This window comes from Hemiscyllium ocellatum, chromosome 42 (genome assembly GCF_020745735.1).
Source record: "Hemiscyllium ocellatum isolate sHemOce1 chromosome 42, sHemOce1.pat.X.cur, whole genome shotgun sequence".
NCBI classification, from domain to species: domain Eukaryota; kingdom Metazoa; phylum Chordata; class Chondrichthyes; order Orectolobiformes; family Hemiscylliidae; genus Hemiscyllium; species Hemiscyllium ocellatum.
Window position 1 is genome coordinate 30,850,509 of NC_083442.1, and position 576,716 is coordinate 31,427,224.

General features: G+C 41.8%; 6 protein-coding genes across 14 annotated transcripts in view; 3 read left to right on the plus strand and 3 right to left on the minus strand.

The window, feature by feature from the left end:
* Positions 1-84,709: 84,709 nt before the first annotated feature.
* hmg20a (high mobility group 20A) lies at positions 84,710-137,238 on the minus strand. 6 transcript variants are annotated; one of them, XM_060853876.1, is made up of 10 exons: positions 137,034-137,238; positions 109,790-109,885; positions 106,793-106,940; positions 104,020-104,235; positions 98,152-98,284; positions 97,701-97,738; positions 93,166-93,238; positions 92,119-92,334; positions 90,031-90,146; positions 84,710-87,381 (listed from the first exon to the last, which is right to left on the minus strand). In XM_060853876.1, exons 2-10 carry the CDS (start codon positions 109,882-109,884, stop codon positions 87,370-87,372), a joined length of 1,047 nt encoding a protein of 348 aa, XP_060709859.1. In that variant the 5' UTR covers position 109,885; positions 137,034-137,238; the 3' UTR covers positions 84,710-87,369. The 6 variants fall into 6 exon arrangements, with proteins under 6 accessions (XP_060709859.1, XP_060709858.1, XP_060709855.1 ...); XM_060853875.1 differs by having other exon boundaries at positions 90,014-90,146; positions 93,166-93,235; positions 137,034-137,228; XM_060853872.1 differs by having other exon boundaries at positions 90,014-90,146; positions 137,034-137,225.
* Positions 137,239-143,605: 6,367 nt separating this feature from the next.
* peak1 (pseudopodium-enriched atypical kinase 1) lies at positions 143,606-338,987 on the plus strand. 3 transcript variants are annotated; one of them, XM_060853890.1, is made up of 7 exons: positions 143,606-143,782; positions 210,084-210,136; positions 254,590-254,713; positions 298,781-302,099; positions 312,215-312,405; positions 321,116-321,897; positions 331,191-338,987. In XM_060853890.1, the coding sequence occupies exons 4-7, from the start codon at positions 298,897-298,899 to the stop codon at positions 332,310-332,312; spliced, it is 5,298 nt and encodes a 1,765-aa protein (XP_060709873.1). In that variant the 5' UTR covers positions 143,606-143,782; positions 210,084-210,136; positions 254,590-254,713; positions 298,781-298,896; the 3' UTR covers positions 332,313-338,987. The 3 variants fall into 3 exon arrangements, with proteins under 3 accessions (XP_060709873.1, XP_060709875.1, XP_060709874.1); XM_060853892.1 differs by having other exon boundaries at positions 312,218-312,405; XM_060853891.1 differs by lacking the exon at positions 254,590-254,713.
* Positions 338,988-348,216: 9,229 nt separating this feature from the next.
* On the plus strand, positions 348,217-360,327 carry ubl7a (ubiquitin-like 7a (bone marrow stromal cell-derived)). The gene is made up of 10 exons (XM_060853893.1): positions 348,217-348,427; positions 349,147-349,266; positions 350,180-350,262; positions 352,016-352,100; positions 354,722-354,779; positions 355,490-355,623; positions 356,732-356,781; positions 357,990-358,157; positions 358,245-358,367; positions 358,977-360,327. The coding sequence occupies exons 1-10, from the start codon at positions 348,253-348,255 to the stop codon at positions 359,112-359,114; spliced, it is 1,134 nt and encodes a 377-aa protein (XP_060709876.1). The 5' UTR covers positions 348,217-348,252; the 3' UTR covers positions 359,115-360,327.
* A 4,115-nt stretch (positions 360,328-364,442) lies between these two features.
* On the minus strand, positions 364,443-393,182 carry LOC132834811 (neuronal acetylcholine receptor subunit alpha-3-like). The gene is made up of 6 exons (XM_060853859.1): positions 393,096-393,182; positions 392,488-392,627; positions 392,344-392,388; positions 377,779-377,888; positions 368,458-369,466; positions 364,443-364,833 (listed from the first exon to the last, which is right to left on the minus strand). Exons 1-6 carry the CDS (start codon positions 393,154-393,156, stop codon positions 364,705-364,707), a joined length of 1,494 nt encoding a protein of 497 aa, XP_060709842.1. The 5' UTR covers positions 393,157-393,182; the 3' UTR covers positions 364,443-364,704.
* A 13,262-nt stretch (positions 393,183-406,444) lies between these two features.
* On the minus strand, positions 406,445-418,505 carry LOC132834718 (neuronal acetylcholine receptor subunit beta-4-like). The gene is made up of 5 exons (XM_060853679.1): positions 418,353-418,505; positions 416,735-416,779; positions 416,533-416,642; positions 414,333-415,299; positions 406,445-406,573 (listed from the first exon to the last, which is right to left on the minus strand). Exons 1-5 carry the CDS (start codon positions 418,464-418,466, stop codon positions 406,445-406,447), a joined length of 1,365 nt encoding a protein of 454 aa, XP_060709662.1. The 5' UTR covers positions 418,467-418,505.
* Positions 418,506-557,020: 138,515 nt separating this feature from the next.
* LOC132834753 (SH2 domain-containing adapter protein F-like) overlaps positions 557,021-576,716 on the plus strand; it is a 196,721-nt gene continuing 177,025 nt past the window's right edge. The window contains exons 1-2 of one of the 2 annotated variants that reach the window (XM_060853733.1): positions 557,021-557,502; positions 576,220-576,349. In XM_060853733.1, coding sequence (XP_060709716.1) covers positions 557,110-557,502; positions 576,220-576,349 — 523 coding nt within the window. In that variant the 5' untranslated portion in view covers positions 557,021-557,109. Of the gene's footprint in view, positions 557,503-561,128; positions 561,195-576,219; positions 576,350-576,716 lie in introns of those variants that run through there. The other variant, XM_060853734.1, reaches the window with a different exon arrangement.

Sequence of the window (576,716 nt, forward strand, 5' to 3'; positions counted from 1 at the left end):
GAAAAGCAAAGTAGGCAAGATGTTCAATGCACATCTGAACATACGCACATTGAAAAATTGAAAAACCTCCTCTTGGGACATTGAAAGAGACTCCCATTAGCTTGCTTTAAAAATAAAAAAACTTTAATTTATTTTAGCATTTTTCCCAATCTAATGAAGTTCCTAAGCATGTTACGCCAATTAAGTGTGTCAATATTGTGATGTAGGAAATACAGCAATCAACTTCTGCCCAGCAAGATCCCAACAATAGTGAAGCGATTATCTTTTTAGTGATGGAAATTGAGAATAAATGTTGCCAAGATAACAGAGGTAACTCTCCTGCTCTTCTTCGAAAGCAGTGCAGTGGGATTCTCTACATCCCCAAGAGCAGCCAGGGCCTCAGTTTCACCTCTCATCCAAAAAGCAACACCTCTGACAGTGGAGTGTTAGATTAGATGTTTTGTCCTGGAGTAGGATTGAACCTAGAAGCTTCTTTCTTGGAGGCAAGAGCCTGAACCACAACTGAAATATTAAAGAAACCCCAGCAGTCATGGATGTGTGTCAATTGGGAAGAATCTCAGGTGAAATTATGAAATTATACAGGACCTGATTTCTCTTGTTCCCTCCACCACAAACACATCTTGGCTGTTGTTGTATATTATCCAACGAGCCAGTTTTCCTTCATCAGTACCTCCCACCACCTAGAATGTCTGTTGCATGAGAATGTTGTATGTGATTGTTAGGATCTAAAAGGACTGATGGACATCTTAAGTAAGCTCAGGATATAAAGGACAGTTCCTTGGAGAGGGTAACCAATGTTCTTCAGAGTGGTGTGCAAGTAGGAACAGCAGTGCTCTCCATTGCAGGTAAAAATCTGGCCATCAGGTGTGAGGTACTCTTGTTATATGGCACAGAGCTGGCCCATTTCTCTGATCCTGTGCCTTAGCAGTCTTGGTCATGCAAAGGATGTGCCTGGCCTCATATTATATTTTTGAAAAAAAAACCAACTTGCTGTACTCTGAGGTTGGGCCTGATTATCTTACACGACATGGTCATATATGTTGTATATAATATAACTAGGTACTAACTCTGTCCTCGCCACAACTTACTTTCCTAACTTTTGTTTTGTGTCATCAGCAAATTTCATCATTTTGACCAAATTTCTCACCATCCTGACTTGGAAATGTATTGCTGTTCCTTCAGTGTTGTTGGGTCAAACTCCTTGAAGTTCCTCCCAACAGCATTGTGAGACTACCTCCAGCACATGGGCCACAGTGGTTCAAGAAGGCAGCTCACCACCATCCTCTCAAGAGCACCTAAAGACAGGCAAATCAATGCTGGCCAAACAGCGATGCCCACATCCTATGAGTGAAAGAAAAAATACCAGGTCCAGATTATGCGGCTTTCTGGTCAGCTACAGATTATGCTATTACAAGAAACTATCCCAAAAGACTCTATGAACTCCCTTGCCCTCATCTGACTTTTCGAGTCTATACATAGACTCGTGATAATTGACATGTCTTTCTGAGGAACTCCCACTGTTCCTTTCTTTGTGTTCTACTCTGTCATGTGGTTACTGTTTGGAGGTATGTGTGATTTCTTGTCTTTATCATTTCTCATCTCTACCCAACCACTTCCTCATCCAGATTTTCTGAATTTAGGTCATCCATCTCTATGTGCTCATAAAATCATTAACTAACAGATCCACCCCCCACCTTTTCCTAGCTTCCTGTCCTTCTTAACTAACCTGAGCCCTTTAATTTTCAGGTCCTAATCCATGTCATCCTGCAGCTCAACTAATACCAGCAAGAAATTGGAGGAGCAAATCTATCCATAATATGGAGGGAGTACTTGCACACACCGTTGTAAGACGGTGGTCAACAAGTGGACCTGCTGTCACTTATTAGAGAGGCTATCACCTTGTTCAAGTCACAGCCCAGCTGATTTGGATAAATACTAGTATTACCTCATCGTCAATGGTGTTTCATCACTAAGGAACTCCCTCCCAAGTGCACACGTACAGCAACCATTCAATGTAACAGCTCTCAACCCCTTCCACAGGACAATGAGGAATGGACCATAAATGCTGGCTGATCAAGCCACAGCCATATCCAGAGACTGAATGTTACTAAAATAATACAAAAATGTCTATGGGAATGAGGTTCATGAATCTTGCACCTACCACCCAAAAACAGCAGTCTGTTGTCAAATGCCACACATAGCAGTTTGAGCATGTAGGTTCCCAACCCAATGACTTTCACCAGTGAGGCCCTAGTTGGCTGCTTAAAAAATGTTAAGAGTTCACAATATTTTTAAACACTAAAGGGAATTTATATTCCAAAGTCTTACGTTTTAAGCAGCTGTGCATTTTCTAATATGGTTATAAGTGGATGTTCTGAAGTGTATTGCCCAGGATCAAGGTACAAATAGTCAACACAAGTATACAGTAAATGACAGTGAAGTACTTCAGACAGTTGAAAGAATCCTGATATAGTGTAGGATATGTATTCATCAGCATAAGAAAGGAGCACTTCCCAATGTTTGACACCAAGTGTGAATATCTAATATACAAAGCCCATAGACTGAATAGCTAGATGCAGAGTTAAGACTCTTCTATCCTAGCTCAAAAAAAGTGCCACTCAGCACCAAATTCAAAACAATACTTACATTGCATTTTTAAATCGAATCCTGGGGCCTCTTTGAGTGACAGGAATGACCTAGAGTAAAGTTTGCATCTTACATACACACGTGGAAAGATCCTCTAGACCTGCCCAGAGCATTTAGAAAGGTGAGTGGAGGGGTTTCTTAAATGGGTGAGAAGGCAAAGATTCAGCTCCCTGCTGGTGGGTTAATGATGTGGAGATGCTGAATTGGGGTGGAGAAAGTTTAAAATCACACATCACCAGGTTATAGTCCAACAGGTTTATTTCAGAACGCTGCTCCTTCATCAGGTAGCTGTGGAACAGGATCATAAGCCATAGAATTTGTAAGCAAAAGATTATCATGTCATGTAAGTGAAATAATATATTGAACAAACCTAGATTGCTGTTAAGTCTTCAATCTTTTAGAATGGGTTGTAGGTTTTGGTTCATTAATATTTAAATCCCAGAACTTCTTTTAAGTCACATTCTCGAGCTAACTTAAGATTTTATACTGAAAAAAAGGGACATCTCAGCTCAGACAATGCATTAAAGGTGTGAAGGTAGAGTATGTCTGTATTCCAATCTTGAGTCAGACTGGTTCTATTTCTAAAGTAGGGATTTATAAAATATTACGTGGATAGACTGCCTGCAGATTGTATGCTTTTTGAGCAAAACACAATGTATATGCAAATACAAATTCACCCATAGACTTATATGTGTGTGTGCGTGCATGGGAGAGAGCATTGCTATTAAGTTCTCAGAACAGACAGATCAGCTCTCCCATGGTCAGGAATCTCTTTTGTATTAATTATCATGCTATGAATATACATTAACACTCCAGACTGCTGGAAGTATGTTCACTGGCATAATTTTGCTCACCAAAAATTTATAACACTTGGGTTTATAATCCTAACCAGATCTACAAGGCATGTAATTGTCCAGGTAAACTTCTCCCTCCAAACCCCAGTGATTCCAAACATCTTCCATTTCTTGATCCTTTATAACCAAGCCATTTTTTTGTGTGTGTGTAAATGCTTATACCCCTGCTATAGGAAAGAAAAAAAATTGTTGTTAAACTTGAAAATGTTCGGAAAAGATTTACAAGGATGTTGCCAGGGTTGGAGGGTTTGAGCTATAGGGAGAGGCTGATTGGCTGGTCTATTTTCCCTGGAGCATCAGTGACTGAGGGGTGACTTATAGAGATTTTTAAAAGCATGAGGGGCATAGATAGGGTGAATAGACAAGGTCTTTTTCCCAGGATGGGAGAGTCCAAAACTAGAGAGCATAGGTTTAAGGTGAAAGAGGAAAGATTTAAAAAGGATCTGAGTGGCAACTTTTTCATGCAGACAGTGGTGCATGTATGGGTTGAGCTGCCAGAGGAAGTGGTGGAGGCTGGTAAAAGGCATCTGGATGTGTATATGAATAGGAAGGATTTAGAGGGATATGAGCCAAATTCTGGCAAATGGGACTAGATTGATTTGGGATATCTGGTTGGCAAGGACAAGTTGGACTGAAGGGTCTGTTTCTATGCTGTATAACTCTATGCTCAGTAAAGGGGTGACGTTTGACCAGGTCAGTCTTTGAGAAGTCTCAATCATAGGCAGTCTTGCTTGTATAAAATTTCTTAATGCAAGTTCTTAAATATAACGCAAGAGGTGAAGCCTCACCAGGTCAACCAGCCTGCCCAAATGAGGCACCCACACTGTCTGATATCAGTAAAAGTGACTGGGATAAACTTCTGAAATGAGGTTTAACTCAAAGCTGAACTCAAAAGGTTCAGATTAGGGTGGGTAAGGTAGAAAGGATTGATAGGGAATGGAATTTATAGGGTCTGGTTGTTGGTAGCACAGGTGAAGGGCCGTGGAGAATAGAAGGAGGAATCTGGGGATGCAGAAGGGAGAATGAGTGATGTGGGCCATTCAGGGACAAGGCATGTTGGGAGCTGCATAGTCCGAGTGGGTAGTTAAGTTCACTGGGAGGAAGAAAGAGCAGTTGAATCGAGTGAGAAGTGAATGAAAGGCCAATGCTCAGCACTGGGCTCTGGATGGGGGTGGGATCAGAGGGAAGAGCAAAATCATCAAAGGAGATAGTGAAGGGGCTGATAGTAACAGGGGGAGTTTGAATGAGAACAGAGGAGATACCAGAGGAAAGAATAAGGGGTGGGGGGAAGAGTACTGGAAAGCAGAGGGTAAATTGTGAATGAACCAAATGAAAAGTTTATAACCACAACCGATCTCCTGCAGTTATCTTTCAAAAGAAGATTGCACAGTCCAAATAGGAGGGAGTCTAAGATCTGTTTGCATTTGTTCTGGCATAGCATAAGCACAACCAACTGGGGGGTGGAAACTGAAACATACTATTGTGTAAGCACTAAGTTAAGGCTTTAACACTGAAGAGAAGCAGTTGCTGCAGAATAAAGAACAAGCTCCAACAACACCTAACACCAACATTCCAACCACGTCTTCTTATTCATCTATCAACTCTGAGAAGTAAAGCACCTAAGATCCACCAACAGTGCTGCTGCTGGTGGCAGAGGGTGGTATTCTACACACAAAGTAAAGTCACCATAGTGAGGACACAGGAATTTGTAACAAATTAGTAAGAAAGTAGTCCTCCCAGAGGACTATTGGTGAACTTTGATGGTGACGTCAGCCAGTACAAGAACTGAACCCACACCATTCGCCAAGCAGCCATCCAGCCAACTGAGCTAAACAACCCTGTAATCGTTCACACTAACATATACCTGGAAGTTAAGGACTTAGTGTCACAAAGTCATACAGCTCGGAAACAGAGCTGACTTGGGGTGAAACTACTTGCAGGTTGTAGATTCCAAGGTTTTAGGGATGTATCAAAATCCACCAAGAGCCAAATTGAGCTACCTGTCACGTGGAAAGCGGTGGAAAGGATCAGCAAAGGTCTCAAACATGGCAGAAAATGTGTTGCTGGTTAAAGCACAGCAGGTCAGGCAGCATCCAAGGAACAGGAAATTCGACATTTCGGGCCAGAGCCCTTCATCAGGAATGAGGGCTCTTCCTGATGAAGGGCTCTGGCCCGAAATGTCGAATTTCCTGTTCCTTGGATGCTGCCTGACCTGCTGTGCCTTAACCAGCAACACATTTTCAGCTCTGATCTCCAGCATCTGCAGACCTCACTTTTTACTCTCAAACATGGCAGAATGAGGAAGGGAAAAAAAACAGTTACGGACCATGGAGGATACATCTCACCTTGCAGAAGTGATGATAGGGCAGGTGCTCACAAACACACAAGTAATCTGATAAGAGTCAAAGGGATTCTTACTGATAGTTCTTCACTGATCAGTAATTCTATGGTAGGTGTTTGACCAACTTAACCCAGTAACTGTACAGGTATTGCTGAGGCTAAGAAGGAGGAGGAGGAGAAGGAATGGCCAGCACCAATAGAACCAGAGACATGAGACTCAAGAGGGGGTATCTATGAAGATGCTGTCAAGCAGTTATGAGGATCTACTGAAGGCATTGCAATTGTCTGCAGCTGAGGGAAAGGCAGATCCACCAATGATTTCCCAAAACCCGAGGAAGGAGTTACTTACATCTGCCACTCCTGCAGGCAATGATGCAGTTGGGAGCTTGGGAGTCAGCACTGTATCTGTGGCACCAAAGATCACAGCAACATTAAATATCCTCACCACTGGCTCTATTCAGATTTCAAATGGGGATATGTCTGGCATCTCCCAGTGGACAGCCCACAGCTTCATTTGTGAGCTAATTAATGCCCTTTACAAGAAGTTTGTCCAATTCATTAGGGACCTGGAGAATCAAGAAACACAAGCCACTGGATTAACTTCCATTGTTGGATTCCCTTAGGTCCAATGGGGCATCAACTGCATACATATGGTACTCACAGATCCCCAGCATCATCCAGCAAGATTCCTAAATAGGAAGGGATTTCACTGCCTCTATGTCCAGTTGGTTTGTGACCATGGGCAGAAATTCCTGCAGGTGTGTGCCCACTACCAACAGCCTGTCAGAATGTAGAGTTAGAAATCATACAACACTAGGTTACAGTCCAACAGGTTTATTTGGCAGCACTAGCTTTTGGAACACTGCTCCTTCATCAGGTAGTTGTGACCACCTGAAGGAGCAGCACTCCGAAAGCTAGTGCTTCCAAATAAATCTCTTGGACTATGCCCTGGTGTTGTGTGATTTTTAACTTTGTCTACTCGAGTCCAACACCAGTTCCTCCATATCATGTTGGAATGCATACATTCTGCACAACTGTCAGGTTCTTCAAATGTCTGCAACATTTCCAGCCTTGTAGGTGAACATAGGTAACCACCATCACCACCCCCATGATGACATGGCTAATGACCACCTCAGGCAGCCTTCAGACTGATAACATACAGTGCTGCAAATGTACACACCAAAGTCATCACTGAACAGACAACTGGTCTTCTGAAGATGTGGTTCCAATGCCTGGACCATTCAGAGGAGCACTGCTTTACTCAGTGGATAGTTTGCTGTGCCCTGAGTCGGCATTGTTGGTTTTTTTGAAGGTTGGGCAAGTGAGCAAAAAAGTTGGCAGTGGATTTTAATGTCAGAAGGTGTGAGGTCCTGCACTTTTTAATAGGAAAAATCAAAAGGCTGACCAATACTCAAATAGAGGAGAATCCAAACAAAGTGTAACACAGAGGGATCTTGATATTCTTGTGCATGAAGCACAAAGAGTTAGCACGGAGGTTCAACAAGTAATCAAGAAGGCAAACTGAATGTTGGGCTTTATTGTGAGTGTATAAATATAGATAAATCTTGTTACAACACCAAAGGGTTTTGGTGAGGCTGAGGCCACACCTGGAGTTGTGTATATAGTTTTGCCCCATCGCGCCGCGTGCCCCCCAACTGCATTTAAGATAGGATATATTGGTACTGGAGACTGTTCAACAGAGATTCATTAAGCTGTTCCTGGGATGATGGGGTTGGCTGATCAAGAATGGCTGAATGGAATAAGCCTTTTATTCGTCAGAGTTTAGAAGAGGAATGATTCTGATTGAAGCATACAATATTCTGTCAGGGTAGATGCTGAGAGGATGTTTCCAGTAGAAGGGGAATCTTCAAGTCAAAAATGGCTCACTAATGTCCTTTACCTGGTCTGGACTACATGTGATTCCAGACCCACAGCAATGTGGTTAACTCTTAACTGCGCTCTGGGCAATTAGGGCTGGGCAATAAATACTGGCCTAGCCAGCGACACCCTGGCAGCACAGTGGCTCGGTGGTTAGCACTGCTGCCTCACAGCACCAGGGACAGCCTCAGGCAGTTTGCACATTCCCCCCATGTCTGCATGGGTATCCTCTGGGTGCTCCAGTTTCCTCCCACAATCCAAAGGTGTGCAGATGAGGTGAATTGGCCATACTAAATTGCCCATAGTGTTTAGGGATATGTTGGTTAGGTGTATTAGTAAATATAGGGTAGAGGAATGGGTCTGGATAGATTACTCTTCAGATGGTCGGTGTGGACTTGTTGGGCCGAAAGGCCTGTATCCACACTATAGGGATTCTATGATTCCACCCTTATCCCATGAATGAATAAAAAGTAAAATTAAGGACATGGTAACAGAATAATGGGAAACGCATTCAAAAATGAGATGCAAAGGAATTTCTTCTCCTGGAAGTTAGTGAATGTCTGGATTCTCTGATTCAGTATGTGGATGTACCTACTAGAGAAGGTGCAAAACATGACCTATTCTTGGGAAATAAGGTAGGGCAGGGGATTGAAGTGTCAGTGGGGGAGAACTTTGGGGCCAGCGATCATAATTCTATTAGATTTAAAAAAGTGATAGAAAAGGATAGACCAGATCTAAAAGTTGAATTTCTAAATTGGAGAAAGGCCAATTTTGACGGTATTAGGCAAGAACTTTCGAAAGCTGATTGGGGGCAGATGTTCACAGGTAAAGGGACGGCTGGAAAATGACAAGCCTTCAGAAATGAGATAATGAGAGTCCAGAGAAAGTATATTCCTGTCAGAGTGAAAGGAAAGGCTGGTAGGTATAGGGAATGCTGGATGACTAAAAAAATTGAGGGTTTGGTTAAGAAAAGGAAGGAAGCATATGTAAGGTATTGACAAGATAGATCGAGTGAATCCTTAGAAGAGTATAAAGTATACTTAAGAGGGAAATCAGGAGGGCAAAACGGGGACATGAGATAGCTTTGGCAAATAGAATTAAGGAGAATCCAAAGGGTTTTTACAAATATATTAAGGACAAAAGAGTAACTAGGGAAAGAATAGGGCCCCTCAAAGTTCAGCAAGATGGCCTTTGTGTGGAGACACAGAAAATGGGGGATATAGTAAATTTTGCATCAGTATTTACTGTGGAAAAGGATATGGAAGATATAGACTGTAGGGAAATAGATGGTGAAATGTTGACAGAGGAGGAAGTGCTTGAAACGGGTAAAGATGGATAAATCCCCAGGAACCAATCAGGTGTACCCGAGAACTCTGTGGAAAGCTAGAGAAGTGATTGCTGGGCCTCTTCCTGAGATATTTGTATCATCGATAATCACAGGTGAGGTGCCGGAAGACTGGAGGTTGGCAAACGTGGTGCCACTGTTTAAGAAGGGTGGTAAGGACAAGCCAGGGAACGATAGACCAGTGAGCCTGACCTTGGTGGTGGGCACGTTGTTGGAGAGAATCTTGAGGGACAGGATGTACATGTATTTGGAAAGGTAAGGATTGATTGGGAATATTCAACTTGGCTTTGTGCATGGGAAATCATGTCTCATAAACATGATTGAGTTTTTGAACAAGTAACAAAGAGGATTGATGAGGGCAGAGTGGTAAATGTGATCTATATGGACTTCAGAAAAGCATTCAACAAGGTTCCCCGTGGGAGACTGATTAGCAAGGTTAGATCTCATGGAATACAGGGAGAGCTAGCCATTTGGATACAGAACTGGCTCAAAGGTAGAAGACAGAGGGTAGTGGTGGAGGTTTGTTTTTCAGACTGGAGGCCTGTGACCAGTGGAGTGACACAAGGATCGGTGCTGGGTCCTCTACTTTTTGTCATTTACGTAAATGATTTGTAGCATAAGAGGTACAGTTAGTAAGTTTGCAGATAACACCAAAATTGGAGGTGTAGTAGACAGTGAAGAGGGTTACCTCAGATTACAACAGGATCTTGACCAGATGGGCCAATGGGCTGAGAATTGGCAGATGGAGTTTAATTCAAATAAATGAGAGGTGCTGCATTTTGGGAAAGCAAATCTTAGCAGGACTTATACACTTAATGGTAAGGTCCTAGGGAATGTTGCTGAACAAAGAGACATTGGAGTATAAGTTTATAGCTCCTTGAAAGTGGAGTCACAGGTAGAAAGGATAGTGAAGAAGGCGTTTGGTATGCTTTCTTTTATTGGTCAGAGTACTGATTACAGAAGTTGACAGGTCATGTTGCGGCTGTACAGGACATTGGTTAGGCCACTGTTGGAATATTGTGTGCAACTCTGGTCTCCTTCCTATCGGAAAGATGTTATGAAACTTGAAAGGATTCGGAAAAGATTTACAAGGATGTTACCAGTGTTGGCAGATTTGAGCTATAAGGAGAGGCTGAACAGGCTGGGGCTGTTTTCCCTGGAGCGTTGGAGGCTGAGGGGTGACCTTATAGAGGTTTACAAAATTATGAGGGGCATGGATAGGGTAAATAGGCAAAGTCTTTTCCCTGGGGTCAGGGAGTCCAGAACTAGAGGGCATAGGTTTAGGGTGAGAGGGGAAAGATATTAAAGAGACCTATGGGGCAACTCTTTCACACACCGGATGGTACGGGTATGGAATGAGCTGCCAGAGGAAGTGTGGCAGCTAATACAATTGCAACATTTAAGAGGCATTTGGATGGTTATATTAACAGGAAGGGTTTGGAGGGATATGGGCTGGGTGCTGGCAGGTGGGACTAGATTGGGTTGGGATATCTGGTTGGCATGGATGGGTTGGACCAAAAAGTCTGTTTCCATGCTGTACATCTCTATGACTCTAAATGGAGGTAGATAAATTTTTGAAATATCGAGGCATTGAAGTTTGTGAAGTGCTGGCACAAAACAGTAGCTGATGCCTGGGGCAGATTGACCATGTTCTTGTTGAAAGGAGGGGCAGGCCTGAATAGCCAAATGGCCTATTCCTGCTCCTATCTCTAATTTTCTTACGCCATTATGTTCATTACAATGCCTCGCCTGGTTGAGTAGCCCAATTATAGAACAATGTGCCAGCAAGGGTCCAGACCTCAAGAAGGAGAGATGGAAAAAGCTGGCAGAGGTGGCTGAGAGAGAGTAAGGGAAGATTCAGTAAAAGATATTAGTTTTTGAAATGACTAACAGGAGCGATTAGGTATTAGACTAGATTAGATTCCCTACAGTGCGGAAACAGGCCCTTCGGCCCAACCAGTCCACACCGGCCCTCCAAACAGTAACCCACCCGGACCCATTTCCCTCTGACTAATGCACCTAGCATTATGGGCAATTTAGCATGGCCAATTCACCTAACCTGCACGTCTTTGGACTGTGGAAGGAAACCGGAGCACTCGGAGGAAACCCACGCAGACACGGGGAGAAAGTGCAAACTCCACATAGACAGGTGTCCAAGGCTGGTAAAGAAATTAATTTCCACATTAATGGACGTTGACAGAAAATTAAATAGAATTGAAGAATAGATCAATAGTAAGGCAATTTTATACTTGTGTATATACTCTGTACTTGTATTTGGTGAAATATTTACTACAGCTTCTTATCAGACTTTGGTCCTACAAGACTTGAGTGGACATCAGAGCTTGTGTTTGTAACTGCAAGTCTGACAACTGGTTCTGGCTGATGTGTGTATTAGAGAGCTACTGTCAGCTCATTCATTTTATTTCAATCGGAATTGTACTGCCCTGTGAAATTTCATCCATTCAGGCTTTTTCACTGTCTGCATCTGATCTCATGCATTTCCTGAGCCAGTTTCAAAATGCACTATCTCGTGATAATCATCATCTACGTGCTCACCATGTCAGAATGCAGAACTTACAAAGAGAGAAAAATCACTAAACAGACCATGGAGTTGTTTGTGGGATTGAAGGCAAAGCAGAGAGTTAATTGCGCTGTTTTGATCTCTGATGCTGAAAGAATGCAATGCCGTGATCTGGACCAATGCCTCACATCTGCCCTCTCAGGTCAATGTTGAAGATCCCACAGCCCCTATTTTAAAAATGTTCTCTCTGCTGTCCTAGCCAACATTTATCCTTTGTTTATCATAAAAAAAACGAATAATCTGGCCATTTATCTCATTCCTTTTTGAGAGAACTTGCTGTTCATAATCTTGCTGCAGTTGCTGTTTTGTAAGTGTTTACAAAAAGTATTTCATCATCCTTGTATCTCTTTCGACAGTTTCTGCTTGCCTTCACCCTACCACATGTTTTAGCCGTCCATAAGACCCTGATTATCCCAACCTCTTCCCCCAACCTTAACACCAACCCCCCACCACCACCACCACCATTCTCAGTTTTCTAGGGGAGATGTTATTTATTAGGTTTTCAGTTGTCACTCTGCCTTAGCCCCCTTCAGGCCTCCACTATCATCCTCAGCCAGACTGTTCCTGGTTTAGGGTGCAGAGACTTGCCAAGAAGGCAATGTTTTCTTAATTTTCCTCTAAAAGTAACAGGACAGACAGATCTGTATCAAACCCAGACTTAAACAAAGCCAGACATTGCAGAAATGCACAGCGTGTCACTCAGCATCTGATTACACATCATGAGGCCAGATGCCACCCACATTAACATACCTTTCTCTCTCACATGCTGTGCATTTTCTGGGTTTACTCAACTTTACAGACATGTTTGCAGTTTTCTCTCCATTATAGAGTCATATTTGCCTTTTGCAGCTGAGACTGATTACCTCTCTATCCATTTGCTCATTGACTCACCAAACTTGACAGTACACTCTGCCTCAGTGGGTCAGGCCGCCTGTTTTAAATATAAGTAAAAGTGGAGAATCCCAACTGCAGCTCAGATGACTATTTGATTGTGAGATGCATCACAGCAACAGCCAGTCCTGTTCTCAGCCAATGTTCACATGTCGTTTTAGAGAATAGCTTGCCAAGTGTTAATTGGGGTAACACCACCCATAATGTCTCTCTCTCTCTCTCTCACACACACACACACACACACACACACACACACACACACTTTGTCAATTCATATTCACACATACACACAGACTCATACTCAGACAGACATACTAACACACACATACACTCATACACACTCACAAATACACATACACTCATACTCATACTCATCCATTCTCACACACTCAGACATATACTCTCACTCACACATGCACACTCTCACTCTTACACACATATACACAAACACTCTCACACTCTTGCTCACATACAGCCTCTCACATTCATTCACATATACACATTTCAACACACACGTACACCCTCTCACATTCACATACACATATACACACAGACTCATACTCACACAGACACGCTCACTAACACACACGCATACTCATACACACTCACACTCACAAGTACACACATTCACACTCATCCATTCTCAGACACTCAGACATATACTCTCTCACTCACACGTACACACTCACACACTTACACACAAATACACATATACACATACTCTCACACTCTTGCTCACATACACAGTCTCTCACATTAATAAACACATACACATTCCAATACACACACACACACACACACACACACACACACACACAAAGACACATTTACACACCTTGCTTCCCTAGTGTGTTGACTGAGTAAAAAAGCGTGGATCCAAACTGGGATTGGAATGAGCTAAGCATTACTCCTGAATCAAAACTGGGATGTCTCTGACCAGTACAACTCGGTTTGCTCACTGTCCCGAATAGCCAAGTCGTTCACCATAGCATTACTGAGTCTCTCACAAATAGTCAATCATTCCCTCCAAATTCCAGAAAGCAAACACAAAGAAGGAAAGGCCATGATAACTAAAACAAAATCCCAATCATTCTATCATTGGTGTGATGTTGATCAACGAAGCACTAAATTTAACGGTCAAGAATTAACTGAGGCAGCTCCCCTCAAGTAGTGAAAATAGGATTTTAAGTTTCTGCGAAATACGCCCAAAAAATAATGCAGGAATCCAATAATTCTTAAGGGGAGGCGATGGCCAAATTGTATTATCACAAGAATATTAATCCAGAAACCCAGGTAATGTTTTGGGTGATCATTCCTGATGAAGGGCTTTTGCCAGAAATGTCGATTCTCCTGCTCCATCTCCTGCCTGATCTGCTGTGCTTTTCCAGCACCACACTTTCAACAATGTTCTGGGAACCCATATTCCAATCCTGTAATGGCAGATAGTGGAATTTGAATTCAATAAAAAATCTGGGATTGAGATAAAACTGCTGCTTGGGGGGAAACCTATCTTGTTCACCAATACCCTTTAGAGAAGGAAATCTGCCATCTTTACCTGTTCAGTCTGTGTGTGACTCCAGTTCTAATGTTATTGACTCTGAACTGCCCTCTGGGCAATTACAGATGGGGAATAAACATTGTCTTAGTCAGTAATGCCCACATCCAGAGACTGAATTAAGGAAAGGACAATAGTGTTTTCAGAATGTTAAAACAATCATTTATCCATCAACACATAACTTCACTCAGTAAGATTAATACTTGTTAGTTTTTGATGCTCTTGGTTGAGAGGGGAATGTTGACCAGATCATTGGGAGTAACCCCATTGTTGTACTTTGAATTGTACTGCCTGGGGATCCACTAGCATTCAGGCTGAGGCTCTGCAAACTCAACCTTGATGGACGAGACAAAGTGTGGATAGCCCAAAGAATCCACGCTGCCAGTTCCCATTTTGTCAGCTCTCAAGTGGCCAACCATCCAGGGAAGGACAAAGGAAATTCTTCAAAGACACCCTGAAACCTGCCTTGACTTGCAGCAGCGTCAATTTGAATGTCTGAGAGGAACTTACTATCAATCATTCAGAATGGCACCAACCTCTCCATCACATTTTGAGTCGCACTGTCCTAATGATGAGGCAACATGGTGGCAGCGACAGAAAGAAAAACAATTAGATCCTTCACTCTATATACCACTACCTCATGGGATATCCTGTCCTATGTGTTGAAGGATCTGTGGGTGGGGAATGAGCCTGATCTATCGCATAAAGGCCCTGAGTAAACAGTATTCTTGAAAAAAAAAGATGATGATGACCACGATGGTACCTTTTAATATCAACATTCTGAAAACTATCATACCTCCACAGGAACTTCATTCAATCTTTCAACATCACAATGTCAGACTTCAGGATAGATATCGATTGAATTTATTAAACAGAAACAAGGATTTGATGTGATACAATATAATACAAGCACATTGTAGATGCTGTACAACCTACTTCAATGAAAAATAATAAGATCAGAGTTAAGGATAAGATATAGAGTAAGCTATCCAGCCTGTGAACGCTGCATCGCTGTTCAGTAGGATCATGGCTGATTTGATGTAGCCTCAACTCCACTTTCTGACCCAACCCCATGCATTTGACTCCCTCATCAATCAAAAATCTATTTAACTTAGCACTGATTATATTCAATGACATTGGTCCATGGTTATCATGAATTTATTTATTCATAAGATGTGGGCGTTGCTGACTAAGCCAGCATTTGTTGCCCATCTCTAATTACCCAGAGGCCAATTACCAATGACTGCTGGTTGATGAGCAGTTGTTTCCATTTTAAACAATTGGTAGTAATCTCCTGTGGCTGACTCATGTCAATACTGCCGCACATCTGGGTCTGGAGTCACATGTAGGCCAAATCAGATAAATACCACAGATTTAATTCCCTGAAGGTCATTAGTAGATTAGATTAGATTCCCTACAGTGTGGAAACAGGTCCTTCAGCCCAACAGCCCCACACCGACCCTCCGAAGAGTAACCCACCCAGACCCTCCGAAGAGTAACCCACCCAGACCCATTTCCCTCTGACTAATGCACCTAACACTATGGGCAATTTAGCATTGCCAATTCACCTGACCTGCACATCTTCGGACTGTGGGAGGAAACCAGAGCACCCGGAGAAAACTCACGCAGACACGAGGAGAATGTGCAAACTCCACGCAGATAGTTACCCAAGGCAGGAATCGAACCTGGGACCCTGGTGCTATGAGGCAGCATTGCTAACCACTGAGCTACCGTGCTGCCCCAAGTGTGTTTTTATAACAATGGTCCCATTGACACCCTTAGACTGTCTTTGCATTCCAGATTTTTATTGAATGTAAATGTCACCTTCTACTAACATAGGATTTGAACCTGTGTCCCCAAAAATGATAGCCTGGGGTTCCAGGTTCCTAGTGCAATGATGACACTGCTACCCCATAACCTCTTCTACATATGTAAGTGAGTGCTCCAAGGATTATTGACGTTGAGAGAGGAAGTTCCTCTAGTGTCTTGAATGAAAGACACTTTATCTTTAAATTGTATCCCTTCATTCTAGATTCCCCCATGTCAGGAAACATCCTTTCAGCATCTGCAAACCCCCCTCAGATTCTTATGTTTTTAAATAAAGTCATCATTTAACCAGTAGTAACTGTAGATTTGGACTTTCTTGAGCAATGTTTCCTTAAGAGTTTTAAGCACTCCTCTAGACGCATTTTAACTCAACTTGCTCCAACTACAGCTCATTTAATTACTCCTTAAATGGACATAGGCCAAAGGCAGGTATATGGACTTAGGGCACAGATCAGCCATGATCTCTATGGGAGGGGGCTTGATGGGCTGAATGGCCTCCTCCTGTTCCGATGTTCTTACATGAAAAGTTGCCAGATTGTCCCAGCCAGATTCAAAACTGACTCATGAACAGACATGTAACTGAGAGAATCATATGGCGGATGTGCCAACTAAAATGCGTTGGTGTAAATCCCGGTCTGGCACAAAGGCACAAGTGGGAAATCCTGACGAGCAAGCATTTGTTCAGGGAGAGCGGGTCAGCTGAAAATTTCTGAAGTGTGATTGGTGGATGGATTTGTGGGCTGAGGAATGGCAGATGGAGTTTAATTTAGATAAATGTGAGGTGCCACATTTTGGAAAGCCAAATCAGGGCAGGACTTATACGCTTAATGGTAAGATCCTGAGAAGTGTTGCTGAACAAAGAAACCTTGGAGTGCGGGTTCATAGAATCCCTACAGTGTGGAAACAGGCCCTCCAGCTCAACAAGTCCACACCGACCCTCCAGGAAATAACCACTGAGACCCATGCCCCTGCATTATGTACCTAACCTGCACATCACTGATTCAATTTTAGCATGGCCCATTCAGCTAACCCGCACACCTTTGGATTGTGGGAGGAAACCAGAGCATCCAGCAGAAACCACACAGACACAGACACAGACACAGAATGTGCAAACTCCACAGAGACAGTCACCTGAGGCTGGAATTGAACCCAGGTCCATGGTGCTGTAAGGCAGAAGTACTAACCACTGAACCACCATGCTGCCCTTCCAAGCTCCTTGGAAGTGGAGTGGCAGGTAGATAGGTGTTTGGTATGATTGCCTTTATTGGTTAGTACATTTAGTATAGGAATAGGAAGGTCATGTTGCACTTGTACAGGACATTAGATAGGCCACTTTTGGAATACTGCATTCAATTCTGGTCTCCCTGCTATAGGAAGGATGTTGTGAAACCTGAAAAGGTTCAGAAAAGATTTAAAAGGACATTGTCAGCGTTGGAGGGTTTGAGCTATAGGGAGAGGCTGAATATGCTGGGGCTGTTTCCCTGGAGCGTCAGAAGCTGAGGGGTAACCTTACATTAAATGATCTGTCAGAGGAAGTGGTGGAGGCTGGTACAATAACAACATTTAAAAGGTATCTGGACAGGTACATGAATAGGAATGATTTAGAGAAATATGGGCCAAGTGCTGGCAAATGGGACTAGATTTATTTAGAATATCTGGTTGACAAGTTGGACCGCAGGGTCTGTTTCCATGTTGTACGGCTCTATGACTATGACTTTTGTTAAGAATGGGTTTCAGGATTCATGTGGGTAAATGGAGCTGAGTTATAGACTACCCTTGATCTAACTGGATGGGGGAATCATTTCAAGGGGCTGAATGACCTGCAGCTTTTTCTCTGTTATTGTAACATGGACCATCTAGACATGATGCTGAACCATTCCCAATATTCCTGCATTCAGGAAACAGAAGGATCAAAGGTCATGAAGCGAAAAGCAGGAACAGGCTACTGAATAGGATGATGAGCCATGATCACGTTGAATGATAGAGCAGCCTTGAAGGGCTGAATGGCCTAAACCTGTTCCTGTTTTTGAGGTAACATGGGCTGGACTGCTTGGGCTAGATTGGACTTTATTCTGCACTGTATTTCTTTTGCAATCCAACATAAAAAGACACGAATGGAACCAGATCATCTTTGCTCTCATTTCCAATAAACCATGCATTTTCATTAGATTCCCTACACTATAGAAACAGGCTATCTGGCCCAACAAGTCCACAGTGATCCTCTGAAGAGTAACCCATTCTCCTTCATTTACCCCTGACTAATGCACCTTACACTAAGGGCAATTTAGCATGACCAATTCACCTGGCCAGCACATCTTTGGATTGTGGGAGAGAACCAGAGCAAACCCTATGCAGACACAGGAGAATGTACAAACTCCACACAGACCGTCACCTAGGCTTGTTGGGCCGAAGGGCCTGTTTCCACACAGTAAGTAATCTAATCTAATCTAATCTAGGCAGGAATCAAACCTGGGTTGCTGGTGCTATGAGGCACTAGTGCTAACCACTGAGCCACCAAACCACCCCTATCTTTTGGTTGCAATATCTAAGATCCCTGTCAGGGAGTTGTAGAGTTGCAATGAACTCAGAAAACTGCGGAATTTCTGCCTGAACTCCCCACACCCCACCACCCATCAAGAAACAATTGAGCAATGACTTCCAGAACACCAGTTGACATTACAGTTTACACTGTTCAACCAACATTAAACACATTCCACAGATTATGAATGCATTCCATGCATTCCAGCATTCTACAAACTCAGTGTCACTTCCTGGAATCAACTCCTCTGATTAGTATTACACTGTTATGGAGTTTGAACCCAAAAGGGCTGAAGCCTTGGGTGTGGTAATGCAACGGAGATGCTGCTACTTTCAAAAACCATAGATTATGAGTTAAAATCCACTTTTTGGCAAATTATGTGCATGAATTCAGTACATTTGATCATCTTGTGGGCTGACATCAGGAAAAGATGTGGACATGAATGCTGCTGAATTGTTGCAAAGCTCAAATGTTTCAATTTTATCCTCCAGAATAGGGTCCCTGCTCCTTCTACCATATTTGGCATACACCGGATTCCATCCCTCACCACGTAATTGAAGATTAGCTGACTCATTTGGCATCACCCTTATTTCTGTACCAGAGGCCCCAATCCCTGATCTGTACACAGAATCTGAGCCATGGACCTTTTGTAAAAAGCATGAGAGCACATACAGTTTCCCAGTGCATTGGCCAACGATTGGCCCTCAATCTTCACCACCAAAGGCAGAACAGTATTAATTACTTCCAACAGAGTTTAAACCAACATGATTTACAATGTGACTTAAAACTATCTTGGCAGAAAACAATAAATCAGAATATTAAAAGCCGGCTCTGGCAGAGGAACAGATGTCACATTCCTCAAAGAAAGCGAAGCTTTGTGTTAAGTAGATTCTCTGTTTGGCTGTTTGCTTAAAAAGTGATGAGAAAGCTGAAAAGGAGGGGATAGGAGGCTGAGAAAGTCTAACAAAGAAAGAGAAACAGTGATAAAATCACAGTACCTCACAATAGGGAGGTAATGGCTTAGTGGTATTATCAGTAGACTGCTAATCCAGAGACCCAGATAATGTTCTGGGGATTTGGGTTCAAGTTCTGCCATGGTAGATGCTATTGAATTCAATAAATGTCTGGAATTAACAGTCTAATGCTGACCATGAATCCATTGTCAGGAGATAGACCCATCTGTTTCATTAATGCCCTTTAGGGAAGGATATTGCCATCCTTACCTGGTCTGGCTTAAGTGTGACTCCAGATCCACGGTGAAGTGATTGACTCTGAACTGCCCTCTGGGCACTTAGGCATAGGTAATAAATGCTGTTCTGTGAATGAATTAAAAAAAAATTCCTCCCATCAAATCTGTGCTGGCTCTCTCAAAGAGAATCCCAGTTTACCATTCTTTCCTCCATCCTCAATTTTTTTCTCCATCAATTATTTGCCCAATTTCTTTCTGAAAGGCTGATTGAATCTGCATTCACCACCATATCAATGAAGTATTCCACATTTTCACCACTTTTTACATACAAAGGTCTTCACTTGTGTCATCTCTGGTTCTTTTGCCAATCACTTTGAACCTGTGACACATTAACAGTTATCTTTAAATGTTACCCCACTGAATCCCACCTATGTTTTAAACACCATCAAATTTCCTCTTTGCCTTAGGAGAACAACCTCAGGTTATCAGTGAGTAGATGCAGAGACAGACAGAGAAAGGCACAAAGAGAAAAAGCAAGAGAATAGACAGAGTGACAAAAAGGAAACAGTCAAAATGAGAATCAGAGTCAGACAGTGGCACAGAGTCAGAAAGAAAGAGACTGAAGGAAGAACATCATTGGATGTGCCTGGGTTGGTAGGACAGTGATTGGAATGGGAGTCATTATAGTCCATGGCATGTCAATGTTAAATTTTGAATTGTACTTCTATATAGTTTTTGTGCTAATTTTTACTATTTTGTTCCAAATTCTTGTGTCCCCATTTACAATTGAAACTGACTACATAAATTTGACATCAAGCAATTACATCCATTTTTCAGTGATTGACTCCAAATACAGCATCCAGATCCCATTATAAATCGGCCATCGGAAAGGATAATGGTAGAACCTGGCAAGACATGTGAACAAATCTAAGGAGCTTAATATATTAGTAGATGCTGGGACAGACTAAATGGTAGCTGGTTTCAGAATTACAAGTATACTTTAGTACTATATGGAGAATGGGTAGAGGGGAGGAGACAGACTGAGAAAGAGAGTATTAGCATCTTGTCATGGCCACTCATGTCACCACCCATGTCTGCACTTGTGTGAAGTGTCGTGGCTATTTTAAGAGGCATATTTCTGTTCAGGCCAATCATTTCCTTTAGTATATTACCCAGCAGCTGTTATTGAGATATTTAGTGTTGAATTGAATTGAATGTATTGTCACATTTACGGAGGCACAATGAAAAACTTTGTTGGCATCAACTGGCTCACAGTAGCATTACAGCAAATTCTGACCTCATTTGACATCCAACATCAGTGTGAACCCCTGGACAGTACCCTGACCAATTTTCTATTAACTTACTCTGAGGTACTGAGGTCAGACATGAATCCCCTACTGATTCCTGATGAAGGGCTTATGCCCGAAACGTCGAATTTCCTGTTCCTTGGATGCTGCCTGACCTGCTGCGCTTTAACCAGCAACACATTTTCAGCATGAATCCCCTATTGTCTAGATTAGAGTGGTGCTGGAAAAGCACAGCAGGTCAGGCAGCATCCGAGGAGCAGGAAAATCAACGTTTTGGGCAAAAACCCTTCATCAGGAATATGAATCCCCTACTACCCGCCAGTAACTGAGATCAGCTAATGGCAACAAATGGATAGATTTGCTGAATATTTGCAGGAGCCCTTTTATTTATGAGTTGGTGTTCAGATACAGGACAGATAAACCTTTACCCTGCAGGTCTTATGAATTAAAAATAATATTGTAGAGGAATTCTCAATGTGCTGTGAACTGAACAATCTATTGTCTGAGAAATTACTTTCCTAATTTGTCTTCACAGGGGAAAATGTGCCTGATGCTTATGTTGAAATAAGAGAATGCTGATGTTCTGAGCTGTGAAATAAGGCCTGTGGTATTGAAAGGATTAAAGTGAAAAGCTGGTTATCTAAGCCAGTTCTCAATTGGGTCACCATGATTTTTTGACACCAGCATCTCTCATCCCTATACAGAAGTTACAAGGCGGATCGACACTCAACAGCATGCAAGCCGCCCACATAAGCTGCTGGTGCCTGTTAATCACAGAGTAATTACTGGTTACATAAGCCACAGTTTGGAGCTGAGCCTATAGATTTTATTCGCACCCAATGCAGCATTTTAAGGTCACCTGTAGTGCCATTGCACTTCAGAAAATTCAACTTGCAGTTAATAGTTTTATTGAGAAAATGAAGCCAATTAGTGGAACTTTGGAGTCTGATTGTAAATTCTGGGACCAACAACAGTTCAATCAAACAGCTTGTCTGCGAACATCTTCAATTTTCTTGTGACTGCCGTACAAATAAATGGTTCAAGCAAGGGGCTTTTATCTTTCGATGAGGAACAAACATAATGGGAAACTATGGCCAAAAGCAAAATTACATTCCTATTCTTAAGTGAGGCAGAAATAGATGAGCAACTGAAATGCCTTTTTGAAAAACAATGCTTCAAGTCCCTTTGTATAAAGGAGTGTTACACAAAAAAAAAGAAAAATGGGAAGAAATTAAGTTCAAGAAATAAAGATTGGGTAATGTACAACATGAATTTTAAAAGCCTCTACATTTTAGAAGAAATGGAGGACTAGAGAGAGTTTTGAGGTTCTAAGTAACAATGGGTGTGATAGTTCTGGATGGGGCTTGATGTTAACAGTGACCTTTGATCTGTGTTGGGAAATGGCTGTAACTGGCATGTCTTCTATGTGGGAATTCCTCAATGCTGTGATTTAATGCTGGCAACTTAATAAACAGCCTCATGTGGTTCTCAGTTTGGACCTCCTATCATACAGATGTCTCCCTTTAAATTCCAACCTATACTGGTAAGCGGTTGGGTGTTGGTTGGAGAGAACCTGTATGCCTTTGCAGAAACTGCAACCCAGTCCCACAACAGGGGATGACTGCATAACCTACTGCACAACTTACTGCCTTAATTGGACACCATGCACAACTGGGGTTCACCTCCAGGTAAATCCTGCCTCCTGCAGATGGCAGGAAACATGTCGTGGAGCACAACTGGAGTCAATCACTTCTGGGCTCGAAAACAATCTGCATGGAACTAGGATCAGTTGTTCTGGAAGTCCAGAAGGATGAGTTTGTTTTAAACCATACATAGCTGAGGGATTGGTGGACTAGAAAGCAAAATAATTGAATTGCCTCAGAAAACCACAAAGGCAGGCATCAGTTTAAAGAGGAAGAGAGCTGTGGAAGGATGAATGAAGAAGTGTTCCACATATCATATGATGAAGATAATTTTTCTTTATACACTCCAACATTACAATAGTACAGATTTTAAAATGCTTCCTGTTTAACAGCATTATAGGTACACCTACAGCAAAGGGACTGCAGTGGTTCAAGGCAGCTCACCACCACCTTCTCAAGGGGAATAAACAATGGGCAATGAGTGCTGGTCCAGTAAATGAATCCAACACCCAAGGATGAATTTAAAAAATACAAACCCACCTTGGACACCCAGGGACCTATTTTAGATACCAATGTAGACATATCTTGTTGTTTCCATTGCAGAATTACCCACTTTGCTTTAGGTGTGCAAAACCATATCCAAATTTAGCATCACTTTCTGAAATCTATCTTGTAACTCTCCACAAATAGTCACACACCCCAAGGTCTCATTCAGACCCGCTATTTATACATTGCTGAGATGATTTCAGAAACTCCTTCATCATCACACCTGGATCTCTCTCCTATGTTTGGTCATGTATACATTTCTATTTCTTCCCCAGTTCTGGCACCTTGCGTTCAGCACAACTTGTGAACCTATCAATTTTATTCAGAATTGTTGTCCACTTGTGGAGCACAATTTAACATCTGGAAGGTAAGGTCATCAACCTACAGCATAAATCTCAGGGGTGGGCACAAATGTGCTTGACCAGCTCACCTTGCAGCCATTCAACAACCATTGTGACAACCAGGGAACTATAGACCAGTGAGCCTGACATCGGTGGTGGCCAAGTTGGTGGGGGGAATCCTGAGGGACAGGATGTACATGTATTTGGAAAGGCAAGGACTGATTAGGGATAGTCAGCATGGCTTTGTGCGTGGGAAATCATATCTCATAAACTTGATTGAGTTTTTGAACAAGCAACAAAGAGAATTGATGAGGGTAGAGTGGTAGATGTGATCTATATGGACTTCAGTAAGGCATTTGACAAGGTTCCCCATGGGAGACTGGTTAGCAAGGTTAGATCTCATGGAATACAAAGAGAACTAGCCATTTGGATACAGAACTGGTTCAAAGGTAGAAGACAGAGGGTGGTGGTGGAGGGTTGTTTTTCAGACTGGAGGCCTGTGACCAGTGGAGTGCCACAAGGATTGGTGCTAGGTCCACTAGTCTTCGTCATTTATATAAATGATTTGGATGTGAGGTATTGTTGGTAAGTTTGCAGATGACACCAAAATTGGAGGTGTAGTGGACAGTAAAGAGGGTTACCTCAGATTACAATGGGATCTTGATCAGATGGGCCAATGGGCTGAGAAGTGGCAGATGGAGTTTAATTCAGATAAATGTGAGGTGCTGCATTTTGGGAAAGCAAATTTTAGCAGGACTTATACACTCAATGGTAAGGTCCTTGGGAGTGTTGCTGAACAAAGAGACCTTGGAGTGCACGTTCATAGCTCCTTGAAAGTGGAGTCACAGGTAGATAGGATAGTGAAGAAGGCATTTGGTATGCTTTCCTTTATTGGTCAGAATACTGAGTGCAGGAGTTGAGAGGTCATGTTGCAGCTGTACAGGACATTGGTTAGCCATTGTTGGAATATTGTGTGCAATTCTATCTCCTTCCTATCGGAAAGATGTTGTGAAACTTGTAAATCTTTTCTGAACCCTTTCGAGGATGTTGCCAGGATTGGAGGATTTGAGCAATGGGGAGAGGCTGAACAGGCTGGGGCTGTTTTCCCTGGAGCGTCGGAGGCTGAGGGGTGAACTTATAGAAGTTTATAAAATCATGAGGGGCATGGATAGGATAAATAGCCAAAGTTTTTTCCCTGGGGTTGGGGAGTCTAGAACTAGAGGGCATAGGTTTAGGGTGAGAGGGGAATGATATAAAAGAGAACTAAGGGGCAACTTTTTCATACAGAAGGTAATACATGTATGGAATGAGTTGCCAGAGGAAGTGGTGGAGGCTGGTACAATTGCAACATTTAAAAGGCATTTGGATGGGTATATGAGTAGGAAAGGTTTGGAGGGATATGGGCCGGATGCTGGCATGTGGGACTAGGTTGGGTTGGGATATCTGGTCGGCATGGACGGGTTGGACCGAATGGTCTGTTTCCGTGCTCTATGACGCTATAATTGGCTTCAGACTCCAAATCCAGCTCCCCTGTCTCAGCAGCATCACAAGGGGCCGCAGCTGGGACTGCAGCAAGTCCCCTGAAAATGAGGAGCCAGAGATTTAGAACAACTTGAATCCAGTGTCATGCTGGGATCTCTAGGCTGTCAGGCCCGAACAGGCAGCGAGAGATGGAGTGGACAGTACAGGAGAGGCCAAACACAGCTTTTGGAGGGGGGACCTTTGATGGGGGGGACACCCTCCAATGGCTGCCCAAACAAGGGACACCTGCAAGCCCGGTCGCCAGACTAGCAGCTTGTATTGGGCATCTTGTACAGTTGGCACGGGCCTTCCGCCCACCATAGAAGAAATTGCTGCAGTAGCAGAAGAGACCTATAATGGCCTCCATATACATGTAATTAAGCAGGTGAGTGGGGTAAATTGATTCATTAATCCACCAAGTGGGGTGAACAGGTAGGATTGCAATGGAATTAGCTATGAGACTGAGTAGTTAATAAACTCTTATCCACAAAGAAAGGCATTTTGGTCTTTCTCTCACCAACTTGCTTTGGTTTGAATTGACCTCCTGAATTTGCAATCGCTTATAAATACTTTATGTGCATCCTAAGTAGCAACAGCCCTCACTGTGCCTTCTGAGAAATTCTACTTGTTCTTCCATCTACCCTATCACAATCCAATTTCCAGCCTGAAAGTGTGCCTAAAATTTAGTCACCACCTCTTAAACAAAATGAAAATAGCTGCAGAGCCAGGAAGAGAGGAAATAAGTCATCAATCTCAATGACAAAGAGTGAGCTTTCCAAATTCCAATTATGTTCCATCAGTTTTTTTAAAAAAATCATTTTAATCCGTCTTCACAGTCAACTGGTTCAAATATCTTCATTATATCTTTGTGGTGGGAAGTCAGGACAAGAAAGTTTAGGTTGGATTTTTATCAAGGAAGAAGCTTGACATGCAAATAATTACTTCTTCCCTGCTGTTATTAGTTTGCTGAATAGATCTCTCTCATTTCAAATCAAATGTTGACCTTGCCTTTGTGTGCCTTCCATGCAGTTATAACCCTGTACGCCTCGCTCTGTTTAAACACCCTATGATCAGTATGTCCTCGTTTGTTACAATCTGCCTGTATTGTTCACAAAATAAAACTTGTCACTGTACTTAAATAGATGTGACAACAATAAATCAAATTTATCAAAAATGGTGCACTCTGTATATTTGATAAATTGTTAAACTTAGGAACATAGAACAGGAGGAGATAACTTACCTCTTCGAATCTGTTCTATCATTCGATGAGCTCAGGGCTAACTCTAGATACTTGTACTTGACTTACAAATCAGAAAAAATAATTTCATCAAAAGTTGAGTATGCAGTTGATCTGGATGACACTGAGAGTAAAAACATCTTTGAGCATGATTACGGTGAACATTTATTCACTAAGCAAAGATCAAGCTTAATTTTGTAATTCATTTCAAATAGCTAATACTCTGACTGTGAGCAATATGTGCAGATGAGGAAGGGTGGATGTGTGATATTTAGTCATTCTTGATTTAGCTGATGACCTGGGCAGGACAGGAAGGGTTGTTAATGGTGTCTATCATATGCATTACAATTCATCAATGTGTCCGTATCTAAGAACAACAATTTATATTTTTATAGCATTTTTTCATGGAATGAAAGATCCCGAAGTGTTTCTCAGGAGCATAATAGAACAAGATATGATGCTAAACTACACAGAAAGCCTTTCGGTCAGATATCCAGAGTTTTGGGCATGTCTGAAAGAAAAAGCGTTAGAGAGGCAGAAGTGCGGGAAAGGTATCCGAGAGCTCAGACTCCAGGCAGCTGAAAATGGAACCACCAATGGTAGAGCAAATAAAATCAGAGAGTTAACAGAGTGCAGTTATCTCAGAAGGCTGTGAGCTGGGGGAGGCTACTGAAAAGGCAGGGAGAATTGAGGCCAAGGGATTAGAAAAGATGGATGACAAGTTTAAAATGAAGTCTTTGTTTGACTAGGAGTATAGTTTAGTGAATATAGGAGAACAGGACTTGCTGCAAGTTAAAAGATGGGCGGTACAGTTTTGAATTACCTAACGTTTTTAGAGGGAAGATCTTGGGAGGCCAGCTCAGAGTTGGACAATAAGTATCAGATACTTTGTGAAATAACTGCACAGAGGCTGCTGGCCCATCACCAAGTCATCCTTTATTTACTCGCCCACACCTCCCCCCCTCACTTCCCTCCAAGGCCCCAAGGGATCCTTCCATATCCATCAGAAATTCACCTGCACCTCCACACACATCGTTTACTGCATCCGCTGCACCTGATGTGGCCTCCTATACATTGGGGAAACAGGCCGCCTACTTGCGGAACGTGTCAGAGAACACCTCTGGGAGACCCACACCAACCAACCCAACCGCCCCGTGGCTGAACACTTTAACTCCCCCTCCCACTCCGCCAAGGACATGCAAGTCCTTGGCCACCTCCATCACCAGACCATGGCAACACAACGCCTGGAGGAAGAGCGCCTCATCTTCTGCCCAGGAACCCTCCAACCACAAGGGATGAATGCAGATTTCTCCAGCTTTCGCATTTCCCCTCCCCCCATCTTTTCTCAGTCCCAACCCTCAGACTCAGCACCGCCTTCTTCACCTGCAATCTTCTTCCTGACCTCTCCGCCCCCACCCCCTCTCCGGCCTATCACCCTCACCTTAACCTCCTTCCACCTATCGTATTCCCAACGCCCCTCCCCCAAGTCCCTCCTCCCTACCTTTTATATTAGCCTGCTTGGCACACCCTCCTCATTCCTGAAGAAGGGCTTATGCCCGAAATGTCAATTCTCCTGCTCCTTTGATGTGGCCTGACCTGCTGCGCTTTTCCAGCAACACATTTTTAAGCTACTAACCTGACCCCTACTAAAACAAGCACATGCAATGAATAAGATAAAGATAGGACTGACTTAGGTGTGATAGCCTGCAATTGATAACCACCAATACTCGAAGATAAATAATCATCACTTGGCTAATGAGAAGGCTGGCTCAGTCAGTAGGGTATGAGACACATACTGCCAAGGCTGTGGGTTCAAGCCCCATTCTGGGTACTATCACTTTGAAGTTTAGCTTCCTGGTGAGTGAATGCCTTCAAACCAATTCTTTTGCATGCTGTTTTTAATGGGGTGGCATGGTGCCTCAGTAGTTAACATTGCTGCCTCACAGCACCATTATCAATTCCAGCCTTGGACGACTGCCTGTGTGGAGTTTGCACGTTCTGCCCATGTCTGCATTAGACTCATCCCACAGTTCAAAGATGTGCAGGCAGGTTGATTAGACATGGGAAATGTAGGGTTACAGGAATAGGGTGGGGGGACTGAGTCTGGGTGGGATTCCCTATGGAGGGCCATGCAGCCTCAATGGGCTAAATGGCTTCTTTCTACACTATAGGGAGTCTAGGAGGTGATCTCAGTTCTGGACACTCACAGGAGAATAGGGGAAGTGAGAAAACTGTTAAGGAAAAGAATGGACACTCAATGACACTACTACTGCCTTGATGTGCCTGGTCAGAAGAAATAATTGCTCTGAACTAGATCTCCCCGGCTGCCTTAAATCATGATTAAGGGCGGCACGGTGGCACAGTGGTTAGCTCTGCTGCCTCACAGCGCCAGGGACCTGGGTTCAATTCCCGCCTCAGGCGACTGACTGTGTGGAGTTTGCACGTTCTCCCCGTGTCTGCGTGGGTTTCCTCCGGGTGCTCTGGTTTCCTCTCACAGTCCAAAGATGTGCGGGCCAGGTGAATTGGCCATGCTAAATTGCCCATAGTGTTAGGTAAGGGGTATATGTAGGGGTATGGGTGGGTTGCGCTTCGGCGGGTCGGTGTGGACTTGTTGGGCCAAAGGGCCTGTTTCCACACTGTAAGTAATCTAATCTAATCATGATGACATCTGCATGCACCCTTGCCACAAATAACCTGAAGAAACTATAGCATAACAATTAAAAGCTTATTAAGACTATGGTAATTAATCCATCTGCTTTGAAAGGATATATTTTGTATCAAATATAAGAATAGCTGCTTCCTCTTAAAGTTAAAAAGTACTGATATAAATTCAGTCCAGGTCCCAAGTTACTGGAAGTAGATAGCAGCTGTGTTAATGAGAGACCTGCAGCTGATGACAGCACGGGTGTTGGTGTGGGCTTGGTGGAATGAATCACTGGTCATATGCTCTTTGCTGAAATGGAAAATGATTTCAGACAAGCAGCACTTTAAGTAAAATGTCTGAGCACTATCTGGAACATATAATTCAGGCCAAACAGTAGAAGAAACAGCTGCCGAGGAGTGAAGCCAAGACTCCTACCTCTGTTTTATACTTCCTCCTTCTTTTCTCTTGAGGGCAGAGGGTCAGGAGATCTCTAACAAGGCTATTGGAGCATTGGTATGCCATTCAGCCCATCACCTCTGTTCAGTTAGAACGTGGCTGATCACAATCCTCAATACCAGTTTCTCATACCTTGTAGATATCTCATGATATCATTCATCTCTAGAATCTATTGATCTCTGTTTTGAACCTGCTCAGTGACTCAGCTTCTCCAGGTCTCTGGAATAGAAAATTCTAAAGATTCACCTCCTTATGTACTTAGAATATTCTCGCCATCTCTGTCTTAAATGGCCAATCGCTTATTCTGAGGATTCATTCATTTTGGTTCTTGACTCACCCTGGGGAAATGTCCTAACTCCATTAACCGGTCACATCCAGAAGAATATTGTAAATCTATATTACTCTCAACACTCTCAAAACAGACTCAATTACCTCCATCTCTTCACATAAGACAATCCTACTATCCCTAGGAATAGTTTGGCAAACCTCCATTCTCTCTATAGAAATGCTTTGCAAACTTTTTCCTGTAAAAAATGAGGTCTGCAGATGCTGGAGATCACAGCTGAAAATGTGTTGCTGGTTAAAGCACAGCAGGTTAGGCAGCATCTCAGGAATAGGGAATTCGACGTTTCGAGCATAAGCTTCCTGATTGAGATTTCAAAATTTTTTAGATTAGATTACTTACAGTGTGGAAACAGGCCCTTCGGCCCAACAAGTCCACACTGACCCGCCGAAGCGCAACCCACCCATACCCCTACATTTACCCCTTACCTACCACTATGGGCAATTTAGCATGGCCAATTCACCTGACCTGTACATCTTTGGACTGTGGGAGGAAACCGGAGCACCCGGAGGAAACCCACGCAGACACGGGGAGAATGTGCAAACTCCACACAGTCAGTCGCCTGAGTCAGGAACTGAACCCGGGTCTCAGGCGCTGTGAGGCAGCAGTGCTAACCACTGTGCCACCGTGCCGCCCACCATGTTGCAACCTCTCAGTGAGAGTAGGGAAGACAGACAGCAGGGCCCTGTTAGAGTTCAGCAGAGCTTTTATAATTTGGTCAGAACTCCAAGGTGGCCATTTTTATGTCTGGATTGTGCCTCAATGTTTTAGCTGGCAACACCACTTGTGGTCCTGACCCCACTTTGGGAAGCCCTTCTCTATGGCAAGTGTACCCTTACTTAGATAAAGAGATCAAAACTGTATACGATACTCCAGGTGCAGTCTCATCAAGGTTCTTTACAATTGCAGAAAGTAGCATTACTCCTATACTCAAATCCTGTTCCAATGACAGGACAGGTAACAGTTGATGAAGGGCTTATGCCCAAAACATCGACTCTCCTGCTCCTCAAAAACTGCCTAACCTGCTATGCTTTTCCAGCACCACACTTTTCAACAGCTGCCTTCTCAATTGCTTGTGTATGTTCCTGAACAGCCAGATCCCATGGGATTTCAACACATTCCTCACCCCCCCTCCCGGTGTTTAAGAAATGCTGTCATTCTGTTTTTTCCCCAACCACACTAAGTGCACATCTATTTGCATTATATTTCATGAGCCATGATCTTGTCCATTTACTTAGCTCATCCAAATTCCCTTAGAACCTCTTTGCATTCTCTTCAAAACTTATATTTCCACATAAATTTGTGTCATCTGCAAATTTGGAAATATCACATCTAGGCCCCATATCCACATCATTGCTATAGATTGTGAACTACTGTAGCTTCATCACTGCTAATAACAGCTTGGTAGCCCGAGAATGACTCACTTATACTTCCTCTCTGTTAATCAATTCTCAATCCATGCCAATTTATTATCCCCAATCCCATTTGCTCTAATTTTGTTTCTTGATCTCCTATGTATCTTCTGAAAAACAAAACAAAAATATATCTACTGGCTCCCCTTTTTCTATGCTACAAGTAAGATCTAATAAAATAAACTCCAACAGGTTTGTCAAATATCGCTTTCCTTTCATAAGTCCATGTTGACTCTGATCATCGTTGTTTAGATATCACATTCTTTCCAAGGTTTTTCCCAACTACCAGTATCAAACCAACAGGTTTGTTTTCGCTCTCCTCCATTCTTAATGAGGTGCATAACATCATTGTGGCCTCGTTATCCCATATTATCCAATTGTGACTATCTGTCCCTCTGCCATGGCTACGTTCCTATCCTTGCATCTTAGAGAAGGAATGGTGTCCCTGCTACACTTGAAGCCTTCAGTGACCGGTGGACACCACAGAGCTGGAGTGCATTATCTTCTCCAAAATGTTATTTTAATTTAATATGTCAATTTCCTTTAAAGTTTTGTTCTTTGTTACAGTGCCCACTTTAGGGATGTTTTCAATCACTTAATTTGTTTGTCAAACATTTGAATAGCATAAAAGTGAGAGAAGTGGACACTGTGTAAAATACTGCACTTGCTTTCCCCTCCAACTGCTCTTGCTCTCCCTACTCACCAACCCCCACCCCAATTTCATTTTTGATGATGCACATTGCCCATAATTGGGCTTTACTGGTAAATTTCTAATTGACCAGACGGTGAATACTGGTGATAGTTAATAGCTATATAAAAACAAAAAAAAACATCATGGTGATTCGATGATGGGAAAGTTGTTTTCTTGTGTCTGATAACACTTCCAGATGGAAAATATCAAAATGAACAACTTAAGTTTACATTTTGGAGTCCTTGGAGGGGAAGCATGCAGTGTCCACCAATATCCTTAACATCTTTAGACATTTTAATTTAGACAACTCCCGCTCCCCATACCTCTCCCTCACATTTTTGATGGTCTATATTGTCCTTAATGGGATTTGTTCATAAATTATTCAATTGAAAACATGGGTAATTTACTGGCGGTGATTAATAATTGAAAGAATATCATGAGTGATTTGATGATAGGAAAAAAAAACATTCAGTTGTATGTAAGAGCACTTAATATTTTAAATTAAAATAACATTTTGGGGAAGATAATGCATTCCTGCCCTTGTGGTGTCCACCAATCATAGAAGCCTTCAAGTGTAATGTGTACACTGCATATTCCTTCTCCAGTAATGTCCAGATAGGAATGTAGCTGTGGAAGAGGGATATTAAAAAAAAGAAGAGAGAAAAGAAAAACTAAATGAATAGGGAATACTTATGTTTGTGCTCAGATGTCCTGGGAGAGGGAGCACATGATGTCTACTGATACCCTGAATGCCTTCAGAAAGAGGTGAACAATGCATTATCTCCTCTTCCAACTGGGGCAATTCCTATTTCCTCATTTTTTTGGAACATGGTGGACTTTCACAACTGTAGGGAATCAGAATAGATTAGTGGAGGTGCATTGGGGTCAACTCTGAGGTCTGTTGCTCTCGATGTGGTTTCCTTTACGCTGGGGAGACAGGACGCCACCTTGTGGAATGCACCAAACAAGCCCACTGCCCAATGGCCAACCAAGTCCTGGGCCTCCTCCACTGCCAAATGCTAGCCACCTGAAGGAAGAACGCCTCATCTTCTGCCTTGAAACCCTCCAACCACCACGTCAATTACACTAATTTCCTCATCTCCTCCCCTCTCACCTCATCCCAGATCCAACCCTCCAGCTCGACACTGCCCTTTTGAACTGTCCCACCTATCTGCTCCACTCTCTGCTCTGACCTATTGTCATCACCCCTCACCTGCATCTACCTATCACCTTCCCAGCTATCTTTCCCCCAGCCCGATCCCTAGCTCCCCCTATTTATCTCTCAGCCCCCTTCCCCACCTCCACATTCATGATGAAGGGCTTATGACAGAAGCGTCAATTCCCTTGCTCCTCGGATGCTGCTTTTCCAGCGCCACACTTTTCGACTCTGATCTCCAGCATCTGCAGTCCTCACTTTCTCCTTATATGAGACTCCCCTACCCTGGCATGACTATTCACCTTATCCATGCCCTTCATGATTTTACAAGCCCTTTTAAGGTCGCTCCTCAGCCTCCGATGCTCCAGGGATATTGGCCCCAACCTATTCAGCATTGCTCTATAGCTCAAACCCTCCAACCGCGGTGACATCCGTGTAAATCTTTTCTGAATCTTTCAGGTTTAACAACATTTTTCCCATAGCAGAGAGACCAGAATTGAATGCAGAATTCCATCCAATGGGTCCAATGGTCTATTTCTGCTCTATGTCTCATGGCCTAAGGGAAAACCAGTAAAATTGATTAATGGTACATACTGGTCTGGCTTGCTCATGTCAAAATAGACCCCAGGTATGACCAGTACATCCATTTCCAAACAATACTTATTTTTAAGCCATGATGTGAGGGTACCAGTGGGGTGGACAAATTTAAAAATCACACAACATCAGGTTATAGTCCAACAGGTTTATTTGCATGTTTAAAGACTTTTTAAAAACGTATTTCCTTTCTCTTGAGCTGTTGCAGTCCATGTGATATCACAGGATTCTTATCAAATAAAATTTTACACTGCACCACATACACTGAAGTTGAAATAGAGGGTGGGTTTTAAGGACCTTCTTTAAAAGTTTGTTTGAAAGCACAAGCTTTCACAGCGCTGCTCCTTTGTCAAGTAGCTAGTGGGGCAGGATTATAGGACACAGAATTTATAGCAAAAGATCAAAGTGTCATACAACCGATGTATTGAATAAACCTAGATTGCCGTTTGTGTGATTGTTAACTTTGTCCACCCCAGTCCAACACCGGCACCTCCACATCCTGGCTTCTTTAAGGGAGCACAGAGAGAGGTAGTGAGACAGAAACTGAGGCAGTTTAGGGAACATATTCGGAGCTTAAGGCCTCAGAAGGCTGATGGGGAGGGCTTAAAAGAAAGGGCAAATCCCAGAAAAGGTTTTCTGTTTTCTTGACTACCTGAACACAATGCTCGGTCAGTTGTTTAATAATGGTGCAACATCACTTCCATTCAAATTTTCAAAGCAATTTAATTCAAATGGAGTATCAATTCTGCCTACAGCAGAGAAGATAAAAGTGTGTGGTCCTGTAATTATAATTTCCTGACGCTTTCAAGAGTTTGGACTGTGGACACGCAATTGGATTGAAGCCAGTGGGAGGTCAAAATCTTATTAAAGTTGAAAGACATTTAATTCCCTTCCAGTGTAATTCTTTTCAAACCCACTGGTATCAGCCTTTTTCAAGAAAGATAGTCTGGCTTTTATGTTGCATTATTAGGTCATGAGGGCAGGAACATTAGATGTTGGCTTTCAGTCTGACAGTGCTGAGTTCATGTCCAAGACCTGACAGATACCCAGACTTGTTTGGTGTCAGATGACCTTTGTCAGATCTTGAAAAGTATGATTGCCACAATGTCACAAAGCATTCTGTTTCGCAGATTGCAAATCTCAACATGTGCCTTTTTGAGCTGTGCTAGCCGCAGAAGTATACTGCTGTTCCTTCTCAAAACAGCATCCTTCTAAACTGCCAATTATCCTGGAACAGGGAAGGTTTTGTCTGCTGGGTTCTGAGCTAAAGCAGTGGTCTTGGACAGTTGTCTTTGATGCATAACTTTAAACATTCACTCCCTCCGGCACTGATCTGTTGTAAGCCTTCTTTGACAGCACTTTCCAAACTTGTGACCTTGAAAAGGGCACACTGAAGATCACCCCCTTTATGTTCCCCTTCAAGTCATACAGCAGCCTGCCTTGGACACTGACACTGAGTCAACATCCTAAAACATCCTCCTGGAGAACACAGCTGCTTGGCTCTCTCTCTCTTATTCCTGATGAAGGGCTTATGCTCGAAACGTCGAATTCTCTATTCCTGAGATGCTGCCTGGCCTGCTGTGCTTTGACCAGCAACACATTTGCAGCTGTGATCTCCAGCATCTGCAGACCTCATTTTTTACTCGAAGATTTTAACCTACTGCGAATCCTCTTACAAGGATGCCTTCCTTGAAGAAGCTCTCTTCCTCCCTCTACAAGGATTTCAGTGAGTCCCTCTCTCACTGCACCCCCCAGGTCATCTCCTCTGACCTCTCCGCCCCCACCCCACTCCGGCCTATCACCCTCACCTTGACCTCCTTCCACCTATCCCACCTCCATCGCCCCTCCCCCTAGTCCATCCTCCCTACCTTTTATCTTAGCCTGCTTGGCTCTCTCTCTCTTATTCCTGATGAAGGGCTTATGCTCGAAACGTCGAATTCTCTATTCCTGAGATGCTGCCTGGCCTGCTGTGCTTTGACCAGCAACACATTTGCAGCTGTGATCTCCAGCATCTGCAGACCTCATTTTTTACTCCTGGAGAACACTATCAGTCTACCTTCACTAGATGGGCTACAGTGGAAATTGATTCTTAAAAAATTTCTTCATTCAGAGAATGAAGTGTCACCGGCCAGGCCAACATTTATTGCCCATCCCGAATTGTCCAGAGGCCAGTTAAGAGTCAACCACATTACTCTGGGCCTGAAGTCACATGTAGGCCAGACCAGGTAAGAATGGCAGGTTCCTTCCCTCAGCGACATTAGTGAATCAGATGGGCTTTTTCCAACAATCAACAACTGATTCATGATCATCATTAGACTCTGAAGTCCAGATTTTTGCTGAATTCAAATTTCACCATTTGCCCTGACAGGATCCAAACCAAAGTCCCCAGAACATTAGGCAGGTTTCTGGACTGAGGAGGAGCTCTGAGGAAAGGTCACTGGACTCAAGGCCATAACTCTGATTTTTCCTCACAGATGCTGCCAGACCTGCTGAGTTCTTCCAGCAACTTCTTTTTTTGTGTCTCTGGATTTACAGTCCAGTGATACTATGACTAGGCTGTCACCATCCCTGAGCTCACTACCACTCTTTCAGGGCAGTTATGGATAGGCATTGCAGTCAGTTCTTCTATAACGCGATGGTTGCGCTCTTGTGCAACCCCATGTAATAGAAAAATTGCACTTTAGAAACAGCGCTTAGAAGTGTTGGCGCTGAAATCATGTTACAGCCAACACACGTTTAAAAAGTTCGCGCTTTAGAAACAGCATCCCCAATTCGTCAATCATGTTACAGCGAATTTGCATTGAAGAAATGCACGTTGTAACAGAACAGAACAGAACAACCTGTAAATGCAATCCTTACTGGTCACACCCACATAAAATTACTTGAATTTTTAAGATTCCTTTTCTTTCTGACAATCTGCAGAGGTGTATCCTTGATCTCAATGAACATCATTAACGCGCCTGTGATAGTCAATAAAATAGCTCTCCTGGTAGCCAAGGAGACTGTGATGTCTTGCTGTATTGTTCTTTTTTATTGAATGTGCATGCTTTCTGTTGTCGAAGGCTACCGTCAGTGGATGACATATCTCAAGGCTGTGAGAGTGTAATTCTGCAGCACATATTCCATCGAAGGCCACGAAACCACCAATTTCCTATATACTACATATTCTTTACAATGTCACTATTCTTATAGAGTGAACAAAATAAAGCAATGGAAAAGAAAGGATTTGCAATCACAATCTTGCACAGACACATGATATCCTCAGGTGCCTTACAGGCATTTGAATTTAGAAATGAACAGAATAGCCTTTATTGTCATGTGCATTCGAATGAGTGCAGTGAAAAGTTTGTGATGTCACCTCTCAGCAACCTAGAACATAGAACAGTACAGCACAGAATAGGCCCTTTGGCCCACAATGTTGTGCTGAGGTTTAATCCTAATGTAAAATATAGTAACTTAACCTACACACCTCTCAACTCACTGCTATCCATGTGTACGTCCAGCAGTCGCTTAAATGTCCCGAATGACTCTGCCTCCACCAACACCACTGGCAACGTATTCCATGCATTCACAACTCTCTGCATAAAGAACCTATCTCTGACATCTCCTTTATACCTTCCTCCTAATATCTTCAAACTATGACTTCTCATACCAGTCAATCCTGCCCTGGGGCAAAGTCTCTGGCTATTGACTCTATCTATTCCACTCATTATCTTGTACACCTCGATCAGGTCTCCTCTCTTCCTCCTTCTCTCCAGAGAGAAAAGTCCGAGCTTATTCAACCTTCCTTCATAAGGCAAGCCCTCCAGTCCAGGCAGCATCCTAGTAAACCTTCTTTGCATCCTCTCCAAAGCCTCTGTATCTTTCCTGTAATAGGGCGACCAGAATTGGACACAGTAGGTGCAGGGTGCTGAGGTATAGATATTTTAAGTGTTGTCACAGAATTGAAATTATAAAAGAAAGATTAGCATGGGAATAGAGTTTAAGAGTTAAGAATGAGCATAAAAGGTTTCTACAAAGTACTGAAGTTATAGTCCTTATAGTCCTTTTCCAACATGAGTCTGTGCCTACAGGTTTCAGACCATAAGGCCATGCTGCCTTCAGCCACTGGCCTCTGTCCAGGACTCACTCTGCAGTCACTGGTTTAATTCGGAATAGTCACAACCATTTTTTTTGCCCAGCAAGCTTCCACAAACAGAAAATCAACAATGACATTGCAGCAAAGCAGCTGTGGTGTTAATTGAAGGGAAACGTTGCCAACGGTATCAGGAAGAATCTCTTTGAAGTCACAGCCATGGGATCTTTTCAGTAATCTGACAGGGCAGATCACTTCACTGGCTCATCTGAAGGTTATGATGTGGAGGTGCTGGTGTTGGACTGGGGTGGACATGACAGCAAGTCATAGTCCAACAGGTTTATTTGAAATTACAAGCTTTTGGAGCCAAAAGAGCAGTGCTCTGAAAGCTTGTGATTTTAACTAAACCTGTTGGACTATAACCTGGTGTCATGTGACTTCTGATTTCATCTGAAGGTTAGCACCTTTGATAATGTAGCATTCACTCAGTTAAAAGTAAAACATTGCAGATAACATTCCCTCTACGCAGCGTGACTGCACAGTTCCACACACACCAATCAGTGTGTCAACATAAATTGACTTTTATTTTCTGTTCCACACACAGGATCATAGAGGTCGGCACATTGAAAAGAGAAATATTAGAGGGCATATTGTCAATGCACGCTAGAAATCTGAAATAGAAACAGAAACTGCTGGAGAAACTCAGCAACATCCACGGCAAGAGAAACAGAGTTAACGTTTCAAATCCAGTATGACTCTTCTTCAGAATAATTCAATGTCTTTCATTCTCAGAGCTGCTGAGTTTCTCCAGTCCTTTCTGTTTTTGGTTAGTACTGACCCAATGCTGTACTGGTGTGTGAACTTGGGTTTTATTCCTTGGAGTGGCACTTAAACCCACAGTGTTTTGACTCACTCAAAGGCCAGAGTGAGGATCAACCAACTACTACCGTGTGGAAAAAGGCCCTTCAGCCCAACCAGTCCACACCGACCCTCCAAAGAGTAACCCACCCAGACCCATTTTCCTCTGACTAATTGACCTAACACTATGGGGCAATTTAGCATCACCAATTCACCTGGCCTGTACGTCTTTGGACTGTGGGAGGAAACCGGAGCATCTGGAGGAAACCCACGCAGACACAGGGAGAATGTGCAAACTCCACACAGACAGTCACCAGAGGCTGGAATTGAACCTGGGACTCTGGTGCTGTGAGGCAGCAGTGGTAACCACTGAGCCACTGTTCCGCCCATGAAGGCATGGATATGTTCAGAAGCTCATCTCAGGTCAAATACGGCACCAAAGTTGTGAGCAGTCTTGTTCAACGTCAGTTGTCACAGGTGGAAGTTGGTAAATAGAGTCTATCCAATATTCAGTTGGTGGAAATTTCAACTCCTTTAATAATGTAGGACGACAAACAGTCTGACAATTTCAAGATGGCAGAGGGAACACAAGACAGAGGGGAGGTAGAACTGCATCGCATTATCTGCAGCATCAATTTCTGCCTGGACACTGAAAGGCATCATAGAGGTGATAAGTAAGACACAGTCAACAATACATCCTTAGGGATGGGAAAGGTAATGGTGTGAGAACATGATTAGGGGTTTAGATAGGGTTGACCATGAGAACCTTTTTCCACGTATGGAGTCAGATATTACAAGGGGGCATAGCTTTAAATTAAGGGGTGGTAGGTATAGGACAGATGTTAGGGGTAGATTCTTTACTCAGTGAGTCGTGAGTTCATGGAATGCCCTGCCAGTAACAGTGGTGGACTCTCCCTCTTTATGGGCATGGAAACAGGCATTGGATAGGCATATGGAGGAAAGTGGGCTAGTGTAGGTTAGGTGGGCTTGAATCGGCGCAACATCAAGGGCCGAAGGGCCTGTACTGCGCTGTATTTTTCTATGTTCTATGTTCATTGTAAGTGATTCTCTGGCGATGGTTGGATATACATCCAGGGGTGAATGCAGTTTCATTTAGTTGGATGGAGGAGAGGCACTGCAAGAGGAGGATATGGCCAAACATGGCAAAGGCGTCAAAGACAGTTCATGAAGGATGAAGACATTCAGCTTTGGTGCATTGAAACAAGATTTCGTTGGGATATTAGTAAGAATCTTTCTGGTACAGAGAGGAGACACAATGTGAGTTTCAGATATACGGTTCTGGAAAAGGGAAACAGATTTGGGAGGTGATGGCATGTTAAAGGACTATGGAAGGGAAAGAGAGGTTAGAAAGAAGGCTGTAATTTTGCAAAACAGGGATCATAAGCATGGTTTTTAAAGGAGAAAAAAAGATAATGACAGCAAAGGAAAATAGTACCCGAGGAGACAGAACAATTAAAATTCACTAGAATTGAACCTAGGGAAGAAAGTGTTCAATGAGAATAGATTCAGGAAGGAGGTGGGTCTTGAGGACATTACGAGCTGGAAGAGGTTGAGAAGAGAGAAACTAGAGAAATACAGTTGTTTAGGCTGGGGTTGGAAGGAGACCTGAAGTTGAGTCTAATGGGTAAGTAGGAAGAGAGGGAAGCAGCAGAGGCAGCAAATTGAATGGTCTCAATTTAAATAACAATCTAGTGATATCACCACACAGAGTAAGGGTGGAGAATATGGGAAGATGTAAGGAAATGGTTTCCAAAGGAGAAATCCATTCCACTCCACAACAATCTGGTAATGAATAGCTAAATCAGTTGGCCATCTTTTCCAAACAAAAGGGTCATTTGACCTGAAATGTTAACACTGATTTCTCTCCACAGATGCTGCCAAACCTGCTGAGTTTTTCCCAGCAATTTTTAGTTTTTTGTTGCTTATTTACAGCATCCGCAGTTCTTTCGGTTTTTGTCTACCATATTCATTAAGGTCTATGTCCCTTCGATATAATGTATTGTAAATGAAGGATCCACCAGAACGAGGGGCAATTAGTTTTCATGGGGACCAGGACAACAAAAGCATTAACAGATTGGTAGCTGCGTCTGGTGGACAGAAGGCCAGGCAGTTAGGATTTTGAAAGTGCAATTGTAAGTGAATTGGGAGACAGTGTTTCTTTCCCCAAACAGAGACAACAAAAAAGGAAGGAGACGTTAGGGAAGAAAGTGATCCAATCTGTGAACAAAACCATGAGAGCAGAAAGACAATGCAAGATGTCACAGTTTTGTGCGTGTCTTTGGTGTGAGGGGGAAGTTGCAGCTGTGAATACAAATTGGAATGCTTTTATGAGAGATCAAGAGAAGGGTAGGATGGCCTGAATCTTATAGCGAGAGAGAGAGAGAGAGAGAGAAAGCACATGAAGAATTAAGATGGAGGTTCAAATCACCGAGGAGAAGTATTAGGTTTTATATATTCCAGCCAATTAGTAAAATATCAGTAAACCTCCCAGCATTTTCACTGCCCTGACTAGCCACAGGAATTCAATATAAACAAATGAGTCTGACAAATATCCCCATTCTTTCAAGTGGTTAAAATGATGGCAATTGTCAAGTGGTGATGGTCATTATTTCACACTGCAAATGGGGAGAAAGCACAACCTACAATTCTATATAACTTAGGTCTGGGAAAGAACTTACAGAGGTTATTGAAATTCAAGGCAGATATATTTTGCAGATTTCAGTGAGAAATTATGACAGTTGGCCTAAGGGGCAACACTTACATTAGGGGTGGCTGCAAAACGCAATTTGGTCTCTGGTACATGCAATTTCATTAACGTTCACCATTTGAAGGTGAAATATATAAAGCCAAAATTTCATTCAGTAACAGAAAGCCACAAATCTTTGCAGCATGAATTGGCTTCATTCACAACTTAAGTGTGATCTTGATAGTGAGACAGGAACCTTAAGTTGACATATAAGCATGCCAACAATTGTATGAAGTTATTTTATTGATCATTTTAATGAAGACTTTGGCACATTTGATTGTGTAATTACTTTCTTTTAAAAGGAGGAATCTAAAAAGAATGTCATGTAATATCAGTGAAATATTCATACAATAACATTTGAGGAGTTATTCTGAAGCACAAGAGGCTGGAGACACAAGAATATGACTGCTCCGTTTGCTGGCAGACAGTTGAAACAAAAGCATTGCATCCCAGCTCCCATTTATTCCACATAACTGGGTAAACTGCAGTTTTAGCTGAGGTTTTATTTGGTTTCATTAAATGAGGGAAACAGAAATCTTACCTACTCTGGGCTGGTTAGAGTTACGGTACTCAAGCCTGAGATCACATAAAGCCATAGACAACTAGTTATAGCATATGATAGCATGGCAGAAAAAAATTAATCAAAGTCTTTTGCTTCTATTGACAAATATTCTGATCAGTTAAATTACTGTAAAGCAATACGGATATATTGATGTAACTGTTCCCCTTTAATGTGTATTAAGAAAAATATATACTTGATTAGGAAAAACTTTCCACATATACACACAGTCACTTCAGAACACAGGGTGGATTAGAAATACGGTCAACAAATGTGTCACACAGGCTGTTCCATGAAAGGAAACTTGGCAGCACAATTCCTGATGAAGGGCTTATGCTCGAAACGTCGAATTCTCTATTCCTGAGATGCTGCCTGGCCTGCTGTGCTTTGACCAGCAACACATTTGCAGCACAATTCAGGACAGTATACCACTTGAACCGAAGATGCAGCCTACTCCTTGTACTCTTCACAGGGCACTGGTAATGCTGCAAACAGGTCTCAGTAAAGGTTCAGGGAGTTAGAAAAGTCATTCATCAATGACCTCCATATGTTGACTTAGAAGTGTATATTGAATGGGAGCAAAAATGGTGAGAAAATGTCAAATTTCTAAAAGAGTATTCAGGGAAGAGTAGTTCAGGATTAGCAGTGAGAAAGGTTTCTTGAAAGGCTGAGCAAGGAAATGCTCTAGTAGGTGAGACTGAACTGTACAGTCCCGAAGACACCAGTTTGATGATTGATGTGTGATAATTTGAACCAGTGTAACAGTTGGGAGTTACTATAATTGGTTCTGGTGAGTTTGGCAGGGTAAATACTGACCATCCTTAATCACTGTTTGATAATCCCTCCTGAAAGATACCAATGTATGTACATTGATGGGTCAGGATAGAGATGCGCATCACAGCAGAATAGCCTGCTGACATTCAAAACTAAGGAAAGAATCCTTACATGCCTGACTACGAACTTTTCATTGCAGTGAAAAAAGAAAGAATGGAAAAATACTTGATTTTCCAGACCTTTCTGAGGAGCTCAGTCCAATTGCTGACACTTTTAATTTAAACAGAATAAATTCTGATTCATAACTCAAGTCACTATGCAAATATTTTGGTGATTTGATCCCAAATCTATTGCCAGAAAATCTGTTGCTAATTGGTGTTCAGCAAGTGAGATACCCTACAGAAACACATCATCTGTATAAAAAAAGTCAATGAATTCTGCATAATTAAAACATTATAAAAAATGAGCAGATATAATGATGTATTAAAGAGTGAAACCAGCTCAACACTATTTGGATACAAGTTATGGTCTTAAACCTGTTTAATGTCTTTCACTTTCATTCATCAGCTATTTCTGATAGTTCATTTGGCAATTGGCACATTCAGTAAGTTTTTCGTCTCAGTATGCTGCACTCTTTTCTGAGGCTAGTCTACAGTGAATTCAAATTCTGCTCAGGGACTTAAGTGAATATCCAGTCTGACAGTCCAATACAACTCCAAATGACTGATGCAAATAACTCTCCTCTGGATGAACTCTTTAATCGAGCACCCGTCTATCTCTCCAAGTGACCTGTAGCATTATATGAAAATATGGAGGAATCATTTTAACATTCTTGTTCAAATTCCTCCTGCAATCAAGAGCATCAAAAGAGATGGACTGGTTTGTTTAATCATCGTCTATGGGTTTATGCTGTGCCAAAATAGCTGCATTAAAATAAGCCATTCTTTCAGCGTACACTGAATCTTCAGAGCTCTGACATTATGGCTGAAGAGAGAGACATGTTGCTGAAGTTCTTGTCATGCATTCTTGCCAAACATTCAGCTTGCTTTATTCAGTTTGGAATTTGTCCTGATGAGTGCAGGATGGAAACCTTTGGCAGTATGTGTCTACTATCCAGCAACATTCATGTTCTGTACAGTCATGCTTCTGAATCGAGAGATTGCCCCTTCAAACTCGTCTGCAAACTCAGACAATGCTTCTATTCAGAATCATAGAATAGAATCCCAACATTATGGAAGTAGGCCATTCTGCCCATCGAGTCCACACCAACTCTCTGAGGATCGCACCTTGATCCATTCCTCTACCCTATCCCTGTAATCCTGCATTTTCCATGGCTATCCCATCCAGCCTGCACATCCCTGGACACGATGGGCAATTTAGCATGGCCAATCCAGCTAACCTGCACATCTTTGGACTGTGGGAGGAAACCAGAGCAAACATGTGGAGAACGTGCAAACTCCACACAGACAGTCACCTGAGTGTAGAACTGAACCTGGGCTACTGGCACTGTCAGTGCTAACCACTGAGCCACTGTGCCGCCCCAGCTTTAAGGCTGTAACTTGTATCCAAATGGTGCTGAGCTGGTTTCACACTTTAAGACATCATTATATCTGCTCAGTATTTATACTGTTTTAATTGTGCAGAATTCAGTACTTAGGACTTGCTGCATTGTTGAACAGCCTGCTTTCTCTTCAATGGTTTGCTCTGAGGGGTACTATCCCACACAAGGTGACCATTCTTGAGATGTGAATGTAGATGGTGAAATGATCAGAGTCAATTGCATGACCAACTTGGAGCTGGAAAAGCAATAGTTGTGTTAATAGCCTATTCCAGCTTAAAACAAATCTTGAAATGAACCAGGCATCAAATGTGAGCTAAGTGCAAATGATCCATACTGAGTAATCCATCTCTACCCTCGAGTCATGATAGCGACTGCCATTGAAATCCTTTTAATAAAAATCAATCCATATGGTGTTGACAGATCACAGAAACAAGTTGCTAAACCTAGTGGTAGGTTTTATTTCAATAGACCTTAGTCATTGAGTGCACGTTGAACCTAGAGCTAGTCATTTCTAGAAAGAAACCTTCCAAATCAACCATCAGTGATGTTCATATAGTATGAAAACAATCGTTTGACTAATTTTACTTTATTAAACACAATGACTAATTGAGTAGTACTTATGAGTTCAGGTAATCAAATCCGGTTGATAACCCCCCCTTGCTTGTTTGATTGGCACCATGTCCATGAACATTCACTTCCTCAATCACTGATGCTCAGTAGCAGCACTGTGTAAAAACAATGACTGCAGTTGCTGGAAACCAGTTTCTGGATTAGTGGTGCTGGAAAAGCACAGCAGTTCAGGCAGCATCCGAGGAGCAGTAAAATCGACGTTTTGGGCAAAAAGCCCTTCATCAGGAATACAGGCAGAGGGCCTGAAGGGTGGAGAGTAGCAGCACTGTGTCAACTATCTACGAGATGTATTTCTGAAATCCACCATCTTCCAAACCCAAGACCACTTGCATCTCAAAGGACAAGGGCAGCAGGTACACGGGACACCAACACCTGCAAGCTCCCCTCCAAGCCCCTCACCATCCTGACTTGGAAATATATTGCTGCTCTTTCACTGCCACTGGATCAAAATCCTGGAATTCCCTCCTTGAGGGCATTGTGGGTGGCTGCACTGAGACCAAATGCACTGCATTGGTTCAAGAAGGCAGTTCACCACCATCTTCTTATGGACAACTAGACAGGAGCAGTAAATGCTGGGCCCAGCCATGACACTCACATCCCGTGAATGAAGAAAACCATTTTGAAGGTACTAAGTAGCAGATCACTGACTGGACACATTTCCTTGCGGTTTTATCACATGACCATCTGTCTCCAATCATAGAAACCTTTCTTAAGCCTCCAATATTTTTTCAGAAATAATAAATAAATCAGTTCAAAGAAAATTAAATACCCCATGCCTTTTCTCCATAATTGCCCACTGCTGTGTCAAAATGATTTTTTTTTTAGATTCAGAGACTGAAGAACTATTGTGCAGGCTTGCCAATCTTACGTGTAAATTGCCTTCAGGTATTTCTCTGCATTGTAAGGGTTAAATTATATTTCCAACACTTCATCTTTTTGCAGGGTTTCAGATGATTAAACTAAATTGCTTGACTATTTCTATATTGCATATGAAAGACAGTGGGTGTAAGTCTTCAAAAATCCCAAGACTTAAATATCTCCACAGAAGCCAGAATCCCATCACCAAGTCACCCTTTATTTATGCGTACATATTGAAACTGATCCAGTTCCCTCAGAGCCAGCTCTCAGAGTGAGCAGAACCTCTGAGACTCCTGTTTTTATCCGCCAGCCAGGGCTCCCTGATTGGACTAGATAAACAGCCCCAGTCAGGGAACTCATATTCTCTAAGGTCCACCTGACTGCCATTGTTACAGTGGCTCCAGACATACTTGAAAACATTATTAGTATTCATGATTCTATCACCCTGCATATTCAAATATCTAATGGTTTACAGATCTAAAACATAATTTCTTTGTGAGTTTTGTTTATTTCTCTGGTTAAAGATTGAAGTGTTTTGCTGCTTATTACTTCCAGTTAGGTCACAACACACTGTCTCTCTTCTAAAAATGAAAGCCCTGCGAATGCTGGAAATCTGAAATAAAAACACAAAAGGCTACAGACTCTAAACAGGTCAGACAGTATCTGTGGAGAGAGAAATAGAGTCAAGGGCAGAATCTTATTTAGGCGTGAACTATGGCAAGGATGACTCTGGGAGAATGGCATGAGAATTGCCCATTCAGTCATTGGCTACTCCTAGTGCAGAAGCTGCTGCTTTCACACCTTGGCCCATGGAACATCATCTGACGGTAAGGTCCAGTGGCTTCATTCCATTTCGGTTTGAATTTTCATCTCACATGCAGACTCACACAGATGACGGTGAGACATGAATGTTTATTTACAAATGAGAGAACATATTTACAATCAAGATTTATACTCAGTGCAGTCCTGGGGTCTAGAGCTGGGTGGAGGAAGCCTGCTGTACACTGGAGCTCATTGGTCTTAGAATTCTAGTTGGGTGAAGTCTCTAATCATCAATACCATGGGGTCCTATCTTAATGAAAGCTGAGCAGATGCCTGGCCTCCTACCATCCTCTGAGTGTCAGTGACTGGAGTCACATTTCTTCCTAGATCATAGAAGTGCTAACCAACAGATACTATTTCTGTATTGCACACGAGAGACAGTGGGTGTAAGTCTTCAAAAAGGCCAAGACTTAAATATCTCCACAGAGGCCAGAATCCTCACTGTGGTCAAGGTAAAATACCCAGCAAGGGGTCCATTTCCCCACTGTGGAAGGTGGCAGTCTTGCCTGTGCTTCCTCTGGGACACAGATACTGTCTTTCTCAGAGATGTCGGTGGAGGGACATGACGTTTGGGACTACCCTTTAACCAATGCTGGCATTTCACTGGTTTCTGCAAGACACTAAGAAAGTAAGTGTTTTGACCAAGGCTTTTAAGTTGTAGCAGGTGGGAAACACATTGACAGTGGGATTAATGTAAGAATGGTACAACAATGAACACTAGCACTATAGCAGGCAGTCACTGATGTCCTGTGGGCTGAGGTGATTGACCTCAACAACAACAAATATCTTCCTTTGGGTCAGGTATCATGCCAGCCAGTGGAGACTATTTTCCTGTTGCCCAACAACTCCAGCTTTTTGATGCCATATTCTGTCAAATGCAGCCTCGATATCAAGAATAAGCACTCTTACATCAGTCTTGGAGTTCAGCTGTTTTCCGTGTTTGAATTAAGACTTTAATGGGGCCATGATCCACATGGCACTGGTAGAACCCAAATTGAATGTTAGTTTATCGCAAAGCAAACGCTGCTTGAAAGCACTATTTCAGATCCTTCCATCACTTTTACTGATGATGTCTGTTAGGTGGTTTATTGTAGGACATAACTGAGTGATTTTCAACACTGTGCTAATGTTGTAGCTATATTGGGACCGGGCTGCAATGCATTTTGGAGCACAGAACTTCAATAATAGTGCCAGACCATGGTTCGAGCCCATCGCCTTTGAATTGTTGAAGACTGGCACCTGTGATGCTGGGGACCTCAGGAGGAAGCAGAAATTATTTATCCACTGATCACTTTTGCTGACGATGGATGTACATCTTTCAGCTCTGGCTTTGTACTCATGTGCTGGGTTCCACCATCACTGAGATGAGGATATTTGTGGAACATCCACCTCCAGTGAGTTGTTTAATTGCCCACCACTACTCATGATGAGATGCAGTAGGACTGCAGATCTTAGGTGTGACCTTTCAGTTGTGGGATCTCTAGGCCCTGTCTTTTTGCATTCTGGATTAGTGGTGCTGGAAGAGCACAGCAGTTCAGGCAGCATTTCCTGTCTTTTTGCATTTTGCCTCTGCTGTTTGACATGTAAATAATCCTGTGTTGTAGCTTCACCATGTTGATTGTAGTTGAATACAACTCTGTTACACAGAGCTTCATGGATTTCCATTTTTAAATTGGTAGATTTGTGGAAAGCCTATCCCACTTAACAAGGTATTCATGCCACACAATACAATGGAGGGAATTTGCAACATGAAGATGGAATTTTGTCATCACAACGACTGTGTGGGTGGATCCTGTCCATCCATGGCACGATTGGGACAACAATTGGTGAGGATGAGATCAGATGAGTAGATTTTCTCTCATGTTGGTTCCCTGCTGCAAATGATGTCCTTTCTCATGGCCAGCTCAGGCAGTGTTGGTTCTGCTGATTCACTCTTGATGATGGACATTGAAGTCTCCCACTCAGAGCACATTCTGGTGCCTTTGCCTCCCACAGTGCTTCCTCCAAGTGGTGTTCCTTATGGGGGGCATACTGATTTGTCAGCTGAGGGAAGCAATAAGTTGTAACACAGGATGTTTCCTTGTCTGTATTTGATCTAATCCCATGAGACCTCATGGGTCTGGAGTCAATGTTGGGGACTCCCATAGGAATTCTTTCCCACTTGCATTCCAACCCTTGATGCCACCACTTCGAGTGGGTCTGTTCTGTTGGTGGGACAGGATAAATCCAGGGATGCTGATAGTGATGTACAATTCTGTGAGTGTGACAATGTCTGAATATTGCTTGATTGGTCTGTGGAACGACTCTCCAAATTTTAGCACAAACTCCCAGGTGCTGGGAAGGAGGCCTTTGCAGGGTTGACATGGCTGTGTTAGCCATTGTACTTTCCAGTGCCTTGCTCAATGCTGCGTGTTCCATCTTTGGCTTGCTGGGTCATTGTAGAGGGCAGTCAACTCTATTGCAATGGAGCTGGAGTCACTTGTAGACCAGACCAGGTAAGGACATTAGGTTTCCTTCCTTAAACAGCATCATTGAACCAAATGTATTTTTTGTTTAATGACAATTGAAAATGGTTACATAACGTTTAATTCCAGATTGTATTGGATTCAATTTTCACTGCTATAGGGGATTTGGACCCATGTCCCCAGAATATTAGCTTGGGGCTCTGGGTAGTACCTCTGTGGCATAAGACCATAGATATAGGAGCAGAATTAGGCCATTCAGCCCATTGAGTCTGCTTGGCCATTCAAGCAGGGCTGAACCCCCATTCTGCTACCTTCTCCCCATATGCTTGATCCCTTTACTAATCAAGAACCAATCACTATCTTAAGTACACTCAATAACTTGGCCTGCACACCTCTCTGCAACAACGAGCTCCACAGATTCACTAACTTTTAGCTGAAGACATTCTGTCACATTCAGTTCTAAAGGCTTGTCCCTTCACTCTGAGGCTGTGCCCTTAGATCTAGTTTCTCCTACTAGTGGAAACATCTTCTTCACGTCCACTCCAGCTGGGCCTCTCAGTATTCTGTAAGTTTCAATCAGATTCGCACCCCCCCCCCCCCCCGCCATCGTTCTAAACTCCATCGAGTACAGACCCACAGTCCCCAGTTGTACCTCTTATAACAAGCCCTTTATCCCCAGGATCATTCTTGTCAACCTTTTCTGAACCCCCTGCCTCCCCTTTACTGAGACTAAAAGGGACACCTCAATGTTTGGTCATTCTTCTGTAAGATACAACTGCTTCCAGGGTCCATGTGACAACATTACATCGACAGTGCAAATGCACTCCGTCAGCATTAAACATTTGCAGGCTCTGACATACTGTACTCACTGAGCAAAGTGACAGCAAAGAGAGTGGTTTTAATCTTAGATTGAATGTCCTAGCCAAGATGTGGCATGGTTACAATGGGCCAAAGGCCTTTGGCTGCTTTCTAAATGTCAATGGCTTTTTTGGTCTCCCCTTCAATTAGCTCTTTTAAACACCCTCCCATTTCCTGTCTAACATCCACTGCTTCAATTGGAAAGCCCCTTGAGATGCTCCACTGTGAAAACCACACTATATTTAAATGTGTCCCCCCATTGGTTGCTGATAATGAGTTTCCCAGCTATTTGTAGTGAAGGCCTGCTTCACAAAAGGAGAAATCCTGCTTTGTTGTTTTAATTGAGTAAAGCCTGAGCTGCTGCCCAAGGGAACTGATTGTAATTTTTCTCTGCCCTGACTTGTAGCTCAGAACCATAAAAACCTGATACCAAGCATGCTGAGGTTTATCTACAGAGCGATGCAATTGGGAATTAGATTGCAATGATTGTTTATTTTGCAGTGGAATGTTACTTTCCCATTTCCTGATCGGTTAATCTCTCTTCTGGGTCTAATTGAATACGCATAGTTTTCTGTGTGTTTTCACAGGACTCAGGAAATTGTTCTCAAAGGGAACATTCTTAGGGAAATGTGGCCATCAGCTTTCTGCAGTCATTAAACACAGAGAACAAGCAGATGCTACACATTTGATAGAACACCTAATGATGGATCCTACTTAAATGATCATGATTTGATGGGCTGCACAATCATAAATCGATTGATGGCCTCTCACTCCAAATCTTCCTAAACATTTATATCTGCATCTTTACCCGCATGAGGCTGGACCTACATCCACCGAAGTTGACAGAATATCGAAACGTAACAAGATCCAGGGCGGGCCTAACAGAGAGGATGCTATTTCTCGTCTTTGGGAGAAGACTAGAACTAGACAATTTAAAAATAATGGACTGTCCATTTAAGACAGAGAGGAGGAGAACTTTTTTTCTTTCTGAGTCATAGAGTCATAAGATGAACAGCAGGGAAACAGGCCCTTCGGTCCAACTTGTTCATGCCGACCAGATATCCTAAATTAATCTAGTCGAATTTGTCAGCACTTGGATCACATTCCTCTCAACCATTTCTATTCATGTACTCATCCAGATGCCTTTTAAATGTTGTAAATGTATCAGCCTCCACCACTTCCTCTGGTAGCTCATTCCATACACACACCACTCTCTGTGTGAAAATGTTGCCCCTTAGGTTCCTTTTATATTTTTCCCCTCTCACCCTAAACCTATGCCCTCTAGTTCTGGACTCCCCCACCCCAGGGAAAATACCTTGTCTATTTACCCCATCCATGCTCCTCATGATTATTTGAGCCTCAGGTCACCCCTCAGCCTCCGACGCTCCAGGGAAAACAGCCCCAGCCTATTCAGCCTCTCCCATTGCTCAAACCCTCCAATCCCGGCAACTTACAAGTTTCACAACATCCTTCCAATTGGAAGGAGAGCAGAATTGCACCCAATATTCCAAAAGTGGCCTTACCAATGTCCTGTACAACCGCAACATGACCTACCAATTCCTGTACTGGATGGATCATGAGTCTTTGAAACTCTTGACCCCAGGGAGTGGTGTTAATTTGATTTTGATTTTGTTGTCATGTGTACTCAAGTGCAAAGTGTATAATGCCGCCATACAAGCACCATCTAGGTACTAGTATCAAGGTACAGAATCATTTTTAAGGCAGAATTATTGACTATATCAAGGAAGTTATTGGGAGTCAATGGGAATGTGGAGTTGACGTCATAATCAGATCACTCATGATCTTGTTGAATGGTGGAGTAGGCCCAAGGGGCTGAATGGCCTACTCCTGCTCCTGATTTGTAGATCATAGTGTCATCCAGGTCAACACCCACCAGAGCTGAATAAGTGTGTATTGTTCAATCTCACTCTTCAGGGGAGACATTTAATCATAGTCCCATTTAATGTATTCAGGTTGATGCTAACAATCCTACCATCACCTGAGGATCAATGAACACACTTTCTAAAGTTACACAGTCCTGGGTTCAAATTCCAATCTAGGATTTAAGTGCAAAATTGAGGCAGGCATTCTGAGTCATACTGAGGGAATGCTGTCTGGCATCTTTTGGATTGGTCATGTGAATTGGCTGCTGTACATAACCTCATACTTCTGAACTCCATCTAGTATAGACCCAGAGTCCTCAACTGTTCCTCCTATGACAAGCTCTTCATCTGCGGGATCATTCTTGTAAACCTCTTCTGGACTTCAAATAATGTTCTCTCCCAGTGCTACAGTGCAGGATGAGAAGGAAAAAGTAACAAATGTGAAAGAACTCACATGGAATCAAATGATCAAATAACTTAAAAGAAATCCTTCTGATGCTTAAATGTCTTCTGTTTTCACAACTAGCTGTTCGATATTCTAAACATAGCCTTTAGATGTTGTTGCTTTTAAAGTTAAGTTTGATAATGCATTTTGTGGAATTTATCCCAACGTTAGTGTTTTGTACTCCAGACTGCTGATCTTTGTTTGGATCACTTTCATATGGATTGCTCATCGCTTGAAAGCCAGATTCTATCTTCTGCAAAAAGAGATTCTTTGGGGACATTTTATATTGTTTGTCTATTAAGCAAACATTTTCAACTAATACAGACCCTTGGCCAAAGCCCAGGAATGTTAAAATTACATAAACAACCCAACTGTAATTTTTACCTCATGCATTGCCTAGACTTATTATGATAAACTATTTATAATGGAGTCCCAGAAAACATATAAGGGAACGTGAACTAAACCAAAAGGCATTAAATAGAGTACGATGAAGACAGGAATAGGCTGGAGGATTGAGGTTCAATAGGAAGAGGAAACAGAGGAATTTGGGGGAGGGGATTATGAAGGTGGCTGGGCAGTGTGCTGAGTGATTTAAGGCAGCGAAAGGGAGGTAAGGTTGAAGAAAGGATTAGTTAGGATTGGAGGAGGTAACCTACGGTCTATAAATCAGGTGAGGACAAGTTCTGATTTAGCTGGTTCTAGGATCATGAATGAACACTCAGCTTCCACAGGAAAATGTAGACACTTAAAATTCAGACACTATGCTGTATCCTCAACTCTCTTTCCTGCCAGATGTTTGTCTTATTCTTTAAGTCAAAAATCACATGACACCAAGTTACAGTCCAACAGATTTATTGGAAATCATAATTCTCTCTTAAACTTGCTTTCAAAGTAACTTTTAACTATGGTCATGGAAAAGGTGCATAAAAAGGAGGGTAACTGGTTAGCAGCTCTTTCTACTATGCTGCTCCCTCCCCCCTCCAAATCACCAAAGCTCCTTTCCTTCGGAAGGTTGTCTACTTCCCAATCTGAATATTCCATGTGTTTGTCAGCTGCAGGTCTGTTCCTTTCCATTACAGAGAAATAGCAATGTTACGAGAAAGGAAAGCCAAAAAGGAACTGATCAAAAAGAGGCCAAAACACCAAAGGAATCACCTACATTTTCTCCTGTTTTTCAACATTACTACTTAAATTTCTTATTCTCTAATCCCTCAGCAATCTCCTCTCACTGTATCTCTCTACAATTTCCATCAGCCGTGAATCGTTCAGCACACCTTTCAGCCCTTTTGATTCTGGCCTTTTGGGGTCATCCCTCCTTTCCACCTGAGAGAAAGAATCCCAACATCTCTGGACCCACCCCTCCCCCACCCATAGAACATGCTTCTATCCCACTCCTACCCAATGAACCAAGCACTCCCCAGAACGGTTTCTCCATTTTTCTTCACGTTTACAAACATCAACATTATTTTTTTCAATTCAGCTCTTGCACCTCATTCTGCCTATTGTGTTGTATCTCTTGGTATGTCATTATGCCATTAAGAGACATGGTATGTTGGCACACCTTAAAGAGACATGTTCCTGATGTCATCACTGTGAACAGACGCCATCTTATCCCAGGATCACTTCAGGCATGGCGTGCTATTGAAAGCATGCTGGTCTGTTCTGATATAACAGGAGAAAGTGAGGACTGCATATGCTGGAGATCAGAGTTGAAAAGTGTGGCACATTCTTGATGAAGAGCTTATGCCCGAAACATTGATTCTCCTGCTCTTTGGATGCTGCCTGACCTGCTGTGCTTTTCCAGCGCCACCCTTTTTGACTGTTGTAACATAACAGCCTAATGTGAGCACACTCAGATATGACTTGTAAGTTTGCTTGTTGAGCTGGTAGGTTTGTTCTCAGACGTTTCGTCACCATGCGAGGTGACATCATCAGTAAGCCTCCGTTGAAACCAAAGTATCTTTGAATATAATGTTGATATATAATAACCATCTATATTAAATGATGGATTCTTCAATATCATGTTATCTGCACTCAGTTTCTTTAGTTATGAAGGATTACACAAGCATTGTTGCTTCTTGTAAAATACCCTGTTGGAGATGAAAACTTCATCCCCCACCCCATCTAATTTTTCCTTTATTGCATGCTGTCAAATTCTTTATGCCTTATTTTTGCATAGTGGCTTTTCTGAAGTTTTGGGGGAAGCAATGACATAGTGTTAATGTCATTGGACAAGTAATCCAGATGCATTAACAAGTCTGGAATATGAAGATAGTCTTAAGAATGGTCCCATGAAACAATGATGATTCTTGTAACCTCCCATTTGGTTCACTGATGTCTTTCAGGGAAGGAAATCAGCCATCCTGACCCAATTTGACCTACATGTGACTCCAGACCCACAGCAATGGACTCTTAGCAGCTCTCTGAAATGGCTTAATCAACCACTTGATTCAAGGGCAATTGGGGATATGCAAAAAAAACCTGGCCTAGCCAGTAGTGTCCATATCCCATTCAGGAATATTGTTTATTGACAAACATCAAATTGGCTAGTCACCCACTGCACCCTCAGCTTATTTCCTAATCTTTTCAGATGTAAAGTGGAATTTCACAAGTTGTGTTTGGAGGGTGCTGGGTCCAGGGCTGGTGCTGGTGCTGGTGAGGGGTGGGTTGGGTGGTGGTGGGTGGGGTGGGAGATTTAGGAATGGAGTTATAATCAGCTGATTGGTTACGCTTTCCATTTCCACCAAAGGTGCACGTTCAGCCTTCTCTTCCCCATACATGGAGCATTAGTGATAGTGGTTTTGAACATTGTAATTGTATAATTATTTCCATGTTTCTGCTAGATCTGAATGTAAAGCAAAAACACAGATAAAAATGTGTCAGAAAAACACAAAGCAACTGGCTGTCTTTAAGAATAAAGTCTAATCATGATGATTTGGAACATGGTGTCATGTAGCTTAGCAACCCACAAGGACTATCAGTATCTTAGCAACTTGCAGGGACTAATAGCAATTTTAAATACCACCTTTATTTGCATTTCCAATTTTCCTCTTTTCATGAAGGTAACACTCTTTACTGTGACAATGAGTAATGACAATGAAATAGATTACATTGAAATAAAGTGGGGAAACAGATAAAAAGAGCTGCATGGAACTGTTCCCTCTTCATTTACCTCTTGTAAATTCTCCACAAAGTGTTGATGCCAAGTGGACATGGTAAGGTCTAGGTTTGTAATCTGGAGAAACAGAGACTAATCCCACCACATCAGTGTGGGAATTTTAAACTCGTTAATGAATTAAATCTGGTGACCATGACATGACCAGATTACATGAACACCCATTCAGTTTATTAATTTGGCTTTGAGGGGAACAAATCTGCTCGCCTGACCTGCTCATGTGGAACTCCAGACCTTCAGCAATGAAATGAGGCTTATCTTTGACTGCCCTCTGAAATAGTCACTAAAACCAAATAGAAACTGTTACAATCTTCACCACACACACTACAGTGGTTTGGGAAAGTTGCTTGCTTGCCAAATGTTGGCCTTGCAAGTAATCCTATTTCCTGCAAATGGATTTAAGAACGTTATTCTTCTGTGAGACAGTTTAGAATTTTTATTCTACAATGAAGCAAGATTAAGCATTTCCGAGGGGAGAAGCATTTTGTTGTGCATTTTAATACCTGGCTTGCAAAAGTCCCTTGTTAATGAATTTATACAACTGAAGGATTACTATCTAAGGTAGTCATGATTTGGAGGTGCCAGTATTGGTCTAGGGTGGACAAAGTTAAAAATCAGTTAGGAGAAAGTGAGAACTGCAGATGCTGGAGATCTCAGAGTTGAAGGAGTGGTGCTGGAAAAGCACAGCAGGTCGGGCAGCATCCGAGGAGCAGGAGAATTGACATTTCGGGCAAAAGCCAATCATCAGGAATCCAACAGGTGCTTCAGAAGTATGGAGTTTTTAAAAAAGGTGCTAGGATTTTAGTTTTTCTGTTGACTAAGCCATTATAGGATTTATCCTGCATGACTGATTTCCCAAAATAATATTTTCACAATGGGGTGTCTTTCGAATTAGCATTTTAATGGACAGTTCCAATTGCTTATAGAGTGAAACATTTATTGATATAAGTGATTAAGCACTTAAGTGAAAGCTTGCTTCATAAAGGATTTCAATATATTGAATGCTTTTCTATCAGTTTTTTAAAAAATTGTGTCAGCATAGAGTCATACAGCACATAAACAGACCTTTCCGTGATAGAGGTTCATAAAGTCATGAGGAGCATAGATAAGGTGAAGAGTCAAGTCCTCTCCCAAGGTCAATAGACAGGTTACTTTATTTTTGGACATCATACCTCCTGATGTACATCCATGTGGATAATAGGTGAGTTGGCATGGAGAAAACAAAGAGTGGTGTGTAGCACCTATGAGTTGGCATAAGGATTATAAAACAAACCATGAGGATGATTGGGGGATTAGAGTTTATGTGCAGCTATCAGAGATCAATAGATAGGCATAGGCACACGGGGTATGAAAGACTTTGTGTAATGCACATCGAGGAATAAGGTATCAGACATGTGATGGGCCATCAGGGTGTAAAGAATTATAGTTTGGCATGAAGGGTGTGGGCACTATAGGGTTGATACAGGGGATTAGGTGGCATGGATGGGGCATGAAGAGTGAGGGCATGAGGGCAGGTAGGATGTTTTATCCTTTGGTCTTTATTATTGAACAGGAACACAGTGTGGGAGTTCCCCATCAGGCTTCCCAACTGACTCCTGAAAATCATCAGCTTCCTCTGCTTTTACTGTATCACCTTATCTGACCCATAATGGAAGTTGGAGGCTGCCAATTTTAGAGGTTGGCTTCGTGGAGCCAGGATTTCTTACGCCTCTGTGCACCTGATCCCAGAATGAAAATTAGGGCCAAGGTCAAAATTTAAATGCTCAAAAATAAGCTGTGAATTAAATCCCACAGGACAACTTGTACTTATAAAGCACCTTTAACATAATAGAACATTACAAAGGGCTTCACAGCAGCATTATCAAACAGAATTTAAAACTGAATCACATCAGGAAATATTCAGAAAGGTGGTCAAAACCTTGGTCAAAGAGGTAGGTTTTGAGGAGCAACTTAAAAGAGAGTGAGGCAACAGGCAGAGGGAGATCAGAGTTACAGACCAAAGTAGCTGAAGGCAGAGCAACCAATGGTGTCACAATTAAAATCAGGGATGCTCAAAAGGTCAGTTTTGGGAGGGGGTAGATATCCCAGAGGGCTGTAGGACATTAAAGAGACAGGGACGAGACTGAAACATTTTGGAAACAGGAATGAGAATTTTAAAATGGAGGCATTGCTTAATCAGGAGATGACTTGAGATGATGGGTGAACAGAATTTGAAGCAAAGTTAGGTTGCAGACAGAAGAATTTGGATGCTCTCAAGTTTCTAACGGTTACAATATAGGAGGCTGACCAGGAGTATTAGTTTTGTTAATATATACCACCTTAATTATGAAGTAGGGGCAAGTTACTGCTAGATGCTGGAATCTGTACTAAACACAAAAAATGCTGGAAATCACAGTAGGTCAGGCAGCGTCTGTGGAGACAGCAAACTAACGTTTCGAGTCTGAATGACCCTTCATCAGAGCTTTAATTACACTAGTTAAGTGGAAGATGTTTTTTCCTGTTCATAAATATACAAGTGGGTGAGTGCACTTGCTTACTCTAGTACCTAGCTTTTCAGTCTATCGGAGGTGCAATGTTTGATTCTGTCAATCTGCTAATTTACCCCAAACAATGGAGGCATTGGCGGGGATGCTGGAACTGGCCTCATGTGTCCATAGGTAAGAGGACTAGAGAAAAGCCCAGAGAGGATTTCAGCTCCTGACAGTTTTTCAGTTGCTGGTTGAGGACATGGTCAGGCTTGATTGCTATTCTACCACAATAAATTAAATAGATTGCGGCCCAATATGTCGATTTTCCTGCTCCTCGGATGCTGCCTGACCTGCTGTGCTTTTCCAGCAACACACTCTCGACTCTGATCTCTAGCATCTGCAAACCTCACTGTCTCCTCTCAATACTCTGGGCTTGCACAAAGAATGTGGTCAAACGGTGAGCTGCTCAAGTACAGCTGTGTCCCTGAAACTGTACCCCAACACTCGAGGAGAAGTGAATGGGAGGGAACTAGTGATGTTTGTTAATTTTTCCCATAAGAATATTAAATAGAACATTGTGCATTGTGTGTTTTGGCAAGATGCCTGTCCCACTATAGACAACAGAGCCAGACGTACTCACACTGCTGCCATTTCCTGTGACACACAATGGTGTCAAACCAGTTCTATGGGTGGAGGGAGAAGAGAAATTCTCTAACCTGGCTAGTTTCAGCCAGGAAAAGCAAAGATTTAACTATTTACATGCAGTCACATCCCTAGTATTTATTTTGCACATTGCTCGAAATTTCCCAAAATTCTTTATTCGTTGTCTCACATCTATATGCTTTCAAATTGCCAACAGACTTTTTTTTTCCTGAGGCTTGATTATATTTTGAGGGCTTGTTTCTGCATTGTCTTTAATCTGTGTTTACATTCATTTGATTATACACATACAAATAAATTTCTATATGGCTTTTCAGACCCCAAAGAAATGCTAAAGTGCTTTCCAGCCAATTTTAAGTACTTTTTCAGTGTAGCAATTGTTGAGATGTAAGAAATACAGCAGCTAATTTACACACAGCAAGCTTCCACAGAAAGCAATGACCTGATAATGACCAGATTTAAAAAGAAGGATGCTGGTTGAAGGATAGTTATTGACTACGACACACAGGCCAACTCCCATGTTCCACTTCTTTACCCAAGAATGGTGGTGATGAGGAATTTGCTATTGCATGAATGACTGAATAAAAAGGTAAAGTTATCATTGTCCTACCAGACCATGGGGCTGCTCTCTCGTAGAGGAGAGTTAAAAATCACACAACATGAGGTTATAGTCCAACAGAGTTGATGTTGTTTGATTTTTAACTTTGTCTATCCCAGTCCAAAATCGGCACCACCACATTGTTAGAGAGAGTGAGAGATGTTGGGTGGTCGTTTAACCTGAGGGTCACCAGGTCTCAAGCGAGGGGAGATATTGAGAAGGAGAGTCTTTCACGGGTATCCTCAGCTGGTGTGAGAATTAAACTCACACTGTTGGCATTACTCTGCACCACTAACCAGCTAGAAAGTGAGGACTGCAGATGCCGGAGATCAAAGTAGAGAGTGATTTCTGATGAATTTCTCGGGCTCCTGCCCAAAATGTCGATTCTCCTACTCCTCGGATGCTGCCTGACCTGCTGTGCTTTTCCAATACTCCACTCTCGACCACTAACCAGCTGTCTAGCCAACTGAACTAACTGACCCCAATGCTGAATAGTAGAGATGTTTGCAAAGGAATGTTACACAAGCACTCAAGGAAGAAAGAAATAGACGGTTATGATGGTAGATTTACATGAGCAAAGATGGAAGGAGACAATGGCATGGACTGGTTGGGTTGAATGGTCTGATATTGTGCCATATTGTGTATCCAATGAAATATTGGCATCTGAGAGGGAAGACATGGCCACAGGTTAACGTCATTAGGCAGGGAGCCTCTGTACAATGGACTGTACTATGGATCAGTCAATTACTCTGTGTTTTCCCCCACTTTTGGCAGAGCTGAACTTCACACAGCCAGATACCTTTGTTTTATTACTCACTGACAGAATGTTTTGCTGGCTGGACCAGTGTTTACTATTCATTCCTAGTTACCCTTGTAAAGATAATGGGAAGGTGATGCCTTCTCAACTGCTGCAGTCAATTTACAGCTTTCTGATGAAGGTGATCAAGCTGAAGTATTAACACTATGCCTCTCTTTCCACTGACACCTCTGGATGGACTGAGTAATTCCAGCATTCTCTGTTTTTATTTCAGATGCCTGGTTGTGTATTTGGAATGAAATATTAAACTTTTTCTCCCTTCACCTGTGTTGGGTCATTGCTCAGGAAGCACAATGAGTGGTGATCCTTAAGATCTTAAATCCAGCCAATAAGCATCAGTGGGCTATTTGACTGTGATGGGTATTACATTCAAAGCCCAATGCTGAACTCATACCCACATTTAAAGACATTACTTTACCAGTCAGGAAGCAGAATGGCATCTGGGTTTCTCCCCATCACCCTCACCAAAACCAAACGGCTTATAGATTAACTGCTATTCCGTCTCATAACAAATCAGCACTGCCCACAAATTGAACCTGGGAACATCCTTATGTGCATCAAAAAGGTGCACAACTTGCATCTATCACAATTTTATCATTCCAAGGCTTCATAAAGGAGAGTTATCAAATACACTTTGACACTGAGCCACATAAAGAGGTATTAGTGCAAATGAAAGTGATAACTTTTGAGGACTATTTTGAAGGAAGACAGAGAAGTAGAGAGAAGGTGGTGTGGAAAGGCAAAAGGGCTGAGACTGCAGAAAGCATTGCTGTCAATGGTAGCATGAATAAATTCAAGTTTCATAACAGACCGGAATTAGAGATAATATTAGCTGCTTGTCCCAGAGACAAGAAGCCTGTGGTGCTCTATCTCACCAAATACATTGAAGATGTGGGGGCATTTCTATTTGCATTTTTAGTCAATCTCTGCTTTAATGCAGGCATTTGGTCCAAAAGGAATGAATTGAAATTGCTTTATCATAGGAGTAATGTGTAGGTGGAGTGAGATGATCTGACCTAGAGATCTCACTATCTTCCTGATAGATTCTCCCAGTATATTGAAAAGGAAACCATTAAAGTGGGTGTGTGCATTTGTGTAAAGTAACATTTACTCAAGTTTTTCTGTTGGTGTAGCAGTGGATAGTACCTACCGTAGCTCGGAGCCATTGCAGGCTAATGTCTGAACCAGCTTCCAGCCTGCACTAAAACGTACGAATCCAGAGACATAGCCTGGCCTGGTTTCAGAGTACAAAATGCTTCACTCTAGCTGCAGTGCAAACCCAGTGGATACTGAAGCTGGCTTGGTTGGAGAGTCTATTGCAGCTCCAAGATGTGTTATATCAGGCTGCCTCCTTTATGTTTCAAAAGAATGAATATCTCCAAACTCCACCTTTAAAATTTATTAGTTATTGGTAAACTGAGTTCTTTATATGGATGCACAAGAGCTCTTTGAACAGGTAAAGTCTGACTCACAGCCAGGCAATACAACAGAGGTCTTACTGGTCGCACTGTGATGCTGGGGGAGGGGGACTTCAACTGTAGCACAGACTCTACAAGTTCACAAGATGCCTTGTTTTTAAAACTGGCCACCAGTTTACCTCAACCTAGAACTCAGAGAGTGCAACACTCTTAGTACTGCACTGGGTTTGTAAACCTAGATTTTATACACACTTGAATCTATAGCTTCCTGACAAAGAGTGCCAGTGATATCAACTGAGCGATGGACAAAACTGAACATCTAAACTGAAATGAATGGTAGTAAGAGGACAGACTATTGCCATTGATCCAAATCTGAATCCCAGATATTTACCCTATTTAACAACAACTTCAATTTTTCTCACTCATCTTCCAAACCTCCTTCAACCCAAGAACCCTGAGCTCAGCACAGAGAATCGGCATGGTGGCACAGTGGTTAGCACTGCTGCCTTGCAGTGCCAGAGACCCGGGTTCAATTCCCACCTCAGGCGACTGTGTGGAGTTTGCACATTCTCTCTGTGTCTGTGTGGGTTTCCTCCCACAGTGCAGGTTAGGTGAATTGGCCATGCTAAATTGCCCGTAGTGTTAGGTGAAGGGGTAAATGTAGGAGAATGGGTCTGGGTGGGTTGCGCTTCGGCAGGTCAGTGTGGACTTGTAGGTAATCCCTTTTTCTTTTTACAACACTAGCTGTCCATTTTCTAGTAAGTTAGTTTATTTCTCTCAGAACTTGATATGATCATATGAGGGTCAGTGAATGTGCATGTTTGTACATGAGTAAGGTGCTAGGGTGGGCAAGGAAAGTAAAAGTGGTTATGGTGGCAGCTAGGTAAGGCAGTAGGGATGGTAGAGTGAAGTCAAGGATACCCAAAAGGGCAGAAGTGGCAGAGGGCTCAGAGGTTTGAGATGGGGGATGTTGGAGAGTCAGTTTTCGTTTGGGGGTGTGGTGTGGGTGTGAAGGCTGTAATTTACATAAAACCATGTCTAACTCCTGGATAACTAATCTTTCCTGGGTAACTATCCAAGTAAGGCCGTCAAATCTCTACTAAATCTTCAACACTAACTCAGAATCTGAGATGTGTAAGATACTGGGGAGCCCATTAGAGTTTAAACACCTCAGGCAATTTCTGTGGAGCTAATACTTTGGAACTTCCAAGAGATCCTGATGTTTATTTTTGGGAATATGTCTGGTGTCTGACTGTCTGGATCTGGGCCATTATGGGATTTGAAAATGAATTAGGGCTCCGTGTTACTCCAATCTCCTTAGCACTACCATCTATGTTTCAGGAATCTTCTATCACACAACAGTTTAATCCTTGGCGCTTCTTCTCTAACATAAACGCATGTTACATATGTCCTAAGTTGACTCAAGTACATTTAATTATCCAATAAAACAGAAGTTTAATTAAAGCTTTAATAAAGATGTTATTGAGAACTGTGTAGTGACCATGTATTCATTTCACTGAGGCTAAAACGTTAAAATGTCACAGAGCTGTAATTAGATCACAACATAAATATCTGCAAGACTTCATAACTGGATTTGAAACTCTCTGTATTCTTGTCGCTTTCAAGCCAAAGGTATTTTGCAATTAAACCTGGAGAGACGTGTTTGTTTGTTGTTAGTTTAAAATAGACATACTATTTCTGGAAAAATGCTTTGAAGTGGAAAGCAACAATTTCCCCCCAATTCAGGTGACACCTGTCCAGATTTCAACTCTTGGGCAGTGCTAAGTCCCAGGATACCTGATGGGAGTTAATGCCCCTATCTCTGGGTAAGGATGTTGGGGGTTGAAAAGAATGAATGAATAGTCAGGGTTCCTGCTCCTTTACAAGCCATTCGTAAGGATCAGCAGGCAATGTTGTTCCCTGTCTCTAAGCCAGGAACTCTATGTTTGAGTCTTACACCAGGAGTTGATGGCTAGGGAAAGTGTGTTCATTAAACAGGTGGATTATCCATCGAGTGAACCTCCTCTGAACTGCCTGCAGTAGTTACAGTTCTTTTAATCAACCTGTTTGGACAATTTCTGACATATCTCTGGGGGCAGGTGTGACTTGAATCCAAGTCTCCTGGACCAGAGACATTATCACTGTGCCACATGACCCTTGACTTGAAAATCCACCCAATATGCCAATGGCTGGTGCTAAGAGTGGGAGAGTCTCCTGGTCAGCCATATTTGAGGTCAGCCCCTCAAGCCAGAGCCTCTGCCGGCCTGGCCTAGGAAGAACAAACTATGGAAATGGACAAGATGTGGTTGTGAAAGTTGCTGCAAAAAAAATGCACGGCTTTACCTTTGTATTCATACTACAATATAGCAAGACATGAACTCCTCATGCAGTTTTTTTTCTGTGTTTGTGGATGTTCTGCTTTATTAACTAAGGATTGCAACAGAACCTCATGGAATTTTCATTCTTAGAGACAGTTATCATCCAATATTTACATAATTCTCACAGAAATTGCTGAATTTATTGTGCTCAGTGATGGCTTTTCAAGTACTCCCTATACAAGGATTAGATTCAGTGCAAGTTTATCTCTAGGCTGTTCTATTAGAAACACAAGGCATAAAACAGGAGTAGGTCCTATGGCCACTTGAGTCCGTTCCACCATTCAATAAGAGGTCGGTCACTCTGATAGGGGAATGATCAAGAACAAGATGGCTTAGATTTGAAGTAATTAGCATAGGGAACAAAAATGATAAGAAAAATTATTCATATAATGGAGGTTAAGGACTAGAATGCCTGAGTATGTGATTGGTGGTAGGTTCAATCGAAGCATCAAAAAGGAGCTAAAGGAAGATTGTTCAGCATTATGGAGTGAAAACAGGAGAATGGCATGAAGTGAAATGTTTGTATAGAGAGCTGGTGCAGACAAGGACTTCCTTCTATAATAATTGAGGGACTGTGGCTTCAACTCCATTTTTCTGCCTGTCCCCAAAACCATTCACTCTGTTGTTGCTCGATGATGTGTCATAGTTTCCAAGTTCCGAAGATTCCCCTTCACTATCACAGCAGTAGCACTCCTATTTCCACACCTATTTTATGACCTGAGAGATGAGTCAACCTGGGTCACAATGTGTCATTTTGTGCTGTGATTCCCACCTCAGTGGGAACAGGTTTGAAACTATTCAAGTGTAATGCACATAAAAGTCTTGATGATTATCAAAGAAAGGATATTTTCAACTTATTGCACTGGGATGGTTTCCAACTCTAACCCCAGGATTGAAAGATCCACATCCTGATGTGCTACAGAATCTATTCCTTTAACAGTTAAGTTTACTTCAATGAGCAGAACCCAGGACCTCTCTGTCCATTCGTTGCTAACGATAGGTCTTGGACTAAGGTGAGGTGAGAACAGGGTTGCCAATGCTCCAGGAATTGAACATCACTGCTCTGTGCAACCCTGGACATTCAAAACATCTGACCATTTCGCCATTCTCTGCAAACATATCCCTTTACCAGATATAAAATATTGAAAATGGTCAAAAAGCTATTTGCTGACAATCAAGCATCACCCACCAGGTAAAGAGTCTTTTTGGTTAACAATGGTGCAGTGCCAAGATCATAGCTTTGGATCACTTATGGAAAAAAACTAAACTCTTAATTATAAAAAGTGTTCTAGATGTACAGCCAAAATAATGACTGAACATGTAGATTATGCACAGTGTAATGTCTGGAACGCCTGTGTGGATTATGCTCAGCCTTGAGGGAGACCCTGGAATGTCATATTTGATGTGTGTCAAGGAAGCTTCAAAGAGGATAACTTTACAGGGAGAAAACTGCAAACTGAAATGTTATCTCCTGTAAGCTAGCTCAGACCAGGAACATGATGGGAGTAAAATGAGCAGTCTGGCTGAGAGACAAGTTTGTGTTATCCTCTTTCAGGAATACACAAGACTAGAAGCTAAAAGCCAATTTCAATTCTGATCTCTGATAGTGGATAAAGGTCTGTGCAGCAAGGGTCATACTTCAGGTCATCCCTGTGCTAGGGAAGAAGAAAATAAGTCTTTCACTTTTTGCTGGAAGCCAGAAACCAAGTGAAACCACAAACAGAACAAAATAATTTCAGTCGATCCTCAAAGCTAAGCATCTCAAAATTTGCTGCTTAACTACCAAAGTCCGTGCTACCCGTATCACCCGGCAAAATGGCTGCAACATCTTTTCTTCATTAAACTCTGAGCCTGATCAATACATCTTTTTTTTTTAACTTTTATCTTCCTTTGGACTCACCTCTTCTTTTTCATGCCACAGAAAGGTCTGTATTCACCAGAAAGGGCAGACAGAGGCTTGGCTTAACATCTCATCAAAAGCTAACATGTCCAACAGCATAGCATCTCCCTTAGCACAGTGCTGGAGTACTCAAATTTCTGCAGTTGAGCTCAAAACCACTCAGAATTGAGCGTGCTAGCCACTGAGGTAAGGATAAGAAGGTGGAAATTACTGAGCTCCTCAATTTACATAAGCTGCTGTTTGAAACATTGTATTAAATAAAGGATACCTATATAGTTCTTCTCATGAGAAAGTTCTGAAGTGATCCAGGTGGATAAGGTAGTCAGGAAGGCACACACCATGCTTGCCTTCATTGGCTGGTGCATTCAATATAAAAGTTGGCAAGTTATGTTACAGCTATACAAAATTTCAGTTAGGCCACATTTGAAATATTGAGTGGAGTTCTGGTTGCCACACCAAGACACGGATGCTTTGGAGAGGGTGCACACATGGTTTACCAGGATGTTGCTTGGTCTGGAGGGTTTTAGTTACAAGGAGAGGTTAGATAAACCTGGATTGATTTTATTGGAAAGATGGAGGCTTTCTGATAGAGGTTGATCTGATAGAGGTCTACAAAATTATTACAAGCATAGATAGGGTGGATAGTCAGAGATATTTTCCCAGGGTGGAAAGGTCAACTACAAGAAGGCACAGGTTCAAGGTGAGGGCAGGAAGTTTCGGGAAGACGTTGAGGGAAACTTTCCACACAGAACGTGGTGGGTGCCTGGAATGCACTGCCAATGGAGGTAGTGGATGCAAGCTCATTAGCAATGCTTAATGTGTAACTTGATAGCTATATAAAGGGGAGGTGAAGCAAGACAAAAACCATGTAAGGGCAATAAATAGCGAGTCTAAATAAGGATTTGAATCTGTGCAGACTTGGTGGGCCGAAGGGCCTGTTCCTATACTGTATTGAATTGTATTGTATAATTGTAGTGCATTGTATTATATTGATTTGTAGTTATTGAAGAAAACATTTGAAATATAATCACTATTACAATCGAGGGAACACTGTATCTCACACCGTTCCCTTTAATTTTCTTATCAGAAGATGGTGTGTGGAATCCCAGGTGACACCAGATTCCAGTTCCTCATCCAAGTGGCCTTTCTACATGTGCGAACTTGGACAATGAGGGTCAGCAGGATATCCAGGAGAGAAATCCAAGCAAACTTGAAATTATCCTAAAATCTAACAACACTCAAGAAGCTTGATACTATCCAGGACTAACCTGCCTACTTGACTGGTGCCGCATTCACCACCTTCAACGATTACGCTTGCCACCACTGATGCACAGTGGCATTAATGTATGCTATCTAAAAAATACAATGCAGCAAGTCACCAAGGGGCTTTCAACAGCATCTTCCAAATCTGTGACCTCTAGCACCTAGAAGGACAACGGTAGCAGAAGCACAGGGATAGCAACACCTACGCATTGCTTTTCAAGCCACAGACCATCCTGAGTTGGAACTACATCACCTTTAACAGTTGCCGGGTCAAAGTCCTGGAACTTCCTTCCTGACAGTAATGGGTGTATCTATACCACATGGGCTGTAGCGGTTCAAGAAGGCACCACCACCTTTTCAAGGGAAGTTAAGGAAGCACAATAAATCCTGGCTTCGCCAGCAACACCCACATCCTGTGAAAGAATTTTTTTTTAAGAATTACATCTGTCCACAGATGCACACTCCCAAATGGATGATCAGTGTCTTGGATCACCCATAGAGAGAATGACCCTTTGGGATAAGCTACTTCAGCCAGCTGAAAAAACCCACAAAAGTCTGTTTATCTTTTCAGCCCACCTCACAAAGTTGTTGTATGGATTCTACTTGATCTCAGGGTAAGTAATTCAATGAGATATGAATCACACACACACACAATATTAAAAATAAACTTTTGCTGAACATGCAGTTATTTCTGTCTACGGATACAGATCCTGGCAAAGCTATGGAGCTTGTCCTAATGAAATGACTTAAACATCCTCAAACACAGTAAGGAAATTTGTCAGACCTGTGACACATGCGTCCTGAGAGGTTTCCTGCAGTTTAGCTTTCTTCTATCCCCTTCCTCCCCCCATTCCATCAGTGAAACATTCTCCAGGTTTCCTGGCAACGGAAAAACGTGACTCAAAAGATTTCAATTGCAGTTTGACCACAGGAAACAACTGCAGCTGAGCAGGAACTAGGCACAGTCAATTACTTACACTTGTTCCAAGATGTTCCTAGTCCAAAGCTCATCTGAAAACCATCCCATTTTATATTCCCAACACCCACTCCTCTGCCTTGGAACCAGTTTCATTCAATAACTTTTGTGCTACTGAAATGTCTTTCCAGGATTTGCAATTAATTTTCCTGCACAAAACAGGGAGCAATCCTTACAAAAAAAGTTGCACATTATAAAATAAATGATTTTGACAGTTTATTCTCTTAGTTTCTAAATAAAATATTGGTGTGATGGAAAGGACTTTTGATTGGCTAAGGAGGCTAGAAGTGATATGGTCTAACCTCCAAGAATATGTACAGAGTTGGCAACTTACTGTCACATAAAATTGACACTAAAGAGGAAAGTTTTGCAGGACTACAGGCTAAAAGCTAGGGAGTGGCAGTAGCTAAGTTGTTCTTGCAGAGAGCTGAAACAAACATGATGGGCCAAATGGCCTCCTTCTGTAATGTAACAATTCTGTGGGATAACTAATAAATTATTCAAAATTATTTAAATCATGTGCTTGATTTCTATAAATAAAGTCTTCCTGTCATGTTAGAGGGCATAGATTTACGGTGAGGGGGAAAGATATAAAATAATATTGGGTGCAATTCTGGTCTCCTTCCTATCGGAAAAATGTTGTGAAACTTGAAAGGGTTCAGAAAAGATTTACAAGGATGTTGCCAGGGTTGGAGGATCTGAGCTACAGGGAGAAGCTGAACAGGCTGGGGCTGTTTTCCCTGGAGCATCGGAGGCTGAGGGGTGACCTTATAGAGGTTTACAAAATTATGAGGGGCATGGATAGGATAAATAGACAAAGTCCTTTCCCTGGGGTCGGGGAGTCCAGAACTAGACGGCAAAGGTTTAGGGTGAGAGGGGAAAGGTATAAAAGAGACATAAAGGGCAACTTTTTCACGCAGTGGGTGATACGTGTATGGAATGAGCTGCCAGAGGATGTGGTGGAGGCTGGTACAATTGCAACATTTAAGGGGCATTTGGATGGGTATATGAATAGGAAGAGTTTGGAGGGATATGGGCTGGGTGCTGTCAGTGGGACTAGATTGGGTTGGGATGTCTGGTCGGCATGGACGGGTTGGACCGAAGGGTCTGTTTCCATGCTGTACATCTCTATGACTCTATATTCTGAACCATTATTTCCCTTTCATGATTTATGATGGAAAACTGTGCAGCCAACCTGGGAACCATTTAATTCCACACACCAAGCTGTCAGAGCTGATATAATATAAGGATAAGCATTTGTTTGAAAAACAGCATACAACATTTTCGCATTTCTACATTTTATTGTGCAAATGAGAGGCAGTTATAAACGATCTAACTAAAATTTAAATTTAAATTCAGAAGCTTTCAAAAAGCTACAGGCCAAAAAACATTAATCCAGGGCTTTGGGAAATTGTATAAATCTTTCCTTTTGTCATTGGGAAATCTAGGTGAAGCCTTGAGTGCAATAGTTCAAGATAACACTCAACATTTAATAAGGTAGAAGTTACATTAAGTACTAATAGCTAAATGTTAACAATCTTGCATTTTAAAGGTCTTTGGAACATAAAGAGATCAAAGAAGAGCCAGGAGAAAGAATGAGTTAGAACAGGAGATGATGGTGTTTTTACAATTGTAAAGAAAGGTTAGCAAATCCGAGGCTCTGGAGCAACAACAGCATCGGAAATTTATACTCCATCTTTAATGTAAGGAAACATCCCAAGGCATTATAAAAGTACTACACCATGCCAAGTTGAGAGATAGTAGGTCAGCTGACTAAACTCTTAGTCAAACAGGTAGGTTTTCAAGGACAGATTTAAGGGGGAAAATGAAATGGATAAATAGCTGCAGGAAGAAAATCCCTAAGATTAGGATCCAGACAACCGAGGGCATAGCTATCAATGGCAGAGTAGTTAGCTTTGGAATGCACAAGAAGCCAGAATTTGAGGCACACATATAAAAGGGTTGGGATGAGAAGTTGAGAAATAATAATAATATCAATTACAATAGAGAAAGGAGGATCAGGAGAGATGGAGAAGGATTTAGGAGTGAGCTATTCTTGCTGAAGTCCTATATTCCTCTTAAAAACAAAGTTTTCGTGTTATCTTCCCAGAACATATTTCAAGAAAGAAAATCAGAGGCTGGTTAAATCTCTCCCTTGTAAAAGCATTAATAATTTAAATTTTATTTGGAAATATTTACTTCTCATTAGAAGATTCTAGCTTCTTTATTGTATACAGATCACATCAGACAATTGGAATGTCATTACTACTGTTTACAGAGAAATTGACAACAGATTCCTCCCGCAAAAGTATATTCCTGGAATATGTTAATAATGAATTCCTGACTGTTCTTCTCATTGTGCATGTGAACATATTATGGAAAATTACTAAAATCTGTTCCTGCAAAAAAACACATCACTGATTTACAGGGGGCAAATTAACAGTTTAGAAAAGAAAACAGTTTGATTGGTAAGAAAATGATATTGTGGATATGCAGACGAGTTACTGAAAGCTTACTGGATAACCAGAAAGTTCAGGGTGCTAGGAGCTGACCTCAGCTATGGTATTAGACCCTAAAAAATTCACCAAAAGGCAGTATGGTTCATAAAATATATGCAGGAATGAAGTTAAAAAACAAAAAGCAATCCACTTTTGGCAGTTTGGTTGGCACTCGGTCAATGGTTGGCATTGGGTTGGATGTGTTTTCATTTTGGTTTAAAATAGTGAACTTCAAGAATTCTGGATCTAAGTCAATGACAGAAATAATCTGGAGCATTCAGATTTGAACTTTCTTGGAGAACATGTAGCATGAACATCCAAATATCAATGTAACCTAGGAATTCTGGCAAGGTAGCCATTTTCCCTGACAGTACTTATTATCCTCTGCTCGGGGGATACTAATAGAATTCTTGCCTATTACCTTAACCAGTGAAACCATGGCTACTGCCTATTGATATTTAGAACTGACAACAATTGCAAACAGCAGTGAGTCCTGGAGGCTGACTGTTTGGAAGGTCAATTTAGAGACAAAAAGAAATGAAAAGCTCAGCTGGCCAAGGAGAGGATCCAGAGAAAATAGTGGCCAAGCATAAGCCTTCTCAGCAAACTCTCTTTGCAGTAATCGTAACAGAGATTGGTACGCTAGAGTGGAGCAGGCAAAGCACCCCCACTTAACAGTGTTAATCACCAAGGTAGAAACAAGCATCTCATGAGCCGGAAGGCTGCTAAGACTTCCCGCAAATGGCAAGTCAGTTTGTAAGTCCAGCAAGTCAGGGCCACTCATGAGCAGTCTTCTCTCATGTGGTTTGTTAATTAATAAGTTTCACAGTCTCAACTCATGGAGCAATCACTTGAAATATAATTAGTAAGGGGATTCAGCTCTATTCTTATTCTTTCTCCTACTGTCCAGCATTATTTATGACAAGGGGATGGTTTCCAAGTCTCTGCCGTTTGAGCTTAGGATCCTCCCCATTGTTCAATGATACTACTGAAGGGAACTTTAATTGTGGGCAGCATGGTGGCTCAGTTGTTACCACTGTTGCTTCACAGCGCTAGGGGTCCAGGTTCGATTCTGGCCTTGGGCGACTATCTGTGTGGAATTTGCATGTTTCCCCCCGAGTCTGGATGGGTTTGCTCCAGTTTCCTCTCGTTATCCAAAGATGTGCAGATTAGGTGAGATGGCTATGCTGAATTGGCCTCAAGTGTTCAGGGTTGTGCAGACTAGGTGGACTAACTATGGTAAATGTGGGGTTACAGGGATAATGTAGAGGTCTGGTTGAGATACTCTTTGGAGGGTTGGCATGGACTTAATGGATGAATGGCCTCTTTCAGCATTATAGGGTTTCTACGAAGATCAGGTCTCTAAACAAGTTACTACTGGGACTGTAGCATGAAGTGAATCTGCGCAGTGGCAATTTTCCTGAAAATAGAATGGTGGAGAAAGCTAACAATGTTTCAAAAACAATTTTCTAGCACCACAGTCTCTACTAAATGCTCTGCTTAAAGACCTGAAAAAAGAACTTTCCAATTCAGTGGTAGCTTGCCTGCTGAAGCACAGTACTATCAGCTGGGGATGAATATAACTTAATGCATTGTGGGAAACTGGTCCCTTCATTGCTTTCCCTCAAAGAAGCTGATTTTTGTACAATAACGAGTTATACTCATAAAGCTCCTTAAACATAAGGAACTGTGTCAAGGCACTTAGGAGCCTAAGAAAACAAAATATATCACTGAGTCAAATATCAAAATATTGGTCAGATCACTAAGTGTTTGGTCAAAGAGATAGGTTTAAGGGGTGAACTAAAAGAAAAAAGCAAGATGTAAGGAGGGGGTTTTCAGAGCCTAGAGCCTCAGCAGCGAAAGACATGGCCATCAATAGTGAAATGATTAAAATCAAAGTTGCACAAGAGGCAAGAGTTAGAGGAGTGGTGATATCTTCAACAGCTGAGAAGATGGAGGTAATTACAGAAAGCAGGAATAAGCATGGAGGGATTTGAAATCAAGGATAAGAATGTTAAAAACAAGATGTTATTCAAATATAAGCCAGGGTAGGTCAGCATTAGGGTCTTGTGGTGAATGACTTTCCTTGACTATGGTCATTGAAGCAAGGAATAAGATGTGGTTATGACTACACTGTAACTTCAGAATAATTAGCAAGTAGTCTCCAACTCTCCATCCTATTATTTTCTGTTGGCAGTGATAAAGGTCATATTTAAATATTTTTCAGTCTTCCCACCCAGTGTATTTAGCCATATCTATGCTTGCCTGAAATATGCAACCTTGCTGGCTAGCAAGAGTGTTCAGGCTCAACCTAAATTGCTGGAGTCCATTTAGCAATGGCACTCCACTCTGATGGCCTAATGCCAAAGGATTATATAATAAAAGGCAAAGTTGTTGAGTCGACCAGTGGTGGCTTAACCTGAGGGTCATAGTGCCTCAAGAGAGGGGAAAAGTCATAAGAAAGAGACCGTCATGGCAACCTCAGTCTGTGTGGGAATTGAATCCAATGCTGTTTGTGCAACTTTGCATTTCAAACCAGATATCCAGTCAACTGAGCTCATTGACCTCCACTTCTACGTAGAACAGCAATTACAGGACCATTTATAATAGTATTTAGGCTGCACCAGATTATATGATTTTATTCAAAGAAACAATAGGGGTGTCATAATTAGTCTAATTATTTTAAAATGTAAGGGAAGAAATGAGTGGCCTGGGAAGATTAGCCTGAACTCCCACTCATTATCCAGTTTCTTCTACTGATAATTATGGGTAGAATTTGATGCTGGGAGCCCCAGTGGCAGGCTAAAAACCTGGGGTCAATTTCTTCGCATAAGTGAGAACCCCTATATAACTCTATGCCAATCAGGAAATTAAAAGCCTGCCATCAGGGGATATACCCCTTTAAGGTGACGATGCCCCTCCAAGAGCTGATGGAGAATTGAAATGCCAATTGTTCTTCAGTCTCAGAAATATCGCTGGGTGTGCTGGGACTACAACCCGACAATGCTAGTGTGCAGAAAGCTTGAAAATAGAACAGGATGGTCAGACAGACCCTGACTAGGTGGTGTGTGTTCCCCAAAGGCTGTAGGGATGAGGTGTTTCAGGGACAATGGCCTTCTATAGTGTCCAACTGGAAGGATCGCACATCCTGACCTCTAACATATTCAAAAAAAGGTACATAGTTTTTACTGAGCTATAGATGGCCCACTCTCCCATGTTGGAATGCCAACATGCAGGACTAACAGACCTCCAAGTGATCCTTATTCAACCACTTCAGGGCCTCAACTGGCTTCTGAACCATGGCCGTCCTCAAAATTCCCCAACTTTGACTGAATTGTTGGGAGTTGAGAAGGTGATAGGCACTGCCCCTCCTAATTCTATGCCCATCCCACCTCTCAGCTCACTCCTGTGGGCCATATGAAATTGTACCTTATGTGTACATAGACAGTATTAAACTTGTGGCAATGTTCCCAATGATCATGATGTAAAACAAGTCTAGGGTTCAGCTGTGATACTGTCCAATGATGGACCGACTTGACAGCTGGTGTTTCTCCAATTCACATGAGGAATACCAGTTTGGATAAATTACCAGAGGACAGCAGGTGCCTGCAGAAATATACCCCAGCAACAGCCAGTGACTTTAGGAGAGATAGAGAGTGACCTGAAAACATCAAACATGGTAATAACACTGTACTCATCTCTGCTACTCCTTAGAATTACGATGCATAAATTGGATTTGAGAGGGTCCCATTCTATTTTTGGGACTGCAGGGTGGCTCAGTGGTTAGCACTGCTCTCTCACAGCTCCAGGGACCCAGGTTCGATTTCATTCTCGGGCGACTGTCTGTGTGGAGTTTGTCCATTCTCCCCGTGTCTGCATAGGTTTCCTCTGGGTCCTGTGGTTTCCTTCTACAGTCCTAAAATGTGCAGGTTAGGTGGACTGACCATGGGAAATTGCCTACATTGTCCAGGGATGTCCAGGCTAGATGGATTAGTCATGGGAAATGCAGGATTACAAGGATAGGGTGGGGGTTGTGCCTGGGTGGGCTGTTTTTCTGAGGGTTGGTGTGGACCTGATGGGCCGAACAGCCTGCTCCCACATTGTAGGAATTCTATGATTCTATTCATCCATGATTACTGGCTACCAATCCTACATCTGATGGGGCCTGGCAAGGCTCAAGGAGATGCAGGGAGAAATATAAGCGAATAAGCCCTTCACTGGAGGACTTGGAATTAATTAACTTTGAAACACCAATCACATAGCAATAACATTGTACTGCCAATGTGCATTTATGCTCTCCTTCCATTCATTCATCTGATAAATTGTCTTCTGAAGCAACTTACCAGATGATGAAGCACCTTTAATTACATTGTAAAGCAGTAGCAACTAAGCTGCTACATGCAATTTTTAACATTTTATACTGTAGATTTTCTGTGAGCCAAAAATGAAGAAATTGAGCTGTTGATCAAATTTTTAAAATAACAGAACAAACATGGGCAGAGAGTGAAAGGGGACATAGAAGAGGTCAAATGTACAAATGAAAGGAGTCACACAATGTAGATGGCTAAACCTTGCTTTTCCTGAATGTGTATGTCAGATGTGGAGGTTCCAATTACTCAAACCATCAACATTATGTCCCTCAGGTGAGGGCTTACAAAGCAAGTGATTCAACATTGATTGCTCCCCACCTCAAGCCTTCACTCCACAGTCACACGGAGTGCCTGAAATACACAAGCCACATCGATGTAATCAGAAATGGGAACTCTGCCAAATTCTCTGATTAAGCTTGTCGTACATTCTGATTACTTACAATACAACAGGGTAACTGGTGCTACCATGACCCATGTTTTCAGGGGAGGAGGGGAGAGATTGGAATACAAAGTGGTTTTAATAAAAACTGCAATGACTGGAATTAGCAGGTTGACCACCTGAAAGGGAAAAAGCAGGCTAATGTTTTAATCAAAACTGACCTTTAGTGCTGGTAAAGGAAGTCACAAAATTCCTTCATTATGACTGGTCAACACTACCATATTTAAGATTAATCAGTAACCCAATTTTGATTCATTTGTGCATTTCATTAAATACCAAATCAGAAAGACTGTTAAAAACTAAGGCATTAGTAAACATACACATTTTTAAAAAAATCCCTTTGTTCTGTCAAAATGTTCTGTTTTCAGCACAGTCTGTAACTGCATCAAATGTAGGACAGCTGATCCTCCGTTCTGTGGGTAGGAGCCACCTCCACATTATCCACACATATTCACTCAAAACCTGCTGGCAATCCATCAATGTAATGTTTTGAATATATTAATTGCAGACTTTTTTTTGAAGAAATCTTGAGTTTTTTTCCCTTCGTGTCCTGAAATCTCTAAGTAACGTTTCTATGTGTACAATTCACTCCCAGCTAATCAAAAAGGCTGCTCTTCATTTGCAAAATCTGGATGGAGTGTCAATAAGCTATTTGCCTTTGGAAAGCTTCACAGCAGAACCTGTTCCAATTTTCATCTTATCCAAAGACAAATGCCACCAAAGCCATTACACAACAGTTAGAAACTGTAAAGAGGAACAAATTATGGAATCTGTACTCAAAACACTGAAGATGTCAACTAGACAGGGGATGAAACGTCTGCAACTCATCAATCCATTTAGAAAATAGTCCATGCCTCTTCTTCCTACCAAAGTGCATGACCTCACACTTTCCTACATTGTACTCCATCTGCCACTTCTTTGACCACTCTCCTAACCTGTTCAAATCCTTCTGTAGCCTCCCCACCTCCTCAATGCTAACTGTCCCTCTATCTATCTTTGTTGTTTGCAAACTTAGCCAAAATGCCCTCAGTTCCTTCATCTAGATCGTTAATGTATAAAGTAAAATTTTGTGGTCCCAACGCTGAGCCTTGCGAAACACCACTTGTCCCCAGCTGCTATCCTGAGAAAGACCCTTTTATCCCAACTCTCTGCTTTCTGCCAGACAGCCAAGCTTCTATCCATGCTAACACCTTGCCTCTGACACCACGGGCCTCAGAGCCTCCTGTGTAGTACCTTGTCAAAGGCTTTCTTGAAGTCCAGGTAGATAACATCCGTTGGGACTCCTTGGCCTAACCTGCTCGTTATTTCCTTAAAGAATTCTAGCAGATTTGTCAGGCATGACCTCCCCATGATGAAGCCATGCTGACTCTGCCCTATTTTCCCATACACTTCCAAGTATTCAGAAATCTCATCGTTCACAATAGATTCCAGGATCTTACCCAGTGAGATTAGGCTAATTGGTCTGTAATTTTCCATCTTTTCCCTTAATCCTTTTTTAAACAGGGGTATTATGTTAGTGATTTTCCAGTCCTTTGGTTACCCTCCCTGATTCTAGAGATTGCTGAAAGATCGCCACTAGTGCCTCCAGTATCTCTTCAGCTATCTCCCTTAGAACTCTGCAGTATAGCCCATCTGGTCCAGGTGATCTATCCATCTTTAGGCCATTCAGATTTTCTAGCACCTTCTCCTTGATGATGGCCACCATACTCAGCTCTGCCTTCTCACTCTCTTGAAGTTTTGGGATAATTCTTGTGTCTTCCACTGTGAAGACTGACGCAAAGTATTATTCAGTTCCTCAGTCATTTCCTTGTTCCTTACTACTATTTCTAGAGTTGTCATTTTCCAGCAGCTCAATGTCCACTTTTGCCTTTTATTTGCCGTTCATATATCTAAAGAAACTCTTGCAGTTTTCCTATAATACAGGCTAGCTTACTCTCATGTTTAATCTGCTCCCTCCTTTTTTTTTGTTGCCCTGTTGGTCTTTGTAAGCTTCCCAATCCTCTGGTTTTCCACTGTCCTTTGCCACATTATACGCTTTCTCTTTTGCTTTTATGCTATCCCTAACTTTCCTAGTCAGCCATGGTTGTCTCATCGTCCATGTACCACACTTATTTTTCCTCAGGATGAATCTCTGGTGTATCTCCTGATTACTCCCAGAAACTCCTGCAATTATTACTCCACTACAATTCTATCCAGCTCCTCCTTCATGCCTCCGTAGTTGCCTTTATTCAGCTGTAATATGGTTACCTCTGATTCTATTTTCTCCCTCTCAAATTGCAGAATAAATTCAATCATATTATGATCACTGCCTCCTAAGGGTTCCTTCACCTTACGCTTCCTTATCAAGTCTGCCTCATTGCACAACACTAAATGCAGTATTGCCTATTCCTGAGTGGGCTCCACCACAAGCAGCTACAAAAAGCCATGTCATAGATATTCCTCCTTTTCTTGCAATCCATCACCAACCTGATTTTCCCAGTCCACCATGCATATTGAAATCACCCATGATCACCATAACTTTGCCTTTCCTACATCCTGGTGTATTTGGAGCCTCAGCTCCTGACTGCTATTTGGAGGCCAGTATATAGCCCCAACCATGTTTTCTTTTACCTTTGCAGTTCCTCAATCCTACTCACAAAGATTTTACACCATCTGACCCTACTTCGTTTCTTACTCTTGATTTAATTTAATTTCTTACTAATAAGACAACCTCACCCCTTCTGCCCACCTGTCTATCTTTTCAAGATGTATATCCTTGAATATTCAGCTCCCAATCCTGATCCCCTTGCAGCCACATCTCTGTGATGCCCACCACATCATACCTGCCAATTTTGACCTGTGCCACAAGCTCATTTACCTTATTTCTTATACTGCCTGCATCCAGATAGAACACCTTCAGACCTGTATTAGCTGTCCCTCTTCTCATTGCCATTTGTTTATCCAGTGAGCTTGAAGTTTGATTGCTAATCCTTTCCATACTCTCTATCCTATTTGTGTCTGTGCTTGTAATTTTAATAACCTCTCTTGAGTTCTGCAGTCTTACCTCTTCCTTTAATTCGGGTTTTCTAATTTCTCCTATAACTGAGTCCTCCCCTACCCCTCCCCCATTTTAGTTTAAAAACCTCGCTACTGCCATTATGTATGGGCAGTTTCTGATTCAGTGATATGATTGGTGCCATGACTTAAACACATGAATGTCATGTTTCACATTGTATATTCAGTGGATGGGTCATAGAATAAAAGATAAAGTAGGTGTAAGCCATTCTTCTGTTGACTTCACTCCTTCATTTATCATGATCATGGCTGATCATCTACCTGAACTTCACTTCCGATCATCCATATCCCTCTATTCCATTACTGTTTAAAGAAATGATTTATCTCAGCCTTGCACATACTCACAATTCAGTTGAGCATCCACAAACCTCAATGGTGGAAAATTCTAGTGCATCACATCCCTCTGAATGAAGTAACTTCACTTTATACAATTCATCGAATTTTAGAGATGCACAGCATGGAAACACCCTTTGGTACAACTTGTCCATGCCAACCAGATATCCTACATGAATCCAGTCCCATTTGCCAGCATTTGGCCCTTAGCCCTCTAAACCCTTCCTATTCATATCCCATCCAGATGCCTTTTAAATATTGTAATTATCCCAGCCTCCACGACTTCCCCTGGCATCTCATTCCTTAAATGCACTACCCTCTGTGTGAAAATGTTAAATCCTTGATGATCAGCTCCTTATGCTGAAAGTGTGATACCTAGCTCTCGATGCTTCAGCTAGGAGAGATATTAAGACACTCACTCCGCCAAGCTTTCCCTTTGTGTGCATCTGGAATTTGAAAAAGTACAGGATCAAGCGGGGCTCTAAATTTAGTCAATCAGCTCACCATTACCTACAAAAGATTCGAGAGAGCAGTTATTCAGGACACCTATCTAAAGGTTGTCTAAATTATGAGGCAATCCTTCAAGATCAAAACAAAATCTGATTGAGAAAAAAGGGACAGAACAATTGGTTGGAAAGCAAATGATATACAAACAGAGAGCAAGACCGCTAAACAAAGCTGCACGCTGCCAACAGACAAAAGTATATGGTAAACCAAAAAATAATCAAAGCATACTTCCCACAACGTGTGGTTTCATACAAGCTTTTTCGGTTCAGATGTATTTAGGTCATCATAAAGGCAATTTCTGTATTCCAGCATCCTTTACTTTGTGGAATATAGAAGAGGAACAGATTTGTTTTGCTTTGTTTTAAATACAGAAGACAGCCATAGCACAGCAGTCCCCAGGGATACAAATAATCACATCTCCTGTTCAGTGGCTGAATATAAAGCTAGAGATTAATACAAATTTAGATCACGAATTCAAAGAGAAACAGATGGGCAAAGTGCAGTGACAGTCACTGTACTGCTGAGCTAACTAATGAACAATTTTCTAATTCTCTTCAGTCCTGGCACTAGGTTGCTTTACTGAAGGTTATGAAACTAAATATTGTCCTAGGCTAATTGATGCACAGTGGGGGGAGGGGGGGAACCCTATGATCACTCCTGCATCTCACTGTCCTGGTTGTTCTACATACAAGAAATTTTTAACTTATGCTCTTAGTACCTTAAGACATAGCTGCAAAGTTAAGGACTAGTTATGCCAATGAATTAGCACCTGTCATTGATACGCAAAGATGTAGGAATTCCACTCCCTCAAATCTTCAGCATCCTAAACTTGATTGAATGCATATACAAATTATATTGGGAGTTTAGATTCTTGGTCAACACATAATAGGACACAAAAAAAATCGAGTAAACATCAAAATTAGGTGTAAATACAACATTTTGTGTTTGACTGGCTTTTTCCCTGTCAACTTCTGGCACCTATCCAAATCTACAAATCACCCTAATGCGCCTTTCAACCAACAGGAATCATCTAACTGGAGTTGAGAATGATCAGATCAGCTTTGATCTTATTGAATGGTAGAGCGGGTGTGATGGATCAAATGGCTTACTTCTGCTCCTACACCATATGGTTATACACACAGACCAGGCAGGAGACACAAGTCAGCTCTAGGACAGCACTCTTGCCTCTACATCAGAAAGTTAAGGGTTCAAGTCACAGCAGAGGCTTATAAACAAAGTCCAGACTGACAATGCTGTGCAACTTGGAGCAAGTCTATTATAGAAAAGGCATCATTTTGCACCTTTTTGTGTGAATATCAGAAATTCCATGACACTATAATGTAGAAGGATACTTGTGTCCTGACTGATATTTAATGCTCAACAATATATTATGTGGCCATTACCTATTGGACCTTGCTGTCCATAAACTGGCTGCCACATTTTATGCATTACAGCAGTGATTACATTTCAAAAGTGCTTCATTGGCTGTAAAATACTTTGGAACATGAAAATTAAGTTGTTTCTTTCTTAGTCTATTTGGTCAAGTAAAATTCCTAAGGTATTGACTTTACTTACTCAGCAAGCAGGAGAATTCTAGGAAGGTGAGAATAGAATAGACTCTTTTAAAACAAAAGTAGTCATATGAGCATACTTGGAAGCTGAAAGAACTGCAGATGCTGGAAATCTGAAACAAAAACAGCAACTGTTGGAAAAACTCAGCCAGTGTGGCCGCATCTATGGACAGAAATCAGAGTTAATCTTTTTAGGTCCAGCGAGTTCTAAAGAAGGGTTCTTCCAAGTTCTGAAGATTTCTCCCCACATATGCTGCCAGACCTGCTGAATTTTTAAAGCTATTTCTGTTTTTCTTTGGAAGAATTGTGAGTTGGGTTCAGGTTCAGAAGGCCCATTAGCTCATTTGATCTCATCCTTCCACAATACCAACCCCACCGTCTTCACACTAAACAGCTGCTTTTAAAGGAGTCCAGCTGTGAGTAAAGAAATACTTCCTGCCATCTGGTCTAAATTGTCTTTCACAACCTAAACCTGTTTCTTTTCTGTTCCAGCTCCCTGGTATATTTCAAAATATTTTTCCAAGTTTAATTACTCTATCCATTAAAGGAAGGATATTAGTACCATGGAAGGATATAACTAAGACCAAGTAGAATGCTACCACATCAGAAAGATTAATGTTTGGAAGAAACATTTAAAAAAGGCTTTAACCTCTTCTTCTCCCTCCAATCCACTATAATAGGGATTAAAAAGGTTTGACTAGAGATTTGCAGAACTATGAACAATACAAAGTTGTTTCGATTAATTGTTCAAAATTTGTGCCTTGACAGAATTACCCGGGAACTTGGGCAGCCTCCAGATCCCTGTTACCTTTTCCATTGCAATGCTTCAACCAATCAGAGCTGAGTTGCTAACTAATCAGTATCCTTTTCTCCTGTAGCATGAATTGTTGTGACAGTTTGAAATTTGGCATTCTTGTGTTTGTGCAGATGAATGCAAGATGAAAAGTCTCTCTATTCATCAATACTTAACTTGTATAATCGTTAACAAGACAGCATAATTCAGGATTGCCAGCAGACAGACATACAGCACAGTAGGAAAGCTTTCTTGAAGTTAGAATTTTGAATGCTTTCATCACAAGTGGATTTTCAAGCAGAAATTATAATAGCATTTGAATGTAACACAGATACGTATTTGAAAAAGAAAATTCTAAACAGGTAAAACAAGAAGATGAAGTTAGGAAACATGAACTTCATTTAATGACCAAACATGAATATGATAGCCACATTCTGTGCTGTAATTTCTATCCTATTAAAGTTCCTGTAGGAAAATGTTTTCAATTGCAGTATCTGTTACAAACCATTTTCTTTAAGAAAATTAACTTGAATACAATGGATAGAAGATTATAAAATAAAAACCAAAAGAACCAAAAGGGTTACACAGTGGCTCAGTGGTTCACATGTCTCACAGCACCAGGGACTCAGGTGCGATTCCACTCTCGGGTGACTGTGTAGAGTTTGCACATTCTCCCCGTGTTTGCACGTATTTCTTCCAGGTCCTCCAGTTTCCTCCCACAGTCCAGAGATGTGCAGGTTATGTGGACTGGCCATGAGAAATGCAGGGTTACAGAGATAGGATAGGGGATGGGTCTAGGTGGGAGTTCTTTCAGAGAGTTGGTATGGAATCGATGGGCTGAATAGCCTGCTTTCACCACTGTTGGGATTCTATAATTCTATGAACAGCAGATGCTATAAAACAGAAATTGCTGGAAAAGCTCAGCAGATTTGGCACCATCTGTGGAGAGAAAGCAGAGTTAACATTTCAGATCGAGTGACCTTTCTGAGCTTTTCCAGCAATTTATGTAGAGAGAAGATTATCGTGTGCTGAGTTTACAAGAGAATCATCCTCCTCATAGAGTCATAGATGTACAGAACAGAAACAGACCCTTCGGACCAACTCTTCCATGCTGATATCCCATTCAGATATCCCAACCTAATCCAGTTCCACCTGCCAGCACGCGACCCATATCCCTCCGAACATTTCATATTCATATTCCCATGCAGATGCCTTTTAAATGTTTCAATTGTACTAGCCTTCACCACTTCCTCTGGCAGCTTATTCCATACATGTACCACCCTCTGCATGAAAATGTTGCCCTTTAGGTCTCTTTAATATCTTTCCCCTCTCACCCTAAACCTATGCCCTCTAGTTCTGGACTCCCCCACCCCAGGGAAAAGACTTTGTTTATTTATCCTATCCATGCCCCTCTTGATTTTATAAACCTCTATATGGTTGCCCCTCAGCCTTTGACGCTCCAGGGAATAACAGCCCCAGCCTATTCAATCAAGATAGCAAAGCAACAGGATTCGTAAGGCCCAGACTGACACTAAAAGGTTTTGGCCAGGGTTATAAAGCAGCAGCTGAATAAAGACTATATTAAGAAAGACAGACTTGCCAACCAAAAACTGCAGACCACCGACTAAAAAGCAAATTCTCAGCTGGAGGAGTTTTAACTCAACTACATAAGAATTCACAGCATTGCTTTCGGCATTTATGAAGAATAAATGAAACAGAATAAATCAAAGCAATGGAAAGAAGAAACTAGTATAATTGTTAATTTTAAAACTTTGAAAATTAAATAAGTGGTTTAGAGCAAATGTTAGGAACTGCAAAACCAGAATGATTAAATGAAGTGGCAAGGAGTGGCTTCAATGTAATGGAATCAGATCATCATTCTGACTCCAGATTACAGCAGAATAGCAGTAATAATTATTTTATGCCACAGCAGCTGCACATTGTAATTCCAAGGCAACAGACTAGAGAAAATAGATGCAGAACAAACTCAAGATAAAGAAAACTGGCTAAAGAAAGAAATAATAGTTTCAGTCCAGTGATAAAAATAGCCACTTATACTGAGACCCCATTTATAATGAAAAAGGGAGATTTGTGAACCAGACTGGAGCTGCTTTCACATGGTAGTCACAGGACACTGTTGATTTAGACTGAGTGACTAACACTGCAGAAATGCCTGGGTCCTGTTGTGAATGTTGTTCTTGTGTAAACTAATTGTTGTGCCTTTTTGGACACTGGGTGCTCTAGTTGCCTGGGAGAAGACACCGAAGGTAAAAAATGCACTTCAAATACATCAGTAAGGCTCTGTACAAAACAATGTGGCAGTGGTGCAAGCAGAGTCTTGTGATAGTTTCCACATGAATATTTCCAGTTTCCGCATCATTAGAATTGCATCCAGAGGGTTGAGAGAGGCTCTAAGTAGGATAGCATCATCAAGAACTGAGTGACAACAAAAATGCCAGTTTAACTATCTATGTTCCTCCTATGACAATAAATCCTGTTAGTGAATAAAAAAAATTGTTATTCACTCAATTCTACTCATTTAGCCAAATTGTCTGGATAGATAGTTTTTTTGCGACTGGCAAGGGAATCAAGAATTAAGAGACATACGCAACAAGTGTTAATGCACAGACACAATCTTATTAAATGATGGAGCTGAGTCAATGGGCTAAATGGTGTAATCCTGCTCCTATTTTGTGACATTCCTGCTATAGATGAAATGGTATACATGATTTGTAGTCTTCCTGAATTTAGTTTTCCTTCGACTTTCCTTTATTATTCAAGAGATGGAATTTTCTCTGTAATGTATGTTTCGTGGGTTTGTCTGATACTGAGCACAGGTTGCCATTCTTCCTGTGTTAGATTAGAGTGCTGCTGGAAAGGCACAGCAGGTCAGGCAGCATCCGAGGAGCAGGAAAATCGATGCTTCGGGCAAAAGCCCTTCAACAGGAATTCTTCCCGAGTTAGCTGAGTCAACAAATGCTGACAGATTATTGAACTGTTAACTATTGGTCACAACTGAGGCTGTTTCTATTTGCATAAACCTGCTTTCCAGTCAGCATCATTGCATAGTGATCAACAAAGGAACTCTGGTTTTCTGTTAGCCTACGTAACAGAGGTAAAAGACCACAATCGAAACCTGGTGTTTTCGTGGTCTTCAAAAATGTCAGCTAGCTTATCAACAGCTTGGCCTGAAACTCCTTGTAAAAATCCTTGAAAATGGTTCTCAAATTACTATTTAGCATAAAGACAAATATGTCTATCATCAACTCTCTGTAGTGGGAGGATTTTAACAAAATATCCAGATTCCTAAAGGCAAAATCAAAAAGGATTTATTGTGAGTTTATCTTGTCCTTGTAGTGACATGGACATTTTTAAAAACACATACATAAGAGTGCTCAGCTTTCATAAATATTTAATAGTTTCATTTTTAACTGCAGTTACACTGTAACTCCTTCAAAATGCAATCTGTGTGCATAAATTGTTCAATCAGTTAACAGCTTGAAAGAGCAACTGCATTATTGCAGAACATTCCGGACTATTCTCTTTATCATTATCATGTCTACTGGCAGTGGTTTAGATCATAGTTTCCTAACAGCCTTCAAGAGGCAGTTTATCAAAACAGTACGAGATCACTGTTTCTGCAAATGGAAATTTTGTGGTTTGACCATTAAACGGTTTGTATTTTTTTTAAGGTTACGATTCAATCTATATTCAAACAAAATATAAACTGCAGAACTTGGAAGATTAAACAGTCTCTAAACAAGAAAAGAAAGATCAATTTGCAGGGAGAGATCAGAAATTGTTGAGGAAATTCTGAGTGGACAAATTTATTCATTTCATTTGGTGTACTTCAGTGCATTCTCAAACATGTATGCAATGGAGGACAGAATTTCAGAACAGGAGAATTATGTTTTGGCACATGTTTAGGCTTAAGAAGGGGTGAAATATTAGATGGAGAACACTTCAGAATTTTAGGCACCAGTAAAGCTGATAGAAAATCTTACACTAGGAGTTTTTGTCCGCATTTACTGAAGCAATGACTCATGCTAGGAATATAATTCAATAGGGAGTGGTGACCATCAAAAATATGTGCTTCGTATGAAAGTGTACATAATGAGTATCAGAGGACAATTATTCTGGCGGACAAAGTTCAACCATACCTTCATTTAGCAGAAATTCTTCTTGTACATGTTGCTGGATAGTGCTGAGGAAATGAGAATCCAAGCTAATTTCCCAAATGACCATTTGAAGTATCTTAAAATCAGCCATGTGTGTCATTTTTTGGAGGCCACCTGGACAGCAATGCAAGTGCACTGAGCTTGTTTCAATATTTCATTCCTTTATGTAATAATGAGGGGGTCATATAACAGACATGCAATTGTACTTGACCTGATATCCACACGCATTTTCCAATGGAGGAGATCAATGGATAACACACAGGAATACGAAATGACCTGCCCAGTTCATGGATGAGGATGGCCTCTATTCTTTGAGGTTAAAAGTTTGATCTGAGGTGCATTTTCTTAAATATTCAGAGAGATTCTAGTACGCAATCGGTTAATCAGTCACATACACTGGTTAGAATCTGCAGATTCTGAAAATAGACACAAGCTGAGAAATTCACCTGACCCACTAGCGCTATGTAAACTGGATCCATCCAAGGAAATAGGATCCTCTATTGGCTTTGATTCAAACTCTCGAGCGCAACCCAAGAAGCCTCAGTAATTATTTCAACCTTTCCCTTCAACAAACCTAGAGCAGACCATTCGTCTCAATTTCATAGATGCAATAGACTTCATTGCCTAAGTGACACCACCCCCAGTCCCCCTGCAAAAAACCCCAAGATCATTAAAAATAAACCAGCCTCACATGAAACAAAAGACAAGTCTTGGAATATATTCTCTGGGGTTATGTTCCAGTCTCAACAATGATGTATTAAAAGCACCACAACATGAAGATGTTCTCCAGGTCATTTAACTGGAATTCATGATTTAGATACCAATACAAAATAATTTCCACAAGTCCAATCTCATTTTGAGTTTAATACATGGCAAGTAATGCAAGATGTTGCTAGTTTTCTCTCCTCATTTGAAGATATTGCTGAAATACTGTTCCACTGATACTCTATTATCAAGCTGTTGGTTCAACTTTTCATATTTCAGCTTATACAGCATGTTTTAACTAACTGCGCTATGTTGCATTCTGATTAGTTAGATTCAGTCTTCACCAACCATGTACTTTCACGTACCACATACACTCCCCATGTCATTGAGGGGCATTTAAAGCTGATTCTTTCCCTTGCCAAATATACACATTCAAGCAGGAATGACTAGACAGCAAAGCAAGATGGGAACTCTGGGCAATCTTTCCCAATTCCACTTCATTTAGAGCAGTTATGGCCAATCGCATCACCATTAACTGGTTGAGACCAAGGAAGCCAGCACAGGCCAGTGATTGGATCTGGGAATTCCCTGACTTGCCAAATTTACCTTTACATTGGCCTATTCAACCACAGGGACTCTTGCTTTTTTTAAAAAAAGTTCTGGTTTGGTAAACTCATTCAGGATTTCAGAAAGCCATCAACTAAAATAATTAAAATCAGCTTCATCTAGGAGCTTGCTTCTATGTGCAGGACATGTTGCCATTTTCAAGGTAGAAAAGGAAAACGAACAATCTGTTTTGTTTTTTAAAAAGCTATTGAATAGATAAATTTGATGATTAAGCACCCAAAGCCTTCAATGCCACAAGAGAAGGTTTCACACAAGTAATACAGAAACATTTGGCTTTAGTCATCCATTTAGTCACCCAGTGATGGAATGAGCAGAGATCAAACTTCCAGATAATAAGGAGCAACACAACAGTCCCCTGTAGGTCGGCAGACTTTCAGTGCATTAGAAATGAAAGAAGACCTGTGGCTGGGAACAGTTCTTCCCCAGAGCAAGCTGAACTCCAAGGCCTCAGACAGTAGCTGCCATTTCATTCTCTTTGCAAGTCTAAGTGGCATCTTCCATTTCAGACTGCTCGAGCTGTGTAAACAGATGATGATGCCCTCAGAATCAATCACGATTTCAACTGGATATGGCAGGAAAGGGGAGAAAACAAAAGTTGAATTTAAAAATCCCATTCCATTAAAGCATTATGCCCTGACAAATCTTTCATAATCTCTTCAGAATTGGAACACTGATGTTAAAGCCTTTCTGGTTAATCATCCAACATTTTCCCCTTTGCATCTGGTTTCAACCCAGATGTTGCAATATTTTTGAAAGCTAACAGATGTCAAATATTAAAACATTTCTTTATGATTTCAGTTCATTAAGAGCGAATTCCCCCTAACCACCACGCATCTCTCCTTTTCCACCACCACTCCTCCAATGTCATGATAGAATCAACTTCTTGTAGGGGTCAAAGCCCATGGATGTGAATCATTTGTAACTCATCCAGATTCTTTGCACATTTTTGAAGTTCTCACAGAACACAGAACAGTGCATGATAGGAACAGGCCTTTTCGCCCACCATGTCTGTGCTGACCATTATGCTATTCTAAACTAACTTATGCCTGCACATAGCCCGCATCTGTCTATTTTCTGTCTGAATGCTGCTTAGACATTGCTATTCTATCTGCTTCTACCACCAATCCTTAAAGCACGTTCCAGGTACCACCACCCTCTGTCTAAAACATCTTCCTTGTGCATCACCTTTAAACATTCCCCACCTAACCTTAAACCGATGTCCCCTAGTATTTGACATTTCCACCCTGTCCATGTCTCTCATTATTTTATATACTTCTATCAGGTTACCCCTCAGCCTCTGATGCTCTAAAACAATCCATGTTTGATCAACCTCCCCTTATAGCTAATACACTCCAATCTCAGTGAACCTCTTCTGCACCATTCCCAAAGCCTCCACATCCTTCAGTGACTAGAAATGCGCAGAGAACTCCAAATGTAGCCTGACCAATGTCTTAAACAGTTGCAACATGATTTGAAAACCTTTGCATTCAATGCCCTGACCAATGAAGGCAAGCATGCTGTATGCCTACTTTACCATCTTATCCATTTGTGTTGCCAATGTAATGATTGCTACAAGGTCAGCCAGCTGGACCTCATACAGTATGAGTTCCCTGATTGGGGCTGTTAATCCTATTCAATCGGGAAGCTTTGGGTGACATATAAAGAAAGATGAGTGGCAGAAATATTGACACTCTGACGCCTGACACTGTATGAGGCAGCTCTAAAGTGAAGGACGGTTCAAATGTAAATAAAGAGTGATTCCAGCCTCTGTGAAGTTATTCCACCACTCTCAGCAGCTATGGACTTGGATTTCAAGATCTCTCTTTATATTAATGCTCCTAAGGGCCCAGTATTCTTTTCTATTGCATTTCACCTCTCAAAATGCATCACTTCACACATATCCGTTTTAAACTCCATCCTCCATTTCACCGCCCAACTTTTCAGCTGATTTATATCCTTTGATATTAGATTAGGTTACTGACAGTGTGGAAACAGGTCCTTCGGCCCAACAAGTCCACACCAACCCGTCCAAGCACAACCCACCCAGACCCATTCCCTTACATTTTCCCCTTCACTTAACACAATGGGCAATTTAGCATGGCCAATACACCTAACCTGCACATATCCTTCCTTACTATCTACAGCTCTATCAATTTTCATGTCAACTGCAAACTTACTAATCAAATCAGCGAAATTTTCATCCAAATCATTTATATATACTTTCATGGAGTGCATTTAAAAATGAAAGATAGGCAGACATCAGCCGTGCCAGGTTTGTGCTTCAAAAGGAACTGCAAAATTCTATTTTAAAGCTCATTTCCTGTTCTTAATTCTACAAAACTTATTGTCTTCTTATTCATTCATGGGATGTGAGTGTTTCTGGCTAGGCCAGCATTTAATTGCTTAGCCTTAATTGCCATCCACACTGTGGTGGTGACCCATTTTCTTGATCCATTGCAGTCAATATGATGTAGGTACAACTACAGTGCTGTTCGAGAGGCAGTTTCTTGATTTTGATTTTTTGTGACATCGCACAAGCCAGAGACTGTTAAATTGTTTTACATTTGGTTTCCTTAGCTATTAATCTATCTCGCATGTTGATAACATTTTTGCGGCATCCACAGAATCCCTATAGTGTAGATAGAGGCCATTTGGCCCATCGAGTCTGCACCGACCTTCAGAACAGCATCCCACCAAGACCCATGCCCTCACCCTAGCCCTGTAATGCTAGGTGGATCATCCATTTGTCATGCGTATCCTCGATACTATGGGGCAATTTAGCATGCCAATCCATCTAACTTCCATCTCTCTGGACTGTAGGAGGCAACTGGAACACTCAGTAGAAGTCTATGTAAATATGGGGAGAACATGCAAACTCACACAGTCACACAATGCTGGAATCAAATCTGGTTCCTTGGTGCTGTGAGGAAGTAGTGCTAACCACTGAGCCATCGTGTTGCTCCCAATCCATGTTGTATCTGTAACATTACTCTCACCAATGTTGCACAACACTGTCCCCAACCAATAATCACTGGAAAAACAGTAAATGCAAACATGGATAGTTTTGACTGTCTAAATAAGCCTCAAATTAATCATCAAATATAGAGATTCCCCACTGGCTGCTGATAATGTCAGACAATATGCTGAAGGGTCAGCACAGAGTACTCTTTGATACCCGGATACTGTCTCCTCACCTGTCAAGTTGACTTACTAAGTCACGCACTGTGGCAATGAGATTTTCATTATTTTGAGGGTTGGATAGAATAATACTGTGTAGTTTCCTCATGTAGGAATCAATGGTTTCCAGGGTGGGCGTCTCACCAGAGCCTGCAAAAAAATAAGAAAACTTCCAGTTAAAGAATAACAACAGTATCAGAAACAGACTAGTGTCATTATTTTGACAATTATCACTGCAGTCGTTCTCCTGAAAGTATCACACCCCTCTGGAATAGCCTATAGTACCTTCCCAGATGGTTGTTCTTTTCAGGTGAGCTTTAATGTAGAATATTTAACTATGATGATCAAGTCAAACAAACCGCATCCTGTTCGCTGCTGGTTAATATTAATATAACAAGTAATTAAGATCAGAGAGGAAAAAGGTGATGGCTTTGATGGATTCATTGATAACTAAGGGGAAACAAAAGGAATTTTGTGGCATAGTCGTAATGTTTCTGTCTATGGACCAGAACATCTTGGGTTGAAGACGTGTCATAATATATCTGAATGGTTTGATTAAAAATAAGTATAATAGAGGAATAACTAGGGCTATAGGAGAGAAAGGTCACATTTTAACTTGAGGTACCAACAATATTCGTGGCTTCAGGAGAGGACAGAATTGGAAAATTAAAACATCCCTGTTAAGATACTATAAGATATAAGTTTAGGATGAGGATAGTACACAGAATTAAAGAGATTTGTAATTACATTCATCAATAATAAATTTGAAACAAGGATATAAAATCTTTAAGTTCAATAATTTTTACAAAAACAGCTCCTAATTTGGCACTGAGAGGTACAGGGAAATAGCATAAAGTATGTCACAATTGCCTTCCTTGAACTACCCTATCTTGGTCTTGCCAAAATTGAGTATTTGCTGTTAAGAAATAATGGAGAAGAGTCCAGTGCATCACTTTGTACTCTGCAGCAAAATGTATACACTGCTTCTTCAATATTTGTTAAAACATTGTCCTCAGCAGCAATATTCTTTATGAGACACCTGTTGCCCCTTGTTAATGCCAACATCTCAAAATTTAGTCTGATGTGGCAGCAATCCACCGTCAGTAGTTATACTCAATGTTCATTTTTATCTTTTAATACACAACTCCCGTAAGATCAGGTTATCACCTTGTGGAATTTTGGCACAATAAATGACACTCGATATAGAACATCCCATTCCCAGAGCATCCCCGAGGTCCGATTACTCAAGTGACTTTCAAAGTGTAAAGAATCCTTGAACTAAAACCAGATCTTGGTTTCAGTGTAATTCTAGCCAAGCTGCCTTGGAAGCTTATATTGTTTCAATGGACATTTCTAATTTACAAAAACAAGATTGCTGGATGACAATAAACAGCATCCTAGTGTGAGTCTTGTTAACAAGTAGCAAATGTCATGTTTCCCATTTTCTTTTTCTTACTCTTAAGATGTTTATTCCAAATTGAATTGCTTCCATGGTCAGTGGCAATTTTCTGCTATTATGCCAGGGTGACTATTCTAAATGCAAAAATCCAGACAAACATATCTGTACTTGCCTTTATTCGAGGCATATATCCACAACAAGGAATACACGCTTATTAATCTGGAACAACCACCTGCCTGATTTTCTTTGTCCCTCACTTCTACAGGATCAAAAAAAACCAACAACAGAAACACAGTATGTGTCTTGGCTTTAGAGAGACACCTTGGAGACTTGCTGATCTTTATGATTCAGTACTGTACCACAAGTAAACCATGAGATTAGATTTTGCACTTTGCCAAAACTTTAATTGTCTTCAATGAGTCACAGGACTGGAGCATTATCTTAGATCTTCAAAAGAGGACATTTCAGTTACTACTGGAGTTGAACTACAAATGGATAAATATGGAGAGAATCCACATAAATGAACTGTGCTCATTCCACAGAATTTATAAACTGCGTTTTGCTCCAGCTTGCTTACTTCTCCTCTGTCATCATGAAATTTCTCGATACCAATCAGAGGTAATGAGCTTGCCTGTTACATTTATTTCCCACTTTTTCACTTGGAAATGTTTCCACTTTTCAACTTTAAAAGTGTAATGTTCTAAATTTACAAGATTGAAGCACCTGGCAATGGTACAGTAGCAAAACTTGATGTCAGTGCATGCCGCAGACTATCCAAGTGCTGCTGAAGGACAACGTTCCTATTTCTTTCTTGCATCACATCAATCTCCAGCTTCTCAACCGCTGTTTTCATGCTTTCTACATGCTTCTGTAAGGCTGCATTTCTTTCTTCATACTCTATATTGGACTTTCGCAGCTGTCGGAGCTCCCTTTCTCGAGCTGCCAAAATCCAAAATAATTACATTTTACATTTGGGGTTCAAATTAGAACATATAACAAAGAAACTAAGGAAAACCTGTCAACCTCCCATGCTTTAAAGTAAATAACAGCAATTATATTATGAATTTAAATAGGCTTAGTGATGTGGAAGAATCGAGGGATTTAGAGATACAGGTGCACAGAACAAAAAGGCTAATTTAGTTCGATGATTTCATTCAAGAAGCATAAAACATAACAGCCAAAATATAACAATAAGCTACATAAAATCTTAAGACCTCAGTTAGAATACTACGTGCAGCATTGAGAAGACATTGAAAATTTCAAGAGGGTGTCATTCAGATGATCTCAGATGTGGTCTAGAAAGAGAGAATATACAAATAAGAAGAAACTTGAAAAATATGATCTTTTCTCATTAGAAATGTTTAAAATTATGAAAGATGGGACAAGGTAGATCGATGAAAATTGCAGCCGAGGAATCAGGAAAGAGAGAGTACTTGTAAGGTTAAACACAAGTTATTTTGAACTGAGAGCAGGAAGAACATTTGCACAGAAAGCGTTGCGAGGCTGTGGAATTCACTTTTCATATTAATGGTTGAAGCAAACACTATCAACCATAAGGTTCGACTGGATAAGTTGATACATGGGAAGGAACTGAAAGAACGCTGTAACAAGGTGGGTAAGTGTGATTACAACTACACGCTGACATAGGTAAGTAGTGCTAAATGAGTAGATTCAATATTTTACTTTGATTTATTTCAATGAAAAGCTTCAATGTTATCTTCCCCATAATTAATTGCTTTGCACTATAATATTTACGTCGGCACTTCCTACCTTTGCTGTGGTCTAAAAATTCCTCAGAGAAAATTGGAATATCCAATACAGATCGATCCTTCAGTTCACCCTGCTTTTGTAAAAACAAAGATCATCAAACAAAAGCAGGATTATTATCCATTTTCTCTATATCCAGAAAAATCTAGTCCCTTGCTTCCTTTTGTACTTTTGCACATTATCAACAGTTCAATAGCATCAGGACAGAATCCACGTTAAACAGCTTCCCACAAAATATAAAGAGAACAAATCCCAGAGTACTCTTGTGAAGATATTTGCCAGTTTTTTGATATAAATTATTTTTTCTTCCCCTCACCTCTCCTCCAGGTATAGGAGGCCTGAGTAGAGGTCTACTTTCACACTCTGTTCATGTTGTTCGATAACAGGCTTCCAGGAAGTATGCAAGAGTGCACTGCATACTACTCAGGAAATCCTTGACATCTCATTTGCCACCCTCCCACAAGTCAGCAACACTGTGGCACTAATTATATTAGATCTTCAATGAGAAGTATATTCACTCTCGCTGTCCTTTGGCAGTTGCTTTTCTTTCACTGCATCTTACAAACAAGGTACATTTTACTTTGTTTTACCAGGCTGTTTATAAAACCTAACGACCATAAACATACTGTTTTACATTGAAGATAAATCAAAAATGTATGTATAGACAAAGTTGAGATCATACGGACTCGTCTGAAGGAAGGAACATTGGTGGGTTTTAAAGCATTTTCTTCCACTCTCAAACTAATTTTTTTATAGTACTCTAATGCAATTAGAAAACACAAATGATAGTTGACAGAACACCCAGACACCAAGTTCCATAAACAAACTTTTATATTTAAATATCGATCAGGATGAAACACTGCATTTAAATATCAGGAGAAAGTGAGGACTGCTGATGCTGGAGGTCAGAGCTGAAAAATGTGTTGCTGGAAAAGCGCAGCAGGTCAGGCAGCATCCAAGGAACAGGAGAATCGACATTTCAGGCATAAGCCTGAAGAAGGGCGTATGCCCGAAACGTCGATTCTGGATGCTGCCTGACCTGCTGCGCTTTTCCAGCAACACATTTTTCAGCTCTGCATTTAAATATCAATCAAGATAAAAGACTGCATAGTTAATCTGTTCCCAAACTTTGGTGCCACAATTAAGTCACATTGCTTTGATAGGTATAATTTTCAAACAGAGGATGGTGTATATATGGAATGAGTTTCCAGAGGATGTGGTAGAGGTGGGTACAATTACAACACTTAAAAGACATTTGGACAGGTACATAGACAGGAAAGGTTTAGAGGGATATGGGCTAAACACAGACAAATGGGACTAGTTCAGTTTAGGAAACCGAGTTGGCATGGATGAGTTGGGCCAAAGGGTTTGCCTCCATGCTGTGTATGATTTCATAACTAATGTTCATTTTCCCAAACACTGTCTCAACTAAGGATAACATATTCTGATGACTTACATGGACAGTCTTTGATCTATGCAAATGGCCAGGGAGAGAAGTCACAAAGAGGAGGCAAAGAAACAATCAGCACAGACTATTCCTGGGTGTAGTTCAATAGAAGATTACAGAATGGACTGACAATTGGAAACAGGTTACTGAGTTGTAGGTGTCCTCCTTCTTCTGACAAAGTTATTAAGCAACAGTGAATTCTAAAGGTGGCAGTGAGAGTGGAAAGCTATGTTGCTGGAGATACCATACCTCAACTAAAATATGAACAATCCTTCCACCTGCAGCCCGTTAACTGTTTGTTAATTTTCTGTTTTCTTGCAAAAATTGTGCTAATTGTACTGTTTGACGAATTGGCTACTGAGTGGAAGCTGATTGATCTGAGTCAGAGCTTAGCCAACATTCACTCTCTAGCCTTTGCCATTCAAAAGTGATCATAAAAGTAATTTCAGTCTATTTTTAAAGAAATCTTTACTCCTGAAGTAGTTACCACTTAGCTGATCTCAGTTAGAGTAGCAGCAGCAGGTAACTAAGCGCAGATTAGGGTCGGAACCTAAAACTTTGCTTGACTATATGGCTTCAGTGCTCAGAGAATATCAAAAAAGCTCCCAGACACACAAGTCCTGAGTGAATTTCAACTAGTTTCAAAACTGGTTATTAGAAGCCTTGTAGGAGTGGTTACATTTTATGAGATAAAATACTAACTACTAAATCTGGTGTCAAATCTACATATATAGGACCACTGAAAAACACATTTGCACATGTAATATAGCAAAAGAAAAGTTCAGTGATCAGCTATTATACCACACAAACAATCAATCAGTGAATCTGTTTAGGTCTATGCATAATTGCATGGGATACAGTCAACCCATAGTCCTGTATAAATTACTGAAATCAGATGCAGTTACACATAGTATTTCAAAGAAGGAAAAACTATTCATTTGAAATGGCCCATATTGAATAGTTGAAAACACACCTTGCCTATCTTACTTATAGGGGATAAAAAAGACTTGCAGATCTAACTTCAAGAGAAATAAGTGGATCCATCTGTTATCTGGAAAACATCATACAGATTCCCTTTGCAGCATTAATTCTGGCAAATCGCAATATTCAATGAACTTCAACTGAGAACATCATTTCAAGATGTCACCATAATGAACAAAAAGTAGTTCCTATTGCTTAATTGATGGAAATAGCACAACCCCCTGCAGAAATAATGTCATTTCCAAATTTAAAGTTAACCTTCCAGTCCGTGGGGCCTTCTTTCACATTATTTTAGGAAATGCAGATCCTACTTATTAATCACTGCACAAACATTCCTTTTAAACTAAGGAAAATTCAATACAATCAATGTGTCAGCTATTTTTATTCTCTCAAGTCATTTGTACAAGTCACTACCTGTCAAACTTCCAAAGTCCATTTTTAATCCCTTTTATAATTTGGCTAGTTTCCTAATTTTTTTCAATGTGTTTTCTATCTCCAACATTCCCCCGTGGTTCTTCATCCACTGGCTGGGATCATGGCTGAGACAGCTGCAGCATCCTCCGCTGTATGGATGTGGAATGTAATATTTTACCAAAGCCTAACTGCTTTTGGAAGGATTATACATTGGTGCTTCCAATACTGTTTTGTGACTATTAGGGGGCTTGTCATGACCCATCAGTGAGGCCTGAGAGAAAGGAGGGGGAGGAGGGAACAGAATGAATCTTGGAGATGATGTGTGCGTGCGCATGCACGTGCATTACAGGATCATATCTCCTGTAACTCAGCTGGAGGTCCACTGTGATCACTGCTGCCTTGCAAACTCCCAACTTCAACTCACAACCCCACTGGGATTCCAATCCCCCCCTTTGTGAAACCATGCTCTAAAATCAGTCTGCCTGCTGTTACTAGGATGTTTTTATGAGTCTTCTGCTGGGAAGTTCCATTCCATATCTTCGAGATTTTGTAAACTACTTATAGCCTGAAGAGCACTCTTTAATAATTTAAAAAAAAATAAGAAGGCAACATGAAAACTGAAGCCACTTTAACACATTTTCCCTCCTCTTCCCCCGTTTACTTTTGGAAAAAGGTATGATTTCCACATGGGCCAATTAAAGTGAATACTTTTTTCTTCTTTGCATTATTTAAGTGTAACTGCATGTGATTTCAGAAACTAATATTTAGCTCATACCAGTAATTTCCAGGTGTGGAAAAGCTGAAATGAGCTGTGCTGTTAACATAGCATAACATCTTCACGACTCAGGGAATTACAAAGGTTTTTTTTTAATACTCACCAATACATGGAAATTTCTAGAATACAAGCTTATTTGAATGAAAACTATTAAAGAGACATGCAAGAAGAGGGAAATTGGAAGAACACAGAGTTCTTGGAGAGTTGTACGGTTGGAAGAGGTTAAAAACAATGAGAAGTTGATAACATAAGAATTTTTGATTGCTATGTGAGTGGGCCCTGAAACAACATCAGTCAGTAAGCAAAATTATGATGAGAGAGGTAGGACTTTGTACAAATTAGAATAGGAGCAGCAGTAATCTGGATGAGCTTAAGGCTATGGAGAGTGGAAGTGGGACTAGCCCAGGAAAGCACAGCAGTGTTGATCCTGGAGGTAACTAAAATATGGTTATGTGCTTCATCAGCAGAGGGGACTAACAGGAGGTTTGACAGAGGTGTTCAAAATCATTAGGGTCAGGGTAGGTAGGTAGAAACTATTCTCGTTGGCAGAGGGATTGAGAACAAGAAGATACCAATTTGAAGATGATTGACTAAAGATATAGTTGCAACTTTGGGATTAACGTTTTATGTAACAAACTGTTAGGATTTGGAAATGAGCGCCCAAGAGTATAGTAAGGCATTCAATTGATTTATTTGATGGAATTGGATAATTACTTGAAGAACGTGGGACTCAACAAACTATTCTTTCAGAGAGCTAGGTGAAGAGGAAAAAAAAACAAATGGCCTCTCCCTGTGTTGTTATTATGCTAGGATTCTAATTAGTCATTAAAGACATATCCTATCTCCCAGTTGTATTTTTATAAACATATTCACAATTTCTCCATCATTGCACATGTAAAAATAATTAATTATTAGTCTTACCTCAGTAACAGGAATGTTGTTGGCTCGAGATCCTTCATCTAAAAGATAGGGGAGATATGAAAAATAAATTCCATATATGTTAGCTCTCATTGGACTCAAGCCACTTTAATCTCAGTTTGATTTCTTATTTATGTCAGAGGACAACAAATACAACTTTTTTTTGGGCTAATTTTATTGTTCTCTCCTGAACACAGATGATGTTGGTTCTGCAAACCTTATCTTTATATTTGGGAATGCAGCCAACTGAAGAAGAGTTGTGGACAGTTGTTTTTACTTGTTTCATGTAAAAAAAAATGCCTTCAGGTTGCTATGCAGAGGGGTCTAGCATGAGCAAATTCAACAAAGAGAGGGGAAATAAAACTGAATTTGCACTTTACAGGGGCTAATTGCACCAGTGATTAAACTGCTGACAACATTCCAGTTGATCAACAAGCCTCCCTTTTTATTTTACCTTGGCTAAGTCCTTTCGTGTGTCGTTTGTCATCTGCTTTCTGGCTGAACCGTTTATAAGCCTCAGTCTGTTGGTACTGCTCCAGCTCCTTCATGTAACGCTCTTTGTCTCTCTCTGCCTCATCTAAATAATGCTGGATAGACAGAACAGACTGATTAGAAATACAAAAGGGTCACAGGGATGGGATGCACTCAGAATTTACAATATTGGTGCCATAAAGAGAACTCAAACCGACCAAATATTCACTCAGATAGTAACTACTAGCAGGGCAACTGCAATATTCACAGGCACATAGTGATGAAGAATGATAATGAACCAAATCAGTTCCCTAGTCACTTCATTAATATAAACATCTTTACTGTTAAATGTGTGTGGACAGGTCACCTTGAGGGGTACAATGTATCCTTGTATCAACATTTGACCTGTTACATATTGATAATTCCCAAAAGGTGGTTTGTATTTAATTCCAAGACTGCAAAGGCCAGCCTAACCAGTCTTTCTACTAACTCCACATAGCCCAGAAGCACTACAAAACCCAGAGTTTCGTCTCATTCAACTTGAGCTTATTAATTCATTTATGTAACCTGCTGGTATCCCCCAATGTGGGCCCCTGGCTCTTTGTTCATTGTCCTCACATTTTGTTCTGGATGGGGGAGGGGCACGTTAAAAGTAAGTTTTGAGAAAACATTAAACCAACTCAACTTCCTCAACTGCATAAATGTCAGGCTGGTTTACAATGACGATTTACCATATAGGAAAAATCAAATCTAGAGACATGTGAGTGTGTGTGTGGCATGTCAGACCCAAGGAGATAAATCATGGCATGGTTCTTCTGTTTCCCGGCCCCTCACCCTTAACCCTTCCCCTCCCGTCATTTATAATTGGATACAGGTTCAAAACATCTACTCCTCTGTCCAAGGGCTCTTCTTGAGATTCACTCATGATTTACTTGTTGATTTTTAGAGGGTTTTTTTTTCATTCTCAACTTATTTGTTAAGCAACTATTGCATAGTAACATCACCTTTCCATACTTGTGATGACATAGTGGGTATCTGGACTAACATAGACACCGAATTAGGTTACATCAAAATCTAAAAATACCTCAATATCCTCAAAATATACCAACTCTCCATTAAACTTAAAGTCACAACACACAATGAAAGCATTAACTTCTTAAATTGTATAAAATGTATATTGACACAAAACAACAGGCATAGGTTTCTTCTCCACCCCCGCCAAGAACAGTCACACAGGTTAACACACTAAAAACCAACAATCTAAACACACCTTCCACACAATCAAATCACAGATAATACACTTCTATTGCATATGCACAAAGCTAGAGAATTTTAACCCAGGTAGTTACTAACATTTTCACTCAATCTTAAACAGAAATTTAACAATTAACACACTGTTCGTGACAATAGCCTCCACCACATTTTCTTTCATCTCATTGCAGCCTGAAGTTTGGAGATTCCACATTCATTTGCAACAAGTTATTAGCTCAAGTAATCAGTGATTTTGAGCATTATGGACACCAATCTCCAGATTTGCAAAGCCTTTTCTCACTTAGAAAATTGTCTATGCCTCTATCCTTCCTACACATTATATTACATCTGTCAATTCTTTATCCACTGTCCCAACCAGTTCAAGTCCTTCTGCAACCTCCCTGCCTCAATACTGCCTGCCTTTCCACCTACCTTTGTATCACATGCAAACTTAGCAACAGGTCTTTAATAAATAATGTGAATTGTTGTGATCCCAATATTGACCCCTGTGGAATTCTACTAGTCAATGGCTGCTATTCTGAAAAAGATTGCTTCATTCCCACTCTCTGTCTTCTGCCAGTCAGCTAATCCTCTATCCAAGCTAGTACCTTGCCCTCATCTTGGACTGTAATCTTATTCGGCAGCCTACTCTGCTGCACCTTGTTAAAGGCCTTTTGGAGATCCAAAGAGATCACGTCCACTGGTTCTCCTTTCTCTAACCTGCTTGTTATCTCAAAAGAATTTTAACAGATTTGTCAGGCATGTCCTCCCCTTGATGAAGCCATGCTGATTTAGCCCTTTTTAACCTTGCATTTCCAAGTAATCTGCAATGTCATCCTTAATAATGAACTCTAAAATCTTACTAACGAATATGTCAGGTGAATTGGCCTAGAATATCCTGTCTTCTGCCTCTCTACCTTCTTCAACAGGGGTATTACATTAGCCATTTCCCAGTCTTCTGGGACCCTCTCTGACCTGAATGATTTCTGAAAGAATGCCATCAATGCCTCCACTATCACCTCAGCTTTCTCTTTCAGGACTCTGGTGTTGGTCCATCCAGTCCTGGTGATTTATCCACATTCAATCCTTTCAGCCTCAACAGCAGCTTCTAATTAGTTTGGCCACCACATTCACCTCTGTTCCTTGACTCTCTTTAAGTTCTGGTACGCTATTTGTGTCTTCCACTTTGAAGACTGATGAAAAGTACCTATACAGTTCCTCTGTCACTTCTTCACTCCCCATTACTACTTCTCCAGCCTCGTTTTCCAGCAGTCCAATGTCCACTCTTGCCTCTTTCTTACATTTTATACATCTAGAAAAAAACTCTTGCAATCTTCTTTTATATTACTTATCCTCATATTTCATCTTCTCCCCCCTTGTTGCTTTTCAGTTGTCCTCTACTGATTTTTAAAAGGCCTCCCACTGATCTTCACCACATTGTATGTTTTGTCTTTTGCTTTTATGCTGTCCCTGACTTCCCTTGCCAGCCATGGTTGCCTCATCCTCCCCAAAACAATGTTTCTTCTTCCTTGGGATGAATTTTTCCTGTGCTGCCTAAATTACCCTCAGAAACTCTTGCCATTGCTGTTCTACCACCTTCCCTGTTAGGCTCCCCCTTCCAAGCAACTCTGGCTGAACCAGAGGAGAGAACCATCCTGTGATTGGGGAAGCAGCTTTTCAAAGATTTTGTCCATTTAAGTTACTGCAATGTTTTACATAAATATTCCTGGACATCTGGGAGTCAAAAATGTCCTGTTCCCTTGCATTTTCAGTGCTGCTGCATAGTCAATGTGCTTGGGCCCCAAACACACACCATAGGCCCCAGTGAATATCAATATGTGCACCATCCCCCTTTCCCGGTCCTGGACACAGCACATGTTTCACAGCAGATGACACCTATCCCACACAATCATAGAGATATACAGCATGGAAACAGGCCCTTCAGTCCAGCTAGTCCATGCTGAACATGTTGCCAAACTAAACTAGTCCCACTGACTGCATTTGGCCCATATTCATCCAAACGTTCCCTTTTCATGTACTTATTCTAATACCTTTGAAACTTTGTAAGGTACCCACATCTACCACTTCCTCTGGTGTTCATTCCATACACTAACCATTCTCTGTATAAAAATGTTGCCCCTCATGTTGTTTTTAAATTTTTCTCCTCTCACCTTCTGGATGGGTATATAAATAGGAAGGGGTTAGAGGGATATGGGTCAAGTGCTAGCAATTGGGAATGGATTAGGTTAGCATATTTGGTTGGCATGGACAAGTTGGACCGATGGGTCTGTTTCCATGCTGTACATCTCTATGACTCTATGATCTTAAAAATATGCTCATAGTTTTGAACTCCCCCACCTTAGAGGGAAGACCTTTGCTGCTCACCTTATGTATGCTCCTCATGATTCAAAAAAAACTCTCATTTAAGATCACCCTTAACCTCCTACTCTCCAGTGGAAAAAGTCCCAGCGTATTTTTATAACACAAACCCTCTATTCTGGCAACATCCTGGTGAACCTTTTCTGAACCTTCTCCAATTTAATATCTTTCTTATAACAGGGTGACCAGAACTGGACACAGTACTTCGGAAGAGGCCTCACCAACATCCTGTGTGACGTTCCAATTCCTGTACTCAAACATCTGAGAAATGAAGGCGAGTGTGCTAAATGCCTTCTTAATCACCCTGTGATGCAAACTTTAAAGAAATAGATCTCTCTGTTCTACAACACTACCCAGGATACTACCATTAACCGTATAAGTCTTGCCCTTGTTTGTTTCACCAAAATTGCATTTATCAGAATTAAACACCATCTGCCATTCAGCCAATTGAACAAATTAATCAACATCTCTTTGTAATCTGAGATAACCTTCTTCACTGTCCACTATACCACCAATTTCGGTGTCATCCAAACTTATTAACTTTACTAATTAATCTACCATACAGACCCTTATCAAAAGCTTTACTCACGTCCAAGTAAACAACATCTAGCGCTCTGCCCTCATCAATCCTTTTGGTTATTTCCTCAAAATGCTCAATCAAGTTTGTGAGACATGATTCCCTTTGCATAAAACCATGCTGACTATCCCTGATCATTCCTTGCCTCTCCAAATGCATGCAAATGCTATCATTTCGAATCACCTCCAACAACTTACACACCATAAATGTCAGATTCACAGCTCTATAGTTCAGAGCCTTCTCCTTACAAGCCTTTCCTAAATAATGGCACAACGTTAGCTGACTCCCAGTCCTTGGCACCTCACCTGCAGTTATTGATAATCCAAATATTTTTGCTTGTGTCACCACAATTCCCTCCCTAACATCCCACAACATCCTGGGATACACTTGATTGGAGATTTAGCCACCTTTATGTTTTCTAAGACCTCCAGCACTTCCTCTTCTGTAATGTGAATTGTTTTCAAAACATCAATATTTATTTCCCTGAGTTCTCTAGCCTCCATTTTTTTTCCATTGTAAAAACAGATGTCAAATATTCATCTAATATCTCTTCCATCACCTGAGATTCAACACAAAGATGATCGCATTGATCTTTAAGAAGCCCTACTCTTTCTTTAGTTGTTTTTTTTGCTCTTAATGTACTTATAGAATCTCTTTGAATTATTCTTAACCTCATCTGCCAAGGCTATTGTACATCTCCTGTTTGTCTTCCTGAATTCTCTCTTTAAAATGCCTCTAAACTCTTTATATTTTTCAAGAGATTAATTTGATCCCAGTTATCTATATCTTTTTTTTTATTCTTGACTATAATCTCAATATCTTTATTCATCCATTGATCCCCACGCTTACAGCCTTACTCTAACAGTAAGTCTCTGAACCTTTGTTATCACACTTTTTAAAGCCTCCCACTTGTCAGTTGCCCCTTTACCTATAAACAGTCTACTCTCATCAACCTTTGAAAGTTCTTGTTTCATACCGTTAAAATTTGCTTTACTCCAGTTGAGAACTTTAACTTTAATGGAAGGCTTATCTTTTTCCATAACTATTTTTAAAACTAAGAGTTATGATCACTGGTTCCAAGTGCTCTGCTATTAACACTTAAGTGAATCATCCTGCCTTCTTTCCCAAGAGGTGGTTAAGATTGCTCCTTCTCTAGTAGACACACTTACATATTGATAAAGAAATTTTCTTGAACACATTTAACAAATTCACGCAAGATCTGTGGTTCGTGTCCCTTAAAGCTCTGTTACTACAAAGAAATGTTACAAAATTACATCCATATTAAAAGGAAGTCTACAATTCTGGGACTTTAGATGCATTCATTATGAATTACTAACTTAACAAATCTAACCTCTCAGCAACAAAGACAGAAATTGCTGGAAAAAGTCAGCAGGTCTGGCAGCATCTGTGGAGAGAAATCAGAGTTAGCGGCCAGAGCTTTGCTTCAGAATAGCAGGACCTAGGAATCATGTCCTCATCATTACTAGTTCTGAAGAAGCATCACTAGACCTGAAACGTTAACTCTGATTACTCTCCACAGATGCTGCCAGACCTGCTATGCTTTTTCATCAATTTCTGTTTTTCTTTCCGACTTCCAGCACCCACAATTCTCTTTTTATTGTTTAGTATCCATCCTCCCAGTACCTGTTTATCGTCCACAGGCAATTTGCTCCACTCATTTCCCAACATTCTGGTGATTTCGGAAAATGGAACATCCGGCCGTTGTGCTCGAAGCTGCTCCCGACGCTCATTAAGAAATCTCACATATCCAGTCAGTGGAGCTTTTGGTGCATTGCTGTCCTTGGTTGCTTTTTTCCTTTTTCTTCCTTTTGGCCAGCCCCCTTTCTTAGCAGTTTTCTGCTTAATAATACAAAAAAAGCTGTTTACCATGCCAAAGAGACTCACCCCATCAAAAATCAAATCAATCCATGTGTAGTTTGGTTGAGACACATTCTTCACCAGTTAGACCACCTCCTTTTTTTAAATTCAATTACTCAGTTTGCTAGTTCATTCAAACCAACAGTTTAACTTATTTCACATCAAAGCTACTGTGGCCACAGAAAGATTACGCAGGCTGTAAAGAACCAAACCTGGTATTCATGTTTTTCAATTATTTACAACAAGTTTTATTATGAATGAACATTTTCAATCTTTGCACTCCCAAAGCTTTACTGCTCATTTCACTTTATGAGCAAATTATAAAGATGAAATATTTCAACAGATACAGTCTCCTGCTAAAGATACTGCCTGGTCTAGTAACAAGTCATAGAATACAGAGAATGTTAAATTCAATTCCCAGTCTGTGCTCAGTTTACTGACCTCAGTCTAGTTTCTAAAGAAAACACCGCATTCTCAGAAGGAAGGCTGGCAAGAGAAGCAGAGTTCTCATTTCTCATTGTTATTGATCAACCATTCTGAATATTTTAGTGGAAAACAGTACTTAGCTTGGCTGTGGCATCACCACTGTTCAGTTGCATATCATGTACCCCCATCAGGAGAATAACAATTAGACAAAGCATTACAATGTAACTGCGGCATTGGAAATCTTTATCTTCAAAGACTGGAGTTTTTTGTCATATTTAATATCTTGCCAGATAGTGGGTACATTCCAAAAATATTTATAGGTTTGATATTTAAACCCCAACCTATGATTGGAATATAATTAAGTTCACAGACATTTACAGTAGACTCCCCACAGGGAGGAGGTTCATTTCCTACTGAAAGTCTAAATTGTGTTTGATTCATGTTTGCACCCGTCTCTGAAATGGTTTTTGAAACTTTCCCAAACTCACTCTGATCACAGATGTAACTATCACATTACACGTAATAACGTTGGTAGGCAGAAAATATATTACCTTGTCTCGAGACATAAAAGAAAGATAACCAGGATGAAAACCATGAGGTCACCAATGTGATTTCAATCACAAAGGCAGGTACTGTACTGAATAACAAAAGGCTTATTGTGTACAATACCTGTACATGAAATGTTTATCATTGTGTGTTCAATTCAGCAAGAAAGAGCAATTAATCAATGTGACTCTTGGTACAAATTTTGAGATTGTCAACATCAAGGACTGGGGAATATAACAAACACTCACAGTCACCGAAGGTATAGTTAATTGCAGATGTACCTCAGTGTGAATCTCATTGGATTAATGTGACATGTTTTTCTACCAAATCATCTTTGGCCTCTCTGACAAAAAAAAGTTAATTTTGTGCCACACTAGATAGACTTCTGTGCCATTAGAATTATTACAGCTCTCTAACCGTCACAGCTGGGAGTCGTAGGCTTTAATTCCACCAGACTGTGTTGGATTTTATCAGAGGTCCTCGCTCATTTTTTAATCCAGTTCCCAAATAACTCACTTGAGTAACAGACATATTAGTTCTACACGTTTGAGCCAGTAGCAATTCCAAGGAGAGAAACTAGTTCCTCATATTAAAGTAGTGAGCCACGTTTTTCAGAAGGCTGCTGAAATAAAAACAAAAATGTTGGGAATACTTAGCAAGTCAGGCAACATCTTTGGAGGAAAAAAAAGTTAATATTTCAGGCGCATGAAACTGTGGAGGTTTATTTCCGAGCTAGAGCTGAATTAGCTGAATACAGCTGGAATAATAATGCTCTCCACAAGCACAATCTACCCAGGTAACTAAAGGAAGACAGACAAATAGCATGGTTTTCTGTACGCAAAATCTACCAATCACTAATGTTCACATGCCAAATCATGATTGACAGATGGCAATTTGGGCTATATACAAAAGGATAGATAGTATCACTGCAGCCATAATGTGAACATGAGACAGAACTTACAATAAGTGGCACTTTTATTCTGTAATATGGAATGGTGGAGGAAAGCAAAAGAGATAGAGAGAGATCTGAGCCACAAGCTCTGGAATTTCATCCCCACACCTTTCTTCATCTCTACCTCACTTTGTTCCTTTGAGATACTGCTTAAAATCTCTCTTTTTGGCTAAGCCTTTGGTCAGCCAACCCAATATTGCCTTATGTGGCTTGATGTTACTTAATAATGCTTACATGAAGTTACTTGGGATTCTTGATTATATTAAAAGTGCAATAGAACTACAGTCATTATTGTTGAATAAAAACATAATCCAATTATATCCAACTGTTAATGTCTGGTTCTCCTGGAATACAGAGTTAATCTATTAGGACTCTTCCAATGCGTTATCCTGTCTCCTTCCTTAATCTTCCACAATAGTTTTATTTCCATTTCAAATTTTTCATTAAATTCTCTTAAGTGGAAAAAAAGACAGCTTGAATTTATCCAAATTAATTTCCAAAGAAATGTGAATTTTCTCCTCTGAGTAAAAAGAGTACTGCTTGTGGCTGAAGAACAATGCTTCTACTGTATTCTTTAGCAATCCAGGGATGAACACAGATGGCTTTGAAACTCACCTCCTCCTCACTTCTTTGCTCATTGCTATCTGCTGCCTGAGGGGACTCATTCTGCAGTAACTGCACCTGGGACAGATCTTCCACAAACTCTGGATTGTTCAGAGACTGCGAGACCCCAGAACTGTATGAGCTTTCTGGTCCTGAAAAGCTGCATAAAATGAAAAAAGGCTTTAAAGTTTGCTCTGCAAAGAAGTTCAGAGTATAGTGCACTGATGTTACAAGGCCCATTTAACATATTAACACAAATATGCTCTTGCATAAAAAAAACTGCACATCCGTTTATGTGCTTCTCATGCAATATTCCTGGTTTCCCACTTCAAAATGTTCCCACTGGCACTACCAGTTAGAGGACTGCAACCACAATAACTAGGATGATGTCATGGCATACCTCAAATGCTCTCTCCAAGTATAACTCTCAACTCCGGAAAGGCAACATCTGTAATTGCACTGCTGGAGTGCTTTTTACAATTCACAGTGACATAGTACAAACAATTCACACACCCACCTGCACTCTTTAGTGGAAAGAAAAACACTAAAAAAACTCACATGAAAACTTCAGAAATTCAGTTACCCTTCACTAGCATCCAATGACAACACTGTTGACTTTTATTGGGGCCAGTGCAGGTCAATGACCATAGTAGACTTCCTGCAGCAAATATCCAAGCTGTGTTACTATGCTGTGCTTTTTCAAAATTTGGTAAGTCAACTGCTTCTGCATAAAATAGAAACTAATAAATTTCTGGGATGCATTTCAGGCAGACAACTTCCCTGGTTGCACAGAGCATTTGTCAATCAACACATACTATTACCAGTTCTGTAGACCATCTTAACTATGAACAATCTTGATAGAAAATGTGTCTGCCAATGTCTACTTAACATATCATTTTGTTCCCCAGTAAGACCATTGTGACTTGAATTTGAATACCGTGCTTACTTAAACTGGCAATCCAACAATAGATTTTGCCCATTCAGGTTTATAGCACAAAAAAGTGAAGCATCATTGGTAGTTGTGATGATCAGAGCAATTTAAACTGCTTATGTCACACATTAGAGAATATATATTTAACTCGAAATCTTTCACAGCATATTCATATTGACACATGTGAATCCAGTGACTGTACTGATACCACACAAGTAACAATTTGTCTTGTTTGGTTGTGCTATGTTTAATTAGGAATTAGAGTCAAATAAGATGAAGAGTCCCCATCTATCCACCACTTGCAATAAGGCTGTTCACAATATGCCTTCAAATTCTGGTTTGTGCATGTAAACACTGCTGTTCTCAAGGGAGCCAATGGTCTTGGGGTATTACCACTGGACTGTTAATCCAGAGAATGTTTTGGGGACCTAACTCAAAATCCTGACACAGCAGCTGGTGGAATTTGAATTCAATAAATATCTGGAATTAAGAATCTAATGACCATGAATCCATTGTCGATTGTCAGGAAAAACCCATCTGGTTCACTAATGTACTTTAGGGAACGAAACTGCCATCCTTACCTGGTCTGGCTTACATGCGATTCCAGACACATAGCATTATGGTTGACTCTTAACTGCCCTCTGGGCAATAAATGCTGACTAGCCAGTGACGTCCTCATTCCATGAATGAATAAAGGTTTTTAAAAATCGCTTCAAGAAACAACAGCCTTTGATTTAGATTGAGTTAATCAGAAGCTAAGGCCTCTACAACATGCTTAGTGATCAAGAGGCATTGCTGAACAAAATTGTTACAATCACAAATATAAATTGAAAAGAGTATGGTATCAAGCTTCCAGCAGAAATATCAACATATGGAAAATGTCACTGAACAAGATCACTTCTGTAGAAGTGGATGAATGAGAAAAGTGAGAACATCTGGCAACCTTCCAAGACAGCAGCTTGCACAGCAATTACTGCTTAGTTACATAACAGTATCAACAATATGATGCACAATCCAGGGATATGGAAGTTTTGTTTACATCTCTTACTTCTGTTTTTTTTATGCTGCTCTGAATGCTAGCTGCTGTGTATATGCTGAACAGAGATACTATTGAATATTCCAGTAATAATGTCTGTCAAGACCATCTCAAAACAACTGATCATTTGAGCGAGCATGAGGCTGATCTGTGCCTGTACAATTATACATGGTAGAAGTCAGGGCTTTAAAAGGTGGGAGAGAGAATATGCAAAACACAGTGTGCGCATGACCTGGAACAGAAATAAGTTTTCTGTACAATCCTATATAGTCATACAATTCTTGCTCTGTCCTCAATTCTCTTCCTCACATTGTAAATGGCTGTCAATTTTCTTTCTTATCGTTCCAAAGAGCTTTCAACTCTTGACTAAGGTAGTTTAATTGACGAAACCACCTAATTAACTGTTATTGCTTGGTAAGCATGTTAGTGGCCTTCCAAAGATCGTGGGGTGCAATTTAACTGAACCGAATTTTAGTCTTTGTCAATACAATTTTGGTCATGGACGGATCCTTTGGTCTCCATATCTCAGGAATGCTGATCTGTTGCAGCCAATGACTAACTCAGACTTGGATTGGAATAGCTTAGATTAGACTTGGAGTTAAATTGTGAGGACTCCCACAGCTTGCTTGTCTCCCAATGCATATACTGTACATGTTCACAGAGAACATGGGCAGGTTACTGGGGCTTGCCAACATCAATTAAAGTTTAAAACACAAAGAACTGCAGATTCTAGAAATCTAGAACAAAAACAGAGTGCTAGACAAACACAGGAGCTCTAGCAACATCCGTAGAGAGAAGAGATTTAACCTTTTGAGACCAATGACCCTTGTTCTGATGAAGAGTCACCAGGCTCGGAACATTAACTCCTGTTTTGCTTTCCATTAAAGTATATTGGAGAAACAGTCAGCATGTACAGGGGAACAAATAAAAATAAACACTACTTACCCAGTTTGCTTCCAGCCTCTGGTATCTTCTCACAAACAAATTAATCAAATACAGTACAAAAGATCAGTGCCTTTGGTAAGACTACAGTTTAACATACCCTGCATCGACTGTCAGATCTGCACTCTCTTTTGACACATCATCATCAGCAAAAATGGGTGGCAATGCTGTATTGGACATGAGTTCATCCATCATTCTAAGAAGAAAATATTACATTTTAGCAAATTCCCATTCTCAACTGCACAGGTTCAATTTGATTTTTTGAGTATCATTTTGTTCATTCTTTCAACCTTATTTGCATTCAATAGAATATTGTTTCAAATGCCAAAACTTTGGTTGGAATTTGTGTCATTCATAGGGTAACTGCATCCAGCATCTGCAGTCCTCACTTTCTCCGAACTGTTTTAAGGATCAACGAAAGATTTTAATCTATGTTTCAGCATTTCTGTCATCACAACAGTGCTTGTTTGTCAGCAATATTCAATAAAAAAAATCAAAAGACAGATTCCTGTATGCATAAAATGCGCAACTGTGCCAATATCATCTGACCCCAAAACACCTGCAAAATATTAACCGGCCATCCTGGATCAAATGTTTTGACAGGTTGAGTATTTACAATATATATAGATATAGCAAGATAGCAGAAATTACTATTCAGTAGAATTACAAATGACAAATACAGTTTATAAATGGTGCACCTCAAAGTATCCTTCATCTGCTATATATTCATTCTTTATTTATTTTGGAACTCATTATAATATTCACATTTAGTTCTTAAATATAGTACTTCAATGAAAATCGCTTTATTTTGAATAGTCTTATGGATGACATAAAACACAGGACAATGATCAAGGGAGTCTCAGGTGCAAAACCTTTACAATAACATGGCACAGAATTTGGGTCAGTATGATATTCCACAACAAAGCCCATAATAGTCTGTACTCACTGCATGCAATCTATTTGTTGTTTTGGTTTTTTCAAAAAAGTGTTACAGGTGTTGTGGAAATACGTGGTTTGCTGCAGACTTTGGCATACAATTATGGCATTTGACACCCCAGTTACTCTGGCTCTTCCAAACTTACTTTAAGATCTCACTGTGAGGGCTAATTAACAGATTATATAATGGCGATGTCCTGAAGCTACAAGAGAGAAGGAAATAAAAGCTTGGCAATTGAATTGCCCACGACAACATTTACACCTCAATAAAGGGAACCATGACCAAAGAGACAAATCACGGTGACCCTTATTTCGCCCGTCCTTTTAACATTCAATGGCTTCTGTTGAATGCCTTCACAATATACTTGGGTCCTCTGGAATAGAATAGGGCAGCAGAAGTGCAGCTCATTGAGTCTATCCCAATGTTTCCAACAGAAATCCGGTCAACCCTACCACCTTCCCACATCACTTATTCATTTCATTTTTTTTCAACAATTATTGTTTAATTTCCTTGCTAACACTAATTTGAATCCATATCCACCAAAATATCAGGAAGGGGCACCTGCCAATTCCTAACCACTCGGTGTAAACATTTCCTCGCTTGTCGCCACTGGTTCTTTTGCCAGTTAACTTATGAAGTTTGGTTATGGGATTAATGATCCTCCAGCCACTGAAATCAGTTTCTATTTCTTCTAGTTACCCCTCAGTAAATTTATACATGTTCTTCAAATTCTTTCAGGCATCTTAGATCTAAGGAGAACAACCCCAGTTTCTCTGTAATCCCTCATCTCTTAAGTCTTAGTAAATTTGTTCTCAAGTCTCTACAAAGTCTTCACTTCCTTCTGGTGCCTAGAATTAGAAACCAACTCACAGTGGAGTCAAATTATTTTATATTGGTTCAGTTAAAAAAAACTTTGCTTTCATTCTCTTTCCCTCTATTTACAAAGCCTTTCAAAATGGCAGTTTTCAATACAATATATTGTACAACCATGGCTTTATCAGACAATTGTACACAACTTGGTTATCCACATTATGTAAATAGCTCCACTTACTTGAACCTGACATTGCATCAAAATAATTTTCCTTTGTGTGCTCTTTGTTTTCCTCAAAGGCTACATTTTAAGAGGCTACTATTTCAGACTCAAGAACACATGTATTGGATGATGTATAATCTATTAATGCCTTTTCAATTTGTTTTCACATTTATGGTACTTGGGACAGATACACAAGCAGAAATAGAAAAATTTAACATAGCATCAGACAGCGGGAAAACAGATCCTTTGGTCTAACCAGTCCATGCTGACCACAGTCCCAAACTAAACTAGCCCCATCTGAATGTGCTTGGCCATATCCCTCCAAACATTTCTTATTCATGTACTTATCCAAATGTCTTTTAAGTGTTGTAACTGTTGCATCCACCACACGCTAACCATTCTCTGTGTAAAAAAAGTTGCCCCTCATGTCTTTTTAAAGTCTTTCTCCTCTCACCTTGAAGGTATGGCCCCTAGCCCTGAAATTCCCCATCCAGGGGGAAAAGGGACCTGCCATTCACCTTAACTATACCCCTCATGATTTTATAAACCTCAATAAAGTCACCCTTCAACTTACCACCCCTCAGTGAAAAACATCTCAGATCATCTAGCCTCTCTTCATAATTTAAACCCTCCACTCCCAGAAATATCCTGGTTTCTGAATCCTCTTCAGCTTAATAATATCACTCCACAGACCAGTGAGGTCACAGCAAATGCATTGTCATTACACGTACACGAACCCAGGCCATTTTAACCAGACCTTTGAGTTATCATATCTCAGATCTCAAATCACAGACTAAAGGGGTTATGAATTTCACACTATTTATTTAAAAAGGATCTACTACATTTTCTCTATGGAGAAGCTGATGAACACATGCAGCCTAATGCTAGAGTACGCATTCATTTGCAAGGAATTAATTATTAGTGTTTTTAGGTTTTCCTAAAATCTTTCCTTGAAAACTGCTCTTTTCTGTTGCAGCCTTCTCTCCCACCTTGTAGGCCTCTTCTGCTTCCCTTCATCTTTTATCCTGTTTACCTCTTTCTTTCAGACTCTCTCCTTCTATCCCACTTGGAGCCATGTCCTTTCCAGTGCCTTCTGCCTGCAGCTTCTTCCTTTCTATACCCCATGCTTGCAGAGCCTCCTCTTTTTCACCTTTCTCCTGCGATATCCAAAACTCTTTCCAGTGTACTTCTCCCATCCAATTCCACTCCAAATTCTGGCATCAGGCCTCAATTCTCAGACACTGGAACATTAACAATTCCTGGACCTATCTCCCAGCAACCCCTAAAGCCTGATACCAGCAATCCTCCCTAATGCACAGCTCCCAGCAGCTTCAATCCCCATAAGACCCAGCAATTGCTGGATAATTCCATCAGACAATGTTTCCTTTGGATATCTCCACTGGATGGCAAATACCAGAGGTTAAATGTTGGCTAGACTGCATCCTAGCATGTAGTTTTCTATCAGTGTTTTGAATTACAATGTAGAAACAGGCCCTACAGCCCAACAAGTCCACATTGACCCTCCGAAGAGCAACCCGCCCAGACCCATCCCCCACCTTACATTTATGCAGACTAATGCACCCAACCTGCACATTCCTGAGCACTGTGGGCAATTTAGCAAGGCCAATTCACCTAACCTGTACATCTTTGGAATGTGGGAGGAAACCGGAGCACCCGGAGGAAACCCACGCAGACACGGGGAGAATGTGCAAACTCCACACAGACAGTCACCCAAGGCTGCAATTGAACCCAGGTCTCTGGCACTGTGAAGCAGCAGTGCTAACCACTGAGCTGTCCTCCAAATGTTTTATATGCACAAACATGACAGAGTTGATTACTTGTTCCCCTACAAGTACACCCAGTAAAGGGTGGCATGGTGGCTCTGTGGTTAGCACTGCAGCCTTGCAGCACCAGGGTCCCAGGTTCAATTCCAGCCGTGGGCAACTGTTTGTGTGGAGTTTGCACATTCTCCCTGTATTGTGTGGGTTTCCTCCCATAGTCACAAAGATGTGCAGGTCAGGTGAATCAGCCATGCTAAGTTCACAGCATTGCAATCCAATTTCCATAGTATTAGGAGAATTAGTCAGAGGGAAATGGGTCTGGGTGGGTTACTCTTCGGAGGGTCGGTGTAGACTGGTTGGCTGAAGGGCCTGTTTCCACACTGTAGGGAATCTAGGGAAGTGCTCACCCAATTATCCCTTAATTAACAGATAACCATCATTTGTAACTAGTTCTATTTGGCATGGTCTTGAGCATCCATGCCAGATCTGAGGGTACAATAATCCTGGATAGACAGGTTGCCACAGGACAGTAGCCCAGTGACTTGCTCACTGGTACTGTGCCAATCAGTCGCAAATGCAGAAGAGGAAAACCTGTGATTGCAAGAGCATGAGAATGATAGAATTTTGATTAAAACAATAGCTTCTCTCAGATTCTGCCTTTCTTGGGTATAGGGACCTAATTGTTCTGACTGATTATAGAGGGGCTGTGCTGCCTAGACCCTAGATTATCACTGTGTGCTCTCCTCTCCTGAGCCCTGATGCTGATGGTTTCACTTTTAAATCCCCAATGCAATATCAGTCCAGACTCTTAATTTAGAATCACAACAATGATTATTATGTAAGAATGTATCAGTTTGTTTCATACAGTGTAAAGAAAAATATTTCAAATGCAATTATGAGAAAAACATTGAAAACACATCTTAATGTCTTTAAGTTAGATGTTTGCAATTATCAAAGCACTAAAGCACTGATACTTCCCATAATATATCAGCAGAGTGCTATATGGTTCAATATGCCAATGGTTGGACCAAACTGAAAAGTTGGTCCTGTTGCTCAATACTAAATTTCCATGACTTTTCAAATAATCAATGCCCTGTTAAAGTAATTTGAAGCTAATGGGCACTGTGCTGCCTGACAGTGTGACCAGATTGGAGGAATCAGTTCACAATGTACAACACATCACGAAATTAGAAGAAAATCCACATCGGAACATAGTTTAAATTAACACTCATCGCATTGCACAAAACATACTAAAAAGAACTAAAGAAGAGTGTGAAGAATTAAGCCATGGACTGGAAATGCTTTTTGAAATGGACTGCTGTTCATGATAAGAAAGGGTTTAGCATAAGAATGTCAGCATGGATGGTAGCCATACTGCATCTGCCAACATCACAAACGATGTGTTCAGCTAGTCTTTGTCAACAAAGAAGTTTTTATCATTCAGTGAATGGTCCAACTACAATAGCTGCTCGATATTGTCAGTGAAAGGACTGAGCTATTTTACTGCTATGGCCTGGAATTAATGAATTGCGGATACTGAGTGAGTGCTTACAAGCAGCAAGATGGGCAATGGATACTCTGGCTGTCCAGTTGTAGCACTAGCTTGAAGTGATGTCAGCAGCATCAGCAGGAATAGGCTATAAGTTTTCTGAGAGCTCCTACCCAATTTCTGCCCAGTGCAGGCTGTGGAAATCAGTTTGATTTCAGACCTTGTGCAGGCCAGGGATACCTTGCCGTAAATCCAAACATCATGCCAACTTTGGCTGTGGTGCCAGTTGGTGGGTTATTGCTATTCTCAAGCTGCTGTGTTAGAAATAACAAAACAAGCCAAGGAGGAAATCTCACTTCTGAGCACCGTCCACTGACTAATGTGAGAAGTCCACAAAAACAGACCTCAATAATTGACAGGCTCAGGTAGGTGTTTTTAAAAATTCATTTATGGGACGTAGGCAACACTGGCTTGGCAAGCATTTATTATCCATCTCTAGTTCCTCTTGACAAGATGGTGGGTGAGTTGCTGTAACATTAAAAGATTAAATTGGAATATCTCTCTGGACATTAATGTAATATTAAAGAGTTGAACTGCACTGACTGATCATTCTGGACGTGGATGGGGACAACATTCATGCAGGAATGCAGATGGCTCCCACTTCATTTACAGTGTCTTTTGCTACTACTATTCCCTTTACTCTTATCAAATTAAACTATCATTCAATCTCTTCCATTTAGAAATGCTTTCCAGCCAACCTCTGTAGCTAGGTATATTACACCTATATTGTCTTGGGAGAATCAGGATTCTGATTCCTGATGAAGGACTTATCCCCAAAACGTTGATTCTCCTGCTCCTTGGATGCTGCCTGCCCTGCTGTGCTTTTCCAGCACTACACTCTCAACACAAATTACTGAGTCAGGAAATTGTCTGCATAACGATTCCCCAGGATTAGGGCATTTGCAATTGCATTATCTCCAAGGATGATCTCATCCTGGGGTAACATGTGACTGCGAGGGAATGGCTGGTGGGGGGGAATTGTCTTGAATGTCATGTGACTATGGTAAATTGGCCAGAGTATTTGTGAGCATGACCATCTGACTCGTTTAAGGGAATGGTTTCCTTTGTTCAGGGCCTCGTTGACCTGACTTCGCATGCTTTTGAAGAGGGTCAAAGGGGTCTATCTAGCTGGTACAGGCTTTAATAAACTTTAAACGTTTGTAGAAGTTGGTGTCTGCGAATTGCATCTCGTGTGTGAAACCTTGGGAAAGGACCTAAAACTACTGCAGTCCATGTGCTACATAGACAGGCCTACAATGCCTTTGGGAGAGAATTCCAGGATTTTGATCCAACAATGCTGAGAATGGTGATTTATTTTGAAGTCTGACTGGTAAGTGGCCTAGATGGGAACTTGCAGATGGTAGTTGTTCTCTGCTGCCTTTGTTATTCTCTGCTGCCTTTGTTATTCTGATAAAAGTAGTTGCAGGTTTGGAAGGTTAAGATTAGGGTTAGGGTCATATTTTCTGTGGGGCTTAATTCCTTGCTAACATTCATCATCAGAAGGAAAAAAAATAGAATGAAGAAATTTCGATTACTCATATTCCTTCACTGGTAAATGCATTATGTGAGCACTACAGATTAGTAGTATTCAATCTTGTGGCAGTTAATTGATCTTTATTAGTACTGCAGGAAAAAGGGGTGTAACAACAAACTGTCTCACTGTCTTGGAATTTGAAGGGTGAGTAAAATAGAAAAGCAACCAAAAGATTTTAGCTAGGTTTCTACTTCAGATCACCAGCCTGTGAACCTTGTTTGATCATGCACATCTCTGGATGTCTGCTGAAAGCAGTATTGCGATCAACTCTGATTTCCATCAATGCTTAATAGCCTGCCAATATTCACTGTCTCGGCTAATGAAAGACAAATGGCCATTTGAGGAAAATAGCAGATTTATTGGAACCTATGGAATTCACCTGTGTATGAGTCATGGCCATCAGGAGATTTCAGGGCAGAAACAACGACTGCTGCATTCGCTACAGGTCATAGTGTCCTTATGAAGCACTCATACTTCATTCTTCCTTAGTTTGTCATCAGAAACTTCAACTTGGAGCCTACACACTTCATTCTCTTGTAATTATTGTTTTTCTTTATTTTAGCCATCAACTAACAAAAGACCACAACTTTTGTCACCAAATTCAACTTCTCAGTGCCTTCAGCAAAATGAGAAGTGCAAATGCAAATTGAGTGCTATCAGACTCACTCTGGCATTTTCACGTGCCAGTCCATACACTGGTATAAGAGCAAGACAGTTTGGGGTCTGTTGGATGTGGAAGAAATTACTGAAAGCAATTGATACCAGATAGATAATTGGACAGGATTACTATCATGTGTAATGTTCCAGAAACATACTGGAAAAGAACACTGTTGAACCACATTACAGTACAGATAATTTGAGATTTACCTTTATCAACTGTCTTTATTAATAAACCAAGGCCAGTATAAAAGTCAAGAGATAGTCAGTAAAATTAAAGCATAAAGGATGGGATGTAATATAATTGAATAATGATTGGCTTGCAGGTAGGAAACAGACAGCAGGAATAAATGATCATTCTCAGGTTGGCAGGCTGTGACTACTGGGGTACCACAAGGGCCAATACTTAAACCCCAGCTGTTCACGATACATATCAATGACTTGGGATTTGGGGTCCAAATGTAATATTTCCAAGTTTGTGGATGGCACAAGGTTGGATGGGAATGTGTGCTGTGAAAGAGTGTTTGGATTGACTTAGTGATTGTCCGTGAACATGGCAGATGGAAGATAATGTGGAAAAATGTGAGATTATCCACTTTGGTAGGAAGAACAGATGTGCAGATTATTTCTTAAATGGTAAGAGATTAGAAAGTGCAGACACACAAAAGGACCTGGATGTTCTCATCGATAAGTGAAACTTGAAAGGGTTCAGAAAAGATTTACAAGGATGTTGCCAGGGTTGGAGAATCTGAGCTATAGGGAGAGGCTGAACAGGCTGAGGCTGTCTTCCCTGGAGCATTGGAGGCTAAGGGGTGACCTTATAGAGGTTTACAAAATTATGAGGGACATGGATAGGATAAATAGACAAAGTCTTTTCCCTGGGGTTGGGGAGTCTGGAATTAGAGGGCATAGGTTTAGGGTGAGAGGGGAAAGATATAAAAGAGACCTAAGGGGCAACTTTTCACGCAGAGGGTGGTACGTGTATGGAATGAGCTGCCAGAGGATGTGGTGGAAGCTGGTACAATTGCAACATTTAAGAGGCATTTGGATGGGTATATGAATAGGAAGGGTTTGGAGGGATATGGGCCGAGTGCTGGCAAGTGGGACTAGATTGGGTTGGGATATCTGGTTGGCATGGACAGGTTGGACAGAAGGGTCTGTTTCCATGCTGTACATCTCTATGACTTTAAGTCTAACATGCAAGTGCAGCAAGAAATTAGAAAAGCTACTGGTATTTTAGTCTTTGTCATGAGGTTAGGCCTGGAACCTTAGTTCAATTATTTCGCACCTTGATTAGAACGCACCTGGAGTCATGTGTGCAGATTTGGTCCTTTAATGTCAGGCAGAATATTGCTGCATTGAGTGAGCCTTGTGGGAAAGTGAAGGACCAGTGGGTTTTTCTTAGAGAAAGAGGTTACCATTTAAGATAGATAAGGAGGAAATTCTTCTCTGATGGTAATGAATCCGTGGAATTGTTTATTGCAGGGGGATGTAGAGATTGGGACATATTCAAGGCTGAGATAGACAGATGTTTAGTCAGTAAGGCATTCAAAGGTTATGATGCTAAGGCAGGGAAGTGGGTTATCAGATCAACTATGATCTCACTGAATGGCAGAGTGGGCCAAATAGTCTATTTCTGCTCCTACATCTTGTGGTTCTATGGAGTGCAACAGAGGACCGCCAGACATGTTCTGGGTGTGGTAAAAACTGGGCCTGTATTCTCTAAAGCTTTGCAAAGTGAGAGGTGATTTGATGGAAACTTACAAAATACAGAAAAGGGGTAGACAATTAGGATGTTTCTGCTGCTTAGGGAGTCTAGAACCAGGGTACATCATTCCAAAATAACAGGGAAATCATTAGGACTAAGATGAGGGTAAATTATTTTATTCAGAGGACAATAAAGCTGTAGAATTCTGAACCAGAGAAGGCTGTGGGATCTCAATCACTGAGTATGTTTAAAATAGAAATTGACAGTTGCCAAGGTTGGAAAGTTTGAGCTGTAGGGAGAGGCTAAATAGGCTGGGGCTGTTTTCCCTGGAGCATTGGAGGCTGAGGAGTGACCTTCTAGAGGTTTATAAAATCATGAGGGGCATGGATAGAGTAAATAGACAAGGTGTTATCCCTGGGTTGGGGGACGGGGGTCCAGAACTAGGGGGCATAGGTTTAGGGTGAGGGGGAAAGATTTAAAAAGGTCCTAAGGGCCAACTTTTTCACGCAGAGGATGGTGGGTATATGGAATAAGTTGCCAGAGGAAGTGGTGGAGGCTGGTACAATTACAACATTTAAAAGGCATCTAGATGGGTATATGATCAGGAAGTGTTAAGGGGGATATGGGCCAAGAGTTGGCAAATAGGACTAGATTATTTTAGGTTATCTGGCTGGCATGGACAGGTTGGATTGAAGGGTATGTTTCTGTGCTGTACGTCTCTATGACAGATCCATAAAAAAACACTGAAATTAAGGGATATGGAGATAATGTAAGGGAAAAAAACATAAAATAGATAATCATCTAAGATGGTATTAAATGGCTGAGCAGGCTTGACAGTCTGAATGGTCTATTCTTGCTCTTATGCTTCTAAATGGATGATATGATTTAAATTAGAATACAAGAAACATATAATGATCTGCATTTCACTGATTATTAGGAATTTGAGACAGCATCAGGCAAAACATATTGGAACTTGTAATCCATTTATTCGATTGCATTGGCAGATGGCATGTAACCATGGTAACACATTGAAGAAGCAATCTAACAATTTTGTTGGATCAGCATGGGTGTGGGACGAAATTATTGTACTGTCGTGATTTCATTCAATGCATTTGTTATTTTCTGTTGGCTAAATGCATTGATAAGGTTGGAACACTGCATTTTTATTTCTTTGGCCTGGATTGAAATCTATCCCAGACTGAAGATTTCCTAACAAACCCTTAAAAAAAAAGTCCTCTTGTGCAGGTTCCCACATTGTATTTTAACCTATAACCACTAATTTCCCATCAGAGGTGGTATAGGTATTTCTAATCAACTTGTTTAGAGTTGTTTTTATATCCAACTGTAGTAGGAGGGTCTTGAATTCAGTCCTCCTAGCTCAGAGGTAGAAATACTACTAATGTATCACAACAGCCCGTTTGAAAAGTCACATACTCACATTAGAGACAGTTCAGAGAAGGCTTAATTGGTTTACACCAGGTAAGGTTGAGAATGGTGATTTTGTTGAAACATATTTTGACAGAGATTGACAGAATTATCCCCTTTGTAAGAATGATGAACTGGGGGAATAGTTTCAGATGGAGATGAGGAGGAATTTCTTTTCTCACGGACTGTGATTTTTCAAATTCTGTATCCCAGGCAGCAATAGAGGCTGAGTCATTGAATATATTTAAGGCTGAGACAAACAGATTCTTTAACTACAGGGAATGCTAGGATTACAGTGAAGAGACATGAAAATAAGAGATTGAAGCAGGATCAGACTTTTTGAATGACAACAGTAGGCTTGAGGGGTCTCTTATGCACTGTTCCATGACTTAGTACAAATGGGGTCACTGTCATTAAGAACAATCTTGTAAGTTACATGCATTGTTGTATTTGGGTATAAGCTACATAACAGAATCAACGCAAAGAAATTTTCATTGCATTCAATGTTCAGTGCATGACTGGATTATATTTATCAGAAGGATTAGAGAAGAGAAAAGAAAGAATGCCTCTTTCCCAGGATTGATATTTGTAGAAAAGTTGTCCTCTTCTGGGCCTCCAGAAAAAATAAACTGGGATCCAAATGCAAAACCCTGGGGAACGATGCACTGCTGAGGTTTGGAACAGTAAGAAGGTCAAAGTATTTAAACTCTGTAAACAAATGATTTGATTTCAGTGTCTGGGAAACAGTACATTAAACTATGCATTAAATGAGATATCTTTGTTATGGTTAATCACTGAATCCATTTACACTTGGATGGGGCAGGTGAGAGGTTATTATCTGTGATGCTATTCCTTCTATGAAATAAATAGTTTGAACAGCAGGGAGAATATTTTCCAAATTCCCATGCTAATTCCAAATTCAGTTCCCATATAGAATCAACATCTGGCTGACCAACTCCACCAAAGCAAACAGTCAACCCAAGACTAATGAGGAAATGCTTGATCAGGTTGACAAACAGAATGAAGCTAAATTATAAGTTGACCAAACTGCATTCTGTGCAGGAAAGTAATGTGTAAGATAGTTTCTATATTTAAATTCTTCCCGTGCTGAAGCAAGGAGAAGTTAACATTCTTGCTAGGTTCTTTACAAAACAAGTTGTTCTCCTGCATTCATGAAAAAACCCACAAACATTTGGTTCATGGTTGTGCCTGGTGACAGCATAATTCTAGAGGCCTATTTGGTTATTCACCTTTGTGATATCATTAAGGTAGGAGAGTATGGCTTTAAACACATTGCTCCTCAGTTTTTGAAATGTTATTTCATTTTTGAAAAATCAACTTCAGCAATGTTCTCAGAATGGCTGGCAAATATCTAGTTTTCCCTTGGTCTTCCTGACTAAAAGGACTGAGTAAGATGACATTTAATAACAAACCATGTTGATCTCAACCAGAAAGGGACAGCAGAAGAAGCATCACAGCCACAGAGGGGAAGAGTTGCTGCGCCTGATTGCAGCTTCTCCTGTCTTCCACTTTGTATCAGGCCCCACTGAAACACACTATCTTAACTCTCAGCCTGTACCCTCATGGTGCACACAAGGACACCATCACATACGAAAGCAGATCTAAACACAAGTTATTGTTCTCAGGTGGGAGGTTAAAATACTGCAGAGGTAAGTTACGATATCACGTATTATTTGGGATTTATCCACACTTATAGACCTCACCATGTGCTGGCAGAGCAGAAACTATCGCAGAAACTGGAACCGGAGTGATCAAAATGCTGGACTCATAAAACTTACATTGTAAAGTGCCAGCTCAATTAAATGGGGTTAAAAGGCAAATCTCTCCAAAGGACCAGTAAATACTTCTCAGTGGTTCAAGCTGACTGCCAGCAAATCATAAGAGTACCTTGGCATGAGCTGGAACTAAATAGCCATATTTAGTAAAGGAGCCTAATACTGACTTTATCAGTTGGGTATGTCTGTCTTAAAATATTGTTTATTTGGCACTACACTTAATTCTTTCCATCCGTATTTTCTGTGGAATTTGTACTTTCAGAGCTGATTTATTAATAAATACTGAATGGCCTAGTTTCATCAGTAAGCCATTAAAACAAACCCAAAATTAGAGGCGGGTAATGTAAATGGTTACATCTTTTCCAATTTCAAAGCTATACATATGACTTATATAAGTTAAATGGTCATCAACAGAAAATTGACAGCTATTACTGTGAAATTTACTTGTAATCCCAATTTAACAGCAATATAAAAATATAGAAAATAGTAGGAATAGGCCATTCGGCCCTTTGAGCCTGCTCTGCCATTCAATATGATCATGGATGATCATCCAATTCAGTGCCCTGTTCCAGCTTTCTCCTCATAGTCTTTGATCCCTTGGCCTATGAATGATATCTAAAATCTTCTTGAAAACATTCAAAGTTTTGGTCTCAACAACTTTCTGTGCCATAAACTCACTAATCTCTGGGTGCAGAAATTTGTCACCTTGGACCCAAATGGCTTATTCTGGTATCATTAAACTGTGTTACAGTGATATTACAAAATACCTATTTGGTGGTTGCTTATTCCAGGATATGGAAAGCTAGTTCAACTTATTACAAATACGTAAATTGCAAAGCAAAGAATGTTAAATTCTCTGCATCTGCACAGCCTCAAGAAAAATAACCTTTGACAATCTCAAATGGCTGCCGCTGCCCACAACAGAAGACTTTCACATTTTCATAACAGATGTTTTGCCAGCTGAGGTCTCAAAAACTGTACCTTTGAAAACTTGCTAGAATAAAATCGTACAGAGTGCTTAAGGCAGCAGTCAACACTTGTTGGATCCAGAATTAACAGTGAATTCCAGTCCAAAAGGAACCTACAGCTTATTTATCATACCACAAGAAAACAGTGGTATTGTCCTAGTCTTTCTTGGACAGCAGTCTGTTGTAAACCAGAATTCAACATCAAGGAGGATACAGCGATACATTACAGAAACAGACAAGTTTGAGAACTCAACTTCTTCAGGACATCACAAAACCAAGTCTCTCTGATTTAGCAACGTAACTAATCTCTGAGGAAAGTATACATGAACAAATGAGGTGAAAGTAAACTCTGAATATGTTAAAGACATTTTCACTTTGAAATTTAATATTTAAGCTCATATGAAAAATGGCAACTGACTAACAATGCTGTTAGCCTGGCAAACGTAAGCCTATCTCCAAGGAAGAGGAAAGAAAATATAAGAAGGTCGGGTTACATCTTTGATGTTTACTCTGAATTAGAACAAAAATAAGGCCATTATTGATCTCACCATCTCTTAGAATATATAAAAAAAATGAGATTTCTGCTCCTGATCTGCATCAGGTGATTGTTAAAGCACACATGTGACAACTGGATGTGCAGTGATCCTCTCCGCAGTCAAGTAACTGCCCCACATTCATGATCATTCCCACAGACAATTATTGGATACCTAACCACTAGTAAACAGCACCTTTAGCAGAGGTGAAAAGAAGTTGCAAAATAAGAAATGAATTCAAGGCAGTAATTCCAAACATTAAACAGACTGTTGTAATGATATCTCACATTCCAAAGTAATATGAGTTTATATTGTTTTAAAATTTTCTCTGATGGATCAATTATTCTCCTTTTAGTTGAAAATCTAACAGGTTTATACTATAGACACATAGTTTTTGCAACCACAATATTCCGTGCTAGATAACCATGGCTAAAAGGTTGAATAACTATACCTGAAACTAGTTAAAAGTACAAGAGAATGGCCTCAAGGAGATTGAACAGGGCAAAAGATTTTGATACTGATGTAGATTCAATATAGCAGGAGTAACGAATGAGCTGGTTTTGCTGGCTCACCTCACTGGAATGCATGATAGTCCTAGTTACAGCTGTTAAGTACTTACCAAGAACTTGTAGCATCAGTGAACAGGTGCTCTGTGATGAGAGCTTATGTTGAGTAATTCACACTTATTAAGCTGAGAGGGAGCAGTGAGAAACAGAGGAGACAGAGAGCAAAATAAGGACGGATTTTAGGAACCTTGGCTTTTGAGCATCAGAGTGATTCAAAGGTGGTCAATTTATGCTCTCAGGAAATGGAAAGATGCCATATTGTTACAACACACCAGAGTACATCAAACCTAGGCCATCTGCTCAATGTCTGATATGATCATCAACACCCACAATAATTAGATGGTTGACAGATTAACAGAAGATTAGTTACCTTATACACAAGACTCATTAACAACATTATCATTGCAAATTGCAAACTGAAATTAGCAATATTGACTTTAATGACTAACAAGATATATGTGGTACTTCAATTTTTTGGGGGGATGGTGGAAATGTGGGCGGTAAGGCCTAAGATTACTAAAGGTGAGACATCAATCTGCACGCAGTGGCAACTAGTTTCCAAATCAAAAATCAGGACATTGACACCATTTAAGAGAATTTCATAGTCCTTAAACGATTAACACAGTCAGGATTTTACAGAAAATTCAGTGACAAACAGTTACGCAAAGGGGTCGGATGCAAAGAGAGCAAAGAATGAAGGACATCTCAATCTTCCACCCCATCATACCCCTGAAAGGTATGTCTGTGTGTCATTTATTTAAAAACACACAGGTGCTTTCAAGGACTGGTTTTATGCCATTTCAACTGCAAATATTTCTTTAGTTAGCTGGCAATGCACAGTGGGCTCCAGCATCCACAATCTGAACTGAAATGTTACTGAACCACACATTTTCAACAGCTGTGACACTGAAATTGATTCATATGAATGGGAGGGAAACACATAGAATTCACATGCAAGAAACAAGCCTTTCAGCCCAAATGGTCAACAATGATAATGCTGAGCAGGTTTGGCAACATCAATGGACAAAGAAGTGGTGTTAACATTCCAGGTCATGGTCATTCAACAAACTTAGGAAAAGTTAAATGCCCAAAATAAAAGCCAAAAGGTGCTGGAGAAACTCAGCACATCTGGCAGCAACTGTGAAGACAGAAACTGAGTTAACATACTGGGAACAGTTAGTAGAGTAAAAAGTGAGGTCTGCAGATGCTGGAGATCAGAGCTGAAAATGTGTTGCTGGTTAAAGCACAGCAGGTTAGGCAGCATCCAAGGAACAGGAAATTCGACATTTTGGGCCAGAGCCCTTCATCAGGAATTCCTGATGAAGGGCTCTGGCCCGAAACGTCGAATTTCCTGTTCCTTGGATGCTGCCTAACCTGCTGTGCTTCAACCAGCAATACATTTTCAGCTCATACTGGGAACAGTTGAAATGATAAGAGAAGAAGAGTCTTCAATGGAGGTGGCCAGAACAAAGAAGATTTAAGATAAGAAGAAAGAAATTAAGTGGGGCATGAATGGGCTGAAACAATGGGTCCACCAGGACAAATCTGTCTGTGGAACGAAGAATCTGGATGTTTCAGCATTCAGGGAGTATGGAGATGGGAAGCAAAGTTCCCTCCAAGCTATGTCGCCACACCGCTGCTCCAAAGGTCGATGCAATTATCTGATGCCTTTCATAGTACAAATGCTTTGGAGGTTTGTGCAGAAAATAAAAGAGGGGGAAAAGTACATGGGAAGCTGTAGAGAAGGTTTGTGGAGATGAGGTCAATGAGAATCCTGGAAATAATGGTCGGTTGTTGGGATCAGGATCCAAAGAGAGGAAAGAGGAAATGTCAGGGAGTTGGTGATTCTCTGCCACACAGAGTTTTGGTAAAGTTAGAAATGTAACAGTTTTTAAGTAAATAAAATGGGTGAAGTTGCACAAATAACAAAAGGAAGGTTTGTGAAAGGATGCAAGACAGCTGACATTATATGACAAAAGAACTGCTAGAGCAGAATCAAAGGGAGTGGGAATGGGACAAAAAAAGAAACATAAACAAAATGGATCCAGAGCTGTGAATGGGAGAATAGCAAACAGCTATTTTCTGAAAGCAAGACCATGGGGAAAATAAATTTAAGACCGACATACGTGAAGGAAAAGATACAAAATAGGGGAGCAGAGATTGCAGTCTGAAATTGTTGTTAGTTAATGTCGAGTCCAGAAGGCAGTAAAGTTTCTAACCTGAAAATGAGGTGTTGTTCAAGTTTACATTGAGCTTCAGTGGAACACTACAGCATGCTGAGGACTGAGATATCAGTGTGAAAGTAAAAGTCTCCAGCTTGAAACGTCAATTTTCCAGCTCCTCGGATGCTGCCTGACCCGCTGTCCTTTTCCAGCAACAGACTCTCAAACAAGAGAACTAAAAGTGGTAGGTCACTGGAAGCTCAGATCATGCCTGTGAATTGAATGGAGACATTCTGCAAAGCTGTCACCCAATCTATGTTTGACCTATCCAGACTACACTGTGAACAGCAAATACAGTTCAGCATACTGTTTCTTCTCAAAGTCATATCTCTTCCTTGGATTCTGCTCCAGTTATGCCAGCTATTCCAGCATCTCACCCAACTGTTCAATATTTCACACTGAATGTCAGCAAGCTAATCAACTGCAATGCTTCATCATAACCAATTTTTCATCTACATACATAAAAGGGGCTTCCTGGCAGTGGTCATATTGACCAGAAACACCCTCAGGCCTGATCCAGAAGCCAAGTACAGAAACCAATTAAATTCCATCTGCTCCCTTGGTAAGTTCATCAGCTCAGTGCAGTTCAGATACTGAACTTTGGGCCTTCGTAAAGTGGTCATTAAATAAATCACTTGGAGAAAGTATTAAATTTAAAATGGCCACATTTTAGAAGATCTGTTATTGGAAGTTGCAACAATTGCAGTGCACTGACAAGTTTATTTAATAATTATTTAGTATAGTGCTACTCTAAGTGATCAATTTGGCATTATTCATGGATGATGCAAGATAGTGAGTGGGAGTGGGTTATTTGACTGAAGCATATACCCAGTCAAGCCAAACCACGTCCTTAGGTCTTGCCCAAAATGCTGCACTTCAACTAGGCATTGGTGGGAAGTAATCAGGAACCTTAGGTTAGATGGGCTGGTACCTATGGAATCACAAAAACAAAAATTACTGGAAAAGCTCAGCAGGTCTGGCAACATCTGTGGACAGAAATCAGAGTTAATTTTTCAGGTTGAACGACTGTGTTTCTTAGAACCTATGGAGTCACACCTGACTATGGTTCAGCAGCTTCAAGAGAGAGAGGAGGAGGTATAAAAATGATTTTAAAAATGTTAACTGCAGCTTTTTGCTACTTTCTGGCAGACAAACCTAATTATACTTTCAACTCATATTGTACAGCACTCAAGAATAAGACTGCCCATCAATCACAAAGCAAATTAGCAAAGCAGAACAAGAACTATTTCTCCTTCAGGGATGCTGGGATTTTATGAAATATTAATAACTTACTGTACTCTTTATTAGTTTACAGAGTAATGGTATTTAGAAGAACATGCATGACATATTTTAAGCAAACTGTAGCTCAATGAACATACTATTAAGACGGGTTTAATACTAGAGTGATTTTTACCCAAACCACCCAATGGGAAACTAATTGAATTGAACTGGCTTTGATCAGAAACTACAATCAGTAGGTTTGGAAGATTAGGATAATTGCCTGAACTCTTGATTTGGAGGTGCTGGTGTTGGACTGGGGTGTACAAAGTTAAAACTCACACAACACCCGGTTATAGTCCAACAGTTTTATTTGAAAGCACTAGCTTTTAGAGCGCTGCTCCTTCATCAGGTGGTTGTGGAGTATAAGATAATAAGACACAGAATTTATAGCAAAAGTTTAGTGTGACACAACTGAAATTATATATTGAAAAAGACCTGAATTGTTTGTGAAGCCTTTCATTTTTTAGAATGACCACGTTGGTTTCAGTTCTTTCATATGTAAATCCCAGAACATTTTTTAAAATTACATTCTCAAGTGAACTTTAACAATAAATGTCATGTCGGCCAAGATAATGCATTGAAGGTATGAAGTGATCTATATGAGGCTGTCTGTGCCCCAAAGTTCAGACTGATTCTATTTCTAAAAAAAGAGTTTTACAGAATCTTAAATGGATTCATGCAGTTTGAGAGCAAAATGTAATGGGATGGCCTCAAACGGGACCTTGGGTTCCTGTCACACTACAGGTGACCCCACTGCACTACACACTCACGCAGACCCTCTCTCACACACAAGCTCTCCCTCATACGTTCACACATACACACCCACATTCACACCCTCTCACAGACTTTTATCCCTTTACACTCACACACATACTCTATCACAGAATCACTCATAATGCCCCCCCCACCACCCACAACACACACCCACATAAGTCTGTGGGATGAATTTGTATTTGCAGAATTATATTTTATTTTGCTCAAAGATTGCATGAATCCATATAAGATTCTGAAAAACCCTTTTTGAAATAGAATCAGTCTGAACATTGGGGCACAGATAGGCTCACACAGGACATTATCTGGGCTAAAGTAGCACTTATTGTTAAAGTTCATTTGAGAATGTAACTTTTTTCTCAAGTTCTGGGATTTACATATGAAAGAACTGAAACTAACATGGTCATTCTAAAAGATGAGAGACTTAATAAACAATCCAGGTCTTTGTCAATATTATAATTTCAGTTGCATCACACTGTAAACTTTTGCTATAAATTCTGTGTCTTACGATCTTATACTCCACAACCACCTGAAGGAGCAACGCTCCACAAACTAGTGCTTCAGAATAAACCTATCGGACTCTAACCTGGTGATTTTTAACTGTGGACCTGAATTCTGTTGACCAGAAATTATTTCTAAATTATGTTTGATACATTTTTCAAAAAGAAGAATCAGAAATAAACAGGCGCCAGGGTGACTCAGTGCCTCCTCCTTCCTTGTTGCCTTTCCCTCTGGACCAATGTCCTCGACCTCAAGCAGTAGAATGAGGAATACAATCATTGTAAATAGTGCAATTAGATAGGGAAGTGAAGAGGGAGGAAAAAGCAAATTTATGTCCATGCAAAGTCTATCATACCCCAAAACATTTGCTGTCAAGTAGTTACTTTTGAAGTGTAGTCACTTGTTTAGAAAATGCTATGTCCAAATGTACACAGCAAGGTGCTACAAAAACAATAAATTACCAATTGAGGGGTTTTTGATTGTATTCTCTTAGGGAGGAATCTTGGCACAGAAGTATTACAATTTATATTCTGGGTAAGTTCATATAGATAATATTGAAAGGAGAGCACCCACATCCTGTTTCCCATCCACCAAAACACCTACTGTCTCGAAATATTCAAATTGATTTGTCAGGCATGACCTGCTTTTCACAAGTTAATTTGAAACGATCAGGTCATACTAAGTACACATTCATTCTGTCCCCGGTTACAGATTCCAGGAATGTCTCAAACTTTTGTTAAACTGACAATGGGAGGTTTCAGACACACCCGCAAGATTAAAGGTGGTCTTGGTTTCATGTTTGATTCAAAAACATCACCTCACTAAAAGACACGATTCTACCACTATTGCAGTGAAATATCAGCCTCAATTATGCATTCAAGTGCTCACTTAGAGCTTGAGAGTAAAACTGCACACTGGACATTTGTTTGGATAAATAAAAGGAGAAAACATGATAGTTTTGGTTATGAAACCCCTGTGATCAAATCACTTGCTGATATTGGTCAATTATGCTCTCCCAAGAAAACACTGGATTACTGTTAGCACTTAGTGAGCCCAGTCAAGAGATAAACAAAGAAAATTGACAGACCTGAAGTCTGACGGTATGCTCCTTGCCAGTTTAATATCTTTGCACTTTTCCCCCAAAGCCTATTATCATAAAGTGATTGTCTATTATTGTGGACTAATTATAAAATGCCCAGAAAGCAATTGCAATGTAGGTGTTTTCAAATGCACCTTCACTCTTTATTCCAACCAGGCTATGCAGTCACAACTAACTGTCTATTATTCTGTAATTCACTTAAATTCTAGTTTTAGTATTCAAAGGGTTCTAAGTTCTTCTATTAAAAATCCAGTAGACTCCAAATGTACACAATCTACAGTCTGGTAAAACTTTATAATACATGGTGCACTATGTTGGCTGAACTACCCAATAATAATTACCAGCTGGTTGGAATAAAGAGTGAAGCAGCATTTGAAAACACCAACATTGCAATTGTTTTCTGGGCATTTTATAATTAGTCCATTATATCAGACAATCACTTCATGATAATAGGTTTTGGGTGAAAAGTGCAAAGATATTTTCAAATCTATGTCAGGAATGTCTCCGGTCACATGAAAGTTTTTTCTGAGTTCTTCTGAGTGACTATTTTGTTTCTTTCATCACAAGTCTCTTTTTCCTTCAGTTGTTTTTTCATTAAATCTAATCCTTCAAATTGTCCCCTTTGTCTCTGGACAACTCAGCTTTTAACTTAGTTCACAGAATACTTTGGCCTCCCCACCCCACACCTCAGATACTCTAAACGACCCAGCTTTTTGCTGTTCTTTAATTCAAATTTGATATGGAAGATGACTACTACATATACTTTTGTTTCTGTATGAAGAGAAACACTGATTTCAGAAAGAGGTACAGTTCATCAAGATTCTCACTTTAAACAGCCTGATGGTGTTGTGGCTATTATATTGTACAGTGGTCATACTAATTTGTACTAGTTTTGTAATTTTGTAAAAAACTTTAAATCTTTTTTTAATAAAAATATTTATTTAAAAAAACAGCCTTTTGGTAGAAATAGAATGAAGACAAAATATCTTTCACAAAAGTCAAATTAGAGGTTTAGTGCTATCGTGTCAAAAGAGCTGCAGAAATTCAGAACATATTTTAAAAGTTTTTGACAACCTTTTAAAGTCATCTCTCAGAGATCAGAGCCACTGCATCAATAAGGTGTGCTAAGGTAGTTGACTCAGATAGAGGAGGCTGGAAGAACACAGCAAGCCAGGCAGCATCAGAAAGTGGAGAAGTCAACATTTCAGGTGTAACCCTTTTTCAGGACTTCGCTGATATACAGTATATAAAGGCAATTTTGATATTGTGCCGTGCTTACTTTTCAATTTTAATTTGATTTATTATTGTCATGTGTATCAAGGGTACAGTGAAAAGTGTTGTTTTACAGGGGGTGGCATGGTGATTCAGGGGTTAGCACTGCTGCCTCACAGCACCAGGGTCCCAGATTTGCCTTGGGCGACTGCCTTTGTGGAATCTGCACATTCTCTCTGGGTCTGCATGGGTTTCCTCCAGGTGCTCCAGTTTCCTTCCACAGTTCAAAGAGGTGCAGATCAGGTGAATTGGCCATGCCAAATTGCCCATAGTGTTAGGTGCATTAGTCAGCGAGAAATGGGTCTGGGTGGGTTACTCTTCGGAGGGACGGTGTGGACTTTTTGGGCCGAAGGGCCTGTTTCCATACCGTAGGGAACCTAATCTAACCTATACAAGTGCGTCAGGGTAACAGAACAGAGCGCAAGATAGTGTTACAGCTGCTAAGAGACAAATTACCATTAACATTTAAAAAGTTCATTCAGAAGTCTGATAACAGCGGTAAAGAAGCTTTTCTTCAATCTGTTTGTACGTGTATACAAATCTTTATATATCTTCTGCCCGATGAAAGAGGGTGGAAGAGCGTATAAAGGGGTGAGACAGGACTTTGATTATTTCGGTTGTTTTCCAGAGGCAGCAGGAAGTATAGAAGTCAATGGATGAGAGGCTGGTTGTGTGATGAACTGGGCTGCATTCACAAGTCTCTGTAATGTCTTTCAGTCTCGGGAAGAGCACATTGTGATGCACTCAGATAGAATGCTTTCTAACGTTGCATCCATAAAAATTTGTAATTCTTTCTGGACACACTGGATTTCCTTTGCCTCCTAAAGAAGTAGAGGCATTGCATGTGCTTTCTTGTCCGTAGTGTCAACGTAGGTAGCCCAAGACAGACTGTTGGTGATTGTCACTCCCAGGAACTCGGTGCTTTCGACCCTCTCCACCTCAGCACCATTGATGCAGACAGGGGCGTGTCCTCCACGCCACTTCTTGAGTGAAAGACCAACTCCTTCATTTTGCTGATTCTTATCTTTACACCCTGCCATTAAGCACCCTATCTTCTTCTTCTTGTACTCCATCTTGCTGTTGTTTGAGATCTGACTTTCTACTGTGGTGTTGTTTCCAAACTTGTAAATGGAGATGGTGCCGAATTTGGCCAATTGAGTGTAAAAGGGGCATTGTAAGGGGCTGAGTACACAGCCTTACTGGGCACAGGTGTTGAGGATTATCATGGCTGTGTTGTCGTCACCTATCCATAGTGACGGCAATCTGTTGGTCAGGAATTTGAGAATCCAGTTACATATGGGAAAGCAGTGATCTAGTTCCTGGAGTTTGGAGATGAGTTTGTTTGGAATTATGGGGTTGAAGTTGGAGCTGTAGTCGATAAGTAGAAGCCTGTTGTAGGTATCATTCTTGTCCAGATGTTCCAGGGATGCGTGTAGGGCCGGGAACATGGTGTCTTCCCATAAGGGAAGATGACAAATGTTTGCGGGTTAGCTGACCAGAGAGCATCAGGATTTGATTTGGAGATGCCGGTGTTGGACTGGGGTGTACAAAGTTAAAAATCACACAACACCAGGTTATAGTCCAATAGGTTTATTTTGAAGCACTAACTTTCGAAGCGCTGCTCCTTCATCAGGTGGTTGTGGATAGAAGAATGTAAAACAGAAGTTATAACAAAAGATTACAGTGTGATGTAACTGAAGTTATATATTGAAAAAGACCTGGATTGTTTGTTAAGTCTCTCATCTTTTAGAATGACCATGTTGGTTTCAAGAAAGCTAATGGAATACTGGCTTTTATATATAGCAGATATAATTCTTAATCAAGATTCATGCATGCATTTTCTGCAAATTAGTGACCAAGGATGGATCCTGTTACATAAATAACCAACTATCGCACACCTATAGCTTTTGCAGCTGTGATCAAATGATTGAAATCCTTTCTGAGATGTGGTGCCCCCCAGATCTGCTCACAATACTCCAAGTGAAGTGTAATCAGTGTTTTTTATAACTATAAACATAATCTCTATATCACTATAGTCTATCTGCTAGATAGAAAAGCCAGCATTCCATTAGCTTTCTTGATTATTTTCCACATCTGTTCACGATATTTTAAAGATCTATGTACCTGAAATCCCAAGTCTATTTGGACATAGAGGTTAATCTGAGGATCTTCCACAGTTAACACTATTTATTGTGAAAGCTGGCTGAGCCACTTACACAGTTTTTGAAGCCCTTATTAAAAAAAAACATCTATATTTTTTGTTTATTTATGGCTAGTCAAGACACAGTGAAAAGGGTATAGGAAAGTTCAAAGGACCATAAATGATTTTTGAAAGAGGACTTTGTTTAGCACTACTCTTCAAAAAAATGAAATGTGGTATTGGTCTGTTAGTTGGGCAGCTCACACTCATTACTCAGAAATGCGATGTGACTGAGCTGCTGTTCATTCAGTTAGACAACATATTGGCACTCAGCCCAAACTCTAGACCTTTTTTAAATAGAAACTCAATGTGTAAATAAATCAATAGATTGTTGAATCTGTAAATTAATTGGGTTAAGTTGCATCTGTTTGGTTCATCCTTTCTTGTAAATCATAATTTTTCTTCTTGTGCTTTCATTTTTTTGAGTGCTCATGCTGAGAGTAGCAAGGGCTTGAAGGTCAGGCATGGCATGGGTTCCTGGGATTCTGTAGTAATGCATCCATAAAAAATGCCACACATCAGAACTATCCCCTGGAGAATTTCAATTTCAGACAAGATAAAACAGCAGAAAATGGTGGTTGTGGCAACTTCTATTATTGTCAGCATTTTACTTTGAGATGCAGGAAATTAAAACCACAGGCTAGGTGTTGATCCTGCCTTCTGGAATCACTAGAGTCTAATTTTATATTACAACACAGCCTGCAAAATCAGTACTGCAATTTCAATGGGGTACAAGGATTAACTTCTCAACAGTTGTAAAAAGTAAGAAAAATATGAAAACATCAATAAAATCTACTTACACAATGGAATCTGAGGGAAATCTGTGATATAGGGTGAAAGTGAACAAAGCAACATACTGTGAGCAGACAAATATAGCAGGCATATTAAGTGCTGTTAAGATCCAGAAGCTATTGCAGTCCTGATATGTCACTCTAGCTTTGATCTTTCCTCTTTTATTTTCAACAATGTAATCTGCAGTCTCAGGATTCTCAAAAATTATCTAAATAAGAACAAGAAACAAGAGGCTCTAGAAGGTGGCCAGAGTTTACCACATCAGCGTCACAAGTACAAGCTATTATTTGCAACAATGCACCCAACACAACAGCTCAACTGGTAGTGCTACAACCTTAATTTATTATGTTTGTGGGTTCAAGTCCAATTCTAGAGATTTTAGCACAAGTTTCAGCTGACAATGCAATAATTTAACCCCTGAAATCGAGGAATTATTCTTTTAAACCTATGATGTACTCCCTCCAAAGCCATTATATCCTTTCTAAGATGTGGTGCCCATATCTGCCCACAGTACTCCAAGTGAAGTGTAACCAGGTATTTTTTATTAACTGTAACATAATCTCTATATCATTATAATCTATCTGCGAGATATAACAGCCAACATTCCATTAGCTTTGCTGATTATTTTCTACACCTGTTCATGATATTTTAAAGATCTATGCACCTGAAATCCCAAGTCTCTTTGGACATCCATTATTATTTAACTTGGACTGAATCTGTATGATTCACAGAATGTACATGCAAAAAGAGTCTTCAATTAATCAAAGGAAAAACTCTTGATAGCAGCTTAAAATAAATAATTAATGTAAAAGCACATAGATAATTAAAAATAATGTTGGTTATAATTATAAGCCTTTGTTAAAATTTCCATTTCTGGGCAGTAGTGGCATGGGAGCTAATTTTACATCAGAGATTTCAGAAAGAACATCTTTGCTCTATTATGCATCTATCATTAAAACAATTTCAAATAAATCTCAATACCATTTTTTGACAAGAATCTGTCTTATTCCTCTTTGTCACTAATTGAGGTTTCTAACTTCTGAACACTAAGAAAATAAAGATAAAATCACCAAAGTTTTACCAGACCATAGCGCTGCTCATTCATTAGAGACGGACAACTGGTGGTCATTTACCCTGAGGTTCACCACACCTCAGGCAAAGACAGAGGTTGAGAAGGAGAATCCTTCATGGTAACCCCAGTCGGTGCAGGAATTGAAGCCACAGTGTTGGTGACACTGCATCACAAACCAGTCGTCCAGCCAGCTCAACTGAACTGACCCCATCATAGCATAGTATAATGCCCTTGGATCTGAAATCCAAATGGTTCAAATCCCATTTAAGTTTAATTAAAAATCTGGAACTGAAAACTAGTCTCAGTAATGATATCCACAAAACCATCATTAATTGTTCCAAAAACTCATTTGATTCACTAAATGCTTTTAAGGAAGGAAATCTGCCATCCTTTCTGGTACAGCCTACATGTGATGCCAGACCCACAGCAACATGGTTGCCTCTGAAATGGCATTAGCAAGCCAGTCACATCCAGGTTAACTAGTGATTGGCAACAAATGCTGCCTATGATAGTGACCCCTACATCCCACGAAAGAACAAAAAGATCAACCTGTCAGTTTAAAAACACTGCTACAGTTCCTTTCTTTTGTTTCCCCCAAATTTTGCTAATAATAACTAGCACTCAAACACTCTAAATGGCAGAAACCCTTTAATCAACTTGTTCAAACCTTCCATAACTTTTTTTCACTATTATATTAACTTTCAGTTTTCAAATAGTAACTTTAGCAGGTAATATATTGCACTCACTTGCCTATATATATTGCCTTTTGAGTTTAACATTTACCACCATTTTGTAACTAAGGAAGTAAAGCACAACAATCAAATATTTGCATGTTGCACTTCTGTCTTACTGTTTGCTAACAAACATATAAGAAAAAGTGTACATGCATGAATTTATAATCAGTTATATCTTTTATTTATTTAAAAAAATCAACTAGTCATATTTGGCTAACATACCAAACAATAATTTAATCAAAAATGCTGTCATTTTGACTCAGCCAGTAATAAAAACATTTGGTGCAGATGCAGGCACAATGCCAATCTACATTTAGCTACCTTCTATTTCAGTGCAGGAATCACACAATGGACAACAATTATAATTAATGGAAATTGCAATCCAAGAGCAGGTATCCAGGATGTCCAACTGCATGCAACAGGGCATCATTTCCAGACTGCCAGAACTGTAATTTTGGGGGTAGTGTGCAGTTGACAAGAATGGCAACCATCCAACTTTGCTGGGGTATAAAGTAACAAACTTGTGTGATAATATAACCAATGAGATAAACCTACATTTATGAAAATAGCACAAGCTTTTTGGAGGGGTGAGAAGGTTAAGTTTGACAATTGTTCACTTTCCAAGCTCAGGTTTATTACTTGATATTCCATGATTTACTTCTGCCTACCCCACACTGAGAAGAATTGCCAGGCGCACTGTACCTATTCGCAAATCTAATTACTTCTCACCTTAACAAGACTGGGGCTGGCTTAATGTGGTTTAGTATCTTTTTTCTTTAAAACCTGTCTTGCTAGCCTCTGAAGTGAAGGGAGCTCTTTTAAAAAAAAACAAAAAGGCTAAAAACATCAACTACAATTCAGCAAGCTGGACATTGCACAGTAGCCCATTCCCCCTTTGCTTCCTCACACTGACCTGGTACAGAACCGGGCTCCAACTATTGGCTGCACTCTGCTCCTTATAGGGGGGGTTCCACAAATGAACAAAATGGCGTCAATCCCTCCAGCACCGCATCACCAAGACCACGGCGGATCAACCGCCACGCGCCATGGCAACGCATGGAGGGGGAAGGATGGACGGGCGAACGGAACTACTTTCAACGTTTGAAAATCCACCATCACTTTTAAATAAGAAAAAACTTCGCCCACTTATATTCCAATTGATCGTTTTACATTCAGTCAGGAGAAGGAAAATTCAAAAGAAAAGAGGTTACGGTCCCAAAGTGCCGCCGGATTCTTTTGTGTAAGCGGGCGTGTTTTCCTCCCTCTCCCCAGACCGGCTCGGTCTCCGCTAAGACTTTCGGGAGTTGTAGTTTTCTCTAAATGCAGTGTCCAGGTTTAAAAGCTTTGGGAAAGCGTTTGGAAAACTACATGTCCAAGATACACGGCAGGGCCCGGGAGAGGAGAGTTTGGGGACAGCGCTTGAGTTTTTAATTGATTTACATGTAGCTATGTGTATGAACAATATATATGGAGAAAATGTAAAATCGTGTATTAGGAAAAAGCATTTTAACCGTTTCACATCTCATATATTCAATCAGAGTTTTCACAAATTAAGGGAAAATTATTAAAGAATTTCACTACAGTCGGGACATTTTTATTACTACTCTATAATAATACCTTTTATGATGTACTTAGCGGGACATAAACTAAAATCACATCAAGAAAACATGCCCAGTGGCTGTAGAGAAGTGTCAACATATTTTGACCTGAATGGTAATTTGAAATGGTGGCTTGGAGATTGTTATATAGCTTCAAATTTCCACTTATTATGTGTTTGAAGAAGCACAGTCGCTGAGCTCATGTGAAACACTAAACTTTATTATTCAACTGTTGCTCCCATAATGAGGTTTGGTAGGAAATTCCACAACATCAACCCAGGAATGTTGACATATGGCCAACTCAGGATGGTGTGTGTCTTGGAAGGTTGCTTGCAGACGATGGTTTTCCCACGACATTACTGCTTTTGTCTTTCCCTATGAAGTTGTTTAAGAAAAATGGAGCAGGAGAAACCCAAACAGCTTGAAGTGTTTGTTTAACCCAAACTGACTTCTTTGAAAGTTGGCCTGAATCCTAACTCCCTGCTGGTTTGCCTCCATGAATTCCCCACCCAGTTTGATTGTGTAAACTGTTCAAGCAGGGGTGACATGATAACTCAAAGTTAAAAACACACAACACCAGGTTATAGTCAAACGGGTTTATTTGGAAGCATGAGCTTTCGGAGCACTGTTCCTTCATCAGGTGTTTGTGGAGTATAAGTTTTATTTTTGAGACCATTGGTTCTACTTGTTTTATCTGCTGAAATCAGATAGCTCATGGGCTTCAAATCCAGGATTTTCTTGGTCTGTTGTGGACAGTAGGAACTTCTTTTTGCATTGTTGAAAATGCGTTGCTGGTTAAAGCACAGCAGGTCAGGCAGCATCCAAGGAATAGGAAATTCGACGTTTCGGACATAAGCCCTTCATCAGGAACTTTAATTTATAATTTCTAATATGGCAATATGAAAATGTTATCTGAAATGAATAGTCTTTCCTTCAAAAAATTATTTAAAATTAATGACTATCAGAAAACTCCTGTGCTCAATAGAACTCTTTTTAACTTTGATTTCCCTTTAATTACAGCATCTAAATCTGTCAAGTGAATCCTCTTTTATAGTAGGGCCAAAATATTTTGTCAGGGTCTAGCAATGTGCTTTCCCTTCCTGGCCGCAGAAATGTCCAACTGAACGTGCAGAAATTGCTCACTGTGATTCTCACCTTTTAACAGTGACCTCACTTCAAAAGTAATTGATTATCTGTACAATATTTTGGGACACCCTAACATTGTCAAAAATGATATATGAAGTATTTATTTCCTTTCTTAAAGAAAAATGTAAAATCAGAGGTTACAATAGACTGTTCAAATATATACCAAATGTATCCAAAGCATTAACAGTCATTTTTCTCATTTAGTTTTCAAAGTTGATAATTTTCTTTAATTAGTATCTTACATATTCTTAGGCCTGTTGCATAATCTGGTTATAGTGATTACCTTTGTACAGATGCATTGATGTTTCAGTGTTGCACAAATGTGGGTACCTCCACTATAGGCCTTTGTTTTAGAATTTGCTATTCTTCACATGTTATTACCCAGAAAATGCTTTTCTTTCATTCTTATGCTGAAAACATGTTGAGACGCCAGTACCAGACTTGTTTTTGGTCTTCATCCTAATCTGTGTTCAATGAATCTTAGCAAGAAATTTAATGTTTTATGCAAATCTATCCTGTAAATATTTTTATGAATCTCTCTAACTAGTTTCTGATGAACCAAATAAAGTCATTGATTTTCTCGTTACTGTGACGATTGTGTATTCTTCTTCAGCTTTGATATGGTTAACTGCATAAGTTTCTTTGACTCCTCCTTTGGATTTCTAGGGTCAACCAGTTTGGAGGAGAAACTCCCATATATTAATCAATGGTCACTTTTATGGGGTGTGAGAAAAGAAATTGAACATTCAAGAAAAAAAAATCTGTTATTTCCAATGGGGTTTCCATCTTTTTTGCTTCTAAAGTATGTCACCAATTCCAGTGGGAAAGGCTGAATACAATGAAAAACATAGCTATTTTTACAAACTTGGCATTTGGTATCAGGTATTAATCATGCTGGAATTATACTGAAAACTGGCCCTGTGACTAATTCTCAGAACTAGGGACTGTAATACATTCAGTAAATTCAACGATACTGTCACTTTTGCACTGATATGCCATATCAAGTTATTAAGATTATTAACAAAGTATTAAATAATTATTTATTTTTTTCTTCCTGAAGACTCGAAATTGAACAGAATCATTTCTACCATATGTAGATTCTCAATAAGTCAGGAGAAACATCTTGATCTAATTGTAGTAAGAATGTGAAACATGCTATCACAAGGGATAGTTGAGGTAAATATTATAGATTAATTTAAAGGGAAGCTAAACAGAAACATAAGTGAGAAAGAAATAATTTATGATAACAAGACCACATGAAGCAAGATTTGAGGTTCCTGTGGAGTGTGAATACCAGTATGGACAAGCTGAGCTGAATGGATAGGGACAATTTCTATACTGTGGACTCCATGCAATTTCTCATGGGTGAGATTCACTGCATTTAACACTTGGTTAGTCAGGGTATGGCATTCTTCCCTCCATTATTCCTCTACTCACATGCTATCCTCTAAATGCTTCATCACCATATTGCCCCACTGAAGGTCATTCCATCCCAGTTTTCAAACACATTCTTCCCTCCTAATGTTCTCTCACCCACATTCTATCCTTCAAATATTCCCAAATCCAGAATAACCTAAGATACTGAATAAGCAAAACATTTCAAACTGATGCCCTTCAATAGAATGGCATATTCTTTTTACCCCATCAATCCATTTGTTTGAAAACCGCTCATGGCTTGAAAGTTGATCATGTAGACATGCATTTTCTCAGAGCAAAACATGAAATTTTCCACCATCATCTTCTCCCCTCACATTCTTCTCATTCTTCATTCTTCTCTTGCATTTTCTCTCAAACCTTTCTTCTTTGATGCCACACTCAAATCAAATGTGGCATTGATGTCAAGTGCAGCAATTGTCACCTCACCTCTTGGACTAAGGCTGTAATGAGTTCAGGAGCTGATTGGCCCTGGCAGAAATCCAAACTGAGTGTCAGTGTGCAGGCTATTGCTAAGCAAATGCTGTGTGGTAATCAGCAGAGGGTTCCTTTGCCCATACTTGACTTGATGCCATGAGACATCATGAGTTCCACAGTCAATATGGAAAACTTCCAGGGCAGCTCTCAACAGTATACCACTGTGCTGCCAGTTCTGCTGAGTCTGTCCTGTTGGTGAGTTAGGATATGGCTAAGGGTGGTGATGGTGCAATTTGGGACATTGCATTTAAGTTATGATTCCATGAGTAGATTATGTCAGGCTGTATCTGTGAGACAGCTCTCCCAACTTTGACCCTAGACCCCATAGGTCAGGGCAACTTTGCAGGTCTAATAAATCTGTTTTTGTTGCTGTTGTTTTGGTGCCTTAGTGAATGCCAGATGGTCCTTCCGATTTCATTCCTTTTTACTTTGTAACAGCTGATACAACTTGGTGACTTGCTAAAACAAAAACAGAAATTGCTGGAAAAACTCAGCGGGTCTAGCATCATCTGTGCAGTGAAAATAGATTTAATGTTTTGAGTGTAGTGACCCTTCTTCACAGTGTCACCAGGCCATTTAAGAGGGAAGTTAAGAGTAAACCACATGGCTGTGTTAGTTTCATATGGTGGCCAGACCAGGCGAGGTTTCCTTCCCTAAACAGCATTAATGAACCACTGACAATGATTTTCATTAGACGTTTACTTGTAGCTTTTGATTTGATTCAAATTCCAAACATTTGCTTGGTGGAATTGGAAATCAGGTCTGAATTACTTATGTCTCTAAAACTACAACAGAAATTGCTGGAAAAGCTCAAAAATTATGGAGAGAATCAGAAATTAACCTTTCAGATCCAGTGTCCAGTTCTATGGAAGCGTCACTGGACCTCAAGCGTTAACTCTGATTTCTCTCCACAGATGGTGCCAGACCGGCTGAGTTTTATCCAGCAATTTAGTCATAACGTCAAAGACATGTACAGCATGGAAAGGGACCCTTCAGTCCACCTTGTCCATGCCAACCAGATCTCCCAACCTAATCTCGTCCCAACTGCCAGCACCCAGCCCATATCCCTCCAAACCCTTCTTACTTATATATCCATCCAGACGCCTTTTAAATGATGCAATTGTACTGGCCTCCACCACTTCTACTGGCAGCTCATTCCACACAAGTACCACCCTCCGCAAGAAAACATTGGCCTTTAGGTCTCTTTTATATCTTTCCCCTCTCACCCTAAACCTATACCCTCGAGTTGTGGACTCCCCCACCCCAGGGAAAAGACTTTGTCTATTTATCCTATCCATGTCCCTCATCATTTTATAAACCTCTATAAGGTCACCCGTCAGCCTCCGACGTTCCAGAGAAATCAGCCCCAGCCCAGTCAGCTTCTCCCTATAGCTCAAATCTTCCAATCCTGGCAACATCCTTGTAAATCTTTTCTGAACGTGTTCAAGTTTCACAACATCCTTCCGATAGGAAAGAGACCAGAATTGTACACAATATTCCATCAGTGGCCTAACCAATGTCCCGTACAGCTGCAACATGACCCCCTCAACTCCTGTACTCAATACTCTGACCAATAAAGGAAAGCATACCAAATGCCTTCTTCACTATTATATCTTATCTGCAACTCTACTTACAAGGAATTCAGAACCTGCACTCCAAGGTCTCTTTGTTCAGCCACACTCCCTAGGACCTTACCATTAAGTCCTGCTAAGATTTGCTTTCCCAAAATGCAGCACCTCAGACTTATCTGAATTAAACTCCGTCTGCCACTTCTCAGCCCATTGACCCATCTGGTCAAGATCCTGTTGTAATCTGAGGTAACCTTTTTCCTTGTCCACCACACCTCCAGTTTTGGTGTCATCTGCAAACTTATTAACTATACCTCTTATGCTCACATCCAAATCATTTATATAAATAATGGCAAGTAATGGACCCAGCATCGATCCTTGCCTGTTGTTGTTCCTGATTTCCAGCATCCGCAGTTCTTTTGGTTTTTCTCTGGAATACTAATCCAGTGACAATACCACCAGATTGTCACCTCCCCTCAAGAACTGACCATTATTCAACCCCAAATCCACCTACCCCATTGGATCCTCCCTCAAGAGGTTCAAGTAGGTTGAACTGTGTATTTGTGATTTAGTGAGACCCAATGGCGTGGGTTAAATTCTCTGTACCATTTAAGGTTACCAGTGAAGGGCTCTCTTTTGAGCCTTGTCCTAGCCTGAGGCATGGTGACCCTCAGGTTAAACCATCTCCAGCCATCTCTCACTAATGAGGGAGCAACCCCATGGTCTGGTCAGACTTGACCTTAACCTGTCCCTCAGCCCCACCCCCCGCCCAAGAATAACAGTTTAGAACGTCGGGCTCGAGACGCCTCATTTGAATTTTTGCCACATCGCGCGTGGCAGTTTTACGAGGAGGGGCGGAGCTGAGGGTCGGAGGGAAGAGAATGGCATTGAAGGGGCGGGGCTGACACCGAAGGGGAGGGGTAGTGGGTCAAATGGGGCGGGGCTGGTAATGAAAGGGCGGGACCGGGGTACGTCAGGAGCCAGCAACGGGAGGGCGGCGCGAAGGGGGCGGGACTGGCAGCGAGGAGGCGGGGTTTCGAGGAGGGGGTGGGGAATCGGCGATGTGTCGTAAGGGGCGGGACTGGCGAGGTTGGAGCGGGCTCTGCGGGGGAGAAGGAGAAGGAGAAGGAGAGGCGAGGCGCCGGGGGGGGAGAAAAATCCGACCCGCGCGCTTTATAGACTCGGTGACGTGCACGCTCCTGTGCGGCGCCGTGTCCGTGACAGCGTCCGCGCTTCTGAATGCACGCTGCGGGTAGCGCGAGCGCGCCAGTGTTTTCAGTCGGAGAGTGTTGAGCGGCTGGTGGGCAGCTCAAAAAACATAGAGGGGAAAAAAAAGCCAGAGAAGTGCCATGTAGAGATTAAAACAGATCAAAACCATATAAAAAAAAATCAACCTTGTCCCAGTCCCCTCCTTAATCAGCCGTCAACCCTGTGCTCAGGTAAGGCTGGAATCTGTTATCTCCTTAAACCCGCTGGTGATAGTGACAGTCTTTTATTTTTAAGGAAGAAATTACTTTGGAAGTTGTTCAGCCAAGCCTGTGTGAGAGGGGGAATCCTGTCGGCGGGAGAAGCTGCAATCAGGGAGTCGGCCCCCTCAGCCCTTAACCCAGCGGCCGGCAATGTGGCACACTCCCATACTGGCACCCTTGAATATGTGTGTGTGTATCATTGGAAATTGATATTTTCTTTCCCAGACGTTTTAAGGGAAGTCTGTTGGCGCCTTTGATTTCGGATTGCAAAGTTAAAGACCATTTCTGGAACTCTGGCAAACTTTTTTTTTAAAACTCTGAAAAGGCAATCTGTTGTTTGTACTGTCAAACAACACCCCCTCCTTGATATAACCAGAGGATATTCTTGGACTTACTGTTCTTTTTCATGAGTATGATCAGTTAAGAAGCGGTCATCTTTTCTTTCAGGTACCGATTAGGGGCTCGTATCCAACTAAGTGATAGCCCTTTGAAGTTTTTTTAAAAAAGTGTTTAAAAATATAGATTTATTTTGTCTTGAGACTTTAAAATATGAATTGATTGTTTTATTTTCTCGAATATCGTCGGGACAGAGTTCAGTTCCTTGACTATGTTGTTGCTCTCAGGCTGCTACAGCTTCAAATAGTTTTGGGAATAAGATTGTATCCAGCAAATGTCTTATTTTCTCGTGGAGGCACGACATTACAAGTTCTATTTTCGTCCATAACGTTATATTCTAATATTTTGAAATCTGCAAGTAACATTTGGATTTCGTTAGAGCTTAGATGCCCGTTTTTGGGCAAAAATCGGATATTTTATACTTCTCTATTGTCAAGTTTAATATTATTTGCATTCTTTGTTTTTGTGTTACGTGGTTTGAGCTCGAAGTAGCACATTGACTGGAATATGGGAAGTGCGGCATTAAATCATTCACTTCGCAACAAAAGGGTGTTTAAAACGTGATAATTTAGAATTTGCAGTGGTTGCTGTTTGCAATCGAATCTGAGACAAAATTATGCTTAAATCGAATTAACATCTGAAAAATAGATCTGGACTGTGTCGGAATAACTGAAAACAGGAATTATATCACAGGTTTCTACACCAATAATAATTTAAACCAAATCAGTTTTTAAAGGCATACCAGATTTGTCAGTTACATCGGTGGTAATTAGTTACCATAGACCCGTTATGTGCAGGCATGTACCACATAGATGATGAGATGTGGAATTAAATATATATTGAGTGGTTGGATGGAGTAATTAAGGTTAGTTCCACAAGTGGGATATGAAATCAATCTATTGCTATGTATTATGTATTTTAAAATCAACAAGAAAAATGACTTTTTAAAAAAATACGTGGACTGCATTTTGATCCCCATTGCGTGTTGCCCCACCTTGGCAATGCTGCTTCAAATGCAATGTGAAGTTTGTGGAAATGAACACTGGACTTGGCTTCAATGTATTAAATTCAAATTAATTTATATTTAGAGTCAAAATAGAGCCATAGTCATAGAGATGCACAGCATGGAAACAGACCCTTTGGTCCAACTCGTCTATGCCGACCAGATATCCCAACCCAATCTAGTCCCGCCTGCCAGCACCCGGCCCATATCCCTCCAAACCCTTCCTATTCATATACCCATCCAAATGCCTCTTAAATGTTGCAATTGTACCAGACTCCACCACATCGTCTGGCAGCTCATTCCACACGCGTACCACCCTCTGCGTGAAAAAATTGCCCCTTAGGTCTCTTTTATATCTTTCCCATCTCACCCTAAACCTATGCCCTCTAGTTCTGGACTCCCCGGCCCCAGGGAAAAGACTCTGTCTATTTATCCTATCTATGCCCCTCATAATTTTGTAAACCTCTATAAGGTCACCTCTTCTAGTGTTTCTTGCATTCAGCCTAATAGTGATTGGTAGATATTAGGCAACGTGTGTTTTGCTCTGAGAAAATGTGTACCGATATGATTAACTTTCAAGCCACAAGCAGCTGTCAAGCAAATAATTGATGGGGTGAAAAGAAAATGTCCTTCCATCGACGAATGTTCATCTGAATTACTCTCCTTATTTCATATGTTTAAGTAATTGATGGTCTTATTTAATGTGAAATGAAAAGTTCATTCATTTCATTTTTTAAAAATATAAGTAAACGTTATTCAGATGGGAAGTTCTTTCCCTTTCACTGTGGTGCTCATGAGTGGCACAGTGGCTAGTGGTTAGCACTGCTGCAGCACAGCACCAGGGACCGAGGTTTGATTCTAGTCTTGGGCAATTGTCCGTGTGCAGTTTGCCCATTCTGTCCATGTATGCTTGGGTTTCTGTTGGGTGCTCTGGTTTCCTTCCACAGTTCAAAGGTGTGTAGGTTAAATGGATTTGGTCATGTTAAATTGTCCCGTAGTGTCCAGCAATGTGCAGGCTAGGTGGGTTAGCCATGGTAAAAGCGAAGATATAGGGATAGAGTTGGTGGGTGGGTCTGGATTGGATGCTTGTTGGAGGGCTAGTACAGAATGATGGGCTGAATGGCCTCTACTTGTACCGTAGGCATTCTGTGATTTATAGTTCATTACCCTGGGACTGAAGTTTACTGTTGTACTTTATTCTGTAGCCCCTTAGGTTTTGTCCCACAGTCCTAAGATGTGCAGGTTAGGTGAACTGGTCATGGTAAAATTGCCCATAGTGTTAGTTGCATTAGTAAGGGGTAAATATAGGGCAGGGGGATGGATCTTGGGTGGATTACTCTTCGGAGGGTTGGTGTGGACTTGTTGGGCTGAAGGGCCTGTTTCCACATTGTAGGGAATCTAATCTAATCTTAATTCAATGAGATCATGAATGATCTGAACTTAATTGCATATACTCATCTTTGTCTTGTGTCCTTGAGATTTTTTTGTTAAGCAAAGTTGTTATCAATGTCAGTTGTCAAAAAAAAAAGTTAAATGGGACTGGTGTGGCACAGTGATAGTGTCACGGACTAGTAATTAAAAACCCCAGAGTAAAGGTCTGGGGCCATGGGTTTGAATCCCATTGGTGCAAATGACAATTTGAGTTCGCGAAAAACAACCTAGTCTAATAATCTTTATAACCACTGACAATTGTTGCAAAAGCCCAGCTGGTTCACTAATATCCTTTTAGAATTAGAATTAGAATCCCTACAGTGTGGAAACAGGCCCTTCGGTCCAACAAGTCCACAATGACCCTCCAAAGAGTAACCCGCCCAACTGTTCTCACCTGGTCTGACCTGCATGTGGCCTCAGACCCACTGGGCAATTAGGAACGGATATTAAATGCTGGTCTGGCCAGTGATGACCACATCCCATTAATTTAAAAAGAAGTAGTTTGACATTTGTAAGAGAGTTCTAAACTTTGAATGCAGAAGTGTTCCCGAACTTCACTTCTGACAGTTCTGGTTTGTGTTTTAGACACTGTCTCTCCACCTCCCTTCTTGTCTCAATCAGCAGAAATAGTTTCTATCTAACTTATCTGCATTCTATAGTTGTAGGTATGTTTGCTGAGCTGGGAAGTTGATTTGCAGATGTTTCATCCCCTGTTTAGGTGACACCTTCAGTGTTTTGGAGCCTCCTGTGAAGCTCTGCTGTACTGTATCTTCTGGAATGTATTTGGTTCCATTCCTGCTGCTTTTGGTTGCCGATTCTGGTTATCCATTGTAGTGGCTGGAATATTGGGTTGAGGTCTGTAAGTTTGTTGATGCAGTCCATGGATGAATGCCATGCTTTTAGAAATTCTCTGGCTGTGCTCTAGTTTGTCCTATGAAGACTATTATCTGTTTTCCCTTAAATATCTTTTAAAATATGAAATTTGCCCATAAATTTTGAAATTCCAGAGAATACAACCATAGTTTGTCTAATGGCTCCTCAAATTTTAACCCTTGGAGTTCAGGTATTATTTTGATAAATCTGTGCTGTACTCCCACCAATACCAACCTGTTCTTCATGAGTGGTGTTACACAGAACTGTTCACCGGACTCCAGATTTTGTCTAATCAATGCTTGTGTTCTAGTCCTGTATGTACAAAGGTCAGCATTTCATTAGACATTTTGATTATTTCCTGTACTTGTTCATGATATTTTAATGATCTATGTACTGGGACCTCCACGACTCCAGATATTCAATGTTTCCAGCATTTCAGTCTTTAGAAAGTATCCTGTTCTATGTTTCTGGGTCCAAAATAGGTGATCTCACTTTCGTTACCTTGAAATCCATTTACCGCGGTTTCGCCAGTTCACTAAATCTATTAAAAATTTCCATCCATGCTTCCAGCTGCATTGTTTACTAAGTCACCTACTTTTGTGCAATTGGGAAACTTGGATATGTGGTATTTGCATACCTCTTTGTCCAAGTTGTTTGTTAAATATAGCAAATAGTTGAGGTTGCATCTCAGATCCTCGCAGGACACCACTAGTCACAATTTGCCAATAAGTGTCCGGGTCTCATCTGTCATTCTGCTGCCATTCAGCCAAGTTCCTAACCACTTCAATAATTTACTGTTGATTTTATGATCTTGGCTTTTAGCTAACAGTTTCTTACTAAATGCTTTAACAGTTGCCTTCTGGGTGTTTACATAGATAACATGCATATTCATTCCCCTGCACAATACTTTGTATTGCACCGCTTCCAAAAATTTCAATCAAGTTAATCAGGTACAACTTGTCCTTTACAAATCACTTAAGCTCAATTACAAATTTATTGTATTCCAACTCTGCATCTATGACTCTATTGGATTTATTGGGAGAGAGTGAGGACTGCAGATGCTGGAGGTCAGAGTCGAGAGTGTGGTGCTGGAAAAGCACAGCAGGTCAGGCAGCATCTGAAGAGCAGGAGAATCGACATTTCGGGCATATGCCCTGCATGAAAGGCTTATGCCCGAAACGACAATTCTCCTGCTCCACAGATGCTGCCTGACCTGCTGTGCTTCTCTGGCACCACACTGTTGACCCTATTGGATTTACTGCCCAAACTTCAGATCAGATGCTCTCGCAGCTTGCTTACAAACACTTTCAGTTAAATCTTGCTGTCACTGTTTGTGAAATCACATAAACTTAGGCTTGTTGCCCATTGTTATATATCACAATAGCTTGTCTGTGAAAGAACAAGTTAAAATGGGAGCAAGCCTTTGTTGTGTTATAAATTGTAATTCTGTGAAGTTAGTTTTGTAGCAATAGTACGCTTTAGGGTTCAGGCAACAATGATAAGAATACTTGTACACATTGTGTTTCGTTCCGCATACACTGTAGCCCAATGTAATTAATCAGCAGCAAAAGTACTAGCCACTGAGATTGATTTCATCCCTTCACTGGCTCAAAGATGTTGAGACAAGCTATGGTTTCCCCATGCCATGTGTTCCAATTACCCATTGAACTACTGCAGAACAATTCAGCAAACTTCAAAACTTATTGCATATTTTTAGATAGCTATTATCATATAATATCTGAATTAAACTAACACTTTTGCTAGATATTAAGAGAAGCAAAGTAGGTGGACTATGTCTAGTTATCAATTTAATATGCTTGACATGATTTTATGCTTGTAAATGTTATACCAATTGTTGATTTACATTACATAGTGTCTTGAGGGCTTTTGGCACCATCTGTACAGTAGTTTGCAATAAGAATACTTTGTAAATTTCAATTACGGATATAATTTTCAGTGTAGTCTGTCTTCTGAAAAGTACATTATTTGGCTGATTGTAAAATCAGATTGTCTTTGCACATGTTTTGTGTAGCGTTATTTGTTTCAAAATGAATACTTTTGCTTTGGGAATTTGCTATTTTATTATATTCTGTGTGTTGCTGCAAGACCAGCATTTGTTGCACATTGTTAATTGCTCTTGAGAATTGTAGAATCCCTACAGTGTGGAAGTGGGCCATTTGGCCCATCGAGTCCACACCAACTTTCCAAAGACCATCCCCTCCAGACCTATCCCCCTACCCTATCCCTATATTTCCTATGATTAATCCACCCAACGTGCACATCCCTGGGTACTAAGGCAATTTGGCATCGCCAATCCACCTAACCTGCACATCTTTGGACTGTGGGAGGAAACTGGAAGAACTGGAGACAGCCCATGTAGAAATGGGGAAAATGTGCAACCTCCACATAGATAGTCACCTGAGCTGGAATTGAACCTGGGTTCCTGGTGCAGTGAGGCAGAAGTGCTAACCACTGAGCCATCATGCCACCACCTTGAATTGCTGCAGTCAGTGTAATGTACTGTTTGAGAGTTCCAGGATTTTTTTCAATGCAATGGTAAATGAATGGCAACGCCATTCCAAGTCAAGATGGTGCTGTAACTAACTCAAATGGCATCAATATTACTGAATTAATTTGTTACAATGATTAGATTATATCATCGTGAATAACCTAAACCTAAAGGTGAAGGTAGCCCAAGTTCAAGATCTTTTGTACAGCTGTTGGGAAGTGGAATGAGTTGTTCCTTTCTGAAAGGAGGAGAAAATTTAACGTATGTTCCATAAGTGAATAGCATGGCTGAAGCTTTGGACTATCCTTCACAGATGTAGTTGACATCTCATTGTACCCGACTTACTCAAGTTCTCAAAATGATAGCAAATTTCAGCAATACATCTCCAAAACTTAACATGTTACTTGCTCATTTGTTATGTTAAGAATTGTAAAAAAAAATCACTTATTGACCAACAGCCAATACTCATTCTGAAGTATAAAATCACGAGGGGCAGGGATGAGGTGAATAGCCAAAGTGTTTTCCCTAGGGTGGGGGAGTCCAAAAGTGGAGAGCATAGGTTTAAGATGAGAAAGGATAGATTTAAAAGAGACCTGAGGGGCAACCTCCTTAGACTAGGGGTAGTGTGTGTATGGAATGAGCTGCTAGAGGAAGTGGTGGAGGCTGGTACAATTACAGCATTCGAAAGGCATCTGGATGAGTATATGAATAGGAGGGGTTTAGATGGTTATAGGCCAAATGTTGGCAAATAGAACTAGATTAATTTAGGATAGCGGGTTGACATGAATGAGTTGGACTGAAGGGTCTGTTTCCATGCTATGATTCTAAAGGAACGTGCCATTTAAAACCAAATCCAACCTGTTGGATAGCTTTTCTCTAGGCTCTGCATTTTCTCATAAAGGGATGTTCAAGACCTAACGATGCCCCTGCTAATACACAAATGTTTTTGCAGACCACTGTTGACATTAGTAAACAAATTGCATGTAGTAAACCCAAAAATACAATATTACTGTAGGTCTAATGATGAAGTAGAAATGCATATTTATTTCATTCATGTCTGCCATGATATTGGACTGCCACCCTAGCAACTTCCATGTTGATGGAACTTTAAATTAACAAATCTCCCAAGACTTTTCTCAGCATGAATAGATAGGTAAATGTTGACAATCAGCCAGACAAGCAATGTGACATGCCCAATCCTTGCCAAAAGGAGTAATTTTTATGTAACATCTTAAGAGAAGAGAGACATAGCAAAGCAAAAACATTTGAGGAGGAAATTCCAGAGCTTAAGGCCCATCTGCCAATGAAAGTGGGGATGCATAAGGAGCTGAAGTTGAGGAATGTAGGTGTAGGATGTTACAGTGCTGAAATTCATTCCACAAATCAAAAAATTATTTTTTTAAATAAGACTGTCTATAAGTTACTTTAATTCATTCAGCCTATTTAATATGTACAAACCGTTGCATACTGTTGCATGGGACTTGATGCATTTGCATTTCAGAACAGTGCAAGAGTGCTTTGTACTTATTAGACGTGCAGCCAGCTGATAATTCTATTTCTGCAATTTAGTAATTAATATTGAATCCTTATGCCTTGATTTACTTCCTTATACTGGATAGACTAAAAGTGCTTATTTTTGCGACAATGACCAACAGAAGTAGTTTTAAGAATGACAGAGTATATCTGTTTCAGATGTTGTTAACTGGTGAAGCAATTAATCTTCCTTTCAGATTAAGTCAATAGCATTTCCGATTAAATTAGTGCACATTTGAGGGTAGAGACATCATTGTAACTAATGTTAATTGTGCTTCGTTCACTTCAATACCTTCTGACTGTTGGGTTTGCTGGAATGTTGCCGCAGATAATTATACTGTACAGCTAACCACAAGCATATCCTAAAGGCAGACCCATACTTTCCATTCAGTGAAAGATTTTAACAGTACGTTAAAAGGTAGAGTTGCCTTGTGGAGTTATCAAATTATGCTTGCAGTCTGGATTTTTGTACTCAACATAAATGGGTCATCTTCCACGAACATGGTGGATTGTTGTGCTTTCAGGATGATGTAAGTGTGTGAAAAAAACAGTTTAGCATCAATTCAGAGGTATTTGTGTACATTGTAAAGTATCGTATAGGATTTAAGTGCTTCAATTAGGCTGACATTTCAGTGGAGTACTTGGGAGTTGGGAGGTGTTGGTGGAATTGCAAGTTGGTTAGGGGTGTTTTGGATATGATAACACAAAGAGTCTGCTTATTCAGGTGAATGTCAAGTGCTCTGTTATTTGAGGAAGGTTAGGGATGTCAACCTGTAACCAAAAGTTTAGGCGAGAGATTAATTGATTTGAGTTTTGTGGGATCTTGCTGTACATAAATGTCAGCTTTGTGTACTCTTGTAACAACAATAACTGCTGTTCAGAAGTAATTAAGGTTGTCAAGTGCTGCAGACATGAAAAACATTGCATAAATTGAAGTTCTTTATTACTGCCATTCAGTCTCCATTGTGTGAATATCACTAATCAGCCTGAAATGGGAAATTCGTGTTATAATTTAAACTGGATTTATTTCTGTTTCTACTTGCCTTCTATTGTGACTACCATGCACTGCAGCAGCAGCAAGCCACATTGGTCATGTTTTGACCTTTGTGCTTAATTTTTGGCAGTTAATTTTAAAGTGCCACCATGTCTGTGCTAAGAACTGAAAATTATCCATCCCCAACAAAATGGTTCACCATTAAGAAAGTTTGGGAATGTTATTCTGTCTGAGTGTACTAAAAATCCTCCACTACTAGTTTCCTATTTCTTTTCAGTTGACTGCAGCTTACAGACACTGAAAGAATGCAAAAAGAGATGGGTTTCCTGGTCCTGTGCTAAGTACTGAATTGCAATTCGGAACTGATATTTGAGAAGTCAGCAAAACTGCCTGCTGTACCTCACTAACAGAAATCCATAGTGGATTCAAAAATGGGGAATTTTCCATTGCTCACTGTTTATCCATTTGTTTATAATTTCATAGTACAGTTCATTTGCAACTTTGCTATTAATCGGAAAAAGTAGATATTCGAAGTTACATACCTTCTCTAACCCAAGTCCCATTTCTCCCCAATGCTGCTTCTGTTGTTTTGGTGATGCTGATAAGTGTGTGAAGTAACTTGAAGTATTTTGTAACGTTAAATCTGCTTTTTACATTTATAGATTGCCCCCCCCCAAACATGTCCAAGTTATTTTAATTGTAAGATGAATAGAACAAAAATGCATTTCCTCTGCGGGAGCCAAGACTAAGAATTCAAACGTGCAGCAGAAACAGGCCATTTGCACCTCCCCCTTTTGCCGTTGATGAGAATCATGGCTGACTCACTTGTACCCTCAAATTTACATTCCCACTTAGACCTGATAACCTTCCATCCCTTACTTACCAAGATTCTAAACATTTCTGCCTCAAAATATTTAAGGAATCAGTTTCCACTGCCTTTTTAGGAAGAGAGCTGCAAAGTATTATGAGCCTGTGTGACAGAAGCAAAATTGCCTCATCTTTGTGTTAAATGTGTGACTGATTTATTATGGAACAGCTACTTCCCATGCATTTGTATCCTTCCTTAAATAAAGTACCTTTGCCCACTCACTAAAACTATCTATATTCCTCTGCAAGGTTTCACAATCCTCTGCATACTTCACTCTACCACTCATCTTAGTCTCACCTGCAAACTTTGACACACTACACGTGATCCCCAACTCCAGGTCATCTATGTAAATTATGAATAATTCAGTCCCAACACTGATCCCTGAGGCACACTGCTAATCTCTGATTGTCAACCAGAAAAGCGCTCATTTATCTTCACTCTTTGCTTCCTGTTAGTTAACCAATCCTCTGTCCATGCTAATACATTGCCTGTAATGCTACAATTTTTATCTTATGCGGCAGCCTCTTGTGCAGCATCTTGTCAAATGCCTTTTGGAAATCTAGAAATTTGTCCTCTTTACAACTTACTTTCTTATTTATCTTTGTGACATCAGCAAATGTAGTGACCATACTTTAGGTGCCTTCATTGTAGTCATTTTATATAAATTGTAAAAAGTTGAGACCCCAGTCCCGATTCCTGCAGCAAACCATGCATGCCAACTGAGAAAGACACATTGAAGCCTTCTCTGTTTCCTGTTAACCACCCAATCTTCCGTTCATGTCAGTGGGCTCCCCCTTCACTGTGAGCTTTTAAATTCCTGCAATAATCTTTGATGTGACACCTTATCAAATGTCATATGGCAATCCAAATACAATACATCTTCTATTGTCCATAGAAGATTACTTCCTCAAAGCACTCTAATGGATTGGTTGAATATCTCTTTCACAGGATCGTATTCAGTCTGTCTGATTGCCTTGAACTTATTCAAGTTCCTGCTATGAGTTTAGTAATAGCTTCTATCTATTTTCCCTGTGATATGCTTTCCTACTTTCTGTCTTCCTTTTTAAATATGGGAGTTATATTTGTTATCTTCCAACTTAATGGGATCTTTCCTGAATCTGGGGACTTTAAGAAAAATGAAGCAAATGCATTAACTGTCTCACTAGCCACTTCTTTTAACATCCTAGGATGAAGTTCATCAGGGCCCCCAGGTACATGTCATCCCACAGTTCCAACAGTTAACTCAATACCACTTCTTTTGATTGTAATTTTCCTGAGTTTCTCTTCCTTCACTTTCTTATTTATTGACAAAGTGTGAAACTACATAGTTGACCCATTAAGCTCAGTTGCTGATAGACTTGCTGTATGGATCTAATTTTCATTCTTTTAACTGGTCAGTCATCTCTCACCTTTTTTAAAAATAACTTTGGTGCATTTGCAGCCATGTTGTATGCAGTTAACTAAAACAGTAATTGTACTTCGGAGTAATTTATTCCATGTGAAGCAATTTACAATAGTTCTGGATAATGTGCTAAGATAGCCTACGATTTCTGTTTTCATCTCTGTATGTTTTGCAACCATACAACTTGTATCTGTATAGCACCTTTAATAAAATATCTCTTAAGATGCTTCGCAGGAGAATTGTAGAACAAAATGACACTGAGTTATATAAAGGTGTACATGGTACACAACAAATGTTTGTTCAGAGGTAAATTTTAAAATGTATTGTGAAGAAGAAAGTAAGGTAGAGGAATGGTGAGATTTAGGGAATACACTGCAGAATCTAGAGCCCAGGCACATTAAGGCGTTGGCACTCTTAGTGGATAGTGAAATCTGGAGATGCTCAAGATGCCAGAATAGAAGTGCAAAGAGGTTATGGGACTGGGAAGAGGATGAGAATTCACATTTGATGCATTGGGAGCTAATGGAGATCAGTTAGCAAAGGGTGAAACAGACCTTTGGATGATGTCAAGAAAGAACATAGGAGTCAGCCACCAGTGTGTTACAATGGATGAAGCTTTCAGCAGCAGATGAAGTGAGGCAGATTTGGAGATGTTAAAGGTGAAAATAGGTGATCTAAGTGATGGTGTGGATATGTCGGGGTCAAATACATGAACGTTTCAAATGGTCTGGCTCAGCATCAGTTGAGAGAGAGGAGTGGAGTTGGTGACTGGAACTGAAGACAATAGTTTTAATCTTAATAATTAATTGGAGGAAATTTCTGCATATCCAGCACTGGATGCCTGGCAAAGAGTCAGATAAATGACAATTTAGGAAAGCTTGGTATTGTCAGTATGCATGTGAGAATTGATTCTTTTTTTGATGATGTTGGTGGACTGTTAATCCAGAGACTGGAGTAATGTTCGGAGAACATGGATTTGAAATGCACCATGGCAGATGGTGGAATGTGAATTCAATAAATATCTGTAATTGAGTCTACTGATGATCCTGAATCCATTTTAATGTCCTTTAGGGAAGGAAACTGATGTTTTCACTTGGACTGGCTGACATGTGACTCTAGATCCAAAAGAGTGTGGTTGACTCTTAACTGCCTTCTGGGCAAAAAAATGGTGGGCGAGCAAGTGACACCCTCATCCTGTGCATGAGTTTTTTTTTAAAAAAAGGGACAGTACTTAGATGTGGAGTCAAGGATGGGCCCTTCGGGCTTGGGGAGTGCTTAAGAGGTAAAGGTATGGGCACAACAAGAAAAGCGGTTGCAGATGATTCTGCATATGATTAGATAAGATTAGATGTGGGTGAGTACAATCCAACTTGGGTAGCGGGATGTTCAAGGACAATGGTGTGATCAATCAGGTGATTGAGAGAATTTTTACACCCAGTTAGGTTAATGAATGAGAACTCTGAAGCAACTTAAGTAGAAAATAATCCACAGGTAAAGGAATGTGAAACTGAAATTGACTCCTTAGCCATTTTGCTGAGGACTGCTTTGAGAGTGAAAATGTAATCAGGATGTGAGTGCTTTTAAACTTAGATGATTATTTTAAAGGTCAAGCTATTTTAGAAGCATGAAACATTTATGTGGTTAGTTATATAAATGTGCAGACCAGTACTGATATATTGATATGAGGTTAATGGTAGTGGCCGGGCTACATAAAGAAATTGACTTCAAATGATCTACATGAAATGTTCAGAGAACAAGATAGAGCAGGATAGTGATTGCACCATTGTACTCTAATGAGTTATGATTCTGCTCATTAGACACCTACAATTTGAAATGAACAGAAGAGCTGAAAATTAAACCCCTCAGGGTAATCTCAAGTAGTTAAAAATTTTATTCAAACTATCCAAAGTCCTTAATTTACCTGACTGGTGAACTCTGTTACTTAGCAAGAAAAACTATTTAATGCAAACAAGTTTTTGAGCAATGGTGGAAAAGAAACATGAATTGGTTTATATCTTTATTAAACTTAAATATACCCCTTTTTAAAAACTCTCCCTTATGCATTCATACAGATGCACAGACAAATGAGATATGATATCAAGGGTGGTAAAAAGGAAAAAAAGAAACACAGTAAGCTGGCATTGGATTGGAGTTGATTGCTTTGTTTCTTCAAATTATTTTCAGTTTTATGTGATAAGGTTGTTTACACACTGACTTTTATTCATTCATTGAGAGTATGTCCCTTTCCATGTTTCCAACGGTGATTTTCCCCTTTTTTACTCAAAAGAATTTGTAGTTTACAGGGAAATGAGAATAGCTACCAGAAAAATCTCCCGGTATCTGAGATTTTCTATTATGTATCCATTGATGAGTAAGAGTTTTGGGTGTTTTTTCTTTGCAGACTGGATCCTTTTTCTGCATTGCCCACACAGATATGCTGTAGTCCCCCACCCAGGAACCTATCAGAATGTTGTTGTCAGGCAATTGTTCCATTTTTCAGAAACCCAAACATTCCTTTTGCTCTTATCTTTCCCCTTGCTGCTCCAGGAAATAGTAACATTGTATATACAGCTCTCAATGTTTATTTAAAATTGCAAACATTTCTTTACACAGTCTCCTTGGTTTAAGGCAGCATCTTTTCCCAGTTATAGTCCACATTCCAAAAAAAAAGTTTTTTTTTAATATTGATGTGCAAAGCGAACAGAGCCCTGAGAGAACTGAGTTGACTGAAATAAAAGTTAAATATGGACGTTGACGTCCGATAAGCAGCTTGCTAATATTCCAGCTCTTAAATTATTTCAAGCAACACCAGTGGATGAATGCTGAACTGTTTTGTCCGTTGTGGGGGGGGGGGGGCGGGGGAAATATGCGTGGGGTAGAGATTGATTTCCTTGATCAAAATGGGTGAGCATTTCCACACTTTTTAAAAAAATTATGCAGCCTCTAATTAATATTTTTTGTAGTTCTTTAAGCAAAGGCATATTTCCTTTTGGGTTGGGTGGCTGGTTGTTGAGGCAGCTGACATGGTAAGTGTTTAGCTTGAAGTAAACCAGGACCGGTTGTCAGCCAACAGTTTTCCCTTCGGATTTATTAGTCTTCTATCATGGAAATGATCAGTGTTACCAACTGTCCTGCTGATTAACAAGGTTGTCGCTACCTTTCCTATGTTAAATTTAGGAGCAGGAACAGTGATATGAAATTTCTTTTAGTTTAATGGAAATATTTATCGAGTTTTGAGAAGCTCAGGTTGAGGTTCTGGAAGTAGTTTTGCTTGCTGAGCTGGAAGGTTTGGTTTCAGATATTTCATCACCATACCAGGTGACATAATCAGTGAGCCTCTGGATGAAGCACTGGTGATATGACCCACTTTTTATTTGTGTTTAGGTTTCCTTGGGTTGGTGATGCCATTTCCTGTTCTTTTTCTCAGGGTGTGGTAAATGGGATCTGAGTCAATGTGTTTGTTGATAGAGTTCAGGTTGGAATGCCATGCTTCTAGGAATTCTTGTGCGTGTCTCCGTTTTGGCTTGTTGTCAGATGGATGTGTTGTCCCAGTCGGAGTGGTGTCCTTCCTCCTCTATATGTAAAGATACTAGTGAGAGTGGGTCATGTCTTTTTGAGGCTACTTGATGTTCATGTATCCTGGTGGCTAGTTTTCTACCTGTTTGTCCAATGCAGTGTTTGTTACAATTCTTGCAAGGTATTTTGGAAATGACATTAGTTTTCCTTGTTGTCTGTATAGGGTCCTTCAAGTTCATTAGCTGCTACTTTAGTGTGTTGATGGGTTTGTGGCCTACCATGATGCCAAGAGATTTGAGTAGTCTGGCAGAATTTTCCGAAGTGTCTTTGATGTAGGGGAGAGTGGCTAGGGTTTCTGGACGTGTTTTGTCTGCTTGTTTGGGTTTGTTACTGAGAAATCGGCAGACTGTGTTCATTGAATACCCGCTCTTGCGTATACCTGTACAGTGTTTTCAACAAGAATGAGTACACACTGAACACAGTCTACTGATTTCTCAGCAACAAACCCAAACCAGCAGACAAAACCCGTCCAGAAACCCTAGCCTATTCTCCTGTACATCAAAGATATCTCAGAAATGACTGCCAGACTACTCAGATCTCTTGACATCATGGTAGGCCACAAACCGATCAACACACTAAACCAGCAGCTAATGAACTTGAAAGACCCTATACAGACAAGCAAAACTAATGTCATTTACAGAATACCTTGAAAGAACTGTGACAAACAGGCAGAAAACTAGCCACCACGATACATGAACATCAACTAGCCACAAAAAGACATGATCCACTCTTACTAATATCTTTACTTACAGATGAGGGAGGACACCACTTTGACTGGGACAACACATCCATTCTAGGACAAGCCAAACAGAGACAGGCATGAAAATTCCTAGAAGCATGGCATTCTATCAACAAACACATTGACTTGGATCCTGTTTAGCACCCCCTGAGAAAAAGAGCATGAAATGGCATCACCAACCCAAGGAAACCTAAACACACAAATGAAAAGCGGGCCATACCACCAATGTTTCATCTGGAGGCTCACTGATGATGCTACTTAGTTTGATGACAAAACATCCGAAACCGAACTTTCCAGCTCAGTGAGCAAACTTAGATCTAGGAAATATTTATTTCATATCTATTATGGAAATAGTTGGTCAAACTGAATGAGTCTTTTAAATCTGTACTTAATTAATATGAATTTAAATGTTAATGATATTTCCTCTTGGTATGACAAATCCATTTTGTACTTGTAAATTTTGTACCTAAAAATAGTCTCTGCGTTTGCTTGTTCACCAGTTTATAGTGATATTATTTCTTCCATTATCTAATCTCTTGAAAATTAATGCAAGATGGATGTTTTGAGAAATGTAATACTAACTGTGTGAAGTTTAAAATACATCTGGACAGATTTATGTTTCATTTGAATATTAAATTTTGTTTAGTTGAAACTATTTTTGTGTAGTGTTGCCATACCATTTTGTTGTAGACAATATTTTGTTTAAGTAATGAATATGACCTTTGCAAGTAATGAGAATCTCATTATAATCAGATCGGCAAAATTCTAAATGCAAAAGCACAAAATTACAAAATGTAAACATTTTCTAAGAAAAAAGCTTTTCTGGCACAGCTAGTTTTAAAAATGTAGTTGGTTAGCTTTGCTTAACGGAAGAAACCTTTAATATTCTAGCCATCTAAAAAGTTAGTGTAGTTTGAATTTTGTGTTCTATATGCCTGAAGGTCATAACATCAATTCTAATTCCCATGATGAACACCAAAAGTGGATTTCATTTCTGAAGCTATGAGCAAAAAAAGATGCAAGTCTGTTATGTCCTTAGACTTCTGCATTTTTAGCCCTCAAAAATCGCCGTTTGCATTTAGAGGAATTCTGTGCCACTTAAGTCCACATCTGGTTAAAACTTGAGAAATGCTAATAGTTCTGGATACTAGCTTATTTATTAGCATGAATTATATAGGAATGTTGGTTCATTATTTAAATGGCATCAAAAGATCAAAAAGTATTTTACTATGAAATGGTAATTATCTGTAGTCCACAAGGCACGTCTTTTTCCGTCAGCAACGAGTATAGACCATTAATGTTGGGATCTTATAAATTCAGCTAGCAAATTCCGTTTAACTTCGAATCATTATAAAATCCCTACTCTGTGGAAACAGGCCATTTGGCCCAACAATTCCACACTGACCCCCTGTTGCGTGTCTCACCAGACCCATTCCCCTACCTTATGACTCTACATTTACCCCTAATTAATGCACCTAACCTACACATCCCTGGACACTATGGGCAATTTAGCATGGCCAATTCACCTAACCTGCACATCTTTGAAATGTGGGAGGAAACCGGAGCATTTGGAGGAAACCCTTGCAGACATGGGGAGAATGTGCAAACTCCATACAGCCTGAGGCTGGAATCAAACCTTGTCTCTGGTCCTGTGAGACAGCAGTGCTAACCACTGAGCCACTGTGCTGCCCTTTACTTAGGACTGAGTGCATACATTTATTGGTGAAGAACGATGAAATTTTTATTTTAACAAACCTAATTGAGATTGTACTTAGCATACAACGGAAGCCTACACTTTAATTTCTATAATGTTAGCCTTAAGCAAGGGTTTTTCCAACAGTTATAGTGTTTGAGCAGCTTATTGAAGAATTAGCAGAATCTGATCCTTATTAAAGTGACTGAGACCAAATGGGAGTATGCAAGCAGCCAACTTAGTGCAGCTTGCAGAGAGTGCCAGAATTGAGCTACTCCGTCTTCTCACACACTTTTGGCAGTTATCCTTTGGCACTAATAGTTCCTATTGACCATCAGAACACTGTTGCCCATCATCAGACAAGCTGTCAATTGTGACAGTTTAATCCTTGTAGCTATCCAATATGTGGTTATGAGAAATATCTGGCTCCTCAACTATTTTCAATAACAAATTCTTCAGAATCTGCAAATTTGTAACCCATTATGCATTAAGGAAGAGTGTGCCAGAATAGGGTAATTCTAATGCTGTGTGACTATTATTTGTTTTCATCTTTACTTATAACCTTCCTTGGGACATTGTATTCTTTCAGCCTCTCTTTCCTATGATAAACCAGATTGAAACTGTTTCCAATGGTTTTATCTTAAAGCTTAGATTTGCTGAATCCTGAGATTTCAACTTTAATGGAAGTTCCGCCTGGACGTGATGCATTCAAATGCTCCAAAAAAAGCAGAACTAATTATTATCCCTTCCTGAAGTAGGGGCTGGTCGCTTATTACTGATATGGGTATGTCTTCCCATCTTCCTCAACAAATTCTTAGCATGTACAGCCCACACTAATGCAGACGATAACTTACAGTTTGGCTGATGTACCAAAATGTTATCAATAATTTCATCGACTATGGCCTGGTTGCTTTCACGTACCCTATTGCTGAAAAGGGCTTTCTGCCTCTGTATTTGTAACTGTTGTGTTTGTATTCTTACTAACAAACTCTCCTCAAATTATTAATGAAAAATTTGCCCATGATCCAAGTTCAAACCCTTTGCACTTCTATTATTGCCTTATCCCCAATTTTCTTGATTTGACAACCAGATTTTGTCAACCTGCAAAATTAGAATATTTAGATTATCCTATAACTCTAAATCCACTTTAAGGCCACTACCTCATTGAAATCTCTTGATAAGTGTAGATTTATTATCGACTGGTGGTGTCCTTCAGTATTTCTTGCAGATCTAACATTTGTTACTTCTGTGATTTATTGTACTCCACACCCCTTGTTTGTGCATTCTTTACTGAAATTTTAAATGTTTAGAAGATAGATGAGCAAATTGCCTTTGTAGTTTTTACACATTGGACGTTTTACCGAATAAGTTTCTACCACTGATGTCAATAGCTTTAATTGAGAGGTGGTTTTTCATTAAAGTAAAAGAATAGAATCCCAGTTTTCTAATTTTCTAATTTGCATATTCACTGATCTTTCAGCTACAATAGCATTGCCATTTTCCATAAAGAATTTGATTACTGCTTTCTACTTAATAACAGAGGTATTCATGAGACACCACATTCATACTAATAAAATGATTAAATCCAGTTAATTTACAATAATTCTTTTCAAATATTTTAGTATCTTATCAACTCTAAATCTGAAGCTGGTAGAATATCGATTTCCTAACTATATCTTAATCCTTTTTGCTTAGTCTCGGTAGCATTTTAATTGGCCTTTTCTATACATAATAGACATGTATCTAATGTATAATACTGCAGAACTGAAAGACTCTGCCCATCAATACTTTCATCACTTGGCTGAAATTTCTTGTGATCATTACAATGCACTCTCTTTAATCTAGGCGAAAGTGAGGACTGCAGATGCTGGAGATCAGAACTGAAAATGTGTTGCTGGAAAAGTGCAACATGTCAGGCAGCATCCAAGGAGCAGGAGAATCGACATTTCGGGCATGAGCCCTTCTTCAGGCTCATGCCCGAAACGTCGATTCTCCTCCTTGGATGCTGCCTGACCTGCTGCGCTTTTCCAGCAACACATTTTCAACTCTCTTTAATCTGTATTGCTATCTTCCTCTGAACCTTCTTTCATGTTTGATTTCAAATGCCTTATTATAGTGTTTGAGAGAATTCATGGTGTAGTGATATTTTGAATCACACCTGAAACATCAGTGATTACACCTGGAGCATTTCTGTGGTTTATTTGCTTATTCCAAATCTCAAATTTTCTTTGTTCACAATTTCCAACAGCATTTTGGCCCTTATTTCTATTTGTTACAGTTCTCTTTTAGTACCTGTTGTTCATGACCTGTATTTAAACAATCCCATCAATTTGTTAATATTAAGTTCTTCATTTTCTGGTATGCCAATTATCCTATATGCTATGAATACTGCTTGGAAGGAATTTTTTATCTTGGAACTTTTTTTTGGTGCTCCCAATATTTGTCTGCAAATTTAACTCCCATGAAACCTAGAAGGCTCAGTGGTTAGCACTGCTGCCTAACAGCACCAGAGACCTGGGTTCAATTCCAACCTCAGGCGACTGTGCAAACTCCACACAGATATTGTCCATGTGTCTGTGTGGGTTTCCTCTCTGGGTACTCTGGTTTCCTCCCACAGTCCAAAGTTGTGCAGGTTAATTGACTTGGTCATGCTAAATTGCCAATAGTGTTCAGGAATGTGTAGGTTAGATGCATTGGTCTGGGGTAAATGTAGGGGAGGGGAATGGGTCTGGGTGAGTTACTCTTGGGGTTGCACAGTGGCTCAGTGGTTAGTACTACTGCCTCACAGAACCAGTGTCCCAGGTTTGATTCCAGCCTTGGGTGACTGTCTGTGTGAAGTTTGCACATTCACCCGTGTCTGCGTGGGTTTTCTCTGGGTTTTTCTGATTTCTTTCCATGGTCCAAAGATGTGCAGGCCAGGTGAATTGGCCATGCTAAATTGTCCATAGTGGTAGGTGCAGTAGTCAGAGGGAAATGGGTCTGGGTGGATTACTCTTTGGAGGGTCGGTGTGGATTAGTTGGGATGAAGGGCTTGTTTCCACACGGTAGGGAATCTAATCTAAAAAAAAATGCGTCCATTCTGATACCTTCTTTCCTTCCTGGTGAAGAAGTAACCCAGGACAACGTTGTAGCTTCATTCTTGTGCTGGTCATAAGATTCATTTTTCACACATTAGGCTGTTCAATAAAATAAGAGTCCATGTTGTTGGAGATAGGATATTAGCATGGATAGAGGATTCCCTTACTAGAAGAGTTGGGATTAAGGGGGCATTTTCAAAACTGTAATTTGTAATTAGTGGAGTGTGACTTAGTCAACCCACATTATTTCACCTTACATTCTCACCTGAAAATTGCTGATGATTGGATTCGTTGGTAGTTAAATTTTCTTCATTCTTACATTTATAAGAGGAGGTTCAAATATTTTATAATGATCTTGACATCTTGCTTTTACAGTCTGCTGTTAGTGGAGGGATTAATTTTGATTTGAGTTTGAATTTTGAATCTTCAAAACACTGACAGGGTTCAGCTCATTGAGAAAGTAAAATGGGAAATAAAACCAGGAGGTTTATTTCCTTACCCTTTGCCCTCAAAAAGAGACAATTCCTCAAAATATCAATCTGCCTGCCATCTCTCTTTAGAGAAAGGATTTGCATTCATGAGGTTTTAATGACCTTGGGATCTCCCAAGGTGCGCACAACTTATTTTTGAAATGAAGAAAATGTCGCAGGCAATTTGTAAATGAGATTCTACAAACAACATATGTTGACCAGATATTCTGTTTTAGTCGTGTTGTTTGAGGATTTTCTTTGTACAGGAACTGGACTATCATGCTTTTTTTTCGAGCACAGCCATGGAATAATTTATGCCCATCCAGAGAGGATAAAGGCAGGCTTTGCTGATTCTTCTGAAAGTCAATTTATGTGTGATAATACCTCTGACAGTGCAGTGCTCACTTAATATTGCACTGAAGATTTGGCCTGGATTATCTGCTCAAGGCAAGTGAATTTTTCATGCTGATTTTCAGTTAAGTTATTACGATATGCAAGGGATTCTCTTTGGAAGTGTATTTAAGCATGGTTAAAAATACTTCCAAGTCTGAACAAATTAATTGAGTGCCATATTCACATTTCTGGCTTTCCTTTCCAGTCTGAAAATTGCTGATGATTGGATTCATTGGTTTTTAAATTTTCAACATTTTTGCATTGTAACAGGATGTTCAAATGCTTTGTTAATGACCTTGAACACTTCCTTTTACAGTATGCTGTTCTGATAAAAGAAGTTATTGCATGCTGTCTTGAACTGTTATGTAAGGAACACAATCTACTGTGTGTTAGAAATGATAGATAATGGAATGTAGTGAATGGTCGGAGGAAACTGGAATAATTTGCTTGAGCTAATTAACAACTCCAATTAAATATCATAAAAGCAACACTCTCTGAACTGACACACCTCCATCTCTGTCTTCTAACAGTGAAGACTTCCTTCTTTAAGAACAACTGCAATGTTTTTCAAGCTTTTACTTTCAGTCAGTACTTAGGATTCAAACTTTTGATAAAACTAATCTTTAGTAAAAGACGTATCTAAACTTGTTACAAAGTAATTTGACGTTCGTAAAGAATGGTGCCTGCCATTAGCTATTCATGTCCAAATCTATTCAGACTCCAAGCTATTTTGTCCTTCAGTTTTCTGGAACTGAGATGGAAAATGTGCAATACCTTTCCAGGATATCTGAGACCGAGATGGATGCCTTTGTGGGTAGTGGAAGTGGTAATGAACAATACCTTTAAAGGAAACTAAGGCACTCTAGAGAAACAAACTTGCAAAGGCATAGAGTGGGAAAATGGGACCGACTGGATTGCTCTCCAGAAAGCTGGCATGGACTTGACGTATTGTAATCGATCTTTGAATAAGGAATTTTAAAATTAAAATGGTGAATTTGGTGTCAGTTCAGATACAGAAGTAAATAAAAAGGATTAAAGTGTTAAGTAATGAAATAAAATCTCTAACAATTAAAACCTGAAGGAATGATACTTAGCTGTAGCAGCTAATTTAAATGCTGGAGAAACTGGCTTTAATCAACAAACAACCTTGTTGACAGGGTGCTTGTAACTTGGAACTGCAGGAACCTCGTGCTAAACACTATTTGAATGAGAGATTAAACAACAATATACGTTTTTTTCTTGTGAAACTGACAGTGGCACAGTAGGTCTGAAATTTTTTAAAAAATTTTTAATTGTTCATTTCTCTTCCCAGAAGTCACAGTGATTTTGTTATTTGCCATTATTTTGATTAATTTTATGATTTTATTTCCCACTGATTTAGTTTTCATTGATTGGTGCTTCGTTTGTGATTGTCATTACAGTCTTTTGCAGTGAGGGGAGTGGGAAAAAGGAATTATTCACTATCAAGTCTAATTCTGTCCCCAGTCAGTGTCCATGGCCAGGCAGTTTTCAACAATTATGAGTAAAAGCAGTGGTTGATTCTCTCCTCTCTGCTCTCCACCCCAAAGAAAATTATCCTGAGTTCCTTGTAACACTCGTCCTGTGTGGTTAGTGTAAGATCGCATCTTTGCATTTCCTTAACTTTTGGACTATTGACTTTTTAAAAGAAAAGGATGAAACTGCTTTAAACCTGAGAAACAGCAACCATCTCTTTGCACAGCTTTAAAAATTATATCTAATGGAATATGTTGAGAATTTGTTGCATTTTCCTGGGACAGCAGACAGAATGGGACTGATGGGTTTTGAACTTGGGGACAGTTGCTTGACAACAAGATTTTCATTGGTTCCTGATTAGGTGACCATGGGTTGTGTGGGGTCAGTGCAGGGGAAATGTTTAGCCTGCAAGAAAAGGTATAAAATCTCTGTCTCTTCCCCTCCCCCGCTATATGGAAATACATTGACGTTTTCAGTAACGGCCAGTTGGCTTTCACTCATCTTTCTCTTCAAATAGCCCATTGAAAGAGGAATAAAACTCCTTCAGACACATTGAACGGAAAGATTCTTACCAAATGAATAAAATATTGTTTTTGCATGCTGAAGTTCAATGTTGTGTCAACATCAAAGAATTGAAAAAGAACAAAATGAAACAACTTCTCAAATCCTGTGATCCAAATTTGTGGTGTTTCTCCATGATTTTTAAAATTGTTTTCCACCCTCAGTATCCATGCCTTGTTCGTCTGTTTGAATGGGGGATTTTAAAGCAGGAGAGTTTAAGTTATAGGGAATTATAAATTGGCAATTCCTATTTCTTTCCTGTCATTGGTTTAAAACCAAGCTGTTTGAAATGAGGATTTTTTAAATAAAAAATACTGAAACCTAGTGAGCACTTTCTTTTAATCTGAACTTGTCAGTTTGGTAAATTGAGCACATTGAAAGTTTGATTAATCATTTTCTCATTGGTGACTACCCCAGGAATAGTGGGGCTTGATATATAGTGCACTATCCTTAGTGAACTGTGACCTTAGTCTGGCACAAACCAAAAATTAAACCTGTGATCTTTTATTCACCATTATGCAATTATGCACAGTGTTTGCCAACAGACCAATTATTATAATTTTAAATCCACAATTTGAAATTCAGTATTTGTTTTCTGTACTGCATTTAAAATGCATTGGATACATTTTCTTATTACAGTGAATGTTTCATTAGTTACAACCCATGATGGGAACTTTTAAATACAGTTTGAGTTATTTTTTCCAAATGTTTATAAACTGAAACACTTTCTAGGACAATGGGGAAAGCAGGTTTTGGTTGATTTGTACACGTTTTACATTCTAAGGAAAATATTCAACTGTTTTGAATTGTTTTGTTTTTAAACATTGAACGTAACAACTGAATCACAGTTGTACTTATAAGATTAACTTATAAGATTAATGTTGGTACAATGAACTACAATTCCGAAACACCGTTGGACTGTTTTGTTTATTTATATGCCAATCCACCTTAAATGAATTTGGTCAGAAATCCTGAAAAACATGATTTTTCTCTGCAAAGAGAATGATTTTTTAAAAAAAAAAGTATAGAATGGAAGTGAAGGATTTTTTTAAAAACTAAACTATAGAAATGCTAAACAGCTGTCTGTTACAAGTTATGCTATCATCTTCAACAATAGAGAATCAAACCTTCTCCCCTTGACGTTCAGTAATGGTGCCATCACTGATTGACCAATCCCAGGATGTTGATGATGGAGGAATGATCAGAAATTGAACTGAACCAGTTATACAAATATTGTGGTTACAAAAGCAGGTCAAACATTAGGAATTTTGCCGTGGTAACTTGACTCCTGATTCCCTGAAGCCTGTGCACCAAAATCTATAAGGTACAAGTCTGGAGTGCAGCTCCAACAACATTCAAGATGCTTGATACCATCCAAGACAAAGCAATGAGCACAACTGGCATCACATCTGCCACGATAAACATTCACTGCTTCCACCAGCAATGCACAGTGGTAGCAGAATGTACCATTTACAAGATACATTGCAGCAGCTCACCAGTCTTTCAGCACTTTCCAAACCAAGGTCCATCAGGATCTAAAAGAAGGGGACACTGCAAACTGTTCAATGTGCATTGTTCTGTCTTGGAACTGTGCGCATAACTTTATAACTGGGTCATAGTCCTGGAACTCCCTCCTAACTTGACTTACACTGCATATACTGCAGCAGTTCAAGAAGGAATTTCACTGCCAGCTTTTCAAGGGCAATTAGGGATGGGCAATAAGCACTTGCCGAGTCAGTATGCCAACATACTGTGAACAAATTTCAATTGTTTTTCATTTCTAAAGATGTATCTAGCATTATCATTTTATCCCATGAGAACTGCAGCTACTAAACTTCTGAAGAATGTAAAACTTACGTTCGTGATTTCAAATTCTAGGCCCTAAAATCCAAAGACTTTGCCATACTATGGAGCCTTTAGCACTGACCATCTTCTGGCACTTTGAAGTAACTGCTCATTTATGAACAAGCTTGTTTTCCATGTTGAGCCGTGCGCTGGAGTTTGGTGTATGGTCATATGCAGTTTCTGGAAGATGTTATTGGATAAATGTCACTGCAGAAATTTTGATTTGAATTCTTGTAGACTGATTATTCCAATGATGTAAAGGATAATGTTGAGTTTGTGAAAAGTAGAATGTGTCAAAACAGCAGAAGATGTTAGAAAAGCTGCAGGTGTGTACGATTTTGACAATGATAAAGCATTCATGGGGTAAGACAGAAAAGCAATTATCTGCTGTTTTTTTTTCATTCATATACCTTTGTGTCATCATCTTGGAATTGCCTACTACTTTGTCTAGAGTCATGAAATTTTCAGTTTCCCAGTTTTTTTCCCCTCATTTGTGAAAATGTTGATTCTGGCAGGATTATGTAATCGTTGTTCTCTCCCCTCAACTTTAATTTGATTTTTCAACTTGTGTATCTCGTGTGCACAACTTTTCACATGGAGTTCAGAATTTTACGATTGCTCCATTTATACCAGTTGATTGGTGTATTTCTTAGGTGACTACTTGTCATGCTTCAACCTGGATGATTAATGTTGCAAACTGTTCATCCTTCAGTGATCACAATTATTCTTGATTGTACTCTCACTTGAAATCCAGACACATGTTGCTGGAGCAATACTGAAAAATACATCTTGTCAAAAGCCTCTGGAAAGTCAAATTGATCACGTCCACTGGCTTTCTTTTGTCTAACTTGCTTGTAACCACCTCAAAGAAATTCGAACAGATTTGACAGGCATCACATCCCCTTGACAAAGCTGAACTGAATGATGAATTGAATGGAGAGGTACTGCTTCATTGGGTTTTATTCTACATGAGCCAATGGAAACTTTAATCTTCAACTTTTGCTGATTTTTAAAAAAATGAAATGTGAAAGCATCAATGTATTGTATTGTGAATATTATTAAAATTTTAATTGCATTCAGTGTTTAAAGATGACAATGAAGGTGTATTCACAGGGCTTACTACTTGATCACACCCTTTCTAAATCTATTGCATTCAGTTATAAGACTCTCTACTTTGATGTTTTCTTTCTTTCCTGCCAGTGTCCATGCACTGGTAATATGACTCACTGTAGGTCTCCACACCTGCATTGCTCATGGAAGTAGTGTAGTGATGATGAATTAACATCCTTTTGGCCGTGACCTTTTTGGAATTGAGAGCAAATACTAATTGGCTATGTTTATTTTTGTCAGAATGTAAAATCACAATTTTCACTATGTAAAATTCAATTCTTAATTCTAAACATTTCATGAATATTCAGTACTTTCTTCATATTTTGGTAATTATCCACCTATGCACTAAAATAAGGGCCTGTAATCTTTCCTTTGTTTGCTTTGTGTTTTGCCTTTGTTTGTAAAATGGAGGATAACGTGGGCTGAATATCTAAAATCCAGCACCTTTCCCATATTTCTGACTTTTCCATATATTGGACAATTAAATCAAGTAGCTGATCCTAGCTTTTGCACCAGCCTCTATCTAATTTCTGTGGTAATTCCACTCTCTTGTCTACAAACAAGTAGGGGTGGCACAGTGGCTCAGAGGTTAGCACTGCTGCCTCACAGCGCCAGGGACCCGGGTGACTGTCTGTGTGGAGTTTGCATACTCTCCATGTGTCTGCATGGGTTTCCTCCGGGTACTCCGGTTTCCTCCCACAATTCAAAAATGTGCACATCAGGTGAATTGGCCATGCTAAATTGTCCATAGTGATAGGTGCATTAGTAGGGAGTAGTGGAATGGGTCTGGGTTGGTTACTCTTTGGAGGGTCTGTATGAATTTGTTGGGCTTGAAGGGCCTGTTTCCGCATTGTAGGGAATCTAATCTAATCTAAACAACATCATATGCACCCTTTTCACACTGTTGCCCATGAAGTTGACACTTGATATTCCTGACATGATTGTAATGACATAAGACATGGAAATAATACAGATGCACTAAAAGTACTAAGTTGCTTGACAGATTGGGTGAGCCATGCATCATTCAGATTGACTCTGAGGGCAGTAACTCAGCTCGACTAACTGAATTGTATTGGAATTTGGGCAAGTCTGAATTTTATTTAACTGGAGATAAATTTGAATTGTTGCACAAAATATCTGATTTTTTTTGGGAGTGAGTTCTGGGCTTCGAACATGTAAAATTTAAATCAGTAAATATTTGACTTTATTACTTCCCTTCTAGAATAAATGTTCTCTCCCTGTGACCTTTTTGTTTGTTGTGAATCTGGGTGCTGTCTTGTGCTTCAGCGAAATGAGTCAGTTATGACATGGAGATAGACAGCTGAACCAAATCAGCCTTTCAACCTCTGTATTCACAAAATGCTAAAACTAAACTTTCAAAGGTACTCAAAACTGACCCCAGTGGTTCCTAACAAGACTTTGCAATAGCCGAATCCAGACTCTTTGAATAATCAATACCGTACATTGGCTTGTACCTTAAACAAAGCACTTTGCAATTTATTAATGGTATAGTATCTTTAGCAGAGCAAACATGAAATAACAAAGTAACCTAATTGATCTATGCTATAAACCCAAAATCTTTCAGCTCTGGTCACTGAATGGACAGACAAGTAATCACAGTTAAGGGATAAATTAAAAAACACCAACAAAACTGGCCAGACTACTTAAGTAGTTGTCATGATGTGTGTTCCACAGACACAGATGGATTTTTTGGTTGATTTTCTGAAGATGTTGATCTGGCTCACCTTTTTAATTTATTCCGAGAAGCATAGTAATACTTAAAACTTGGAAGTTCAGAGAATAGAATACTAAGAATTGCTCAAGGAAGGTTAGGCAGAAGCTTTCAACAGCCAGATGTATTTTTTTCACAAAAAAAATTTTCAAAACCAGTTCCAACTCTGGCCCCATCTCTGACAGGCTAACTGTCTCTTCCATAAGCTCTTAGTTACTATTTAAAATCTGCTGTCTTCTTGAGAAAATGGTCTTTTTTAGACTTACTGGAACCAGTTCTGTTAATAGCCATCCGCTGTTCTCTGTTCAAGCATAATGCTGTTCCCTGGAGACGAAGCATCTACAGAGCATTTTGATTCACGAACCAACCTGCAATTAACTTCCAGACTTAATCTGTCAAATAAGCAAAACCTTGTTTGTTTTTTTTCCTCCTTTTAACACAAGCTATTAGCCACAGTTCAAAAGTCATATTTAGCTCACAGTTCCCAGTTCACTGCTCCAAACCAAAATTGATGAAATAAAAACTAGAAGTAGTGAAAAATCAGTGAAGGCTCTAGCTTTTTAAAAAATTATTTGATTGAGTATGAACAAATTAATTTAGCAATCTGACAATGTTTATATTCATGCAATTACAAAATTTTCAACCAAGGATCAGCATACTGCTGCTTCTGTTCCTTCTCTAATAAAAGGAAATTGATGTCAATTACAGCATTTCTTGATAATGCTTGCTTTAGGTAGAATATTGGGACTTCACTGGATAGAAATGGGTCAGCTGCTCATTAGATAAACTTGCCATGTCAATGATAAATACCAGTAATATTTCTAAACTTATCGCAGCTTACAACCTGAAGTCAAGTGTGTTAGCTGTGTTACCAAATGTGAAATATTGCGGTTGAATAAAATGCAATTACAACAATCAGTTTAACTTCAATGATGGAGAAGTATCTTTGTTTCGGGTATGAGCCCTTCATCAGGAATGTTTTGGAGGGGGGGGAAGTGAGCTGAGAGATAAATAGGAGGGTGGAGGTAGGGGATGAGGTAGCTGGAAACGTGATAGATGTAGGTTTGCTCGCTGAGCTGTAGGTTTGATATCCAGATGTTTCATTACCTGGCTAGGTAACATCATCAGTGGTGACCTCCAAGTGAAGCCGTAGGTGATAGGTAGATGCAGGTGGGGGCTGATGGTGATAGGTCAGACGGTAGGGTGGAGTGGATAGGTAGAAAGCAAGATGGACAGGTAGGACAGTTCAAGAGGGCCGTGCTGAATTAGAGGGTTGGATCTAGGATGAGGTTGGGGGTGGGGGTGGGGGTGGCGGGGGGGGCAGTTGAAGAGGTGATGGAATAAGGAAATTGGTGAAGTCAACATTTGGGATAGAATTAATAATCACATGAAAAAATGTGGGTCAGTTGGGATGAGCCAGCATAAACATTTTGAGGGAAAATTGTAACTAACTTGATGGGGGGGGGGGGGGGGGCTCTTGCTGAGATATTTGTATCATTGATAGTCACGGGTGCTGGAAAACTGGATGTTGACTAATGTGGTGCCACTATTTAAGAAAGGTGGTAAGGATAAGCCAGGGAACAATAGACCAGCGAGCCTGTTGTTGGTGGGCAAGTTGTTGGAGGGAATCTTGATGAACAGGTTGTGCATGTATTTGGAAAGGCAAGGACTGATTAGGGATAGTCAACATGGCTTTGTGCATGGGAAATCATGTCTCACAAACTTGATTGAGTTTTTTGAAGAAGTAACGAAGAAGGTTGATGAGGACAGAGCAGTAGATGTGAACTGTATGGACTTCAGTAACACATTTGACAAGGTTCCCCATGGGAGACTGGTTAGCAAGGTTAGATCACATGGAATACAGGGAGAATAGCCGTTTGGAAACAGAACTGACTGAAAGGTAGAAGACAGAGGGTGATGGGGGGTTTGTTTTTCAGAACTGGAGGCCTGTGACCAGTGGAGTGCCACAAGGATCGGTGCTGAGTCCGCTACTTTTCATCATTTGTGCTCACATCCAAATCATTTATATAAGAGGTATAGTTAGTAAGTTTGCAGATGACACCAAAATTGGAGGTGTAATGGACAGTGAAGAAGATTACCTCAGATTATAATGGGATCTTGATCAGAGGGGCCAATGGGCTGAGGAGTGACAGATGGAGCTTAATTTAGATCAGTACGAGGTACTGCATTTTGGGAAAGCATGTCTTAGCAGACTTGTACATTTAATGGTAAGATCCTAGGGAGTGTTGCTGAACAAAGAGACCTTGGAGTGCAGGTTCATATCTCCTTGAAACTAGATTTGCAGGAAGATAGGACAGTGAAGAAGGCGTTTGGTATGCTTTCCTTTATTGGTCAGAGTATTGAGTACAGGAGTTGGGAGGTCATGTTGTGGCTGTACAGGTCATTGGTTAGGCCACCGTTGGAATATTGCATGCAGTTGTGGTCTCCTTCCTATTGGAAGAATGCTATGAAACTTGAAAGGGTTAGAAAAAATTTACAAGAATGTTGCCAGGATTGGAAGATTTGACCTATAGGGAGAGGTAGAATAGGCTGGGGGTGTTTTCCCTGGAGCATTGGACCTCATAGAGGTTTCATAAAATCATGAAGGGCATGGATAGGGTAAATAATCAAAGTTTTTTCCCTAGAGTGGGGGAGTCCAGAACTAGAGGGCATAGGCTTCGGGTGAGAGGGAAAAGATGTAACAGAGACCTTAGGGCAACATTTTCACACAGAGTGTAGTGCGTGTGTGGAATGAGCTGCCAGAGGAAGTGGTAGAAGCTGGTACAATTGCAACATTTAAAAGGCATTTGGATGGGTATATGAATAGGAAGGGTTTGGAGGGATATGGACCGGATGCTAGCAAGTGGGACTAGATTGGTTTGGGATATCTGGTCGGCATGGATGGGTTGGACCGAAGGGTTTGTTTCTATGACTCCACGTAGAGAAAAAAACTTCACATGGCAAAACAAACACCTGTAGCTTCAATCTGTTAAGATGCCTCCCATACAAAATTATCATTTTGTATCTTGGTATTCAGAGATTCAACTGCAGTGGTATTTATCACTTGTTCAACTAGGCTGCTGATCCTTGCATCAGGCTATGCGCAATCTGGGGCATTCCTGTGTTGCAATTTATGATTATTCTTTCTGGGCTTTGCTAGCTGATCCCGCATTTATTGCCAGTTCTCACTTTCCGTATTAAAGGTGAGCTGCCTCTTGAATTGCTGCAGTCCATTTTGTGTAGTTATACTGACAATGCTGTTAGGGAGCAAGCTCCAGGACTTTTAACCTGTATGTTACCAATTCTCCTCCTTAGCAATCAGCATGGGCAATCTGTCTATTATGCCACACTTCTCTATCACAATAATTATAAGTATATTTTCTGAACAAATGTTTTACAGCTCTTACTGAAGATTTCCTCCAACAATAAGGAATAAAAAAAAAGACATTGGGAATATACAGAAGAAACTTCCCACAACAGATTCCACAAGATGCTAGCTATTCAGAGCTTGTGATCCTCATGTTTGTGGTTTTTTTGTATTTTGACTTACACAGATGTGGTAAGTGGTCACATCTGACAGTGTGTTATGTGTATTGAGTACAGGAGTTGGGAGGTCATGTTGTGGCTATACAGGACTTTGGTTCGGCCACTGTTGGAATATTGCATGCAATTCCAGTCTCCTTCCCATCAGAAAGATGTTATGAAACTTGAAAGATTTAAGAAAAGATTTACAAGGATATTGCCAGGGTTGAAGAATTTGAGCTACAGGGAGACGTTGAATAGGCTAGGGCTGTTTTCCCTGGAGCGTTGGAGGCTGAGGGGTGACTTTATAGAGGTTTTTTTAAATTGTAAGGGGCTTGGATAGGATAAATAGACAAAGTTTTTTTCCCTGGGGTGGGGGAGTCCAGAAATAGACAGCATAGGTTTAGGATGAGAGGGGAAAGATATAAAAGAGACCTAAGAGGCAACTCTTTCACTCAGAGGGTGGTATGTGTATGGAATGAGCTGTCAGAAGAAGTGGTGGAGGCTGGTACAATTGCAACATTTAAAAGGCATCTGAATTGGTATATGAATAGGAAGGGTTCGGAGGGATATGGGCCGGGTGCTGGCAGGTGGAAATAGATTGGGTTGGAATATCTGGTCGGCATGGATGAGCTGGTCCGAAGGGTCTGTTTCTGTGTTGTGCATCTCTATGACTAAGTGCTGGGTAAGTTTTATGTATCAGTCCCAAAGGGCCTGTGAACGTTGGTTGGATGGTGTTTGATGCCAGAAAATAAAATTAAGGACAATCTTAATTCCTAATCTAAACCATGTAATTGTTGGAAGCATTGGCAGAAGTCTGGGTCTAGGACACTACTAAAGGGATAAGGAAGCAAATTTCAGCTATAAATGTGGGATCTAATGCACATTTTTCTGCAATTGGCATTACAGAGGCTCTCCAGTTAAAAGTGGACTTGAAAAGTGTCATACACCAGGAGGTATGAAGAGTTAGCAGGAAGTGTATTGCTTCAGTTTTATGTATATGTCATTTTGTAAAATGTAAATTAGTTTGACAGCTTGCATGGTGTAATAGTTTTCTTATCTCCTGAGGCCTTCAAAAGTATGTTAGGTATTTATGACCTGGGGAGCAAAGTTGCAACCTGCATAAACCTGTAAAAGTAATGACTTCCACTTCAAAATAATGGCAGTCTTTTGGCTATTGAAACTTAATGCTGTGCAATCAGACGGTTTGTAAAATTGCTGTTCTAGTTTTGTTGCAAATGAAGGGACAGCCATGAGAGTAAAAGAACAACATTCTGACTGGAGAACAACAGCTTTCGTTCAAGGCTGTTACCAGTGAAAATGCATTTTGACCAAATAGTTTTCTAATCTTGAATGCACTAAAGACAGAGACTTGTGTGCACATCTTTTGTCAGATGTAAGCTGGGATTTTTAGTGCTGTGGAATTCCTCATTCCAGGTGGATTCCATAGTTCTGGTGGCAACAAAAATGTCAGTGTTGAGAAGTTTGATCTACTGTTCAGGAGGGATGAACTCTTATACGTCTCTTCCAGCACCCCCACCCGCCAAACGCACAATGTGCCTGTCTCTGTCTTTCCTGCTCGCTTGCTCACACACACTTGTGCTCACATACATATGTTTCTACACTGGGCTTGCTTTTTCTAAATGCTCTTCGAGGCAGTCAGTTATGTATGCCTGTAATGTTGTTTAATTCAGATCTGTTAACAATTGTGTGGAAAATTAAAGCATAACAGTAATTTTTAGTTATATTTTAAATTGATCAATTTTGACAGTTGAATTTTTCCATGTCGCTTTCTTTGAATTACATAGTACCTCGCATGGAAATAGGCCATTTGGTCGTACAGGTCTGTGACAGTGTTAATGCTCCATACAAGCCTCTGCCAGAATTTTGAAGTTATCATTGGATTTGTGACATTGCAGTCAGGTTGGTATAAACATTTGTGTTTTGTTGCAAGGGTAAAAAAAAATTGTAAGTTATTCTGCACACCACATTTTCTTCACTCTGCTCCCCCACCCCTCTCAAATCATTCTGAAACTATAAATCGGAAGAGTAAGTTTATTGCGTCACTAGGCCCCATTGTTTATAAGGGAACATAAAACATTCAGAATGACTGGCATGCTTACATAAATGGCTGTTCTGTCAAAAATTAAGATTTCTGAGAAGTCTTTGGGATGTTTAATCACATAATAAGTGCAAATCTCAAGTTTATTCAATAATAATTTGCTAAATGTACAGTAGCACCACAAAGCCAATATTTCTCCTCCCTCTACATTTCTGGTCAGTTGAATTAATGCTTTCTTTAATATTTGCTCCTAACTGTGGGAAATGAAAGGCCATTCTTCAACATTAACCCATCGCAAGGTAACCTAGATTAGGAATCTGACTTTACTGGATAACAAGAGATACTGCTGCTTGGCTTAATCTCTATCCATACTTGTAGATTGATCAGAAGAAGCTGGAAGAAAGTGAGGACTGCAGATGCTGGAGATCAGAGTCAAAAAGTGTGGTGCTGGAAAAGCACAGCAGGTCAGGCAGCATCTGAGGAGCAAATCTTAAGGTTAAGTTGTGTACTTCAAATATCTTGAGAGCCTTGGCATTTGCATATGACATTAAGGCTCGTACCTTCGAGTGGGGGGCATTCAGGTCGACTCTCCTGTTCCTCGGATGCTGCCTGACCTGCTGTGCTTCTCAAGCACCACTCTAATCTAGAATCTGGTTTCCAGCATCTGCAGTCATTGTTTTTACCTGCTGCGCTTCTCCAGCAGCACAATTTTGATCAGAAAAAGCCCTCCACTGGTTTAAGATCTACAGTTTTGTTATTTATTAGGTACCAAGCCTTTAGCCATAATAAATATGGAAAGGCAGTTTGTGTGTAACTACATTTGCTGGTTTTCGCAGTATTTTAGTTTGGGACCATTGTGATTTGAAGTGAGTTTGGATATTGTTGAACTTGGAAACTTAAATTTTTCACGTTGTTAAACCTGAATGCACCCACTTGGAGATACTTGCCTTAATGTTATATGCAAATCCCAAGGTTGTTAAAATATTTGGACTACACAACTTAACCGTTAAGGTTTGCTCATCAGTAACACACTTTCCATTTTTCTAAGATATTGTTCAGTGTGAGTAAAGATAGTCAGACAATATTTCCTATGGGAACAGAACATTTTGATGCAGCTGCACAGCAAGAGCGCCTCATCTTCCACCTAGGAACCCTCCAACCACAAGGGATGAACTCAGATTTCTCCAGTTTCCTCATTTCCCCTCCCCCGACTTTGTCTCAGTCAAATCCCTCGAACTCAGCACCGCCTTCCTAACCTGCAATCTTCTTCCTGACCTCTCTGCCCCCACCCCCAATCCGGCCTATCACCCTCACCTTTCACCTATCACATTTCCAATGCCCCTCCCCCAAGTGCCTCCTCCCTACCTTTTATCTTAGCCTGCTGGACACACTTTCCTCATTCCTGAAGAAGGGCTCATGCCCAAAACGTCAATTCTCCTGCCCCTTGGATGCTGCCTGACTTGCTGTGCTTTTCCAGCAACACATTTTCAGTTCTGATCTCCAGCATCTGTAGTCCTCACTTTCTCCTCGAAGATTTTAACCTACTGTGAATCCTCTTGCAAGGATGCCTTTCTTGAAGAAGCTCTCTTCCTCCCTCTACACTGATTTATAGTCACCCATACTGGCTTTCCAAATGGCTAGTTTATGAGGTAAACTTTAGATTCTGTATGTAGTCGAATCACTCCTTGCTTTTCAAAATTTTTAGCACCTTCAGCTGCAGTCATAACTGGAACCTAATAGAAAGTAATCTTTCAACTGGTTTATTGGGCTTTTGAACATAACTAGATCATGTATATTTAAACTAATTTACTGAGTCCTGGAGATAGATAATTAGACTAATCACATTTCCTATACGCCTGAATATACAGTTCAAAGTTCTCAATTATTGAGTTCCCTCTAGTGACTAGAAACTAGTAATGCAGAATTTTAATTTGATTCCCAGGGTTCGAGAGATATCTCACGAATCTTGATTGCAAAAAAAGTATCCTTGGTTTACATGTTACTATGACTAAATTATCAAATGATATAGGGTAATAATTTCATGATCTTTGAGCAATCAGAAAAATCTCATTTTTGTGTATGAAGCAAACCTTTAATTTGCTACTCAAAATCAAAATACCTAAAATATGTGCAAGTGTGTTTACATAGATCCATGAGCATTTCTGGTAACTGATTTCGCTATGTAGATATTTTCTCTGGTCTACACCATCAGGCCTACCTGTCCTCAGCTAAAATCACTCACTTCTGAGTACATTGTGAAGAATGAGGATGATCCTTTGCCTGCTCTTTCCTCTCCTTCTCCATAAATCTTTTCTACTGCCTTATCAGCTCAATTTTCTGATAAGTTTTTGGAGTTGAGCATTGATAAAACCAAACCCATTATCTTTGGAGCCTACCACAGAATCCATGCTTTTGTCACTGATTCCCTCCCTGTACCTGGCTATTCTCGTGTTAAACCAAACTTTAACTTGGGAGTCAGATATAAAGTTAAACATCTCACCCAAACATTCCTCCAGTACAAAGTTGGTGTCAACTTTAAACTCTGTAACATTTGTTCATCTCTCCCTCCGTCTCATCCCATCTGCTGCTGAAAATGTTTCCCTTGCCTTTATCATCGACAGACTCTCTACTGTTTTGGTGGCCCCCTGGCCAAGCTCCACTTGTGGTGTAAACTTCAGCCTATACAAAGCTCAAGTGCATATATCCTAATCTATAAGTATCCTAACCTGCATTCGGTCCTGCTTACTGGTTGTCTGTTGCTGATCTGATTTGACTCTGACCTCAACATCTCAACTTAAAACCTCTAAACCTCATTTCGAAATACTGCATTATGTTGTACGTCATACCTCAAATCTTCTAAACTCCTCTTCCTTCACAACTCCCAAGAACTTTGTTTCTTAACTGTTTGTTTAATGCCAATTCTCCTTTTGAGAGTTGCCTGTTGGTGCTATATAAATGAAAGCTATTCCTGTTTTTCAGCTTTTCATGTCACTGTGCTTGGCTCTGCCTGTTTTACAAAGTCAAGGAATTTAGCAGTGAGCCTTCTATGATGTTATAATTTTATGCAATAATTTCACACATCATTTGCGTGGAACTGATGCAGATCTTGAGAAATGTATAACCCTATTCAGCCAACCTGTTTGATCAAGGGTTTAGAGTAAATCTGATCCTACTCTTGTATTAAGTTCACACATGTACCTGTAAGGTTATTGAATGGCTGCCAGGTGTGAAGAACCTGGCCGATCTGTTTTGTATTTTCTCTCACTTGTATTCTGTCTACCCAGTAAACCCAATGTACGAACTGCTAACCCAATAATTTAGTGCAGACCGAGATTTGGATCTAGGGCCTTTCTATTTTGTTGGGCTATGTTACAGGCATGTGGTATATTTTTAACCACTGAACTATTAGGACAGCTTCAGCAATGGTTTAGAACATAGTCATGGCATTCATACTGCAGATTTGAGGCAATAGCTCACCTCAAAATTTCTCAAATTTGACTGTGGTGTTTATAAACGAGTCTTTCAGTATGCTGAGAAAGATTAGTCTGAAACATCTGTAAGAATTTGCTATTTTTGCTGTTTTATTTGGATTATGATTTGAAGGTTATTCTGAGATCTATGTAACAGAACCATTGTGGTTTGTTTCTAACGCAAGACTCTTGGTGCACTCTGTCTCTCATTCCCCCCACCCCCCAATCTCTGATTCATGTGAATTCTACTGAGTACACTGATGTTGTTTGAAGTTGATTCTTCTGAAGATTAGCGAGTGTTGGGGGTTGGGAGAAGGTAGCCTGGGAAAATTAACTCTGGGGAAGTTTGACATGAAACCAGAGAGGCTGAATAATTGAATATGTGAAAAGAAGCAAATACATGCAGGAGAAGAAGTTACATCGAGAATCCATGAAAACAAATGATGGTAAATAAGATTTAATTTGGTTGCTTGGAGAATGGGAATGAAAAGAGGCATGCAAAAAAAAACCACTGAGGTCATTTTTAAAAAAAGACATTTCAAGCTAGACAGGCATGTGACCTACAGTGCAACTCATCTCTTGTTACATATTTTCAAATTCATCTTTGAAACATTTGATGAAACTCATTCAGGGTGTCCTGTGCTGCTCTTGGAGAAGAATGAAATAAAAATTGTTTAAAAACAATGCAGAAAACTAAACTCATTGTGCAAAAGTAGGGCACTGCACACAGTAGAGTGAGGGGGTTATAGTAGGATTGATACAAATAATTCCAAAACAAAGCTCACCACATAGGTATTTACAGTTTTAATTACATTTAAAATTGCTTGAATGTTAAATTGAACATTATCAATAGTTGGTGGCCACATTTTAATGAGATTTTTAATATTAGGCTTGTATAAAATAAAGAAACGAATTTTAAGATAAATTTGCTGAATGAGGATTTTTACGCGCTTTAAAGATTGGCAATGTCTTGTATTTTAGAGCAAATCATTGTCAACATCTTTGACTGCTTCATGTTTTTGAAACAGCTGATTTTTAGTATGCACTCACCAGAAACATGCAGTATTGGGGTAAATTCTGTATTCATTCCTGAAATCAGTGTTAAGTGCAGTGCATGTTAAATGGAAGTGTGTGTGCTTTGAGGTTGTGAGGATGTTTGCAGCATTTGGATGTGTTCAGCAAGTATGATCAAGATGGTTGGAGGATGAGCTGGTTCAGGTTGTTTTCTTTTCCCCAGTGGAGACATTTACAGCATTTACGTTAAAAAATTGTTCAGAGTAACAAAGGTCAATTGGGAGCACAGACTGGTGTGAAAAGGCATAGTATTCTTGTACCGCATTGGTTACTGAATATAATAATTTCTGAGAACATTGTCATGACTAGGAATGTGCATTTATTGAGTATTTATTCAGTACTTGCCTATTATAACATTGAAACAGAGAAACCTATTCTGCTGTGTAGCTTGGACATGAAATAACTCATACATCATTTCATACTGTAATGTGCAACAAAAGTTTTGGAAGATAATTTATAAAAAATGGCTGGTACTAATAGTTTTAATGTTTATTTTCTATTTTGAATCCAGTTCTATATTGTAGATTATGAAGAGTGCAGTCTTTGTAAAACAGTGGAGGTTTGCTGTTGACAATATTTTGGTTATTGTTGACATCCATGTTGCTTGTATAGTATGTAATGTAGTTTGAGTACCGCATGCTATTTGAGCACTGTCAGATTCTGACTTTTGTGCATATTGTTTAAATATTTGTTTGTTACTTTTCTACAGAACACTTTTTATAAAATTGTTTTTTATACACAGTGGGTGGTTTAGTGGTTAGCACGCTGCCTCATGGCATCAGGGACGTGGGTTTGATTCCAGCCTCTGGCAACTGTCTGTGTGGAGTTTGCACAGTCTCCTCATGTCTGCATAGGATTCCCCCCATAATCCAAAGATGTGCAGGTTAGATGAGTTGGCCATGCTAAATTGGTGCTAGTGTTCAGGGATGTGTAAGTTAGGTACATCAGTCTGGGATAAATGTAGAGGAATTGGGTAGGGAAATGGGTCCAGGTGGGTTACTCTTCGGAGGGACGGTTTTCACACTGTAAGGATTCTATGATTCTATGAAGATAACTATGTCATTACAATTCCTGGTATTTTTCACAAAATTAGATTAGATTAGATTACTTACAGTGTGGAAACAGGCCCTTCGGCCCAACAAGTCCACACCGACCCTCCGAAGAGCAACCCACCCCTTCACCTAACACTACAGGCAATTTAGCATGGCCAATTCACCTAACCTACACATCTTTTGACTGTGGGAGGAAACTGGAGCACACCCATACAGACACAAGGAGAATGTGCAAACTCCACACAGACCGTTGCCCGAGACAGGAATTGAACCCGGGTCTCTGGTGCTGTGAGGCAACAGTGCTAACCACTGAGCCCCTGTGCCGCCCCGTACTGAGGGGAAATGTTGACATGTGGTTTAGAAACATAAATGATATTGAACATTGTGTTGAATTTTGTGTAACAATTATTTTAAAAAGTACGACAACTGAAATTTGCTCCTAGCGCTGAAAAAAGTTTTGCTGTTTGTCTCTCAGATCTCATATTAGCATACTCATTAAAAACAAAACTGCCTTTTCTTATAAGTTTATTTGAATCATGTACCTGAGGAATGTGCTATTTCATATTCATATGTAGGTGTATTCTAAATATGAGAGAAACAAAAATGTTCCTCAAAAGCCAGCTTTTAAGCTGTGCCTAGTTTTGTCTCTCTTCTATGTGAAATCTCATGTAATCATTAGTTACTTTTAAAGTGCTTTACAACACAGCATTGTGAAATTACTTAGAGTTATAGAGATGTACAACACAGAAGCAGACCCTTTAGTCCAACCTGTCCGTGCCAACCAGGTATCCTAATCTAATCTAGTCCCACTTGCAGCACTTGGCCCATTTTCCTCTAAACCCTTTCAGTTCATAAACCCATCCAGATGCCTTTTGGATGCTGCAGTTGTACCAGCCTCCACCACTTTCTCTGGCAGCTCATTCTGGACACACACTACCCTCTGCATGAAAAAGGTACCCTTTAGGGTCCTTTTTTATATCACCCTAAACATATACCTTCTAGTTCTGGACTCCCCAACTCCAGGGAAAAGACTTTGTCTATTTATTCTATTCATGCCCCGCATCATTTATAAACCACTACAATGTCATCCCTCAGCTTCCGACGCTTGAGGGAAAACTGCTCCAGCCTATTCAGCCTCTCCCTATAGCTCAAATCCTCCAACCCTAGCCACATCCTTGAAAATCTTTTCTGAACCCTTTCAAGTTTCACAATATCTTTCCGATAGGAAGGAGACCAGAATTGCTGCAATATTTCAAACGTGGTCTAACCAGCTACAACATGACCTCCCAAATCCTATACTCTGACCAATAAAAGAAAGCATACCAAATACCTTCTTCACTTTCCTATCTACCTGTGACTCTACTTTCAAGGAACTCCAGGGTCTCTTTGTTCAGCAACACTCCCTAGCACCTTACCATTAAGTGTATACGTCCTGCTCTGATTTGCTTTTCCAAAATGCAGCACCTCTCATTTATCTAAATTAAACTTCATCTGCTACTCCTCAGCCCAATGGCCCCTCTGATCAAGATCCCATTGTAACCTGAGATAACCTCCTTCACTGTCCGCTACACCTTCAATTTTGGTGTCATCTGAAAACTTACTAACTATACCTCTTATGCTCACATCCAAATCATTTATATAAATTCTGAAAAGTAGTGGACCAGCACCAATCCTTGTGGCACTCCACTGATTACAGGCCTCCAGTCTGAAAAACAGTCCTCCACCAGCAGCCTCTGTCTTCTACCTTTGAGCCAGTTCTGTATCCAAATGGCTAGTTCTCCCTGTATTCCATGAAATCTCTAGCCTTGCTAACCAGTCTCCTATGGGGAACTTTGTCGAACGCCTTACTGAAGTCCATATAGAGCACGTCCACTGCTCAGCCCTTGTTAATCCTCTTTGTTACTTCTACAAAAAACTCAACCAAGTTCATGAGACATTATTTCCCATGCACAACAAAGCCATACTGACTATCCCTAATCAGTCCTTGCCTTTCCAAATATGTGTAAATCCTGTTCCTCAGGATTCCCTTCAACAACTCGTCCACCACTGATGTCAGGCTCACTGATCTATAGCTCCCTGGTTTTCCTTACCACCTTTCTTAAACAGTGGCACATGTTAGCCAACCTCCAGTCTTCCGGCACCTCACCTATGACTATCGATGATACAAATATCTGAGCAAGGGGTCCAGCAATCCTTTCTCTAGCTTCCTACAGATTTCTAGGGTACACCTGATGAGGTCCTGGGGAATTATCCACCTTTATGCGTTTCAAGACATCCAGCACTTCCTCCTCTGTAGTATGGACATCTTTCAAGGCGTCACTATCTATTTCTCCACATTCTATATCTTCCATGTCCTTCTCCACAGTAAACACTGATGCAAAATACTCATTTAGTATCTCCCCCATTTCACACAGCTCCACACATTAGGCTGCCTTGCTGATCTTTTGGGGGGCCCTATTCTATCTGTAGTTACCCTTTTGTCCTTAATATATTTATAAAAACTCTTTGGATTCTCCTTAACCTTTTTTGCCAAATCTATCTCATGTCCCCTTTTTGCCCTCTTGATTTCCCTCTTAAGTACACTCCTACTGCCTTTATACTCTTCAAAGGATTCACTTGATCTATCCTGTTTATACTTGACATATGCTTCCTTCTTTTTATTAACCATACCCTCAATTTCTTTAGTCATCCAGCATTCTCTATACCTACCAGCCTTTCCTTTCACCCTAATATAAATATACTTTCTCTGGATTCTCATTATCTCATTTCTGAAGACTTCCCATTTTCCAGCCATCCCTTTACCTGTGAACATCTGCCCCCAGTCAGCTTTTGAAAGTTATTGCCTAATATTGTCAAAAGTAGCCCTCCTTGAATTTAGAATTTGAATTGTTAGATCCAGGCTATCTTTTTCCATCTCTATTTTAAAACTAATAGAATTATGGTCACTGGCCCCAAAGCATTCCCCCACTGACACCCCAGTCATCTGCCCTGTCTTATTTCCCAAGAATAGGTCAAGTGTTGCACCTTGTCTAGCAGGTACATCCACATACTGAATCAGAAAATTTTCTTGTACACACTTAACAAATTCTTCTCCATCTAAACCCTTAATACTATGGCAGTCCCAGTCTTTGTATGGAAAGTTAACCACTTTATTATTCTTACAGATAACTGAAATCTCCTTACAAATTTGTTTCTCAATTTCCTGCTGACTATTTGGGGGTCTATAATACAATCCCAATAAGGTGATCATCCTTTCTTATTTCTCAGTTCCACCCAAATAACTTCTCTGCATGTATTCCCAGGAATATCCTCCCTAAGTACAGCAGTAACTTATCAAAAATTCCATTTCCAACCTCCTCCCTTGCGCCCCTTTCTTAGCTTCCTGAAGCATTTGTATCCAGGAACATTAAGCTGCTAGTTCTGTCCATCCCTGAGCTACGTTTCTGTAAATGCTATGATATCCTGCATTTCTGATGAAGGGCTTTTGCCCGAAATGTTGACTGTCCTGCTCCTCGGATGCTGCCTGACCTACTGTGCTTTTCCAGCACCACACACACGACGCTATGATATCCCAGTCTCACGTTCCTAACCATGCCCTGAGTTCGTCTGCCTTCCCTATTAGGCCTCTTGCATTGAAGTAAATGCAGTTTAATTTATCAGTCCTACCTTGTTCTCTGCTTTGTCCCTGCCTGCCCTGACTGTTTGGCTCATACCCTTTCCCAACTGTACCAATCTCAGATTGATCTCTTTCCTCACCATCGCCTGGGTGCCATCCCCACCCCAAAACCTTATTAATTTAAATCCTCCCGAGCCACTCTAGCAAATTTCCCAGTCAGTATATTAATCCCATTCCAATTCAGATGCAATCCATCCTTCTTGTACAGGTCACTTCCACCCCAATGGAGATTCCAATGATCCAATTATGTGAACCCTTCTCCCATGCACCAGCTCCTCAGCCATGCATTCATCTGCTCTTTCCTCCAGTTCCTATCCTCAGTAGCTTGTAGCACCGGGAGTAATCCAGATATTACTACCCTCAAGGAACTCCTTTTTTAAATTCCTGCCTAACTCTCTATATTCTCCCTTCAGAATCTTATCCTTTTCCCTTTGAATATCATTGGTTCCAATGCGTACAATTATCTCCTGCTGGTTGCTCTCCCCTTTGAGAACATTCTGCACCCTCTCTGAGACATCCTTGATCCTGGCACCAGGGAAGCAACACACCATTCTGATTTTTCCCTGCTGGCCGCAGAAACATCTGTTTGTGCATCTGAGTAGAGTCCCCTGTCACAATCGATTGCTCGGAACCGGACATACCCCTCATTACATTAGAGCCATTCTCAGTAGCAGAAACATGGCTGCTCGTGCTACATTCTCCTGAGAGTCCATCACCCCCTCCGTTTTTCAAAACAGCATACTTGTTTCAATGGGGATAGCCACAAAAGACTCCTGCGCTACCTGCCCACTTCTCCTTTCTTTCCTGGAGTTAATCCATCTATGTGACTGTATCTGTGGCTTTTATCCCTTCCTATAACTGCCATCCATCATAGCCAGGCTCTTGTAAATTCCTCATTGCCTCTAATAGTCGTTACAACTGATCCATTCGGTCTGATAGGATTTGCAACCATACACACCAGCTGCAAACATAATCCTCAGCAGCACTTAAGCTCTCCCTGAACTCCCACATCGACAAGAAGAGTATATCGCTCTACTGAAGGCCATCTTTGTTCCTTCACAATCTGCAGACGCAGAAAACAGCACCGTATTTTTGCTCTATAAGCAGCTGTGCTTCAAGCTAGCTTCATACTTATGGTTTATATTTTAAAAATTTAATCAAGAGTCAGATTTCACTGAAGTATATAATCAAGAAAGACCCCAGTGTGCTCACTACTGTAGTCTTCCAGCAAGGTTACACGTTAAAAACGAAGCACTTATCTGTTCCTATGCAGTGAGTTCTCTCAGACAGGTTCCTCCAAAATCAGTTGTGAGTTTCGCTGTTTGTTTTCCTAGACACCCTCCGTCTAGAGATACATGCTAAATTGTTCGCCTCGATTATTAAAATTGAGGAACTATTTGTGACAATGTACAGAGGAACGTTGATTATTCGGCATTAGATTATCCGAATATTGGATTATCCGGCAAGATTGCAAGGTCCCGATGCTCGGCTAAACTATGTTATCTGGCATTTGATTATCTGGAATTCGATTAAGCGAGTGAAATACTCCCCACCCATGTCCTTCGGATAATCGAGGTTCTTCTGGATACACTCAGCACTCTCATCAGGTAATGGAATAACTGCTTGATGTCTGTGGTTGTCCATGAAATTTCACAAGCTAAATTTAAATAACATACACGCTCACATGGTCAGTATCACCCTCCTTTCATAGAAAACTGAGTAGCCTAATCTAGGGTATTGACATTTGGCAACAGTTAACATCGTTGAACATTTTTGGTAATGGTAAGTTATAAATAACTTTATCATGGAATGTGATCATTTTGAAACAACAGTTTTAAATAAACCTAGCTTACATTTCATAGCTATGGAATTTGACTTCTTTACATAAAAAATAGTGACCCTGCTCATCAATCCCAAAGCTATCCGTGTAATGTAGAATTATTGTTGGAATAAAGAGCTGTCATTTGAAAGAAACCCAAAACGTACTACAATAGATGCCTGTTAATTCCAATTTGCAATTTCAATTATTGAATGGTAACTGAAAAGGGCAGGAGAATGGCACTAAGTCAGAAATCTGAGATGGTCCAGACACAATGGGCTGAACGACCTTCTCCTTTGTCGGAACAATTCTGTTTTTTTTTCAATTAATTCAATTGAAATTGCCCGGATATTGTTGAATGTTTAAATTTTGACCACAATATTTCATTAAAGTGGCATCAAGGAGCCATAGCAAAACAAGAGTCAATAGGAATTGGGGAAACTTTGCTGGTTGGAGTTGTCCCTGGTACAAAAGGGGAGGATTGTTGCTGTTGGAAAACCAGTCATCTCTGTCCCAGAACATCTTTGGAGGAGTTCCTGGAGAAATGTCTTGGCTAACCATCTTCAGCTGCCTCGTCAATGACTTTCCCTCCATCATAAGGTCAGAGGTGAGGATGTTTGCTATTCAATACCATTTATGACGACTCAGGAAATGAAGCAGTTAGTGTGAAAAATGCAGCAAGACCTAGACAATATACAGGTTTAGAGCTGAAAATGTGTTGCTGGTTAAAGCGCAGCAGGTCAGGCAGCATCCAGGGAACAGGAAATTCGCCATTTCGGGCACAAGCCCTTCATCAGGAATGAGGAAAATGTGTCCATCAGGCTAAGATAAAAGGTAGGGAGGAGGGACTTGGGGGAGGGGCGATGGAGATGTGATAGGTGGAAGGAGGTCAAGGTGAGGGTGATAGGCCGGAGTGGGGTGGGGGCGGAGAGATCAGGAAGAAAATTGCAGGTTAGGAGGGCGGTGCTGAGTTCGAGGGAATCGACTGAGACAAGGTGAGGGGAGGGGAAATGAGGAAACTGGAGAAATCTGAGTTCATCCCTTGTGGTTGGAGGGTTCCCAGGTGGAAGATGAGGCGCTCTTCCTCCAGCCGTCGTGTTATGTTCTGGCGATGGGGGAGTTCAAGGACCTGCATGTCCTTGGTGGAGTGGGAGGGAGAGTTAAAGTGTTGAGCCACGGGGTGGTTGGGTTGGTTGGTCCGGGCGTCCCAGAGGTGTTCCCTGAAGCGTTCCTCAAGTAGGCGGCCCGTCTCCCCAATATAGAGGAGGCCACATCGGGTGCAGCGGATGCAATAGATGATGTGTGTGGAGGTGCAGGTGAATTTGTGGCGGATATGGAAGGATCCCTTGGGGCCTTGGAGAGAGGTAAGGGAGGAGGTGTGGGCGCAAGTTTTGCATTTCCTGCGGTTGCAGGGGAAGGTGCTGGGAGTGGAGGTTGGGTTGGTGAGGGGTGTGGCCCTGACGAGGGAGTCACGAAGGGAGTGGTCTTTGCGGAACGCTGATAGGGGAGGGGAGGGAAATATATCCCTGGTGGTGGGGTCCGTTTGCAGGTGGCGGAAATGACGGCGGATAATACGCTGTATATGCAGGTTGGTGGGGTGGTAGGTGAGAACCAGTGGGGTTCTGTCCTGGTGGTGGTTGGAGGGGCGGGGCTCAAGGGCGGAGGAGCGGGAAGTGGAGGAGATGCGGTGGAGGGCATCGTTGATCACATCTGGGGGGAATCTGCGGTCTTTGAAGAAGGAGGCCATCTGGGCTGTACGGTGTTGGAACTGGTCCTCCTGGGTGCAGATGCGACGGAGACGAAGGAATTGGGAATATGGGATGGCGTTTTTACAGGGGGCAGGTTGGGAGGAGGTGTAGTCCAGGTAGCTGTGGGAGTCAGTCGGTTTATAGTAGATGTCTGTGTTGATTCGGTCGCCCGAGATAGAAATGGAAAGGTCTAGGAAGGGGAGGGAGGAGTCTGAGACAGTCCAGGTGAATTTGAGGTCGGGGTGGAAGGTGTTGGTAAAGTTGATGAACTGTTCAACCTCCTCGTGGGAGCACGAGGCAGCGCCGATACAGTCATCAATGTAGCGGAGGAAAAGGTGCGGGGTGGTGCCAGTGTAGTTGCGGAAGATGGACTGTTCCACATATCCTACGAAGAGACAGGCATAGCTGGGGCCCATGCGGGTGCCCATGGCAACTCCTTTAGTTTGGAGGAAGTGGGAGGATTGGAAAGAGAAGTTGTTCAGGGTGAGGACCAGTTCAGTCAGTCGAAGGAGGGTGTCGGTGGAAGGGTACTGGTTGGTGCGGCGGGAAAGGAAGAAGTGGAGGGCTTTGAGTCCTTCGTGATGGGGGATGGAGGTGTACAGGGACTGGATGTCCATCGTGAAGATAAGGCGTTGGGGACCGGGGAAAATCATGGAGGAGGTGGAGGGCGTGGGTGGTGTCCCGAACGTAGGTAGGGAGTTCTTGGACTAAGGGGGACAGAACCGTGTCGAGGTACGCGGAAATGAGTTCGGTGGGGCAGGATCAGGCTGAGACAATGGGTCGGCCGGGGCAGTCAGGTTTGTGGATTTTGGGCAAGAGGTAGAAACGGGCGGTGCGGGGTTGTGGGACTATGAGGTTGGAGGCGGTGGATGGGAGATCCCCTGAGGTGATGAGGTTATGGATGGTCTGGGAGATGATGGTCTGGTGGTGGGAGGTGGGGTCATGGTCAAGGGGGCAATAGGAGGAGGTGTCCGCGAGCTGGCGTTTGGCCTCAGCGGTATAAAGGTCGGTGCGCCAAACTACCACCGCGCCTCCCTTGTCTGCCGGTTTGATGGTGAGGTTGGGGTTGGAGCGGAGGGAGTGGAGGGCTGCACGTTCTGAGGGTGAGAGGTTGGAGTGGGTAAGAGGGGTGGACAGATTGAGTCGGTTAATGTCGCGGCGGCAGTTGGCTATAAATAGATCGAGGGCGGGTAAGAGGCCAGCACGGGGTGTCCAGGTGGATGGGGTGTGTTGGAGGCGGGAGAAGGGGTCGTCAGAGGGTGGGCAGGAGTCTTGGTTGTAAAAGTAGGCACTGAGGCGAAGGCGGCAGAAGAATTGTTCAATATCTCGCCGCGTGTTGAACTCATTAATCCGAGGGCATAGGGGAATGAAGGTGAGGCCTTTAGGCTGACAAATGTCAAGTTAAATGTCTGTGCCAGGCAATGAGTGTATCCCACAAGTGAGAGCGTTTTGACATTCAGTGGTGTTGCCATAGTTGAATCCCCACTATCAACATTCTGGGCATTATTATTGTGCAGAAACTAAGCTAGACTAGCCTCATGAGTGCTCTGGCTACAAGGACAGGTCAGGAGGTTATCAATTCTGCAGTAGATAACCTACCTCCTGACGTCTCGCAGCGTGTCCAGAAGGCGCAAGTCAGGAGTGTGTTAGATCAAGATCAATCTGCCCATACCCCGACTGCCATTTGCAACTCCAACTGCATCAAGAAGCTTGACACCATTTGGGACCATACAGCCCACTTGATCGGTAACACATCCACAAACATACACTCAGTCCCTTCACCACTGACACTCGGTAGCAGGAATGTGTACTATCTACAGTGCATTGCAGAAATTCACTAAGGCTTCTTGGATAATACCTTTTGAAACTTGAGATCAGTATCATCGAGAAGGGCAAGGGCAGCAAATACATGGGAATACGATGGGAATTGCAAGTTCCCATCTAAGCCACTTACCGTCCTGACTTGGATATATTTCAGTGTTCTTTCAGTATTGCTGGGTCAAAATCCTGGAACACTCTCTCTAATGTACTGCAATGGTTCAAGAAGTAAACTCCTTATCATCACTTCAATGGCAACTAGAGATAGGCAATAAGTGTCATCTTAGTCAGTGATACCCACATCTCGTGAATAAATTTTAGAAATTAATTAATGTTGACTTGCCTCCCCCCAAATGTTGTTGAACAGCCTGTCTCACCCACCTATTCCTCAGTTGTCATTTGATTTGATTATAGTGGACACAGCTGGGCTAACTGACTTCAGCTTGCTATAAAATGTGAATTAATTCTTCCAAAAATTTGGAGCTAACTTAGTTGTTGCATTGTGAATCAGCATTTTCCAAAAAAAAAGCCAGATAACTGACCCTCATCCAAACATGGGGAAGTGAACAGAATTCTCTGTCCGTCAACAGTTGACTAATATCTTCGAAGGTTTATCTTTTACGAGCCTGAAGAGACCCCCCAATGCAGATGAAAGGACCATTATTCTAAACAAACTGTACAATATAGAACACTGGCTTTCATCAGTGAACAATGTTCAGCATCTAATTACTGTAGTGGTTAAGGCTAGTGTGACTGGATGGGATGGGGGATGGAGAAACTGGTTTAGTGATGGTTTTGCTGTGTCTCCAAACTACAAAAACAACAAAGTGTTGTGAATGCTGTTAACATGCTATGTTTGGATGAGGTATTAGATTCAGATGAAATTTTCCCAGAGTCTAAACAAAGTGATCTATGATGAAGTGTATGGTGGAATCGTTGGTGAGGCCTTTTCACAAATGGTATGGCATTTCTTGTGGATGTTGTGGAGATATGTTCCTTGTTATTCACCTGAAATACATCTCACTGTATGATTATAAGGACCAAAGAAATAGGAACAGGATATAGGCTGAATGGCCCCTCAACCCTGCTCCACCACTCAATAGGAGTATGGCTGACCTGGCATTCCCCATATCTATTTTGTGGGGCCTCATAAACCTGGATTCCCCAAGTGAATGAGCCTTAAATCTAAACAAGGACCCAGCCCCTACATGACTCTGTGACAAAGTTTCAAAGACACTCAACCCTCAGAGAAGAAATTCTTTCTCACCTTGGCCTTAAATTGCAACTCCATGATGGAACAATGCTGGTTATAGGAGTGAGAGGCCATTGTCTCCTACTGGTGGTGAAGGCTTTTGAACCTGAATAGAAACCCATAGAAGTTGAACTTCTCTGCCACAGGCTCCATCCAAGGAGCAACAGGTGACCTTTTCAGGGATCTCTCATGCACACATAAATGCATCAGGACAGTGACTGATGCCATCTGTACAAGGTCAAACAGATTCATTTTGTTCCCCAATAATAAGGCTTGTGCTGTGGACAGCCTGTTGGATTGGGAATGTTGCTGGATCATCTGGGTGTGGAGTTTCATCACCACACACGTGGCACTGAGAGGGTTGTATCACAATGCTGTGGAATTCATAACATGAAGAGGTTTCATTCAATAATTATTCAGGGGATCTGTGATCACTGTTATCACTTCCCTATCCGCTACCCTGGCAGCTGGGACAGCTCGTATGTTCTAGAGTCTTGTATGTGGTCGTTTTGAGAGTCTAGGTCCATGATGAAGTTGGGTTCTGGGGATCAACGTCTAATGGCTCATTACACCATTATGGATTTTCAGAAGATCTTTTCATTTAATCTCATCATTTACTGTGATCCTAATTTTTACTTAAAAATGTGTTGATCCAAAACTGAATATTAGTAATAGAATGAAAAGTTTTAATTATGCTTTCAAGCTAATGCCGTCCATGCATGTTACATTTGTTTTTTGCAGACAGTGAGGTGTATGTACTGAACTAGATTTGTTTTTTATTGAAAGTGTCCTATTTTTATTGAGTTTAGAATAGAGCTGAGCACTAATTTTTTAAAAGGCTAGAATGTTAATTTACTGTTTGTTTTCTGTATTGCAGAGCAGAAAAACACAAACATCAAACAGTTAATTTCCTTTGTCGGCATGTTTTAAAAACTTGTTTTGAGAAAATCTACAGGATTGCAACTCATGTTTGTCTGAAACCACTTATTGTGTATAGATGCATGTTGTGGTTTTCACTGAATTAATTTTGCTATTCTCCATAAATCTCATCTGTTATAATTCAATTTATTAAAAAGTTCAAAGCTGCTTTGTGGAATAGGAAGAAATATAAATTTAGAGATGCTTTTGATATTGGTGTAAATAAATCATGCAAGCATAAATATTAGAGCAATTTGATTTCTCACTGTCCCAAAGCAATTGCACTTGCTGCCTTTTAATGTTGTCTGTTACCAATTAACTTTAAATGCAGTCTAAATCTTTTACTGATGTTTTAGTTTCTCTAACTGGCAGATACCTGATATAAAATAATCTTCAGAATGTTGAATATTTATGGACAGTTTTTATGTAATGATACTGACTAACATTACAAATTAAATTAATTTTTATAATGAGAAATACAATTCATCCAAGAGAACTTTTTAAAATCAATGTGAAGATAATTTACTTTCCCTTGTTTTTCCTATGATCCTTTAAAGGGCAGGTAGTGAGTATAATCTTAATTTAGAACTGCACAATTCCATACCACACTGAACTTATAGGGGTTCACTCTGACCAGTATTTCCATGGCAAGTTCTGAGTGCAATGAACCAAATGCTGCTGTGATACTTTTTGGTAATACTTCACTCAAAACAGTGAATTTTCAATATTCATTTAAAGCACAACAACTACACCTCGTGATTGTATTAGCCACTTTAAATGTTAATGATGTTGCTTTGATTTTATTTTTGACTTAGTCTTCCGTTTAATTTACTTTATGTTGTTTTAACAGTATTCTGGGAAAAAAGCTTGACCTTGTATCTGAAGTACCTTCCCCAATTTCTCAGTTGGTAGTTTAGTGTTAGTCAGCCATATTAGAAGATTCCTGTTCCTAATATAGCTAAACTCTGGTGTTTTTTTTTGTCTTCAGTATACTTGGACTGAGAAAGGGGAAAATCAATCTTGTTTTTGATTATCCCAAATTTACCCGTGGTTGGCAAGTGTCCGTACACTCCTGTTGCAAACTCTCTTCCAGTGACCTTTACTTTGGAAAGGTATTCCTTGTCTAGGCTCCGGTGTGAACAATAGCTTTCTGGGTGAGGTTGAAGAAGGTGGTGGCAAGCTGAGGAAATATACTGAAGCCACTATTTTAAAGATAGGTGAAGTTGCCAAAGTCATACTGGACTATAGGGCTGCATCCTCATTAGAGAGGAGACTGGTGGTTGTTTAACCTGAGAGCCACCATGCCTCAGGCGAGGGAAGAAGTTGAGTAGGAGAGTCTTCTTGGTAACCTCAGCCATTGTGGGGGTTGAACCTCTGTTGTTGGCATGACTCCACATTGCAAACTGGCCATCCAGCTAACTGAACTAACTGATCCCCCTTTTAAACAATGGAGTGTATCTCCTCCATTTCCTCTGTTTCTGAGCCTGAATTTGTAAGGACCACAATGACCGTTAAGGATAGGAGGTGGGGAGAAAACCTTTTTAAAAAATCATAAATAATGAAGATTGCATTTTTATTTGGAAAATGCTGTGAGCCTATATGGATTCATTACAGTTGCATTGGTTAAACTCTAGAGAAGGAAGGTGCTGAAATGCTCTCTTTCTAGTAGGTAAACACTACTCAGTGATTTTGCTTCTATAAATCTGAAACCTATTAATCATCTCTGCTTTTTGCTGTGTTTTGTGTATGGAATAATGAATGAAGCATTTAACCCTGTATTACTGCTCATTAAATAAACTGGGTTTATAAAATCAAATGGGGTAGAGAGAATTTTAGATACCTACACACTTAAATATATCATCGATATTTGAACCAAATCATCAAATATGATAAATCTAATCATACTCGTTACAGATACTTTCTTGTCCCAAACCAAATTTTGAAAACAAATTTAGACAATCAGCCAACAAACTTGGCAGCCATCTTGGCAGCTTAACCATCTGACTGGACTTGGCAATAAACTTCTGAGAAGTCAATGTCAGCAAGTCAACACCCATGTACCTCGTGGTGGTGCCTAGAATACTAACTATTCAGAGATCACCTGCTACAAGGATAATCATCTCTAAAAAGCAATTTTGTTGTGTTTGGGTTTTCAATTTGGACTCATCCTACAGAAAGAAAAACGATTACTTTTCATTTAATCTTTGGAATTGACCATGGATAGTTGTCTAATATCATAATGCTGATCAAACAAATAAAAATGAATATGTACTTTATAAATAAATTACTGAAAATCAACAGGTTGTGAAGCTTAAAAATCAGTTAATTGTGAATGCACATGCAAAGAAACAGAGTACCCTACTCAAATTCCAGGAATTTGAAGCAATTTCAATTGCATATGTTTTGAAGATTAATTGCACTCAAAATTACTACAGGGTTGTTGCACAGTAGTTGTTTGGTTCGCTAATATTTACGGTACCTGGCTAGGCAGGTGCTTTGTAATTTCAGCATGATTATTATAATGATATTTACCATGAATACTGAATTTGAGTTTCAGAATTGTTTTTGAGATTGCATATAGTGGAACTTGAGGTGGTGAGAAAATGGTCTGATTTAGATTGAGGGAATATCTCATAGTACCTGTGACAGGACAGAAACTTGTGCATGTATGATTAATCTTTTGAAGTCACAGTTGCCCACAAGGGAAGGACAGTAAGCTGAGCATTATTAACTTGTAATATGTAGCCTATTTATATTAAGCAGGTGGCACACCAGCAGCTGTGTGTATCCTTCGTTTAGGTTTGGGTTATTTGTGGGGCATAATAGTTTTTAAGTTTCAAGGACCACTTTCTTTTCCTTTTGGGTTATTAACAGGAAAATAGAAGTCAGACACTGCTGTATAAGTGAAAAGACCAGTACAGTTTTCTTTTACAATTTGAACATCAAATGGAATTGTGGAAGCGAATGCAGGCTTTTAGGTGACAACTTTCTGAGCAGTAACCCAAAAACTGACTTAGGCAAATTATTATTTTGTCAGTCCCAAAATGCATCAATGTTGAGAATTGCCTGTACGACTGCCAGTCTAAAAGTGATTTTATATTAGGCATATTTACCTAAATGAGTAAATGGAAATAAATGTTTGTGACTTCTGCGCAATGTTTTCTTTTCTTTATATGTGTCATTGCCCACAGGGGTTAAAAAAAAACCTTTAAGATAAATGGATTCCTGTGAACATGTAAAATTTAAAAGGTTGTGTTTTTGTTACTGAGTTGGCTGGTCAAGTCAAGAATTTTCCCAGCCTGGCAAACTCTTTGATTTAAAGGGCCCCACCAATGTATGTCTTTCAGCCCTTTGATTTTCTTCTTCAGATTTCAACAGTTCTCTTTGTTATTATATGGCCATCGGTTTTGTACATAGCGCATGCTGGATGAGTGACGTAGAAGGATGATGGAGGAAAAGGAGAGTTTGTTGCTAATTGTCCTGAGGAAGGGTCACTGGATCTAAAATGTTTACTCTGATTTCTCTCCACATAGGAGAAAGTGAGGTCTGCAGATGCTGGAGATCAGAGCTGAAAATGTGTTGCTGGAAAAGCGCAGCAGGTCAGGCAGCATCCAAGGAACAGGGGATTCGACGTTTCGGGCATAAGCCCTTCTTCAGGAATTCCTGAAGAAGGGCTTATGCCCGAAACGTCGAATCTCCTGTTCCTTGGATGCTGCCTGACCTGCTGTGCTTTTCCAGCAACACATTTTCATCTCTTTCTCTCCACATAGACTGCCAGACATGCTGAGCTTTTCCAACAATGTTTTTGTTTCATTGGTAAGACCTGGATTAGCTTCCCAATCCAAAAGATGGAAAATTATAGGCCAATTAGTCTAACCTCGTTTATGATAAAATTCTAGAATCCATCATTAAGGATGAGGTTTCTAAATTCTTGGAAGAGCAGAGTCTGATTAGAACAAGTCAACATGGATTTAGTAAGGGGAGGTCGTGCCTGACAAACCTGTTGGAATTCTTTGAAGAGGTGACAAGTAGGTTAGACCAGGGTAACCCAGTTGATGTGGTCTATCTAGACTCCCAAAAGGCCTTTGATAAGGTGCCACACGGGAGGCTGCTGAGCAAGGTGAGGGCCCATGGTGTTCGAGGTGAGCTACTGGTATGGATTGAGGATTGGCTGTCTGACAGAAGGCAGAGAGTTGGGATAAAAGGTTCTTTTTCGGAATGGCAGCCGGTGACCAGCGGTGTCCCGCAGGGTTCAATGTTGGGGCCACAGCTGTTCGCATTATATATTAATGATCTGGATGAAGGGACTGGGGGCATTCTAGCAAAGTATGCCGATGATACGAAGTTAGGTGGACAGGCAGGTAGTACTGAGGAAGTGGGGAGGCTGCAGAAGGATCTAAACAGTTTGGGAGAGTGGTCCCGGAAATGGCTGATGGAATTCAACGTGAGCAAATGCGAGGTCTTGCACTTTGAAAAAAAGAATAAAAGCATAGACTACTTTCTAAACGGTGAGAAAATTCGTAAAGCCAAAGTACAAAGGGATCTGGGAATGCTAGTCGAGGATTCTCTAAAGGTAAACATGCATGCGAGTCCGTGATTAAGAAAGCGAATGCAATGTTGTCACTTATCTCAAGAGGGTTGGAATATAAAAGCAGAGATGTGCTACTGAGACTTTATAAAGCTCTGGTTAGGCCCCATTTGGAGTACTGTGTCCAGTTTTGGTCCCCACACCTCAGGAAGGACATACTGGCACTGGAACGTGTTCAGCGGAGATTCACACGGATGATCCCTGGAATGATTAGAATAGATTACTTAGATTAGATTACTTACAGTATGGAAACGGGCCCTTCGGCCCAACAAGTCCACACCGACCCGCCAAAGCGCACCCACCCATACCCCTACATTTACCCCTTACCTAACACTACAGGCAATTTAGCATGGCCAATTCACCTGACCCGCACATCTTTGGACTGTGGGAGGAAACCGGAGCACCCGGAGGAAACCCACGCAGACATGGAGAACGTGCAAACTCCACACAGTCAGTTGCCTGAGACGGAAATTGAATCCGGATCTCTGGCGCTGTGAGGCAGCAGTGCTAACCACTGTGCCACCGTGCCGCCCCAAATGGTTGGTCTAACATACAAGGAACGGCTGAGGATCCTGGGATTGTATTCTTTGGAGTTTAGAAGATTAAGGAGAGACTTAATACAAACTTACAAGATAATGCATGGCTTGGAAAGGGTGGATGCTAGGAAATGTTTTCCGTTAGGCGAGGAGACTAGGACCCGTGGACACAGCCTTAAAATTAGAGGGGGTCAATTCAGAGCAGAAATGCAGAGACATTTCTTCAGCCAGAGAGTGGTGGGCCTGTGGAATTCATTGCCGCAGAGTGCAGTGGAGGCCGGGATGCTAAATGTCTTCAAGGCAGAGATTGATAGATTCTTGATGTCTCGAGAAATTAAGGGTTACGGGGAGAATGCGGGTAAGTGGAGTTGAAATGCCCATCAGCCATGATTGAATGGCGGAGTGGACTCGATGGGTCAAATGGCCTTACTTCCACTCCTATGTCTTATGGTCTTCATCCATTTTATGGCCACACTCCGCTGAAAGGCTAGGAAGCCTGTCATTGAGATACTGGCCCAACTCCATGAAAATTTCAAATGTCTATCTCTGAAACTGAGTGACCAGTTTGGGAGTGCAGAGAAGGGACTTGCCACCTGCACTGTGAAAATTGCTAGTGCCTGCAATTTTTAAATGACAACAGCTCCATGAAAATGAGTTATTGTCTTTTTGAAGCTGGAACAGGTCACAGTTCTATCAGTTTTCAAAAATAATACATAGTGAACTTTTGAAGGCTAAATTTAAAAAAAATTGAAGCAAAATATTCACCTATATTCACCGGTACTATGTGACAAAGATATGCATCTTCATTGTTCACCATGCATCTTCAACTCCCGCACACAATTAGTTTGTATGGAAATTAAAGTTTCAGTATAGTCTATTTTCCTGAGGTTCCAGGATAACTTTTTTTTATTGTAGTTAATAAATTTGAGAAATTCAAATAATTTTGAGATTTTGAATTAGAGTTCATTGCATTGGAGGCAGTTCAGAGAAGGATCGATTGGCTGACCTTGGGATGAATTGATGGAAAGGTTGGGGCTTAACTCATTCAAATGGAGAAGTGATCATATTGAACATTGGATTCTCAGGGGTCTTGAAAATAGATGATGAGAGGATGTTTCCCCTCAGAATCTAGAAGTGGGGACACCATTTCAAAATAAGGCTAAGCCCATTTAAAGCAGGGAGAAAGAAACATTTCTCTCTGAGTTGTTAACCTTTGGAATTCTATACATCAGAGAACTGGCTAATTGAATATATCCAAGGATGAATTAGACAGATTTTTGATCAATAAGAAAGTGAAGAATTATGGGATGAGGTGTCCAGACATGAAAATGAATTTAAGGCCATCTTCAGATCAGCTGCTGAATGGTGAAAAGGGGGTCAACTACCTACTGCTTCTAATTCTCTTGTGATTCAAGAATTTTGTGGATTAGTTGGGAACTTGTTCTTTTGATGATTAAAATATATCCTAGAAGTAATAGAAAATTTACCTGCTTTTTATGTTGTTCTTAAAGAATCGAGCATGAAGAAGCTATTGCGACTCCAATTAGGCATAGTATCTGATTAAATGTTCTCCATTATATTGTCACTAATAATTCACTTCCTGTTGTAGATTAATGTGAAATATGAGTTCAAAGTATGCTCAAAACTTTTAGCAAAGTTTTCTTTTAGCAATAACTATAAATATTAGTGTCAGGACTATTCAAAAATGCATTGTACTTTCATTAAATATTTAATTGTAACCAGGACATCTATTGCAATTAACTCCTTATAAACCTGGGGTTCCTCCTTAAACATGATTGCATGGATCATGTCACATTCTGTGGACTTGCACAATTTGTATTTAAAGAACTAGCTGGAATGTATTAAGTCTGCAATCCATTTGATCATTGTTCTTTACAAAAACTTGAATATTAAACATTTTTATTCAAAGTCCTGTGGTTTATTCACAGCTTGTTTGTGGCATAGGCTGGCAACCCTCTTTCCCAAGATTATTTGGCAAAATGTTACATAATTTTAACACGTTAACAAAGAGTTGAGAAATTAACATGCTATCAGCTGGAAGGGATAATTGTCAATAAAATGGTTCTGTTTTAAAATTTGTGACATCATTAATGCAAAAATAAACTTAGGCTACAACATTTCCTAAGTTTTGCACGTGACTGATATACAAACTGTTGAACAATTCTTACAAAGCAGTCTGTTGCCTAAGAAAAATGACCTGTTGGGACACCTAGTTTGCTTTGTATCCTTACCTCAATGATATCATGGTGTGGTGCTTAGCCATATAGATCAGCAAAATTCCATTTCAAATTGCTGAGTAGTGGTAAATTGGATGATGAGGAAATTCTGCTTTGATCTCCATTTTCCTGGATTAGGGATGGAGAGAGGGATGTAATCAGTCACAAACCTTGTTCTTGAAGACTATTTTAAACGCATGAGTGAGTGTACAAAAAAGGTAAGATTGTTCGGAAGATACCTGGGTAGTGGATGGAAGGTTTACTGCCATCTGTGGAATCATAGTTCATATGATAAATGGCTGCATTTTGTGGAAGAGGGAGAAGAATCATAGAATGCCAACAATGTGAAAACAGGCCATTTGGCCTATCAAATCCACACTGACCCTCTGAGCATCCCATTTAGACCCCTTATCCCCATAACCCTGCATATCCCTGACCAGTATGGGCAATTTTAGCATGGCCAATCCACCTAACATAGTTTCCTCCCACAGTCCAAATATGAAGCAACTGGAGGAAACCCACAGGCAATGTGCAAACTCCACGCGCATCAGTCGCCTAAAGGTGGGATTTAACCCAGATCCCTGGTGCTATGAGGAAGCATTGCTAACCACTGAGCCACCATGCTGTCCGCAGAGGGTTGAGAGATTGAGTAACATCAGAAGAGAGAATTACAACAGCAGTAATTTGGTTTGCATTTAAGAAATGATTGTCACTTGCTCTGTACCTTTTAGTGAAAGCATCGATTGGAGTTCTTCCATTATGTATATTGAAATTATCAGGTTAGAAAATACATGCTTTTAGAATTAGAACAGAGCCTGACAGGCTGATAACCAACGGTCAATTGATAAAAGAACCAGAAGGGGGATAAAAGTGAGCTGTTATGTTCTGCAAGTACTGTCTGAAAGACTGGTAGAGCAGATTGATTTTTAAAAACATTTATAGAGGAATTATAGGAAGATTAAAGAAAAGAAAGAACTTTGAAGAAAGAGCAGAGAAGTGGGACTGATTAGAAAATTCTACAAAAGAACTGACACAGGCATGATAGACCAAATGATGACCTGTCATTCATCATGCCATGGTACTAATACTATTGTGGCTTTTTGCTACAATTTGTGCGATGCAGTCTGCTCCACATCTGAATTCTTCTAACATTATAGTGGTGCTTTATATTATAATTAATGGAACTGAGATCCCTTTCCAATTATTATAAATATTTGTATTGTAAAATCATACAGGTACAGGAGAATTCCTATTGAACCTGTTCTAGCTCTTTGTGAGTGCTATTCAGTTCATCAAACTCTCAGGTCTTTTTTCCCTAATCACCTTTCTCCATTTACAATTGCAGGTGTCTACAGTCCCTTTTGAAAGAGACTGCAGCATCTGCTTTCTCCATCATTTCAGCAGTGCATCCAAATTGCTCAAACACTTTGCATTTAAAATGAATCTATTCATCTCTCCTCTGGTTCTTTTGCCAAATATCTTAAATGTGTGTCCCCCGCCAATGGAAACATTTTCTCCCTCTCTACTGTTACTAAAATTCTTCTTTTGAACACATCTTCTAAATATTGCCATTAATCTCCTTTCCTCTAAAGAGAGAAATTCTAACCGCTCTAATCCCTAAACACTTAGTTAGAGACAAATAAAACTGCAAATGTTGAAATCCAAGGTAGAGAAGTAGGAAGCTGGAAGAACACAGCAAGCTAGGCAGCATCAGAGAAGTCAACTTTTTGGGTGTAACCCTTCAGGACTGAAGGTGTGTGTAAGGGGAAATGCAGATAAAGGGGGTGATGTGGCAGGGTGGGGATAGGTGAATACAGGTAGTAGGTACGACCTGGTCAGTCAATGTGATGAATGAATTCGGTTGGTGGCGAGAAGGAAGGGTCAATGAGAGGAATGGAAGGGAAGGGGGTAGGTGCTGGGAAGGGAGTTGGGTGATGGGAAGGGAGGTTATTTGAAATTGGAGAACTCAGTTTTGAGTCATAGAGATGTACAGCATGGAAACAGACCCTTTGGTCCAACTCGTCCATGCCGACCAAATATCCCAACCCAACCTAGATCCACCTGTCAGCATCCGGCCCATATCCCTCCAAACCTTTCCTATTCATATACCCATCCAGATGCCTTTTAAATGTTGCAGTTGTACTAGCCTCCACCACTTCCTCTGTCAGCCCATTCCACACACACACTACCCTCTTTGTGGAAAAAGTTGCCCCTTGGGTCTCTTTTATATCTTTTCCCTCTCACCCTAAACCTATGTTCTCTAATTCTGGACTCCCCACCCCAGGGAAAAGACCTTGTCTACTTATCTAAATATGCCCCTCATAATTCTATAAACCTCTGTGAGGTCACCCCTCAGTCTCCGAGGGAAAGCAGCCCCATCCTGTTCAACCACTCCCCATAGCTCAAATCCTCCAACCCTGGCAACATGGGCGGCACGGTGGCACAGTGGTTAGCACTGCTGCCTCACAGCGCCTGTAGACCCGGGTTCAATTCCCGACTCAGGCGACTGACTGTGTGGAGTTTGCACGTTCTCCCCGTGTCTGCGTGGGTTTCCTCCGGGTGCTCCGGTTTCCTCCCACAGTCCAAAGATGTGCGGGTCAGGTGAATTGGCCAAGCTAAATTGCCCGTAGTGTTAGGTAAGCGGTAAATGTAGGGGTATGGGTGGGTTGCGCTTCGGCGGGTCGGTGTGGACTTGTTGGGCCGAAGGGCCTGTTTCCACACTGTAAGTCTAGTCTAATCTAATCCTTGTAAATCTTTCTAAACCCTTTCAAGTTTCAGAATATCCTTCCAATACGAAGGAGACCAGAACTGCAAGCGATATTCCAAAAGTGGCCTAACCAATGTCCTGTATAGCTGCAACATGACTTCCCAACTCCTGTACTCAGTACCCTGACCAATAAAAGAAATCATACCAAACACCTTCTTCACTATCCTATCTACCTGCGACTCTACTTTCAAGGAGTATTACTTTCAGTAATACTGTCAGGACCTTACTATCAAGTTATAAAGTCCTGCTAAGATTTGCTTTCCCAAAATAGAGTCCTTTGGGCAGTTAGAGTCTGCTCAGGCAGAAGATGAGGTGTTGTTCCTCAAATGTGCGGTTTGATTTGTTGTGGCAAAGGAGGAGGCCAAGGATGATGATGTCAGAAAGGGAGTGGGAAGGGGATTAAAATTGGTGGTGACTGGGAGGTCAGGTCGGCCTCTGCGGGCTTGGCTGAGATGCTTAGCAAAATATTCCCTCGTTTACGTTTGGACTCCTTGATGTAGAGAAGACCACAGTGGGAGCACCTGATGCAGTACATTAGGTTGGAGGAGTGGCAGGTTTTTCATCTTTCCTGTTCAGGGCAAAGTACCTGGGAGATTGGGGGTAGGGGAGAGGGTTGGTGGGGAGAGTTGGCAAACCAAGGATTGGCAAAGGGAACAGTCCTTGCGGGAGGGGTGTGAATAGGAAAATGTTCTTGGTGGTGAGGTCTAGTTGGATAAAGTGTTTAAGGATGATGTGTTGGTGGTGTGATAGGTGAAGACAAGGGTGACCCCGTCTTTATCGCATTTTGGGAAGGGGAGTTAGAGCAATGGAATGGGGAATGGAGGCTGTGTGGTGGTGGATTGTCTGGATGAGAAGGGGGAAAGCACGTTGTTCAAAATAGGTGGACAACTGGGATGCTTGGAAGTGGAATATCCCCTTGTCTGAGCAGATGCGGAGGAGGTAAAGGAATTGGGAGAATGGAATGGATTTCTTGCATGATCCTGGGTGCGAGGAAGTGTAGTCCAGATAGTTGAGAGAGTCTGTGGGTTTATGATAAATGTCCATTTGTAGACTGTCACCGGAGATGGAAATGGAGAGGTTGAGAAAGGAGAGGGAGGTGTTCAAGATGGACCAAGTGAATTTGAGGGCAGGGTGGAAGTTGTGGGCGAAGTTGATGAACTGCTCCAGTTTAGCCTGGGTGCAGGATGCTGCATAGTTGCAGTTATTAACGTAACGGCAAAAGAGCTGGGGCACAGTGTCTGTGTAGGTACTAAAGAGGGACTGTTCAAAGTAGCCGACAAAGAGACAGGTGTAGCTGGACCCCATCCAAGGGTCCATGGCCATCCCGTAGTCCTCACCCTTAATAACTTTTCCTTTAACTCCTCCCATTTCCTCCAAATCCAGAGAGTGTCCATGGGCACTTCGATGGACCCCAGTTACATCTGTCTCTTTGTCAACTATGTAGAACAGTCCCTCTTCAGCTCCTCCTCCCTCCCTTCCATTCTTCTCATCGGCCCTTCCTTCTAGCCAGCAATTGGATTCATTCCTCCCATCAACTGAACAGGTTGTACCTGCTACCTGTGTTCACTTATCCCCCACCTTCCCACCCTGCCCCCACCATACCCTTTATCTGCAGCTCCCCTTACACCCACCGGAAGGGTTACACCTGAAATGTTGATTTCTCCACCTCCTGATGTTGCCTGGCTTGTTGTGTTCTTCCGTCCTCTTGCTTGTCTACCTTATATTTAAGCACATCAAGGATGAGTGAGCTTGATTATCAACTGCATAAAAGTTTGCACCCACATCCTTCCTAAAATGTGATGCCTTGAATTGGACACACTATGCCTGAAGCCTAACCAGTAATTTCTAACTGTCTAATGTTGGTTTCTTCCTTTTGTGCTCCGGTCTCTGTAAAACGGAAGGGTTAGGATTCCATCTCGTTTTTTCACAACTTCCCACTTTGAAAGATTTTGAGCAAGAACAAGAGGGAAAATTGTTGTTAGTTACAGCACTTCAATGAATCAGAGTTGACTTGTCAACCACTTAGTACCCTTTTCTCATGCAGTATAAATTGTTGCTCCCTTTAAAATTTGGCTTTCTTGTTTGTCATGATGAGTACTAGGTGGAAACAACTTGAATGGCATGCCTTTCTTTTTCAGCAATATCCAAGTTCTGCACTTTGTGACTTTGTATGTGAGTCCAAGTCTCTGTTCCTGTATTTCTTTTAAAATTGTCATTTTGTTTATATTGCTTCTCCTTCATTACAAAATGTGTCCATCTAATTTACTTGTAGTTTCTTTGAATGTGCTCCACTTTGCTGATAAACAGATGATTCTTGATGATTCCTAGTTTCTGCAGGCATTGCAGTTAAATGTACAGTCAAGCTCTATTGCATCTATTGTTCTGAGAAATAAATTTGTTTCCTGTAACCTTAAGTTCACAGCATTGATTGATATAGTTGGATTTACTTACAAAAGCATGTAACATCATGGATTGAACTTTTTAAACAACAGAGTCATGATTCATGAACATAAGGCTGCCTGGCACCAGCTGCTTTACATTTCCTTTTTCTGTGTGTTACAGTCCCTTTTGCTCAGGAAATCCAGCGGATTAGCCTATCATTGTTGATTCAGTCATCTGGTATTTTAAATCAGTCACTTTCAATGCCGTAAAGCTGTGAATTGTGACACCGGTTCTGATCATCTGGTAATTTGTCCAGACTTTTAGAACTTGCAATTAGCTTTTAAAAGTAACTTTTCATGCAAGTTTATTTTTAGATCTGGAATTATGTTTAATGATTCATAGAATTTAACATGTAAATACAAATCGATGAGTATCAGTATCAGAAGCGTGAGTGTGGTTTTTAAACAAAAGTCCAACATCAGATGACAATACAAGACGAAAGTGAGGACTGCAATTGCTGGAGATCAGAGTTGAGAGTGTGGTGCTGAAAAAGCACAGCGGGGTCAGGCAGCATCTGAGGAGCAAGAGAATCGACGTTTCGGGCAAAAGCCCTTCATCAGGAATCCTATTATATTTGCAACATTTTAGTTTTAAAATTCCAACTGAATCATTTTGGAAGGGAGTCTTCTCACCCGTTTAATATTAGAAGATTTATCATGCAGACAGATTGGCTTTAAAGCACTCTGGCTTGAAGCTTCATTAATATTTAATATTATCATCATTCTGGTTGGTCCCTTAAGGCACGCCTGATTTTTTTTTCTTATCACTTGAGTGTTATTTATTTGAGAACATTAGTTGCAAATAATGTGAAAATTGATACCTACACCTTTATCATAGTGTATGTATGTGTGCGTGTGTGTATATATAGGGATTGACTTTTAGAAGCGCAGTTATTTGGACGTTCCTACCATTGCCCTGCTGGGATTAATTAGTTCAGTGCAAGTTGGAGATCGAATTTTTATTCTTGTAATGTTTATAGGCCAATATTATCTCTTGCTGTACAGTTGCCATTTGAATTAGTCTAGTTTTAGTAGCTAAAACTGGAGTGGTAAGAAGCAGACTCATTTCTGTGATTTCCGGACATTGGCTTCCTGTTCTCAGCCAGGCCACTGGATGGAAACCAGGAATCTTCCCACCTAGAGGAAGGGAAATCAAAAGACAAAAGACTTTTTCCTTGGCTCACCATCAGGCGCAAAGTTACTTGGCATGAGTCAATTTATGGAATGTCCTAATTCTGGACTTTTACTCATGGAAACCATTTGGATAGAGAATCTATGAAAGTTAAACTAAACTGAGTGACTACCTTTATAATCAATTATTACACATTTGCCACAGACATTGGTGTTGAATGCTCTACAGCACTAACTATTTCTTGTGCCTGATCTGGTAGTATACTTCAGTAGTTGACCCAAGTAGCCATCTTGCATATGGTAACCAAAACACCAACATCTGTGAGTCGACTTCTTTCATTGTGTAATGTTATGTTAGCTAGTTTTCATAGGTTTTTCACTGGATTAATATAGTGGTTTCTTGTCAGGAAAAAGTAACCGAATGCTTTGTAGATGATCACTCTTCCCAGTGGAACGTGGGTGGCATTGTGTAGCAATACCTATGTTATCACGAGTGTCAAACATACAATGCTTTTTGTTTGTTTTTCTGTTGTGCCATAGTGGTGGTAAATACATTACTGAAACCATTTTTGTATGATAAGGAACAAAGTGGAGATATTTGAAACTGGCTACTCAGAACATATACAATACATATACTTTTTCCTGCATCAGTGGAACTTGCTAATCAAAATTTGAAATTGCCATCCCAGTGAACAAATTCACATCGATGTTAAGAAATAAACACACAACTGTAGATGATGGAGATCGGCAACGTACAAAAATAGAAATTGCTGAAGAAACTCAGGCGGTTTGGCAACATATCTGGAGAGAGAAACAGAGTTAATGTCTTGAGTCCAGTGACTCGATGGTGAAGAAGGGTCGCTGGACTCAATATTAAATCTGTTTCTCCCTGCACGGGTGCTGTCAGACTCTCATCCATATTACTTTCCTAACCAGAGCTACATTTCATGGTTCCCTAGTTGTTATTCAGTTTTATTAAGTGGAGAACTGGGAAACCAATTTTCCTCAATTTTTTTTCAGACCTGGGTTAAATGAATTGATCTCAACTGGGATTGTGGTGCTACTAATGGCTCTGATTCTGCCAAGAAGGGGCCTAGAAAGATTACTCCTTCAGTATGTACAGGATATTGGTTAGGCTACTGTTGGAATATTGCATGCAATTCTGGTCTCCTTCCTATCGGAAAGATGTTGTGAAACTTGAAAGGGTTCAGAAAAGATTTATAAGGATGTTTCCAGGGTTGGAGAATTTGAGCTGTAGGGAGAGGCTGAACAGGCTGGGACTGTTTTCCCTGGAGCGTCTGAGGCTGAGGGATGACCTTATAGAGGTTTACAAAATTATGAGGGGTATGGATAGGGTAAATAGGCAAAGTCTTTTCCCTGGGTTCGGGGAGTCCAGAACTAGAGGGCATTGGTTTAGGGTGAGAGGGGAAAGATATAAAAGAGACCTAAGGGGCAACTTTTTCATGCAGAGGGTGGTACATGCATGGAATGAGCTGCCAGAGGAAGTGGTGAAGGCTGGTACAATTGCAACATTTAAAAGGCATCTGGATGGGTATATGAATCGGAAGGTTTGCAGGGATATGGGCCAGGTGCTGGCAGGTGGGGCTAGATTGGGTTGGGATATCTGGTGGGCATGGGCGGGTTGGACCGAAGGTTTATTTCCATGTTGTACATCCCTATGACTCCATGACTCTAATTGGCTATGTACTCATGGACATTGAGTCAGGGCAGGGTTGGACTCCTTTTGAACTTATGGTGTTATATGAGCACAATGTGCAGAGATTTAGAACCCAAATCACAACATTGTAAAACTGAATTTGACAAGTTAGGTAGGGTTCTGGGTTGGCAGGAGAAAAGGTGAGCAGAAACATTGCCAAATTATTGTCAAAATATAACTGGATCATTAATGTTCTTCAGTGAAAGAGATAGTTGAGTCCACATGTGACCAGCTCCACATTAATTTTACCATTAATGCCACGTTTATTATTCAAAAAGATGGCAGACCACCAGTTTTGCAGACAAGTGTTATCAATTACTGGCAATAAATGTCGCCATACTACTGTCACCCAAACCGAAGAACAAATTCATTTTAAAAAAAGCTCTTCCCAAAGGAAGAACAGTATCGGATAATAACTGACACTGGTACAGCTAAAGCTCGCTGTAACCAAAACATTCACTAGTGATGGGTGAGATGGAAGAATTGTAGAACAATGGCTTTATGAATCTGGGTGAAATGTGTTATAATAAAGGAGGAGGCCATTGTGTCCATTACGCCTCTAGCTTTTTGAAAGACTAATCAAATCCAATCCTACGTACTTTCCCTGTAGTCCAACAATCCTTTTTCTCTCAAATATACATACAATTCCCTTTAACAATATGTAATGAGTTCACGATCATTTCAATAATTTTAGTGACTGTGTAATTTAATGTATTTACTAAAAACTCTATTTTCACTCCATAGATTTATTACTAAAGATCTCCAGAAGAAACTACTTTCCTGTAAGAAAATTTAGAGTAAGTATATTAAGTTTACTAAAAATAGAATGTAATAACCGATTGTTGCCAATCTGAGTTTTGATCTAAGCAGCTTAGAGGCTCCTGAGCTTGGATATGCAATGTTTAATGATTTTGTTTTACCTGGTCTCTTGTGTAATTTGAGGCATTTTGAATTTTTCATTTTCTTAATTTTCTTTTCTCTTCGGAGAAAACACAACATTGTATTCTCAACTCATTACTCCAAATCATTTGGAAAGCAACAAAGTGATACTCAAACTTTATTTGACCGCACTATCGTAATGCCTATGTAAACGTGAGTCCAGATGACCACTTTTTCTTGTTTTGCCTGATACTGCAACAGCAACCTTTACCCATTAGTTTCAAAATGTGTGAATCTCCATACACTTGGCCATTTTTCTAAGTCCTGTGAAATTCAAGGATCTTGAAACGCTGCTTTGCCGTGTAGTTTTCGGGGATATGGTTTGGTGGCTTAGCCATGGTATAAACCCCATGCAGGGAGAAGGGTAGGTCTGGGTGGGATGCTCTTTCAATGTTCAGTATAGACCCAATAGGCCAATTGGCCTTTTTCTGCACTTTAGGGATTCTCTGATTCTATTTGTTGCTGTCATTCTCAAATTAAGCATCAGCAAAGATACCTGAGTGCAGATACTGACATTGTAATACAGGAGGTAGAAGTCATAATGCATGTAGGAACAGAAACCACAATGGTAAAATTTGATTTGATATCCAGAAATGTTAAGAATAGAAGCCAGCTTAAATAATTTTGAACGTCAGAAAAAATGAGGGTTAACTTCAGAAGCATGAGTGATGAGCATAGGCAAGCATTTATAGATGTCTCAAGCTGTACAGCATGGAAATAGATCCTTTGGCTGAACTTCTCCATGCTGATCAGATATCCTAAATTAATCTAGTCCCATTTGCTAGCATTTGGCCCATTTCCCTCTGAGCCCTTAGTATTCATACACCCATCCAGATGCCTTTTAAATGTTATAATTGTACCAGCTCCACCACTTCCTCTGACAGCTCATTCCATGCACGTACCACCCTCTGCGTGAAAAAGTTGCCCCTTGGTACCCTTTTTAAATCTTTCTCCTCTCACGTTAAACTCATGCCCTCCAGTTCTGGACTCTCCTACCCCAGGGAAAAGAAATTGGCTATTCATCCTATCCATGCCCCTCATGATTTTATAAACTGCTATAGGGTCATCCCTCCACTTCTGACACTCAAGGAAAAATAGCCCCAGCCTATTCAGCATCCCACTATAGTTCAAACCCTCCAACTTTGGCAACAACCTTGTAAATCTTTCCTGATATAGCCGCAACATGACTTTCCAACTCCTTTACTCAATGCACTGACCAATAAAGGCAAGTATACACCACCTTCACTATCCTGTCTACCAGCAGTTCCACTTTCAAGAAACTTTAAACCTGCAGTTCAAGGTCTCTTTGTTCAGCCATACACCCAATATCCTTCGAATATAACTTTGTGGGGTTGTTTAAAGTAATGTACAGCAAATCATGTATAGTAAGCATAAGCCTTAAATGTAGATTTAAATATGTGCCAAAATAGCTAAAATTAATTATATGCAAAACAAGGAGGAAAATGAAGTCCTGCAGGGTGAAAGGTAAGTTAGTTCTCTGAGATGAATATTATTATTTCAAACACTTTTCTTGTAACTACCTTTGAAACACAGAAAAGTGGCAAAAAGCATCGACAAGGATATAAATAAAATCAGTAGGAGATTGGTCAGATGAAAGAAGATTTCAAAAGCAGAAAACTGTAAATGATAGTCAAACAAAGGAAAGCCATTAACTAACACACTATCGGCTTGAAGCTATTGATATAAGCAAGATGAAAGTCAGGAGAATAATTTCTACTTATGGTATCTTTAATGTGATAAAACATTTCAAGGTGCTTCACAAGAGCATTTTAAAAGGCTGTGTTGCTGCCAGTGCAATTTCACTTCATACACATGGAATTTCAGTGCTTGTGACATCACTGCATCAAAGAATAATGGTTCAGATGTCTATCTATCACTGTCCCACTCTGAACCCCTTGCAGCCTCACTGTAGTTTCACTCCCACCCTATTCGCCGCCTCCTCCCTCCTTCTGTCAACTTTCTCACCGCCCTGTTTTCAAACCTTGACCTTTGCTGCCTCACCTGCATCCTTGCTTGAGCAAAGCCAGGAACTGGGTGATAAGCAGGGCAGTGAGACAGGTGGTAAACTGGAGGCAACAACAATGTTTTTAGCACTGCAAAATTCCTATTCTGGTGCTGTGGCAGCTGGTAGTGTTTTAAAAGAAACAACAAAATTAGCACGAACACACACACAAACAGTACTCGGGAAAATGATCAAAGGTTTAATTCGGGAAATAAGTTTTATGAAACATCTTAAAAGAAGGACGAAAAGTGGAGAGATTTAGGAAAGTAATTACAGGCCTTGGAGTCTCGGCATCTGAAGGCCTGACCACCTAATGATGGATTGCTTTTAAAAATACACACCCTTATGATGTCCGAATTGAAACACTGCAAATATCTTGGAGGGCAAGAGGAGATGCAGAATTGCTCTTACCATGGTCAAATTTGGCACAAGGGTTGGGAAATGTATTGTTTAGTCTTGGAGTTATGAGAGCGTTGATGGATTTGGAGTGCATGGCAGGAACAGAAGACTGTGGCTCAGCCTCAAATTCCGGATGCTACATGATACATGCTGTTACGAGACGGGGTCAACCCTTATGCTAATTTGAACCAGAGCCACAGAAAAGCTCACCTCGCCTCATAATCTGTTAAATTATGAATGACAAAGAACTACCAAATTCCCACTCTTTAAAGAAAAAGAAATTAACAATTTATTCTTTAACTCCAAGAAACACAAAAACATTAAACAACAACTATCTACATCGTAATCCCCCTTTGTCTGATTAATTTATATACCTCCCTCTGTACAACAACATACTGATCCAATAAAACCCTTGGTTACGTTTAACAAAAAAATTCAGATTTCAAAACCAGCCAGTTGTCGCTTTTCCCAGGTATCTTCGTTTGTACTTTCCTGGTCTCTTTTCCGGTCTTCAGCTTCATAACTTTCATATGAAAAGGTATCTTTCAGAGAGAGGCTATGCAGGCCATATTTTTTTGGTGCTCTTTGCTGCTCAAAATATCTGATTTTATATACCCCCAAAATATCAGACTGTCTCATTGGTGGTAGTGAAGGATCGACACTCCGAAAGCTAGTGTGCTTCCAATTAAACCTGTTGGATTATAACCTGGTGTTGTGTGATTTTTAACTTTGTACACCCCAGTCCAACACCGGCATCTCCAAATCATTGGTTTGATGTCATCCAAACCATTAAAATTCAAATTCGATTGGATTTTGCTATCTTGAGGCATAATTTAAATTGATTGGTTGGATTCAATTTTGTTGTGTACCATGGCAACCCAGCTACAGCTATTTGTTTCACAACCATTTTTAAATTGTTCAGCTCACTCTGTGCTTTCAGACAGTCCTTCCCAGCTTTCACTATCTCTTAAAGGTACAGTACACACCTACACCTTCATAACAATATCATGAAATACAAAGAGAGAAGTGGATAAATGTGGGGCACTGCCAGTTGTTAAGATGAGAATACTAAGAAACTACTAATAGATTAGCACGTAAATGCAGTTGATAATCTGGTACCTTGCAAATAGTAGTTAACATGGACTGAAAAAGGAAGGATCCTGCATGAACAGTCTCCTTTGTTTTTAACCTGGGTGAAGCTTAGAAAGCCTGATGATAATGTGTCTAAACTTTAAAGAAACATTTCACCAAGCTCAACAATTAGACTTCTATCTGGAACTCTTAACTGGATTGGATTCCCAGTGGATCTTGGTACTGGAGAGAAGTTGGTTGTAAGGTCAAAAGGAGCAGAATTGGGACCTTTGTACTATGTTAAGCAGTGATTTGAAGGAAGAGACTCATTGCAAGTCGATCGAATTTGCAGATTATAATAACTTGAGAGCCAGTTTTTCAGAAATTTCATATGTGTAGTTAAAATGACTGGCTATATAGAAAAGTGACCAGCCTATGATGTGAAGGCTGTTGAAATAGCTGAAAATGATGTAAAAATCTAGCAGTCACACCAAATTGAAAGTTCACCATTCTTCCTTTAATATTCCTGTGGAATAACGGAAGTGCTCAATGTGACTTATTATCAGAGTCTATTCAAAAACCCAAATTTAATTCCGGATTTGTTGTAAGGATAAGTCCCTTTTTATTAAAGGCTTCTAAGGGTAAACAATCTGGATAACAATTTCTGCTCACACATCTTGGAGGGATTTTAGTGGTAGGTAATTTCAGTGATTGTTGAACATGATGAGCTTTTTCATTGTGGTAAAATGTGTTGGCTTTAATACGTTATAATATCTTTGTTTTCTGTTGAGCTTATTGACATTGCAGTATGCTTGCTGCACTTGATATAAAACACATTTTCATTATGCTGTCTGCAAAACAAATCATACAAACATATCTATTTAGCTATAAGTTAAGATATTCTATAGTGCTTGGAAATGGTGCATTTGGATTTAGTAACTATGGATAAGTTTATAAATGCAAGAAAACAGGCAGTATTTTGTGAAATCGTTGAAAAACCAGTCTCATGTTCTCTGAAAGGATATTGTTGCCATGGTGAATTGTTATGTAACAACTGTACTCATTTCATACTTCATTTCTCTTTCCATTGAATGTTACCATTTGGAGCTGCATTTTGCATTCTGAGTAACTGCATTCCTGAACAGTACAAATGTTGTGATTACACAGATTGATAACTGGCTAAGCAAATTGTTAGGCCTTGGGATATTTGGGGAATATTGTGTTAATGTCATTAGTACAGTAATCCAGAAGGCACATCACAGCAGCTGTGGAATTTGAATTCGGTTAGCTTTTTTGTGGGAGGGGTGGGAACTGAAATTCAAAGCCAGCCTCCATCATAGAACATAGAAGATGACAGCGCAATACAGGCCCTTCAGCCTTTGATGGTTCCACAAGTCGGTGCAACAATTTGAAGCCAATCTATCGTACATTATTCCATTTTCATCCATATGTTTATCCAGTGAACTATTAAATGCCATTAATATTGGTGAGTTGAAAAGTGTGGTGCTGGAAAAGTGCAGCAAGCCAGGCAGCATCCAAGGAGTAGGAGAATTGACACTTCGGGCATAAGCACTTCTTCAGGAAGCTCTCCTCCTCGCATCTGTAGTCCTCACTTTCTCCTAGTTGATCTTAACATTGGTGAGTCTACTACTATTGGAGGCAGTGCGTTCCACGCTCCTACTACTCTCTGAATAAAGAAAGTACCTCTGACATCTGTTCTATATCTATCACTCCTCAATTTAAAGCTATGTTTCCTCATGCTAGCCATCATCATCAGAGGGAAAAAGGCTCTTACTGTCCATCCTATCTAACCTTCTGATTATCTTATGTCTCAATTAAGTCACCTCGCACCCTTCCTTTCTCTAACGAAAACAGCCTCAATTCCCTCAGCCTTTCCTCATAAGACCTTCCCACCATACCAGTCAGCTTCCTAGTAAATCTCCTCTGAACCCTTTGCAAAGTTTCCACATCCTTCCTGTAATGCGGTGACCAGAACTGTACGCAATACTCCAAATGTGGCTGCACCAGAGTTTTGTACAGATGCAGTATGACCTTTTGGCTCTGAAACTCATTCCCTCTACCAATAAAAGCTAACACACCATATGCCTTCTTAACAACCCTATTAACCTGGGTGGCAGCTTTCAGGGATCTATGTACCTGGACACCAAGATCTCTCTGCTCATCTCCACTATCAAGAATCTTACCATTAGCCCAGTACTCTCTATTCCTGTTGCTCCTTCCAAAGTGAATCACCTTGCACTTTTCCACATTAAACTCCATTTGCCATCTCTCAGCCCAGCTTTGCAACTTATGTCCCTCTGTAACCTGCAACATCCTTTAACACTATCCACAACTCCACCGACCTTAGTCTCATCTGCAAATCTACTAACCCATCCTTCTACGCCCGCACCCAAGTCATTTATAAAAATGCCAAACAGCAGTGTCCCCAAAACAGATCCTTGCAGTACACCACTAGTAACTGAACTCCAGGATGAACACTTCCAACCAACCACCACCCTCTGTCTTTTTTCAGCTAATCAACTTCTGATCCAAACCGCTAAATCACCCTCAATCCCATGCCTCTGTATTTTGAGCACTAGCCTACCATGGGGAACCATATCAAACACCTTACTGAGATCCATATACACACATCAACCGCTTTACCCTCATCCACCTGTTTGGTCACTATCTCAAAGAACTCAATAAGGTTTGTGAGGCATGACCTACCCTTCACAAAACTGTGTTGACTATCCCTAATCAATTTATTCCTCTCTAGATAATTATAAATCCTATCTCTTAACCTTTCCAACACTTTACCCACAACCCAAGTATGGCTCACTGGTCGATAATTACTTAGGTTGTCCTTACTCCCCTTCTTGAACAAGGGGACATCATTTGCTATCCTCCAGTCTTCTGGCACTATTCCTGTAGACAATGATGACATAAAGATCAAAGCCAAAGGCTCTGCAATCTCCTCCCTGGCTTCCCAGAGAATCCTAGGATAATTCCCATCTGGCCCAGGGGACTTAACTATTTTCACACGTTCCAGAATTGCTAACTTCACCACCTCAATCCCATCTAGTTTAGTAGCCTGTATCTCCGTATTCTCCTCAACAATATTGTTGTTTACTAATGCGAATACTAATGGAAAATATTCATTTAGCGCTTCCCCTATCTCCTCTGACTCCACACACACCTTCTCGCTACTATCCTTGATTGGCCCTAATCCTTCTCTCGTCATTCTTTTATTCCTGATATTCCTTGAGAAAGCTTAGGATTTTCCTTGATCCTAACTGCCAATGACTTCTCATGTCCCCTTGTGGCTCTTCTTAGCTCTCTCTTTAGGTCTTTTCCTGGCTAACCTGTAACTCTCAAGCACCCTAACTGATTCTTCACATCTCATCCTCACATAAGCCTCCTTCTTCATCTTGATAAGAGATTCAACTTCTTTAGTAAACCACTGCTCCCTCGCTCGACCACTCCCTCTCTCCCCCACCCTCCCCTACCCTGCCTGACAGGTACATGCTTGTCAAGGATAAGCTCCATATTTCAATTGTGCCCATTCCCTGCAGTTTCCTTCCCCATCGTATGCATCCTAAATCTTGCCTAATCACATCATAATTGCCTTTCCCCCAGCAATAACTCTTGCTCTGCATTATATACCTGTCCCTTGCCATTGCTAATGTAAACATAACTGAATTGTGGTCACTATCACCACAGCGCTCACCTACCTCCAGATCTAACACCTGACCAGATTCATTACCCAGTACGAAATCCAGTGTGGCCTTGCCCCTTGTTGACTTGTCTACATACTGTCGGGAAACCATCCTGCACACATTGGACAAAAACGGACCCATCTAAAGTACTCAAACTATAGTATTTTCAGTGAATATTTGGGAAGTTAAAGTCCCCCATAACAGCAACCCTATTACTCTCACTCCTATCTAGAATTATGTTTGCTATCCTCTCTTCTACATCTCTGGAACAATTCAGGGACCTATAGAAAACTCCCAAGAGATTGACCTCTCTTTTCCTGTTTCTAACCTGAACCCATAATACCTCAGTAGATGAGTCCTCAAACATCCTTTCTACCACCGTAATATTGTCCTTGACTAACAGTGCCACACCTCCTCTCTTTTGCCATATTCTCTGTTCTTAATGAAACATCTAAATCCTGGAACCTGCAACAACCAGGTTCATGGTGACTGTGAAGCTTTCATCAGTTTTTGTGAAAGTCTGTTTAGTTCTGTGAAGTCCAATGTTCTTACCTAGTCTGGTCTACGTGTGACTCCAGATGGACAGTAATGTGGTTGATTCGTAACTGCCCTATGAAGTGACCTAGACAGCCACTTTAAGAGAAATTATGGACAAATAACAGGTGCTGGCTTTGCTAGTGATGTTCACATCCTATGGCAGAGTGAAGAAAATAATCATAATCTTCCTGTTTGATAAAGGCAGGAATACTCAAACTAAAGAAACATTTGATCAGTTATCTTCATTGATTTACACATTACATGCAATGCCATGAAACCAGTATCATCAAGGCTCACAGACAAAATGAGGTGCTTGAAAGCTACATGTTTTAGTGGTCATGGTAGCTCAGTGCAATTTTTAAGGTGCTCCAAAGTGCAGTAGCTTTATAGAATTAACTACAGTATAAGCTTGCATGTAAGTGTGCTGTGTGCTGTTATTGTTTTATTTTTATTTTTAATTTTTTCAAATACACACTTTATTCATAAAATTAGTAAAAGTATATAAAAAATACATTTGAACTTGAAAGTTATAGAATGGGCGACAAAATTCAACTTGTCTTCATACAGCATGATCCATGATCAAAAAGATTCTAAAACTTTTAGTACTTTCAATATAAATATGGTGGTATAGATACAGCCCAAGGCCAAAACATTTCCAGTTGAAAATTACAAAGTGAATAGAATCAAACTTTTCTCCCTCCATCATGTTCCACTCTGAGGTGTCTCGGTCCAATTTCAAAGTGTCTGGTGTTCAAAATGTGTATTCCTTGTCACGCATACACCTAGAGGGATTCTGTTGTTTCTGGCCTTGAGTACTCTAGGTCTCCTGGTTTATATATTAGCTGAAGCAACCTCACCTCCATGGACACATGCCCATGAGCAACATTTATGTTAATTATTCTTCAAACATTTTTCATATATGAATGACCGTGTCTGTTAACAGCCTGCACTCCTCCTCTTTCTCTTGAATTGCAGAATTGCGAAAGAGTCAGGGGTCAGCTTTTCATAGGATACTGTCCTACATTAGCTATACTTCGTCCAATTATTATTACCATTAGACAATTCTGCATTATAATTCTAGTACTGCATTTGTATTAGTTTTTCAAGAGGTGATAGAATGATGCAAAGTAGCATCAAAAGCTATTTTTAGGAACTACGTAGCCAAATCTTACAACCACAGTTAGTTACTCCATGTTATCCTTAAATAGTGTCATATTGTGTAGTTATCTGAGCATCTCAGACTAACATGTCATTGAAAGTATGGCAGCTTCAAAAATGCCTTAGTTTTAATACACCACTGAAATATCAGCTTAGCTGATATGGTTCAACTTCTCAGTAGGGCTTGAATCAACAACCTTTTGATTCAGCAATGAGTGTTACTAATTGACCCAAGTCATAGATTCTAGAACAGTATTAAACTAGCACAGATGAGTTTATTATGCGTTCGGTTAGTTTCTTTGTTTGAATAGTTTCAGGATCAAGGCTAACCCAAAGTCAACTTTTAGGTTGTCATTCCAAGAGCATGTAATAGGCAAGCAGTGTAACATATATTAGCAGAATGCCTATGGTTGCTGATAGTGATGCAAGATAATTGTTTCCCAAAAGGAGGGAGGCAATTTGACATGGATATGAATCAACAATAATGGAAATGCACTTTTACCCCATTATGAGTTTCAATCATCATCCTGACACTCCCTCTGAAAACCTATCATCCTATTCCTGATAGTTTGCAGGTAATCATTGGCTTAGCTAAGATCACCGAGCTGCCAGTGCCTCGGCAATGTAACCCAACAAGAGTCATGATACTCAAGTGGAGTGGTAAAGCGAGAAGGTTGAGGGGAGAGGGTCATCGCTTTGCAAGATGTAAATATGATGGCATTTTCCTGGGAAACTTGTGTATTCACAATCGTCTCTATGATTTATTGTCATTGTATAGAAGGATCCAAGACTGTAGATCAGATCAGAGATAATGGCAGCATTTATTCTTCATAATGAATTTGTTATGTACTTGTCAGCTGTGTCCGTTTGACTGATAGCGGCCAGTACACAAACTGCAGTTCATAATTCATTTGATATGCTGAGATAGAAAATTCAGCATATTAGTTTGTCCTTTGCTGATACATTATCTATGGTGTTTGTTTCACAGATAATCTAATTACAAATTGCATTTTTAAACATTGGCTTTCAATTGGTTCCAATTCCATAGTTTATGGGAAACTCACCAGTGTATTCAGTGCCAGAGCTTCTCCTTGGACATTGCATTTGGTTTATACTGTAATAAATTTAGTAAATGGAACAGATTTTAACTCGTTTGATACCCTCCCATTTGTACAATTAGAGTGCAGTGTGTCTGAAATGCTTTACTATAATTTATGCAACATTACTGGCCACTTTCTTTAATTAGAACAAGCACATTTTAGGTTTAATTGTAGCAATTAAGTAATTACAGTGTCAAGACCTGGCTATATAAACTGAAAAGACAAATGAGGGAGCCTTGAGGTCAACTGGATAAATCAGAAATTGCAATTTTGATATAATGCTTGTTGCTGTTTGCATTCTCGCGATGGTGAGGTACAACTAACTGGCACAGATTCCATTGCTTCTTGTGAATGGAAAGGTAGAGCAAAATTGTATGACATAGTTGCACTTCAATTATGCATGGCAATTACCTTTCATCTTTAAATATTTTTACTTCATATTTTACTTGTTTCTCCCAAAAATGTTGCTCATCTTTTCCATTAAAGATCATGCACTTTTTTTTTCTGTTCAAAAAAGCATGTGTTTAATCATAACAGATTTCATAATGTTTTTAAAACCCATGTGGGGAAAAATGAAGTCTATAAACAAGTAACAATTCAACTGAATGACAGTTTTGACAAAGTTTTCATGTGGTTTCTTCTATTCTTCATACAAATTCAGATTAAACTTGAGGGTTCTCTTTAAAAGAAATGCTTTTTATGGTATGTGATGTGATTAAACATCAGAGCATCTTGCTTAAAGCTGTACTGGTTGAAAATTTCTAATAAAGCTTGAACATAATTATTGAAGTCGCTGTTACATCAGGCTTATCTACATGCAATCTCTTCTTTTATAATGTGATAATTCCATTCCTGTGTTATAAGGAAATAGTGAAGTTGTAGCCCCATTTAAACTAGTGGGGCCTGAGTTGCGTTATAGCCAATACAATAAAGAAAGTTTGCATTCCACAAATAATGGTCTAATTCTTCAATTGCGTTATAACCAATTCGGGTTGAAGAAATGCAAGTTGTAGCAGAGCTGATTGGATTCATTCAACATTGTAGTGACATATAATGGAGCATATAGTTCTGCAAGCAGTAGCTGAGTATAATACAGACCCCTATATTAAGACAATTTTGAGGCATTCATTTATAGATTGCAGTGACTCTTCACACTACCTTGTTCAGGCTACTCCTGATATTCCTTTTCTCCATTTTTAAAAATTGCTCGTCATCTCTTCTGTCAAATTGTGGACACCGATTCTGACGAAATCTTAATTTAAATTTGCTTTTCAGTTTTGCTCGTGGAAAACTTTGCATTTTATTTGAAAGGTGTTGTAAATTATTCAGATTAGACATTAACGTAATTGATTCCTTCAGATTCTTTATGTCTAAAACTTATTTCTTCATTTTTTTTCCTAGCATTATTATGCATGAATTGTAATGAAATACATCATAAGATTTCTTTTTTAATGTTCTAAATTGATTTGATATTCATACACAGCTTGTATAATACTAGGATCAAAATAGTTATTTCTGAGTATTCTCTTTGGGGACTACCTTCTGATTTTGGGGGCTATGTTTTGGTTTACAGGGGCTCCTAAGATGTAAAGATTTAAGTAGGAAACCAGACTCCCCTTGAAGTAGGAATTTGCAAACTTGCTTTCAGTCTCCATTTAAAGGATATTAAAGAAATAAGACACTGTGCATAGCTTACAGCCAAAAATCCAACAACAATTGAGCAGTTTTCCTTCATCTCTATCACCATTACCACCTGTCACCCAACCCCACCCACCCTGTTGTCACACTTCACCAACATATATTAAAGTAAATACAAGGTCTGGATGATCAACTGGACTCCCAGCCTTTTCTACATATCAAAATGTCTTTCTAAAACAAAAATACGCACATTGTCTTCAGTTGTCAATCTTGACACAGGTGCACATTTCTGTACATTTGAAGAAAGATCGAAAAAGGAGGACAGAAAATATTCTGTCTTTCCCCACTAGTTTCTGTCCCTCTGTTTATATTTTTAAACTCTATTCCCTAAATATTGGAAAAACACACAAAGGAAATCATTGAAAAGGACTTAATTATTTTTTCTTTTTTCTGTTGTTGTTCCAGCAGTAATTTCCAAACTTGAAAGCTGAGTTTAGGAGGAGAAATTAGCAGGGAAAAGTCCAAATCTTTTCTTAAGTAAGAGAGTTGTGTCATCATACTTTCACACTTACACTTTTATTTATAAGTGAGTAATGTTGCCTTTTATCCACACCACTATCGTTTAAATCTATCCCTCCCTCTCTTGTGCTTTGAGGTCTCCTATAAAATATTTCATGACTCACAACAAACATAAAGATATATATTTATTGTGGTTCTGTTTGCCGAGCTGGGAATTTGTGTTGCAGACGTTTCATCCCCTGTCTAGGTGACATCCACAGTGCTTGGGAGCCTGTTGTGGTTCTGTTCGCCGAGCTGGAAGTTTTTGCTGCAAACGTTTCGTTCCCTGGCTGGGGAACATCATCAGTGCTATTGGAGCCTCCTGTGAAGCGCTGCTTTGATGTTTCTTCCGGTATTTATAGTGGTTTGTTCTTGCCGCTTCCGTGTGTCAGTTTCAGCTGTAGTAGTTTGTATGTGGGGTCCAGGTCGATGTGTCTGATGATGGATGTTCTTGCCGCGTCCATGTGTCAGTTTCAGCTGTAGTGGTTTGTATATGGGGTCCAGGTCTATGTGTCTGTTAATGGAGTTTGTGGATGAATGCCATGCCTCTAGGAATTCCCTGGCTGTTCTCTGTCTGGCTTGTCCTATGATGGTAGTGTTTTCCCAGTCAAATTCATGTTCCTGGTTGTCTGAGTGTATGGCTACTAGGGATAGCTGGTCATGTCGTTTTGTGGCTAGCTGATGTTCATGGATGCGGATTGTTAGCTGTCTTCCTGTTTGTCCTATATAGTGTTTTGTGCAGTCCTTGCATGGTATTTTGTAAACTACGTTAGTTTGGCTCGTGCTGGCTATTGGGTCCTTTGTTCTAGTGAGTTGTTGTCTGAGTGTGGAAGTTGGCTTGTGTGCTGTTATGAGTCCTAAGGGTCGCAGTAGTCTGGCTGTCAGTTCTGAGACGCTCCTGACGTATGGTAGTGTGGCTAGTCCTTTTGGTTGTGGCATGTCCTCGTTCCGTGGTCTATCTCTTAGGCATCTGGTGATAAAGTTGCGTGGGTATCCGTTTTTGGCGAATACCTTGTATAGGTGTTCCTCTTCCTCTTTTCTCAGTTCTGGTGTACTGCAGTGTGTTGTGGCTCTTTTGAATAGTGTCCTGATGCAGCTTCGTTTGTGTGTGTTGGGGTGATTACTTTCATAGTTTAGGACTTGGTCCGTGTGTGTTGGTTTCCTGTGTACCCTTGTGGTGAATTCTCCGTTGGGTGTTCTCTCTACTAACACGTCTAGGAATGGGAGTTGGCTATCCTTTTCCTCTTCTCTTGTGAATCGTATTCCTGTGAGTGTGGCGTTGATGATTCGGTGTGTTTTTTCTATTTCTGTGTTTTTGATGATTACAAAGGTGTCATCGACTTATCTGATCCAGAGTTTGGGTTGGATTTGTGGTAGGGCTGTATGTTCTAACCTTTGCATAACTGCCTCTGCTATGAGTCCCGAGATTGGTGATCCCATGGGTGTTCCGTTGATTTGTTCGTATATCTGATTGTTGAATGTAAAGTGTGTGGTGAGGCACAGGTCCAGTAGTTTAAGTATGCCGTCCTTGTTGATAGGTTCGGCCTCCTGTGTTCTGTTATGTATGTCCAGTAGGTTGGCTATTGTTTCTCTGGCTAGGGTTTTGTCAATTGATGTGAACAGTGCCGTCACGTCAAATGATACCATGGTTTCTTCTTTGTCTATGTGTGTATTCCTGATGATGTCCAAGAATTCCTGTGTTGATTGTATGGAGTGTTTGGATCCGCTGACCAGTAGTCTGGCTGTCAGTTCAGAAATGCTTTGATGTATGGTAATGTAGCTACTGCGACCACTTGGACCCATAACAGCACACAAACCAACAGCCACTCTCAGACAACAACTCACCAGAACGAAGGACCAAATACCCAGCATGAGCAAAACCAATGTAGTGTACAGAATCCCATGCAAGGACTGCACAAAACACTCCATAGGACAAACAGGAAGACAGCTAACGATCCGCATCCATGAACACCAACTAGCCACGAAATGACACGACCAGCTATCCTTAGTAGCCACACACGCAGATGACAAGCAACATGAATTCAACTGGGACAACGCTACTATTGTAGGACAAGCCAAACCGAGAACAGCCAGGGAATTCCTAGAGGCATGGCACTCATCCACAGATTCAATCAATAAGCACATCGCCCTGGACCCAATATACCGCCACTGCAACGGACAGCTGGAACTGACAACCGGAAGCGGCAGATTCAAACCACTACAAATGCCGGAGGAAAGATCACAGAAGTGCTTCACAGGAGGCTTCCAGCAATGAGGATGTTACCTAGTCAGAGGATGAAACGTCTGCAACACAAATTCCCAGCTCGGCGAACAGAACCACAACAACGAGCACCCGAGCTACAAATCTTCTCACAAACTTTGAATATATATTTATATATGTGTATATATTTCTCTTTGTTGTGAATCACGAAATATTTTCTTAAACATCTACCATTATTCATCAACCATTTTTTTTTGTTAAACACCTTTTCCAGTCTCCATCAGCCAGCTCTACATTTATTCCTTTATAATTACCTTTGTTTAAGTTGAGCACAGTTGTTTCTGATCCAATTTCCTCAGTCTCAAACTGAATGCTACTTTTAGCCATGTCATGGTCACTGTGTCCTAGGGGGTTTTTAATTCTGCCATAATTTATCAAAACTACCTTATCACATATTTTCAGATCCAAAATGGCCTGACCACTACAACATGTTGTTCTAGGAATGTGACCTAAACACACTCCATGAATAATTCTGGCTATCTCTGGCAGTTTGATTTTCCCAATCTACAAGGAAATTATAACCCCAATGATTGATGCACTGCCTTTTTTTTACATGCCCTCACTATCTCCTTAATTATTCTTTGTTGTACCATGAAGCTAATGTTAGGGAGCCTATGTATTAATTCTATTAGTGTGGTATTCCCTTTGTTATTTCCTACCTCCATCCATATGGATTCTTTATCTTCTGATCCAAGATTATTTCCTGCTATCATACTTACGTATTTTCAGATTTACAATGCTACTCCACTATCTTCTCCTTACTGCCTGTCCCTTAGAAAAATCTCACACCCGTGAATATTTGGTTTCCAGCTTTGATCTCCTTGTAACCATGTCTCTACTGGCTATACTATCATGCCCATTAACCTCCATTTGTGCTTTTAATTTCTACCTCCTTCTAAACCAATTCGCTGTCCTATCCCTTCCAACACCATCCTGGTTATCGTGTCCTATACAGCTGAACTGCAGTGCTACCATATTCTTTTAGCCTTGTAAGCCTAATGAGTCCCTCTTCAGATATCTTGTCCCCATCAAATCCCCCTCTGCAGCCCTGGCTATGATTCACCAGGATGCTGGTCCCAGCGTGGCTCAAGTGAAGCCTGTTCTACTGGACAGTTTGGTGTGGTTGTGATGGTCATCCTAAGATTACTACTTACAATGTTTTTGCTTCCTAATTTAGTTCTTAACTATTCAAATCCTTTCAGCAAAATCTTCTTCTGGCCCTATCAATGCTGTTGTTATTGATGTAGATGATGACAATTGGATCCCTCCCCTCCCACTCCATGTTCCTCTCCAATCCTGAGATGTATTTAAACTTGGCACCAGGCAAACAACACAGCCTTCAGGACACTTGCTCACAGCTGCAGAGAACAGCATCCGTCAGCCTAAGTAATTGTACTATCGCTACCACTACCCTGTTCCTATTTTCACCCTCCACTTGAATGGCTCCTTGTACTACGGTATCATGATCAGTTTGTTTATCTTTCCTGCAGTCCCTGCTTTCATCCACACAGCATTCCGGAACCTCATAACTGTTTGAAAATGGCAGGGACACTATTCACTGGGTCCTGATACTTACCTGCCTTACCTGTAGTGATACACCACATCCCTGATCACAGACCTAATTGAATGACCTAATCTGAAGAGTGTGACCTCCATCTGGAGCAAAGTATCCAGGTAACCTCTCCCCTCCCTGTGGCACAATGCCTTCAGCTTGGAATAAAGCTCTTGAACTCTGATCCAATGTTCCTGGAGCTGAAAATGCTTATTGCAGTCTGGAGAAGGATCATTGGACCTAAACCGTTAATTCTGCTTTCTCTCCACAGATGCTGCAAGACCTGTTGAGATTTCCCAGCAATTTCTGTTTTTATTTCTGACCTAGCATCCACACTTTTTTTGTATCGTACAGGATCCCTGGATTCCCTGTCCTGGACCCGCCACTGTATTAGCCCCTGTCTCTATCTCTATCTCCCTCTCTCCTGTTCCCACTTGTGATTGCTCCAGCTCCTCCAATCATAGGTTCCCTCTCTTTTGCCCTCACTAAACTACCAATCATGACTTCAGTCTCTAAGCAACTGCAAAGTGGGATCTTCTGATGGGAGGAGTTGGAGCAGCAGCATTTGAGATAGTTCTGCTTGGAGCATCGACTGCTCAGTTGGTTTTGTCTCTTGGCCTTATTTGCTGTGCTATATTTAAATTGAATATTGTTTTTCTGTGCCATATTTCATGGAACCTGAGATAGGCAGTGCCGTATTATCCTCGGCTAATATTCTGAAGATGTGGGTTCAAACTCTGAAATGGGCCGCAGAGACTGGTATCCCATCACCAAGTCATCGTTTATTTACACATGGAGAGTTCTTGACTCTGGTATAGCCTCGTCAGAGTCAACTCCCAGAGTGAACAGGATGTCTGACACTCTTGTTCTCATCTGTCAGCCAGGGCTCCCTGATTGGAGCTCTTACTCTGGTCCAATCAGAGAACTCCTATGAGGTCTACCTGGCTGACCTTATTACAACCACTACAACTCCTCCACAGCAGATAGTGAAATTTGAATTCAATAAAAATCTAGAATTGTAAGTCAGCCTAATGGCAACCATGCAACAATTGCCGATTGTTGTAGAAACGTGCCTGGTTCACCACTGTCCTTGAGGGAATAAAATCCATCTTTGTTTCCTGGCTTGGCCTACATTTGACTCCAGACCCACCGCCATGTGATTGACTCTTAACTGTCCTCTGAAATGGTCTGATAAGCTACACATTTCAAGGATATTTAGGGATAGGCAAGAAATGCCCTCACTAGAAATGGCCTCTTGCCATTCAACATTAAATATCAATTCAAAAAAGGTCAAACTTTACATTTTTGAAGGCCACAGGAGTTCCTTTAGAGGTGGAACTTTAATGTTTGTTCTTAATCTTATTTTATGCTGAAAGGAAATTTGAGTAAAATTCGCTCTTGTGTTATGAACTTAACTGTTTTTTTAGTTGCTGTGGCCAGGTTAACATCAGGCACATGCTCTGCAGTCTGCTTCTATTTGCTGTCCAGCACCTGAGGAAGGTGTTCCTAAATAGCATTTATAATGAAACTCTGTTAATACCTGGATTATCTGTTGCTCTTCATTTTGCCTTTGGCTCTATTTCATGAATTGACATTTACTCTAGGGATGAAACTAAATATTGGTGAAACTGAGAATGATTAAGATGACAACAATGCTTCTGAACTGCATCAACCTCTGCTCATCTTACAGAAGATGAAAGGGTGACATAATTTCCTTCATTTTTTTTTGTCAATTCAAAAGTGCTTTAACTGACCTCTCTACATTTGAGAAAAGCTGTATGTGCAATTAAAATTCTCATTTTGTCATGCCTGTTTATTGGAGAATCTAAGTTGTCAATCATTCAAAATGCAGCCACTAGTTGATTGTACTTATTTTGATTTGTTAGGTTCTCCTAGTTGAATTTTGGATCTGCGAGTTTGGAATGAGACACTTTAAGCACTGCTTCTTTAGATCTAGATTGATCATACATCACATTGTATATAAATACCAGTAACATGAGATATGTGAGAATTAATCAGAATAAAACTTGAGCCTTGTTATGTGGCTGCCAAGGTGTGGTTGCAAATGTCCCTTGCAAAATAAAACTAGACTTTTTTTTGATTTAAGTGATCAACTTGGTTTTTATGTATTTTAAGTATAAGCACAAATTCTGGTTATGAATGTCGCGTTTCTGTTAAGTTTGTACTTATTTTGCTCTGGTCTTTCGTTGGGGTGACACGTTGGCACAGTGGTTAGCTCTGCTGCCTCACAGCACCAGGACCTGGGGTTCAATTCCAGGCTCGGGTGACTGTCTGTGTGGAGTTTGCACATTCTCTCCATGTCTGCATGGGTTTCCTCAGGGTACTCTGGTTTCCTCCCACAATCCAAAGTTGTGCAGTTTCGGTGAATTGGCCGTGCTAAATTGCCCATAGTATGAGATGCATTAGTCAGAGGGAGCTGAAAATGTTTTGCTGGTTAAAGCGCAGCAGGTCAGGCAGCATCCAAAGAACAGGAAATGAGGAAAGTGTGTCCAGCAGGCTAAGATAAAAGGTAGGGAGGAGGGACTTGGGGGAGGGCGATGGAGATGTGATAGGTGGAAGGAAGTCAAGGTTGAGGGTGATAGGCCGGAGTGGGGTGGGGGCGGAGAGGTCAGGAAGAAGATTGCAGGTTAGGAGGGCGGTACTGAGTTCGAGGGAATCGACTGAGACAAGGTGGGGGGAGGGGAAATGAGGAAACTGGAGAAATCCGAGTTCATCCCTTGTGGTTGGAGGGTTCCCAGGCGGAAGATGAGGCGCTCTTCCTCCAACCGTCGTGTTGTTATGTTCTGGCGATGGAGGAGTCCAAGGACCTGCATGTCCTCGGTGGAGTGGGAGGGAGAGTTAGTGTTGAGCCACGGGGTGGTTGGGTTGGTTGGTCCGGGCGTCCCAGAGGTGTTCCCTGAAGCGTTCTGCAAGTAGGCGGCCCATCTCACCAATATAGAGGAGGCCACATCGGGTGCAGCGGATGCAATAGATGATGTGTGTGGAGGTGCAGGTCAGAGGGAAATGGGTCTTGGTGGATTACTCTTTGGAAGGTCAGTGTGGACTTGTTGGGCCAAAGGGCCTGTTTCCACACTGTAGGGAATCTAATATCTAATCTTTCCAAGCTCTGATGCTGTTCCTTTGATACAGGATCATTAGGATAGGAATGCTACAGTGACTTTTATAGGAATGTTGCATTGATTTAAATCATTAGAGGTATGCCCCTCATCAGTGAGTACATATTTCTGCGCGCGCGTGCGCACACACATGCACGCACATACAAACTACATTTGAGGTATGCTGATTTTAAATTAGGACATGGATTTTGAAGCTGAATATTTCCATAATTTCTACAAGGTTGGTGACATTACTGGAGAGAGGCCAGTATCCTGCCAACCTTTATTAACTTGGGCACAGTACTGTACATTAGGGGGAAGTGAGGACCACAGATACTGGAGAGTCAGAGTCAAAAAGTGTGGTGCTGGAAAAGCACAGCAGCTCAGGCAGAATCCGAGGTGCAGGAGAATCTACGTTTCGGGCATGTGCCCGTCAGAAAATATTATGCGAATATGTTTGTTAAATGAAAGATGTGATTCTGAAGAATTTCAACTTGATAATACTTGAGTGTTTAGCTATAATTATTTTGACTAATCATATTGTCTGAAACACTATCTCGAAAAACCTTTCACCATCTGTTAAGAAATGCATTAAATCTCAGACTGGTTTCATTTACATGTTACATCAAGAGCATTACTACAAAAATGCTTGGCAATTTGGCTGAAAATGGTCAGACAATTTTCAGTATGTGTGTATTGAATTTAAAATAAAACATTGCTTATGCAGGAGCATGCAGCCTTTGGTACTGAATGTCCTTTGTGGGTTTATTTAAAAAATGTGCAATTGTACTTTCTTGCCTCCCTTCAACAGTGGAAGGCAGAGCATTATCTATTTTTTTTGTGTCTTATTCATTCTTGGGATGTGACTGCCACGAGTCAGCGCAGTATTTGTTGTATGTCTGCCCCTTGTTTTTAAATAGGCTGGTCCAGATGATCACAGAAATTATAGCTACTAAAACCAGAGGCAAAAGGTTTGCAACCTAAGGTGAAGTAGCCAGTTGACCAAAAGTGTGTTTACATATCCTGTTGTTGTCTGTGCTCAACTTGATTTTGCAGTCGAGTCTAAAATGAATATCATGAGTTTGTTTTTAAATCTGGTGCATGAAGGCTCCTTTGGACTCGATGTGAGCATATTTGCTGTTTAAAATGGGAATTGGTCAGCTTAGTCGGGTGGATGGCTAGTTTGTGATGCGACATGTTTAAATTCCCATGTTGATTGAGGACGGAGTGAATCTCCACCGTCTCAACAATCCCCCCCTTCCCCAACCCCGAACTGTGATGACCCTTGGGTTAAACTCTCACTCGCAGTCATCTCTTTCTAATGAGAGAGCAATCTATTGTTCTTGAGGGCAATGGTGATTTTCACTTTTCGCTTTAATGCTGTAAAATTGAGGATTCAAGATTATCTTTCTTGTGAAATGTGGATATACAAAGGTGTAGAATCAAAACGGTTTCTTGGTGTTAGTGTAGGTTAATTTTTTTCTTACTGAATAGAAATTTGTTTACCTTTTATACATGGTCACATTTAGAAAATAGAAGGATAAACCTGACCATAGTTCATTTTAACTTATTCTGTTTGCCTATGATTAACACGAGAAGAAAGAACAATGATTTTGTCACTGTTAATAACATCTTAAAGCTGGACAATTAATCAATAAGTAAAAGGAACTTTGTAGAACAGTAAGCATTTTGAATGAGGTAACTGCAGAGTCACAACAAGTTTGCTGTATTGTCATTATCACTAGTGTTCATAAATCTGCTACTAAAATTAGTTAATTGGGTAATCGAATCCATTGTCTTGCTTTACTTTCCAGTTGGATATGGGGGACGGGTGGTGGGGCGTGGGTAGAAAATGTTGGTATTTATACAGCAGCTTTTGGTAACGCAACCACTTGAAACTCTAACATACATTGTTCTGCCTCATGAGCTGAAGAATATTGATGTACATCCCCATTCTTGCCGTTGACAATATCTGCAATGCCTGAAAGAAAGGAAAAATATTTTACCTCAGCATCTTTGGTCTTCATTTTTGAAAATTTAACATCTATTTATTTGTTACCTTGAGTGTCTTTGAGCAATTTTACAGTTTTGTTTGGTGTTCTCACATTTATAATATAAAGTTTTTTTTGTGAAATCTCTGCCATTATATAGACCTTACCTCATTTTTGTTACAAGTCCAAAATGAAATTGGTTCAACTCCATTCCATTTAAAATTTGTTCATTCTATTTCTTGAAAAGTATTGGATTTATAAGACACTTAATTGCCAATTAAACAATTCATCATGCTCTTTGTGATTCTTCTAAGGATGCAATACCATATTGCAGCTATCCTTTGTTACATAATTATGCCAATACACCCAAGGGCCTGTGGTAACTGGGAAAATCTTCCTAAGTATGAAAGTTTTCATTGGAATTTAGACGAATATACTTAAGACAGCACAAAGATGTTGATATTTGAAAATACAAATGTATGCTACATTTTCATATTTAACCTTTTTCCAGCCAAAATGAATGATTTAATGATGTAACAATTAAATAACTGTTCAAATTGAATTTTGAAATTAGCAGTTAACTTGGATAGTTCTACAAGACTGAACATGCAGCAAGTTACTTAACTGGTCACCTTTAAGTCAGTGGCTTGAATCATGAATTGGAAAGTTCTCGGCAAATTTATAATAAGAGTATTGAGCCAAATAATAAAATGTCTTAAAACTTAAAGGCAATAAATGACAGGAATTTTGTGGTTGAAGTTTCAAAGAATATAGGCCATTTATGTGTCTTGATGCACATTTTCTTCATGTTAATAATTTACCACGCATAATTGATTTGACAGCTCAGGGTAATGATCACTAAGCTCTGCTCAGATGTACACTGCTAAAATTTATATTGTAATGGGCTATTCCTGTTTGCATGTGGATGTTGAATAAATTAAGCTCAAACTATTGTCTCATCAAAGAGTTGATATCTCTGACATGCAGCACTTCCTCTTAATGCAATTTTGGTCTCAATTACATATTCTACTCTTGGAATGCAATGTCGATCTTCTGGTACAAGCAACAGTGTCAACAATACTTCTGATAAAGGTTGTGGCTGAACAAAGTTATCTATTTAACAAGAGTGCTTGATTGCACAGAATATTAGAATATTGTACCACATTTTCAGTTTCAAAAGTAATTGTGGCCTTATCTATGTGCAAAAGATGTATATCAAAAAGAGCATTAAAATTTGCAAATATAGAGACCATTTACTGTGGTGACATTTATCCAGCCTTTTCATCTTTAAAATTGCAATAGATTTTGGTGTTCACTATTCTGATATTTTGTCCTATAAAACTGAGTTTTAAGCTTGTTCTTTTTTGTTCTCCTGGAAACGATAGCTCATTTTTAAAGAAACGTAAGTCAGTTCTACTAAGTTAGCCTGGGGCTGATTTAATTTATGACTTGTATTTTTTGAAAAAATTGAATGACTTCTGATTCAGCTGTGTTTTCAGTTGGAGATGCTGAATGGCTTGCTTCCACATTGTAGAGATTCTATATCTGGTTGAATATAGTCTAACTTACATTTCTATTGAAAGGTACTGGTAATTTTAATAAATTAAACATGATCAATTGCCACTGATTCCTGATGGTATATTTGAGCTCATTGCAAGATGGTTCCAAGATGCTAATTACTCTATTCCAACTATTCATGTTTCCAAACATGTCAACAAAATATAATGAAATTCTAGCATTTTTAGTCTTGAGTTCAGTGGTTTTAACTGTAAATTTGTTCACTCTTAATTTTGTACAAAAATTATGTTGGTTTTGTTGCGTTCCCATAGCAATGTGCTTCACCCCTAATTTTCTTCTCGAATGCTGAAAATGTGTTGCTGAAAAAGCGCAGCAGTCAGGCAGCATCCAGGGAACAGGAGATTTGACATTTCGGGCAGAAGAAGCCCTTCCTGAAGAAGGGCTTATGCCCGAAACGTCGAATCTCCTGTTCCCTGGATGCTGCCTGACCTGCTGCGCTTTTTCAGCAACACATTTTCAGCTCAGATCTTCAGCATCTGCAGACCTCACTTTCTCCTTTCTTCTCAAATGGCCTAGGAAGCCACTCCATTGTATCAATCGTTCGAAAGTTTCAAGAAAGGAAAGAAACTTTGCATTGTCTCGGGTACCAGAAGTGATACTGACCAACCCAGCCCTGTTGACCTTGCAAAGTCCTCCTTCCTTGCATCTGTGGGCAGGTGCCAAAATGGGAAGAGCTGTCTTGCAAACTAGTCAAACCCCAGATAACACCAGCATCCCTTGATATGTGCTCTCCTAACAGCAGGTTAGACCCAGCAAAGGTCATGGCATAGGGATATACAGGTTGGAGGGAGTTGCTGTGTATGTCCTCGATATTAACTTCGAACACTATGAGGTCTCATGGGATCAGGTCAAACATGGGCAAAGAAATTTCCTGATTACCACATAACTCCTGGCCCCAGCTGATGAATCTGTATTCCTTCATGTTTCATGCCATTTGGAGTAAGCACTGAAGGTGGCAAGAATGAGCTCTAGCTGGGAGACTTCAACGTCCATCTTCAAAAGTGGCTTAACAGCACCAAAACTGACTCAGCTGGTTGAGTCATAAAGGACAGAATTGCTGGACTATGTCTGTGGCTGTTGGTGAGGGAGCCAACAAGAGGGTTCAGCATTAGCAACAATGTTCAGCCAGAAATGCCAAGTGTATGATCCATCTCGGCCTTCTCCAGACATCCCTAGCATCAGAGATGCCGGTCTCCAACCAATTTGTTTCACTCCAGATGGCATAAAGAAATGATTGATTAAAATGGGAACTGCAAAGGCTTTCATCCCTGTTAGCATTTAAATAGTGCTGAAGATTTGTGTTCCAGAACTTCCTGTGTCCCTAGCTCAGCTGTTCCAGGGCAGCCACAATGCTAGTATCTACCCTCTCGTGTGGAAAATTGCCCAGTATATCCTGTACACAAAAAGCAGGATAAATCCTATTTAGCCAATTATCGCCTCATCGGTATATTCTTGATCAGCAGTAATTTGGGGAAGGTGTCATCAATAGTACTAGCAAACAGCACTTGTTTAGTAATAGTCTGCTCACCTACGCTCAGTTTGGATTCTGCCAGGGACATTCAGATCCTGATCCCTCTACAACCTTGGTTCAAACATGGACAAAAGAGCTGAATTCTAAAAGTGAGGTAAGAATGACTCTTCTTGACATCAAGGCCACATTGACCAAGGTGTCTGGCATCAAAGACTCATTCGTCGATAGCGATGTGCTGGAACTGAGGAGTTCCTCAGGGTAGTGTCCTTGTCCAATCATTTTCAGCTATTTCATTAATGATTTTCCTCCATCATAAGGTCAGAAGTGGGGGTCTTAACTGATGATTGCACAATGTTCAGCACATTCATGACTCCTCTAATACTGAAGTAACCCACATGCAAAAGACTTGGAAAACAACCGTGTTGGTGGGCAGCTCGGTAGCTCAGTGGTCAGCATTCACAGCGCCAGGGACCCGGCTTCAATTCCAGTCTCGGGCACCTGTCTGTGTGGAGTTTGCACATTCTCCCTGTGTCTGCTTGGGTTTCCTCCAGGTTCTCCAGTTTCCTCCCACAATCCATGGTGAATTGGTCATGCTAAATTGCCCATAGTGTTCAGGAATGTGTAGGTTAGATGCATTGATCAGGGGATAATTTTAGGATACTAGGGGGAATGGGTCTGGGTGGGTTACTCTTCAGAGGGTCGGTGTGGACTTGTTGGACCGAAGGGCCTGTTTCCACATTGTAGGGATTCTATGATTCTATGTTTTGGCTGACTAGTGCAAGTCTGTGGCACACAAGTGCCAGGCATTCACCATTTCCAATAAAGAATCTAACCATTGCCCTTTGTCATCATAGCTGAATTCCACTGTCTACAAGGCACAAGTCAGGATTGTAATGGAATACTGCCTGCTTGCCTGAATGAATGCAGCTCCAACAATTTTGAAAAAGCTTGCCGCCATCTCTATCTGTCCACTTCTTATTTCTCGTTCACTCATTTTTACTGTCATTGTGTGACTCTGAGGTGCCTTGTCCTCATCTTTACATCTTAAGTCTGTTTTTCCTTCTATTTTCTTTCTATTCCTCTAAGCCATTATTTTTGTATTTGTCTGCAATAGAGTGAATGGAGAGATGAGTTGATCTCTTTTTGTGTTGCACAGAGTCGAGACAAGTGCAGTTCTCGGATGAAAGAAGATTTAGAGAAAGGAAGTAACTAGACCAAAATGTACAGAAAGAAAAGTCACATTTTAAAAATATGTATTCAGTCCTTATGTTTCCTCATTCATAATAGAGACAGTTTATGTTAAATTGTCACTGTGATTAGCTCGCCCTCACCAGTGGCGTTGCTGTTGAAGAACTGGTGGTTACATGTTGGTCTGTGGCAGTTCTACTGAGAGTAATTCAGAATTGAGCATTACACATTAAGTGCATCATGTCTTTAATTAGGATGGGGGAGTGTGCTGTCAAAAGCTAAGTGTTGTGAACCATGCAAATGCATGATATAACACTGATGACATGACAAATGAGAATTAAGACTTTTTTTGCAGTTATTAAGATACAAAGTGAGTTTACACCACACTAATTGAATTGTCAATGACTTGAGGCTTGAATCAGAACAAAAAGATATGAGTCCCTTCATGATAGATGCACTTTATTTAAGTTTTGCTTAACATAACTTGGATGCTATAAATTGTAATGCTAATTAGATATATTTTGTCATTGAGGCTATTTGTAAAATGTGCTTCCTTTAGTGACTTGAAAGTTGTAGGTTTATCTTTGTCATGCAAATTAATTTTACTTACTAGGAAGGCTGATAAATTAACTACCCCAGTTGTGGAGGTGCCAGTGTTGGACTGGGGTGCAAAAAGTCAGAAGTCACACAACACCAGGTTATAGTCCAACAGATATATTTGAAATCACAAGCTTTCGGAGTGCTGCCCCTTCATTAGGTGACTTCATCCGATGAAGGGGCTGTGCTCCGACAGCTTGTGACTTCAAATAAACCTGTTGGACTATAACCTGGAGTTGTGTGACTTCTGAATTTACCCCAGTTGAACATCATTTTTTCATACTGATGATATCATTCAGAAAATGACAGCCATAGTTCATATTTAAATAATACTAAGTTACATACTTAGTCATGTTAATTTTAGATGGCAGACCAATACTTAGTGTAGTCATTAAAGTCTCAAGTATAACTTCATGATGTGAAAATAATTTGCAATAACTTTTTTAAAAAATGCATTAGCTTGGAGGGAATGGGCAAAATATTAGGATTGGGGTGCTTGCTGACCTTTTAAGAGGGATGGTGTTAATAAGGCAAGATTTCAAGCAAAGGAACAAAGTTATACCATCATACATAGCTAATAAAAGGTTATTCTTTCTGATCTCTTAACTTTAAGGTTCCTCTATAGATTTTCACTCCATTTATAATTTGAGAAAGAAGAGATTAAAATTAATTCAAATAATCACACTTCATGAAATATATAATTTCATGCACACAAGAACTTCACGAAAGGGGCAAGTGACAAAGATTTCAATAGTTGACCTATCTTGAAAATCTCTTTGCTATTATTCCTATGAAGTATGCCAATATAAGTTCAAAGAATAAAAAATGCAGAATAATCATGAGGGGCCTGGATAGGGTGAATGGCCAAGGTCTTTTTTCGGGGATAGCAGAGTCCAAAACTAGAGGGCATCGGTTTAAGCCGAGAGAGGAAAGATTCAAAAAGGGCCTGAAGGGCAACTTTTTCACGCAGAGGATGGTGCATGTATGGAATAGCTGCCAGAGGACATGGTGGAGGTGAATACAGAAGGGTCAGTTTCAGTGCCGTATGACTGTAACGTTACGTATGTTAAAAATATTGTGAAAGGTTCGATCGTTTATCTTTGCTAGAAGGTCCAGAAGACATGTGGGATAGTTCTCCTGAAGCAAGTGTGTGGTTACATAAAATGAAATGATTAATTGCCAATTTGATGGTACTGTGATATCTATTTACATTTGTCAGATGCCAATGTTTGTTATATTTAATGTAGAACCTGGTATCTCTTTGTTTAAATGAACAGAGCAGTTCATCTTTCATTTTATCCACACAACCTTTTTCATCCATTTTGAGTTTTTACTTTATATTCTGGTTTCGTAAGCTGTGAAAAATTGTAGCTGCCACCCCATGAATACTGTGAAAAACTGCTAGTTGTGATGCATAGCTTGAAAATTGTCCAGTTATTGATTTACAAAGGGATCATTGTTGCTGTGTATTGAGAACAGAAATGGGTTAAATGCTGATAACTTCTCTTGTGGATTTGGATGTAAATCTAGTCAAAACAATTAAATGATATTCCCGAGGAGCTGGAAATATGCTTTGTTGAATAGACCGATGTCAAATTAAAATACAGATAACGTTTTTCTTTGTTGCATTTGTCTTTATTGCCTCTGTACCTGATGTTGCCCATAGCTATGCTTTGGACAGGAGTTGGGGCATTGCTAAATTAACATGGTTTTTAGTTCCCAAGACCATTGGTCAAATCGTATTGTGTCAGCAGTACAAGACATATACTAAGAATTTTGTCAGTTTGATTCATAGTTTATGTAGAGTTTCCTGAGAGGATATATCAGCAGTCAACAAGTATGCTGATGCCTACTGTTTAGGATTGTTTGAAATGGACTGCCACTTGGACAGGGAACCATTGAACTGCTTTAATACACCGCAGAGGAGGCTGTAGTGGGGCAACTTCTGGTTTTTAAGCAGGCCATTGCCAGCACCAACATGAGCTGAACTCACATCATAATGTAAATGCAACTTACTGTGTTTAAACATTTTAGTGGTACTTCTGGTATGCAACGTATGAATTTGGCTCACGCTGCTACAAGTTGGAATGTCAGACATGAGCACCAGTGAGGAGTGTTAAGTATTACTTTGGTCTTTTCTTTTGTTGGAGCCACAGTGACTAGAATTTCTTGCTACAGAGAGATTTTCAAAGTAGAGGACCAGGCCCAAGTAAATGAAGGGTGCCGTATATTCAGGACATATCAGCCAGTAGCTTTTGTTTGAAATTGGTACTTGCTCATTTTTTAAAAAATTAGCTGGATTTTACAGCAGCCATATGAATAGATTAATTTCTATTGATTCATTTATATTTCAAGGTCAGAAGTAAGGGTGTTCACCAATGATAGCACAATGTTCAGAACCATCTCTCAGACACTGAAATGTTGCATTTAAAAATGGACTAAGACTTGGACAGTATCCAGGCTTGGGATGACAATTGGCAAGTAACATTCTGATCATACAAATGCCAGGCATTGACCATCTCCAATAAGAGACAATATAACCACTGCCCCTTGACATTCGATGGTATTGCTATCACTGAATCCCTTGTTATCAATATCCTAGGGGTTACCATTGACTAGAAACTGAACTGAACTCATCATATAAAGATAATGGCTACAAGGGCAGAGTCAGAGGCTTGTAATACTGTGGTGAATAATTTCAAAGTCAGGAGTGTAACTGAATGCTCCCCAATACCTGATGCAGCTTCAACAATACTCAAGCTTGAAACCATCCAGGACAAAGCAACTTGTTTGATTTGCTCAACATCCACCCATATTCATTCTCTCCACCACAGATGCTCAGTCTACCATCAGTCTACTATTTACAAGATGCATTGCATAGATTCACCAAAGATCCTTGGACAGCACCTTCCAAACCCACGACTATTTCCACTTGGAAGGATGTGAGCAGCAGATGCATGGGAACACCACCACCTTTAAATTCTCCTGAGTCACTCGCCATCCTGACTTGGAAATATTTCACTGTTCCTTCACTGTCACTAGGTCAAAATCCTGGAATTCCTTCCCTAATGGGCATTTTGAGACTATATGCAACACATGAACTGCAGCAGTTCATGGAGGCAATGCACCATAATTTCTCAAGGTCAGTTTGGAATGGGCAATAAATGCTGGCCATCGCGAGTGAATATTAAAAAATGATGAAAAGTGCCATTATGTAATTTTAACAATTATTGCTGACAACTATTCCTTCATTGTTTTGCTGTCTGTACTTGGGAGGGAAATTTTGGATGATATGTGGCCCAATGTTATGGGCAGATCGAAAATGGTCTGATTCTTTCATGCCTAAAGTCACTGTGATAGCAGGGATAGTCCATGTTCAATCTGCAGTGAGTCAGTTCACTTATACCAAAGTCTAGTCTTCATGCTGGATGTGACTGAGATACAAATGTTGATAGTTGGTTGCAGTAATATGCTGGCTGTTCCTTCATGCAGCCCTGGAAAAGAACCTTTTTTTTGCAAAGTGTTCCCAGTTTGGACAGGTCATATTGAAATTTTAAAGTTGCTGTCATACTTCCTAAGTGATTCTCTTTCTGCTTGTAGAAATTTCACGAGTAATCTTGGTGGCAGAAGATAACACCCTCTATGACGTGGTACTGATTTTTTTTTTGCATGAGGTTTAACCACCAGGCCCAATAATATTCTTGCCAATTGTCATTCCACCACACTTAATACCTCAAAATCAATACTTCCTGTTCAACTGCATAGAGGAGCAGTTTGGATTTATTGGTTCAAAGTTCCCACGTCTCTTTAATGGAAATACAACATGGTCGTATGGGTGTCCTGCTAAGGATGTTGGTTTTGTAACATGGTTGCACCAATTGCTGCTCATTTGCTAACTGTACAGTGAAGATCCTTCAATTATAAATAAATGTAAGTATATTTAATAACTGGTGTTTTTAAAATAGGATTATGTCTGAATGATCTGTGCGCAAGTCCTCTTTATTTAAAAGCTTGCAGATTTTACAATTTTTATATAGAAATCCTAAAGCTCTTTGGACAGTTCTATTAAAAGCATTATTAAAAACTAAAATCAAAACCAAAGTGGTAATGCTCCAAAGATTCGGAATTTATTGTTCAAGCATCACATTATAAACTGAGTAGAAAATTATGATATCATACAGAATAGTAGTTGCCAATATCTGTCTCAATATATTTGGTCACGTGTATCAAATATAACTTGGGAAAAACTATTTATCTGATGGCTCAGCATTTTGGATATTCTTCCCTCTTGGATGTTGCATTACATGGCTGGGAGAGCATTTCTATATTTTCTTTATTTATTCGAAGTGTATTTGGGGCTCTTACACCTCAGATCAGCCATGATCTCATTGAATGGCAGAACACATTCGAGAGGCTGAATGGCCTACTCCTGTTCCTTTGTTCCAATGTTCCAGTCTCCAGAAAAGAAAGCTGTAGGTAGGGCTTTCAGAAGGCTTGCTTGTTCCTTTTAAAGGCACCAAATTTGTCCAACCAGATTTGCTGCTTTACAGACTAGGCTCATTATTTTAATACAGCATTTTAAAATCAGAACAGCTCGCAATTGGATCCTTAATCTGCTAGACTGTCGAATGTTAAGGAAACAAACAAATTAGTTCTTTTGATCTAACTGTAAAATTATGCATTGTAGATGTATATGCCCAAACATGTTTGTTAGTTGCATTTGAAAATAGTCAATATTGCATTTCTAGCATTGTAAATCCAATTTCTATAAGGACATTCACAATGGGTAACTTTTGAATCAAATGAATGCTATGCGTTAGTCCAGCAAAAAGACAGTTATTGTACCATTAGGAAGTTGATATCTTGGTATGGGATTTGCAGCCATGCTGTTCTCAAGTCTATTGAGTGACAATAATGGATGGTAAATTATTAATGTCTGTAAAAGAACCCACCTGCTCAAAAGAAGCTTGATACAACAATGTACAATGAGTGGGTGAGTCAGTATAACACAAATTAATTTTAAATTTGTCACTGTATTGATGTGGGAACCTTTTAAAGTAGAAGTTATTGTCAGATTGACATAAAAGTAAGTTTGTGTTTTTAAAAAATTATCAGTGTAGAATTTGAGAATTGTGTGATCACTAGCTTTGCTTCATGAATAAGCCAGCAATCTAAGCCCAGTATTATTTATATGCTGCCGTGCTGAAAATGGAATGAATTCCAGTACATTTTTGATACATTTCAAAATTTCTAGACATACTGAAATCTTTCAAATTTAACACATGCTTTCTTGTATTTTTGTACAAAAGAATTTGTAGTAGAAGCAAATGATAAATGTCAGCCAAAATTGTAAAAATATTCTTACATTTCTTCACAACTTAATAAATTCAAGCTTATTGGAGTTTAAATTTGCTGTTCTTCTGCATGCTATAGCAAGTTCTCCCCAAGCGGTTGCAATTACAGATGGTATCAGTGATCATTTTCACAACAAAGTTGAAGGTAGTTTTCATTATTGTAGATTTTGACTTGCCTTGAAAAGAAAGCATGACTGTATAATTAATGGGCAATTTTGTGGAATACAGATCGTCTGTTGAAAGTAATAGTGAATGGACATTATTATTTTTAATTAAAAATTATCTTTAAAAATGTTGAATGATTATCCCATTTGTAATATATTTGTCTGGCAGATTATTCGAAGCTATGTTGAAATCCTAATTTGTTCATTGCTAATCATTGTCTGTGAAATTGAAACCACAGAGGCAGATTATGTAAACATATTTAGTTGTGAAGGTGAATATAGCCCTTGATCATAGCAGACTTGCATTTACTTCAAGTGACTAATACAGGATTGCTCATGTTGAAGCATGTAACCTATCTCCCTTAATAAATGTCTTCTCTTCTCTGATCATCTTGTCATTCCATACTTTTCTCATGTTGTCCTTGAAGGACTTGTCCAGAGAGATAGCCACTGATTAAATGAACAGAGCTGATTTGACTACCTAGGACCATTGGGAATATCACTATTTTGCAGTCTACCTTCAGTAGTATCTGGATGAGAAGACTTCTTCTTAGGTGATCTTCCTGTTCAGATACTCCAAATTTCCCTCAGCCACGTCTTCAAGCCACCTTTATCTGTTCATCCTTCATTGTGAACATAAATAATTGCTGATTTGGGAAGGCATTTCTCGTGAATATCACTACTGACTTAGGTTTTATCCTGTTGGACATTGTGGTGATTCCAGCTGATGGCGATATTGCAGAAGTCATATCCCAGAAGGCTTGTTAGGTCATAATTTTAATTTTTGCATTTGGCTATTATGGTGATTAGTCACTGAAACCTATTCAAACATGGCTGCAGATGTTCTTTAACAATAGAACATAGTTTTATTTTCCTTTGTGCAATAAAATTATGTACCTGAGATAGCTATAAACCTTGGTACAAGCAGCAAAGTTTCAATCTATTACCCAACACTGTCCTTTTACTGATATTCAATTCCAGAAAGATATCACTCCTATCTCAACACTATATTAACCAGCTTCTCAAAGTTTCTTGCCTTAAACTGTGGAAACTGTTTTAATTCCTTTCCAAGTCCATTGAAATAAATCTTTCATGATTCTGTTGGTCCAATCTTTTTCTATTCTTACAACTTGAAGATTTCTATCCAAACTGTCTTGGCTTTGAAGCTCCATAATCTAAAACTCTTGGCTAGTCTGACTAGTTCCCCTGAACTAAAAGCTTGATACTCCTACCATTCTCTTTCCTTAACTGACTCCTGGAATTTCTGGACTGGGATCTTAAATCTTCAGTTCTAAAGTAATGATTTATGCTCTATTGTAAACTCCAGCTAAAGAAATATTCCATCTATCAACATGACAGCAGTTCTGCCAGGCACTTGAGTGCAGTCACATGCTTTCATAGAATCGACACACTTAGGTAATTCTTTCAAGTGAATGTCTAATCTGTTTAAAAGAAAGCTACCTCACAGAACCAAGGATGTGTAGGTTAGGTGCATTATATAGGAGTAAATGTAGAGTAATAGGGTAGGGGAATGGGTTTAGGTGGGTTACTCTTTGGAGGTTCAGTGAGGACTTGTTGGGCTGAAGGGCCTGTTCCAACACTGTCGGGATTCTGATTCTGACTTACATCCATCTGCCTTTATTTCAAAATCACCTTTTGTCACAACATATGCAACAGCACAATGTTAGCATTCATTGACAGGCTTAGAATTTAAAAGAATGAGGGGGGTATCTGACTGAAACTCTCTCAATACTGAGAGGCCTGGATAGAGTAGATGTGAAGATGTTTCCACTAGAGAGACTTAGACCTGAGGGCACAGCCTCAGTATGAAGGGATGACCCTTTAGAACTGAAAGGAAGAGGAATTCCTTCAGCCAGAGGATGGTGAATCTGTGAACCTCCTTGCCACAAAGGCTGTGGAGGCCAAGTTGTTAAGTGTCTTTAAGACAGAGATAGAGAAGTTCTTGATGAGTAAGAGAATCAAAGATTACAGGGAGAAGGCTGGAGAATTTGGCTGGGAATCATTAGTCATGATTGAATAGCAGAGTAGACTCAATGGGCCAATTGGCCCAATTCTGCACCTGTATCCACTGAAATATGATAAACCTGTCATCAAGTTTTTTTTTGGGGCCCTCTGAAATCTTGGTCTGCTGGCATAGTGCAAAACTGATTCTGTTCAAAAACTTGATGCACTATCCAGAGTTGCCTTGAAATCTGCACCGCCTAATTTACTTTTGACTTGGATCTAGATTCGCAGTTTCTTGGTGAATTAGTGTCCATTTTGTTGATATTTGTTGACTTATTTTGCACCTTCATCTTTTGATTGTGGCCACATGCTAACTTTCCTCCATGCATTTATTTTGGGGATTTCCTTTAATTATGTAGAGTTTCCTCCAAGCTCTAATTTTCTTTTATGATTTCTTATGAATTCTGTAGCTGCTATACAATTATTTATCTGCTCTGCAATTTCAATAGCTGTGAGTTTGAAGAGAGTTCATGTATTTACCATTTCTTCTTGATACTGGTAATAATAAACTGCAGGATTTGTAGCGCACGTCAGTGAGGTGGTAGCCTTCTCACCATGTGTTAACATGCTTGAACCCAAAGAGTTGAACAGTGTTGCTCTGAGTCAATTTAAATAGATTGAATAGCAGAGTGAGTTTGATTTCAGTGGCAAATGAATAGTATGAAGAATTTGGATTTTCTTGGCTAGATATTGGAGGGCCATTTTTTTAATGTAAGACTAACTGTTACTCTAGTATTTATGATATGATATTAAATACATACAAGTACACATGATGGTTAGCACTGCTGCCTCACAGCAGCAGGGACTCAGGTTCGATTCCTGCCTTGGGCGACTGTCTCTGTGGAGTTTGCACATTCTCCCCGTGTCAGCGTGTGTTTCCTCTGGGTGATGTGCAGGTCAGGTGAATTGGTTATGCTAAATTATCCATATTGTCTAGCTGGATTAGTCTGGGTGAATATAGGGTAGGAGAATGGATCTGGGTGGGTTACTCTTCGGAGGATCAGTGTGGACTTGTTGGGCCAAATGGTCTGTTTCCATACTGTGGTGAATCTAATCTAATAACTAACTTACTTTAAAAATGATTGAAACTTGTAGAGATGATGTATGAAGGATAATTTACCCCTGTGTATTTTAGTTTAATGTGCTTCATTATTCTATAAAATTAGCCATGTTCTCCAAATATTGAGTCTGGGATGAGGGAATAATAAAATCTGTTTAATTTTAATGCACCCACGAACCATTTGCTATTTAACACAAAGTGCCATTCATAATATGTTGAATGCATTATTGACCTCTAATTATATCTCCTGCTGCTGATCTTAAAATTAAGATTCAAACATCATCTAGATTGTTAAGCAAAAATTGTTGAATCACATTAGTTTAAGATTTTGCAGAAATATTGTTCTCAAATGGGATTTCTGAACTGGTTGAAGCATAATAAGGTGGGTCAGTCAAGTGGAGAGGTTTCCTGAGGCGTAAAGGGCCCTGTTATGCATAATCTTTGCTGTTTGTCAATCCTGAAAGTAAATTATCGAATGTTGTGAGGGTGGTTGAGTGCTGAAATGGGATGTTTAGAAGGCCTACCTCAGTTATCTAGGCTATGGTCCAGTGGCAAATGTTGTGCCCCTGTTCAAAAAAGGGAATAGGGATAATCCTGGGAATTACAGGCCAGTTAGTCTTACTTCGGTGGTAGGCAAAGTAATGAAAAGGGTACTGAGGGATAGGATTTATGAGTATCTGGAAAGACACTGCTTGATTAGGGACAGCCAGCACGGATTTGTGAGGGGTAGGTCTTGCCTTACAAGTCTTATTGAATTCTTTGAGCATGTGAATCCAAGCATGTGGATGAGGGTAGAGCAGTGGATGTAGTGTACATGGATTTTAGTAAGGCATTTGATAAGGTTCCCCATGGTAGGCTTATGCAGAAAGTCAGGAGGCATGGGATAGTGGGAAATTTGGCCAATTGGATAGAGAACTGGCTAACCGGTCGAAGTCGGAGATTGGTGGTAGATGGTAAATATTCAGCCTGGAGCCCAGTTATAAGTGGAGTTCCGCAGGGATCAGTTCTGGGTCCTTTGCTGTTTGTAATTTTTATTAATGACTTGGAAGAGGAAGTCAAAGGGTGGGTCAGTAAATTTGCAGATGATATGAAAATAGGTGGAGTTGTGGATAGTGAGGAGGGCTGTTGTCAGCTGCAAAGGGACTTAGATATGATGCAGAGCTGGGCTGAGGAGTGGCAGATGGAATTCAACCATATCAAGTGTGAGGTTGTCCATTTTAGAAGGACAAATAAGAATGCGGAATACAGGGTTAACGGTAGGGTTCTTAGTAAGGTGTAGGAGCAGAGGGATCTTGGGGTCTATGTTCATAGCTCTTTGAAAGTTGCCACTCAGGTGGATAGAGCTTGTAAGAAGGCTTATAGTGTATTAGCGTTCATTTGCAGAGGGATTGAATTCCAGAGTCGTGAGGTGATGTTGCAGCTTTACAGGATCTTGGTAAGGCCACATTTGGAGTACTGTGTGCAGTTCTGGTCGCCTCACTTTAGGAAAGATGTGGAAGCTTTGGAGAGGGTGCAGAGGAGATTTACCAGGCTATTGCCTGGAATGGAGAATAGGTCGTACGAGGATAGGTTGAGAGTGCTAGGCCTTTTCTCGTTGGAACCGCGAAGGATGAGGGGTGACTTGATAGAGGTTTATAAGATGATCAGGGGAATAGATAGAGTAGACAATCAGAGAGTTTTTCCCCAGGTACAACAGTGTGTTACAAGGGGACATAAATTTAAGGTGAAGGGTAGAAGGTATAGGGGGGATGTCAGGGGTAGGTTCTTTACCCAGAGAGTGGTGGGGGCATGGAATGCACTGCCTGTGGGAGTGGCAGAGTCAGAATCATTGGTGACCTTTAAGTGGCAATTGGATAGGTACATGGATAGGTGCTTAAGCTAGGACAAATGTTGGGCACAACATCGTGGGCCTAAGGGCCTGTTCTGTGCTGTATTGTTCTATGTTCTATGTAATTAGGCTGTCTAGCACTCAGCCCTCTCATGATGGGTTTTGTGTGTCTTATTTCCCTTTTGTATTCCATTGACAGAATAACTGTCAGCTGTTATGGCCCTGTTGTTTGAAACTTGCTTCCTAAACTTCTTCACTATCCATTTACCTCTCTAAGGAACCTTTTTCTTTTGACTCAGCTCTCTCTCTCTCCATATGTTCATTACCCCATTTTAATTCCATATATTGGCATAAATATAAATACAATATGATATGGTTGGTATGTCGCTAGTGTAGGTGTTTATAAAAATGAGTGGGACACTGCCCTGTGGGAGACCATTTAAATATCGTCCTTCTCTTGTTTGGAAATATCAACAGCATCCAGTGTAGTTTGGCACAGCTGAGACCGTTTGTACACCAGTCCATATCACTACAAGTATTGTCAGCTGATGATAGGTTTATGAAAGTGGCTGTAGCCTTGAACTATTGATGAAAGCCTTGAGAGCTTCTTCACAGCTAGTGATGAAAACCACCATCAGTTGTAGGGCTAATTCTTAAAATGAATGAGCTGCTGTCGGAGTTTCTGGATTGTGCAAAGCAGTGAACTGGAGCCTACTATTCTCAGGGTTGTTTATTTTGACTTGATTATTACCTTTGCCTTGTGTTAGATTAGAGAAAGTGACCATTTCCCATCGCAGTTGATCAGTGTGCCAGTAGCCATTGTTTTACCAGTGCACCAAGATGGGAGACTATTTGCTTTGCCCTTGTTTGTGTTTGCCAGACCATCATCTAGTTCAACAAGATTTAAGTCATCTGACAGAGGGAAGGCTCTCTGGAATACACACCAATATCTTTCTAGGATATGGAAGCCATGTTAACCTCTGATTTGTCAAATGTGATTACATGTGGAAACAGCAACCATACCCAGCTTAATCCATAGTCTCAGCACTCGGCTTTGAAAATGACAAGACACCGCATTCAATGTGCAAAATGTCCCAACCAGTGGAAAAAACATACTCCTGACTCTGACTGTGGAAGCCCTGACTAAATGACATAGCGCATGATAACATCTTTAAAGTACCTATGGCACAGTGGTAGTGTCCCTGCCTCTGAACCAGGCTGTCTAGGTTCAACTCCCATCAGCTTGAGAGGTGTGTTGTGTCATATCAGAACAGATTGATTGATTAAGAAATATCCCCATGGTAACATCTTGCCCAAACTCAGCTTTGAGTGTGGACATCCTTGGGGCGCTGGACTTATTGGGAAGTTGACGTTAAAACTATGCTGACAGCTTTTGTTCCTAAAGTCTTATCAAAGAAGAAAACAACTTCCATTTGAGAAGAATTTTCAGGATTTTCAACATTTTGAGTAGATAGCCTGCAGTGAGAATGGATTTATGACCACTATGTATTTTACATGTTTGATGGGATGGCTGTAACCACTTGAAAGGATGTTCTTTCATGTGAACAAATCATTATTCAAAAACTGAAAACAATAAATGCTGGAGATTACAGCAGGTCAGACAGAATCCATGGAGAAAGAGCAAGCTAATGTTTCGAGTCTCAATGACTCTTCATCAGAGCTCTCTCCATGGATGCTACCTGACCCGCTGTGATCTCCAGTATTCGTTGTTTTCAGCACAGGTCCCAACACCTGCAGTAATTTGCTCCCTCGTTTTTCAAAAATACTGGTGTTACACCAATAAAATCCATTTCCCATCAAGGCCAGCATCATGTCAGGCAATTAAGTGAGAGCAAGTAGAGTCACAGATGGTTAGGGGAAGAATACCTTGAATCAATTTCTTGCGTGAAATATGCCTTCAACTGAATGATTTTGGTGGAGTATAATTCCTGAGTCATGGAGGTCTGCAATCCACTATGCCTTCTCCAGTCTCGTATTTTGCTGTAAACACTTGTGCCTCCTTTGGACCCGTGTTTTGTTTCAATACTCATTTTTACCTTGCTTAGTCATTGTTGCCCTTCACCTTATCATACCCTTTTCATGATTCTGCTTTTCCATCAAGCCCCAGAGCTCTGCTCTTGGTTAGAATTAGCATCTTCTAGTTCTGATGAGTGACTTGAAAGATAAATTCTGTTTTTTATACATGTGATATCTAACTAGGCTGCCTTTGAGTAGAACTTTCTGTTTTATTTCAGCATTTAATATGTGATTTCCTGTGTTAATTTCATTCATAATTAGGTATTCATAGCGCAGATTTTCAATGTTACACTATAATCTTCAGAGCAATTTTCGGCTATTGTTCAACACAATTGATTGAGGTGAAAAGGTTAAAATGAACTATTTATATTAGGAATTGTGATTAATGAATGAGATGAGGCATATCTGGATAATTAAGTTCTACTGTTAATTTGTGATCTTTGGAACGTTACTTACGGAACTGTTGATATTGGAACTTTCTGTGAAATTGCTGGATGTTTTTATATGTGGGCTGTGAACTTGGAGTGGTTTTATCCATAGCTTGTATCAACTGAAAGGGTTGTTATAGGTTTTCAACAAAAAAAAATGGGATGTACTTTGCTACATAAACTATCAAGCATAGTTCAGTTTTCACTTGCTTTCTTTGTTGAATTATTGTTTACTTTCCCTGAACTGCCTCTCTCCTACTTGACGATAATACCTCATTTCAAACTAACTCCACTGAACTTCTGATGTAGCCAAAAGCAGGCAATAATTTGGAAGTTAAGAATTAAATGAATGTTAACTTAAGCTTTATTTTGGATGCTGGTTGAGGGAATAGTGCTGAGAAATAAACTGAAAGAACTCTTTGTCCTTCAAATATTGCTGTGAGATCGATGGTATCCAATTGAAACAATAGAACAAAGAAGAAGCCTCCGTTTAATTGTTCTGCTTAACACTGCAGCATTCTTCAGCTTAGAATGTGTCTTTACATTTTGAAATGGTATTTGAACCACTAACCAAACCTGATCTTAGATTAGTTTGCCTCTTATTCTAGACTATTGTTGGATTTGTCTCCACTAGTATCTATCTGACTCTTACTCGTACTTATCACAGAAAAGTTTTGGCTAATTTCAGTATATCGTGCTAGTTGTGGTGTTAATGATAGCTTGCCACCTTAGATGTACTTTAATGAGTTCAAAAGCTCCAGCATCTCACATTTTAGTGCTGCAGTGCACAGGAGCGCTTTGGCTAGTTTTAAAGCTTTTTGTCATGTTTATTTTTATGTTTAAAACTCTACTGCACTAAAGTTGTTTAAATTTGTGTCAACAATTTAGTAATATTTTTGTAAACTGGCATTATTCAGTTTAATTTAAGGTGTCATCAAGTGATGTCATGATGCACCAAAGATTGGGACAGGGGAATATATATAGGATGGATGCCTAACTTCAGCATTATGAATATACTGTTTTTATTAAGCACAGTTAGACCAGCTTTAGACACCAAAATCTGAAAGAAAATCCTTTCATTTAGCTGCCCAATCTTAACAAATTTCCAGCTTTATTCTCAGTGCTTAATATTGTTTGGCTCTGGGAGCCAGTAATAATGCAATATCAAAGCTGTTGCCTCAGTTTTAAAATTTTTTTTTGCCTGATAAATATATTTGATTCATAAAGTTACATTACATAACAGTTTAAATTTGACATTACATGAAGTGCAGTTTCAGCATTGCCATGCTTGCTATTTTTGTGTACTAGTTTTCTTCTCACGTTCAGCCCACAGTGCTGGCCAGAAGTAATATGAAGGAGGGGAGCCAAATATGCAACTCTCATTCTGTCTATACACAGTCTTTCAATAGGCAAATCCTGTACAGTACATCCTTGGGCTGACACAACTGTGTCCCTCGCAGCCTTGGGCTAAAGCTTCAAAGGAACTGAGGTTTTGTCCCCACACATGCAGCATGCAAGTACACCAGCATGTGTCCACACTCAGATGCTCAAGAAACAAGCTCCCAGAAATGGATCAGTAAACTACATTTTGGGTGATCAAACCATTGTGAGCTCTAAGGTGGATTTGCTCTCCAAAGATCTGGTGTATTTGATACTTATCACTATTGTACTGCAATATTTTACATTGATGTGTACCCAGTGAATCACTTTACACCTGTCTTTGCTATGGAGTTCATTTATAGCCCTGTTTCAATACAGTAATGAGTTCCAAAGTGGTTTGCACAGCAGAAGTGCAATGTATTGGCATGCTTTGAGTATGCTTTGAGCTGCCTGAGGAAGTTAGGCTCTGTAAATTCTACCTTTCCTGATACAGCTTTTTATTGAAATGTTTTTCTGTTCATATAGTTACCGTAAAGTCGTATACAAAATTCGTAATTACAAATCAATATAGAAAAACATCTATATAAACGTTACAGGACAGAAAATTAATGCTGATTCTGAAAGCTAAGACCTACTCATGAGATAAAGCAGTGACCTATTCATTTGTAATCAGTCTTCAAGTAGCCTGCCGATGTCGGTGTTGCCAGTGCAATCTTACTGAATATGTTTTTGACCAGTTGGAGATCTTCGATTCAATAGTCTATATTTCCCATTCCTTTTGAAAAAAAATCCATTATTTTCAGTTTTTCCTAACTATCCTGACCAGTTTCTAATGCTCTGTTTGTGATGGCAACTGAATTCAGTGAAATATGAGAAGTGAAATAACTGGCATTTCAGATTTTCCACATCCACATCAGAATGTACTAGTAATCTCCTTTTCTTAAAAAAAAATTCAGAAGGTCTTTCTGAGCTCAGGAGTTTGCAATGTTGGTGTCAGTGGATATGAATTTGTACCCTTTACCCCCTCACTCATCTGCAATTTTTCTTTGTGATAACTAAGACAGTTTCAAATAAAATGCAAGATTTTAAGATAAAGTTTAATTTTCAAAATTAAGAGCAAAGTCTTTGGAAGCTAGGTTAAGACTACCATAATTGAGTTAACTCCTTTAAACTCCAAATCAAATTGCTATCTTCTGATTTTCTAAAAATACCCACATTGTATACAGTCGATACTTCATTTTAAAAAAATGTCTATACTGTTGCACTGCTGCATTTATCATTTTGAGATACTTGCAGTTTGGGTGGCGAAGAACTCAACTTGTGTTTTTATTGAAGGAAGCAGTTGTAATGAAGTTCTCAATCCCCACTTGTATTGAAGGCTCAGCCCAAACATCAAATCAGCAATAATAGATTGGTTTAGGTGCAAATGCCTTCACATGCATCCAAACCACATACCAATCCTAACTTGAAACTGTGTCTCTGTTCCTTCACTGTCGTTAGTTTAAAATCCCATAACTCCTTTCCTCATAGAACTATGGGTGTACATACAAGAGATCAGTCAAGATGACTGCTCACAACCACCTTCTCAAGGGCCGTTAGGGACAAACAATAAGTACTGTCCTTGCCAGCAGTGCCCACATTCTGTTAACAGATTTTGGAAGATTGGAAAAGTGACTTCGCTGTCTGTAATCTTATGTTTTGCATTGGTGAATTAAACCAAATCTAAAGTTGAATACAGTATTAAGTCAGTAACTTCCCTTGCCTTTCAAATGTCGTTTTTTGGAAGCAAGGTCAAACATTCTGTAATGCAAGCTATTATGGACTATGTTTTTCAAACTCTTGAGGCTAGCTGGAGGAGAGCAGGGACAGGGAGGTGGTGGTTAAGTGGATTGGTTAGGTGGGGTGGCTGGAATGGCTGAATAGTTCAGATAGGTATTTAGTGTTGTTGAGAATGTAGTTGGGGTGGTACAGAGGTAATCTGGTCAGGGGTAGGTAATTGGATCTCGCAATGGAAGTTTGGGGGGTATATATAAGGATGGGATAGGAGAGTAGTCCATGTGAATTCCTGGGATGCCTTTTTGGAGTTTAGAAAATCAGTAGATACCAATTTGGTGTTCAGTTTAAAGGACTCAGCTGAATTATGATGGCTTTACTCTGGTTTACATGCCAATTACTTTACTTTGAAAAGGATTTTTTGTTGAATATTACTTGGGCAATCATTCAAGTAAGGCTTCTGGAATTGTCTGAAGTCTCCAACTCTAAATTAGGTTAGATCAAACATCCTGGCAATTCCTACAGAGGGGAGTACCATCTGGACTTTTACAGGATCAAGACAATTGTCTTTGGTTGTACATACTTTGACGGTTGGGAGACAAAGATTTGGTTAAGCTGATCCCATTTCGTGCTGTCTCCTGCCATCATACGGACTTCCAGCTTCCTAGTATATCTTTTGTGTCTGTGTCTTCCATCACCCCTTCCTGATGATATCAACTCCTGTTCCAGTATGTTTTCTAACCATCTTACTGTGTTTCCTTTGGTTAAAAAGATAAAGATTTGATTTCAGTCTCAAAATAACGGATGCTGAATCAGTATTTTCACAAAAGTAAAATGACCATTGAATTCTGAAAAAGTGTGCTTTTAAGATCTAAGGGCAAATAATAAAGGAGCAATTTGACTTACTCTGTTGGCCCATGTCAATTACCTTATATTGTGCATTGGATAACACCCCAGTTGTTATGAAAGCATATTTGCTTAATCTCACTGAATAAGTTATTACATGATAATGTGTTGGGATGTTTGTTGGGCTGCTCTTTTACTTAGCGATTTGCAACACTGTTACAGATATTTTTAAATCAACCTGTTCAGACGTGGTATGATGACTATCAGAGCAGGTGAATCTTGAAGCTGGTACTCCTTGCTCAGAAGTAGGGATACTACCACTGTACCTCAAGTGCCTCCTCTAAACATTATTATGTAATGAAAACACATTATTAATGTGTAAAGTAATATTCATCATATCAATCCAATAACATAACTTCATGTTGGCTGGGGTTTTGACAAAACTAGATTAGCTGCAGATGACACTATTGTTAATTGAGAAGCCATGCCAAATCTGTTTTTAAAACATTACTTTGGTACAAGATATTGTTCTTCTGCAAAAGTTGAAAAATTAAAGATACTTTCTTTTTAATATAATTTGCAAAAAACAATATGTAGTGGCTGTACTTAATTTGAAATCTAACGTGCCCCTGCCTTCAGTTCTACTGTTCCTTATGTACTTAAATGAAGGAAATAAAAATCCTTCAATAGTAATTTTCTGTGAAGGCATAATTGCTTAATACAAGGGAATTGTCTAAAAAATATGAACTAGTTAGCTAAGTTAACCATCAGTATTTGAACTCTGTAAGAGAACTGCACTTGGAAATAAAATATCTTTAAATCCGATTAAGTTACACAATTTTTGCAAGTTTTTTTTGCATGGAAACCTAGCTATTTTCAGGATAATTGCTTGAAGTAATTGTGATGATTGCACCATATGGTGTCAATAGGCGATATATGTTGAAAGCTAGTCTAGTTACATTCGTCACTGTTCATCAGGAACTGTTTCGTCAGTTTAACTGAGCTGAAAATGCTTACCCCCTTCCCCATTTTTTTTGTGCAAGTGTGAAACAGTTGCTTTTATTAAAAAAAAGAGATTGCACCCTTCTTAAATTTGATAATGGCTCAAACTTGAAGTGATGAAATTCGATTTTATCTTTTGGTTTTTTTTTTGGCGTGTGGTGCTATTGCAGAATTCAGATATCTGTCAGCCTGCACTATAAAAACAACACAAATTTGCCAGGGTATTGAAATCAGGAATGGGAGGAAAGGGATTCAGGCACATCATTCCTTAACAGACAAGAGGCCACACACAGGGCTGCTTGTTCCAGCTAATTTGCAGTAAGTGTTGTATTAGAAATCCTCCTGCGCAGTTGGCGATTTTAACATCAGCATTCTGTGTTTAGTTAAAAAAAAGATTTAACTATTGGCATCTTAAGTGAGTAACAATTGTTGTTTCCTAGCACCAGAAAAGAGGGCATTGAAAAGTGAAAAGGATCTCTAGGGGAAAACAGCATTTTGTGAAGCAGAGAGAAGCTTCTCCTGAACCCTTTTGGAAATTGTAATGGATGAAATCTGAACAGACTTGTAAGTGGGGTTTTCATTTCATTGTACGTTTAGCATGCTGAAATTTTCACAGCCAGCAATGCAATGGTATTAATAACAAATTGTACAATTCGAAATGTCTAGGAATGACTCAGTACCAGGCATAGAAATTTATTTTAAAGCATGTATAAATCCATTTTTGACATTTAACTGCTGAAAGTCTGGAATTATTGCTGTAGCACTGTGATTTACTGCTGGAAGAAAATAACAAAGCAAAGTAGCTTCTTTGAGAAATATTGGAGACATGCAAGAGAATTTCTTGGAAATTACTGATAAATCCAATTGAGGTTTCAAACTTTATCGAATACCTACAGTAATGGAAAATGCTGGAAACATGCAGCTGATTACTCACTATCTTGAGTACACCCCCCTTTATAGCTGAAATGCAAGACAATATGTATGCTCCAAACCTGTTGTACAATATGTTGCACTATGAAGGCTTTCACTGATCTCAGCAGAGAATTGTGGTGATTCTTCAAAAGGCTTAAAAAAAAACAAATATATCCACTGATATAGCATCTCGAAATGACCAAATGGAGGAGCATTGATTAGTAGAGTATCCTGGACTGGACAATCCTGTTTTTTGATAGGAACGTCGCACAAGTTCAGAGGATCAGGTTGTACGGGGAGTATTAAAAGAGGATAAATATTTTTCACAATGGACATTAAAATTTATGAAATTGGTATTATGTTCTCTGAAAAAGTAATAGCTTGTATTTTGTAAGGTTCTTTTAAGGGCTTGAATGTATGAAGTACTCCAAGATGACGTATTTTGTTGGGAACCACTGGTCCAATTATTTCTAATGTAAGGTATCATAATGGCTTTGAGTGAGTAATGCTATTATAGATAGAGAAAAGATGCACCAATGGTGTGACTAATCATAATTTTACATATGAGACAGATTGCTATGTACAGAAAAAAATACTTGAGGCTAATGAAGTTGTAATTTAAGGGATTAATGTTCAATGTCATAAAGCATAGAGCAATTTTTACAGATTTCTGCCTTTACAGACAAGATGAGTAGTGCACAGTTTCAACAAGCTTTGGCAAATGGAATTAAGGAGAATCCAAAGGGTTTTTATGAATATATTAAGGACAAAATGGTAACTAGGGAGAGAATAGGGCCTCTCAAAGATCAGCAAGGCAGCCTTTGAGTGGAGCCACAGAAAATGGGGGAGATACTAAATGAATATTTTGCATCCGTATTTACTGTGGAAAAGGATATGGAAGATATAGACTGTCAAGAAATAGATGGTGACATCTTGCAAAATGTCCAGATTACAGAGGAGGAAGTGCTGGATGTCTTGAAACGGTTAAAGGTGGATAAATCCCCAGGACCTGATCAGGTGTACCCGAGAACTCTGTGGGAAGCTAGAGAAGTGATTGCTGGGCCTCTCGCTGAGATATTTATATCATCGATAGTCACAGGTGAGGTGCTGGAAGACTGGAGGTTGGCAAACATAGTGCCACTGTTTAAGAAGAGCGGTAAAGACAAGCCAGGGATCTATAGACCGGTGAGCCTGACCTCGGTGGTCGACAAGTTGTTGGAGGGAATCCTGAGGGACAGGGCGTACATGTAATTGGAAAGGCAAGGACTGATTAGGGATAGTCAACATGGCTTTGTGCATGGGAAATCATGTCTCACAAACTTGATTGAGTTTTTTGAAGAAGTAACAAAGAAGATTGATGAGGGCAGAGCAATAGATGTGATCTAAATGGACTTCAGTAGGATGTTCGACAAGGTTCCCCATGGGGGACTGATGAGCGAGGTTAGATCTTATGGAATACAGGGAGAACTAGCCATTTGGATACAGAATTGGCTCAAAGGTAGAAGACAGAGGGTAGTGGTGGAGGGTTGTTTTTCAGACTGGAGGCTTGTGACCAGTGGAGTACCACAAGGATTGGTGCTGGGTCCTCTACTTTTTGTCATTTACATAAATGATTTGGATGCGAGCATAAGAGGTACAGTTAGTAAGTTTGCAGATTACACCAAAATTGGAGGTGTAGTGGACAATGAAGAATTACCTCAGATTACAACAGGATCTGGACCAGATGGGCCAATGGGCTGAGAAGTGGCAAATGGAGTTTAATTCAGATAAAAGTGAGGTGCTGCATTTTGGGAAAGCAAATCTTAGCAGGACTTATACACTTAATGGTAAGGTCCTAGGGAGTGTTGCTGAACGAAGAGACCTTGGAGTGCAGGTTCATAGTTCCTTGAAAATGGAGTCGCAGGTAGCTAGGATAGTGAAGAAGGCATTTGGTATGCTTTCCTTTATTGGTCAGAATATTGAGTACAGGAGTTGGGAAGTCATGTTGCGGCTGTACAGGACATTGATTAGATTAGATTACTTACAGTGTGGAAACAGGCCCTTCGTCCCAACCAGTCCACACCAACCTGACACTGAAAGACTGGAGCGACTGGGTTTGTATACCCTTGAGTTTAGAAGGCTGAGAGGGGATCTGATTGAGACATATAAGATTATTAAAGGATTGGACACTTTGGAGGCAAGAAACATGTTTCCGCTGATGGGTGAGTGCCGAACCAGAGGACACAGCTTAAAAATACGGGGTAGACCATTTAGGACAGAGATGAGGAGAAACTTCTTCACCTAGAGAGTGTTGGCTGTGTGGAATGCTCTGCCCCAGAGGGCAGTGGAAGCCCAGTCTCTGGAATCATTTAAGAAAGAGTTGGATAGAGCTCACAAGGAAAGTGAAATCAAGGGTTATGGAGATAAGGCAGGAACAGGATACTGATTAAGGATGATCAGCCATGATCATATTGAATGGTGGTACAGGCTCGAAGGGCAGAATGGCCTCCTCCTGCACCTATTATCTATTGACCTGCTGAAGCACAACTAACCCAGACCCATTCCCCTACATTTAACTCTTCACCTAACACTACGGGCAATTTAGCATGGCCAATCCACCTAACCTGCACATTTTTGGACTGTGGGAGGAAACTGGAGCACCCGGAGGAAACCTATGCAGATACAGGGAGAATGTGCAAACTCCAAACAGTCAGTCGCTGAGGCGGGAATTGAACCCGGGTCTCTGGTGCTGGGATGCTGGAGTGCTAACCACTGTGCCACCTGTTGGAATATTGCGTGCAATTCTGTCTCCTTCCTAATGGAAAGATGTTGTGAAACTTGAAAGGGTTCAGAAAAGATTTGCAAGGACGTTGCCAGGGTTGGAGGATCTGAGCTATAGGGAGAGGCTGAACGGGTTGGGCCTGTTTTCCCTGGAGCGTCGGAGGCCAAGGGGGTGACCTTATAGAAGTTTACAAAATTATGAGGGGCATGGATAGGATAAATAGGCAAAGTCTTTTCCCTGGGGTGGGGAGTGCAGAACTAGAGGGCATAGGTTTAGGGTGAGAGGGGAAAGATATAAAGAGACCTAAGCGGCAACTTTTTCATGCAGAGGGTGGTATGTGTATGGAATGAGCTGCCAGAGGATTTGGTGGAGGCTGGTACAATTGCAACATTTAAAAGGCATTTGGATGGGTATATGAATAGGAAGGGTTTGGAGGGATATGGGCCGGGTGCTGGCAGGTGGGACTAGATTGGGTTGGGATATCTGGTCAGCATGGACGGGCTGGACCGAAGGGTCTGTTTCCATGCTGTACATCTCTATGACTCTAAATATGTGTTTCTTTCCTCTTCTTTAAAAGCTATGATGTGTCCAAATTACTCATAGGAATATAGAGACAGGGTAAACCATTTAGCCCTTCATGTCTGCTCTGACAGTCGGTTCTGCTATAACACGTGTTTTTTCAACGCGATTTGGCTTTAACTCGCTTTAAAGAATTTAGACCGCTATTTGTAAACTTTCCTCATCTGTATGTGCTATAACGCGATTCCAACCCCATTAATTGAAATGGTGTGCCTTTTGCACGATTTTCTTATTTTGCGAGATTGCATAAGACCCGAACTATCAGAACTGACTGTATTTGACCATAAGACTTAGGAGCAGAAATAATCCCCATGTCTTGTGGAGTCAGCTCAATCATTCAGTGAGATCATGGCTGATCCGACAATCAGTCTACCTCAGTCCATGTTCTTGTGTTCACCCCATAATGTTGACATTATTAAGTAGAAATCTATCTGTGTCTATCTAGAATATATTCAATGACGGACCTTCCATAGCCCTCTGGGATAGATAATTCTAAAGATTCATTGCCCTCTGAAGAAATTTTTCTTCTCAAATGTAAATGGCTTGTAATTTTTTTCTGAGACTAAGGACTTGTACTATAAAATTAGCTGTGCTCCTAGCTCATCTATTCCATTACTGGCATCTTCCTGACAATGTGGAAAATTGCCCATATGTGTCCTATGCACAAAATGTAGGACAAATTCAACCCAGCCAATTGCTGTCCAATCAGATTATTCTTGTCTTTAGCAAAATGACAGTCCTATCATTAGGCACTTAGTCAACAATAACCTGCTCACTAGAGCTTAGGTTTTGTTCTGCCAGGGCTGCTCAGCTCCTGATCTCATTCCATCCTTAATCCAAATGTAGATGATAGTGATTGCTCTTGACACTGAAGCATAATTTGACTAACTGTGACATGAAAGAGACTTAGTGAAACAAAAATGAATGCATAACAGGGAAACCTTGCCATTGATTAGAGTCATCCCCCTCCCAGAGGTAGATGATCTTGGTTATTGGGGGTCAATCACCTCAGTGCAGGTATTGCTGCAGGTGTTATTCAAGGTAGTGACTCAGGCTGAACTGTATTCAGCTCTTCCACTGATGACCTTCCTTCCATCATAAGGTCAAAAGAGGGAACATTTGTTGCTTGTAAAATATTAGCACCATTCACAACTCTTCTTATGTACTCCATGTCTATATGCAGGAAAATCTGGACAATGTTCAGCCTTGGGCTGATAAGTGGCAAGAGACATGTGTGCCACATAAGTGCCAGACAATGATGTAATCAGCAATAACTTGCTAACAAGTATGATTGTCAACTTAGGAATTACATATCACTGGTCATGGATTCTGTAGGCCTTCAGGTGGCTGACCCTCAATCCTCGAGCGACATCTCTGGCCATACATTTGGGAGGTGTTTCTGGGGATTGGCATTGGTCCTTGGCCTTGCATTTACTGACTCCCCAATTCCTTTTCATACTTCCTATTGTAAACTGCTATTCTCAGAATTATGTCCCTTCATACTGTTAGGACAGATCTTCTGTCTCCGTGTTCGTTTGGAGGAGAAAGACACCGGGTCTGATTAAAAGTATAAGCAGGTTTAATGAGAGAGAATCGTACACAGTACAGTGAGGTGTCTAGCTCACTGGAGAAGGCGCGTTCTGACTATATTTTAATTTGTCTATCTTTTTGTTCTCTCACATTCCAGAGTTACATCCTTATTTGGTAAAATGCAGTATTTTGGTATGTCATTGGTTCTCACCTGATAACATTCTATTACCTCAGTTTGAGCTACGTGCATTTTGACACGGCTCCAATGTCCTGTTATCTCTCACCCTCCCTGGGGCCTCTTCAGGCTATGCCATCAGCTTTTCAGTCTGTTCTTAGTGTAACATAATGGCTTACTGCTGCCTAGTGAAGCTAACAAGTTCCAGACTTGCTAATACTACCTCACGTGAGCACTACCTAACAATAAAGTTTCTTACACTACCTAACCTTAATAATGGATCCCAACAATACAGAAGCATCCTCCAAATTGGTTTCTTCTGAACAACGCCCTCCCACGCATTCACATCTGTGTTGCATTTCTTAAGTGAAATGTTCAGGTAGTCTTTGAAATGCTTCTTTTGTTCTCCTCTCAGTTGGGTGTCTTCTTTTGAACTTAATATCTCCTAACACCTTTGCAGAAGCATACCAAAGAATTGGCCTCCGCCTAGACCTCAGACTTGAACCCTCTACCAGCCTGTACCAAGTCAAGTTCCAGTTTATCCCTCCATTGAGATCAATGGAGAAATACTCCTGAACATGGAATATGCCCCTTACTTGGGAAGCTTCCTCTCATCGAAGGCTGACATCGATGTGGAGATTCAACATTGCATCTAATCTGCAACATTGCCTCCTTCGTACACCAAAAGATGAGAATCTTCGATGACTGTGGCATCCGTGCTGACACCAAGATCCTTGTGTGTAAGGCATTCATCCTTCTGACTCTTCTACATGGCTCTGAAACTTGGACTATGTTTAGATGCCACTTTGAGGTTTTTGAGAAGTGGCATCAATGCTGTTTGAGATGAATTCTCAACATCAGCTTGGGAGAACAGACATACTAGAGGGAGTCTAGCCATCTCCTCTTGACAGTCTTTGGCATTAGCATCACTAATTCCTCCAACATCAACATTTTTAGGCTTGCGATTGACCAGAAACTGAACTGAATGAGTCATATAAATACTGTCTTCAAGAGCATGCCTAAGGCTAGGAACTCTGTGGCAAGTAACTTGTCACCTAATTGCCCAAAGCCTATTCCCCCACCATTACAAGGCACAGATCAGGAAATGATGGAATACTGACCACTTGCTTGGACAGGTGCAGTTTCAAAACAATCTGGATAAGGCAGCCTGATTTAATTTAAGTCCCATCCATCACCTTAACCACAGTTGCGCAGTGGCATCATTGTATCATTGTGCACCACAGCAGGACCCCAGGGTCCTTTTGAAGGATGAGGGCAGTAGATGGATTAGAACACCATTACCTGAAAATTCCCCTCCATATCCCACACTCCTCTAACTTCTTGGTGGGTCAAAATCCTGGAAAACTCTTCCGAACAGAACTGTGGGTATACCTACACCACATGGATTCACCATCACCTTCTGAAGGGCAGCTAGGGATGATTGTGCTAACGATGCTTCTCACAATCCATGAACAAGTAAATTGCTAATTGAATACTGTGACACAGACAGAGAAAGCATTTAGCCAGATGTGTATTGCTGCACACTGACAGAACAGTATTGGCATGTTACCAAGTAGCAGTTTTAATTTCTGTTCATAAATTGTGGTCATCCCTCTGATTTTATTTGATTCGCAGTGTATCTTGAGTTGGTCATTTTGGTTCACACTTATGATTTACTAAATCAACTTTGAATATAGGTATTTATGAACTGGGGATATTGTACACTTAGTGACAGAATAACTGTTGCTTCATTACTGAATTATTTATACATATTTAAATACAGGTGTATATATTACTCATGGTTAATGGGACTCTTTCATGATGAATCAAAGTCAAGTGACTTTAAAATATATTGCCATTACAATGTTTACTTGCAGCATCAAGTCTACTCATTTGAAATATTTGAATAAGAAATTTACTGGATCACAATGCTCAACAAGCAAAAATGCATTTTTCCAAAGCTGAAAACTTCTTGGATGACACATTTTTGACGGATTTAAATATTTACTAGCAATTGAGTATCATAATCATGCCTGGGACTTGCAATATATCTTGAATTTAGTTTAGAGTCGATAATTATTCATAGGTCATAATGTATCCAATGAAGAATGAAACTGGGGTGGTGGTAGGACAGGCCAAAGGCCACATATGGTCCATTTCTGCACCTATTTTTTAACAGTCTTACAACATAACCTGTATTTACAACAAAGCATCTGGAAGCTCTTTATTAAACTCTTGTTGTCAATCCTGTTAATGTGAAAACATCACCATAAACCGCAGAACAGTTTTGAGAAAAAAAACTGTACCCTCTCGAAAATGATTAGGTCTATTTGCAAAATAAAACCGGAAACGAAACCGTGAATTAAGCGAGTTGTCTGTTCTAGTAACAACTGATTAGGATTGACATACATGATCAATGACAATAAATTAAATCTGCTTCACTTAGAGAGAATGCTCCATTATAATGAAAATGATTTTCAAAATCATTGTCACATTTAAAGATTATCTTTTTGGAAATCTAATTCTGCGATTGGTTAAGGAGGCCTGGCATCAGTAAAAAGGGAGAATTGTATTAAATCTCAGTATGTGCTTGGCACTAACGTCTTCGTAACCCACAAATGGACACTAAGTACCCTGTGGCAAACAAACACTGCACCAGCTGTGTTGCTTGGAGGCCTTAGTTGAGCTTCTTCAGCTGCTAGATATCACAGTTAATAAGTCATTGATTGTTGCTGTCAAGATGTGTTGGGAAGTGGAGATGTCTGAAGGGCTGCATGCCTTCTCTGCAGGTGGTAGAATGTGAAAGACCACCAGAGCTGATATTGGTAGTTAGTGCCGTCAAACTGGGAAAGGGACTCGGAAAAGTTGAAGTTGGAGGGAAAAAAAACACCTGATCGACCTGAAACTGGTTTGAAAAGAAACTGGGAAAATTATATCATTCTGCTGACGAATTTATTCAGATGTCTCCATAGGTTAATGATTAATTATTAGCCTTTTTTCTATTAATACCGGGCATCACAAATTTTTCTGCTTTGCATTTTACTTTTCTGACATTTCACTTGGCGAGGTAGAACATCAAGTATGGTAATTGATTAAATGCCAGTTGTACAAGTTTAAAAGTGTTACATTTAGCAGAAATCGGGAAGCCAGAGGAAGTGCTTTAAGGTATGAAGAAAATAAGCAGATTTCAGTGAGGCTTTAAAGGCTGTAAAATTATGTTTGAGAGGCAGTGCAGGGTAGGAATACAACATGAATGTTGAGCTATAATAGTTTTAAGGTTTCTGCACTGCCATGCTCCCCAATCCTGATTTCTATCCATAGATGATGGGAAATGGAGAGGTACGTCGTTTCATGTTATTCTTGAGATATCTCTTGGCAAAAATGTTTTCCTTTTAAAATAATAAACCTTGTTTATTCATTAAAGACTTAAGTCGTTTGTTTATTGACACTCTGCTATAGTCGGCACAATATTGCCATGTAATGCATTAGAAAGTGAACATTTATGGTGCTCTAGGCCAATTGTATTAGACTCAGATTGATTTGCATTCAAAAATCTGTAGTTTCACCCATATAAAGTGTGAATATTTTACAAGTTATTACAGATTTTCCAGAACTGAAAGAGATTATGATGGTCTTTGGTAGCACTAGCAGTGTTCTCTGATGTGTTGGGTATGTTTGTGCTTAGCAAATTATTTTCATTGTCATGAAAAGGTTTGCATTAGAACTGCTTCATACTGTACAAACACTGATCTGTCTGACATTTAAATAACTCATGCTTTGGAATGTGACCTTCATTGTTTTACTGCTGCAGAATGACACAAAAGGTTTGATGGGCTTTATATATAGCAAGCATATTTATTTTAGTGTAGACAATTTGATAATACAATGCAATAATTTTATTCCCAATTTTTAATTGTAAACGTTTGCCACTGTTGTTTTAAAAATATGTTGAAATATAGTGAAAAAGGAGAGCTTTTCATTAAAAATAAATTTGAAGTGTTATAATTAAAAGTACAAAAACAAGGAAAAATGTGCAACCTCCACAAATTACCGGTTAGGCCACACGAAGAATATACTATCCCTTTATGGTATCCTTTTCTACAAGGCCAGCGGGGAGAATAAATTGACCAATGAGGCTTTGGATTAGAGGGCTAAACCGTGATTAAACCAAATAAAGTTGGAGAAGCAAGAAATTAAGGTGGATTTCAAGAAGGCCTAATGTTATAAAGTGCAAGATGTTAATTTGGCAAAACAATTCAAGGAGCTGCTAATTCAATAACCAGGCAGTGTAAGTTTATGGCTATTACCAAAGGAATAGGAGGTCTATTTTAGAGAGTTTTTTAAAAAACTGTATTAAGATGCCATATTCTTTCTGTGCTGATAGTAGAATCTAACGTAGTTTTAAAAGTGTAATGGAGACATACTTGAAACTTACAAGAATTGAGAGTTTTATCTTTTAGAGGGAAAGAATAATAAATTGGCAGCTTCTTTCTGTTGCTAGGCTCTGGGTTTGAGTAGTTTTGGTTTGTATTGTCAACAGATACAAAATGTCAGGATATTTTAATACTTGAGACTTTAGACTGCAATACTTTGCAGGTTTTTTTGGATTAGATTCCATACAGTGTGGAAACAGGCCCTTCAGGCCCAACAAGTCCACACCGACCCTCTCAGCCAGAACCATTCCTCTACATTTACCCCTGACTAAGGCACTACGGACAATTTAGCATAGCCAATTCACCTGACCTGCACATCTTTTGGATTGTGGGAGGAAACCAGACACGGGGAGAATGTGCAAACTCCACACAGACAGTTGGCTAAGGTGAGAATTGAATCTGGGTTCCTGGCACTGTGAGACAGTAGTGCTGACCACTAATCCACCATGCCACAGTTAATGTGCCTGTATCAAAGGACTTGCTGCCAAATTGCTGCATCCTCATTATGAATAGAAATTGTTTGGCAGTCCATTCTTTCCCTGTCCGGTTTTTCCCCTTTCTCTCAAGGTACTGATGTTTTGCATGTGCTGAATGCATTCTCCTTCTTTTGTGCCTCGGCAGTGATTTTTGCTTAAATCTCATGATTTAAGTCATGAGATGGCTCACACATGAAACAATTTTTCCTCCACTTGGATATCCAAATGGATATTTCAGCAAGAGTCAGCGGTATCCTCCATTTCCTTATCAGTCTGGGATTATTGAAACCAGACCCTGCTGCATCCTTGCTATTGACCAGGATCTGAACAACTAATTTAGCATGCGTTGAAAAGTGAATCTATAGTTTTTGGGTCAGGATAGCTTAGCAGTGTGTTTATTTTACCAAGTGAACATTCAGACAGCTCTGCAAAGCTGTCCTAATGCATCAGCCATATGAAATTAATGGATCAAAATGTTAGTGAATGTAAATTGGATCAAGTTTGCATTTTAGATTATTCAGGTTTTGAAATTATGATCCCAGCTAATGTTGCTACTGGACAAGTCAGATTCCAGAATAAAATCTAGCTTGTATGATCATATCATAGAGATGTACAGCACAAAAACAGACCCTTTGGTCCAACTCATTCAAGCTGACCAGATATCCTAAATTAATTTAGTCCTATTTGCCAATATGTTCTTTTTTTCCTCATTTTATGTGGTGGTCTTTCACAGAAAGCACACCAGGCAGTACATTTAAATAATAAAACAGGAGCTTTTACACAAAAGAAAGGAATATAAAACAAATTAGGCTACCTCCATATAATGCTGTTTAAAAAATTTTAACCACCGAGCAAAATCCTACCTACTTCCCAAACCATCAAGATCCATAGAAAGTTTCCTTCCTCATCAAAACTGGACATTGTCTTAACTTCTTCCCATCCTGGTCCTATGAACTGCAAAGCCTCTTCCTACAACTCTCAGAAGTAGGATCCGTATACAGAGAGAACCTATTCCCTTAACTACTGTGCACACAATCATTTTCGAGGAAAAACTATTCTTGCATCTGACTTCAGGTCGTCTTTGAACTGAATTCAGAAGAATTCAATTAGAATTTATAAAATTGTGCTTATCTCATCTTCTACTCAGCTCATGGCTTAATGTTTTACTTTTTTCTCCTTTTGTCAAACCTGCACCGTAGAATCAGGCTCCATTAACTCTCCAGGAGACCTACAATCATCTGTACTCTGATACAAACTGGTTTAAAATTATGATTCCAAAAAGACTGACTAGTTAAGTACTAAACTCCTTCTCAAAAAAAAGGTAAACAACCATATGCCAGTCGTTTAAAATCTGAACTCTTTAACAAATATAATATATACTGTACAAATATATAATTACATAACATTTATCAAAAAATGAAGAGTTAAAATTGTTGAAATTGTGTGTGCAGAATTTTTTAGGAGGTTTTTGTTCAGTACTGTTTTTAGGGGAAGTGTATTTGATAAGGTTATGTTTACAAATTTAGAATAACTACTGAGATGTTAAATTTATTTCTTTTGTTTGCTTCAGGATGCAGAAATCATACTTGAAGGCACATCAGGAAATATAATTGATAAAAAAACTGAAGAAAAGTTGACTGAGCAACAGGGTGATCTTGATCATGGAAGTAGGTTAGACTTTAGCCTGGGAAATGTAGTATGCACATGTCAGCCCACCATACTGTAAGCTGATGGTCATGGTGAAAATTGCTCCATCCTCAATGAATGTAGGAAACTACATTGCTCACTTAGCCTACTGTTTAAATGGAAGTGAACTTGTAGTGAACCATATATAGTTTAATGAATGTTATGAAGTAGTTACAGGCTGCATTTATCTAGTGGACCTTGTTACAGAGATTTTGAGGAGGACCAGATGTTAGCTCCCAACTTTTTTGAGATCCTAGGTTATTTTGTCAGCACGATATGTGAAATCCTCAAGGTAGGTACTGCTTATGGCAATCCTCAGCATTAAACTTTACAGATCTGTACCACAATATCTCTCCTATAAGCAGTTTCACATTCATAATTTTATACATGTTAGTGTATTTAACTACGTTTGCCATTACTCTATCTCCACCAACTTCAGGCAATCTTGAGGTTTCACTATTCTCTTGGGACAGGTTAGCTGAGAATTTGGAAGTCTTAGTTGATTGTTTGGTGGAACTCCATTATCTTTGATTATTTTCCTCGATTATCTGTGATCTGTAGGTCCCATTAAACTAGGGGTTCTCTAATCTTTTAGATTTTCTTTTTGGAGGATGGCATCCCTGCTAAACTAGGCAGTTTATTTTCAGCAGTGTCCTGAATCTCCAAATCAGGCAATTTCTTGAACATTGATTCTCTGTAGTGGCTTCCACCCAGTTGTATGGAGGACATCTTCAACTTTTGTCAACACATTTGTATTCTCAATCAAAATGGAATTGTGCTGAAATATGTAAACCTCTTATTTCAACTTGTTCATTGGTTTGGATTTTCTTCTTTGTCCTCAGTGATTTCATTATCGGTGAAATCACCATGTTCACTTCCTCCATTTGCTATTTATAATTGCTTCTGATGTGGCATGATATCTCTCATAGTTACTGGGAATTCTTTCCGGGAAGAAAGACAAGTCAAATATTCTGCTTGGTCTTCTCTTCTCTTAGATGCGTCACCTTCACATCTAAAATAAAATTTGAAACTGTTAGAGCTATTTGTTCACCAAGTTGTGTTGCATTCCAACTTACATTAGTTACAGATTTAGACATTGGCTCGAGTTAGCCGTGCTGCTCAGTGGCAGTCTCGGTGCTTGTCTCTTTTTCTCGCAAACTGTGCTGGCTCTTTCACTCTCAATATTCTTTAGTATTGAAGAAAGTGGAAAATGTTTGTGCCAATCCAGCATGGTCACAGGTTCCCATCTCATTGACAGTACGAAACAAATTCCTTAAGGGATTCTGTTTTTTACCTTCATTAGGTTCTGCCATAAGTCTAGGGAACTTCATGAACTTTTCTACCGTTAGTAGTATTAACCTTTTCAGATCCTTATACAACCGATTTGAATCTATTCCTAGTAGTCAATGTGAAATGAAATGAGTAACTTCAGCTAAACAAATACATTGAATGCATTCGTTGGGCATGATACAGTTTTTGTATTTAGGGAAGATAAGTATCCAATTGGGAACAGAAAGACATGAAGCTACATATCAAGGTGGGAAATTGCAATGGCTGCGCATAATTTTAGTGTTCAACTTCACAGTAAAGTTTATTGAAGGCGCTCTCAATTGCAGGCTGTAATGGTCAAAGGTCAAAATAATAAAGATATCCATTCAGAACAAGATGCTGCATGTCTTCATGTTTTAGCAGTTAACAGATAGTTAGGCATGTGGTATTGATTTCTGAAGTTGTAACAATTTATTTTGAATTGGGTCTGAAGGCTTAGTTAAGTAAACGTATCCTGTGATGTGACACATAGTCATACGGACCAGAAAGTGCCTAGTTTGATTTGTTTTGTGTGTTAAGTTAGCTGGTCTTAATTTGGAGCAACAGCTGGTCCTCTATGTTCCTCCATTAAGGAGTAAAAACAAATCTAAAGTTCCTGCTTCCAATTGCTATCAAGTGACTAGAGATGCCTTATGCAAAGTGCAGTTGTGAATACTGAGAGAGAACAAGATCAAACTTGTTTTCAAAACGTGAAAGTGTGGGTTTAGTAGTTTTGGTGACTGTCCAATAAATCCAAAACCAACAAGACATTCAAGATGGTGGCAGAGTTGCAGGACTGAGCTTGGGGCTCATCCACTGCCAACTGCTCTTTTTTCTTTTTTTTGAAGCCTGGAGGCGGCAGCAGCAGTGGTCGAGGCCCAGTGAAGGAGGGGGGCTCTGCCAGTGGCAGCAATGCCGGGACAAAGCAGACGTGGCTCTACCCCAGCCCAGGGTCTCCCTGTGAGTGCAGAGCAGGTTCCAAGCTGACTCCCCTGGCCTGGATCTGCAGACTGAACCAAAGTTCCAGGTCTGCAGCTAGGTTCAAGCGCTTGAAAGAGGGAGGCATCAGCAAAAGGGATGGTGGAGGAACCGAAACCGATGACTGGTGGTAGTGTTTGCAGGAGTGCTGGCTACGGAAGAGGACGGACTGAACCCGCCCATCCCCAGACCCATGGCTCCAGCTTGGATGCCGTGGTCACAGAAATGGCAGCACCGGAAGCCTGAACTGAGACCCCAGAGCCCATTACAGAGATCCCAGCAAGTGTCTTTCGGCAACTGAAGTTGCAGCAAAGGCTGAACAAGAAGAGAGAAAGATGAACTGTATTGCAGTAAACATGTGCATGATATTCAGTATTTCAAGATGGTGCCAGAACATGACGACCCTTGCATGTAACACACAATAAAACACAAGCTAAAAAAAAATATTAACAGTTGGAATGGTAAAGTTAAAATAATGCCCCAGCCATTATTAAAACAATCAGCTGCAATTGATTTGGTGAGGTAACCCTGTATAGTCATGAGACTAATCTGTGCTGTAATGATGTGTAATGAAATGGGTAACTTTTTGCTTCAGTTAAACCACATGTAAGAAACAGTTGAGGATCTGCATTGTTGTTGTCTGAGATTGCTTGTAAGTATGACAGGTAACAGCTGGTTGGTGGCTGAAGTGATTTACAGCTGAAAAGATGTGCCTGTTGCTTGTGGTTGCTTTAGTCTCTGGCATATGATCTCAATATTTTAGCAGTGTTGCTATGGCATCCGTTGTAGACTGCAGCAAAATTCTTTTTTTCAGTGCATTTTTTCCATATGACGACTCTATTTATCTCAGACATTCAATCCAGACACCTTGCAAATAATGTAGCAGAAAAAAAACACACCCAAAGGTATTCTGAATTATATAAAAATATCTAATTAAAATTGAGTTCCATAACATTACTACCTGTAGAATTAAAAGCTCCTGAACAATGGTCATAAATAAGACCATAAGACATAGGAGTGGAAGTAAGGCCATTCGGCCCATTGAGTAAATAAGCTGTGGTCTGTGGATATACTAGAAATCAAGACATCCTTGGTGTGCGATAAGTGGCTTAATACTTGGAAGGATGGAAATCTTAACTACTGTAGAGTGTGGCAAAAGTGTGGACTGCAGATGCTGGAAATCAGAGTGGTGCTGGAAAAGCACAGCAGGTCAGGCAGCATCCGAGGAGCAGGAAAATCGATGTTTCAGGCAAAAGGAATAGAGGCTTTATTCCTGATGAAGGGCTTTTGCCCGAAACGTCGATTGTCCTGCTCCTCGGATGCTGCCTGACCTGCTGTGCTTTTCTAGCACCACTCTGATCTAAACTATTGTTGGCTGTGCTTCATTTTAACCGAACAGGATGATTGTGGGTTAAAACTTGCAAGTTTTTTAAGCAGGTTTCTTGTTATTTGTTGGGTAGTACAGACCCACTTGTTAAGACTGCTTGCAAGTATTTTTTTTTTTGGAGCTTAGGTGAAAAGTATTCTAGTCCTCAGTGATGGCTACATATCCACAGGCACCTTTAATGTCCTAATGTACTAATTCCTGAGGAAGGGCTTTTGCCCGAAAAAGTCAATTTCCCTGCTCCTCTGATGTTGCCTGACCTGCTGTGCTGTTCCAGCACCACTGTAATCTTGACTCTAATCTCCAGCATCTGCAGTCCTCACTTTCGCCGAGTATTAATATACTTGGCTTGCCAGTCAAGCTGGCTCAGTCCCATAAGTGTTTCTAGTCTTTGTTCTTTTTCACCAGAGAAGTTGGTAAATAGCTGACCAGATAATTGCTTCACAGCCAACCAGGCTTTCAGTGGATTAATACTTTTATGGCAAGCAAAACCAGAATTTGCAAGAGAAGCTTAGCAGGTTTGGTAGCATGTGTGAAGAGAAAGCAGAATTAATGTTTCGGGACCCAAAACATTAAATCTGCCTTCTTTCAACAGATACTGCCAGACCTGCCGAGTTTCTGCAGCAATTTATCATTTGGAATTTTCAGCATTTGCAGTTCTTTGTCTTTTTTTGTTTAGTCCTTCTATAGGGCTTTCTTCAACAGGAACAAATGAGAACTGCTTCTCAACAGTCTGGTCTAGAGTGGATTCCAAATCCATTTTATTGGATCAAATAAACCATAAAATAATATGAAATGCTAGAAAAATGTGGCAGGTCTAATGACACCTGTGGGGAGAGAAGGAGTTAATGTTACAGTGATAACCTTTCACCAGAGATACTGCCCATTCTGGTGAACACTTGCAGCAGTTTTTGCTATTATTTCAGTGTTTCAGCATCTACATTATTTTACTCTTGCATCAAATTCATAATGTATTACAGCATGAAAAGAATCCCTTAAATAACCAGATTATCAAATACCTTGGTGAGTTAGTTATTGCATAACATAATGACTTGATGCAAGTAAATATAGATCAAAATGCCAAGACTATTTGTTTTCTCCATAAAATGGAGCTGAATTAATAACTGACTATGCATCAGAGCTTAGATTCTGATTCATATTAACAGTGGAAATTGGATGGCTGGATTACATGCCAATATATTAAATTCTTTACTTCAACAGATTTATAAAGTTTGATCCAGGGCACATAAGATTATTATGCACTAAACTTGGTAACGTTAAATTAATGAAAACCAAATCAGATTAGCAATGATTTTATGAAATTGTGAAGGTGTCTCAAAGGGCCAATTACCCTACTCCTCCTCTTTGTTTTTATATTCCTCTGTAAACCTTGATATTTGGAATAAAAACAGAAACTTCAGATGAAGGGTCTCAACCAAAAAAAGTTGTTTATTAAAGATTTTTTATTTCAACTTTAGTCTCTTCAATTACATATTGTAAGCTAAACATTAGACGAATGTTTCAAGAATTCTTGATCTGACTTTATTTGACTATGTATATTAAATGGTTTACTGACTTACATCACAACAAAATAGTTTTTTGAAGCCTGCTTTGTGCCCTAAAGTGTGCTGAAATATTGTAGATCGGTGTTCTGAATCAGACTGTAGTTTTTCCCACAATTCTTCAACGTCACCTTGAGGCTCTGTTGTAAAAATTAATCCTAAATTGCCCAATGCAGGCTCACAATTTAAATCAGCCGGTCAGTAAGAGAGGAGTTGGACAAATGTTTCAAGTATCTCTCAACATTATAGTGTAAATAATGTATCTGTGAACTACTGACTTTATTGATTACCAGCTTGAATGAAAGAAAACATAATGAAAGAACTGTAATTTGTGAATCTGGTGTCCTAGCCTAAAGGTTTTTTGTTTAGAAAATACGCGTTTGCGGAAGGACCTTTGCTGTAGTTTCAGAATCCATTCCAACAAGAGAACTGGTATCACTATATCCATTGTCAAATGCTTGGTTCTCTACTCATAAGTTGAAATCTTGATTTGGCATAAATGTGCAGTGGACTTTAGCTAACAAAATCCATTTCACAAAAAGGCCCCCTCCTTTTGGCTATTTTGATTAATAGACATTAAAAATGTTTCTTGAGGCATATTGTTTCAAAACTATACCAGCTCAATCGAGAGCATCTGATGAAGGACCAGTGTTCTGAAAGCTTGTGATTTCAAGTAAACCTGTTGGACTCTAACCTGGTGTCGTGTGACTTCTGACATTGTCCACCCCACTCCAATACCAACACCCCCACAAAATGATTTGGAAGTGTACTATTCCTGTCTGTAGCAAAACTGCATGAGAGAGTCACCAGTGAGTAATGTGGCTGACACTTAGTTTTTTAGATGTGTTTCTTGCCTGCTGTTCCTTTGAACATTATTGGCATTTGAAATCTTGTTAGATGCTGTGAATTGCACATCTGCCCTGACTTGAAGATCAAAGCACAAATTAACATTTAAAAATAAGGCAAGTTTACAGAATATTTTCCAAATTATTTAATGTCAGATAATCTGATAACTAGTGTTTTTTAAAAAAAATCAGTAAATATCTGCTTAAGATTCCATTAAGATTTCAAAATTTAGATCATCGTGTAAATAAGATCCGTTGGTAGCGTACTTACCTTTCAACCACAAGATTCCCTGTCCAAGTACCCTGTGGGTGGCACAGTGGTTAGCACTGCTGCCTCACAGCGCCAGAGACCCGGGTTCAATTCCCGCCTCAGGCGACTGACTGTGTGGAGTTTGCACGTTCTTCCCGTTTCTGCGTGGGTTTCCCCCGGGTGCTCCGGTTTGCTTCCACAGTCCAAAAATGTGCAGGTTAGGTGAATTGGCCGTGCTAAATTGCCCGTAGTATTAGGTGAAGGGGTAAATGTAGGGGAATGGGTCTGGGTGGGTTACGCTTTGGCGGGTCAGTGTGGACTTGTTGGGCCGAAGGGCCTGTTTCCACACTGTAAGTAATCTAATCTACCACTCTAGGACATGACTACACTCTAAACAGTATTTACTTGCCCAAGAACAGAACAGGCTTGAAAGCTGATTAGAGTCGAGAGTCCTTCCTGATGATGTCTGAAACGTCAATTTTCCTGCTCCTTGGATGCTGCCTGACCTGTGCTTTTCCAGCACCACACTCTCAACTCTAATCTCCAGCATCTGCAGTCCTCACTTTCACCTTGAGGGCTGAATAGCCTGCTCCTAGCTTGTGAAATTTATATTAAGCAATTTGAGATGGCCAGCAGCCAAAAATCCCCTCATGGAAATTCCTTTTTCCTTTTAAACTTTTCATAAAAACTGATGACTTTATAATTGAGAAAAGAAGTGAAGCATCAAACCAGGCTCCAAGTACTTTAAACCTGTGGATTACCTTGACGGTTTTTCCCCTACACAATTGATGTGCCTTTGACTTGCTGTTTTTAATGTTAAGCCAATTTTCTTTTTGTAATAAGATTTTAATTAAAGAGGGTATTTTGTTTTCATCCAGTTTATCTTTGTCAGGTGAAGCAGCGTACCCTTTCCCACATCTGATATTAGTTGTAGACTGGTGTCTCAAGTCTAGATTAAGTTAGGAATGAAGGATATTGGTTAAGAGGCTAGTGTTTATTTCACTAGAGCTGGGAAGATTGTGGGAAGATTCTGACAATAGGGGCTTTGAAAGTTATGAAGGATTATGTTGAGGTAAGTAGTGATCGATGGTTTCCACCTGTCGGCATGAGGCTAACAAAAGGGCATAGGTAGAGGATCGTAAGAGTTGAGGTGGATTTTATAAAATACTTATTTTGGTGATAGATGGGGACCAATTGCTGTTGTAGATCTTTGTACCAGGGAGCCCTTAAATTTTAATGAAAGAATACTTCTAAATCATTCTGAAGAAATGACATATTAACGATTATGGGGAGCAAGCTGAAATGTAGGATTAGAAAAACAGCTGTGGAGAAAAACACTGATGAGGACTTAGGGGCTGAATGGTTCTTGGGCTGCACCATTCAGCTAGTATAAGCTTTTCCCTTTGCAAAGTGTTATTGTGTTCAAATATCTTAAATCGACAAAAACCTTTTTGTTTATTAATTTTATTTCATCATGGATGAATAACCAGTAGAACTTGAATTCTAATTGATCTTTTGAACGTGGTCATTTTCCAAGTTTTTTTTACTGTACATGTGATATTTTTGACAAGCAACAAAACTTCTTAAAAATGATTTTCTTACGTATTGAAAATGTAGGGTAAAGCACCCTTCATAGCAATCAAGGCCATTGTATCAATGCATGATAGAAAGAAGCAGAGTTGCAATGAGCTTCAAAATGCATAACTACTTTAAAAATATGAGCTTTTAGATTGATCAGTATATCGTGAAAATTATATATAGATCTTAGTCAGCAATATTTCTAGGCAAAAGCTTTTTCTAAGTACAGAGAAGACTGCAGGTTGTCTGGCTAAAATCCTTAAAAGCTTTGAATTCAGGCTATTGATTTAGTGATTTCTAAGAAAAGCCTAGGCATTTAATTCTAACTCCAGTAACAGATTCAGTAGACTTTAGGAATAGTTTAGCTTTGAGGCAAATGTTAATTTATCCATATTTTTAGAGTGAGGAGGTAGATGTTTATCTATATGGCTAATTCATCATAATATCTGACAGCAAGGGAGGTATGAAGAGTAGCCCTTGTGTAGCAAGTCATCTTTTATGATAAAGGTTCTGTTGTGACTACTTCATCTTTAGTGCTGAAGAGAATGCTGAATATTGGTTTATGTTGTGTGCACATATTGCATGAGGAAATTTGTCCTAGAAATCTAATAGATTAACTGACTATATGAAATGCATTTTGAGGAGAATGAACCAGTCCATAGGACTAGGTACCATCTTTTTTACATTATTCATACTATCAATATCATTTCTGTGTTTGTTTTTCATTCTCTAAAATTACCTTACAAATTAATTGGTCATTTTGAATCTCAACCATTTGTTCTCAGTGTGGTGCTTTCTGCATTTTTGGGAAGAACAGCAGAAGAAGTCAGTTGTGAATATCCATGCTACCTCCTTTTACAAAATCATTAATTCTGTAACATATAAATCTCCACTCATTCAGGACAATAGGCATTCCAACTGAGATTACTTGTTGAAGTTATAGATTTAGAAAAACATGAATTATAACAATCTGCTCCAGGCGATAGATACATCTGAGAAGTCTCCTGTACGTTGAAATGCTGTTGTGACGATGTGACATACAAATGCGGTATTTGTAACACAAATACATGTGTGTTTGGTTATTTAAAACCTGTGGCATTTGTGCTCCAGCAGTAGTTTAAATAAAATGTAAGCTTGTTTTTGAGAGTTGAACTAGATAATGAAAAAAAGTCCAATCGGTGATTTTTGACACTGTGCATGAATTTGCTTCAACAATGATGATTATATAATTATGTGAGTTAGACTGGTTGTTCAGTGCTGTCCGAAACTTGAACTGCATCATGGCAGTACTGAGTTAGGTAATGTAAGTTCTGCTGTAAGCAGTTGGAATAGGGAACAGAAAAAATGTAAACAGTACAGTAGAGCAGTTGCAAGTTACAAATTTTTTTTCATTGTTAACATTATTCTTAAAATAATTAAATAACATTGGATAGCAAATAAATCTGAACAAAATTTGGAATGTTTTTCTGTTTTAAACAGGTTTATATAAAATTCTGATGACTAAATTTTAACCATTAACTCTTGTTGATGTGTATATTTGTGCATATTGCAAGTAGCTTTTTTTTACTGTATTTGTTAACATATAAAATTAGACACTTAATTATGTACTAAATCATGGTCTCATTGGCTTCTGTACTGGTCAGTGGGTGTCTCAACAATTCGGCCAGAAATACTCAAGTTAGAATGTTGGCAAATAGGAAGTGTGAGATAGGGATCCAGAGTTTTTATTTGAAATCAGCATACTTTCTCAGTTTGGTTTAAAACTCAAGCTAATAAAAATCATATTGCACCTATTCTTTAATTTTTATTTAATGATACAACAAGCAAGACTTATCATTGTGACAACAAGGATTTCGTTATTACAATGTGTTTCTACTCTCTCCTTAATTTTCTCTGTTGTTTACTAATTCCCAAAAATCGTATTCTTGAAGGGGTGCAGTTCTTTGAGCACTATCTGGGGAATTGGTACAGATCTTGTCTTGGCCAAAATGGGCATCTGTCAGTCAAGAAGTCACCAGGAAGAACTTTAAATGTGTCTTCTTCCTGCAGCAGCCTTGTGGCATACAGGCCATTTGTGGTTTCTCCACTTAATTGATTGAGAATTGAAGTTTTAATAAAGCCTAGAAAATGTCACAAACACTATGCAGGAATGTTATTAAATAAGATTTGACACTGAGAAGTATGAAGATGATAATAGAATAGTTAAATAAGCTTTGTCAGAGAGGCAGCTTTTAAGGAATTTCTAAAATGAATAAAGTGAGCTAAAGCAGTGGAGGAATTTAGAAAGGGAATTCTGGAGTTAAGGGCTGAGGCAGTTGAAAGCATAGCTGCCAATTGTGAAGTGATATAAAATGGGGTGTATGCATGAGAACATAATGAGAAGAGAGGAGAAATTTCATAGACTTGTAGAGCTGAATGAGATTGTGGAGGGATATGAAAGGAGACTGAGGATTTCAAAATTGAAGTGATGCAGGGCCAGTAGCCACTGTAGATCCGTAAGCAGAGAGGTAATTGGTAAATTGGATGTAATACCTTTTAGAACAGCAAAGGTTTTGGATAAACTTGCAACAATTAAGTGTTGGAATTTGGGATTTGGTTATTAATGTTTTAGGAGTGGAATAGGGGACAGTAGATGTGAGGCTAAAAACTGAACTCTGCATTGTATCAGACTCTGAGATTACAAATACTCTGGTCAGCTTTAAACAGTGGTCAAGAGGAGGGATGGATTTGGAGGCTAGTGAGTAAAGGTTTCTGTAGACAATGTAGTGCTGGAAGTGCATAGCAGTTCAGGCAGCATTCGAGGGGCATGAAAATCGATGTTTTGGGCAAAAGCCCTTTATCAGGAATGAGGCTGGGAGTCTTGGGAGTGGAGAGATAAATGGGAGGTGGTGGGACTGGGGTTAAGGTAGCTGAGAATGCAATAGGTGGATGGGGATAATGGGGATAAGTCGGAGGAGAGGGTGGAGCGGATAGGTGGGAAGGAAGATGGACAGGTAGCACAGGTCAAGAGGGCGGTGCTGAGCTGGAAGTTTGGAACTGGGATAAGGTGGGGGGAGGCGAAATGAGGAAACTGGTGAACTTCACATTGATGCCATGGGGTTGGAGGGGCCTGAGGTAGATTTGGAATGTGGATTTCACCAGTTTCCTCATTTCATCTCTTCTCCCCCCCCACCTTATCCCAGTTCCAACCTTCCAGCTCAGCACCGCCCTCTTGACCTGTCCTACCTGTCCATCTTCCTTCCCACCTATTCGCTCCACCTTCCACACTGACCTATCACCATTACCCCAACTTCCACAAACCTATTGCATTCTCAGCTACCTTTGCCCCAGCCCCACCCCTCCCTTTTATCTCTCTACCCCCCAGGTTTCCAGCCTCATTCCTGATGAAGGGCTTTTGCCTGAAATGTCGATTTTCCTGCTTCTCGGGTGCTTTCTGACCTGCTGTGCTTTTCCAGCACCACACTCTCAACTCTAATCTCCAACATCGGCAGTTCTTACTTCTACCTAGTAAAGACTTCTGGCAGGGACTGAAGACAGTAGCTCTTTTGACCTTCCCAATATTTAGTTGGAGGAAATTTCTTCTCAACCAATACTAGATGTTGGACAGTCAATTTAGCAAATCGGGCACTGTGGGGAAGTAATAGGATCATCACCTGTAGAATCGGATATGTTTTTGGATAATGTCACTGAGGTAGACATAGACACGAAACAGAAAGGAAGGAGTGAGGACTGCAGATGCTGGAGATCCGAGTTGAAGAGTGTAGCACTGGAAAAGCACAGCCGGTTAGTTACCATCTGTGGAGCACGAGAATCAATGTTTCGAGCATAAGCCTTCATTAGACTTATGCCTAAAATGTCGATTCTCCTGCTCTGCAGTTACCTGAATGGCTGTGCTTTTCCAGCACCACACTCTTCAACACGAAACAGAAGCGGACAGAGATAGCTGCTTGGGGACATGAGGCAAAATGTGGGATTTGAAGGAGAAGCTTCCTCAGCTGACCAACTAATGTGTAGATAAATCTACTGAATATTTTGAAGTGTGGTAGTATAAATACAACTATAAGACACATGTTGTATTCTCCTGCTTAACGCCCTGCCTGACTTTCCTAATGTATAGATGGTGAAACAAAGATGCGGTTTGATAGAACAGGAGATGCCAAAATATTTTTTGTGGCAAATAACTTGGTGGTTCAGTTGTCAAAGGGTTAATGGGTTAAATTATTTTTATATCACTACCGCATTGCAGTGTGTGATGCTTATCTCAATATGACAACAGGTGCTCCTTGGAGCTTTTTTTGTAAGTTGGCAGGGTGAGAGGCGCCAACATGGATCCAACTGCTTATTGACAGGTTGATCAATTTCACGTGATACATACCTTTCACTGCCAGGAGGTTGCTGTGACTGAAAGATGACTTGTGAAAATAATACTGTAGAATTTGAATTCTAAATAGTGCTTTCATGTGAGCTGTTATTCCTTTCCTAAAATGTTTTAATACTTGCATTTCTTAGATGTGTCACACAATTATTGCGTTCGTTTGTGCATCAAATATGCCTTTCTATGTAAGTCTCCCACGTGATTGCAATTGCACTGCTAAAGATAATACATTGTTAATGAAGTGCTTTTAAATGTTTGGGACCTAGGTGTATAAATGTATAAATCATATAAATTTATATATTTTAATATATATTATAATTAGCTGTATAAATGCTAATTTCTTTCATTTGCTTTATGTTTCCCATTACTGCTGTTGTGAAGGTGGGATTTGGTGAAAAGGCAATGCCGAAATGGAAAGCTGTTCACTGAAGTGCATTCTGGAGACATCCAAGCACTGGTATTAACAGTTCTGGTTGGGAATATCATGTCACTGATTCTCGTTCCAGTAATACTTTTAAGATTGGAATGAAAAAAAATAGATGCAGGAAATACCAAACTAAAGAACGGCAGCCATTCCATTAAGAGATATAATTGTTTGATGTAAATATACAATGTTTAAGTTAATATTCCATACCTGGAACATCCTTGGTATTAACAGCTCTGCTGGTAACATGCTATCATGAATGTATGTATATGCATGTTTCCTCTTCATTCATATGAAGTGAGCTCTGTAGGCAAGGGCTCAACCCTCAACTGATCTTTGTTTTTAAAATCATTTGGCTGTTCTGTTAATTTTTATATTGTGATTTATTACATCCTGCTTTTGTGCTATGTTGCTGTTGTGAGAAAGTGAGTGAAAGAAATAGTCTTGCTGAGAGCTTTCATAAGTTATAGGAGGGGATTCTGAGAGAGGATTTACAAGCATTTGGAGAGGCAAAGACTGATTAGGGATAGTTAGTATGGCTTTGTGGGTAGGAAATTATGTCTCACAAACTTGATGGAATTTTTTGAGGATGTGACCAAGATGATTTCTGAAAGCAGAGCAATAGATATTGTCATATGGACTTTAGCAAGACCTTTGACAAGGTTCCGCATGGTAGACTAGTAAAGTTAGATCACATGGGATTCAATTGGATTCAAAATTGGCGTAATAGTAGGAGACAGGGTGGTGGTGGAGGATTGCTCTTCAGACTGGAGGCCTGTGACCAGCAGTGTTCCACAAGGATCAGTGCTGAGTCTACTGTTTGTCATTTACATAAACGCTTTGGATGAGAAGCATGGTTAGTTTGTGAATGACACCAAAATAGGTATAGTAGACAGTGAAGAAGATTATCTAAGATTACAAAGGGATCTTGATCAATTGGGCAAATGGGCTGAGGAATGGTAGGTGAAGTTCTGTTTGGATAAGTGCGAGGTATTGCATTTTGGCAAGATGAACAAGGTCAGGACTTGCACAGTAAGTAGTAGGGTCCTGGGGAGTGTTGTCAAACAGACAGACCTAGGGGGTTAGGTTTCTAGCTGTATGAAAGTTGCATCACAGACAGGGTGGTAAAGAAGGCATTTGGCATGCTTGCCTTCATTGCTCAGACTATTAAGTATAGGAGTTGGATGTCATAATGTTGGTTAGGCCACTCCTGAGGTACTGTGTGCAGTTCTGGTTGCCCTTCTACAAGAAGGATATTATTTGATTGGAGAGAGTGCAAGAAAGATTTTCAAGGATGTTGCTGGGACTGAAGGATTTGAGCTATAAGGAGAAGCAGGATAGGCTGGGATTTTCCTCACCTGAGCAGAGCAGGTTTATAAAATCATGAGGGGCATATATAAGGTAAATAGCAATGGTCTTTTCTTGAGGGAAGGGGAGTTCAAAACTAGGGGGTATAAGTTTAAGTTCAGACAAGAAAGATTGAAAAGGGACCTGAGGGACAACATTTTTCACGCAGAGGGTTGTGCATATATGGAATGAACTGTCTGAAGAAGCATTAGATGCAGCTACATTTAAAAGACTTTTTATTTAGGTACATGAATAAGAAAGTATATTTTTCCTATGGGCCCAGTGCAGGCAAATGGGAGTTCAGTTTACAAAACCTGATTCAAATGGATGAGTTGGACTGAAGGGTCTGTTTCCATGCTGTGACTCTCACTGTATCTGTACATGTTTGTTTCAGAAACTGTTGTGATACAGTGCTTTTAGAGGAATTGTTGTATCTCTTTTTGTAGAAGGTGAATTACAGATTATGCCAGGTAGGTTCCAAAGATTAGTCTGTGTTATTAGGCTGGCAGCCATCTTTGAGATCACATGTTTGCACCTGAATTTGTGTTGGGTGAAATCTGTTTGTGGAGACTCGAGTCTCCAAGGAAATCATTGGTAAACTTTGTACACTTTTGAAACCACGTTTGGAAATCATGTCAGCAATAGCATAGCTTGTGCAATCACATTTAGGTGGCTTCAGGTCTTAGTTTTTTTCTGTGGGCTTAAAAACAACTGCAGGACAACAGCATTGTGTCATGTCAACATCTAAGTGGCAAATATGCTGCTTCAAGCAAATGACTGTGTGAAAATCAAAGGGAGCAGTCTTCAGTGGAGTAAAGGGAAACAGCAGTTAATCAGGAGTTACTTCCACAGCCAATCAAGGAGCTCATCTGATTACATTACAGGAGGTTGGCTGTGGTTGGTCAGCTACCTAGTATTGCTCAATTCCAGAGATCTGTGCCCTTTCACTCCTGCTTTGAGCCACAATCAATCTTGCAGGTCAAGTGCATCAAGAATGGACACTGCAGATAGATCATTTGGGATGCTGTGGGGGAGAGGGGCTCAAACTTTTCTTAAAATGAGAAAATTCGAAGGACTGCATATGATGGAAGAACAGCTAGTGATGATGCAGGAGCAGGAGAATTAGTGAAGTGCCATGATGAGCAAGTGGGATGCACAACGGGCATGATAGGTTCACAGTTTGAGAGGATGAGATGAGTGTGAACCATTGAATGGGTGCAAGGTATGCCATGAGAGTTGTTGTTCCTGGGACTTAGTGAGTGCACTTGCAGTGATAGAGTTAGAGAATGGTACTAAGTAGGATAGTAATCAAGATGGCAGTACTTACTCTTGCTTATAATTGACCACAGATCACAGTTGAAAATGTGTTGCTGGAAAGCGCAGCAGGTCAGGCAGCATCCAAGGAACAGGAGATTCGACGTTTTGGGCATAAGCCCTTTTTCAGGAATCGTGAAGAAAGGCTTATGCCCGAAACGTCGAATCTCTTGTTCCTTGGATGCTGCCTGACCTGCTGCTCTTTTCCAGCAACACATTTTCAGCTCTGATCTCCAGCATCTGCAGTCCTCACTTTCTCCTCACAGATCACAGTTCTCCTACTTGCATTGTTGGGCATCCTCTTTCACCCAGAACACTGCACTGGCCCAGGCAGCAATTTGTGTCCAGGCTGGCTTGGTCTAGATATGTAGCTGGAAAATGGACTGCATAATCTCCTCCAACTCATCCACGAACTCTTCCCAGGTCACTATGATGTGGGAATTGAGCTCACTTTTCCTCTAAGCCAGTTTTCAATGTTGATGCTTGAACACTACCATTTGAAGGGCAGCTCCTGAATTGCAGTGTCTCATGTGATTAGCAACTGTTTTTAAACATGGCAGTATCAAAATGAGCGCCAGAAAGATTGGCAGTGGCAAACACTTGCCTGCATGACCATGCAATTCTCTGAAAGGTGCCAAAATGACTGGGTGTATTATTAATGAGGCAAAGACAGAAAATTGTGATGTGATAATATATATCAATATTTTTGAAGTTTGGCTTTCAGAATAGAGACAGGTGGGTGTTGGTTACTTCTGTGAGGTTTTCTTTTGGTGGGGGTGGGGGGGAAGATGGGGGAAAAGGAAACAAGGTCAGTGAGACCTTCCAGAATAGTGACTAAATCCAGCATTTTGTCAGAAAGTAGGTGATTGCAGAACCCAGTGTGTTGATGGAAAGTTGTTTGTACAGTTGGATTTACAAATGGTAGAGCACATTAGATTTGTTTGCAATTCATAAGAATCTGTGTTTGAGCAAGTTTGTAGAAACCAGGTTTGAGTTTAGAAGCAAGTTTAGTTTCTCTCCTAAAAGGAACTTCTTGGGGCCGTTCAGGGAACAAGTTGCCTTAGCCGAAGGGGTCAGCTTTTCATGCATTCAAATCATGATAGCCTGGTTAGAAAGGTGTTCGCTGAAAATGTGTTGCTGGAAAAGTGCAGCAGGTCAGGCAGCATCCAAGGAGCAGGAGAATCGACATTTCGGGCATGCGCCCTTCTTCCTGAAGAAGGGCTCATGCCCGAAACGTCGATTCTCCTGCTCCTTGGATGCTGCTTGACCTGCTGCGCTTTTCAAGCAACACATTTTCAGCTCTGATCTCCAGCATCTGCAGTCCTCACTTTCTCCTAGAAAGGCGTTCGATAAGGTTCCCCACAGTAGACTATTGTACAAAATGTGGAGGAATGGGATTGTGGGAGATATAGCAGTTTGGATCAGTAATTGGCTTGCTGAAAGAAGACAGAGGGTGGTGGTTGATGGGAAATGTTCATCCTGGAGTCCAGTACACTAGTGGTGTATTGCAAGGGTCGATGTTGGGTCCACTGCTGTTCGTCATTTTTATAAACTGCCTGGATGAGGGTGTAGAGGGGTGGGTTAGTAAATTTGCAGACGACACTAAGGTCGGTGAAGTTATGGATCGTGACAAAGTTTGTTGTAGGTTACAGAGAGACATAGATAAACTGCAGAGCTGGGCTGAGTGGTGGCAAATGAAGTGTAATACGGAGAAGTGTGAGGTGATTCACTTTGGTGGGAGTAACTGGAATGCAAAGTACTGGGCTAATGGTAAGATTCTTGGTAGTGTAGATGAGCAGAGAGATCTCGGTGTCCATGTACACAGATCCTTGAAAGTTGCACCCAGGATGACGGGGTTGTTAAGAAGGCATACAGCGTTTTAGCTTTTATTAATAGAGGGATCGAGTTCCAGAACCGTGAGGTTATGCTGCAGTTGTACAGAACTCTGGTGTGGCTGCACTTGGAGTATTGTGTACAGTTCTGGTCACCGCATTATAAGAAGGATGTGGAAGCTTTGGAAAGGGTGCAGAAGAGATTTACTAGGATGTTGCCTGGTATGGAGGGAAGATCTTACGAGGAAAGGCTGAAGGGCTTGAGGTTGTTTTCATTGGAGAGAAGAAGGTTGAGAGGTGACTTAATAGAGACATATAAGATAATCAGAGGGTTAGATAAGGTGGACTGGGAGAGTCTTTTTCCAAGTATGGTGATGGCGAGCACAAGGGGGCATAGCTTTAAATTGAGGGGTGATAGGTATAGGGCAGATGTCGGAGGTAGTTTCTTTACTCAGGGAATAGTAAGGGTATGGAATGAAATATCGATTCTCCTGATCCTCGGATGCTGCCTGGCCTGCTGTGTTTTTCCAGCACCACACTTTTCAACTATGGAATGCTTTGGTTGCAACGGTAGTAGATTCGCCAACTTTAAGTACATTTAAGTTGTCATTGGACGTACTTGGAATAGTGTAGGTTAGATGGGCTTCAGATTGGTATGACAAGTCGGCGCAACATCGAGGGCCGAAGGGCCTGTACTGCGCTGTAATGTTCTATGTTCAATGAAATCTGCAGCTCATTAGAAGTGAAAAAGTTTAGACTCTCGCATTTGTGAAAAGTTAATGTTGGCAGACTTGAAAGGACTCATCAAAGTTTCTCCACATTCCACAGCAAAGAACCTATAGGTGTCCGTTAAGTAGAAACTTAGTTGAGATAGGGATGGAATCTTTCTCGACTTGGGTTTCTGAAATGGATAGTATTGGTAATCAGGTCAAAACCTTGGTTGTGCTCTGCATTTAGATCTTGTTAATTGTTTTCTATGTTGAGATAGCTCTTGTTTTTCCTCTTTCATGTAATAAATTTGTATTCTGCTGTTGAAGAAAATCTCGTGTGAATATTTCTCTATGTCCAGCCATCACCAGCTAAACAAAAAGAAAATGATTGATCAAGCCAGTTATCATTCTGGGATCTGACTTGCCCAGTAGTACCATCAGCTGAGATCATATCAGTAAGAAATCAGCAGGGATGTGGCATGACCCTCACTTGACAAAATGCTTCAATTGAAAGTGGGAACATAACACTCCTTCTCTTTAAATTGTGGTTCCTTGATTCTCCAATAAAAGGCAACATTTCAGCATTTCCCTTGTCAAGCCCACTCAGAATCTTCTCTGCTTTAATAAGATCACTTCCCATTCTTCTAAACTCTGAGTACTGGCGTAATTTGTTCACCATTTCCTCAGAAGGTAATCAACTCACCCCAGGAATCAGCCAAGCAAACCTTCTCTGAATTGCATCCAATTTGCTAGTAAGGACACCAGAACGGTCCATTTGCACTTTGTGCACTCTCACCTGTGGCATATCCAGTTGCAGCAAGACTTTCCTGCTGTTACATTCTATCCCCTTGCAATAAAAGCCATTTGTCTCCCTAATTACTTGCTCTCCTTGTGTACCAACACTCTGTGGTTCGTGTATAAGAACATCCAAGATCCTTCTGTATTGCAATGTTCTCCAGCCGCTCTTCTTTTGAATAATGCTCTGCTTTTCTATTATTCCTACCAACACAATCAATCTCTCATTTCCCACGTCATTAACCTATCTGTATCCCGTTGCAGACTTTCTTCTCAGAGTGGGAGAAGAGTGTTTTCCTCACTATTATTTGTAGAAAAGCCAGTGGTTTTAAAGTGTCAATACTTTAGTGTTAAATGTTGATGTCAGTCCTTTTATGTTTCAAATGTTGACAAACTGACCCACCAAACAGGAGTAGCGAAGCAATGCCTTCATTGCCAGTGTTTTCCCACTGTTCATAAAGCACTCTCAGCTCCACTGTTCATAACGTACAGGACCCCAGTTCAATATGGAGCTGAAATATTTGTGGTGGTCTTCCTACTTTTTGGCAATTTTTTTAATGACAAAATAATGAAAGCAACAAAAAAGTTAGTAAAACAAGAAGTCTGTTTACCTGGTAGAAACAACATGAATATTTCTGTGATAGCTTTGTAACAGAGAAGAAAGAGAGGTTTCATGCTGATAAATATGAAGAGATAAATCTGTGTTGAATACTATGGAAAACTATAATCTAACCTAGTTCTATTTTGAGGGTGTATGTTTACATATGTAGAGCTCCAACGATGACAGAGTTAAATTAAAACAGATTAAAGCAACTGATGAGAGATGTTGCTGCAATTAGAGATCTTTTTGGAAGGCTGAAGACAACGAAGGTGATGCTTTATTGTTGGTTGGGATATGGTGTGTCACACGAATGGTTATGACTAAGGTATTGAGGCATGTTTGGATTTATAAATAAGGGTTTTGAATGCTAAAAAGCAAAGAAATTACTTCTGAATGTAGATTTGTTTGTTTTCAGATGTTTCATCGTCATACTAGCTAACATTTTCAGTGAGCCTTCGGATGAAGCACTGATAGCTGGTGGTATAGCCTACTTTCTATTTATGTGTCTGGATTTCCTTGGGTTGGTGATGTCATTTCCTGTGGTGACATCATTTCCTCTGGTGATGCCTACCTAGACTTTTGTGTGCAATTCAAGGCAGTGCATTATGAAAAGTTATGACAAAGCCTTGGAAATAGAAGCAAGGCAAATGCTTTTATACCATCAAGACTGAGTGATTGGAGAAGCTGAAATTGTTCTCCTTCTAGTGTGCAAAGCTAAATGGAGATCTAATTATGCATGTAGTCAAAAATGAGATACTTGAATAGAGCAAATAGGGAGAAAGTGTTACCTTACAAAGTGGGATTCAATGAGGATAATCAAGGGGACTTGAACATTTCTTTGTCGTAGTGTTGTTAAGATCAGAAAGACACTACCTGAAAGAGTGATGCATGCAAACTCCATAGAAACCTGTAAAATGGAAAATGACATAGTTGAAGACTAACTTGCAAGGTACTGGAGAAATGAGATTAAATTGGACATTTCAGAGAACTAGTGGACTACAGTGTGTACTACAGAAACAGTTCGTGCAAACATGAATCTGTTTTCTGTTTCATACCAGCAGTAACTTATCTTTTACTAACCTTTGGGATAAAATAATAATCTAACAAGTAATTGTTTTTAAATTGACTCAGTGTTACAAATGTTAAACATCTGGTTATAGTACAGTTAATGGATATTTCCCCTCAACATGTAACAAGCTCTCTATCACCTAATATGCTGATTGTAATATATACTCCATGGGCATTTATTTTTATTAAAACCTTGTTTTAACTTGCTGCACAGAATTTTCTCATTTAGCTTAACTCTAAACCATTGAGACATTACTGAATTGTAACCCTGTAGACAGCATGTTGGAAAAAAACAGCTGTGTTGCAACTTGATGCGTGAATTTGGGAATGACCCCTGAGCTTTGTTCTTGCAGTTTTAAGCTGACAGAACTCCCTGCTTTAACTCCTAAACATACACAAAAGTATCCATTAATTTCTAAAATCTCAATGTTATTCAGCTGGTGACCTTTCTCGCTTGAGTTTTCTATTCTCTACTCATTAAGGGAGAACATTACTTTGTTTTTGCTGACAGATGGAAGAATCTATAAAAATGGCATCACAATCTAATTTTAAAACACTTGTGTGATGTGACATTCATAGTCATTTGAAACTCATTGCATGTGTGATAAGTGCATTGAAGTTGTGTAATGTATTTGATTATCTCAGCCCTATACTCTCTCCCATGTAATTGAAAAAACTGGCATGAAAAATAAATGTGCCAGTGACTTAATTACTGCCACGGTAGACTACTTCACACATTAGCAGTGAAGAACTGATGAAGTTCGATGGGTCAGGTATGAATATGATATGCAAAGCGAAGCCGTTGCCAGCTGGCTTCTTTAAAGGATTCCATATTGCTGCTGGTGATTTCTCATTAGAATGTGCATCAGTCCAGTTGGCCAGAAGACATTTCAGGTAGCTCACCTGTTCACTTGACAATATCATGTTCTGTAGACTTGTGCCTATTCCTACAAATCTCTCTCTTACCGGAATGTGTTTTCATCTTGATCATTTACCTGAAAGTAAAAATAGCTGCTTTTAATCTTTCTTCTACTGCAGGAGATGGTGTGTGCATGTGGGGAGCTTTGAGAAAAACTTAGTGATATCATACCAATTTCCTTAACTTGTATAGCTAATGATAGCAACAGCTGTGCTGACTGAGCACTGACCTAAATTACTCATCGTGATGCTTACATTTTCACTTAGCCTAATTGTGATGGTATAGAGATCGTGCCTTAATGAAAGGGTGTAGACAGGAAATGGATGCTTGCAATGACCTTTACCGCTCCCTAATGGTAGCACTGAGTAACATGACCCCTGTATATTTATATGTAAAGATTCATATCAAATACACTGATTATTTGGTGTATCCAATCTCTCTTTGCTCCTTTCAAACAAGGCTCAAGCATGATTAGAGCTTTCTTTGTTTATGTTTACAAGTTACAATAGAGCACTCTTCTCCCTGTTCTGGGGAGGGTCCCTGAATGCAGATGTTTCATTGTGATGTATTCATGTGGAGTGTTAAAAACGAATCCTCTTGTTCAACAGTGATATTTTGATTATAATTTTTAAAACTTCTATTGCTACAACAGAGAAAAACAGAGTTCTGATTTGGAAAAAATATTCCTTCTAATAATGTACCTTATGTAATTAGATTTACAAATTTACAAGCCTGAATCTACACAAAATTGAGATATTGAGAAATTATGTCTCTTGCAGTCTGACCCCAATAGAATGTACTTTGTGTTTGCAAATGAATCTTGAGGAGCATGCGGATATAGGGCATTAGACGTTGTTATGATGAAAGTAATGGCAGATTAATAGTATATTATGCAAAAGGAGTTTTATAGGATGGAACATCTAATTAAACGCAAAGTTGTGTTAACTGGTACAACAAGACTGCCATAGTGATTAAAATTGTTAGACTCAACGACTGCATATTTGTAATGAATTAGAGAGCTTACAAGAAGAAACAGATCTTTTGGCCACTGGTCTATACCAATATTATGTTCCATGGTAGCTTCTCCCTACCCTATTTCTAACCCTGTCACCGTATCTATTCTTTTCTTAGACTTAGACTACTTGACCTACATTCTGTCTAATCTCGCTAACATAGTGTGTACGGTTGTGATGCTGGAGGATCCTTAAAGTTCCTACAGACATTTTGAAATTTAATTATAGCATTTGAGAAACTCACTGTCAAAAGATTACTCTGGATATAAATTTAGTGGTTGTCGAGGTAGGGAGACCCTGGAATATCACGCCTGATGAAATATTAGGGAATCCTCAAAGGACAGACTTAAAAAGCAGAAATGTACTACAAACTGAACTCTAATCTCCTGGCAGTTAGCTCAGACTATAGCATGATAGGAGAAATGACAGAGAGAGAGATTTTGTCTTCTCCTTTCAAGAATATCCAAAGAAAGGGTTCAGAGCCATTCAACCTTAATGTGTGTGCGTCAACGAACTGTGGTACTCATCCACATTAGCCTGGCCTTGAACACTCATGTGCTGTTTAGTCCACAGTTGAAGAAACATTCACTAGGCAACGTTGTGTTGCAGGTATAGGATTCTTTTACTTTGTGCACTAGAAGCCACCAAACTGGTCAAAAGAGAAACAGAGCAACAGAAGGACACTTTTGTTTCTGTGCTCCCAGCCAACTACCATCAAAAGGAAACAGGATTTCAACTAACCGGCCAAGCCCAAGAATCTCAAAATGGATTGCTTAACTCTCGAAGTCTGCTTTTCACAAATGATTCAGAGACACTCTCTTAACTTTATTAGGTTTAATTCACTTCTCATTTCTAATCTGTGTGTATGTGTTATGATTTCTTCTCAAACTTTTATTTCAAGAAAGCCTGGTCAAATTGGTTCCTTTTAAAACCAAACTTTGTTTGGCCTGGAAGAAAGGTATCCTTTGGGAGCGGAATCTTTTGTAGTGACCAGAAAGGGGGCAGGTGAATCAAAAGGAAAGCTAGTTCGTCTCTGTTTACCTGGGAGCTTGACAATTTGGGGTATTCTGTCTGAAACAAATAACTTGCGGAATCTAATTTGGGTTCTGGTAGTAACAATATGAGAAAAGTTGTATTTACATTTTATAGGATCTTCTCATTTAAAAAAAAATTGTGCTTGAGCATAATGCTGGAAGCAAAACATGTTAAACAATGTGCTACTACAAACAGTGCATCATATAACAGACAAAAAAAATCAATAATCAGTGAAGAGGACACTCTACGGAGCTCATATATCCACCACATTGTGTTCATTAAATGTTTCTTGTCATTACTCTTCCTTGAAGCTTTGTTCTGCCTTGGTAACTACAAAGTTGAAAAGCTGTATATTTATTCATCTCTTCTGTCTCACTGGGGTAGGCTTTAGGTCAATTCACGTCCACCAACCTGCATTAGAAACTGTTAATATTTTGATAGCTTTAACAAATTAGATTAGGTTAGATTTTTACAGTGTAGAAACAGGCCCTTTGGCCCAACCAGTCCATACCGACCCTCCAAAGAGGAACCCACTCAGACCCATTTCCCTCTGACTAATGCACCTAACACTATGGACAATTTAGCATGGCCAATTCACCTGACCTGCACATCTTTGGATTGTGGGAGGAAACTGGAGCACCCAGAGAAAATCCATGCAAAACGTGCGAACTCCACACAGACCGTTGCTCGAGGCTGGAATTGAACCTGGGACCCAGGTGCTGTGAGGCAGCAGTGCTAACCACTGAGCCACCGTGCTGCCCCAACTAGCTTCACAGAGTCAAGAGACCCTTCAGTCCAACTCGTCCATGCTGACTAGATATCTCAACCCAATTTAGTCCCTATCACAACATCTTTCTGATAGGAAGGAGACCAAAATTGCGTGCAATATTCCAAAAGCAGCCTAACCAATGACCTGTACAGCTGCAACATGACCTCCCAACTCCTATACTCAATACACTGACCAATAAAGAACAGCAAACTAAATGCCTTCTTCACTATCCTATCTACCTGATACTCTACTTTCAAGGAACTATGAATCTGACCTCCAAGTTTCTTTCATTGAGCAACACTCCCCAGGACCTTAACCGTTAGGTGTTCAACTCCTGCTAAGATTTGTTTTTCCAAAATGCAGCACCTCACATTTATCTAAATTAAACTCCATCTGCCACTCCTCATCCCAATGGCCCATCTGATCATGGTCCCGTTGTAATCTGAGGTAACCTTCTTTGCTGTCCACTATACCTGGCTCATATCCCTCCAAACGCTTTCTATTCATACACCTGTCCATATGCCTTTTAAATGCAACTGTACCAGCCTCCACCACTTCCTCTGTCAGCTCTCTGCAAATTTAATAACTATAACTCCTATGTTCGCGTCCAAATCATTTACATAAATTATGAAATGTAGTGGACTCAGCACCAATCCTAGTGGCACTTCACTGGTCACAGGTCTCCAGTCTGAAAAACAACCCTCCACCACCACCCTCTGTCTTCTACCTTTGAACCAGTTCTGTTCTCATCTTCCATGAGATCTAACCTTGCTAATCAGTCTCCCACGGGGAACCTTGTTGAATGCCTTACTGAAGTCCATATAGATCACATCTACTGCTCTGCCTTATTAATCCTTCTTGTTACATCTTCAAAAAACTCAATCAAGTTTGAGAGACATGATTTCCCATGCACAAAGCCATGTTGACTATCCTGAATCAGTCCTTGCCTTTCCAAATACATGTACATCCTGTCCCTCAGGATTCCCTCCAACAACTTGCCCACCACCGATGTCAGGCTCACTGGTCTATAGTGTCACAAAGCTGGTTCCTTTTTTCTAAAAGCTGTTCCTTTTCTCAAGGATACTGTGTCCTTAATTTCTTTCAGAGGGGTTGTAAACGGGGCGGGCTCCAATTAGACTAGTTTGGCATAGAGATGAAAAGAATTTTGAGGCCTTTTGTTTATATGTAATCAGATGAGACTTCAGGCCAAAATGGTCATGTTTTAGAAGTGACCTGTATAATGAAAGGGGAGTGGTCAGCTCTCTAGGTGAGCAGTTCAATCCAGAACTGGTTGGGAGTTCAACAGTAAGCTATTTGGAAACTCACTCTCTCCTGCTGCCCTTCTAACTTCAACCTCTAAGCATCTGTTCCATTTATACAGGGTTTTAAGGGGGTTTGCTTACTGGGACTGTTGTGTAAATTTAGAACAGCATAATTAAGTCTAGTTTGGATAGACTGAGTTATGTCGGGGTTCTTTATTCTGTTCTTTGTATTTCATTGTGTAATTTTGTGAATAAATTTCTGTCTGTTTTAAAACCTCGTAGTCAGTCTAGCTAGCTGACTCCAGGTAATTCTGACTGTACACTTACTGAAACAAATTGCAAAGTTATGGTCTGGGTAGCCTGCTCAAGGATGTTTTGATTAGTCTGGCCTAGTTCAGGCTAATCTAAGGATTCACTTGATCTCTCCTCTCTAGACTTGACATATGCTTCCTTCTTTTTCTTAACAAAACCTCAATTTCTCTGGTCATCCAGCATTCCTTACATCTGTCAGCCTTTCCTTTCACCCTAATGGAAATATACTATCTCTGCGCTCTCATTATCTCATTTCTCAAGGTTTCCCATTTTCCAGGCATCTCTTTACCTGCAAACATCTGCACCCAATCAGCTTTTGAAAGTTCCTGCCTAATAATGTCAAAATCAGCCTTCCTCCAATGTAGAAATTCAATTTTTAGATCTGGTCTATCCTCTTCCATCACTATTTTAAAACTAATCAAATTATGGTCGCTGGCCCCAAAGTGCTCCCCCACTGACACCTCAGTCACCTGCCCTGCCTTATTTCCCTAGAGTACGTCAAGTTTTGCACCTTATCTAGTATGTACGTCCACATACTGAATAAGAAAGTTTTCTTCTAAACACTTAACAAATTCTTCTCCATCTAGACCCTTATGGCAGTCCTAGTCTATGTTTGGAAAGTTAAAATCCCCTATCATAACCACCCTATTATTCTTCCAGGTGACTGAAATCTCCTGACAAATTTATTTCTGAATTTCCCACTGACTATTAGTGGGTCTATAATACAATCCCAATTAGGTGATCATCCCTTTCTTATTCTCTGTTCCACCCAAATAACTTCCCTGGATGTATTCCCAGGAATATCCTCCTTAACTACAACTGTAATATTATTCCTTATCAAAAATGCCATTCCCCCTCCTCTCTTGACCCCCCCCCCCCCCCCCCCCCCCCCCCGTTCTATATTTCCTGTAGGATTTGTATTCTGGAACATTAAGCTGCCAGTCCTCTCCATCCCTGAGCCATGTTTCTGTAATTGCTATGATATCCCAGTCCCATGTTCTTAACCATGCCCTGAGTTCATTTGCCTTCCCTGTTAGGCCTCTTGCATTGAAGTAAATGCAGTTTAATTTATCAGTCCTACCTTGTTCACAGCTTTGTTCCTTCCTGCCCTGACTGTTTGACTCGTTCCCTTTCCCAACTACACCAGTCTCAGATGGATCTCTTTCCTCGCTATCTCAGAATGTTTGGAAAGGCAAGGACTGATTATGGATGGTCAGCGTGGCTTTGTGTGGGAAATCATGTCTCATGAACTTGATTTTTTGTTTGAAATAACAAAGAGGATTGATAATGTTCCACCCCCGCCCTGCACCTAGTTTAAATCCTCCTGCGTAGCTCTAGCAAATCTCTCTGCCAGTATATTAGTCCTCTTCCAATTCAGATGCAATCTGTCCTTTTTATACAGGTCACTTCTACCCCAGAAGAGGTTCCAAAAATGTGAACCCTTCTCCCATGCACCAGCTCCTTAGCCACACGTTTATCTGCTCTATTTTCCTAGCTTGTTGCATCAGGAGTAATCTAGATATTACTACCCTCAAGGGCCTCCTTTTTAAATTCCTGCCTAACTTTCGACATTCTCCCTTCAGAATCTCTCCTTTTCCCTTCCCACGTCGTTGGTTCCAATGTATACAGTGACCTCCTGCTGGTTCCTCTCCCCTTTGAGAACATTCTGCACCCTCTCTGAGACATACTGTATCGGCACTGGTCATTCTGTGTTTGTTTTGAAACAGAGATTAAGTAATTAGTATATAACAATTGTGTTTTTATATGGTTAGTGTTCTCTGTTAATAAATTAGTAAAAGATAAAGACTCATTGGTAATAAGGTCTTGAAACATAGACTGAAGTTTTCATTGTATATTTTTGTCACAGTGACTGTAACATTTGTAACCATTTTAACATTTAGATTAATCTGGATTATCATGCCTGAATTCAGAACAGGCCTTTTGTACCTTTTTTGTTTTTTTATTATTTGTTCCAGACAACCAAACCATCTCAAAATCTAACGCACAAATTTCAATGAAACCTGATAGGGTTTGGCCCAAGGAAGAACTGATTAGTTTTTGATGACTATGCTGATTCAAATCCAGCAATCCTTTAAAGAATTTGTTAGCATTGGCGTAAATTTACTGTATGGCTTTTGTTTGCACCTGCTAATTAACTGTTGTCCTACAAATGGTGGTAGTTCAAATTTAGCAAAAAAAAAACTACAGGTCAATTATATTGTGTAAGATCACAATTAATAATACAAAGGGAGCTTTTGATTGAGAATTTCTAGGGAATTGTTCCTACTCTGCCACTAAGTTTACTGGAAATATGGTTAAACTATGATCTGTCGCACTTGTATAAAGAGACAGTAAAGATTTGTGTGCAGCACCAAAGAGATTCCTAGCCAATGTGTTAAGTACATTTTCAGTTCCATTGTACAGTGGTGAATTTGTGATGTACTTTTGGCTTTGTTTTGTGGTAATGAATCATGTTACTAAATCCCCATGTAATATTTAGATAGACAGGAAACAATTTGGAATGTTTTACTTTGTTAGTCATGTTTGATTGCAATCTACAAAGATGCCTGAATGCAGTATTTGCTGAACTGCATCTTTCTGCATTGAAGTGAGTATTAAAGCTGCTTTTAACATACTTGTGTGGGGAACAGTTAACAATAAGAACAGTGGTCTGCCAGTTGGGTTATTGTGCATTGTCGTCTTATTCTATTAGCTATGGTGACACTGTACTTTTAAGTATCTAATTCCCTGTCCTCCATCTTCTCAAGTGAATACTTCTAACCCTTTTGAATGACCTAATTGGCTTTGCACCTGTGGCAGTGGGGTAATGCATTTTACAGGTTTACAAACTGGTGTGATGAATGGTTTCTCAGATTTGATAGGAACTGCCTTCGAATTCAAACTAACATCATGACCCAGTATTTCCCAGAAATCTAATGGTTAGGATTTTGGAGAAGATTTGTAGCTCAGGTTGTGGATCAGGTTGTAAGTTTACTTGCTGAGCTGGGAGATTTGTTTTCAGACGCTTCGTCACCATGCTAGGTAACATCATTGGTGAGCCTCCGGTGAAGCATTGGTGTTCTGACCCACTTGCTATTTATCTATCTTGGTTTGTTGTGTTGGGTGATATCACTTCTGGTGCTAATATCATCCACCACAACAAACCAGGACAGATAAATAGCAAGTGGGACAGAACACCAGTGCTTCACCAGAGGCTCAACGATGATGTTACCTAGCATGGTGATGAAGAGTCTGAGAAAAAAATCTACCAGCTCAGTGAACAAATTTGTAACATACTGGTTAAGTTTGTGAAGTTTCACTTTTACTAGGAAATCTTGCTGGATGAGTACAACTATGTAAAATATAAACTAGTTATATTTCATTCCCAATCTTGCCTAGGCTACAGAAACATCTCTCCTTTGGTACTAGTATAAGCTGCTTTGTCTAAATTTGAGCTCATTGCAATAACATGAAGGAAGTTTTATTGGTTGACTGCTTTCCGACTTAATAGACCCCCTGCTACCACTGTTTTTAAAAAAAACTTATCTGCAATCCTTCCTGATATCCCATCTCTGAAGTTGTGACCCCAGCATGATTTTATTTCGGAAGTTGCGTGGAATTCTATTCGAAACAGTGAAATTATGTAAGTAAATGTACTGTCTCAAGAATGTATAGTAACTTCATGCCCTCTGTTGATCAGACTGTATTATTGCAAAGTAATGTTGCTGTCATTCATAGTTGTAAATGATCAGTAAGAAAATATATTGCATTATATACAATTGCACAACTGAGTTGAGTTGAACTACCTAAAATGTGATCTAGTTCACTTGAGAAATGTACATCTTATTGTTAATAAGAGTTTTAATGATATGTAAACTTGTACTGCAAGCTCACTTTCTAATCATTTTCAATCTAAACCTTCTTGGAATACAGATTCTTTGCTGGGACAAGTAAATGCAATCAGAAAACAATTATCCAAGGTTTTTATTTGATTCTTTGGAACTTCATTTGGTTACTGATGCAGTCAAAACGAAAACCTTCAGTTATCTTTAGGGAGAGGTTATGTAAATGTGACAAAATCCAAGATGGTGTAGAGTGTATATTTTGGGGCTTGTGGGCTGGATGATCCATGTTATTTCTTTCAGATCTTCAAACTTTTTCAGTAAGCATTTGGTAAACATGTTTTTCCTTAGGGTGAAAGGAGCAAAAATAGCTGTGTATTAATTTTTTGTCACACTGATAAAGTATGCAATTGCTGATGCAGTTTGAGTTGATTTCCATGCAATGTACAGTATCCACTTTTGCAAACAAATATTCAAAGATATACAAAAGACATTTTTTATGAAAAAACATCACTTAGATCTGGAAATTGATGGGAACATGACAGTAACCCATTTCAATAAATGGATTTCAGTTGGCTATCAGGAAACCTAGGATAGAAGTGGGTTTGGAAAATTCAGCAATCATGAACACCTTCCAAACCCATGACCACTTCCATCTAGAAGGACAAGGGTAGCAGATACATTGGAACACCACCACGTGCAAGTTACCCTCCAAGCCACCTACCCTCCTGACTTGGAAAAATATTGCTGTTCATTCAGTGTTGCTGGGTCAATGTCCTGCAACTGACTTCCTCTGAGCATTGTGAGTTTTTTGCAAGGTTTGTGAGTCTACCTATAGCATATGGACTGCAGCGGTTCAAGAAGGCAGCTCACCAGCACTTTAACACCTTTAAAAACTATCAAAGTTTAGTTGTGCCAAATAGCATTTAAACAGAAGCACATAAACCCACGACCAGGGTAAATGAAGAAGAATAGGAGGAGGCTGTGTGGCGCACAAATACTGGCATAGGTTGTTTGGGACAACTGACCATTTACAGTATTTCCTTTGATGAGTAAAGGGGTAAGTAGCGGAGGCAGATGTAATACACAAAACCAAAAGTTGCTGGAAAAGCTCAGCAGGTCTGCCAGCATCAGTGAAGAGTATTCAAAATTAATGTTTCAGGTCTGGTGACCCATCTTCAGAACTCAAGTTGCTTTTCAGCAACTTGTGTTTTTGTTTCAGTTTTACAGCATTTGCAGTTCTTTCACTTTTTATGAGGAAGATGTAGTATCTTGGTTTGGACACTGCCTTTCGTCTCTCGGATATTTCTGAAAACCTTTCCTCCCATTAGGTAGAAGATTCCTACAGGAAATATATTTAGTCAGAATCAGTCAGGCACAATCTCTTTGCATCAAATTGGCTGTTCCACTAGGGTTAGAGAAGAGATTGTGTGTGAGAAAATGGGAATACATCAAGTTTATTCAATGGAATTGGCCCCTTGATGCTGAGGCACATTTTCAAGGCATAGTGGAAGAAGTTTTTCTTAATGATTGTGAACATTTATGTCATAATTCTTTTTGTAAAATGAAAGGTGTTTGGAGCAAAAAAAACCACATAATTAAGCTTACTTTCCAAATGAATGAAAACGAGATGTCAATACTCAATTCTCTTTATTCTTCCAGAAATTTTCTTCAATTGGTACATATAACCAGATTTTTAAAAGTGGGAAAATTGCGTCAGTGGTACCACAATCCAGGTTATTTCAGGGCAATGGCAACACTGACAACCAATAGAATAAAATAAGATGGAAAAATAGAGTCTAAAAATCTTCATCCATTTCTGTAGATATTACTATTGGATGTGTAATATGGCTATGTCCTCCAAAGAATATCTCCTGTGTCAGTGCTGGTGGTGTACTGAAGTGAATGGAGATTAGGCAAAATGTAGAGTGAACCTGGATAGATGTACTCCATTCAGATCCTTGACCAGGCTTGAAGTTCTGCCATTTCTCCACTTTAGAAAGCTCCAACTGAGGAGATTGTCTGATTTCACTTAGCCTCCCCTTGAAGAAGATGAGAATTTTTGTTTTGGTGTTAGGACCCTGTGAAATAGTCTTTCTTTAGGGAGAAGTGGAGACGGGGTCATTTAGTATTTTTAAGGCTGAGGTAGATACACTCTTGACTAACCAGAGAGTCAGAGGTGTTTTGGGGTAGGCAGGAGTGTGGCTTTGAGGCCACAATCAGGTGAGCCATGAACTTACTGAATGAGTGAGAGGGCACGTGGGACAGAATGGCCTACTCTTCCTAATTTGTTTGTTTGTTTGGATGACTATTAATCCTTTGATTCCTGTTTTTGTGGAATCAATAGATGTGTTGATCACTGTATTATCTCTCTTTGGAGGAGAAAATAGATGAAGAAAGATTGCTGTGTGTATTTAATCTCGCAAATTTACAATTGAAGGGTGAATAGCGTGGAATTAGAGCAGTTCAGTTTTAGTTAGCCATCAATTTCTAACACAAGCCCTGAGTCTTCATTCAATACAGCCTTCCTTAATTAATATTTTCTTTCATTCCTAGGTACAGGTTGACACTGAACTTGGATAAATGAACTTGGTGATTGAGAAGTGAAACTTCTCGGTGAATGTAGTGGAATGCAGTAAGCGAGGGGTATCACATGAATAGCTCTATGAAAAATGTCCGCCTGCAACGCCTTCACTGAACACGTGTGGAAACCTGGTGAATGCAAGAACTGTTTTAAGCCCAAAAGTTTGCATTGTTTGTCTGCAGCCTCTGAAACCCCTCCTCTTTCATGTAAGAATTTAAAAACTAATGCTAACCATAGCAACAATCACCGGGGTAGGTCAGGCACAGGTAACTTTCGACCTCCTGTTGCCAAGAAGCCAACAATTGCTGTGAAGCCCACCATGATGGTCATCGATGGACAAACTGTGAGTACAGAAATGGAGGTAGTGGAAAGCTGTGAAAATAAGCAACGATGGAATAGGAATGGTGTCCTTCTCAATAGGAAACCAGTGAACAATAACAATGAAGAGAACAACGGCAATTCTCAAAGGGCTTGTAACCCAGACAGAGTTTTTAACGATAGAATGCCAAACAACAATAATAATGGATTAACTGATGTATTGAAGGAAATTGTTGGATTTGAGCCTGAGCCACATTTGCAAAGCAAAGTATGTGATAGAGAGTCTTTTCTTGGAAGGATCAACAAATGTTATCAACGGTCCCTGGAAAGGAAGCTTCCTCCTAGCTGTATTGTGGCTGGTATGAGAGAGAATGCAGGTAAGCGTGTAATGCTCAGCAGCAGCTCTGATATCATTAGCAATGAAGGAGGACTCTTTTGCTACCCAGATTGGTCCTTTAGCAGTGATCAAGGAGTGGATAATGAAGCAAGTGAGAATGCAACAGAAGAGCGAGAAAGTTGGGATGAAAGTGATGAAGAGCTGTTGGCAATGGAAATACGTATGCGTGGTCAACCACGTTTTGCTAATTTTAGGGCTAACACACTCTCGCCTGTCAGGTTCCGTGATGGTAAAAAGTGGAACACAGTGCCATTACGAAAGCAGTCATTGCAGAGAATTTGTGCTGTTGACTATGATGATAGTTACGATGAAATTCTAAATGGCTACGGTGATGAAACGTTGATCCCATATGGTCAGGACAGTATGCCAAGCATATTATCTTCTGAATCTACATCTCCTGATTCCTCAATGACAGAGGGGTCTCAAGCTGGGACAACCAAAACTGTGCATCAACAACTTTGTAATGGTGATCTTACTTCAAGTGACTGTAAAAACACCAAGTTTATTGAACCAGATTACGAAAGTATAAGTGAAAACGGACAGATTTCCCAAGTAAAGCAAGCTCCATTTAAACCAGCAAGAGGCACAGCAGCAAAGTCTCTGGAAACTCATAAAGCTGTTCTTGCATTGAGGTTGGAAGAGAAGGATGGAAAGATAGCCCTACAAAGTGAGAAGCAGGAATTCACAGTGAATTCCACAGAAAGTTCTGGGCAAACTGTGACAATTAACATTATCCCAAAGGAAGAACAAGCAAAGCCTTACAGAGTTGTGGATTTGGAACCACCAGGTATGTGTAAACCATACACTGTAGTTGATGTATCTGCTGCAATGAACAATAAAAAGACTGACAGTTCATCTGAATCTCTTCAAAGTACAAAAACTTCACCAGTGAGTGCAAGCCCACCAACGTCACTCTCAAGCCAGATAAGCAACCAGAAAAAGTCAAGTATTACCAGGTATCAGGAGGTGTGGACTTCTAGCACTAGCCCTCGACAGAAAATGCCCAGGGTGGCTTTAATGTCAAGTAGTTCTGGTCCTACTCCCCCTCCAAGACAAATGAGTCATAAATCAGCTCCTACTTCACCAACTACTTCAAATGCTACTTCAAAAACTATTCCTGTAAAGTCTCCAAATCTGTCTGAGATCAAGTTCAATAGTTACAATAATGCTGGAATGCCCCCTTTCCCTATCATCATACATGATGAACCAACATATGCGCAGAGTTCAAAACACAAGGCTATAAAAGTGCCAATAGTAATTAATCCAAATGCTTATGACAACTTGGCTATTTATAAAAGCTTCTTAGGTCCAAGTGGATCACATTTGAAAAAGGAAGCCTTAGAAAGTGTGGCAAGTCATACATATGAAGAAATTGGATCAACAGTAAGAAAATCTACAGATTTGCCTCCAGCAAAAGGACCAAGCACTAGCACAGAACGAAAGGCATTTGGCTCTGTTGCGCAGAAAGTGCAGGAGTTCAACAATGCTCAAAACAAAGGACAAATTCTGTCACAGTCCTCGCCACATAAAAGCTTCGGATCCAATCACAGCTCTCCTTCTAGGATTCAGAGAACTACTCTAGACTCACCAGCCAGAAAGGAAGAGACACCAGAGAGGCAGACATCATCAGGAAGCAGGGAAAATGCCAGCACTGTGCTTTCCCAAATTGTTGCATCTATTCAGCCTCCACAGATGCCACCTGAAAATCCCCAGACACAATCCAAAGCCAATAGTGCAGAAGAACTTTACTCTCAGCCACCTGCTATCTTAGAAGGCACAGGAGATGTTCACGTCCGCCCAAAGTCATTATTTTCCTCGCAAGCAAATAGTGAAACAGAAGTGTCCAAAGTGATGGACAGCACATTTGCAAAAGGACAAAAAGAAAGCATTCTAACAAAGCAGGTCACTGTCCCCACTTCTAAGCCAAGTACTTTACAATCTCCTGGTGCACCCAGCTCAAGCCCAAAGAGTGAACAACTACCCCCATTTCCTCCTCCACGTTCTACATCATCCCCTTACCATGCTGGCAATCTTCTTCACAAACACTTCAGTAACTGGGGGAAGCCAACTAGCCCTGCACGTACACCTGAGATTGAATCCGCACCGCTGAACCCAGAGGGTCGCCAACGCTTACAGGACGCCAAACCAAAACGATGGATCTCTTTTAAAAGCTTCTTCCGTCGCCGTAAAACAGACGAGGAGGAGGACAAAGAGAAAGATAAAGACAAATTAATCGGACTGAATGGACGGGTGATACACATGCTGCCACCGCCCCCGATACAACGACATCACCTTTGCAGTGATCAGAAGATATTAGAACCAACTGAGAAGCTGACCACCATACTGAATTATAAACAGGAGCTTGGACTGGATGCTATAAAGACTGAGGCTGACAAACTGGATGTCACTGGAATGGATACTGAAACTCCTTCTACTGCCAGTGAAGCACAGATTATGATATCTGGATTACAAGACGATGAAAAGCCGACGATGGGTCTTGCTGAAAGTGAAAAAGAAATTGGCTGTCTAAGCAGTCAAAATTCTCCCCCACCTCCTCCACCAAAGAAATGTAACAAGTAAGTGTTGCCTTTTATTTAGATTTTATTTTACTCTTTATCAAGTGTTGAATAAGTTGTTTTTCATGTCCTTTATCTATTAAATATGTGAATGTACTTTATCCTGTTTCACAAATGTGCCTTAAGTTTTGTTATAATATGTAGGTGAATATTTTTCACAAGGTTGCCTTTACCTCTTTTGGATGCTACTTCCGTTGATCTTCTGCTATATTTGGAGAATACTGAAAATGAAGGGAAATAGATTACTCATTTTAAAAAAATTATATTGTGATTTTTTGCTAAGTGATCTGTTCTAAATTGTCAAACAATCATCTCTTGGGTCTTTGATTTGCTTTCTGTGAAGCCCCTATATTTCCAGAGCAAATCAAATGGCAGCTCTTGTATTTCATTTACACCATGTCACAAGAGGAAAGCTATCAAACTGATGTGTCTAAGTCCTGAATATCAATTTCTTCAGGACCTTGTCCTTCCCATTGTTTTCACATCCATTTGGAACTTCAAAAGGGATTGAATCTATTTCTCCACTGTGTAGGGTCACTTCAGTTGAGAGGGTGAAAATGTCCCAGTGCACATTTTGGCAATCAAGTGGCATATCCATTTGAAGTACATTTTCACTATATTTCATCAGCCTTTTGTCAAAAACCACAATTCCAACTAGAGCTACTCAAGACCTATTCCTAGCAATGTTTTCGCAGCACAGTTTTTCCCATACTTGTTCCAATAACTAAGGAAAGGTGCTGCCGCACATGAAGAGAGGCTGAGGAAAATCACAGGGCAGATGGCTTAATTAAAGCCTTAAATTTCAATGGAGATTTGTTATTTTATCCCGCTTTTGGAATATCCCATGCCGAATAGCAATCCTCTGCTCTTTTTCTGTAGATAGCAAAGAAAGAAAGACCAAGGAAAAATGTAATGGCATGAAATTACAGACTAAGAATCTTGAGATTAATTTGCAATCTTTAATATCAATGCCTACAGCTTTGTCCTGTTCGGATTCCATTTTTTTCACAGTAGTAATCATTGCACTACATTTCAGTTAATCATTTAGAGTCAGAGCGATTTTCCAGCATAGATACAGACCCTTTGGTTCAACTCGTCCATGCCAACCAGGTATCCTAGACAAATGCAGTCCCATTTGCCAGCACTTGGCCCATATCCCTCTAAACCATTCCTATTCATGTACCCATCCAGATGCCTTTTAAATGTTGTAATTGTACCAGCCTCCACCACTTCCTTTGGTAGCTCATTCCATACACACTACCCACTGCATGAAGAAGTTGCCCATGGGTCCCTTTTAAATCTTAACCCTCCCACCTTAAACCTATGCCCTCTAGTTTTGGAACCCCCTACCTTGGGGAAAAGACACTGTTTACCCTATCCATGTCCCTCCTGTTTGAGATGGGGATTGCCACAGGAGATTCCTGCTCTGCCTGCCTCCTTCCCTATGTTTCCTTGAGGTAACCCATCTACCTGACTGTATCTGTGTTTTTTCCCCTTCCTACAACTGCCATCCATCACACCCTCTCGCTCTTGTAAGTTCCTCATTACCTCTAATTGCTGCTCCAACTGATCCATGCGATCCAATAGGATTTGCAACCAAACACACTTTCTACAGATATAATCATCAGTAACATGGAAAGTCTCCTTAATTCCTTATATTTGACAGGAAGAACACCACTCTGCTAAAGGCCCAGAAAATAGTCCAGTCTTACTGTTCTAACAAATACTGCTCAATGCTATCTTAGTACCTTTTATATTTTTAAAGTTTAATCAAGAGACATATCTCAATAAAACATACAATCAAAAATAACTCACTCTGCTCACTTTTGTAGCTTTACAAAATAAACAATGCTACACTTTAAAAAGCCTCTTAGCTGCTCCCCTGTTGTTACCTCTTCCACATACGTTTCTCCAAGGTCAGCTGTGAATTTCACTGTTCCTTAATTTTTCTTAGATAAACTACAATGTCAAGAGATACTTGAAATTCAAACAGCAGAAGCAGTAGCGTCAGACAGCATTGTAGGTTTCATTCCCTGTTTGAATCACTTCCCATGTGGTCACAACCTTTGTCTGTCTTCCTCCATTTTAAAAGTGCTGTTTTGATTTTATTCCTCTGCCCCTAATGTTCCAAGACAGTAGAACAGCTTATAAAACAGTAATTGCTGCTAGAGTGTGAGGAAATCAATTCCACCGAGAATATCTCAAAAATGTAGCAGCTGTTACAGCCACAACTTTTTTCTGCCCTCTGTCTTGGATTTAATTATGCTTGTCCTAATTGACAATAATATCAAAAGAATATAATCATTTGTGAAATCATTAGGAAATTCAAAGGAAAATTATTTTTCTGAATATATTGTGCTTATGTTTTCTATACATAAAATATTGAAATTGCAGATTTTGCATTGGACCAAAGGAAAATATGATTGCATTTCACTGAGCAGCTATTAATGTTTGCAATTTATGAACATGTATAAGGCATGCCTATATTTGCTGCTCATATAACAGAGGTTTTCTGCACAGACTCTTTTATAATGAATTCTGCAGGAATGGATGGAATTCTCAATGCCCAGACAAGTTGTAACTTCTAGTATTTGTCTGAGAATTCAAAGCAGCAGTGGTTGTCGTGAATAACTTTCTGGATGCGGGAATCCTTACCTATGCTTTTCTTATCTCTAGACCCTACAATTTCCATACTCTTCTGGCTGACTTCCCATTTTCCTCCCTGCACAAACTTGAGATCACTCAATACATTCCTCCCATTGCCTTAAATCACACCAAGTTCTGTTCACCCATCACCTGTCTGTTTGCTGATCTGTGAGCATCTGGTCCAACACCATTGCAATTTTAAAATTCTCTTCCCTTATCCTTACACCTATCCCTGTTCCTATCCCTAATCTGGAAACGCTCTACAACTCTGCAAACCTCCAAGATTTCTGTGTCCAGTCAATTCTGCCCTCTTGTGCATCCCTCACTTCCTTTCCCTGGAATTGGTAGTTTTGCTATCAACTATTAAGATCCTAAACTCAAGAATTTCCTCCCTAAATATTTCCTTTACAATGCTCCTTAAAATTATTGATTTAGTAAACATTTATTCAATTGTCTTAATGACCTTGCCATTTGGCTCAGTCAGGTTTTTTTTCCATTTGAGTACATGCTTTTGAATGCCTTGCTAAAGACTTGATGCAAGCATTATTCAAGCATTGTTGTACCTTTTGCATGTTTGCATGAAAATGCATTAACACAATAAAATCAACAAAGCCTGTAGGCAATGCAGTATATGATCAAGCTTCATCTTGCACAAACTTAAACTCTTTCAAAACTTTCATTGCCCATCTCTCATTTTGCTTTAAATCCTGTTGTCCCATCTTTTCTGCCTTTATAATCTCCATTGTTTCTGTTGCTTCCAGAATGTTAAATTCCTCATTCACAGTTTCCCTGACCCACTAACCTGCCTTGTAACTTGCTTTAAATTGGTTGTTACCATGTGACTGCTATGCATTCCCCTCTCTGTTCTTCTGTTGGTTGCAGCATATATGCCCTATAGTTTGGAACCAAAGACCCTATGCCTTCCTACTTCTCTTCGCCCTTTCAAAAGTATTCTCGAGCTGATTCCTTTGATCAGGCCTTTGGCCTTCTCCCCTAAATCTTGTATAATTACCACTTGGATTGTTGTGCTTTTAAGTGCTTTGGGATGTCTTAGGCTGTATGTAATTATGGTATGCTTATAGAAATATTTCCATTATAAGGGTAAGGCTTGTTGTAACAGTAAATTTATATAATATGCTCTTAACTCACTGTCATCACTCCTCACATGATAAATTCCTCATTTTGGCCATGATCAAATTAGATGGCAGTCATTTTCTTTCTGGGAAGAACAAAGAAATTGGAGAAGAGTTTCAAGGTCACTGTTCACTTTAAATTGCCTGGTCAAATTGCAGTGTTGCAGCAAACTTTGTTTGTCTACTGGCGTTTTTGGTTCAGACAAATTTCCAGGAGATCTTTGAGAAACCTTTTTTTTAATTTTAAAGATAAAAATATACTAATGTTAAATAAACTAGGCTGTTTTTCCTAGTGTCAATTACTATTTATTTACGGTCTCGAGTATGCAGATATGGAACTTCCATACATTATATTGCACACCCACAGGAAAATAGATTAGATTAGTGTTGACCATGGAATTTAATAGTTTTTTTTAGTTCATCTAACCATGGCACTTTGATCAAAAAAGTTTATTCCTAATTGGATTCTACGTTATTTTTAAATTATACAAAATATAATTTCATTAATTGTTGCATTCTTGATCTTTTTTTCTTAAGCTGTTTACTCTGAGGCAGTCTGCAAGCAGACATTTTATGTGCAGATCCAGATGTTATTACGCAACTCTTCTCCAGCAAAGCTTTGACAGGAATGGCTAACCAAAATTCCCATTCATGATGTCGTTAGGCCAAAATTTGACCATGTTCACTGCTAGTTTATTTATATCAGTGGCTGGATTTACAAAATCTTGATCAATCTGATTATTGCTTCACTGGGCAGCTGGTTGTGAACATACACTACATGAACTTATATGGCCCTATGACAATTCTGAATTTGTCAGTATAATGTGTAAAATAGCAATTCAGAGTTAAATAGTTCAGTTCAAAGTTAATGTCCAGGGTTAAGCTCACCCCTTTGTTCAGCTTAAGAAAGAATTTCATAGAAGCTCGCAGACGTTTTACTTTTTGATCTCCTTTGAGATTGGGGAACATTTTCAACAAGTTTAATTTGAAGTATATTGGGGTGGCACAGTGATTAGCACTGCTGCCTCACACCACCAGGGACCCCAGGTTCAATTCTATCCTTGTGAGACTGTGTGTGCATTTTTCACATTCTCCCTATGTTTGCAAGGGTTTCCTCCAGATGCTCTGGTTTACTCCCACAGTCCAAAGATGTTCAGGTTATGTGGATTGGCCATTCTAAATTGCCTGTAGTGCAGGTTAGGTTACAGGGATAGGGGAGGGTGTGGTTTGGGTGGGATGTTCTTTGGAAGGTCAGTGTGAACTTGATGGGCTGAATGGCCTACTTCCACATTTGTAGGGATTCTGAGTCACAGATTGCTGCATGCTTTCTTAACTTGCAAATTATTCAGACCTTTTCTGTAGCACAAGATAATTTTGAAAATTTCTTCTGTGATCTTTTCATGTTTTGGGAAATGTTTAGATGAAAATTTAACATTCTTTTATGCGTGAAGCAACAGCTTTGAGCCTGTGAGAAACATGCCTCTCTAAATGCAGCTTAGAATGCCATTTGGCTGGCACATCCCCAAATCTAATGAATCAGCAAAAAAAAAACTGATTCTACAAGCCAGTGCACAAGTATTCCCTCACTACCAGAAATTGCACAGAAACTGCACTGAGAAGCAGAAATGATCATTGCTCTGGAATCCCTTTCCCCCTGCCCATCCCTATTCACCTGAACTGCAAAGGCTGTCAGAAGTTTGGACAATTGCTGCTCGTCAAGCAGGGAGAGGTATTGTTGGGAAATGGGGCAAATGCCAACTGTTTGTTATAACCTGTTATGTTATCATATTAATGTCTTCATTATTGTGTAATGCAACTATAAGTGTACATTAATGGGATATCTGAACCCATGTTATTTTATACTTTTTAGAATTGAGCATCTATTTAATTATTTTCTTTAGTCCCATGTTTAAATTTGCAACCCTTGTTTTAATTTCTTCATGGCCTTGTCCTTTCCTATCTATAATCTCCCCAAATCCAAAAACAATCCCAGGTCTTCGTCCTCCATGAATTTTGGCTGTCCCCAATTTCCATTGCTCCACTATTGGCTACTTTGCACCTGTTCTGTTGAGTTCCCTCCCTAAATTCCTGTGGCTCTCTTTCATCCTCCTTTTAAAAACTACCATTTTCACAATACCGTTTCCTCACGTGGTTCAGTGTTTTGGGACTTTTTGTTATGTTAAAGGCATTGTAGAAATGTAAATTGGTGTTGAGCAGACTTGTTACTCTGGGTTCCATAAATAATGGTGTCTGCCCAACCTGAAGCTGCCACTTCTTCTCCAATTCCTGAACCTGGACTAGACTTTCTGTGGGTCACCAATATCGCACAAAATATGGTCAGCTACATCAGGACACCTGTTTGGGATTGGCTTCTTGCTGATTCTGTTAAAACACGTGCCAGTCTTTCAAATGGAACAATCCTTCTGGCTGCTGTCACGTCTGGGTGACTGACCGTTTTAAATGATCATTTAAGAGTTAAAGTCAATGTTTTTGAGTTTTTCTTTAAAGATCTGCATGCTATGGTGACATCAGGTGATTCAGAATGACGACATAGTCTGTCTGATTATATCCTAGTGATAGAAACAGGCAGTGAATCAAAATTGATATTAACATATTATTGGCCACAAGGTGCTGCAGATGTGGGGAAAATAAAAATGTTAGAATAGGGATAAATTATTGATTTATTAGTTCAACTTTTCATGTGTCTTTGAAACAATCAGTTTATTTATCGGTATGTGCCAGTTTAAGTATCCAACTGAAATGAGTAAATGTCCATCGTCAGGTTACATTTCACAACAGCAAACTACTTTTAATTCTTTGGAATTTCAAAGAACTCAGGATAGATGTATGCATGTTTAACTTGCCTTTTGTCTGTGTGATTTCCGATTGCTGCCTTATGACAAATACCAATGTACTGATGAGAAACTCTTCTACATATTGTGAAATAGTTGCAAGGAGTAGATTGTAATATGTATTTGAATGAATCATCACCTATAATCACATTCGTCGTGATTCACTGACCATCAAAGTTCTGTAAAATTAAAAATTCTCATCACAGATTCTCAAGGATATATTGTGTGTCATTAATTTTCCTTTAAAATTGAGTTTTTGCACAGAATCAATTTTTAAAATGTGTTTTTCAGACAGTATTTATTACAGAGTAAAGCCCGCATGATCTGTGCATCTTAACAGTAACACTGTGCATCGTTGGAAGCAGCATTGTTTGAAACATTGAGTACGTGCTGATAAACTGAAATTTTGATTAACATTTTTAAACGAACAGTTGTAAAAAATGATTAGTTAAATGTATATGCAATAATCACCCTACATCTCAGCTTCCCTGTTTTAGGTGGGACGTTTTGATCTCACAATGACTCAGAAAAGTGCAGGCAAAATGGAAGATACTACAATCAGATGATCTACCAAACTAAGAGAAAATTGCTCTCCTGCACTTAGCACTGAGGTTATACATTAATAAGTATCACATTTCTATAAACACACAGTGCATAGGTATTAGTCTGGGCCAATTGAAGCACCCTTGACCTTTAGTCCATTGGTTGTGCATTCAGTCCCCACTCTAAAGATCAGCGAATAATTAAAACAGACACTTCTATGCATTATTGAGGGTATGCTGCACTGTTGGAGGTGATGTTATTCGAAGAAGGTGTTAAACAAAGTCCTAGTCTACCTTCCCAGATGGACATTCAAACATCCCATTGAACTATTTAACTAAAATCAAAAAGCCTTTTTCCATGTCCTTGCCAATATTCAGTCTTCAACCTGTATCACTAAAACAAATTACCCAATCATTTTTCACACTGCTTTCTATGCATAAATCTGGCTAACGTTTTTCTAAAATGAAAACCGTGGTTACATGTCAATTAGTTGTAAAATATTTTGGAATGTCTTGAAATTGTGAAAATCTGTGTAAATATATGTTCAATTGTTCTATCTCTTCCAAAGAGCCAGTGATGAAGTGGTAATCTAACTGGACTAGTAAAACCCAGATAATGTTCTGGGGAAATAGGTTCAAATCCCATCAATTAAATTTGAATTCAAAACAAAATCTAGAATTAAAATCTCATCTAATGATGGCCATGTAACCATTGTCATTTTTTAAAAAGTCTGTTTCGCTAATGTCCTTTAGGGAAGGAAATGTGCTGTCCTTACCTAGTCTGGCTAATGTGACTCCAGGCCCACAATTAGGGTGATAAGGGATGGACAATAAATGCTGGCCAAGCCAATGATAGCCTCACCCCATGAATGAATTTTAAAACAAACTATCCAAACTACTTTTGTTACAACAGAGTCCATTGCTTTGGCTATTTTATTCTAACATTCACTCCTGTGTTTTGAAGTTTGAAACTGTAGAGTACAAAGAACTCTGCATTCTGCCTTTTTGCAGGTAAGGAGTGCATTGAGAATGTCAGGTTGCTTTTTGTAGTTTGTGATACTGCATAAGTTTTTTTTGTCTCCTTGCAAATAATTTTGCCACCCAAATGTTTCCATTCTGTTGTTAAAACGATGTTGCCTTTGTTAGTTCAAACTGGCCATTCAAATAACTATTGGCTGTGGATACATCATGTGTGCTTTCTAAGAGAGAGCACCTGAAAAACAATGGTAATTATGACAAACTTTCCCCTCCTATTCTCCACTTAACTACCTGGAAAGGCAGGCAGAGGCAAAGTACACAATTTACTCTCCCAGCCCAACTGCAAATAAACAGTGTATGAGATATCAGTCATCTGCTGCGGACAGCAGTTCTGAGCCATGGGATGAGTTGCTTGCGTCTCTTTCATTTATCCATGTCACAATTGTGGGAGATTGTAATAGTTTCAGGGGGAAAGAAGGTACAACATGTCCGAAATTGTGGAATCAAGGGTTATGGAGATAAAGCAGGGAGCGGATACTGATTAGGAATGATCAGCCATGATCATATTGAATGGCAGTGCAGGCTCGAAGGGCTGAATGGCCTACTCCTGCACCTATTGTCTTTTAGTCTATTTGTCTATTGAAATGACTGTTTACCATACGTCAGTGAAAAGTACAGTGGAGAGAGTCAGCTTCCAAACAAAGACAGAGCCAAAAAAAAAGTTCTTTTTGCAGATTTTCTTGTTTTTCCAAGAGGCAGACCTGAAAAGTTCATTTAATTTTCAGATACAATTCTAAATTGGCATGCTTGTTTTTACATGTGCTCTGTGTTTAGTAAGAAACTGTGGCTGTGATTGGGTAGAAATATTTGCATGATTTCCATTCAAATTTAAAAATAGTTTTACAGGTATTGATTGAGTCTCTTAATTTGGTGCCAACACATGCCTTGTTTTAAAATGTAACTGTATTGAGTGGAATTCTTTGAAATTCAGTTGAATGCAACAGCTCTGTAAGTGTTAATAAGTCTGAGTCATTTAAGTGACCTCAATATATTATAGGTAGAGTGTGTTGGCAGGTTTTCAGCCTTAGGTAGGAAGGTCTGGCTGATGATATCACTGTTGCAGAGCTTTACAGCTCTGAGTTAATCAACTGCTTTCAAAACATGTTTATGAAGTTAAGAAGCAAATTCAAAACACTTGTTTCAATGGGGAGTTGTGTGAGTGATTTGAGTAGGTAAGTTAAGAGTTGAAACTTCTGTTTGAAGACAGTAAGCTGTAGTACAGTAACAGACTTGGTGCTTTTTCTTGTTATGCTGACTTGAAACTCATGAGTTGCAATTCAATTTGTACGGAACAATTTCAAGAAGATTCTAAAATGAATAACGAAGAGAAAAAAAACAATTTGTCCCATGAGTGATCTTCTAATAAGTGTTCTTCAGGGCTTGAGAGCACATTAAGAATTTTGGTTTAAGTTGTTGGCACTTTAACCAACTGCATTGTAAACACCAAACGCTTTTCGTGGTTATCAATTGAGACACACCTTAGTTAAGGCATAAAGCTTTATTGTGGTATGGTGCCCTTTAGATATTATAATAAATTATATATTTAAAATTAGGATTTGATCTCTGTGGTTACATAAAGGTAAATGCATAAGATTTAAAGAAACCTGTTCTGCTGGATTGTGGCCTGCAACAAGATTAATTGAAGAGACTGTAAAATGAAGCTAACATTGCCCAGGGATCTTGAACTAACAAGTTCTTGCAAGTCTTTACTTAATTTTAACACATACTGTGCTTGGGTTGCACATTTCCCAACCCCCCCCCCCCCAAACTCTTGTTGAGGTAGAACTTAAAAATATTTTTTGGAGTGCAGTATTCAAAATAAATGGCCCGGTTTTGTTAAACCAATAAAGTATATTGAGCATTTTGTGATTATGAAGACTGAAGGAAAACTTTGTTTATTCAAGCAGCCTGCCGGGTGAGGTGACCGTTGAAGACATGCCACCACAAGTATCAGAAGTTCAAAGATCAGCACCATCGAACCAAGAGACACCTGGTACAATGACTTTGCTGGTCACTGCAGGATCTCAGGACGATAAGGAAGCAGGCAGTGACTCCACTGACGAAAGTATCAGCAGTGCTACTTACAGCAACTTGGGTAAGAGCCGATAAAGGTGTGGGGGAGGAAGAGGATTTAATTTCTCCATTCTCTTTACTGTAGGCTTATTGCATTTTCCAGATCTGCCAGATTTAAAATTCATCAGTTGAGCCTCAGACTGTAGCTAGGTACGTGCAAGACAAATGTTTAATTGATAAGAGTGTCCCTGCTGGCTGCCAGTAAGTATTGTAGATTACAGAGTGAGGAATGCAGCTGTAATGTGGGCAATCCTGTTTAGGTAGAACGAACAGGAAGAGATTAGATTAAAGCTTAAACGCCCTATCAAATGCTGTACCGTGTAAAAAGGGCCAACATGACGGCACCTCTTTCTTTCAAGTTCCTTGCTTGATGATTTCTGGCTTCAGTTAAAGGTAGGACTAACATTTTAATTTTTTGCAATATACTAAAGAAAATGCTGAAAGTGTTCAACAAACCAACGTAGATACAGGGTCAGGAAAGAAAAGCTATGGTGATATGGCAGGAATGTGCACTTTCAACATGTTAACCGCACAGCAGGGATACCTTCATTGTTTCAAATTTGGCGTTCATTCATCGTGTTCTGGTTTTTAGAACTGTACTAAATAATTGGTAATTGTCCTGCAGGTTATGAGGCTGTCTTTTGTTTAAGAATTATGAGGTTAGACAAAGTTGATTCTTAACCGAAGTGATGCATGAGTACAAATAAAGAATATGTTTATAAATTCTTTCTTTTTACACTCTCTTGTGAAAAACCTAACTTTTACAACATCATTCAAGTATGCCTTGCTGTCTATAATTTTCTTAAAAACAGTTTTCTTTTCAAGGTAAACAAGCTACTGTAATTAACATGGGAACACTTCAGACTTTTATCAATTGCAATAATTGTCCTATCCTAAAACATAAAATCTAAAGAAATCTGAAGTGTGAGTCCCCTGTGACTATTACATATCACAGTGTGGAAAATCTAATTCTCTGATCAGCTTGGTATCTATTACCCATGAAAATCTCTAAGAGTGATGAAAATTTGCAAACCTTGAAAGTCATGGTAGAAGGGTTTCCATTTATCTGCTGAAGCATACATTCCTGCAGAGGGAAACCTCACTTATCCAATATTTAGAGCTTGGGCAGAAACTGGAAAGAGCCAAAATTTATAAATTCTGTGTTTACTGTGCTTCAAGTTTAATATTGCACAGAGCACAGGATGGACTCCTGCTGCTATGCCAGCCAGGACAATCGACTGTTGGTATGTTCAGGATTTTTTATAGCCAATTGGTTAAAAAAAAACAGCCTATGGTGAAAGGTTTAGTTATCCTGGACCCTGCCTAGACAGTGTGGCTGATTTGTAAGTATCGACTGTCTCCTGTGGACCTGGCTGGCTCAGTTGTCCGCTTGTTGCATCTGCCGTGGAAGATTGACTCAGTTCCAGTCTTCCTTCGTTTGTGGGATGTGGGCATTGCTGGTAAGGTTATCTTTTGTTGCCCATCCCTAATTGCCGTGGAAGTGAGTAGGTTGCTGGGTTAGTTCAGAGGGCAGATAATAGTCACCCCACAGTTCAGGATGCCTGAAGTTCCGTGTTGGTCAGACCAAGTAAGGATGGCATATTTCCTTTCCTAAAGGACATTAATGAATCAGGTGGATACTTCAAACAATCAACAGGGGTTACACAGTTGCCATTATGCCAGATTTCTTAAAATTTCAGTTTTTTTTTAAACCGAATTCTTACTTCACTATCTGCATGGATGGGAATTGAGGTGCTATCTCCAGAACATTAGCCTGTGTATGAGATTGCTAAACCAGTGACACTATCACTATGTCACCACCTCCCCAATGACATTTTGAATCCATTTGATTTTGAATAAACCTCATGTTCCCTCTCCTCTATCTTTCCTGGTTGAAATCAATCAGTCCTGAGCTTCCAAACAAAATACTTCTTGTTGTTTTTGAATTATTTTACTACACCTTAATGTCCTTAAAAACTAACCCAGCAAACCCAAAATAACCGAATTCCATTGCAGTGTTGAGATTTGGGTTCACTTACAGTTGCTTCCGACACAATGGTTACTGTTTGATAACCTTTGTGTGTGGATCTTGTAGATGACAAATAGTAATAAGATGCATAGAGATCCTAATGCATGAAAGCTATATTACAGATGTGATAGAATGATTAAAAGACCCAGTTTTAATTAATTGCTGTCTTGAATTGTACGTGGAATCATAGTATGTGAAATTATGAAAACTTTACCCTAAACTATATGGTTTCACTATGACCCAAAAAAGTGAATTCAAGATCATTTTTCTGTCTTCAAATGCCTTTAACAGGCTAACTGTCATTATCTTAATAACTTGCTGTAGCTTTACACCCCCTCACCCTTCACTATTTATTCTTTCAACTCTGGTTAGTTGTGTATCACAACCATCTTTGTCTCATTGCTGGTGACAGAGCCTCGATGACTCTCGACATAATCTACAAAAGTTCTTTTCACAAGCCCTCATTTTCTCCTCCTTAGTACAAGCCTGTTCAGTTTGAGATCTCAGCCACTTTTTTTTTTGGTTCCGCTTCCTCATTTGTTCAGTGATGTACTTTTACATATTTTAATTTTCTTTGATTCTTTTGTACATTGTAGGATAATTTTGATGTTAAATTGTGATATGTAATTGCAAATTGTTGCTGGATATCAACTTTTGTTTTCAATTGTGGGAAAATGAATTTTCAAGCACAGTGTTACTTCATAAAACAAAATACTGTTAATTTTGACAGACCCAACTAGACACCATGCTCATTTTTAAAATGGCCACACAATTATGTAAATATCCCAAGTGATTTAATTATCTATAAAATGTTAAAATGAGTTCAAAAACGTTTGAGTGTTTTTCTTATAAGTATGCGGTTCATTTTGTAGATAGCAAGCATGCTAGACACAAGCTTAATTTAGTGGGTAACCATAGTATTATTGTGGACTGAATGATGAAAGTTTGAACTAATTCCAACTGAGCTCTTTTGCTGTTTTAATAGATTGATCTTCGTATATTACCTCACACGATTGATGTAGTCAGTCCTTGTTCATGTTCAAACTATTCCTGTGATGCACATTTCTGAGCAATGCAATGTCAACACCATGTCCAAACTAGAATAGGTGGAATGGAAATTGTGTATTTATATACTGAGCCACATTAAGGGGTGTCCAGAATGTAGTTGTCTCTGCAGAGTTGTCAGACAGAAACGTGCATTTTCACTGACTTCCAAAAAAAATGCACTAGATAGTGCAAATACTGAGTCACTGCAAGAAGGCGAGTCATATCTAGAATACATCAGGTATTAATGTGAATGCACAGGAATCCATTCCAGAATAATAATAACACCTTGCTACATTTGTTCCTGTGGAAGGAATTCGGTAATGGTTACATTCATTCCAGAATTGAGTTTCTCAGCTTGTTCTGCAACAATCCTGAGATTTTTAAACATCATTTCATTTGTCAACATGAAAAATTCATCTGCTTAGCAAAGATTCCTACAGTTGTCCACCAATTTTTTAAAATTTGTGATTTTATTTTGTCAAAAATGTATTTTTATTAATACATTGGTCATATACCAATGCACAATGGCAACTCCATGTCATAGCCCCATAAAAATGTGACTGTTCCCCTGAACAATTTGAAAATGATTGCACAATGAATATTCATCCTATGGGTATCACTTGGCTCAGGATTTAAAATTAAAAATGTTTCTTGTGACACGCTGGTGCTGAAAGTGGCATTGCTCAGTGGTCAGGTGTAACTGCAATACTTAATATATAACTTACTAACCTTTTGTTGAGGGTTTCACTATTCCAATCTTGCTGTCTCTCTCTCTCTTCCTTTCTTTCCTGTGTTTTTCTTTCTTTTATATGTCTGTAATCCTGGCTTCAGCAAAATCCTCGAGCTGGCGGGCTGTGGATGGAAGCTCAGTGGTTTATGGAACTGCTCCTTTATTGAGGGCCACAGGTGAGGAGGAGTAAGCTGGGGCTGTCAGTGACCCCAGCTACATTCGGATTACCTTTACTATGTGTCATGTGTTTCTGTGCTCAAGAGGGCAGATGAGAGAATCTAAAGAGAAGTACATGTACATCTTTAATTACGTAATTACCAGAATCTGGGAACAGATATATTATAATTCCTGAAAAGGTATATTTATGATGGGAAGAGTAATTTGAATTTGAAATTAATATTTGTGCCATTGACCATAACCTGCTATTGCAATTTATTTCTCACTAAAATGAACAACTATTATTTTTAAGTGTGGAACAGCAAATTGACCAATAGAATAAGCTGGAGGCAGCTAGAGGAATACAGCCCATCTACCTAACCCCCCTGGGAGAACCAGAGAGCTTCTCATTGGCAAGCCCAAGGACAAGGCGATGTTTAACTGATGGCATTTAGCTAACTAAAACAGAGTCTTAACCAAGTTGAGCCTTCTGAACTGGAAAGAATAAATGTTGGAGATTACAGCCGATCAGACATCATCTTTGGAGAGATCTGCTGTGATCTCCAACATTTGTCGTTTTCAGTACAGATTCCAGCATCTGCAGGAATTTGCTCCTAAATTGAGCTTACTAAAGCATTATCATGTAGAACCATCTGGAACAGAGTGGGAAATGAGTCCTCAATGACACATCAGCTGATCATTATCCATACTATGTGCATCTGCCTAGTACAGGATCAGTTCCCCAAAGCTGCCAAGGAAGGATTTATAACTGTTTGAGGAGGTGGCTTTAAGTCTATTCAATTTTCATCCTTATCAATAAAAGGTATACTTTTGTACAACCATCCAGTTTATTAAGATAAACTTGTTCATATTCAAACTGTTCCTGTGATGCACATTTCTGACCAATGCAATGTCAACACCATGCCCAAACTAGAATAGGTGGAATGGAAATTGTGTATTTATATACTGAGCCACATATTAGGGGGTGTCCAGAATGTAGTTGTCTCTGCAGAGTTGTCAGCCAGAAATGAGCATTTTCACTGACTTCCAAAACAAAATGCACTAGATAGTGCAAATACTGAGTCACTGCAAGAACCATCCAGAAGGCAAGTCATATCTAGAATACATCAGGTATTAATGTGCATGCACAGAAATCCATTCTAGAATAATAATAACACCTTGCTACATTTGTTCCTGTGGAAGGAATTCAGTAATGGTTACATTCATTCCAGAATTGAGTTCCTCAGCTTGTTCTGCAACAATCCTGACAAATGAAATGAAACATCATTTCATTTGTCAACATGAAAAATTCATCTGCTTAGCAATGAATCAGCTATTTTTCCTCATATAATACTCTATAATTTCATATTTTATTGAGGTTTTGATTAAGAACACAAAGTTTGGGTGTAGTTGAAATTGTTCAATGGCTAGAATTGCTGTCCCACAGTTGAAAATTATTTTGTCTTGGGCTCTTTGATGTAATAGCTGAAGTGGTATGTATCACAGCCACATCCTATTCTTGAAGTATAAGACAATAAGATGCTGGGGCAGAATTAGGCCATTCGTCCCATCAAGTCTGCTCTGCCAATCGATCATGACTGAGTTTCTGAACCCCATTCTTCTGCTTTCTCTCTTGATTCCCTTACCAACCTATCTTTCTCTGTCTTTAAATACACTCAAACACCACAGCCCTCTGTGGCAATGAGTTCCACAGATTAACCACTCTCTGGCTGAAGAAGTTCTTCCTCATTTCATTTCTAAAGGGTTGACCCTTCAGTCTGAGGCTGTGCCCTTGGGTCCAATTCTCTGTTAGTGGGGATATCCAATCTATTCAGGCCTCTCGGTATTCTGTAAGTTTCAACAAGATCTCCACCTTATCTTTCTAAACTCCCATCGCATACAGACCTAGAGTCCTCAACTGCTCCACATTTGACAAGCCTGTCATCCCTGGGATCACTTCATGTAAACCTCCTCTGGACCCTCTCCAACACCAGCACATCCATCCTCAGATACAGGGCCCAAAACTGCTCTCAATATTCCAAATGTGGTCTAACCAGAGCCTTCTACAGCCTCAGCAGTACATCTGTTTCGTATTCTAGCCCTCTTGAAATGAATGTTAACTTTGCATTTGCCCTCCTAATGACCAACTGAACCTGCATGTTAACCTTAAGAAAAATCCTAAACAAGAACTCAGTTTGGAGTCCCTTTGTGCTTCAGATTTCTGAAGCCTTTCCCCATTTAGAAAATAAATTACGCCTATTTTCTTCCTACCAAAATGCATCACCTTATACTTTCCTACACTGCCTTCTATCTGCTATTTTGCTCACTCCCCTAGCCTGCCAAGTCCTTCTGCAGCCTTCTTGCTTCCTCAGCACTACCTGTTCTTCGAGTCATAGAGTGATACAGCATGGAAACTGACCCTTCGGTCCAGCTAATCCATGCTGAACATATTCCCAAACTAAACTAGTCCCACTTGCTTGCATTTGGCTCAGATCCCTCCAAAATATTCCTATTCATGTGTTTATTCAAGTGTCTTTTAAATGTTGTAACTGTACCTGCATCCTCTCGCAGTTCATTCCAAACACAAATCACTTTGTGTTTTAAAAAAAATGTTTCCCCTCATGTCCCTTTTTAAAACTTTCTCCTCTCACCTTAAAAATATGCCCCTAGTTTTGTACTCTCCCACCCCAGGAAAAAGATTCTTTTTTGTCACTTTATCTATTCCACTCATGATTTTATAAACCTCTATAAGGTCACTCCTTAACCTCCTACATGCCATTGCTAAACGTCCCAGCCTATCCAGCCTATAACTCCAACCCTCCATTCCCAGCAACATCTGAACTAATGTGAATAGTTATGGTCCCAACACAGACCGCTGTGGAGCTCTACTAGTCACCGGTTGCCGTCCTGAGAAAGACCCCTTTATCCCTATTCTCTGCCTTCTGCCAGTCAGCTAATCCTATATCAATACCAGTATCTTGCACTTAACACCATGGACTCCTATCTTATTTGGCATCCTCCAGTGCAGCATCTTGGCAGAGGTTTTCTGAAAATCCAAATATATCATGTCCACTGGCTCTCCTTTGTCTAACTTGCTTGTTCCCACCTCAAAGATCTCTAACAGATTTGTCAGGCATGACTTCCCCTTGATGAAGCCGTACTGATTCAGTCCTATTTTACCACGTACTTCCAAATACTCATGATTTCATCCTTAACAATGGATGCTCAAATCTTACCAATGTCCGAGGTCAGGCTAACCAGCACGTAGTTTCTTGTCTTCTGCCTACTCCCCTTCTTAAACAGGGATGTTATTTAGCCATCTTTGAGTCCTCTGGGACCCTCCCTGACTCTGTAACGTATAAAATGTTTGCTACATTAATGTCCTGTCATGTCTAATAATCTAATTGCAAATGCCTGTGAGAACAATGTTTATTATTCAGGCTGGATTAGCTATGTACTACTTAGTGTCCATAGAAATTTTGAATTTTGAAATGCTATTCTGCACTAAACCACTGTGAGACAGAGGAACGTTGACTGGTCGTCATCTACAGGAGAATGAAGCATCATTTCAAAACCACATTCCATGGTTTTGCAAAAATGTTTTGCAAATAAATGCAATTATATTAAATGTTAACATAGTGAACTATATATGCAGATGTCTGTTTCTGAATGTACGAGGAGAAAGTGAGGACTGCAGATGCTGGAGATCAGAGCTGAAAACGTGTTGCTGGAAAAGCGCAGCAGGTCAGGCAGCATCCAAGGAGCAGGAGAATCGGTGTTTCGGGCATGAGCCCTTCTTCAGGATTCCTGAAGAAGGGCTAATGCCCGAAAAATCGATTCTCCTGCTCTTTGGATGCTGCCTGACCTGCTGCGCTTTTCCAGCAACACATTTTCAGTTCTATTTCTGAATGTAGCCTTTCAGAAAAACTTTAGGAACATTTTGTAAAAATATTTTAGTTCAAGGTTTATATTTAAGTACTTGCAGCTTGTCTTTGTGAAGCTGCAGTCCTTAATTTGCCCAGAATCAGGCAGTTACACACAAAAAAATTAAATATATTTATGGCATATGTGCGACATTAAAATCATCATCATTTAATTTGCTTTTTAACTAGCTCCATAACTAACCATTTTCACCCAATGGTTTGGTGTAGTCAGATAGTCTTAGATTCAATGATCACAATAGCAACCAAAACTGGTTCTTCCTGTCTTTATTTCGGAATCAATCTTATTGCATCTTTGATACCAGCATGGATCAAATTAATTTTGCTAGACATAGATTTATGCACTACGTCAAGGGTAATTGCTACTTGAAACTAACTAAAGAGAAAACATGGGATAAAGGTCAAATCAGCCCCAATGTAATTGAAGTTGTTGTACTGTTTATGATTTGTCAGACAGCAGAATGTTAATCTACGCGTCCAAAAATCTTCACTAAGTGCTGCCACCTGCTTGACTTTTTTGTGGATTGGTGAGAGTAGTTCTGAAGTGTAAAGGTTTTCATGGACTCAAAGCAGGGGAATGAATTGTAACTGGACAGTCATTCCAGTGCAGTACATTTATGACCATTATGTTTCACCGATCAAAACTGCTATTTGCACTTCTAGTAAGGCTAAACATTTAAATTGATCTATGGAATTTAAACTAGCACTCAGAAATATGGCATCTTCAATCCAGTGTGTTTTTCTATCCAAAATGTTATTTGTTTATTCACGTGTGCTGTTTTGGTTGATTGTACTATGATACTTAGTCATCTTTTGTATAATTGCATAGGGCAATCACGGGCTAACATGATACCCCTGAAGCAGCCAAGGCAAGTGAAAGGAGCTTCAGATGATGCCATTGCATTTGTGGGATCTATGGAACAGGAAATCATGTCAGAGAGCCAACCAACACCACCGCCACTTCCAAAGAAAACCATAATCCGTGCAAACACTGATCCCACATCAAAGGACTATGCCCAGAAAAAAATAGAAGGAAGAAATTCTGGACACAATGTGAACTTGGCAAATCCATTGTATGACGTAGAGTATCCTGGTGATGCAAACTGGGATGCGTCAAGTGCTTGTTCCTCGCTCAGTTCAGATGCCAGACTCTGTGACAACGAGTCAGGTGATTCACTGGAAAGAGCAGTGAGCAAATCGATGACAAAGACCAGAGCATCATCAACAGTCAACAGTACGTGCAGCCTCACCACGAGCAGCTGTAGGGAAGGGTACTCAAACAGCTTGGATTCACTCTCTGAGAAGAATCGTATTCCTCAGAGACCTGGTAAAAGTATACAAAAGCCACAAAGGCATACGCTGTACAAAGGGATCGAGAACAAAGAGGAGGTAATCATGAAGATTCGAAACCTCCATACAGACTCACTGCGGAAACTGGCAGCTAAATGTGAGGACAGGTTTATGGAAGGCCAGAAGAACCAGCTTCGCTTTGGATTGGACAACTGGTCAGACTTCAGACTGACGAGTGATAAACCTTGCTGTGAGGCAGGTGATGCAGTTTACTACACAGCTTCCTATGCTAAGGATCTTCATAACCAATATGCGATCAAGGTAAGTGCTCCAAATAATTACCACCTTTCTTTAATGTACCAAAATCTAGTCATCACAAACCATAGCAAAAGCAACAAACTTGTAACTTTCATGAAAAACTGGACAGAATCTGAGTATTTTAAGGTAAGGCAATATGAGGCAGAAAGGAATAGAAAGCTTGGGTGAGATGGTTAGGAAAAAGGGTTGTGTGTCGTATATACACCATCATGGGTCTACTGTTTTAATGGCCTATCCTTGCCTGCTAACTCTGTGTGCTGCATCTTGTCATACACAAATAATCATCACTCAGACCTCGCCCAAAGAGAGGTTTTATTATTTTTCGGTTAATCATTGGCATTCTATTTTTTCTGCCCCTCCCATATGTGCAAGATGATTTTGTGCTTCTGTACAAAGGTGATGATTATTGCATGAAATCAAAGAAAGGAATATCAAGCCAAGTTCAACATTGAAAGCCAGCAGACTTTCTCCTTGAATAACCTGTGGAAGCGTTTATGACCAGTTAAATGTAATGTGCCCATTAAGTCTTTCTCCTTGCACTTACACGTTGTCAATATAAAGAGAAATGTGAGTGCAGTAGAAACTCAATGTTTCACTACTCTTGGAGAGTACCCTCTGTAATGATCTCCTTATAAGGGGAATGCGGATATGATAGTATCTGGAGCTTAGGAACAGCTGCAGCAAGTACTGTTCTGAATTACCTACCTGCTACCTGCACCTATATGATTAGTGACACCTGAGACTTAACTGTTCAACAAACGGCAGCAGGCATAAGGCACAGAACCAGACATTTGATTGCCTTCCTTTGGGAATATAACACTCAGGCTTCAACTTGCACAAGTTAAGGGGAGTTTTTTTTTCTGCCTCGTACAATATCGTGAGAATTCACATACGTTTTGAATTACTTGAAATAAGCAGTGCAGTGTCAAATTCTTTAAAGTTTAAGTATAATTAATAACACATGTCATTGGATAAGTGCCTTTGAGTATAGGAGCAAAGATGCAACTTTACTTTAAAAATTTAGGCTCATTAACTGTGGCTGTTGGTTACAGGATTTGGCAGCTTACCAAATCAGGCTTTCAGACTGGGTGGTCTTAAGTACTTAACTGTAGTTTCCATTTTGGATGTTTTGCAACTGCTTATTGCTAAAATATTTTACTTAAGTCCATTTTCCAGACTATTAAAATACTTTAAATGTAAACTGCAAACTCCAGTCTTGAAAATAGTGTTCATTCCACAATTGCCTTGGATGTTGTAGTCCCAGGAATCACTTCAGCTAATCCTGCCTTGCCCAACGTGCAGTCTGACCAATCAGCTACCTGCTGTATTTTGGTTGTGTTTGTGATTTTCAGGAGAGAAGCAGTTGTAGTTAAATTTATCTCTTCCTTTGGCTTGGCATTTGCTTTAGTGTCATTACATCTCCATGAAGTACCTTAAGAAGTTGTTCTATTTAACGATACTATATTAATACAAGTAGTTGTTCTAATGTAGCAGTAAATCATCCTCTCCAGAAATCTGGTTATGAGCTGGTAAAAATTGAATGAATGAATTTTGGAGTACCCTAGGTATGTGTGGGTTCCAGTGTGGGTTCCTGGTGAAGGTTTTAAGCCCAAAACGTCAACTCTCTTGTTGCTCAGATGCTGCCTGACCTGTGCTTTTTCCAGTGCTATACTTTATCGACTCTTCCAGTTCACAAGTTGCTTTATAAAATTATTATAATTATTGTGCAGTTCATAATGTTAACTCTTAGTCTGACAGTCTTTCTAAGCAAATTGGCCATCTAATGTTTTAGTCTTGCTGTAGATGTCCACTAACCTTGTCCAGAAACCTATTTGGATATTTCTAAGTTAGTTTATACTCAGCCTCAAAATATTATTGAGGAACTCAAATTTTTTGATTCTTAAAATTGACAAGATCAAATAGCAATTATTTTGTTCAGACAGATTTCTGGACTGGGGTGATCTTAACCCACCTCAGTCAGCCATGATCTGTCATTTTCATCACAGTTGATTGCTTTTGTCTTAGTTTTCGTTCAACAATTTCAACAAATGCCTATCTTTCGAAGAGCTCAGGAACATTTAAACAGATGGGTTATGTCTGCTTAATACACATAGAACATAGAACTGTACAGCACAGGAACGGACCCTTCGGCCCATAATGTTGTGCCCAACGTGACACCAAATTAAACTGATCTAATCCCTTCTGCCTGCCCTTGGTCCATATTCCTCCGTGCCTTGCATATTCATGCGCTTATCTAAAAGTCTCTTAACATATCTGCCTCCACCACAATCCCTGGCAGAGCATTACAGACTCCTATCGCTATGTGTTTTTTAAAAAAAAATTGCCCCTCGCATCTCCTTTGAACTTTCCTCCCCTCAACTTAAATCCATGCTTTCCAATATTAGACATTTCAACTCTGGGAAAAAAATTCTGACCATCAACCCTATCTATGCATCTGATAATTTTAGAGATTTCTATCCAGTCTCCCCTCAGTGTCCGCTGCTCCAGAGAGTGTGTATGTAAAGGATCATAAATTGTTTATATTAATATCGTGTAATTTTAATGCGGCCTGGTGCCTGACATCTTGCTGTACATTTTATGTTTTTGTATGATTGCATGGAGTTTTGTTTGCTAGTAAGTGTAAATATTTTTATGTTAATATTTACATTCTTCCTTTTAGTTTAAAAGAATCTTCAGTAATTTTTGTTTAGTATTGAGAGTAGTCAAATATAAGAATTTGTGGTATCTAAGATTATCAATTGAAAAAAAGTTTGATTCTATCCCACTCAAAAAAAAAGCCAAGAGTAAACTTGTGCTTTGTCACAACGTAGTACCAACTGGAAAATGTCTGGCTTTGTCACTGTGTCTGCAAATATTCTGGGAATGTAATGTCAGACATGAGACAACCTTGGAATAGTAAAATTCCTGAAACAGGGAAGGTCATGCTAAAAGTGGGTAGGGACTAATCGTTGGCAATTTAGTGTTGAGTCAAAAGATTTTAAATGTGAGTCTTCCCACCAACTTTGAGTCTGAACTACCACTCTTTTCAATTCAATCTCTGCTCTGAGCAAAGTTAGCTTTTTTTTTAAGAAAACACAACAACAATATAATTTATGTTTGAGTGTCCTTTATTCAAAAGGTACTCAATCCTTCCTGCAAGTTCTGAGTACAAAGATTTTGGAGTCATTTTAAGATAACAGATCTTCCAACTACAACCTGTTGGTAACGTGGTCTTAAAAGCAGAACAACTCTGCTAACAGCCCAAGCAACTTGCTTATGTGAGCATTTGAGCTGATTATAGAGTCATATAGCATGGAAATAGACCGTTTGGTTCAGCTTGTCCACACTGATCAGACATCCCAATCTGACCTAGTCCCATTTGCCAGCATTTAGCCCATAAATCTCTAAGCCCTTTCTATTTATATGCCCATCCAGATGCTTTCTACATGCTGTTATTGTACCCACTGCCTCCACCACCTCTGGCAGCTTGTTCCATTCATGCTCCACACACTGCATGAAAAAGGTATCCCTTCGGATCCTTTTTATATCTTTCCCCCTCTCACCTCAAACCTATGCCCTCTAGTTTTGGACTCCCCTACCTTAGAAAAGAGATCTTGGGTATTTGCCCTCCCCATACCCCTCATGGTTTTATCAACCTCAAAGATCACCCCTCAGCCTCTGATAATCCAGGGAAAATAGCCCCAGCCTCATCAGCTTCTCCCCATAACTCGAACCCACCAATCCTGGCAACCTCCTTTGTAAATCTTTCCTGCACCCTTTCAAGTTAAACTGCATCATTATTGACTGACTTGTCCTGTAGATTTGTAAAATGTATTTCTTAATGGTTTGGAGTGCCGGTCCAACAAAGTTAAAAATCTCACATACAGGTTATAGTCCAACAGGTTTATTTGAAAGCACCAGCTTTCGGAGTGTCACTCATTCATCAGGTGATTGCCTTGAAGGAGCAGCGCTCCAAAAGCTAGAGCTTCTAAATAAACCTGTTGGACTATAACCTGGTGTTGTGTGATTTTTAACTTTGTATTTCTTATTGCTGCTGTTGCCCTGTTGGTGAACAAACACTAAATCAGGAAAGTGAGATCTGTAAGTGTCAATAATTTGATTCTACAACAATAAGCAAATAATAGTTTTTTTTAATCTATATCACTGAGATTTAATGGGGCACATACCCAAAAGGTTTTGTTTTCAAGGTATGCCTAGTTTAGTCAACAATTAGATGAGCTAACAGGGATCGTTATTTGGTCTTTTCCCACACTCTGCCTATTATGATCATATTCCAGACTTTAAATGGCATTTTTTAATCAGATCTCAGTGTTATGCATGACAATAAATCTAATAGTGTAAATTGATTACAGTTCTAAAATTGATTTAGTTTCCTGTCAATTCTTTGCCATTTTATGGAACTGGTTGACATAACTCAAAACTGAAGAAGATGATGTCTTGGGATTCAGCATTTATGCATTAAAGCTTCCACTGCGATGAAATTCAAGTTTTTGAGGGTTATTACCTACATCAGTGATCATCTTGAATGTTCTTATCAGGTTATCTGGTAACTCATTCCACAGACTGTTAATGAAGTTGGATAAAAGGGACTTGCCTGCCAGTTAGGAACTCAGTCTTTCATTTCTGTTATTTCCCTGTAGGACTGTGAAGTTTCTATTTGTACTTCAATAGCACTGTCTGAACTTTGAAGCACCAGACATTACTCACAATTAAATATAAATAAACTTTATTCTTTGGAGGTCAATTCTATCCTATCTTTGCTGAAAATTCAGGCACTTTTCAGGTATAATTCAGAATTCAAGTTTATTGTCTTGCTTTTTGTGACTGAGGATGAGTTGGTGATTGATTTTAAATGGAGAGGAATTTCTGAAGTGCGTACAAGACAATTTTCTGTTTCAGTATGTGGATGTACCTACTAGAGAAGGTGCAAAACTTGACCTACTCTTGGGAAATAAGGCAGAGCAGGTGACTGAGGTGTCAGTGGGGGAGCACTTTGGGGCCAGCGACCATAATTCTATTCGTTTTCAAATAATGATGGAACATGATAGACCAGATCTAAAAGTTGAAGTTCTAAATTGGAGAAAGGCCAATTTTGACGGTATTAGGCAAGAACTTTCGAAAGCTGATTGGAGGCAGATGTTCGGCGGTAAAGGGAGAGCTGGAAAATGGAAAGCCTTCAGAAATGAGAGAACAGGAATCCAAAGAAAGTATATTCCTGTCAGGGTGAAAGGAAAAGCTGGTAGGTATAGCGAATGTTGGATGATTAAAGAAATTGAGGGTTTGTTTAAGAAAAAGAAGGAAGCCTATGTCAGGTATAGACAGGATAGATCGGATGAATCCTTAGAGTATAAAGGCAGTAGGAGTGTACTTAAGAGGGAAATCAGGAGGACAAAATGGGGACATGAGATAGCTTTGGCAAATAGAATTAAGGAGAATCCAAAGGGTTTTTACAAACACATTAAAGACAAAAGGGTAATTAGGGAGAGGATAGGGTCCCTCAAAGATCAGCAAGGTGGCCTTTGTGTGGAGCCACAGAAAATGGGGGAGATACTAAATAAATATTTTGCATCAGTATTTAAAGTGTAAAATGGATATGGAAAATAAAGACTGTTGGGAAATAGATGGTGACATGTAGCAAAAAGTTCATATTACAGAGGAGGGAGTGCTGGATGTCTTGAAACGGGTAAAGGTGGATAAATCCCCAGGACCTGATCAGGTGTATCCGAGAACTCTGTGGGAAGCTAGACCAGTGATTGTTGGGCCTCTTGCTGAGATATTTGTATCATCGATAGTCACAGGTGAAGTGCCGGAAGACTGGAGGTTGGCATACGTGGTGCCACTGTTTAAGAAGGGCGGTAAAGATAAGCCAGGGAACTATAGACTGGTGAGCCTGACCTCGGTGGTGGGCAAGTTGTTGGAGGGAATCCTGTGGGACAGGATGTACATGTATTTGGAAAGGCAAGGATTGATTAGGGATAGTCAACATGGCTTTGTGTGTGGGAAATCATGTCTCACAAATTTGATTGAGTTTTTTGAAGAAGTAACAAAGAGGATTGATGAGGGCAGAGCGGTAGATGTGATCTATATGCACTTCAGTAAAGGGGTTCGACAAGGTTCCCCATGGGAGACTGATGAGCAAGGTTAGATCTCATGGAATGTAGGGAGAACTAGCCATTTGGTTACAGAACTGGCTGAAAGGTAGAAGACAACGGTGGTGGTGGAGGGTTATTTTTCAGACTGGAGGCCTGTGACCAGTGGAGTACCACAAGGATTGGTGCTGGGTCCTCTACTTTTTGTCATTTACATAAATGATTTGGATGCGAGCATAAGAGATACAGTTAGTAAGTTTGCAGATAACACCAAAATTGGAGGTGTAGTGGACAGCGAAGAGAGTTACCTCAGATTACAACAGGATCTGGACCAGATCTGGGCTGAGAAATGGCAGATGGAGTTTAATTCAGACAAATGCGAGGTGCTGCATTTTGGTGAAGCAGAGCAGGACTTAATGGTAAGGTCCTAGGGAGTGTTGCTGAACAAAGAGACCTTGGAGTGCAGGTTCATAGCTCCTTGAAAGTGGAGTCGCAGGCAGATAGGATAGTGAAGAAGGCGTTTGGTATGCTTTCGTTTATTGGTCAGAGTATTGAGTACAGGAGTTGGGAGGTCATGTTGTGGCTGTACAGGACATTGGTTAGGCCACTGTTGGAATATTGCATGCAATTCTGGTCTCCTTCCTATCGGAAAGATGTTATGAGACTTGAAAGGGTTAAGAAAAGATTTACAAGGATGTTGCCAGGGTTGGAGGATTTGAGCTAAAGCAAGAGGCTGAACAGGTTGGGGCTGTTTTCCCTGGAGCGTTGGAAGCTGAGGGGTGACCTTATAGAGGTTTACAAAATTATGAGGGGCATGGATAGGGTAAACAGTCAAGGTCTTTTTCCTGGGGTCAGGGAGTCCAGAACTAGAGGGCATAGGTTTAGGGTGAGAGGGGAAAGATATAAAAGAGACCTAAGGGCAACTTTTTCACGCAGAGGGTGGTACATGTCTGGAATGAGCTGCCAGAGGAAGTGGTGGAGGCTGGTCCAATTGCAACATTTAAGAGACATTTGGATGGGTATATGAATAGGAAGGGTTTGGAGGGATATGGACCGGGTGCTGGCAGGTGGGACTAGATTGGGTTGGGATATCTGGTTGGCGTGGATGGGTTGGACCGAAGGGTCTGTTTCAAAGCTGTACATCTCTATGACTCTAAATAATAAAATTGTTACCTTTACATTCATAGTGTTACTTCGAGCATTGTTAACAGTGCATTAATCAAGCCAATAGGGTTGTTTTCATGGAAAGATGTTAACTCCAAATTATTTGATAATTTAGTTTATTTTAAGAATTAAATTGCCACTTTATTGTTGTGGTAATCACGTTCACATGTTTTAGTGCCCTGGGCAATGTAAAATTTATAAGAACTAGTCTTTCTCTCAATAAAAGTGCATATTGAATGTCTGAGGACTGAGATACACAGTCACAATTTTCAGCCTAATCTGCGTGCCCTCTCCAAAAGGCTAATTATGGCTTCGTGGGCATTATGAATCCATGTCTAAGTCTCTGCCTGGGCTATGAATGCTGCTGAGCTCTTTGGTTCTGAAGGTGTCGTAGTTAAGCCTGATTATTCCATCACTGATATATCTGTGTTATTAATGGGCCTCATTCAGTCATAACGAAGGCCCTTACAGCAGTAAAATCTGAGATTAACCCATGTATCACAGACTGAGAATCAAACTTGGGTCCATGCTATCAATTTTTAGCTGAGCCATTGAAAGCATCTGAATGTTTCTCCAATGAAGCTTGCTAAGGAGAATGGGTTGTTTGTTATTTACCTTCTGCTTTGGCTGCTGTTAATTGTGATATTTTTAAAAAAACACAAAATACATTTGCTTTCCAGTATACTTTGTGGTCTAGCAACTGTTGCATTGTTCTCTTGACATTGTCCATCTTCTGTAAACTTCAGTTCATACCCTACACTACATCATGTCTCGCACACTGGACAGGCATGTTTCCACTGACCTGTATCCCACACACTAATTTTAATATTTTTTATGTTTAAATCTCTTCATGGCTTTGTGCCTCCCTGTCTCTAACTATCATCCTGCTCAATATCCACATGCTCTCTTAGAATTTTCTTTGTCTGGCCAATAGTTTTTACACTTTTTTATACTTGCCCCAATGTTAACCTTCAAGTCTTCAGCCATCTGTGCCTAATGGTCTGGAACGACATCATTAAAACCATTTTATCCTTTTCCTGTTTTAAGTTCCTCTTCAACCATTTTGACCATATTTAATTTAAATTTTTAATAATTTTAAAAAGAAAATATAATGCCTCTGAAGTAAATGGGATCTTTTCCCATATTGAAGACAATAAATATTTCAGAGAGGGTAAATCAAACAGGGATCCTGTGTCTGAATGGTAACACTTGTCTCTTGTTGAATGTGTGAGAGAAACTTTTCTACTTGCTCTCCACATAGGTCTTGTCAGGTAGTTGGTCACAGTTGAAAGCCTAATGCAAGTATGTGAAATTCTAGGGTAGACTTGGGGAAAATGTGCTAATTGTGGAGAAATCCAGAACTAGGGGGTCATTGATATAGTCACTAATAAATCCCACAAGCAATTCAGGAAAAATGTCTTTACCCAGCGATTGGTTGGAATGTGGAATTAGCTGTCACAAGGATTACTTAAAAATAGTAAAAAAAGGGCATTTCACAAAAAGTGGGCAAAGACATGTTGTAAAATATATTGGGGCTAGATGAAGAGGGGTCTCATATAGATGAAGCCTTGCATTTGGTCAAAGATCTGATTGTGCTGAGTTCCGGGTAAGTGCTGTAAATGTAAAGTTAAAAATCACACAACACCAGGTTATAGTCCAACAGGTTTATTTGGAAGCACTAACTTTTGGAGTACTGCTCCTTCTTCAGCTATCTGATGAAGGAGCAGTGCTTCGAAAGCTAGTGCTTCAACATAAATCTGTTGGACTATAAATTGGTGTTGTGTGATTTTTAACTTTGTCTACCCCAGTCCAACACCAGCACCTCCACATCATGGAAATGTGAAGTTATTCTTGCATAGCTGTGGCTACTCGCAAATTATGAAGCTCCATCTGGTGGTGGCAACATGCAGCTCCAGGAGTTTCTGTGTCATTAGAAATGGTGTTAGATTTTTGTGTTCACTGAGCAAGTTACCCTCTTCACTGATCTGTTTTTAAAACTCCTATCTTGTATCCTTTTTCCAGATTTGTAAAAGTCAAGCTAAAGCATCCCAACAGCTATACTACCACAGTCTGGCTGTAAGACAGAGCCTTGCTGTTCACTTCAACATCCAACAGGACTGTGGGCACTTCCTAGCTGAGGTCCCAGTCCGTATGCTTCCATGGGAGGATCCCAACGCCCCAGTATTAGAAGAGGAGGAAAATGAAGATAGCTCAGATGTTTCAAGTGCCATAAAAAGCAACAACCCCACCTGCAAGGGAGCGTCCAGTAAACACAGAAGCCGAGTGGTGGTTATCACTCGAGAGGTCCCATACCAGACTGTTGCTGACTTTGTGCGTGAGTCAGCACCACGGCACACCAGAAACCCTGAAATGTATGAGCGACAAGTGTGCTTACTATTGCTGCAACTCTGTGCTGGCCTTAATCACTTAAAGCCACATCATGTTACACACTGTGACTTGAGGCTGGAGAATTTGCTTTTGGTGCGATGTCGACAAGGAACCTCAGGAAATTGTGAATCTGAAAACACCAATCCAAATGCACAATTGGCCCGACTGATTGTCAGTAATTTCTCCCAGGCCAAGCAGAAAAGTCAGGTGGTAGATCTTGAAGCCTTGAAGGATCAGTCTCGGCTAGCTCCTGAGATCATCACCATCACTCAGTACAAAAAGTGTGATGAGTTTCAAACAGGTATACTCATTTATGAGATGTTGCACCTACCTAATCCATTTGAAGAAAACCCAGAACTCAAAGAGAAGGAATACACTCGAACAGACCTACCTGCCATCCCTATACGCTCTGTCTACTCCCAGGGGCTGCAGCAGCTGGCAAGTCTTCTCCTGCATCCTAATCCCTCAGAGCGCATCCTCATTTCAGATGCCAAAGTCTACTTGCAGTGCCTCCTATGGGGACCACGCGATGACTTGCTACAGACACTCAACTCCCTCAACAGCACTGTAGAGAGAAATAATGTATTGCAAAGCTGGCTGGACCTAAAACGAACGCTACTTATGATCAAATTTGCAGAGAAAGCCATCGATACAGAGTGCAGTGTTAACCTTGAGGTCTGGCTTTGTTGTCAGTACTTAGCCTTTGCTTCAGTGGAATCCCTCAGTCATATTGTGAAGCTCCTCCAGCTCCAGTAACCTGTGTGACTGCTGCTTGCTTTCCCTTCCTGGCCTTCCTCTTCCCTTCTCTCCTACCAAATTTGGATTAATGTGCAATTTTTTGTAAATGTTCTGACTTTGTAAATGGCAGTATTTAAAGTGTATGTAATAGATTTCTACATTTTGGAATGTGATGCCTACATTAAGCAACAAATATTTGTTATTTTTTTTCTTAGGCACATATGCAAGCTCTAACTTGCTCTTACAATGGATGCTTGGATGTTTGTTGATGAATCTATGACAATTTGTATGTTTACTTATATCATGCCTTGAAAAAACAAAACTACAGCCACTTTGTGAAAAGTGCATTAATGGGTCAGTTGCACAAAAGCAGATTGTCAAACAAATGTAATCTTTTGGGCTGCTAGGAGCGGAGAGAAAATATTTGCTGTCAGACAACTTGTTTTGCTGATCGAAGTCTGGTCGCTGCTCCATTGTAGAGTGGTGTCAGTGGCAATCACGGAGGACTTGGAACCCCATGTCGTCGTGTTATGATATCCCAACTAAAACACTAAGAATACAAAAACAAACCAGGGTGAAAAGATGGGAGTTAAGTGAAAGTGGAGCATGGTGGTATTAAGTATGTTGCTGTTTAGGGATGCAGCATTAGAATTTGTGCAAATCTTTTCACTGTATGGTGGTCATATCTTTGGAAGTCTTTCTGGTGATAGCTACTTGATGTGATTTCATTGCACTTAAGATAGGCGTAATAAAACTCAAGCATGGCTTTTTATACAGAATCTATATTTCCTGTCTCTGCCAGTTTTATTTTTGCAGTAAAAATGTAGCTTAGTTTAGCTTTCAAAATAATAAAAAAGTCATTTTAGCATAATAACAATTTAACAATTCCTTGCTTGGATTATTTAGTACTTGGATTGTTTGGATTTGAAGGCAGATCAGTGAGTTTGGCATCATTTGACTGAACAGGAGACTCCAATTAACAGCAGTAAACAGCACTGGTATCTCTTCAGAAAATTTTTAGTTAGTATACTGTCTCTTCCTGAATGTGTCAGTACACCTCATGGAAATTTAGGGCAATACCATGAAAATTGTAGCCAAAGGGTGCGAATAATCACAAAACAAATGTAGTTTCTGAAATGGAACATGAGGTCAACCTGGATGTTGCCTGTTTGCAGCATTACCAGTGCCCTGTGAAGAGTACAATGAGTAGGCTGCATCTTCAGTTCAAGTGGTATACTGTCCTGAATTGTGCTGCCAAGTTTCCTTTCATGGAACAGCCTGTGTGACACATTTGTTGACCGTAATTCTAATCCACCCTGTGTTCTGAAGTGACTGTGTGTATATGTGGAAAGTTTTTCCTAATCAAGTATATATTTTTCTTAGTACACATTAAAGGGGAACAGTGACATCAATATATCCGCATTGCTTTACAGTAATTTAACTGATCAGAATATTTGTCAAAAGAGGCAAAAGACTTTGATTATTCTTTTTCTGCCATGCTATCATATGCTATAACTAGTTGTCTATGGCTTTAAGTGATCTCAGGCTTGAGTACCGTAACTCTAACCAGCCCCGAGTAGGTAAGATTTCTGTTTTCCTCATTTAATGAAACCAAATAAAACCTCAGCTAAAACTGCAGTTTACCCAGTTATGTGGAATAAGTGGGAGCTGGGATGCAATGCTTTTGTTTCAACTGACTGCCAGCAAACGGAGCAGTCATATTCTTGTGTCTCCAGCCCCTTGTGCTTCAGAATAACTCTTCAAATGTTATTGTATGAATATTTCACTGATATTACATGACATTCTTTTTAGATTCCTCCTTTTAAAAGAAAGTAATTACAAAATCAAACGTGCTAAAGTCTGCATTAAAATGATCAATAAAATAACTTCATACAATTGTTGGCATGCTTATATGTCAACTTAAGGTTCCTGTATCACTATCAAGATCACACTTAAGTTGTGAATGAAGCCAATTCATGCTGCAAAGATTTGTGGCTTTCTGTTACTGAATGAAATTTTGGCTTTATATATTTCACCTTCAAATGGTGAACGTTAATGAAATTGCATGTACCAGAGAGCAAATTGCGTTTTGTAGCCACCCCTAATGTAAGTGTTGCCCCTTAGGCCAACTGTCATAATTTCTCACTGAAATCTGCAAAATATATCTGCCTTGAATTTCAATAACCTCTGTAAGTTCTTTCCCAGACCTAAGTTATATAGAATTGTAGGTTGTGCTTTCTCCCCATTTGCAGTGTGAAATAATGACCATCACCACTTGACAATTGCCATCATTTTAACCACTTGAAAGAATGGGGATATTTGTCAGACTCATTTGTTTACATTGAATTCCTGTGGCTAGTCAGGGCAGTGAAAATGCTGGGAGGTTTACTGGTATTTTACTAATTGGCTGGAATATATAAAACCTAATACTTCTCCTCGGTGATTTGAACCTCCATCTTAATTCTTCATGTGCTTTCTCTCTCTCTCTCTCTCTCTCTCTCTCTCTCGCTATAAGATTCAGGCCATCCTACCCTTCTCTTGATCTCTCCATAAAAGCATTCCAATTTGTATTCACAGCTGCAACTTCCCCCTCACACCAAAGACACGCACAAAACTGTGACATCTTGCATTGTCTTTCTGCTCTCATGGTTTCGTTCAGAGATTCGATCACTTACTTCCCTAACGTCTCCTTCCTTTTTTGTTGTCTCTGTTGGGGGAAAGAAACACTGTCTCCCAATTCACTTACAATTGCACTTTCAAAATCCTAACTGCCTGGCCTTCTGTCCACCAGACGCAGCTACCAATCTGTTAATGCTTTTGTTGTCCTGGTCCCCATGAAAACTACTTGCCCCTCGTTCTGGTGGATCCTTCATTTACAATACATTATATTGAAGGGACACAGACCTTAATGAATATGGTAGACAAAAACCGAAAGAACTGCGGATGCTGTAAATAAGCAACAAAATACTAGAAATTGCTGGGAAGAACTCAGCAGGTTTGGCAGCATCTGTGGAGAGAAATCAGTGTTAACATTTCAGGACAAATGACCCTTCTGTTTGGAAAAGATGGCCAACTGATTTAGCTATTCATTACCAGATTGTTGTGGAGTGGAATGGATTTCTCCTTTGGAAACCATTTCCTTACATCTTCCCATATTCTCCACCCTTACTCTGTGTGGTGATATCACTAGATTGTTATTTAAATTGAGACCATTCAATTTGCTGCCTCTGCTGCTTCCCTCTCTTCCTACTTACCCATTAGACTCAACTTCAGGTTTCCTTCCAACCCCAGCCTAAACAACTGTATTTCTCTAGTTTCTCTCTTCTCAACCTCTTCCAGCTCGTAATGTCCTCAAGACCCACCTCCTTCCTGAATCTATTCTCATTGAACAGTTTCTTCCCTATGTTCAATTCTAGTGAATTTTAATTGTTCTGTCTCCTCAGGTACTATTTTCCTTTGCTGTCATTATCTTTCTTTCTCCTTTAAAAACCATGCTTATGATCCCTGTTTTGCAAAATTACAGCCTTCTTTCTAACCTCTCTTTCCCTTCCATAGTCCTTTAACATGCCATCACCTCCCAAATCTGTTTCCCTTTTCCAGAACTGTATATCTGAAACTCACATTGTGTCTCCTCTCTGTACCAGAAAGATTCTTACTGATGTCCCAACAAAACCCTGTTTCAATGCACCAAAGCTGAATGTCTTCATCCTTCATGAACTGTCTTTGCCGCCTTTGCCTCTATTCCTGATAAAGAGCTTTTGCCCAAAATGTCAATTTTCCTGCACCTTTGATGCTGCCTGAACTGCTGTGCTTTTCCAGCACACTCTAATCCAGCTTTTGCCATGTTTGGCCACATCCTCCTCTTGCAGTGCCTATCCCTCATCCAACTGAATGGAACTGCATTCACCCCTGGTCTATTTATGTATATCCAACCATCGCCAGAGAATCACTTACAATGGCTTCATGTTCTCACACCATTACCTTTCTCATCCCTAAGGATGTATTGTTGGTTGTGTCTTATTTATCACCTCTATGATGCCTTTCAGTGTCCAGGCAGAAATTGATGCTGCAGATAATGCGATGCAGTTCTACCTCCCCTCTCTGTCTTGTGTTCTCTCTGCCATCTTGAAATTGTCAGACTGTTTGTCGCCCTATATTATTAAAGGAGTTGAAATTTCCACCAACTGAATATTGGATGAACTCTCTTGACTAACTTCAACCTGTGACAACTGACGTTGAACAAGACTGCTCACAACTTTGGTGCCATATTTGACCTGAGATGAGCTTCCGAATACATCCATGCCTTTACAGTGGCTCAGCACTGCTGCGTCACAGCACTAGGGTTCAATTCCAGCCTCAGGTGACTGTCTGTGTGGAGTTTGCACATTCTCCCTGTGTCTGTGTGGGTTTCCTCTGGGTGCTCCGGTTTCCTCCCACAGTCCAAAGGTGTACAGACCAGGTGAATTGGCAATGCTAAATTGCCCCATAGTGTTAGGTAAATCAGTCAGCGGGAACTGGGTCTGGGTGGGTTACTCTTCGGAGGGTCGGTGTGGACTGGTTGGGCTGAAGGGCCTGTTTCCACACTGTAGGGAATCTAATCTAATCTTCACAAAGACTGCCTTTTCCACATCTGTGTTATCAACTAATTTCACACCTTCTACAGCTCATCACCTGACAATATACTCATACATATCTTAGGTTCTTCTACATTTGACTATTCCACTTCACTCCTATCCAGGCTGACAAATTCTTCCTTGAGATAAATGAGAATTTGCATCCTAGCTTACTCTGAGCCACATTCTCAATCGCCCCACTGCCTCCTGACCTGCACTCAACGTGGAAATGACTCTATATTTTAAACTTCTCACACTGGTTTTCAAATCCCTCCAAGGCCCTGCCCTCATTTATCTCTAATTTCCAGCCTATAAGCTCCAATTCTGGCTTCTTGAGCATTCCCAATTTTATTCCACCATTAGCAACTGTGGCTTCAACTGCCTTAGTCCTAAACTTTGGAATTTTCTCCCAAATCTCTGCCTCCCTCCTTGCTCACCTTTGAGATACTCCTTGAAAGCTACCTCTTTGATCATGTGCCCAAATAACTCCCTATTCAGCACTATCAAACTTTGTTTGATCACGTTGCCATGAAGCACTTCAGGATGTTTTACTATGATAAAGGTGCTCCCTAAATAGAAGCTTTTTTGTTTAAACTGTGCATACTTAACTACATGTGTTCAAACTATTGAGGAATTTATTTGATAGAGCATTAGCTGTCTAAATTTCTCTTGGAAATGCTGCTGGTGGAATTGTTTTAAATGCATGGAAAACTTCTTGAACTTTGTATTGTCCTGAGATGTAAAGCTAGGCATTACAAGTTTTTGGCCCCATATTTATTTCTTGTTTATGGTGCAAGAGTGTTTGCTAACCTTTGAACTTTCAAATGAATGTCAAACTTGCAAAGACTAAAGTCATAATGATCCCATGCCAACTCTTAACCGAACTATGGTCATGGGGAAAAGGTGGCTACCAAAGTGTACTAGTGAGTGAAGTGCCTGAATATAGAGTTGGTATATGGACAGCAGTATTAGAAAAGAAATAGCACATAATGTAACTCAATAGATCTATTTTTGGTATACAGAATCTGAGAGCATTAATGTGCTTCTGTCAAAACTAGCCAAATTACTTGCGTTTACAAAACTAGTTCTTACCATTTATATATATTTTTATAAATGTTTAGTTCCTTTAGCTGAATGGTTCTCAACAAATATGCTTCCTTGGCATTAAGATTATACATTGCCACTTGATATTCTGCCAGTGTGAAAATTTTAAACTTCCTAAATACAGGAGTTTATCATTGAATTGAAGATATGATGATGTAGAGGGATAGCACCTCCCAGGCCATACTTGGAAGTATACCACTGGTCAAGTCTTGGAATGTCCTAACAGCCCTGTATATCTGTACCACAAGGACTGCAGTGGTTCAGGAAGGGGACTCTCCACCACTTTTTGAAGGCAGTTAGGAATAGTCAGTGAGACTGCATTCTGTGAATGAATTGAAAACAGACACTGTTCCAAGTCCTGGAAAAAAATCTCATTAATTATGAGAGGAGTGTTGAAATACACATTCTGTACTGAAAGCGTTAATTTATCAAGTTGTCAACTTTGAGAGCTGCAGGTATTTTGCAGCTTTTTTTTGACATTCACCTTTTTACATCCTGTTTCTATTAATAGTACAGTCCAGAAAAGATTGAAGATTGCCTTATTTTGTTAAGCCATTTGTTTTATCTTAAAGCAATTATAGGGGGGCGGGGGGGAGGAAGTTGTTTGAGATGGTGCCTTTTTGTAGCTGCCTTAGAAAACAATCAGATTTTTGTGTGCAACTGACCCAAAGACTGCACATAGCTTTCTGTATTCTGTACTGCTGATGAGAGGATTCTGTTTGTTTGTGAAAATGCATCAGTATTCATATAGTCTAGCCTGGATTTACTGTATTACAATAATCAGTGTACGTATTCTGCAACACCCTGCCATTCCAGAACTTGTGTTCTGCTGCTTTGATTTGTTGGCTGAAAACTGAGGTATGTGGTGTGAATTGTAGTACTTTAAAAAATGGGAGCTGAAATTCTAATCTGGTGTGATTTCTGTAATCGTTCAATTGTCACAATCATGTAAATGGATATGTTTTATTAAAAAAATGACAACAGTTCAACATGGAGAATAGTTTTCAATGGACAGGCAGATGCATGTTAATGTTTCAGTTCAGGATTATCAAACAGGGGACTGAAAGCAAGATATGCATTAACAGAATAAGTATCTGTATTGCATAGAATTTATTTTGAGGGTTGAGAATCTTTGAAACTCCTTGTCTCAGAGTTCTGGGGCCATAGTCCTTTTGTTTATTCAAGGCTCAGATTTTTGATCAGTTGGGAAAAGAGGAAAAACGCTGGATGAGGAATGTCAGATCAGCCATGATCCTATTTAATGGGCAGAGCAGGCATGAGGGGCTGAATAGCCTCCTTTTGTTCTCCTACTTATGGACAGCTATTCAGGCTACCAACTAACACTTATTCCACTCCCTCTCCATTTTTCTCCGAGTGTTCCAGTTCCTAACAGCAGTACATTCTAAAAATTTAGAGTTTAAAAAAAAATTTCCTCCCAACAAAAAAAAAATCTCTTTAGGTTATTAATCCTGCAACCTTGGAAGCAGCTTCACTATCATGTAATCACTTCATGATTTTAAACACCCCATTTCCTTTGCCTTCTTGTCCTCTAACCTTAACTTGACTAGCTCACCAAGCCTCTGTCTGTGGAAGATATGATACTTGAAAATAATACAGACCTGAGGGCACTAGTTAAAAACCTGCCATAAGTGGCGAGATTTGAATTTAAAATTAGTCCTATTCATGAAACTTGTCAATTTTTCACTTGTCCATGGTGAGGGGAATCCTGCCATCCTTACCTGGTCTAACTTAGATGCAACTCCAGACCTACAGCAATGTGGTTGAGCCTTCATTGGCCATTCAGTTCTAAAAGAGACACCAAGCTTACAACTTCTGCCATCCAGATCCTGCAGAGCAGTGAAGGAGTGGTTAGCTGAGGGAGAAAAATAACCAGAAGTTGGATGTATGATGTGCTCCCAAGTGTTCCTCTTGTGCAATAACTGGCACAAACACAGTTTCAGTACCAAGAGACTATCTAAACTGTTTCATGCTTTGTAGAGTCATTCATGCTCTACATGAGAACCTCACCCAATAACCTGAGAGAAGATACCCGAGCGATGACAGATGCACTGTGCAGGAGAGATGAAGACATATTGCAGCAGAGGTTTTTAATGAAGTGTCACATTAATACAGATGCTTTTAAAAAAATATTTATCTGAACAGAATTTTACATAAATCCAAACCAAATTTTAAACTGTACAGTCTTTAGACAAAAAAGTTAACTGAACAAACATTTTGTAAATGTTAATGGGATCAAAATTTTCTCCCAAAACATTTTAAGAGTCTGGTGTGGCTTGCTTTACAATTTAGTTAAGATTGAAGTATAATTCAATATATACACAAATTGGAATAATCTGAATGCATATCCTAATATATAATCTTAACACTCACTGTTAACCAACAGTAAACAAAGACACCTTTGCATTCATGTCCCACAGTACACGAGTGCTGCTTCTACCAATTCTAGTAGTAGTGAAGTTTGTAAAGATCTGAAACCGTACAACTCAAATCTTTAAAGCTTGAACTGCTGCCAGGCTAAGACTTAAATTGTGTATTACTTTGATTATATTGTGATTAAATACCTCAATGCATGATGCCATAAAACTTAGATCTTGAGTGTTTCAGTGTTGTCACAGATGGTGGAATTTTAAACCATACCAAATAACTACACATTCTGGCCTTCCAAGTTTTGATTTGGGATGACAGTGACACTGACAAGGCCAGATTTATTGTCCATCCCTAATTGCACAGATCAGTGGGTTGCCTTGATGTTTTGCTCAGCCATTACCACACAAAACTGGAATCAAAAGGCCAGACCACTTAGAACAGCAGGTTCCCTTCCCATTAGCGTACTGGTGAATACATTGGGTAAAACGAAAATCCCAACCAGGCAGTGTCAGTTAATATGTGGCTGCTACCAGATTTTTGTGCTAATTATGGCCGGAATTCCCAAAAGGAATATTCAGCTGTAAACTTGTCTTAGGAACTAAGGGAAAATTATGCATATTGCACAACACAAGTACTTTGGTAGCAATGTTAAATCAACCCAGTGTCAACACTGAAGACCTCATGTCCAACATAAGCTGACAGTACAGACCTAGAAGCAGCAGTGTACGTTACCAGTCCACTCGTGTAACACAAGGATTCAGCTGCAAAAGAGGGAACTGTCATCGCTTATGATTCTGCTGTTCAACAATCATTTAACAGCATTCAATTGGAGACAACCCAGTTCAGATGTCCTGGTTAAAGTCATGCACTTGTAGAGGTGAAACACCAGCAGTAGCGTAAAAGCCAACAGCTGGAGGGAACGGTTAGTGACAGGGTGGTGAAGCAGGGTCCAACTGTCCTGCTGGGCGTTGCATGTCCTATTCAGATCCGCAGGAACCATTCAAGTGTAAAGAAAAATTTCACATTCTGCACCTGCTTGCAGACAACCAAAAATCCATTGCTGAAATTCTGCCACTATTAGGCAAGACTCAAATCCCTCATTCACAGCTTGGGTTGACACTGTGCTGCCTGGAAAAGAAATGCAGTCAACACCATCCAGGACAACGCCAAGAAACATCATGAATAAGGCAAAAATGTGTCTTCTGTGGTTGGACGACTAGTCTAATGTTGATTAGAAGCAGAGGATCTCCTCAGCCAGTCTTCACAAGCTCTAGAAAACTGGCAATTTGCAACAGTGAACTGTTCCAATTCTGGATTTTTGGAATAATTAGGAAAAGAATACACAGTCAGCCTCACAGTAACAAGGAAGAGGTATCTCCCAGAATTGGAGGGGAGAAGGGGAAGGAGACAAGATAAGCAGCTTCAATTCAAGGTTTGCAATCTCAGTCAGTGGGGAATCAGAGGTCCTTTCCCACCCAGACGCCTTGGGTTGGTTTTTGTGTGTTTTCTCCGCAGGATGCCTACCCGTTTCCTTGATGGTTCATGCACTGGACTGGATCAGTGGGGGAATGGGGGAAAAAGAGAGAGAGAGAGAAAATGAGCTGACAGAGGGATGGAGAAATGGATGAGAGAGGAAAGGGAGAGGGGGGGATGTGGGGGTAGAGGGGGGGATGTGGGGGGAGAGGGGGGGATGTGGGGGGAGAGGGGGGGATGTGGGGGGAGAGGGGGGAGGGGGGGATGTGGGGGGAGATGTGGGAGGAGAGGGGGGAGGGGGGGGATGTGGGAGGAGAGGGGGGATGTGGGAGGAAAGGGAGGGATGAGAGAGGAAAGGGAGGAGGGGGGGGATGAGAGAGGAAAGGGAGGAGGGGGGGGATGAGAGAGGAAAGGGAGGAGGGGGGGGATGAGAGAGGAAAGGGAGAGGGGGGGATGAGAGAGGAAAGGGAGAGGGGGGGGATGAGAGAGGAAAGGGAGAGGGGGGGGATGAGAGAGGAAAGGGAGAGGGGGGGATGAGAGAGGAAAAGGAGAGGGGGGGGATGAGAGAGGAAAGGGAGGGGGGGGGATGAGAGAGGAAAGGGGATGAGGGAGGAGGGGGATGAGGGAGGAGGGGGAAAGGGGGGGAGAGGAAAGGGAGAGGGGGGGATGAGGGAGGAAAGGGAGAGGGGGGGGATGAGGGAGGAAAGGGAGAGGGGGGGGATGAGGCAGGGGGGGGGGATGAGGCAGGGGGGGGGGATGAGGCGGGGGGGGGGATGAGGCGGGGGGGGGGGGATGAGGCAGGGGGGGGGGGATGAGGCAGGGGGGGGGGATGAGGCAGGGGGGGGGGGATGAGGCAGGGGGGGGGGGATGAGGCAGGGGGGGGGGATATGAGGCAGGGGGGGGGATGAGGCAGGGGGGGGGGATGAGGCAGGGGGGGGGGGATGAGGCAGGGGGGGGGGGGGGGATGTGGGAGGTTCAGCCCCGGGGCTTTTGTAGTTGTGCAGAGACCCCAGTGCTTGTCTCTCTCTCTCTCTCTCTCTCGGAGGGTGGGGGAAAGGGAGCGGAGTTCTCGAACCTTCTCAGCCGACTGTCACCTCATTGCCCGGCACAGCCTCCAGCGGCTCGGCGCCCTGAGATGGCCCCGGCTGAGCCCCCCTCTCCCGGCAGCGGCACTCCCGCTGCAGCCGCTCCAGTTGCCGGGAGGTGGCCTCCAGGGCGGCCTCGAGCTGGCGGCTCCGCTGCCGGAGGTGGTCGTTCTCTCCCTTGAGGCAGGCGATGAGGGTCCGGGCCACCCTCTGGCTGGAGCTGCAGCGGAGCCGCATGATGGCCTGGACGGCCGCCTGCTCCCAGGAGCCGCTGGGGGGTAGGGGCGACGGCGGCCGCCAGGGCTTCGGCTCGTCGTGCCGCCGCTGCTGCTTCTTGCGGGCCCTGGTGACCCGGGTGTCCCGGGCCCGCCGCTCCTCGGCCGCCGCCGCCTCCTGCTCCCAGCTCGGGGCCTTGGGCAGCAGCAGGATCTCCGCCCGCGACTTCTTGCGGAGGCCGAGGCCCAGCAGCAGGGTCCCCTCCTCCAGGTGCAGGGAGCAGACGGACGCCCCGGGCCCAGGGTCGGGGCCGGACACCAGCTTCAAACCGCGGCCCCTCAGGGCCTGCACCCACCGGCCCCGCTCGTCGAAGCCGCTCGGGAAGTTGTAGAAGCAGAAGGGCTCCAGGCAGGGGCACTCGCGGTGGAGCTGCGGCCGGTGCTGCTCGCAGGGCGCCTCCCGCCACTGGCTCAGGCCGCTGTGGGTATTGGTGCAGCCGCGGACAGCGCAGCTCCGGCTGTCACCCTCTTCATAGGCCATAGCCGGAACCGGAACTACTGACCCCACAACCTCTCCCCTCACCGCCACCGGAAACGGAAACTCGCTCGGACCCCCGTTCTCCCTGATCCTGCCTCCCGGAAGTGATGTAGGACCCCACACCGGAAGAGCGCTTATATATGTCAAAAATAGGTATATATAACTATTTTTGACTTTTTAGTTTATAGTTTTATTTATTTTTATATATGTATAGTCAAAAATAGTTTCATATATATCCAAAAATATATATGTCAAAAAATATATATAAAACTATATATAAAAATAGTATTTATATATATAGTTTATATAGTGTGTGTATATATATAGTATTTATATATATAGTTTATATAGTATATATATAGTATATATTAGTTTATATAGTATATATATAGTTTATATATTTTTTTAAATATATATGACATTTTTGGATATATATGAAACTATTTTTGACTATACATATATAAAAATAAATAAAACTATAAACTAAAAAGTCAAAAATAAGTATATATAACTATTTTTGACTTTATTTTTAAAACGAAAACCGGTTTTGGTTCTTTTCCAGATTAAAGTTTGCTGGAGAGGTGGAGGCTGTTCACTGAGAGGGGAAATTGGGGTATTCTCTGAAAAGGAAGCTTGAGCAAAGCTACCAAGAGGAGACTGGGTTGGAAATATGACAGATAAGAATTTTAATGTTAAAAACATCTCACACCACCAGGTGGTGGTCCAACAGGTTTATTCGGCCGCACTTGCTTTCTGAGCTGCTCCTTCATCAGGTTGTTGTCCTACTGGAAGGGCTTATGCCCGAAACGTCGAATTTCCTATTCCTTGGATGCTGCCTGACCTGCTGCACTTTAACCAGCAACACATTTTCAGTCCTACTGGAATGGCCTAGCAGTGTAATCACTAGGTTGTTAATCTAGCGACCCAGGTCATGTTCTGGGGCCTGGAGTTCAAATTGAATTTTAATTCAATTGACATCTGTAACTAAGAGTCCAAGGAAGACCACTGTCAATTGTTGGGAAAAGTCCATCTGGTTCACTAACCCCCCTTTGGGAAGGATACTGCCATCCTTACTTGGTTTGGCCCACATGTGACTTCAGACCCAGAGTAATGTGGTTAACTCTTAACTGTCCTCTGGGCAGTTAGGGATGGTCAATAAATTGCTCCCTTAGCCAACAACACCCTCATCACTGAATGAATAAAATAATTTAACATGTTAACTATGTTCAGTGTGATAATATTCAATATTTGTTATAGAACAATACAGCACAAAACAGGACCTTCAGCCATTGGTTCACAGGTTGGTGCAACATCAATCAAAGCCCATTCCCCTACATTATCCCATCATCATCCATATGCTTATCCAAGGATTGTTTAAATGCCCCTAATGTGACTGAGTTAACTATATTGACAGGAAGGACATTCCACACCCTTACCACTCTGAGTAAAGAAGCTGCCTCTGACATCTCTCTGAAATCTATCACCCCTCAATTTGCAGCTCTGTCCCCTTGTACAAGCTGACATCTTAGGAAAAAGACTCAGTGTTTACCCTCTAATCAGCTTGGATGTCTCTAGTAAATCCCCTTTTAGCCGTCTTCTGTCCAATGAGAACAGACCCAAGTCCCTCAGTCTTTCCTCATCAGGCCATCCCTCCACACTGAACACACTATGTTCACTTTGTCTTTACAATTGATATGTTTAATACCAAATATGATGAGTGTGAAATAGGTACAATACAAACAGAACCCTTCATCCCAGACCTAGTTCCCATGTCTCCTCTTGGTAGCCTTGCTCAAGCTTCTTTTTCACAGAATAACCCAATTTCCTCTCCGTGAGCTGCCTCCATCCCTCAGGCAGCACATTCCAGACCTAAACTACTTCCCACATGAAAAGGTGTTTGCTCATGTCACCTTCACATATTTTGCCAATTACCTTAAATCAGGGTCCTCTTGCACATGTGCCTTCCATCAATAGGATGAGTTTCTCTTTATAGTTATTATGTCTGGACTCATGATTTTGAACATCTCTATCAGATTTCCCTTTAAACTCCTACAGGCTAAAGAGAACAGACCTAGCTTCTACACAATCTTCCCACATTTATGAGCCCTTTCTTCTTTGGAATCATTCTTGCAAATTTCACTCACTGCATTTGAAAGAAAATGGTCCCTCGTCACCTCTCGTTCTTTTTCCAATCACCTTAAAGTGGTATCATCTGGTTCTCAATTCTTCTGCAATGGAAAAAGTCTCCAATTACTCTTAGTGAGGGGCTCTTAAGGTGGAATGACAACCAGGTTCAAGTCCCACCTGCTTGTTAATAACATCTAAACAGGTTGAGTGGAAAGTAACTAAAACTGCTGTGTCCAGATTCCTCTTGATTTTAAGTGGCTTAACCAAATCTCCTCTCTGCCTTTTCTGGGAACAATATCCACATTAAATGAGGTCCTCTATCCCCAACACAAAATTAAATTGAAAACACAATTATATTAAGACAGCTATGCAGATTCATGCCCCAATGAAAATTAAATCTGTAAAACAAAGACAGAAAATGCTTGAAATACCAAATAGGTTTTGCAGCATCTGTGGAGAGATAAACATAGTTAACGTTAGTGAGTTTTGAGAAGATTTGTAGCTCAGGTTGAGGTTCTGGATGTTGGTTTGCTCACTGAGTTGGAAGGTTCATTATCAGATATTTCATCACTATACTAGGTTACATTTGCAGTGTGCCTCCAAACAAAACACTGTTGTTTCATGCTTTCTAGTTATATGGTTGGGTTTCCTTAGGTTGGTGATGTCATTGCATGTGGTGATATCATTTCCTATGGTGATGTCACTTCCTGTTATTTTTCTCAGGGGATGGTAAATGGGAGGAGAAAGTGAGGTCTGCAGATGCTGGAGTATCAGAGCTGAAAATGTATTGCTGGAAAAGCGCAGCAGGTCAGGCAGCATCCAAGGAATAGGAAATTTGACGTTTCGGGCATAATGAAGGGCTTATGCACGAAACGTCGAAATTCCTGTTCCTTGGGTGCTGCCTGACCTGCTGCATTTTTCCAGCACCACATTTTCAGCTATGGTAAATGGGATCCAAGTCAATGTTTTTGTTGATATGAGTTCAGGTTGGAATGCCATGCTTCTAGGAATTGTCATGCATGTCTCTGTTTGGCTTGTCCTAGGATGGATATGTTGTCCCAGTGGAAGTGGTGTCCTTCCTTATCTGTATGTAAGGATACTAGTGAGGGAGGGTCATGTCCTACATGGACATCAACTAGCCACAAAACGACATGACACTCTCTCACTAGTATCCTTACATACAGATAAGGAAAGACACCATTTCCACTGGGACAACACATCCATCCTAGGACAAACCAAACAGAGACATGCATGGCAATTCCTAGAAGCTTGGCATTCCAACCGGAACTCTATCAACAACATATTGATTTGGATCCCATTTACTTCCTGTGAGAAAAAGAACAGGAAATGACATCACCACAGGCAATTACATAATCAAACCAAGGAAACCTAAACATGTAAACAGAAAGCAGGAAACACCAGCAGTGCTTCATTGGGAAGCTCACTGATGTTACCTAGTATGGTGACGAAACATCGGAAAATGAACCTTCCAGCTCAGCGAGCAAACTTACATCCATAGTTAACGTTTCAGGCTTTTCTCCACAATGCTGCCAGTCCTGTTGGGTTTCCCTACTAATTTCAGGGGAGGTAATGCCATAGTGGTATTATTGCTAGACTATTAATCTAGACTCCCAGTTAATGTTCTCTGGCCTGGGTTCAAAAGCCTACCATGCCAGATGGTGAAATTTGAAATCAATAGAAATCTGGAATTAAAAGTCTAGCCATTGTCAATTATCAGGGAAAAACCTATCTAGTTCACTAATGCTCTTCAAGGAAGGAAATCTATTGTCCTTACCTGGTCTGGCCTGCATGTGACTCCAGACCCACAGCACTGTGGATGGCCAATAAATGCTGCCATCAGTCAACCCAACCAAATGTGATTTAAAAAATAATTATGTTTTTTATGTTAACATTTCGGGACTGAAGACTTTTGTTCAGAATTTGAGTGGGGAAAAAAATAGGAGACTCATCAAACTGGACTTTAAGGCCAGGTTAGAATGCAAAGGAGATATCTAATATAGATCTCCTGGAGATTAAATGGAAAACGTCTCTTTGTACAAAAAAAAACAAAGGGAATGGTGATGGGGAAAATAAAGATTGGAAAAATATGTCCAGAATGAAGTCAATCGCAGAGACTCCCAGACAATCCAGGAGCAATGGGCAACCTCACACAGATGCATTCTGGGAATTGTAGTTCCAGAATAAAATCAACCAAGAGAAAATATTAAAAGTTGTTAATTGTCAGAATACCAGGATCTCGGCGATAATGGAGAATCCATTTATTTTTATTTGTTGTTTTGTTTGTTGTTTATCTCTGTTTTGGCTGGTTTCCGGTATGGTGACGCAGCAAACCGGCCGCCGCTTCCGGTCCGTCTCCATAGGAACCGGGCCTAGGCCTCAGGCTCCGTCTAGAAGATGCGGCCGGAGGTGATTGCTGTCAAACTGGCCGAGCAGCCGCGGGCCCCGAAGCTGCTGCTGCCTCTGCCCGAGGGCCTGCAGCAGGGCCCCGGCGGTGGAGTCCGGATCTCCGCCTTGAAGGAGCTGATTGTCGAGAAACTGCCCGGAGCCGCAGCCGCCCCGGAGCTTATGGGTATGTGGGGGTGATGGGGAATGGGAATTGGGAATTGGGAATTGGGAATTGGGGATTGGGGATGGGAGATGGGAGATAGGGGGGGATGTGGGTGATGGGAATGGGTTTGGGGGGATTGGGGGGAATGGGGATGGGGGTATGGGGGGAATTGGGGGGATGGGTAGGGGGAGATGGGGGGATGGGAATGGGGGGAATGGGTATGGGGGGAATTGGGGGGATGGGAATGGAGATGGGGGATTGGGGATTGGGGGAATAGGTATGGGGACGGGAATGGGAGTATGGGTATGGATATTGGGGAAAGGAGCTCTGTATCTTCTACTCCCCCTCCCTCGTCCCCCCCCCCCCCCCCCCCCCCCCCCCCCCCCCCCCCCCAACCGTCTACTCTTACCCCATCCCCCATGTCTTTCCCGTTTTAACGTGAACTAGTCTCGCTTCAAGTGCCCTAACCTGACTTACCTCAAACCCACCATGGACTCCTATCATGTCCAGGTTGTGATGCTGAATTTGAAGTTAGTTAGTCAATACATGTTGTTCTTGGCCTTGCTGTGTGATTGGAACCCACAGCCTCCTGACTCAGACTGCTGGCTCTGAGCCTGTGGCTGGTACTGCAGTGGTCAGTGTTCCTGCTGCTGTCCTGATGACACTCGCCCACTGTTCAAAGTGAAGCAGACCCATAGATTGTTACCGTGCCGATTGATTTTTGAGTTTGTTTTTTGCAGAGCTGGTGTACTGCGGGCGGAAGCTGAAAGATGAGCAGACACTGGATTTCTATGGGATTCAAGCTGGCTCCACGATCCACGTCCTGAAGAAATCCTGGCCGGAGCCAGAACAGAAACCCGGTTTGGAAAATTGTGATTTGTAAAGCATTGCTCTAATAAATCCAACAGAAAAGTGAAGGGACAATGCTTCATACAGTGGTGAACTTGCTACTACAAAGTGGTTAAGGCAAATCGATACATTTAAGATGATTGTGTTTCAGGTGGGAGAAAACTTGGTTAGGGACAAAAAAAAATCTGCAGATGCTGGAATCCAAAGTAGACGGGCAGGAGGCTGGGAGAACACAACAAGCCAGGCAGCATCAGGAGGTGGAGAAGACAATATTTTGGGTGTAATCCTTCTTCAGGGCTGGGTGTAGGGGGAACTGCAGGTAAAGGGGGTGCTAGGGTCAGGGTGGTGAAGTGGGGACAGTTATCTTAAATCTGTGCCCTCTGTTCTCACTCCTTCCACCAGTGGGAGCAGTTTCTCCCAACTGCTGTGTCCAGACTTCGTTATCACTTTGGATAACTTTGCACTGAGCTTCAGTTAGGTGCTGCTGTGTAGTGCAGAATAGATTCCATGGCATTAGTGCCAACAGATGAGCCAGCCGCACGGGTGTTCATTCAATAATTTCCTTGGTTCCCAATAGTTTTTCAGTCTTGAAAATATAAATTAGAAATGGTCCCAAATAAGTTAAATAAAATCTCAAACAATATTTTTTCAGATATGCCAAACTGACACAGCTTGTGAAGATTGAGTTTAAGGGAGGGTTTAATAATGTGAATGGAATGAGCTGCCAGCAATGGTCACGGAGACTGGAAACTGAAATGAAGTGGATTATTAATTGGAGAGGATAAGGCTGACCACCTGCCTTTGTTTCCAGAGGGGGGAGAAATTAGTAGAAGTGCTGGGGGTCTGCTGGAAAAGCAGTTGTCGGTACAGTGTGTATTTGGCCTGTGTGTTTCAGAGTGCACTGATGTGGTTCCTTCTTCCCAGAGCCCGTGGAGCAGGCAGCTGCAGCGCGGGAGTTCCGTGTGCTCCAGGCAGCATTGCATGCCAGCCCTGCCTACAGGGAGGCGGTAAGTGGAATTTTGATCTGCTCCTCTTTTATGAGCTGTAATTCTTTCTCCCCTCCTTCCAAATGATGAATCCTGTTGTGATGCCCATACGAACTGAGGTTCATTGCTGCCTCTGACTGACTGACTCTTGGGTGCATGGGTATTTGAATGCAGTAACATTGCAGTTGAGCCCAGTCTTGTTCTACCCTGGGCTTTACATGCTAACCTGCCAGTGAGAGTCACTGAATAATGACAAGTAAGTTATTTATTTTTCCTGTCACACCTTTGTATTGGGCCAGTTGCGGGTGCTCCACTTGAGATTAACTGGATAGCATAGAGTGGAGTTCAGAGCCTGATGGTTACCCATGGTCTGTGTAGCTCAGTGCCAGTCTTCAAGGTGCACAGAATCAGTGGAAGTCTGAAGCTTCACTATTGCTAATGTGTTTCACTGTTGTTGGGTTCGTTCCTGAAGCTCCTTCCCTTAGACTAAATGGATTGCATTCAAGAAGGCTGCTCACCGTCCCTTTGGTATTTATGGATGAACAGGAAATGAGGCCTAGCTACTAACATCCACATCCCATAAAATAGTGAAATGAAATGTCAAATCCTTGTGTTTTTTTAACATTCCAATGCGTATCACAGGAGCATCGTCAAACAACATTTGTTATTCAGTCACATCAGGAGTTATTTGGTTACGTGGAACTTATGCAAAGTAGATTTTAAGGAACCTGTCAAAGGAGAGAGGAGGGTGGAGAGGTTGAAGAAAGGAATTCCAGAGTTTGGGGCCTAGACAGATGAACATGCAGTCACCATTGGTGAAGGATTGAAAGTAGGACAGCTCTTCAAAGTTAAATTCATGCCTTTGTTCTATTTGGAACTATTGTTAATCCCTTTTCTGAACACATGAAAGGAGAGCAGGTGGAAAGATGTTGAAAGGTTTTGGTACTCCAAAAAACAGATGAACAGCCACCTGCACTTTGAGTATTGCCACAACCTTATACAATGGAAACCATGCACTTCAGAATAAAAAGAGACACAACCACAAGCTGAAGAACTTTGTAAGAACATTAGCCAGGATATTGTTTAAAAGTTTCTTTGTTTTATGAGTCATATACTTAAAATTGTGTAAGAGGGCGGAGTTTGTGTGAAGTTGATTTGACTTTACTCAAGGCAGCCAACACTTCACTCATGCAGTGTATGGCACAAGTGTAACAGCCAAGGGGATGCCGATTTGATTTTAAAGTGACCTTCTGGACATGCCGCTGGGAAGACTGAAGAGCTCCTTGTATCCTCTATATTGGCATCCAATCCATTGACGCTGTTAGTAATTTTCCACACTTACAACTGATGTATATCTTTCAAGTGAGCCATTGTCTGGAGGGGTTCCAAAAATACCATGCAGTGAAAGATAGAACTTGTTTTAAACTGACAGCTGCTACGTACAAACTGTACCCCAGATCTAATTTGCAGCATTGACCAGTTATTATATCCTTGCTGTATTACGCAAATAAACTGTGCATGAAATTGGAATCTGATGAAATCCTTTAAGAGGATGATTCATAGCAATGTTGCTAGAATAAATGCTACCTGACCTCCTTTCACCCATGCACCACTCTGAGAACAAATTAAGAAAGGTATTATCAATCTCCACAGTTTGCTGCACAGTGCTGTAAATATACAGCAAACAATCAAAATTTGTGATAGTCGGAAAGACAAGAAGTTCTGTCGATGTGTTTCAATGCTCTGTATTCTACCTTGCTTAAATCAATTGCAGGTTTTCAAGATGTTGGCGAACAAGGAATCTCTGGACCAGATCATTGTTGCAACACCGGGGCTCAGCAATGACCCCATTGCTTTAGGTGAGTTTGAAAGATTTATCCTTCTTGCAGTTCAGTGGTGTTCTTGTGACTTGCCTTCCCTCGTGTGGAATAAATGTCATCAGAGTTGCATACCCCTCCCTGACCTGGACACGCATCGCCTTTCCTTTAGGCAAACACAAGCAGGTTGACCGTAACATTGTGGAGTTTGGAAGAATGAGAGACGATTGCGGAAAGCTTGACTGGGTGGACGCTGAGAGAATGTTTTCCCTGTGGAACCGGATTTCAAATTAAGGGATCCCATTTAAGACAGATAAGAGAAATTTCCTCTGAGTTGATTGCCCTTTTCAGAATTCTCTTCCCCAGAGACCAGTGATGATCGCTCATCGAATATATTTGAGATCGAGTTGGACAGAACTTTGATGTCAGAGTTGACTTATGAGGGGACAGAGATATGGAGTTAATGTATCAATTGGATTAGCCATTTCTTATTGAAGGGCGAATCTGACTCAAGGGCTGAGTGGCCTACATCTCCTATTTCTCCAACCCACTGAGTCAGTCTCCTTGAATTCTCTACCTCTCACCATTGTGGAAATACCATCACCACAATGATTGCAGCATTTCAAGGAGAAGGCTACCATCACTTTGTAAACAACTGAGATTGGCAGTAAATGTGTCTTTGTCACGAATATTCCAAGAGCTAGTTTTAAAATATGCAATGATCAGTTACTGGGCAGGCAGCATGGTTCGTAACGATCTCACCAACTTTTGTCTACGGATGTGGTGCACAAGTCTTCAGTACTGTTGCCACAATGTTGTCATGGTCTGTAGCCTTTGCAATACCTAGTACATTCAGCCATTTCCTGATATCATGTGATGTTAATCAAAGTAGCTGAAGGCTGGCATGTATGATGGGGACCTTGAAAGGAGGCATAGATGGATCATCCATTTGTTATTTCTAGCTGAAGATACTAACGAGCACATCAGGCTTATCTTTTGATCTGATGTACTGGGCTCCCCATCATGGAGGATAGTGATATTTGTAGAGCCGCCTCCTCCAGCGAGTTGTCTGCTTGATTGTCCACTGTCATTCACAATCAGACCACATAGGACTATAGATCTTACTCCTGATCTATTGTTTGTAGAATTGTTTGGGTCTACACACAGCACAAAACAGACTGCACAAGCCAGATGGAAACACAATTGCAATGCTTTTAACAAAAAGGCCTGCATTAATATTGTCATACTGTTTTATGCATTTGTCTCAAACAACTTCAGGTAGATTCCATAGCTATCAATAATTACGGTTTCATTTCTATAGATTTTTGTTTGTGGAATGTACTTGTACAACAAAAAGTAAAGTCCCTGAGGATCGTAGGGCTGCTCTCATTAGCGAGAGAAGACTTAGCAGTGATTTATACTGAGGGTCACCCTGCCACAGGCGAGGCAAGCAGTTGAGAAGGAGGAACCTTCATGGTTGCCTTAACCAATGCAGACCATACTTATAGCTAAGCAAGGACTGGCAATTATATGGGGCCTTTACATTCTAATGAATTACATTTTTTTTTAGTTGAAATGTGTTGTCAGGTGAAGCAGCTTTTTTGCATCTAGAAAGGTCTCAAACCTAGCATTATGACAAATTACCAGATAAGCTGCGTCTTTGGTTAATGAAGGAAACCTTCCTGCCTTCTATTTTGTGGTGCATTTGGATAATGTTTCAGCTGAATAGGGAATTGGGCATCATTTAGGTGTCAGATTCAACAGCCATCCTTGCTGTGTTACTGGGAGAACCCCCCCCCCCCGCTAATATGATTTAAACCTGCAACACAGAAATGATTTAACCCGTGCTGTAGTCTGTTAAAACTCTAGAGGGTAATAATTATCCCAGAAGTCACTATTTAAAGTAAAAATTAACAACTTTAATTTTTGAAGTCTAACAGAGGATAATTAACTAACAATTCATTGATCGAAACCTATCCTTTGCATTCCCTTCGACAAAACTGATCCGATAAAACTCCCTTATTAAGATTTACAGAAAAATTCAAATTTCAAAACCAGCCAGCTGTCGACTCTTCTCTTGGTATCTTCCTCTGTAGATTTTCTCTCCGGGTTGCTGTCGATTATTTTTCCTGTACAAACACCTCCTCCAGACAGCTACCCCCAGAGAGTTCTTACTAGCAGCTTACATCTGTTGGTCTGTCGGTAGTTCTCCTCCAACTGTTCAATTTTTCCTGATCTTGTACCCTCAAAACATCAGATCGTTTCATTGGTGTTAATATTGTCAAAATACTAAATTCAAATTTATTTGGAGTTTGTCATTTTGGACCATCAATTAAAGTGATTGGCTGAATTTGAATTTGTTTCTTGTCTCCAGGCAACCCAGCTAATCTAGTTGTTCAACCAAATGTCACATTTTTACCTTGTTCAGAACACTTGGTGCTGTGTCAGTTAGTTCTGCAAGCTTTTCACTCTCTTAAAGGCACAGTACCCCTTATATCTTCTTAACAGGTGGAACACAGCACACCGTCACGACCACATTAGCATGTAAGCATAGATTATGCACTTAATGGGGTTTACATCTTTCACTCGAGAGGCATGCTGATATTTTTCATGCGCACAGACAAGAATTTATTCAAACCTAATTGCTATATATTGTTGTCTAGGTGTTTTGCAAGACAAAGATTTGTTTGTGCTCTTCACTGACCCAAGCCTATTGGACACGTAAGTGCTAACTGTGTAAGCATCAATCAGATTCAAAAGAGTTTGTGGAGCTTCCATTCTGAGGATTTTGTGTCTGCAGCTTAGTCTTAACTGTTGGCTTTGGACAGGCATTGGAATGGTGCTAATGATGGTCTATTTTGCCCTTCTCTTGATTCACTCCTGACTGGAATGATGCAGCAATTGCAGAGAGATGGGCAAGTTTTGTTACTGTCTGCTTTTTGCTGAGATGTTGCTGAGTGAGCACTGGGATTTGTGTGGGTGTAATAGCTGGGTTTGAACTTGCTTCTTGCTTTCCACAAAATAATGACTAGCCTGAGTCGTAGGATAAAGATTGGAATATGTATAATATCATACGTTATAAAAGCTGTGTGGTATGAATGCATATCTTGGGAGCCAAGGATGGAGATTGCAAGGGCTCTGCTATTAACTTTTGTACCCTGTCTGGCCATAAGAGATATCAGAGGGGTGGAGGGCAGCTGGTGTGGTACCATTCCTCAAGAGGAGGAGTAAGGAAAATCTAATGGATGGTGCTTATCATACTCAATATTAACCAATTTCAAGATGGATCATACACCTATAATGTGCTTCTGAGTTGAGAGTTCTTGCCATGAAGGATTCCCTTGCATTAAGCAGTATATGAGCGCCTTTGCTAACCTGCTGTATGCCGATATTGAAGTGTTGGTCTTTAACGTATGTGATCCTCTCTGCAGGTTGATTTCTTCACATCCCGCATTAGTTAATGCGATGGTATTGGTCCTACACTCTGTGACTGGTGAGGCCCCTTCACCGACTGCTGCCAGTAACTCCAGGAGTATTCCATCTAGTTCTTACAGTGAGGTCCCAGGTGAGCTTTTCCTCAACACTAAGACCTTTTCATTTATAGAACTCCTGCAATGTACTAAAATGTCACCAGGCAATTCACAAGAGTATTCTCAAACAGAAGAATTGGTTTTATTATCACAGGTGACCAATGCTTTGGACAATGAGTTAGGTTTAAGGGGTATGTTGAAAAAGAGATGTTATGGGTAGAAATGCCAAAGCACAAATATGTGGGCAAAAGGCTGGGTTATTATTTTCAATGCCATCCTTCAGACTGGCAGGGCTGGGCATACCAGTGAAGAATTGCAACTCATCTTGATCCTACTGGCAGGCTCTAGTGTTTATTTTCTATTTCACTCCTTTCTCACTGAGGGAGGGGTGGATGGGTTGGGGAAGCCCGTGAGATTTGTGATGAAGGAGAAATAATAGAATGTTGGAAATACAAAATAAGAGAAAGTGTTGAAAATGACACTGCTAGATGCCCATGGGAAAAGTAGTTCACGCTTTGAGGTGGTTTATGAGGAACATTTGAGGACTCTGAGTCTATACTCAATAGAGTTTAGAAGGATGGGGTGGGGGGGGGGGGGAAATCTAATTGAAACATACAGAATACTGAATGGCCGAGACAGCGTAGATATTGGGAAGATGTTTCCATTAGTAGGAGAGACTAAGACCCCCAAGAGCACAACCTTAGAGTAAAGGGAAGAACAGGAACAAGGAGATACCTCTTCAGCCAGAGAGTGGCAAATCTATGGGATTCACGGCCACAGAAGGCTGTGAAGGCCAGGCCATTGAGTATATTTAAGACTGAAATAGATAGGTTCTTAAGTATCAAGGCTAATGGGGAGAAAGCAGGAGAATGGGGTGGAGAAACTTATCGGCCATGATTTGAATGGTGGAGAAGACCTGATGGGCTGAATGGCCTACTTTCTGCTCCTTTGTGTTATGGTGTTATGCTGGCTGCTGCTGAACTGATGATTGATTCAGTCTTGATCCCTACCATGGCTTTTGCTGTCTGTAAGATGGTATCCAATGCTCGCACTGTAAGTGTGCACATGATGAGGGGGTGGGGGAGTGTGGTGGTGTACACATGTTGATAAAAGCCACAGTTCCTTTTCTGCTTCATGTTCCAGGTGGATTCCTCTTTGATGGGCTTTCTGATGATGAAGATGAGTTTCATCAGGTAAGCCCAAAGTTCCAGCTTGTGGAGAATACGTATGTGCTTATGTTTGTGTGGATCTAAACTGACTCTCATGTGCATTAAGTTAAACGTCATCGTGATATTTAGCACAAGATCACCTCTGTATGCTGAGTTTCTAATGTGGTCAAAGGGAAAAACTGCTTTCTTCAATGTGTGGAACTCACTTTTTTGGGGAATTTTGTGCTGTTCTAAGTGTGTCCTAGTTGATTATAATTTAGTCAGCAATCGATTTCAATACCACTAATGCAAAATGGAAGCCTGTTTTTGTGGAACTAAACAGTGTATCCAAGTGCAGCAAGGGAATAATGATCAGATAATCATAAATGGTAGTATAGAGGGCTGTATAACCTCACTGTCCTGACATTGATACTTGGCACATTGGATGTTTCTACTATCAATGGTTAATATTCTTTTATAGTCAGTAAAGAGCTTGAGTAATGCTGAAAACACATCCATTTTGTCAAAGCTTTTCATCCTGCTCTCATCGGGACAATTTGCAAGAATTATCAATTCAAAGGGAACACAAGTCATTACATACACTACACGAGAGGAGAGTACTGATTAGATGGCAAGTGGACTCTTTTTTTAAGATATTTTTATTAGAAATTTAACATTTTTACAAGTTTACAAAAATAAACAAAACTCTCAAATACAAACATTGATGTACAATTAAATCATATATACAATAGTCAAAATTTAACAAAGGAAACAAAAACCAAAATAAAATTTAAAAAAAACAAAACTCAACTTTCTACTAATCTAACCTATAACTAACCAGAGTGTATACTTAAGTCTCTTACATGCTCGGAATGTATTAACATCAAATGTAATAAAACCCGGATTCGTGCGGGATTCCTCTCCCAAGGGGCCCCGGAGCAGCCAGGTTTGTAATCTTCACTAAATAAAGGCCCTTATTAGAATGGCCGAAATATCTGCATTTATGTAATTCAAAAAGGGCTGCCAGGCAAGTGGACTCTTAACAGGCTATTAACTGTAAATTAGGATTAACTGATGAACTTTACATGGATACACTTCTGCCAATCAGTGATCTCCTCTCCTGCAGTGTATATGTTAGTCTTACCCTTGAATTGGTATTCTTGTGAGATGTCCTGATTAGTGCAAGATGGAAAACTTTGACAAAATATCTTAATTGAATGTGGAAATAAATAGCATCCATGTTGTCTTCACAGGCCCGGGCCACTGCTTCCTCCAGCAACCCCTCGAGCTCCCGTCCAGCCACGCTGGGCTACAGTGGCTCAGTTGGTCCTCGACCGATCACGCAGAGTGAGTTGGCGACTGCACTGGCCCTGGCCAGTACCCCAGAAAGTAGTGCTGCCACCCCGACCACAGGAACGCAGGTGAGCCAACCTCCCTCAATGGCACTCTTACCCTCCAAGTGCATTGCCTCCTGACTCAACCCAATCTCAACTTTGCTGTCCCCACAGGGCACAGCGTCAGGTCTGTCTCCGGTGATGAACTCAGTGCCGCCAGCTGCCCCAATCAGCCATGATATATTCAGCCAGGCTCTGCAGCAGGCTCTGCAAGCTTCGAACATCTCAGCACTTCAGGTTGGTGGCTTTGATCAAGTTTTCTCCACTCTTCAAAACAAAACAACCTTATTTGGGGTGTTGCATTTGACCTGGGTATCATTGAACCTGGCATGGAAATGTCAGCCATTCAAGAGTCCTGATGCACATGACCCCAGCTGCTCTTGTATTCGATCCTGTTACAATGTCTGTGTATTTAAGGATCTGGGTGTAGGGTGATGGGGGTCAGGTGTGGGTGTAGTTGAGGTTATATGCTTGTCATTAAAGTGTGTGCATCTGCACGTGTGTCCTGTAGGGAAGTATTTGTGCCTGTCTGCATGGTTGATGCTAAGGTTATAAAACCTTCAGTAATAAAAATGTTGTAACTGTTGGAAAGCACAACTGGTGCATTGCTATCTTTGGATAAGGATTGCCTTTTCTACAGTCTGGTTTCTGGTTCCACACTGAACTGTCCGTGGTAATGGCCTCAACCAGGGTCGATCAGTTTTCCGCTCTGGGATTGTTGAGGGTGGTGGATGGAAGGCATGTTGAATTTCTTTTCTCTCTCCGTTTTGTCAAATGGGGTTCTTTGCTCTGTGGGGGCAGAAGTAAAATTTTACTCCGTGCACCTTTTTTTTGTCTCCTTTTTAGAATCAATGGCAGCCACAGCTCCAGCAGCTCAGGGACATGGGGATCCAAGACAGCGAGCTGAGTCTGCGGGCTCTGCAGGCCACCGGAGGGGACATCCAGGCTGCCCTGGAACTCATATTTGCTGGAGGAGCCCTTTAGCTTTGGTGGCCAGTAACTGAGATGCTCCTGCCCAACAGAAGCAGCAGGAGAGTGTGCTTGGTGCATGCCAGAATATGTAACTGTTGAGACTGATTTGTTTTAAAAGGAGCTTTCAGTGTGGGAAGAGGACTGGCTGTGGTGAGTACTTGGCTGCTGCAGGTCTCTGGGATCTTTGTGTGGAGCGAGACACCAGTTTGTTTTTTTAAAGGCATGCCCATTTCAACAAAACCTTGTGACTGGAATTTGTTCTGTCAAACTATGGTGGGGCGGTATGCTCTCGCTACAGGGCATGCTTTGTATTTTAAAGCAGATTTCTGTTTCAAAGTAGGGTGAAGTCCCTAAAGCTGGCCTTTTGTCAAGATGAGCAATTAGTAATTTTCAGTGTTACTGCTTCACATTCATGCTGTGTGTGAAAAATATTGAAATACACAGTCATCTCTCACTTTCCCTATTTTTTTGAGCACAAGTCTATCAGTTTGGGTTATACAGCCCTTCAGACAATGAAAATATATTAAAAACTCTAGATGTTGCCCTCTCCCAAACAGGAAATTTGTGACGCTTGGGACTTTGTCTTGCATCAGCATTGGTCACTCCTGAAGCCCACATCTTTATCCTGAAGTTCCTCCTTAAATTGCATCATTTTAAAAATGCAACTTGGAGTGTTTCTTACTGGTGTGTTTACATTTCTGACCTCTTTCATTTTATATAACTTGTGAATCTGATGATGACTTTGGTCTCCACTGTCATTTGGTTTTGGGTGGGGTGGATGGTGGAAATGGCTACGAATAGTTTTACCACGCAATCTGCTTTGGAGACTTGCATGGCTTCAGAGAATTTCCATGACAATTGCCTTATTTTTAACCTGGCGTTCGGAGCTTCTAATACTAGTGTGCATGTCCAGCTTGTCTCCTTTGTAAAGTTGGATGTTGCTAGCAGACAAACGGAAACCACCCACCAGATTGATGGCACCAATCCATTCTTTTCAATATCCGCCATCCAACAGTGGCTTCCTCGTGTGCACTGCTGATACGTTACACGGTGGTGATCTCCATATGCCCCAAGCTTTCAACAAGGAACACTGAAAATGTCACCTTGCAAGCCTGAACCATTAGTCAGTTCTTAAGTAATTGCTTAAGATAATGTTTGGCTGTTTATAATTATTATGTGATGTATTTTACAAGTATATGGACCATTAAACTTTATTCTAATACTTCCTCTGAATTGTGTATCACTTTTTTCCCCCCCACTCCCCCCCCCCCCCCCCCCCCCCCAAGTTGTTTCTTACCTTTTGTTTTTCACCCTAAGTATAGATGAAGCTTTTGGGGATGACTTTGCGTTTATATAAATTCCATCATGATTTGCCATCCAGTTAATTAAGTTGCATCTTTGTTGATAAATCTGCATAGAAAGATCCAAAAAACAGCAACTAATACATACTGAAAGCAGAAATGATTGTCAGGAGGCTGGGAATTAGCCACTTGCCCAGCTACCATAGGAATAGAAATACTGTATTCAGAATCTTGGATTGTGTTGGATAATGTAATTTGTGTGTTCTTACTGTAAAAAGATATTTTTGGGTGAAATGATTACAGTTTTTAGGGTTCCAGTAGTCTAAAACCATCTATATCTGGAACAGTAGAAAGCAAAGACTTGAGTTGCACTGGAATTGAGAATAAAAACTAAACTCATTTTTAGATGGAGTATTTGGGTGAAATTTTTAAAACTTTACTGAAAACCCATTCGCATGTACAGGGATAAAAGTCAGACCTGTATTTTAATGAGTGAGTGGTCAGTTTGTGGAGGAGGCTGTCTGTGGAGACAGTGGAAGCAGCTAGTATTCATTCAGCCAAATGCTTTTCTTCCGCTATTTAAGATTTTGGGATATGTTAATTTGTTACATGACGCATTTGTGGCATTTGATTCCCAGATGTCCCTGTGTTCTTTATGTTGTCAACTCCTTAGTATGATTAGTCAGCCACTGTATTACTGCTGTATCGTGTGATTTGCAGGATGGTAGAAAGTGATCTTTTTTGTTGGTGAACTCTTGCGTTATTCCATCCAACTAGGCTGGAGTGGTCTCTGTGAACTGTCTTAATCAAAGGGCAGCAGCTGCAGTAAGGAGTAGGCCTTCCATAATGTGCTAAAGGTCAGGCTAGAGTACAATACAGAAGGGGTATAAGCCTTCCTCTGACGCTAAGGTTCTACCAACTGAGCAAGGCTAATACCAACTATGTAGATCTGAGTGATCAAATTGCCAGCCCTCTGACTCTCAGTCTTGCTTAGTGCCCCTCTGGAGCAGTTATAATGGGTTTCTATATTTTAAGTGTTTAGATCTGTTTTGGACATGTTTAAAAGTCCACATTATGATCATGGTGCATTAACATATGGACTACTTTTCTTTTAAAACAGTTACACCAGTGTAGTGGTGTTTTAATTTTTTTATGGCATGTCACAGGGCAAGCAACAGCATTACACTCAACGTTGGCACTCCAAGCAAACTGGGTACTTACGCAGTGAAAGATGTTTTGCGTGCTTTAACAAGCTGTGAAGATGGAGTACTCATCTGTTGCAAGAAAAATGATGCCATTGCACACGTTTTGTTACTCCGGTTATAAGAAGTTACAAGAAAGCCAAAGGCCTGAATAAGATGCACTGCTGTGTGCCTTAAAAGAACAAACATGCTTGTAGTCTTATATAAGATTCCTTTGGCCTGTCTATGGGTCAGTATCATTATTTGTCACACAACAAGTTCACCTCATCAGTACATTGGCACCTTTTCTCTCCCATTCCCTTCTCCGGAATATTAGATGTAGTTATCTCTTCATCTTGCTCCCTTTCGTGATTCTCCTCTAAGAGTCATAGAGATGTACTACATGGAAACAGACTCTTTAGTCCAACTTGTCCATGCCGATCAGATATCGTAAATTAGGTTAGTCTCGTTTGCCAGCACCTGGCCTGTATCCCTCCTAAACCCTTTCTATTCATTAACCCATCTAGATACCTTTTGTTGTATTTGTATCAGGCTTGCCCACTTCCTCTGGCAGCTCATTCCATGCAGACACCACCCTCTGCGTGAAAAAATAGCTAGTCAGGTCCCTTTTAAATCTTGCCCCTTTCGTCCTGAACCTATGCCATCCAGTTCTGGACTCGCCCACTACAGGGAAAAGACCTTGTCTATTTACCTTATCCATGTCCCTCATGATTTTATAAACATCTATATGGTCAGCTCTCAGCCTGCCTGCCTTGCTAACTTGCCAGTTTTTCAGCACATTTTCTGACATACTAGGTCTAAAAGTCCAATCTTTGCCAGTGAACGAAGATATGGTTGATTCATAAGATGGATTTCATACACTAACTCAATTCTGATCTCCACTGACATCCTCGCACTGCTAGTTTGAAATGTATGACTATAATGGTGATCACTGCATACAAAATATGCTGCATGCTACTAATCCCTGGGCATACCTGATGATATAAGGGCATCATTGGAGACATCATTTAACTCTGGTTAACACTGCTGCCTCACAGCGCCAGGGACCCGGGTTTGATTTCACCCTCTGCTGACTGTGCAAACTCCATATGCATGCTGCCCCGTGACTGTATGGGTTTCCTCCAGGTGCTCCAGTTTTCTCCAACGATGTGCAGTTTAGATGGATTGACCATACTAAATAGCCCCGTGTCCTGGGATGTGTAGGTTGGGTGGATTAGTCATGGGAAATGCAGGGTTACAGGGATAAGGCTGGGGGTTGTGGGGTTGGGGTGGGGTGGGCAGGAGTGGGTTTGGATGTGATGGTGTTCAGGGGGGCAATGTGGACTTGATGGGCTAAAGGCTTGTTTTTGCACAGTAGAGATTCTGTGATTCACCTGAAGAATTTTGCCAGTCAGAAATGTTCAATTTTAATTGAGTAGTGTGAATTTTATTTGTATTTCTCATGTTCCCCACAAGATAATGTGGACAGTGAAGAATGTTACCTCACGAGTACAACAGAACCTTGATCAGATCGGCCGATGGGTCAAGAAGTGTGGAAGTGTTGCATTTTGGAAAGGCAAATCAGGCAGGACTTATCCGGTTAATGATAAGGTCCTGGGGAGTGTTGCTGCACAGAGACCTTGGAGCGCAGGTTCACAACTCCTTGAAAGTGGAGTCGCAAGTAGATAGGATAGTGAAGATGATGTTTGGTATGCTTACCTTTTATTGGTCAGTGCATTGAGTATAGAAGTTGGCAGGTGCTGTTGCAGTTGTACAGGACATTGGTTAGGCCACTTTTGGAGCACTTTTTCAATTCTGCTCTCCCTGCTCGGAAAGATGTTGTGAAACTTGAAAGGGTTCAGAAAAGGTTTTCTGTACCTTTTTTAGAGGTACCAAAGGTTGGAGGGTTTGAGCTATAGTGAGAGGCTGAATAGGCTAGGAATATGCTTCCTGGAGCATCAGAGGCTGGGAGGGTGACCTTATCGAGGTTGAGAAAATCATATGGGGCATGAATAGGTTGAATAACCAAGGTCTTTTCCCTGGGCGTAGGGAATTCCAAAACTAGAGGGCATAGATTTAAAAGGGATCTAAGGTGCAACTGCTTTCATGCAGAGGGTAGTGCATGTATGGAATGAACTGCCAGAGGAAGTGGAGGAGGCTGGTACAATTACAACATTTAAAAGACATTGGGATGGATACATAAATAGGAAGGTTTTGGAGTGATATGGGCCAAATTGGACTAGATTAATTTAGGATATCTGGTCAGCATGGATGAGTTGGACTGAAGGATCTGTTTCAAATGCTAGACAGCTCTATGATTTTAAGAAGGGGAGATGACAGCCGAGTGTTATTATCACTGGACTGTTACTCCAGAACTCCAGCTAATATTCTGGGGACCTGGAATCAATAAAAGTCTGGAATTAAGAATCAAATATTGGCCATAAATCCATTGTAAATTGTCAAAAAAGCCCATCTGGTTCACTAATGTCTTTGGGAAACTGCCAACTGCCTCCTGACCCACAGCAATCAGGGATGGCCAATAAATGTCCTGGATGGTGACACTCCCATCCCTTGAATAAACAGAAGTCACTCGTCTGAGCATAGGATCAAACTTGGAGCTACATGTGTCATTGGTTGGTGTGCTTCAGCTTTGTAGTGGCTGGTATGCTCTGATTAATACCTGTGTCTATAATTTTTAATCACTTGACAATTGTCAATTGCCTCTTGGCTGAAAGAGCATGTGTTCTATCTGAAAGTTTTAATAAATATCCTTTTTTATAACATGAATGCTGCAGTCTCTGAGAGCTATTCTCGCTGGTTATTGGAGTTGTAAAAATTAGTTCCAGGATTCTGGTTGGTCTGATTTGACAGCATATTTATTACACGTAAGCTCTGAGTAAATTTTTCTAACACTAATTTTTAAAAAAGCATGCAAGTACACTCAGCAAGTATCTCTAAGATATGGAAAAAGGTGTTCTCCAATGGCTGTATTTTCTTTCTAAGTATGTTGTATAAGTCAGCTCTCTCTCCATGCACAACATTGTTAAGGTTCTGACAGGTTCTTTCACACAGTACTCGAGGGATGCTCTGTGTTTACAGCAATGTACCCATCCCTGACATTCACAACTCTGCTACATTCATCAGGGGCTGGAGGAAAGAGGTGGTTGTTCCCAGGATGCCAATCAGAATAAAGATCCAGAGGAAGATCCGGTCAATTACCATGGCAACATACTTCCAATCATCTTGTACCTGTAACAAGAGAAAAATCAAATTGATTTAATGTAAGTCCCTATTAAACACTCAAAGGGAAGAGACAGCACTAAAATGATTATAAAGTTTATTCTCCACTGACCCTATTCTAGGGTACATTGCATGCTCAGCTACATAGTAAGGTAACTCTTTAAACAAAGCAAAATACTTCTGGAGATCTGAAATAAAAACAAAGTACAAAAGAAACTGAACAGTTTAAGCAGCATCTGTAAATTGAGAAACAGTTAATGATTAGAATTCAATATGGGACTTCAATTGCAACATTTAAGAGGCATTTGGATGGGTATATGAACAGGAAGGGTTTGGAGGGATATGGGTCGGGTGCTGGCAGGTGGGACGAGATTGGGTTGGGATATCTGGTTGGCATAGACGCGTTGGATCGAAGGGTCTGTTTCCATGCTGTACATCTCTATGACTCTATAACCTCTTCAAACAGTACCTGGCTAGGTAAAGCACTGATTTGATACAGAATAAAGCTCTGTCTACCACTCTCCACATCAATCACTGCTATTGCAGGTATAGCATGGAGTTAGCTAGAGAGTAAAGCTTTCTCTACATTGCCACATTTGCTCTTCCTTAAGATAGTGGGTTCTACTGGATGGTCCTTGATACATTACCCAAGATTCTTGGTGCCACCTTGGTTAGTTCTGGTTATTCAACTATGTAATGCACACAACCAGATTATGTTCCTGGGTGATATTCAAACACTAAAAGCAAAATACTTCAGATACTGGAAATCTGAATCACGCATAATGCTGCAGAAACTCAGCAGCTTTTGCGACAGAGATCCTGAGTTAACATTGCAAATCTGAACTGAAGTTGGACAGGATGGTTGAGAAGGCATTTAGTATGCTTGCCTTCATTGCTCAGTACTTTGAGTACAGGAGTTGAGATGTCATGTTGAGGTTGTACAGGATGTTGGTGAGGCAAGTTTTTAATCGTTCTGCTATAGGGACCATATGATTAAATTGGAGAGGAAAAGATTTATACAGATGGTACTGGGACTGGAGAGTTTGAGTTATGGGGAAAAGGTGGGACTCTTTTACTGGAATATAGGAGGTTGAGGGTTGATCTTATAGAGGTTTATAAAATCATGAGGGACATAGATAAGGGGAACAAAGTAAGGGTCTTTTCTCTAGGGGAGGGGATTTCAAAACTATGGGTCATGTTTTTAAGATTAGTAGGGAAAGTTTTAAAAAGGGCATGTGGCACAACATTTTTTATACAGAGTAGATTGTGTGTGAAATGAACTGCCAGAGGAAGTGATGGATGCAGGTACAGTTACATTGTTTAAAAGACAGGGAAAGTTTGGAGGGATACAGGCCAAATGCAGGCAAGTGGGACTAGTTTATTTTGGGAAAGTGGTCAGTATGAACTAGTTGGACTGAAGGGTCTGTTTTCATGCGCTGTGAATCTGTGACACTATGGAGTTTTGAAGAAGAGTCATATTGGACTTGAGACCTTAACACTGCTTCTCACTCCACAGTTGCTGCCTGAGCTGCTGAGTTTCTCCATTCTGTTTGTTTTGCACGACCCAACTCTAATTTAGCAACAGAAAGCACGTATGATTGTCTCTGGCTGTTCGGTGTCCAGCTGCAGGGTTTTGTGTTGGTGCCATGGCTGGCAGCAAGACACCGCAAGGCACTGGAGCAGTATCACCAACACGGCAACTGCACCATCCTGCGAATTTGTCTGAGCGCAAATCAGGAATTAAACCTGGTATATTCTGGTCTGTGTGGACCAGTGCCACGTCACAGTGTGCAGTGTGAAACAGGACAATTGAAGGATGCCTATTCATTAAAGAATTTCAGTAAACATTAATTAAACTGTTCTTTTAAAATCCCACCGAGAGCCCAGTCCAGCATTGATTAAAAAAGAGGCTCAGACTGGAGGTGCGGTACCAGTCTTTGCCACCAGATGTCAACCTGTACCACTGGAATAGATGGATCTGGTTATTTGGGGAAGTTAGGAGGAAAGCAATCCTGCAACTATCCGACGAGACACTCATAATCACTGTTGTAACACAGAAGGAGACCATTTGGCCCATTAAATTTATGGCTGGCTCTCTGTTGTGCAAGCCAGTCCCATTGCCTCATTTTCTCCTCTTGTGACCCTGCAAGTTTATTTCCTTCCAGTTCCTTATTTATTTCCCTTCTGAAACCAGTTACTAATCAGTCTTCCAGATAAGTTATAAAATAAAATATCAGTCGTGCATAACTTTATCTGGCACTAAATGCAGAGTTAAAAATTCTGCATATGTTTAAATGGAAATGCACCTGTAATTTTTGTCTCTCTTGTAGTTATACAAGGGATACTTACTGAATAAAAGTAACATCTCTGTCCTTTCTCTCTGCTCTCTCACTTGCTTCCCCCTCACGTTTCCTCTCTTGCTCTCCCTTTTTTTAAAGTACACTTCTCCCTCCTGCTGCAAATAATTAAAATGAGTGGATTGGTGGATGGCGTAGTTTCAGATAAATGTCCAAAGATAAAGGGAGAACATTTGGATCACTCAGTAGACATGAAAGCAGAAATTTTTCATGAGTTGATCAGTCTTTGAAGAAACCTTTGCTTCCATCATTCCTAAATTTGACTACATGATGAGAGAAGCAACAAACCAGAAAGTAACTTCTCAAGGATCTGGCCCATGAGACGAATAGTGGCAGTAGGTTTAAGGAATAGGGGATTCCTGGTCTGACATTTGATGAACTTCATAAGCTAAAGGAGTCTTCCTTTACGTTGGAGGAGCATATCTGCTGTAGGCAAAGCTCTGCTGGGGCTGATCTCAATTTGTCCTGTTTAATTCTTTCCATTGATGTTAAAGTAATGTGTCTGTTAACAATGCTGTAGTTTGGTAATAACATTTTGATTAGGACCCCCAAGAGTTCTAAGCTCCCACAGAGACTCATGAGTTTGATAATGAGCTCAGCTTCTATTTATATTGCACATCGCTCAAATTTCCACAGAGATGTACTTTCAGTATCATTGTCATGTGGTTGACAATATCCCTATTTTTATGATCCAAAGTCCTTATTGCCTTGATATAACTGTAACAATACTTAAAATTGCAACCGCACATACTTAGTTAACTTTGAACATCTAATGGAAAATGACCGCACTGACGAGGAAAATTGCTGTCTAGCATCTTGAACAGAAACCTGTAAATCATTATTGAACATGGGACATAATTAGAGTTTAATCTCTCCTTTTACCCACCCTATTATCTTTATTTCTTCTCCCCACACGTTGCTTCAATTCTTGCTTCCAACCTGAATTTTCCCTGTTCTGGTAATTGAAATTCCAACTCTTTCAGTCGCCGGAGATGCTGCCTGACCTCTGGAGTGTTTCCAGTATTTTATCTCAGATTTCCAGCGTCCACAGTACTTTGCTTTGTAATTGCAAAGTGCTACTTTTACATTCAAATGTGAACATAAGAAATTCTAACAGACGTACGGACACTGGATGGGTGGCCTGAAAATGGGGATGGCATTATGTCTGCTCGGCCCGGTTCCATTATGTCCGACCCTCCAAGTCTGCTTCATTTGAAGAAACCCCTTTGTTTGTCTTGGTGTTAAAAACAAAATGAACGCACCTACAGTTCCTCACCTCTTTAGACTCATTCTGCAGCTTCATGTTTTCTGCAATGTAGGTGATGCTCGCGATTGCTTCTTGAACCTCAGGAGGCAGAGAGGAGATTGCGAGCAGGCCATCGAGGGACTCTGTGCTGGAGCTTTGTGTTGAGCTGATGCCTATGTCCCGATGCTTCATCTTGCAGAATCTGCAGTGAGCGTAACGAGGGTCCTGGTAGCAGAATCCATCCACTGGACATTTGGATTTGGAGCCGCCATTAACACTGGTGAGCTCAGCAGGGCTGCTGAGGACCTTGGGCTTCTCCTGAGCCTCTGAACCAGCCGTCGGTCTCTTCATGAACATAATACGTGGCAGCAGCTTTAAGAAGATGGTTTTCACCCAGACTGGCATGGTATGGGTCGTGGGGGTTCTGTAATGGATGTTGAGCACAAAGACAGTTATAACAATGGATAGAATCACAAAGATCATGGTGAAGAGCAGATATTCCCCGATTAGAGGGATCACCAGAGAGGTGGATGGTATGCTCTCGGTGATGACCAGAAGAAAAACAGTCAGGGACAGCAGGACTGAAATGCTCAGAGTCACCTTCTCCCCACAGTCAGAGGGCAGGTAGAAAACTAAAATGGTCAGAAAAGAGATCATGAGGCAAGGGATGATAATGTTGACGGTGTAGAAGAGTGGCATTCGTCTTATGTAAATGGAGTAGGTTATGTCTGGATAGATCTCTTCACAGCAATTGTACTTGATGGCGTGTTTGAACCCTGGTGCAGCAATGATCTCCCATTCACCACTTTCCCAGAAGTCCTTCCTGTTGATCTCATTGCCAATCAGAGCCAAGTCGATTTTTGCCTGGTCATGGGTCCAGGAGCCGAACTTCATGCTGCAGTTCTGGTAGTCGAAGGGGAAGTAAGTCACATCCATCCTGCAGGAGCTCTTGAATATGGCCGGTGGTATCCAGGTCACAGTGCCATCAAACTTCACCAAGACTTTGGTCTTTTCATCCACTTGGAAATCAGCAACCGCACTGTGGTCACAAACGTTAGAGAGAGAGAGAGAGAGAAATATCAGTCTCTACTTCAATTGTCAATGATTTCTAACCCCCCCGTACTGAATATGACTTTTTTCCTTTAATGGGATTTGGCCATTTATTGTCTTTGTATTGAGTGTCTCACTCAGCTATTTCAGAGGGCAGTTGGGAGTCTGATCACATTGCTGTGGGTCTGGAGTCACATGTAGACCAGACCGAATAAGAATTGCAGATTTCTTTTTCTGAAAAAGAGAATTTGTGAATTTTTTTTAAATGATAGTTATCATCATTTGAATTGGTTTTATATTCAAGGTTTTATTAATTGCATTTCAATTCCACCAAATAACATGTTAGGGTTTGAACCTATATCACTGGAGTATTAGCCTGTGGTTTTGTAACCTAGTGATTATTACCACTACACCACCATATCTGTTTTTCATTTAGAAGTCACACGTTCTTAATTTGAAGCGATTATCTCAAATGGGGACTGAGGAGCGAGTCCTTTCAGTTAGACTACGTAAGAATGATGGGTTGAATGGCCTACTGCATTGCAAAATGACATGGCTATAAATAGCCATGGTGGGCCACAGATGGGTTTAAACAGTCTGTGACTCACATAGAATCACAGAGCTGTACAGCATGGAAACAGACCCTTAGGCCAAACTCATTCATGCCGACCAGATATCCTGAACTGATTCCATCCCATTTACCACCACATGGCCCATATCCCTCTAAACCCCTCATATTCATATACCCAGATGTCTTTTAAATGTTGCAATTGTACCAGCCTCCACCACTTTCTCTGGCAGCTCATTCCATACACACACCACCCTCTGCGTGAAAATGTTGCCCCTTAGGTCTCTTTTTTATCTCTCACCTCTCACCTTAAACCTATGCCCTCTAGTTTTGGACTCCTCCATTCCAGAAAAATACCTTGTCTATTTATCCTATCCATGCCCCTCATAATTTTGTAAACCTCTATAAGGTCACCCCTCAGCCTCTGATACTCCGGGGAAAATAGCCCCAGCATATTCAGCTTCTCCCTATAGCTCAACCACCCCCCAACCCTGGCAAACATCCTTGTAAATCTTTTCCGAACCCTTTCAAGTTTCACAACATCCTATAGCAGGGAGACCAGAATTTAGCGCAGTATTCCAAAAGTGGCCTAACCAATGTCCTGTATGGCTGCAACATGACCTCCCAACTCCTAAACTCAATGCACTGACCAATAAAGGCAAGCATACCAAATACCTTCACCATCCTATCTGGGACACCACCTCAAGGAGCTATGAACCTGTACTCCAAGGTCTCTTTGTTTGGTAACACTCTCCAGGGCTGTACCATTGAGCGTGTAAAGTGAACATTCATCTCAAGATGGTGCTTTGTTTAAATTCTCTCCTGCTATTCTTCCAGAAAGATGGTGAACTCACTCCAAACAGCCCCGGTAACAACTTATCCACAAAACATTGGCCATTTGACAGTTTAGTAACATATTTCAAGGATGACTTAGAATCATTTACCTACGGTAGTGCGACTCAGTTGATAGACACTTGAGCTAGTTTGTTTTGGCTGAAGCCTCAATCTTAATTCAGAATAACACTTGCAACAGAGGGAAGGGCTGCAATGTCATCAGTGCTTTGGATGAGGTTTTCTTGGGTCCTGCTGTTTGCTTTTATGGGTAGCGCAGCTAAATAGAGATTTCACGATGAAAGGATGAAATTTAAAAGGCTTAAAGTATATAGTGGTAACGATAAATTTGGACAAATGAAGCAAGGCCAGATTTACATTTAAGTATGTATTTTGCATGACTTCAGGAATCCCTGTAGTGTTTAATAGATTATTGATTGATAGCCGGTTATGTTGGCTTGTTCACTGACCTTAGTAATTGTGTGTTAGACTGTGGGTACAGTTCTAGAGTTAGAACAATGAAGAAGGGTCCCGGGACATGAAACGTTCAACACAATGCTGCTGGACCTACTGAGTAATTTCTGCAGTTTGTTTCTCCAGTAATTTCTGTTGCTTGTTTCAGATCTCCAGCGTACACACAGTTCTTTGTTTTTATAAAAGGAGAGAGTAGGGATAAGGGGAACACTTTCAGGATGTCCATCTGTAACTGAACGTGTGCCACTGCTGGGGCTACAGTTATTTCACTGTGTAGTACTGACTTAGACAAAGAAAATAAATGTGTGAGCATACTGTAGCCAAGTTTGTGGATGGTACAATGATATATGGGAAGGCAAGTGGTGAGGATGAGACAGAGGTAACCAAGGGATGTCGAAAGGTTGTGAATTGACAATAACCTGACAGAATATAATATGGGAAAACGGGAGATTATGAAGACGAATAGCAGAGCTGAACTTTGTTTAAATAGAGAAGGATTGTGAAAATCTCAACCTGGAGTGATTTGGGAGTTCTTGTGTGTAAATCACAAAATGTTAAGCTAAAAGTGCAACAGATAATAGGGGAGGCAAATGCAATGTTGGCCTTTATTTCAAAGGAAATGGAATATAGAAAGAGGTAAGTCTTGCTAAAACTGTACAATACATGAGTTAGACTGCACCTAGAATCCTCTGCATAGATTTGGGCCTCTTATCTGAAGAAAGATACATTGACATTGGAGGTAGTCCACAGAAGATGCACCAGGTTGATAAAGGCGATATTATTTTCTCAGATCATGAACCTGTGAAATTCTTTACCATAGAAGGCTAGAGAGGGTGGGATGTTAGCTATACTCAAGGCTGAAATAGACAGATTTTTAATCAGCAAGGGAATTGAGGGTTATGCGGAAAACACAGGAAGGTGGAGTTGACCATTATCAAATCAGCTGTGATCTCATTGAATAGCTGAATGGGCTGAATGGCCTAATGATGAAGACAGCACAAGCAACAAGCCAAGGATTGACACTTAACTATACAGGATACAGGTTAGATCATTGTGCTTACAAATGGCCTTCCATTGCAAAAGAATGCTATAGAAAGCATGTAGTGTAGATTCATCGAGCTGGTCCCGGAATTGCAAGTATTTTTAGGTCGACACTTAAATAGTGGAGGAAAAGCAGAGAACTAGTAGAGTGAATCGGGCAAACCAATTTTGTTTTGTTCAGAGTGAGTCACAAGGAGTTAAATTAAAGGCGTCACTGAGAAAATGAATGTCAAGGTTAGGAGAAATGATATGGAATATGGAATGCATATCCAGAGGGAGTGGTGGAGGCAGAGAGTGTTGGATCTTTAAAAAGACGAATGAATGAATAGATAGAGTGGTGAAGATATCGGGCTAGTCAGGCTAGGGGGTTGTAGTTTGTGAATTTTTCTAGCAGAGGTCCTATGTAAATATTTTTTAAATTCATTCACAGGATTGTAGATTGCTGCCTGGGTCAGCATTTGTTGTATATCCCTAATTGCCCCCATAGGGCAATTAAGAGTCAACCACATTGCTGTGGATTTGGAATCCTATATAGGCCAGACCAAGTAAAGACAGCAATTTTCTTCCCTAAAGGACATTAGTGCACCAGATGATTTTTCCTGACAATCGATTCACGATTATCATTCGATTCTTAATTCCAAATGTTTGTTGAGTTCAAATTCCACCATGGCAAAATTTGAACCCAGGTCCACAGGACATTACCTGGTTTTCTGGATTAAACATCTAGTGATAATACCATTAGGTCATCACCTCTCTTCATGGGTCTAAGTGGTCTCTTACCATTGTGTACCAGATTTTCATCTCAGCCAGTCCTTACAGGGGGAGCTTGGGTGATAACATTTTTCACATCGTCAGGACATCCCAAAACATCCTCCAGTCCAGTGTCATCATTGTCATTTTGTAGGAGAGCACAGCAAGATCCCACACGTGAAGGGGCAGCATGATTGCTCAGTGGCTAGCACTGCTGTCTCACAGTGCCAGGGACACAGGTTAGATTCCAGCTTTGGGCGTCTGTCTGTGTGGAGTTTGCACATTCTCCTGGTGTTTGCATGGGTTTCCTCCAGGTGCTCCAGTTTCCTCCCACAGTCTAAAGATGTGCAGGATAGTTGAATTGGCCATGGTAAATTGCCCATAGTGTTCAGGGATACGTAGGTTATATGCATTAGTCAGGGCTAAATGTAGAGGTTTGGGTGAGATACTCTTCAGAGGGTCAGTGTGGACTTGTTGGGCCAAAGGGCCTGTTTCTGCACTGTAGGGATTCTATTGTATAAATGAGCAATCATTCTGTTACAGTAATGGCATCATCATTGCTCTGGATATTTGATGAAATACTGTCCATTGAATGACTGCTGTAGGATTACTTTTATTCATTTAAGAATGTAGTCAGACTTCAATGTGTTATTTGAAAGGCAGCATCTCTGACAATGTGGTGTAATTGTAATGTTAATGGAATAATAAACCAGAGACGCTGGCTAATGATATTTTTAATCAGTGATTGTATGACACACTTCTGGAGCTGGTGGGACTTGAACCCAGCCCTCCTGGCCCAGAGACCAGGACACTATCACTGTGCCCCAAAAACCCTAGACTCAGGCTAATGCCCTGGCTTCATGGATACAAATCAGCTGGTGGAATTTAAATCCAATTAATCCTGGAATTGAAAACTAAATGGTTACCTGCTCATTTGTTGTCACTAAAACTCATCTGTTACAGTAATGTCCAGAAGGGAAGGAAATCTATCTTCCTTACACAGTCTGGCCTACAAGTGACTCCAGACCCACAACAATGTGGCTGACTCCTGTGGAGTTCCTCAGCTCAAGGTCATTTGGAGGTGGATAGCAAATACTTGCCTTACGGGTGATGCTGCATCCCAGTGACAGAAGGACAGAGTTCACTCTCATGCCAGCCCAGATAATGGAGTTGATTGCTGTACCAGTTTTTTTGGTACAATTTACCCAAAATCAGCAAAACATGAGCAGAGTATCATGGAATTTTAAACACAAATTGTGTTCAATCAAAATTTATTTTCCGGAATCTGTTGGAGTAGTTTAAAAAGCTCCTAGTAGCCTTTAGTCATGGCCATATAGTTAACAGAGTGAATTTGATTGCTGTTGGGCCTTCTGGTACAACGAATGTTCCTGCCTCTGGGTCAAAAAGTCTGGGTTCAAGTCCCACCTGTCGTGAAAGTGTGTTATAACACATCCAAACAGGTTGATTAAAACAACTTAAAGGTTTCTACTTCGGTATTTCCTCCAAGTCAGTCTATTCAGAGATGTTATCACACACCTCTGGAGCATGTAGGATTTGAATTCAGGTTTCCTAGCCTCAAGCTAAGGAGGTTATCATTGTGCTTCATGAGCCCCCTCATGTTTAGTTAGAAACTGGCCCCAGACATCATACTAGTCACACTCATTGGATGAATTAATCAGCTGTGCATGTTTCTGCTAATTTTTATGAACCTACCAAGGGTTTTATAATTGGGTTGGGCATCTTCTTAACTCAGCCGCATGAGGGAGATTTAAACGATCCTTGGATAAGCACATGGATGATGATGGGATAGTGTGGGGGGAAGGCTTAGATTAGTTCACAGATCAGCGCAACATTGAGGGCCAAAGGGCCTGTTCTGCGCTGTATTGTTCTTAGGAAGGGTTTGGAGGGATATGGGCCAGGTGCTGGCAGGAAGGGACTAGATTGGGTTGGGATATCTGGTTGGCATGGACGAGTTGGACCGAAGGATCTATTTCCGTGCTGTACATCTCTCTGATTCTATGACTCTATGTTCTAGCTCCATTTTGATCCAGCCATTTCTCTGTCACCTTTGATGAGTTTCCATTGTGCTTTATGGGTTTTGCACATAAATGAATCAGTTGGAGAACATGGATGATTTACTGGTGATGGTTAATATATGAGAAACATAAGTGATTTGGTGGTGGGTAATAATCATTCAGTTGTGTGCAAGAGCACTTTTGGATATATATTTTTTTCAAAATTGATTCCTGTGAGTGGAATTTCGGTGCCCTGAAACACATCCAGAATGAATACTCGTTTCCAACATCAAGCTTCATAGAATTGCAGAAGTGTTTTGGCACCAAGGAGGCCATTCAGCCCCTTCAGTCTGCATCAACCAGTTATCTACTGTCATCCAGTGCCAATTCGCTGCTTTTTGACTATACACTTGCACATTTTCTTTATCCAAATAGTCATCCCATGGTGTCCAGAATTCCCTCCACCTCCATTGCCCGTCTCTCACCCCATCCCCCTCCCCCTCCCCCTCCCCCTCCCCCAGTCTCCTTGGATGCCCCATAACCAGCCCCACCTCCTCCTTGGGTGTCTTTTACACCTTCACCTCTACTCATACAGCCACTCCCCACCCCCCCCCCACCCCCCAATACAAGGGTCCCCTCTAATTTTCTTGCCTTGCAGAAAAATAATTGTGTCCTGAGTCCCCAAAGTCCACACTCTCCTCCCCGGATACACTGCCACCCCGTGAGCTTGAACTCGTAACGACACAGACTCAGAAGGAAGAATCTCACTAACGAACTGACAATTTCAAAGCAACTCACTTTTACCCGACATCTGCAAAACTGTCAGTGTGCATGGCGAACTGTATTGCTGATTCGTGAAATGGGCACCCAGTCTCATTAAGTGCATGGCTCATGCAGAATAATTTATTGATTTTAATATGAATTAGCGTTCCTGTAAATTTCACATCGCTTCAGTCGGACTCTGGCAGCATTTCTCCCTGCATTGATCTCAGCCAAATAAAAATGGGCTGGTAGATTAGAGAAAGGAAGAGAATGGCCATCAGCCCAATGCAATGCAGCATCGCGGAACCACTACCTTGTCTGAAAGTAAGCCAGAAGCCAAACATGAGGAGCTCAGAAAAAAAAGTCCTTATTTTTAATTGCAGAATTAACCTTGTCCTATCAAACTAGTTCTACTTTCCACCCTTTGACGATATTTTGATCCTGCCCTTTGTACTGGGAGATCCAAGATTATTATAAATGTTTTCTATAACAACTTGTACATGAATTCCATCAATCATCAGCAGTATATTCAATAAGGAGAGAAGTTCCTTCACGCAGAGTGGTGAGAATGTGGGATTCACTACCAGAGAATGGCCTGGAGATAAATAACTTGGGTCTTCTCAAAGGAAGCTAGTTGTATTCATGAGGGTAAAGGGAATAGACAGATATGGCCAGAAGACTGAGATTTAGTGCATACTGTTAAAAGAGATTTGTGTGGAGTACAAATAGCAGAATCGATTAGTTGGACCAGATGGCTCGATTCAGTCTAAGTTTTTCCAACTCTCTCTAGTTCCAAAGAATGGTCACATTGGACTCAAATCATTAACATTATCTCTGTCTCCCAAAATGCTACCAGAGTCTTTTTTCGAGCACTTTCTGCTTTTATTTCAGATTTCCAGCATCTGCAATATTTTGTGTCTGTTTGGTGGACTTGAATCGATTCTGTTTATTTTACGTAATCGCTTCTACTCCATGAATCTGCCCAGTTCTACATTACCAAAGGATAATAAATCTCTCCAAGCCTCGCTTGTATAACAGCCTGTGGTCTCTCAAATGCCTTGTTGTGTTGGTGCACCAATGATGTATTTGGCATGGGCAATTGTGAGACAGATGAGAGGCTAAATATCCTTGTGAGTTACTCGATCCAGGTTTCACATCAACTTGTTTTGAGCTAAAGCAAGTTTGCCTCCTGATGATGCTGGATTTTGTTGGACACTGAGAGGCCTAAGATATCCCAGCCCAATGTGTTTGTTTAGATCAGTGGGCTCTTTAAGTATGGGAAACATTACACCCCAGTCCAGGTCAATTTGACACCCAAATGTGGGGACCACTAGACAGCAAGAGCCCTGATATTGCTCTACACGTGCCTAAGAGCAGTTGCATCTGTCAAAAGTACATCTGACAGCAATTAATACAGCCCTGATCTGGGCTCAAAATAAGCCTGTTGGGGTGCAGTGGTAGTGTCCCCACCTGTGAGCAAGGAGACCCGAGTTCAAGTCTCACCTGCTGCAGGGGTGTGTCATAGCATCTCTGAACAGGTTGACATTGGGAAAATAGACTGGGATCAAACGAGTGGTAGTGTCCCTACCTCTGAATAAGAAGGCCCAGGTTTAAGTCTCACCTGCTCCAGAGGTATGTAATGATATCTCTGCACATGTTGATTGTAAATATATCTGGGAAATTAATTGGAAACTTTGCTGTCTGTTTATCTTGGCTCTATATTGAATAGTGTGGCTTACTAATTAACCCATTTTCAGATCTAGTCATGGAAATAATATAGCCTGTTGTGAATGGGGTCAAAGCTTACAGTTAAGCTGTGTCAGTAACTAGATGATTTGGCCTCACTTCTTTGTTACTTACTTGTTGTACAAAACAATGTCTGGTTTCCAGATTTTCTCAGAAGGAATGCGAATAGACTTGACACCTCCATATTCAGCAGGATCCCACTTTAGCTTATAATCACTCCATATCTGAAGACGCCAGAAAGGACAAAAGGCACAGTATGAAGTTATTGAGCACAAGATTACATTGTGACCTGTGGTGTTAAAACAAGAAGTTATAGTTGTGTAGCACCTTTAACATAATGAAATATCTCAAGGCACTTCACAGGGACGTTATAAAGCAAAGTATGACAATAAGCCACACAAGATGACATTATCGTGGTCAAAGAGGAAGGTTTTGATAACTTTCTTATAGGAGGAAATCAAGACAAAGCTGTCAGGAGGAAATTCCAGACTTTGAATCTTATGTAAATTAACGTACATCCACTAACTAAATAATGGTTGGGATTGCATTAGAAACTAGAATTAGGGGAGTGCTGATAGCTCAGAGGCTTGTATCATATGCCCTCTCATTAATTTTTCTGATAACAGTTTCTCCCTATCTATTCTGTCCAGCCCGCTCATCATTTTGAAAACTATCAGATCTCCTCTTGGTCTCCTTAACTCCAAATACAACAGTCCCAGCTCAGAATTTCTACAGTGCAGAAAGAGGCTATTCAGCCCATCAAGTCCACACTGACCCTCCAAAAAACATCCCACCCAGACAGAGCTGCCCGTTCTATCCCCATAACTCTGCATTTCCCATGGCTAATCCCCCTAACCTGCACATCCCCGGACACTATGGGGCAGTTTAGCATGGCCAATCCACACAGATAGAGGGAGAATGTGCAAACTCCACACACACAGACTCCCAAGGCTGGAATCAAGCCCGGGTCCCTGGCGGTGTGAGGCAGCAGCGGGGGATCTTCAATCTGTCCTCATAACTGAAGTTTTTCATCCCTGGAACCATTTGTATAAACCACTTCTGCACTCTCTCCAATACATTCATATCCTTCCTATAATGTGGAGCCCAAACCTGGATTCCAGCTGAAGTCTAATAAGTTCATGATGCTTGCTCTTGTACTTGAGATAAAGAGGGGCAGGGCCAAACAGGGATTTGAAAACAAGGATAGGAATTATAAAATCAAAACGTGGCTTTACTGGAAGGCAACTTAGATCAGTGAGCACAGGGTTGATTGGGGAATAGGACTTGGAGTGAGCTAGGACAGGAACAGCAGAGTTTTGGATGACTTCAGATTTACAGAGGGGAGAATATAGGTGATCAAACAGAGTGGTGAAATTAATGTATGGAACAGCCTATTAAAGGATAATGCCCATTATTTTATTGTATTAGATCAATAGAGCTGAAAGGTTAATATATTTTTCCAAAAACCAATAGGTCTGTGAGAATATGGAGACAGCATGGACCATTGTTATGCCCCAGTTGGACAGTGATCCACACTAGCTATATAACACGTATCAGCAAGGTTTGAGGCCTGCTCTGATTTACATTTGCACAGAATTACAAGCACAGCAGGTGAAGAATTTTTGACCATAGATGAGTAGGCCCATGGTCTTATGCGCAAGTAGTCTAATTTAGAGTGGTGCTGGAAAAGCACAGCAGGTCAGGCAGCATCCGAGGAGCAAGAAAATCAACGTTTTGGGCAAAAGCCCTTCATTAGGACTACTTTCACAAGTAGTCTAATGTCTGATACTTAGCAGGTAACTGTTTGTCTGTTTTAAGCCTGCAGTTCTAAATGGGACAATAAGAACATCGGAACAGGAGTGGGCCATTCAGCCCATTGAGCTGTTTCCACCATTCAATTAGATCATGACTGATCATCTACCACAAGACTACTTTCCCACATTATCTCCATACTCCATGATTCTATTGGTCTCCAAAACTTAATTTCTGTCTTGGAGATCCTCAATGACTAAGATTCCACAGCCCTCTGGAATAGAGAATTCCAAAGATTCACCACCATCTGATTAAAGAAATTCCTTCTTATCTCGGTCTTAAGCCGCATGTCCCTTATTATGAGACCGTGCCCCCAGCTATTGACCAACTGCAACCACGCCCAGATTCCTCAATCTCTTCTCAAAGGAAAATTCTCCCATCTCAGGGATTAGCCTGATGAAACGCTTTTGCAATACTTCTGTTTGGAAATTGCTATAGTTACAAGGCTGTTACAGATATTTTTAATCAATGTGTTATAATAGACGACTGGAGCAGCTGAGACATGAACCCAAGCCTCCTGGCCTACAGGTAGGGACATTATCACCACATCACAAGAGACTATTGTAAGTTTGTTAAAATCAGGCTCGAGATGACATGTACTGATTTCCTTTGATTCTAAGATTCTTTGACATTAGCATCAAACTGTGCCCTCTGGTCCCTGTCATTGGGCTGCATTACAGACCGTATGCTAGGTTCAAGGTTTTGCTTTGGGTGGGTCTGATGCTAAGTTTTACTGTGACAGCAAAATTGTGCAATGCATAATTTTGTTGTTCAGATGAACCCATCCTTTTTCTACTATAAAGTTAACAGGACCGGGTCAGTCAGAGTTTAATTGTTTGGTACATTGTGCAAGGTGAGAGTCAGTTAGAGTTGAATTGTATTTCAGACCAAACCTAAGGTAAGATTTCCAGCATTCTTTCCTTTTTCTTTTTGAATATGAATCCTAAGGTAAAGATATGGCCATTAAGATTCCCGTGTGAGGTAAATATCGTCTCTCAATGAAGCAACTCTCAAAATATTCCAGATAATAAAACAATCTGTTTTAGTAACAGTTTGTCTGTTGGGATAAATTCAGGCTAGATTTCAAAGTGTTTCTTCAAACAGTGCTTATTTTCACATTATACATAATGATCTACAGGAGACACCACTGTCCTCAGCTGAAAACAAAACACTGCGGATACTGGAATTCTGACACAAGCACTGGAGAATGCTGGAGAAACTCGGCAGGTCTGGCAGGATCTGTGCAGACAGAAACAGAGTTAAAATTTCGAGTCCAATATAACTCAATGTTCTGAGGAACCTGCTGAATTTCTCCAGCATTTTCTGTTTTTACTCCTGTCCCAAATATTTGCAGATTTTCTCTCACATGACTTCAGAAGCCACTGTTACACAACAGCATAACTCAGAGACTGGTCTGTATATTCCTCAAGCATTATCTCTACACTTTCTTTCTATTTTTCACAACTAATTTTCTGTAATAAAGTTGCTTTAGGTAAAACTGTCTTTAATTCAATGTGATCGAGATGGAAATCAAATGTTGCACAAGCATGGTCAATGCATGTGGGAGATATTAAACACTGTAAAATAGCCAGCTTTTCAATGTCCACAAGACCAGAAGAAATAGGAACGGGAGTAGTCTATTCTGTCACAGAAAAGTTTAGCATCAGACCCACCTAAAGCAAAGCCTCGCACCTAACATACAGTCTGTAATGCAGCCCAGTGACAGGGACCAGAAGGCACAGTTTGATACTAATGTCAAAGAATCTTAGAATCAAAGGAAGCCATTCAGTAGGATCACGACTGAGCCAACATTTCTCATGTCCACTTTCCTGCCGTTTCCCTTTGACCCTTGATTTCCCAACTGGCAGGAAGAGGATACTAATTAGGAATGATCAGCCATGATCATACTGAATGGCGGTGCAGGCTCGAAGGGCTGAATGGCCAACTCCTGCACCTATTGTCTATTGTCTATTGATCAAGATCTATCTATCTCAGCCTTAAGTATACACAAGGTCTTTGACCACACAGCTCTTTGGCAAGGAATTTCAAAGATTCACACCCCTATGAGAGAAGAAATTACTCCTCATCTTGGTCTTAAATTTGTGCCCCTTTATTCTGAGATTGTGCCGTCTGGTTCTAGACTCTCCCATGAGGAGAAACATGCTCTCAGCATCTGTCCTGTCGAGCCCCATAACAATCCTGTATGCCCCAATGAGATCATCTCATTCTTCTAAATTTCAGTAAGTAGCACCCGCCCCCCCCCAACGTGTTTAACCTTTGGTCATAAGCCAATCCCTCCATGTCAGGGATCACCCTTCTCTAAACTGCCCCCGATGCAATAATGGCTTTCTTTAATTAAGGGAACAAAAACTGTGCACACTGGTCCTGATGTGGTTTCACCAGCACCTTGTACAGTTGCAATAAGACTTCTCTCTCTCAAATTCCAACACCACTTAGGTAGCAATTGGCGTATTCCATAATCCTATGTATTGGTCTCCTGTTTGAATATCATGCACTTTTGAAGTCTAGTCACTATTATAATATGAAAAACACAGCAGCTTATTACCTCACAGTCCCCAACAGGCAGCAATATAATGATGGCTGGATAATATACCTTTTTTTTTAAGAAATGAAATTTTGATTGACACCTAAATATTAGCCAGGACCCTGGGGAAAACACTCCTGCTGTTCTTAGAAATAGTGCCACGAGATTGCTTATAGCTGATGGCAGACAGGGATTCAGATTTTAGAAATTAAAATTTCATCAGAATCACCAACTCAGACAGAAGAGCATCACTCCAGTACTGCAGTGGAGTTTGTATTTAAGCCTCTGAAATGTCTTGAACTCCCAACTTCCTGACTGCACTCTGAGCAATGACTTTGCCAGTAATATTACACTGTGAGGAACTAGCCTTTTCTTAGTGAATCTCTGATGGTTCACAGTAAATGAAAAAATACGACCCTGTCTTGCCTAAGTTTGTAATAAAAATGGATAATGCTGGATATGCTCAGCAGGTTTAGCACTATCTGTGGAAAAAGATTTAAATGCGTCAACTCAATAACCTTTCATCAGAGCAATGTGTTAGTGTTCCAGAGGTACAGATTCACCAGTGTTTGTTGCAGAGTATATTTGTTATGTAAGGAAGCATTATTGACACCTGGAATTGCTATGAAATGGCTTGTTTGTGGTTGAGTAGCTTTGAATGATGTTATTATCACTTTGAATTGGAAATGTAAGTTAATTAATTATTTAAACATCACCAATAAATATAACTGCAGCGCACAAAATGAGCAGCCTCTAGTTCGATGGAAAATCAATGTTATCTTATCTAGTGTAAGGTGAAATTAATGAAATCCTGCCTGAGTCAGGAATAGATTTACAACATTCTTGTGGAGGCTGCTGCCTTAGCTTTATTTCCCGAAATTCTGTCCTACCCAGAAATATTATATTCCTGCTGGGTTAAGTCTTGCAAAGCTCCCTAATGCATCCATTTTAACATAATTTCTTTTGAACATTGTTTTATTTTTAGGGTCTGTTACTGAAAATTACATTGGCATTTCTGGTTGAATGTCATGGCCTCACCCATCCCTGTCGGTATCCGCCCCTACTCCCAACTGTCCTGCCTGCATTGCATCCTCTCCCCAACTTTACCTCCTACTCTTCCCATGCTTCTCATCTCGCCTTGCTTCACCTCTAGTGTTGTTTCCCTCTGCCCTTTCCCCAGCTTCGCCTTCCTCTCTCCGTCCTTACTTTAGACCATTTCCTTCATCTTGGAAGCCACACTGTTCTCCTGAGTGTGGTTTTGGGTTTGCACTGAAGGTCACAATACAGTGGCAGAAGTTGATAGGTGCAGAGACTGGGAAGCTCCCTCGACTGACCAACCAGTGCCACAAGAGAGAATCTGGTCAATCTAAAAATGCAGTCCACAATATACCTTTTTAAAATTGTAAATGTTGTATGTTGCACTAATTTTATACTTGGTGGTATATTTTAGTTTGCAAGTTATTTCTGCTATTTAACACTACTGAACATACATGATACAATGGCAAGAGAATGTCTGAAGGAGCCTAACTCCAGCTAACTCCAACTCTAGATGTCACAAAGGTTGGTGGAGTTGTGGATAGTTGGAGAGCTGTTGTAAGCTGCAACGGGGCATTGACAGGATGCAGAACTGGGCTGACAAGTGGCAGATGGCGGTCCACCTGGAAAAGTGTGAAGTCATTCACTTTGGAAGGTCAAATTTGAATACAGAATGCAGGGTTGAAGGCAGAATTCTTGGCAGTGTGGGGGAACAGAGGGGTTTTGGGATCCATGTCCATAGATCCCTCGAAGTTGCCAGCCAGGTTGATTGGGTTGTGAAGAAGGCGCATGGTGTGTTGGTTTTCATTAGCAGGGGATTGAGTTTAAGAGCCACGAGGTTATGCTGCAGCTCTATAGACTCCTGGTTAGATCACACTTGGAATATTGTGTTCAGTTCAGCTCACCTCACTATAGGAAAGATGTGAAAGCTTTAGAGAGGGTGCAGAGGAGATTTACCAGGATGCTGCCTGGACTGGAGAGCATGTCTTATGAAGAAAGCTTCAGGGAGCTAAGGCTTTTCTTATTGGAGCGAAAAAGGATGAGAGGTGGCTTGATAGAGGTGTACAAGATGTTGAGTGGATAGAGACTTTTTCCCAGAGCAGAAATGTCTATCACGAGGGGACGTAATTTTAAGGTAATTCAAGGAAGGTTTAGGGGAGACGTCAGAAGTAGGTTCTTTACACAGAGAGTGGTGGGTGTGTGGAATGTACTGCTCGCAGTGGTAGTAGAGTCAGATACATTAGGACATTTAGGCAACTTTTGGATAGGCACATGAAGTTTAGTACAATGAAGGGTATGTAAGTTAGTGTGATCTTACAGTAGAGTAAAAGACCGACACAACATCCAAGGCCAAACGGCCTGTACTATGCTGTACTGTTCTATGTTCTATATTTAGCATTTATTACATAGAACATCGAACATAACAGTGCAGTACAGGCCCTGCAGCCCTCAATGTTGCACCAACCTGTGAAACCAATCTGAAACCCATCTAACCTACATTATTCCATTCTCGTCCATATGCCTATCCAATGACTATTTAAATGCCCTTAAAGTTGGCGAGTCTCCTACTGTTGCAGGCAGTGCGTTCCACACCCCTTCTGCTCTCTGAGTAAAGAAATTAACTCTGATATTTGTCCCTTATCTATCACCTTCAATATAAAACTATGCCCCCTCATGCTAACCATCACTATACAAGAAAAAGGTCTCTCACTGTCCACCCTATCTAACCCTCTGATTATCTTATATGTCTTAATTAAATCACCTCTCAACCTTCTTCTCTCCAAAGAAATAGTATCAAGTCCCTCAGCCTTTCCTCATAAGATCTTCCCTCCATACCAGCACCCTTTCCAAAGCTTCTACATCCTTCTGGTGGTGACCAGAACTGTACGCAATATTCCAAGTGTGGCCACACCAGAGTTTTGTACAGCTGCAGCATGACCTCAGGGTTCTGAAATGCAATCCCTCTACCAATAAAAGCTAACACACCGTAAGCCTTCTTAACAAACCTACGAATCTAGGTGGCAACTTTCAGAAATCTATATACATGGACACCAAGATCTCTCTGCTCATCCACACTACCAGGAATCTTACCATTAGCCCAGTACTCTTTATTCCTGTTACTCTTTCCAAAGTGAATCACCTCACACACTTTTCCACATTAAACTCCATTTGCCACCTCTCAGCCCAGCTCTGCAGCTTATCTATATTTCCCTGTAACCTACAACATCCTTCTGCACTATCTGACCTTAGTTCATCCACATATGTACTAACCTATCCTTCTACACCCTCATCCAGGTCATTTATAAAAATGACAAACAGAAGTGACCCCAAAACAAATCCTTGCGGTACACCACTAGTAACTGAACTCCAGGATGAATATTTCCCACCAACCACCACCCTCTGTCTTTTTCAGCCAGCCAATTATTGATCCAAATCACTAAGTCACCCTCAATCCCATACCTCCATACTTTGTGCATTAGCCTACCGTGGGGAACCTTATCAAACGCCTTACTGAAACCCATATACATCACATCAACCGCCTGTTTGGTCACCTTCTCAAAGAACTCAAGAAGGTTTGTGAGGCACGACCTACCCTTCACAAAACCGTGTTGACTATCCCTAATTAAATTATTCCTTTCTAGATTATTATAAATCTTATCTCTTACAACCTTTTCCAACACTTTATCCACACCTAAAGTAAGGCTCACTGGTCTATAATTACCAGGGTTGTCTCTACTCCTCTTCTTGAACAAGGGAACAACATTTGCTATCCTCCAGTCTTCTGGCACTATTCCTGTTGACAGTGATGATATTAAGATCAAAGCCAAAGGCTTGGCAATCTCCTCCCTGGCTTTGCAGAGAATCCTAGGATAAATCCCATCCAGCCCAGGGGACTTAGCTATTTTCACACTTTCCAGAATTGCTAACACCTCCTCCTTGTGAACCTCCATCCCATCTGGCCTAGTAGCCTGCACCTCAGTATTCTCCTCACCAACATTGTCTTTTTCTCGAGTGAATACTGATGAAAAATATTCATTTAGCACTTGCCCTATCTCCTCTGACTCCACACACAACTTCCCACTACTGTGGATTCCTATGGGAAACCATAGTTGTCTCATTGAAAATAGTCATTTCCAGAAACAGAGTCTTAATCTTCTCCTACGTGTACATTAAATGCCCATCCTTCACATGTAAGTTGATCTTGTTTTTAATGATCTGTATGTGGGTCCTGGTAACAGCAGAATGGCCTCCTTTCCCACTCACTGCTTCCCTGATAATACTGTGATGGATCCACCTCTGTGAGCTGTTATGGTGGTGTTATCTAAGTGGTGGTTAGATGGGAATTCAGGAGTATTAACCCAGTAGACATGATGGATCAGGAATTATAGTCAGTTCAGAGGGGACCCTGGAGGTTTTAGTGCTCAATAAAGTTTTTGTTTAATCCCTCATGGAATGTGCCACTGGCTGAGCCAGCATTTATTACCCATTCCTAGTTCCTAGTGAGCTACCATCATGAACCACTGCAGTTCATGTGCTGGAGGTTTAACTACAAATGCCCTTAGAGAGGGAAATTCCTAGGATTCTTACCCTGCGACAGTCCATTGTTTGGTGGTTTTCTGCACTGTGTCATGTAAATGGTACACACCGCTGCTACTGAGTGTCGGAGGTGGAGTGAGCAGATGTTGAAGATGGTGTATGGGGTACTTTTAAGGTGAGAAGGGAAAGATTCAAAAGTGTGACTTGGGCAACTTGTTCACACAGAGGGTGGTGTGTGTATGGAATGAGCTGCCAGAGGATGTGGTAGAGGTTGGTACAATTAACATCTAAAAGGCATTTGGATAGGTACAAGAATAAATGCATGCAAATGGGACTTGTTCAGTCCAGAAAACCTGGTCGGCATGGATGAGTTGGGCTGAAGGGCCTGTTTCCATGCTGCGTGTCTCTACTGATCTAGGAACAGTGATATTGGAGATGTGCGATTTATTCAGCCTAAGTTTGGACATTGTCCAGGTCTTGCTACACTTGGACATGGACTGCTTCAGCATCTGACATGTTGTGAATGGTGCTGAATATTGTGCTATCATTGTCAAACATCCGCACTCTGATCTTATGCTGGAGGGAAGGTCATTGGTGAAGAAGCTGAAGATAGCTAGGCTGGGACAGTACCCTAGGGAACTCTTGTAGAGATGTCCTGGAGCTTAGATGACTGACCTCCAACAACCATAACCATCTTCCTTTGTGTCAAGCATGACATCAACATCTGATATTGACTGATTCCAGTTCTGCAAGGGTTCCTTGATGCTATACTCAGTCAGATGCAGCCTTGATATCAAAGGCTGTCACTCGCACCTGACCTCTGGAATTTAGCTCTTTGTCCAGATTTGAACCAAGGCTATAATGAGGTTTAGGAACTGATGGAGCCCAAAGTGAGCATCAGTGAGCAGGTTATGCAAGTGGGTGCTGCTTGGATAGCATTGTTGATGACATTTCCCATCACTTTATTGATGATTGAGAGAAGACGGTAATTGGGGTGGTAATTGACCAATTTGGATATGTCCTGCCTTTTGTGTACAGGACAACTTTCCACATTGTCATGAAGATGTCAACATTGTAGCTGTACTGGATCAGCTTGCCTTGGGGAGCAGCAAGTTCTGGAGTGCAGGTCTTCAGTCCTATTCTTGGAATGTTGCAAAATCCATAGCCCTTGTACACTCCAGTGCCTCTAACTGTTGATATCATGTAGATTAGTCAAATTTGCTGAAGATGATGCAGTTAAAGTCACTGTCAGATCAGCTTTGATGTGATTGAATGGTGGAGCAAACCCAAATGGCCTCTTCCTGTTCCTATCTTGACCACATGAGCCTCTCAGTGGTAGAGGTAATTGGATTTAGAAGATGCTGTCAAATACATCACAATCAATCTCCATTGTGAAAAAGAGCATATCAAGGTTGGGCTATAGGGAGAGGCTGAATAGGCTGGGGCTTTGTCCCCTGGAGCATCAGAGGTTGAAATTCTAAACCTTATGGATGTTTATAAAATCATGAGGGATATGGATAGGTCTCCTTCCTAGGAATGTGGGTGGGCGGGGGGAGGGGGGGTGGTGGTTGGGGGGGAGCATAGGTGTAGGGTGAGAGGGGAAAGATTTGAAAAGGACCTGAGTGGTAACATTTTCATGCAGGAGGTTGTGCATAATAGAACAAGCTGCCAGAAGTGGTGGAGGCTGGTAGAATTATGACATTTAAAAGGCATCTGGATGGGTATATGAATAGGAAAGATTTAGAGGGATATGAGTCAAATGTTGGCAAATGGTACTAGCTGGTTGGTATGGACAAGTTGGTCTGTTTCCACACTATATGACTCGAAACATAAGTTTTGTTTCTCTCTCCACAGATGTTGCTAGACCTGCTGAGTTCTTCCAGCATTTTCTGTTTTTATTTCAAAACTTTACTTTTATTAGATTCTATCTCATCTCATCTACCATGTTCTCCCTAATATTCTTTCCCTTCTGTGCTTTTCTCTCATGTTGGTTGGGCATGGTACAATGACGTTGCTGATTTTACTTGGTTGCAAATACAAACTTCATTCAGTCTAGATGACACTTGTTAGATCTCAGCTGGAGTTTGTGTACTGTTGTGAGTGCCACATTACAGCAAAGGTGTAAATGCATTAGTGACAGTGATTTCCAAGCATGATCCCAGGAATGTGAAACTACAGTTATGAGGATAGATTGAAAAGGTAGGGACTGTTCTCCTTGGATAGAGAGCAGCTAAGAAATTTGATAAGGTTTCTAAAATCATGAGCAGGCTGCATACTGTAGGGAGAAGCTATTCCTCCTGGTAAAAGGAAAAAGAATGAGCGGGCATAATTTAAAGTGATGCGCAAATGAAGCAAGGGTAATGTGAGAAAAACTATTTCACCCAGCAAGTCGTTAAGGTCTGGAATGGAATGCACTGCCTGGAAATGTGGAAGAGGTACGTTCAATTGAGGCATTCAAGAGGGCATTGATAGTTACCGAGGTAGATAACTTATGGGGAGGCAATGGTCTAGTGATAGATGATTAATCCATGCAGAGCTGAAAATGTGTTGCTGGAAAAGCGCAGCAGGTCAGGCAGCATCCAAGGAACAGGAGATTCGACGTTTCGGGCATAAGCCCTTCTTGAGGAATGAGGAAAGTGTGTCCAGCAGGCTAAGATAAAAGGTAGGGAGGAGGGACTTGGGGGAGGGATGTTGGAGATGCGATAGGTGGAAGGAGGTTGAGGTGAGGGTGATAGGCTGGAGTGGGGTGGGGGCGGAGAGGTCAGGAAGAAGATTGCAGGTTAGGAGGGCGGTGCTGAGTTCGAGGGATTTGACTGAGACAAGGTGGGGGGAGGGGAAATGAGGAAACTGGAGAAATCTGAGTTCATCCCTTGTGGCTGGAGGGTTCCTAGGCAGAAAGTGAGGCGCTCCTCCTCCAACCGTCGTGTTGTCATGGTCTGGCGATGGAGGAGTCCAAGGACCTGCATGTCCTTGGTGGAGTGGGAGGGGGAGTTGAAGTGTTGAGCCACAGGGTGGTTGGGTTGGTTGGTCCGGGTGTCGCAGAGGTGTTCTCTGAAACATTCCGCAAGTAGGCGGCCTGTCTCCCCAATATAGAGGAGGCCACATCGGGTGCAGCGGATGCAATAGATGATGTGCGTGGAGGTGCAGGTGAATTTGTGGCGGATATGGAAGGATCCCTTGGGGCCTTGGAGAGAAGTAAGGAAGGAGGTGTGGGCGCAAGTTTTGCATTTCTTGCGGTTGCAGGGGAAGGTGCCGGGAGTTGAGGTTGGGTTGGTGGGGGGTTTGGACCTGACGAGGGAGTCACGGAGGGAGTGGTCTTTTCGGAACGCTGATAGGGGAGGGGAGGAAAATATATCCCTGGTGGTGGGGTCCGTTTGGAGGTGGGGGAAATGACGGCGGATGATACGCTGTATATGGAGGTTGGTAGGGTGGTAGGTGAGAACCAGTGGGGTTCTGTCCTGGTGGCAGTTGGAGGAGCAGGGCTCAAGGGTGGAGGAGCAGGAAGTAGAAGAGATGCGGTGGAGGGCATCGTCGATCACGTCTGGGGGGAAATTGCGGTCTTTGAAGAAGGATGCCATCTGGGTTGTACGGTATTGGAACTGGTACTCCATATACAGCGTATCATCCGCCGTCATTTCCACCACCTCCAAACGGACCCCACCACCAGGGATATATTTCCCTCCCCTCCCCTATCAGTGTTCTGAAAAGACCACTCCCTTCGTGACTCCCTCGTCAGGTCCACACCCCCCACCAACCCAACCTCCACTCCCGGCACCTTCCCTGCAACCGCAAGAAATGCAAAACTTGCGCCCATACCTCCTCCCTTACCTCTCTCCAAGGCCCCAAGGGATCCTTCCATATCCGCCATAAATTCACCTGCACCTCCACACACATCATCTATTGTGTCCGCTGCACCCTCTATATTGCGGAGACAGGCTGCCTACTTGTGGAACGTTTCAGAGAACACCTCTGGGACGCCCGGACCAACCAACCCAACCACCCCGTGGCTCAACACTTCAACTCCCCCTTCCACTCCACCAAGGACATGCAGGTCCTTGGACTCCTCCATCGCCAGACCATAACAACACGACGGTTGGAGGAAGACCGCCTCATCTTCCGCCTAGGAACCCTCCAACCACAAGGGTTGAACTCAGATTTCTCCAGTTTCCTCATTTCCCCTCCCCCCACCTTGTCTCAGTCGATTCCCTCGAACTCAGTACCGCCTTCCTAACCTGCAATCTTCTTCCTGACCTCTCCGCCCCCACCCTACTCTGGCCTATCACCCTCACCTTGACCTCCTTCCACCTATCACATCTCCATCGCCCTTCCCCCAAGTCCCTCCTCCCTACCTTTTATCTTAGCCTGCTGGACACACTTTCTTCATTCCTGATGAAGGGCTTATGCCCGAAACGTCGAATTTCCTGTTCCTTGGATGCTGCCTGACCTGCTGCGCTTTTCCAGCAACACATTTTCAGTTCTAACCTCATTGTAGCAGATGATGAAATTTGAATTCAATAACAATCTGGAATTACGAGTATAATGATGACCATAAACTGTTAATGATTGTTGTAAAAACCCAGCTGGTTCACTAATGTCCTTTAGGGAGGGAAATCTGTCACCCTTACCTAGTCTGGCCAACATGTCACTCCAGATCCTCAACAATGTGGTTAATTCTCAACTACCCACTGGGCAATAAATGCTGGTCTAGCCAGCAACACCCACATCCCATGAATGAATTTTTAAAAAAGGTAGGAATGGCCAGATGTGAGGAGAAGGTATTAGGTGCAGGCATGATGGGAAGAATGGCCTCTTTCTCAAAGTAACAATTCTGTGATTCACCAGTCACATGTAGTACTCCAGGCCCTGCACATGTGGCAGGCTGTGGGACCTACTTCCCCACGTGTGGAAGGCTGTGGTACCCCTCCCCCACATGTGGAAGGCCGTGGTACCCCTCCCCCGCACATGTGGAAGGCTGTGGTACACCTCCCCCACACGTGGAAGGCTGTGGTACCCCTCCCCCACACGTGTGGAAGGCTGTGGTACCCCTCCCCCACATGTGGAAGGCTGTGGTACCCCTCCCCCACACGTGAAAGGCTGTGGTACCTCTCCCCCACATGTGGAAGGCTGTGGGATCCCCTCCCCTACACATGGAAGGCTGTGATACCCCTCCCCCACATGTGGAAGGCTGTGGGATCCCCTCCCCCACACGTGAAAGGATGTAGTACCCCTCCCCCACATGTGGAAGGCCGTGGTACCCCTCCCTCACATGTGGAAGGCCGTGGTACCCCTCCCCCGCACGTGTGGAAGGCTGTGGTACCCCTCCCTCACACGTGGAAGGCTGTGGTACCCCTCCCCCACATGTGGAAGGCTGTGGTACCCCTCCCCCACATGTGGAAGGCCGTGGTACCCCTCCCCCGCATGTGTGGAAGGCTGTGGTACCCCTCCCCCACATGTGGAAGGCTGTGGTACCCCTCCCCCGCACGTGGAAGGCCGTGGTACCCCTCCCCCGCATGTGGAAGGCTGTGGTGCCCCTCCCCCACATGTGGAAGGGCATGGGACCAAACTCCCACCTCCCTCCCCCCCTCCCCATATGTGGTACCAGATGCCAGTGTTGGCCCAACTGTGATAATCCAAGCGACCAACCCAATACTGAGCAGGACCCCCCTCCCAGCTCCTGGAATACAATCAGGTCACCACAGCACCCTGGGGTGCAAATCAGTCTTGTTGGGAATTAACGATAGGACACTCACATGCTTCAGCCACAAGTTGGTCTCCATAATTTGATTGATCTCGTCCTGTGGAGGGAAAGAATGAGTTGTTACAGGGTTAAATGCACAGCCAGACAAGTCAGCACACAGCCTGGGGCCAGGCAGTAAGAGAGCACTATACTGTACCACTTTGATCAGCTGGGACAGAGACACCTCGAACTGCACTACCACTGGCCTGGACACATTCTCCACCGGCCTAACGTACCGACTGTAATTAGCGAATAGCTTGGCAAGTAGCTTCCTCTCTCCTTCAGTGGACAGGGCAGCTTTGTTTTTACAGAAGAAATCAACAGGGTTGTTGGAGGGGGATGGGTGGACAGAGGGAGGAGGAGATGATGGTGTAGGGAGGGAGAGAGAGAGAGAAAACAGCTTCTATTACTTTGACAAGTCTTCAGGTTTCCAACAGTGAGCACTGCTCCACTCTCCCACCCACCCTCCCATCCAAACTCCTTTGTTTACTGTAACAGAGCAGATAAAACATTTAAAAACAACATTTCACTTATAAAAAAACAAGTGAGCTGAAAAAATAAACAGGAGTTGAAACTGGAGGTGACTGGAGCTGACCGGATGATGATGTCCGCCCAATTTTGCAAGCCCCACATGCAAGGAGGGTTTATATTTCACCAGAAACAAACTGATGATGCACAGGGAGCAAGGACTGGCACATGAAGCCAGCCTGATGTGGGTACCATACCCCCACCCGCCCAGCAGCAGATGTGATTTGCTAAGCTTACCTCCAAGGAACAAAAGGAAGACAGAGCCGGACAGTGGCCGAGTGCCGACTCTGAGACCCATTGAACCGAGTGGGTGGGCTGGGAAGTGAGCTGAAAGCACAGCGGCTGGAACGGGCAGAGCGCAGGCAAGTGGCTCTCCAGCAGCGACTGAATCAGCAGACGGAGCTGACTGTCTCAAGGGGAAAACGCTGAGAGAGACTCAACCCCTGCCAGGCTCGCCTCACACGCAAGTCAAGGCTCTTGTCTCTATCCCAGACACACAGCTCCTTCCTGAATTCCACACGCTCCCTCTTTCTCACACTCACACCACAGGAACTCTCACAGTTTCACATACTCCTCTCACAGCCACACTCACTTCACACTCTCACACTCATTTTCACACACACTCAATCCATAAACTTTCACACACACTCTCACACTCTCTTCACACACTCCACACACTTTCACACGCACACACACTTTCTCACACACTCTCTTCACACACTCCACACACTTTCACACGCACACACTTTCACACACACTCTCACACTCTCTTCACACACTCACTCCACACACTTTCACGCGCACACACCTTCACACACTCTTTCACACTCTCTTCACACACTCACTCCACACACTTTCACGCACACACACACTTTCACACACACTCTCACACTCTCTTCACACACTCACTCCACACACTTTTGTGCGCACACATACTTTCACACACTCTCTCACTCTCTTCACACACTCACTCCACACACTTTCGCGCACACACACACACTTTCACACACACTCTCACACTCTCTTCACACACTCACTCCACACACTTTTGTGCGCACACACACTTTCACACTCTCACACTCACTGACACTCTCGCACTTACTTTGACATACCCCCTCTCACACTTTCACATAATCCCTCACTCACTTTCAGCCTCTCGCACTCACTTTCACATACTGTCACACTCACTTCACACACTCTCTCATACTTACTTTGACATACCCCCTCACACACTTCATAACTTTCTCACACGCTCATTTCACACTCTCTGATACTCCATGTGCTCACATTTTACAGACCCACACTTCTCACACACTTCACATACTGTCTCACACTCACACGTAATTCAGGCGCACTACCTTTGTCCCATACTCCCAACACTTCCTAAACTATCTTTCTGAAATTCACACCTGCAGACTGTGCTACAATAATACTACAGCATTATTAAACCTCAGGAAATGAGAAAATTACATTCCTCAACGGTGTCTGTAAACTCCATTGCTGTGGATTAATATTAAACACTGAACTTGAATATATTGTTACACTAGCGAGGAGAGGGTCCTGTAATGAAGGATCAAACCCAGCAACACTGGAAAGCTCTTAATTAGACAATGTTTATAATTTGGAAGTTCTTTCAGGAAGAGGGAACCCAAATGAAATGTGGTTTATTGATCTGTCTGAATGATTTAAAAATAGACTTCCCAATTAAATTTTGAAGGAATTGCTGAAGAAAATTGTTAAGATTGTGAAGAAATAACAAAAACGTCTTTTAAATATGGTCTCTTGCTCTATTTGCCAGAGGTCAGCAGTTTGTTATTGAGTTATGGGTACAGCATTTCCTTTAATGTTTGATAGTCACCCTATTAAAGGTCCTAAATTGAACAAATTAGATTTAAAACTGCATGTCATTTCCATCATTCAGTTTAATATCGAAAAGTAGATGTCTGTTGAGGTTACTTCTGCTAGTTTGGATGATTGTTATTTTATAATGAGGGCAGCATGGTTTCAGCTTGTGCCAGTGTTGGTTCTGGCTCAGAGGGTGTTGCTCCTTTCTCTGAATCAGAAGGTTATTTGTTCAAATCATATGCCAGAAATTGAGCCATGATCTGGTTACCACTTCAGTGCAAAGCCAAGGAACAACTGCAGGGGATGACCTCTTGTGTAAAATATAGTTCGGCAGGGGATGGGAACCGGAGCTACGAACCAGAGGACGGGGAAGCTGATGAACAGGCAGACACAGCGTGCAGAGAGTCTGTGAGGAAGGATAGCAGTTTGATAGGGCAAAATTGCAGTCAGTGTGATGGGTTGCAACGTGTCTGTTTTAACGCAATAAATGGAAGGAATAAGGGTGATGAATTCAGAGCATGGATCAGTACTTGGAGCAATGATGTTGTGGCCATTACGAAGACATGGATATCACAGGGACAGGAATGGTTGTTGGATGTTCCAGGGTTTCAATATTTCAAAAGGAATTGGGATGGAGGTAAAAGAGGTGAGGGAGTGGCATTGCTCATCGGGGATAGATCACAAGGAAGGGATTTTCTCAAGGAGAGTTTGTCCACTGAGTCAGTATGGGTGGAAGTCAGAAACAGGAATGGAGCAGTTACTTTACTAGGAGTTTTCTACAGACCCCCCCCCCCCCCCCCCCCCCAATAGCAACAGAGACACTGAGGAGCAGATTGGGAGGCAGATTTTGGAAAGGTGCGGAAGTAACAGCGTTGTTGTCAAGGGTGACTTTAACTTCCCTAATATTGTTTGGACCCTCCTTTGTGCAAATAGTTTGGATGGAGAAGATTTTGTCAGGTCTGTCCAGAAAGGATCCCTGACTCAATATGTGGATAAGCCAACTAGAGTGGACATTATATTGGATTTGGTGCTTGGCAACGAACCAGGTCAGGTGTCAGATCTCTCAATGGGAGAGCATTTCGATGTTAGTGATCACAACTTCCTGACCTTTAATATGGTCATGGAGAGGGATAGGAGCAGATGGTATGGGAAAATCACTTAATCAAGGGAGGGGAAATTACAATGCTATTGACAGGAACTGCGGAGTATAAATTGGGAATAGATATTCTCTGGAAATATACGACAGAAATGAAGGCTGTTTAGGGGGCACTTGCTGCAAGTGCTGGATAGGTTTGTCACACTGAGGCAAGGACTGGATGGTAGAATGAAGGAACCTTGGGTGACAAGTCATGTGGAACACCTAGTGAAGAGGATGAAAGAAGCTTAATTAAGGTTGAGGAAACAAGGATAAGATAGGGTTACAAGGTAGCCAGGAAGGAACTGAAGAATGGACTTAGGAGAGCTAGAAGGGGGCATAAAAAAGCTTTGGTAGTAGGATCAAGGAAAATGCCAGGGCATTCTATACGTAGGTGAGGAACAAGAGGATGACCAGAATGAGGGTAGGGCTGATCAGGGATAGTGGAGAGAACTTGTGCCAGAAGTCGGAGGAGGTAGCGGAGGTCCTTAAGGAATGCTGTGCTTCAGTATTCACTGCAGAGAGGGAACTTGTCATTTGTGAGGACAGTATGAGACAGGCTGATATGCTCAAGCATCACACAGGTTGATGTTAAGAAGGAGGATGTGCTGCAAATATTGAAAAACATACGGATAGATAAGTCCTCTGGGCCAAATGGGATATACTACAGGAGACAAAGGAAGAAATTGCAGTGCCTTTTGAGATGATCTTTGCGTCCTCACTGTCCACTGGACTAGTACGCGATGATTGAAGGTGACAAATGTTATTCCTTTGTTCAAAAAAGGGAATAGGGATAACCCTGGGAATTACAGACCAACTAGTCTTGTGTCAGTGGTGGGCAAATTATTGGAGAGGATTCTGAGAGGCAGGATTTATGATTATTTGGAAAAGCATACTAGAGATAGATTAGGGATAGTCAGCATGGCTTTGTGAGGGGCAGGTCATGCATCATAAGTCTTATGGAATTCCTTGAGGATGTGACAAAACATCTTGATGAAGGTAGAGCAGTGGTGGATGTGGTGTATATGGATTTTAGCAAGGAGATTGGTAAGGTTCCCCATGGTAGGCTCATTCAGAAAGCAAAGAGGCATGGGAATACAGGGAAATCTGGCTGTCTGGATGCAGAATTGGCTGGCCCATGAAAGACAGAGGGTGGTGGTAGATGGAAAGTATTCTGCCTGGAGCTCAATGACCAGTGGTGTTCTGCAGACAGCTGTTCTAGGACCTCTGTGATTTCTATAAATGACTTGGATGAGGGAGTGGAAGGATGGGTTGGTAAGTTTACTGATGATGTGAAGGTTGATGGAATTATGGATAGTGTGAAGGGCTGTTGTAGGTTGCAACAGGACATTGACAAGATGCAGAGGTGGGCTGAGAAGTGGCAGATGGAGTTCAACCTGAAAAAGTGTGAAGTCATCCACTTTGGAAGGTCAAATTTAGATTAGATTAGATTACTTACAGTGTGGAAACAGGCCCTTCAGCCCAACAAGTCCACACCGACCCGCCGAAGCGCAACCCACCCATACCCCTACATTACCCCTTTACCTAACACTACAGGCAATTTGTCCTGGCCAATTCACCTAACCTGCACATCTTTGGACTGTGGGAGGAAACCGGAGCACCCGGAGGAAACCCACGCAGACACGGGGAGAACGTGCAAACTCCACACAGTCAGTTGCCTGAGTCGGGAATTGAACCCGGGTCTCCAGCGCTGTGAGGCAGCAGTGCTAACCACTGTGCCACCGTGCCGCCCGAAATTTGAATGGGTTAAATGCAGAATTCTCGGCAGTGTGAAGGAACAGAGGCATCTTGGTGTCCATGTCTATAGCTCCCTCAAAGTTGCCACCCAAGTTGATAGGATTGTTAAAAAGGCATATGGTGTGTTGGCTTTCATTAGCAGAGGGACTGAGTTTAAGAGCCGCAAGCCAAAGCTCTATAAGGCCCTAGTTAGACCATACTTGGAATATTATGTTCAGTTCCTGTTGTCTCATTATAGGAAGGATGTAAAAGCTTTACAGAGGGTGCAGAGGAGATTTACCAGGATTCTGCCTGAATTGGAGGGCATGTCTTACAGAGAAAGGTTGAGGGAGCTGGGGCTTTTCTCATTGGAGTGAAGAAGGATGAGAGGTGACTTGATAGAGATGTACAAAATAATGAAAGGCATAGAGTGGATAGCCAGAGACTTTTTCCCAGGGCAGAAATGGCTATCATGAGGGGGCATAATTTTAAGATGATTGGAGGAAGGTATAGGGGAGATGTCAGAGGTAGGTTCTTTACCAGAGAGTGGTGGGTGCGTGGAATGCATTGCCAGCAATGGTAATAGGGTCATTAGGGACATTTAAGTGATTCTTGGATAGGCACATGGATAACAGTAAAATGAAGGGTATGTAGGTTAGTTTGATCTTAGAGTAGGATGAAAGGTCAGTATAATGTCGAGGGCTGAAGGGCCTGTACTGTTCTATGTTCTATATCAAGCCATGGCCCTTCTCCCATGACACAAAAGATACCAGGACACTATTCCAAGAAGAACTAGGGAGTTCTCTCTGGGGCAGTAAAAATTCCTCAGCCAATGGCAATCATTTGGTAAGTTATTTAATTACTTTTCACTGCACATGCACTGGCCACATGGTTTTAAAAGTTATGATCTTGATAGTTGTCCAGAAATATTTATTTGTTTGTAAGAAATCTCAAAAGGTATCCTGCATAAAGACAGGTCATTTCTTGCTTCATGCAAATTACATTATTCTGGCCTGCCAATACTTCTGCCAAATCATAGCACCATTTTATAAGGAAATGGACATACAATGTAGTCTTCTGCCGCTGAGACAGCTTGCTGTTGAACATTGAATTTCTTTAGAGACACACAGTCTAATACATTTATCACACATCCTGAGGTCAAATAAAGGCTGACATCTCTTAGATAAATCTTGTGGACAATGGAGGCAGGTTTTAATTTGATTTGATTTATTGATTTATCCTAAATACAATGATAAGCTTTGTTTTGTGATCAGTACAGGCAGATAACAGCAAGCAAGGACATACAGATTATAGTGCTTAGACAGAGCGAGGCTTACATGTTACAATTGCTCAGAAGCTGTGCAAAACAAGATCAATATTAGCAAGATCAACATTATTTGAAGTTAGAGAGTCAATTCATCAGTCTAATAACGGCAGGGAAGAAGCTGTTCTTGAATCTGTTGGTGCATGTGTTCAAGCTTCTGTACCTTCTGACTAACGGAAGGGGTTGGAAGAGGGCATTACCGGGGTGGGAGGGATCTCTGATGATGTTGGCAGCCTTTCCGTGGCAGCAAGAAGTGTAAGTGGAGTCCATGGGTGTGACATTAGCTTCCATGATGGTCTGGGCCATGCGTTAGCTGTAGAAGTTTCTTTGGATGTTTTCCAACCAATCAGCACCCTTTCCTCAAGTGGTATAACTTGTTGTTCCCTCTGAAATTTGATATTCCTGCGTCTGTCCTGATGAGGGACAGATGCAAAGCTTCATTCACATATTTCCTTTTGCAGCAATGCTCAAGTGTCTCTGGCTTGATCACTTCAGCTATGGCACAGACGGATGCACTCTTGTTTCCGAGTCAGAAGCTCATGATTTCAAATTGAAGACTTGAGTATACAATTTAGGCTGAGACTTTCAGTGTATCAGGTGCAGTTTTTGAATGAGATGACAATCCACCCGCTGTCCTGGGTGCAAGCAAACTATTGCACAGTATAAGTTCTTCTGGCGACCTATCTAGCATTTATCCCTCAGCCAGCTTCTAAAGCAGATGACCTTATTGTTATTTTCAGTTCTAGTTCTGGGAACCTGCTACGTGCAAATTAGCTGCTGCCTTTCCCTACCTAAAAACAATGATTACATCTCAAAAGTACTTAACTGGCCATGAAGAGCTTTGGCATGTCCTTAAATTGTGAGAAGCATTATTTAAAGACAAGTCCTTTCTTTTTGACAGCCGCATGTAAATCAGCTCCAAGAAAATCCAGCAGAAATGATTGACATTCTCATTTTTAATGCCTCTGTTAAGTGTGTCTAGGAATTTTATGTGCAACAAGATATGATACCTGAAGTGTGACTGATGCATTTCAAGACTCATACATGATCAGATCTATCATGATGTGATTTTTTTTATGAGAAAGGGACATTACAGACATGCAATGCAGTATGTCATTCTGTGAAGGTATAGACTGTAACATCTAGTTAAGTAAACTGTGCATGAATTAATTCAAGGAGAAATAAGAGGTTGCAGACATTCAGACTCCACTATCCTGCATTTCCATCCAGTTATTTTGTTTATTTATACATTGAGAGACAGCGATGAGAACAGAATGGCTAGAAACACCAGTTTTTTATAAAATCTATTCTTTTTGTCTTAGATATATTTGTTTGAGAGAGTCCCCTTGTTCTGAACACATCTGTGAATCCAGCTGTGTAATTGATATCTGGTTTGGCTTGAATCTTCAGTTGCTCATGTCTAGACAAATAGCAATTAGTAATATTTAGCATGACATGTACTGCAAATTTTCTTTGACATTTGTGCATTAGTATACATCTGAGGTCTGAATCCACAAGGGCTGAATACAGTTACGTTTTGTATCTCATTTTTCCTAATGTTTAATGACATGATTTGACTAGGGAAAGTTTAAACTTATTAAGCCCAACAAAGTACCCAAAATGCAAACCACTGCTGGCTCAAATTAACTCTTCATAAGCAAATGTTACCTGCCAAAATTCACCAGTAGTTCAGAGTAAAAGAAATAAGGACCAAACAACATAATTTGATTTAATCAAATGACATAACCACTTTATATAGTTGTTTTAGATTTTGATTATGTCCAAGAGAATTTAATGATGCTTTAATGGAATAGACAATTTTTCAAACTATTTTCCAATCATTTTGTCCTGTCCTCTATCTAAGGCGCTGCATCCCTCAGGGGTACATATGGACAGTATATGCCCTTTCCCACCTAGCCAGAACATTATAAGACCATTGACTTATGGAATGCTTCATGTAAAAGCTTAATCCTGTTTTCACTGCCATCTCGCATATATTTCCAACTTCATCCACTTTCCTGGAGAGAAATTGGGACCAGGAATCATTTTCTCAGTTCAAGAGTACAGAGATATATTAAAATATTGTTCACCACAACACCATTGGAGAACATGCTCAGTGCTCAAACTGGGAATGGATGCTGTGATAATCTGGCTGATATTGTGGGTCTATTCAAGTCAGGATAGAGAGTTCTCCTTTTGTCCTGGTCAGATTTCCTTGCTTAACCAAAACCATCAAATGCCATAACTATTCATGTGCCAAGGAAACGGGAGGAACAGTGGCTCAGTGCTTGACACTGCTGCCTCACCTGGGTTCGATTTCAGCTTTAGGTGACTGACTGTGTGGAGTTGGCACAGCCTCCCCGTGTCTGCGTGGGCTTTCTCCGGGTGCTCCGGTTTCCTCCCACAGTCTAGAGATGTGCATGTTAGGGTGGATTGGCCACGCCCAATTGCCCATAGTATCCAGGGATATGTCGGTTAGGCAAATTAGCCATGGTAATTCCAGGGCTCTGGGATATGGTGGGATGCTGTTTGGGATGTAAGTGCAGACTTGATGGGCTGAAAGGCCTCTTACTGCATTGTAGGGATTCTATGAGGCAGCAAGTCATGAGTTTGAGATTCACTCCACAGTCATGAGGACAGAGTTCAGGCTGATACTTCTGGTGCATGTTGACTGAGTAGGAGAGGTGCTGGCTTTCAGTTAAGCTGTTTTACCAAGGCCTTGTCTACCTCCCTCAGGTGGATGGAAATGATCCTGTGGTGCCATTTCGAACAAGCCCAGGGAAATTGTCAGCAGTGCACAGATTAATGTAATTAAAAGGAAACAGATTGTCTGATCCTGATCTCATTGCCGTTCATTGGATCTTGCAATTTCCAAATCGGTTACATTATTCGCTATGTGACAACAGCGATTACACTTTGGAAGAACTTCAGTGGTTGTAAACGCTTTGATATATTCCTAGGCTGCGAAAGGCAATGTATAAAAGCCAGCTTTTTAAAAAAAAATACAGTGTTGCCAGTGAAAACTATTCATAGGATCCCTATAGTGTGGAAACAGGCATTGGCCCAACAAGTCCGCACTGACTCTCTGAAGAGTAACCCAGCCAGACCCATTCCCCTACGCTAATACTCTACATTTCCCCTGACTAATGCACCTAACCTACACACCCCTGAACACTATTCTATTCTAACTTGCAGTATATAAATTTCGGCCCTATTTGTCTGCGTGTGAACACTGCCCTTTTGAACAAAATATACAAAGTGCCCTGCAATTTGAAAGGACTGTGTGAATGTGGGAAATTAGGTGTACTTTCAGAAGCAAAAATTGGAGGCAAGGCCATAACAAACTTACAAATACCATCGACACAGTGCTACTTGTAGAATCAGAAAGAGTCCCAAACAATATTGTAGATCAAATAAATTCTAGATGTTTAATATATGATTTGAGTAAAAAATGAGGTCTGCAGATGCTGGAGATCACAGCTGCAAATGTGTTGCTGGTCAAAGCACAGCAGGTTAGGCAGCATCTCAGGAATAGAGAATTCGACGTTTCGAGCATAAGCCCTTCATCAGGAATAAGAGAGAGAGAGCCAAGCAGGCTGAGATAAAAGGTAGGGAGGAGGGACTAGGGGGAGGGGCGATGGAGATGGGATAGGTGGAAGGAGGTCAAGGTGAGGGTGATAGGCCGGAGTGGGGTGGGGGCGGAGAGGTCAGGAAGAGGATTGCAGGTTAGGAGGGCGGTGCTGAGTTGAGGGAACCGACTGAGACAAGGTGGGGGGAGGGGAAATGAGGAAGCTGGAGAAATCTGAATTCATACCTTGTGGTTGGAGGGTTCCCAGGCGGAAGATGAGGCGCTCCTCCTCCAGCCGTCGTGTAGTTGTGTTCTGCCGGTGGAGGAGTCCAAGGACCTGCATGTCCTCGGTGGAGTGGGAGGGGGAGTTAAAGTGTTGAGCCACGGGGTGATTGGGTTGGTTGGTTCGGGCGGCCCGAACCAACCAACCCAATCACCCCGTGGCTCAACACTTTAACTCCCCCTCCCACTCCACCGAGGACATGCAGGTCCTTGGACTCCTCCACCGGCAGAACACAACTACACGACGGCTGGAGGAGGAGCGCCTCATCTTCCGCCTGGGAACCCTCCAACCACAAGGTATGAATTCAGATTTCTCCAGCTTCCTCATTTCCCCTCCCCCCACCTTGTCTCAGTCGGTTCCCTCAACTCAGCACCGCCCTCCTAACCTGCAATCCTCTTCCTGACCTCTCCACCCCCACCCCACTCCGGCCTATCACCCTCACCTTGACCTCCTTCCACCTATCCCACCTCCATCGCCCCTCCCCCTAGTCCCTCCTCCCTACCTTTTATCTCAGCCTGCTTGGCTCTCTCTCTCTTATTCCTGATGAAGGGCTTATGCTCGAAACGTCGAATTCTCTATTCCTGAGATGCTGCCTAACCTGCTGTGCTTTGACCAGCAACACATTTGCAGCTAATATATGATTTGAGAATGATCACCAGACAGACAAAAAATGATGGCAGTCAGATGAAGTATGCTGGAACAAAGTAAAGTGAATTTTGAAGTGGATGGTGTCACATCGGGATACGTTTGTCTTTTTAAGGCAAATGATAACTGAAGGTAGCAGATGTGATGCAGGAGTTATTAGAAAGATGGTAATGGCCAGAATTAATGTTGTGAAGGTGAAGGATGCGTGAACAAGAAAACTGAAACAGGTTATGAGGAAAAGAACTCAGAAGATGCTACATTCTATCCACTTCCCAGTCTGCCTAAGAAACCTGGAAAATAAATTAAAGACTGTGCAAGAATACTGAGGCCTTTGTAGTGTGGTTGGTAAGCCAGATGTTAGAAGTTGCAAGTAAAAAGAACTTTTAAAAGGTTATATCCAGCAAAGATAGTGTCAGTATTTCAGACATTTGATCAGAGCTATAAAGCTATAGAAATCTCTTCTGGAGCAAGAGGAGTCAACCAAAGTGTTATTGGATGACAGTGTCCCGGAGGGGTTTCAGGTGAGCTGCAGTGGGTGCGTGGGTGATAGCAGATGGGAGTGGCATACAATGACAGTGGGTCTCTTGGTAGGAATAGCTACAAGCAGTGACAACCTTTGAGGGTAAGTGAAAACAGAAATTACCAGAGAAACTCAGCAGGTCTGGCAGCATCTGTGGAGAGAAAGCAGAGTCAATTTTTCATATTCCGGTGACTCTTGCCCCAGACTTATAAAGTTGTCTGTTTTCGCTGACAGACCTGCTGAGTTTCTCCAGCAATTTCTGTTTTGGTTTCAGATTTCCAGCATCTGCCGTTCTTTGCTTTTGATACTAACACAAGTTCTTTCTTTCTGATTTATTTTTAGACCATCCCAAATCATTAGAATTTACGATGGAAAGACTTGGGAACTTAAAAAAAACATCGAAATCAGCAATGTCTAATCCATTCTCAAAGACTTTCCTTGACATTTCCAAAACAGCAACATTTATAAACAGGTTGTATTATAGAATTGATCTTCATTTGCTTGAACCTTGTTTTCTTGACTCTTGTTTCCTGTACTCTGAGTTCTTGGCGATGCATGGGGTAGTTAGTGTGACCAGATCCCAGTTGCTCCTTTCTATTAGAACATAAGAAATAGGAACAGGAGTATGTCATCTGGCCCCTCCAGCTTGCTCAGCCACTCAATAAGATCCTGGGTGATCTTTTCATGGACACAACTCCACTGACCTGCCTGCTCACCATAACCCTAATTCCTTTACTGTTCAAAAATCTATCTTTGCCTTAAAAACATTCAATGAGGTAGCCTCAACTGCTTCACTGGGCGGGGAATTCCACAGATTCACAACCCTTTGGGTGAAGAAGTTCCTCCTCAACTCAGTCCTAATTTTGCTCCCTGTTAATTAGAGGCTATGCCCTCTAGTTGTAGTTTCACCCGCCAGTGGAAACAATGTACCCGCTTCTATCTTATATATTTCCTTCATAATTTTGTTTGTTTCCTTAAGATCCCCTCTCACTCGTCTAAATTCTAATGAGTATCTCTCCTCATAAGCCAACTCTCTCAACTCCATAATTAACGGTGATTATGTTGAGTTTATTGAAATGTACAAGATTCTGAGGGGGCTTGACAGGGTGAATGTGGAGAAGATGCCTCTACCAGTGTGGAAATCTTCAACTTGGGGATACAGAATAAGGGGACTCTCATTTCAAATGGAGTTGTGAAGGAATTTCTTCTCTCAGAAGATAGTGAATTTCTGGAATTGTCTACCTCAGGGAGTTGTGGTGGCTAGATCACTGGAGGTAGATGGATGTTTGAACTAGCAGGGAGCTATGGGTAATGTGGAACTGGCATGAAAGAGGAATTGAGATCTTGGGCAGGTCAGCCATTATCTTATCGAATGATGGACAGCCTTGAGTAGCCTACCCATGCTCCTATTTGGAATAGGTTTATTGTAGTCATACATACCGAAGGACAGCGGAAAGCTTTGTTTTGTGAGCAGTACAGGCAGACCAGAGCAAACAAGGATGCACAGATCATAGGGTGCTTAGGGAGAGTGAGGCAGACAGGTTACACTGCACAGGAGGTACATGAAGCAAGATCAACATTAAATGAAGTTAGACAGGTCCATCCATCAGTCTAATAACAGCAGGGAAGAAGCTGTTCTTGAAGCTGTTGGTGCGTGTGTTCAAACTTCTGTGTCTTCTACCTGATGGAAGAGAGCATTACTGGGTGGGAGGGCTCTTTAATGATGTTGGCAGCGTTCCCACAGCAAGAAGAAGTGTAAATATGGAGTCCATGGATGTGAGGTTGGCTTCTGTGATGGGCTGGCTGTGCACACAATTTTCTGTAGTTTCTTACGGCCCTGGACAGAGTCATGCGAGGCTGTTATGCACCCAAACAGAATGCTAAAGGATGGTGATGGTCCTTATGGACATGCCGAATTTCCTGAGCCACCTGAGGAAGAAAAGGCGTGGTTGTACCTTCTTGACTGGCGCATCTATGTGGGAAATCCAGGAACTTATTAATGTCTAATAGGGTTAGATTGAGACATCAGACTGACAAAACAGTTTTGCAGTGTTTCTGTTTATTTAGAACAGTGTAGCTCTCAAAAATTAAAACAAAAATTTACAAAGTTACATTTAAAATTATTTTGTATCAAACCAAAGCTTTGCATGGCTATTAAAAGTTGGTATTAAGACAAAGTTAGCTTACAATTGATATGAGGATAAAGTGAGGACTGCAGTTCCTGGAGATCAGAGTCAAGAGTGTGGTGCTGGCAAAGCACAGCAGGTCAGGAAGGGCTTCTGCCCGAAACGTTGATTCTCCTGCTCCTCAGATGCTGCCTGACCAGTTGTGCTTTTCCAGCACCACACTCTCAACTACAGTTGATATAATAATGCCTCTTAGTAGTACAGACATTTTGCAGATAAAGGGAGAGCATTTGAATCACGTGCATCACTTTGGGGTGGTTCCCCTTCCTTCTGCAAACAGTGGTTGTTTAAAAAGCTCCGTGCACAATGCAAATTTATGTACACTGCTGCGATCCACTGAAGCTCAATGTTTTTGTGACTGACAAAATGGCTGCAGAAACAATCCAACTGTTCCCACGACACAAAGCACAATAAAAATCCAGAGGAACAAGCGATCAACCACCATGGCCACGTATTTCCAGTCTTCAGTCACCTGGAAGAGAAAATATTCAATGTATTTTTATTTATGCAGCAGGGGTTACACAAGGCTCCTTTCTCCTCAAACAATCCAAGCTTCATAAACGTTCTGAAACTTCACACTGTGTCAAACATCTCATGTTGTTCAGTTTTTGTTTGCTTCTCTCGAATCTCACTTTTCTCAGCTGGCTGGGCAAATGTCTTGCTCTGCGGTTGCAATTACTTTTTATAGGCAAGGTCTCTGAAAGGGTCATATCCGTACTGGCTCATAGGTGATGTACCAGCCCTCAATCACCCTGTCATTGCCTAACGCTCTTCCCTTCCTCTCCTGAATGGTTAGTGTGCAGTCCCACTGGGTGCGGGCATCTCAGGTCACTCACCTCAGGTGCCAACCATCATGTGCAATTCTGTCTAGGCACTACTTGTTGGTGTAACTGCCCAGCAATCCTGGCAAACCTGTACTTGTGCATTGCACCAAAGGGCAAATGAACAGAGATTAGGGATGGGAACAGTGCCTGATTTTCTTTCCTTTCACAGTCCATTCTAACTCATTGTGCTTTGTGCTCGCTCTTAGAAGAAGCTAGCCCATTGGTCCCAATCACTTGCTTTTTATCCAATGCACTGTATTTTCAAGTATGTACTAAGTATTTATGAAAATTATTATTGCTTCTCACTTGCTCACAAGACAGCACATTCCCAGGAGAATAATTATTTGCATTTTTTATGTATGGCAGGGTGGCTCAGTGGTTAGCACTGTTGCCTCACAGCATCAGGGACCCAGGTTCAATTCCAGCCTTGGTCGACTGTCTGTGTGGAGTTTGTACAATCTCCCCGTGTCTGTGTGGATTTCCTTCGGGTGTTCAGGTTTCCTCCCATGGTTCAAAGATGTGCAAGTCCAAAGGTGGGTTGGCCATGCTAAATTACCCATAGTGTTCAGGATTGTTTAGGGTGATTATGTTAGCCGTGGGGAATGCAGAGTTATGGGAATAGGTCTGGGTAGGATGCCCGTCGGAGTTGGTGTGGACTTGTTGGGCCGAATGGCCTGTGTCCACACTGCATGGATTCTATGATAATCTCATTACCACAACTCACTTCATTAAAAAAAAACTCATTCTCTCTCCATCTGATTGTTAATTTCCTTGACTGTGTGGAGTTTGCACGTCCTAACCCGTGTCTGCATGGGTTTCCTCAGGGTGCTCCGGTTTCCTCCCACAGTCCAAAGATGTGCGGGTCAGGTGAATTGGCCATGCTAAATTGCCCGTAGTGTTAGGTGGGGGGTGAATGTAGGGGTATGGGTGGGTTGCACTTCGGCGGGTCGGTGTGGACTTGTTGGGCCGAAGGGCCTGTTTCCACACTGTAAGTAATCTAATCTAATCTAATCTTAACCTGTGCCCTAACCTTTCCACATGTGGTATCAGTACAAAGCTAGTTACAGCATTCTGTCTGTCTCAAACTGAGCAACAACTGAGCCTTGGATCTTCTGGAATATAAAGCTTAGCACTGTCCATTTCCAAACTATGTTATCGGCAGACCTCACCTCTATGTGTAGTAAAAATTCTGTTTCCTTGAGGCTTTGATTTCAAAGTATATATTTTGTTTTCTCACTCTGATGATTTTCTGGCCTTTTTATGCAGAGTTTAATATTTGTTCAGTGCTGTCTGACAACCCCTCTGGGAAATCTCAACTCACTGACTCCTGTAATCTTGAAACTCTCTGCTGGTTTTCAATTTGAATCTATGAGCCTAGCCTCTGGCAAAGACTCCCGACAGAGTCAGAGGCAGAGCCACCATCCATCAGACCCAGCCATTAGTCCACCCAAACCCATCTATGAAAACAAATGGATTTGCATTATGTAGCTCATTTCATGTCTGCAGGGCAAGAATTAGGTTTGTACTCTGTCTAAGTCATCTTTAAAAACATAACTTGTTTATTTTTGGTGCAACTTATGCTCAGAAGGAAAAGCAATATTCCTCAATGACTTTTCCCACTCTGCATCAAGTATTTATAGAGTCATAGAGATGTACAGCAAAGAATTAGACCCTTTGGTGCCAACTAGACAATCTAAATTAATCTAGTCCCATTTGTCAGCATTTGGTCCATATCTCTCGAAATCCTTCCTATTCATATACCCATCCAGATTGCTTTTAAATATTATAATTGTACCAGCCTCCACCACTTCCTCTGGAAGCTCATTCCATATTCTGCCTGAAAACATTGCCCCTTAGGTCCATTTTATATCTTTCCCCTCGCACCTTAAACCAATGGTCTCTAATTTTGGACTTCTCTACCCTGGGAGAAAGACCTTGGCTGTTCATCCTATCCATGCCCCTCATGATTTCATAAATCTCTATAATGTCACTCCTCAGCCTCTGATGCTCCAGGAAAAATAACCCCAGCCTTTTCATCCTCTCCCTACAGCTCACCCTCCAGCCCTGGAAACATCTTTGTAAATTTTCCCTGCACCCTTTCAAGTTTAACAACATCTTTCCTATAGCAGGGAGACCGGGACTGAACGCAGTACTTCAAACAAAAACAGAAGTGCTGGGAAAGCTCAGCAGGTCTGTGAAGAGAAATCAAAGTTAACATTTCGGGTCCAGTAGCCCTTCTTCAGATGCTTCGAGACCTGCTGAGCTTTTCCAGCAACTTCTGTTTTTCTCTCTGATTTACAGCATCTGAGGCATTTTTGTTTTTTATACAGTACAGTATTCCAAAAGTGGCCTAACTATTTCTAGGCTAACTGAAGCACAGGTGAGGTGCTGGAAGACTGGAGGTTGGCAAATGTGGTGCCACTGTTTAAGAAGGGCGGTAAAGACAAGCCAGGGAACTATAGACCGGTGAGCCTGATCTTGGTGGTGGGTAAGTTGTTGGAGGGAATCCTGAGGGACAGGATGTACATGTATTTGGAAAGGCAAGGACTGATTTGGGATAGTCAACATGGCTTTGTGCGTGGGAAATCATATCTCACAAACTTGATTGAGTTTTTTGAAGATGTAACAAGAAGGATTGATGAGGCAGAGCAGTAGATGTGATCTATATGGACTTCAGTAAGGCGTTCGACAAGGTTCCCCATGGGAGACTGATTAGCGAGGTTAGATCTCATGGAATACAGGGAGAACTAGCCACTTGGATACAGAACTGGTTTAAAGATAGAAGACAGAGGGTGGTGGTGGAGGGTTGTTTTTCAGACTGGATGCCTGTGACCAGTAGAGTGTCACAAGGATCAATGTTGGGCCCTCTACTTTTTGTCATTTACATAAATGATTTGGATGCGAGCATAAGAGGTAGAGTTAGTAAGTTTGCAGATAACACCAAAATTGGAGATGTAGTGGACAGTGAAGAGGGTTACCTCAGATTACAAAAGAATCTGGACCAGATGGGCCAATGGGCTGAGAAGTGGCAGATGGAGTTTAATTCAGATAAATGCGAGGTGCTGCATTTTGGGAAAGCAAATCTGAAGAGGACATATACACTTAATGGTAAGGTCCTAGGGAGTGTTGCTGAACAAAGAGATCTTGGAGTGCAGGTTCATAGCTCCTTAAAAGTGGAGTCGCAGGTAAATAGGATAGTGAAGAAGGCATTTGGTATGCTTTCCTTTATTGGTCAGAGTATTGAGTACAGGAGTTGGGAGGTCATGTTGCGGCTGTACAGGACATTGGTTAGGCCACTGTTGGAATATTGCATGCAATTCTGGTCTCCTTCCTATCGGAAAGATGTTGTGAAACTTGAAAGGGTTCAGAAAAGATTTACAAGGATGTTGCCAAGGTTGGAGGATCTGAGCTACAAGGAGAGGCTGAACAGGCTAGGGTTGTTTTCCCTGGAGAGTCGGAGGCTGAGGGGTGACCTTATAGAGGTTTACAAAATTATGAGGGGCATGGATAGGATAAATAGAGAAAGTCTTTTCCCTGGGGTCGGGGAGTCCCGAACTAGAGGGCATAGGTTTAGGGTGAGAGGGGAAAGATATAAAAGAGACCTAAGGGGCAACTTTTGCACACAGAGGGTGGTACATGTATGGAATGAGCTGCCAGAGGAAGTGGTGGAGGCTGGTACAATTGCAACATTTAAGAGGCATTTGGATGGGTATATGAATAGGAAGGGTTTGGAGGGATATGGGCTGGGTGCTGGCAGGTGGGACTAGATTGGGTTGGGATATCTGGTCGGCATGGACGGGTTGGACCAAAAGGTCTGTCTCCATGCTGTACATCTCCATGACTCTATGAAGCATAGTTAAAGTTCTCATTACTACTCTCCAACAATTCACCCCAATTTCAGACAAACTTTCCAAAGTAGCATGTTGATATCCTCACATTTCTGCTATCAACCATCATTTGGCATCTCTGCATGAAAATTTACATCAAAACTGATTGTTTTATAACTATATTGGGATGTGGTTACTGAAAAGAAGACAGTTAATTAATTACCCAATCATGCACAATTTCTTTCACTAAATATTTGGGAATAATCTTGTGTCTTTCATTGTTGGACACACTCAAAGGAGATGTGTATTATCTGAAAGACGGTTCTTCTCCCAGTTCTAGCTTCCAATCTCTCTCTCTCCATCGCACCTTTACGAAGGGTCTGGATCTCATTGTCTGAAAGGGTGGTAACGGCAGGAATCCTCAGCTCATTGCCAAGGCATTTAGATATGTACCCCAAAGTCCCATAACCTCCAGGGGTATGGACCAACTGCTGGAAAATGATATTAGGCCAAGTAGCTTGTTTTCTAGCTCATGCAGATGTAATGGGAGAGTGGGAACCTTCTATACCCTAAATGTTTGCCACTCTTCCTATATATGAGTCAAAGGAAAAACACACAGGGATGTGGGGCGAGAATGGAGTAACGGCTCCTTTGGAGAGTCAGCACACACACAATTGGTTAAATGTGCTTTTGCGCTGTAATGATTCAAAGTTATTCCGTTGATAATTCTGCAAACAACATCTTTGGGTCTGTCTTCCCCAAATATTGTGTCATTTATGCTCATTGCTCCTTCCTGCATCCTTTCTGCATTGCTCTTTTTCTTACATCACCTGTCCCAGTAGTTCTGAAGAAGAGTTGTACCACACTCTAAATGTAACTCTGTTTGTCTCTCACATGAGCTGCTAGACCTGCAGAGTTTCTCCAGGACTCTGTATTTGCCTCATATCCTGTCTCCCTTCAGTCTTCCTGCTGCAGTTGTACTAACCCAGGCAAGATATGACTTAATTTTTACAATCTTTCCATGCTGTAAAACTCTATGACTATGACAGCATCTACCCAGCAAGCTGCAACAAACAACATTGTGATGATGATCACATGATCTGTTTTAGGAATATTGGTTAAAGGAGGGTGAACTTCCCGCTCCTTTCAACGCCATAATTTTTCATGAACAGATGAGGTAGTTCAGTGTCTCGTCAAACGACACGCCAACAGGGCAGCATTGAGACAATCAACTTTGTGCTTTGAGTCTGATGTGGGACTTGAACTCATAACCTTTTAACGCTGCATACTGGGAGGGGTGGCACTGGCTGTCCCATGTCAACCCCTCTGTACAATTAACATCCAAAGTGAATGTCATGCTTTTGTGTGAGTAAAAATTCTGCATTTATAATTATGAATTTATTTTACACGAAAAGAAGAAAATCTCAAAATTGATTGTACATTCTCATTTGTTCTATGCTTTCCCAAGGGCATGTAGTGGAAGAAATGTACACTATAATGTAGTGTAATCCTGTGTGTTCCTGCTGAAACAAAATAATGTGATTACAAACGCAATTAGCAATCACTATGGTACAGTGGGTTGGATGAAATTACATTTCTTGATATACTTTACTTATGTGTAGTTTTTGAATCATTGTGTATTGACATAAATTAGAAAACTTGTTTAAACAGAACGAGGAATAGTCAACAGGTAGTACACAGTGTGATTACTGTTGAAATTGGGAGGTGGGGCTGGGGGGTTGCCACTTTAGCTTGATGGTTGGTTTGCAAAACAGTGTGATGCTGACAATGTGGCTCCAATTCCACACAACCAGCTGAGGTTACCATGAAAGGCTCTCCTCAACCTCTCTCCCCTCACCTGAGGTATGGTGGCCCTCAGATTAAATCACCACTAGATGTCTTTCTCTAATAACAGAGCAGTCCTGTGCTCTGGTAAGACTGTAGTGACACTTTACCAATAATGCTGAAAATAATTGTACATTTTGTTGAAGCATCCCCCTTGCACTCAGGACAATTTACAAGAATACCAGTGTGAGGGGAATTATTTTGATTTTCCATGTTTGAGTGCTGAAAGGAACTGTGCATCCCAGACCAACTTATCTATGGAGGCAGCAGATTCAGACTGTCTTCTGTCCAGGGTTGAATTCCCTCAGCCTTTAAAACCAGTCTGTCTTGGGTTACCCTTCTATGCTGACCCTTCTTGTCACTCAGAGCTGTTGCCTCATTGTTAATGCTGATCAAGCAGCTCTATAATATTGAAAGTGTTGGAAGCAGTACCTGGATTGCAACGGCTTTGTTGGTTCAGATTGCTGGGAGAGCCAGCATTCCTTTTAGGTAAAAACAATGACTGCAGCTGCTGGAAACCTGAGTCTGGAGTAGAGTGGTGCTGAAAAAGCACAGCAGTTCAGGCAGCATCCGAGGAGCAGTAAAATCGACGTTTCGGGCAAAAGCCCTACATCAGGAATACAGGCAGAGTGCCTGAAGCGTGGAGAGATAAATGAGAGGAGGGTGGGGGTGGGGAGAAAGTAGCATAGAGTACAATAGGTGAATTGAAAAACCTGCGCTCACACCTCCACCCTCAACTCCATCCAAGGCCCTAAAGGAGCCTTCCACATCCATCAAAGTTTTACCTGCACATCCACCAATGTCATTAATTGTATCCATTGCTCCCGATGTGGTCTCCTCTACATTGGAGAGACTGGATACCTTCTAGCAGAGCGCTTTAGGGAACATCTCTGGGACACCCACACCAATCAACCATACCGTCCTGTGGCCCAACATTTCAACTCCCCCTCCCACTCAGCCGAGGACATGGAGGTCCTGGGCCTCCTTCACCACCGCTCCCTCACCACCAGATGCCTGGAGTAAGAACGCCTCATCTTCTGCCTCGGAAAACTTCAACCCCAGGGCATCAACGTGGACTTCACCAGTTTCCTCATTTCCCCTTCCCCCACCTCACCCCAATTCCAAACTTCCAACTCAGCACTGTCCCCATGACTTGTCCTACCTGCCTATCTTCTTTTCCACCTATCCACTCCACCCTCCCCCCCCGACCTATCACCTTCATCCCCACCCCTACTCACCTATTGTACTCTATGCTACTTTCTCCCCACCCCCACTCTACTCCAGCAGTCCTTTTAGCCTGGCCTGGCAGAGTCTAATGACTAAAAGTGTTTGGTGAAGAGAGATTGAGAGGGGGAGAGCCATTTTGCCACAAGAGAACATTATAGACCAAATCTTTTCAAGGAGAGAAGAGGAAGAGGAACAACGACATCAACAACAGCTCAGGATCTTTGTTTGAAAAATGCTAGAGTGCTGGTACTCAGGAGCCCATTATTATACAGATTAGGCACAGGACTAGGGTGGCAGTGGGTGATATGTGCATTTGTAAGCCAATTAACCCAATCCAGGACCATAGAGTTGGCTATTTATGTTGAACCCAAATTAAGATGCTGGACATAAAAGGTGCCCAGTTCTAGACGAGGGAAACCAGCCACTCCAGTCACTCAGTCACAACTGCCACCACCATTAGCCTGGGGTCAACTGGTGGCCTGACTCGATTTAGTAAAATGACACTTACGTTTTGATTTTCATCATCATTTTTCATGTGATCTGCAATGAATTTCACCCCATCGAGAGCATCCTGCAGTTCAGCTGGGAGCTTTGTGGAAGTTCTCAGCCTTAAATCTTGGTGGCAGCCATCAGATGCTTCCACGAAGTTGAAGTCATAAACTTTGGTCGAAGTGGGATTTATAAAGAAAGCAAAGTTCTTGTTGCTCTCTTCTGGACTTGCATGGGCATTGCAGAGATTGCTCTTCCTGTGTTGATGTGATTTTTGTTTAGTCCAATTGTTCTGAGGTCTCTTTATGAACAGGAGGGACGGCAACCTATTCAGGAAAATGTTCTTCACCCATTGGGGCATGGTGTGCGTGCTGGGAGAGCGGTGGTGAATGTTGAGGACACAGACACTGGTCACTATAGAGAATGTTACCAGCACCATGGTGAACATCAGATACTTCCCAATCAATGGGACATCCAAGGAGGTTGGTGGGACAATCTTGGAAATCAACAGGAGGAACACTGTCAATGCAAGTAGAACAGAGATACATAGAGTCATCTTCTCACCACAGTCTGATGGAAGGTAAAACACCAGAATGGCGAGTGAGGTTATGAGAATACATGGGATAATGAGGTTAACAGTATAGAAGAGGGGCTTCCTTCTGATAATGAAGTCATACGTCACATCGACATAGGTTGGGTCCAGTGGATTTGTGTTTCTCCTCCCTGGGAGCATCACTATGTCCCACTCGCCACTGGGCGTGAAGTCATCCATGCTTGCACCATCAGTTTTGGGGATCAGGTCGATTTCCGTGTGGTCATAGGTCCAGGACCTGAATTTCATGGAGCAGTTCTGCTGGTCAAAGGGGAAATGTTTCACTTCGATCTTGCAGGCACTCTTATAGATGGCAGGTGGCAGCCAGTAGATACTTCCATTGTAGGAAATAATGGCATTAGTGTAGACAGAGACTTCATAGGTCCCATCAGCACTACAATGACAAACGTTTGTGGAGATTTAAGAAAAAGTAAGTGATAAACAAGGTATAAAGTATAAGGCTGGTGGAGCAAAGCAAAGATATGTTGAAATTGCATGATACTGAATGCCTTGACATGAAATTCCTCCATTTGCTGTTCAAAAGAGACATTTTCAGTTAATATTTCAGAGCACGGTTGAATCACATGGAATACCCGCATTTACTATTCACTTCAAGTGTTCGTGAATTAACGTTAAGTTAATAAGGGGGCTTGGAAAAAATGCACACAAAAATACAGGCTGATACCTTGTGGTGTTGGACTGATGGACTGCTGCACTGTAGAGTGCTTGCATTTTGGATGGGCTGTTGATCTGAGGTCCTGTCCACCGTAGAATCATAGAACCCCTACACTTTGAAAACAGGCCATATGGCCCATTGAATCCACGCCAACCCTCCAAAAAAACATTTCACCCAGACCCATCAACCTTGCATTTCCCATGGCTAATCCTTCTAGCCTGCACTCCTGGGCACTATAGCTTAGCCAATCCACCTAACCTGCACAAATTAGGATTATGGGGGGAAACTGGAGCACGTGGAAGAAACCCACACACACATGGGGAGAATTGGAATTGAACCCAGGTCCCTGGCGCTATGAGACAGCAGTGCTAACCAATGAGCCACTGCATTGCCTGTGTCCTTGGCACATTGCTATGTGAATAGTTAAGGCATTTGATGGTTTTGGTCAAGCAAGGAAAGGAGACTCTGTCCTGGCTTGAATAGAGACACAATACCATCCAGATCGAGGCCAGGTCTCTAGCGCTGGGCAGCATCAGTGCTCACCACTGAGCTACCATGCCTCCCTCTCAATAAATGGTAACATGATGCTCTTTCAATGAGATTGTGGGGGTTCTTGCTTATTTTCTCTCTGATTTTGCCCACTTCTGCGCAGACCCATGAGGTTCATGCGTGGCAGTGGTTTCTGGAAGCGAAGTCAATATGGGCATACACAAACCCTCTGAGCATCTCCATGGCCACACAGCTTAGAGGTGACATTGGCTGTCACTGGTGTGTCACTACAAAAGCAGATATCAATTGTGGGAGCTTGCTTCTCACAAATTGACATTTTCCAAAACAGTGATTAACTTCAAAAGCCTTTCATTGGTCATAAAGAGCTATGGGGACATCCTGATTTCATCAAAGGAGCGAGAAAAGTGCTTTTATTTTTCTGTGTTTGGAATTCAAACTCACTTGTTGTACAACACGATGTCCGGGAGCCAAAGCTGCTTGGCATTTATCCGTAGCTTACGAATCCCTTCGAACTGCTCCGGGTCCCAGCGCAGCCGGTAGTCATTCCATTCCTGTATTGGAGCACACAAGAGGAAGTGACCCTGTCTCCATGCTCAAAGCGGGCATTCCCGCATTTCAAAGATAAACGTGGAGAGGTACTGACCTGCTTTAACCAGACGTTTGTTGTCATGATCTGCTCACGTTCATTCTAAACAGAAAGAAGGTTGAGGGTGGGGAATTGGGGGACACAGAGTTGACATTAATGATATTTGTAAATGTTGTTGATTGGTTTTACACATGCCTATACCTCTCTAATGCCTGTATATGCATTTGTATACTGTCCCAGGTTTTTAAATTATACTTCTTAAAATTTGTCCAAGGGATGTGGGCTTTGCTGGCTGGGCCAGTGCTTTTTGCCCATCCCTAAGTACCCTTGAGAGGGTGGTGGTGAGCTGCCTTCTTGAACTGTGTGGGATAGGTAGACCCACAATGCTGTCAGGGAAGGAGTTTCAGGATTTAACCCAGCCACAGTGAAGGAACGGCAATGTATTTCCAAATCTAGATGGCTTGGAGAGGAATTTGTAAGCAATGGTGTTCTCATGTATCTGCTGGCATATTGCAACATGCATTGTTGCCATGTCAACATTTGTATAAAATGACAACACTAGTCTGCATTAGGTCATGTCACCTGAGAACGAATATCTCTTGGCCCCTGTGTAGAATACCAGAGGACAATAATGTACAGACCCAGGAATGATCTATTGGCTGCTGTCTCTCGTTTGATTAAATTCTCAGCTGATACTCACACTCTGGGCTGCTACTGGAGGAGCATGTGTGTGAAGGATCACAGAATTGGCTGTGGGAATATAAACTAGCTTGGAGCAAACCTTTTGGAGAGGAAAGGAGTTCACTTGTGGAGGAAGAAATAAAGCTGATCCCTTGACACTGCAATAAAACATCCTCACCCACCATTTGTGGTCAGGAATGGGACTCCTGGAAGGTATGTTGCCTCCCTGGTACCAGGGTCCGGGATGTCACCGATTGGGTTTACAAGATTCTTAAAGGGGAGGGTCAGCAGCCGGAAATCGTGGTATATATTGGCACATAGCCAGGAAAGGGATTGAGGTTCTGAAAAGTGACTATAGAGAGCGAGGTTCGAAGCCAAAGAGCAGGATGAGTAGAATAGTGATCTCAGGCTTGCTACCAGTGCCACAAGATAGTGAGGTGAGGAACAGTCAGAGAGTGTAGCTTAACACATGGCTGAGCAGCTGGTGCAGGAGAGAGGGCTTCAGATACTTAGATCATTCGGTTCCTTCTGGGGAAGGTGGGACCTGTACATGAAGGACCTGAACTGGAGGGGCACAAATGTCTTGGGTGGGAGATTTGCTCGTGTTGTTCAGGAGCATTTAAACTAATTTGGCAGGGGGGGGGTGGGAACCAGAGTTACAAATCTGGTCAATGTATCAATGATGATCAATATAACCCTGAGCCTTTCTGATCTGTTTTTATTTTATTCAATCCCCCATCAGCAGCAATGCCTGACAATGCCATGCCCTGGGATTTCCACCCTAGATCTCTCCACCCTGTTCCTCCTTGAAAACATTAATGTCCTTGGACTGATCACCAATTCTAATCCCACATTTTGAGGCATTAGGCCAAATTTTGTTAAATGCAGTGGGATATTTTGCTGTCAAGGGCTCTATACAAACGTAATTTTTCATACAGCAAGGAAGCAGACACTTGAAGCATTGATAATACATCCTCAACCCCTGTTAACGTACCACATTGATGAGCTGTGCCAGTGAGACCTGAAAGACAATAGAGACCAGCTCAGAGTTGTTGACTGCTGGTCGGATCAGTTTATTGTACCTCTCCGGATCCAGAAGGTAATTCATTAGCCTCTCCTCGACCTCTGCACTGTGGCTTCCTGCAGAAAAGTAATGGGCACATTAAATCCAGCCCTACACTGCTCCAGGGTTTCTAAACCTCTTCATTCCCCCCTTCTCTTTCAAGTCCTTCTCAGGCACAAGCTATTCCCTGGTGAGGACAGCTAGAGAATTTGCTGCTCCCCTCAGCCTCTAATGATTTTGAGCTGTCTGTTTAGGAAGCAAAAAGTTAACTGAGTTGATTTGACTCTGGGAGATGAGCAAATTGTTTCAATGGTGTTGAGGCGCCTAGTGTTAATCTTGTGAAGTTCCTAAGGTCACCTGGACCATCTGTGACACCTCTCTTCCCTTCCTGGACCTCTCCATCTCCATCAAATCTGGTGGACATTTTTTACAAACCCACCAACTCCCCACAGCTACCTGGATTACACCTCTTCCCACCCTACCTCCTGCAAAAATGCCATCCCGTGTTCCCAATTCCTCCTCCTCTGCCGTATGTGCTCCCAGAAGTACCAGTTCCACCACAGAACACACCAGATGGCCTCCTTCTTTAAAGACCGCAATTTCCCTTCCCACGTGGTTGAAGATGCCCTCCAATGCATCTCATCCACATCCTGCCCCTCTGCCCTCAAACCCCACCATCCAACCGCAACAAGGACAGAACCCCCCCAGTCCTCACCTTCCATCCTACCAACCTTCACATAAACTGCATCATCCACCAACATTTCCGCCACCTCCAAACGGACCCCACCACCAGGGATATGTTTTCCTCTCCAACCCTTTCCGCTTTCCACAAAGACCGTTCCCTCCATGACTACCTGGTCAGGTCCACGCCCCCCTACAATCCACCCTCCCATCCTGGCACCTTCCCCCGCCACTGCAGGAATTGCAAAACCTCCACCCTCACCTCCACCCAATGCCCCAAAGGAGCCTTCCACATCCACCAAAGTTTCACCTGCAATCCACCAATATCATTTATTGCATCTGTTGCCTCCGATGCAGTCTCTTTTACATTGGGGAGTGCTTTAGGGAACATTTCCGGGACACGTGCACTAATCAACCCCATCGCCCCATGGCCCAACTTTTCAACTCCCCCTCCTGCTCTGCCAAGGACATGCAAGGTCCTGGGCCTCCTCCACTACGATTCCTTCACTACTCGATGCGTAGAAGAAGAACACCTCATCTTTTGCCTCGGAACATCAATGTGGACTTTATCAGTTTCCTCATTTCCCCTTCCCCCACCGTACCCCAGTTCCAACCTTCCAGCTTAGCACCATCCTCATGACCTGTCCTACCTGCCTATCTTCCTTCCCACCAATCCACTCCACCCTCCTCTCTGACCTATCACCTTCATCCCCACCTCCATCCTCCCAATGTATTCTTGGCTATCTTCTCCCCAGCTCCCCCCTCCCCTCCCCCCCATTTATCACTCCACCCTGGAGGGTCCCTGCGTTCATTCCTGATGAAGGGCTTATGCCCGAAACGTCAATTTTCCTGCTCCTCGGATGCTGTGCCTTTCCAGCACCACACTAATCTAGACTCTGATCCCCAGTATCTGCAGTCTTCACTTTTGCAAAGTACCTAAGTTGTCAATTTTGATGGAACTATTTGTGGGGGTTTTTAATTTAACTGCCCCACAAGTCAAATTAGCCTGTTTTTTTGCACCTCTGGTATTTTTGTAACTAAAGAAAATATTATTTTTGAAATTATGTGTTCTGTATTTCATGGAATCAAAGAATTGTTGTAAGCACAGAAGCTAGCCATTTGGACCATTATGGCTATGCTGGCTCTTTAGGAGTTTAACCAGGCTCCAGTACCTCCATCTTTCCCTGTGGCTCTGCAATTATTTACATTCAGGGGCTTATCCAATCTCCTCTTGAAAGACCTGGTTGAATCTGCCTCCACCACACTCTCATTCCAAATCCATCCACTCACAGCATCACAAAAGATGATTTAGTCTCGCCTTTGGTTCTTTCGCCAATCACTTTGATTCTTTACTCTGATGCCAATAGCAAAGTCAATCTTTATCGCTCGATCTAGGATCCCCAGGAGTTTGAAATTTGTATGGAATCTCTTCTTATTATCCACTCAGTCTTATTCATTCAAGGTATGTGGGCATCTCTGGCTCAGCAAACATTTATTACCTGTCCCTAATTGCCAATTAAGGTGGTGGTGACCTACCTTCTTGGATTGCTGCAGACCCATTGTAACATAGTTCCCAAGTCAGTATGGTGAGTGGCTTGGAGAGGAACTTTCAGGTGACAGTGTTCCCATGTATATGCTGTCTTGTCCTTCTAATTATAAAATCATGGAATACCTACAGTGTGGAAGTTTGCCATTCAGCCCATCAAGTCTGCACCGACCCTCTGAAGAACACTCTACCCTATTCCTCTAACCTTACATCTCCCATGGCTAATCCACCTAACCTACACATTCCTGGACACCAGGGGCAATTTAACATGGCCAATCCACCTAAATTGCACATCTTTGGACTGTGGGAGGTTGCTCAGTTGAAGGTGCTATCTAAGGAGCCTTGGGTGAGTTATTCCAATACTACTTCTAGATGGTGCACACTGCTGCTACTGAGCTTCAGTGGTGGACGGAGTGAATATTGAAGGTGGCGGATGGGATGCCAGTCAAGTAAGATGCTTTGTCCTGGGGTTGGTATGGAGCCTCTTGAGTATTGTTGGATCTTCACCCACTCACACAAGTAGGAGACTTGATATGAAGGGTATGGATAGGGTGAATAGCCAAGGTTCTTTTCCTGGAGTGGGAGAGTCCAAAACTGGAGGACATAGGTTTAGGGTGAGAAGGGAAAGATTTTAAAGGGGCCGAAGGGGCAACATTTTTGCACTGAGGGCACGGAAGGAGCTGCCAGAGGAAGTAGTGGAGGCTGGTGCAACTTCAATATTTAAAAGGCATCTGGATGGTTGCGTGAATAAGAACGCTTTAGAGAAATATGGGCCAAATGAGATCAGATTAATTTGTCTGATCGGCATGAATGAGTTGGCTGCTTCCTCATTAGAGAGAGAGAGAGAGATGACTGGTGATGGTTTAACCTGACAATCACCACACTTCAGGGGAGAGAAGAGGTTGAGAAGGTGAAAACTACATGGTAACTTCAGCTGGTGCTTGATTTGAACCCATTGTTGCTGCCGTCACTGGAACACAAGCTAACCTTCTGGCCAACTGAGCTAACCAACCTCTAGTGTTGAGGAGGTGAGTGGAGCACTACTTTGAGTTGTACTCTGAGGGAGAATACTGTCACTACAGAAGTTCTAAAACACAGCAGAAAGTCTGTCCATCACAGCTGGACTGGATATTGAGTCCATGGTGGAGATTTATAGCAGTCATTTTTGGGGAGGCGATGGCCAATGGGATTATTGCTGGACTGTTAATCCAGAGATCCAGGTAATGTTCTAGGGACCTGGGCTTGAATCCCACCATGGCAGGTGGTGAAATTTACATTCCATAAATACCTGGAACTATGAGTCTAATGATGTCATAAATCCATTGTCGATCCTCAGAAAATCCCATCTGGTTCCCACATGAAAGGAAACTGCCATCCTTACCTGGTCTGGCCTATACGTGACTCCAGACCCACAGCAATTTGGTTGACTCTTAACGTAGGGGTGGGCAATAAATGTGGACCTAGATGCTTGCCTAGCAAGCAATGCTCTCAGCCCATGAATAAAAAAACATTCTTGCTTGCTATTAGCAAAGCTCCAGGTACAGTGCCATGAGCATTAAACATAGCAAACTGGCACTTGCTGCAGCATCTGTTGAAACTGCTTTGTCCCTGCTGGAGTGAGCGGGCAGGGCAGTAGGATAAAGGTGGGACAAAGATTGTGACTCCATGTCGGAAGAAGGACAAACATAAGGATTGCAACAACAATCGAGGCACATCCTTGCCAAGCATTGTGGCTAAAGTATTTTCTTGTGTTGTGATTGTCAGACTGTGGATCCTGGCTGAACGCATCTGCCCCAAATCCCAAACAAATAAACTCAGCAATCCTGACAACTTCTGGGAAGAGAAGGCAGAGTTAACATTTCAGGTTGAGAGACTCTTTTTCAGCACTGATTGTAGGCTGGTAGATATACTAAAGATGGGGTGTATGGTGGGGTGGGGTTAGGGGGAAGTGGGAGGAATAAACAATAGGTGAATTGCAAGTGAAAGTGCCCAATGCGGTGGTTAACAGGGCCCCCATTCATGCCTGACCCATTTCCCATACTTTAGCCCTTACCCCTTCTCTTCCCTCCCACACAGATCCCCCTCAACCTTACCTACCATCCAAAGGAACATTAGCCACCATTTCTGTTCCTAGCTACAATCAGTTCTAATGAAGGGTGACTGGACCCAAAACATTAACCCTGCTTTCTCTCCAAAGATACTGCCAGACCTGCTAAGTTTCTCCAGCACTCTGTTCTTGTTTCTGACTTCTAGCATCTTTGGGTTTTTTTCTACCCCAAATCTCAATCTGGTTCCAGAACTCGAACATCTACAATTCACATGATCTCCCCAGCCTGACAGCTGCAAGAGAATTGCCACAGTATCTAATGTATATGTTTTATATAGATACAGCCCTCATTGATCTCTCAAAGGCACTTGAGCATGTGAGCTATTTAAGCTGATGGAGAAAATTGGCCACCAGTCCAAGCTGCTGAATGTGATTTCCTCTTTCTATGACAACATGATGGGTAAGGTTAACCATGACAGGGCAACATTGGAACCTTTGAAATCTCCATTGACATCAAACATTTCTGGCATTGACACACTTTGGCACATTCCCCTTTTTGCTGCTGTCATGTGCCCTCATGTCATTGGCAGAGGGTATCTGCCTACAGTCCAGACTTGTAAAAAGCTCATTGGATCTCAGGTGAACAAGAACAATGACAAGAGTACACCAAGACCACTTCAGGTAATTTCTCTATTCTGATGATGCTGTATTAACATTCCACAGTGAGGAATATCTGCAGCAGCAATCGACTGGTCCTTTCACCCGGAAAGAGGTAGGTTTGACTGTCAGCATCAGGAAGAAATGTCTGGTCCAGGATATTGCCATACTGCTGTATGTCAGCATTAACAAATTGACACCAGAGGCTGTTGATAGCTTCACATATCAAGGCTCCACGATCACCAGTAATCTGTCACTCGATGCTGATATCATTGCAAAAGGTACAGCTGATACATTCAGTCTGTAGGAAACAGAACTTCAAATTGTGTGTCAACTAAGCCTGCATCCTCAGTGCATTCTATAGAGTGGTGAGGCCTTGACAGTACATGCGTGGCAGGAACAATCTCTCAACAGTGTCAACCTTCACTGTCTCAGACAGGTTGCAAGATAAGATCACCCATTGAGAGGATCTGAAGGGCACTCATTCAATCAGCACACACTCATCACGAAGCCAATGGCATCTGAGATGGCTCGACCACATTCATCAAATAGATGACAGCCCTTTACTCAAAGCTCTTTAGGACAGAAAACATAAACAGCAATTGCTGGAGAGACTCAGCATCATCTGTGGAGAGAAAGTAGAGTGAGTGTTTCTTCAGAAGGGTCACTGGACTCAAACATTAACTCTGGTTCTCTCCAACGATGCTGTCAGACCTGAGTTTCTTCAGCACTTTGGTATTTTCTTCAGATCTGCAGCATCTGTAGTTCTTCTATTTATCTTCTAGACAGTGATTGGCCACTGAATCATGACCAGTCATAGTCTAGTTAGATATTGTTCTTAGGGCTAAATAGGTGAAAGGGTTTGGGGAGAAATTGGGAACAGGGAACTGGATTGGATGTTCAGCCATGATCCTATTGGTGCAGCAGGCTTGAAGAGTTAAATGGCCCACTTCTGCTCCAATTTTCTTAGTTTCTGTTTCTATGACTTCCTTGGTGTCTATATCTCTGCTGCAACAGTACCTTTTCAGTGAAATATGAAGAGAGCAGATAATGATACTGACAACTTGGCGACATTAGCTAATAGTGATGAGTTTTGTTTGGAAGGACTCTGGGAGAAACGAAAAGCTCAGCTGGCCCAGAGTAATAAGCAGTCAGTCACCCCACAGGCGGTTCAGCATAGCCAATCCACCTAACCTGCATATCTTTGGACTGTGGACCACAGGAAACCTGCACAGACCTGGAGAGGACACACAAGCTCCACACAGTCATCCAAAAGTGGAATTGAACCCAGGTCCCTGGCACTGTGAGGTAGCAATGCTAACCACTGAGCCCTCTTGCTACTCCAGTACGCTAAAGGTTTATTCATCCTGTTGGCTGTAAATGTTAATGCAGTCATTTCGGAGACAGAGTTGAGTTAAATGGGAATGTGGTTTGTAATGTGCAATACTAAACTGAGTTAGTTCCCATAAAAGGAAACATGGAATTCTACATTTTTAATTCTCCCTCACACCCACTCACAAACAGGTAAGCATACAAGCATCCTTTTGCTGAATACAATCCTATTTTCTTTGTTTCAATTATCTCTGATCAAGGTCAACATTTAATCAATCAAGTGACCTGGTGTCAAAGTTCAAACCAAGAATTCACATCCACTCAAGGTAATGTAATTGTATCAAAACATATTAGAGAGGCAATTGTAATTGCAGTCTCCTGATTGTGTATGGGGGATGGGGAAGTACTGAGATTTCCAGAGACCTGAGCTAATGATGGTTGCAACACAAGAGATGTGACTTCATTGACCTGGTATAATTCATCCCAAGGTTTACTGTTGACTATGTTATTTGCTCTCTGCCCACATTAAATCACAGAAACTGACAGAAACTAATCCAATGTATTTCACTTCCAAAACCCTTCAAGGTAATGCACGGGATACCAATTCTCCTTCCTACTTGACAAGGAGGGTCGACATTCTAGGCCTGTGGCTATCCTGGCAAACATTTCTTATTTTCTCACCCCTTCATTCTGTTCTGTCACTCACTCTATAGCTGCACACCTCCCAATGTCCAACATCGACTCTTCAAGTTATTACCTCGCCCTTACTGTGCCGAGCACACGTTCAATTCTCTCAGTATTGAAAAAGCGCAAATGAAAAAGATCCTTCATAGCCAAACCTAAACGGCTGGGCTGCAGTCACACACACTCGTTACAATTGCATTTCAACATACAATGCCTGCGGTACTAATAAATTCGATGCAGCTTGGCTTATTAAGGGAAGCCTGCCCAGTTACACATTTTGCACCGCTTCAGTCTAACTTCTGTTAGAAAGGAGGAATAAATCGTGCACTTACTTGTTGCAATAGTTAGTAGGCACAGGTAAAGCATTGAACCCATCTCCGCTGCAGACGTCCAACACTGCTCTGGACGGGACTTCCAATCATGTATTTTTTTTTGCGGGAGGATAGGTGTTTAAATAGTTAACAATCTCTGGTCAGATCAAAGGAGCCGGTAGGAAATGATTTAGAGGACGTTGGATTCTGGGGGAGCAAGGGGAATAGGGCGTTTGATCTCTCCAATGCTTGGGAGCTGTCCGTGGTGCTGAATAAGATTTCTGGTCGAGAAAGGTCCAGGCTGGAAAGTGAAGGAGGAAAGGCGTCACTCAACCGCAGGCTGCGGTACTGTGTTCATAGCATCACAGCCAGGCAGGAGACATGGAGGACCTCCGGGTGAGAAAGGAGCTCAACGCCAGTTCTGCTTCTGAGTTAGTAAATATTGCCGGTCCATATCAGGTTACAGATCCCATCCTGTTAGGTTCCAAACTCTTGTACATTGTCCAATAGCTGATCTGCAACAATGGTTCTGTATATGCGTACCTATGAGTATTCATACTTATGGAGCTAGTTTATAAAATCGTAAAGACGAAAGGAGACCATTTGACCCATTGCTCACATGCCTTGTCCTTTGTCCCACTCCACCATCACCCCGCAATTCTCCCATACAATACTTCCTCTTCAAAATCAGTGTCTATAAATCAGACGAGCATCAATACATCTTTAGTACATGACTCTATCCATATTTTAATAGTAGCTGATTGAAAATAAATTATAATGTTTAAAATAAATTTGTTTTAAATTGATAAATTTCAAACCAACATGCGTTGATTTTATTACTCAGCAGGTGTGTCGGCAAACTCACAATGGGGCAAATCAATTCTCCTGCCTGTACTGAAAAACCCAATTCACTAATATCATAAATAGTCATGCCTAGGTGTACAGCTTAGTAAGACTAGAATGAGCTTTCACATCTACTTCAGCTTTTGGTTGAAGGCAGGTCTTGATCCTCCCAACCCAAAACAGGGATCAGCCTCATGCTGTTACCTGGTCATCCAGTCAACTGTCCCTCCCTCATCCTGCAAAAAATAGCTATAGCAGCCTACATTTTTACATGCACTTTGCAGTCTGGAACTATGGATAGTGATAGTAAAGGTAGCAGTGCATCTTCAGTCATGTGGCTGACTGGGAATCTCTCCTACTCTTCCTGCCTGATGATGGGGTATGGTGGAAGGAGTTACAAGTTGATACCTAACCTGCTTGGCTGAATTGTGAATGCACCTTCTTTGGCTGTCAAGCCCTGGTGTGGGGCTTGCACCCAGAACTTCTGGCTCAGAGGCAGAGCCACTACCAGTACAGCACAAGACTGCTTAACTTCTAATACAAATGGAAATATTGCAGATGTTCGATAAACAAAAATGCTGGCAAAACTGAGTAGGTCAGATTGAATCACAGAGTGAAAGATTAACTTTGTTACCTGTTCCATGGCCACTGTATGACCTACTGAGTATTTCCAGTGCTTTCCATTTATAAAATTCATGCACTTCCTATTGGTCCTACTAATAACAACATCACCTTACAAGCACACCATACTCTTCCCATATCTCCTGGTGAAGGCCTTAGAATCTGGATGAAATTGGTCGGTGTGGAAGAGATTTGTTATGGTAGCCAGTCTTGAAATCGCAGGTGCACTTCAATTTGTTTGTATTTTAATGTGTCTGAGTTGACTGAACTCGGTGTGTTATGGAACAAGAATGGAATGAATGCAGAAAGGGTCTTTCCCATGGCTGGAGTGGGAACTTCTACCACCTACAAGGACATGGGAACACCACCTGGGGGATGTTCCAAGCCACACATTTGGAACTATACCACAGTTCCTTCACTGTTGCTGAGTCAAAATCCTGGGGCTCCCTCCCTCACTGCTCCCAGGGTGAGTCTACACCCCAAAGACTACAGTGGTTCAAGAAAGCAGCTCACCACTTCTGCGGGGAATTTAGGTATGGGCAATAAATGCTGGCAAAGCCAGTAATGCCCTCATCCCATGAATGGAATGTGAGTAGGGAATGAAAGAGGACAAAGGGCAGGAAATAGGACATGAGGAATGTCAGATGAGCCATGATTCTGTTGAATGGCAGAGTGGGCCTGAATGGCTGAATGGGCTGCTCCTGTTTCTATTTCTTAAGAGGTTTACGAAGTTGACATGAATATATACATTATTGGCCAAAAATATCAGAATACCTGAGAACACAGGAGCAGGATGAATTCATGTCTGCCTTGAACCCGTGAAATTGTGCCTGATATGCAAATTAGAAACATTGATGATAGGAGCAGAAGTAGGTCACTGGACCCCTTGAGCCTGATCTGCCATTCAAAATGATATGGCTGATCATTGAGCTCACATCCTCCTCCTCTGCCCTCACCCCCTCCCAATAATCTCTTGATCCCATTAGCCACAAGCCTTTACACATCTCATAATGTTTTGGCTGCAGCTTAACTCTACATACCTGGCTTTGCTCAGATCCTTTAGTAACTTTGACTAATAAAAATCCATCCACCTCCATTTTAAAGTTAACAATTCATGTGGTATCAATTGCTATTTGTGAAAGCAAGAGTCTTCTACCAACCTTCGTGTGACAAAGTATTGATTAATTTTCCTCCTGAAAGATCCGACTTTCATTTTTGAATGTGTCTCCTAATCCTCCCCAACTCACAGAAATAGTTTCTCCCAGTCCAGCATATATGTTTAACTTAATATCTTGCTCAAATCACTCCTCAACCCTGCATTTAAATAATAACCATAGTCTCCCCACATTTCCCAGTGAAGGTCTTAGAATTTGGATGAAACTGGTCGATGTGAAAGAAATTTATTATGATAGCCAGCATGCCTTGAAATCATAAATGCCCTTCATTTCATTTGTATTTTTGTATGTTTGAGTTGAATGAACAAGGTGTTTTATGGAATAAGAATGGGACGGGTGGAGAAAGGGTGTTGCCCCTGGCCAGACTGGGAAGGGGACTCTCAAACCCAGGAATTGTTTCAAAATAAGGGACAAAACATTGAGGACTGAGATGAGGTGGAATTCCTTCACTGAGAGAGTGGTAGAATCTTTTGAATTCTGTACCAAAGAGGGCTGTGGAATCTCAGTCATTGAGAAAGTTCAAGATAGAAATTGATAGATTTTTAGATGCATTGAGAAATATGGGGACAGTTTTGATGTAGCTTTGAGGTAGATTAACAGCTATGATTTAGAATGATCAAGTTAGTTTGAGGGGTTGAATGGATTACTCCTGCTCCTACGTTCCTTAAATTTGTTAATTGATAATTCAAGGTTGAAGTCTGGGTCAATTCTCTTTGCGTGGTGACTTTCTCAAAAATCTCCAATAAATTCCACTTTCTGATTTTCATAAAATTGACCATCCTCCAAGTATGCTTACAAGAGCAAGAACTGGTGTTTGATGAGAAGGCGCAGCGTTGTGCAACTTTCCAAGTTGGGACACTGGGCCTTCATGAGCTGAGTGCACAATAACATTTCTACAGTACTCTGGTCAGTGCAGGAAATAATGGAACCTATCTGCTATGAAGATTACATTTAATTAGATTTTTGCTGAGTTAATTCAGAACTCACTACAAAACCACCATATTCTTCAGTAATTTAGTTATCCTTCACAGACATTCCAGTCGGGTTTTGTCAATAAAGCAGAAGTCTTGAAATAATTTACAATACAGTTGCCCATTATAAGCTGAATGACTTTAAAAATCACACAACACCAGGTTATAGTCCAACAGGTTTAATTGGAGGCACTAGCTTTCGGAGCGACGCTCCTTCAACAGGTGGTTGTGTTCAGTTCCAAAGCTGAACGACAGTTGATTCAACTTTACATATTGACAAATGATGCAGTCAAGAGAACCAAGGCTGAGACTCATTCTGTTGCAACAGTATAGCCCCAGTTTTATCTAGGAGATATTGGGAAGGTGTAAACTATAGAGCACTCAGGAGCTAATCCCTTCCCCCTCTGACTCAGAAGGTCAAGAGTTCAGGTCCCAGTCTGGAATCTTGAATGACAATCTAATACATTTTGTGACACAGTGCTCAACTGCTTAAAGTGTTGTCTCTCAAATGAACTCTTAAACCAAAATCCCAACTGTCTTTTCAGCTGGATGTAAAAGTTCTCATGTTACAGAAAGTTGCACAATTGTTTTGATACAGAACAAGGCCATTTGGCCCATCATGTCTGCACTGGCTCTCCTAGCATTCTGACTTATTGCTAATCACTTGCCTCTTCCCCATTAACCTGCAACCTGTTTTGTGGTGTTTGCTATATTCTGTCCATTATCCCGATGCATACTGGAGGGCAAGTAACACTGTTGTCCTGGAGACCATGGGTTTGGTGTTGTGTTTGATATCTTTATCATCAAAATGCTTCTTTTCTCAGGCCACTGAAGGCTGTGTTGCCTCTCCAAAGGAAATGTTCATTTTCATTCTCAATGTCTGCCCTTGCCGAGAGGAAGTTCCCAATAAAAATATATTCTTAAATAAATTAACCATGATGTCCACGAATCTTGATAGTCGAGGGCAGTGTTGCATGGCAGAAGCAGGCTGGGAAATGACTCTTAAAGGACCCTTGTCTCTTTTCTTATTAATTCATGAGATGAGGGCACTACTGGCTAAGCAGCATTTATTCCCCATCTCTAATTGCCCAAGGATCAGTTAAGACTCAATCACATTGCTGTGGATCGGGAGTCACTTGTATACCAGAACAGGTAAGGATGAAAGTTTCCTTCCCTAAAGGACATTAGTGAACGAGATGGGTTTTTCTGAAAATCAACAATGGGTTTGTGGTCAATTCCAGATTTTTTTTAATGAATTCAAAATCCCCCATCTTCCAGGACAGGATTTGAACCTGTGTCTCAAAATGTTACCTGAGTCTTTGGAATAACAATCCAGTGATAATGCCACTAGGTCTCCCCAGATATGATGTTTAACTTGAAGCCCCTCCATTCTTTAATATGCCTCCATAAGTGCATCAACAACGGCATGGATCATGGTTTCTGAGTCTGTGCACACACCAGCCTTGTCCCACGCCGCAGCTCAGTAATAGAGATTGTGATTGTCTTGGTATGGATGGCAGGCAATGAAGGTTCAACAGTTTCCCACTTGTCCTGTAGAGATCTCCACTGCCTTGTGGAATGTGGTGAAGTGTTGTGGTGAGGAAAATGCAGAAGAGCATTGGTGCAATGATGCTGTTTGTTTGACCCTGGGCTGCACTTGTATTGGATTTGTTGGCGAGGATCACACTTTTATATCCAGACGACAAGCGCTCAGCTCAGACTGTAACCCTCATTCATTATCGAAATGATTGGATTGCCCAGGCATCTGGTTATTGTACACGATAAATACAATTCAATTCAAAATATAAACACAGGGCTTAACAGAACAACATCTTAGGTCAGTGTGCAGTGCCTCAATTATTCCAAACCTTCTAACCCATTTGAATTGAAGGCTACACTTAGTCAACAATGCTTAGGGAGACCAATTAGCTATATAATATGTATGCGTGTATGTGTATGTATAATCAAATTAATCACATTTCAATACAGTACACTAATATTCATGATATTACAGGCATTGAGTCAAGACCAAGTGTTGTTTTCAGATGAGGTGGGGTTTTAGGTCCAGGGTATTACTGATCCTGGGCTCACAAATGTGATTCAATCTCCATTTTAAAGTTGGTCATCAGAACCTTATTTTTATTTTTCCAAAATATAATACTGTGGCCACATCTATAATGAAAACTGCCTTTAGAATCATGGAATAATACTGCATACAAGGAGGCCACTTGGCCCATTGTGAAAGAGCTACCCAATGTATACAATGTCATTTAAAAGTTATAATCAAAATTGTTTTTGATTCCTTTTTCGGAGACCTGATTATTCCAGATTATAATTTTCAGTTAACTCCAGTTTACATGAGTTTACAATCTTTCACCAATGCTTTTATCATTTACCTCCACTGGTCCAAGCATGTAATTGCAAAGTGACATAATTATATAGGGGTCTCAGTTATAAAAGTAGACAGAGGGATTTACAGAAGAAAGCAGATAACAGATATGAAGTCAAAATGCATCAATTTGAGGCATTAACAACAAAACTGGGTTAATTCCGCAAATGATAGTGGAAAGAACTTCAGATGAAGGCACTATTTGACTTCAGGGATATCGTAAAGTGATTCCACTTTAAACTCGCACAAAGGCAGAAAGACGTTTCTGGAATTCCACAGGCAAATTTTCATGACTGTGATTCAATTAGTATAATCCTGTTGAAAGTAATATTCAGCACTCATTTCCAGGCCAGTGGTTGCTAATGACTTGCCAATTACTCTGTTTACAGGATAATGGTCTCCTGTTTTCATAGCGACAGTATTTAACCCTATGCATCCTGAATCTTTTGCTTCCATCGTGGAATCTGGGATCTGGGCTGTGGCCCGGAGGAATTCCAAGGCTGAAAGTGATGGGAGAGTTAAAAGGGTAAATTGATAGTGGATAAATGATGCTGAACCTGAATTTTTAAGAGTCCTTAGATAATTTAAAATGCCTCGCAGTCAACAGAATACTTTAGTGGTGCTGTAATTGTTGCACTGTAGGAAGTGTAGCAGTCAATTTGCACACAACAAGATCCCACAAGCAATCCATGTGTTCGCTACCTGTTAACCTGCTTCCATTGCTGCTGATGAAGGATAAACATTCACGAACACCACACCTCCCTTCTTGCTCTACTTTGACTCCCCAAACTGAAAAAGTAGTTTTTCTGTCTCTTGTTTATCAAATCCTTCAAATATAATTCACATCATCATTACTCTTTAGTTTTCTGTCTTCAGTGGACTACGAGCCAAGTCATCAATGTACCAAAAAGACTCCAGATAGATGGTAATGTCTAACCCCATGTTCTGCAGAAAGGCATAAAAGTATGACTGTGGATTTTAAAAAACAAATCTGTACCAAGCTGTTAAAAAGGAGGGAGTAATTAACTAGAAGGACATCTGCTTCCCTGATTGCTGGTGGCTACCCACAGGGACAGTCTTTCCCTTTAAAAAACAGTCTGACTGAGGCAAGGACTGTGCACAGCGCAGATCGATTCCCTGAAGGCATGGCCATCTGGTTCAAAGAAAGACAATGCCATCTGTTCAACCCAAAGGAGTTCCATGCTTTAGGAATGCCTTGCCCATCGATATTTAAATGCCACAAAGAAGCTGATTCTGAAGAAGAATCATCTTGGACTCGGAACATTAACTCTGTTTCTCTCACCAGAGTTGCTGCTAGACCTGCTGTGTTTTTCCCGCACTCTTGTTTTTACTTCAGACATCCAACATGCGCAGCGTCATGCTTTTGTTTTGGGTTAGTCTGTATTTGTTTGTAATTTTCCATTCCAGTTTGAGTTTGGGAAACTAGGAAGTGCCAACATCATGTAGACCCACCTGAAATCCTTGAAATGTATTCTTCAGTAACATCAATAAAAATAGATGAGCAGATTTCTAACTCATTGCTGCTTGTGGGGTCTTCCTGCATTTACTACAATGCAACAATTACAGCACTGCATGGGGTAACTTGATGTTAAAAACGGAATGCAGAGTGAAAGAAGCCTCCCTATCCCTGTCAACTGTACCCTTCATTGAATCATTCCCAAAGGTTGTTTGAAAAGAAAAGACTATTTGTGTTTTACACCCAAGGATACATCATGTCCTTCAAAAGCTATCATCACTCAATGTGTAAACCCAAGGATTGTAGACAAATGTGAGGAGCTACTGTTATGGATCAGACCAAATCTCATCAAAACATCTCAAGGAGATAGCCTAGCCCCTAATTTGCATCGTATTTAAAGGCAAGTATAGGGTGCTGCCTTAATGATGTGATTTGATTGGTTAAACTACTAGACTTTAAGCAAAACACATTTTATTTTTGCACCACTGTTAAATAAACAAAAAAAATCATATATTTAACTCTATTGAAACACTCAACAGAATAATATATTATCTAGCTATTACTCATCAACTGTTCCAATATAGCAGCAGCAGCATCTTATAAACATATCTGTGACAAAGGCAAGTTCAGGAAAAAAGATTTCCCTCACCTGCAATCTCCTCCAGGCCAGGAGAAGGGACACCAAGAAAACGAATCCAGCAGTACACAGAGAGAGAGAGAGAGAGAGAGGTGTATCTAGCAGCTTCAACTCTAAACAACTGAAAGCAAAATTAAAACCCTGGGACTATGTGACCCTGACTCCATCCACTCATGCTTTTCTTGACTTTTTTTAAAATCCAAAGCTATTTACTCTGCTTTCCCATGGAACAGACACATTGAACAGATTTGCAACAGCTCTCTTCAAGAGAAACAAGAGTGTTAAAGGCAAATATCATCACAAGACGTAAAACACATCATACTGAAAATCGTACTGCCTTGTCTATAACTGGGCCATGACTAACTGTTCATTAACTAGAATCATAGTTATGTAGCATGGAAACAGACCCTTTGTTCCAATGCATCCATGGCCCACAAGCATCACAAACTAAATTAGCTCAATTTTCCTGCACTTGGCCGATATCCTTCTAAAACTTTCCTATTCATGTACCTGTCAAAAGTTTGTTAAATATTGTAACTGTACCTGCATCTACCAGTTCCCCTGGCAGTTCATTCTACAGATAATACATGGCTTGGAAAGGGTGGACACTAGGAAATTGTTTCCGTTAGGCGAGGAGACTAGGACCCGTGGACACAGCCTTAGAATTAGAGGGGGTCAATTCAGAACAGAAATGCGGAGACATTTCTTCAGCCAGAGAGTGGTGGGCCTGTGGAATTCATTGCCACAGAGTGCAGTGGAGGCCGGGACGCTAAATGTCTTCAAGGCCGAGATTAATAGATTCTTGTTGTCTCAAGGAATTAACAGCTACGGGGAGAACGCTGGTGAGTGGAGTTGAAATGCCCATCAGCCGTGATTGAATGGCGGAGTGGACTCGATGGGCTGAATGGCCTTACTTCCACTCCTATGTCTTATGGTCTTATGGTCTAAATAGATGAGAACCATCCTCTGCATGAAAAATTGCTCCTCTGGTCCACTTTAAATCTTACTCCTTTAAGCTTAAAATTATGTCCTCTAGTTTTGGACTCCCCAACCTTAGGGAGAAGACCTTTGCTGTTCATCTTGTCTATGCCTGTGTGAAGGCATTCTTCCGATCATTCATCCTAAGCACACTTTTTAAGAAGAAAGCTTGCTATTATGAAACACTCTTAAAGTAATAAAATATCATCCCAAGGTGTTTTATAGGAGTGTTACAAAACAAAATTTGACACAAAGCCACATCAGGAGATCTTGGGTTAGGTACTGAGAACTTGATCAATGTAAAGTTGCCATAATCCTATCAACCCATAGGGATGTTCTCTCATTAGTGAGAGAGAGACAACTGGTGGTGATTTAACCAGATTGTCACCATGCTTTAAGAGAGGGGAGAGATTTAGAAGGAGAGTCCTTCATGGTAACTTCAGCCAGTAGAAGAATTGAACCCATGTTAGTAGCATTACTTCACATTGCAAGCCAGATGTCTAACAAATTGAGCTAACTGACTGACAAGGTTGGGAAAGTAGGTGCCAAGGAATACTAAAAGCAGAGAGTGTGTGAGGGAAAATTGAGCAGGTGAGAGGAGAACTGCCAAGTCCGAGCATGTAACAGACTGCTTGAAAACAAAAACTCTCTTAAGAGTACCTTTTCACAATAACCTGTGATGCAGAAATTCCTAACAAGGAGAAAAGAAGACACAGGAAGGTCTAAGAGCTTACAGCTGTCAGGTTTTGAGATAAGAAGTGCTGTTTTGTGAATCTTAATTGGGAGTTTTATCAGTCTAGTATTACAGAAGGCAAGGTAAAAGATAGAGAAGGAAATTGTAAATAATGGGAAGTTAATAATTCTCTGTTGTACTTTAAGAAATAAAATTGTTAACTTTTATTTCATATAGTTCTTGGCCACTCGAATCTTTACAGGTTACTGCACGGGATCAATCTTTTCTGTGTTACTGGTTTTAAATTAAGCAGGAGGGTTTAGCCCGTGTCGTAACAGTTTGGGGGCTTGGGTCTGTGATTTGAACTGGTTTAGGCAGATTTGAATAGATTTGGGGATATGAAAAATCTAGCAGATTTAAACACCTGCAGGTTCGTGTCCTAGATCTTTAAATAAAACGCAGTTGAGACAATTTGTTTAATTTCGGTGACTTGTGGTTGATTAGATTGAAAGTGAGAGAAATGGCTCTTAAAATTGCAAAAGAGGTTTTGGGATTTGAAGATAATTCTCAAAGTAGCCAAGAAAGTTTAGAAGGAAAGAAAAAAGCCATACTTTTGGAATTAGCAAATGAGTTAGATTTGGGTTCAATCAAGGACAAGATTAAAGCTGAAATTATAAAGGGGTTACTCAAACACTTATGTGTGGTCAGAAAAACAGACAAGTGCAGTAGAGGTAGAGAAACTTAAATTACAACTGAGGAAAATGGAGTTAGAAGATAAGTAAAGGGAAAGAGAGAAAAAAGAGAGGGAGAGAGGGGAACAAGAGAGAGAGAGAGAAGGTTCTTGACTGAGTAAAGAGAGAGAAGAAAGGGAGAGAAAAAGAGAGATAGCATTTGAACTTGAGAAGTTGTGACTTAGTCAGCAAAGTCAAGTTAACAGGATGGAGATAAAAAGAGAAGGTAGTGATATATACATACATACATACACACACACACACATATATATATATATATATATATATGTCAAAACTCTGCCACATTTTGATGAGAAAGATGTTGAAGCTTTATTAGCAGATGAGTACATGTTGGTGCATAAGACAAGCTTCCAGCCAGAATTTTGACCTGTGGGGGATAGAAGTTGGGAGAAGGGGAGACCCTACACTACAAAACCAAGAGTAGACAGTGCTGGTAAGATTTTACCACAGGATAAAAAAGAAGCCCAAGAGGGTGGAAAGAAGACAAAAGGCCTCAGGTGTTTCCATTGTGGTAAATTGGGATACATAAAGTCACAGCGCTGGTCATTAAAGAAAGGCGCTGTGAGAAAAAAAATCTGTGGTCAAAGAAGCTAAGCCAGTGGCATTAGTGAAGGTTGTAAAGTAGACCCCGAGAAGAGCCGAGGAGCTGCCGGAGAGTGCACAGGCTAGGGAGGCATTAGGTATGGAGTTAGTACCTGATCTCTACAAATAATTCGCCTCTTGTAGCTAAAGTTTACTCAGAAAGAACAGGGGAGAAGGAAAGAAGTTATAATTTTGAAAGATACGGGATCTCGCCAGTTGCTGATAATAAGGGACGAGCAAATATGCATTCTTTCTGATCTGTTAGCCAAGAGTGTGATAATTTGTGGGATATATGGACAGAAACTTAGCATTCCCCTGTGTAAGATCAGGTTGGAGTGTCAACTTAAGACTGGGGAAGTTACAGTGGGAGTGATTGACAGTGTCAGTTCCAGGAATTCAGTTTGTTCTTGGGAATGATTTGGCAGGATCCAAGGTGGGAGTGACACCCCTTTGTTGTGGAGAAGCCCAAGGAAGACCAAGAAACTGAGGAGCTAAAATAGAAATATCCTGGTATTTTCCCAGACTGTGTGGTAACCAGATCCCACTATCATAAGTCACAGCACGAAGTGAAATGTAAAGGAAAAGATGAAGGAGTTGAGGTTCAGTTAGTGGATACCCTGTTTGATGTGATCGTGCAGGAAAAAAAATGGAACAGGCAGAGGGTCAGACAGAAGTGTTTAGTCCTGAAAGGCTAAGAGACTTGCAACAGCACGACAAGATGATAAAAGGTATAAATGTGGATGTGTACTCTGAAAAGGAGGCAGAGAATATTTTGGAGGATTATTATAAGAAAGATGAAATCCTCGGATGGAAATGGAGACCACAGCAGGTTAATGCAGAGGAGAAGTGGGCCAAAGTGCACCAAATTGTGTTGCCAGTAGCATATAGACAGGAGGTGTTACAGGTGGCACATGAACTACCTATAGGAGGTTAGCTAGGGGTACGAAAGACTCAGGCTAAGGTACAAAAACATTTTTATTGGCCTGGAATGCATAAGGATATGGTTAACATTTGCTGTACGTGTCATACATGCCAAATGGTAGGTAAGCCACAGGTGGGAATAAAAACCAGCCCCTTTGTTGCCAATTCCCCCATTTGAAGAACCTTTCACACGGGTTATAATTGATTGTGTAGGTCCCCTTCCTGAGAGCTAAAGGTGGGAACCAGTACTTGTTAACTATAATGGATATTTCTACCAGATTTCCAGAGACAATTCCATTACGGAGTATCAAGGCAAAAAAGAGTAGTAGAGGAGTTAGTAGCTTTCTTCACATGGTATGGGCTACCCAGAGAGATTCAGTCAGACCAAGCGTCAAATTTTATGGCTAGGCTATTTAAGGAGGTTATGGATAGCTTAGGTGTACAGTTTAAATCCTGAATCCCATGGAGCTTTAGAAAGATGGCATCAGACCTTGAAGACCATGTCGAGAGCATTCTGTCAGGATTACCCAAATGATTGGGATAAAGGTATCCCATGCATATTGTTTGCTATTAGAGATGCAAGGGCAGTAAATGCATGGGAACACCAGCATCTTCACCTTCTCCTCCTTACCATCCTGACTTGAAAATGTATCGCTGCTCCTTCACTGCCACTGGGTCATCTTTAAACAGAACTTGTGGGTGTCTCTACAACACACAGGCTATAGCGGTTCAAGAGGCAAGTTTCCATCACCATCCCCAGGGCAATTAAGGGATGAGCAATAAAAGTGACCGTACCAGTAATACTCACATTCCAAAATATAAAATATTTGGAACCCAGTTAGGAATGTTAATAATGATCTTGACGTTCTCTGTGTCTGGGCAGTGTACTTTGGCATTAACCCAGATGGAAAGACAATGCTGGCATTTTGAGCAGCTCTGGCATCAATCACACCACAATGAGCCATCAGTTGCAAAAGCACAAAGCTCTTCATGGTGACCTTAGCCGGTGCAGGAACTAGACCCACACTGTTGTGATCATTCTGTATCACAATCAGCCATCCAGCCAACTGAGCTAACCAAGCTTGCAGCTTGTTGCAATGGTTCCACTTCAGAGCGAATATGACGTAGCTTATAAAACATTAATCAAACTGATTACCTTCCACTTGTCTGATATTGTGGCACCAGTCTAAGAGTGAGTGTGATCCTATAGTGCACAGTCCCTGTGAAACTTCTTGTAGTTTTAAAGTGTATGTGGGGAAATATAAATCAAAGTTCTTCCTTTTTGTTGCAGATAAAATTAGATATGTTATGATAATTGATTTGTTAAACAATTTGCGATGTTATCTTTATGTAACTCAGTTAAATTTAGAAAGCTGGCTAAGATTGGTACAACTTCTAAGTTTTTCAGAAGAATAAACATAATTTGGGTGGGCTCTAACAAATTCTGACTTTGCACTAGAAAAGATAAGAGCAAAAGTAATAGCATACATCTGTACTCACAATGTATTCACATCTGTATTCAGAGCAGACATTTACAAAAAATGGTTATCCTTTAACCACTGTTCCTTTCTTTAAACAAAATACTATTATCTGCCTAATGTGGACCTAGTTTTTGTAACTAGGTCAGCACGGTGGCTCAGTGGTTAGCACTGCTACCTCACAGCACCAGGGTCCCAGGTTTGATTCCAGCCTCGGGCAACTGTCTGTGTGGTGTTTGCACATTCTGCACGTGTCTATGTGGGTTTCCTCCCACAGTCCAGAAATATGCAGGTCAGGTGAATTGACCATGCTAAATTGCCCATAGTGTTAGGTGCATTAGTCAGAGGGAAATGGGTCTGGATGGGTCGCTCTTCAGAGGGTCGGTGTGGACTTGATGGGCTGAAGGGCCTGTTTCCGCACTGCATGGAATCTAATCTAATCAACTGAAGTACAAAAACATTAAACCTTAAGCATTGGTTTTCTGATCAAAATAATGAGACTAATCGTAACAGGAACTGGCAACTTTACATGTCCAAGGTGCTGTTTATTCCAATGAGATATTAAACCATTCTTTTGGTTTCAGCTGAGAAACTTAAAGCTCAATCCAAAGGAGAGTTCTAACTCAATGTTCCTTCACCATCTCTCACTTTCTTGCTATTCTCCTCAACACCTTCACATTTAATTCGATATCTCCTCCTCAGACTATCTTCAGTTGAAAGGATTAGTTGAGTGATCCATGGGACAGTCAAACAGGGCCCACTAGCAATGTTCTTTGTGGCTGTGATATTTACCAGCTCCAAGTGCAGTCTGTCCCTTGCTTTGCTCATTTTTCAGTATCTAGTTTATTTTCTCTATTGCTGTTAAAATCCATGTAAAGGTAATGGCTTGAAAGCTATGTTTCAGTGTAATGGATGTTGAAGGATGCCCCTTTATGAAAAAAGGGTGTTAATGTAATCGCACAGTGCAGTAATTCATAATAGTAATCACTTCACTGGCATCACTGACCTTGGCTTCTTAATGAGGCTACATTTGTGTTATTACTTAATTAAAAAGTTTGGCTATTTTTCCATAATATATTCTGTAATTTCTTTTTAACAGTGCGGATGATGAAAGTGTTACCATGAGGGGAAAGTGACCTGGTTGTGTTTGTGAGCTATCTCCTGATGCATTACCTGGTGTGCAGCCACACCTCACAGAGTCATAGAGATGTACAGCATGGAAACAGACCCTTCAGTCCAACTTGTCCATGCTGACCAGATATCCCACCTGCCAGCACCTGGCCCATATCCCTCTCAACCCTTCCTATTCATATACCCATTCAGATGCCTTTTAAACATTGCAATTGTACCAGCCTCCACCACATCCTCTGGCAGCTCATTCCACACACGCACCACCCTCTATATGAAAAGGTTGCCCCTTAGATCTCTTTTATATTCGCTCCTCTCACCCTAAACCTACCAGAGGAAAATAATTACCTATTTACTCTATCCATGCCCCTCATGATTTTATAAATCCCTGTAAGGTCACCCCTCAGCCTCCAATGCTCCAGGGAAAACAGCTCTAGGCTATTTAACCTTTCCCCATAGCTCAAATCCTCCAACCCTGGCAACATCCTTATAAATCTTTTCTGAACCCTTTCAAGTTTCACAACATCCTTCCCACAATTGCACGCAATATTCCAACAGTGGCCTAACCAATGTCCTGTACAGCCGCATCATGACCTCCCAACTCCTGTACTCAATACTCTGACCAATAAAGGAAAGCATACCAAATGCCTTCTTCACTATCCTGTCTACCTGCGACTCCACTTTCAAGGAGCTATGAACCTGCACCCCAAGGTCTCTTTGTTCAGCAACACTCCCTAGGACTTTACCATTAAGTGTATAAATCCTGCTAAGATTTGCTTTCCCAAAATGCAGCACTTCACATTTATCTAAATTAAATTCCATCTGCTTAGCCCATTGGCCCATCTGGTCCAGATCCTGTTGTAATCTGAGATAATCTTCTTCGCTGTCCACTACACCTCCAATTTTGGTGTCATTTGCAAACTTACTAACTATACCTCTTATGCTCACATCTAAATCTTTTATATAAATGTTAAAAAGTAGTGGACCCAGCACCGATTCTTGTGGCACTCCACTGGTCACAGGCCTCCAATTGAAAAACAACCCTCCACCACCACCCTCTGTCTTCTACCTGTGAACCAGTTCTGTATCCAAATGGCTAATTCTCCTTGTATTCCATGAGATCTAACCTTGCTAACCAATGTCCCATGGGGAACCTTGTCGAATACCTTACTGAAGTCCGTATAGATCACGTCCACCATTCTGCCCTCGTCAAGCCTCTTTGTTACTTCTTCAAAAAACTCAATCAAGTTTGTGAGACATGATTTCCCGCTTATAAAGCCATGTTGACTATCCCTAATCAGTCCTTGTCTTTCCAAATACATGTACATCTGTCCCTCAGGATTCCTTCCAACAACTTGCCCACCATTGACGTCAGGCTCACTGGTCTATAGTTCCCTGGCTTGTCCTTACCACCTTCCTTGAACAGTGGCACCAGGTTAGCCAACCTCCAGTCTTCTGGCACCTCACCTGTGACTATCTATGATACAGATATCTCAGCAAGTGGCCCAGAAATCATTTCCTTAAATCCCCACAGATTTCTAGGGTACACCTGATCAGTTCCTGGGGATTTATCCACCTCTATGCATTTCAAGACATCCAGTACTTCCTCCTCTGTAACACGGACATTTTTCAAGATGTCTATTTCCCTACATTCTATATCACACCTGACAACCCTTTTCTTGTATCTGACCAATGTTTTTACTTGTTAGAGCCAGCCTAGACTGTGAGACCTTTCCAGATGCTGGCACCAGACTGGAATTATGGCTGTAATTTCCTGTTTTCCAGCACAGGTTCCCTAAACCAGTCCCTGGGGTGAGGGGTGTGCAAACTTGGCTGATATTGCTGGAAGTTTAGTAGAAAGGGAGGTGACCTTATTGAAACAGGTGAGATTCAGAAGGGGCTACAACAGGACAGACTCTGAGAGGTTATGTCTGCTAGCCGGGGAATCGAAAACATGGCATGGTGCAGTCTCAAGATTTTCTATTCACAGACTGACAATATCACTGGTTAGGCCAGCATTTATTGTCCAGAGGGCAGTTAAAAGCCAACCATATTCTGTGGGTCTGGAGTCACATGTAGGCCAGACAAGAATGGCAGTTTCCTTCCCAAAGGGACCAAGTGGATTTTTTTTCCCCAATAATTGATAATAGATTCATTGTCAATTTTTTATTCCAGATTTTTATTGGATTCTAACTTCACCATCTGCTGTGGCAGGATTTGAACCAGTGTCCACAGAACATTACTTAGTCTGTGGATTAAGAGTCCAGTGGTCATACCAGTAGGCTATTGCTTCACACTGTATGGAGCAAGGTACCAATTATTTGGGACTAAGATGAAAAGAAATATATCGACCCAACTGATTTTGGTTTGCTTGAATTGCAGCTGGGAAGGTATGTGTGTGTCTTAGGTGAGAGGCTGAATGTTTACAGCAGCCTGTGACAGCTGATAAAGCTGGAGGACTACCCACCAGGAGCAGCAGAAAGTGTCAGAAGGAATCTTGGGACCTACCTGAGAAGAGATATTGCAAGTTTCTAGTCTATGTGACTCTAATCTGAAGTGCTTTAGCTCTCTTTTCAGGGGTCCAGATAATCAACGACTGAAGTTTGACAGGGGCTTGTTTTCTTGGTGAAGGGAGGAGGCGTTGAGTGTGGTTTGGTTATATAGCCTGAGATGCTGAATCCTCCAGCATCCCCTAAATGTTAACACTTCCACCTAGAATGATATCACATTTCATAGGAATGATCTGCTGATTGTCAGGCCCTTTGTGTTAATGATGAACAGGGTCTACCAGATAAACCCTCCATCAAAAAGTCTCACAGCAATACCACATGATACCATATGTGAGACAGAAATATCACACATGAGGCTGCGCTGAAGGTGTGGCTGATACTTGCTGTTCAGGAAGCTTTACTCTGTATCTAACCCCATATTATATCTGAACTAGGAATGATTGATGGGGACAGTATAGAGGGAGCTTTACTCTGTATCTAACCCCATATTATATCTGAACTAGGAATGATTGATGGGGACAGTATAGAGGGAGCTTTACTCTGTATCTAACCCTGTGCTGTCCTTCACTGCAAGTGATTAATACGGACAGTGTAGAGTTAGCTCTACTTTCACTTTAAATGTGTAGAGGTTGCTTCACTCTATGCATGGGCTCTGCTGCACTTATGCTAAGCTTGTGTGAAGGTATTGCTTTCTAGAATATAAAATACCCTTGCCTTCATGAAAGCAGACTTTGCAAAATAACGAGAGATCTTTGTTTAGAGAGCTTCAACGTACTGTCTGCTCTGAGTGTTCACTTCATTGCAAAATTCATGACCTTCAGTCTTCTAAGTAATCCTCACACTGTAGTTAATTTAATTAGATCGTGGACTGTGTGTAAATCATTCTGCTCCTCGCATATTGTCTGACAGACCTTTAGAGCTGGATCGTTTTGGGCTTTCAAGTGCAGCTCTGTTACATTTACCATCTTTAACAAAAAAACCTGTCTACACATTTTCCTAATTAAATGTAAGTCATCACCAAAATCCAGTAATGGTGTACCAATGCTCATCTGATCTGAGTCATGCACACCAAGAAGTGTGTGTGTGAGTGAGAGAGAGACTTGGGGCATGGTTCTAATTCACCTCCACCCCAACCATTCTTGTTTGCTGCATGTCAGTATGGGGGTGGTTTGGATCTGAAGGAGGGGGGAGGGGAACAGGCAAAATCCTTCTGCAACCAAACACAGTTGAAACCAGATTCCTTGCCCATTCATCTTGCTGCTGTTCATGGGATCTTGTTGTGTGCAAAATGGCTGTTGGACTTGTCTATATTCTAGCCACTACATCTCATGTCACCGTGTATTGAGTGCCATGATACACATTAGGATGCTATTTAAATTTATGGAATTTATGGCCCATCAAATCCACACCAACCCTTCAGAGAGCATCCCTTGTTACCAGTTTGGTCTTTCATAAGCTTCCTTGTCGAAACTTTTCTGATTTAAATCCTCTAGCAAATGCCCAGGTATAAGTACCAGGTGAAGGTGGTAACGTGATGCTCACACTCATTGTTGGGGGATTGTGTTGGACAGGGCACTGGAAATACTGGGTCCCCCCAAGGAGTAACACAGAACAAAGGACTGCGGGTACTAGAGATCTGAAACAATAAAAGCAGCAATCTACAACCTCATGGCCTGGCATATCCCCACTCAACCATTACCATCCATCCAGAGGATCGGGTCAATGGAGAGTGCAGGAGGGCATGCTAGGTACAGTATCAGGCACCCCTGAAGATGATGTGTCAACCTGGTGAAGCTACCGAACAGGACCGCATGCCTGCCAAATGGCATAAACAGCAAGTGACAGACAGAGCTAAGCGATCCCACAACCAATGGATCAGATCTAAGCTCTGCAGTCTTTCCACATCCAGTCATAAATGGTGATGGACAACTAAACAACTCGCTGGAGGAGTAGGCTGCACAAATAGCCCCATCCTCAATGATGGAGGAGCCCAACACATCAGTGAAGAGAGAATGCTTTCACAACAATCTTCAGTCAGAAGTACCGAGTAGATGATCCATCTCGGGCTCCTCCAGTAGTCCCCAGCATCACAAATACTAGTCTCCACCCAATTCAATTCCCTCCACATGATATCAAGAAATGGTCAGAGGCACTGAATACTGCAAAGGCAATGGGCCCTGTTAACATTCCGGCGATAGTGCTGAAGATGTGTGCTCCAGAGCATGCTGCTCCCCCAGCCAAGCTTTTCCAGTGCAGTTACAACACTGGCATCTACTGATAATGTGGAAAACTATCCAGGTATATCCTGTACACAAAAAACCGGACAAATCCAATCCGGCCAGTTACCGCCCAATCAGTCTAATCTCCATTATCAGTAAACTGATGGAAGGGGTCATCAAGCAGCACCTGCTCAGCACCAACCTGCTCGGTGATGCCCAGTTTGGGTTTCACCAGGGTCACTCAGCTCCTGACCTCATTCCAGCCTTGGTTCAAACATGGACAAAAGAGCTGAATTCCAGAGGTGAAGTGAGAGTGACAGCCCTTGTCATCAAGGCCGCATTGTCAGAGTACGGCATCAAGGAGCCTGGGCAAAACTGGAATCAATGGGTATCAGGGGCAAACATTCGCTAGTTAGAGTTATACCTGGCACAAAGGAAGATGGTTGTGGTTGTGGAGGGTCGGTCATCTCAGCTCCAGGACATCTCTGCAGGAGTCCTTCAGGGTAGTGTCCTAGGCCCAACAATCTTCAGCTGTTTTATCAATGACCTTCCCTCTGTCATAAGGTCAGAAGTGGGAATGTTTGCTGATTATAGCACAGCGTTAAACGCCATTCGCGACTCCTCAGATACTGAAGCAGTCTGTGCTCAAACGCAACAAGATCTGGACAATATCCAGGCTTGGGCCGACAAGTGGCAAGCAACATTCACGCCACACAAATGCCAGACAATGGCCATCACCAATAAGAGACAGGTCAAGAGGGCAGTGCCGAATTGGCTCTTGAGGTTGGGTTGGAATGTTGATGAACAGTTCATCAACTTCACTAATACCCTCTCCTGACCTCAAGTTCATTTGGACCATGTCAGATACCTCCCTCCCCTTCCTGGACCTCTCCGTCTTCATCTCTGGTGATTGACTCAACATGGACCTCTACTTCAAACCCACTGACTGCCACAGATGCGTGGACTCCACCTCCTCCCACCCCCCCCACTTTAAATCTTTACTCCCTATTCATCCGCCTCCCCCGTATCTGCTCCCAGAAGGAGCAATTCCACTCCAGGACATCTCAGATGGTTTCCTATTTCAAGGACTGCAATTTTTCCTACCATGTAATCAACAATGCCCCCCATCACACCTCCTCCACTTCCCGCACCTCTGCCTCAAACACCACCCGTCCAACTGCAACAAAGATAGAACCCCCGGTCCTTACCTTCCACCCCACTAATCTCCAGATACATCACATTGTCCTCTGCCATATCCACCATCTACAATCAGACCCCACCAGCAGAGATATATTTCCCTCCCCACCCCTACTGGCATTCCACAGAGACCAATCCTTCTGCCACTCCCTCATTAGGTCCACACTCTCCACCAACCCACCCTCCACACCTGTCACCTTCCTTTCCTTCTGCACGCAGTATAAAGCCTGGCCCACACCTCCTCCCTCACCTCCGTCCAAGGCCCTAAAGGATCATTTCAAATCCAGCAGAGATTTTCCTGCACATCCTCCCACCTCATTTACAGCATCCATTGCTCTTGCTGTGGTCTCCTTTATATTGGGAAGACTGAGCACCAACTCGTGGTGGAGTTCAGGGAGCATCTCTGGCCCACATACACCAACCAACCTCACCGTCCTGAGACCAACCACTTCAACTCCTGCTCCCAATCCCTCAACAACATGCAAATCCTTGGCCTCTTCCACCACCAAATCAAAGCCATCTGATGCCTGGAGGAAGAACGTCTCATCTTCCACCTCAGGACCCTACAGCCACACAGCATCAACATCGACTTCACCAGTTTCTATATCTCCCCTCCCCCCACCTCATCCCAAATCCAACCTTCCAACTCAGCACCACCCACTTGACCTGTCCTACCTGTCCACCTTCCTTCCCACCTACCCACTCCACCCTCCACACTGACCGATCAAAAACACCCCCTACCTGCGTCCACTTATCACCTTCCCACCTACCTTCCCCCCCCAGCCCAACGCCCCCACCCCTATTTATCTATCATCCACCCCTTCCTCCTTCACATTCCTGATGATGGGCTTATGTCTGAAACATCGGCTCTCCTGCTCCTTGAATGCTGCCTGACCCGCAGTGCTTTTTCCAGTGCCACACCTATAGAGGTTTATAAAATCATGGATTGGGTAAAGGGACAAGATCTTTTCCCCAGGGTGAGGGAGTCCAAAACTAAACGGCATAGGTTTAAGGTGAGATGGGAAAGATTTAGAAGGGAATTAAGAGGCAACTTTTTCATGCAGAGTGTGGCGCGTATATGGAATGAGCTGCCAGAGGAAGTGGTGGAGGCTGGTACAATTACAACATTTAAATGACACCTGGATGGGTACACGAATAGGAAGGGTTAAGGAGGATTTGAACCAAATGCTGTCAAATGTGACTAGATTTATTTAGGATATCTGGTCAGCATGGATGAGTTGGACTGAAGGGTTTGTTTCCATGCTGTACATCTCTATGACTCTAGGACAAACATCTTCATTGATATGGAGGGGTTGTTGTATATAGGTTTAGAAGGGTCTGATCCTAAGACTGTAAGTGGTAGGAGTGGAAGTTGGCCATTCGGCCCATCATGTCTGCTTTGCCAATGCAGTCATAGCTGAGTTGATCATTCTCAACTCAATGTTCCTGCCTCTTCCCAATAATAGCGATGGGATCTTGTTCAGTCCTGGGGGAGGGCAGGTGATATCTCAGTTTCTCATCTCATCTAAATGATTCACCATCATCTCTCATCCAAATGTAAAAGACATGCTTAGTACTTTTGTGGACAACACCCAAAACTGGTGGCATTGTAGACAGTGAAGAAGGTTTTCTAAGATTACAAAGGGATCTTGATCAAATGGATTAGTGGGCTGCAAAGTGGCAGATGGAGTTCAGTCTGGATAAGTGCAAGATATTGCATTTTGGTACAACAAATGAAGGTAGAGTTTATACAACTAATGATAATGCCTTGGGTAGTGTTGCAGAACAGAAGGACGTGGGGGTGCAGGTACATAATTCTTTGAAGTTTGTGTCACATATGGACAGGGTGATTAAAAAGGCATTTGGCACGCTTGCCTTTCATTGCTCAGTCCTTGGAGTGTAGGAATTGAGATGCCATGTTGAGGTTGTACAGTACATTGGCTTCTTCTGGAATACTGAGTCCAGTTCTGATCACCCAGTTATAGGATGGACGTTGTCAAGCTGGAGAGGGTTCAGAAGAGATTTACCAGGATGTTGGTGGGTTTGGAAGGTTCGAGTTATAAAGAAAGGCTGGATAGGCTGGGACTTTTTCACTGGAATATAGGAGGTTGAGGAGTGAACTTATAGAGGTTTAAAAAATAATGAGGGTTATAGATAGATTAGACCACTTACAGTGGGCGGCACGATGGCACAGTGGTTAGCACTGCTGCCTCACAGCGCCAGAGACCTGGGTTCAGTTCCCGTCTCAGGCGACTGACTGTGTGGAGTTTGCACATTCTCCCCGTGTCTGCGTGGGTTTCCTCCGGGTGCTCCGGTTTCCTCCCACAGTCACAAAGATGTGCAGGTCAGGTGAATTGGCCATGCTAGGTAACACTAGGCCTGTAGTCTTAGGTAAGAGGTAAATGTAGGGGAATGGGTCTGGGTGGGTTGTGCTTCGACGGGTCGGTGTGGACTTGTTGGTCCGAAGGGCCTGTTTCCACACTGTAGCTAATCTAATAGGGTTAATGGTAGTTGTCTTTTCCCTAGGTTGGGGGATTTCAGGAGTAAGGGCATATTGTTAAGGTGAGAGGAGAGAGATTTACACAGAGGGTGGTTCACATGTGGAATGAACTTTGAGAGAAAGTGGTGGATGCAGGTAGAATTACAATGTTTAAAAGACATTTGGATAAGTACGTGAAAAGGAAAGGTTTGAAAGAATATGGGCTAAGAGCAGACAGGTGTTTGAGACTATGTCCAGCATGGACTGATTGGACCGAAGGATCTGCTTCTGTTCTGCATGACTCTGACTCTATGACCTTGGCACTACACTAGGAGAGAGAAAGAGCATACATGTTTTACGTTCAAGTCTCTGAAATGGGACTTGATTTCAGAAACTTCAGAAAGGTAGGAATAGTAGCCACAGCTGTTGGGGGACTGAGTACTGTAACTTCTGTCATGAGAGTATGTAAGAAAGCTGCAGAGTGCTGATGCAATTCAATAATTTAGAACATAGAACATAGAAGGATACAGCGCAGTACAGGCCCTTCGGCCCTCGATGTTGCGCCGACCGAATCCTACCTAACCTATACTAGCCCAATAACTTCCAAATGCCTATCCAATGCCCGCTTAAATGACCATAAAGAAGGAGAGTTCACCACTGATACGGGCAGGGCATTCCATGAACTCACAACCCGCTGTGTGAAGAATCTACCCCTAACATCTGTCCTATACCTACCACCCCTTAATTTAAAGCTATGTCCCCTAGTAACACCTGACTCCATTAGCGGTAAAAGGTTCTTAGTATCTACCCTATCTAAACCCCTAATCATCTTATACACTTCTATCAGATCTCCCCTAAACCTTCTCTTCTCCAATGAGAACAGCCCCAAGTGCCTCAGCCTTGCCTCATAAGATTTTCCTACCATTCCAGGCAACATCCTGGTAAACCTCCTCTGCACTCGTTCTAAAGCTTCCACATCCTTCCTATAGTATGGCGACCAAAACTGCACACAATACTCCAGATGAGGCCGCACCAGAGTCTTATACAACTGCAACATGACCTCAGGACTCCGGAACTCAATTCCTCTGCCAATAAAGCCCAGTACACCATATGCCTTCCTCACAGCACTATTTACCTGGGTGGCAACTTTCAGAGATCTGTGTACATGGACACCAAGATCCCTCTGCTCATCCACACTACCAAGTAGCCTACCATTAGCCCAGTAATCCATCATCTTGTTATTCCTACCAAAGTGAACGACTTCGCACTTAGCTACATTGAATTCCATTTGCCACATTTCCGCCCAGCTCTGCAACTTATCTATATCCCGCTGTAACCTACCACTTCCTTCCTCACTATCCACAACTCCACCGACTTTTGTGTCATCCGCAAACTTGCTTACCCAGCTTTCAAGTCCTTCCTCTAGATCATTTATAAAGATAACAAAAAGCAATGGTCCCAAAACAGATCCTTGTGGTACACCGCTAGTAACTGCGCTCCAAGATGAACATAATCCATCAACTACTACCCTCTGTCTCCTTCCAGCCAGCCAATTCCTAATCCAAACCTCTAATGTATCCTCAATGCCATACCTCCGAAGTTTTAGCATTAGCCTACCATGGGGAACCTTATCGAACGCCTTACTAAAATCCATATACACAACATCTACTGCTTTACCCTCATCCACTTCCTTGGTCACCTTCTCAAAGAACTCAATAAGGTTTGTGAGGCACGACCTGCCCTTCACAAAACCATGCTGGCTATCCCTGATCACGTTATTCCTACCCAGATGTTCATAAATCTTATCCCTTACCATTCTCTCTAAGACTTTGCCCACCACTGAAGTCAGACTCACTGGCCTATAGTTGCTAGGGCTATCCCTACTCCCTTTCTTGAACAATGGGACCACATTCGCTATCCTCCAGTCCTCTGGTACTATTCCTGTTGACAACGACGACATAAAAATCCAGGCCAATGGCTCTGCTATCTCCTCCCTAGCTTCCCATAGGATCCTGGGGTAAATGCCATCAGGCCCAGGAGACTTATCTATATTCATCCTTTCCAATATTCCCAAAACCTCTTCCCTGCATATTTCCAGGGCATCCATTCTAATTATTTGTGATTCCATATTCACATCAGCAACAGTGTCCTGTTCCTGAGTGAATACTGATGAAAAGTACTGATTTAATGTCTCTCCAATCTCCTCCGCCTCCACACACAACTTCCCACTACTATCCTTGACTGGACCGATACCTACCCTAGTCATCCTTTTATTCTTGACATACCTATAGAAAGCCTTTGGGTTTTCCCTAATCCTACCAGCTAAAGACTTTTCATGTCCCCTTCTCGCTTCTCTTAGCTCCCTCTTTAGCTCCTTCCTGGCTACCTTATAACTCTCAATCGCCCCTACTGAACCTTCACGCCTCATCTTTACATATGCCGCCTTCTTCCCTTTCACAAGGGACTCCAATTCCTTACTAAACTACGGCTGCCTCACAAGGCCCTTTACACCATGCCTGACTGGTACATACCTATCGAGGACACGCAGTAGCTGCTCCTTGAACACTCCCCACATCTCATTAGTGTTCTTCTCTTGAAGCCTGTTTTTCCAATCCACACATCCTAAGTCATGCCTCACTGCATCATAATTTCCCTGCCCCCAGCTATAGCTCTTGCCCTGCGGCACACGATTATCCCTCTCCATCACTAAAGTAAAAGTCACCGAGTTGTGGTCACTGTCCCCGAAGTGCTCACCTACCTCCAAGTCTAACACCTGGCCTGGTTCATTACCTAGAACCAAATCCAATATAGCCTCCCCTCTTGTTGGCCTGTCGACATATTGTGTCAGGAAACCCTCCTGCACACATTGTACAAACACCGACCCATCTAATGAACTCGAGCTATAGCTCTCCCAGTGAATTTGTGAACTAATGAAATTATTGGAAGCTAATTATGGCTCCAGCAACAGATATAAATCAGTTTTAAGCACAATGGCATTTAACAGAGCCAAATTATTTTTGCAAGTTCCATTAAAAGCATATAAATTCTGAGCAGAAGAAAGTTGTTCAGCCCCTTGAGTCTGTTCCGCCATTCAATAAGATCATGGCTGACCTGACTGTGATCTGGCCTCCACTTTCCTGTCAATGCCTGGATTTCCTTGTCACTTTAAATTCTGTCAAATATGGCCTTGAATGTTTCACTGACTCAGCCTCTGCTGCTCATTGGGAGGGAATTTCAAACACTGATAAACCTTGACAGAAGAGATTCCCCCTCATTTCCATCTTAAAGAGTGGACTCCTTGTTCTTAAATTCTGACTCCTTGTTCTAGATTCAGTCACACGGGAAAACATCCTCCCCAGAATCTCCCTGTCAGGCCCCTCACGATCATACATTTCAGTAAGATTACCACTCATTCTTCCCAATTCCAATTGTACACGATCTGTTCCTCACAAAACAAACTCTTTTATCCCATCAAACCATCTAATGTTCCTTCTCTGATCTGCCTCCAAAGCAAGCATGTTCCTCCTAATCTAAAGTGTCCAAAACATGGAACACGGAACATTACTCAGGAACAGGCCCTTTGGCCCACCATGGCTGTGCTATCCATGATGCCATGAATCTCAACTGCCTCCACATGGTCCATATCTCGCTAATCCCTGCCAATCCATGTGTCTGTGTTGCTGGAAAAGCACAGCAGGTCAGGCAGCATCCAAGGAACAGGAAATTCGACGTTTCGGGCATAAGCCCTTCATCCTGATGAAGGGCTTATGCCCGAAACGTCAAATTTCCTGTTCCTTGGATGCTGCCTGACCTGCTGCGCTTTTCCAGCAACACATTTTCAGCTCTGATCTCCAGCATCTACAGACCTAACTTTCTCCTCAATCCATGTGTCTGTCTAAATGCCTCTTAAATGTTGCTATTGTATCTGCTTCTACCACCACCACTGGCAACACATTCCAGGCACCTATCACCCTCCATGTAAAAAGATATACCTTACACATCTTTAAATGCGCCCCTCTCACCTTAAACCTATGCTCCCTAATATTTGACATGTCCGCCCTGGGAAAACATCTCCAACTGTCCGTCCCTCATAATATTATATGCTTCTATCAAATTGCTCCTTAGCCTCCAATGCTCTAGTGAAAACAATTCAAAGCTTGTCCAACCTCCTTATAGCTAATGCATTCTATTCAGGCAACATCCTGGTAAACCTCTTTTGCACCTTTTCCAAAGCCTCTACATCCTTCCTATAGTGTGGGACTAGAACTGCACACAGTACTCCAAATGTGGCCTAACTAAATTGTTATGCATCTGCCAATTTTTATACTCAAAACTGAAACAATACTGATATAGTCTCACCATTGCCCCAAAACGTCCTAGCAAGACATTGCCATGAACCTTCTGCAATGCAGTGTGTCCCAATGTGCTACTCACAGATTATAATGGAAGAGATTCTCAATGGCCTTGTGAGTAAATTCACTCTAGTGCTGAGGCATACTGAGCTCTGGGATTTCAATCTCCAGCATGTGCTGTACCAGCTGGGAGAGGGTTGGAGTTTAAGAATAAGGGCACAGCAACTAAGCTGTTTGGCTGGTGACGCAGGTAATTTAAATTACCTCAAACGCAAAAGCAAACGAATAACCAGACGAAGAACATATTTAAAGAATATGGTGCTCTCCATTGTCAGGAGGGATTGAAGTGAATGGCATAATTTCCTTTATTAGGTTAGATTCCCTACAGTATAGAAACAGGCCATTTGGCCCAACAAGTCCACACCAACCCTCTGAAAAGTAACCCACCCAGACCCATTCCCTATATTTACCCCTGACTAATGCACCTAACATAACGGGCAATATAGCATGACCAATTCACCTAGTCTGCACATCTTTAGATTGTGGGAGGAAACCCACACAGACAGTCGTCCAAGGTGGGAATCAAACCCAGGTCCCTGGCACTGTGAGGCAATAGTGCTAACCACTGAGCCACCATTGCTGCCTCATGGGACCTTACATGAGGAATCTTTATGAGGAACTTTACTTGTATATGAAGGAGAAAGGAACAGAAAGAAATGCTGATAGTGTGTTCTAAATAGGATGGGAGAAGGTCCAGGTTAAACACCAGCATTGACCAGTTGGGCTGAATGGCCTGTTTTAGTGGCGTAGAGCTGACAGGAACAGAAATTGCATGTAAAATACAATATTTCCTGAAAAGGTTTAAGACCAATATTGGAGTTGAATGATCTTTTTTGCCTTCAGTTTTTTTTAAAAGAGTAGCTTCCCACCTCATACGCCTCATTAAAATGTCAAATTTAGAGTGGATATTTTCAGAGATTAATAAAGATTGGATGCATTTCTGTGAGACAAGCATTTATTTGAAAAGATCCGTCAAGGGCAATGCTTCTATCAATTTAATGGAATTGGAAGAGGTAGATACTTTCACATAGAGTACTCGGAAGAGAGTTAAACCTTATGTATCAGCTCCAGTGATCCAAGGGAAACTAACAGGCAATCAGAGTGGACCAGTCACTCACTGGATCTCAAAACGGTCTATTTGTTGTTAAATTTAAAATGGAACATGACTTATTTTGCAGTGATGGTGGCAGACTCAGAATAACTTTAAAAGGACAAATGGACAAATGTTAGTTTCAATAAGAAGGTAAGTAAAAAATTGTGGGGAGGCCATTGTGACACATTTTGATAGCGCCAACAAAGAGATTAGTAAATGGGATGAATGGCGTTCCTCTGTTGTAAAGGTTTGCGATGTGCTACACCTGTCATCTTGTTTTGCTGTTCTCTAAGTCAATTATGTAACTGATGTGCCTTGAGTGAAATTAGAAAACATTTCTTTTTATCTTGTAAATGACCCCATTGCCCTCCTGTAACCATGAGAGCTTGGACATCTTGGGAGGCTTCCAAAAGAGCGGACACGTATGCCTACATTAATAAATGTCCATTTTTTCCAGAAAATCCCGCTGCATGTACAGTAGTGTGCATCTACCAAAAAAGGTGCTCGCTGTCCAGTCTGTGGCAAAGCTGTCACTTTCAGAGATTATTTTGTCCCTTTTTTTAAAGAGATCTTGTAAGGCAGAGGTGTGGAACTGAAAATGTGTTGCTGGTTAAAGCACAGCAGGTTAGGCAGCATCCAAGGAACAGGAAATTCGACGTTTCGGGCCAGAGCCCTTCATCAGGAAAGAGGTGTGGAACTGGCTACTGAAGATGGAGGCCTTGGTGCTTTTTAACAGCCTAAATGGAGTGGCCAGTTCTTACAGACCAGGCTTTCTAGTTCCTTTTTAGATTCAGCAATCAGAAGTTGTTTGGGATCTCGGAAGAGTCGGAAACTTCAGTGAATGATTTCTAGCTGCTACTTTCCTTGAAATCTCTCTTGATGTTGTTTCCTTCTGGATTGGAGAATTGCATGTAAGAATCTGTGTCTGAATTTGTCTTTTTACCAAGGGGTGTGTTTGTGAGATGTTACTGTACTGGAATAGTTAATTGCTAAAAGTACTGTATCTATTATTCGGTTAGGTTTTCCAATAGTTAAGTAATTCTAAATTCCTCTTTCCTTTGTATTTTAGCTAGAGCATTTAAATGAAGTGTGTCTTGCTTAATGTCGAGTAGTTTGACCAGTCACATCACATCTGGAACACTCATCTATCTTTAAAATAAGAAGAAAATGGGATCTGGGCAATCCTCTTAACACATTTTGAGGGGGTCTGGTCTGGTCCATGTTTTCCTACAATATGCTCAGTCTCATTGTGCTGCTTCAGAATTTTTAGGATCTTCCGAAATAGGGATTATATTAACTTTATTTCAGAAACATCTCACTGTAGCTTAATCTTGCCACGAGGCTGCAAGACAGAATAAGATTATGTGACGTTGCATCACCTTCTGGGATGAGGTACATTGTGTGTCAATAAAATGTCACAATTAAGCATAATCTCTTCTAGCACACATTCAAGGCTCGCAGACATCAGACATTTCCTCAGTCTAAGTGCTCCTAATGCTTTGGTATTTGACGTCTGGGTTTGGGGAGCGGGTTTTGGGGGCATCCTGTCTCACAGAAAAAACACACACAGTTAGATCTCCCTGGTAGATGTGGGGGTCTGAAACCCCATGCGTCACAACCACCCTAAATACTCCCCCACTTTCCCCTACCTCCATCGCCTGGTACACAAAGCTGGGCCTCCACATCAATCTAGTTTTGTCCTTTTTCAGTCACCCTCTCAGCCTTCTTTTTTCAGGAAAATACACCCGCAGCCTGTTCAGTCTTTTCTAGAATCTTCGACATTTACAGCAAGAAATAAGGCCATTCAGATCCCCCACTCTGCCCCATGACTGTATTGCTGACAAAAACCAACAAGCCTAATCTCACTTCCTGTCTTGTCTATACTCCTACAGGTTGGAATACTTTGTGCTGTTATGCAGATGCATTTTAAATGCTTTGAACATGCTCTGACATGCCACCATTTCAGACAGTACCAGAAATCTCTCAGTGCCATCTGTATAACTTCCGATCACTACACCCGTCACTTAATGTTAAAACACAAAGGCTTTCCTGATAGCTGTAATCTCAAAACAGCCTGAAAAATTATCTTCAGTTTTCACAGAAACCTCCAAAAGGCACAAAGTTCCAACACCTTGGGTCTGGTCCAGTGCAAGAAATGTAGGATCTCTCGAAGGGATCATCAAAATGTCGAAGGGAGAAGTGGTTAGCACTGCTGCCTCACAGCGCCAAAGACCCAGGTTCAATTCCTGCCTCAGGCGACTCTGTGTGGAGTTTGCACATTCTCCTCGTGTCTGTGTGGGTTTCCTCCGGGTGCTCCGGTTTCCTCCCACAGTCCAAAAATGTGCAGATTAGGTGAATTGGCCATGATAAATTGCCCGTAGTGTTAGGTAAGGGGTAAATTTAGGAATATGGGTGTGGGTGGTATACGAGTCGGTGTGGACTTGTTGGGCCGAAGGGCCTGTTTCCACACTGTAAATAATCTAATCTCAATATTTTAGTGTTGAAAAGAAAGATTTGTTCATACTATCAGTTGGACTAGTTTGCAAGGCTGACTTTCCCTCTTGACTGTACATTATTAATTTTGTTCCTATGACCTGGACCGTTCCTCTTGGACTCTTCCCTTCTTACAAATAACACCTTGTAGTAATACGTGTTACAATTTTCAATGCTGCTTCAGGCTTTGATGGGCTTAACTGATTAATAAAAGTGCAGCGGGGCTGAGAATCATTCAGCCCTGTTGGCAGTCTATTCCTCTTGTAGTTTCTCCAATCAATGTTGTTAATTAAACCTTAACAGGACCATTTGTTACGGTGTGTAGATTTGCATACTTATCTGCTGGGATATTGGATTGAGAATGAGATTTCTAATGAATCATGAAAGATTTCTATTACTCTGCGGTTTCTTTTAACCAGCTTGATTACCACTTTAACAGTCCATATTTATCTTACTGAACACTAACTTTCTGAATAGTGTTGTGTTATCCCCCCGTACATGGGGAAATTTTATCTTCAAGGGGGTGTTGCTGCTTATTAAAGCCAAGATAATTCTTTTAGGGATGAGCTTTGTCTTAGTCAGGGTGAGGGCTGATATTCCTGAAGAATGATCCGGAAAGACACCTAATTAGAGCAAGAAGCATTCTCATATGTCAAGTTACTTACAGAATCAATGGGAAGGGTCTTGTAGAGCAGTGGTGAATAGAACATAGAATGGTACAAGCCCTTCGGCCCATCATGTCTGTACTGATCACGATGCCATTCTAAATAAAGCCAATCTGCCTGCAAATGGTCCGTATCACTCTATTCTCTGTTTGTTCATGTGTCTGTCTAAATGTCTCTTAAACATTGCAATTGTATCTGCTTCTATCACCTTCCCTGACAGCACATTCCAGGCAGCTATCACCCCTCACACCTCTCCCTTAAACTTGCCCTTTCACCTTAAATCTATGCATGCTCTTATTCAACATTATCACCCTGGGAAAAGCAATCTGACTCTCCAGACTAGTGCTGGAAAAGCACAGCAGGTCAGGCAGCATCCGAGAAGCAGGAAAATCAACATTTTGGGCAAAAGGCCTTCATCAGGAGGGGTATTCATTCCTGATGAAGGGCTTTTGCCTGAAATGTCGATTTTCCTGCTCCTCGGATGCTGCCTGACCTGCTGTGCTTTTCCAGCACCACTCTCATCTTGACTCTAATCTCCAGTCTGCAGTACCCACGTTCGCCCAATCTGACTATCCACCCTACTCATGAATTTGATATACTTCTATCAGGTCACCCCCTCAGCCTCCGAAGCTCTAACCAAAACAATCCAAATTTATCTAGTCTCTCCTTATAGCTAATACACTCCAATCCAGGCAATATCCTGGTAAACCTCATTTTTACCCTCTCCATAGTTTCCACATCCTTCCCATTATGTAGAACCAGAAAGAACGCAATACTCCAATTGTGACCCCTGGACCAGAAGGTCTGGATTCACAACCTAAACATGTGTCATCACATGTCAGAACAGATTGCTTAGAAATATCTACTTCTGGATTCACGGCCTGTCCACATGACTCAGGAGAACCACTGGAATAGAGTCATAGAGGGGTCGGGTGGAAAGCAGTAATTAAGAGTGGGAGGATGTTAGTGAGAAGCGTACAATTTGAGGTAGACCAGTTTGATCAAATGGTCTGTTTCTGTACTAGACATGCCATGTCATTCTATCTCATCAAACACTCCCAGGGCCAGTACATCACTGCATTTGATACAGAGTAAAGTTCCCTTCGCTCTTTTAAACTGAAAGTAAAGCTCTCTCTACACGGTTTTCAGCAAACACTCCCAGGAGAGGTACAGCATGAGGTTAGATGCAGAGTGAAGCTCCTCTACTCTTTTAAAATGCAAGTAAAGATCTCTCTACACTGTCCCCATCAAACGCTCTCAGGACAGGGACAGTACGGGGTCAAATACAGAGTAAAGCTTCCTCTACACTGTCCCCATCAAACGCTCTCAGATCAAAGACAGTACGGGGTCAGATACAGAGTAAAGCTTCCTCTACACTGTCCCCATCAAACGCTCTCAGGACAGGTACAACACAGTGTTAGATAGAGTAAAGCCCCTTTCTACTCTTTTAAACTGAAAGTAAACCTCCCACTACACCGTCACCATCAAACACTCCACAGGGACAGCACGGGGTTAGATATGGAGTAAAGTTCCGTCTATATTGTTTTCATCAAAGATTCCCAGGACAAAGACAACCAGGGGTTGGATGCAGGGAATATCACCTTCCACACTGTTCCAAAACCATGACTGATGCACTAGAGTGGCCCTTACATTACCACGTGATGGTCTTTACTCTCCTTATTGACCGGATTTCTGAGTGCAATCGCAGTGTCTCCTTATTCGCCCTCTTGAAGCATGTTAAGCCCTTCTTGCCCTCTCTGAGGCTCAATAAACATCAGAGAACATCCATCACCTGCCACTGGGCCAAGTCTTGCAGAATTCACTGACAACTTTGTTCAGCCTAACTGACTGCTTACAATAAAGCTCCGCTAAAGGTCAATAAATCCAGAGTGACAGCATTAAATTCCACTTCCTTCATCCATCTACGGAAAACCACATCTCCTGAGATTGAATTGTGGGATTAAGTAACAGTTTCCAAAATTGAATTGTGCTTGGTGCACATTTCTAAACACATCGGTCTTTCCGAGACAGCTCTTTAAGCTTTCTTGGCAGTTACATTCTACGTTTCCTGAATCTCAAAGTTGCCGCAGTATTGTTATCTAACTCTCCAGTGAGCTATTCCATCCCATAACCTGGAGTTTATAACAATGTTAGATGATCACATTGTGATATCGGTTGCGCAGGGTGGATGTTGGGCAGTTTCCAGATGGATGGTTGGATAGTCTTGAACCAGGATTTGAGGCTGGGGCTATTTTCCCTGGAGTGTCAGGGGTGACTTGATAGAAATTTATAAAGTCATGAGAGGCATGGATAGGGTGAATAGCCAAGGTCTTTCCCCAAGATAGGGGAGCCCAAAACTAGAAGGTTTTAAGGTAAGAGGGTAAAGATTTAAAAGGGATCTAAGGGGCAGCTTTTTTATGCGAGGGTGCTGTGTATGGAATGAGCTGTCAAAGGAAATGGTGGCGGTTGATACAATTACAGCATTTAAAAGGAAGGATTTAGAGGGATTTGCTGGCAAATGGGACTAGATTAATTTAGGATATTAAGTCGGCATGGACGAGTCAGACTGAAGAGTTTGTTTCCATGCTATGACTCTATGATCGTGTAGGACTGAGATAAGGAAAAATATCTTCATTCGGAAGCATGCTAATCTTTGGAATTCTTCAGTTGTGTGACTGATGCTCAGTCATCAAATCCTTTCAACATTGGGATCAATAGACTTTGAGTTCTGAGGGAATGGAGACAAATTGGAGTTGTTATAAAGAGTGATCTTATTAAATAATGGAGGAGACTTGAGGGGCCAATCAGGCTTATTCCTCATGTTTCTGAAGCAGTCTTTTTTGTTCAATGGCCATCCTCAGATACATATGTTGTTCAGTTCACATTTCCAACAACACTCAAGAGGCTTGACATCATCCAGGACTAAGCAGCCCGCTTGATTAGCACCATATGCACAAGCACTCACTCACTCAACCACTGACACTCAGTAGCAGCAGTGTGTACTATCTACAAGATGCGCTGCAGAAATTCACCAAAAATCCTTGGACAGCACCTTTCAATACCATTGGCACTTCCACCTAGAAAGACAAGGGCAGCAGACAGAGCCCTACAGCACAGAGACAGGCCCTTTGGCTCAACTGGTCCATGCTGGCCAAAATGTCCATCCACACTAACCCCATTTCCCCGCACTTGGCCCATATCTTTCTAATCCTTTCCTATCCATGTATTTATCCAAATGCCTTTTAAATATTGTTAATGTGCCCACCTCAACCACTTCCACTGGCAGCTTATTCCATATGCGTACCACCCTCTGTATATAAAAGTTGCCTCTCAGGTTCCCTTTTATTCTTTCCCTCTAACCTTAAACTGATACCCACTAGTCTTCAATTTCCCAACCTTGAGAAAAAGATTGAGTGTATTCATCCTATCCATGCCTCTCATGATATTATACACCTCAAAAAGGTCTCCTCTCAGCCTCCTAGCTCTAAGAAAACAATCCTAGCTTGTCCAACCTCTCCCTATAACTCAGACCCTTGAGTCCTGGAACACCTTGTAACTTTCTTTTGCACTCCTTCCAGTTTAGTAACATCCTTCCAGTAACAAGGTGACCAAAACTGAACACAATACTCCAAGTGCAGTCTCACCAACATTCTGTACAACTGCACCATAACTTCCCAACCTCTGTACTCAGTGCCCTGACTGATGAAGACCAGTGTGCCAAAAGCCGTCTTCACTGCCCTGTCTCCCTGTGACTCCACTTTCAGAAAACTGTGAACCTGAACTCCAAGGTCCCTCTGTTCCCCTATATTCTTAAGGCCTTACTATTCAACATGAAACTCCTTGCAAGAGGATTTGCAGTAGGTTAAAATCTTCTAGGAGAAAGTGAGGACTGCAGATGCTGGAGATCAGAGCTGAAAATGTGTTGCTGGAAAAGTGTAGCAGGTCAGGCAGCATCCAAGGAGCAGGAGAATTGACGTTTTGGGCATGAGCCCTTCTTCAGAAATGCCATTCCTGAAGAAGGGCTCATGCCCGAAACGTCAATTCTCCTGCTTCTTGGATGCTGCCTGATCTGCTGCGCTTTTCCAGCAACACATTTTCAACATGAAACTCCTACCTTGATTTGACTTTCCAAAATGTATATCCTCATACTTACTTATATTAAACTCTATTTGCCATTTCTCGGCCCAAATCCACAGCTGATCAAGATTCTGTTGTAATTTCTAATAACCTTCCTCACTGTCCGCGATACCACCTATTTTAGTGTCAACAGCAAACTTACAAATTATGCCTTGTATGTTCTCATCCAAATCATTGATAATCGATAACAAACAGGAATGGGCCCAGCACCGATCCCTGAGGCACTCCACTAGTCATGGGCCTCCAGTCCGACAAACATCTTTCCACTATTACCCTCCGCTTCTACCATCAAGTCAATTTTGAATCCAATTTGCCAGCTTGCCCTGGATTCCATGTGATCTAACCTTCCAGAGCAGCCTAACATGTGGAACCTTACCAAAGGCCTTACTCAAATCCATATGGACCACATCTACTGTCCTGCCCTCGTCAACCTTCCTGGTCACTTTATCAAAGAACTCTAACAAATTTGTGAGGCATGATCTCCCACTCACAAAGCCATGCTGACTACCCCTAATCAAACCTTGTCTTTCCAAATGCATGTATATCTTATCCCTCAGAATCTTCTCAAGTAACTTACCTACCATAGATGTTAGTCTTATTGGTCTATAGTTCCCAGGCTTTTCTTTGCAGCCCTTCTTGAGTAAGCGCACAGCATTCGCTACCCTCCAGTCTTCCGGGAACTCACCCATGGCTAATAATGATGCAAAAATATCAGCCAGGATCCCTGCAATTTCTTCTCTAGCCTCTTGCAGTGTTCTTGGATATATCTGGTCTAGGACCAGGAGATTTATCCACCTTCATACACTCTGATACATCCAACACCTCCTCTACTGGAATATGGACTGTCCTGAAGGTATGGAACAGGAAATTCGACGTTTCGGGCACAAGCCCTTCATCAGGAAACTTATGCCCGAAATGTCGAATTTCCTGTTCCTTGGATGCTGCCTGACCTGCTGCGCTTCAACCAGCATCACATTTTCAGCTCTGATCTCCAGCATCTGCAGACCTCACTTTTTCCTGTCCTGAAGGTATCACCACTAACTTTCCCAAGTTCCCAGGTCTTCATGTCTTTCTCCAAGATAAACACAGAGGAGAAATATTCATTGAGAATCTCGCCCATCTCTTGCGGTTCTACACATACATGTCTGTTTTGGTCCTGAGAAGCCCTATTCTTTCTCTGGTCATTCCTTTTTCTTTACTATACTTAAAGTCCCTCTTTGAATTTCTCCGCCAAGGCTATCTTGCGGCCCCTTTTCACCATCTTGATTTCCTTCCTCAGTAAACTCCTGTATTCCCTGTGTAGCTCTAGGGATTCCCTTGATCCCAGCTGCCTGTAGCTGAGCCACGCCTCCTTTCTCTGGTCAAAGCCTTGATATCCCTTGTCATCAGATACATCAGAAGTTCCCTTCCAAGCCACGTACCATCCTGACTTGGAAATATATTGCCGTTCCTTCACTGTCACTGGGTTAAAATCCTGGAATTCGTTCCCCAGTGATATTGTGGGTTATCCCACAGCAATTCAAGAAGGCAGCTAACCACCACCTTCTCAAGGGCAGCTAGGAACTGGCATTAAGTACTGGCACAGCCAGTAATGCCCACATTCCACAAATGAATGTTTAAAACATTTAGTGGGAGATTGGCAAATGAGACTCGATTTATTTAGGTTATCTGGTCAGCATGAACAAGTAGGACCGAAGGGTCTGTTTCTGTGCTGTATGACATCTCTAAGACTCTATGATTCCGAGTCAAAACTCCCTATGCTTCAGTCCACTTTAACATTTGCGGATCCTTTAAAGAGTTTTACTACATTGAACATTTATTGAGTCCCGAGGGTCTCTCTGTGTCTGACAGCAGACTCGCTGGTTAATGAGTTAGCTAATGTTATTGTTTCCAATATTAATTCATCATTTACTTCTTACTCAGCATCAAAGCAGCACAGATTCGGGCCTGTGGGGGAATTTCAATTAAGCTTTGGAGAAACGACTTCAGTGGTCGATGTGACTATATTTATGCATTTCATTGTTTCCTGTGAGAGGCAACCTCAAGTTTATAGAATGTGAAAGTAATATCACACAGAGCGAGGCCATTTGACCCATCGAGTTCTGCTGTGTTTAACAAAGGACAATCCAATTAACCCCCACCCTGGCCCTTTTCCCAAAATCCACATTTTCTTCCCCTTGGAGCTTTGCATCTTAATTATGGCATGATACCCATTGCACACAGAAGCATAGAAACAGAAGGAGGCCATTCAGCCCCATTCAGGCACGTTCCAATGAGGTCATGGCTAATCTGCAGCCCATGGACCCATCATCTTACCATTGAATTATTTCTCAATTTAGAAATTGTACATTTAGAGTATTGATTAACTAAATGATCCTCTTCAATAAGTTGTGTTTGGAGAGTTAAGCTTCAAAAGGTAAATTACAACTGGGTACAAAAGAAGCCCACTTCTGAAGAAGGGTCACTCGACCCGAAACGTTAACTCTGATTTCTCTCCACAGATGCTACCAGACCTGCTGAGCTTTTCTAGACATTTCTGATTTTGTTTCTGATTTATAGCATCTGCAGCTCTTTCAGTTTTGACAAAAGATGAAACACCTGCTATACAGTTAAAATAGAAAACCTGAGGCACACATACACTGACAGAATACTGCATGGGGTTAGATACAGAAGAAAGCTCTGTCTCCCATCAGACACTCCAGGACAGGGACAGAATGGCGTAAGATCCAGACTAAAGCTCCCTCAACACTGTCCCCTTCAAACACTCCCAGGACGGGGACAGAATAGTGTTACACACAGAGTAAAACTACCTCAACACTGTCCCCTTCAAACACTCCAGGGACAGGGTCAGAATAGTGTTAGACACAGAGTAAAGCTCTCTCAACACTGTCCCCATCACATGTCTAAGAACAGCATAGGGTTAGATATCAAATAAAGCTCCCTCTACATTTTTAAAGCGAAAATAAATCTCCCTCTTCACTATTCCCATCAAAACTCCCAGGACAGGGACAGAATGGTGTTAGATACAGAGTAAAACTCACTGTATTCTTTTAATCTGAAAGTAAAGCTCCTTCTTCACTGTCCACATACAGCACAGAGTGAGACACAGAGTTAAATGGTCTGTGGCAAACTCTGAGAAATTACACTGTGTCACTAGTTTAAGTAAGCCTTAAAAAACACGAGAAACACATAAAACATCGCTTGAACCATCCCCTAAAACAAAAGCAAACATTGCTGATGTTGGAGATCTGCAACAGAAAGTATTGGAGAAGCTCAGCAGGTTTGTTAGGATCTGTGAAGAGAGAAACCGAGATTGGGTTTTGTGTCACAAGTTACCCTTTTTTGGAACTGTCCTTCTTCAAGCAACGGTCAACAATGTTTGCGGATGACATTGTACTTGGTTGGCATGTTCAGAACATGTATCTGAAGAACTAAAGAAAATTCTGGAAGACATACTTCAGGATGACCTTGGGGGAAAAGATTAGAGTGAAGGTGAAGACTTGAACAGAATGAATGGTTTCAAACAGCTGAGTTGAATGGTGAGGAACACTGGAAATAGGGAAAGGAAAGCTTGTCAATGGATTAGCTCTGGTTGGACAATTTGGGAGAATTAGATTACTTACCGTGTGGAAACAGGCCCTTTGGCCCAACAAGTGCACACCGACCCACCGAAGCGCAACCCACCCATACCCCTACATATACCCCTTACCTAACACTACGGGCAATTTAGCATGGCCAATTCACCTGACCCACACATCTTTGGACGGTGGGAGGAAACCGGAGCACCCAGAGGAAACCCACGCAGACACGGGGAGAACGTGCCAACTCCACACAGTCAGTCACCTGAGGCGGGAAATGAACCCGGGTCTCAGGCGCTGTGAGGCAGCAGTGCTAACCACTGTGCCACTGTGCCGCCCACACTTACAATTCTCGTAAGTGTTGTGTGAGAGAAAAATATTTCTAAAAATGAAAGGAACAAGTTAGAAGATTGATGTGAGACCATTTTTGTTATATCATAGACAGAAGTCACATGACACAGGTTATTGTCCAACAATTTTATTTGAAATCACAAGTTTTCAGAGCACTGTTCCTTCATCAGGTGAAGTCAACAAGAGGAAGGGGCGACTGGTAAGACGGGATGAAGAAGTGTGATTAACCAGCCCTGTGGTGACCCTAAGAAAATGAAAAGCTGAAAGAGGGGGTAAATATGTACTGAAAATGTGTTACTGGTTAAAGCGCAGCAGGTCAGGCAGCATCCAAGGAACAGGAAATTCGATGTTTCGGGCTCAAGCCCTTCATTATGGGGTAAATATGTACCCCATGACTCAGATATGAATATAAGCTGAACATTTGTGTCATTGAATAGCACCCATTTTACCAAATGTAACTCACAGCTGACACACATTTTTAAAATTTCAAAAATGCATTTTATTTGTAAAAAGAATCTTTGTGTGTATATATATATATACATACCACAGTCACAAGTGCAGTTCAGTTCTGTATAGTGACATACCAAGAAAACAAATAAGCATTGGAGTTTGATTCTATCCAAACAAACCAACAACATCTCATACACATGCAAGATTGTATTTACATGTATTTGAGGCACTAACTGAACAGACCCCCATTTAACTTTGGCAGAAAGACTCCAACAGTGGTCTTTTCCAACTGTGCTTGGTGGCAGCTGATCCAAGCTTTAGTGAGTCCCTTTATTTCAAACACATACTTTATTCATAAAAAAATCTTTGTGTATATACATAGTCACAAAATGCATTCTTCTAGTTTTGTACATTCGATGTATGTACATCAATTTTGTACATTCTTCTAGTTCCCTCACAACATCTGTGAAGGGTATAGCTTTGTTCTAGTCTGCTGGTCTCTCCTCAGTCCTTTATCTCAGTGGTTTAAGAAGTGATACTGGTGAGTTATTTGACTACAGCTAATAATATGGCACTGTAGCTGAATTATTGTAATCACAATCTCGAGACTTGAGCTTATGATCCAGAGACAATGTATATAAAGCCTACCCCGACATCTAAGAAATTTTAATTCAGTCAGTCAAATAAGTCTGGAACAGAGAGGTGGTGTTAACAGTGGTGACCAACTGTATTACTGTATTGCTGGAAAAACCAATCTGATTCACTAATGTCCTGAGGGGAAGGAACTCTGCCATCCTTAACCACTGTGGGCTACAACACGATAACCACAGTGATGTGGTGGACTCAACTACTCAATTTTCATCAATCTTCTTTGTCACTTCTTGGAAAGACTCAATCAAGTTAGTGAGGCACAATTTCCACACATGCCAACTATCCATAATCAGTCCTTGCCTTTCCAAACTATCCTGTCAAATGGCTTAGCAAGACACCCAATCGTATGGCAGAAGGCAGCTCTCCCCCAGGTTGTTGGTGGCAACCAGGAATGGGAACTAAACATTGGTCTCATTAGCAACACCCATATTCTGTGAGCAATGTTTTTGAATAAGTGTCTTTTTTGATCCACAGTCATGAAAGAAAGGAGGTTGCAACGCACTCAGTTTTTAAAGTAGAGTTATGTAAAAACCTGTTAAGCTTTTCTGTGCAAGTGACTGTTTTGCTTTAATACCTTAACCTGCAGATTTGCCATAATGTCTGTGACATTTCGGGCTGCTACTCATCTACTAGTCTGTAAGAAGCTTTAATTGGACTTTATTGTATTATCCATGTGGTTGTTAATTGTGTTTGGCTGAGCAGTGATAACTGTGAAGTACAGGCACCCTGACAGGTACTAATTGTGAAACCAGCTGGATTGTAAAGTAATTTGTATTTTATATGATAGATAACAAATTGAAAAGGACAACAAAGAATCACATTGCTGTCACTTCCTCGCTGAATTGCAAGTGTTTAAAAACAAGGTTAATGAAAAATATCTGTCGAGATACATGTGCTTGCAGTGGAATGGAAGATTAGCCAGTTTAAATGTCTTTAAAATGGGATATATCATCCTTATTTGTGACACTTCCTTCCTGTCACATTGTCTTTTCACATCTTGTCACTACCATCTCTGCTATTGCATTGTTGCTACTAAAGAAGTGATTGAGGCAGACAGCAAAGATGCATGGAAAGGGGAAGCTAGTTACGTATAAGAGGGAGAAAGGATAGAAAGTTATGCTGAAGGGGTTATGTGAAGGGGGATGGGTGGTGACAGGAGGTTTATACAGGGCTTAAATGCCCACATAGACCAATTGGTCCGAATGACCTCTTGACATTTTGTTGTACCTAGGTAAAGCACCAGACCTCAGACTCGGCATGAAGATGCCTCGCAGATTCACTGAGATCATGAAAAATATAGTCTGAAATTCTCCATACATCACATATCACATATCACTATAAAATTCACTAAAGAGGAGGAAAACAACAACAAACTGCCATTCCTAGATGTCACGGTAGAGCGAACAGCCAATGGGGAACTTCAAACCAGCATCTACAGGAAAATAACACATATGGACCAAATATTGAACGACAGAAGCAATCATCCCAACATCCACAAACGAAGCTGTATCAGAACATTATTTCAACGATTCACCACACACTGCAGCACAGAGGAACTAGAGCAGAGGAAAAGCACATATACAATGCACTCAAAACGAATAGGTACCCAATAACACCGTCTGCTGATTTCTCAGCAACAAACCCAAACAAGCAGACAAAATGCATCCAGAAACCACAGTCACTCTCCCCTATATCAAAGATATCTCGAAAATGACTGCCAGACTACTCAGACCCCTTGGCATCATGGCAGCCCACAAACCCACCAACACACTGAAACAGCAGCTAATGAACTTGAAAGACCCTATACAGACAACAAGCAAAACTCCTGTCATTTACAAAATACTGTGCAAGAACTGTAACAAACACTACCTTGGACAAACAGCCACCAAGATATATGAACATCAACTATCACAAAATGACATGACACTCTCTCACTAGTATCCTTACATACAGATAAGGAAGGACACCACTTTGACTGGGACAACACATCCATCCTAGGACAAGCCAAACAGAGACATGCACGAGAATTCCTAGAAGCATGGCATTCCAACCAGAACTCTATCAACACATACATTGACTTGGACCTTATTTACCACTTCCTGAGTAAAAGAAAGGGAAATGACATCACCATAGGAAATGACATTACCACAGGAAATGACATCACCAACCCAAGGAATCCCAAACACGTAAATAGAAAGCAGAAAACACGAGCAGTGCTTCGTTCAGAGGCTCACTGAAGTGTTTTCCCAGTCAAATTCATGTTCCTGGTTGTCTGAGTATAGGGCTACTAGGGATAGCTGGTCGTGTCGTTTTGTGGCTAGCTGATGTTCATGGATGCGGATTGTTAGCTGTCTTCCTGTTTGTCCTATATAGTGTTTTGTGCAGTCCTTGCATGGTATTTTGTAAACTACGACTGGGAAAACACTACCATCATAGGACAAGCCAGATAGAGAACAGCCAGGGAATTCCTAGAGGCATGGCATTCATCCACAAACTCCATTAACAGACACATGGACCTGGACCCCATATACAAACCACTACAGCTGAAACTGACACCCGGAAGCGGCAAGAACATCCATCAACAGACACATCGACCCGGACCCCACATACAAACTACTACAGCTGAAACTGACACCCGGAAGCGGCAAGAACAAACCACTATAAATACCGGAAGAAACATCAAAGCAGCGCTTCACAGGAGGCTCTAATAGGACTGATGACGTTCCCTAGCCAGGGAACGAAACGTTTGCAGCAAAAACTTCCAGCTCGGCGAACAGAACCACAACAACGGACACCCGAGCTACAAATCTTCAACCAGATGTTACCAAGTATGGTGACGAAATGTCTGAAAATGAACCTTCCAGCTCAGCGTGCAAACCTACATCAAGACATATCACTCTTTGACTTTTCCCTCAGGTTAAACTCACCACCAATTATCTCTGATGAGAGACCAACCTGATGGTCCTCTGGGACAATACCTTTACATTCTACCTTGCAAAATACTGGAGTCAGAATATCTGCAGCCTGTTAACTGAGCTATGTATGAGCCTAATAATTATTTAACAAAAACAACTTGATCCTTTGAAAAATATACATTTTTTAATCCTTTCATGGGGTGTGAGTGACGATTACAAGGCCAGCCTTTATTGGTTATTTCTAATTGACCACGAGAAGGTGGCGATGAGCTGCCTTCTTGAACCACTGCAGTCTACTGTTAATCCAGACTTTACATTGTATAATGCTCCTAAGCTTATAAACTAGTCTTATGGGCATTTCCCTTCTCTGTCATGCTCCAAATGTCACAACATCATTTTCTGTTCTACTTTCCAAAGGGAAATGTAAAATGAAAATAGACTCTGACACTTCCAATGTCAAGGCTGACAACTACTGCACACAGTGCATTTCTGTCATACTTTATGCATTAGATTTTAAACTGTGACAAGTAAAATAAAATGAGAAAGAAATCCAATCTCAAAACACACAGTAGGACTGTTGGCAGTGACTGTGCCATGGAAATCTTTATAGGGTTTGTACAGTTGGGCCAAGACTTACTGGAGTTTCATGCTGCTGAAGTTAACTCATTGGTGTTTCACGTGAGCTATCCTTTGTACGATTCACTCTGTTGTGCAGCTGTGTACAGTGCTGTCAAAAGAAAGCAGCTTGTATTTTGCACCAGGAATTGTGCACTAAAGACATTTTTCCAGATGCATTGTGATTGTGCTCCAGATATAGACTAGAGGAATTCACACACACACACACAGGCTCACACACACACACACACACAGGCTCTCTCGCACACACACACACACACACACACACACACACACACAGACAGGCTCTCTCTCACACACACACACACAGAGGCTCTCACACACACACACACACACACACGTTCTCTCTCACACACACACACGCGCTCACACACACACGTCAATTTGAATTAAGTATCCCCATTCAATTTCCAAACCTTCTTCATCCACACTGTAGGCAATCTAAACTAATATCTGGTGTGTGTGTGTGTGTGTGTGTGTGTGTGTGTGTGTGTGTGTGTGTGTGTGTGTGTGTGTGTGTGTGTGTGTGTGTGTTTGAATTCCTCTAGGTATATCTGGAGGACAATCACAATGCATTTGGAAAAATGTCTTTGTTTCACAATATTCCATGAAAACTTTTTGACAAAATTCTGTTCTAATAACTCTTTCGATAGCTTCTTTGACAATACCTTCATCTTTCGACAGCACCTTCCAAAGCCACAGCCCTTATCATCTCGAAGGACCAGGGCACTAGATTCATGATGTCACAACCCTGATGGGAAAGATGCACTGGAAATGAAGCTCCACTCCTCCATGAGTCATCATAAATGTATAAATGACCAATTTAATCGATAAGATGGTTATTTTGCCTGTCTTTGACCATTATCTTAGAATAAAAAAAGTCTTGCACCAAGTTGTATCAAGAAACCAAAATATATTTATTTTAATAATCTTATCCTTTAACAAATGGCAGAATGTTCGTGATGTTATTAGTTGCTAATATGAAAACTTAAACTATAGCCTCATTAAATCCAAACGTGTGCACATGCATTCAATAACATGACAGACAAGACGTACGGTTCTGCAGGAATATCTCAAATGGAAAGCGGGCAGAAAGGAACAAGTAGATCAAGAGTCCAAACCGTGAAGGGTAGAGTAAAAAATGAAGAAACTGCGGATGATGGAAATCAGAAACAAAGACAAAAATTGATGGGAAAACTCAGCAGGTCTGGCCAGATCTGACGAGAAATCAGAGTTACTGTTTTGGGTTTAATGACCCTTCCTCAGGAGGGATGAATGATGTGACTTTCTCAGTTCTTTTGGTTTCTGGCACTGACCAATGTCATATCGTTGTTGACTGCAGTGAACCTTAATTCGATAGCTAGTCAGTCAGATTGGGGTTTTTGCTTGAATTAGAGATTCTTCTTGTTAGAGTCTTTGAATGCCATTTCTTTATTCCTCCCACTGTATGAGAGAGAGAGAGAGATCAAGAGAGAGAGAGAAAATCATACAGTTGTACATCATGGAAACAGATCCTTCTGTCCGTCTCGTCCATGCTGACCAGATATCCTAAACTTATCCTGTCCCATTTGCCAGCATTTGGCCCATATCTCTCTAAACCCCTCCTAGTCTTTTAAATATTGTAATTGTACAAGCCTCCATCACTTCCTCTGGCAGCTCATTCCACACAAGCACCGCCCTCTGTGTGAAAAAAATGTCCCTTAAGTTCCTTGTAAATCTTTCCCACTCATTCTACACCCCTACCCTGGGGAAAAGACCTTGTCTATTCACCCTATCTATGCCCCTCATGACTTTATAAACCTTGATAAGGTCACCCCTCAACCTCTGATGCTCCAGAGAAAATAGCCCCAGTCTATTCAGCCTCTCCATATAAGTCAAACCCACCATTCCTGGTAACATCATTGTAAATCTTTTCTGAACCTTTTCAAGTTTAACAACACCTTTCCTATAGCAGGGAGACCAGAGTTGAATGTAGTATTCTCAATCTCCTGTACAGCCAGTGTTTCTCAGTTCTGTGAGAAATTGTAACTGAAAGCAAATTTAAAAGCTGTTGCTGGGCAGTTTTCTTTTCAACTCAAAGGCACCTGGTGCCAGTTAGTTTCACAAAAGTATCAAATCCAGCTTTTCTAAAAGTGAAATCCTCCAGTAAGTAAACAACATAGAATGTGGCTGTTCCTTCAGGTTATAAAAAGAACCCTTCATTCCCTCCAACATCGCAGTCCAAACTCCCATTTTTCCAGGTTATATTTTGAAAAAGAAATCTTCACAAAGGGAAAGCCACCACTTGCAAATTCCCCTCTGATCCACAAACTATCCTGACTTGGAATTATTCTGTCGTTTCTTTGTTGTCGCTGAGTCAAATTCGTCAAGCTCCCTTTTGTAAGGGCACAATGGTAACTGTATGCTGCATGGACTGCCTGAAAACAACTTGCCACCACCTTCTGCAGGGCATTAAGGGATGGACAATAAAAGCAGGCGTGCCCAACAATACCCTGAGCCAATTATTTTTTAAAAGTCTATTGTGAAGTTTTATTTGGTCACAGCCCTGTAAGAGCTTCCTGGATGATTTTGTGTGCTAAAAGGTGCTCTCTAAATGCACAATCAAAACTGTGGATGCTGTAAATCAGAGACAAAAAAAGAAATTGCTGGAAAAGCTCAGCAGGTCTGGCAGCATCTGTGGAGGGAAAACAGAGTTAACGTTTCGGGTCGAGTGGGTTCTGAGGAAGGGTCCCTGGACCCGAAACGTTAACTCTGATTTCTCTCGACAGATGCTGCCAAACCTGCGGAGCTTTTCCAGCAGTTTCTGTTTTTGTTTCTAAATAAAGTACACCTTGTTCTCCAAACACAGCAGTGATTCTCAGGCTCCTTCCTGTCCATGTGCCGAGTATCACATTTAAATGTTAAACTCAGTTTCCAGTGATCCCCATTTCTGTCACTACGCAGAACGTAAATTAGAACAGCACAGGAACGGGCCCTTTGACATACGATATTGTGCCAAACATGACGCCAAATTAAATTAATCCCTTCTGCCTGCCCTTGGTCCATATCCTTCCATTCCCTGCATCAAGCTAAATGCCACTGCTCATTTGTCATATATTGCTTGCTAATTTCCCCTACCTATTTTTGCACTGGGACTGAGAGAGTTAATAGTGCTTTTACAACTTACTCTAGGATCTTATGCTCATTTAAACATATCTACGTTTTCAAAGATATGAACAGATAGAAGAAATTCAATTACTTGTGCCAGACATGGGTTATCAGCTCTATAAATGAGGATGTGATACCATAAAGTACATAGCGTGAGATCAGGGGTGTGATACTTTAATAAGATTTACTGAGCATTCAGGGCTAGCAGTGGGCCACTGGTATCCTGAGGCTTTTCAAACAATGATGAACGCACATCTCATTAGCTTCTCACAACAAACCTGACAGCAGTGTCTCAGTCAGACCACTTTCAAACAGGACTGATCACTCCAAGAGGGTTTTAACCAGTTCTGATAGTCCTGCAGAGTGATGCAGGTAGAGAAGGCTGGTGACTGAGGTTAGTGCTTAATCGGATATAAACAAGTTCACTTCTGATTCTGGTGAAACGTGCTTCAATGGGTGTGAAACGATTTTTCTCTCCCGCGAGCTCAGCCAGGACTGGCCCAGTGACATTTGGCCTCCATACACTGGACGGACCTGGAGTTAGAAAGAGAAGAATCCACCAAGATTCTCACTCTTAATCACGCAATAATGATTCTTGCAAAGGTAAGATCACGCAAACACAGAAATCAGGGTAAGGAATTCTATCATGTTACCCTCTTCCATAAAGATGTAAATGGAGTGCCATGTGATCCGATAGCCTAGCACAACTGCAGATTGAGCCTGAGATCATTGTGTCTTTAAGAATTCATTGAAATGGAGGATTATGTCTTAATTCTCCATTTAGGTTTTGGGGTGTGTCCACATTGATATCTGGTCAATCATACTATTTGTTAGTGTCATTGTTAAGTTCAGGGTGGGGGAATATTATTTGTTTTTGAGTGCATTTAAATAGAGAACAGCAGCGACACTGGATGGTTGATGAGAACTGTGAGACTGAGCAAGTTAATAAACTCTCTCCAGGAAGAAAGCATGAGCATCTCGATTTCACCAGCTGGCTTGGATTTTACTAGCAAACTACAGTACAGCAGTATGGCAACAGTATTCCCTTCGTAATCCAAACTGGATTTTTCTTTATTCATTGGTGGAATGTCAGCATCACTGGCTAGACCAGCATTTATTGCCCAGAGGGCAGTTAAGAGTCAACCACATTGCTGTGGGTCTGAAGTCACATGCAGGCCAGACCAGGTAAGGACAGCAGTTTCCTTCTCTAAAGAACATTAATAAACCAGACAGTTTTTTCCAACAATTGACAGCAGTTTCATGATCATCATTAGACTGTTTTAAAAATTGATTTCAAATTCCACCATGGCAGGATTTGAACCCAGGTCCCCAGAACATTGCCAGGGTCTCTGGATTAACAATCTAGCAATAATGCTACTAAACCATTGCCTCCCTATAACACATGGACAATCCCGAGTAAATTAAAGAAGCCACCTGAAAGTTTCTTTAGTTTTGGATGAAGGTACAAAATGAAATTAAATAGCCTTTTTGGTGATGAAACCAATACATAAACATGAGTAGTGTGATTGGTGGAGCAGTAAGACTTGATAAACAGTGCCCTCCTCCCATCACAATTCTGATGCCACCCAAAACCTGATGGATATCTGAACCCAGTTTTTACATTTATTTCAGTTGATCCATTTGGGCACAATGATAGTGCCACATATCACAAAAGAGGGTATCCTCAATGTGGAGGCAGGGATGGTGACCATGTTGCCTGGGAAATGGACGCTCAGGTGTAACTGTGTGAGATAACTTTCAGGCTGTTGTCTGATAGTCTGTGGGGAGTAACTCACAACTTTGACACAGGCCTCCACATGTTCATAAGGAGGGTTTTGCAAGGTTGACAGTGTTCCGCATACTGCTGGGTGGTCTATCATGCTTTTTAACAGTGAAGTAACATTACCATTTTCTTACCAGACTGTAAGGCTGCTCTCCATTGTAAAGAGACAACTGATGGGGAGTGTTAACCTGAGAGTCACTACACCAGAGGCAAGGGCTGAGGTTAAGAAGATGACTTCAGCTGGTGCAGGATTTGAACCCATTCTGTGTTGGCAACCAGCTGTCCAGACAACTGAGCTAACCTATCTGGGCTTTTTTTATACAATTGAACAACTTGATAACCCATTTTACACAGCAGTGAACAATTAACCAGACTGCTGAGGCTCTGGAATCACACATAGACTAGATTAGAGGTGATGGCGGCAAATGTTTCTTTGCTAAAGTCTAATAGTGAAACAGCTGGGATTTTGTAACAATCACCATGGTTACATGGTTAGTAATGGCCAGCTTTTCATTTCAGACTTATAAAATGAAGGGAGTTCAAATTTCACCATCTGTTGAGATTCCAGCCCATCTCCCCAAAGCATTAGCATTGGTGCTATGGAAATGCAAATCTCCTCTCATGAGTTAACATTAAAACTTCAGTTAACAAAATCACACAATTTCAACCTCACTTGGATTCTCTTCTAGACAAGTCGACACAGTTGCACACTCACACGCACATTGCTCACTTACACACACACATACACACGCAATCTCACATACACACAAACATCAAACTATTTTAGTGACAATACCACACTCCCATAAATGACTTGGATGGGTTTACACATGTATATCATATTATGTGTAACTATCCTCCACTGACTGCAGTTTGCTGGCGTTGTTACCCTGTTCCTATTAGGGCAAGTTGCCTTAGCCTCTGTTAAGAGTTCTGTCTCCTCTGGTTCAAAGAAGCTTTTTCAACTAGATGTGTAGACTGACATAATTCACACCGCGTAAGTCAGGAGTGTGATGGAATGCTCCCCACTTGCCTGGATGGGTGCAGCTCCAACAACATTCAAGAAGCTTAACGCCAGCCAGGACAAAGCAGCCCACTTGATTGGCACCACATTAACAAACGTTCATTTCCTCCACCACCGATGGTCAGTAACAGCAGTGTGTACCACCTACAATATGCAGTACAGAAATTCACCAAAGCTCCTCAGACAGCACCTTCCAAAAACATGACTACATATAGAGAGACATAGGCAGCAGACACATGGGAACACCACCCCCTTCAAGTTTTCCTCCTTACCTCTCATCATCCTGATTTGGAAATACGAGACCATTCCTTCACTGTCACGGGGTTAAAATCTTGGAGTTCCCTTCCTAACAGAATTGTGGGTCAGCCTACAGCACTTAAACTGCAGCAGTTCAAGAAGGCAGCTCAACACCACCTTCTCTGAGGGCAACTCGGGGTGGGCAATTAATGCTGGCCCAGCCAGAGATGTCCACATGCTCCCCTGATTGAATTCGAAAAAGATCCATTAATTTGACTGACACAATGATGTCGATGAACATGCTGAGTGTCACCCAGTTCTGCGAAGAGCTAGTCAAAGAATCCGCAATGTCAGAACTCAGTTCTTCAATGTGTGAGAGTGTTACACTCTAGTGCATGCAGGTAGGAGTGCAGTTAATGGGCAACAAGACTCCGGGATGCCATTGTGTCAACATCAAGGCATATGCATTTGCCAGGACACGTGGAAGTGGGCCTATTCTATCCAAGGAAGGTCAGTGAATAAATCTTCAGACTAGAATTGTATGGAGTATTTCTTCTACGGAGCTGAACTAAAAATCATTTAGTGTGTCTCAATGGTTTGTTGCCTTTAATGTCAGATGTCTAATATAATTCTGTAACCAGCGTGATGCTAACCTTTCAAGAAATGAAACATGCCATGCTTCCTTTTTAGTTGGGAGCTATAAATGTCATATTTAATTCATAAATTGGGGAAGAAAAGTAAAGAGATTTAATTCATCGATTCATCAAGAATTTCCTAAATGAATATGGGCTGCGATCACACCGCAAATCTTAGAGTCAAAACAATCTTTAGTTCCTTTAGCGTTCATTTGCCACAGTATTATTCATAGGATTATAATTCGCCACAGTCCAAAAGAAAGCCATTTGGCCCATTGTTATAATGCTGCTTTTCTTCAAGAACGACTGAGTAAGATGCTGGAGATAAGCAGAATAATCTCATAAATATAGATGATAAATACATGTAATGCATAGGGGAGCAGATACATGGGAGCACCAGCATGGTGGCTCAATGGTTAGCACAGCTGCCTCACAGTATGAGGGGTGTGGGTTCAATTCCAACCTTGGGCAACTCTCTGTGTGGAGTTTGCATGTTCTCCCTGCGACTGCATGAGTTTCCTCCCACAGTCCAAAAATATACAGGTTAGCTGGATTGGCCATGGGTAATTGCCTGTAGTGTGCAGGCTAGTTGAGTTAGCCATGGGAAATGCGGAGTTACAGGGTTGGGGTGGGATGCTCTTTGGAGGGTTGGTATGGACTGAATGGCCTGCTTCCACACTGTAGGGTTTTTATTATAGTTGCCATCCTGACCGGAAATGTATCATTGTTCCTTCACTGTTGCTGGGCCAAAATCCTGGAATTCCTTCCCCCATGGTATTGTGAGACCACCTACAGTATATGGACTACAGTGGTTCAAGAAGGCAGCTCACCATCACCTTCTTGAGGGCAATTCTGGTCCAGTCACCAAAGCCCCCATCCTACAAATAAGTAAGAAATTTCCCACCAGTGATCCCTTAGCACTTCATTACAATTTGAGATCTTAAAATTACCCATTTGCCCTTTCTGTTTCCTGTATCTGTGTTAATATACAGTATAACCATGAAAATCAGTAGAATCTTGAGAATAGCCTTTCATCTGATCACATTAAATTGCTTTTGGAAATACAAACATGCTACATCTACAGTTATCTTTCATTCTTCCTGATTGTTACTTTGTCAAAAAATATCAACAGATTTGCCAAAGATGTCATGTTGACTCTACCTGATTATATGAAGAAATTCAACAGGCCATGAGTGACTACACTTTGTAAGTACTCCATTGGCTGTTTAAGTACTTGAGGATGTCATACGGAAATACCTGTTTTTCTCTCATGAGTTAATATTGACCTATTGGTTAGCAAAATCAGGCAACTTCAACCTCACTTGGATCAATTTATAGCCAAAGACGGTTGCCCCATCCAAGTCCACACAGTTGCACACTCTCACAAACACAAACACACTTATGTACATACACACTGACAAACACACACACGCAAACAATCACAGACACACACGCACGTACACAGCCCCAATCTCACACACACACCCAATCACAGACACACACGCACGTACACAGCCCCAATCTCACACACACACCCAATCACACACACACACGCACGTACACAGCCCCAATCTCACACACACACCCAATCACAGACACACACATGAATTCTTTCTCTTACACACAGACACAGCCCCCCCAATATCTTTCTCTCACTCACGCACACACACGCACATCCACACACATGCACACCTACACACACACGCACAGGCACATACACAGGTACAAATCTGTAGATCAAGGTGGCCTGGTGATATTATTGCCAGAGTATTAATCCAAAATCTCAGGTCATGTTCTAGGGACCTGGGTTTGAATCCTACCACTGCTGATGGTGGAATTTGAATTCAATTAAAACAAATCTGGAATTAAGAATCTACTGATGACCGTGAAACCATCGTCAATTGTTGGAAAAACCCATCTTGTTCACGAGTGCCCTTCAGCAAAGGAAATCTGCTATCCTTACCTGGTCTGATCTACATGTGACTCCAGACCCACAGCAATGTGGTTGACTCTCAATCACCCTCTACAATGGCCTAGCAAGCCACTCAGTTGTACCAATCACTACAAAGTCTCAAAGAAATGAAATTGGATCGATCATCTGACATCTACTTAGGCACTGGAAAAGACAACAGCAGAAACAGCCCTGTTGACCCTGCAAAATTCTCCTTATGAATATCTGGGGGCTAGTGCTAAAATTGGGAGAGCTGTCTCACAGATCGGTCAAGCAACAGACTGACATAGTCATGCCTTACAGACGACTCACCACATTAACCACAGTGGCTACAAGATCAGGTCAGAGGCTGCAGTAAGTAACTCACCTCCTGACTCCCCAAGGACTATGCACCATTCACAAAGCACAAGCCAGGAATATGATGGAATACTGACCATTTGCCTGAATGCAGGCCCATAAACACTCAAGAAGCTGACACCATCCAGGACAAAGCTTCCTGCTTGACTGGCATTGCATCCACAAGGATTCACTCCCTCCACCACCGATGCTCAGTAGCAGCAGTGTATACCATCTACAAGATGCACTGCAGAAATTCACCAAAGATCCTCAGCGAGCACCTTTCAACTCCACGACCACAAGGACAAGTGCAGCGGATACATGGGAACACCACCAACTTCAAGTTCCCCTCCAAGCCGCTCGCTGTCCTGACTACCCATTCCTTCACCGTCGTTGAGTCAAAATCCTGGAATTCTGTCCCTAAGGACATTGTGGGTCAACCAACAACAGGTGGACCACAGTGGGTCAAGGAGACAGCTCACCCCCACCATCTCAAGGGCAAACTAGGGACTGGCATTAAATATTGGCCCAACCAGTGATGCCCACATCCAACAAATGAATAAACAAAAGAAAATGCACACATGCATGTGCAAGCACTCATAATATTGCAAATGCAAACACACAACCGTGCATAAAGAATCACTTTACACGCACACACTAAGCATGCTTACATTCACTATTAATCACAAACACACACAATCATGCACAAACACACACATACATGTACACATATAAGTACACCACGATACACATGCAGCTGGATGTTTATACAATCAGTGAACCATTGAGTCTCTTTGCCTGTGACATTGCTCCCACAACCCGCTCTTTCCCCATAGCCCTGAAATTATTCTCTTTGAAAGTATGTACTCAATTCCCATTTGAAATTGAACCTTGCCCCTACAGGTTAACCATCTGATTTATTTTACCTTAACAAGATCATCGAGAGGCTCCTCACGTTCCTCTCCCTCACACAAATATGTTTATTAGAAGCTGTGCCTTTCTCAGTCCATCCCATTGGGCCAAAAAAAACTCTCCAAATGTTAAATCTGTTTATTATTAATAACAATTCAGGCCAGAAGATTCCAAGTTCTAACCCCAGCCTGTGCCGAATTAATTGATTTTTATTCTGGTTTGAGACAGAATCACTCCTGCTGTGCTAGGCAGGGAATTAATATTAGCTACATTTATTAACTTTTTCAATAAAATATAAACACTGCAAATGCTGGAGTTTTGGGTGACACGATGATTCAGTGGTCAGCACTGCTGCCTCACAGTACAGGGATCCAGGTTCGATTCCACCGTCTGTGTGGAATTTGCATATTCTCCCCGTGTCTGCGTGGGTTCCTTCCGTGTGCTCCAGTTTCCTCCCACAATCCAAACATGAGCAGATTAGATTCCCTACAGTGTGGAAACAGGCCCTTCGGCCCAACAAGTCCACACCGATCCTCTGAAGAGCAACCCACCCCGTTCTGACTAATGCACCTAACACTATGGGCAATTTAGCATGGCCAATTCACATTTTTGGACTGTGGGAGGAAACTGGAGAAAACCCACGCAGACACAGGGAGATTGTGCAAACTCCACACAGACAGTCACCCGAGGCTGGAATTGAACCTGGGACCCTGGTGCTGTGAGGCAGCAGTGCTAACCACTGAGCCGCCGTGAGCAGGTTAGGATGAATTGGCCATGGGAAATGCAGGGTTACAGTGTTAAATGAAGGGGGTAGGTCTGGGTATGATGCTCTTTGCTGGGTCGGTGGGCCTGGTGGTCTGCTTCCCCACTGCAAGGATTTGAGTGATCATGATCCAAGGATGGAATCAAATTCCTCCAGGAATAGGGTTGATGCTCAGGCCCCTGCTGACAAACTTGAACTAAAGTCTTTTCAAAGTTATAAAGAAAGGCTGGATGGGCTGGGACTTTTTTCACTGCAGTGCAGGAGGTTGAGAGGTGACCGTATAGAGGTTTATAAAATCATGAGATGTATAGACAGGATTAATGGTAATTGTCTTTTCCCTGGGATGGAGGACTTCAAGACTAGGGGGCACATTTTTAAGATTAGGGAGAAATTTAAAAAAGACATGAGGGGCAATTGTTTTTTCACAGAGAGTGGTTCGAGTATGGAATGACCTTCCTGAGGAAGTGGTGGATGTGGGCACAGTTACAACGTTTAAAGACACTTGGATAGGCACATGAATAGGAAAGGTTTGGAGGGATATGGACCAGGAGCAGGCAGGTGGGACTAGTTTAGTTTGGGATTAGGGTCGGCTCGGACTGGTTTGACTGAAGGTTCTGTTTCATGCTCTATGACTCTATGACCATCCTGGCTCCCATTATCAGGCCACAGCTTCTTTATCTCTTATCTGTTCTCTCTCTTTTTGTGGTTTTTACAAACTGTAGTGGTAAGACTACATCTTTTTAATTGAAACAAAACCCAACTTCACATCCCAATTGCTCGAGAGATGTGTAATAGTATTGCTGAACAAGTTGATCAGAACCTGTGTAGGGTACATCTGTGTCACTGGGTATGGGATGAGAGGGTTAAGACTAAGGAAGTCAAAAAATGCTTCACAGAAGAAAATATTGATTTCAATTTCTTTACTTGGCTTGAAACCAAAGGCAAATATGAAAGGAATGTTCAGTTGATGAGGTCGGTGCTAATGGTATGCGAATTATATTGTGCGATAACACATTGTTCAGTTAAGTAGCTAGAGCAGTTACAAGGACAGACTGCTGGGAAGCTGAGGTTTTGGGAATTAGGAAGCAGACACAAGACGTGGTTCATTCTGTGAACAAGCGCATTATGAAAAGAATAATCGTGTCTCGGTTCATATCGGTTTGTAATGGGTTGAAGGGATTCAGGGAACGCTACCTGAGCAGGACTTACATGAAGAAAGAGAAAAAGGTTGGATATGAAATCTGTACAAAGCTGTCCACCAAGTGTTATCCAACCTTTTTCATGGACTGTTCCAAATGTGTTCATGTTCTTTTTAATTATAGATGGCAAGAAATTAGTGGTGGTTTCTTTCCCTCCCATTCCCATCAGCTTTGTCAAATTAAAATATTCCTGTTCTCACCTTCTCTTTGATGTTAATATCTGGCTGAATTCCAGTGATTCCATCAACAGCTTATATTGCACAGTTAATGATCTTAATGGTCCATGCAAAGTGCTCTTATTGTTTAGTTTTCTGTAATTGTGTTCTTGTTCCTTGTCTGTCACTTTAACCTACCAGGAAATTAGCACAAAGGCACCTTATTTAGTTATCTGGTGGTGAATTTTCACTTACTTGTTTCTCGATCTGGAAATTCATAGATGCTCCACACCCTCGCCATTGTTTAAATCAAGATCCATCACCCCATGTTCCTCTGATAGTACTATTATTGCTGCACTGTTAATCCAGAGACCCAGATAATGTTCTGGGTTCGAATCCTGCCAAGGCAGATGGTGGAATTTGAAATCAATAAAATATCTGGAATTAAGAATCTAATGATGACCATGGATTTAGTGTTGAATATTGACAAAACTAATGTTTTTCAGGGAAGGAAGCTGCCATCCTTACCTGGTCTGTCCTACATATACCTCCAGACCCACATGTAGTTGCCTCTTAACTGCCTTCTGGACAATTAGGGATGGGTAATAAATATTGGCCTGTTCAGAGATGCCCTCAGTGAATGAATGGACAAGTACGGTGGCTCAGTGGTTAGCACTGCTGCCTCACAGCACCAGGGTCCCAGGTTCGTTTCCAGCCTCAAGCGACTGTCTGGGTGGAGTTTGCACATTCTCCCCGTGTCTGCGTGGGTTTCCTCTGGATGCTCCGGTTTCCTCCCACAGTCCAAAGATGTGCAGGTCAGGTCTTTGCACATCAGGTGAATTGGCTGTGCTAAATTATCCACCGTACGAGGAGCATCAGTCGGAGGGGAGTGGGTTACTCTTCGGCGGGTTGATGTGGACTTGTTGGGCTGAAGGGCCTGTTTCCACACTGTAGAGAATCCAAAAAAAAGTAATCAAGTGGTTCTCAAACTTCCTTGATTCATAGCTGAAAATGTGTTGCTGGAAAAGCGCAGCAGGTCAGGCAGCATCCAAGGAGCAGGAGAATCAACGCTTCGGGCATAAGCCCTTCTTTCCTGAAAGAAAGCCCTTGAAGGGCTTATGCCCAAAACGTCGATTCTCCTGCTCCTTGGATGCTGCCTGACCTGCTGCGCTTTTCCAGCAACACATTTTCAGCTCTGATCTCCAGCATCTGTAGTCCTCACTTTTTCTTTGATTCATAGGCCATATTTCATCTTTAAAGGTTGCTTCATTCCTGTCAAAGTGACTGACTTGGCCACCCTTTATAGCCCATCCCTAATTTGTTTGAGAAATTACTTCAGTTCCTGGGGTTAGAGACAGGCACAGTGCTGTTTGGGAGGGAGTTTCAGGGATTCTGACCCAAAGATACTGAAGGCATGGTAATATATTTCCAAGTCAGGACAGTGAGTGGCTTGGAGCTGGTGGTAACTCCGTGAATCTTCCCATCCCAGTCCCATCATTAACCTCCACGTTTAGCAAATTGGTCGTTTAGCATTATTGCTCGAGAAGGATTAGATTATTACAGTGTGGAAACAGGCCCTTCGGCCCAACAAGTCCACACCGACCCGCTGAAGTGCAACCCACCCATTCCCCTACATTTACCCCTAACACTACGGGAAATTTCCTAACCTGCACATCTTTGGACTGTGGGAGGAAACCGGAGCACCCGGAGGAAATCCATGCAGACACAGGGAGGATGTGCAAACTCCACACAGTCAGTCACCTGAAGCGGGAATTGAACCCGGGTCTCTGGCGCTATGAGGCAGCAGTGCTAACCACTGTGCCACTGTGCCGCCCAGGTATTCTGTCAATGCATTGACATGCTGCCTCACAGCGCCAGGGACCTGAGTTTGATTCCCACCTCGGGCAACTGTCTGTGTGGAGTTTGCACATTCTCCCCGTGTCTGCGTGGGTTTACTCTGGGTGCTCCGGTTTCTTCCCACGATCCCAAAGGTGGGCGGGTTGGCCATGCTGAATTGCCATAGTGTTCAGAAATGTGTAGGTTTGATGCATTAGTCTGATGTAAATATAGGGTAGGGGAATGGGTCTAGGTGGATTACCCTTCAGACGATTTGCTGGGCCGAAGGGCCTGTTTCCACACTGTGGGGGTTCTATCCCATGATTTCTCTTCGGAGGGTCAGTATGGATTTTTTGGGCCAAAGGACCTGTTTCCACACTGCGGGGATTCTATCCCATGATTATTTTAAAATACCTTTGTCTGGAACATTCATCTAAAGGAACCAGATGTTTATAAAAATGACAGTTACAGTCTTTGTAAACATGAGTGGTTTGACTCAGTTTGAGAGGAGCACGTTGATCTCTGCTGGTATTTTGCACATCTCTCCACCCTCCCGCCCTGGGAGCAAGATTTTCAGGGCTATGTAGGTTGTTCAAGAGCCAGCGTAGGTCTGATGGGCTGAATGGCCTACTTCTGCACTGCGAGGTGTGATGATCGCGTTACTCCCTTTTATCTGAACTTCCAAGACTTCTCCTGCAAATTCTAGCTACGATGCAGAGATGGGTGCAAGGCCAGCAAGCTGTTTGGTGCCTGTCAGTCCCACCATACTGAGCTCTGAGTCCAAAGGTTCAGGCCTCCATCAGAGCACTGAGCACAAAACGTTGGCTGACATTTCCAGCACATTATTACACCTGTGCTCAAGTAATTAGAAATGCCATCCTTTGGATGAAATGTCAAACATTTTAAAAGGGAAGTTATGGGATGGTGGTTCAGTGGTTAGCACTGCTGCATCACAGCACTGGGGACCCGGGTTCGATTCCAGCCTCCGGTGACTGTCTGTGGAGTTTGCGCATTCTCCCTGGTTTTCTCCCACAGCCGAGCGATGTCTGGGTTAGGTGGATCGGTCATAGGAAATTACCCATAGTGTCCAGGTGATGTGTAGGCTAGGTGGATTGGCTGTAGGAAGTGCTGAGTTACAGGGATAAGGGAGGGGGGTGGGTTTGGCTGTGATGCTGTTTGGAGGGCCGGTGTGGACTTGATGGGCTGAATGGCCTGCTTCCCCACTGTAGGGACTCAATGACCTTTGGAAGAAGAGTCAAAACATTAACTCTATTTCTCTTTCTGTCAGACTGGTTATGTTTTTATTTCCAATACCTGTTATCTGCAGTATTTTACTTTCATTCCAGAGATTATGAAGGACCATTATGGTGATGTGAAGAAGGGTCTGGTCTCAAAACACTAACCCTGTTTCTCTCCACAGATGCTGCCAGACTTGCTGGGTTTCTCCAGCACTCTCTGTTTTTAGATTTCTCGCATTTGCAGTTCTTTGTTTTATTTTAGCATTTATAAAAGAGTTTGCATTTATTTAGCACCTTTCACAACCTCAGGACATCCCAGTGCCTCTTTCAGCCGATGAAGCATTTTCTGAAATGTGGTTACAGAGTGGGGAGCTTCGCAGCCAAATTGCACACAGGAGGCTCCGAAAGACAACACTGTGGTCACGTATTCGTAACTGACGTGGGTTGAGGGATAGAATTGGCTAGGACACCATGAAAAGCTGCCAGGGTCTTCTTCACAATATTGATCGTGGAGTCTTTTATACCCACTGGAGACAGCTGGGGTGTCCTCCTAATGTCTTATTTGAATGACACCTCCGATAGCGCTGGACTCACTCATCAAACCGGTGCTGAAATTATCAGCCCGGACTTCGACTGTTTGTTGGCATATTCCCATGTGTAGAAAGAGTCATTCCTACCAAGTGGACAAGACTCACAGCTTGATCAGACCGGACAGTCACATTGGTCAGCCAGTTGAGTTTTTGGAACAATCATTATCCGTTATAAGTGTCATATAGCATGGAAACAGACCTTTCGGTCCAACTGTCCATGCCATTCCGGTTTCCCAAGTTAAACTGGTCCCACCTTGTCTGTATTTGGCCCCTATCCCTCTAAACCTTTCTTATTTATGTCCTTTAAATGTTGTAACTATACTTTCATCTACCACTTCCTCTGGCAGTTCATTCCACATACAAAACAAATTGCAGCAATTTATCAAGGCTCCTTCATCAGTACCTTCAAACCCATGATCTCTATCACTCAGGAGAACAAGGGTATCAATGTTTGGGATCACCATCACCTTCATGTCTGACTCCACGTCGCTCACTACCCACCCTTCCTTTGCATTAATCTCGTGATTTACTGAATTCACTTTTGTCACCTGCCTGTCATTTAGTGTGAATCCAAAAGGTACACACTAGACCACAATGCTGTCCCTTATCAGGTCTGGAGCTGCTCATGGTGCTAGTCTCTCGGGACTCCCCACAGAGTCTCGGGACTCCTTTACTTAAGTCTTCATTTGGCTTGTAAAAGTCAAGAGTTTTCTTATCGACGTAGTCCTGTTATAAGGGGGACTGCAGATGCTGGAGATCAGTCAAAAAGTGTGGCACTGGAAAAGCACAGCCAGTCGGGCAGCATCCGAGGAGCAGGAGTGTCATCGTTTTGAGCATAAGCTCATCATTCCTGATCCAAACCATTAGTCAGATATCACAATATCTCAATGTGGCCCGGTGAGGAAGTTTTATTTTGATAATGCTCCTTTAGCGCTGTTAAAGAAGCTATCTAAATGCAAGTCATTGTTGTTTATGTAATGCTTGAGTGTGGAGTTGTCCAGTGCTCATCTCAGTAACAGAGAAGTATGTCTTGGATCACTAGGACGTTGGTACAGGGTACAACCTGTAGACCAAAATGCTGGATGAAAATTCAAAGTTTGGCACAGGCCAAGGGGTAGATTTATCCTTAAGATTCTGAGGGTCTGTAGGATCCACCATTAACCTTCGATAAAGGGCAAGTGCACAGCTGGCAATGTGCAGTGGGAAAACATACCAAGCCTGAAGCAGCAATACTTGATTTAAAGTTCATATCACAATGGTGTGATCTATTAAGCATTTTATCATTAGAATTCTTCACAAGTGTCACATATCTGTATTAGCACAAGGGAGACAGAGCTGGCGATGAGCTATATCTGACAGTCACTTGATGATGTGTGCAGTAATGACAGATTATGAGCTCAATTGTACCCTGCTGCAAAAACAGATCATGGCAAAGTGATAGGATTAAATATAAAACTTGTCATTTGTTCAATTAACTGAAGCCTGCTGTGAGATAAATATTGAGGACAGGGAATTTGCTTGGGTCTTGTTGTCAGAGGCAGATACTTAATGCTGAGACAATTGCACCGATTTTGTGTGATGAAAAATATTAAGGGTGTGGGAGGTTTCTAATGAGGGCAGATGGTTTTAATCATTCCCTCGGTTGTCTGATTAACTAAGGAGCTAAAAAGGAAAGCTGCTAATGGCCTAGAATATCTGGTGAACGGCAGTGAAGCTGAAATTGACAGCGACTTCTGGACACTGCACATGTGCAGCATGATTTGGAAATCCAAAAGGTGTTGCTGGTCACTCTCTGTTTTCCCACAAGGTCCGTTATTGAGACAGCCCATACTGCAGTTACTGACCTGAATAAAACTTCCACTCTATAGTTGTTTGTCTCCCTGTAAGAGTGTTGGTTGAGCAGTGTACAACAGAAAGCTAAGTCATAATTACCCCTAAACAACCTCTCTGTTCCCGAAAACAAAACAGTTTCATAGTTGCAGTACGTCAGGATTTTCTAAAATGGATGAAAATACACATTCATTAAAAATAGGAGTTTAACTCTTAGTTTCCATTTTAATACCAACTTGACCATTTACTCCACTATCTGAAAATTCAAAATGAAGACATTCCCTGCCTTTAATTTCCTGGTTTGCTGTTGGTGTGAATACTTTATTGTGATTGGCTGTTTAGCAGTGTGGCGAGATAATGGCTGCAATACATCTGTTTGACTTTGAGTTATATTTAAATTGACATTGGAACCTGTTGTTCGATGCTTTGTTGTGTTGGAGCTTCGTAAAGTGCTGAACTATTTTGGAATATAATGACTGTTACAAAACAATGGGTCCAGTGTTAGAGTTCAGGACAATCTCTCAATCAGCTTCATGATGCAAGGCAATCATTTGGCGTTTTATGATTTAAATGTCCTTCATTAGCTCAGTGGGTGGCATTCTTGTCTCTGAGTCAGAATGTTCAGAGTTCTCAGATGCCCCTCCAGAGTTACCAGGCAAAAGTCCTCAGCCGGTGCAGTGCTGAGGGAGTGCTACACAGTTGGAGTACCATCTTTATTTAAATGCAAGCCCTGTCCTCCCTCTCAGACAGAGGTTAACAATCAACGGGGGTGGTGGGGTGGGGGCGGGAGTCCCTGGTGTCCTGGCAATATTTATCCTTCACCCAATGATCATTATCTCTGCTGTTTGTGGGATCTGGTCAATTATCCACTGGGTTTCCCCATGTTACAGCAATGACTGTCCATCAGAAAGCCCTTCAGTGAGCTTGTGGAAAGGACGGTGTCTGCCCTGATTGCCAGTGCTACCACCTCTACCAGTGTGTGGTACAGAATCCCTACAGTGTGGAAGCAGGCCATTCAGCCCATTGAGTCCACACCAATCCTCCAAAGAGCATCTCCCCCTGACAAAGGAGGAGTGCTTTGGAATCTTGTGATTTCAAAGAAATATGTTGGACTGTAACCTGCTGTCGTGTGACTTCTGACGGGGTACAAAAGTAGAGTTTGGGTGGCATGGTGGCTCAGTGGTTAGCATTGCTGCCTCACAGCGCCAGGGACCTGGGTTCAATTCCAGCCTCAGGTGACTGTCTGTGTGGAGTTTGCACATTCTCTCTATGTTTGTGAGTTTCCTCCTACAATCTAAAGAAAAAGAGACCTAAGGGGCAACTTTTTCACACAGAGGGTGGTGCGTGTGCGGAATGAGCTGCCAGAGGAAGTGGTGAAGGCTGGTACAATTGCAACATTTAAAAGGCATCTAGATGGGTGTATGAATAGGAAGGGTGGTTGAGTTGTACCAAAGGTTCTGTTTCTGTGCTGTACATCTCTATGATTCTATGTGCAGGTTAGGTGAATTGGCCATACTAGCGTAGTGTTCAGGGATGTGCAGGTTAGGTGAATTGGCCATACTAGCGTAGTGTTCAGGGATGTGTTAGGTGAATTGGCCATACTAGCGTAGTGTTCAGGGATGTGCAGGTTAGGTCAATTGGCCATACTAGCATAGTGTTCAGGGATGTGTTAGGTGAATTGGCCATACTAGCGTAGTGTTCAAGGATGTGCAGGTTAGGTCAATTGGCCATACTAGCATAGTGTTCAGGGATGTGTTAGGTGAATTGGCCATACTAGCATGGTGTTCAGGGATGTGCAGGTTAGGTCAATTGGCCATACTAGCATAGTGTTCAGGGATGTGCAGGTTAGGTGAATTGGCCATACTAGCATAGTGTTCAGGGATGTGTAGGTTAGGTCAATTGGCCATACTAGCATAGTGTTCAGGGATGTGTTAGGTGAATTGGCCATACTAGCATGGTGTTCAGGGATGTGCAGGTTAGGTGAATTGGCCATACTAGCGTAGTGTTCAGGGATGTGCAGGTTAGGTGAATTGGCCATACTAGCGTAGTGTTCAGGGATGTGCAGGTTAGGTAAATTGGCCATACTAGCGTAGTGTTCAGGGATGTGCAGGTTAGGTGAATTGGCCATACTAGCGCAGTGTTCAGGGATGTGTTAGGTGAATTGGCCATACTAGCGTAGTGTTCAGGGATGTGCAGGTTAGGTGAATTGGCCATACTAGCGTAGTGTTCAGGGATGTGCAGGTCAGGTGAATTGGCCATACTAGCGTAGTGTTCAGGGATGTGCAGGTTAGGTGAATTGGCCATACTAGCGTAGTGTTCAGGGATGTGCAGGTTAGGTGCACTAGTTAGGGGAAATGTAGAATAATAGTGTAGGGGAACAATTCTGGGTGGGTTACTCTTAGGAGGGTCAGTGTGGACTTGTGGAGCTGAAGGGCCTGTTTCCACATTGTAGGGATTCTATGATACAGTGAAACATGTACTTAGATAGAAAGTTTAGCTTTAGCTCTTATTTTCCTAACTTATACAATGTATATCTGTAATGTAGTGTAACTCTTCTTTATTTTGTCTACTTTTTTGAGCTTAAGATTTGTACCTCATACTTTGTACCTCACCATAACAGTGTGTTGGCGACATTGTGGACTTTTTACTGTGCTCTACTGTAACTTGAGTACACGTGACAGTAAAGCTCAATCTAACAGCGTTGCCACACACAGCACCATCTTAAGTACAAAGTCCCGAGGTCTAAGGCCGAAGGGTAAATCAGAAGAAGTCGCATTTTTGCAGCATGCATGGCTGCATTTCCCACAATCAAGCTGCCAGTCCACCACAATCTCAGCACAGTGTGATCAGTGTGATTGAATACAGTTCTGAGACACCAGCCTGCAACGGGGTGGCACCTGGTTCATCCTTGGGTTTTGGGACAACGAGCAGGTCCTTTAAGCCCCTACCTCGGAGCCAGGAAGTTCAAGGCCCACTTGCTCCAGAGGTGTGTGTGTGTGACAAACATCTCTCGGCAGATTGATTAGAAAATATACCAAGCTACAACCCTGAGCTCACTGTGATGAGCAGAGGATGGGTTAACATTCCCAGCATTTGAGACTGTCCATTTAGAACTAAAATGAAGCTAAATTTTCTTATTTGGAGCACCGAACCTTTTTAAGTTTCCCTAATCTCCTAAAAGCTCCTGATCTTTCGGTCTCTCAGTCCTCCTTTAAGGTTGGCCTGTTTGACCAGGCACCAGCTGTCCAGATGTTATACAACCCGCCGTGAAATTCGTTTATTTCACTTCTGCTCCAGTGAAGCACCTTGGGACAGTTTGCCCTGATAAAAGACTCTGCCTAAATGGAAATTGTTGCTGCACTGGATCCCGGTTCCTCTCCCCTCCCCTGGTGGAGAGGATGCTGGGAGGCTTGCAGATGGGAAACATAGATCCCGGAGAGGGTGGGGGGGGGAATTTGATATGCACCCCCCTCCATCCCATACTCTCTTGTCTTCTTCTGCTGTATCTTTGTGCAGGAGTCACATTTGGGACTTTAAATTGGAGTTAAAATGTTCACATATATAAGGATCTTCTTCATTTAGTGAATATTATGGAAAGAGTTTTCTCTTTCTCTTCAGAAGAATTGTTACAGCGCATTAATAGACCATTCAGCCCATCTTGTCTCATGTGGTGGCGTTCTCTCTGTCACCCTGCCCCTTCTTCCTTTATGAATAGCCATCTAGCTCCATCTTTAATGCCTCAGTTGAAGCAACCTCTCCCATGCTCTCAGGCGGTAAATTCCAGACCCTAACCATTCATCATTGAAAACATTTTTACTCTGTTTTCTTTTCCTCGTTATTTAAATTCGTAATTATGCCAATCAATCTCAACGAGCATCTCTCCATCTCCTGAGCATCTTGATTAAATCTCCTCCTAGCCTACTCTGAGGAAATCAATCCCAACTTTTCCAATTTTTCATTGTCACTGAAGTTCTTTGTCCCTGGAATCATTCTTTACTGCTTCCCGTCTAATGCCATCACATCCCTCCCCTGCTGTGCCCAGAAATCCAGCTGAGGGCCAAACTGTGTGTTTATAAAATAACTTCAAAAATCACCCAGGAATTCCCCTCCAATGTTTCATGACTTGTGGTTGCCGGGTGAAAATCACTGTGACACCCTGAGATATTTCATGCTCCAGTTTAAAGCTTACTAACAACCACCTGACCTCTGACTTATTTATGCAGCTGGGAGGCGCTGAAGGTGCTCTACAAATGCAAGTTCCTCATTTGCAGGACAGTGCACGATGGTGTGGAAATGTTACATCAATGCTAGAGTGCCACTGCCACCTCATGGAGGGAAGGGATAATTACAGCTGGGTAAAATGACTCAGAACCTACAGCCTACCTTGGTCTCAGGGTGTAAGATCTGTTCGTTCATTCATCCTTGCACTCAAACCGCCTCTTTCCAGAGAGACTCCTGTAGCACAGAGTACATAAAACCTTACCTCAACACAACTTTTTTTGCTATTCCACAGATCTGTGAATTCTGCAATATCACCAATCTCTTTGTGTGAAGAAATTCCTCCGAAATTCTGCCTGTGACCATTCTATTCTGGCCACTTGTTCCGCAGTAGAATTCATTTCTACTCATGTATCCAATTGAACCTGTCCATCAGATCTGCCTGTATCTCCAGAGCTCCAGCCTACAACATAAAATTCCTACGGTGTGGAAACAGGCCATTCGATCCATCGATTCCACACCGACCCTTCAGCCAGATCCACCCCCACTCTAAACCCATAACCCTGCATTTCCCACGACCAATCCACCTAACCTGGACTGTGGGAGGAAACCGGAGCACCCAGAGGAGACCCACACAGACTTGGGGAGAATGTGCAAATTCCACACAGACAGTCACTCAAGAGTGCTAATGAGCCCAGGTCTCTAGTGCTGTGAGGCAGCCGTGCTGACCACTGAGCCACTGTGCCAACCATCTTTCCTGATGGTGGCATCCCCATAACTCTAGTGCAACCTGTAAATCTGTCTCCACTGTCATGATGTTCTTTTTGCAAAAGGAAACATACTTCAAGGCTGGTCTAGCCAAGGTTCAAGACAAATTTAACCATCTCTCTGATTTTGAATTCGCTTCCTCTCACAATCTACTGCCAGACCTTTCCTTGTTGGTTCTGTGGCTGTATCAGCTTCTGTAGCTACTTTTGCTGATTTGCAATTTTGTAATTACCATTTTCCCAGATGTATTTTAGAACAACTTTTCTTGTGCATAGAGTCATAGAGATGTACAGTACCAAAACAAACTCTTCGATCCAACTCATCCATGCTGACCAGATATCCTAAATAAATTTAGTCCCATTTGCAAAGATTGGCCCATATTCCTAAACCCTTCCTATTCATAAACCCATCCAGATGCCTTTTAAATATTGTAATTGTACCAGCCTCTACCACTTCCTCGGGCAGCTCATTCCATACACGCACCACCCTCTGCATGAAAAAGTTGCCCCTTAAGTCCATTTCAAATCTTTCCCCTCTCACTTTTAACCTAAGCCCTCTAGTTTTGGATTTCCCCACCCTGGGGAAAAGACCTTGTCTATTCACCCTATTCCTGCCCCTGATTATTTTATAAATCTCCATAAGGTCACCCCTCTGCCTCCGACTCTCCAGAGCAAGCAGCTCCAACCTATTCAACCCCCTCTCCCTACAGCACACACCTTCCAACTCTGGCAACATCGTTGTGAATCTTTTCTGAACCCTTTCAAGTTTCACAAGATCCTTCCGATAGCAGGGAGACCAGAATTGAACACAATGGTTCTGTGAGATAGCTCCAGATCTTTCTTACAGGTGACAAACTGCAAGGCCAAAGCAACCCCACTTGATTGGCACCACATGCACATTGACTCCCTTCACCACTGACGCTCAGGAGCAGCGGTGTGTACCATCTACAAGATGCACTGCACTCAGACAGCATCTTCCAAACCCATGACCACTTCCATCTAGAAGGACAAGGGCAGCAGATCCATTGGGATACCATTAGCAGCGAGTTCCCCTCCAAGCCACTCACCATCCTGATTTGGAAATATATCACCATTCCTTCACTGTCGCTGGGTCAAAACCCTGGAACTTGCTGCCTATCGGCGTTAACCCACAGCAGGTGGACTGGAGCAATTGAAGAAGGCAGCTCACCACCACCTTCTCAAGGGGCAACTATTCAATTTGATTTGATTTATTTATTGTTGCGTGTATCTTGTTGCAAAACGCAGTGACATGTTGTATAGTCTCACCGCTCTCCAGCGCCATCTTAAAGCAGAGAAAAATAAACCAAAACATAAAGAATTAAATAAAAAGTGTTCCATTTTACAGCCCTTCTTGTTAAGTGCTCTGCTATAGGTCTGGTTGCCAGGCACGCGTCTCTGTCATCGTGCCACCACTGCAATGGATGTTGCCACACATCGGTGCCATCTCGCCTCCACCAATGCCCTTGTCACAATGAGTCCTCGATGGATCTTGCCAATGCCGATGCCACTGGGTCCTGAACTGGCCCAAACCTGACTCTGCTGCTGTTGCCATGAGACCGCTTCAGGCGATACTGATCCTGACACAACTTGTACTGAGCCCAAACATCTCCCCGCCACCCTGAATCCACCCTGGACCCACTTGGAGGGACGGGCAGTAATGCTGGTCCAGCCAGCATCACCCACAATTTTCAAAAAGCTTGTGGTTTGAAAAACAGAGGAAACCTTTTTAGTGAGATGCCGGGAAGGCGTGTGTTTCAAATTCTTTCAGTTTGACGTGTAGTCAGGAGATGAGGGCAGTCTGAGACTCATCCATCTGGAAGGATCAATGAGAGCATTGCTCTCACCTCTGAGCTTGAGGCTTTGTAGGTTCAAACCCTACTTCAGAGGCCAGATCATAAAGGTATGGGTTAATCCACCACCCAGTGAGGTACTGATCAGGGGCTGCAAGGTGGGAGTTAGAGGTGACACCAATGCCTCAGCCTCTTATAAAGAAGCAGCAGATTCCATGGCCACTATTTTAATGAAGATCCAGGAAGTCCCACCCATATCCAGAGTTATAATTATCCCCAAACATTATCACATTGTTATTTATGGGAGCTTGCTGTGTTTCCTACATTATGATTGGGACTTCATTAAACATTTTTTCCCCTTTATTCAGTCACAGGATGAGGGATTCACTGAGCAGGCAGCATTTATTCCCCATCTCTAATTGACCAGAGGGCAGTTGAGTCAACCACATCACTGTGGGCTGGGAGTCACATGTAGGCCAGACCAGGTTGTGAAGGACATTAGTGAACCAGATGGATTTTCCCAACAATCGACAATGGATTCATTGTCATCATTAGACTCCTAATTCCCGATTTGTTATTGAATTCAAATTCCACCATATGCTGTGGGGGATTCGAACCCAGGTCCCCAGAACATTATCTGGATCTCTGCGTTGACAGGTCCAATGATAATATCACTCAGCCACCACCTCCCCAAGTTGTAAAAAGTGCTGGCTTTTCATTTATCTTCGAACCTCAGTCCACACATGCAGACCTTCCGAATGGAAGGTACCAGAGAACTGACAGAATGCAGGAACCTCAGACTGATTACCTTTCATTGGAGAGAGAGATACTTTAAAATACAACTCGCCTGTTGATTTACTGACACAGCTGTACCCTGTGTGTGTTACTGTGGCCACTTGGTGGCAGCATTTAGCTACAGTGCCTCTGTCTCCCTTCCAGCTGTGAATAGGAGGAGGCCATTCAGCCCCTTGAGTCTGTTTCACATCCCCACATCCCAATGCCCCTGGCTAAACCTCATGTACTTGCCTTGGCCACTAATCCTCACTGAATAAATCCAGCAATCTCAATCTGTGGGCACTCAAGCAGATGGGATTGAGATTGCTGGATTTATTCAGTGAGGATTAGTGGCCAAGGGAATGTTCGAGGGATTGGTTGCCTGGTTACATCTAACTCCCTCTGCTTACCGGAACAGTGAGCATCCTGTGTGAATTTGAGTGCTCCGTACTGTATCAGAACCAGTCTCCCCAGTTATTCACCTATCAACATAGGATTGCAATTTAACTTACAATCAGAGTATCATTCAAACAGAATTCCACGATGCAGCGGGAGTTAGATGTCCTTTGGGTTTTTAATTTGATTTATTATTGTCACATGTCCCTAGGTACAGTGAAAAGCTTTGTTTTGCGTGCAGTACAGACCGATGATAACATGCAGCGATCAGAGGGTGATAGTACAGAACTAGGAATACCGAGTTGCTGCTACTAAGGAGATGCACAAAAAGAAAGACTTGAAATTTGAGAGGTCCATAACAGCAGGGAAGAAACATTTCTTGAACCTGTTTAAACTTTTGTCTCTTCTGCCTGACGAAAGAGGTTGGAAGAGATTATAATTGGGTGGGAGGGGCCTTTGATGATGTTGGCTGCCTTTCTGAGGAGATGGATGGAGTCAGCCAATGGGAAGCTGGTTTGCGTGATGGTCTGGGAGCTGTGTTCACAACTCTCTGTAGTTTTTCATAGTCCTGGACAGAGCAGTTGCTGTACCAATCAGTGATGCATCCAGATAGAATGTTAGAGCATGAGTTGTAAAACATTAGCATGCAGGTACAGCAAGTAATTAGGAAAGTAAATGGAATGTTATCCTTTATTAGTAGATTAATTTAATTTATGAGGGGATGAATTGAACATGGAAATATATGTTATGCTTCAATTATACAGGACATTGGTGAGGCCACATCTCGAATACTATGCACACTTTTGGACTCCTTATGTAAGTAAGCATGTAAGCGTGGGCGGCACGGTGGTTAGCACTGCTGCCTCACAGCGCCAGAGACCTGGGTTCAATTCCTGCCTCAGGCGACTGACTGTGTGGAGTTTGCACGTTCTCCCTGTGTCTGCGTAAATTTCCTCCGGGTGCTCCGGTTTCCTCCCACAATCCAAAGATGTGCGGGTCAGGTGAATTGGCTGTGCTAAATTGCCCATAGTGTTAGGTAAGGAGCAAATGTAGGGGTATGGGTGGGTTGCGCTTCGGCGGGTCGGTGTGGACTTGTTGGGTCAAAGGGCCTGTTTCCACACTGTAAGTAATCTAATCTAACCTGTAAATATATTGGCGGTAGTTCACAGGAGAGTTATTGGATTGATGATTTGAATGAGTGGGTTGTTGACTAAGGAAACATAATGTTATGGACCAGGCCAGACTCCCTCAAAATATTTTAAGAAGGTAGCCTAGACCCTAACTGTTTCTCGTTTTAAAGGCAGATGGGAAGTGGATGTTCCTGGTGTGAAGTAGCTGGTCCAACCACTCGGCTTTAAGCAAAACAATTTATTTAAACACTACAGTTGAAACATGAACAAAAAAGAAAGTAGAATTTAGAATAAATTAATTATTGGGAAATGTAACCGGCCAGATATGTTACTAATTAACTGTTCCAATACAATAATATCCCATAAACACACCCCTTGGTAAAAAGATCGAGTCAAATACAGCTTCTTGCAGACAGGAGGGAGCAACATTCAGAGAAAGATTTCAGAGAAAGTCAGAAGAATCCTTTACTGAAGTTTGCAATTCCCCTGGACACCAGTGAAGCAGATGGGCTTCCCCGCAACAATCGACAACAGATTTATGATCATCATACAACTATTTATTCCAGATTTGATTCAACTCCAGGTGAGGCAGGATTTAAACTCTGGTCCATGAGAACATTCCCCAGCTCTCCAGGTTAATCTTAATGTCACAAGATCATCACCTCCCCTTGGAGATGGTTAATAATTGAAACGATAAAAAATAAAATGTATAACAGACACACAGTGATGTGGTTGACTCCTAACTGCCCTCTAAAATGGCCTGAGAGGGCCACTGAGGGGTAATTAGGGATGGGCAATAAATGCTGGCTTTGCCAGTGGACACCACATGAGAGAATTTAATCAAACAGATATTTTCTAATATTTTATAATATGCTATTACAACCCCCAATACAGCACTCGATCCAATACACTTTCCGTTCCATCAACCCAGAGACACTTTGATACACACAGCCTTCCAGTTAAAACAGAATCCTGGGCTCTCATGGATTGATTAAATTACTTACAGTGTGGAAACAGGCCCTTCGGCCCAACAAGTCCATACCGACCCGCAACCCACCCATACCCCTACATTTACCCCTTACCTAACACTACAGGCAATTTAGCATGGGCCAATTCACCTGACCTGCACATCTTTGGACTGTGGGAGGAAACCCACGCAGACACAGGGAGAACGTGCAAACTCAACACAGTCAGTCGCCTGAGGCGGGAATTGAACCCAGGTCTCAGGCGCTGTGAGGCAGCAGTGCTAACCACTGTGCCGCCCTTGGTGCTGCTTCACTGGAGTTATAAATCCCCTGCTGACTTCACCAGGGAGCTCTCCCCCCAGAGCCTGACTCACTCCTGGCAGAGCTGCCTGGCAGTTCCCTAGGCACCACACCTGCCCACACACACCCCCTTCCTGCATAGATGGTTCATATTGAGCTATGAAGGAGAGGGGTGCACTTGGAAAAGTCGCCTTCTCCCCCTCCTGATGCTGCTTGGCTTGCTGTGTTCGTCCAGCTTCCTGCCTGTCTATCAGTGGTTAGCACTGCTGCCTCACAGCGCCAGGGACCTGGGTTCCATTCCAGCCTCAGGTGACTGTCTGGAGTTTCTCCCCATGTCTGCGTGGGTTTCCTCTGGGTACTCTGGTTTCCTCTCACAGTCTAACACTGTGCAGCTGAAGGTGGATTGGCCATGTTAACTTGCCCCATAGTGTGCAGAGATGTGCAGGATGAGTGGGTTAACCGTGGGAAACACAGGGTTAACAGGGATTGGGTGGGACGCTCTTCGGAGGGTCGGTCTGGACTTGATGGGCCAAATGGTTCGATTCCAGCCAGGTTCGATTCCAGCCTCGGGTGACTGTCTGTGTAGTGTTTGCACATTCTCCCCGTGTCTGCGTGGGTTTCCTCCCACGTCACAAACCTGTGCAGGTCAGGTGAATTGCCCATAGTGTTAGATGCATTAGTCAGAGGGAAATGGGTCTGGATGGGTTACTCTTCAGAGGGTTAGTGTGGACTTGTTGGGCTGAAGGGTCTGTTTCTACACTGTAGGCAACCTAACCTAAGTTGCCCTTGAAAAGACGATGGTGAGAGTCATTAAACCGCTGTAGTGTCCAGCCTAGTATCTGCTCATAATGGAACCGGGCTGACATTTAATCTAGGGTCAAGGCTGCTTTAAAAAATAAAACTATAAAAGAAATACAGCTCTTGTACTGGGATTTTTCTTAGCTCCTGGATGAATTTAATATCCCAGTGTGCTCAAAATCCCATGAGGAAGTATTTCGACCCAGCGACATGATGATGTATTTCCAAGCCAGGATGGTGTGTGTGGCTGAGAGGGGAATCTGCACTCTTGAAGAGGCCCCCTCCCATTGCTCAGTTTGCATCGAGGGGCAATTTCCAAACCTTGAAGTAGGGTCACAATTGGAAAGAGTTTGGGAATCCCCTGTTCCGGGGGCTGGAGGTGATGGGATTGGAAGGTGGTGAGTTGGTGAAGGTTGGAGATGGTACTGCTGTGTGGGTGATGGGAGACCATGCAGTGTCCCTCACATTCCGGCGGGGGGAGAATGTGCCAATTACTCCTGTCTGTCAAGCTTGGCTGAAGGCTCAGCTCAGCTGTGATGCCTACCCAAGTTGAGCAGTGCTTCACAGTGAAATCATGGCTCCTGGCTTAGATGAGTTGAGAGGCTTAAAAATGAACAACCATCAATACAATACAGGGAGTCACTTCCTTCAGTGAAACAATGATCTCCGTAATGCTCACCTACAACATTCCCATCATTTAATCACATCTCACCACATCATCCACAGTCTGTTAAACAATCTCTCAGGGGGTAGGCGACGTGTTTTTATGAGGAATATAGACTCGGAAAGTAAAACTCTGGACACTGCTGCGTTGCAGACATAGAGGTATATGAATTGGAGGAAGTGACAGAGATAGGGAAGGGTGTGGGGATTGGCGGAGGTGACAGAGATAGGGAGGGGTGTGAGAATTAGAGGAGATTGTAGAGACAGGGAGGGATGTAGGAGCTGGAGGAGCTTACAGAGATAGGGTTGTATGGATTGGAGGAATCGACAGAGATAGGGAAGGGTGTGGAGATAAAGGAGGGAAGAGAGATTGGGAGGATTTGTAGGGGCTGAAGGGTGATGTTTGGGCAGTGAACGTGGCCCCATGTGCAATAACTGTGAGATGTTGGATGGGAACAGGAAGAGGCCGTTCGGCCCTTTGAGCCTGTTCAACGACAAAATGGCTCCTCAGCTCGGATCACCAGTCTTTATCTTGTGTACCTCATGTATCCCAATCCAAAAATAAATGGTTCCATCTCCAACACTGCGCAGTGGCCACAGGACTCCCTGGGGGGAGAGGGCTGCAGATTCTGAGCAGCAGTGGAAAACTAAAGCTCCTTCGTTCAGTTACTGGGCTAGCTCTCCTTCCGGTGTTTCCTTAATCAACCTGTTCCAGAGCAGGTTGGACTTGAACCTTAGTCTCCTGCTTTAGAGGCAGGGACACTGCCACTGCTCCATAAATGCCTTCCAGCTTGCTTTAAGATTCCTTCTCCTCCTCCCCTAACACAGGAGATAGTTCTTTCGTGAAAATCCAATTGAATCCTTTTAATATTTTAAACAGCTCAAGTAAATCGCCCCTCAATCTGCCAATCCTGTGGGAATACAAGATGAAGCTCTGCATGCTGCTCTCTTGGTTTAACCCTTTGTGCCCCAGGTTTGTTCTGGTGAATGAATTAATACCTTATCTGTGTTTACTTGAGAAACCTGCCCATTGGGAATGTGTTATTATTATGAAGAGTTCTTGTTCTGCTAATGTATGCACGAGAACAATGAGTGTTTTCATGTCGGAATGTCTGTTGCTGGAATATAAATTGCAACTGGTGTTAATCTGCTAGCTTTTTTTTCGCCCAAGTAGCTGAAACACCCAGTTTCCTACAGCTCTACCCCGTGTCCCAGTAAGTGTGTCCCTATTATCACCCTGCCATGTCACAATTTGGGGTGGCAGTTCATTCTGCAAATGCTGTGTCTCTCGCTGTGAGCATTTGACTGTGTAAAACACAGACTCTTTGTGGCTATTGTCCTGCTATCCATATTAACCATGCGCTGGGTAATCCAGCCCCTTGGGAGATCTCCAGGTTTAAATGTTCCACCCCTGGTGCTCCATGCCTAGCTCCTAAACTCTGGAATTCCCTCCTTAAGCAGCATGAGACATTCAGGTATGGAGAGGGATTTTCCGTGATTCTGGAGCCAGAGAGATGTACAACACGGAAACAGACCCTTCGGTCCAACACATCCATGCCAACCAGATATCCTGATCGAGTCCCATTTGCCAGCACTTTACCCATATCTGTCTAAACCCTTCCTATTCATATCCCCATTGAGAAGCCTTTTAAATGTTATAATTATACCGTCTTCCACCACTTCCTCTGGCAGTTCATTCCACACTCGCACCACCCTCTACGTGAAAAAGCTGCGCCTCTGGTCCCTTTTATATCTTTCCTCTCTCACCTTAAATCTATACCCTCTAGTTTTGGACTCCCCCACCTTGGCTATTCACCCTACCCATGCCCCTCATGATTTTGATGTTTGTTTATTTTTGTTTGACCTAACTCTGATGTCCCAAGATACTGGAAATTGACACAGATTCTGCTCCAGTGGTAATCTCTCTCCGAGCTCTTCATTTCATTCAGGTGTATCCTTCCACATAATCTTCTCAAAATGTTCTCTCCAAAAGCCTCCCCATGAACCTTCCTCATAATGCTCCCTAATAGCCTCCCTCATGACCCTGGGGAGAAAGTGAGGTCTGCAGATGCTGGAGATCAGAGCTGAAAATGTTTGTTGCTGAAAAAGCGCAGCAGGTCAGGCAGCATCCAGGGAACAGGAGATTTGACGTTTCGGGCATAAGCCCTTCTTCAGAAATGCATCCCTCATGACCCTCCCTCCCTCGTAATCCTCTCCAATAATCACCCTCATAACCCTCTCTAATAGTCTCCCTCATGACCCTCCCTCCCTCATAATCCTCTCCAATAATCACCCTTATAACCCTCTCTAATAGCCTCCCCCATGACCCTCCCTCCCTCATACTCCTCTCCAATAATCACCATCATAACCGTCTCCAATAGCCACATTCATAACCCTCTCTTAATAGCCTCCCTCATGACCCTCCCTCCCTCATAACCCTCTCTAATAGCCTCCCTCATGACCTTCCCTCATAACCCTCACTGATCACCTCTCCTTTTACCATTGCTACTCATAACCCTCCACGATTGCCCACTCTCCCATCCTCCCCCATTGCCCTCACTGCATGTGCCCCCATGAAGGGAGCAGATAAATCCTCCCATGTTGGTGTACCACCTCCATTGACAATTCAGACAACAACAATTTGCATTTGTAAAGTGCCTTTAACATAGTAATGCTTCCCAAGGCTGTCCAGGTGAGCATTACCAAACAGGATTTTGTAATGTGACACGAGTAGAGATATCAGGCCACCTTTGGACAAAAAGGTGGGTTTTTAAGGAGCGTCTGTGAGGAGGCAGAAAGGTTCGGGATGGCATTCCGGCACTTGATGCCCAGGCATGGCCACCAACGGCACAAGAGTAAAAATTCAGAATAAGCAAGGGGCCAGAAGACTTTCAGAGAGCCCACAACCAATAGGATGACAGCAGACACAGCCCTGAGGAGCCTCTATGCCTGGGTCAGAAAGACAGCACTGCTGACAGTGCAGCACTCAGTCCACTGGAGATGTAGCCTGGGATCTGTGCCCATGTCTCTGGAGTGGGCTTCCAACTAGCAACCATCTCAACTGGGTTAATAGATTAAGGAGTGGCAGATGGAGTTCAGTTTGGATAAATATTACGTATTCCTGGAAACTGTGTAAAAACCCCTTGAACTGCAAGTTTTACATGAGATTAATATTGTACATAAAATCTGTAATTGTAACTGCAGTGTGATATCTCAGAGTATCATGTGCTGTCGGGAGTGAAGCTTGACTGTTTAACACATTACGTAGTGCCAAGTCTGAACTGTTGTGTAATGTACCTTACAGATTTTATGAACAAAGTATATTTTTAGATTTAAAAAAATCCAGGATTCATATTCACCCTTAATGCACCAGCTGCAGCACCTGTCAAACTCGCTGAGCCAAAAGACCATGGGTTCAAGCCCCTCTGTTCGACACTTAGAGTCATAGAGATGTACAGCATGGAAACAGACCCTTCGGTCCAACCCATCCATGCTGACCAGATATCCCAACCCAATCTAGTCCCACCTGCCAACACCCGGCCCATATCCCTCCAAACCCTTCCTATTCATATAACTGACACTTGACACAGGCTGACTGCAACACTGAGGGAGTGCTACACTGTTAAGGAAGGGTGAGTCTCTGTGATGAGACATTAAGCTGATCTGTTGGCTACTAGTTCAGTTGGCTGGACAGCTAGCCTCATAATGCAGAGGGAGGTCAATAGTTACAGCTTCAATTCCTGAGGTTCACATAAAGTCCTACCTCCTCAACCTTTCTCCTTGTCTGAGGAGTGGTGACCCTCAAGCTAAACCAGTTGCCTCCCTCTTATGATAGTGTGGCCCTCCAAATGATGTTACCTTTTACAGAGATGGTGAAGATCCCACAGGACTATGCCAAGATGAGCATTGAGTTCTGCCAGCCCATAACGATCTCTCCGTCAATCACCAGAAAAATATTCATTCATCACTCGACACATTCTGTGGGATATTGCTTTGTACAAATGAACTGTGGCTTTGGCCTCCTCTATAAGGTCAAAGTTTAGCAATTGTTTGCGAGGTGTTTTGTGACATCCTGGAAGGTGCCACGTAAATGCAAGTTTTCTCTTCAGATTAGAGCCTGCTGGTTTTGTTTAATTGTTTTCTATTTGTTGCGGTCTGATCTGACCGCTGTGTGACAGACCAAACTGACTTTACACTTAGGACCTGGACACATGACATTGATACAAACCTGGAATTAAGCCTCTGTGTCTCATTATTTATGTCTTTAATCAATGGAGAGCTGGAGTCTGAAAATCAATCGAACTCCACTCACTGTTTAATTTAAACCATTCCTCATCATTTTTCATTCTGAAGTTTTTAGCCTAATTGGGAGTGTAAACACACTAGTGTGCCAGGGTCTTCTGAGATAACACAATTCAATTTCTTGCGAAGTAACGGAGACCACACTTTGTTTTGAAGGTTAGCTGAACCTTTCTGTAAACCGCCGCACATTGAGAAGTTTAGCAAGGGCTAAGAGGCCTAGTTTGTTGCTAAATTCGAAGTTGAGATACTGAGATCTGTTAGTACTTGCAACTCTGTGAGTACCTTCCAGCACCCCTTGAAGTAACTCCACTAAGGTCGGTATTCCACCCTTTATTTACACATGGATGGTACATCACACTGATCAAGCTCCTTCACAGTCAGCTCCTGGAGTGAACATCACCTCGGACACTCCTGATTATCTCTGTCAGCCAGGGCTCCCTGATTGGACAAGGTTAACAGCCCCAATCAGGGAACTCATATTCTGTGAGGTCTGTCTGGCCATTCTCATTACAGCCACTACACCCCCACATTCCATGGCCACATGTCCAGAGGGTTCCTGCTTCCAAATCATTATTCCTCTCAATATGACAATTTCCTGTCTAAACTTGTCACGGAACACATTGACCACATTGCTGTGGGTCTGGAGTCATATGTAGGCCAGACCAAGTAACGGCAACAGATCTCCTTTCCTGAAAGGAGTGAATCTGATGGGATTTTACAACGATCGTTGTCATGGTCACCATCACTGAGACAAGCATCCAATTCCAATGGGATTAAAACAGATGGATGTTTGATTGCTGACATGGAGATAATAGGAAAATTCCTGATGAAGGGCTTATGCCCGAAACGTCGAATTTCCTATTCCTTGGATGCTGCCTAACCTGCTGTGCTTTAACCAGCAACACATTTTCAGCTGTAATCTCCAGCATCTGCAGACCTCATTTTTTACCCAATAATGGGCTGAAGGGCCACCTTCCATGCTGTGAAAGCTTAATGACATTGTTAATTGAATATGAATGCCTGTAGCTGCCTTGGTGCATTTGAACCTGAGCCCCTGAAGTAATCAGCCTGTGACTTCTAGCTTAGAGTAGGACATTACCACTATACCACTGTCCTCAAACAAGGAAGTAGGAGATCATGCAACGGTTTACGTCTGTGAAGTAAGAATTGTCAACTTCAGAGGCCAAAATATGACCTGTACTTCTCAAAGATTTGCAGAGCTGTGTACGCCCTGCAATGGGAAGGATGTTATTAAATTGGAGAGGGTGCAGGGAAGATTTGCAAACTGTTACTGGGACTGGAGGGTTTGAGTTATAAGGAGAATCTACATAGGCTGGGTCTTCTTCCCCTGGAGTGTTGGAGGTTGGGGCGGGGGGAATGACCTTACAGAAGTTTGTAAAATCATGAGGGGCATAAATAACATGAACAGCAAAAGTCTTTTTCCAAGGCTAGGGGAGTTCAAGACTAGAGGGCAAGGTGAGAGGGCAAAGAATTAAAAGGGACCTGAGGTGCTACCTTTTCACACAGAGTGTAGTTCGTGTATGGAATGAATTGCCAGAGGAAGTGCTAGATGCAGTTATAGTTACAATATTGAAAAGACATTTGGGCAGTTGCATGAATAGGAAAAGTTCAGAGGTCAAACACAAGCAAATGGGACTAGTTTAGTTTGGGAAACCTGGTCATCATGAAAACATAGATAGAGGGGTCTGTTTCCATGCTGTGTGGCTCTGAGATTAGTTTAGAGAAGGTTTACCAGATTAATATAGGTATTAATTATTATAATTATTAATATATTAATCCAGGACACTGCAGATGCTGGAGATCTGCAATAAAAACAGGAAGTGCTGGAGAAACTCAGCAGGTCTGGCAGCACCTGTGGAGAGAAAAACAGAGTTAATGTTACAAGTCTGGTATGATCTTTTTGAACAGTACCAAATAAGAGCCATATTGGACTCAAAATGTTAACCCTATTACTTTCTGTCCAGATGCTGCCAGACCTGCTGAGTTTCTCTAGCACTTTCTGTTTTTATTTCCAAACTGATACCTGGAATGGGATGGTCTTTTTAATGAGGAAAGGCTGGGCAGGCTAAGATGTACTTGGAAAAGTATGAGGAGGCTCAATTGAGACATAGAAGATCCAGAAGGGTCTTGATAGGTAGATATTGGAGAGGGTGTTCCCCGTCTGGGATAAACATGATCTAGTCATCACTTTAAAACTAAAGGGGTCCCACTGTTTAAGCATAAAGCAAATTAAATGTAGCTTATTTCCCACGGAGAGCTATGAATCTTTGGAATTCTCCACCTCAAAAGTCAGTGGATGAAAACTGTTTGCCAAGAGCTTATTGAAATGACGGAGAGGTTTGAGGGGCTGAACGGTTTCATCCGGCTCCTTGTTTGTATGTGCTTAAACTGGGACGGGGTGCAGAGGGATGAGGAACCAGGAGATAAAACCCTTTCCTGGAGTCGGAAGATTTGTCGGAGCAGAATTAGGCTATTCAGCCCATCGAGTCTGCTGTGCAAATTGACCAATCCCAAAAGTTCAAACGTCCAACACAGAAATAAATTATTAGTCATAGAGATGTACAGCATGAAGACAGACCCTTCGGCCCAACCCATCCATGGCGACCAGATATCCTAACCTAATCCAGTTCCGTTTGCCAGCATTTGGCCCATATCCCTCTAAACCCTTCCCATGCATGTACACAACCAGATGCCTTTTAAGTTTTATAATTATACCAGCCTCCACCACTTCCTGTGGCTGCAAAACAGTGAGTTGGCAAATCAGTGAGATTGTGTTGGGGTGTGTGTCTATATCAGTGATAAAGAAAATCTGACACAAAGCAGAAGGTGTACAGATTAATGCCAACGCTGCTCCACATGTCAGCCCATCCCTGTGTTACAACAGCAGCACCAATTCATTTCTGTTACAGTAACCTAGTTTCATGAAATAAGGTTAGCCCAGCCTGCACCTTGTCGGACTGCTCCAGAATTTGATCCCTGAGTATTTCAATGCCATTATTTCAGTGGCCCCCAGGGCTATTCTGTTGATGTGCAGGCATACGGAGGAAAATGAGGCAAAGGGTCATAGGGCCAGGCAGGATGTCAACTGTTACCATTCCACCTGACTGCCCCAAAGCTGACGGAGATTAATCAGAAGCTGAGTTCCAGTGTGCTCTGATCACTGGCAGTGATTAACAAGGGGTCAGTGACCGGGGACAGTTGCTGTAGCAACTGTCAGAAGGAATGTAATTATCAAATTTGTTGCTCTTCTTCAAGCTGTGGTGACCAGCTCTCCCCAATTCTGTGGCTGTAATGTCCCCATTGCACGAGTGTCTTCAGCCAATAGGGTGGTGTCACACAGCACTCATTCACAGAGTCAGAATCCCTACAGTGTAGGAAGAGGCCATTCAGCCCATCAGGTCTGCACTGATCCTCTCAGGAGCATTGTCCCTCCCTGCACTCACCCAATCCCTGCATGGAGTTTTTTTTTAACAATGGCCTGCACATTCCTGGACACTATATGAGCAAATTAGCACCTAAGCTGCATGTCTGCGGACTGTGGGAGGAAACCGGAGCACCCGGAGGAAATCCACACAGACACGGGGAGAATGTGCAAACTCCACACAGACAGTCACCTGAGGCTGGAATCAAACTCTGGTCCCCAGCGCTGGGAGCCAGCAGTGCTAACCACTGGGACACCATGACTCCCTATATTCCTTTTTATTCAGCCACAGGGTGAGGGCTAGGCTAGCATTTATCGCCCATTCCTAATTGCGGAGGGTAGGTAAAAGCCAACCACATTGCTGTGGGTCTGGGGGTCACATGTCAACCAGACCAGATTTCCTTCCATAACGGGAATCCCCAGGGTTGTCATAGTCATCAATAAGCTGGCTCTTTATTCCAGAGTTTTTGACTGAATTCAAATTTCAAAGTTTGCTGTGGTGGGATTCAATCCCATGCCCCAGCAATATCACCCTGGTTTTCTGCATCTCTACCAAGTGACATTGCTACAATGCTTCCCCTTCATGACACTGCAGTCCCCCTCCTCATAGTCAGCTCCTGACCACTTGCTGCAGGTCCCTGGCTTCACTAGTGTCTTGTTTATTCCAACTAAAAGTGGGTTACTCTATCACTGGCATCTGGAGGTTGGAGTCCAATGTCAGAGAATTGGACATGGAATCTAAGCGGAGAGCCCGGCTTTGCTGAGGAGGTACTACACTCTGGGGAGGTTTTTGATTTGATTTGACTTATTATTGTCACAGCAGTCTAACAACAGCCATGAACTCGTCGTCAAGTGTTTGAAAAACCCATCTTGTTCACTAATGTCCTTTAGGGAAGGAAACTACCATCCCCAGACAAGCAGGAGGCTGGAAGAACACAGCAAGCCAGGCAGCATCAAGAAGTCAGTGTTTCAGGTATAATCCATCTTTACTCCTGAAGAAGGGTTACACCCAAAATGTTGACTTTGCCACCTCCTGATGCTGCCTGGCTTGCTGTGTTCTTCCAGCCTCCTGGTTGCCTACCTTGGATTCCAGCATCTGCAGTTTTTTTTTGTCTCTAACCAAGATTCTTACCTGGTCTGGCCTACACATGACTAGACCCACAGCAATGTGGTTGACCACTAACAGCCCTCTGGGCAATTAGGGATGGGCAATAAATGCAGGCCTAGCCAGTGATGCCCTCATCCCATGAATGAATTTGTTTACAAAATGTCCCTAGGTACAGTGAAAAATTTTGTTTTGCTGTGCAATACATTCAAACCATACCATACAAAGTGTGACAGGGTAATAGAACTAAGCGAGGAATACAATGTTATGGCTGCAGACAAAAGGTGTACAAACAGCGTGATCAACAATAAATTTGAAATTTGAGAGGCCCATTCAGAAGTCTGATAACAGCAGGGAAGAGGCTGCTCTTGAATCTGTTGGTGCGTGTGTTTAAGATTTTGTATCTTCTGCCTGATGGAACAGTTGTAAGAGGTTATAACCAGGGTGAGAGGGGTCTTTGATAACGTTGGCTGCCTTTCCGATGCATCGAGAAGTGTAGATGGAGTCAATGGATGGAAGGTTTGTCTCTTAGATTGAGAGATTAAACCAAGGTGCTGTACCTGCACTCCAGGCAAATGTGAACAATCTCATAATCATTATATTGAAGAAGAGCAGGTGAGGAGTTAGTTCCACTGGTCTAACTGATCTTTAGCCCTCCAGCAGCCACATGGAAATATCTGGTCATTTGCTGTGTGTAAATTGACTGTAGCATTTTTCTGAGATGACTACTCTTAGAAATATTTAATTAGGTTGTAAAACACTTTGGGTTGGTTTGCAAATGCCATCAATTTTGATTCAAAATGAGGGCAAACCAGCTGAGAATCTTCACATGATTAAAATTTTTGTGATATTTAAATCAATCAAAGGGTACAGGCCAATTAGCGTTGAATTGAATTTATGTTTGATTGGATGAGCTGGTGATCATTTTAGCTTTCATCCTGTCATTGAATCCTGATGAGTCACTTCCTTTCCTGAGCTCTTCCATGGCCACAAAGGCAGTTCCATGCACATTGTGGAAATTGCAGTTGGTAGTTTCATTGCCCCTAATAAAGCTGAAACTCAGGTAGTGTCAGGAACTTCAGAGTCTCCCTGGGCCAAACACACTCCAGTTCCTTCATTGAAACAACAGAGAATATTACTGCAATAAATCTGCTAAAAGCTCAGAGGAATGGCTTTTATTGTAGCATTATCCCTGAAAACATTTTCTTAAAAATTAAATATTGAATAAATACCTTCATGTGTCAGTGAATATTTGCACTGTGCCACTACACGATGCAATTTCTCATATTAGGAAAATGAACACACCTCTCTCTCAGTTGTATCTCCATCTATCCCTCGGTTTCATTTTCTTGCAATCTCCATTTCTGTCTCTCTTTCCGTTGTTTTTCCCCCTTCTCCCCATCTTAGCTTCATTATTGTTTATCCTTGTCTCTCTTGCGTCTGACTTGCCATTCCTCGCTTTGTCTTAGTCTCTCTCTCTCTCTTTCTGTGCCTCTTCCTTGCTGTTTGTCTCCCATTTCTCACACAATGTCTCCTTTTTTCAATTTGTCCTGGTGTCTGTCTGACACTCCCTCCTTCTCTCTGCTTTTCTTCTCTCACCATCTTCCTCTCTCCCCTTTTTCTGTCGTTTTCTTGGTCTCTGTCTTACTCTCTGCCTTGTGCTCTCTTTCCCCAGTTTGTCACCAAACTGGCAGGAGGGACCATTTGGGACACAAATCTCCAAAGAGACTGGAATGAGGAAAATCACTCTTTTTCTGCCTCTCTTTTTCATTTGAAAAGCAACAACACTCAAAGATTTTTCAAAAAGAAAGAAGACAACCAGTTCAAGTGAAGAGCAAGGACCAAATGACTGGCTACTGTTATGAACCAGATTAGACTCCAAATTAAATCATTGATGTAGCTTAGACCCTAACTCTTATGTTTTTTTAAAGGTAAGCATAAGGTGCTGTGTTCCAGATGTGATTCAATTGGTCCACCACTATGCTATAATCAAAACACACTTTCTTTTTACATTACAGTTAAAACACAAAAAAAAAATTGATATACCTTTATTCTAATTACATACTTAACAAGATAACGTATTATTTAAACACTTGTCATCAACTGTTCCATTACAGGCAGCATCCCTGAGCCCAGGTGTCCCTGGTGAAGGAGCAAGGGGTATCTTTCAACTCCCTCGAGCTGTTCAGGGGGAGGTGGGCACCACAGGGAGTGGAGTGCCTTAATTCCCCCTCCAACTCTATTTTGATTTAATCCTACCCTTCCCTTCACTTTTTTTGATCAGGCAGCATTGCCTTTTGATGAGAAAGCATTGTCACTGACCACCCTGGTGTATCCTTTCTTCCTGGTGATGGAAATTGAATAAAGATTTGTACACCTGTTATCTTTCACTGTGCCTCACACCCGCACACACACAACATAGGTGCTGGGGAAAATATAAACACTACCACAGTCAGGCAGGAGTGTGAGGGTAAAGAAAAAATAAGAAAAAAAAAACCAAAAAAAAAGTATAAGCAGCATCCCATAAACATACCCAAAGACAAAAATGCAAGCCAGCAAAACAGTTCTGATTCTCACGAACTGTCTCTCTCTCTCTCTCTCTCTCTCTCTCCAGAAAGATACAATCTGCCCCTTTGCATTTTTTAAGTGGAGGCCTCTCTGTCTAATACTTTGCTCTAGCAGCAGAGATGTCAAGCTTTCAGCTTCAACCACCAACAGGAACATTCTCATTAATTGAACTCCAAACTAGAAGTCTTCCCATGTCTGTGTGAGCCCTGACCCCACCCATTCATGATTCTTTATCTTATTTTTCAAAAAGGAACACCCAGGGCGAACTTAAAACCTGTTCACCAACTGCCTGCCTAAAGGAGACTTTTCAGTCGCACTGTGACAAAACCCTGCAGAGGAGAAACAGGAGAAACACATCTCTTAGAGGAACAGTACCATCACATTACAGAATTGAGGATGGCAGCATGATATCATTGCCAAAAAACAAAGAGAAACAATTTGAGAGGAAGTCACCACATTTTCTCTTTTAATTTGAAGTTATTTGCAATATCTTTGTGCCTTTTTGCCTATACTTTCCACAAGGGTATTCTTGAGACGATTGTTAGTCTTGTCCTCCTGACCAGAGCAGTTCAGGCAGCATCCAACGAGCAGCGAAATCGACGTTTTGGGCAAAAGACCTTCATCAGGAATAAAGGTTTATTGCTGATGAAGGGCTTTTGCCCAAAACGTTGATTTCGCTGCACTTTGGATGCTGCCTGAACCGCTATGCTCTTCTAGCACCACTGATCCAGAATCTGGTTTCCAGCATCTGCAGTCATTGTTTTTACCTTGTCTTCCTGACCATCCTATATATAAATAAATATGTGTGCATTTAGATTTAAAGGGATATAGGTTAACTTCTTATATTACAAATTAATATTATGTTTTACCACTTGTCAGAGTATAATTAAGTTGAAAGGAATCATTTATTGTCACATGTATTCAACCTAAAATACAGTGAAAAGTGTGGACCATCGCCACGCATAGCCATTTACTTAAACTTAAAATCAAATAAATAAGAGATAAAGATAACTTTATATAAGATAAAGATAAAGATAAGAGAGTTCAACATTTCCTTCTCTGCTGCCAGAATCCCGCTCTGAGCTGCACCAGCCCACACCATGTCCCTGCCAGGATCCCGCTCTATGGCTACACCAGCCCACACCATGTCTCTGCCATAGGCCCGCTCTGAGCTACACCAGCCCACACCATGTCCCTGCCAGGATCCCGCTCTGAGCTACACCAGCCCACACCATGTCCCTGCCAGAGTCCCGCTCTGAGCTACACCAGCCCACACCATGTCTCTGCCAGGATCCCGCTCTGGGCTACACCAGCCCACATCATGTCTCTGCCATAGCCCCGCTCTGAGCTACACCAGCCCACACCATGTCCCTGTCAGAGTCTCGCTCTGAGCTACACCAGCCCACACCATGTCCCTGTCAGAGTCCCGCTCTGAGCTACACCAGCCCACACCATGTCCCTGTCAGAGTCCCGCTCTGGGCTACACCAGCCCACACCATGTCTCTGCAGAGTCCCCGCTCTGGGCTACACCAGCCCACACCATGTCCCTGTCAGAGTCCCGCTCTGAGCTACACCAGCCCACACCATGACACTGCCAGAGTCCCCGCTCTGAGCTACACCAGCCCACACCATGTCTCTGTCAGAGTCCCCGCTCTGAGCTACACCAGCCCTCACCATGTCTCTGCCAGAGTCCCCGCTCTGAGCTACACCAGCCCACACCATGTCTCTGTCAGAGTCCCCGCTCTGAGCTACACCAGCCCTCACCATGTCTCTGCCAGAGTCCCCGCTCTGAGCTACACCAGCCCACACCATGTCTCTGTCAGAGTCCCTGCTCTGAGCTACACCAGCCCTCACCATGTCACTGCCAGAGTCCCCGCTCTGAGCTACACCAGCCCACACCATGACACTGCCAGAGTCCCCGCTCTGAGCTACACCAGCCCTCACCATGTCTCTGCCAGAGTCTGGCTCTGAGCTACACCAGCCCACACCATGTCCCTGCCGGAGTCTGGCTCTGAGCTACACCAGCCCACACCATGTCTCTGTCAGAGTCCCGCACCGTGCTACACCAGCCCACACCATGTCCCTGCCATGGCCCCCCTCTGAGCTACACCAGCCCACACCATGTCTCTGTCAGAGTCCTGCACCGTGCTACACCAGCCCACACCATGTCCCTGCCATGGCCCCCCTCTGAGCTACACCAGCCCACACCATTCACTGCCAGAGTCCCCGCTCTGGGTTACACCAGCCCACACCATGTCCCTGCCAGAGTCCCGCTCTGAGCTACACCAGCCCACACCATGACCCTGCCGGAGTCTGGCTCCGGGCTACACCAGCCCACACCATGTCCCTGCCAGAGTCCCGCTCTGAGCTACACCAACCCACACCATGTCCCTGCCAGAACCCTGCTCTGAGCTACACCAGCCCACACCATGACCCTGCCGGAGTCTGGCTCCGGGCTACACCAGCCCACACCATGTCTCTGCCAGAGTCCCAGACTCCTCGCTCCAAGTTTCACAGCCTGACCGACTCTGTAGCCACGCTGCCTCTAAAGACACCGCCGTCGCTCCCAAACCTATCAAAAGCACCTTCATACCGAACAGTTCTCTTTATCAGATAATCTTGAACTAAATAATTTGTTATAATAAATAAGGTTTTGATTCTTGCTCATTGATGATACCTGGTCTGAGTTTCTTTTATTTTTGACAATGGGTCACAGTCAGACATTAACCGTCCTAGTGATTAATTTGGTTATTTTCCTGTTGCTGATGATTCATGGAATAATGGCACTTAGTTTCTAGAACATCATTCCCACTAGGAATGTGACACCTTCTTAACATTGTGGGAAAGGTCAAATTTAACTTAGAGTCAGAGAGTTAGAGAGATGTACATCACAGAAACAGATCCTTCGGTCCAACCCGTCCATGCCGACCAGATATCCCAACCCAATCTAGTCCCACCTGCCAGCACCTGGCCCATATCCCTCCAAACACTTCCTATTCATATACCCATCCAAATGCCTCTTAAATGTTGCAATTGTACCACCCTCCACCACATCCTCTGGCAGCTCATTCCATGTATGAAAAAGTTGCCCCTTGGGTCTCTTTTATATCTTTCCCCTCTCACCATAAACCCATGCCCTCTAGTTCCCGTGCCACCCCAGGGAAAAGACTTTGTCTATTTATCCTATCCATGCCCTCATGATTTTATAAACCCCTATAAGGCCATCCCTCAGCCTCCGACGTTCCAGGGAAAACTGCCCCAGCCTGTTCAGCCTCTCCCTATAGCTCAAATTCTCCAATCCTGGCAACATCCTTGTAAATCTTGTCTGAACCCTTTCAAGTTTCACAACATCTTTCCCATAGGAAGGAAACCAGAATTGCATGGAATATTCCAAAAATGACCAAATTAATGTCATGTACAGCCACAACATGACCTCCCAACTCCTGCACTCAATACCCTGACCAATAAAGGAAAGCATATCAAACGTTTTCCTCACTATCCTGTCTACCTGCGTCTCCACTTTCAAGGAGCTATGAATCCAAGGTCTCTTTGTACAGCAACACTCCTCTAGACCTTACCGTTAGGTGTACAACTCCTGCTGAGATTTGCTTTCCCAAATGCAGCACCTCACATTTATCTAAATTAAACTCCATCTGCCATTCCTCAGCCCATTGGCCCATCTGATCAAGATCCCATTGTAATCTGAGGTAACCTTCTCCGCTGTCCACTACACCTCAATTTTGGTGTCATCTGCAAACTTATTAACTATACCTCATATGCTCACATCCAAATCATTTATATAAATGACGAAAGGTAGTGGGCCCAGCACCGATCCTTGTGGCACTCCACTGGTCACAGGCCTCCAGTCTGAAAAGTATCCGTCCACCACCACCCTCTGTCTTCTACCTTTGAGCCAGTTCTGTATCCAAATGGCTAGTTCTCCCTGTATTCTTTGAGATCTAACCTTGCTAACCAATCTCCCATGGGGAACCTTGTTGAATGCCTTACTGAAGTCCAGATAGATCACATCTACCGCTCTGCCCTCATCGATCCTCTTTGTTACTTCTTCAAAAACTCAATCAAGTTTGTGAGATATGATTTCCCACGCACAAAGCCATTTTGACTATCTCTAATCAGTCCTTGCCTTTCCAAATACATGTACATCCTGTCCCTCAGGATTCCCTCCAATAACTTACCCATCACTGATATCAGGCTCATCGGTCGATAGTTCCCTGGCTTGTCCTTACCCCTTTTCTTAAACAGTAGCATCACATTAGCCAACCTCCAGACTTCTGGCACCTCACCTGTGACTATTGATGATACAAATATCTCAGTAAGAGGCCTAGCAATCACTTCCCTAGCTTCCCACAGAGTTCTCGGGTACACCTGGTCAGTTCCTGAGGATTAATCAAATTTTATGCACTTCAAGACATTCAGAACATCCTTCTCTGTAATATGGACATTTTAAATATGTTACCATCTATTTCCCTACATTCTATATCTTCCATGTCCTTCTCCACTGTAAGCACTGATGCAAAATACTCATTTAGTATCTCCCCCATCTCCTGCAGCTCCACACAAAGGCCGCTTTGCTGATCTTTGAGGGGCCTTATTCACTTCCTAGTTACCTTTTTGTCCTTAATGTATTTGTAAAAACCCTTTGGATTCTCCATAACTCTATTTGCCAAATCTATCATTTCCCCTGATTTCCCTCTTAAGTATACTCCTATTTCCTTTATACTCTTCTAAGGATTCACTCGATCTATCCTGTCTGTACCTGACGTATGCTTCCTTCTTTTTCTTACTAAACCCTCAATATCTTTAGTCATTCAGCATTCCCAACACCTACCAGCCTTTCCTTTCACCCTGACAGGAATATAATGTCTCTAGGCTTTCGTTATCTCATTTCTGAAGGCTTCCCATTTTCCAGCCTGCGAACATCTGTCCCCAGTTAGCTTTTGAAAGTTCTTGCCCAATACTGTCAAAATTAGCTTTGCTCCAATTTAGAACGTCAACTTTTAGATCTGATCTACCCTTTTCCATCACTATTTTAAAACTAATAGAATTATGTTTGCTGGCCTGAAAGTGCTCCCCCACTGATACCTCAGTCACCTGCCCTGCCCTATTTCCCAAGAGTAGGTCAAGTTTTGCATCTTCCCTTGTAGGTACATCCATATGATGAAGCAGAAAATTTTCTTGTACACACTTAACAAATTCCTCTCCAGCTAAACCCTTAACACTATGGCAATCCCAGTTTATATTTGGAAAGTTAAAATCCCCTACCATAACCATCCTATTATTCTTACAGATAACTGAGATCTCCTTACAAATTTATTTTTTAATTTCCCTCTGACTATTAGGGGGTCTATAATCCAATCCCAATAAGGTGAGCATCCCTTTCTTATTTTTGCCAGCATTTGGTCCACATCCCTCAACCCTTCCTATTCATAAACCCATCCAAATACCTTTTAAATGTAGTAATCGTACCACATCCTCTGGCTGCTCATTCCATACAAACACCACCCTCTATGTGAAGAGGTTGTCCTTTAGGTCCCTTTTAAATTTTCCCCCTCTCACCTTAAACCTATACCTTCTAGTTTGGACTCTCCCACCCCAGTGAAAAGACCTTTTCTATTTACCTTATCCATGCCCCTCGTGATTTTATAAACCTCTATAAGGTCACCCCTCAGCCTCCAACACTCCAAGGAAAATAGCCCCAGCCTATTCAGTATCTCCCTATAGTTCAAATCCTCCAACCCTGGCAACATCCTTGTAAATCTTTTCTGAACTCTTTCAAGTTTCGCAACTCTCATGACTGGAGCTCGCGCCCAGTAAGGAAGCAGAATCGGCAATAGTTTGGAGGAATTTGAGTTTAAGTTTGATTTATTGTTGTCACGTACTGAGATATAGTGAAAAGTGTTGTTTTGGTGCTCTACAGGCAGACCGTACCATACATAGTGCATCAGGGTAACAGAACAGAGTGCAGAACACAGTGTACAAGCCACAGAGAAGGTGCAGAGAGGGATATCAGAATCAACACTGGAGAGGTCCATTCAAAAGTCTGATAACAGCTGGGAAGGAACTGTACTTGAATCTGTTTGTATGTGTATTCACTTTTATATCTTTCACCTCACAGAAGAGGGTGGAAGGAAGTATAATTGGAACGGGAGGAGTCTTTGATGATGTTGGTTGGTTTTCTGAGGCAGCGGGAAATGTAGACGGAGTCAATGGATGGAAGGCTGGTTTGTGGGAGCTGTGTTCACAACGCTCTGTAATTTCTTGTGATTTTGGGAACAGTAATTGCCAAATCATGCTATGATGCATCCTGATAGGATGCTTTCTATGGTGCATCGACAAAAATCGGTAAGTCTTTGTGGACGCGCCGAATTCCCTTTGCCTTCTGAGCAACTAGAAGCATTGCTGTGTTTTCTTGGCTGTCACATTGACATGGGTGGTCCAGGACAGATTGTTGGTGATTGTCACTCCCAGGAACCTGATGGTCTTGACCATCTTCACCTCAGCACCATTGATGTAGATAGGGACGTGCAGTGATAACGGCAGTTTAGATCAGATCGAGAGAGACTATTTGGGAAACTGGAGGTGAGAGAGATCAGGTCTACAAAATGGTAAACTGTTTTAGTTGTACATTGTCCAACAGAGAGTTTGGAAACCATTCCCTAAATATGAGAAAGCTTTATAAAAGATTTAAAAGCGCACTTGCACTGTTATTAGGATTCCTTGTCCAATAAACCCTATAACAAGGATGTTCCCCTTTCCCACTATCATATTTTTAAATCCTTATAGGTTGCTTGAGAGTTCAGGATTTTGTACGTTCATTTAAAATGTCATAAAATTCAAGCATATTTGAGGTCAATTGTTCCTCGGGGGCTTGTTTTAGTGAGAGGTGATGATAAAACTCCAATCATTTCGGAATCAGTGAGGAGGCGAAAACACTCAAGGGAGGCTTGCGGGAAAGTGGGGCAGGGACTGTTAATCGAGTCAAAGAGAAGTTCCATTCTGGTATCTCAGTGTTGTGCAGTTTCATTCTGTATGGCTGTGCAGAGTTTCAATGGAATCTTCTTTCCTGGAGTCAGCTTTCCTTACCCAGTCTCGCCTACTTGTGACTCCAGACGCACAGCAAAGTGGTTGACTCTCAACTGCCCTCTGGGCAATTAGGGATGGGTAATAAATGGTGGCCTAGACAGGGATGACCTCACACCATAAATGAATTAAAAGAAGGAATGATGCAAGTTAGAATGTAGGAAGCAGTTTTCCCTGGAGCATCGGAGGCTGAGGAGTGACCTGTAGAAGTTATAAAATCTTGAGGGGCATGTATAGGGTAAATAGACAATGTCTTTTCTTTGGGGTAGGGGAATCCACAACTAGAGAGCATAGGTTCAGGCCGAGAGGGGGAAAAATTTAAAAGGGACCTAAGGGGCAACTTTTTCATACAAGGGGTGGTGCGTGTATGGAATGAGCTGCCAGAGAAAGTGGTGGAGGTTGGTACAATTACCACAATTAAAAGGCATCTGGATGGGTATATGAATGGGAAGGGTTTTGAGGGATATGGGTCAAATGCTGGCAAATGGGACTAGATTAGAGTTTGAATATCTGGTCAGCATGGACGAGTTGGACCGAAGAGTCTGTTTCTGTGCTGTACATCTCTATGACTCTATGACAGTGTTCCGGCTTGTGGAGTTGGGCAAAATATTGGAAAGCGACCTGAAATGCATGGGGAAAGGTCAGTCTGGGGTTAACAATGACACAAACGACAGTTTCAGCAGCCTGTCCTGATGTTATCCATTCCCCTGCACTTTCCAGCAGTGGCCATCAGGGAGCGAGCAGGAGCAAATGAGGGGGGGGGGTGTGTGGTTTCTGTACAGCACAGAAACAGACTCTTCGGTCCAACTCGTCCATGCTGACCAGATATTCAAACTCTAATCTAGTCCCATTTGCCAGCATTTGACCCATATCCCTCAAAACCCTTCCCATTCATATACCCATCCAGATGCCTTTTAATTGTGGTAATTGTACCAACCTCCACCACTTCCTCTGGCAGCTCATTCCATACACGCACCACCCCCTGTATGAAAAAGTTGCCCCTTAGGTCCCTTTTAAATTTTTCCCCTCTCAGCCTGAACCCATGCTCTCTAGTTATGGATTCCCCTACTCCACAGAAAAGACATTGTCTACTTACCCTATACAAGGAGCAAACTGCTGCCATGGCAACCATCCGCACAGCTTCCTTAAAGAGAGAACATTACAAAGTGGCTGTTTATAACTCAATGAATGTGTTTCCTTGTACAATCTAAGGAGCAAGTTGAAGGCACCAGCATTATTGTAAAATGTCACTTTCACACACTTTAACTATAAAAAGGTAACAGATCTCAGAGCTAAACTGATGGGAGGCAGCAGTCATAATTGGATATTCAAGAGGACATTTGCATAGGTTATTGTTTAATGCTCTGGAAAATGGCAGGTAGGACTAATGAACGGTAATGGAGGGAATCTTGACTAAATAGAATTTTTATGACTGTGAAAATCACTGGAAAGGAAAGGCTGACATTAAAAAAGGCAAAATTAGTGAGCTACGATTGGCTGTCCCAGGCAGCAGCTGACCCACAGTACACTCAAAACTGGCCCTTGAGGAAATTAAAACCAGTATTCCAGAGAAAACGGGAAAACAAAGCATTAAAACTATAAGACAACCGAGAATTGGTAATTGTTTGGGAGGTAATCTCACTTGTCTTCTCAGCTACTGTCAGCGAGGACTGGGAAATCGCTGATAGATGTGCTTTCAGAGAGTTGATGTGATGTGATAAAGTTTAGTTTACTATCTAGCGCTGAAGGCTATTAGATCGAATTTCATCGAGCTGATAGAACACAGTCAAGTCATTTGACTCAACTGGTCTAAGCTGGTCTTTATGTTCCACACAATCTCTCTCCCCTTCACCCCTCCCCCATCCCACCTTAATCAATGTCACTCCATCAACATTTAGAACATAGAACATAGAACAGTACAGCACAGAACAGGCCCTTCAGCCCACTTCTTCATTCTTTCTCTCTGTGTTCATCCAGCTTCCCTTAAATACATCAAACTTACCCTACTCATCTCAAACACACCCTCAGGACCGGGGAGTGTTGGCCAAGTCATAAGAGGGAGTGAGGACTGCAGATGCTGGAGATCAGAATCCGGAATGTGGTGCTGGAAAAGCACAGCAGGTCAGGCAGCATCCCAGGAGCCGGAGAATCGATTTTTCAGGCATAAGCCCTTCATTAATTTCCTGACGCTCCAGGGAAAAGAGCCCCAGCCTCTCCCTTTAGCTCAAACCCTCCAACCCTGGCAACATCCTTGTAAACCTTTTCTGAACCCTTTCAAGTGTCCCTCGACTATTAATCCAGAGGCTAAGGGGACCCAAGCTTGAATCCCAATGTGGCAAATGATGATGTTTAAATTCAATTTAAAACATCTGGGATGAAGTGTCTCATGATGACCATGAACCTCTTGTCAATTGTTGCAAAAACCCACCTGGTTCACCAATGTCCTTGTGGAAAGGTAACTACTGTCTTTAACTGGCTGAGCTAACATGTGACTTCAGATCCACAGGATTGTGACTGACTCCTGCAGAGAGTTGTGAATGCAGCCCAGTCCATCACACAAACCAGCCTTCCATCTTCAGTATTGGTTCTGTCTACACTTCCTGCTGCATCGAGAAAGTGACCAACATAATCAAAGACCCCTCCCACCCCAGTTATACTCTCTTCCACCCTTTTCTATCAGGTGAAAGATATAAAAATTTGTGTACAGACTGTTATCAGACTTTTAAATGAACCCCTTCAATGTTAATGTTGATCTCTCTCTGCACATTCTTTGTGGTTGTAATACTGTATCCTGCACTCTGTTCTGTTACCGTGATACACTTGTATAGTACGATCTGAGTGTAAAGCAACTAAGACAATACTTTTCACTGTACCTTGATTCACGTCAGTATGAATGAAAACAAATCAAATCAAATCACTCTCTGAAATGGCCATGCGTGTCACTCGGTTCAAGGGTAAGTTTGGATGGGTTGGTCTTGACACCCACATTCTGTGAAGAAATAAATCCTTATAAACTACAAATGTCTGGATAGAGGCATGAATCGTAGATTTCCAACAGTTCAGATAGAGGCCATTTGACCCACCAAGGGTGCACCAAACCTCTGTCAAGTATCCCACCCCACGAACCTATCCCTGCAATGCTGCATTTCCCTTGGCTAATCCAGCCAGCAAATCCCTATGGGCAATTTCCCATCGCTAATTAATCTAGCTTGCATGTCCTTGAACTGTGCAGGGAAACCAGAGCCCCCCCCAGGAAACCCATGCAGACACAGGGAGAATATGCAAACCCCGTACAGATGGAGATGGAATCAAACCTGGGTTCCTGGTGCTGTGAGGTAGCAGTGCTAACCTGCGAGCTGCTCAAATTGTGACATGAGTCAACATTCCTTCTTCCCATCTTGCCATGCAGAATATTAAATAGTGCAACAGTGTCAATGCCTCAACACTGGCTGTAACAGTGACAGAGTGGATGAGGATTGGGTTTTGTACATTGTCTCAGTGTGGTGGATGTGAAGTAGGAGTTGCTGAGTCAGCAACCTGGCTCATGTCACTTCTGATTTTGAGCTCTGCCTGGGTGAATAGGAACAGATGTAAAATACTGCTCAGTATTGAGCAGAGTCAAAATTACCCCCATAATCTAGGTTGACACTCGTGGAGCACTGTGTGTGTCTGAATAACAATCAGGAACAGAAGGCTTGGCTGGTTTCTCTTTCTCTCTCCTTCCTGACTTGGGCGCTGAATCCTATTACAGCTCCCTGAAGTTTGACAAACTCAGCAAGAATCTGGGGTCAAACTAAACATCCCCCTGGTTTCACGTGTATCTGGCACAATGATCTCTTAACCAAACTGCTGATTGGAGAACTCACTCCCAAACTCAAGCCAAAAATCTTCAAAATGGGCACACACTATGGTAATTTTTGTTAAAGCTAAGCACTGACTTATAAAGTGTCACATTTAGAGTGTTAACTCTTTGAAGGCATTGGAGACAAGGTGATTCAAAGCTTGATGAATCCTGCAGCCCCTTATCGACTTATCACTCACCGCATTCCTACATGTGCAATCTGTCCAAGCAACTAAACAATAATAACCAGGGAAGCTTGTCTCTGTCAATGGCCCTGCAGTCTTTCTGGTTTATGTGATATAGAAACAGCTTTATTGTTCCCAGGGGGAGAATTTCTGTCTCTGCTGTTTGTACTGGAGGTGTGACTGTGCTCAGGAAAAATGACCATGCTCACCAGTATAAATGTGTGCAGATGAGAGAGTTTACAATCTCAACTCAGAGAGTGAGATGTGCAAGCTGAAAGGAAAGAGATTGTAGCAAAGTTTTAACATCACAACATGCAAGAAATCCCACCTCCCTTCCAGTACTCCCCTGCCAGTGAGAAAGCATGTGTTGTGACTGTAGCAGATTGAAGATGGCCCTTTTAAGTTGGAGAGAAAGAGAAAGCATGAGTGAATATAATTTGAACTAAAAGATGAAAGGCACAGACCTGATATGCTGAATGGCACCTTTTATGTTGCCATGAGTCTACACGCTAGATTTGGTTTGGGGTGGTCAATGATTTAAAAACCGAAGACACTGGAGCACAGTCTGTGGGGTTTACAGATGTTATGGAGCAGGTGGAACTTATAACCGAGCCTCCCAACTCAGAGGTAGGAACACTACCACTGCATCATGAGAGCCCCAAATAACTCCTTCTGTTTTTTACTTCCTTTTTTCTTTTCGTCTCTGGAGGTGCTATCAAATCACCAGCTCACCTGTGGCAATCTCCACCTATTAACCACCACCAGTAAATTGCCCCTGAACAAAGAAGAACAAAGAAAATTTACAGCCCAGGAACAGGCCCTTCGGCCCTCCAAGCCTGAGCCGATCCAAGTCCACTGTCTAAATCTTTTGCCCTATTCCTAAGCATCTGTATCCCTCTGCTCCCCACCTACTCATGCATCTGTCCAGATGCATCTTAAATTAATCTACTGTCCCTGCCTCTACTACCTCTGTTGGCAATGTGTTCCAGGCACCTACCACCCTCTGTGTAAAGTAGTTGCCGTGTGTATCCCCCTTAAACTTTTCACCTCTCACCTTTAAAGCTTGACCTCTCGTTATTGAATCGTACACCCTGGGAAAAAGCTTATCTCTATCTACCCTGTCTATACCCTTCATGATTTTGTAGATTTCAGTCAGGTCTCCCCTTCTATGTCCTTTTTTCTAATGAAAACAATCCTAACCTACTCAACCTCTCTTCATAGCTAGCATCTTCCATACCAGGTAACATTCTTGTAAATCTTCTCTGCACCCTCTCCAAAGTGTCCACATCCTTTTGGTAATGTGGCGATTGGAACTGTACCCTGTATTCTAAATGAGGCCGAGCCAATGTTGTGTACAATTTTAACATGACCTGCCAGCTCTTTTCTCAACATTCCTTCTGATGAAGGCATGCATATCATATTCCTTCTTGACCACCCTATCCACCTGTGCAGTCACCTTCAGGGAACAATGGACCTGAACTCGCAGATCTCTCTGTTTATCAACTTTTCCCAAGACTCTTCCGTTAACTGTATAATTTGCTCTAGAATTAGACTTCCCAAAATGCGTCACCTCACATTTGCCTGATTGAACTCCATCTGCCATTTCTCTGCCCAACTCTCCAGTCTATCTACATTCTCCTATAGTTCCCTATGCTTTCTGCTATTCCACCAATCTTAATGTCATCTGCAAACTTGCTGATCATACCAACAGTGCCCTCTTCCATATCATTTATGTATAAAACAAACAATAGTGGCCCTAGCACTGATCTTTGTGGAACACCACTGATCACCTTTCTCCATTTTGAAAACTCCTCTCAACTCTGCCTCCTGTTGGTCTGTCTCCTCTCTGTCTCCTGTTGCTCAACCAATACAGCATGGTGGTTCGGCGCTTAGCAGGTTTGATTCCAGCCTCAGGCAACTGTCTGTGTGGTGTTTGCACATTCTCCCCGTGTCTGCATGGGTTTTCTCTGAGTGCTCCAATTTCCTCTCACAATCCAAAGATGTGTGGGTTAGGGTGGATTGGTCATGCTAAATTGTCCATAGTATCCAGAGATGTGCAAGCTAGGTGGGTTAACCATGGGAAATGCAGGGTCACAGGGATGGGGCGGGTCTAGGTAGGATTCTTTTTGAAGGGTCAGTGTAGACTCGATGGGCTGATTGGTGTGCTTTCACATTGGAGGGAATCTGTGAAAACGGAGTTAGAAGAGGTGATAAGGCACTCTATTCCCTCTGCTGCTCACTTTTCCCCGATATGGCTCTTTCTGGATATTTTCTATATCCACTCTGTTCAGCAATATTATTACGCACCTTTGGTGCAGGTGGGACATGAACCCTGTCCTCCTGGCTCAGAGGTAAGGACACTACCACTGTGCTACAAGAACCCAGATGACTCTGCGCTATCGGGCTCAATCGCTTCCAAGATGGTGGCGGCAGAATATTAAGTGTTGGGGCTCCTGGCCTGTCTGCTTCTGATCACCAGGCCTGTCACATCCTTGTGTTTCTTTTTAATATCATCCAACATCAAAAATCATCTCTTCTGGTTTTGGTGGCTTTGGGGGGGGGCGGGCAGAAGGTGGTTTCAGGAGGCAGTTGCTGTGTGGATTTGGCCGTTCCTTGTGGCTATTGAGGCCATATCCTGGTGGGTCTGACAATGTGCTTTGGCGGTGGCTTCAGGGTGAGGTGGGTCCGGCCTGGGATTCCCTGCGATTCAGCAGCTCTGGAACCATTAATTGAACTAAGATGGACATTGTCTTAATTTTAATAACATATTAACATATGTATAAAACATACGTTATTTCTGTTATTAAAATGCCGCCAGAGTATGGTTACTTAAACAAGTTTTGCTGTATTCTTGTTGTAAAAATACAAGTGGCAATAAATTAATATTCTATTCTATTCAATACAAAGCAGATGTTCCCAACTTACTTTGATCAGGATATTTATTGACACCACTACTTCAGGCTTCAAACAAAGCCTATTTACTCAGCAAATGGTTTATTTTTAGAGCACCCTGCAGCAAACATGTAAAGAATCTGCTGTATTTAATATGTTTTTTATTCATTTGTAGGATGTGGGAGTCACTGGCTGGGCCAGCATTTATCGCCCATCCCTAGTTGCCCCTTGAGAAGGTGAGGTTGAGCTGCCTTCTTGAACTGCTGCAGTCAGTGTGCTGCAGGTAGACTCACAATGCCCTTAGGGAGGAAATTCCAGGATGTTGACGCAGTGACAGTGAAGGAACAGTGATCTATTTCCAAGTCAGGATGGTGAGTGACTTGGAGGGGAACTTGTAGGTGGTGGTGGTGTTCCCGTGTATCTACTGTCTTGTTGTTCCAGATGGAAGTGGTCATGGGTTTGGAAAGTGCAGGATCTTTGGTGAATTTCTGCAGTGCATCTTGTAGTTAGTTCACACTGCTGCTACTGAGCATCGCTAGTGGAGTGATTGGATGCTTGTGGATGTGACGCCAATCAAACGGGCTGCTTTGTCCTGGATGGTGTCAAGCTTCTCGAGTGTTGTTGGAGCTGCACCCATCCAGGGTAAGTAGCAGTATTCCATCACACCCATGACTTTGTGCCTTGTAGAAGGTGGACAGAGCTGAAAATGTGTTGCTGGTTAAAGTACAGCAGGCCAGGCAGCATCCAAGGAACAGGAAATTCGATGTTTCGGGCCAGAGCTCTTCATCAGGAATGACAGACTTTATGGAGTCAGGAGATGAGTTACTCACTGCCTCTGAGCTGCTCTTGTAGCTACTGTGTTTATGTGGTGAGTTCAGTTGAGTTTCTGGTCAATGGTAACCCCCAGGATGTTGATAATGGGGGATTCAGTGATGTGATTACCATTGAATATCAAGAAGCAGTGGTTAGATTGCCTCTTATTAGTGTTGATGCATTTGAACTTGGACTCCCTCAGTATCTGAGGAGTCACAAGTGGTCCTGAACAATGTGCAATCGTTGGTGAGCATTCCCACTTCTGACACTACCCTGAGGAAGTCCTGCAGAGATGTCCTGGACCTGAGATGAGTGACCTCCAATAACAATGACCATTTTCCTATGTGTCAGGTATGACTCTACCCTGCCGAGATTTTGCCCCCTGATACTCATTGATTATTCCAGTCTTGCACGGGCTCCTTGAATGTCAAAAGGCTGTCACACTTACCTCCCCTCTGGAATTCCGCTCTTTTGTCGATGTTTGAACCAAAGTTGTATTGAGGTCAGGAGCTGAGTGGGTGTCACTGAGCAGGTTGTTGCTGAGCAGGTGCTGCTTGATAGCACTGCTGATGACCCCTTCCATCACTTTACTGATGATGGAGAGGAGGCTGATGGGGCAGTAATTGTCCAAGTGGGATTTCTCCTGTGCAGTGTACAGGACGTGCCTGGACAAATTTCCACATTGTTGGATGGATGCCGTATTGTAACAATTCTGGAAGAGCTTGTCTAGGGAACAACAGGTTCTGGAGCATGAGTCTTCAGTACTATTGCCGGAATGTTGTCAGGGCCCATCACTTTTTCAGTGTCTAGTGCCTTCAACCATTTCTTGATATCATGTGGAGTGAATCGAATTGGCTGAAGACAGGTATCTGTGATGCTGGGGACCACTGGAGGTGGCCTCAATGGCCATTCACTCAGCACTTTAAGCTGAGGATAACTGCAAAAGCTTCAGCCTTATCTTTCACACTGATGTGCTGGGCTCTTCCATTGTTGAGCTTGGGGATATTTGTGGAGCCTCCTCCTCCAGTGAGTTGTTTAATTGTCCACCATCATTCACAACTGGATGTGGCAGGACTGCAGAGTTTAGATCTGATTCATTGCTCGTGGGAATCACTTAGCCGTGTCTATCACTTGCTGTTACGCTGTTTGGCATGTAGGTAGTCCTCTTTGGTGGTGTCGCCAGGTTGACACCTCATTTTCAGGTATACCTGGTACTGCTCCTGGCATGCCCTCTCGCACTCTCCGTTGTACCTGGATTCCTCCTCTGGCTGGATAGTAATGGTTGAGGGGATGTGCTGGGCCATGAGGTTACAGATTGCACTGGAGTTCAGTTCTGCTGCTGTCAATGGTCCACAGTGCCTCATGGATGCTCAGTCTTGAGTTGCTAGATCTGTTCGAAGTCTGTGCCATTTAGCATGGTGATAATGTCACACAACACAATGGAGGTTAGTGTCAATGTAAAGGCGGGACTTTGTCTCCACAAGAACAGTGTGGTGGATACTCTTACCAATACTGTCATGGACAGATACATCTGCAGTTGGCAGATTGATAAGGATGAGATCAAATATGTTTTTCCCTCTTGTTGGTTCCTTCACCACCTGCCACAGTCCCAGTCTAGGAGCTATATCCTTTAGGACCTGACCAGCCTGATCAGTAGTACTGCTGCCAAGGCAATCTTGGTGATGGACATTGAAATCCCCTGCCCTGAGTATATATTGTGCCCCTTGTCATCCTCAGTGGTTCCTCCAAGTGTTGTTCAACATGGAGGAATATCGATTCATCAGCCGATGAATGATGGTAGATAGTAATCAGCATGAGACTTCATGGGCTCTGGAGCTAATGTTGAGGACTCCCAGAGCAACTCTGCACTGACCATGTACCACTGTGCTGTCACCTCTGGTGGGCCTGTCCTGCTGTGAGACAGGACAAATCCAGGGATGGTGATGGTGGTGTCTGGGACATTGTCTGTAAGGTATGATTCCATGAGTATGACTATGTCAGGCTGTTGCTTGACTCATCCTGGAGACAGTTTTGGCATTAGCCCCCAGATGTTGGTAAGGAGGACTTCACAGAGTCGAAGGGTTGTTTTTAACCGTTGTCTTTTCCCGTGCCTCGGTCGATGCCAGATGAATCCATCCGGTTTCATTCCGTTTGTAGTGATTGGTACAACTGAATGGCTGGCTATGCCATTTCAGAGGGTGATTGAGAGTCAACCACTTTGCTGTGGATCTGGAGTCACACGTAGGTTAGACTGGATGAGGCGGGCAGCTTTCTTCCCTGAAGGGCATTAGTGAACCAGATGGGGTTTTCTCACAATCAGCAAAGGTTTCATGGTCATCTGTAGATTCTTAATTCCAAGTATTTTCGGATAAATCCCCCATCTGCTGTTGACCTGAACCCAAGTCTGTAGAACATTAGCTGAGTTTCTAGATTAATAGTTAAGTGATTATAGGTCAATAGGCCATTGCCCCCCTCATGGTCCTCTGTAAACTACAGCAAGCAGAAAGCTGAAAGTCAGCACCTTTCCTGTTAACAACAGAGTGATTTCCCTTGTAGAATATAGTGAGCAGAGGTATTTATTTATTTAAAGTAATTGTCCATTGCCTGTTGCCGGAGGTCTCCAGTGTGACTAATGGGGAATTAATCAATCATCTCAAGCCATCTGGGAAGGTGGTGCCCTTTTATTTAATGTAGAGTCATAGAGCACAGAAACAGACCCTTCAGTCCTACCCGTACATGCTGACCGCATATCCTAAACTGACCTAGTCCCATTTGCCAGCACTTGGTCCATATCCCTCCAAACCCTTCCTACTCATGTGCCCATCCAGATGCCTTTTGAACCCACCTTCATCATTATCCTCTCAGGAACTTCCTTCTACCTCTTTCTACTTCACCCCATTAGCATGTCCTTTGTGTGGCATCATGATCACCTCCCTGTTTCTGGGTGAGGGACTCCAGACACAATCCCACGCCAGCGTTTGTAGGCCATGGATGAATATTCATAGTGCAGTTCTTCAGGCCCAATAACCAGCCTGAAATCCATTCACCACCTCCTCACTATTGTCCTAAAGAGAAAATGTGCGTGTGAAGACATGTTTAAAAAAAGAATGTATCTTTCCTCTTCTTTCTCCCCTATGCGCTTATCCAGCTTCCCATGAAATACACATATGTTACTCATCTACAAGAAATACGAAGTTAAAAATCACACAACACCAGGTTATAGTCCAACAGGTTAATTTGGAAGCACTAGCTTTCAGAGCACTGCTCCTACTTCAGGTGGCTGTGGAGGATCAAATATGAACTGTCAACCATTTAGCCCTTTGAGGCTGTTTCCTATTCAATAAAATTCTGTCAAGCCCCTTCAGAATTTTCTGTGTTTGAATGAGAATCTAGACCCAATTTACAATCACATCAATGGTTACCACGAAGGACTCTCCCTCTCAATCCCACCCCTTGCCCGAGACCTGGTGACCCTCAGGTTGGAACTTGGCTATCAGGGGTTGCTGAGGAGGGCTCAGTGGGTCTGGCAGCATTTGTGAAGGAAAATCAGGGAGTTAATGTTTTGGGTCTGGTGACCCTTCCTCTGAGTTTAGTTTACAGCCGGACCTGCTGAACTTTTCCAGCAGCATCTGTTTGTGTTCCATGTTATTCCAGTCATTTGATTTGTCTCCAGTACCACCTTATTTTAATATTTTGTAATGAACTCTCTGCCTTATTTAATCGGATTGTAGGTCATTCCTTCAGTTGTTATTCAGTTGTTGACTCTTTACCCTCACTGTCTAACACCCTTGGTCACCTGCAGAGACTTATCTGACACTCCACTCACACCATTTGTAAGATCTTTTGATCTCTCTGCCCTTGGTCTCTCTGCTCGTAAATTCTGTGTTCTATGTGTTGCCCTCTCGCTTCACCTGACGAAAAGTTTGGGATTCCAATGAAACCTGTTGGACTATAACCTGGTGTCGTGTGATTTCAGACTTTGTCCACTTCTATCCAGCACTGGCACCTCCATATTATTGATTTTCCCATGACTGATGATTTAATTTAGCTAATTTTATTTAGACTCTGAATCTCTGTTAATTTCATTTGGACTTCTGGCAAGCTATCCTGATTTTCTGTTGTGATTGTTGAAGCAAAATAATCATTTAGAATATCAATCATTTCCAATGTTCATTACCAATATCCTCACTCTCAGCCTGCAGTGGATCAGTAGTATTCTTAACCAGCTGCCTTCCATTTATATAACTATAAAATCTCTTATTCAGCTTCTCTTCTGCATTGGATGGTTATCAATAATCCCCTTGTCTGCCTACTTTCATATCTCTCTCCCCCTAGGTTCCACCTCCACTTATCCACTCATCTCACACCCTCCTCCCAATGCATGTATTTAATATAAATGCTATTTTCTTCCTCACTGCTATCAGTGTTGATGAAGAGTCACTGGACTTGAAACATTAGCTCTGTTTTCTTCCCACAGATGCTGCCAGACTTACTGAGTTTCTCCATCAATTTCTGATTTTGTTTCAGATCTCCAGCATTCACAGTTTTTTGTTTTATTAGATTAGATTAGATTCTCTACAGTATGGAAACAGGCCATTTGGCCCAACATGTCCACACCAACCCTCCAAAGAGTAACCCACCCCCTTATATTTACTCCTGACTAATGCACCTCACACTATGGGCAATTTAGTATGACCAATTCACCTGGCCTGCACATCTTTGGATTGTGGGAGGAAACCCACACAGACAGTCACCCAAGGTGGGAATCAAACCTGGGTCCCTGGCGCTGTAAGGCAGCAGTGCTAACCATTGAGCCACTGTACCACCCTTTATTTTCACTTTCTGCATACTTTGTACATTGCAATGACATTGACAATTGCACCAAGCTCCACATTCTGCCCTCCTGATTCTCAGTTCCTCCTCTGGAATAATGGTGACTAGATAATATCTCTGGCCCCTAGTTTTAATTCTCTCCCACCATTATTTTTTCAGATTGTCTCGGGATTGGTAAGAGACTTCAGCTTTGTCAGCAACTCCCAGGTCCCCAGCAAATTCTAAAACCATCTTGCCTTACTCTACTATCAGGGGAGCTCAGAATGTCAGTAATAATTTAATCTGAATTCCTTTCAAAAATTCAAAAGGTAAGGGCTTGGAATAGAACATTTTTAATATCATTTCAAAATGATGAAGCAAGTTCAATTATTCATTCTGTGAAGCGAGTTTCACTCAGAGATTAACTGCATTTAAAAACTTTTGACAAATGACCTACCTTCACGATACCAGAGTAAGAAGACTGCAGGCTCTCTAAACTTGTCAAAAGCAAAATAGTGCAGATGCTGGAAATCTGAAATAGAGACAGACATGCCGGAGAAACTCAATGGGTTTGGCAGCATCTGTGGGGAGAGAAACAGATTGAATGTTTGAATCATATCGGAGTTGAAATGTTAACTCTGTTTCTCTGTTCATAGACTGCCTGAGTTTTCTCTGGCAATTTCTGGTTAATCTCTAATCTAGTTACTAGGTTATGAGCCCAATGATGCTGGGAATTGATAGAGCAGAGCTGGGCTGAGAGGTGGCAAATGGAGTTTAATACGGACAAGTGTGAGGTGATTCACTTTGGTCGGAGTAACCAGAATGCAAAGTACTCGGCTAATGGTAAGATTCTTGGTTGTGTAGATGAGCAGAGAGATGTCGGTGTCCAGGTACAAAGATCCTTGAAAGTTGCCACCCAGGTTTACAGGGTTGTTAAGAAGGCTGTTGTTAAAAAGGTTGTTAAAAAGTGTTTTAACTTTTATTAATAGAGGGATCGAGTTCTGGAACCATGAGGTTATGCTGCAGCAGTACAAATCTGTGGTGCGGCCGCACTTGGAGTATTGTGTACAGTTCTGGTCACCGCATTATAAGAAGGATGTGGAAACTTTGGAAAGGGTGCAGAGGAGATTTACTAGGATGTTGCCTGGTATGGAGGGAAGGTCTTACGAGGAAAGGCTGAGGGCCTTGAGGCTGTTTTCATTGGAGAGAAGAAGGTTGAGAGGTGACTTAATAGAGACATATAAGATAATCAGAGGGTTAGATAAGGTAGACTGGGAGAGCCTTTTTCCAAGAATGGTGACGGCGAGCACGAGGGGGCATAGCTTTAAACTGAGGGGTGATAGATATAGGACAGATGTCAGAGGGAGTTTCTTTACTCAGAGAGTAGTAAGGGTATGGAATGCTTTGAGTAAAAAGTGAGGTCTGCAGATGCTGGAAATCAGAGCTGAAAATGTGTTGCTGGTTAAAGCGCAGCAGGTCAGGCAGCATCCAAGGAACAGGAAATTCGACGTTTCGGGCACAAGCCCTTCATCAGGAAGGGCTTGTGCCCGAAACGTCGAATTTCCTGTTCCTTGGATGCTGCCTGACCTGCTGCGCTTTAACCAGCAACACATTTTCAGCTATGGAATGCTTTGCCTGCAGTGGTAGAAGATTCGCCAAGTTTAAGTACATTTAAGTCATCATTGGACAAGCATATGGACGTACATGAAATAGTGTAGTTAGATGGGCTTCAGATTGGTATGACAGGTCGGCGCAACATTGAGGGCCGAAGGGCCTGTACTGCGCTGTAATGTTCAATGTTCTATGTTCTATGTTATGCCTGTGATACTGCTAGGGCCTAACTGTTTCATTGCTTCATAAACTTAAGATCATCCCAACCTTTGGTGTCCAGTTCCTAAGTTGCACCAAGTCTCATGCCCCATCCTTCTGTCCTTGCTGCCTTAATTTCTGGTCTGGTATCATCTCAATCTTAAAGTTCTCTCCTCATCCCCTCCCCAAGCCCTCCAATTCCATAAGCCTCTGACACTCTATGCCCTTCTGATCTCTGGACCATCCCTGGTATTAATTGCTTTCACTCTTGGTGGTTGCACCTTCAGATTTTTAAAATTCATTCATAGCATGAGGGCATCACTGGCTGGCCAGCATTCATTACCCATCCCTAATCGCCAGCGAGTAGTTCAGAGTCAACCATATTGCTGTGGGTCTGGAGTCACGTGGAGGCCAGACCAGATGAGGACCACAGATTTATTTCCCTAAAGGACATTATTGAACCAAATGTGACTTTCCCTTGACAATTAACAATGGACAATGGTTTCATGGCCATCATTAGCCAGTAAAATGTGGAGCTGGAGAAAGTACAGCAGGGCAAGCAGTATCAAAAGATGTTTCGGGCAGGACCCTTCATTAGGATTCGTGGTCATCATTACTCTTAACTCCAGAATTTTTAAAATTGAATCCAAGTCACTGTCCACCATCCTCCATCAGGAAAGACCAGACGGGGTAACAGTGCACCAGCGTGCTGCAGCTGTTGTCTAAGGGCTTCAGGATCCTGGAACAACCTTTCATCGTTGTGTATTGCTGAGCATAAATAGCACATTGTGGGTGGAGTTGAACTAGATACTACACCAGACTAGACAACCTCCAAATGACAGAGAGAGAGAGAGGGCGAGAGGCTTAAGAGCACATGGAAAAGAATTAAAGGAGATGATTAATCCTTACACAATGTAACAATTAGATTAGAGCCTGATCGATCTCTGATTCCAATTCTTGGCAGTATTTAGTATTCATGTATAATAGGTAGTGTTATGTTCAAGTCTAAGCCATCAGTCTTCGACATCCCTGCCAGACCCTCCTGCCTTCTCCCAGATCCTTCTGTCCTGAACCTAACCTCTAGTGAGTGGCATTAGACCACATGACAAAAGGTGTACCTTCAGGAGAGAAGCGGTAGAAATGCAGGGAAAGAAAACCCTGAAAAATGGGCAGCTTTCTCCTTCACACCTGCTGGTCTTGACTGAAGCAGGACAAGTAGTTTCACTGTGAGGACATCCTGAACCATAGAGCATTCTCTGAGTTTTCAAAGTTAAAAAATCACACAACACCAGTTTATAGTCCAGCAGGTTTATTTGGAAGCACTAGCTTTTGGAGCTCTGTGAAAGCTAGTCCTTCCAAATAAACCTGTTTGGACTATAACCTGGTGATGTGTGATTTTTAACTTTGTACACCGCAGTCCAACAACTGCAAATCTCTGAGTTTTAATTTGCTTTCAATGACCAGGACATCAATCACACAAGCAGGAGACATGATAACAGGCATCTGTGCCTATCAGCGCTCAATACCCTTGATAGCACAGTGTCCTGAGACCATGTAAGCTGAGAGTCAAAACTTCCCATATTTAGATAATAGGGGAACATCATTTTCAGAGCTGAAAATGTGTTGCTGGAAAAGCGCAGCAGGTCAGGCCGCAACCAAAGAGCAGGAGAATCGACGTTTCGGGCATGAGCCCTTCCTCAGGAAAGGCTTCTGAAGATGGGCTCATGCCCGAAACGTCGATTCTCCTGCTCTTTGGATGCTGCCTGACCTGTTGCGCTTTTCCAGCAACACATTTTCAGCTCTGATCTCCAGCATCTGCAGTCCTCACTTTCTCCTTGAACAACATTTTCAGAAGATCTGATTCAGTATGTAACAAATAACCCTTTAACTTCTGTTTAATGTGTGCAGGCCAGTTTATTGTAATGCACAGTCCCTTTGAAATTGATCAGAGATGCATTTGTACATCTTAAAGGTACCATTATTCATGCGTGTGGCTCTTTGTTCCCTGCAATACAGGTCGCTGACTGCTGTGTTATTCCTCTGCAGCTTAGAGTGAAACCAAGTTCTCAGGTAAGTGTTGCTAGGGTGAGGCCTGACATCAAGAACCAAGAGGTAACCTTGATATTTGAGTGAGGCTATGTGGGACTTATATCAGGAAGCACTTCCTCACACAAAGGTAAGTGGTGGTCTGGAGCTCGCTCTCCCAAAGTTCTGTGCATTTCAATCAATTAATTAATAGTGATTCAATAAGGTTGATCAATTTGCTTTAGGTATGTAGGAGCTTGCAGTTGATGGGTAAATGGAATTGCACATCAAACATGATCTTGGTGACATTATAATCAAGGACTTCTCACAGAGAAGAATGAATACTGGGAAGCAGCTGTGTTTATATAGCACCTTTAATCCATACGCCCACACAAACTAGACGCAGGAATTGTCCTGCTCCTGTCCTTGAACCTCCTCTGCCATTTGATGAGATTGAGGCTGATCCAACTGTAGTCTCAACTCTACTTTCCTGCCCCAGTAACCTTTGGCTCCCTTGTCAATCAACAATTTCTCTAACTCAGCCTGAAAAAGATTTTGTGACTCTGTCTCCACCTTCCAAGTCACTCCACTGTAATGTTAAGCAAAAAAAATTGGACCCTGACCTTCATAAGCAGATTTTTAACACCAGTGAACAAAGACTTGGTACGTTTTGAGGAGTGTCTTAACAAAGTAAAAGGGGGGATGAAGGAAAGGAGTTCTAAAACTTTGGGTCAAACAGACTGAAGGCATAGCCCGCAGTAGTGGAGCAAGGAAATTTGGGAGGATATGGGCCAGAGCTGAGGAATGCATGGATTCTGATGGCTTGTAGGGCTGGAGAGCATTATAACCTCACAATGTCTGGCAGGAATGCCCAAGCCAAAGGGAAGTGGGAACTCATAATGGGTACATGTTAGTGAAGAGTTAATTGAATCAGAGTTTGTTTAGTGGCTATACAAAGGAAAAAGTGCTTTTAGTGTTTTGTGGTGTGTGAGTTGGATTAAAGCTCCAACTGGAAAAATATATTCCTGAACTCTGTCTGTCTAACCAATTCTTAATCTCTAACGTTCAATGGAGGACCTTATAGATGATAAGCCCAGTAATATCTATAGTGGCTGATGGTGCTGATTCTCATTCACCTGTGGATTGTGGGTGTCTCTGGCTGGGCCAGCATTTATTGCCCATCCCTAGTTGCTCCTTAAGAAAGTGGTGGTGAGCTGCCTTCTTCAACAACTGCAGTCCACCCGCTCTAGGTTAACCCACAATGCTCTTAGGGAGAGAATTCCAGGATTTTGACTCAGCGACACTGAAGAAATGGTAATATATTTCAAAGTCAGGATGGTGAGTGGCTTGGAGGGGAACTTGAAGGGGGTGGTGTTCCCATGCATTTGCTGCCCTTGTCCTTCTAGATGGAAGTCGTCGTGGGTTTGGAAGATGCTATTTCTGGATTTTTTGCAAATATCTGTAGTGCGTCTTGTAGATCATACACACTGTTACTTACTGAGCGTCAATGGTGGAGGGAGTGAATGTTTGTAGAAGTGGTGCCAATCAAGCGGGCTGCTTTGTCCTGTATAGTGTCAAGCTCTTGGGAGTTGTTGGAGCTACACCCATCCAGGCAAGTGGACCATATTCCATCACACTCCTGACTTGTGCCTTGTAAATGGTGCAAAGGTTCTGGGGATTCAGGAGCTGAGTTACTTGCAGCAGTATTTCTAGTCTCTGATCTGCTGTTGTAGCCATTGTGTTTATGTGGTGAGTCCAGTTGAGTTTCTGGTCAATGGTAACCCCCTGGATGTTGATATTAGGGGATTCAGCTAGTTTGAACTGGGTGATCTACTTATGTGGAAAATTCCTCCTGGTGTACATGAGGTTGAGTCTGACTGCAAAAGAGTCCCATACTCCAAAGGATTTAACATATATGTGCATCCATTCACTGAACTACAGCACGGTTAATGTCCTGCAGATAATTAGTATGCTGTACAGTTGAATGTTATAAATAAGCTGTGCGATTTACATGGTATATATAGAGATAATGGGAGTGATTACGAGGCAGTAATGTCACTGTGAGATCTTGGTGATGCTATAAATCATTGAGTGATTTATAACAGTGCTCAGGACTAAGTTTAAATTACTACCTTAAAGTAATTTCAGTCTATCTATTAACTTTTACAGATGCCACCTTTTGATTTTAGAATGATTTTGTTGCATTGCTGTCAGTTTCTGAAGCTTTGATCAGAGAACTCGATATTGTAGATGTGTTGAAGTGTCATCCCTGCCCTCATCTGTTCCCCTCAGCAGCCTCCCACACTCAGAAGCTGCAGTTCATGCAAACCCTCCTCCTCAACCAAACTACTTCTCACTACCCACTCCCCATCTCTGCTGGCCTCATTCACCTCCACTAGTTTGTACCCTTCAATATATTCAATTTGAAATCTTATCTAAAAAAAAATCTACCATCACCATCCAGTCCACAACCAATTTCCCTGTGGCTTCACCCAGTTTACATTAGTGGGCGGCACGGTGGCACAGTGGTTAGCACTGCTGCCTCACAGCGCCAGAGACCCGGGTTCATTTCCCGCCTCGGGCGACTGACTGTGTGGAGTTTGCACATTCTCCCCGTGTCTGCGTGGGTTTCCTCCGGGTGCTCCGGTTTCCTCCCACAGTCCAAAGATGTGCAGGTCAGGTGAATTGGCCATGCTAAATTGCCCGTAGTGTTAGGTAAGGGGTAAATGTAGGGGTATGGGTGGGTTGCGCTTCGGCGGGTCGGTGTGGACTTGTTGGGCTGAAGGGCCTGCTTCCACACTGTAAGTCATCTAATCTAATCTAATTTGCAAAGTCCTCCAGCCCAATTTGTTCACTGGACTGCCCCTAACTTTGGCATTATTTGTGTCTCAACCCCTCTACCTCTCTACCTTAACTTTGATTGTTTCCAGTCTATAGACCCTGACACTTGAACTTTGCTCACTCTGTCCAGTCATCAAATACTTCCTGCAGTCACCTTCTCAAATTCCAGGATCTTTGTGTCTGTGCAGAAAAGCATCATCTGTAATGTGTGTGTGTGTGTGTGTGTGTGTGTGTGTGTGTGTGTGTGTGTGTGTCTTATGTGTGTGAGACATGTGTGTGTGTCTGTGTGTGTGTGTGAGAGATGTATACGTGTGTGTGCATGTGTGTGTGTGTGTGTGTGTGGTGACTTGATTGCTGGTCCCTTTGTCTCACAGTCACAGTTCTAGGTTCATATCTCACTCCAGGACTTGAAAACAATCATCAAGGCTGCTGCTCCCAGCACAATACTGAGGAAATAATACTCTGGTAGAAGTTCCATCTGTTGGACGAAACATGAAGCCAAGGCCATATCTGCTTGCTTGGGAGAATGTAAAAGATCCTTTGGCTTCTGAATAAAATGCAGGAGAATTCTTCCCCAGTGCCCTGCCCATTATTTTCTCTCTCAATCAACATCACACAAACGGATTGTTTTGTAACAAAAACAGAAAGTGCTGGAGAAACTCAGCAGATCTGGCAGCATCTATGGAAAGAAAGAGAGTTAACAGTTCAGTTCCAGTGATCCTTTTCCAGACTGCTTCATGCTCCTTATCACAGTTCTATTTCTGGGACCTTGCTGCATGCAAATTGGCTACATTACAATAAGTACACAATGCATTTCAAAAGCATTGCATTGATTGTAAAGAGACGTCTGGTGATTTTGAAAAGTACTATAAAATGCAAATCTTTCTTAATGATTTTTAAGCAACAGCATTACCACTGTCACTGCAACTTGATTATCATTCCACTTCTGAAATCCTCTTTGCTAAGGTCATTATTTAAATCTCTATTAATTTTATTTTCCAGTCAATCTGTTCAGGATGTTATTACACACCTCAAGAACAGGTAGGACTTTATCTCAGATCTCCTTAGAATGGCCCTGGTCTTACACATGATCCATGATTACTTTTCTCCCTGAAGCCAAAAATATGCACAGCTTCCTCGCTCCAATATTTGGGACTGATTATTTTCTGCATCGATTAGCTGGCATTGCCAAAATTTAAATTAATTTAATTTAATGCCCCCAATCTTTTTTTTAAAGAGTCAACCCGTTTTCTCTTAAATTCAGTGTTTAAAGCTGTTCAGACAATTTTTAACTAATTCCAGCTATAAAAGAAACTAGTGCCCTGTTCCACCATTACTATCAACGCTGCCCCGTACACAATGCATTTAGAATTAAAGTAACGTCCAAGTGTTAACTTCACACAGCATCTGACAGTATAATGGGCAATTAATGGGCCAACAAAAGGAACCATCCTAGAAACATACTGAAGGAGTCATTTCTTTTGTTTGCTCTCACCTGGACCTCAGGGATTAAAGTATGAGGAGAGATTGCACATACTAAACCTGTTATCTATAGAAGGAGCAGGAAAGTCTTGTTGCATCTTTACATGGAAATGGGTTAGGCCACATATGGAATAATGTGTGCAGCTCTGGCCATCATGCTGTAGAGGAATATAATTGCACTTGATAAGGTGTGGAGGAGATTCACCAGGATGTGGCCTGGGATGGGAAGTCTCAGTTCTGAGGAGAGATTGGATAGGCTGGGTCTCTTTTCCTTGGACACTGAGGGAGGATGTGAATGAGGTACACAGAATCATGAGAGGCATAAGACCCAGTAGATTATAAGAATCTTTTCCACATGGCAGATATGTCTAAGACCAGTTGGCATCAGTTTATGATAAGATGTAAATGATTTAGAGAGGATCTGAGGAAACGTTTTTCACCCAGAGGGTGGTAGAATAATGAAATGTGCTGCCTGAGAGGATGGTGGAGGCAGGTATATTCGCAATATTTATCTGGATAAGCACTTAAAATGCCAGGGTATAGTAGGCTATGGCTCAAGTGCAGGTAAATGCGAGTAGCGTAGTTTAGAATGTGTAGGTTGGCATAGACATGGTGGGCCAAAGGCCTGCTGTTTCTTATCCAATGACTCTAATTTGGAAGGTTAAGGTGAACAGGAAAGGACAAGGTAGGTAAAGATAAAACTCCAGTATATCCATTTGTTTGAGATTCTACAACGCGGGTATAGTGTGAGAATTAGGGCCAGACCATCCAGGAGAGATGTTAGGAAGTACTTCCACAAAGAAAGGGAGGGAGAGGTTTGGAACTCTCTTCCCGAAACAGCAGTGGGTGCTGATCAGTTTAAAATTTTTTAAACTGATGTGGATTAACTTTTGTTTAGTAAAGGTATGAGGAGTATATGGAGTTAGACCACAGATCAGCCATGATCTCATTGAATGGCAGAACAGGCTTGAGGGGCTGAATGGCCTCTTCCTGTTCCTATGTTCTTGAAGTGCAGATTGTAAAGATGTTTGTTATAGGAAGTGTCTGAATAGGATACATTAGATGGCACTGTCGCCTTTGTAACTTCGTAGGCCAGTGAAAGAGATACACACACACAACAAAATTCCAGAGTGAGAGAAGTTAAAGGAAAGAGCCCATCCGAAGAGCATCATTTTACTTGTTGACAGGATGTAGTTGCCAACTGCACCACAACAGGAAGAAATCTGTTAATCGCAGCCCAATTCTCTTTTTTGCCTTCCTGATTATCCATCAGGTTTTTTTTGGCGAAATCTGCTTTTCTCCTGGTATTGGCTCCTGTTCAGATTCTCTGAGATGGGTTTCCGTCAGTTAGCCCTCTCTGACCTTGTTTTTAGTTGCTATAATCCAGCCCCTGGGAACAAACCAGTATCACGGACTTTCTACTGGCAGCTGTGGCTTAGTGGATAGCAATTTTGTGTTGGCGCCAGAAAGTTGGTAGGTTTAAATCCACAAATCCACAAAAATCCAGGGCCGTGCTGACAGAGGGAGCGCTGCACTGCTGTAGCTGTAGTCTTTCAGATGAGATGTTAACCCCAGGCCTATCTGCCTTCTCAGATTCTGTGAAATTTGTAAAAGATCTCACGGCCACTATTTTGGAGCAGAACAGGTTTGTTCTCTCCAGTGACTGGCCCAGTATTTATCCTTGGACACAAATTATTTGGTCATAGTCACATTTGCAGAAATTTGCTGTGCACGATTTGGACAAAGCAGCACTTCCTACATTACATCACTGACCACACTTCAGAAAGTAATTTGTTGGCTGTAAACTGCTTGAGGAAACTATGAAAGGCTACAGAAATGCAATTATTTCTTTCTATTGGAACTCAGGATGAATATTAAAAAGCAGTTTCCAATCTGGACTAAAATGCCTTATGTTCCAAGCAGTGAGCTCCCACACTCTGTGCTTCTACATATGGTGATTTGTAATGCTGATCACAGCAAAAAATACTAAGAATCAGACAGACAAAGTACCTAATTTAGGGCTATTGCTTTATCTGCACAATTTGCAATATGAGTTCGGGAGGACACACCAGCTGGGTTGCAATTTTTCAACAATTTCCAGTAAAGGAGAAGAATTAAAGCTGCTTCATTGAAGAGGAACACAGGCATGAATTTGCAATGCAACCTTTATTTCCCAAGTTTCAGTAATTATTCTCCATAATCCTTTATTCATAGGTTCAACCAGCCACCTGAGAATCTGCTTAAAAGTGCTATGTTTTATTTAAAGATGCTTTCTCAATATACTGACCTGGGAATTCAGGACTGTTTGCATGAAGCAGTTCAGCTAATACAAGATAAGCTGTTATCGCTATTTCCGCCCCTCAGCACTGCGCTGACCCCTCATCACCTATTCCTGGCACTGGGGTGCAGTTCCACACACCACAGCGAACATCTCCCAGTGCAGGAGGAGTTTGTTCAGCTCATTGTGTGTGCACTGGCTCTCCAACACAGTGCCATCCTCCTGCCGTTTCCCTGTGAACATTGTTTTTTATACAAATAGTCATCCTTTCAAATGTTTCAACTGAAACTGCATCTCCAGGCCCTGCAGTCCAGACTTTTACCACACGTTGTGTGAAAAATGTTTTTCCCTTGAGTGTTCATTTCTCAGCTGCCATCCCAGACGGTCAGACTCCGGTATCTGCTCAAGCACTCCTCAGACTTTTTGGTCTTCATGCCAATTATCCTGATTTCCATTTCAAACTTTTCCTGACACAGGAAGCTGCAGTTTGTGGGAGAAGTAAGCAAGTGCGTCACACAACTCCTTAAATAAAGCCTCCATCGATTCAGTAAGCAAAGCTGTTTAACTCCAGAAGGGAGTTCCTGGCCTATCTTTTCCTATTCAATCTGTTCGATAGATTCACTTTCTTTGCACATTAAATGGCATTATGACGTGGGATAATTTAAAATAAAATTGCATGGTCTGAGTAATGTGGGGCAGGGTTTTGGGGGGGGGGGCTGGAGTTGTGTTTGATCAGTTGGACTATGAAGCCTGGAGCTCTGCCATGTAGATTTGGAGAATTTTCTGGCCCAAAGGAGGCCATTCAACCCCTGGTGTCTGTACTGGTTCCTTTAAAGAGAAAAGGTGAGAAAGGCTTCCATCCACTGGATACTCAAAAGAGCTTATGCTCAAAACATCGATTCTCCTCCCCCTCGGATGCTGCCTGACCTGCTGTGCTTTTCCAGCGCCACACTCTTTGACTCTGATCTCCAGCATCTGCAGTCCTCACTTTAACTCAGAAGCATGTCAGGCAGATGTGTGGCTTAAATGCAGCGTTATAGATTAGGGGAGTGAGTCTGTGTGGGATGTTCTTTGAAAGATTAGTGTGGACTCAATGGGCCGAATGGCCTGCTTTCACACTGTAGGGATTCTTCATAGAAGCAGGCCAATCTACCTAACCTGCACATATTTGGACTGTGTGAGGAAACCCACGCAGACACAGGGAGAACGTGCAAACTCCTCACAGACAGTCGCCCAAGGCTGCAACTGAATCTGAGTCCCTGGAACTGTGAGGTAATAGTACTAAGTATTGAGCCACTCTACCATTAAAATAGATGTAGGCAATGGGATAATGTAGGAAGTGCAGTAGCAAACTGCTGCAATTTTCTCTTTCCCTTTCATTTCCCTGCAAACATTTGCTTTTCAAGTATTTACCCAGTTACATTTCAAGCCTTATTATTAAATCTGCTTCTACTGCCCTTTCAACAGTGCATGTCAGTTTGCAACAATTGGCTGCTTTAAAACAAAATGCTCCTGATCTTTATCTCTTTTTTTTTGTCAATTATCTCAAAATAGTTCCATCACAGCAGCTGGTACAATTTAAATTCAATTCATACGATCTGGAATTGAAAGTCTCTTGTGGTGCAGTGGTAACGTCCCTACTTCTGTGCCAAGGGACCTGGGTTCAATCTCCACCTGTCAGATAGGTGTGTAATGATGTCGCTAAACCTGTTGATTAAGACAAAGTATGTACAGGAAGAAATGTGGAATTGAAAGCTCATCTCTGTAATGGTGCCCTATCACTATCATCAATTTTCATGAAACACTACTGGTTGACTAAGTCAAACACAGAAACTGGTGGGAAAACTCAGCAGGTCAGGCAGCTTCTGTGGTGAGAAAGCACAGTTAATGATTTGAGTTCAGTGACTGTTCTGATGAGAAATCACTGGACTTGGAATGTTGACTCTGTTTCTCCCTCCACAGATGCTGCCAGACCTGTTGAGTATTCCCCCCCCCCAATTTCTGTGTTCTGTTTCAGATCTCCAGCATCTGCAGTTCTTTGTTTTACTTTGGTTCCCTGACGGCCTTTAGGGAAGGAAATCTGTCACTGTTACCCGGCCTGGTCTACATATGACTCCAGATCCACAGCATTGACGAGCTGCATCTTGACCCCGCCTCTGAAATGGCCTTGCTGAGCCCCTCAGTTCGAGAGCAGTTTGAGATATGCAACAGATGCCAGCTTTACCAATACACATACATCCTGAGAAAGAAGAAACCTCGATATTTCCTCCTGTGAGTTGGCTTGTTCAATACAGTCTCTCCCTGGTTATTACACGGCAAAAATAAAGTGGATCTATGGCTTAGTTGGTACCCCTTGCCTCTGTGTTAAAATCCTACTCAAGCCAAAAAAATCAAAGGTGACTATTAGATTAGATTACTTACAGTGTGGAAACAGGCCCTTCAGCCCAACAAGTCCACACCGACCCGCCGAAGCGAAACCCACCCATACCCCTACATTTACCCCTTTACCTAACACTACAGGCAATTTAGCATGGCCAATTCACCTGACCCACACATCTTTGGACTGTGGGAGGAAACCGGAGCACCCGGAGGAAACCCACGCAGACACAGGGAGAATGTGCAAACTCCACACAGTCGCCTGAGTCGGGAATTGAACCCTGGTCTCTGGTGCTGTGAGGCAGCAGTGCTAACCACTGTGCCACCGTGCCACCCACTATTTAGGAGAGTGCTGCACTATGAATCCTTCAGAAGAGATGTTACACCATGATCCCATCTACCTATTTGAATGGATTCGAAAAATCCCATTGTATTATTTTAGAGAACAGCAGGGGAGTTATCACCAGTGTCCTGATCAATATCCATCCCTCCAGCAACATCATGGTAACAAACAGATTCTCTGGTTATCGTCACATTGCTGTTTGTGGGAGCTTGCTGTGTCCAAACTGGCTGCTGTTTACCCGTCATGACAAGAGTGACGAGGGATTTCAGAAGCAGCTAATTAGCTGCAAAGCCACATTGAAATGTCTGGCGGGTGCTACATAAATGCAAGTCTTTCTCCCAGCACAAGGCTTGGAAATTAATCAACATCCATTGAATTCGGACTCACTCAGAACCTATGTGCTTTCTTGGTGTTAAAATCTGACCCACGACTGCGAACTGTCATTAATTTTCACACCAGATAAATTGTTGGACCAGCTCCAAGAAGTTCCTTCAAGGAAGTAACTTGCAATGGAAGAGCTGCATTTTATCGCCCTATTTATATATTGCACCTTCATGGGAGTAAACACTAAAAAAAATGAAATAGGAAATAAAAATATAAATTGATTTTTCTCATTGAACATTGACAAGCTGACACATGACTTAAAATGCTGACTGGCAGTTTTAAAAAGCTGATAGTTGGTACACATGGATCTTAAAGCTTAGAGCACTGCAGTTAGCTTTAACTCCAAACTCTCTCTGTGTACCATTGGGTGGATACTAAGCTGAGGTGAATGTCAGTACAGACAACTGCAATGATCTAATTTAATTGCAGAATAGGCTTGAAGGGGTGAATGGCCTGCTCCTGTTCCTATGTTCCTATGATATTTATCCTGGGAGTATGAACAGAATACCCACTCCCCCATCAAATTCCACCACTCTGAAGTAAAATGCCCCAAAATGTACTCAGTATTTTGGCTGTGGGGTCCACAATGCTCTGTAGAAGTTTGCAATAAATTATAAATGGCTGTTTGACTCAGATGGTTATAGGTTGAAGTCCTAATCCAGTCCCACCAATGCTGCCTGTACAAGATCCTGTGAATCCACTGGGAAGAAAGACGCACCAACACAAGCATACTTGACCAGGCCAATATCCTCAGCATCGAGGCACTGACCTGCCCGCCCTCACTCCTTGTTTGGCTATGAGGTGCTGGGCTCATCATCCCCACGACTGACATGAGACTCTGAGACAGCAGGTAAGCTCAAGGTAGACAAAATGCTACGGGGATACCATCCAAGTCTCACTAGGGAATTTTTTTTTAGATTAGATTACTTACAGTGTGGAAACAGGCCCTTCGGCCCAACAAGTCCACACCGACCCGCCGAAGCGCAACCCACCCATACCCTTACATTTACCCCTTACCTAACACTACAGGCAATTTAGCATGGCCAATTCACCTGACCCGCACATCTTTGGACTGTGGGAGGAAACCGGAGCACCCGGAGGAAACCCACGCAGACACGGGGAGAACGTGCAAACTCCACACAGTCAGTCGCCTGAGTCGGGAATTGAACCCGGGTCTCAGGCGCTGTGAGGCAACAGTGCTAACCACTGTGCCACCGTGCCGCCCAAGTGGGAAGTGCAGCATTCCCACAGACACTTGAGAATCACTGTGCCAAGGCTTTCCAGAGTTGGGGAGGAGCATCCGGGACACCTCGAGACTTGCTGATGGGAAAAAGCAGAAGCCGGGCATAAGCAGTGAAAGGAACGTGCTTCCTCATCAATGCCCCACCCACCCCCTTCCCAAGACCACCTTCTGCCCCAAGTGTAACAGAGTCTGTGGTAGCCCCATCAATCTGTACCGCCATTTATAGCCTCACCCTGACAGTGGGAGAGAGTCATCCTGGTCTGTGAGGGATCCCCGATGAATGAATGAATCCAGAAAGCTTGTGATTTCAAATAAACTTAGTTAAAAATGACATCTGGCATGACATCTGGCCTGGTCCTGCAACACCTGTACGGAGGATTGGCTACACTGTCAAAGACTCTGCCTTTTAAATGGGACATTAATGTGAGACATCCACTCACTGTTCAGATGAATGTTTCCCTTCCAGCATTTGAAGAAAAACAGTAGAATTCTTTCAACATCCTGAACAATACTTATCTGTCAAGCAACACAATCAAAAACAGATCATCTGACCATTTATCTCAATGCTGCTTGTTAGACATTACATTGTATAAATTTACCTACGATGGTGATTTAGAAATAAATCATTGAGAATAAAAGCACTTTGGGATGTTGCAAGGATCTTAAAGATATCATATAAAAGCAAGTCCGGTCTTTCGCTCCACAGCCAGAAGCTCTTGAGAAACATCCTCATAATCATTGATAACAGCTTCACATTGATTGATGTGTTCATTGAATGGTCAATAATCACTCTCATGCTTTTCCGTTTCCACCTTCACTAATGGGCTTTCTATCATTTTATACGTTCATATAGATGGGAGATCAGTGGACAGGGCACAGTCTGAAGTCAGTTTCAAACAGAAACTTTATAATTTGATTGCTCCTTCAGGTTAAGGTGGGGGTGGGGTTGGTGACGATGCAGCTCAGTGGTTAGCATGGCTGCCTGGCAGCTCCAGGGTTCCAGCTTTAATTCCAGCCTCAGGCGACTGTCTGTGTGGGGTTTGCACATTCTCCTCGTGTTTGTGTGGATTTCCTCCAGGTGCTCTGGTTTCCTTCCACAGTCCAAAGATAAGGTCAGAGGTCACACAATACCAGGTTATAGTCCAACAGGTTAATTTGGAAGCACTAGCTTTTGGAGTGTTGCTCCTTCATCAGGTGTTTATACTCCACAACCACCTGATGAAGGAGCAGCGCTCCGAAAGCTAGTGCTTCCAAATAAATCTGTTGGACTGTAACCTGGTGTTGTGTGATTTTTAACTAGGTTTATTTGAAATCACAAGATTTTGGACTGTAGCCCTTCATTAGGTGGAGTAAGAGGGAAGCATACAGAACACAGAATTTATGGGCAGAGGGATCAAAAGATCTTACAAAGATATGCAAGTTAGGGTGGATTGGCCACGCTCAATTGCCCATTATGTCCAGGGATATGCAGGCTAAATGGATCATCAATGGGAAATGCAGGGATGGGGTAGGGGGTTGGGTCTGGGTGGTTTGCTCTTCAGAGGGTCAGTATGGACTCAATGGGCCAAATGGCCTGCTTCCACACTGTGGGGATTGTATGATTCTATGATCAAACTCCAATTAATTTGACCACCATTCAGTGAAATCCTTGAGATATTTGTGGTCACTAATTAATGAAGTAAATGCATTAATGTTGTCTAACTGATGGCCTCATTGTGCTCACTTGTCAGCAATAATGTTGTGAAAAGGACTGCTGTATTTTGCTGTAGTGTCATGATTACTGAGTTCTCTCCATGCAAATTCAATTAGGTTGATCAACTATGTGACAATTTACAGCAAACACATCTAATTTTCTGCATGAGAGGTAGCATCAAGATTCCTGCCTTATGTTCGTATTTATAAAGAGGACAGAATTTGTCTCCCGCCTTTCAAGACCCCAGGGTGTTCTGCAGCACTTTACATCCGATGAAGCCTTTTTGGACATGTTGTCACTATTGTAAGGCAGGTATTTTCGCACTGAAAGATCACAAACCAAGTATTAAAATGACCGGATTGTCTGGTTTTGTTGTGATAATGGTTGAGAGCTAAATATTGATCAGATCAGAAATCTGCTGCTCTACTTCATATAGTGCACTGGAATTTATATAAAACATGAACAAAGAAATTTATGTTAAGATTATTTCACAGATCCAGCTTTGCAGAATCGAGATCAGGCTGTTAGACAGCAATGCAATGCTTTCAGTTATTGAAATTGTCTTGTAACTGAATAACATCTCTTGCATCATGATATGTGGGTGTTTGACACAACGTACTTCAGAGAATTTACAAAAAAAAGGAAAAGAAATTCTCATATGTGTTCAGTCCCCCATCTCTTTGAGGTATCCCAAAATACTTCACACACAACAGACAATTTACAATCCAGCGAACGTTGGTATGGGATCCTGACTGAGGCACTTTGGAGCACACCAGTAAATCTCTTAGCTTTCTGTCAGACAGTATCATGAGATCTTTAATCTGAACTGACAAACAAGGCTTTGGTTTAACTCCTTATGCAAAGAATGGGAGCTTCCACACAATCACACTCTCTCAGAATGTACTGCAGTGTCAGTCTGGGTTACTTACTGAGCCCCTGGAGTGCAGTCAGACATGCCTTTGTGTCTCACTTCATGAGGTGTGTACATAATCTGGACTGACACCATGGCTGTAATGACGGACTGGTGCATTGTTAAGTTGAGACTCCCATTTGCCTGCTTAAGGGAGTACAAAACAACCGAATGAGAAGGGCGGGGAATATTTTGTTCGGATAACTGATTGTTCAAATAACTGATTGTACGGATAACAGATAACATTTTTACGGGACCTTGAAATCTAGTTTGGATAATCCGAAATTCAGATAATTGACGTTCAGAAACTGAGGTTGTTCTGCATATGAGATCCTAATATACTATTTTGAAGAAGGGAGAGGAGTTCCCTCTGTGTCTTGAGCCAACAGTGGACAGTGGAGAAGGTTATTTCACATGACAACAGGACCTTGATCAGATGGGCCAATGGGTGACAGATGGAGTTTAATTTAGGTAAATGTGAAATGTTGCACTTTGGTAAGGCAAACCAGGCAAGTTTATATAGTTAGTGCTAGGGCCCTACGGAGTATTAATGAACAAAAAGAGCTGTAGTTTCATACTTGCTTGAAAGTAGTAGTAGACAGGGTGATGAACAAGGCATTTGGCATACTTGCCCTCATTGATCAGTGCATTGAGTAAAGGAGTTTGGTGAAGCCATTTTTAGAAAACTGTATTCAATTCTGGTCTCCCTGCTATAGGAAAGATGTTGTTAAACTTGAAAGAGTTTAGAAAAGATTTACGAGGATATTGCTGGGATTGGAAAGTTGGAGCTATAGGATGAGGCTGAATAAGATGGGACTATTTTCCCTGGAGCATTGAAGGCTAAGGGGTGACCTTATAGAAGTTTATAAAATCATGAGGGGCATGGTATAGGTGAATAGGCAAGGTCTTTTTCCCAGTGTAGGGGAGTCCAAAACTGGAAGGTTAAGATTTAAGATGAGAGGGGAAAGATTTAAACAGGACCTGAGGGGCAGCTTTCTCATGCAGAGGGTGGTGTGTGTATGAAATGAGCTGCCAGAGGAAATGGTGGAGGCTGGTACAATTACAACATTTAAAAGGATTGGTAGATGAGTAAGAAGGTTTAGAGGGATATGGGCCAAATGCTCGCAAATGGGACGAGGACAGTTTAGGAAACCTGGTCTCATAGATGAGTTAAACTCTACGACTCCATGACTCTATTGGCAAAACAGATGGTGTGGTCTTTATCACTTTGTTGTTTATGGGAGCTTCCTGTGCACAAATTGGCTGCTGCCTTTCTGGCATAACCAGAAATGGTACGTGAAAAGTATTTGATCAGGTATAAAGATGGCAAGTGGTCGTGAAATGCACTCTGTAAATGCAAGTCTCTTTTTCATATGAGGTCCCAGGACAGGACATTCTCTTCCATCTAATGCAAATTAGCTGGTCGTTCAACTCATTGCTGTTTGTGAGATCTTGCTATGCATGGAATATTTGCAAAAATAACAAGTGTTCACACTTCAGAAATAATTAATTGGTTGGAAAACACATTCACACATCCTGAGATGTTCAAAAGTAGAAAATTATTTCTTTTGGGGTCTTAGGTAAGGGATAAACACTGATCTCTGCTCTTTTTTTTAAAGGGCTCTTCATCCAGCTGAGAAGGCAGAGTGACTTTGGTTCAAGTTTCAACAGAGAGACAGTGCTTCAGGCAGTGTGGCACTCCCTCAGTACTGGCTGCAGTCGTAGCTTGTCTTTCCACAAACAAAGGGTTGACCTGGGGGAAAAGTCAATGAGACAAAGGTGGCAAGAAGATACCAGGAAGTATCAGCCACAGACTAGTCCATCGATGGAGGACAGAATGAGGTGGTGATAATAACTATATATACAGAGGAACTTGCTGGAATTGAAAAATTGGCTCTCTGTTATAAGGAACATTAAAGTAGATATTGATTAAATGAACTAAAACTATGTAAACTACATTGTTCCAAGGCATGTTGTTCTGCAAAAACAAAAACAGAAACTGCTGGAAAAGTTCCACAGCTCCTGTGGAGAAAAATCAGAGTTAACGTTTCAGGTCAAATGACCCTTCCTCAGAATTGATGGTAGCAAGGAAAGTGTTGATTTTTGTGCAGAAAATAGGATGGGTGGAGGCGGGAAGGAGTTAACAATAGGTTGGATTGGAGCCCAGAGAGAGAGAACAGTTGTACAGACAAAGCAGTGGACAACGATCAGGCTTGGAGAGTGAATAGCTATTAATGAGGACTGTTAGCGGTAAACAATGGGCTACCGAATATGATCGAGACAGAGATCTCAAATCCAGCACTAAAGTCATGGTCTCTAGGTCTGCAGTGTCACTTGCTTGGTTGTATGTGTCAGAGGCAATGGACAGTAGCCAACAGAAACCTCAGGTCCTTGGAGACTATCATTATCCACAAGATCCTGCATATCCAATGGCAGGAAGTTAGTGTCCTCTGTGAGGCCACCATCCCCAGCACCAGTTACGGTCAATCACCCGTATGCATGGCTCCTTAAAACAAGCCTCTCCACTCCCAGCGCAGTCAAGGCAAGTCAATGGTTCCCAATGGGAGGCTCTTGCCCAAACCAGAGAAGGAGCCAACCATTTCCTCAACCAACTGGGTCAGGAGGAGGCCAAGTGCAATCAGCATATGGAGCAGTCATCCACGTGTGTGTGGGGACCCACCATTGGACTGTTTGATCATCTTGGGGCCACAATACCGGAATGGAAGACAGTGCTCCTCCATCCTGAGGGAGTGTCTGAGGAGAAGGACAGGCAGGAGCTAGGAGACTCAGCATGGTTTATAAGTCTCCAGGGTGGGGCTCAAAGCTATGACCTTCTGACACGGCGACAGGTTTTCTCCTACTCAATGCCCCCTATACATTTGTAACCCCAGCCCCAGCAAATGCACACAAAGTGGTCAGGGGAAGTGGCAGGCCAGACAGAAAGGGGGAAGGTGGAAATGGAAAAGCATTTGAAAATAAAATCAATTCAGTGAGGAATCCCACACAGCTGCAGCTGCAGTTTTTACTGTGAAGGCTGGTGACTTTATTTATTCTATTGTGAATTTATTGCACAGTCGTACTTGGTGGTTGTTTACATACATGCATAATGTATAATATACAGAACTGAATGTAATCCTTCGTAAGCCTACTCCTCAGGTCAGGTTTTATGGTAACTTCTTCCTTTTCTGTTGCTGAATTCGATTTGATTTACTCTTGTATCCAGTGAATCCTCTTTATTTATGCATGTATGGTTAGCTGGGATTTTAATAAGGCTTCTTTTCCATTCCTTTAGGGTTTTATGGCAGTTTCCATTGTGCTGTAACTGTTTCCTTTCATCACCTGCTACATTCAGTGTCTGTGCAAAAATTAAATCACTTCATCCTCCTTTCTTACCCTTTCCATAATCTTAAAGCCATCTCATCTGTGCTATGCAGTTGTTAGCTCACACCTTGTCCCATTCAACCTTCACCCCTGTGTTTGTTGACTCACATTGGCTCCTGTTAGGCAATGTTTTGATTTAAAAATTCTTATCCCATCTTACCTTTTCAAGGCTATTAATAGACTCATCCCTTTTTGCCTCTGTAATTTCTTCCAGCCCACAGTCCTCTGAGATATCTGCACTTCTCCAGTCTTCCTCCTTGTGTTTGGTCAGTGTTAATTGCCCCACTGTTAGTGGCTGTGGCTTTAGCTCTCAGGGCTCTATGATCTGAAAGTCTCTCACTAAACCTCTTTAACTTGCTTTCCTTTTTTAAAATGCTTCTTAAAACCTAGCTCTAGGCTCAAACTTTTGTCACTTGACCAGCAGTTAGCACTGCTGCCTCACAGCGCAACCTGGATTCGATTCTACCCTCGGGCAACTGTCTGTGGGGAGTTTGTATATTCTCCCCGTGTCTGCGTGAGTTTCCTCCAGGTGTTCTGGTTTCCACCAACAATCCAAAGATGTCTAGGTTGGGTGGATTGAACATGCTAAATTGCCCATAGTGTCGAGGTGGATTAGTCAGGGGAAATGCATGGTTACAGGGATAGGGTGGGTGGGTGAGCTGCTGGGTCTGGGTGGGATGTTGTTCAGAGGATTGACTCAACCAAATGGCCTGCTTCCACCCTGTACAGATTCTATGATTCTAATGTCTGCTTAGAGTCAAACTTCGCTTGATAGTGTTCTGGTGAAGTGCTTTGGGACTTTTTGCTACATCAAAGTTGCTATATAAGTGCAAGTTGTTATTCTGAGATAGTCCAGAATAGTATTATCTCACTGTATCCACAATTTTTCATGGAAGAGCAGGGGAATTCTCACCAATGACCTGGACCAATATCTAACCCTCAACCCACATCACTTAGCAAGTGATTACATAGTTTTGCTACTTGTGGGATCTTGCTGTGCCTCAGTTAACTGTTACAGCAGTGACTACATTTAAACAATGGGATGGTGCAGTGCGGTTATGCCATATGGAGGAGGACCCCTCATGTCCAAAGATTCATTGAGTGCAGTGAGTTTGATTTCCCTGCCTTTGGAAATACTCTCCCCTCAGAACAGAAAGGGAGTGGTTGTTGAGTGACAATTTCTCTCTTTAATCAGACAGGATGGAAAAGCTCATTCTGGGATTATGCTGTGTACAAGATCATTGTAGCCAAATGATATGCATTTGTATAGCACCTTCAGGCTGTCCCCAGAAATCTTTACAGTCAACGAAGGACTTTTGAAGAGCAGCTTCTGTTGTATATAATTTAAGAACACAACAGCCAATTTGCATACACCAATCCCCGACAAATAGCAATGTGATAATGACCCAGCTCAGATTGCTTTTCAGTGAGGGTGATTAAAGGATAAATGTTGGACAGTACACCAGGTAATATGCAAATAAACAATATGGATGCTGGAAATCTGATATAAACACGGAGCACATTGAATAAATGCAGTTCTTCAAACTGAAGAAAAGTCATAGAGTCGCTTAGCACGGAAACAGACCTTTAGGTCCAACTCATCTGCGTGGACAGATATCCTAAATCTAGTCCCATTTTCCCGCATTTGGCCCATATTCTTCTCAATCCGTCCTATTCGCATACCCATCCAGCTGCCTTTTAAATGCTGTAATTGTACCAGCCTCCACCACTTCCTCTGGAGCTCATTCCACACACGCATCAGCCTCTGTGTGAAAAGGTTATCCCTTAGGTCCTGTCAAACCTTTCCTCTTTCATCTTAAACCTATGCCCTCTAGTTTTGGATGACCCTACCCAGGAGAAAAGACCTTGTTTTTTTTACCCTATCCATGATTTTATAAACCTCTATAAGGTTCAGCCCCAGTCTATTCAGACTCTACCTATAGCTCAAACCTTCCAACTCCAACATCAACGTTGTAAATATTTTCTGCATCCTCCCATGTTGGTCTCGAAATGTTAACTGTTTCTCTTTCTACCTGACCTGCTGAGTTTCTCCAACAAGTTCTGTTTTGTCTTTATTATTTCACCCCACCTGCTCTTCTTTAACCTAACCTCGGGAAGGTTTTCACACTCGCTTGTGTGGCTTTAGTCAAAAGAACTCAGAGTGCACAGTTCTCCCATGGTATGACAGCAAGTGGTTGGGTTTTCTGATCAACACTGGGCACTCCAACTTGAACCCACAACGTTTGGACCCAACGAACCCCGGCTGACACCAATCAGTCACCCCGTACAAAACACAGGACATGCTTCTGTAACAACATACTGAGATGAAATATAAATAAAAATCTTTCTCAAATTGGAGTCAAACAATGAAACAGAGAGAAAAAAACAGATAACTGAGCCCATTACAGAATCCTGAGAAGCCAGAGATATTTTTCAAAATGTCTTTCACGAGGAGATTGAATGATTCTCTATCTGCAGCAGGCTGAGATATTCCCCTGCTGTCCTGTTATAAATCCCATTTACTTCCACACAATACGGAATAAATTTAATTTAATTTGTTCTTTCCCTTGGCCGTTGACAGGATTCATGTTTGTTCTTGTGTTGCTCTGCTCTCCTCTGTGCCTGTGAGCTGGGGTCCGATTCCATTAGCCCCCTCATAACATTTGAGGCAAACACACTGAAAAGACATTGGATCTGCATCTGGAGTTCTGTAATGTGCAAGGCTACAGACCCTGGTGCTGGCAAGTGGAATAGAATGAGTAACTATTCTTCAGCCAGCACAGACAATGATGAGCTGAGTGGCCTCTTTCTGTGCTGTATTGTTTCTGCATTTCTAACATTGCCCAAGTGTAAAGCCTCTTCACTCCTGGCCCTTCTAATCGCGAGGTTTGCTACTAAAGCTGACATTCTCTGTCACTTTGTATTAAAATGGCTTCTCTGATTTTGCCCGGGAGAGGATGGGTCAGATAGAAAGAACAGACTTTGTTTGCCTCTTTTGTCACCTCGGGATGACCTGAAGCATTTTGCAGCTAATGGGTTACAACTCCAAAGAACAGTCACAGCGCTAATACAGGGAAATGCAGGCATTCTGTCCACACTCGGAGTCCAATACACAACCTTTAATCCCAATCACTTCAGCTGATTATCATAGCTGTTTGGGGGAGCTTGCTGATCACAAACATTCGCTTCATCACCTCAGTGAGGACACCTCAGTGAGGACACCTCAGTGAGGACACCTCAGTGAGGAGACCTCAGTCATGAATGGAGGTGTATAAATACAATCAATATCTGGAATTAAGATTCTGACGATGACCATAAATCCATCATCGATTGTTGGAAAAGCCCATCTGGTTCACTAATGCCCTTCAGGGAAGGAAACTTCCACCCTTACCTTGGTCTATCCTACATGTGACTCCAGACCCACAGTAATGTGGATGACTCTGAACTGCCCTCTGGGCAATTAGGGATGGGCAATAAATGCTGGTCCAGCCAGCGACACCCTCATCCCATGAATGAATTTTTTTTTAATTTTTGAGGAATTGTCAGGACCATGTTTAGCTGTCAGTCCCTCTCCCTCTCTGGGGTCAGTGTCTGTCTCCTTACTGCTGGCCTCAACTTCTCCACTGCCAGTCCCTCTTTGCTGCCAGTCTCTCCCCTCTCCACTGCCAGTCTTTCTCCCCCTCCCATTGCTAGATCTCCCCTCTCCACTGCCAGTCCCTCTTTGCTGCCAGTCTCTCCCCTCTCCACTGCCAGTCTTTCTCCCCCTCCCATTGCTAGATCTCCCCTCTCCACTGCCAGTCTCTCGCTCATCCTCTCTCTTTGCCCTCTCTGCTGCCAGTGTCTCCGTTTCTGCCTGCTGCCTGTCTTTCTCTCTCTCCCTCTCCATGGTGTCAGTTCCTATCTCTCTCACCCTGCCTGCTAGTCCCTCTCCCTCTCCTCCCTGCTGCCAGTCCCTCTCTCTGTCTGTCTGTCTCTCTCTCCCCCCACCCCCTCCTCTGCCTGGTGCCAATTTCTCTCTCTCTTCCCCTGTCTTGTACCTGTCCCTCTCTCTCTCTCTCTCTCTCTCTCCCCTCTGCCTGGTGCGAGTCTCTCTCTCTCTCTCTCTCTCTCTGTCCCTCCGTCTGCCTGGTGCCAGTCCCTCTCTCTCTCTCTTTCTCCGTCTGCCTGTTGCCAGTCTCACTCTCTCCCCCTCTCCTCCCTGGTGCCAGTCTCTCTCTCCCTCCCCCTGTCTGGTGCTAGACCCTCTTTCTTCCTCTCCTCCCTGGTGCCAGTCTCTCTCTCTCTCCCTCCCTCTGCCTGGTGCTGGACACTCTCTTCCCCTCTCCTCCCTAGTGCCAGTCTCTCTCTCTCTCTTTCCCTCCCTCTGCCTGGTACTAGACCCTCTATTTCCCTCTCCTCCCTGGTGCCAGTTTCTCTCTCCCTCTGCCTGGTGCTGGACCCTCTCTCCCCCTCTCCTCTCTGGTGCCAGTCTCTCTCTCTCCCTCCCTCTGCCTGGTGCCAGTCTCTCCCTCTGTGGTGCCAGTCCCTCTCTGCCTCTGCCTGATGCCAGTCTCTCTCCCTCTCCCTCTGCCTGGTGCCCCACCCTCTCTCCCCCTCTCCTCTTTGGTGCCAGTCTCTCTCTCTCTCCCTCCCTCTGCCTGGTGCCAGTCCCTCTCTCTCCCTCCCTCTGCCTGGTGCTGGACCCTCTCTTCCCCTCTCCTCCCTGGTGCCAGTCTCTCTCTCCCTCCCTCTGCCTGGTGCCAGACCCTCTCTCTCCCTCTCCTCTCTGGTGCTAGTCTCTCTCTCTTCCTCTCTCCCTCCCTCTGCCTGGTGCCAGTCTCTGCCTCTGCCTGGTGCCAGTTTCTATCTCCATCTCTCCTCCCTGGTGCCAGTCTCTCTCTCCTTCCCTCTGCCTGGTGCTGGACCCTCTCTTCCCCTCTCCTCCTGGTGCCAGTCTCTCTCTCTCTCTCCTCCCTGGTGCCAGTCCCTCTCTCCCTCTCCCTCTGCCTGGTGCTGGACCCTCTCTCCCCCTCTCCTCTCTGGTGCCAGTCTCTCTCTCTCCCTCCCTCTGCCTGGTGCCAGTCTCTGCCTCTGCCTGGTGCCAGTTTCTATCTCCATCTCTCCTCCCTGGTGCCAGTCTCTCTCTCCTTCCCTCTGCCTGGTGCTGGACCCTCTCTTCCCCTCTCCTCCTGGTGCCAGTCTCTCTCTCTCTCTCCTCCCTGGTGCCAGTCCCTCTCTCCCTCTCCCTCTGCCTGGTGCTGGACCCTCTCTCCCCCTCTCCTCTCTGGTGCCAGTCTCTCTCTCTCCCTCCCTCTGCCTGGTGCCAGTCTCTGCCTCTGCCTGGTGCCAGTTTCTATCTCCATCTCTCCTCCCTGGTGCCAGTCTCTCTCTCCTTCCCTCTGCCTGGTGCTGGACCCTCTCTTCCCCTCTCCTCCTGGTGCCAGTCTCTCTCTCTCTCTCCTCCCTGGTGCCAGTCCCTCTCTCCCTCTCCCTCTGCCTGGTGCTGGACCCTCTCTCCCCCTCTCCTCTCTGGTGCCAGTCTCTCTCTCTCCCTCCCTCTGCCTGGTGCCAGTGCCTGGCAGAGCGGTGCCGCTGTAAGGGCCCACGGTACCGGCTGGCGGCGCTGAAGTTCCTCTGTGCCTCGCCCTGGGAGGGAGCCGGAGCTGGAGCAGGAGCTGGAGCTGGAGTCAGTGCCAGTCGGTGTGAGGAGCCGAGCGGGACCGGCCCGGTTAGAGCGATGCGCGGCGGCGGCAGCGATGGCCAAATGGTTCAAGGAGCACCTGGGTTTCAGGAGCAGCAAGGGGCCCCCACAGCCCCCGAAACCCGACTACCGCCCGCGGCCGGGGGCAGAGCCCGACATCCTGGCCGCCTACAAGCTGCAGAAGGAGCGGGACTTCGAGGATCCGTACACCGGCGGCTCCAGCTGCCTGCAGCGGCTTCGCTCCGAGGCGGCCGGGCCAGGGGCAGCTTCTGTAGCTGCGGCTGGAGCTCCCGGTGCCGGCTCCTCTCCACATCACCACCCGGCCAAGAACGCTGCTTCTCCCGAACTCAAGTACATCTCCCCGAAACACCGGCTCATCAAAGTGGAAAACCCCGAGAAAAACTGCAGCAAGTTGGCTCCATCTCCAGAGGACAACAAGCAGGACAAGGTGAGAGAGAGAGAAAGTCCCCTGCTGTTTCCCAAATACCCCACACTTTTGTTTCTCAAATGAAATACTTTTGTTTCTCAAATGAAATACTTTCCCTCAAGACTCTGCTCCACATTATGTACGGGTTACTGTTCAAGATTCACCACCCCAACCTCTTCTTACAAATTCCTTTGAATTTCCCTTATCCCAGGAGACAGAGGGCTGTATGAAACCCATCCCTCGCAACTTTCTTTTGCTCTCCTCCCAAGTGTAAGCTTGTGTGTGCTCTCTCTCTCTGGAAAGGTGAGAGAGGCTGCTCCTGGGAGCCCAGAGCTGGACCTGAGAGGATTTTTATTTGGCGGGGTTGGGAACGAAAGCACCCCTGTTTTTTGTTTGTTTGGGAGTGAGACTTGATTAAATTGCACTTGCCTCTGAGAATCTAGCAGGGCGTTTCGAAGAGATGTCTCTAACAGGGAAACTGGTTTGCACTGTTTCCTTGCAGAGCTGGGGAAATCAGATCAGGCATGAGCTTATTGAATGGGCAAGTATACTCAAGGGAGCGAGTGGTCCACTCCTGGTATTTTGAGAGTTGGTAACTCGTTACCCAGTTTTGTTTTCCTTGTGAGGGATAAAGGTTTTCAAGGAAAGGAGGCAGAACACTTGGCTTGGCTCTGACAAAGGGCTGGTACAATTGAGATGGGCCAAATGGGCACGTGTCAAGTAAACTGCCATTACACATCAATCGGGGCTAAGGGAGGAGAGAGCCTATTCAACTACAGAAAGCATCACAAAAGGCCTTGATCTTGCTGCATGACCAGACTGAATGTGGAGGTGACAGTGTCGGACTGGGGTGGACAAGGTCAGAAGTCACACGATGCTCAGTTATACATGAAGGGGCAGCACTCCGAAAGCTTGTGATTTCAAATAAACCTGTTGGACTATAACCTGGTGTTGTGTGACTTCTGACTTTGTCCATACTAAAGATCAGGGGTTGTTCACTGACTGTGCCCCCCATAGGAAGCTGGGTGAATGGTATCTTTGGGGTTTGGTGGAGGGGTCACTGGATAGGACATCAAGAATGCTGTCTCTTCTCTCCCCCCACCCCCCGCCAACTCCATTCCTTAGCTTCTCGAGGTTAACCACAGTTGATAAGTTGCTGACTCTGACCGTGATGAATTCACAGTGGGATTGTTCTTCTCCCATACCTCCAGAACAAATTGAAAGCTCCCCTTAGTTTGTGTTGTGAAATATCTTGCTTGTGATTTCCAGCAGAGCGTGCTGGTTTGTGGTGAGACTCTTGTACTGTGTCAGCTTGGAAAAACACCCAGTCTTGTGCTAACAGATCTGTCCTTCCAAATTTGGCCTGACTCTAGGGAGAGAATGTTAAACTGTGTTTAAAAAAAACCCCAGGGGTAAAGAGCTACTGATATTTTCTTCCTCAATCCAGCAAATTGCAGGCTACAGCCACTGTCTCACACTTACAAAAAGTGCTGTTGGTTTCAGTTTGTATTCACTGCAGTTCTCTCTCTGCAAAGTATAGGTTTGGAAGCCTGCAGATGACCATGATGTTTGTTGGGGTTATCTCTGTTCTTGTTTAAAGGTTGAGTACAGGGTCAGTTTTGTAAAGGAATCAGAAATGGCCAGCACATCGTGTGGGTGGTTGCTCCTCTGCTGTTCTTCGAAAATTAACATGAAGTCATTTCATTGTGATCATTAACTCTCTAGTGTGGAATTAATCCACCATCAACTGTGAGAGACATTGACGGAAAGCAATTACAAAAGAAACCTTTCAAGTGAGTATCTGGAGCAGATTCATTAAGCAGGCAGTGGGCTGAAGTCCCAGTAGATAGAGGCCTGTCTCTGTATAACACTGGGGTACAGTACTGGTGGCGACAGGTCTGTCACTATATAGCACTGGGGTACAGTATTGGTGGGGACAAGTCTGTCACTGCAAAGCACAGAGGTACAGTACTGGTGGGACAGGTCTGTCACTGTATAACACTGGGGTACAGTACTGGTGGGTACAGGTCTGTCACTATATAACACTGGGGTATAGTACTGGTGAGGACAGGTCTGTCACTGTATAACACTGGGGTGTAGTACTGGTGGGGACAGGTCTGTTGTTGTATAATGCTGGGGTACAGTATTAGTGGGGACAGGTCTGTCATTGTATAACACGGGTTTGGTACTGGTAGGGACAGGTCTGTTGTTGTATAATGCTGGGGTACAGTACTGATGGGGACAGGTCTGTTGCTGTTTAATGCTGGGGTACAGTACTGGTGGGGACAGGTCTGTTGATGTTTAACACTGGGATACTGCACTGGTGTGGATAGGTCTGTCACTGTACTATAGTTAGAGTACAAGGGAGGACAGGTCTGTCACTGTATAATGGTTACTGTACAAGGAAGGACAGGTCTGTCACTGTATAAGACTGGCGTATGGTGCTAACTGGACCTCTCTTTGGTGATTAAAGGGATGAATCTACAAGTGTAATCAGAGACTGCCTCATGAGAAATATAACAACAAAAAAGTTAGGTTGTATGCGTTGGCCTGCAATGTTGTGTTAGTTTATTCGCTGTGTGCCTGTGTCCTATTTTTGTAGTGAGTTTTAACTGTTTAGGTTCATAGTTAACTAAAATAATCGTCCAGCTTCAATAATTGAGGAGCTGATAACCCAAATAAATTCTGCAGTTATTTCTGAGACACTGAGACAGACACTGAATCAGATCATGATGCTCCCTCCACTGAAACCTTTAATGATTGAAACATTTACTAAAAATTCTGCTGAAAACTGGTTTTGAATTTTACCACCTTCTGCAGCATAAGAAGCTGGAACAAGAGGAGGCCATTCAGCCCCTCGTAGCTCATCTGCCATTCAATAAGATCATGGCTGATCCCCAGCTCAACTCCACCGTTCTGCCCTTCACACATTCCTCCATTTCCTTAGTGCTGAGTTAGATTTTAAATTAAATCATTTTTGGTGCTTTTAAGGATTTTTGTGTGTTTCTTTTTTAAGCCTCAGCCTGGGTTCAGAAGGCCATGACCTTACAACACCACTGCAGAGATCATGCTCTCCTTTCCTAGTGTAGTAGTGAGGGAGGTGCTGCACTGTCGGAGATGTCATCTTTTACAATGAGAGGATAGAGGGAGGTCCAGTCAACCTCAGGCAATGTTGTCTCAGTAAAGAGTCATTTATGTGCGTTCATCAAAGGAAATCCCAGTTAAAAGGTCAAGGTTCATATTGCGGGGTGGCACTAAAATTGACAAAATGCTGATGTCTCCACAATTATTAGCATCAGACTTGGGTTTTCGGAAGTTTGATTGTGATTGGGGGTTGAGGGGGTGGGGCAGAGTTTGCATGTTAAGATCCTGGTCTAAGAAATTTCAGCACTTTGAGATTGAAAAGATTACGGGATTGGGTATGTAGAATTGAGGAGGAACAAGGAAGGTATATTCAGAAGGGTGTTGACTTTGGTTCAGTGATAGAGAGAGGATTATTGCGACAGAACTATGCAACATCCCACATAGCTCCACCGCTGTTGGAATGAACACTGTTGACTCATACCTGAGCTTAATTGACTGAAATTTCAAACCTGTTTATGCTCTGGCAGCTTAAAATATCATTCTGATTTCCTGACTGAGTTTCAGGAGCGGCTGTTTGGATGAGGAGAGAGTGGAAGAAAATACAGGAGGGCTTTTTTTTAGGAAAAGGGGTAATATTTTATTTTGAACACCTTGTTGCTGTTTGTTGACTAACTTTGATTGTATTGGTTCATTCTGTTGTTTGCGGGCCACAATCAGGTTGGGAACACTGACACAATGTCAGTGCTGAGGATTCCTATTGTCATGTGGGCCTTGACCCCTCATTGGTGGGAACTGGTTCTGGCTTGGGTTCCCCATCCTCAGGCACCAGTGCTGCTGTATCTGCCAGGTTTGAGGTGAGGTGTCAGCATGGCTGTTCAACCAGAGCGGAGGGGTGGAATACAGCAAGCCAAACCTCACTCCCCTCCCCACCCCCCCCACCCCACCCCACCCCCCCACCCCACCCCCAGAGATTCATGGACGTACATTGTAGAGCATTACTGTCTTTGTCCCCACATCTTTCTTCCTATCAGACAATAAGGGAGGCAATGGCCTAGTGGTATTATCGCTGGACTGTTAATCCAAAGACCAAAGTGACGTTCTGGGGACCAGGGTTCGAATCCCACCATGGCAGGCAATGAAAATTGAATTCAATTGGAAAAATCTGGAATAAAATGCCAGCCTGATGATAACTATGTAGTAAATGTTGATTGTCGTCAAAATGTCATCTGGTTCACTCATGTCATTTAGGGAAGGAAATCTTCCATCCTTACCTGGTCTGGTCTACATGTGACCCAGACCCACAGCAATGTGGTTGACTCTTAACTGTCTTCTGGGCAATTAGGGATGGGCAATAATTGCTGGCCCAGCCAGTGAAGCCCATACCCTGTGAATGAATTTAAATTATCTCACTCTCCCAGTTTTCGTTACTTTTCAGTCTTCTATTCTGGAACAAGATACCGTTGATGGTTAGCTCCCTTGTTGAACAGTTGCAGTCCCCATGGTGATGGTGTTTACAGGTCAGGGTCAGCCTGGAATTCTGGGAAGGGAAGAGAACAGAACAGTGATTGTAATTCCATGTGAGTTACATGTGTGTTTTAGTTTCCCTTTTTAATTGTACCTTAGCCAGATTTAGTTTCCAATAATTGACCTTAAAGCAGCAGGAGGTTGACGGTAATTGGCTGAAGTCTACTCTGTCCCTGTGCGATGATGGAGACCATGGTGACATCACCCCAAAGTATCCTGCAGCAGGTGCATCACTATGTGATAGACAGAATGAATATTAATGCCAGTGTCAAAGGGGATGACCAGCCAAACTGCATTTGTGTATCCTCCAGTCTCTCTACTCTGTCACTAATGGCTGTGCCTTCAACTGCTTGGGTCCCATCTCCAGAAACTCACCCTTAAAGCTTCTCTTTTCCTCTTTGTGACATTCTTTAAAGCCATCTCTTTGGCTACACTTTTAATCACCTATCCTAATATCCCTTCTTTGGCCTCAGTGACCATTGTCTTTGATTGTATTGCTGTGAAGCACCTGGGGCAGTTTTAAAACATTTATGGTGCTATATAAATGCACATTTGTTGTCACTCAGTCCTGGTTATTGTAAACACTTTTAACAGTAAGTGTCAGGTAACTGACTGAATCAAGGCATTCATAAGAAGCACTTTTTCTACAAACCTTTCATGGTACATTACAGTGAGACCCTGCTATGCTTTTTATCCAGGGCTTTTAACTTGGAATAAAGAAATAATGCAGGTGTTGAGGTTAAAATGCATTTTCCTTGTCATGTCGCCACTCACTGCTGAGAATCCTTTCTCTAAGGAGGGTTTGTGAGCACGATGCTTGCCCTGGTGAGATACCAAGGGGCCAATGCTGTTCTGTGCAACCACCCCATCCTCTCCAAAAGAGCATCTCACTACAGCGTCCACGGTGGAATTAGAGTCCATAGGTCAGAACGTGAGGGAAGCTGCAAGGGAGAGTTACAAGGATTTGACCCAGGACTGAAACAAGGCAGCTTTGATGAAAGGTTAGATAGGGCAGGTATTGTTCATAGAACTGAGGAGATTTGAGGGGAAACTTGACTTGCAAGGGGTTTGGAAATTGCAGATGGGAAGATGGGTGCACCACCTCGGTGCAGTGTCAGTGACTAAGGGACATGATTTAAACTGGTAAAGGATTAGAGTGGAGTTGACAAGGCTGTTTTCACCTGAAGGATCCAGGACACACTCCCTGAAAGGGCAGTAGAGGCAGAAACACTCAACTCAGTTCAAAGGTGTCTGGATAAAGGTACAAGTCAGGAGAGTGATGGAATACTCCCCAGTTACCTGGATGGGTGCAAGAAATTTGTCACCGTCCAGGGCAAAGCAGCTCCTGTTTGATTGGCACCACGTCCACAAACATTTACTGCTTCCACCACTGACACTCAGTAGCAGCAGCGTGTACTGTCTACAAGATGCACTGCAGAAACTCACCAAAGATACATAGATAGCATCTTCACCATGACCATGTCATTCTCAAAGGTCAACACTTACTTGGAACACGAGCAGCTGAAATTTCCCCTCCAAACCATACACCGTCCTGACTTTGAAATATATCGCCAGTCTTTCAGTGTCACATCCTGGAATTTCCTCTCAAACAGAAATGTGGGTCTATCTACAGCAAGCACACTGCAGCTCACTACCACCACCTCAAGGGCAACTAGGGTGATAAATGCTTATCCAACTGGCAAGGCCCACCTCCTATGAGTGAATTTAAAGTAAGCACCTCAGATATCATAACCTGCAGGGTTCTGGGTTAACTGCTGGGAAGTGGGAATGGGCTGAATGGATAGCTCATTAGAGAGTGTTTTTCAAAGTATTTTCGAGGACCGTAGCCCACTATGATCTGTGATAATTCAACACCCAATCACTGTTCAGTCAGCTTTTATGCAATGTCGATTTTACACAGGGAATGGGGACAAGACTAAACATGTTTATGACAATGATTCCTCTCAATGTGGAGTGGCACTTTTATCCATGCTGGTGGGGTGTTCAAAGAATGTTACCGTATCCTCCATGTTACGGCTCCAAGCAGTCACTCATTAAGGATATAAACACCAGGAGTGCGAATAATCCTGACTGTGAAACAAATGAAACAGGTCCTGGGTGACTGAAAAGCAGAGGATCTGAAATAATAGTAAAGCATTTTCCTTTTTGTTCAAACAGTTGATGTTGAGTTAAATTTAATTTCTGACAATTTATCTTACGTACACTTGCAAAATGTAGGAAACGGTTAGTTAGTCTCAGGTATAGCCATAGTGTTCTGTCTGAAGTTGCCGTTTGATCCTGGCTGATTATATTGCGCTGTTTTAAATTAGTTTTGTTCTTACTACACAGAAAACTCCAATGAATAAAAACGTTACTTTCCATGTGAAACTCCAACCAACTGACATCTTCTGCAGAAATCTTAAGTTGTTCCACATTTACCCTCCTTCCCCATGTACTTGGTGCTCTGTGGTCGATTAAAGGCCAGTTTTTTTTTCCTCACCTAAGGATCTGCTTCTCACTGTGGACGGAGAGGGGGAGGGTTGGGGTCCCAGCTGCTTTTGGTACCTCAGTGTGTCAGCCAACCCTCACCTGTGAACTGGGAGGCATGTTTACTACTGGGCAGTTTGACCAGGAGTGACATTGCATTTGAACTGGGATCTGTCTTGAGCCATCTTTGCATTCACCCATTCCGGTGAGCAAGTGTCCACTCAGAAGTAGAGGGGATCGGTTTAGACTGGAAATGAGGAGACATTTCTTCAGCCAGAGAGTGGTGGGCCTGTGGAATTCATTGCCACAGAGCGCAGTGGAGGTCGGGACATTAAATGTCTTCAGGGCAGAGATTGATAAATTCTTGATCTCGCATGGAATTAAGGGTCACGTGGAGAGTGTGGGTAAATGACGTTGAAATGTCCATCAGCCATGATTGGACTCTAAAGGCCGAATGACCTTACTTCCACTCCTATGTCTTATGATTTTATGGGCACAGGACAGATTAAACTTCTCCCACATCTCCCCATTAAACACTCCCAGGATAGGGACAACATGGAGTTAGATAGACAGTGAAACTCCCTCTACCTTTGGGAAGGGAAATTGTCATCCTTACCTGATCTGGTATCCGTGGACTCCAGACCCAGAGAATTGTGGGTTGACTCCGTAATGCCCTCTGTGCAATTAGGGATGGGTAATAAATGCTGGCCTAGTCAACAATGCCCACATCCTGTGTCCCCCTCCAACACTTCCAGGACTGGGACAGCAAGGGGGTTAGGAGCAAAGTAAAGCTCTCTCGACACTGTCCCCATCAAACACTCCGAGGGGTGACCTTATGGAGGTTCACAAAATCATTCGGGGCATGGATAAGGTAAAAGGACAAGGTCTATTCCCCAGGATAGGGGGAGTCCAGAACTGGAGGGCATAGGTTTAAGGTGAGAGGGGAAGGATTTAATAGGGACCTAAAGGGCAACTTTTTCACACCGAGGGTGGTGTGTGTATGGAATGAGCTGTCAGAGGAAGTGGTGGAAGTTGGTACAATTGCAACATTTAAAAGGCACCTGGATAGGTACAAGAATAGAAAGGGTTTAGAGGGATATGGGCCAAATACTGGCAAATGGGACTGGATTAAGTTAGGATAGCTGGTTGGCATGGATAAGTTGGACCGAAGGGTCTGTTTCTGTACATTTCTATGACAGGGACAGCACGGGGTTAGATGCAGAATAAAGCTCCCTCAACACTATCCCCATCAAACACCCCAATAGCACTGTGGAAAAATTATCCCACCTTAGGAATGCTAAAGTCAATTGTGACTCTTGACTGTCTACCACACAAAGAGCAAAAAAAAACTGAACACAACTGAAGGATCCTCTGGCTGGTATACTTGGCACCAGTCTGGACAGTGCCATTGAATGTGTCTTTGCCCCCTTGTGTTCTGCCAGAATTGGTTGTAGCTGAGTGATTAAACTCCCTGCAAAGCAGAGATAGGCAACTGGCCCTTTGCAGACTATAGAAACTTTACTCAAACAGAACATTGTTTTGGCAAACCAACCTTGGCATAAAAATAAGTTCTGCTTTGACAGTGCACATTATAACTGAAGCACAGAAAAACAGAATGCTCATATCAAGATTTAGCATCTGGCAGAGAGTTCACACTCTATGTACGATTGCATCTGGTGCTTACAGAGCAGTCTAACCCTCACTGTTGTATGGCCCAGTCTGCTCTTATGCCACAGAGATGAGAAACAATCAGGATTTTGATTCCGCTGTCCTCCGGTCTGTTCTGAGTTGGCTGTTTCCTTTAGAGACTGCACTTGCCTTGGAGTTATTACGTTTAGCTTGAATGTTCCTGAGGTGACAGGCAGCAGACCTGTCAGTTAGGGTGCCCACTCATCACCTGCTATCCTGCTATCCTGCTATTGTTGCTGCAAAGTACAAAGCAGGAAAAAGCTATGATAAAGTCTGTAGTTCAATAGCTAAAAATCAGTACTCCCTCAGCACAACTCCCATCAGATCTCTCCAGGCAGATGCAACACCGGCTCTTTCTATATTGTCCCCATCAAACACTCCCAGGACAGAGACAGCACGGGGTTAGATACAGAGTAAAGTTCCCTCTCACTGTCCCCCATCAAACGCTCCCAGGACAGGGACAGCACGGGGTTAGATACAGAGTAAATCTCTCTCAAGTCTCAGTAATGTGTTTCAGCCCTAATATAGAAAGAATGTGTGGCAGTATGTGTGTTTATGGTGACCACTCTGTGAAACACTATTTGAAGTCCCTGGAATGAGGGTAAAATACAATCACTTAAACCTTTGATCCCAGCATCAAAGTGTGCAGGAAATTGGGAGCATTGGCACTTTGTAATTAATCCTGCTCTGCTCCCATTCCCCTCCCCCCCACCCCCCAAGCTATAATGTGAAAGGAGAGTCCATTTCTGATGAAGGTGTTGGGAATTGCTCTTCACATTTCCTGAGCTAACACGTTGACCATCCGTTGGAAATGTAAAGAAAGTGTTTGGCATTGGCCCCTCAGGATCAAGTGGGTTATTGAGCAGGACAATGTGAAGTTGCTGCTGGGGTGGATTGTGGGAGGTGGTCACTCTTGCTACAATGGCATTGGGTCGGTTGGCTGAGTCCTGTGTATTAGATGGAGAACGATTTGTCTGTCTTCACCAGGGAGATGTCAAGCCAGCTTGATTAACACTAGAGTATGAGAGTGTGAAATCTATTTCCTTGCTGGGATCCTGGTGACTAATACAATTACAAGTCGCTTTATTGGTTTGTCACAGCTTCCTGTCTCCAGTCCCATGGGTAGGGAACTAACTATTCACCACATCCAGCTTGTGACACTGTTGGTTCCAATCCTGCTGTGAGCGTCTCTGCTGGAGGATGTCAGCCTGGTGTGCGGTGGGAGTAATGGATGACCCCTGGTGAATGTAGTGGACAGATGAGTAAATCTCACTGACTCAGGAATGGAGCAAAGATCCTTCGCACATTGAGCTTGTGTAGTCACTGCCGACTGCACTTGCCTGGGTGTTGGGTGTGAGCTACCTGTGGTGTGGAAAGCAGGCAGGGCCTTTGTTGAACAAAGAGTTTTGAAACTGAATTCCTGAAAATCCTCAGGTTTGCTGTCACCCCAGATGACTGGAGCCAGCAGTCTGGGTGGAGGGGGTGGGGTACTTTGCCTGTCTGCCCCCTCCAATCTGTAGAGTAGAGCAGGCTCCATTACAAAGTGCCAATGGTCCCAGTTTACTGCACTCTTTGATGCTGGGATCAAAAGTTTAAGTGATTACATTTTATCCTCATTCCAGGGATTTCAAATAGTGTTTCATAGAGTGGTCACCATGAACACTCAGATTGTTGATCACACTGTTAGTATATTAGTTAAAAATCTCACAACACCAGGTTATAGTCCAACAGGTTTATTTGGAAGCACTAGGTTTCGGAGAGCTGCTCTTTTATCAGGTGGTTGAATATTAGGGCTGAGATACATAGGGTGAGAGTTGAGGGAGCTTTACTCTGTATCTAACGCTGGGGTGTGCTCCTTGCTGTCATGGCCATTGCTGTTTCCATCAAACCAAATTTGTGGAAGAAAGTTATGTCCAGTTGTTACTAACTTGCTGTTTGTGGGATCTTGCTGTGCAGAGTTTGGCTGTTGCAGTTCCTGACATTAGAACCATGACAGTAATTCATGGCTCTTTGGGGGTGTACCAGAGTTGTGAAAGGCGCTACGTAAATTGAAGTCCTTCTTTTATGCTGGATTCTAGTTGGAGTCTGACTGTATGACCCAGTGTGCTGAATTACACAATTTGAACTATAATTCGCATTACTGAAAAATGTGTTGCTGGAAAAGTGCAGCAGGTCAGGCAGCATCCAAGGAGCAGGAGAATCAACTGTTTCGGGCATAAGCCCTTCTTCAGGAATGAGGAGGGTGTGCGAAGCAGGCTAAGATAAAAGGTAGGGAGGAGGGACTTGGGGAAGGGGCGTTGGGAATGCGATAGGTGGAAGGAGGTTAAGGTGAGGGTGATAGGCTGGAGAGGGGGTGGGGGCGGAGAGGTCGGGAAGAAGATTGCAGGTCAAGAAGGCAGTGGTGAGTCTGAGGGTTGGAACTGAGACAAGGTGGGGGGAGGGGAAATGAGGAAGCTGGAGAAATCTGCATATTTGAATAAGTTCATGAATAAGAAATATTCAAGTGCAGGCAGGTGGGACTAGTTTAGTTTAGGTATAGGGTCTGTTTCTGTGCTGTATGTCAATGACATGAGCTAATGCAGAATTGCATCCAGGTATAATACTGAGCCAGAGAACGCTTTTGTTTGTTTCTGTAAGCGATCTAGTCAATGTTCTTTCTTTAATAGTGCTCCAGTTCAGACTCTTGGGCTCTGAAAGGTCACTGGACTCGAAACATTAGCTCTGTTTCTCTCTCCACAGATGCTGCCAGACCTGCTGAGTTTCTCCAGCATTTTCAGTTTTTGTTCTATTTCAGATGCTCTGCATTGCTGTGAAACTTAGGGCCAGTTCGGAATCAGGCTCCCTTTTGTTGTACCCCATCAGCTTCCTCTGAAGGAGAGCCCTGGCAATTGGCCCTCCTCTTCAACACTGCCCATCACTGAGATGGCTAGCGTTCTGTCCCACACTGGGGGCAATTTACACACCAGCACACACACTGAGGTTGGAGATAGTGGTGTAGTGGTAACATCACTGGACCTGTAATCCAGACGTCTACCCTAATACTCTGGGGATGTGGGTGCAAATCTCACCATTATAATTTATCGGTCCTCTTGTGGTGTGGTGGTAATGATGTGATCCCGGGACTGGGAGGTCTGGATTCAAATCCCAGCTGCTCCAGAGCTGTGTAATAACATCTCTGAAAAGGTTGATTGGAAGAAATAGGTTACATTTAAAAAAGAAAGAATTGGTGAAATTTTTGTTATGTTAATGAAATAAAAAATCAGTACCAGTGATGGGAACCCCCATCTGGTTCCCACACGTCCTTACCTGGGCTGGCCTACACTTGATGCCAGACCCACAGCAATGTGGGTGACTCTGAAATGGCTGAGTAGGGCACTCAGTTCAAGGGGCAATTAGAGACGGGCAGAAAATGCTGGCATGGCCAGTGATGCCCACATCCTGTGAAATCCCAGGCTGGATTTGAGAGAATCTATTAAGAAAGAGAATCTAGAGTGGGGAAGGATCAGAGTCTACCATGTCTTTGTTTCCACTGAGACGAGGATCCTAAATCCCCTCATCTCTCCCTGCTGTCTTCCAGCATCCTCGTTTCCTCCTCCTTCATCCCCACCCCAACCACTTTGCAAAGGTTTAGGGTCTGAGTGAAATTTTGGGAAGGGATGTGATAGTGGTTGCCTTGTCCAAATAAGTGTGTTTAATCCAGGTATAGTCCTCCTTCCTATTGGGATCCTCTGGAATAATATGTTTTGTTGATGTGTCAGGCTTTAACCCACGAGGAAATTGCCTGACCTCTGTGTGTAACCTGCTGGAGACTATTGCCATTTATTAGAGCTTCTGCAAACAGTGCTCCTGTTCTTTAGCTCCTGCAGCAAGTACTCAGGAGACTGGGAAGCTCAGTCACTGGCACAGAGAGTGAGCAATGCTGCAGCTACACCAGCCTGGTTCAACATTCCTCCCCCCAGTCTCCACCATCCCCAATCCTTTTCAGTGGTCTCTCCACCTCTCAGCTCCTCATTGGGGTCTAGTTCAGCAGGCACTTAAACTGCAGTGTCTGCGGGCATCCATTGGAATGCGCCTGAGAGTGAGACGGGCTGTTCAACTCTGCAAGCATCACGATTGAGACAATTGGAAGGGAGGAGAGGGAACTACAGACTGAGACAAAGGGGCATGGGGGAAAACATTAATCATTTACACATTGGAAAGTGGTAAAGAGAGAAACCCAGAGATTGGAGTCACAGTGATACACGTTGACCTACAGATAGAGAAAGCAGAATAACAAAGGGAATGAAAAGCACTGATAAGAAAGAATTACAAATGGAGAGATAGAGACAGCCACATCGATGTAGACAGGGAGAAGAAAATCACAGCACAAATTAGGTTTGATTATTTATGACGATAGGACAATGCGTTTTCAAACTAAATAAAATCAACCTTTTAACTCCAGAAATGGAAAGGTATTGCTCCCTCAGAGTTGGGTGTTCCAATTTCTCTGTGATATCATCCTTGTTCCGTGTGTTTCATGTGAATGGGCAGATCTACGTTTGTTTCTGTGTTTGCACACCACACCCCCCTCCCTGTATGTGTCTCTATTTTTGCTCTTTTTCTGTATGTCTCTCTCTGTCACTCATTATCTCCCTGTGCACCTGTGTTTGTCTGTCTCTCTGCTTCTCCCTCTGTCTGTCTGTCTCCCATCCCTCTCTGAGTTTCTGTCCCTGTTCCTCTCTTTTTCTCTCCTTGACTGTCCTTCCAGTTCTGACTTTGTTGGTTTGATTTTCTCTGTGGCTCTGTCCCTGTCTAAGAGTAAGAGGGATCTAAGAGAGAGACTCTCTCCGTTACTTTTTCTTTCTCTCTCTATGTCTCTCTTTTCTCACTCTCTCTCTCACTATCTGTTTCTGTGTGGTCTTCCTCTCTCTCTCTATCTCTCGCCCTATCTCTCTCTCTCTGTCTATCTCCCTGTCTCTCTCTGCCTGTGTGTGTGTGTGTGTGTGTGTGTGTGTGTCTATGTGTGTGTTGCTCTCTCTCTCTGACTGTGTGTGTTCAACCGGGAGCTGGAAACTGGATGATTTTGAATACTGTTCCTTTGGCTCACTGGGAATGTCAAGGCTGAGAGACTCGGAATGAGACTGGCCAGACAAGTGAAGTTAGTCTCAAAAGAATCATAGAGAGTTGAGCTCGAGCGCGTGGAAATGCACCGTGGGGATCTGTCAATGTCTGAACGAGGCAGGGCAAGGTAACAGAGGGAGAGTCAGGGGAGCTTTTGAATGTGTCTCAGTTGGCGTGCTGGAGGAAGATTCCGGCATGTCCCTGAGATTGCTTGTGATTGACGGGCTGTAATTGATATTAGTCCCATCCTGCACTCACTCACAAGACAAAAGCTCATCTCGGCAGCTAAACCCTAACCTGCTGCTAAAGAACAGAGAAATTCCTCGGCTCTGACATGGGCTGACATATCCAATTGCCTCTCTGTCCAATGCTGCAGGCGTGTGCTTCTTAACTAGCTTTTCAATCAGCTAATGGCCCACTCTCCCACCCTATCCCCAGGGGAACCCTGGCTGACAAAGGGGTGATTGTTCCGTTCATCCCTCCTCCTCGGTTTTTGATACTTTCTTTTCGGGGGGGGGGGGGGAGAGAGCTAGGGTTCCCCCCCACCCCCCTCCCAGCCCCCCTGCCAGGGTATTGAGGGCTGGCTAAGTCTCCACAAGTCCTGGGTGTCAGGCCCAAGTGACTGTGAGGCTGAGGGTGACAGCGTGTCCTGGGGGGTGGAGGGGGAAGGGGTGAATCATGCATTTGTGTCTTTCCACCTTCCTGCTTTAGAATGCAGGAAATACTTTACATTTAGATAGTACCCTTTACAATCTGACAACACCACAAAGGTGTTTAGGGTTGGCCAAGTATTTGAATTGGGGTTTCACAGGCAAGGTAGGAAATGCAGCAAGCACCCTCTTCCCCCACCGCCCCCCCCCCCACTCCCCCCCACCACCCCCCAAGCAGCAGTGACCCACTACTCTGCTTCAGGGATGTTGGGTAATGAGTGAATAGATTACAGGGAAAAGTGCCCCTCTTCCAATAGGAGGCTTTGAGCCCAGATAGGGCCTTCATTTCCTGCCTCATCCAAAACAAACAGCAACAGTGCAGCACTCCTGCAGCAGAGAGCTAGCCTCAGTAATGTACTGGAGGGGGACTTTAAACCTCCAGAATAAAACTCAGTTGCTGTGTCAGTCTTTCAGGTAGCAGAACAGCCCAAGGTACATTGACTGACATCCTGTACATCTCTATGACTCTCTATGACTATCAATCTCAAGACAGGCAGCTGTCAGAGAGAATAGAATCCTGCATAAAGGGACCATTCAGCCCATCAAATCTGCACCCATCCACCAAAGGGCATCCCTGCATTCCCCATGACCTAACCTGCACATAGACTCATCGAGTCGTACCACACAGAAACAGACCCTTCGGTCCAACTCGTCCGTGCCGACCAGATATCCTAAATTCATCTGGCCCCATTTGCCATCTTTGGATTGTTGGAGGAGACCGGAGCACCTGGAGGAAACCTACACAGACACAGGGAGAATGTCCAAGCTCCACACAGACCCACTGTCGGGTAGCAGCTCAGCTGCTGCTTAGATTAGATGTTTAGATTAGATTACTTACAGTGTGGAAACAGGCCCTTCGGCCCAACAAGTCCACACCGACCCGCTGAAGCGCAACCCACCCATACCCCTACATTTACCCCTTACCTAACACTACGGGCAATTTAGCATGGCCAATTCACCTGATCCGCACATCTTTGGACTGTGGGAGGAAACCGGAGCACCCGGAGGAAACCCACGCAGACACGGGGAGAACATGCAAACTCCACACAGTCAGTCGCCTGAGGCGGGAATTGAAACCGGGTCTCAGGCGCTGTGAGGCAGCAGTGCTAACCACTGTGCCACCATGCCGCCCATAACTCAGCTTGAGTTGGCATTAACTGGGCACAGATTGTACAACCATCTTCTTGCTGCAGTTCAGTTAGCTCAACAGGTCAGACCGAGTTAGTGGAGATAGACAGCAAAGTTGCTGTGCCAAGTTGATGGAGGTGGAGGGCTTGGCGCCAATGTTTATTTACACCTCACCACAGGAATGGAGCTGGAGAGAGTCAAAGGGAAGGAGAGAGTCGGAGATAACGATGACATAAGGGCAGAAATCGGATTTCCAGAATCTGCTGTATTTCGTCAGTTTTGCTATTTATTTATGAGATGTAGGAATCCCAACTGGACCAGCATCTAATGCCTTTTTCCTGATTGCCCTTGAGGAGGGTCAGTAGTTGGTGTGGTTTCAAATAGCTCGTTTAGGTTTGATTTTGATTTGACTTTGATTTTATGCCATGTGCATTCAAGTACAGGCGTCCAGTGAAAAATGCATAATGTCACCACACAAGGTGTTATCTTGGGGATAGTACCGAGGTACAGAATCATAAGAACAAGGTAGAAAGGAAAAACAGAGTTAAAAGCTAAACATTACAGTGATTATAGTGCAGTGTAAAACATATGAAATAAGGTTAAAAGTTACACATTGCAGAGCTTCTTAGTTTTAAGTAGAATTTAAGAAAATAAAGCTGAAAGTTCAAACGTTACAGGCTTTGTTAAATGCATAGCAATGGTGGGATTACACTTTGAGGAATCACCTTAAGATCAAAAGTCCATGCTCTGGCCACACTGGTTTTGTTGTGGCTTTCTCAGACATTTCAGAGGGCAGTTAAGAGTCAGCCTTATTCCTATGGGATAGAGTCACATGTAGGTCAGACCAAGTAAGGACAATGGATTTCCCTCCTTAAATGACAATAATGAGCCAGACAGGTTTAAACACCACCGCAGTCATTTCATGTATGTTTTATTTATTCCATATTAATTGCATTAAAATTCCTCTACTGTGGGAGTTGTGCACGTGTCTCCTGATCAACGGCCTTGGGAGTACTTCTCCACGATCTGTGATACTGTGCCTTTTCTATATGAGAAATGCTGGTAGCCTCCCGTGTCCATTCCCTCCACAAATGGACAAAACCTTCAGGGCCAGGAAGGCGAGAAAGCATAGCAAAGCCAAGCAGAGATGGCAGTAAATGGGCAAAGTACAATCTGTGTTTCTTTGCCTTTAACCTTGGGGCAAAAACGGAAAAGCAGTTGCTTCAGGAGTGGGGTTTGCTTATCCAGCCAGCAAACATTGGGTGTTTTTCTTCCTGTGGCTGGAGAATGATATTTCCTGAGCTCTCCTCTCCACCTTCCAGCTGTCTCATCACTCGTCCTGTTTTATGCAGTTTGGATCCTACGCTCTGCGTTCGGAAAGCTTCTGAATTTAATTCCCAGGAACACCCTGTGGGTCATGACCCTGCCTATGCAAACGAAATATTGCGATGCTCTCAGTCTGCACCCGTGTGTGTCTTTCCTTTATCAGCTGCCTTTGTTATGAAATTAGCTGACAAAACCAACAACGAACTACAACCTTTTGGTTGTACAGAACTTAAGTATTGCTGGATAAAGATGCATGCAGCCAATATGTCTTTGTCTAGCGAAAATCACAAGAATGCCAAAAATGTAAGAGACGCCAATTTGTACTGAATGAAAATATGGTTCATGGCATCACTCTGCAATTAGCGTTCACTTGACAACCATTCAACAGTCTCTTCTCATCCAGGATAAATTGTTGTTCCCTGTATGATTTGCCATTCTTGCAATTCAGTCCTGATGATTGCAAAACACTTTTGACAGTACTTTTTAAATTTTAGCGATAATCTTTCCCTTCACCAGGTTCCCCCGCTCACCTTGAGCGGTTTCCTCATTGCCTGGCAATGTCTAGAGACTCGAATTGTTTGAGTGTACAAGCGTCAGATTCCAGTTAGATGCTGAGTATTTTTGTAATTGGGTTGAACACCCCTGGGGTAAAAAGTGAGGTCTGCAGATGCTGGAGATCAGAGCTGAAAATGTGTTGCTGGTTAAAGCACAGCAGGTCAGGCAGCATCCAAGGAACAGGAAATTCGACGTTTCGGGCCAGAGCCCTTCATCAGGAATGAGGAGAATGTGCCAGGCAGGCTAAGATAAAAGGTAGGGAGGAGGGCAAAGTACAATCTGTGTTTCTTTGCCTTTAACCTTATGGCAAAAACGGAAAAGCAGTTGCTTCAGGAGTGGGGTTTGCTTATCCAGCCAGCAAACATTGGGTGTTTTTCTTCCTGTGGCTGGAGAATGATATTTCCTGAGCTCTCCTCTCCACCTTCCAGCTCCCCTCCTCCCTACCTTTTATCTTAGCCTGCCTGGCACATTCTCCTCATTCCTGATAAAGGGCTCTGGCCCGAAACGTCGAATTTCCTTGAACACCCCGGGGGGGGTTAGGAACTGAAGAAGAAAATTGACTCCAGATTCTGAATGCCAGTTGCTGCTCACGGTGGGAAGCACTGAGACCAGGGAGGAGTTGCTGATTCTGTCAGAATCAGGTAGCCTGGGGTTTTACAATAGGGCAGTGCCGACTACCCCTGACCTGTTAATGGGCCACAAATCAAGGTGTAGAACTTGAATGATTCCCAAGCCTGAGGATGAAAGTAAAACCGAAAGAATGAGGTAGGCAACATTTGAAGGAGTGAGGAAAATGGTACCTATGGTGATGAATCTGCCATCACGTCTTTTATTCCCTGTGTACTTGTGAGAGAAGTTAAGGATTATCTGTCAGTTCACTCTTACCACATATGCTGTGTTGGTATCAAATGTTCGACCTCAACATTATTTACACGTTGCAGTTTGTCACCTTTTTACGAAGCCTCTCTCTCTCTCTCTCTCTCTCTTTGTCTGCTTTATTGAGAGACTCTCAGTTCCTGGTGCCCACAGGCCGTGGAATACAGATTTTTAACACATTACAGAAACAATTACGCATTCAACGAGCGCTGAGTGTATAATGTGTCTCTTTTGTGTTTTAATTTGTGCCCACTGACAGGTCATTATTCTCGAAGACTACGCAGATCCATTCGATGCTAAGCAGTCTGGTGTGACTCAGGTTGGACAGGAGAAAGTGACTGAGAATGATGGCTACATGGAACCTTACGAAGCCCAAAAAATGATGGCAGGTAATAAATGAATATATAATATAAAAGGTCATTTTGTACAGAGCTGAGCTGATAACATTTCCAGGCGAGGTCTGTTTAATGTGGGCCAGTTTGGTATTGAATTATGGTCTGCCCACACTCTTTATTGCGGTGCTTTGTCAGATGGCATCCAGATAGGTTTACGATGAGTGAATAAAGTTGGGAGCAAGTATTTTGCCGATGTTAACACCAACTTGCATTTATAAAGCACTTAAATTTAGTGTATGTATTTCAAGGTGCTCCACCTTGGAAAGTTATCAAGTATCATCTGATACTGAGTCTCAAAAGAATGGCAAAAGCTTGGTCAAAGAGGTAGATTTTAAGAAGCATTTGGAAGGAGCGGGGAGAG

Bases quoted from the DNA above. Each gene is read 5' to 3' on its own strand.
- hmg20a (XM_060853872.1), bottom strand. From the start codon at position 109,884: ATGATGGATGAACTCATGTCCAATACAGCATTGCCACCCATTTTTGCT. The intron at 98,285-104,019 runs GTACTGGGAGGA...CTGTCTATCCAG, and splicing joins TGCCTGTGGACGATAAACAG to CATTATTTAGATGAGGCAGA. The intron at 90,147-92,118 runs GTGCTTCAATCT...ATTTTTTTGCAG, and splicing joins TGCTACTGTACCATTGCCAG to GCTCTGGTGAGACGCCCACC.
- peak1 (XM_060853890.1), top strand. From the start codon at position 298,897: ATGTCCGCCTGCAACGCCTTCACTGAACACGTGTGGAAACCTGGTGAA. The intron at 302,100-312,214 runs GTAAGTGTTGCC...TGTTTATTCAAG, and splicing joins CCACCAAAGAAATGTAACAA to CAGCCTGCCGGGTGAGGTGA. The intron at 312,406-321,115 runs GTAAGAGCCGAT...ATAATTGCATAG, and splicing joins TGCTACTTACAGCAACTTGG to GGCAATCACGGGCTAACATG.
- ubl7a (XM_060853893.1), top strand. From the start codon at position 348,253: ATGCGGCCGGAGGTGATTGCTGTCAAACTGGCCGAGCAGCCGCGGGCC. The intron at 348,428-349,146 runs GTATGTGGGGGT...TGTTTTTTGCAG, and splicing joins AGCCGCCCCGGAGCTTATGG to AGCTGGTGTACTGCGGGCGG. The intron at 356,782-357,989 runs GTAAGCCCAAAG...TTGTCTTCACAG, and splicing joins ATGAAGATGAGTTTCATCAG to GCCCGGGCCACTGCTTCCTC.
- LOC132834811 (XM_060853859.1), bottom strand. From the start codon at position 393,156: ATGGGTCTCAGAGTCGGCACTCGGCCACTGTCCGGCTCTGTCTTCCTT. The intron at 392,628-393,095 runs GTAAGCTTAGCA...GTAAAAACAAAG, and splicing joins CTTCCTTTTGTTCCTTGGAG to CTGCCCTGTCCACTGAAGGA. The intron at 392,389-392,487 runs GTACAGTATAGT...TTCCCTCCACAG, and splicing joins TGTCCCAGCTGATCAAAGTG to GACGAGATCAATCAAATTAT.
- LOC132834718 (XM_060853679.1), bottom strand. From the start codon at position 418,466: ATGAATTACCTTCTGGATCCGGAGAGGTACAATAAACTGATCCGACCA. The intron at 416,643-416,734 runs GTCAGTACCTCT...GCTCCAATACAG, and splicing joins CAAACGTCTGGTTAAAGCAG to GAATGGAATGACTACCGGCT. The intron at 406,574-414,332 runs GTAAGTGTCATT...TTTCTCTTCCAG, and splicing joins ATGATGATGAAAATCAAAAC to GTGACTGAAGACTGGAAATA.